General features: G+C 39.3%; 8 protein-coding genes and 1 long non-coding RNA gene across 30 annotated transcripts; 5 read left to right on the top strand and 4 right to left on the bottom strand.

Annotated features, from left to right (window-relative positions):
* Positions 1 to 25,300: 25,300 nt before the first annotated feature.
* CYBRD1 (cytochrome b reductase 1) lies at positions 25,301 to 62,128 on the top strand. The gene is made up of 4 exons (XM_020896358.2): positions 25,301 to 25,548; positions 40,883 to 41,091; positions 57,425 to 57,579; positions 58,141 to 62,128. The coding sequence occupies exons 1-4, from the start codon at positions 25,356 to 25,358 to the stop codon at positions 58,439 to 58,441; spliced, it is 858 nt and encodes a 285-aa protein (XP_020752017.1). The 5' UTR covers positions 25,301 to 25,355; the 3' UTR covers positions 58,442 to 62,128.
* A 41,102-nt stretch (positions 62,129 to 103,230) lies between these two features.
* LOC139037994 (uncharacterized) lies at positions 103,231 to 136,131 on the bottom strand. Its single transcript, XR_011490897.1, has 3 exons — positions 136,049 to 136,131; positions 106,299 to 106,617; positions 103,231 to 103,678 (listed from the first exon to the last, which is right to left on the bottom strand). It is a non-coding gene; the product is annotated as an uncharacterized lncRNA (long non-coding RNA).
* A 12,030-nt stretch (positions 136,132 to 148,161) lies between these two features.
* On the bottom strand, positions 148,162 to 148,837 carry LOC139037993 (NADH dehydrogenase [ubiquinone] 1 beta subcomplex subunit 8, mitochondrial). The gene has a single exon (XM_070475829.1). It carries the CDS (start codon positions 148,827 to 148,829, stop codon positions 148,269 to 148,271), a length of 561 nt encoding a protein of 186 aa, XP_070331930.1. The 5' UTR covers positions 148,830 to 148,837; the 3' UTR covers positions 148,162 to 148,268.
* Positions 148,838 to 150,398: 1,561 nt separating this feature from the next.
* On the top strand, positions 150,399 to 203,930 carry DYNC1I2 (dynein cytoplasmic 1 intermediate chain 2). 12 transcript variants are annotated; one of them, XM_070476029.1, is made up of 18 exons: positions 150,400 to 150,576; positions 152,068 to 152,184; positions 154,345 to 154,462; positions 164,153 to 164,170; positions 164,810 to 164,900; positions 170,213 to 170,272; positions 172,694 to 172,809; positions 182,807 to 182,902; positions 183,128 to 183,290; positions 183,396 to 183,495; positions 183,999 to 184,124; positions 185,010 to 185,156; positions 185,520 to 185,633; positions 185,923 to 186,056; positions 186,957 to 187,101; positions 199,051 to 199,191; positions 201,042 to 201,167; positions 203,297 to 203,930. In XM_070476029.1, the coding sequence occupies exons 2-18, from the start codon at positions 152,077 to 152,079 to the stop codon at positions 203,405 to 203,407; spliced, it is 1,914 nt and encodes a 637-aa protein (XP_070332130.1). In that variant the 5' UTR covers positions 150,400 to 150,576; positions 152,068 to 152,076; the 3' UTR covers positions 203,408 to 203,930. The 12 variants fall into 12 exon arrangements, with proteins under 12 accessions (XP_070332128.1, XP_070332130.1, XP_070332129.1 ...); XM_070476028.1 differs by having other exon boundaries at positions 203,294 to 203,930; XM_070476027.1 differs by lacking the exon at positions 164,153 to 164,170 and having other exon boundaries at positions 150,399 to 150,576; positions 164,756 to 164,900.
* A 24,019-nt stretch (positions 203,931 to 227,949) lies between these two features.
* SLC25A12 (solute carrier family 25 member 12) lies at positions 227,950 to 417,680 on the bottom strand. 6 transcript variants are annotated; one of them, XM_020896344.2, is made up of 18 exons: positions 417,479 to 417,680; positions 329,536 to 329,583; positions 311,488 to 311,630; positions 295,687 to 295,802; positions 287,609 to 287,748; positions 276,975 to 277,121; positions 274,682 to 274,820; positions 273,918 to 274,011; positions 272,248 to 272,332; positions 260,467 to 260,548; positions 258,945 to 259,103; positions 255,901 to 255,953; positions 255,422 to 255,502; positions 235,349 to 235,489; positions 233,194 to 233,332; positions 230,608 to 230,766; positions 230,392 to 230,482; positions 227,950 to 229,065 (listed from the first exon to the last, which is right to left on the bottom strand). In XM_020896344.2, the coding sequence occupies exons 1-18, from the start codon at positions 417,494 to 417,496 to the stop codon at positions 228,867 to 228,869; spliced, it is 2,034 nt and encodes a 677-aa protein (XP_020752003.1). In that variant the 5' UTR covers positions 417,497 to 417,680; the 3' UTR covers positions 227,950 to 228,866. The 6 variants fall into 6 exon arrangements, with proteins under 6 accessions (XP_020752003.1, XP_020752004.1, XP_070332122.1 ...); XM_020896345.2 differs by lacking the exon at positions 417,479 to 417,680 and adding an exon at positions 330,534 to 330,632; XM_070476021.1 differs by lacking the exon at positions 417,479 to 417,680 and adding an exon at positions 330,275 to 330,329.
* Positions 360,045 to 402,040, top strand: HAT1 (histone acetyltransferase 1). 4 transcript variants are annotated; one of them, XM_020896350.2, is made up of 11 exons: positions 360,045 to 360,149; positions 362,349 to 362,453; positions 369,262 to 369,337; positions 372,684 to 372,804; positions 383,914 to 384,093; positions 384,359 to 384,480; positions 384,981 to 385,085; positions 385,409 to 385,515; positions 392,337 to 392,488; positions 394,914 to 395,030; positions 401,743 to 402,040. In XM_020896350.2, exons 1-11 carry the CDS (start codon positions 360,143 to 360,145, stop codon positions 401,908 to 401,910), a joined length of 1,260 nt encoding a protein of 419 aa, XP_020752009.1. In that variant the 5' UTR covers positions 360,045 to 360,142; the 3' UTR covers positions 401,911 to 402,040. The 4 variants fall into 4 exon arrangements, with proteins under 4 accessions (XP_020752009.1, XP_020752010.1, XP_020752011.1 ...); XM_020896351.2 differs by lacking the exon at positions 360,045 to 360,149 and adding an exon at positions 360,337 to 360,426; XM_020896352.2 differs by lacking the exon at positions 360,045 to 360,149 and adding an exon at positions 360,410 to 360,431.
* Positions 417,681 to 417,742: 62 nt separating the features above from the next.
* Positions 417,743 to 487,993, top strand: METAP1D (methionyl aminopeptidase type 1D, mitochondrial). 2 transcript variants are annotated; one of them, XM_020896347.2, is made up of 10 exons: positions 417,743 to 417,824; positions 470,294 to 470,451; positions 472,451 to 472,600; positions 474,042 to 474,190; positions 474,737 to 474,779; positions 478,262 to 478,425; positions 485,031 to 485,128; positions 486,388 to 486,435; positions 487,336 to 487,414; positions 487,544 to 487,993. In XM_020896347.2, exons 1-10 carry the CDS (start codon positions 417,785 to 417,787, stop codon positions 487,620 to 487,622), a joined length of 1,008 nt encoding a protein of 335 aa, XP_020752006.2. In that variant the 5' UTR covers positions 417,743 to 417,784; the 3' UTR covers positions 487,623 to 487,993. The 2 variants fall into 2 exon arrangements, with proteins under 2 accessions (XP_020752006.2, XP_070332124.1); XM_070476023.1 differs by lacking the exon at positions 486,388 to 486,435.
* A 3,931-nt stretch (positions 487,994 to 491,924) lies between these two features.
* On the top strand, positions 491,925 to 496,868 carry DLX1 (distal-less homeobox 1). 2 transcript variants are annotated; one of them, XM_020896327.2, is made up of 4 exons: positions 491,925 to 492,064; positions 492,499 to 493,179; positions 493,834 to 494,033; positions 495,173 to 496,868. In XM_020896327.2, the coding sequence occupies exons 2-4, from the start codon at positions 492,867 to 492,869 to the stop codon at positions 495,425 to 495,427; spliced, it is 768 nt and encodes a 255-aa protein (XP_020751986.2). In that variant the 5' UTR covers positions 491,925 to 492,064; positions 492,499 to 492,866; the 3' UTR covers positions 495,428 to 496,868. The 2 variants fall into 2 exon arrangements, with proteins under 2 accessions (XP_020751986.2, XP_070332119.1); XM_070476018.1 differs by having other exon boundaries at positions 491,925 to 492,068.
* Positions 496,869 to 506,938: 10,070 nt separating this feature from the next.
* DLX2 (distal-less homeobox 2) lies at positions 506,939 to 510,395 on the bottom strand. Its single transcript, XM_020896326.2, has 3 exons — positions 509,653 to 510,395; positions 508,969 to 509,153; positions 506,939 to 508,455 (listed from the first exon to the last, which is right to left on the bottom strand). The coding sequence occupies exons 1-3, from the start codon at positions 510,044 to 510,046 to the stop codon at positions 508,045 to 508,047; spliced, it is 990 nt and encodes a 329-aa protein (XP_020751985.1). The 5' UTR covers positions 510,047 to 510,395; the 3' UTR covers positions 506,939 to 508,044.
* Between the last annotated feature and the right edge of the window lie 43,388 nt (positions 510,396 to 553,783).

Raw genomic sequence — 553,783 nt, 5'->3', positions numbered from 1 at the left:
AGTAACCACAAAACAACCACATAACCCATCCTCCAGGTCAAGAAATAGAATATTATCAGCACTCGAGAAGCCCACATGTGTGTGCCTTTCTGATCACAGTTCTATCTATCCCCCAGGATGTAACCATTATCCAATGACTTATAGTAATTTCCCTGCTTTTCTTTATAAATGTACTACCTTACTACCTCTGTGTGCATTTTTAAACAAAAGGACTTACTTTTGCCTCTTTTTAAACTTAAAGCATATAATCACATTGAATGTACTGTTTTGTATCCTGCTTTTTTTTTTTAACTCAACATTAGGTATATAAGATTTATTTATGTATCTCCAGCTTATTCCTTTTGCCTGCATTTTAGTTGATCTTTATTACTGTATAATATTCAATTGTATCAAAATTTTATTTATCCATTCTGCTGTTGGTGGGCTTTGGGGTTATTTCCAGTTTGGGCCAATTAATAACAATACTCCTGTGAACATTCTTATACATATATTCATATTCACATCTGCATGTATTTCTCTAAGGTAGAGATCTTGAATTTAAGTTGTTGGGCCAGGGGTACAAATATGTTCAACTTTATTGGATGCCACATGATATTTTGAGAAAGATGATACCAATTTATATCTCACCAGCATTGTTTGGATGTTCCTGTTGTCCCAGTTTTCTCTCCAACACTTAATTTTGTCAGATTTTTAATTTTTTTCCAATCTAATAGGTGTGTAGCCCATTGTAGTTTTAATGTGTACTTCCCTGATTACTAAGCAGAATGTTTATTGATCATTTGGATATCACCTTTTGTATAGTACCTGTTAAATAAAGTCTTACCCATTTTTCTATTTGACTATTTCTGCTATCAGTTTGTAATAGTAATGCTCACTAGGCTTTGCTGATTATATGTACTGCAAATACCTTCTCATGACCTTTCTTTTTTTGTTCTAATAATATCTAACAATAACTAAAAGTACAGTCTTTTGATGAACAAAAGTTCTTAATCTTAATATAGTTAAATTTATCAATCTTTATTTTGTACTTGCAATTGTTTGCATCATCTTTTATAAATTCTTTACTGTTTGGGGGCTATGATATACTCTCCTCCATTCTTCTAAGAGCATTATAGTTCTGTCTTTCTTATTTAGGTTTTAATCTACCCGGAACTTATTTTTGGGTAGCCAAAGAAACCATCATTCTGAGACCACTTTAGGGTCTTGGCTCAGTTCATTCTTTTCAATCTTCTACTAGCCAAAGCCTCAATATTCTGATAACAGTGTTACTACCATCATCATTTACCTCAGAACAACTCTAGTTTTATTTTGATTTTTGGAATGAGAGGGTCTTCAGAGACTTCCCCAATCTCTTGAGAGACTAACAATGCCTCAAAGAGTTGGGTCCTATCCAAGGTCTAGCTGTTCCTTAGCAGAAGGGGGCCTCTGTGCACCTAATCAGTCATAACACCAAGTCCTTAATAATATGTTTGCATATTGTTACAGATCCATACATATAAAGCATTTTCATTCTTTTGAAAGGCTGTGTAAGGATCTATTATATGAAATTTATTTAACTGGTCCCCAAAGATGGGCCTTTAAATTCTATCCAATTATTTGTCATTACAATATTGCAGTGTCATTTCACACCAGAGTATCTCTGTATTACAAACTCCTAGAGATTGAACTACTAGATCATATGCCCTCCCCCAACTCCTAGCATAGAATTTGTATCCGTTTAAATTCCAGAACTGTAGGAGCATGCCTATATTTTCACATTCTCACAAAATGCATTTATACTTATCTATCTGATAGTTGAAAATAATATCTCATAATTTCAATTTGTATCTTTTACTAAGGGTAAGACAATGCCTTTTATACAGCTGAAAGAATTTCGTGTTTCCTTTTCCTGGAACTGTTATGATCTTGTGCTGTGCTGTGCTAGGTTGCTCGGTTGTGTCTGGTTCTTTGTGACCCCATGGACTATACCCCACCAGGCTCCTCTGTCTGTGGGGATTCTCCAGGCAGGCATACTGGAGTGGGTTGCCATGCCCTCCTTCAGGGAATCTTCCCAACCAAGGGATTGAATCCAGGTCTTCTTCATTGCAGGTGGGTTCTTTACCATCTGAGCCACAAGAGAAGCCCTATTCTAATCTTGGTCTTTGCCTTGTTTTCCAGGTGGTTTTTAAGAATCCCAAAGTTTGCAAGGTCTTCATGCTTTACTGCCATGTTTCTATTCGAAAGAATACTGTTTATAAATAATGAAATGTTCATAGAATATTTGCTTTATGCAACTTAAAGGAAATATACTACAATTTTTTTGGATGAAGTATAGATGCAGTGTTGCAATTTAGATATTTTACCAGACTCATTAAAAAGAATATTTTATGGAGTTTGGAGAAAAACTAGAAGTTTGTAAGCACACATGGAATATTAAGCTAAACTGTTTTTCAACTGTCCCATGTGTTATTCTTTACATATGAAAGACTGTCTTGTTTTTCTTTCTCTATCAAGAACCAAACTTTGTAAAGACTTATTGCCGCCAAAATTTTAATCTACTCAATTTGTGAACTGTTTATTGTAAATTAATTTAAGTAATTATGTAAGCCTGAAGTTCTTTTATATTAATAGATTAGATGTCATGGTACACAGCTAAAATGAGCAACAGATTACATTATCTTATATCCTCTGCACTTTAAACTAATAGCATTTTCCAATGACATTTTTCGAATAGAAAATTAGCCCAGCTTCTTTAGGATTCATAAACTTTAAAATAGCTGAACCTTAAGAATATAAACACTAATCATTAACATGCATGTGTGCATATGCTCAGTCATATCCAATTCTTTGTGACCCCATGTACTGTAGCCCACCAGGCTCCTCTGTCCCTGGGATTTTCCAGGCAAGAATACTGGAATGGGTTGCTATTTCCTACTCCATGGGATCGTCCCAAACCCAGGGATCAAACCCATGTCTCTTTTGTCTCCTGAATTTGCAGGCAGATTCTTTACCACTGTGCCACCTGGGAAGGCTAATCATTAACTTAGGACATTGTTAATTGAAACTGAACTCTGTTCTTGTTTTAAAATTATAGTAGTAAATTCCTCTGGACGCAAACAAGGGAAAATGATTTTTCACGTCATTCAGGTTTTCTAATTCAGGACACTAGCATATCAAATGCAGAATATTTTCAAAGTAAAACAATTCACACTCTCACATTACTTCAAAGCCTTTTAATGTCTTTGGGGATTAGATCGTTTATGTATATTTGACCAGAAGAATATATTCTTATACTTTTTATGTTTGAGCCATTGACTAAATTATTTTTAATTAAACTGGACAAGTATTTGACTATTATCCTATAGAATATATCCAAACTAAACCTATAGCCTTAACACTATGTTAGAAAATCTGATAGTTAAAGTTATTGACTTTGGAGCGTATGTACTCTTTAGAACTTACCCTTGAAAACACTAACAGACATTTTAAATATTTGGGCCACAGGTGAACACCATTTTTAAAGATTAAGTTATTTTAGGTTTGGAGGAATTACAAAGAATATCTGGGTTAAATCCCTACTTTATCCTAAATAAAAAGTGAGACACAGGAAAACTGTGCCTCACCCCCATGGATAAAAGCAGCTGAAATGCACAAAACATTCTGATCAAATCTGCTTCCAACACATCAATAGAATTATCATTCTGTTCTAAGTTTCACTTTTGTTGTATTAAAGATGCCAGTGATGGAAACCATCCAAAGAAAACATCCCCTCAGTCTTTGGAGCTGGATTTTAGTGATAAGGAGAACATTCTGAACAACTGAAATAGTCATTCTAGCACTTATATAGAAGCATCACTGAAAAGGCTTCCTCCCCAATTTTAAGGTTGATGGCAAAAATCCTTGCCCCCCAAATCATACCACTCTAGAATCAATGTATAGTGTTCTAAGTTTAATCTTGGAAAACTATTTAAGGGCAAAGCATATGGAGTTATTCTTCTCAGTTTTTTATTTTTATAATTTATTTATTTTTTGGCTGTACTGGGTCCTCTTTGCTGCACAGGCTCTTTGTCTAGCTGTGGTGAGATCTACGCTCTGGCTGCAGTGCACGGGCTTCTCATTGGAGTGGCTTCTCTTGTTGCAGAGCACAAGTTCAAGGGCACACAGCTTCAGTCATCGCAGCACTTGGACTCAGTAGTTGCAGCTTCTGGGCTCTAAAGCACAACCTCAATAGTTGTGGCACATGGGCTTATTTGCTCCCTGCCGTGTAGTATCCTACCAAATCAGGGACTGAACCCACGTCTCCTGAATTGACAGATTCTTTACCACTGAGCCACCAGGTAAACTCTCCTCTCAGTTTTAATGTCCATGTCAAACTAGAGAGCTAAGGCTGGACTTCCAGATCATTATACATTTCCATAAAACACTTTCCCATGAGTTTAGCCTGGGTGAATCATGCAAATTAAAAAAATCCTCAGTACCTAATTGTCCCCAAATAAAGACTATTCCCACAAAGATAGATATGGGGGAGATGTGAGTCAGTGCAAACATGAGAAACATGAAAAATAAATACTATAACTCATTTCATAGTTGGTAGGTACAATCGAAATATCTTTGCCAGAAATTGTTGTTATAGTGGAGATTGCCAGCCAAATCAAAGTCCTCAAACCAATGGCTTTTATGACTGTACATAAGCAAGGAAAGCCTTTATAAAGTCACTGAAGGGGAGGCAGATTACTAGAATCTTGTTTTAGCACTTTAGACTTATACAGTCATCTTGACACAGCTCAAATAGAAATTTATTGCCTAAGAGATGGATTTGGAGGAGTTTCTAGAAGCTAAGGTTGTCATAGCTTGGAACACAGTCGGGCCTGGAGTGGCCTAACCCACAGCGGTCTGGGATGTGCTGATTTTATAGTTACAGGTTCCTAGAGTTAATCTGCCTTTCTGGCTAGGGAAGACACTGAGGGAATGGACCTAACTTATGATGGTCATGGATGAATGTCCAGCCAGCAGACAGATCATGGTATCCAAAAGCTATGGCCACAAACAATAGAAAGACCAAGTCAGCAACAGGAAGATACAACCTAGGGTAACTTAAAATTCATGAATATAGTTGTACAGTTCATGTGCTGCACAAACCTAGATGATGCCATTTATGTCAATGGTATGTCCCAGCAGGTGAATCAAGCACAGATGGAGGGAATGCAGGAATAATAAGTAAATGGTTGTCCAAATAGGTAAATGAAGGAAGTTGGAATAAATAAAGTCTACCAATAGTTAAGAATTCAGAGACAGGACTCCAGCCTAAGAAGACAGACCATAAAGGGAATATTCATGTCTCTAACAGAAAAAAGAATCTTAAAGGTTTTGTCACCTTGGAGTGCTATCAAAGGGTGATTCAGCAAGTGAGACTGACCACCTCCTTTTGAATTTCATCTCCTCTAGATTCTTGCTACTGCCATGCACACTGTGGCCCAGGGGTCCAGTGCTTTGCCATTAAAGTTCGGGTGCTAGCATGGACAAAAATACCTTGCTTTGAGTCTTCCTAGTAGAGTAGAAACAAGCTAGAACTTTTCCAAAAAAGATTTCACTAAATAAAACACATGAACAAAAAAGAAATATTTAAGGAATGTACTATCTCCTCCCAGATTTCTAGGAATTTAGCCAAAAAAAGTTATGAAAGAGTATCATTAGGGTTTGATCAGAGAAGCAGAACTACTTATAAGTGATAGAGAGAGATCTGTGTAGAGATTAGACCTTCCACAGTTGTGGGAGTTGGTTGTACAGTTTGTGTAAGACTGTGGCTCTTCATCCGGTGCCAGGCCTACAGTCAGCAGGGCAGCAGTTAGAAAGGGAAGACGCGCGTGAAGTGGGAGAGAGTGAGGACAAAATGGAACACGCAGGATGAGCTAACAGTGAAAGAAGAGAAGTAGAACTTGCATTTGCCTCTCACAACTTCCAAACATCCTACTTCAGTGATGAGGAAGACTTCTAGAAGATCTACTGCATGTTTCCACAGGGCACACGTGCACCTGGGTCGATACGTGGAGAAGTTGAAAGAGGAGATCTGGTGGGAGCTGGATCGGTTAGGCCCGGGTACTGTCCCATTGTCACCCTGCTTATTTAACTTATATGCAGAGTACATCATGAGAAATGCTGGGCTGGAAGAAGCACAAGCTGGAATCAAGATTGCCGGGAGAAATATCAATAACCTCAGATATGCAGATGACACCACCCTCATGGCAGAAAGTGAAGAGGAACTAAAAAGCCTCTTGATGAAAGTGAAAGAGGAGAGTGAAAAAGTTGGCTTAAAGCTCAACATTCAGAAAACTAAGATCATGGCATCTGGTCCCATCACCTCATGAGAAATAGATGGGGAGACAGTGGAAACAGTGTCAGACTTTATTTTGGGGGCTCCAAAATCACTGCAGATGGTGATTGCAACCATGAAATTAAAAGGTGCTTACTCCTTGGAAGGAAAGTTATGACCAACCTAGAGAGCATATTAAAAAGCAGAGACATTACTTTGCCAACAAAGGTCCGTCTGATCAAGGCTATGGTTTTTCCATTGGTCATGTATGGATGTGAGAGTTGGACTGTGAAGAAAGCTGAGGGCCGAAAAATTGATGCTTTTGAATTATGGTGTTGGAGAAGACTCTTGAGAGTCCCTTGGACTGCAAGGAGATGCAACCAGTCCATCCTAAAGGAGATCAGTCCTGGGTGTTCATTGGAAGGACTGATGCTGAAGCTGAAACTCCAATACTTTGGCCACCTCATATGAAGAGTTGACTCATTGGAAAAGACCCTGATGCTGGGAGGGATTGGGGGCAGGAGGAGAAGGGGACGACAGAGGATGAGATGGCTGGATGGCATCACCAACTCAATGGGCATGAGTTTGAGTAAACTCTGGGAGTTGGTGATGGACAGGGAGGCCTGGCGTGCTGTAATTCATGGGGTCGCAAAGAGTCGGACATAACTGAGCGACTGAACTGAACTGAACTGAAAAGTAGAAGAAGGAGGCAGAAGAAGAGGGTCAGAGAAAGAAATGTGGTGGTGGAAGAAAAGCACATAGAGACATGTGACTTTACTTGCTTTGAAGATGGAGGAAGGCACCATAACCAAGGAATCTGAGGAGTGGGTAGAAGCTAGAAATGGCAGGAAGGATGTAGGGAAAGAACAAAGTAGCCAAGATGGCTCTCTCGCCCCATGGCCTCTTGCTGTTGCCCCATGTTTTGTAGATACACAGTTATGTATCAGCTGAAATCATTCATAGCACCGTGCATGTGCAATCACCTGAATCATCCGAAAAGCTCTTGTAGTCGAGTCCAGTCGCCTTGAGTGGTGTGGAGTTACAGCTGTGTCCACCGGGTCACACCAGAGAATACAGCACGTCTCCTGCTGCTGCCTTGCTGCTGTGCCAGCCAGGAGAGAATAAACATGCTGGCAGTTCCTGTGGCTCCTCGCATCTTCTTCCAGCTTTTTAGCTTGTACCTTGCTACCCTGGGTTCAGCAAACAGCATGACAGAGGGAATCCTCCCCTAAAATCTCCAGAAAGAAATGTGACCCTTTAATTTTAGGCCAGCAAGACCAATATCAGCCTTCTATCCCACAGAATAGCAATGTAATAAATTTGTGTTGCTTAAGCTGCTAAGAGTGTGGTGATTCTTTGCAGCAGCTGTGGAAAATGAATACCAGCTCCATAAAATAGTAGATGTGAAAAATACAAAGTGTGATGCCAGAGACATCAAAGTAGGTGACACAGGTCATGTTATGTAGCTCAAAAACCCATAAGGAAGCTGTACAAAGATTGTGGAAGTGAAGACAGACCATTTTATGAGGAAGCTTTCTTTGCACAGAGCTGGGCAAAACTTGCTCTTTCCTTTTCCAGGGAGAGGCAGAAGGAAACTGTCCCTTCACGTCAAGGCTAGTTAGAAGGGCTTAGAGAGCTTGATGTGTGTCTTCTTGAATTTAGGGCCACAAAGGACTGAGTCTAACTGCGGCTCAGGAAACTTAAAAGGCAAGAGAGATGAGTCGGTGACCGGCTTTGGTTTCAGAGGATGAAGAACTGCTGTTGCAATGGAATCAGTCTGTCTTTCCAGACTTTTTCCTCCAAAATAAACAAATATTATTTGCACAATTAAAAAATTAAAACTGTGGAAAGAAAACAAGAAAAAAAAGTCACTCGGGTTTATATGATAATTATCCTACCTGTCTTACCACTTGGGTTCCCAAGCCTTGTCCCAATCCCATTATGTAGCTTACTAGGGGCATGACCCAGATTCCTCACTCTCTAGCCTCTGCTCTGTGCCCACATGGAGGGCACTGTTTTGTGCCCTGCCAGAGGGCAGATGGACGCCAACATAGTCTCTTTAAATATGACATTGTCTGCTTGGGACAGCCTTGCAGCTCTAACTCAGGGCTTCAATCCTGAGGTATTTGGCAGGAACATGGAGATTAACATATTTCACTCTTTAGGAGAAACCTGGATTCCCCCAATCTCCATCAACTGGAATGTAAGCTTTAAGAAAGCACTGGCCTTTTTTTTGTTTGTTTTTTCCTTTTCTTTTTGGTTCACCAATGTGGTCCTAAGGTCTTGGTACATAATATGCTCCTAGAACATTGAACAAATTTTTTTGTCCTGTATAGCAAATGTCTTAGTCTTTTATAGGCAACACAGAAATCTCTTATTTTTAAATTCTAGACAAGGACATCTGTGATTCCTCTCTCAACCTTCCTCTTTATCTCCTCCCTTAGGAGAAGTTGCTGACTGGTTAGACAGATACCCAGACAACGAGTAGGCTGAGTTTTCTAGGACTAGAGGTTTCAGATGCTAAAATCTCAGTAAAATATTAGTTCTTGAGGAAATGATCTTTCCTCAAGTGTCTTCCTTTTACATTTTCACCCTGTGGCTCTATCCCCCTGCTGCTATAAACAAGCACTGGATCTACCTTTCCTCAGATCTGAAGTGATTTCAGGTACAGGATTAAAATTTAGTACTTGGAGAGGACTGTGAGTTCAATGAGGGCAGAGATCTTGTCAGTTTTTGCCTAATTATATTCTCAGCACCTAACATAGTGTCTGGCATCTCTATTATAGATAGATAGATAGGTAGAGAAATAGATAGAGATAGGTAGATACAGATAGAGACATACAGAGAGAGAATCTCTAAATATTTCTATAGAAAGGTTGTTTTGATTGAATCAATGTGGAAACATAGGACTCAAAGCATACTTCAGCTAATTTAGGAAAAAAGAACCTTTCATATCATCTAGCTCAGCATACCATATTTCTGCTTTGATTGTCAGGTTATAATCAGCCTATTGCAAAATGCCACTGTTCCTTCTGTATGTTGGTCATTGTCCCATGCATATATTTTCATCAAGAACCTTAACATTTCTCTGGTGATTCTCTGGTGATAAACTAGGAACCCCAAATCTCACCCTGTTTTCCAACATAAGTCAATTTTTTTTAAGCCATAGTATGAAATTAATTAACCATGAAATTAAGCTATGAAATTAAAAGATGCATACCCCTTGGAAGAAAAGTTATGACCAACCTAGACAGCATATTAAAAAGCAGAGACATTACTTTGCCAACAAAGGTCTGTCTAGTCAAGGCTATGGTTTTTCCAGTAGTCATGTATGGATGTGAGAGTTGGGCTATAAAGAAAGCTGAGTACCAAAGAATTGATGCTTTTGAACTGTGGTGTTGGAGAAGACTCTTGAGAGTCCTTTGGACTGCAAGGAGATCTAACCAGTCCATCCTAAAGGAAATCAGTCCTGAATATTCATTGGAAGGACTGATGTTGAAGCTGAAACTGCAATACTTTGGCCACCATGATGCAAAGAACTGACTCATTGGAAAAGACCCTGATGCTGGGAAAGATTGAAGGTGGGAGGAGAAGGGGACAACAGAGGATGAGATGGTTGGATGGCATCACTGACTCAATGGACATGAGTTTAAGTAAACTCCGGGAGCTGGTGATGGACAGGGAGGCCTGGTGTGCTGCTGTCCATGGGGTCGCAAAGAGCGGGACATGACTGAGAAACTGAACTAAACTGATAGTATTTATATAAGAATTATACAGAGGCTTCTTAGAGGAAGCCTATCAGGATAACTGCTAGCCTTCCAAAAATCTCCCTGATTTGAGATACAGATCCTCGGAGAAACACAGACCCCTGTACCTAGCACTAGATGAGCATCTGGGAGGGTCACAGCTGACCAGACTGTGGTCATTAGGTTGTGATTATCAGGTGTTAAACTCCTCAAAGTGGTGCTTTTCTCCTAAGGTAGCACTTCTCAAACTTAAATTGCTTGCTAATCACCTGAGAAGCTTATTAAAATGCAGATTATGATTCAGGAAGATTGCATTGGAGCCTGAAGTTCTACATTTCTCACAAGTTGATCCAAGGACCACATTTTGAGTCGCAAGGACCTAGGACACTGGCCATCTCTTCTTTCCACGTGCAGGAGGTACTTTTGCCTCATGATAGTGGAGAAAGATTAGGTTTATACCTAATATAACTTGAAGAGTCTTCCTTATAGTATTTATAGCCACTACTGGTCTTCTCAATCTTCTTTTGAGTAACAGCTCAATTTTGTTGCTTGGAGCCCGTTTCATGCAGAGGTTGTGTGTGTGCCTGCGTGCTCAGTCGCTCGGTCATGTCCTACTCTTGGCGGCCCCACGGGCTATAGCCCACCAGGCACCTCTGTCTATGGAATTTTCCAGGCAAGAATACTGGAGTGTGTTGCCATGTCCTCCTCCAGAGGATCTTCCAGACCCAGGCATTGAACCTGCGTCTTTTGCGTCTCCTGCACTGGCAGCTGGATTCTTCACCACCTGGGAAGCCCCTTTAAATTACCTAACTCCCCAGATTCTAGGGGTTCCCAGGCAGTTTATCTCTCACCAAATGCTTTAGCAGCAGCCCTCTGGGGTACCGCAGTCTTCCACTGAGGTGATACCAATGCCTGGAGTCCGGACTGCGCCAAACCTGCCCTCAGAACTGAGTTGTTCAGGTGGCTGCTAAGTGCCCTGGGAAGACAGGTCTTATTCACTTTGTATCTCCACACTGCATGTTCTCCACAGAGCTCAGACAGAAGTCTTCTGGGGCCTGGAAACTAATCTACACAGAGAGATTTTGCTACCCAGGATCCATCCTGACAGCTAAGGCTTTGTCCTCTACCACCAGGCTCCACAGCTGTGTGTGCAAAAAGATTTTTAAGTAAGATAATCACCATATTGTGAAGAAGTGACTTTTCTAGATTTATATCTCCCCTCTATGAATCTGAAAATATTTAGGGTGCAGTTAACTGACCAAAATATGACCAACAAATCAAACTCAGAAATGTCAGCTCAATATATATTATGCAACCAACCAGGAGCAGAGTGATTAAAAAAAAAAAAAATATATATATATATATATATATATATATATATATATATATCGCTTCTTCTGAAGATACCTGGTTTTGAAATCTTAATCTACTTAATTATCCCAAGTTTCCATCATAAACATAAAATAAACCCAAACCTGTGAGAAGCTGGAATGTTATTTCTTTGTTTCTGAGTTTGGGGTGAGCACCATGCATATTAAGCAAGGAATCTGATCTGAGATTAAAGGACTCTTTTCTCTCAGCATTATTTTTATCATGCTTCTCATTCCTCTGTTCTTTTCAATATTATTTCATCATTCTTATAATCTTTTTTTGTGTGTCAAATTGATTTTTTTGACCAAAAAAAATCTGACACTTCATCTCAGTTTTTTTCCTTGATTATTTTACTATAGGCCTGAGAACTGTATAACTTTAGAGTGGCAACAAACTTGATTTACATTTGCAAAAGATTCCTGAGTTAGTATTAATGGCTTTTTATGATTTGCAACTTCCTAGGCTGGACTGAGTCATCATGCAGAAGAGGGGCTCATGTGGCCACCAAATCCTAGTCTGCAGCAGCAGTTCGTGCAAAGGCAAGATCAGAAAGTAAGGGAGAAAACGGCATTTGTGGGGTGCCAAATAATTTAGGATGATGGCAGCAGAGATTCTGGACAAGCAGGGGCTGGGTCAGAAAGACCTTGCCTGTCATGCCAAACTGCCAAAACTGGAGCCACTGGAAGACTTTTAATCAGGGGAATGTGCTGAGACAGGCATTTTTGGATTATCTTTAAACAAAATGTGAGAAATGCACTGCGTGGAAGAGATAGAAACAAGAAAACCAGTTGGATGATTGTTTGCTGATCTAGGCTTGATATGAAGGTGACTGAAACTAGAATAACAGTGAAATGGAGAGAAATGAATGGATTTCTAAGGGGGTAGAATAGACCCATTAATTGGATGTAGGGTCTAACAGGGGGAGAGAACCTCAAAAAACAGGTAAGTAATCCTCACCCCAGTGATTTCTGAAGCATATGGAAAATAGATCTTTATGGTACGCAAATTTGAGGTGCTGTGGCAAAGTGTAATTTTAGGTAGCATGGGAAATAGTAATCATTTTTTGTTATTCACTCAGTTGTGTCAGACTCTTTGCAACCCCATGGACTGAAGCACACCTGGCTTCCCTGTCCTTAACCATATCCTGGAATTTGCTCTAACTCATGTCCATTGAGTCGGTGATGTCATTCAACCATCTCGTCCTCTGTCGCCCCCTTCTCCTTCTGCCCTCGACCTTTCCCAGCATCAGGGTCTTTACCAATGAGTCGTGTCTTCGCATCAGGTGGCCAAAGTATTGGAGCTTCAGTTTCAGCATCAGTCCTTTCAATGAATATCAGGGTTGATTTCCTCGAGAATTGACCGGTTTGATATCCTTGTAGTCCAAGGGACTCTCAAGAGACACACATGATTCTCAAAATCGTATGTGTGCTAAAAAGTTACAACATATAAGGAAATTAAGAACAGAAATGTGCTTAGCAGGAAATTATTTTTCCTGTTTTCTTCAATCCAGGATTGCAATCAGAAGAAAGGAGCTTGAGAATCTCAGGGACAAGATAGAGGAACGGAGTTTCCCTGCTCAAACCAGGAGGTACTCAGAAAGAGCTGAGAATGCTGTTGATGACTTAAAGTATCCCAGATAATCCTCTAGGTCTCAACGCACTAAAACATTGTCAAATGTTGCAGAATCTCAGTTTTCTCATGCTCAGTGAAGAACTAACATTCTTTTTCTCCCCCATTCACATATGCATGTATTCGGTACATGTATATTTAAACTGAAGTATAGTTGATTTACAATATCATTAGTTTCAAGTGTTCAATGTCATATTAATTTCAGGTGTACAACATGGTGATTCAGTATTTTTGCAGACTAAAGTCTAGGCAGAGTGTTAGTTAATCAGTTGTATCCAACTCTTTGCGACCCCATGGACTGTAGTTTGCTAGGTTCCTCTGTCCATGGGATTTCCCAGACAAGAATACTGGCCTGGGTTGCCATTTCCTTCTCCAGGGCATCTTTCCAGCTCAGGGATGGAACCCGAGTCTCCTGCATCTCCTACACTGGAGGTGGATTCTTTACTGCTGAGCCACATGGGAAGCCTCATAGGCAAGTACATGATCATCATTAGTTCTGATCAAATTAGTATAATCTTTAATATAAAGTATGTTAGCAATTTGTTTTTTTTAAATTAACTTAGCAGTTTAATGGTTAGAAATTTGCCCTAAAGAAACAATCAGAAATGTATAAAATTATTTATGTATAAACATTCAGTCATTTTTTAGTAGTGAAAAACTATAAGCAACATATGTTAATATCAACAAATGGAGAATTTGTTAAATAAATTATGGCAGTTTAGCACAATGTCTCTGAATGAGGGTTGTAGGATCAGATTACTTGAGTTTGAAACCCAAGCCTCTCCTCCTTGCCATGGATACTTGTGCAGGTAGCTTACATTCTGTGTTGTTGTTTTCCCATCTATAAAATAGGGCTGTTATAAAAATTATAAGTATCTGGAGAGGTCACAGAACTGTGTCTGGCCCATACTAAGTGATCATAGAATTAATTAATAAATTTCATGGTTAGTATGATCATCAGCCATCAATATTTAGCATGAAAGAGACCTGTACTCACTCCATATTGAAGTCAGTTCAGTTCAGTTGCTCAGTCAAGTCCGACTCTTTGTGACCCCATGAACCACAGCACTCCAGGCCTCCCTGTCCATCACCAGCTCCTGGAGTCCACCCAAACCCATGTCCATTGAGTGGTGATGCCATCCAACCATCCCATCCTCTGTTGTCACCTTCTCCTCTTGCCCTCAATCCCTCCCAGCATCAGGGTCTTTTCCAATGAGTCAGCTCTTCACATCAGGTGGCCAAAGTATTGGAGTTTCAGCTTCAACATCGGTCCTTCCAATGAACACCCAGGACTGATCTCCTTTAGGATGGACTGGTTAGATATCCTTGCAGTCCAAGGGACTCTGAAGAATCTTCTCCAACACCACAGTTCAAAAGCATCAATTCTTTGGTGCTCAGCTTTCTTTATAGTCCAACTCTCACATCCATACACGACCACTGGAAAAACCATAGCCTTGACTAGATGGATCTTTGTTGGCAAAGTAATGTCTCTGCTTTTTAATATGCTCTCTAGGTTAGTCACTACTTTCCTTCCAAGGAGTAAGCACCTTTTAATTTCATGGCTGCAATCACCATCTGCAGTGATTTTGGAGCCCAGAAAAATAAAGTCAGCCACTGTTTCCACTGTTTCCCCATCTATTTGCCATGAAGTGATGGGACCAGATGCCATGATCTTAGTTTCCTGGACGTTGAGCTTTAAGCCAACTTTTTCACTCTCCTCTTTCAATTTCATCAAGAGGCTCTTTACTTCTTCATTTTCTGCCATAAAGGTGCTATCAACTGCATATATGAGGTTTTTGCTATTTTTCCTGGCAATCTTGATTCCAGCTTGTGCTTCCTCCAGCCCAGCATTTCTCATGATGTACTCTGCATATAAGTTAAACAAGCAGAGTGACAATATACAGCCTTGACGTACTCCTTTTCCTATTTGGAACCAGTCTGTTGTTCCATGTCCATTTCTAACTGTTGCTTCCTGACCTGCATACAGATTTCTCAAGAGGCAGCTCAGGTGGTCTGGTATTCCCACCTCTTTCAGAATTTTCCACAGTTTGTTGTGATCCACACAGTCAAAGGCTTTGGCATAGTCAATAAAGCAGAAATAGATGTTCTTCTGGAACTCTCTTGCTTTTTCGATGATCCAGTGGATGTTGGCAATTTGATCTCTGGTTCCTCTGCCTTTTCTAAAATCAGCTTGAACATCTGGAAGTTCATGGTTCATGTATTGCTGAAGCCTGGCTTGGAGAATTTTGAGCATTACTTTACTAGCATGTGAGCCAAGTGCAATTGTGCGGTAGTTTGAGCATTCTTTGGTATTGCCTTTCTTTGGGACTGGAATGAAAACTGACCTTTTCCAGTCCTGTGACCACTGCTGAGTTTTCCAAATTTGCTGGCATATTGAGTGCAGCACTTTCACAGCATCATCTTTCAGGATTTGAAATAGCTCAACTGGAATTCCATCATCTTCACTAGCTTTGTTCATAGTGATGCTTCCTAAGGCCCACCTGACTTCACATTCCAGGATGTGATCACACCTTCATGATTATCTGGGTCATGAAGATTTTTTTTGTACAGTTCTTCTGTGTACTCTTACCACCTCTTCTTAATATCTTCTGCTTCCATTAGGTCCATACCATTTCTGTCCTTTATTGAGCCCATCTTTGCATGAAATGTTCCCTTGGTATCTCTAATTTTCTTGAAGAGATCTCTAGTCTTTCCCATTCTACTGTTTTCCTCTATTTCTTTTCATTGATCGCTGAGGAAGGCTTTCTTATCCCTCCTTGCCATTCTTTGGAACTCTGCATTCAAATGGGAATATCTTTCCTTTTCTCCTTTGCCTTTCACCTCCCTTCTTTTCACAGCTATTTGTAAGGCCTCCTCAGCCAGCCATTTTGCTTCTTTGCATTTCTTTTTCTTTGGGATGCTCTTGCTCCCTGACTCCTATACAGTGTCATAAACCTCCATCCATAGTTCATCAGGCACTCTGTCTATCAGATCTAGTCCCTTAATCTATTTCTCACTTCTACTGTATATTCATAAGGGATTTGATTTAGGTCATACCTGAATGGTCTAGTGATTTTCCCTACTTTCTTCAATTTCAGTCTGAATTTGGCAATAAGGAGTTCATGATCTGAGTCACAGTCAGCTCCTGGTCTTGTTTTTGCTGACTGTATAGAGCTTCTCCATCTTTGGCTGCAAAGGATATAATCAATCTGATTTCGGTGTTGACCATCTGGTGATGTCCATGTGAAGAGTCTTCTCTTGTGTTGTTGGAAGAGGGTGTTTGCTATGACCAGTGCATTGTCTTAGCAGAACTCTGTTAACTTTTGCCCTGCTTCATTCTGTACTCCAAAGCCAAATTTGCCTGTTACTCCAGGTGTTTCTTGACTTCCTACTTTTGCATTCCAGTCCCCCATAATGAAAAGGACATCTTTTTAGGGTATTAGTTCTAGAAGGTCTTGTAGGTCTTCATAGAACCATTCAGCTTCTTCAGCATTACTGTCGGGCCATAGACTTGGATTACCATGATATTGAATGGTTTGCCTTGGAAATGAACAGAGATCATTCTGTCATTTTTGACAAAAAACGTTTTTCCCTTCTCCAGGGGATCTTCCCAACCAAGGAATCGAACCCAGGTCTCCCACATTGCAGGCAGATTCTTTACCAGCTGAGCCAGAAGGGAAGACCTCATATTGAAAGGGAGTTAAAAAAAAAAAAAAAGGTCAAGTCTTCATGTGGCACTTGACAGTGGTAGGCAGGTCTGAGTACTGGGTGTTCTTGTTCAAAATGTAGCTGCTAGGAGGGAGGACAGCCAAGTAGGGGAGAAAGGAGCAGAGAGGCAACAGGGTACTCATGGGCTTCCCAAGCGGCTCAGTGGTAAAGAACCCACCTGCCAATGCAGGAGACGCAGGTTTGACTCCCGGGTGGGGAAGATCCCCTGGAGAAGGAAATGGTAAGCCACCCCAGTATTCTTGCCTGGAAAATCCCATGGACAGAGGAGCATAGTGGGTCGCAGAAGAGTCGGACATGACTTATCGATTAAACAACAACAACAGGATACTCATAACAAACAGGGCCTGCCTGATGCTTTTGCCTGGCCTGGCTATGCTTATAGAACATACTTACCAGGCCATCAATATGTAAATTAATCAAGAGACAGACTTTTATTCTTGAGGACAACTTGGCATTTAACAATAGCTCTGGATTAAGAAGATATAAGGTTTTTCTAGGTTTGTTTTCCAAGAGATATATCAAGTTTTTCAAGGGTTGTTTTTTGTATTCCTATCACGGAAAGATGGTGAAAGCACTTTGTATGTTGTGAGGTTGATTTAATTGATAGCCTTCCCCGGACTTTCTGAATCCAACTATTCAAAATATAAATTTAAGGGCAGGCATAAGCCTTAGAGGTCATTTACCTTAGGGATTCTGACCTCTGTGAGCCATGGACTCCTTTAAAAGGCCTGATAAGGTCTGTGGACCTCTCCTCCAAATATTGTTTTAAAATGCATACATATTTTTAAACATGGGATTACAAAGGAAACCAGTCACATTGAAGTGGGGTTATAAAAACTAAAAAGGAAACCATTTGTGATACAACACCATAGGTGCTTCATTAATAATGCATTATAAGATCTAGCCACAGGTTTACTAACTGTTGTTATTAAACAGTTAGCTCATCTTGTGATGAGCACAAATGATGAGCTGAGATACCTGCAATAGCACTCCATGGGATGGGAGACTAACAGTGGTTTCTATTGGTGACAAAAATCACAGTCACTGTGAATGCTAGTGGAGCTTGCTGTCTGTATTCATAATGAAATAAATTGCTGAATTTCACTTAGAAATGAATGAAAATAAAGGTAAAATTTTTCTCCCTTTTAGGTTTTAGCCATAGACATTAGATTAAGAATCCTGATCTAGTCTGAAACCATCCTGTCACAGATGAGCAAACTTTTTCCCAGTTTTTGACCCATGTAAATTGTCTGATTACACAGCAGACTGAAGTCCTGGAACAGTGTATGTTTCCTCATTCCAAAATGCTTCATGTTGATTGGAATTTCAAGGAAGGACTGAGACTTGGAGCAATATATAAATGACTGAAGCCATACTAAATTATTCTGGAACAAAAGTAAAATTTGGATTTACACCATTTGGTTTGTCTCTCTAAAATAGAGATTTACCTGCTTCCAGAAATTGTAATCAAGGCTTTCCATGATTCAGTGAGGTCTGTCTAAGCTGTTTGTAGATAACATTTATTTAGTCAAATATTTTGCCAGTTAAAAAAAACCTGTCTGGTCTACTTTCAGAGTTTTGTTTTGGACAAGTATGATCCCTTCGTACTTTAATAAAATCTTGACATCTGTGAGCCAAAATTCTGGAAATATATTTCTGAGACACTCCATCTGTGAACACCCTTTAAAAAATGCATCAGTGAGAGAGAGGACTATAATTAGAGCACTTATTCCTGTTATTACAAAGCCAAACAATGAAGCGTCCCATAAAGTTTTCCAAAAGTAAACAATGTTTTTAGCTCCTCGTTAATAATAATATAACCTGGTTCTTCACATACTGTAAAGTACCATCCAAATAGTCCAAAGTGCTTATAAAATTTGATTTATGTGGAAGAAAGCTTGGTCATAAATGTCCCAGAGCATTCTTTCCTTTGCTAATTCTCTGACTTGATTTTCGGCTCTCTGTTCTAACCTTGTCAGTCTGTCCAGGAGTGTGTTTTTAAACACCTTTTCTCTGTATTAACTTTATTTTCTTCTTTTCCATATTCTTTTTTTCTCCCAGTTTTATTGAGATATAATTGATACATAGCACTGTATTAGTTCAAGGTGTACAGCATAAGGATTTGACTTCCATACATCATGAAATGATTATGTCTAGTGAACATCCATCATCTTGTATAGATCTAAAATTAAATAAACAGAAAAAAATTTTTCTTGTAATGAAAACTCAGGACTTGCTCTCTTAAAACTTTCATATATGATATACAGCAGTGTTAATTATATTTATCATGTTGTACATGACAGCCCTAGTACTTATTAATCTTATAACTGGAAGTTTACAGTCTTTTTTATTGAAGTATAGTTCATTTATGATGCTGTGTTAATTTCCACTGCACAGCCAAATAACTCAGTTTCACACCTATATACATTCTTTTTCTCCATTATGGTTTATCCCAGATATTAAATTTAGTTCCCTGTGCTGTACATTAAGACTCTGTTGTTTATCCATTCTATAGGTAATAGTTTGCATCTATTAACCCTACACTTCCAGCCCATTCCTCTGTTCTCCCCCTCCCCCTTGGCAACCACAAGTTTGTTCTCTAAGTCTATGAGTCTGTTTCATTTGTGTCATATTTTAGCTTCCACATATAAGTGATAATATGGTATTTGTCTCTCTCTTTCTGACTTACTTCATTTAGTATGATAATTTCTAGATGCATTGGTGTTGCTGCAAATGGCATTATTTCATTTTTTACGGCTGAGTAGCATTCCATTGTATCTATAGACACCATGTCTTCTTTATCCATTCATCTGTTGATGAACATTTAGGTTGTTTCCAAGTCTTGGCTATTGTGAACAGTGCTACTATGAACATAGGGGTGCATGTATCTTTTGGAATTATAGTTTTGTCTTACTGTTTTTAGTTTTCTCAGGAATAGCCACACTGTTTTCCATAGTGGCTGCACCAACTTACATTTCTACCAACAGTGTTGAAGCGTTCCCTTTTCACCACGTTCTCTCCAGCATTCGCTATTTGTTGACTTTTTAATGATGGCCACTCTGATCAGTGTGAGATAGTACCTCACTGTGGTTTTGATTTACATGTCTCTAATAATTAGCCATGTTGAGCATCTTTTCTTTTCTGTATTCTTAATGCACTGGCATTTGGGTCCTTGCAGACTGGAAACCACCCCTGCCAGGGTTAACTAATTCCTGGAGCTAATTTGCCCGCCAGCATGCCCTTTCGTGCAGACTGATTACTTTGAAGTCCATCCCCCAGCCCCCAGCTCCTTTTATCAAATTCAAAAATTAAGTGAAGGGTCAGGCAGATTTGGGGCTTCCTAGGTAAAATCCCATGGACGGAGGAGCCTGGTAGGCTGCAGTCCATGGGGTCGCGAAGAGTCGGACATGACTGAGCGACTTCACTTTCACTTTTCACTTTTATGCATTGGAGAAGGAAATGGCAACCCACTCCAGTGTTCTTGCCTGGAGAATCCCAGGGATGGTGTCGCACAGAGTCGGACATGACTGAAGTGACTTAGCAGTAGCAGTAGCAGGTAGATTTTTTACTAGTGGTATAGAATTTGCCTGCCAATGCAGGAGAGTAAGAGATGCAGATTCGATCCCTAAGTCAGGAAGATCCCCTGGAGAAGGAAATAGCAACGCACTCTGATATTCTTGTCTTGAAAATCCCACAGACAGAGGAGCTTGGCAGTCTACAGTACATGGAGTTGCAAAGAGTCAGACACGACTGAGCAACTGAACACACACACTTTGTAAGGTAGATCTTACAAAGCAGTGGCAAGTGGAAGCAATGCCTTGATCTAACCTGCATCCCCTCCCCTGACATGGGGAAGGAGCTCTTTGGAGCTGAGCCTTTCCTTGGGCACCTCTCAAGGTGCCCTCCTCACTCCCTCTGCTCTCCCCACACATCTTCCTCTTCTCCTGGGTCTGCTTCCTCAGGAGGAGTTCCTTTCTGCCTCCTCCCACACTGGGGCTCCTTCGGCTGTGCCAGACACAGATGAAGTCCTTCCTTGCTGCCCTCTGAGCGCAGGGGGACTCTGGGAGCTTCGGCTGAGGGAGGTGATAGGGGCCGGCTCCCCTGCCAGAGCCGGGTCCAATCTCCTCAGCAGTTCCCTCAGAAACGCCTCAGAAAAGCAGACCTTTGGTTTGTGCCCTGAAGACAACACAGGAGGAAAGTATATTCCTCCCATTAACATGGATTTGACTGTGTTCCTTTCGAAACTGCAACTCTTGTTTTCTTTCGCTCAGGAGCCTTTGACCATTGCCTGGGCTTGGGTTATACCATGAGTCACTGTGTCAGCTGCGAGTCACTCTGTTTTAGTCATCTGAGACAGCTTTTTGATTCCCAAATCTCTCGCCTAGAAGGAGAGGAGAGAGGAAGATGTGGGAGTTCACTTCTCCTGCTTGTAATTTTTCTTCTTGCTTCACATAGTCCTCCTTTCTTAACATTTCCTAAGGAGCCACGGCAGGATGGCTGGGGAAACAGGAGTATTAGGCAAGAGTGTTTTTCCACTTGTCTCTGTCAAGATCCTGCAGGAAACAGCTGGTTTGCAGTCTTTCACTCGAGACAGGGACTTGAATTAATACAGGCACTACTGACAGAGGGTAAATAGCAAGCAGACTCTTCAGTTTGTTGAGGTTAAGAACCCCACAAGGAATGGTGACCCAGGAACATACACAAGCACATGCAGACCTGAAGAAGCAAGGGGACATGGCGTTCCTGGTCCCAGGAGAGCTGTAGTCAGGGAAGGCAGCGAAAAGGAACACAACCACTGTAAAAACCATGGTCTGGCAAGGGGGCATGGTGGGATAAATGGGTTGGTGACCCCTCTTTCTTCCTGCCCTCTGATCTTCCAGCACCACCAAAGTCAGCTGGAAGCCAGAGGGCCAGGAGCCTCTTGGGGCCCAGGGCAAGGCCAAGAAAGGTGGGGGGGGGGGGGGGTAGAGTGGTAAACAGAGAGTAACCAACACACAGTCAACATTTGGAAGTTTAAAAAAATGATCCACTTATTCCACAAAGCAAGCTACTGCTTGCAGTAAGCAAACAGCTTATTATAATTTACATTGGAACACCGGACTTTTGTACACACCACCAAACTGCAACCCAGCCTCGCAGAAGATCAGCACATAAACGGCAAACAGGGCGCTGGCTCCTGATCTCTTTGTTGAGTGGGGTTTAGGTTTTCTCTCCCTGGCCCTCCACACCTCTCCACACTCTGTCAGCGACAATAAAAATCTGTGCCAATATATACATGTTCCTAGAATCACAGGTTTTTTGGAAGCCTATCTTGTTTATGCCCCACCCCATCTCCCACACATCAGGAAGCCCTTTCTCATAGCACTGGTGTAAAAGTACTTGAGTAAAGTATCTTTGGTGGCGCTAGTGGTAAAGAATCCATCTGCCAGATGACTGGATAAGGAAATTGTGGTACATATACACAATGGAATATTACTCAGCTATAAAAAGGAATGCGTTTGAGTCAGTTCTGATGAGATGGATGAAACTGGAGCCTATTAAACAGAGTAAAGTAAGTCAGAAAGAGAAACACCAATACATACTATCAATATATATGACTATGTGTATAATAATACATACACAATATATATTAATGCATATATATGGAATTTAGAAAGATGGTAACGACAACCCTATATGCAAGGCAGCAAAAGAGACACAGATGTAAAGAACAGATTTTGGACTCTGTGGGAGAAGGTGAGGGTGGGATGACTAGAGAGAATAGCATTTAAACATGTATATTACCATATGTAAGACAGATGACCAGTGCAAGTTCGATGCATGAAGCAGGGCACTCAAAGCCGGTGCCCTGGGACAACCCAGAGGGATGGGGTGGGGAGGGAGGTGGGGGGCCCAGGATGGGGGCACACACGTGCACCCATGACTGATTCATGTCAAGGTATAGCAAAAACCATCACAATATCATAAAGTAATTATCCTCCAATTGAAATAAATTAATAAATTTTTTTAAAAGATAAAAAAAAGAATCTGTCTGACAATGCAGGAGATGTAAGAGGTGTGGGCTTGATGCCTGGGAAGATCTCCTGGAGGAGGAAATGGCACCCCACTCCAGTATTCTTGAAAGAAAAATCTCATGGACAGAGGAGCCTGGCGGGCTACAGTCCATGGGGTCACAAAGAGTTGGACACCACATGTCTGAGCACACAAAATAACTTTATAAAGTACTTCACAAAATATTTAAGTACTTTGGTGGCAAACTGTTTACTCACCCCCGAGGGAAACTTATACGACAGCTCTGTTTTTAAAAGTTATTCATACCAAGCCACAACAATCTTTTTATTTAAAAGTTTCCTCTTCAAAGGGACAAGTTTTATCAAAGTTAGGTCTTTAAAGGACAACTTAAAAGTTGAAAGTCTTCTCAGTTTAGCTGGTAACTTCAACATGATTCAACATCATCCATATTATTTGGCCATGTTTTCATTCTCCTGAGGTGTTTTGTTAAATGGAGTCTGGAATCCTTCTTTACTGCTCCCACAGAGTAAAATCAAATCAAGAGTGGAGTGAAGGTGCTGGGCTCAGGCTGTGAAGAAGTTACCTGGGGACAAGAACTAGATACTTTTAGGGAGAAGAATAGGGACACAGTGATATTGTTGTTAAGAAGTACTAGTTAAAGGTCAAAGAGGAAGAGAAACCGTATAAAATTAAACGGAATCTTTGTAGCACTCAGGAACCCAAATGTTTGAAAAAATAAAACCAGAAGATGCGGCGATGGTTTCTGTTTATTCCTAGGCATCTACTCTCACATTTCTCCACTCTGCTGTGTCCTGAAGACTGACCTATATGTGCTACATCATCTTTCTTCTGGGTTTCAGATTAGCTTCTTTCATTTGGGACCAGGCAGGAGACTGGAGGGGAAGAAAATAAGGCTGGAATATTCATGCCTCCTCTCATTCTTCCTCCCTGTGGGGTCCCTGGAGGCTGGCTGCATCACTCAACTCAAGACCATGGCCTCAGTCTGGCTGCCCTTTTTACACTCTTCTCGTGTGTGTGTGTGTGTGTGTGTGTGTGTGTGTGTGTGTGTGTCTTTTCTGTCTTTGTCTCTCTCTCTCTCTCTGGATTTCAGTAACCCTCTCCCATTCAGGTCTGGGCACTGCAAACCCCTTGTGGTTTCCCACACCCTGCCCACAACTTTGTAAACAGTCCTGTTCATTATTAAATTGCCCAACAGGAATGATCCATTTTCTTCCTGCCAGCACCCTGACTGCCACAGTCAGTCCCATTCTTCCCCCAACATTTACTGTGTAGCTACTCTATGTCAAGGTGTGTGTTCATTGCTCAGTTGTGTCTGACTCTTTGTGACCCCATGGACCGTAGCCCGTCAGGCTCCTCTGTCCATGGGATTCTCCAGGCAAGAATACTGGAGTGGGTTGCCATTTCCTTCTCCAGGGGATGTTCCACACCCAGGGATCAAACCTGTGTCTCCTACATTGGCTGGCAGATTCTTTACCACTGAGCCATGGGTGAAGCCCCATACTGTAGTTAGGGGTCCTTTTTTCCCCATTTTTTTACTCTCTTTTTCTTCCTTTCTTTTTACCATCAAGGGAAAACTAGTGGCAGCATTGAAGTCTGTAGCCTCTAACTCTTAGACCTCAATCTTGGACCACCACCAGTGCGTGACACTCCTACTTCCTTGCCTAAAACCTGTCTTTTCCATTGAAAATCATGCCCATACACCTCCTACACATTCTAAGGGCTTTCACAATGGCAACAAGACAGTATGGTAAACAATTAATAGTCTTTGGAGATGAGCCACAGGAGGAGCTAGAAGTGAAGGTTCCCAAATGCATTCTAGGAGAACTTGCAACCACAGCCCTTCTTTCTTTAACAGCAATGATAATTCTGTCACTTTTCTTGTCCAATGGAGAAGGGTGAAATGAATGTTGGAAAGAGGGCAGGGAGTGAGTAAGCTCACGCCACCAAGGGGAGGCTTTAGTCCAAATACGTTTGAATAGGCGGCACTTTTAAGATCCATTTTTATCACAAATGGGGAAGTCGAGGGTCCAAGAGGTGTCTGCTTTCTCTCTGTTAGGTGCACACGGCCAGTAGTCTCCTTGCTAGATGAGACACTGTCTCACAGGTTCCTTCTTGGCAGCAAAGACAACCAGTCCTCTAGGTCTGCAGCTTAGGAGGCTTCGTAAGTCAAAATCACATACACACACAAAGCCACCCGACGGACCCCTCTCTTCTGTTAACCGATTGTGCACACCACTGCCTTACTCAGCCTCCTCTCAGAGAAAGAAGAGACACGGGGAAAGTTAAAAGAAAGTGGTGGGTGTGGAACCTTCTGGACTCTTGCTCTCAACAACTAACCAGATCGGTTACTCGAGCTCTCGACAAGCGCAGACGCCAACCACGGGATCCCCAGGGTGGGGCTAGTCTCTGAGCTGAGGGCCAGCTGCCCCCGCCCCGAATCCCCGGCAGGCCCGCGACAAAGCCCCTCCCCGGGGCGGAGACAGCTCCTAAAAGTCGACGCCGCGTCCCGCCGCGGGCCAGTGCCCGGGGGCCGCCACCGCGCGGAGTATGGGGCGCTGATGGCCATGGAGGGCTACAGGGGCTTCTTGGCGCTGCTGGTGTCGGCGCTGCTCGTCGGCTTCCTGTCTGTGATCTTCACCCTCATTTGGGTCCTCCACTACCGAGAGGGGCTCGGCTGGGACGGGACCGCGCTCGAGTTCAACTGGCACCCGGTGCTCGTGGTCACCGGCTTCGTCTTCATCCTGGGCATCGGTACTGGCACCTCCTGGGAGGCGGCGGGGGAGGAGGGCCCGGGCTCCCGACAGAGCTCCAACCGATTGAGGCTGGGCGAGGGAAGGGATGAAGGAGTAGCCGGGGCCGGGGAGCCGAGTCGGCAGCGCGGAGGGAGGCGGCTGGTCCGGCGCCCGGGGCCCGCGGGCCGGGCGGACTTGGGCGAGCGCGGGAGCCGCGGCGGTGGGGCGGGGCGCGCGAGACTCGGGTTCGCTGGAAGCCGCGTAGCTGGGTCGACAGATCCGGCTAGGTTAACTGTTTGCTCCGAGTGGCTGGGACGCTACTCCAGGCTACACCAAGCTTGGGAGCAGAGGGGAGATGCAGGAGCGCGGTGCGGCCAGGCAGCCCGCGAGCCCCCCGAAAATCGCCCCCTGTGGGACCAAGCCTGCGCAGTCAGGGGCGCGGAGATCTCTTTAGGCAAGGCCTGTCGTTGAACTTGCTTTGAGGCTGCGGGTTAGGAGAGGAAAGCAACGGTGGTGGTGGTGGGGCGGGGGGGGGAATGGAGTGGGGGAGAACTGGCCTCTTTTTGTCTCATCTTCTCTAATTTTCTCGAAAGCCCTGAGCGAAGGGGCCCGTTAGCGGGTGGCCTCACGGGTGAGTGAAGGAAGCATCAACTCTGGTTTCACTTCTAGAGCGTTAAACTCAGTCGAGCCCAAGAAGCTGCCAGGATTCAAAACGGTGTTTCGCTGCATCTCCAGGTTACTGGACAGTCTTGAGCCCGACTTGTTTTTGTGACTGCAGACTGGCGAAAGTTCCTCTGCGGGACTTCCTGTTGGGCACTGGCCCGGATTGTGGGGCCAGAGATGCCCGCAGGGGGCCCGTGGCTGCCTGGCTGAGTGAGAGAGATGCTTATGCTTGGGACTTCTTTGGGGTTTGCTGCCTCGGCCTGCATTCTCTGGGATGAGGCTGGCACGAAGGCTGGCTCAGTGGATGGTTGTTTTTGTTTTGAGCAATAATCGACATATTCGTTTCAGGTGTATAATATGATTATATATGGAAGTGCCTATTACTAATTAACATCCATCACCTCACATAGTTTTTTCCCCTTTGAGATGGGATGAGACCTAGATCTCATCTCATTTAGCATTTAGAACATTGCTGAAGAATCCTCTTTAGCATTGTTCAGATCTACAATATATTATTATTACTTGTCACCACCGTTCTGCCACATTCCATCCCTTTAGAACTGGAGGGTTGTACCTTGTGACCACCTTCACTGTTTCCCCGCCTACCTCCTCTCTCTCCCCGGCAGTGGCAGATTTTGTCTTTCTGTAGTGCTACTCACAATGTCCTGACAGCTTTCTTTTCTTCCAGCTGCTGTCAGGCTGGAGGAACCTCTAGCTAGTGGTGCAAGCGCCATTTATTTGTAGCCACTTTCCAAAAAATGAAGTCAAGGCCTTGGCAGACAAAGCATTTAGGAAAAGGCAGGAGTAGTGGACTGGGGTTATGTCACAGAGAGGAAAGGACTGGGAAACAGGCCTCCCAGCTGAAACCACTAGCCTTGCCTCCGAGCAGGCTGCCTTTTCTCCACCAGTGTTTAACTTTCCCCAAACAAACAAGAGAACAAAAAAGCACCGACCTCATTCCTAAAGAAAAGATTTTTGTTTCCGTTTAAAACTTGGGCAGCAGCCTTGGCCGGTGTGGCTGGGTAAGTGGCATCCTCCCGCTCTGGAAGGTAGAGGCTGCTGCCAGTGTCCAGCTGTGGAGACGCCCCTGGTGTGGATGGGCATCCACCCGGGTGTGCATACCACTGGATGGCTGAGTCGTTCGTTGCGTAAGTCTCAGTTATTTTGCCACTAAACTAAAATGAGAAAAACATACTCGAGTTCCAAAGTCACTGTTGGCAGAAGCACTATTTCCTTCCTGGTGGAGCCCTCAAGTTTGGCCGGAGCTGTCAGAACCTTCTGTTTGCTCAAAGCAGTAGAAACACTCTCTTCATCTCTTCCAACCCAGTCCTCTGAGCAGTGCCTAATACTAAGAAATTTTCCGGGGGGGCTACAATATCTTCTCATAATTTAAGGTAATGGAAACAAAACAGATGATAATACTTGTTTCTTGACTTCTAAAAAGGAGATGGCCCATCATTTATTGAGTGCCTCTTTGCACCCACTCAGGGCATTAATTCACAGATACATTAATGTGAATTAATGTATTAATTAATGCCTCATTACATGAGGCACGGAGCAGGTAAGTAATTTGCCCGTAGAAGTAGTACACATCTTTTCACTGGTTTTATTTTCAAGGTTCGTTTCTCTACTCTTATGGCAATATGCTTGTTTTCTGTAAAATATCCTTTTTAGAGAAGCAAAAAGCTTCATCTAAAAAACACTTGGAAACTCTTTGTTCATGATAGAGTCCATTACAGTTTTCCTAAAAGAATTTATAGTTTGTCTAAACTTTGGGCTTTTAAAAGTCTGTTTATATTCACTTTGCAGCAAAAAAAGAACATGGATATTTTGGAAATTTTCATCTGCTGCCTTCATTTAAGCATAACTCCTGTATTTGTATTAGTTTTGGAATGTTTGTCCTGTCAACATAACCCATCCTGTTTATTATATGGATTCCAGGCATGCAAAGCACTTTAATCAAATGACACATTTATTATTTTTAAAATTTATTCTATTGAAGTATAGTTGACTTAAAATGTTGTGTTAATTTCTACTCTACAGCAAAATGATTCAGTAATACATATATACATTATTTTTCACATTCTTTTCCATGGTTTATCACAGGATTTTTTTGTTTGTTTTTATCACAGGATGTTGAATACAGTTCCCTGTGCTATACAGTAGGCCCTTATTGTTTTTCCATTCTATATGTAATAGTTTGCATTTGCTAATCCCAAACTCCCAATCCATCCCTCCCCACCCCCTGCCCCTTGGCAGCCACAAGTCTGTTCTCTATGTAGATGACACATTTAATTAACATGAATGTAAACTTTCTCATACAAATAGGTACATGCATAGACCTCATGAATTCTTGCAAGTTTTGGCCCACCTGCACTTCCTCACATCCAGCAGTAGAAAGCCTCCAGTAGAATGAGGAGTAAAGAGTTGACTTTATAGGCCGGGAGGGTGGGAGGGGGACACACAAGTTATAGACCATCCGTGTTATAAAAGCCTTTCGTACTGTGTGTAATTGCTTCAAGGAGCAAATTTTTAGGCTATGTTATTTCAGATCTCTAATAGTGAACATGATGTAATTGAGTTCTGTGATACACAGATGTTTAGAGATGAGAAAAGTGAAAGTTGCTCAGTCATGTCCGACTCTGTGCAACCCCTATACAGCTCATGGAATTCTCCAGACCAGAATACTGGAGTGGGTAGCCTTTCCCTTCTTCAGGGGATCTTCCCAACCCAGGGATCAAACCCAGGTCTCCCACATTGCAGGCACATTCTTTACCCGCTGAGTCACAAGGGAAGCCCAAGAGATTAGAGATGAGAAAGGAAAGCCAAAGTAGAGTTATTACTCTAAACATAAAATGCTTCACAAATGCAAACAGCCAGCAATATTTAAAACTGTATGAGAACTGGTATATGTCCTTTGAAACACTTGTAAGAAGTAAGCTCTGAAGAAAGCAAGGGTGATACAAAGTTACAAAATATACATCTGTGTGTGTCTTTTGGAAAATATACATGTTCCAAAATAAAGTATAACAGACTATAGGATATTTAAAGCTGAAATAAAATTTTAAACTAGTAGGAAATCTAACAAACATGAACGAGGAAGTTTCAAAGAGACCTTTAGAAGAGCTTTGTGCTTCTCTGAAAGGAATGTTTCCCATGAAATAAGTATACTGCCAGGAAATCAGAGAAACAAAACTTGAAAAGGCCACAGAAAAGACTGAAACAAAAATGCTCTCAAAGTGGCTGCTGACCTTTTAAAAGGTTCCGCGAGGTGGAATGTGTTTTTTAGAAAAAGGCAGAAAATTCAGGTATATAAATTTAGTGAAAAGTCTCAGCAATCCTATACTCCTTAGTTTTCCATGTGTAGAACTCTTTTGACTATATAAACTGAGGGAAGAGAAATTCAATAGTGTAATGATCTCAAGTTGGTTTTGTGAGAGAATATAACTTCATTTAAGTCACATTTAAAAGACTCACAAGACGAAATTGAGTCGTTCTCAAAAGGCAAGTGCGATATCCTATTAACCTACCTAAAAGTGACCAAATTCCAAGACCACTTAAATATATTTGGAAAGGCTCTCGGGGTAAAACCTGGCAGAGAGTGGAGAAAGTGCCTCGGATACCTATTCCAAAACCAGCCTTTGGGACACTATAGATAATAAAGCCTCATAAAGAAACGGGGCTTTTTACAAAGCATGAAGACTCAATTCAAGACAACCCCGATCACATTTTTCTTTTTTGTTAAAAATAAGTACATACAGATTTCTTTGTAATGTAACTAATAAAAATGTTTCAGACATGAATATTTCACTCGCTGTTGTGTCCCCAGTGTCTAGAATAACACCAAGAACTGGCATAAGGTAGGCCAATAAATAGTTGTTGAATGATGGTTCTCAGTACCATTGTTAATTGTAACAATGCAGTTTTATAGCCACTCATTTGTGGAGATAGTAATGCGTTGTTGGGTGTGTGTGTTCAGTCATGTTTGACTCTTTGAGACCCCGTGGACTGTAGCCTGCCAGACTCCTCTGTTCATGGGATGTTCTAGGCAAGAATACTGGAGCAGGTTGCCATTTTCTACTCCAGGGGATCTTCCCAGCCCAGGGATCGAACCCTTGACACAGTCTCTTGTGTCTCCTGCGTTGGCAGGCAGGTTCTTTACCACTGCACCACCTGGGAAGTCAGGGATAGTAATAGTAGCATCTGAAGGACATGCTACTCCCTTCTTCTCAGTGATTCTGCTGTTTATAGCTGATTTGGAAGCACCGATTAAGCCTCAGGGGTGAATTGGCATGATGGTGTACTGGAATTGCATCTCTACTGTAAAGGCCTTGAGCTTATTGGAGTGTTACTGCCTGCACCTCCTCACTCCAGCAGTTCTCCCTTTTTCCTTGCGCATCAAGTTCCCACCCCATTGGATTATTTCCAATGTGTTATAATGTCTGTTATCTTAAAAACAACCACACTCTTGACCCCATATTCCTCTTTCAGCTACTGCCTCAAATCTCTGCTTGCCTTATCACAGAACTTTTAGAAATATTTGTCAATACCTGCAGTCTCCAGTTCCTCTCCTATTGTCTCTTGACCGCACTCCAATCAAACTTCCTCTCTACTGCTGCACCAAAATTGCTCTTAACATAACCAATTGCCTCCAGATTGCTAATTCCAGCTGTCATCAATTCCCAGTCCTCATCTTGCTTGACCAAAAAGCAAAATTTGGCACAACTGACCCATTCTTCCTCCTTGGGGCACTTCTTCACTTGGGCTTCCAGGATACCTGACTCTCTTGGCTCTTCTCTCCTCACTGCCCACTCCTTTCAGTGTCCTTTGCTGGCTCCTCCTCATCTCCCTGATCCATTGAGGTTAGCGAGCCTGAGCTTCAGTCTTCTGACCACTTCTCCTTTCCTGATCCACTCATAATCTTGGTCATCTCATCTAGTCCTGTGCCTTTAAACACCATGTATCCCCCTGAATCCTCCTATATTTATGTTCCACCTGGACCTCTCCCCTGAACTCCAGACTCAAATATCCATCTACTCAAACTCTCAACTTGCATGTCAAATAGACATGTCCAAATCTCAACTCTCCATCTTCCTCAACCCCCAAACCTCTCCTTCTGTAGGCTTTCCCATCTCATTAAATGGCAACTTCATCCTCCTAGATGTATGTTCATGTCAGAACTATATAGTCATCCTTGATGCCTCTGCTTCTTCCATACTTCTCATCCAACCCATCATAAAATCATATCAATTCCAAATTCAAAATATAATATTAACCAAATTCTGACCACTGACTATCTTCTCCCTCCCTCCCTACTTCTGTTCCTCCCTTTCTTTCTTACCTTCTATTCGAATGTAAGCTCTCTTGTCTGTTTTCTTCACTGCTGTATCCACGGTGGGCAGAAAATTACCTAACATGTAATTGGCATTCAATAAATATTCACTAAATTAATGAAAATTTGGCCAGTCCTTTAAACCGGGGGCCATACATACAAGGATGGCATATAAAGTGAATATGTGAAGTGGGTTGGGTGTGTAGCACCCACCAGAGTGTCTTCCTGGCTTTAACTAAACGTTCAAACACACAAATTCCTGATCCACACTGGACACCAGTCTATGCAGGAGGAATGTAGGACAGGAACCGGAGTTTGCCGTCAGGGCAGTGACAGGTGCTCCTTAGTGGGCATCCTTGCAGCATAAATCCCTCCATCAGCTCTCCTGTCCCCAGGTGACTGTCCAGACATCAGGAGATGAGATCTCCATTGATGGGATCGGGGCTTAAGGTCTCCATGGCTCTCAGGAACCAAAATCTCTTGTAAATACTCTATGTACCTGGTTTCTAGTGTCCCTGAAAACAATACATGGTGAGTTGAACAGTGACTTCCAAAATATATGTTCAAGTCCTAATCCCAATGACCTCTGAATGGGGCTAAACATCTTTGCAGATGTAACATTTTTATAATTGTTTTAATTTTATAACATTTGTATAATTTTGGGTTTTTTTACTTATCTTTGGATGTGCTGGGTCTTTTCTCTAGTTGTGGCAAGTGGGGGTCTACACTCTAGTTGCGGTTGGTGGGCTTCTTACTGCAGCGGCTTCTCTTCTTGCGGAGCAGGACCTGCAGGGCACAGGCTCAGTAACTGTGGCACATGGACTTAGTTGCTCCGTGGCATGTGGGATCTTCTCGGATCAGGGATCAAAGCTGTGTCCCCTGCATTGGCAGGGGCTTCTTTACCACTGAGCCACCAGGGAAGCCCTTTGCAGATGTAAGTAAGGATCTCAAGATTAGATCAGCCCGGGTTCAGGATGGGCCCTAAACCCAATAACTGGTGTCCCTTTAAGAGAAAAGAGAGGGAAATTTGAGGCACAGATACACAGAGGGGAGGGCCTTGTGAAAAGAGAGGCAGAGATTGGAGTCATCTGTGTGCAAGTCAGAGGACACCAAGAATTGCCAGCAGCTCCAAGAAGCTAAGAGGAATGGAATGGATTCTCAGGGCCTCCTGAAGGAACCAGTCTTGCCAGCAACTTGACCTTAGACTTCTGGCCTCCAGAATTGTGAGGGAATACATTTCTGTCGTTTGAAGTCTCTCAGCTTTTGGTACTTTGTTATGGCAGCCCTAGGAAACCAATACAGGATATGACAGTTAGAGTGCACTCCAGGAAGCCCAAAGTATTGCATTTTCTTCAGCTATTTGTAGACTTTTTCATTGTTCTTCTCAGTCTAGACGCAGTTTACCAATCAGTGGTCCATTTATTATAAGCAGTGTTGCCTAATAACATTGGGAGAAGCTGCTCTGTTTACTAGCACAGTTAACCAAAGTTCAGATCCTTGTGCAACAGGGTATAGAGATGGGCTTTGTGTGAGGGGTAGGAACTGTAGGGAACTAGAGAGGGCCTCTTCCTGGCAAAATAGAAAGCTCTTGGCTCCAGCAGGTTGGGGCATTGTGGGGATCCTCTCAGAGGTCAGAGCTTCTCATTATCCAAGAGAATCCAGATTAAAAAAAAAAACAAAAAAAAACTGGTTCAGTCTAAAAGTAAACCAGACACAAAACCAAAACCCCCACATCATCATGCTGATCAAACAAAACATTTCTGTGCAAATCCAGTTTCTATCTTCCAGTGACCTCTAGAGTTTTCTGTCTTGACTTATTGGGCTTTTCAACTTTTCCCTTAAAAAGTAAAACAATCTTCCCTTTTAAGAAAAATAGACCAGAAATCTTTGTTATAACTATTTTTTCTCCTATAGAAACTTTCTTAAAAAGTCAAAACAGGCCTTGAAATGGTTAGACTTCAGCTGTACTTTTCTGTTTATTGATTCATTCAATTTCTTCACATATTGTCCTATTTATTTGATTAGCATACATTATTTAAACATTATTTGAGTTTGTTAGAGCTGAGCTATCGTTTTCTTTTAGAAAACCTGAGCCCTAAATATTTAGAGCTGTCTAGGACTTGAAGTTCAACTCCTAATTTTAGAGGTCAAATGCTTGACCAGGGTTAAACTTATCACCAGCGATATCAGAGTCAATACTATTTCTAATCTGTCATAATACTGATATGAGGCACAAGAAAATATAGCTGGTGTTTTTAACAATGCAAAATTTCTGGATATTTGTAAATGTCTAGCCAATTAATTGAATTTTTCTTTTCATACACTATTTGGTACCAAGAAGGTGCCTTTATGAGGATTTTAGTCACTTCAAAGAGATGCTTCTCTAGTGCCAAGATGCTAAAACAAATCTTCCAAACTACCCAGATCACTTCCTTCATTTTGATTCTCCAGAGGTTTTTAGTTTCATGATATTCATGCTGTGAGACAGTCTGAGTACACAGGCGTTTTTCAGACCTCAGATTCTCTTTGATAGTCGCTGTAGGAATCTTTTTAGGAAGTATATTTAAAAGGGGTTCTCTGCTTGTACATTTAAACTTGAGATCCTTTGGATTGAGTCTGGTACATTCTGGGGTACACAGGGAAATAAGTTATAAATCTTGATAGTCCTGTTTGGAACATTCTACCAAGGAGATCAAAATAATACTTTATTCAAAGAGTTAAGAAAAGTGTGATGGGCACACCATATTTAAGCAGAATAAAGTCTTCAAATTCCAGTGTACTTCACTTTCAATAACTTGTCTTATTTTGTGGTTCACTTAAAGCTTACCTAAAGCTATTAAGTGGGTCCAAGGGCAGAATATTTTTTACTGCTTTGAAAGGACCATTTGGTTTTATATGAGCTAACACTTGGGTCAGCAGTTAGGTCTGACTGCCTTTCCTGGAAAAGGAAATGGCAACCCACTCCAATATTCTTGCCTGGAAAATCCCACAGACAAAGAAGCCTGGCAGGCTCTAGTCCACGGGGTCTCAAAGAGTCAGACACGACTGATCATGCACACACAACACTTGGGTCAGCAGTTAAAGTTTTGATTTGTGCATTTTAAAAGAGAATCTGCTCATTTTCTGAGAAATAATATATTACTGTACTTCATTAAGATTTATATATTCAACACATACTTACTGAATTTCTGCTATGTGCTAGGCTCTGCGAGCTCTGTGCTAAATGCTGGGATCTGACCGTGACCTAGACAGATGTGCTCCTATCTTCGTGAATCACAAGATTTAAACACGGAAGAACTGGAGTCAAATTGTTTTCTATGTATGGGGACATTTCTCTCCCTCCAAGTGCTCTTCTCCCCACATTCACTTTGACAAATTCTACATTTGCATTGTCTGCTATAAGACAGATTTGTGTATGTGGATAGTTTTGTAATGGTATGTGGGTGGAAAGCTGGTGTCAAACCAGAGATTACATCTTGGAGAATATGTATTTCACATATCTCTGAGTTGATTATGCTGCTTAGGAACTGAGAAAATTTCTAATAAGTAAATACGATTCAAGTTACTGTGTTTCCCTCTTTATTGTTGAAAGAATAATTGTACACAGGTCTTCCTTCCTTCCCTCCTTCCTTCTCAAGTTTATCACAACAGCATGTTCCACCATCAGCCAGCCTGGATGGGAGGGGTGTTTGGGGGAGAATGGATACATGTATATGTATGACTGAGTCCCTTCACTGTCCACCTGAAACTACCACAACATTGTTAATCAGCTATATGTCAATACAAAATAAAAAGTTTAAAGTTAAAAAAAATTTAAAACCTATTTTTCACATACATGTGTTCGTGTTTCCCCTCATTTTCTTGCCCCAAATGGTTTTGCCATCTCGGGCCTGTAACAGAAAACCCTTGTTTCAGTCACAAGTAGCTATTTGATAGCATTTCCCCTCCTCATGGGCTTCTGAGACCTTTTTCTTCCTTCTCACTGAACCTCAGGAATGGTGTCTAGGTAAGTGCCAAGCCAGAGAAGCAAGAAATATTTAAATTCCACTCTACAGGCAGTTTTTACTGTTGTTGAGAAAAGCTTCTTGTTGAAGAAATGTGGTCGATTTGTTAAGGTTGCCCTTTCTCCTGAAGTCCACCGTATTTAGGTTATTTATGCATTTTAAAAGGCAGGTAAACACATTATGCAAATGCATCACTTTGGAGTTATCCTCCATTTATCCAGAGAGCATTTGAAACTTAGTCAGCTACCCTGCAGAATTTCTCTATCACCAGGACAGGTGCTGAAAACTCCGTGCCTCCCTCCTATGAGAGAGCCACTGAGGTTTCCACAAGCTTCCTACTTAGAAGGTGAGACTAATAGGCATATTAGGTTTGCAGACTTACAGAAATTTTATTCATGAACTATTTCAACCATACAGAAAATAATATAACAGATCCCCGTGTACTCACCATCCATATTTAACAGATGTTAAAAGAGTTTTGCTATCCTAAAAATTTACCAACTAGACCTTAAAGCTGGTAGGTGTGATAGATAGTGCAAGCTGATGAGAGGTTGGAGGCAGGCACCCTAACCAGGTAAGAAACTAAAAGAGGAGATAGCAAATTCTAAAACTAGATTCAGGACTAGAGAAAACAAAAACATAATTGTCTGGGCCCACTTGGATCAGAGGTAAGTACCTCTCCTGCTTCATAGTAATAGGACAGTATGTTTTACTGATAACCCCAAACCATCAATAAAAGATTAGATTATATTCCACTCATGCTATTGCTAGAGAAGGAAAGCTAGTGGACAACCAACCTGAAAAACATTTGAGTAAATGTGAAAAGTTTAAAAATCAAGTTTGACACTCAAAGAGGGTAGACTTTCAGTTTTGTGAAAATTTGACACATTTTTCTGGGGTTCTTGTGTTGAGAAGAGTGAAAGTTCTTTACTGGGAACATAGTTGTCTTTGAATTTGGGACATTTTTAAGGTTGTTTTTTTTTTTGCTCAAGAACCACATACGTGCAGAAAAGTACCTAAATCATAAGGGACGTGTTTTCATTGCATGAGCACACTCATGCTCGCATCATGAAACAACTTTCCAGGCACCCCTGAATCCCCCCGGTAACCCTTGAACTCTCCTCAGCCTTGATAACTTCCTGATTTCTAACATCTGAGCTTAGTTTTGATTTTGGAAATTTTGGGTATAATATGACCCAGATTAGGGAGGAAAAGCTGTCGTGATTCATGGCTCATAATTTGCTTTTCAGGGAAACATCCTGAGTATTTCCTTTATGCATGTGGATGCATCCATTCAAGTTCTGCAATCTAAGAGTCCTTCCCCCTGGGTGGTGCCTGGAGGTTATGATGATGGTGATGATGATGATGGTGATAACAATAATATTAATCTAAAAATACATTGATATTGAGCAAACTACTTCACCTCTCTGTGCCTCCACTTCCTCCTCTGTGTAGTGGTAATAATAACTATGCCTTCCTCACAGAGTTGAGTTGATCATTATAATGTAGACAAGTAAAGCACTTAGTATGGTGCCTACTACCTTGCAAGGGCTCTGGATTTTGTGTGTGTTTCTGTGTGTGTGTGTGTGTGTATCTCTGTGCCCTCATATTTCTGCCCTCAAAGACATTGAAGTAGGGATGAGAAAGGATGTTGAACTTGCTTTTATTTTTTAAATTTCTTTTTTTTTTTTTTTAGCTGTGTCATACAGCTTGTGGGATCTCAGTTCCCTGACCAAGGATTGAACCTTGGCCACAACAGTGAAAGCCTGGAATCCTAATCACTAGGCAACCAGGGAACTTCCTGAACTAGCTTTTAAAAGCATACCTTTTGGGAATTCCCTGGTGGACTAGTGGCCAGGACTTGGTGCTTTCACTGTCAGGCCTGAGTTTAATCCCTGGTTGAGTGACTTCCCTGGTAGCTCAGATAGTAAAGTGTCTGCCTACAATGCGGGAGCCCCGGGTTCAATCCCTGCATTGGGAAGATCTCCTGGAGAAGGAAATGGCAACCCACTTCAGTATTCTTTTTTTTTTTTTTTTTGTCATTATCTTAGGGACTTTATTTTTTTTTTTTATTTATTATTATTATTTTTAATTTTTATTAGTTGGAGGCTAATTACTTTACATCATTACAGTAGTTTTTGTTATACATTGATATGAATTAGCCATGGATTTACATGTACTCCCCATCCCAGTCCCCCCTCCCACCTCCCTCTCCACCTGATCCCTCTGGGTCTTCCCAGTGCACCAGGCCCGAGCACTTGTCTCATGCACCCAACCTAGGCTGGTGATCTGTTTCACCCTAGATAATATACATGTTTCAATGCTGTTCTCCTGAAACATCCCACCCTCGCCTTCTCCCAGAGTCCACAAGTCTGTTCCATACATCTGAGTCTCTTTTTCTGTTTTGCATATAGGGTTATCGTTACCATCTTTCTAAAGTCCATATATATGTGTTAGTATACTGTAATGGTCTTTATCTTTCTGGCTTACTTCGCTCTGTAAAGTGGGCTCCAGTTTCATCCATCTCATTGGAACTGATTCAAATGAATTCTTTTTAATGGCTGAGTAGTATTCCATGGTGTATATGTACCACAGCTTCCTCATCCATTCGTCTGCTGATGGGCATCTAGGTTGCTTCCATGTCCTGGCTATTATAAACAGTGCTGCGATGAACATTGGGGTGCATGTGTCTCTTTCAGATCTGGTTTCCTTGGTGTGTATGCCCAGAAGTGGGATTGCTGGGTCATACGGCAGTTCTATTTCCAGCTTTTTAAGAAATCTCCACACTGTTTTCCATAGTGGCTGTACTAATTTGCATTCCCCCACTTCAGTATTCTTGCCTGGAAAATCCCATGGATGCAGGAGATTGGTAGGCTATAGTCAGTCCATGGGGTCACAAAGAGTTGGACATGACTGAGCGACTTCACTTTCACTTTGGGGAACTAGGATCCTGGAAGCTACAGGGCAAAGCACCCCCTAAACATATACCTTTTAAGGTGTTGTATTAAATGGTTTGAAAAGATTTATTGACTATAGAAATGATTACCTGCAAAGTTTCTATGTCCTCAAGGAAATATTGATACAATCAATCAACATTTATAAGATAGCCATATATGCACTAAAATGAGTAGGTAGTCAACCTTCAGAATTTGGATTAGATAAAAGGAATACTGTCCTAACTGTGATGCCTGCCTCTCAAGTGTTAGACTAGAACCAAAGAATAGGAAGATTGACATCTTGTGCTGAAAGCTTTAAAGTGGCTGAATTCACATCTATTAATATCTTTGTAAGTTTTTTGTGTTTCTGCCTAAAAATGGACAAGATAATCTTTTACATTTTATGATACAATTAAGTTTCTTATACTCAAAATATAAATGTCTTTGAAGGGAAAAGGCAGCAGCTCCTGCTTCTACTTCTTTTCTGGAATTAAGAAATTTATGTGACCCATTGCTAATATAATGGAACCCATTTTCCAAGAGAGTATTCTTTAAACTTTTTCAACCTGCCATACATTTCCAGATATTTAAATTTTCCCTGAAATCAACATAAGGAGTGGGATGAGGGTAGGTTGGGGCAGGATATTGCCTTCCAAACAAAATTAATTGCATGCTGGATAGGATGGCCATATAATCTATTGATTAATCCAGGACACTAAGAAAAAGCTTTTCAGGAATCTTTTTGCTGAATTTTACTCTACATGCAGGAAAGCATACGTATAAATGTATAGCTTAATGCATCTTCCCTCAGTGATTGATTATCTGTGTAACCAGCACCTAGGTTGAAAATCAGATTGTTAGCAGGAACCCAGAAATCCCTCGTGCATTCCTTTCCAGTTGCTATACCCCTTCTTCACAAGGGCAACCACTATCGTGACTTTTCTATTTTTTTAGTCTTTTATTTATTTATTTATTTTTTAAAAGTATCTGGCAATTAATTAATTAGGTTTTGGCCACCTGGGGTCTTAGTTCCCTGACTAGGAATCAAACCCATGTCCCTTGCATTGGAAGCATGAAGTCTTAACCACTGGATTGCCAAGGAAGTTCCTGTCTTGATTTTTCTTATTGCAAAGATGAGTGTTGCCTATTTTTATATTTCATATCAATTGAATCATACAGTGTATATTTGCTTACATCTAGTTTCTTGGCATTGACATTATAGATTGATCGTATCATTGGGTGAAGTTCTAGTTTTAGATCATTCATGCCATGGTATGAATATATCACAATTTATTTATTCAGTCTCTTAATGATGAACATTTGGGAATTTCCCAGGTTTTGGCCACAACAAATAGTGCTATAATACTACTCTTAATACATGTCTTTTGGTGAACATATGTATATGTTTCTTTGGGGTGTATGCCCAGGAGTAGAATTAATAAATCATAATGGCTCAGTGGTAAGAATCCACCTGTCAATGCAGGAGACATGGGTTTGATCCCTGGGTTGGGAAGATTCCCTGGAGAAAGAAATGGCAACCTACTCCAGTATTGTTGCCTGGAAAATCCCATGGACAGGGGAGCCTGGTGGGCTACCATCCTTGGGGTTGCAAAAGAGTTAGACATGACTTAGCAACTAAATAACAACAAAGGGTATGCATAAGTTTAGCTTAATAGATACTGCCAGTTCTCCACAGTGTTTGTTCTCATTTAAACTCTTAGCAGAGCATGAGAGTTCTTGTTGTTTCACAGCCTCTCCAGTACTCAGTATTTCCCGTGTTCAGCCATTCAGACATGTGATTGAGGTATTCTCATTTCTCTGTTGACCAATTAAGTTGATATCTTTATTATGTTTACCAGTCACTTGGATATACTCTTTTATGAAATACTTAGATATACTCTTTCGTCTATTTAAATCTTTGCGCTTATTTTTTTCTTTTCTTTAGCCGGTCTTTTTCTTGTCAAATTAAGGTACTTATATGAAAAAACCAGACCATAAGATTAAGAATTTAGTTTTGAACATGTTGAGTTTGAGATATTTGAGAGGCATCTATGTGGAGATGTCAAGAAGCCATTGGAATTATGTAGGTCTGGAGTTCAGAAGAAAGTTCTGGGCTGGAGATGAGAATTTTGGAGTCCCAACCATGGAGGTAGCATTTTAGTGAGAGGCTAATGAGATCACCCACAGAGAGAGGAAAAAAGCCTAAGACTGAGCCTGAGAGGCATCAAGGTTCATTGGTAAGCTGGGAGTAAAGAAGATGCCAGCAGAGAGCTCAAGAAAGAACCACTGAGAGGCAGGGAAGAGAGGAGAAGCAGAAAAGGGTTTCATAGAAGGGAGTGTTCATGTGTCAAAATGTTCATCACGTGTTGGTTAAAACAACAGCAACACTGCATTCTGCCCCCTTTTTTCTCTCTCCAGCCATCATTGTATACAGACTGCCATGGACCTGGAAATGCAGCAAGCTCCTGATGAAATCCATCCATGCGGGGCTAAACACTGTTGCTGCCATTCTTGCAATTATTTCTCTGGTGGCTGTTTTTGATTTCCACAATGCCAAGAAGATCCCCAATATGTACAGTCTGCACAGCTGGGTTGGACTGACAGCTGTCATTCTCTACATCTTACAGGTCAGTATCTCAGTCTATTTCTAAACAAGATAAAGCAGTTCAGATACTGTTGATGTTTTCTGTTCATTCATAGTTTCTTGGAAATCATTTCATTTCCACTAGTCATCATTCAGTTTGTTTCCATTATAAGTATTTTCCCCTGAAGGGGGCACCAGAATGCAGAACTCACTTATGAGCATGATTGTGAGGTTTTAAATATGGACATATGTATGTTGAGAAAGTGCCATCTCTTTATTTCTAGGTTGCCATCGTTTGCACTTTAAATTCCATGTGCTGGATGAACTAGCACAGGCAAGAGCTCTATATTTCTTTCCCACATTCCCTGTCATTTCTATTTTCTAAGTTTATGAGTAAAGAGATGAATTTTTACATCTTTGTTAGATTTTGAAGGCTCAGTGATTGTTTTATTTTCATTTCACTTATTAAATGTCTTTATTTATTAAAAACACATACTCTTAAGAGCACTATTTTTAAACATATTAATGGAGTGAGATAGGAATTTGGCTGTCCAAAGTCACAAAAGTAAAGGTTAATTTTTAAAGTTTTTTGTATTATCCATTTTGTTGAAAAATCTTTGTAAACTGTGTCAATTCAGTTCCCTTCCTTAGTACATATATCCAACTCCTGATTGGGACATCATTGTGAACTTACTTTCCTGTGGATATAGGAGACGAAAAGGGAGTGAGTTTGTAAAACAACTGAAGCAATTTGCATGCGTGCACATTTATTTTATTCTAATTGTTTTAAAGAACGAGCTTTTCATTTTATCTATAATTTCTTCTATTTTTTTTTTTTAAATTTATGGTTCTAATAGGCTAAATCACTCCCCTTCCCAAAGATATCTACAACTTAATCCCTGCAAGCTGTGAATACATTATGCTACACTTTAAATTCTAGTTGATTATTTTTCTTTTCACTTTCTGTATCTTCTAAATATACATGCATTTCTTGTATAACAATAAAAAGCTTTTAAAGCAAAAACAAAGTTTCTTATACTAGATCTTTTAAGCTGGAATTTCTGAAAACCAATTTTATGCTGTGCTCTATATCTTAATATGTAGGATTAAGAAATATATAGGAATTAGCAAAAAAGAGAATGTTTATTCTAAAGTTTATGGCTCTTAGGTAAAATGGTTCTCAGAGGAATATAGGCTTAAATGTGTTTGTTTATTGGAAAGAAAAACTTAAAATATGTAAATGAAATATTCACTTGAGAAAATAAAAGATTGATTATATCTCAGTAAAACAAGAAGGGAAAAAAGAAAATAAAAAAGAACAGCAAAATATACAAGGAATAGTAAAGACCCCCTCCCTCCCATCCAAAAAAAATCTGTGAACAATTATATTATTTTCTGTTGTTGCCATAACAATTTACCACAAACATGGGGCCTTAAAACAACACAAATATATTACCTCACAGTTTCTGTACATCAGAAATCCATGTTGGCTTGGCTGGTTTCTCTGTTCAGGGTCTCACAAGGCCAAAATCAAGGTGTTAGCTGGCCTGGGCTTTTATAGAAAGACTCTAGGGTAGAATCAACTTGCAAAATAGTTCAGGTTGTTGGCAGAGTCTAGCTCCTTGTGCTTGTAAGCCCGAGGTCCCAGTCTCTCACTGGCTATTAGCTCAGGGTTGTCCTTAGCTGCTCACTCTGTTCCTTGCACATGGCCCCCTCCATCTCACTGGCTTGGAATCTCTCTGACTTCTCCCTCTTTCTCCTCTTCATCTCTTCTTCCTCCAGCCAAAGTTCTCTGCTTTTGAAAGGGTTTATGTGATTAGATTGGGCTGCCCATATGATCCAGGGTTTTCCCCCAATCAGAAGAAACCATAACCTTAATTACATAAGGAAAGTATCTTTTGCCTTGTAGCATAATGTATTCACAGCTTGCAGGGATTAAGTTGTAGACATCTTTGGGAAGGGGAATGATTTAGCCTATCAGAACCATAAATTTTTAAAAAAATAGAAGAAATTATAGCTAAAAGGAAAAGCTGGTTCTTTAAAACAAGTAGAATAAATGTGCATGCATGCAAATTGCTTCAGCTGTGTCCAACTCTTCACGACTATGGACTGTAGCCCACCAGGCTTCTCTGTCCATCGAGTTCTCCAGGCAGGAATACTGGAGTGGGTTGCCATGTCCTCCTCCAGGGGATCTTCCCAACCCAGGGATTGAACCCACATCTCCTACGTCTACTGCATTGGTAAGTGTGTTCTTTATCACTAGCACCACCTGGGAAGCCCAGGATAAAAATAGATAAACCACTGCAAATATGACTGAGAAAAAGCATAACATACACATTGTTCAGAATTTTAAAAATATAGTCACAGATACAAATAATATTTTAAAATTAGGACAGTTTATTAAATTTTAATAATATGGTAATATTATTAAAAATCTTAAAGAAAAAATGGTTATTTTCTTGCCAAGTATAAACTAACAATTTGACCCAAAAGGAATTAGAAAACCTAAGCAGACCAATGACATTATAAGCAATTGCTAAGGTCATTTGAAATCTGTCATTAAAAAAGACATTAGTTCCATGTTGTTTTATACTTTGACCTACAAGGAACTAATACTTTAAACTGATCTAGTACACTGGGAGAAAACAAGCTCCTCTTAGATGTGGCCCCATTGTGTACTGCATACTTCATCTCTAAGGAGGCAGCTTTAATAATAAACACCTTTAAACATCTAACAGCAAACATAAGCTTAAACTCTGAAATACTGAAGACATTTCCATTAAATAAATAAAACACTGATGTTTGCAACCTTTGTATTCAATTTCATTTTAGAGGTTTTAGCTAATGTACAGCTAATGAAAAAAATACATATAAATAATAGAAAATTTGTGACTTTTTTTTTCTGTTTGAAGATCATATGAATATCTGGAAATCCAAGAGATGACTAAATTATGAAAGAATTTGGAAAGGTATCTGGATAAAAGACAGCCAGCAGAATCCAATAACTTTTCCCTGTACTAGAAATAGCCACTTAGAATAGGAAGTAGAATCCTATAAATCTTACAGTGCAGTACTATAAAATTTTACTGAAAAATAGAAAATATGGTATGAAGAGAGGAATACCATGCTACTGAGAGAGAAAAATTAATATAGAAACATTCTTCCCTCTTCAACTGTATTTTTATTTATTATAATTTTAAACTCAATGGGAGTTTTAAACTGTATGCAAAAGAATAAGTACCCAAGGATAACCAAGAAAATTTTGAAGAAGTAGAGGGAGACCTGCTTTATTCAAAACAAGGTATTCCCACAGGAATAAACAAAGTATATTCATGGCAAGAACACAGAAGACAGACAGTATATATAATAACTTTTTCTATGACATTATAGTATTTTAATTTACCAGGGAAAGAATGCTTATTTAATCAATGTTAGCATCATAACTGGCTGTCCATTTGGAGGAAACCAAACAAAAAGACTGTGTACATCACACAAAAGAAAAAAAAGATTCCAGATACAATAGATTAAAGATATGGATATAAAAAAATCCAAAATCAGACAAAAGAGAAAAAGAAAATTAAAAAGCATGTAATCTGTGTAATACTGAGGTAGGGGAGGCTATAAGGTTGACAAGAAATCTAGAAACCATGAAGGAAAAGAAAGACATATATGACCACATAAATTTTTTTAAAATTATTTTCATCTCTCAGGATCTTTTGAGGATTGGTTCCAGGACCCTCTCAGATACCAAATTCCAAAGATGTCCAAGCTCCTAGTATAAATTGGTGTGGTATTTGCATATAGGACTTCCCTGATGGCTCAGATGGTGAAGAATCAGCCTGCAATGAGGGAGATCTGGGTTCAGTCCCTAGGTTGGGAAGATCCCTTGCAGGAGGGCATGGCAGCCCGCTCCAGTATTCTTGCTCGGAGAATCCCCGTGGACAGAGGAGCCTGGCAGGCTACAGTCCATGGGGGTGCAGAGTCGGACTCGACTGAGTGACTAAGCACACGTTTGCATATAACCTATATGCATCCTCCCATATACTTTAAATCTGTAGATTACTTACAATACCTAATACAGTGTAAATGCTAGGTGAATACAATGTAAATCCTATATAAATAGTTCCTGGTCTATGGCAAATTCAAGTTTTGCTTTTCAGAACTTTCTGCAGTTAATTTTTCTGAACATTTTTTTAAATCTGCAGTTGGTGAAATTTATATATTCTGAACCTGGGGCTGTAGAGTGTATATGTGACAAAAGATAATAAAGTCGGCAGGAACTGCACAAGGAGATATGGGGCATAATCCTGTCATGTGTTAAGGGTTAATGTGTTTAATATACAAAACAACTCCTAAAAATTAATAATTAAAAAGTCAACCTAATAGAACTATGAACAAAAGATTTGAACAGACAGTTCAGATAAGAAAGAATTAAATCACCAATGAGCATATGAGAAAATGTCCAACCTCACTAAGAAATTAGGGAAATGTAAGTTAAAATAACGATAAAATATCATTTTCCCCCCATGAAATAGACAGAACAATAATGATATCCATTGCTGGCATAGAGGTGAGGTAAGGGTACTCCTACACTGCTCATGGAAAAGTGAATTGCCACCAAATTAGGGAAGTAGTTTGTTAATATCTATTATTTCCTAAAATATATATATACTTACTCTTACATGACATTGTAACATATATACTTACTCTTTAACCTAGCAGTCCCACATTTGGGGAGAGCAGAAATAAAATGCTGTCACAAAAGGAACTCTAAAAAGGATTTTTAGTGCAGCAGTGCCTGCAGAAATGGGAAGCAAACTAAATGACCATCAATAAGAACTTGTGGTCAATTTGTTGAATATGACACAGCTATTACAAAGAATGTAGTTCTGTCTACTGTGTGGTATGTGTGCATGCTCAATCGTATCTCTTTGTGACCCCATGGACTATAGCCTGGCAGGCTCCTCTGTCCATGGGATTCTCCAGGCAAGAATACTAGAGTGGGTTGCCGTTTCCTTCTCCAGGGGATCTTCCCGACCCTGGGATTGAACCCAGCATCTCTTGCATCTCCTGCATTGGCAGGCAGATTCTTCACCAGTGAACTCCCTGTGAAGCCCCTATGTCTACTGAGTAGAATTATATGTTCTTCAGTGTGAAAAAATACTGAAGAATAATGTGTAGAGTAAAGTGTTGTTTGAGAAGGGGGGAGGAAAGAAAGAAAGGAAAAAAAGCATTTATGTGTAGATGGGTAAAGAAAGTTATGGGAGAATATACCAGAATACCATTGTGGGGTTGTTTGTTGGGGAATTATTTGTTCTGGGGGAGGATATTAAATTTTGAAATGCATCTTGTTTTTCTTGCTTGAACTTGTGGCTCTTTTGTCTTAAATATAAGTAAATCACATGTCACAAAAGATCATATATACACAATTTTCAAAACTAAATAAACAAGCAGTGTCCCCTCAAGTCAGGTTGTGAACATTCATATCACGTGTGGTAACTTCTGGTTGGTTGTTTTGAAACTATATGAACCATTTCCTTCCTATTCCTTTTCTGAGAAAGATGACTACATTCCAACTTTATTCAGTTATTGCATCCAAGCTGTTTTTAAGTCACTTGCATTGCTTCCCTGAAGAAGTGACAGAAGAGATCACCCAGATGTTCTCAGGAAGAAATTGAACAAAAGAATATTTCCTTTCCCCATGGAAAGAAACCAATTCTAAGCTTGCTTTCTTCACTTTTGGTAGGAGCTAACCCACTTTCTTAGGCTTCCCTGGTGGTTCAGACGGTAAAGCGTCTGTCCGCAATGCAGGAGACCTGGGTTCGATCCCTGGGGTTGGGAAGACCCCCTGGAGAAGGAAATGGCAGCGGATTCTAGTACTCTTGCCTGGAAAATCCCATGGACGGCGGAGCCTGGTAGGCTCCATGGGGTCGCAGAGAGTCAGACACGACTGAGCGACTTCACTTTCAAGCCTCTTTCTTATTAAGATTTACAAAGATTCCTCCCTATTCTTAGTTGTAAAAATTCATGAACCACGAAAACATGCTTTGACAGAGATGTGCCTCTGTCCGATTAAGTTAGAAGTAAAAAGGGGAAGCATTTCTCCGTGAATCAGGACGAACGCTCCGTCAGTGGAGGTTCTTGGAGCTGCCACGTGTAGGCGGAGAACAGGAAGTCCCACCCTCTTGGGGCAGCTGCAGCAGCCTGCCTGCTGCTCGCTTGCACAGCCGCCAACTGTTGTGCACTTCAGTTGCAGAGTGTAATTGTGTGCAGGCCATTCATCCGAGTTCGTGACGGCAGTCTGCATTCTTCCCAAGACCAACTCAAGAAACAAACCTACCACAGAGTAGGAAGAGCATGGGAGAGATTGTCAAGAGATTACCTTAGCGATCTTGACCTTTGATTTAACCACTTTGTAAAGCCAAGATTTACCGGCCCAAGAAGCCAGGCTACAGGCTGTTTCAATAAATGAAAGGAGGAAAGAAAGGGGACTAGCAACAAAGTAATACAACCAAAACAAGCTGAAAAGTCTTCACGCTTCCTGTGTTTCTCTATGAATTGCAAAGCATTTCAAGTTGTAGGCATTTTTTTCTACTTGCAACATCTAGCCTCTGGGGGATTTAAAAAACAAGCCTGTGTGTGTGTGTGTGTGTGTGTGTGTGTGTGTGTGTGTGTGTGTGTGTGTAGAAGTTATGAATCATAATAAAATTAACTCTCATAATTCCACCATCCACCTTAATTTAGAAATCCTCCCCCCACCTTGATCCCACATCTTTCTACCTAGCCCAACTCCTGCAGGTAACCATTCTCCAGAAGTTTTTTCTCATTCTTGTTTTTCTTTGTTTTACCACATGCTGTAAATTCCCGAACAATATGTTGTCTAGTTTATTTTTTACTTTTTAGAAAACAGTATCATAAGTATTCGATTACAATTTTTTTCATTCTGTCGATTGAACTATATTGATTCGTCTAGCTGTAGTTTAATCGTTTCTACTTTTGTATTCTGCTGCATAAATAGGCCACACATTTACTTATCTATTCTCCTGCTATTACACATTTAGACGATTTTGAGTTGCTTTCTGTTTCTGACAGTGCTGAGTTGCACAGTCACATACACATCTCTTGGCCCCCATATGCAAAGGTTTCTCTGTCAGTATTCTTACAATAGCAGTTGTATACTCAGTCTAAAATAGTGTCAACTTGTTTTCCAAAGTGTTTCCAATTATGTTGCTGTCAGCAGCAAATAAGAGTTCACATATGGCACATTGTTGCCAACATGCATCCTCTTCAAACTTTTTAAATATTGCCAAACTGGTGGATATAAAATGATGTCTTGTGATTTTCTTATTTCACTGATTACTCATGGTTCACCTCTAAAAAAAAATACCTGTTAGTGTCTTTTGTGCATTTAAACAATGAGTTTGTTTTCCTTTTTTTTAAAGATTTGTAGGTATTCTGTGTCAGATTCCTTTTCATTTGTATGCATTATATATATATCTTCAGACATTGAGACTTGCATTTTCTCTTTTCTTAGCATTTTTTGACAAATAGAAATTCTTAATTTTAATGAAACAAATTGATCATTCTTTTCCTTTAAGGTTACCATTTTCTGTTTTGTTTTGATGACTTGTTTATGAAATCCTTCTGTACCCTGAGGTCAAAACAAACCAGTTCTCAGGTTATACTCCAGACCTCCTAGATCAGAAACTCACGATGGACAGTGGAGGAGGGGGAAGGTGGGTGGGCCCAGCAATATGTGCTTTCGTGGTCCCTGCAAGTGACTCAGATACACAATAATATTTGAGAACAGTTGGTTGAAGAGAAAAACCTATGAATAGCCAAGAGGTTACATTACAGTAATATTATAGGAAATATTAATTTCTTTTATGTTTTCTATTAAGAGTATTAAAGTTTTATCTTTGATACAAAGTACTTAATTAATCTAGAATTAACTTAGTTCATGATGAGATATTGTTATCTAACTTCATTTTTTCTCCATATTGATTAACTCTTTCCCCAGCACCATTTATTGAATTGTCCCTATCTTTGCCATTTATCTGCACTGCCAGTTTTCTCTTTTTCTCTGCATCCAAGCCAGTGGAATTGAAGAGTATAGAAGTATTAAATTATATTTTTGTTGTCGTTTGGTCATTAAGTTGTGTCCAACTCTTTTGCGACCCTATGGACTGTAGTCCATGGGATTTTCCAGGTAAGAATACTGGCGTGGATTTCCATTTCCTTCTTCAGGGGATCTTCCTGACCCAGGGATCAAACTCACACTTTCTGCATTGGCAGGCAGATTCTTTACAACTGAGCCGCCAGGGAAGCCTGTTGAAGTACACAGAAGTATATAGAATTATTTACAGGGTATAAAATAGAGGTAGAGATAAGAATCTTTGAACTGTTCTTTTTTTTGAAGGGGATACCTCTAACATTTCACTATTCAGTACAGATGCTTCACATTTTCTCTTATTCCAGTTTGTGAATTGGTTTTGTTTTTCTTTTGAAATCATGAAAGTGAAAGTCGCTCAGTCATGTCTGAGTCTTAGCGACCCCATGGACTACACAGTCTATGGAATTCTCCAGGCCAGAATGCTGAAGTGGGTACCGGATCCCATCTCCAGGGGATCTTCCCAACCCAGGGATTGAACCCAGGTCTCCTACATTGCAGGCAGATTCTTTACCATATGAGTCACCAGGGAAGACCTGAAATCATGAATGAATGTAGAATTTTATTGGATATTTTTTGTGTGTATTGAGATGTGACTTCGGTTTTTCCTCTTTAATCCATTAATGTAGTCAATTACATCAATGGATCTTCTAATATTAAACTTGGGTAAATTGAAAACATTTTTAATTGTTTCAAGATTCTCTTTTGCTCCCTGAAATATTCAGATTCTTATCTCTTATTGTTTTATCTGTGTACTAACTAGGCTTCTCAGAAATGTCACATCACAACTTTTTTTTTCTTTTTTCATTTATTTTTATTAGTTGGAGGCTGATTACTTTACAATATTGTAGTGGTTTTTGTCATACATTGACATGAATCAGCCATGGATTTACATGTGTTCCCCATCCTGATCCCCCCTCCCGCCTCCCTCCCCATCCGATCCCTCTGGCTCTTCCCAGTGCACCAGCCCTGAGCACTTGTCTCATGCACCCAACCTGGGCTGGCGATCTGTTTCACACTTGATAGTATACTTGTTTCAATGCTATTCTCTCAGAACATCCCACCCTTGCCTTCTCCCACAGAGTCCAAAAGTCTGTTCTATACATCTGTGTCTCTTTTTCAGTTTTGCATATAGGCTTATCGTTACCATCTTTTAAAATTCCATATATATGCATTAGTATACTATATTGGTGTTTATCTTTCTGGTTTACTTCACTCTGTATAATGGGCTCCAGTTTCATCCATCTCATTATAACTGATTCAAATGAATTCTTTTTAACAGCTGAGTAATATTCCATTGTGTATATGTACCATAGCTTCCTTATCCATTCGTCTGCTGATGGGCATCTAGGTTGCTTCCATGTCCCTGGCTATTATAAATAGTGCTTCGATGAACATTGGGGTGCACATGTCTCTTTCAGATCTGGTTTCCTTAGTGTGTATGCCCAGGAGTGGGATTGCTAGGTCATATGGCAGTTCTATTTCCAGTTTTTAAGGAATCTCCACACTGTTCTCCATAGCGGCTGTACTAGTTTGCATTCCCACCAACAGTGTAAGAGGGTTCCCTTCTCTCCACACCCTCTCCAGCAACATCACAACTTTATAACTTTTCTGTTTAGCAGGAAAAAATGTGGTCCCTGACTTTTTCCTCGCTTACATCCAAAGAGCTTGGTAGTATTTATGAACACAGGACTTGGAATCCGGAAGACCTCAGTTTGAATCAGTTTCATTCATTTGTAATTTGTGACCTTTGGACTTGTTATTGAACTTCTGGGCTTAGTTTGCTCACTTAGAAATTAAGACTTTCATACATCCTTCACAACATCATAGGAACCAAGGATGAATAATGCATCGAAAGGCTCAGCCTTGGGCTTAGCATACTAGAATGACACAAGTCAAGTCTTGTTAAAGTGGAAGCCTTGTGGTAGGCTCCTTTACAACCTGAAGGTGACATTTTTCATTTCAGCTATAGATCATTAACACCTTCATGGTTGAGAATATCATTTTATGTCATTGAAATTTTATTCATGACTTACCCATGGAAATATATTTTTTCCATATTCCTATTCTCCTGCCTTGTCTAAGATTCCTAAGATTCTTACTGTTTTGAATGATTCTTACTGTTTTATTTCTTTCAGGGTTTATCTTGTGTGTCTCTTATAATCGCATAAAGCTCAATGATATAAGTAGATGGGACATCAGGAATTTGCTTACAGGACCCCATTTAACTCTGTTGAAAAATACTTATCCATTTTTCAATAGAATTAAATACCTATTATGCATTGGATACCTGTCTAGCTTGTGGGGATACATTGTTTCACAAGACAAGCATGGGCCCAAAGAGACATGCTTAGAAATCAAAGGAAATAATGATTAATATAAACTATAACTCTTTATGTTATAAATTTGCATAATTTGAAACACTTTTAATCAAAGATAAGCATCCTGTAATTTTTGTTCCTTTCCTTTTAAAAATAACTTGATGTTGAAAAAAATGTTTTCATAGCAAAAGTAAGACTTAGGAGAGCAAAATTACCCTGGAGTCTTGTAAGTCTGATGTCCCATCTACTTAGATCATTGAGCTTTATGGGATTCTAAGAAGATACACAAGATAAATCCTGAAAGAAAAAAGAGAAAGCAGTAAGAATCATTTAAAACAATAAGAATCTTAGGAATTTCAGAAGAGGCAGGAGAATAGGAATATGGAAAAAATATATTCTGTAAATTGGTCACAGAAAAGATAGTGTGACTTACTCATAGAAATATATTTGTCCTAAATCCTTGGCAGTCACTCACCTGAGCCCCATTTTTGTATAGAAAGTATAACCTATACATGAGGATGCTTGCCCTTTGATATTAATGCTAACACTGAAGGAGGATTAGGAACACTCCAAACCACCAAGGAGGACTCTCTGAACCATTTCTAATGTATTCAGGCATTTGTGGCATTAATGAAAAATAAAATATGCAAACCAGCCTATAAAATGCATTTTCAGTTACTTTCCATTCATTACTATTGCCTTTATGCTGATTCTAAATGTGTTTTAGGGTGTCAAACCCCTTCTGTTTTCATTCCTCTCTATCCCCCATTAGTCCTTTGATCTCAATCAGGAAAAATGAACAGTGATGCTAGTGTTTCTTCTCATTCTTCTCTCTTCTCATAGTTGTTTTGTTAGGGTGGTAGATCCCAAAGAGATAGCTGAAAAAAAAAAAAATCCCTCTAAACTCAGTGGTCATTAAGTCATCTTTATTTTCTGGAGGAGAAGTGATTACTTAATGGGCAGGGGTGTGGGACAACAAAGCAAACTGTGAAAGCATTGACAGACTTCAGTTTCTGTAAGAATCTTATTGTCTTCACTGCAGAGAAATATCCCAATAAGGATTTAATTATTGAGGAGATGGAGAGAATTTTCTGTAGAACTCATTTCTTCCTCATTAAAAAAAAATTGTTATTTTTTTCCACATAGCTTTCTTTAGGTTGTACTGACAAAATGTGTCCTATTGTACTTAGATTTAGTGACTTAAAAATCTTTTACTTCCTCTCCTACTTGGCAATCTTACAGAAACTGATAAGAACAATTAAGTATCAGAATGTTCACTCTAGCCTTATTAATGGCAGCAAAAAACTTGAAACAGAAATGTCCATTAATAGGGAACTGAATAATTTGTTAGTCTTAAAATATTAGCCATTAAAAAGAATAAATTAGATAAACATAAGTTGATATGAAAAGATCTCCAGGATATACTGTTAAGAGAAAAAAGCAATATACAGAACAAATATGTACAATAAAACCCCACTTACATTTTAAAAAACTCCCTCTTTCTCACTCTCTCTAAAAAAAATTTTATCAAAATATAGTTGATTTACAATGTTGTGTTAATTTCAGGTATACAGCAAGATGATTCAGTTATATGTAAATATATGTCTGTGTGTACACACACGTGCTGTGCTGTGCTAAGTCACTTAAGTCGTGTCCTACTCTCTGCGACCCTATGAACTGTAGCCCACCAGGCTCCTTTGTCCATGGGATTCTCCAGGCAAGAATACTGAAGTGGGTTGCCGTGCCCTCCTCCAGCGGATCTTCCTGACCCAGGGATCAAACCCACATCTCTTGCATCTCCTGTATTGGCAAGGGGATTTTTTTTACCGCTAGCGCCACCTGGGGAGATGCAAGCACATGCACACACACACACACACACACACACACACATTCTTTTTTAGATTCTTTCCATTTTAGGTTATTACAAAATACTGAGTATAATTCCCTGTGCTATACAATAGGTCCTTGTTGGTTAACTATCTTATGTATAGTAGGGAGTATGTTTTAATCCCATCCTCTTAATTTATTCCTCCCCACCCTTTAACCATTGGTAACCATAAATTAGACAAGACTGTGGTCCTGTGATCAGATTGGCTCGTTTTCTGTGATTATGGTTTCAGTGTACCTGCCCTCTGATGCCCTCTCGCAACACCTACCGTCTTACATGGGTTTCTCTTACCTTGGACGTGGGCTATCTCTTCACGGCTGCTCCAGCAAAGCGCAGCCACGTCTCCTTACCTTGGACAAGGGGTATCTCCTCACGGCCGCCCCTCCTGACCTTGAACGTGGAGTAGCTCCTCTCGGCCCTCCTGCACCCGCACAGCCACCGCTCCTTGGACTGGGGTAGCTCCTCTCGGCAGCCGCCCCTGACCTCAGACGTGGGGTAGCTCCTCTCGGCCGCTCCTGCACCGTCACAGCCTGGCGCTCTCGGTCGCCGCCCCTTGTCTTAACGAAACTAAGCCATGCCGTGTGGGACGGACGGGTCATGGTGGAGAGGTTTGACAGAATGTGGCCCCCTGGAGAAGGGAATGGCAAACCATTTCAGTATTCTTGCCTTGAGATCCCCATGAACAGTAGGAAAAGGCAAAAAGATAGGACACGGAAAGAGGAACTCCCCAGGTCAGTAGGTGCCCAATATGCTACTGGAGATCAGTCGAGAAATAACTCCAGAAAGAATGAAGGGATGGAGCCAAAACAAAAACAATCCCCAGTTGTGGATGTGACTGGTGATAGAAGCAAGGTCTGATGCTGTAAAGAGCAATATTGCATAGGAACCTGGAATGTTAGGTCCATGAATCAAGGGGCAAATTGGAAGTGGTAAAACAGGAGATGGCAAGAGTGAATGTCGACATTCTAGGAATCAGTGAGCTAAAATGGACTGGAATGGGTGAATTTCACTCAGATGACCATTATATCTACTACTATGGGAAGGAATTCCTTAGAAGAAATGGAGTAGCCATCATGGTCAACAAAAGAGTCTGAAATGCAGTACTTGGATGCAATCTCAAAAACGACAGAATGATCTCTGTTCGTTTCCAAGGCAAACCATTCAATATCATGGTAATCCAAGCCTATGCCCCAACTAGTAATGCTGAAGAAGCTGAAGTTGAATGGTTCTATGAAGACCTACAAGACTTCTAGAACTAACACCCCCAAAAGACATCCTTTTCATTATGGGGGACTGCAATGCATAAGTAGGAAGTCAAGAAACACCTGGAGTAACAGGCAAATTTGGCTTTGGAGTACAGAATGAAGCAGGGCAAAGGCTAATAGGGTTCTGCCAAGAGAATGCACTGGTCAAAGCAAACACCCTCTTCCAACAACACAAGAGAAGACTCTACATGTGGACACAACCAGATGGTCAACATTGAAATCAGATTAATTTTACTCTTTGCAGCCAAAGATGGAGAAGCTCTATACAGTCAGCAAAAACAAGACCAGGACCTGACTATGGCTCAGATCATGAACTCCTTATTGCCAAATTCAGACTGAAATTGAAGAAAGTGGAGAAAACCACTAGACCATTCAGGTATGACCTAAATCAAATCCCTTATGACTATACAGTGGAAGTGAGAAATAGATTTAACGGACTAGATCTGATAGACAGAGTGCCTGATGAACTATGGACAGAGGTTTGTGACACTGTACGGGAGACAGGGAGCAAGACCATCCCCATAGAAAAGAAATGCAAAAAAGCAAAATGGTTGTCTGAGGAGGCCTTACAAATAGCTGTGAAAAGAAGAAAAGCGAAAAGCAAAGGAGAAAAGGAAAGATATTCCCATTTGAATGCAGAGTTCCAAAGAATGGCAAGGAGAGATAAGAAAGCCTTCCTCAGCGATCACTGCAAAGAAATACAGGAAAACAACAGAATGGGAAAGACTAGTGATCTATTCAAGAAAATTAGAGATACCAAGGGAACATTTCATGCAAAGATGGGTTTGATAAAGGACTGAAATGGTATGGACCTAACAGAAGCAGAAGATATTAAGAAGAGGTGGCAAGGATACACAGAAGGACTGTACAAAAAAGATCTTCATGACCCAGAAAATCACGATGGTGTGATCACTCACCTAGAGCCAGACATCCTGGAATGTGAAGTCAGGTGGGCCTTAGAAAGCATCACTACGAACAAAGCTAGTGGAGGTGATGGAATTCCAGTTGAGCTATTTCAAATCCTGAAAGATGATGCTGTGAAAGTGCTGCACTAAATATGCCAGCAAATTTGGAAAACTCTGCAGTGACCACAGGACTGGAAAAGGTCAGTTTTCATTCCAACCCCAAAGAAAGGCAATGCCAAAGAATGCTCTAACTATCACACAATTGCACTCATCTCACTCGCTAGTAAAATAATGCTCAAAATTCTCCAAGCCAGGCTTCAGCAATACGTGAACCGTGAACTTCCAGATGTTCAAGCTGGTTTTAGAAAAGGCAGAGGAACCAGAGATCAAATTGCCAACATCCGCTGGATCATTGAAAAAGCAAGAGAGCTCCAGAAAAACATCTATTTCTGCTTTATTGACTATGACAAAGCCTCTGACTCTGTGGATCACAATAAACTGTGGGAAATTCTGAAAGAGATGGGAATACCAGACCACCTGACCCGCCTCTTGAGAAACCTGTATTGAGGTCAGGAAGCAACAGTTAGAACTGGACATGGAACAACAGACTGGTTCCAAATAGGAAATGGAGTACATCAAGGCTGTATATTGTCACCCTGCTTATTTAACTTCTATGCAGAGTACATCATGAGAAACGCTGGGCTGGAAGATGAACAAGCTGGAATCAAGATTGCTGGGAGAAATATCAATAACCTCAGATATGCAGATGACACAACCCTTATGGCAGAAAGTGAAGAGGAACTAAAAAACTCCTAGAAAGTGAAGGAGGAGAGTGAAAAAGTTGGCTTAAAGCTCAACATTGAGAAAACTAAGATCATGGCCATCATCTGGTCCCATCACTTCATGGGAAATAGATGGGAAAACAGTGGCTGACTTTATTTTTTTAGGCTCCAGATTAATTTTTTTGGGTACTATCACTGCAGATGGTGATTGCAGCCATGAAATTAAGAGGTGCTTACTCCTTGGAAGGAAAGTTATGACCAACCTAGATAGCATATTAAAAAGCAGAGACATTACTTTGCCAACAAAGGTTCATCTAGTCAAGGCTATGGTTTTTCCAGTGGTCATGTATGGATGTGAGAGTTGGAATGTGAAGAAAGCTGAGTGCCAAAAAATTGATGCTTTGAACTATGGTGTTGGAGAAGACTCTTGAGAGTCCCTTGGACTGCAAGGAGATCCAGCCAGTCCATCCTAAAGGAGATCAGTCCTGGGTGTTCATTGGAAGGACTGAAGCTCAAGCTGAAACTCCAGTACTTTGGCCACCTCATGCGAAGAGTTGACTCATTGGAAAAGACCCTGATGGTGGGAGAGATTGGGGGCAGGAGGATAAGGGGACGACTGAGGATGAGATGGCTGGATGGTATCACCGACTCAATGGACATGAGTTTGAGTAAAATCCAGCAGCTGGTGATGGACAGGGAGGCCTGGCATGCTGCGATTCATGGGGTCGCAAAGAGTCGGACACGACTGAGCGACTGAACTGGACCGAACTGAACCATAGGTTTGTTTTCTAAGTCTGACTCACTTTCTCTTTAAACTCACACACATATGCTTGTTTAGTCATAGAAGTTTTGTGAAAAAAATGCTTGAGGAAGTGATAGTAGGTGTCCCTTTTGAGTGGAACTAGAATGGGGAAACTTTTCATTTTATGCCCTTGGTTCTAAATGAAATGTTTTCTCATTGTGCACATATTGCTTCTCTAACAATAATTTTAAAACAGTTAAAACTTACAATTAATTGATAACCTCTGAATTTTTTGATGTTCAGCTTCTCCTAGGTTTTCTTGTCTTTCTGCTTCCTTGGGCTCCACTCTCTCTCCGAGCACTTCTCATGCCCATACACGTTTATTCCGGACTTTTCATCTTTGGAACAGTGATTGCAACTGTACTTATGGGATTGACTGAGAAGCTGATTTTTGCATTGTAAGTTTCATAGTTTTCTTAACTACAATTCTTCAGCTACAAAATATTAAATACTTGTTCATTGGACAAATATAAATGTGACAACATTTTTTAAATGGGGAAAATAAAAAATTTAAATATTTATTTTTTAAAATGTGTTATATATGTAGTATAGCATTAATAATGCTTGAAAGAAAAACCAAACAGTCCAATAAATTGTACCACTCTTACAAAACTACCTTTGAAGTTCTGCATGCTCTTTCAATTGTTTTGATATACATGTTTTTATATTAACTGTAATTATGATATACCCACATTTTTGTATCATCCTTTTTTTCGATTTTAAGTGGTACAGGTGTTTTAGATGCTATATTATTTTCATACTTTATGAAATTTTTAACAGTTTCATACTAATCCACTGAATGAGTTACATGAATTTCTTAATATCAAGCTTTGAGGGAATTTATGTTGAATTTACACACACTCCACCAATGTGCCTTTTGAGCAAATAAATTCAAGACTGTTTGGCATGTTGCTGTATCACCCTGTTTGTAACTGGACATACTCTCTCTTTTTCTATAGGAAAAGTCCTGCATACAGTTCATTGCCACCAGAAGGTGTTTTCACAAACACCCTTGGCCTTCTGATTCTGGTGTTTGGGGCTCTCATTTTTTGGATAGTCACCAGACCACAATGGAAACGTCCTAAGGAACCAAATTCTGTCCTTCTTCAGCCAAACGGAGGTGCTCCAGAGGGAGTGGAAACTTCCGTGGCCATGAACTTTGGCAACATGGACAAATCTGATTCGGAGTTAAACAATGAAGCAGCAGCAAGGAAAAGAAACATCACCCTTGATGAGGCTGGACAGAGATCCACCATGTAAAATGGGGTAGCAATGTAGCTATATAACTCCAGTTTAAAAAACTAGCTCTCCAGTTTAGCTTCTCCTGTTTACCCATGAGATGATTGATGTCCACAGAGTCAATATTTATTCTAATCAGAAAATATGATGTCTTCAAAGTGTTTATATTGATTGAGGCCTATGAACTTACCCAAATTGAAAGGGAGATGATCAATGTAAATATTAATAACAGTAGATATAAATTGTGCTTATATCACCTCTTTCTCATTGAGGACCAAAGCATTTAGCACAGTGCCTTGCATAGAACAAATAATCAAAATGTGTCTACAGTGGGTAAATCTGATAAACTGGCAGCTTCCCTGGCCTCTAATCATGTAGTCATTTTCTGTTTATTCTGGGAATCCAGTTATAAAGTTTTAGAATCAGATCATGAATATCTGGGACAGAGTTAATGCTACACCAGTATCATGACTAGAGCCCAGAAAAAATGTAGGAAAGGAACTGGCTTCCTTTTCCCTGTATCTGCCCTTTGCTCCCTCCCCAGCTGGTTTGCCCTTAGATTGGCCCTGGAGACCAGGGTTTATTTTAGAGCACTTTGGAGCAGTGACAGGACTGTAGGTAGCTGAAGGTCTCCTCTGGTAGGACTTAGAAGTTTTTCCAAATTGACTTAATCCCAAGGCTTCCTTGGGTTTGGTGTACTTCATGATCCAGATTCCAAACCTAATTATGATGAGAATATACCTGAATACATAGGCAGTATAAACTGCTCTACAAACCTCAAAGAACACTTTCCCCCAAGTTTCTGGCGTTTTTAAACATGGAACTCACTAAGTGCCAGTACTATCCTAAGCACTTTATAAATCTTAGCTCATTCAATCCTCAGATATCACTTTTGCAGTAGGCACCATTAAAATCTCCATTTTACAGATGAGAGATCTGAGAGAGGTTAGTAACCTGCCTGAAGGTCACACAGCTAATGAGTAGTGAAACTGAGGCTCCAAAACTGGCATTTTGGCAACTCAGGTCAGTCCATGATTCACTATGTTGTTGTCTTCATGAGTGCATGCTAAGTCGCTCAGTCGTGCCTCTGCGACCCTATAGACTGTAGCCTGCCTGGCTTCTCTGTGCATGGGTTTCTCCAGATAAGAATCCTGGAATGGGTTGCCATTTCTTTCTCCAGGGGATCTTCCCAGCCCAGGGAGTAAACCCAGATCTGCATTGCAGGTGGATTCTTACTGTCTGAGCCTAGGGAAGCCCATGCTAATTTACACCTGTTTTGACCCCCTCTTGGATAAACCTCATTTGGTGGGATGCAGTAGAGTTTTCAAAATCTACCTTCTGCTCTGTTTACAAGGCAGATTCCTCAAATAAACAAGGAAGAGTGAAGTGAAAGTGAAGTCGCTCAGTCATGTCCGACTCTTTGCGACCCTGTGGACTGTAGCCTACCAGGTTCCTCCGTCCATGGGATTCTCCAGGCAAGAATACTGGAGTGGGTTACCATTTCCTCTTCCAGGGGATCTTCCCAACCCAGGGATTGAACCCGGGTCTCCCGCATTGGAGGTAGACGCTTTAACCTTTAGCCACCAGGCAAGCCCAAGGAAGAGGGCCTACCCTTACCTGGAGATTCACCATGGGCACTCTGCCACTGCCAACAAGCCGTGGCTTACCTTGATGCCCCCTCTGATGTCAAAATTGTGTCTTGGTAATAAAGAGAGGTTTAGGCAAGAACATCTATAGCTTTCAAAGTTCATCACTTATAATTTTGGTTCTTCAGAATCTTAGCTGCTAAATAGCTTTGGGTTTGGAGGTAGAAGAGATGAACTTCATGGAGAGATATGAACTTCATGGTCTGCCCTTCCCCAGGGGCAAAAGCTAGAGTCCTTCCTGATTTGGGTGGAATTCTAGCAGGGGGTATCTTGTGTTTTGGGTTCTCAGTAGTGAATTAAGACTCAGATGACAATTTTCATGCATGAGATCTCTGTCTAGGCTCTGAGCTGACTTAAAACCTAGAGTGGTGCCTATGCTAAAACAATGCATTTTACCTGAGGGTTGATTTTTGGTTTCCCTGCAATTTTAAACTGTTTCTACCAAATAAACTTAATGTTTTTGGTGTTTAGCAAATTTCCTTTTAGGGTAACTGGTAATTATGCCCATAGAATGAGTATGAGCTACTCTCCATCACATCCCTGAAGTTTGATGATTATCATTTGAGTTGCTCGCCAAAACACTGTTGTCTTCTTCATTCTGTTTCCAAAATTTTGGCAATAGTCATAGGGATCCCCAGTGCCCAGTGCAGTGCCTGGTGTATATGTATGCGATATGCACATAAATTCAACAGAAGTAGAGCCTGCTACAATTTGGGTCCTAAGTGGAAGGAGGAATTGAATTGTCACACAGAAACATATTTTGGTAAATGGATGTTTCATTACATAGAGGTGCACAAAATTCCAGGTATTTTGGGGGGCAAGGGGTTAATGACCACCCCAAGGGTTGAAGCTGCCATTCCATTTCATACAGGCCAGGAAAGAGAAAATGAAAAGCTAATTATGGTACTAGACTGTGCTGCTCCCTTGAGAAGCATTGGAGCATTCCTCACCTCAGCCCTTTATTTTATCCCTCTTGTGGGCTAATGTGAGGTTCATCTTACAGATATTATAGGAACTTCTTTTCTTTCTTTTTCAACCTTTGTAAAAACAATGCATAGTAAAATATATCTAGAAAAACTTTCTGTTTGAGATTCTTCTTTTAATGGACCTTTTATTCTAATGATAATTATACCTTTATCTTTCAAAAGCTGGTATTTCCTACCTAAAGCATCTCTCCCCAAAATATCTCATTAAAAAGTCCACAAAAAGAACATGGGAGAAGAAAGCCTTAGGTATCAATTCCAAAACAGTGATTGAAATCTTACCAAATAATTATAGCTTATATCATCTACAGAGATGGTCTGGCTTGCCTTACCCCATAATCTAATTTCAGGAAAAAAAGCTTTATTTTAACACGCATCTAAATCAACACTAAAGGCTTTTGTCTCGAAGGGTTTATTGAGAAACTCAGACGATTATACTTTTTGAATTAATGTTATCAAAAGTGTACAGCTTCCTGTGCTCATTATGTCAAACTGAATCCACCCTCAAAGTCCCTCCCTCCCTTTCCTCTCCTGGTTTCATTTAAGCTGTGCGGGTTAGAAACAGTAGCTCAGACCTTATGATAAAATGACAAAGGAGGTAATTGCACTTTTTAAGGGATACTGACAAGTGATTTTTGTTTTCTAAAGGACAAAATAGAGGATGTCTTGCTTTTAATTAGGCTCTTTCCCTGCTGAGTTGGAAATTCCAGTGCAAAACTGATTGACCGCAACTGCCAAATCTGAAAGCCTGAAGTAAAGCTTTTTGCTAATTTTATTGCAGCGTGATGGAATTTTTATCTTTGTATGCCCTTTTTTAGATAACTCTGACAGAAAACTGTAACTGCTATGTCTTAGAGCTACACATAGGAAAGTATAAAAGAATGAAAACTTCTTTATCCCCTACAAAGTACCTGAAAACTTTAAGTGGAAAAGATTCCTCTGTTTAAATCTACCTTTTTAATCTCAATACATTTATGCAAAAATGTTAAATAGCCTGAATATTTTATAATTTTGTAGAAAAAATATGCATCTATTTTTTTCTTGTTTTTATATAGTAATAAAAGTCATTTTGGAAGCTATTTGTGTATATTATGATTTATCTAGACACGAAGTTGTAGACATTGTTCTGAAAGTCTCTTTCCCAGGTCTTTTTGTTAGTTTTTCAATAGGGAAGAATTTTTTTTTTAAGTTTTGTGAAATGGAATATCAGTAAACAAGGATGTAACAGCCATCAGTGATTTCGGGCCTCCAAATGTGAATGAAGTCTCCCAAGGGGGAAAACAATCCAGCACATGCCTCCATGCCCCCTATGGTGATTGCCAAGGAGCTGGGTGGGATGGGGAGAGGGGGCAGTGAGAAGTCAAAAAACAGATAACAGATGCTGGCCCAGATAGTTGAGATGCATATGAAAGGAATGACTTCAAAAATCCCAGACTCTTGCTTCTTCCCATACACAGAAGAATGCTAAATTGCTTACCTTGCTATCTGGTTTTCCTTACTTAACAATAATCTTTGATGTTCAAACCACCTGCCCCCTTTGTTACAAACTTGTATGTAGCCTGACTCCCTCCTCCTTGGAGCAGTCCCTCAGATCTACCTGAGATCCCGCCTCCCAGACTTGAAGTCCTAAGATTTTCCCACCGAATAAAACACTCTCTGTTTTCAGGTTGTAAACTAATTTTTTAGTCGACAGTTTGTTTATTATTGAAAATGCTGTCAGATTTCTCTATACCGTGTACTCTGAGTACTATACCTTTATATTGCCAGAAGGATCAGAGACTGTTTCAAAACTGTCGTGGTATTTTCCTCCATATAGGATCTGAGCTGGCGAAGTGTCCGACTCTTCGCGACCCCATGGACTGCAGCCTACCAGGCTCCTCTGTCCATGGGATTTCCCAGGCAAGAGTACTGGAGTGGGGTGCCGTTGGTAGGCAATCAAAGCAGGCACAGAGTAAGTTAGAAAAAGAACTGGGTTAGGAGACTTCCTTTGGTGGTCCAGTGGCTAAGACTCCACGCTCCCAGTGCGGGGGACCCTGGGTTCAATCCCTGATCAGGGAACTAGATCTCACATTTCACAACTACAGATTTTGCTTACCCCTATTAAGACCTCTGACTCAGTCAAATAAATAAATATTTTAAAAAAATAATAAAACTGCTAGTTATTACAGAACTCTGTGTTTATAGTAACTTATTCTCAAGCCTTCCCAGGTGGTGCTAGTGGTAAAGAACCTGCCTCCCGATACAGGAGACACAAGAGACACAGGTTTGATCCCTGGGTTGGCAAGATTCCCTGGAGGAGGAAATGGCAATCTGCTCCAGTATTCTTGCCCAGAGGATCCCATGAAGAGAGGAGCCAGGTGGGCTATAATCCATGGGGTCGCGAAGAGTTCAGGCATGACTGACCAACTGAGCACATACACACAATCTTTGAGAAAACACATAATTCATTATGGATGAAAAGTTGGATTTTTTTTTTCCACACAAAAAAAGATAATTAGCATCTGAGCAGTGTCAATATTCCCTGAATCTTAATTTAACTGCTCATTTAGTCTTTTCACCCACTTCTTGTCTCCTGGAAAATGTTAATGGTATATTATGTTGTGTAGGTGTAATAACACTGTAATTGTAAATATCCTATTATGCAATAGAACCATGATATTGTGTGAATTAAATTTGTGTAAGTTATATATTTTGTCACTGATTTATATTATCAATTTCAGGCATACCATATTTCATTTCAGATTGATCTTAATTGGCAAGTACTTTTGACATTTTTTAAAATATATGACTCAAGCACGTTGTCATGTAATTTTATATATATTAGCTCATTCGGTTTAATTTGCAAGTGGTCTAGAATGTCACAGTGCCCACCATGCCCTGGCCCTTCCAGGCAACTCCATTTTACTAACCACACTCAACCTGCATTTCCTCTGTCACAATTAATTATACATATTATTATAAAGTCCACAATATAATGTTAACAGTTTTGTTTTATATAATCATAAGTATTTTAAAGAAATGAAGATGTATTACATTCATGTTGCTTAGACCATATTTCAAATTAAAAATCTTATGAAAGAAAGAAAGAAATGCAGAAGTAATTTTCCAGTGTTTGTCATCCTCTCCTGAAGTCTTAAGTTTCCGTCTGGCATCATTTACCTCATCCTGAAGATCTTCCTTTAGTAATTCTTTAGTGCGGGTCTGCTGATGATAAATTCTTGTTTTCATTTTTCTAAAAATAGTCTATATAATTTTCATTTTTGAAAGATATATTCCCTGGGTGTAGAATTCTGGGTTGACAGATTTTTCATTTTGACATGGTAAAGATGTTATTCTACTGTGTTTTGGCCTCAATAACCTATGATGTTTAGACCGTAGTTAGGGGAGTTCCCTGGTGGTCAAGTGGTTAGGACTCGGCCCTCTTGCTGCTGGAGTTGGGTTTCAACCCTGGGAACTAAGATCCCTGCACATTGTATAATAGAGCCAAAAAAAAAGATAGTAGTAAGCAGCAGTCAGTTGTATTATTATTTCCTTGTATGTAATGTATTTTTTTGTTTCTGGCCATTTTCAAGATTTTCTCTTTATCTTTGGTTTTGGCAGTTTAATTATGATATACTCAAGTGTATGCTTTTTTTAAAAGTTGTACTTTAGGCTTAAAAAAAAAAGTTGTACTTTAGGCTTACTGATCCTCTTGAATCTATAAATATATGTCTCTACCAAACTTGGGGCATTTTTAGCCATTGTGTCTCCGAATACTTTTCTGACCCATTCTCTCTCCTCTTTCTGGAACTCCATTTACAATGTGTTTGAGCTTTTGATATTGCTCCCAGGTCACTGAAGCTCTGTTCATTTTTTTAAATTATATGTATTTTTAGTAAGTAAGAATTCAAGTCAGCGAACATTTCTGTATTTTATAGTCCCTCTTCTTCTACTTAAAAAAAAAAACTTATAGTTTTGAAATAATATAGGCTCATAGAAAGTTGCAAAGATGGTACAGAGTTATCATGTACTTTTGACCCAATATGCCCCAATGATTTTATCATGCATAAATATGTGTGCATGCATGCGTGCTAAGTCACTTCAGTCACGCCCAACTCTTTGCAGCCCTATGGACTGCGGCCCACCAGGTTCCTATGCCCATGGGATTCTCCAGGCAAGAATACCTGAGTGGGTTGCCATGCCTCCTGCAGGGGATCTTCCCAACCCAGGGATCATACCCGGGTCTCCTGCGGCTCCTGCCTTGCAGGCAGATTCTTTACCGCTGAGCCAGCGGGGAAGCCCTTGCATTAGTATAATATAGAACTGGCAATGATGCAATGAGAGTTTATAGTTCTGTGCCACTTTATCATGTATATATTCATGATACCACCACCACAATCAAGATCCAGAAGTACTGCATCACCACAAAGTTCTCTCACAAAACTCACATTCACATTTACTTCCTCTTCCCCACACCATTTATATTCTCTTCCCCCACCCACCAAATATTATGGTTGTCTTAAGTATTTCCTCTACCTATTGAGAATCACATCAGACAGTATATAATTTTTGATTCAACCATCAAACAAAGTTTAGAAGACTCAAGATCAGGAAGAAATCTATTGCATTTTCCATATATATTAATATTTACTCTCTCCTTTGTTATTCCTTTCTTTCCAATGTTTCCAAGATTTCTTTTTTTTTTTTAGGAAACACTCTGTATCCATCCTTTTAGAGCAGGTCTTCTCACAACACATTCTCTTAGTTTTTATCTTGGAATGACTTTATTTCCTCTTCATTCTTGAAGGATATTCTCAGTGAATATTGAATTCTGGGTTCACAGTTTTTTCTTTCAGCACTTGGAGAATGTTACCCCATTCCTTTCTGGTCTCTATGGTTTCTGATGAGAAATCTGTGGTCATTTTAGTAGTTTTTCCCTTATAGGTAAGGTAATTTTCTTTCTTGTTGTTTTCAAGACTTTTCCTTTGTTTTTTGTTTTTGGGAATTTGGTTTGATCTGTATGGGCATGGATTTCTGTGTCCATTCATTTCAAGCATGTTTCCATTTCTATCCCTGAGCATAGCTGCTTTATAATTTTTGTCTACTGATACTGATGTCTTGATCATTTTGAGATGAGTTCCCATTGATTGCCTTTTCTCTTGAATGTGGATTGCATTTGTATTTCTTAGTATGTCTATCAATTTTTATTGTATCCTAGACACTGTTAATGGTTGAAGAGACTCTGGGTTATATTCCTCTAAAGCAGGGGTCCCCAAACTTGGGATCTAATGCCTAATGATCTGAGGTGGAGCTGATGTAATAATAACAGAAATAAAGTGCACAACAAATGTAACGTGCTTGAGTCATCCTGCAGCCACGCCCTCCCACTCTTCACTTCGTGGAAAAATTGTCTTCTGGTCTCTGGTACCAGAAAGGTTGGGGACTGCTACTCTAAGGAGTATTGACCTTTTGTTTTAGTAGGCAGTAAACTTGTTCAGACTGATAAGCAAGCAGCAGCTGAAGTTTCTGCTTAGTTCTTTTAGCATCTGCTTATGCATATATAATTCAAGGGCAGCCAAAGATGCGATTAGAGTTTATGTGCGAAATTTAAAGCTCTTCCTTACAGCCTCTCTCCGTTCTTTCAAGCTGCCTTGGTCACTCTGAACTTTGTCCTTTGGTTCTTCAAGCAGATAAAGCCTAGAGTTTTCTATTGAATTTCAGCCTCCTTGCTTCACAGAGATCAGAGCCTCTCTTCAGCAGAAAACTAAAAATGGAAACTTACCTAGTGCCAATCCCTTCTTCCAAATGTAGGCTGTACTCCAATTTCTGCCTGCTTTTCATTGCTTTCTAGTGTCTTCAGGTAGTTTAAAATAATTTTTTTTTCCAGAATTCTTAGTTGTTATCTGTGAAAGGGCTTGTCTAATAGAAGTTACTCCTCCATTACTAGAAACCAGAACTTTGCAACACTTTTCACTGCTATGCTGTGTGGGTGCCTAGTTGCTCAGTTGTGTCCGACTCTTTGCGACCCCGTGGACTGTAACCTGCCAGGCTCCTCTGTCCGTGAGGATTCTCCAGGCAAGAATACTGGAATAGGTGGCCTATTCCTTCTCCATGGGATCTTCCCGATCCAGGGGTTGAACCAGGGTCTCCTGCGTTGCAGGCAGATTCTTTACCAGCTGAGCTACCAGAGAAGCACTTTCATTGCTAATGATATGAACTAGCATATCATTATAACATGGTAATATGATGTGAATCTACAAGGCAGAGTATATAATATGCAGTATTTTACTAACTGATTTTGACCAGAAAGATCTTTTTTGTTGGTTTTAATGGAATAGCTGCAGAATGACTGCCTCACTTTGGGAAAAGCTGATCAGAGGACAACCTTATTCCAGGTGTCCTTACAACTTCTTGCCAAAACCAGACCTTGCTTATTATCCACTTATATTTAATTCTCACTTAACTAAATGCTGTAGAAAACATACCTGTTTTAAATAGCCTGCAATTAAGGTGAGAGTTTGACCTTTGTTATAAGGTAAGAACTGTTAAGGGACTATTAAGTGATTGTGATCTCCACTTAAAAATGTCTGAGCATCTAGGTTTGTGTCACTGGACAAGAGAAATTTTCTGAATATGAGAGCTTATTCTGACAGCTTGACACTTTGAGATGGGAGTACAGACAAAACAAATTATACGTGCAAGGATAGGTTACCTGAGGGGGTATGCACCATGTGAAAGCAAAGGCATTTTTTACTTGGATTCTGAAAGGAGTCTGCTACTGACCAATTCAGCACTTTGTTCCAAGTGAGCAACCCAACTTTTTATTTTTCAATTTTAAACTGATATTTTCCCAGCTGATATCTTTGGCATAAGTTAATTTTCCCCATTAGTACAGAAATCATATCTCTTTTTAGAATAAAAAGATTGTGAAGAAGAAGAGGGAAAAACAGATGGAAAAATCTTGTGAAGATAATACTGGTTACTAATTTATAAAGTACACATAGTACCTAAAGTCCTATTGTATAGCATAATAGCCTCTGCAACTCTATTCTGGTTTACAATACTACACTGATATGGCAGATTAACTGCTTTAAGTAGTGGTTCCTTTCTAGGCTTAGGACCAACCACCTCCCTGAAATAGCTTATAAGATGGTCAAGATCTGGTAAAAGAGACCAAGCATCACCCCACCTTCTGTGCCTCACTAAATTCAGCATCTCCTCTAAAACCTGAGTCAGGCATCACCCAGGGAAACCCCACTCTGGCTCCAGCTCCTCTCCTACACCCCTGCTCCTACCACCCCTTGGTCTGGGTGGAGCATTTCTCCTCAGAGGATTCACAGAACCCTGCTCCTGCCACAAGCCCAGCTTATCAAACCATACCTGTTGCTTTTTAGTTCTCTAAAGAATCCCCCTGCAATGCAGGAGACCCCAGTTCAACCCCTGGGTCAGGAAGATCCCCTGAAGGAGGAAATGGCAACCCACTCCAGTATTCTTGCCTGGATAATCCCGTGGACAAAGGAGCCTGGCAAGCTAAGTCCATGGGGCCACAAAGAGTTAGACACGACTGAGCGACTTTCACTTTTCCTGATTTCTTTAAGTGCTGGGGAGTTGGAATTTGCACCCCCCCACCCAGGCTTATGGTAGGGCTAAATAGTAGATAGATGTTGAATGTTTATGAAAGTTAATCACAAAGATAGCAGATAGCGAGAGAGACAGCTGATGGTGGGGAAGAGAAGCTGGCGTGGGAGCAGGACTGCCAAGAGTTGCTCCCCTCTGTGCCTGGACAGTGGGAGTTCTGGGGCTGAATTAAACCTCCCTTCCTGTTTTACTGGCCTTTTTTCTCCGTGTCTTGCCTTTCTCATTTCTTAGTGACCTCCCGTTTCTATTTTTCTCCCATCAAAAGCCATTCTCACTAACTTGTGGCAAGATGGGGACAGAGGAGGGCACTTCAATCTGAAAGAAGTTTCTCGAACCACTTAGAGAACTTGAAATGTGCCCCTGGACCTTGGGGAGCACAAAGGAGTCTTGCCTTTTGCAAATGTAAAAAATGGAGAGATGAATTAGCCAATTGCTCAAATGGTGGAAATAAAGGAGAGGGGCTGCACTGGGCTAGGAGGCCTGCTGCTCCAGAGGCTGTTGAGCAAAAAAACCCAAAAAAAAACAAAAAAACACACATCTCCAGTCAGCCAGGCACTTCCTCTGTCCTTAGCCAGCACCTTGAAATCTGGTGACACCTACAGCGTTTATACCTTTTTTGGTAGCCCTCCCAGACAAGACCTAAGATGATTCTCTCTGTGTACCTCCTCGGGTCCATATCTCTTCTTACTGAGATGTGGACTTTCTTCCATGATTATTGATGTCATAAAGAGCAATCCTGGAGCCCAGGGAATAAATCTTTAACTACAGAACATTAGACTTTAGGCAGCTAGGAAAGAAGAGGAGAGAGAGCATGCTGAAAAAGGGCTCCCTTCACTTACAACAGAAGCATGACACGTAAGACCACCCACTTGAAGGACAGGCAAATTTGGGTGGAGAGAGTGCTGGATAAATGAAAGGTCTTGGACCCCACAATCTGCCCACATCTATTCACGTTGGAGGGAGCCCAGCATGCTAATTTACATTGCAAATCTGGATAAGAGTATACTTGTGTTTTGTCAGAAAGACAAAGAACATCTATAAAATTATCTTGTTATTGTTGTTCAGTAATTAAATTGTGTTCGACTCTGCAACCCCATGGACTACAGCAGGCTTCACCAGCTCCTGGAGTTTGCTAAAATTCATGTCCAAAGAGCCGGTGATGCCATCCAAAAATTTCATCTCTGCCACCCTCTTCTCCTTTTGCCTTCAATCTTTCCCAGGTCTTTTCTAAGGAGTCAGTTCTTCACATCAGGTGGCCAAAGCATTGGAGCTTCAGCATTGGTCCTTACAGTGAATATTCAGGACTGATTTCCTTTTGTTTGATCGCCTTGCAGTCCAAGGGACTCTCAAGAGTCTTCTCCAGTACCACAGGTCAAAAACATCAATTCTTCGACACTCAGCTTTCTTTATGGTCCAACTCTCACATCTGTACATGACCACTGGAAAAACTCTAAATTTGACTATACAGACCTTTATCAGCAAAGTAATGTCTTTGCTTTTTAATATGCTGTCTAGGTTTGTCATAGCTTTCTTTCCAAATCTGTTTATTCAGATCTTACAATAGGAGGGGAGTCAGCTACCATCATTTCCTCCTAGTCAGGACCCAAAGATGTGTGAAAAGGGAGTGAGGTATATAGAGTAAAAGAAGGACATTTTATGACGGATTTGATTGGTGAGTGTGTCACTGGGGTGGATTTTTGGAAATGGGAGAGGCTTTTTGGTCGACTTTCAAGTAGATAGTGATTCGTTCACTATCTACTGGTACATAACTGGGAGCTTTCCATTCTGAGTGGGGTCATAGGTTTTCCTATTTCAACTAGAAAGATATATGGTCCTCAGCTTCAGGATCAGACTCTTGAATAACAATTTCCTCCATTTGGTAAATATTAAGATTGAAATTTGGGCTTCCCTGGTAGCTCAGCTGGTAAAGAATCAAGCTGCAACACAGGAGACCCTGATTTGATTCCTGGGTTGGGAAGAACTCCTGGAGGAGGGATAGGCTACCCAATCCAATATTCTCAGGCTTCCCTGGTGGCTTAGATGGTAAGGAACCTGCCCTCTATGTGGGAGACCTGGGTTCAATCCCTGGGCTGGGAAGATCCCCTGGAGAAGGGCATGGCAACCCACTCCAGTATTCTTGCCTGGTTAATCCCCATGGACAGAGGAGCTGGGGGCTACAGTCCATGGGGCTGCAGAGTCAGACAAGACTGAGCGACTAAACACAATGACAAGTTTGAAATTTAGCCTGAAGCCTAGTCCAAATCAGTGTCTAATATGTGCATATAGCTATTTATATGAACCTATCACATTGAGGCTAAACTGAGACTTGTCACCAATATCCTTCATGTAGAATGAAAGTGAAAAAAGAAACATAAGCATTGGATGAACATTGTGCTGGATTAGGTCTGAGATTTCCCTAATGTTAAGATTCTAAGGTGATGTCCCCTGTTCTGTGGCTCAGGGACTGGAAGGACTTTGAAACTGGACTGGATTGACTCCAGGGGGCCAGCCCCCAGCTTAGCAAGGGCAACACAGGCAAGTTGGTGTCCAGGGCCCACTGAATGGTTTTCCATCCTCTACCAGGGCCCAGCCGGGCTGCAGGCAGAGAGCTGGAAGCAGCCTTGCCCTTCTCAGCCCAACCCTCTTCTATCAGAGCTCAGATTTGCCCTCAAATCTCTAGCTAAGGGACCTTTGAACAGACAGATTGGAAGGTTCTGGGCCCAGTGAACTTACCTAGAACATTCAAATGGAAGAAGGAAAGTAAAAGAGAGCTGAGGTAAAGGGAGTAACAACTTTTTGTTTGTTTGTTTCATTTTCTTTCATGCACCTGCACTGGCCAACTCTGTTTGTTTGTCTGGGCTACACCATGCAGCATGTGGGAACTTAGTTCCCCAACCAGGGACTGAGTCCATGCACCTTGCATTGGGAGTGTAAAGTCTTAACCACTAGACTGCCAGGGAAGTCCTGGTAGTAACAACTTTCAAGTGTAACTTTATCCCAGGGGAGCAAAAGTACAAATGTAACTCAAATGTGTGCATGAGTGTGGAGTAGTGATTATGATTCAGTTCCCATTGGGTAGAAAGTCATTCCTTTTTTACCTAGCCTTCTGCTCCCATTTTCTGTCTGTCACACACACACACACACACACACACACACACATGTCCTTCCTAACCTGCACTTTGTCATTTTAAATCAGCATGGAGAACTGCCTACATATTCCTTTGCTTCATTAAAAAGACTTTGAAAATTCTATTTCCACCCTCCATAATTATATTAAGTGTATGAAGTTGTTCTTCTCATTTTATTCCGCATTCAACTTCTGGGTCCCTGACCTTCCCAAGTGCAAACACTTGACTGATTTCAAGAAGGAAACCCGTAGGATCTGCAGGTTGTGAAAATCTTTGATCTTCCTTCAGGGAAGAAGAAAAGAGGAGCCCAGAGGAAGGGATGGTCAAGAGCTGGTTTCCTCGGACGACCTGCTAGACTCTTCCTTAGGCAATCCAGTGTGTGCCGTCCTGCGCGCTCTTATTTCCAGAGCACTGGCTTGCAAGCAAGTGGGAACTGAAAATCATTCTTGCCCTGTCTATATGCAAATCATCCTTAAAGTTTTCTTGTCTTTGGAAACAATGTCCAATAGGCTGGACAAATACAATGTTATGCTATAAAAAATTATGTCATCAAAAATTATGTTGTAGGTGAGTACTTAATATGGAAAAATATTGTGAAGTAAAATAAACAATATATAAAACAATTGTAAATGTGAATGTGCATGTGTGTGTGTGTGTGTGTGTAGTGCGTATATATATGTGTGTGTGTGTATAAATGCATATATATTAGTACATAAGCAAAAGCATAATATACCAAATAATTAGTTGATGATGGTTCTCTTTGGGACAGAGTAGGATAATGGGTGGGCTTCCCAGCTGGTTCTAATGGTAAAGAACCCGCCTGCCAAAGCAGGAGACATAAGAGACTCGAGTTTGATCTCTGGGTCAGGAAGATTCCCTGGAGGAGGGCATGGCAATCCACTCCAGTATTTCTTATCTGGAGAATTCCATGAGCAGAGGAGCTTGATGGGCTACAGTCCAAAGGGTAGCAAAAAGTCGAACAAGACTGAATGCAGGCACACATGAGCATTTAAAATTTACCTATTTTTATTTTACCTGTATTTCCTATAATTAATATGCATTGTTTTTGTACTAAGATTAACATTTACAAGTACTTAAAATTATGTATTATCAGAAATCCATCTGCCTGGTTGACATTATCCAAATCTTGGTTTAATCTATTTAACAAGAAATCAGAGACAATATTTTAAAATTAAAATAAGTGCTTTCTTAACCCCAGGAAAGAGGAACCAAAGCATCCGCTAAGAGCCCAACTTGGTCAGACATCAGACTGGCCTGTGGGTCCTCTTGCTTTGTAGCACTGTTGATCCCCAGATCCCCAGATCCCCAGGGCATAAACATTTATAAGTTTGCAAAGGTAATGCAAATTACTAGAAGCTGGGTAGTATAGAAGCGTGAGAACTGGATAAAACAGGATGATCTGGATTCTGGTAAGAACTCTAACATTGTCCACGAGTGTAGCCTCAAACAAGTCACTTGATCTCTCCATTCTCTCCCAAAACAGCTCCTTTTATTCACTCACCGGTTGCTTATTGAAGACCTCCCCAGTACACAGGCACTGCCCGAGGCTCAAACTAGAATGCTGTGAGTCTCTGTTATTTTACAAACTGTACTCAATTTACACCACCATTTCCATCTTTCTGTAGCAGAATCACCTAGAATTCTCAAGGCTTAAGGGTGGAGTTAAACTTTGTAATCTAAGTGATGAGGACTCTAGAAATGAGACAAAGTGAGTGGTCCTTGTAAAGGTGACAGACAAGATAAAATTAGGGTAAGGAATAATTGGAGGAAAGAGTTGGAGATGGACCAGAATCAAATCCATGTGGCTCAGAACAGCTTGGAGGAAGGGAGCAAAAGGGAGAAACTCTGAGCCAAAGCAATGGGGGAAATAGCAGATCCTGGTGACAAATTCCTAAGCAAGATTGTCTAAATGCCTTACTTTCCTCGAAGTACAATACATTATTCTTTTAAGGCAACCACAATCTGAACCAAACAATGTTGATTGTGTTTGCTATTGCTGCGGGAGAGGGAGAGATTAAGCTAAACATCTTTGCCCTTGGAGATTTAATACTGTACCTAATGGTTAAGATTGTAGATTTTGACCAATTTAGGGACTATGAGCCAAAATCAATAAGCACTGGTGTTTTGTTCCAGAAAAACTACACAGACTAAACATGACCATTAAAGGACATAATAGTGTCAGGGAAAGTTATTTTTACACTTCTCAGAAGATATTTAGTTACACTGCTGGACACAACACTTTATTTTGTTTTTAATATGTCATCATTTGATTGTTTTTCCTCATTGCAAAACAACAGGCTTGCCAAGAAAATTCAAAGGCCTATCAGCAATAAACAACTGAGAAACTAGCTGGAACACTCTCACATAAGGAAGTGCGCTTATGCTCAAATGCAAACACACAGACAAAGGTAAATGCCATTTAAGAAAAAAAAACACGAGGTGTTTGACAAGGAAAACTGATCACTCATCAAAATTTAACTTTGAGACCAAGAATACCTTTGGGCAGAAGTTGGTGAGTATATCCCCTCTTTATGAGAATCCAAAAAGCCCAATATTATGTTATATTAAAGAGCTCTCCTGTGTTCAGTTACTTAGCCAAATATGGAGCCAGTGCATTGCATGTCAAACTAGAGAGTGGTTGATAGAAGTGTAGAACTTAGGTGCCCTGAAGTCAGGACTGAAGATGTTTTTGGCCATTATGACAGTTTGATTCTCTAAAAGAACAATTTTAATACGTCATTAAAAGAAGCCCACCAGGGGTAAAGAATTCGCCTACCAGTGCAGGAGACATGGGTTTGATCCCCGGTCCAAGGAGATCCCACATGCCTTGGAGCAGCTAAGACTGTTTGCCACAACTATAGTGCCACAACTATTCCAGGTCTGGAGCCTGGAACCTGCAACTACTGAAACCCCAGCACCCCAAAGTCCATGCCCCACAACAAGGGAAGTCACTGCAGTGAGAAGCCCAAGCATCACAAATAAAGAGTACCCTCCACTTGCCACAACTAGAGAAAAGTCCATGCAGCAATGAACGCCCAGCGCAGCCAAAAATAACTATCTAAATAAAGAAAAATTATATTAAAAAAAAAAGAACACTAAGCAGAATAAATTCTTGTTTCATTACACACAAGAAATAATCAAGTTCCTTGATTCATAACCCATATGGCTAGTGGGTTATTGTCCTTTTGTTAAGAAGCTAGAAAAGTTCAATTGAAACCATCTTAATGTTCACTCAATTAACAACTGAAATCATATGAATCCAGAAATGTACCACTTGAGAATTTTCGCAGATATTACATGCATGAACTAGTGCTCTGTGTATATTCTAACATTATTGGAGTATTTTATGTGTGCAAAGCCCTACTAGAAAGCTTCTGCCATGGCCTCCGCCTCCTTCCACATCTACAGCTCTGCTTTCCTAGGTGAAATGTAGCATTATAGCACTTTACAGATTGTACATGACATATGTACAATTGTGATTAACTATGGCGAGTACCCGCTATAGTTCTAAATGTTATCACTTACTAATTGTAAGACCTTTAGCAAATCAATCTCTGAAGTCTCTTTTACATCTGCAAAATGGTGCTAAGAATGCTATTTTATGGATGGTTTTAAAACAAGTCTTCAAATTCTTCAACACAGCAATAGGTGGGCTTCCCTGCTGGCTCAGACAGTGAAGAATCTACCTGCAATGCAGAAGACTCAGGTTTGATCCCTGGGTCAGGAAGATCTCTTGGAGAAGGGGCTAGTTAACCACTCCAATATTCCTACCTAGAAAATCCTGTGGACAGAGGAGCCTGGCGGGCTACAGTCCATGGGTTGCAAACAGTCAGACACGACTGAGCAACTAACACTACTTTTCCAGGGAGAGGTGAAGTCCAATTCCCCTCCACTTATACCTGGGCCAGACTCAGTGACTCATGTCTAAAGAATGGAATGTGGCAGAAATAATACTAAGTGACTTCAGAGATGAGTTTTCCTCTGCTTCCCTCTCTTGGAATGCTTATTCTTGGATAGCTTCACCATTTAGTGACAAAGCCAAGCTGTTGCCGGAAAAGTTCATGTGCAGGTCACACGTTGTCAAGTGTAGGCATTCCAACAATGGTTAGCAATGAGCTCCCAGCAGACAGCCAGCGTTGGCCACCAGACATGTCAGTGAGTGAGTTTTCGGGTGATCCTAGCCACTAGTTCTTGAGGTGGCCCCGCTGACACTGAGTACAGCAGAGAGAAACTATCCTCTTCCGAAATTGTAGATTAATGAGTAAATAAATGTCATTGCTGTTTTAAGCCATGAAAGTTTTGGATGGTTTGTTTTGTAGCAACAGATAACTAGAACAGGTTTTGGTATCATGACAAAAAAGTGAAAATATATGGCAACGTCTTCAAGACTGGGCAGGGATTTGGGAGGGTCTTCAAGAGACCATTCAAGGGAACCTCATGGTTCTTGAACCCTTATTGGTTAGGGCTGACAGGAAAGTGAGGAAATGTTACTGGGAGGAAATGTTGTATAGTGACTGAAAATTTGGTGACACTTATGGTAACATGGAAGATAGAAAATACACCCCCCCCCAAAAAAAAAAGAAAAACAAATAAAAGAAAATACACCCAATTACCTGAATTTTTAAGGAGATTTTCAGGAAGAGAATTGAAGGTGCTGCCTGGTTGTTCTTACTGACTACAATAAAATGCAATAGGAGAGAGAAACTAAAGAAAGAACTCTTAAATATCTAGCAAACAGGAATTGCTAGGTTAACAGTTTCTTCCTCATCACCTCTCCTTTTAGCAAAAGAAGTGGCTTCCTGTGAAGATCAAATCCGGAAGATAGCCACATCCCAGAGTTAAGCCAGGGTTGTGACTATGGAACTCTTTGCTAAGACTTCAGGCGGTTTTCTCTTTTTTTTTTCGGAGATTTGCGAGTTAAGTTTTATTTGGGGCAAAATGAGGACTGCCGCCTGGGAGGCAGCACCTCAGATAGCTTGAGAAATTGCTCCAAAGAGGCAGTCAGGTAAAGATCTCAGGTGTTGCTTCATACATACTTTCAAGTGTACAAAAGACCCGCAGACCATAAGGATGTTTTCAGACAGCAGTTTGGGATACACTAAGGTAGAGACAGGTGAAATGAGATTTGTGGGTATGGCCTTTGCTAAATGGAGTTGGTTATAAATTGATTGATAAGAAGCCTACATTAAAAAAAAATTATAATCAGTTTAGGCCGAAAGAGACATTCAGGCCTTCAAATCCTCAAAGGGCAAGAAGCAGTCTATGAGGAGACTTCCCTGGTAGTCCTGGTGAAAACTCCGCCTGCCGAAGCAGGGGACACAGGCTGGATCCCTGGTCTGGGAAGATCCTAGATGCCACCAGACAACTAAGCCTGTGTACAGCTGCTGGGCCAGCTCTCTAGAGCCAGCGCAACGAGAGGCTGTAGCAACGAGAAGCCTGTGCACCGCAACGAAGAGTAGGCTCCACTAGCAGAAAGGAACACCAAAGTAAAATAAATAGACTTAAAAAAAAATGAAGACGCTGTCTAAGAGAACTTAACTGCAAAGATGGACTACTTTTACTGGACTAAAATAATGACTCAGAGGATGGAATTGAGTTCAGCTATAGTAAACGACCTCTAGGAAGTAAGCCCGAGGGAACTGGCAGCACAGGCCCGTGTGATTTCAGAATGGCTGTGGACCAGGGACCGCTGTGTGCGTCCCATTTTGAACATCAGTGTCTGTAGCTTGACCCACCCACCTCTGTGTATTGGGTGTGGTGGGCAGACAGTTTTTCTCTTGGTTCACAGATCTTCAGACTGGGTGGAGTTACACTCAGGGGACAGAACCCAAAGAGTCTCAGCCATCCTGGGACCTGATCATGGACCTAAAACCTGATGCTACCATAGGGACAATGTTTGAAGGATCTAGAAAGAGGGGAGGGAGTATATCTTACATGTAGGGGGAAATGTAAATAATTCATGTCCAATGGGCAGATTGTGAGGTCTTAAAACATGTTTACAAACTCCTTGATATCTTTCCCAACCAAAGATAGAGCCTAATTCCCCTTCTCTTGAAAATGGCTGGCCCCTATGACTTGCTTCTAACAAATATTAACCCAACATGGCAGAAGTGATCCTGTATAACTTCCCAAGACCACAAAAGGGGAGGCAGTTATGCCTTGTTTCTTCTCATGTTTGCCTTTGGAACCCAGCTCCCACTGTGGGAGGCGGCCAGGCAGCCGCAGGGAAGGCTGTGTGGAGGTGTTCTGGTCACAGCTCCCAGCCAGCAACACCCGGCAACCTGTGACTAAGCAAGTCTGCAGGTGGTCCCACCACCAGCCTAGCCACCCCCAGATATGCCACGGGAAGCAAAGACAAACTGTCCTTGCAAGCCCTACCCAAATTACAAATCCACAAGGAAAATAAAACCAAGCATTGTTTTAAGGTACTAAGTTTTGAGGTACTTTGCTATATGGCCACAGACAACTGGAAGTTGTTGTATAAATGTTACTGGATGGTTACTAGAAATATCCACATATGTGAATATAACTTTGTACCAATTACAGGGTTTTAGGCAGTATAAATTACATTTTCTTCATTGTCCTCAGCTTTATCACTTACTAACTGTGGGATCTTTAGTAAGTCAGTTTCCTGAGCTTGGGTTTCTGCAACTGTAAAATGGAGATGAAAATACTTGTCTTAAAAAAATAATTTACGAATATTATATAGCAACAAAGAAAATGATATATTATTGTAAGTTATAAAATTAGATTGAAATGATTACAACTGTAAAACTGTGCATATGAGAAATAGATTAGAGTAGTGGGCTTAAAAGTTATTTTTCCTTACATTTTCAAATTTCCATACTTTAGTAATAAAAAAAGTATTTTAAAAAATCGCACTCTGCACTTCAAGTCCAAACTTAGGGAGTGAGCCAGTAGTTTTTTCTTATCAACCTCCCTGCCAGTTAAACCAGGTAAATGGTTTGGAAGAGGAACAGGAAAAAATGGCTTCCTGTCCCTTGGAATTTGGGGGTCAAGAGAGGATTGACTGGGGCTTCCCAGGTGGCACTTGGTAAAGAATCTGCCTTACATCTGGAGATGTAAGAGACATGGTCCAATCCCTGGGTCAGGAAAATCCCCTGGAGGAGAGCATGGTGACCCACTGCAGTATTCTTGCCTGGAAAATCCCATGGACAGAGGAGTCTGGTGGGCTGCTGTCCATAGGGTCGCAAAGAGTCGAATGCGACTGAAGTGACCTAGCATGCACACATGCAGAGGACTGACTCCAGAACCCAGATTTCTTGCCTCCCCAGCCAGAGTGCCATTTCCGCCTGTAACCTCACAGGACTAGTTTTCATCTGTTCGGGCTGAGCTTTAGAACCAATGCCACACAAAATGCCTTTTATTTAAATAACCAGAAGTCCCAGCCACCTGAGCTTAGAGACATGTAATCCAACTGTCAAAGAAGTTAGTCAAAATGTGTGGGTTGGAAACCTGCCTCCACCACATAATATCTGGAGTCTTTGCAGATGTAGGTAATGACCTGGAGAGAAGATCATCCTGGATTATGAGGACTGGTCCTAAATCCAGTGACACAGACATAGGACAGAAGGCCATGTGAAGGTGGAAACAGAGACTGCAGTGATGCAGCCACGAACCAAGGAGTGTCTGAGCTGTGAGAAGCTGGGAGAGGCAGGGAATGCACAGGTTCTTCCTTCGTGTCCTGGGGGAGGAGAAGCCCCGAGGACACCTCGATTCCAGCTTCCAGCTCCCAGAATTGGGAGAGAGTAAATTTCTTTTGTTTTAAGACGTCAAGTTTACGGCAACTTGTTACAGTAGCCCTAGGAAAGTAATGCAATGGATGAATCTCACAAATCATAACATTGAAGGAAAAAAGATTCGAGTTACAGAAAAAAAGCCATTTAAACAAAGGTTTTGAAACATGCAAACACACTATATATATATACATATATATATACACACACACACACATATAGAAAACACTATATATCTCTCTATATATACAAAGCATAAAGAGACAAATGGGAAGGACAAACACCAAATTCAGGGGTTCACGGAAAGTGTGAAGTGGTGGGAAGGAAGAGCACGCAGTGGTGGCTCATAGAGGGTTCCCCTGTATTGATTACATTGTGCCTCTTAAGCTGTAGCCCTGGTGGCTCAGAGGGTAAAGAGTCTGCCTGCAATGTGGGAGGCCCAGGTTTGATCCCTGGGTTGGGAAGATCCCCTGGAGAAGGAAATGGCAAACCACTCCAGTCTTCTTGCCTGGAGAATTCCCACGGACAGAGGAGCCCAATGGGCTATAGTCCATGGGGTCTCAAAGAGTCGGACACGACTTAACGACTTCACTTCACTTCTTAAGCTGAGTGGTGGGGTCAGCCATGATCAATTTCATATTTTTATTGTGTAGGACTTAACTATTTAATAATAATTAAAACTTAAATAAAAGTTAAAAGGAAAAAAGAAAAAGAACAGGAAGGAATTTCCATGAGGCACCTTGAAGGTGGAAGTTTCTTTCTTGAATAACACATAACCTTTCAAATGTCAGCTAGAACAACCTGATTCGGTGCGTATGTATCTCTGGATATTTAATAAGCAGATGAAAACCACTTTGTTAATATTCAGTGTTCTGATGTCATTTATAAATAATTCCAATGGTAATCTTTTTTCATTGGAAAAACACCTGTACAGTGCCGACTCTGATTACTCCCTGTGGATATTTCTTAGCTAAAAATTAATATATCATACTTTCTAGAATGACAGACTATGAGTGGAATAAGAGAAAACAGTAATTTATAAGATGGAGTAATTAGGAGGATCCAGGTACTATTTACTGACTTTCTTCTTTGTTCCCAAGCCAACAAAATTATTGAGTCCACATTCCCAGAGACTTTTATTAGCCTTAATCTTAGGTTGTCTATCAAAAACAATGCCGTTGTGGATTAATAAACACCACAAGCCCATAATAAACCACACAGGCCTTTCGGCTTCCAACGCAGTAAGTGAGCGCAGCTGAAGCATTATAAAAGTGTCAGTGACTAGCTGGGTTGTGGAGCGCTTGCTCCCTTGGGTGGCCAAGGCCGCCTCCCTGGCTGCACTATCTGAACTGACCACGAGGTGGCAGCAACCGCACGACTGTCAACCTGCAGGCTCCAAGGGCCGCCAAGGCCGCCATTGACCACTCACCAACAGGGAGCTTGTGGTTCCGGCCAGATTTGGTTGTTTCTTTCAGTGCTGAGATTTAGAAAAACGTTGCAACCATTTTCCATTAAAAATTATTCAGATTTAACCACACGTAACATAAACAATTGTTTGATATCTAGTACAAATAGCCTCACATTCTTTTCGTCCCTTTCTTTCTTCTATATTCAATACACTTGGTGAAATGCCTTTTTATTTTAAAACCAGGCCTATTTCCCAGAGTGTATTAAGCATGTGAATGATTCCAGATAATAAGACATACATTTACACTGTGAAGGTTCAGAGGAAGTCAACAGTTAAAATATTCAGAGAAATAGTCTTTTAAACAATTTGCATTTTAGTAGCTCAGTGGATGGAGAATCTGCTTGCAATGCAGGAGACCCAGGTTCAATCCCTGGATTGGGAAGATTCCCTGGAAAAGGAAATGGCAACCTACTCCAGTATTCTTGCCTGAAGAATCCCATGGACAGAGAAGCCTGGCAGGCTACAGTCCATAGGGTCGCAAAAGTCAGACATGACTTAGCAGCTAAGCTATCAGAATTGTTTAACAGTAGGTAAATTACAGCTGGTTCCAGTGGACTCTTCTTGTAGGACACTATTGCTAAAATCCAAATTCAGCTGGGATATGTCACACCAAGTCTCTGGTTTTCTTACTCAGAAGCTCTGAACCCCTTAGCACCTAAGCCCCCCAGAGTGTCACCAATTTAAGTCTTGTGGACCCTGCTCAGACCCTAGTCTGGCTGTCGCCCTCTGCTTGTGTGGGGAAGTTTCTTTTCCTGTTAGGGTTGGTGCAGCTGAAAATAAAACCAAAGCTGAGACTGACGCAGCGCAGGCTTTATTCAATGGCCAGAGAATGGAGAAGTGGGAACTTTGTTCACAAATGAACTCATCGCACTCCTGGCAAGAAGGATTTGATCTCAAAGAGGATCACACAGGGAGGAGGAGTGAAGCTAAAGATGAGGAGTTACACACAGTAGTTTACCAGGGGAGGGGCAGTGCTTGCTGGAGAGGAGTGCTACCCTCTTTTTATCCTTTTTTCATCCTTTACTTTCAGTTTCGGTGCCGCGCTGGGAAGTGTGTCGTTTAACACGCTAATGTAGTGAAATCAGCATGTAATGAGACTCTGGATCGGTTGAGGGTCAGATTCATTGCCATCTTGATCCCAGCTGGTTGCATCTGGTTTTTGTTTTTCCCTTCCTATAGCTTCCTTTCTTATTTTCAGACTCTCTGACTTAGAGATTTATATTGGCTCCTGTTAAAGGTGGGGGTTGGTGAGTTTTGAGCAAGGATCTGGTGACAGCTCTGGCAACAAAATGGTGATCATGACAGTGGTCCTCAGAAGTCTCTGAGCTGACGCTGCCTAATGTTCAATGTAAAGGAAAACTCTAGCACGTCCCTCAGATATAAATTAAGTGTGCTTGAGCTGTTTTTAAAGAAAAAGAACCATGAACTAGAAAAACGCCTTCTCAAAGCTGAACATAAATTTGGAACACTAGGAGCCATGTGGTAATGGAAGGAAGAACAGTGGCTTCAGCTTCTGGGAATCCAGATTTGAGCCCTCTCCCTAAAGAACTGTGAGATCTGAGCCATCCCCTCCATGAGATGGACTTAATACCTCTCCGACTGACCTTCTGGGTTACTGTGGGACTCACAGGGAACAAAACAGTCTAGATGTTCAATAAATGTTTGTTGCATATTGCTAAATAAAATGGTAGTGGGAGGATTTTAAAAACCATACTTTAATAAACAACCTAAAATATATAACCATAGGGTTTCATAACTAAAACACATAATGTAGTAAATTGTTTTCAGAAATGAACTAACCATGAATATCCTTCCATCCAGCTGAGTGGTTCTCAACTCTGAGGAGCCTTTTAAGATTCCAAGTGCCAAGGGGTCTTGGGGCAGAATCCAGCTCTTTTTTGTTGTTAGTTTTGAAGCTCCCCAGGTGACAACAATATGTAGCCAGGCTGAAAACCCATGGCTCTAGTGCAAAAGCAAGTCAGTGTCAATACTGAATATTGGCTCTAGTTGATTCAAAGCAGAAATGAGTATCTACTTGAAAAAAAAATTCTATCATTTCTAGCCAGAAACACAGGGTTGTGTCCTTTGGTTATTACACTTACTCTTTGTACAAAATGAACATTGCCTTGATACAGAAAATGTGAAAAGTGCAGTGAAAAAAAAAATCACATTAAATCTGTAACCATTGCTAACACATCGGAGTATGTTCTTTCAGTTTTTCTTGTTGTGCATATATGTATATTTAAAACACGAAAATGGAATCAGGCCATATTTTGTAGCCAGCTTTGTTCATTCAAGAATATGATGTGGGTATTTTCCCAAGCCAATAAACTCTCTTCTGTGACATGATTTTTAATGGCTACTTTGCAGCTATTAGATGCACCATAATTTCTTTAATTTCTTGTTGATTAATATTAGATTCTTTTCAATTATTATTAAAAATATTACAATGAATTTCTAAAATATGGGGGGGTTGCACAAAGCTCTGATAATTTCTTTGAACAACTACCCCACCTTTCATCTTTACCCCTGACTCGTTTGGACAGGCTTTTTTAGATGAATCAACAAAGATGAGCTTCTTGGAAGTGCTAATACCAATGACTGACCTCCACATTCCATAAGTGCTTCCAAAACAGCTGGATCTCTTAGCCAATACCATCAGATAGGGCAGCTCAGAAAGAGCTGAACATTCAATAGATCAATGGTTCTTGAAGTTAAATGTGCCTACAAATCACCTATCACATGCAGAGCCTGTCAAAATGCAGATCTAGGGTAGAGGCTGAGATTTTGATTGTCAAACAGCCTCCCAGGTAACCGATCAGGGGACAACACTTGAGTAGCAAAGACCAATATTACATCCCCAACACCTGTGTCTTGTTTGGAGGCTTCCCAGTTGTTGGCTCAGATGGAAAGAATCTGCCTGGAATGCAGGAGACCTGAGTTCCATCCCTGGGTTGGGAAGATCCCCTGGAGAAGGAAATGGCTATGCACTCCAGTATCCTTGCCTGGGAAATCCCATGGACAGAAGAACCTGGTGGGCTACAGTCAATGGGGTCAAAGAGAGTCAGACATGAGGTCAAAGTGAGTGACTAACACTTTCACTTTCACTTTCAATTACATAAAATGGGCTTCTCTGATAGCTCAGTGGTAAAAAATCTGTGTGCCAATGCAGAAGACACCAGTTCAATCTCTGGGTCAGGAAAATCCCCTGGAGAATGGAATGTCTGTGCACTACAGTATTCTTACCTGGGAAATCCCCTGGACAGGAGTCTGGTGAGCTACAGTCCATGGAATCACACAAGAGTCAGACATGACTTTGCAACTAAACAACAGCAAATTACATAAAACAATGACCTCCACAAATAAAGGGCAGGGTTAACGTGTGGTATCTACTTTCAATAATGTGCTTATTCAAGCCAGTTTGTGTGGACTGTGCTTTTGAAGAAAAAAAAAACTGTTCTTTATTTTTAGTGCTCTCTTGAATTTTCAGATGACTGTTAAGCAGCTTTTCTTTCAAGACTAGTTATTATATTAAAGAGAAAATTCAAGCTTGTATAGCTGAGACTGATGAGATACTGTGGATCTCAAAAGCAGCTGAAGTAGTGTACAATTTGTCCACTGATTTTATGACTCTTTCCACCTTCTTGGTGGCTTATCTTGGAAATGTGAAGTGTGAAGAACATGCTTAGTAGCTGATAGGGCTTTTCAAGATCCATGGTTTTTTTTTTTTTTTTTAGCCAGCAAAAAGTAAAGGATTCATAGTTTTTGTTTTAACAAGGTAAGGTAACCCACCATCTATCTACTTGGAACATTGACAACACTTAGCATTTAAACAACTTTCATTACAAAAGAACAATGCATGTTCATTGTAGGAAATTTGGGCAAGTTAAAAAGTAGAAAAAAAATTACCTCCAAATCCCATCACCCAGAGATAACCATTGATAACAATCAATTACAAACCTCCCCAAGTACCTCAGCAAGTTAGGAAAATTCTTGTTTCCCCTCTGGTTCATAAAACCCTCCAGACACATTGTTTCCGCTCCTTATCCCATGAGGTAGGGACAGTAAACCTGAGACACTTAAGGGCTATTTATTTTTCACACCCTTTATCATTCATATTAAATGTTTTATTTGGGGAAATTTTTTATTAGATCATATAAAATTTTATGATGTTTATTTTCATAGTGGAAAATCTCCACTTGTTTTTACAAGTAGAAATTCAATGGTTTAATGATTTTAATTTTTTTCCAACATCAATTTAGTAACCCTTACTTGAGTCAGCTACCCACACTACAACAAGCTAATGACAGTAACTCTTGGATGTCAGCTCACGTACTGTATTCAATCACTTAAAATATCATAGGGCACTGCAGAATAATTACCAGAACTACAATTCGATCAGTGTTCCAGAGTTTACAATAGGTCCATATACAGACATTTCACAGGTGTACTTTAATATGTTGTCACCATAGCAACTGTATGAAACACTAGTTTTATTTCTGTTTTATAAGTGACAAAACTCAGATTCAAAGTTGTTTAAGTGATTTGCTAAAAAATCTGTTTAGGGCGTGGCAAAACAGCGAAAATGGTACATTTTCTCATTTTCTACCACAGACCAATTTTTGTTCTTTATTTCCTTATTAAATTATTTCAGAACAAGAAGGTCTTTGTGTAAAAATATAAGATACAAATATGCAGATGTCCATGCTTCCTGCTGTGCTGTAATAAATTCATTTATCTCTGAAAATAAAATTAATATATAAGATATGTATGGAAACTGCACTCTTTTCAGTTTTTCCATAAATCTAAAACTGTTCTAAAAAGTTGATTTAAATGTAAAAAAACTCATAAAATTATATATATTATATCAAAATATCTTTCATATAAATAGTTCTTTCCTAATTTCCATTTCTGTCTTCACTGCTTTACAAATCCTATGACGTCCTGTAACCACAGACCTCTGGATCTCTTGATGCTGAAGGCTAGACTGCTGTGATTTTCCAGCCAAGAGACCACATTCTGCAAAACCAGAGGTTTTCAGTATAACGAAGCATCTTTTCCAGCATGGTCTAGACATTCCCCCTCTAGGTTTCTAATTCTTTTAGTCTCAGAATGCACTAAGAGTCGGACACAACTGAGTGACTTCACTTTCACTTTTCACTTCCATGCATTGGAGAAGGAAATGGCAACCCACTCCAGTGTTCTTGCCTGGAGAATCCCAGGGATGGGGGAGCCTGGTGGGCTGCCGTCTCTGAAGTTGCACAGAGTCAGACACGACTGAAGCGACTTAGCAGCAGCAGCAGCAGCAGAGATGTGCTGGCATCCACAAATTAAATTTCACTCCTTTGGAAGATGGACATTACCGGGGATGACTGCCTTGGAACAATGGGTGCATTTCAGATCCCAGTTGAACAAGCAGGAGCACTTCGCTATCAGCCCACAGCATTGCCTCAATCTCCTCTGGAATTTCACAGCAGTTCTTGGCAACTTTTCTGGTATTGATAGAAGCAGGGCCCTAACAAGATGAGGTCACTTTGCCTGCCTGATGGTGTTATAGACGCCTCCCTTTTAGGAGTTTTTAAACAAAATCTACGTGCTTAGCAACTCATTTTTGTTCAAGAGGACTCCATCTTTGCCCACGGTTTGCCTTTCCATCTTCTGTCTTCCAAGGATAGATCTCCCAGACAGGTTCTTGGGGGCATTTTGAAAATTCAATTTGGAGGAAAGTCTGCGGCCAAGCAGCCCTCAGGCTAGAGGTGGTGAAGAAATCTCTCAGAGAGAACCCCTGATTTTATCTGGGCAGGTGACCTTCCAGAATGTGTAGCTTCCTTTGCAGTTAGGTGTGGCCATGTGGGGTAGCCATATGACTAAGTTCTGGCCAATTGGATGTGAGCCAAAATATTGTGGGCAGCTTCTGGGTTAAGCCTTTAAGAGTAAGGGATGTGTCTACCCCTTCCCTCTTTCTACTATCAGGGACACAGGTGGGAGAACAAACCGTCCTGGCCACAGAGATGAGGGAAACATCCAAAAGATGACAGAGCAACGAGAGGGGAAAAGCTTTGCAAGGGAAAGTCACTGTACTCCACAGGAGAGAGAGAGATCTTCTAACTTGTCAAAGCCATTGGATACCACTTCTTGCCTGCTCGAATGGATTTTCTCCCCCTGTCTGTCAAAATCTGCGTCAGCCTGTGGAGGACACCTTCCAGTGCTCCCTGCCCCACTGTAATGAACCAGGGCAGGTTGGGGTACTGCAAGGTATGATTTGTTCTACACTTCCTTTCTCTTCTCTCTCTCTCTCCTGGGGTTCTTAGATAAGTTCTCTTTGGAAAGCATTATACAGTGTTCTTTCTCTGATTCTGTTCTCTGCTCTAAGCCTTCAATCAATCAATCTCCCTCCCTCTCTCTCAGGCTCTGTTATTAAGCTCACCACCTTTGTGTTGCTGACATCTATTAAGGCTGCAATTCTGTTGTTCTGCTTCTCATTCCTGGCTGACTTGTTGCACAGTAGAATGGGGCAATTTATCACCTTCAGAAAACCCTACCTCCACTTACATGGAAAAAGAACAGGCTCTCTCACTGTAAAACCTCTGTGAAGATTACTTTTCTAAGAAAATAAACTTCTCCCTGCCATATCTCACAACACAGCTACTCTTAGAAGAACTAACTGGATCTCAACTGGATTCAAAGACTGAAATCAGCCCCACCCCGTCCCTGTGGAGAAGCTAGCAGGTGTCGGGGAGGTGGGCTGGAGGGTGGGGTGTGTGTGGGTTTGTGAAGAGCTATTCACTCAAGCCAGAGAAAATTGTATATTGAAACAGAACAATTAGTAGTCCAGGCAAACCATTGGCATCAGCAACATGCTGCAAGAGTTACAGTGGCCTCTGTACTGGAAGGCAGAACTTGGATTTGTGAAACCTAGGAGCAAGCTGTCTTTGGAGAACTTGGCTTGCAGTTGGTGTTGCGGAGGTCTGTCAGCAGACAGCAGGACTCCAGGCAGCAGGAATAAGCTTAAGCACCCTAGAATAGCAACTCACCTGGAGGTGATTTTGTCTCAGCAAGGGACATATGGCAATGTCTGGAGATATTTTAAATTATTATGATTGGGAGTTGCTAATGGCACTAATGAGTAAAGGTCAAGGATGCTGCTAAACATTCTAGAAGGCACAGAGCAGCCCCTACATAAAGACACATCATAGAAAATCACCCGGCATGTCAGTAGTGCCAACATGGAGAAACCCTGCCCTAGAGATAAACCTTTATAGAGCTGGGCCCGTATCTCAGGAATGTCAGGGGTTCTGAGCTGTCTGCCAAGATACAGGCTTGAAAAGGAAGCTAAGACCTGGCCCTGATTACCCAAGCTGGGCCACAGGTCAGAGGAGCAGGATGGCATCCCATCTAATCAGACAGGGGCACAATGTCATAGTCAGACTAGAAGTGAATTACATTAAGCCCAACCCACAGGGTATCCTAATAGGACAGTTTGAACTCCTCCAGGAAGCCAGGAGAAATGTTCTAAAGCAGAATTTCCAACCTTGATCTATAAACCTTTCAGAGGTTGGGGAAGATAAGGGGATCTTGAGATTCCTCAAATTACATGCAAAGTTATCTGTCTTTGCATTTTCCTGGGGTAAGGATCCAAAACTTCTGTCAGGTTCTAAAAGTAGGTTTCAGACCTAAACGTCAAAACCACTGCTGAAAGCCTAGTGTATCAGGATAAGCCTGCAGGAGGGGTATATAATGTCTTAAGTAATGGAAGAGGCAGGATAATGTGCATGCTTAGTCGCTTCAGTGGGGTCTGACTCTTTGGGACCATATGGATTGCAGCCCTCCAGGTTCCTCTGTCCATGGGATTCTCCAGGCAAGAACACTGGAGTGGGTTGCCATGCCCTTCTCCAGGGGATCTTCCCAACTCAAGATCAAACCTGGGTCTCCCCATTGCAGGCAGATCCTTTACTGTCTGAGTCACCGGGGAAGCCCAGGATAACAGTTAGCAGAAATTAAACACTTACTGTTTACCAGGTCCTGTTTTATTGCCTGACTTGGATTAACTCATTTAATCCTCATAACAATCTTATGAAGCAGATACTTTTTCAATCCCATTTTATAGATGAAGAAACCAAGACTAAACTTTCTCCAAGGCAATGCTTCCCAACCTTCTTCCTATCACGGCACACACATACAAAAGTTATCACATAGAAAAATAATTAGAATAGGAGAGTTTAGTAAATTTGTCATAAATAAGATCAGTCAATAAAGTAAAATTGCACATCTGTGTTTCAGCAACAAATAGTTAGAAAAAAATTAAAAGAAAGTACCAATCTTTTTTAGAAAAGTACAGTCTATGAGCTATTAAAAAATGAATACATGACTATAATTATATCCAGTTACCCCACGTCAAAAAAGGGTACATTAACCCCATTTTACAGATGAATAAACCGAGGCACAGAGAGGTTAAGTAACCTGCCCAGAGTCACACAGCTAAGGGGCTCAGCCTTGGAAAAAAGATGCCAATTATAATAGCAACAAGTTCTATGGTACCGTGGAATAAATCTAACAAAAGTGTTCAAGATTACAGAGAGATCAAAAAGCTTTAGTAATATACTTCAAAGGCACAGTGGAGTAAGGGGATGAGGATGCTTATGACCAGAGACAACCAGGCCAGAAGCTCCTACAGCCCATGTTCAATCCTCACCTAGCTTCCTTGGCCTCCTCAGGTGTGAGAGTTTAAAAACTGATGCCCATTCAGAACACATGAGTTTGCTTACATGGCACACCAGACAGAACATTCTGCTATTATCATTAAAGTAGTTTAATTAGTAGTAACAAATTTTCCAACAAAGGAAACATAAGGCCTCACTATTTCTAAAGGCAAGCACAGTTGAACACTCGAGACAATTCCAATCATACATGAAATCTTGCAGAATAGAAAAATAAAGAGAGTATTACCCAACTCATTACCTGAGGCTAGCACAACCTTGGTTCTAAAACCAGAAAATATCTGGGAAAATGAGTTTTCAGGCCACTGTTAGATTGAAAGACAAAATATAATTGAAAATCTACCCTTTAGCAATAAATATATAAAAGACACAATTAAAAGAAAGATGCTAGTTACAGTGGAAATAAAAAACTTACGGCACTTGGAATAGATCTTGGAATAGATCTAACAAGAGATGGGCAAATCCTTTATAGAAAAAAATCATGAAACATCAGTAAGGACATTAATGAGGAAGTAAACAATATTTTGCTAAAATGACCTATAGAGTTAATGTTATTCTATACATAGAACATGACAAGCTGTTCTAAGATACAGGAGAGCAAAGAGCCAAGAATGGCCAAAACATCCTGGAGAAGAATCAGGAGAATCAATGGTCCTACTTACACCAGATATGAAGATTTGTTATAAAGTAATTAATAATTATGAACACGTTATCAGTTCAGAGATAGCTCAGTGAAACAAAACCTTGTACAGAATAAGACCTATGAACTGGTTTATATAAGGAAAATTTATGTATGACATTGTGGACTAGGATGAGAAGATGGACTATTCAATGTTAATGATTAGCCATACAAGGGAAAAAGTTAAGTGAACTATCTAACAACTGTACACAGAAATCACTTCTCCATAGAAACAGGACTTAAAGACAGAACTTTAAAACTTCAGAAGAATATGTAGAGCATTACCTTTCTTGCTTTGAAGCAACAAAGGACTTCTTAACATAAAACTGGGAGCATAAATTCAACTACATTAAAATAATAAAACTGCTATTCCTCAAAGAATATCAATATCAAGAAAGTGAAAATAGAAGTTAAAAGCTGGAGGAAGATACTCATTACACACATAGTGGATCATGGTTATTAACCAGACATATGACCTCCTTTGAATCAATAAGGAAAAGATAAAACTCTAATATAAAAAATGGACAAATATAAACATCCTTGCACAGAAGAACACATCTGGATGGCAAATAAACTTCATTAGTTACTAGAGAAATAGAAATTCTTGTTTTATACCCACCAGATTGACAAAAATTTTAGTCTGACAATGGCAAGTGTTGGTGAGAATTTGTGATAATGGCAGCCATCCTGCAGCGATGGGTAGTAATCTGGAGCTATCTATTAATAGTAAAACTGAACCTGTGCATTAATGCTACCACCCAGTGATATCTCTTCCTGTGCAGTAAGTAGACTTCCAAGATGGCTCGCAGTGATCTCCACCTCCTGGTTTCCATGGCAATGTGAAATCCCCTCCCCCAAAGGATGATGGGCACCTAGTGACTTGCTTCTAATAGAATACAGCAAGAGGGATGGGACGCCATCCTGAGATTAGGTTTTAGAAATGGGGCTTCTGCCTAGCTCTTATTCTCTGTCTCTTCTTGTTTTCCTGAGAGAAGCAAGTTTTTAAAAAATATTTATTAATTTATTTTTGCCTAAAGAGAGTACATTTTGTATTTGGAGAAATAAAATATTAGTTGTCAGGAGTTGCTTGTGGAGAATGATCAATAAATGCCAGATACTGATACCAGGGACCCTTGCCTCTTGTACGCATTAATCTTCATACTTCCAGCTCCTTTAACCATAATTCAGCCTTTTTAGCTTCAATTTGAATGACAGTTATTGTTCTTTCATGATTCTTTTCAGGACCAACAAAGAAAGTTTGGGCAATCCATCTTGATATACAATGCCTGAAAAGTTTCTCTGCCCACATGCCAAGGAACCAGGGCCTGCAAAGAACAGAGAAACCAAGCGGACTTCAGCCCAAGAGCCTGGGGGGGACTAATTCCCTCCAACAACCACGTGGAGTGGGGTTGGAAGTGGATTCTTCCCCAGAAGACGATCGCGGTTCCTGGCCCACCCACTGAGAGCAGCCTTGTTAGATTCCCAAGCCGAGGACCCAACTCAGCCACATCTGGATTCCTGACCCATAGAAACTGTGAGATAATAAATGAATGCTGTTTTAAGCTGTTTAAATCGAGGTGGGGGATAGTTTTTAATGCTGCAATAGATAATTATTATGTCTGAGTACAAATCTGAGCATAGCACTTTCCAGCAAGTGAAGCAAGGCACACTGGTATGTGGAATGTGGATTACAAGTAAGCCCAGAAACTCCTTCTATCCACGGGGATGCAAAGAACAGGTAGGTCAAGGCACACCCAGGATAAGCAGAATTCAAGAGCATATTATCCCCAGCCAAGGGCAGTTTCATTTGTCTACCCATGTGTCATACAATGTTATTGGGTTTTGTGTGTACATGCCAAGATGTGCAAAAGGTAGGAAAGCACTGGATTAGAAAATAATTTCCATTTCTTCCAGAATGTGTTTAGTAATTTATATTTCCCATGACAGTGTTTTCAATGTTTCATCACCTGGGAACTTATTAAAACTGCAAATTTTCAGACTCCATCTCAGACCTAAATCAGGCACTCTAGGGAGAAGTCCTGGCAATCAGTTTTCTTAAAAACCTTCCAGGTGATTATGATACAAGCTGAAGTCTGAGAGACACTGTTGCAGGAGTTTGTGCGTTTCACCTGTTTTCGCATTTATTGGCCAATTATGTCCTCTTTCCAATTGCTAATATTGTTAGTGTTTTCTCCTCTTGGGCAACTCTGAAGCTTTGTCACTACTATTAGTCTTTTCAAAAGACTGTACTTAACTGTTCCTTTACTTTCTGTTTATTAATTTTTTCTCTTGTTATTTCCATCTTTCTGCCTTCTTAAGATTTATTCTGATATTCTGTTCCTGTTAACCAAATATTGGGGGGTACTTTTTTTTCCATTTATTTTTATTTGTTGGAGGCTAATTACTTTACAATATTATAGTGGTTTTTGCCATACATTGACATGAATCAGCCATGGATTTATATGTGTTCCCCATCCTTAACCCCCTTCCTACCTCCATCTCCATCCCATCCCACCTCCATCTCCATCCCATCCCTCTACTGGGGGCACTTTTAACCAAATATTTGGCTCAGATTGATTGGGGGAGATGGTGGATAACACTGATGGTATAAATTCTGGCCTCAAATACATGTGATGACAAACTTGTGGTCAGATATTCTCCAAGTATTTTTCCCCATTTTTACCTTTTATTTAAATCTAAGGACAAAGGTAAATTCCCTCCACTATCTCCCTTTCTAGGGCACCCCACCCTCACCACCACATCCCTGATCAACACTCTTGAATGTACCTAGAACAACCTTTCTGGAATTCTGGCTTCGTATGGATGTTTTCCTGTCCATCATCTCGGCTTTTTACAGGTCTCATGATTCTGTCTGTCCTCCTCAGCATGTGGCCAGACACCTCCTGGCAAAAACCATCATCACACAGGCTTACCTCTCTGAATTTTTACTTTCTTGTTATTTATTGCAAGCATAGTCCTCCTTTTCCCAACAGGCCAGCCAAGGGCTTTGAAGGATTTTTTGGGGGAAGATCCCCAACTTTTCCCTTTGGGCTTCCCTTTGGCTCAGCTGGTAAAGAATCCTCCTGGGATGCGGGAGACCTGCGTTTGATCCCTGCCTGGGGTGGGATGATCCCCTGGAGAAGCGAAAGGCTACCCACTCCAGTATTCTGGCCTGGGGAATTCCAAGGAATGTATAGCTCATGGGGTTGCAAAGAGTAGGACGTGACTGAGCAATTGTCACTTTTCACTAAAGTTTATTTTATGCAGAGTTTTTAGTTCCATAGTGGAAGACTTCTCTGGACATCTAGTCTTCCATATAACCAGAAATGGAAGTCATCATATTTGTAACATTCTCTTTGTCTTTTCCTAACTTTTAAAATTGAATGCTTATTTCATTCTTCAGGTTTTCTTAATTTTTTGTATTTTTTAGCTATAAAATTTTCTCTGAATAGCACTTTACCGCACAATAACAATTGAGTTAAAATTTTGAGTGTCTTCCTTCACTATGCAATATTACTATTGCAATATTACTATTGCATAGTGCAATGCAAAATGCTCTTTGTATATAATTTCACAAAACTTAATGAGATGTGTACTGTTAGTATTCCTCATTTTATCAATGAAGAAACTGAAATGAAAAATTAATCTCCCTAGGATCACAAAGATAGGTAGCCTGCAGGGAAGTAAGGATTCCAACCCAGGTCTGCCTGCATTCAAAATGAAGTTCTTGTAACTAATTCGATGTATTTTATAGGGGAAAAGCAGGGGTGGGGGGGTGGGGGGGGTGGGTCAACATTTGAAAGGAGGGGGGAAAGGGAAAAATGACATCGTTTGGTTTAGAGTGTTAGAATAAAAAGTATCTCACAATTTGAATTAATGGAGAGAACAAGAAGCAGGTTATTAAGGGATTAATAACCCAACCCAAATTCAGAGAACCCAGTGCAAACTGAGAGAGTGTGGCAAGCAGTAACAGGTGTGCCTGCATAGTGGGCGGCTTCCCAGGCACTCACAGTCATCCGTCTTTCCCTGCCTAATTCAAATCGTTATTAATTTGTGCTTTCCTGGCAATATCTCAATTTGCAGAAAGAAACAAATTTTAATCCAAATGGCCATGTTTGTAATGTATAGAGCCATCACTGGCAAACATATTTTTAGCCCCAAATAAAATAGCCTCTTCTGCTAATCCCAGACCTTGGCTCCAAGCCAACTGGCTTCTAGCTTTTATTATTTGCCACAGAATCCAGGATTCAGAGGGAATAAAAGAGCTGAACAAGAATATAACTCCTGATAATATTGTCTCTGCACCTTGTGCACTTATCCTTTTTGTCTCTCCCCAGGGGAAAAGCAGTTATTCTTACTTATGCTAAATCCAGTTGTTCCCCACCGAGGCCATGTAAAACTTGGCGCCAAGTACGTGGAGTAATAAAAAGTCAAGGCAGTGGGAGGTGCTCACACTAAAGCAACAGGTGGCCCCAAAGCCCCAAACTGTTCCATCCATTTTCTCCTAAAAAATAAAGGGTTCTATTCATCAAAAACTTTTATATATTCCTGTGATTTTTCTTACAAAAAAAAAAACCAACATGATATGCAGGCAAAGAATAACAACTCCTGATTCACAAACCATGCTATCCTTTCATTTCCCAGAGTAAGCAAATAATCCAGACAGAGGACGAGTAGGAGAGGCTCAGCGTTTGCTGTACTCGCCTGACAAAAAAAAAAAGTCTTCTGCAAAAAGGGATCCGACCTCAAATTAGACATTTAATTGTTCAGTTGAAAGGAAACTGTCTCCTTTCTGTATATCCATTTAATGAAATTAATTACACAACCCATACTTGTGAGAGATGGTTGAACTTTGTTTTAATGTAATTTCTAAATATCATAGATTTCTTGTCATTTTTTCCCAGGCAAGAAGAATTGATTAGTTAGAATTCACCAGGATTTAAAGATGATTTAGACTTTATTTTTCTACTCTCTCTCTCCCATTTCCTCTCAATCTTTAACAATGATCTTTCTGTTGTAAATCTAAATTATTTTGTGCTTTAGAATGTTTCCTCTAACACAAATTAGCGAAAAATTTTAAAGAGTTAAGACATCACAATTCGACCTCACTAAAACATCTGCTGGCTTCCATTTTCCAGGCTCCGTTTATGACCTGAATTTGCATGCATTCATTTTACATACTAGTAATCCTGGATGGTTTGGGTTTTTTATTTCTCTTACTAAAATATAGTTGATTTACAATGTTGTGTTAATGTCAGGTACACAGCATAGTGATTCAGTGTATTTGCAGGTTATATTCCATTGTCGGTTATTATAAGGTACTGGGTATAATTCCCTGTGCTATACCAACAAGTATGTCCTTGTTGCTTATCTATTTTATATATCACAGTTTGTGTCTATTAATCCCATACTCCTAATTTGTCACTCCCCAATCCCTCTCCACTTTGTTTACCAGAAGTTTGTTTTCTTTATCTGTGAATCTGTTTTGCATAACCATTCTGACTGATGTGAGATGATATTTTATTGTGGTTTTGATTTGCATTTCTCTTAAAATTAGTGGTTAAATATCTTTTCATGTGCCTGTTAGCCACCTCCATGTTTTCTTTGGAAAAATATCTATTCTAGTCTTATGCCCATGTTTTGATTGGATTGTTTGTTTTTGAAATTGAGTTATATGAGCTGTTTGTCTCTTGAGAAACCTATACGCAGATCAGGAAGCAACAGTTAGAACTGGACATGGAACAACAGACTGGTTCCAAATAGGAAAAGGAGTACGTCAAGGCTGTATATTGTCACCCTGCTTATTTAACTTAAATGCAGAGTACATCATGAGAAATGCTGGGCTGAAAGAAGCACAAGCTGGAATCAAGACTGCCAGGAGAAATATCAATAACCTCAGATATGCAGATGACACCACCCTTATGGCAGAAAGTGAAGAGGAACTTAAAAACCTCTTGATGAAAGTGAAAGAGGAGAGTCAAAAATCTGGCTTAAAGCTCAATGTTCAGAAAACTAAGATTATGACATCTGGTCCCATCACTTCATGGCAAATAGAGGGGAAACAGTGGAAACAGTGTCAGACTTTATTTTGGGGGGCTCCAAAATCACTGCAGATGGTGATTGCAGCCATGAAATTAAAAGACGCTTACTCCTTGGAAGGAAAGTTATGACCAACCTAGATAGCATATTAAAAAGCAGAGACATTACTTTGCCAACAAAGGTCCATCTAGTCGAGGCTATGGTTTTTCCAGTGGTCATGTATGAATGTGAGAGTTGGACTCTGAAGAAGGCTGAGCGCCAAAGAATTGATGCTTTTGAACTGTGGTGTTGGAGAAGACTCTTGAGAGTCCCTTGGACTGCAAGGAGATCCAACCAGTCCATCCTAAAGGAGATCAGTCCTGGGTGTTCATTGGAAGGACTGATGCTGAAGCTGAAACTCCAATACTTTGGCCACCTCATGCAAAGAGTTGACTCATTGCAAAGACCCTGATGGTGGGAGGGATTGGGGGCAGGAGGAGAAGGGGACGACAGAGGATGAGATGGCTGGATGGCATCACCGACTCAATGGACATGAGTTTGGGTAAACTCCGGGAGTTGGTGGTAGACAGGGAGGCCTGGCATACTGCGATTTATGGGGTCGCAAAGAGTCGGACATGAACTGAGCAACTGAACTGAACTGAATTGAGCTGTTTGTATATTTTGGATATTAACCCTTGGTCAGTCACATGATTTGCAAGTATTCTCTCCCATTCCATAGGTTGTCTTTTTATTTTGTTGATGGTTTCCTTTGCTGTGCAAAAGCTTTTAGGTTTAGTTGGGTCCAATTTGTTTTTTGCTCTTATTTCTTTTGCCTTAAGAGACTGATTCAAGAAAATAGTGCTATGATTTATGTCAAAGAGTATTCCAGCTATGTTCTCTTTTAGGAGCTTTATGGTTTCAGGTGTTAAGTTTAGGTCTTGAAACCATTTGAGTTTGTTTTTGTATATGGTGTGAGGAAGTGTTGTAATTTCATTGATTTACATGTAGCTATACAGTTTGCCTGGCACTACTTGTTAAAGAAACTATCTTTTTTCCATTGTATATTCTTGCCTCATTTGTCATTGATTCAGTTCAGTTCAGTTCAGTTGCTCAGTTGTGTCCGAGTTATCTGTAAGTGCATTGATTTATTTCTGGACTCTCTTGTCTGTTCCATTGCTCTATGTGTCTGGTTTTGAGCCAATACCATGCTGCTTTGATTACTATAGCCTTGTAGAATAGTCTGAAGTCTATGAGGTTTATACCTCTCTCTTTGTTCTTTTTTCTCAGGATTACTTTGGCAATTTGAGGTCTTCTGTGGTTCCATATAAATTTTATGATTATTTGTTCTAATTGTTTGAAAAATGTCCTGGGTATTTTGATAGGGATTGCATTGAATCTTTAGACTGCTTCGGGTAGTATGGCCATGTTAATAATATTAGTTAATCCAAATGGATTGGGCTTTTAAAATCTCTACCATTTTATCTGCCATTTCCACCCCTCCACCCCTCCCCACCACCTCCCCCAATGCCATATCCTCTTCATTAATATCCCACTCAAGGACTGGAAAAGGAAAAATTTCAAACTAGTACTTTAATTATTTTATTAAAGTTAATTGTCCATGCTTATAAAAAGAGTATATTTAGATTGATATTGGAGATAATTGTGAAAATAAAGTGAGTAGATTATCTATGGGTTTCTTGTATCTTACATGTAAAGTGAAAAGAATCAGTTATGTAGAACAATCTAATAATGAAGATATTTCAAAGATTGACTGTATTTTGGGTTGGACTGTTTCCTGTGAACAGAGGGTCATACAAATCTTGCACTGTAACTTGGGAAATCTGTATCATAAATCATCCTGGAGCTCAAATATCAGCATTTTAAAGAGGATTCTGGTGCTGTGCCGCACAGGTTGTAAGAAACATTGCTAAGATACTCAAGTATTGTTATATAGCAGATAACACTTTGCAATATCCAGTAAGGCTTTCTCCCCAAAGTTTCTTGTAACTATTTCATTCCCTCTTCCTTTCAGCAGGCAACTCTGCATGCTGTCTTCAGCAAGAGAGTGTATAAAGGCAAGAACAGAGAAACCATTGTTTACCTTTGAGTTCCAATTTAGATTCTTAAAACTAAGAAGAGAAATGAAACTAAATTTGGAAGTAAATTGCCCAATGCAGGAGCCAGACTGGCTGACAGAGGGAAGTCTGGTTGTGTTGTCTGAAAGGGCTCAATACGAAGACCATGAAGCAACAACACCAAGAGAGGAGAAGCTTACATCAACACACAAGAGCAGGTTCCCTATCTTTCAAAAGTGAATTTTGAGCAGGTGATGGGAAGGAAGATTCTAGAAGAATTTGTCCAGGACTGGGGTTTCATTCAGCCTGACTAAATCATGTGTGACAGAGTGCAGATTGTTAAAAGAAAGCTAGCATTTGGGGGGCTCCTGGACAGAGGAGCCTGGCAGGCTACAGTCCATGGGGTTGCAAAGAGTTGACACGACTGAGCACGCATGCATGGACAGAAGGGGCTGTGCATGGGCCTAGGGGTGCAGCTGAGAAGAGGGCAAACCTCACAGAAAAGTGTTGCATCCAACACCGTTCCTGAGCAGGCTGAGATACTGGAGGTGGGGAGTGGGGCTTCAGGTAGATCTTGTCTTAGACTAGATTATGGCATCTCCAGCCTGCCTCCTAGGGCTTCCCAAATGGCACTAGTGGTAAAGAATCTGCCTGCCAATGCAGGAGATACAAGAGATGCAGGTTCAATCCCTGGGTCAGGAAGATCCCCTAGAGAAGGAAATGGTAACCCACTCTAGAATTCTTGCCTGTAAAAATCTCATGGATAGAGGAGCCAAACGGCTACAGTCCATGAAGTCGCAAAGAGCCAGACACGGCTGAGCACACATTATTGTATTGTATTTGAACCTGCCTCTTTAGACAGTAGGCAACACATCATTGTCATAGGTTAGGGCATCCTATCAGATCCAGTATACTCTTGCATGGTTCAGGAAACACAATCAAGAGTCACTGACCCTCAAGAGGAAGTGGGAGTGACTACTTTGGCCCCTGGAGGAGGAAGAGGCACAGCGGATGACCAGCCTCAGAATTACTGGGGTTAGGTCATCAGCCAGGGAGGCAATAAAATAAAGGAGATCACCCAGAACCATGTGGGCCTCAGGGAGGGTGAACATTTCACAGGCCAGAGCTCCTTCTTGATCCCCATTCCTCTTCATGAGGGAATATACATCCCTCTGGGAGAAAGGAAGGAGGACAGAGGAGGAAGAATTCCATATCTGACGTGTATTTATCCAAGAGAAACTGAGTTGCAGTCGAAGATGACAGGTGAGTTAGAAAAACATCTTTGCAAATCAGAGTCCTAAGACTCTCAAGTTCATACTATCTATACAAGGATGACTGTGCAAAGAGACCTTGGAAAAGTCCAAATAATTAGACCTTAGAAAAACCAGAACAGGCAGTTGGGTTGACCATAGGAGCTTCTCACTGGTATTTGGCCATTAACGTGATTCAGCTTCTTCTTCTTCGTGTGTTTGTTCCCTTGTCCCTTCTCTCCTCTTCTAGCCAATTCTTTCTGTGTTTGCAGAGCAGTTTGCCTAGAGAATGAACCACATTGGCCCAGCTCATCTGTTCCAAGTCTCACCATAGTCAGGCAGCCTGAAGTCTTCCCTGTGTCAGTCTCATCACACGACACATACACCCAACCTCCCCACACCCCCCAACCCCCATGTAGGCACGCGTGTATATGTGAAGACCAGCGAAAGTTGAGCAAGGCAAACTTGATGGATGATATTCCCAGTATCTACAGTTAAAACATGGAAGAAAAATATCCATTGTACAAGTCACGGGGACCTAGATTTTTTCTGTTCATGAACTTGAACTTAAATGAGGAAGTATGTGTGAGTGCTTCATACATGTCCTGGAGCCCTCAGTGTTGACTGTCATTATCAACAAAATTAGCTCAGAACAAAACCCTGATTTTTAAGTCTCTTTGAAATTCTGTTTGTTTTTTTTTTAATCTTCCTTGGGAATTCTCTAATCATTCTCTGCAATTATTCCACACATGTAAATCCTGCTTCTCTACCAAGACAAAAAATCCTTTAGGATTTTTTCCTATTTTTCTTTTGGACCCTCCACAGGCTCTAGGGGAGTGTTAAGTACATAAAAACTGATTCAATGACAGAATATTTTCAGTTATTCATTTGCTTTGCTAGGTATTAATTAAATCAAACTGAAAGTTTATTGAATTCGATTTATTGAATTGAACTTAGATTTCCTGTTAATAAGACAGTAATCACTTGAAATTTACTAACGAACACCTCCAGAGCACTGAGATATACTGTGTGTAGTCTCTCAGACACGCCAGCCTCTTTCATGCCTGCCTGTCTCTGCTCATGCTATTAACCTGGAAAGCATGTTTTCATTCTCTCAAAGTGTTGTGCAAAGTCCACCTTCTTTATGAAGTATTTTTCAATACCACCCTAAGATGTAATGGACCAATCCCTTCTGGCTTCTCTAAACTTTGTGACTATTTCAGTAATTTATTTTTTATGACCACCTCTTCATCAGAGTGTAAACTCCATGAATTCAAGAACTACATTTTATTAATCTTTGAATTTCCAACATCTTCCATGGTTCTTTGGCTGCCATGATCACTTCTTAGTGTACGTTGAATGTCAGATGGCTACTGGACACCTACCAAGTGGTCTTACAGCTAATGTAATGGGAAAGCACAGTTATGTAACTTGTCAAAGGGTAAGAGAGCTCGTCAGAGAACAAGGTGTCACAATGTGATGCCACCCTTTCTCTGCTGCAAGCATTCTGACATGGAGAATAAAAAAAGATGCAACAGCAGAAAGTACCAAATGGTTTCAGACCTACTTTATGAATCTAAAAGAGAAGCCAGTCATTTTTTAAACTTTTCTTCTATCAGACTTCAAACCTACACAAAAAGCAGGATAGTTTTGCAGAATCTCTAACTTTAAGAATTGTCAATGTATGGAAAATCTTATACCATTTATGCCCTGGTCTACTTTCTGTCTCTACTGGATTTTAAGGCTAAATCTAGACATTAAATCATTACTTCTGTGACCACTACCAGATATATCTCTAAAACATAATTATGTATTAGATATAACCATAATGTCACTAACAATAAAAGATAATACTACTTTCATAGTATCATCAAATATCCAGTCAGTGTTCAAATGAGATCCATACTTTACATTTGGTTGATGTTTTTCTTGCCTCTTTTAAACTATAGGCTCTCCCTCCCCACCCCCTTTTCCCCTTTGTAATTTATTCATTGAAACACCTAGATCATCTGTCTCAATAGAGTTTCCAACATTCTGGATTTGGTGATTGAATCCTCACATTGTGTGAGTCATGTTCTTCTATTTCCTGTACTTCTTGTAAACTAGTAGTTACATTTTTAGCCCTGTCCAACAAAATTTTCTATGATGATAGAAATGTTCTGTATCTGCATCTGTATCTGCACTAATGTGACTGAGGGACTGAATTATTTTATTTTGCTTTAATTAATTTAAATTTACACAGACACAAATGACTAGTGTCTACCATATTGGACAGCACATACAGGTTAATTGAAATTTAAATTAGGTTGATTGAAATTGAAATATAGATGCATTGTTAATTGCTACTGTATTGGACTTGGGTTTGCTTATCAAGAATACGTCATAATGGCGAGCTTCCACTAGGGGGCGAAAAATGTCTGGTTGTTTCTATAATGTCAGCAGCCCATTGAGATGGTAACCTATATCCACAAATTCATTAGAGGGTGGTAAAATGATCATATTCTATTTATATCATTCCTTCTTCATTTACTAACCTAAATCTATCAAGTAAATGTTTCTCTCATCAACAATTTGATTGTCCTGAGGTATAATTAATACAGGGAAGTCAGAATAAAAGCTTGATTCTTTTTTTTTTTTTTTTTTTCAGATAAATGGCTAGGTTCCGAGCATTCTCCAAAGATGAAACTTATTAATTTTAGTGTTTTTCATTTCATTGCAGTTATTCATCTTGATGCTTGAATTTTCCCTATTGTAGCCTATGGGAGTCTCTTCATATTGACTTTTGAATCCTTTTGTCATGACACCAGTAGTTTTCCATAGTGTCCTGATTTTCTAAGAAGGTATTCCAAACTTGTCATAATCATTTCCTGCCCCATATAGTTAGCTATTTCCCAAGAGACCTTAGTTGCTTTTGGTTGGAAGTTGTATTTACAGACTGCAGTCTGGGTGCCAGAATAGATCAGTGAGACTGGGTTCATCATTATTCCTAGGCCTTTCCAGTAGATGGAACTAGGAAATATTTTTTTTACAGAAAATGCATCAGGCATTTATACTTCTAATTCAAATGTAAGATTGCATATTTTTTACTTCTCATATTTTATGATTCTTTTAGGTTGAAAATTTTGGCTTCTAAAGAACATAATTACTTATTTGTTTTATCTTATTATATATATAATAGCTTAGAATAGCTGTATCAATAATATCATTAGCAATATGACTGCTGGAAAAATTCAAGTTTGTTCATTTTTGCAGTTCTTTTGTATTAGGGTAAATTTCAGTTAAATTATAATTTTTAAAATGCTTTTAAATAGTTCTCTGTGTCATTAAGCCACCCACTCAATCCACAGTTGGGTTTATTAATTTCATTTATTTTCATAGTTATTTTAATCATGTAAAACATATACATGATTCCAAAGTCAAATATCTAAGTAACTTTAGAAATGTCTGGCGATTCCCTATTATGATTCCATCCTTTCATCCCTTCCATCTCTCTGGGACATTTTTTAAAATTAGATTTTGGTTTATCTTCCACTTAAACTGATAAATCTGGAACTTAAAAAAATTACCATGTACCTTGAGGCACAAGCATTCCCATTTTATTTCGGCAGGACTTGTCCCATTCTTCCTTTTTTGCATTTGATTTGTCCAAAGTGAGGATGATGGCAGTAACAACCCAGTGACAGTTTGCATAAGTATGGTTCTGGTCAGCAGTCGAAAATGCCAAGATGTTTCAAACTTCTTTTTATGTTTGTTACGGTCCCAAGGTAGATCTGAAATAACTTCATACTCTCTGCTGATATATCCTTTGTTCTTTGAGACTCAAGATGGTTGCAGTAGTGAAACAGGAGCATCAAAACTCATATACCTTCAGTGAGAAAGGACCATGCATTTGCTAAATCCTGGAAAAGAAAGCATTGGGGGAAATAATTTGGTCCATTATCTCTGGGCCTGCAATTAATGCATTTTAGGTAACTATTATCATGATCAACACCAAAAATACACTCGTGATAGAGCTTTATGTGTGGCGGCCATGAAAATGCACCTTGTAGGTCTGTAACTACAGGGAGTATAATTGACTTGGGGGGCAGGGGACAGGCAGCAATTGATATGCTCTGAAATCCATTGCAGTGTTTTCAAAAAAATAACATCATCACTGAGATGGAATTTACATACCATAAAATTCATGCTTTTAAAGCATACAATTCTTTAAAATAATAAAAATAAAATAATAAAAAATAATTTAAAACCTAGCAGTTTTTTATTATGTGCATAAAGATGTATAACCATCACCATTATCTGATTCCATAACATTTTAATTACTCCAAAAGGAAGACCTGTCCCTATCAGCAGTCACTCTTCATTCTTCACTCCCTCCAGCTATGGCAAGCACTGACGTACTCTTTGTCTCCGTGGATTTGCCTGGTCTTAACAAGACCCCAGCCCCTGGAACCGCTGTTCTACTTTCTGTCTCTGTGATTTTGACTACTCTAAGTGCCTCATATAACTATAATCATACATCATTTGTCTTTTCGTGACAGGCTTATTTCATTTAGCATGATGTCCTCCAGGTTCCTCATCTGTAGCATATGAGAGAATCTCCTTCTTTTTAAGGGTGAATAATAATTATTCCACTTTATGTATGTATACACACACACAGTTGTCCCTCTGTTTCCATGGGGCATTGGTTCGAGGACAGCTTCCCACCTTCTATGGATGTTCAAGTCCCTTTAGTATATGATCAGAAGTTGATTGAATCCATGGACATGGAATCCATGGCTACAGAAGATTAATTGTATATTGACTGAAAAAACTCCACATACAGATAGACTCACACATTTCAAACCTGTGTTGTTCAACAGTCAGCTATATATGTATGTATATGTATGTATGTGTATTCATCACTGAGGATAAAAAAGCAAGGTCATGTGATCACATGTTGGCTCACAGTATGGCATGGAGGAAGAGTTGTTCCCCTATATAAAGGAAAGGGTTCAGGGTAGATAAAAACCATACATGTCCACTACCATGGGTATCTGAAAAGACTCAAAGTTAGGAAGGACAGATAGGCCTCATGCAAAAGAAGAACCAGGAATCTGAAAAGAATCGGGAACCAAAGAAGCTGTGTTCTTCACGGGGCCCCACGGCCTCTTGTCTCTGCTTTGGGTGTCTCTGCTTCATCCTTGACTCATTCTGCCGTGTGGCTTTCTCTGCCTCTCTGTGAGGACTACAGCTGGCTGTCCCACAGCTTCTGTGTCCAACTGAAACACTTTATTGTGTTGAAGAATACTGAAAGACAGTAATCTTTTGCCTTTCCTTGTAAATTTTATATTACTAATTGTAATTATGATGCTTTACTCGTATCTTGGGTTTCCCTGGTGGCTTCCCTCGTAAAGAATCTCTCAGCCAACGCAGAAGACGTGGGTTTGATCCCCGGGTCAGGAAGATTCCCTGGAGAAGGAAATGGCAACCCACTCCAGTATTCTTGCCTGGGAAATCCCATGGACAGAGAGGCCTGGCAGGATACAGTCCATGGGGTTGCAAAAGAGTCAGACACAACTTAGTGAATAAACAACAACTATCTTAGCCAAACAAGCTATGTGTATTATTTTTACAGGTTCAGGAATATGTAATGTTTGGATTTAGAATAGATCTAAAGCAAAACATGGCCTCTACTGAGAGTCTGTATATACCATTCCAGTTAAAATGTTTAGTAAGTGAAGAATATTAAAACAAACAAAAAACCAGAGATTGATGATCATGTCTGAGTATCTAGTCAAAATTTCTGGAATTATATTTTGGACCAAATGTCATCCTCTCCTTCAGTAATTATGTATAACAAGCAATGGAGTCAGACAGTGAAGACATTGGAGTTCCCTCATAGCTCAGTCTGTAAAGAATCTGCCTGAAATGCAGGAGACTCGGGTTTGATTCTTGGGTCGGGAAGACCCCCTGGAGAAGGAAATGGCAATCCATTCCAGTATTCTTGCCTGGGAAATCCCATGGACAGAGGAGCCTGGCAGACTACAGTCCATGGGGTCGCAAGAGTTAGACATGACTTAACAACTAAACCACCAGTAAATACATGGATAAAGAAGCCCACTCTTTGGAAGGCTATAGTTCTCAGGGATGGGGGCCATGTATTGAGCAGATAACCACAAACTATCTACTACACTGTAGGAAACCAACAGTTTCTGCCCAAGTGTGGCACAGACAACTAGCTGTCCATTAAAAGTCATGGTCCTACTTCCGTAGAGTAGCGTTTGCACTGAGGATCAGCTGCTCAGCACTACATTTCCCAACACTTCTTGCATCTAAGTGGGACCATATGATGAATGCTCACCAACGGAATGTGGGCAGAATCAGTGTATACTTTCCAGGCCTGGCTACCCCCACACCTCCCCAGCCCCCACTTCATACATACTTCATGTCTGCTCTTCTACCAGCTGGAAGCAGAAGACTCCAAAAGTCTAGAGAGAGATGGGTGATCTTTTATGTGAGGGCCAGCCAGGCAGTAAATACCTTGTTTTGAGAGTCATACAGTCTCTGTTAAAAGTGCTCAACTCTGGAATATACACAAATATCAAATCATCATGTTGTCCATCTGAAACAAATATAATGTCATGTGTCAATTATACCTCATTAGAAAATAATCAATTATTAAGTAAAATTAGAAACAAAACAAGGAAGAGGAAACTACTCATCTCATTGTAGTGCAAATGCAGCCGTAGACAATACAACAAATGGGTGTGGCTGGATTTGGTTGTCAGGTCACATTTTAGCACTGCCTTTGTCCTGTGATCGTGGCTCCACATATAAACTCTGGCCTCAGTTTCTTCACCTGGGAAATGAATAAGTTAAACTTGATAAAATCTCTGATAACGCCATGATTCTACAACTTCAGTGCATCAACTATTATTTCCACTCAACTTCTAGTCAGGATGTAGTGTGTGTGTGTGTTTGTGCATTTTAAGAGATACATAAAATACAGATAACCTTCTTGACAGTATCTTGCAGAAGTCAGAGAAAATTAGCTCAAAAACATATAGCAATTAACTTTTTTTCCCCAAGTTTGAGGGAAAGCAAAGGAGAAAATTGTCAAGAGAAGAAGAAAAGCATTAGGTACTTCTACAGTTTATAGAACTTAACAGATTAAATACAACAAGCAAGTTAGTGAATGAGTTCCAAGTGTACATTCTCATTGAACCAGACCACAGGGTGTTGGAACTTGATCACAGCCATCACACAAGAGGAAAATTGAAAGTCTTTCTTTGGGAACTTCACAGCATCATTTATTAAATAAGCACCCTGGGAGCTAAAGAATTGTTTAGCTCAACAGCAGCGAGACACATCAAGAAGAGACGAATGACGACATGAGTCTTCCCAACAATTGAGCAGTTTGCTCAGTGGAGGAAAGTTAATGTGTTAAAAAAGAAACATCAGCTATAATGATAGTAATAATAACAAGTGAGATTTATATTTGTGTTCAGGAAGCAACCTACTTTCAAAAAGCTCTAAGCACATTAACCCTCTCAACCCCACATTGGTGGAAACCTAGCAAGTACTATACAAGTTTTCTCATTAAACTGATGAAAAACCTGTAAAGGCACTCATTCACATTTATATCTGTCCAAGTTTCACTATACCCAGTAAGACGTCAGAAGACATATTTTGTTGAAGCTTGTATAGAAGTTATTCCACACCAAAAACAACAGTAGCAACTGATTCAGTATGACTAGTAATATAATAACAATAAAACTCATTTTTCAAATATAAATTTTCATGTTATTTTAACCTTCACAACAATGCAGTGAGGCTGAATTCATAATGCAAATCCCATGTGATAACTGAGGAAGTTGAGGCACAGGGAAATTCAGCAGCATGCCCACCCTCATCACCTGGCTAGCAGCAAACTGAATGCCGGAATCCAGGTCTCCTGACTCAGAAAATAATCCCACGTGTCATTACTCATCATTAATAAGCAGAAACGAAATAGGCCCAGTGATGTGTTTTCAGGACTGGCACCGTAAGTTGTATCTTCTAAAGCCCATATTTCCTTATAATAACATTCGAAGAAGAGTTACCTAGGGTAACAGTGGTACTTACTATTCATGGAAAGCAAGGCTGGGGGTGTAACAAGAACCGGAATGACTGAGGAGGTAAGAGGGTGCCCCTACTCATGTTTTCCTCCAGCTCTGCCCAAGAACAGTCAAGCAATCTTTCAGTCCAACACTGCAGTCACTAACCTCAACACAGGCAAGAAACACAGGCTAGTTTCTCACCTTGAATGCTCTTCTCCCAGGCTTCAGCTGTCATTTCCGTCACTGCTTCCTTAGGGAAGCTTTCTCTGACCTCTGGTCCTTTGTAATACGCTCTCCTTTCTCCTTCGGCACACTTCAGTTGGCTAGCAATTATATATTATTGTCATATATTATCATGTATATGTCATATATGTCAATTATATGATTATTGTCACTCTTCCCAGCTAAAGGTGTTGAAAGTTCCGTGGGAGCAGAAATCTTGTCTGTTTTTTGTTCTTCACCATATTTCTAGCACCTATCTGGCCATATAGCAGGTAGTCATCTACTATCTGTTTGAATAAATCTGTGGATGGGTGAGTGGGTGTGTGGATGGATGGATGGAAGGGTGAGTGGATAAATAAGGGAATGAATGAAAGGGTGGATGGATGGAAATTAAAGTCCAGGATTAGAGTGGCTGGGTGGCAGGAAGCCCAATTAAATTTGAATTCAAATAAACAATGAAAACTTTTCAGTATGTCCTATACACTATTCAGTTCATACCTAGACTAAAAAATCACACATTGTTTATCTGAAATTAAAATGTATTTATTTTTATTTGCTAAGTGAAAATGTTGAAGCTGAAAGAACCTTTGAGATGAAAGTTCAAATCATTCATTTTAAAGGAAAAAGAAATTGGGACCAAGATGCGTGAGTTTCAAGAGTATTTTCCTTAATGGTAATTGTAAGCATGACCTTAAAGGCTTTAAATTATGAATTTCCTTTCCAGCTCTTGTAACTCCTTTAGGGCAGAGTCAAGAGATAAAGAGAGAGATAAGACACTGATGCTCTAACAGTGCCTGAAGCAATACTTGAAATTTCAGTAACAGTTCAGTTCAGTTCTGTTCAGTCGCTCAGTCGTGTCTGACTCTTTGCAACCCCATGAATAGCAGCACACCAGGCCTCCCTGTCCATCACCAACTCCCGGAGTTTACTCAAACACATGTCCATCGAGTCGGTGATGCCATCCAGCCATCTCATCCTCTGTCGTCCCCTTCTCCTCCTGCCCCCAATCCCTCCCACCATCAGGGTCTTTTCCAATGAGTCACTCCTCGCATGAGGTGGCCGAAGTATTGGAGTTTCAGCAGCTTCAGCATCAGTCCTTCCAATGAACACCCAGGACTGATCTCCTTTAGGATGGACTGGCTGGATCTCCTTGCAGTCCAAGGGACTCTCAAGAGTCTTCTCCAACACCACAGTTCAAAAGCATCAATTTTTCAGCGCTCAGCTTTCTTCACAGTCCAACTCTCACATTCATACATGACCACTGGAAAAACCATAGTCTTGATTAGACGGACCTTTGTTGGCAAAGTAATGTCTCTGCTTTTTAATATGCTGTCTAGGTTGGTCATAACTTCCCTTCGAAGGAGTAAGCGTCTTAATTTCATGGCTGCAGTTACCATCCACAGTGATTTTGGAGCCCAAAAAAATAAAGTCTGACACTGTTTCCACTGTCTCCCCATCTATTTCCCATGAGGTGACGGGACCAGATGCCATGATCTTAGTTTTCTGAACGTTGAGCTTTAAGCCAACTTTTTCACTCTCCTCTTTCACTTTCATCAAGAGGCTTTTTAGTTCCTCTCCACTCTCTACCATAAGGGTGGTGTCATCTGCATATCTGAGGTTATTGATATTTCTCCCGGCAATCTTGATTCCAGCTTGTGCTTCTTCCAGCCCAGCGTTTCTCATGATATACTCTGAGTATAAGTTAAATAAGCAGGGTGACAATATACAGCCTTGACATACTCCTTTTCCTATTTGGAACCAGTCTGTTGTTCCATGTCCAATTCTAACTGTTGCTTCCTGACCTGCATATAGGTTTCTCAAGAGGTGGGTCAGGTGGTCTGGTATTCACATCTCTTGAAGAATTTTCCACAGTTTACTGTGACCCACACAGTCAAAGGCTTTGGCATAGTCAATAAAGCAGAAATAGATGTTTTTCTGGAACTCTCTTGCTTTTTTGATGATCCAGCGGATGTTGGCAATTTGAACTCTGGTTCCTCTGCCTTTTCTAAAACCAGCTTGAACATCTGGAAGTTCACGGTTCACATATTGCTGAAGCCCGGCTTGGAGAATTTTGAGCATTAGTTTACTAGCGTGTGAGATGAGTGCAATTGTGTGATAGTTAGAGCATTCTTTGGCATTGCCTTTCTTTGGGACTGGAATGAAAACGGACCTTTTCCAGTCCTGTGGCCACTGCTGACTTTTCCAAATTTGCTGGCATATTGAGTGCAGCACTTTCACAGCATCATCTTTCAGGATTTGAAATAGCTCAACTGGAATTCCATCACCTCCACTAGCTTTGTTCGTAGTGATGCTTTCTAAGGCCCACTTGACTTCATATTCCAGGATGTCTGGCTCTAGGTGAGTGATCACACCATCGTGATTATCTGGGTCATGAAGATCTTTTTTGTACAGTTCTTCTTGTGTATTCTTGCCACCTCTTCTTAATATCTTCTGCTTCTGTTAGGTCCATACCATTTCTGTCCTTTATCGAACCCATCTTTGCCTGAAATTTTCTCTCCTGATATCTCTAATTTTCTTGAAGAGATCTCTAGTCTTTCCCATTCTGTTGTTTTCCTCTATTTCCTCTATTTCTTTGCATTGATCGCTAAGGAAGGGTTTCCAAACCTTCAACTTTACAGAGGAGTGATTGCAGCATATTTGTTTATTCATACCTAGGTGCAAATGTTTAGCCACATGTCTGCTTAGCCAATTGAATGGCTATGTTGGTGTTTCTCTTTCCTCTTCCTCCGTTAATTCTTCAAGGCACTCATATTTCTGAGTGCAGATTCTATAGTTTTTGTTCAAGCAGCAGACCTTCCATAGCAGAGCTTGTTAGACATCTGAGAGCCTTGATCTAAGACATTTTATATTCCCTCTCATGTGACTATTGATTTCTGGATTGGATATGGACCAACAGAAACACCCAAGCATAGCCTTCTAAGCCACATGGTTTTCAAACATGACTTTCTCATCCCACCAACCCAAATTCGTTGAATTTGGGGGGAATTCAATGAATTCATTCCTTTACATTGAATTCTAGATCATTCATCATAGGTAGTTCTAAATCTTCTTCACATCAAATTTTAGCCATTGAGGCAAGTTTCCTAGTAAAAGTAACACTGCAAAAAGTATTTTAAAAATATTATGATCCTTTAGATGGTTTTATCTTGATTTGTTTCCAAACTTGGAAGCTAATATTATTAAAAATAAATTTTAACATCATGATAACAAATATTCTTTTCATTCTAGCCAACATCATAACCATTTGAATATAATTGATGACTGTTATTTTTGAGGAACTTCAGTGGTTTTCCCAAAAATGTTCTTTAGCCCTCTTCCTCATGTTTTATAGTATATTTACCAGCCTTTTCTTTGACAGTCAAAAAGGAAAGCATTGAAATTGATTTCAGCTGTGAGTTCCTATAACGTTACATTAAACATTTTGGGGTTCATTTGTTTGTTTTGGGCCTTGGTCCGTCTGGTTTTGGATTACCACTAAGCCTCCCTGGGTCTTAGGCTGCTAGCAGTTGTGGTAGAATTTGGTCACATCTCTTAGTGTTGCAGTCTGTATGAAATCATTTGTGCCAAAAATTTCTGTAGTTCTCACAGTTCCAATGCCATCCAGCAAAATTTTGCAAGCTTCCCCCTTTGGTTGGAAACACATATCTGTTGCTTGATATCTGCATTTTTTCAGTCTTTTATTGGAGCATGGCTTTTGCTAAGCTGTCATAGTCTCTTCATGAACTTTTGAGGTTGCTCTTTGTCTCCGGCCCCTTTTCATCAGATCTCAGGTTAAATTTTTTTCCAGACTGAAGGATTTTGATCTTAATTCATCCACGTATCATATGGAGAGTGACATGAGGAATGAAATAAATCTGAAACCAAGAGCCAGAAGGGTGATTTCCTAGACAAGCAGTAATATCTTTCAGAACTTAGCCCTTGAAAAGCAATGTCAGAGATATATCATTCTTTTTTCCCAAGATTAATCCTGCTCCAATGACCTGGGACTTAACTCTTTCTTCCAAAATTTTGTGGGATGAAGAATAGGGATGATGTCCACAGAAAATCTCAATTTAAATGTTGCTTCTAACACTTACTGGCTCTCTCAGCAAGAAGAAAAACGTTATGTATGTTCTTTTAAAAGCTATGTTTTTGAAATTGCATCTTTTGATACCTGCTCTTGGTTGCTATTACTGACTAGGATGACCTATTTGCCAGTTCCAGCAAATGGCAGTTTTCCTGGGCTGAGACCATTTTATAAGTTTATAGGGTAGAAAAGAAAAAGAAAAAAAAAAAGCAATTAAATTGAGGTGGGCTTGTAAAACAATGAATCAAAAATCTGAAGGGAGCAGAGAATGTAATAATTTTTTTGCCATGGCAGTTTCTCTTTGTTATAAATGTCCTTATTTTTAAATGAGTTTTCTGGGTGCTAAATCAATTAAATTAAGGCTAGGCTTAAATAGTCTCTCTTAAGACCTATCTTGACTTGAAATTAACCTTTCTGAAATAAATAGTTCTGACTTTATGCTGGGGAATACAAGAGTGACTGTCAAATGTGCATTTTCTCACAAAATGTACAACTACAATTCTTCAAAATGTGAACAGAGATGATAAAGGCAACTTGGTTTCAAAACTATAGAAATTCAAGGTTTATGGTGGCTTTAGATTTATTTTTAAGGGGGATGTAATAATTTCATCATATGCACCTTAGATATGTTTTATCCTTGGTATCAAATCTTTGTTGATATTCTGTTGCTAAATTTAAAATTCATGAGACCAAGGTGACCAATCTGAGTTATTTATGGCACTTCAAAGCTGTGTAACCTTGTATGTACAATTTGAGAATTTTAGATTTGCTGCTACTGTTTTAAAATGCCATTACTAATATATTTTGTGTGCTGTGCTTAGTCGCTTAGTCGTGTCCAACTCTTTGTGACCCCATGGCCTGTAGCTTGCCAGGCTCCTCTGTCCTTGGAATTCTCCAGGCAAGAATACTGGAATGGGTTGCCATGCCCCGCTTCAGGGGATCTTCCCAACAGGGATTGAACCCAGGTCTCCAGCATTGCAGGTGGATTATTTACCATCTGAGCCACCAGGGCAGCCCAACTATATTTTATATGAATGAAAATAATATGTCCTTTGAAAGTTTTTAAATGCCATTGCAAAGCAGAGATACATGAGGGCACTATAACCAACCCCAGCCCCCACCGCCCACCCCCTGGCAATCTGAGAGGTGTTTCAATAACAACCTTTAGGAGGGTAGTAGGGAGAGATGGACAGAAGAGAGTGTGTGCAAAGATGGAAACTTAATCAATGACATTGATAAATTCTGACTTCTAAGTGCAGCCAAGACATGCATTAGCTTCTTTAAAAATGCTAACTTAATGTTATTTAAAAACATTTATTGATCTAATGATGTAGTCACATTCTTTGCAAAAGAGAAGACATAGTGATGATTTACAATACAAAGCAGATAACAGAGTGATTGTGAATGGTCAGCAACTCAGGATAAATCACCAACTGGATGCATAGGTCAAGTTAGAAAATGTTGACCTGGAACCAAAATTGAGTATACCAGAATGTACCAGAATGGTACTGGGGAACCCAAGAAGAAACCTCTGCCCTCATACAAGATGGCAGTTCAGTGAGATCTCTGAGTTGATCCTGGAAAAACCACTGAAGGCAGAAATGGAAAATAGTGCACTGGCCTGAGTGGTTTCTTGGGTCTATTTGTCGGTTTGTTGAATGGTGTTTGCCTGGAGTGGCCTTTGGTGCCAGGATCTATAGGGCCTTCGTGTTATACTCACGTAGATTCTAGACCATAATGTTTGAGCTCTGGGATTACAGATAGTGCTGTTGCCCTAGTTGCTGGTGAATTTAAAGTTCTTGCTTCATTGCGAAAGAACATAGAGATGAAGCAATAGGTGAGAAGTGGATTTATTTCGAGAGAAGCACACTCCACAGAGTAAGAAGATGTAGGAAGCAGGGATACCCCAGGGATTCAACAGCAAACACTAGTGGACATTGTCTTTGGAGCCCTGGCAGAAAAGCAATTCTTCTATAATGGCAGGGTCTCACTGTGTGTGGCTGTCCCCCTGAAAATACTGACAATTTAGTATCTTTCTCTCCCTCTCTCGCCTCAAGTACCTCCAATACAATATTGAACTGGCAGTAATAATAATAATGGGCATCCTTGTCTTATTTTAGACTTTAAAGAGAACGACTTTCACATTGCACTTTTAATGCTCACTATGTAATTGGAAAAGTGAATATGTAATATTCACTCTATGTAATATGTTCACCTTTCATGAGAGTAAAAGTTTCTTCCTGCTCCTGATTTGCTAAGCATTGTTTAAAATCACGAATTCTTCTCACTGTATATCAAATCCTTTTTCTACATTGATTGAAATGTTTATGTGCTTTTTCTTCTTTGTTTTGTTGATATTGTAATGATAATAAAACTATGTTAAACTACCTCTTATTTTCTGAAATAAACCTAACCTCATCATGGTTTATTATTTCTTCATACATTGCTGGATTTAGACTGGCAATATTTTACCTGTTTGTATATCTATGTTCATGAGAAAAATGCCCTATAAATTTTCTTTCTGTACTTGCGTGGTTTTGGTATAAAGGCTATACTAGCTTTATAAAAGGAGTTTGTGTTCTCTATTTTTCTATTCTCTAGAAGAGTTTCAGACTGAAATCTCTTCCTTGTATGCTTGTCCCATTTGTCTCTGAGCTTCTTGATTCCTCTCATCTCATCTCCTCAGTCTTCCTTCTCTCTTTACTTGCTCCCTCCTGCTATAGTCACTTTTTTTTTTCCTTAAAGGGTTTCTTTGACTTAAAAGAAGCAAAGAAATTGGGCTAAAACCCAAGTATTAGGATATTTTAACTGATGTTAAATACTACCAAATATAACATTTCTTTGTGTTCAGTGTGACCAATTAGTACTGCCTAGATGTGAAAAACAAATCTTGCAGTCATTTAAAATAATACTGATTGCTAAATGAGAATTTCAATCCCCTGTTGCTAACTACCTATTTTGAAATATTTTTGAAACCAGTTCAGTCACATTCATAACATGGTAATTCTAGACCTCTCTGCCTTGTGACACTCAACAATGAAGGGAAACAATTCAGCTATGTAAAGAACACATCAAAATTTCATGGGGGCAAGAGCCTTTTCAAAAATAAGCTATGATGATTTTCCAGGTTTTTCTATAAACCTTCAGTTCTATGCTTTGTATTTCATAGATATATACACTCTCCTTGCCTTTCAAATAGCACAAATGCAATTTTCTTGATGGAATATTACTTCTGAATTGTAAAGATTACTTTAATTCTCTGTAATAAAAATCTGGGTCCCCCCCCCTTTATTTTAGTTAAAATGTAAATATTTTTAAACTTTCCATGTTAATTTGATTTCTTTTCTTTTAGTGACTTGGTAGCTAAATACTTAATGCTCTTACAAAATGCAAATCTTTTCTTCAAAATACAATTAAATTATAGCACACACAGTTTATAAGCAATTATAGTCACATAATGTATATAATTTATAATTTTTGTAGAAAGTCTATAAATGTACAGTTACCACATTAGAATAAGAAATATTTTTGGAAATAAGATATATTATAGCAAAAATGTCCTTTCTAGGTAAGAATGTAAAGTAAGTAAAGTAGGTGTCTCTGAAAGAATACCAGTGTAGCCTGCCTCTGTGGGAATTCTACAGGGATCCTACAAGGTAATTAGGTCGTTTTATACTAAGAACATACACCAGCCTCAGAATCTGGAGTCATTCTATGCCATGTACAGTGATTGTTAAGGTTACTAATGTCTGTTCTGTGCATCATTTCTCATGAGCAATCCCTCCTCAGAAAACCTTAAATGAATTGAAACATTAAAAAACTGGTTTCTGAGTTTTCATGGGTTTAACCAGAAACCCCACCTTTCTCAGTCCTTGCCACTGAGATGAGTTACCCAGAGATCCCCATTCAGGACTTAGTTTCCTAGGGATGTTGCAAGAAAAATTACCACAAACTGAATCATTTAAAACAACAAAAACTTAGTTTCTCCCAGTTTTGGTGTCAAGATGTCTGAAATCAAGGTGTCAGTGGGACCTCGGTCCCTCTGAAGGCTCTAGGGTAGAACCTCTCTTGTTTATTCCAGCTTCTGGTGGCTCCAGGCACTTCTTGGCTTGTGGTTGCATAACTCCGATCTACATCTCTGTCTTCTCATGGACATTTCCCCCATGTCTCTGAGTCTTCTCCTCTTCCTCTTTTATAAAGACCCTTGTCTTTGGACTTAGGGACCACCTAGGTAATCCAGGGCAGTCTCATCTTGAGATCTTTAACTTAATTACAATTGCAGTGATGCTTTTTCGAAATGAAGTCACAGTCACAGGCTAGGATTTGTATGTATCATTTGGGGGCTACTATTCAATCTGCTGCATATGTGTTCCCCCTATTGGTAGGACTCTCAGAAGACAATTCCCACTGTCAGCTCTGTTTGGGGATTGTCTCTTTGAGGAACTTCCTTGTCCAAGGCATCCTTCTATGGACAGCCCACATCCAAAGCTGATCAGAGTGGGTATAAAGCTTAGGCCTTCTTGACCCAATTTGGAATGACTCTGGAAGACCACGCCAGTTCCAGAGCCCTACTGTGGTTGGTGGAGGCCTTCATTCAGACTGCATCAGAGCTCATTTCTCTGCCTGGTCATTCTCGTTCTCTTCCCTGCCTTCTCTGTCTCTTGATTCTGCTTAACAGGAAACCCAGCCTGAAACACTTTTTTAAAAACATTGAACTATTGGGACTTCCCTGGTGGTCCTATGGCTAAGACTCTGTGCTCCCAATGCAGGGGCCCTGGACTCAATCCCTGGTCAGATCCTACTGACCTAGATCCTACTTGCCCCAACTAAGGGTTCATATGCCACAACTAAGACTCAGTACAGCCAAATAAATAAATATAAAAAAATTGAACTATCGCTGTGTTAGTTTCTGGTGTACAAGCAAAGTAATTCAGTTGTACACACATATCTTTTCTTTTTCAGATTCTTTTCCATTATCAGTTCAGTTCAGTTCAATTCAGTCGCTCAGTCATGTCTGACTCTTTGAGACCCCATGAATCGCAGCACGCCAGGCCTCCCTGTCCATCACCAACTCCTGGAGTTTACTCAAACTCATGTCCGTCGAGTCGGTGATGCCATCCAGCCATCTCATCCTCTGTCGTCCCCTTCTCCTCCTGCCCCCAATCCCTCCCAGCATCAGGGTCTTTTCCAAAGAGTCAGCTCTTCGCATGAGGTGGCCAAAGTATTCAAGTTTCAGCTTCAGCATCAGTCCTTCCAATGAACACCCAGGACTGATCTCCTTTAGGATGGACTGGCTGGATCTCCTTGCAGTCCAAGGGACTCTCGAGAGTCTTCTCCAACACCACAGTTCAAAAGCATCAATTCTTCGGTGCTCAGCTTTCTTCACAGTCCAACTCTCACATCCATACATGACCACTGGAAAAACCATAGCCTTGACTAGAGAGACCTTTGTTGGCAAAGTAATGTCTCTGCTTTTTAATATGCTGTCTAGATTGGTCATAACTTCCCTCCCAAGGAGTAAGAATCTTTTAATTTCATGGCTGCAATCACCATCTGCAGTGATTTTGGAGCCCAGAAAAATAAAATCAGCCACTGTTTCCACTGTTTCCCCATCTATTTGCCATGAAGTGATGGGACCAGATGCCATGATCTTAGTTTTCTGAATGTTGAGCTTTAAGCCAACTTTTTGACTCTCCTCTTTCACTATCATCAAGAGGCTCTTTAGTTCCTCTTCACTTTCTGCTGTAAGGGTGGTGTCATCTGCATATCTGAGGTTATTGATATTTCTCCTGGCAATCTTGATTCCAGCTTGTGCTTCTTCCAGCCCAGCGTTTCTCATGATGTACTCTGCATATAAGTTAAATAAGCAGGGTGACAATATACAGCCTTGACATACTCCTTTTCCTATTTGGAACCAGTCTCTTGTTCCATGTCCAATTCTAACTGTTGCTTCCTGACCTGCATATAGGTTTCTCAATAGGTGGGTCAGGTGGTCTGGTATTCCCATCTCTTTCAGAATTTTCCACAGTTTACTGTGACCCACACAGTCAAAGGCTTTGGCATAGTCAATAAAGCAGAAATAGATGTTTGTCTGGAACTCTCTTGCTTTTTCTATGATCCAGCCCATTATAGGTTATTATAAAATGTTGAATATCATTGCATGTGCTATAAGTAGGTTCCTATTGTTTATCTAGTTTATATACAGTAGGTTGTATCTATTAATCCCAAGCTCCTAATTTAACCCTTTGCCACCCCTTTCCCCTTTGGTAACCATAAGTTGGTTTTCTATGTCCATGAGTCTATTTATGTTTTATAAATAAGCTCATTTGTACTATATTTTAGATTCCACATATAAGTGATATCATATGATATTTATCTTTCTCTGTCTTACTTCACTCAGTATGATAGTCTCCAGATCTATCTATTTCCTTCAAATGACATTATTTTGTTCTTTTTATGGCTGAGTAATATTCCATTGTATATATGTATCACATCTTTATCATTCTGAAACATTTGATAAAATTTATTCATTCATTCAATCACTCGAGTTATTTAATTATATCAATAAATATTTATCAATCACCTACTATGTGCTAAGTGCTTTCTTTCATAAGAATGGCACAATGAATATACTTAAATCTTTCTTTGCTAAATCATGATATCTCTGTGACAATCCTAGGGCCTAATTTGTTAGTCGTAGATACTAAAGACTTAGGAGAAGACCTCACAATTTATCTTGGAAGTTCTCTTCTGTTTTGTATAAACCCCCACCGGACATAAGATTCTTTTGCTGTGATTTTGTTTCCCTCTAACAAAGGAGCCCACAAAACTCATTAACTGAGTGTCCTGCTGTATCAGGGTTTGCCTTGATTCTGGCCTTAGTGTTGTTTTAGGCCCATCTTTTAACTTTATTAAGTCTCAATGTGGAGATGAGGAAATAGAGACAGATTCATAGCATTAGAAGCATCACAGGATTACAGAAGTTTAAAGCACTGGCAGAATCAAGAAGTTTTGTGGGCACTCCGACCTTCTTTCACTACAGATGGGAAAACAGAGTTTAACCCAGAATTGCCTGAACCATGCAGTGTCTGTGACTGTTATCTGATTGTTCTGTGTAGGAGGAACTGCCTTGCCTTCTTGCTGGTAAACTCTTTTGGGGAAGAATCTGAATCTCATACTTTTCCATCCTGCTCAGTGTCTAGAAAAATAAGAGATGGGTTTTGAATAAAAAATTGACTGATCAAGTCCTCTTCATCCAGCAAAACTGCTCAGTCATATGGGTAGTTAATTATAATTAATTTTTATATGCCAAGACCTCTAGAGGAAATCCAGCAATCTCATCAATCCTAGGCTTAACAGTGTTCACTGTCAAGGAGTTTCTCTTAAAAATATAACCTGGTCTTGCAGAATAACCCAAAATGTCATAAATATGCACATAATTTGTACTAGTACAGTTCCTTCACAAGAAGTACACGGACAATAAAGCAAGGTTTTATTAGCAAGGTTTTATTTTATTTATAATAAAGCAAGGTTACCAATAAAATCAGCACTATTTTAAAATTTAAATGTCTAAATATTTACTTAATTATATTTAATCATTATTATTTTTACTTCACCTCATTCTAAAAAGGTCACTTACAAGTAAACCCATATTTCAATATATCGGAAAATAAGAATAGGAAAAAACTGAGGTAGAAAATAAGATAAAATTCAAGGTAATGTTACTATCCAAAATCCATGACATTGCTAGTGGTAAACCTAACAGGTGGTTCTGAGCATTACAATTAATTGATAACAGTTGGAGTATAGTGGTCCAAGTTCCCAAGTCATCAGAATCTGTTTCTCTTTAGATGATTAATCTAAGCCAGTCACAGTAACCCCATTCCTCTTGTCAGTAATTAAGAATGTATATGGTCTATTTCTGGAAAAACAGATGTGGGAGAAAGTCTTCTGAGGATTGGGGGCTTTCCAGGAAAGGTCTTCTCCTTATTCTTAAAAGAGAGACAAGAAATGCACAGTTCCTTTCTTCCACTGGATGTTGTTTAGCCAGGATATGATTCCTGGAACTGATAAGCCCTCTTGGTCTCAGCCTGAGAATGAAGCTAAAACATAGAGGGGATGGGGTGGTGTAGGAGTGGGGGCAGAATCAAGGGAGTCTCTGTGGAGAGGAACCTGGGCCCCGACATGCTGCCCTGATGCCACATTCCCTCTGGACCTCTGGTTATGTTAGTTATAACACTTTCCTTTAGGCATGCTGAGCTGGGATTTTCCTGTTCCTTGCAGCCAAAATCATCCTAAACAGTTGGAAAGTAGCAGTTAAGGGTTAGACTTTGAAATCAGGCAACTTGATACTTGTAAACTTGAAAAAGAATTTTTAAAAAATTTTAGGCTCTATTTTGCCAGTAGCCATTTAAAAATTTTATTTATTTATTTTTGGCTGTGCTGGGTCTTCGTTGCTTTGCTCAGGCTTTCTCTAGTTGCAGTTGAGGGGGATGGCTGCTGTTTGTTGCGGTGAATGGACTTCTTATTGCAGTGGCTTCTCTTGTCGTGGAGCACAGGCTCTAGACGGGTGGGCTTCAGCAGTTGCAGCACAAAGGCTCACTAGTTGCGGCTCGTGGGCTCTAGAGCACGGTCTCATGGTTGTGGCACATGGGCTTAGTTGCTCTGTGGCATGTGAAATCTTCCTGGACCAGGGATTGAACCCGTGTCTCCTGCGTTGGCCGGCAGATTGTTATCCATTGTGCCACCAGGAAAGTTCAAGAATTAAAATCTTTAAACATCAGTTCTTTCACCTGTGTTTTGGGGTATGTAATACTTACTCTGCAGAGTTACTGTACAAATTTAGTGAAGGAAAAAAAGCATTTGAAATGTTTAGCACAGAACCTGATGCAATCTAAGTGCTAAATAAGGAGTACATTATAGTAACACTAAGGAGAAACACACATAATCCATAGCTAAGTGACAGACTCTTCGAAAATCAAATTTTCTCAGGCTATAATTCAAGCTTTCAACCTGTCTTGAATGAGGGTGGAAGACAATTGATCACTTCTTACTTATGAAACAATCCATTACATTCTGGAAGGTCATTATTAAGGGTCTTGTTTTTTAATCTCAATTAAACATTTAAAACCACAACTCTGAACTATTTGTCTTATGTCTAATTAAATGGTGCTCTTACTAAAGGAACACAGTCATGTGCCAAGGGTAGGGCTCAAATGTCACCATCTACACGTCCAACACACAGACACCAGGATGGTATGTACTGTGTCGGCTCTCTGGGCTTTAGTCTCCTTCTCTCTGCAGATGGGCTCTTTTCAAATCTAGTGGGTGGTATCGATGCCAGCACCTTTTTGCATAAAGCTTCCTTCCCTCTTCCAACCTTGCAGAAACCAAATCATTTAGAGCCAGCCCCTGATAGATAATTTCAAATCATTCTGTTTTTTTTTTTTTTCCAAGGCCCTGTATATGGTCAGACACTATACCATCTCCAGCCAGTCCAGTGATCTCCCAGCATTAAATCCTATTCATTCACCTGGAAGGGGATCTCAGGCTAATGCTATACCATCCAGCTGACTATCCGAACACCTAACATTGCAACAGTAGCAAGGGTTGGGAATGGTGGATTTGGGAAGAGGTGGAAGCTGAGAGGAAAACGCAGCTGCCTGACCTGAGCAAGTCTTTCTTGTCCATAGACCTGCTTTTTCCAGGAAGCAGTGAAAAATGGCTAATTATGTTTCTTGGGGACAAGGATTGTGTCTTCATTGGTGTCATTCATTGCCTGAAAGTGTTAAGAATAGTTATCTGTTGTTCTTATACATTTAAAAACAAGGCTTAAATGCCATTACCTTCTTTATTATTATTATTTTTATTAGAGTAGAGTTGATTTACAATGTTGTGTGTTGCTTTCTGCCATGCAGCACAATTAATCAGTTACACGTATACCCACTTTTTTTCATAGCCTCTTTTCCCATATAGGTCATTACATAGTATTGAGTTGAGTATTTGAGTTGAGTATTGAGTTGAGTTGAGTATTTTTCTGTGCTATACAGTAGGTCCTTATTAGTTTTCTGTTTTGTATATAGTAATGTGTATATGTCATTCCCAATTTCCCAGTTTATCCCTCCCCGCCCCATAACCATAAGATTGTTTTCTACATCTGTAACTATTTGTGTTTTGTAGATAAGTTCATTTAAATCATTTTTTTAGAGTCTGCATTTAAGCAATACCATTCACTATTTGTCCTTTTCCGTCTGACTGACTTTGCTCAGTATGACAGTCTCTAGGTCCATCTTTGTTGCTGCAAATGACATTATTTTGTTCCTTTTTTGGCTGAGTAATATCCCATTGCATGTATGTACCACATCTTCTTTATCCATTCCTCTGTTGATGGACACTTAGCTTGATTCTATGTCCTGGCTATTGTAAATAGTGCTGTGATGAACACAGAGGTCCAAGTATCTTTTCAGATTATGATTTTCTCCAGTTATATCCCAGGAGCAGGATTACTGGAATATAGTAGCTCTGTTTTTAGTTTTTTAGGGAACCTCCATGCTTTTCTCCATAGTGGGTGTACCAGTTTACATTCTCACTAACAGTATAGAAGCGTTCCCTTTTCTCTACACCCTCTCCAGCATTTATTGCTTGTAGATTATTTTGATGATGGCCATTTTGACCTGGGGCTTCCCTGATAGCTCAGTTGGTAAAGAAAAGAATCCACCTTCAATGCAGGAGACCCCAGTTCAATTCCTGGGTAAGGAAGATCCACTGGAAAGCGGATAGGCTATGCACTCCAGTATTCTAGGGCTTCCCTTGTGGCTCAGCTGGTAAAGAATCCTCCTGCAGTGCAGGAGACCTGGTTTGATCCCTGGCTTGGGAAGAGCCCCTGGAGATCCCTGGAAAGCTAGCCACTCCAGTATTCCGGCCTAGAGAATTCCATGGACTGTATAGTCCATGGGGTCTCAAAGAGTCAGAAACAACTGAATGACTTTCACTTTCACTTTCATTTTGACCTGTGTGAGGTGATACCTCATTGTAGTTTTGATTTGCATTTCTCTAATAATTAGTGCTGTTGAGCATCATTTCATGTGCTTTTTGACCACCTATGTGTCTTCTCTGGAGAAATGTCTATTTAAATGTTCCATCTAATTTTCAATTGGGTTGTTTACTTTTTTGTTATTGAGCTGCATGAGCTGTTTGTATATTTAAGAGATTAATCCCTCATACACTTTTTAAAATAAAGGACATAACAAAGTAGTTTACTTTTTTGAAACTTTCTTTAAAAAAAAAATCCTGTTTGTTAAATACTGTTAATTTGAAAGTGGGGGTAGAAATATCAGCTCCTTCCAAGCCCCACGAGCACTGCCATGAAGTTAAAGGGCTGAACAGATGCCTGGGGACTGAGCCCTAACCCCTGTGGCCATGGCCCCTGTCCCTGTGGCCACACTGAGCAGGGAGCACATGGCCACCAGTCAAGCCACTCACTTTTGGGTGAGGAGTTATCAGAAGTGCCAACCACGATGAACCGAAGAGCAGAGGCTCTTCTCCAATGTTCTGGAATTTCTTTTCCAATCTCAAGAGAAGAGAGGGGATTGGAAAATTGCTGAGATTGGATCCCCTCAATTTTAAGAGAATAATGGCAAAGCCAGATTGAATCCTAGCTAGAATAATATATAACACTTATGGCACTGTGGAGCAATCCATTCCTGTTATATTTTTAATTTTTAAAATTATGCAAATAAAAAAATAGACAAAGAAAATGAAAATAAAAAGCACATACCTGGCCACTCCGAGATCACCACTCAATGTTTTGGGGACAAATTTTCCCGAAAACAAACACACACACCTATACACATATTCATATATATGGAATCATACTTGTATGTGTGTTCAGTTGCTCAGTTGTGACCAACTCTTTGTAACCCCATAGACTATAGCCCGCCAGGCCCCTCTGTCCACAGAATTTTCAAGGCAAGAAGTGGGTTTCCATTTCCTACTCCAGGGAGTCTCCCTGACCCAGGGATTGAACCTATGTTCTTGCATTGGTAAGCAGATTCTTTAGCACTGTGCCATCTGGAAAGACCTTCATACTTGTGTACTGTTGTATAAACTGAACCTTTTTTTTTTACACAGCATAACATTAAAAATATGTTTCTATATCAACAAATACATTTCTATAATTATATTTCTGCAACATAATTTTGATAGCTACATAGTATTCCATTGTATAGAATCCATATTCTGTATTGGAAATAATGTGCACTACCAAACCATTAGTATAAAATTGTTAGACATTTCTAATGTTATTTTTGCTGTAATGAACAGCACTGTGATAATTGTAACTAAACTCCTTCAAGCATCCTTATCACACTCTTAGTTTCATTAGTATAATTTCTGAAAAATGGAATTGCTGGCTCAAAGTGCTTGTACAATGTTAAGATTTAAAATACATACTTCAAAAACTTGAGGCACATTTAAATATTTTTATTTCTCTACTTAGAGAAAATTGTATTGGTCTATTATTAAATCATCATACCAAAATTGTCCCTTCCTTTTTCTCTACTTAAGGTTACATTATGATGACAATGAGTTTAGTACTCTGAAATTGTACTAGGTCTTATAGTTACTCAAACTTCAAATTCATTCATTTACCAGCTGTTTATTTTCTAGAATTTCTTTAATACTAAAATTTCAATGACTGGGTTTGCAACCCAATTTTTTGGTCTACTAATATAGGCAAACCTCTCTGGTAGTTTTATTCATTTTTTGATTAAATTGATCATATTGCAAAGAACCGTAATCTGTCACTATTTAAATTAAGTGAATTTAAATTAGAATATGCTAGGCCTTTTTGATGTGCAAATTTACATGTAAATTTTCAATTTACATGTGCAAAGCCATGTCCACATAGCAGTTAAATGCTCAGTCTTTTGATATTAGCACAGCATGAAAAGCAAGTTTTTATATTTTGGTAGCACAATTCACTTTTAAAATATGTATATATATGTGTACATGCATTCTGGAGGAATGTTTTATTGCTTGCAGATATGGAATAAATTATTTAACTACCAAGCCAAATATTTGTAAATGTGTTTTGCTGCTGCTTCTACTCTGTATAAAAAACCACTGGTTAGACAGTCCGTTTTCTGCTATCTCAGCCTTAGGAAACAAAAGTATAATTTAGCATTATGCTTGATGATTAACTCTGTTCAAAGGCACAGAAAATGCTGATGGTTAGACAAGAGACAGAGTATTTTAACTTTAAATTTTAGGTTAAGTTCACAGCACGCACTACTTTTTCACTCATGCAAAACTGAGAAATGTATGAAAGGTATAAAAATATGACCCTTTTAGGGACAACTACTATGACGTACATGAGTTTCTCTAAGTAAATATAATGCCTGTATACTAGATGCATTGAGACAATATGCTAATTCTATATACTTGGGAAGCATTGTGGACACGGGAATTGGCAAGTTATTTTTATAGGAAAGTCCGATTTTTAGACACACAACAAATTGGGCAGTGGTATGATGACTTTAATCATCTGCATGAAGCAATGAGATAATTATGGTTAATGACTCACTGCTGTACTTTCAACACCTTCAGGGATCAATTTCACCCAAAAGTGAACAGAGCCAGCACCACATGGTCTGCTATCAAGCGCTGACCTCCCTGATTCAAATGCAAAATGCTATTGCAGATGAGATTCACTGGGACAAAATGTTCAATAGAAAGATTACATTTCCAGCGGGGCAGAAAGATATTTGCCAGCATCTCATTAAGGCTCAGATAGCGAATCTTGGGTTTCAATCAGCATTGAGATAGAATGGCAATAATCCAGTAGCAAGAATGTAGTGAGGGCTTTGTTTCCCATGGCATTATGCATTTTCCCCATCTACAATAAAATCTTGAAAAATTTTCCAAGGGGATAGATATGGAAAGAAATAACCTTGTAGTCATTTTAATGTCAGCCACACAACGCATTTGGTGAAGCCTCTGCGGACAGATAACTTTGTCTCTCACTAGGGGAGGAGAAGGTGACATCATTTACATTTAGCTCAACACGTGAAAAGCCCTGAAATTCTCTGCGCTGTAAATGTAGCATCAATTCTTCCACCTTTGCAGCCCCACCTCCCATCATTAATATAGTCCAGCCATTTTATTGCCGGCATTTTATCCTTTTCCCCTAGAAGTAATTTACCGACTTAATGGAAATGTGAGAGATTTGCTTTAACAGATTTTATGAATTTAAGCAAAAGGTCCTGCTGAACATTTCCCTCTGGAGAGAGGTTATTCTTTGGCCAGGAGGCATTTGTAATAGTTCAGTAATCAAAAAAGATTTGCCTCGGACTTGCTAATTTGCTCAGTCTCTTAAGTAACAAAAGGATCTAAACTCTGCCTCTCAATTTAAAGTGAGCCCATAAAAGCTTCCAGCTTAGCAAAAAATCTAAGAATCCACAATCTGAGCTTTTAACCCCATTTCAATTTGTGCAAGTGTAATATCATTAGGGACTGATTTCTCCTTCAGGGTAGCTGTGGCTTTTCATGGAATTTAGTCCTTTATCTGAGAGATGGTGGGGTGGGAGAACACCTTGGAACAGACAAACTACCCAAGAAATAAAGCTTCTTCCCCCTGAGAAATCAGAAGCTGGCGACATTGCAAATTTCATGGGAAAGTCTCTCCTCTGAAGTTTTTGGTCAAATGAAGCCAGTAAGAATGCTGGACTGGGTTTTGAATAGGGGTTAGAAAATTCAATTGTATTCTTAATTTGCGTGGCGACATCTGAAAAAGGTAAGACTGGACAGAATTAAGACACTGTGTTCACAACTGTATCCCCAGCATCTAGAACAGTGGCAGACACTGGGATGCTCAGTAAAAATTGAATGAACTATAACAGAACAGAGCCATTGTCTTGGGATATTGTCAGTATGAGGGAGAGACATTGCCCTCTTGGCTGATTATATCTACTGCCTGCCATTCTTTGACTAGCTTCTTTGGGCTGGTAGCTCCAGTTCCTCCTGCTTCCAAACACCTCTTCCTGGGGTTGATTAATCAAACTGCCCAACTTAATGGGAAAACGTATAATGAAGATTGGGGCTTCCCACTTGGCTCAGTGGTCAAGAATTCACCTGTGATGCAGGAGACACAAGAGATGCAGGTTCAAGCCCTGGGACCGGGAAGATCCCCTGGAGAAGGAAATGGCAACCCACGCCAGTGTTCTTGCCTGAAAATTCCATGTACAGAGGAGCCTGGTGGACTACAGGACTCCCAAAGGGGCAGACAAGACTGAGCACACACATACACACAATGAAGATTGGGGCCTCTTAACTCAAAAAACAAGTAGAAGAAAAAGAAGCTGTAAATCCATAATCTTGCCCAACTACCTTGGTACTTAAAAAAAAACAACAAACGCAATTGAGAACCTGGGATAACCACATTTGCTGGAACTACTGAGACAGTTCTAATTTTTAAAATCTTGTCTCACTGCCCCACAAATCATTGCCTAACTGTGTGCTCATAATTATTAAACTAGAAGGCAGAGAGAGAACAGGAAGGAGGGAAGAGGTTTTGCCAAAGCTTAATTGAACTAAATCGTCTCCTCTGGATATGTCATTTTAGGAGTTATTTAAAATCCTACAAAGCAAGCATGGACAGCCCCCCAGAAATAAAGTAAAAGAGTTAATAATGCAAGCATAGGTAGCTCAGCGTCTTCTGATATCCAAGGTAATATCAGTAATGATGAATCTAGTTATATTTGGTTTATAAATGTATATGAAGAACCAACTGGAAGGAAAACATGGCACACTTAGGTAACAGCCAATCGTTCAGTCTGACAGAAATATAAACCAGATTATTTCCTTATCAGTACTCTTTTTCATCCCTGTTAGATACTCTTCCTGAAATGCCCTGCCATTCCTGGTGCAGTTCTTCCTGATCACTTTGTACTGGCACCATCTGATCACCTTTACCTGGCCTGCATGGTGATTTGTTAAACGCTAAATCATACTGTAGTCCTTCCAGTTTTAGACTCAGGGAATAAAATAAAGGTCACTCTGGTTAGAGTAAACGTTTCTGTGGACTACTTGCCATATGCAAAAGAGACAAAGAGAAAGAGAGAAAGAAGAAAGAGAGGGCAACTTGTAAGAGAATTTTGCCTTTATAAATAACCCTTCTGTTAAAAAATTATTTTTCAAAATGTCAAGATGTATTTTGTCTTAATTTTAATTTTTAATTAATTAATGCACATATGTAGTTTAAACAGTCAAACAATAATAACAGGACTCTGACCCAAAATTCCCCTCCAATAATATCTGCTCTTTTAGCTGCTTATCCTTGTTTCTTTCTTTCTTTCTTTTTTTAATCCTTGTTTCTAAATAATATTCTTAGGCTACTATTTCTTGATTTTTTTTTTTCAGTTTCAGATTTTATTTGACTTTCTACTACAGAAGATGAGAATTTCATTCTTATCCACATATTCTCCTCACCATCTTCTCTTTATTCTCCTATGTACTTATGTTTTCATTTTAATCAATATTCAGTGTCAATTTAATCAGTATGTCATTTAATTCAATATTCATTTTATTAATGATTATTATTCACAGCGAAGCTACATAGTATTCTGGAAATACATTTTCTTTATGGTACAATAGTTGCTTCATATTTTTATTTGCTTAATTTTCTGATTCATCTCCAAACTCTCTGAAAGAAGTGTAAGTATCCTTCTAGTACATCAGACACACCAAGTAATCTAGCTGTTCCATTTTAATCATCTTACAGACATCTCACTGGAGTCACACCTTCTCCAGCTCCCACAAGGCTCAGTTGTATCCAGTACTGTTAGATGCTGAGAACACCCTTCTCCCCTGCCCTGTATTGCCTCACCTGTTTCCCATGCCCTATGTCTTCTTTCTTGGCTTACTCCTTTGTTTTTGTAGAAAAGTGTCATTAAATTCCTTTTCTTTTTTTTTGAAATAATATAAATTTGTATCGGCAATGAAGACAACTTGTTGAGGGTTCTTTAGCTACATATTTTTCAGACTTGAATTTTAATACAACTTGCAATATACCTGGAAATCAAATACCACCAACACTCCTTAGACCACCCTTTGAGAAGCTTTATTAGTTCAAGAAACAATCAAAATGCAAATATAGTTAGACCTATTCTTGTTATGAGAAATGCAGAGAAAAACATGACACTTAAGGAGTTTACAGTCTGACTAAGAAGTGTGATAGGCAGAATAAGGACCCACCAAATCAGGTCCTAACTCTTCAAAACATGTGAATATGTTATGTTACATGGCAAAAGGGAACGAAGGTTGCAGATGAAATTAAGGTTGCTAATCAGCTGATCTTAAAAGAAGATGATGATGATGTGATTTGAGTGGGCCCAATGAAATCACATGGCTCCTTAAATGTGGATGTGGGAGGCAGAAAGTTAGGTGAATGCACTCAGCTAACTGTGGGCCACCGGAAACCTACCGTTAAAGATAGAACAGTAGTGCTAGTCCCCTAAATCTGTTTGTTTGTTGAGTCAGGGGGCTTCATTTACTCTCATTAACTAGTTTGGTTTCGGAGGTCTGGAAATCAATTACACTTGTGTATAAATCATCCCATAGAGCAAAATTGAGCATTGATTCCTCCTACTAAGTGTGATTTGCCCTTTACATGAAGGCAAGATGCTTTCAAAGTTGATTTGGTTAAATCCTAAAACAATTGCACCTCAAGACCAATACCAAAAGAACGTTCCATTGCTCACTTATGCATTCCTCTCATGTGCCACAGATATATCTTGCTGTATTTTTGCTTTTCTTCACAATAAGCATTTCCAGTTGTCTTGCCTAAGGGTTTTCACGGGTAGATACTCTTTTCTCTGAGAATCTGAACTGTTGTTAGTGATTAGAATTCCAAAGCAAACATGCCAAGAAATGACTACAGGTGCCTGATTATCCCATAAGAATATTCTTCAGTTGTTCATTATTTTTCACATTTATACTTAGCAGCAATAAAAGCTTCTTCCCTTCCCTCTGTGGGAAGTTGTGACAATGTTTTCACTTGAGGCTCCAATCACCAGGGCTAAGTAGGAATTTTCAGTGTTGAGAGTGCTACTTCAATGCCAAGAAGATGGGAATTTTTAAAGAGAGGAGTGCAGGTTCTCAAAAACATTTCAAACCCCTTATGTAAATCAAGATCTACCTTGACTGGTCTCTCGCTGGTTGCAAGTGCTTGTGGTTTACAGAAAGTAGTTAGAGGAAGAAAGACAAATGAATCCTGTATCCTAGCTGCTTTGTCTCATTTGCCATTTGAAGGGAAACATTGTGCATTTGCATATATAACCTCTTTCTTTCCTCAACACAGCGCCCGACATGAGGAGAGAAACTATGCCAAAATCAAGGAAACAGAAGAAAGAAATCAGAGGAAAGTGGAGATCAGAAAATGTATGTTAAAAGACCAGGAGGCAAGGAGGAAAGAAGGATTCTAAAAGACTCTCAATTCATTAAATTATTTAGGCAAGTCAGTAAGCAAGGGGCTTGGGAGGTTCTAGGATTTTTGTTTTGTAATGAATGTTTCAAAGTTTTTAATGTCTTCAGAGCTGAGTTACATATTTGGTCAATGACAAATCTATAGAGCATCTATGATTTCAAGTTCTTAGAATGAAAAAAGACTCAAGCCCAGGGAATATTCTATAAGGGAATATTTTGGCTAGGAAAATCAGAAATTGAATAATACAATCCTCCAAGGTTCCTCAGTGACTCAGCAGTAAAGAATCTGCCTGCAATGCCGGAGCCACTGGAGACATGGGTTCGATCCCTGGGTTGGGAAGATGCCCTGGAGGAGGAAATGGCAACCCACTCCAGTATTCTTGCCTGGAGAATCCCACAGACAGAGGAGCCTGTTGGGCGACAGTCCATGGGGTTGCAAAGAGCCGGACACTACCGAAGTGACTTAGTACAGTTGCTTCTCAAGAGGAACAAATCTACCTTGTGGTTTTGGACACAGTGTTTTACTTGTACTCCACAATATTCATGTAGGGATATTACAAAGTTAAAAAAAAAACTTTTTTTTGGTTAGAAATTTTGCTGGAGTGAACTGAGTAAATGGCAATAACCTTTTAGAGAATTTTTGAGAAAAAGGAAATTTTCGTGATCAAATTCTTAACTAAGAAAGCAATATATGTTACTTGTTTCTAAATTAGCACTTTACAATAAGGTAAACACAAAAGCAAGGAATTTATTAATATATTGTTTTGGTAGCTGCAGAAGACTTCAATTCAATGAAATACTGAGGAACAAAAGGACTGACATTAAAAGTGCCTACTATGTGATGGGTACTGCATAGTAATTTACAGTGCCATAATCCTCACCAAGGGACTGGTATTCTCATTTTTCAAATGAGAAAATTGTGCTTCTGAGAGGCAAAGCAACTTGTCTGAGATCATATAGTTTATTATTGACAGAACCTACCCCAAAATTCAGATCTGTCTTAATCCAAAGCATGAAATATCCCACCTCTCCACTGTGACCCCAGGGAGTTAGCTAGTGTCTATTGATGGATGTGACACTGAAAACCATATAACCAAATTAATGCTATAAATGCCTTTAGAGACACATTTTGGTACTTCAAGGAGAGAGAGAGAGATCTCACAGAGTTAGAAATGGCAAGTTCAGGCTTAGTCTTCTTAGTAGAGTATGGTCTGGAATTCCTTGGCACAGCAGAGTGGCAACCACCCAACCAGAACCCTTTAGTCCTACCTCAGAGTCCTCAGACACCAGTAGAGACATGTTGCATCAGGAGTTAGATGAGTCTTCCTGAGAAAAGTTAGGCTCAGCACATTTCCAACTTCTGCTGCGGAGGCCTGCTTGCTCTGATTCTTGCCAGGCTTGCTGGCTGCACCCATCTCATCCACGAGCCACCTTTTCTTGCTAATGCTGCCACCCAGGGTTTTTCTTCGCTCCTCCAAGCTCTAACTCTCCTATGACGACTATTGCACATGCCTCTGCCTACAATGTACTCCAACCTATCAGGACTTTTAGATGGAATCATCAGAAACTGGCTGATTGAGGCCTAAGAGAAATGGAATGTATTGGGTGGCTCCCAGAATTTTCAGGAAGACTGCAATACAATGTTGAAGATTAGGGAGAAATAAAGCAGAGCTGGACATACAGAACTTCAGGCAAAATCACACCCAGACCCAGCCTGAAGAGGGCTCAGTTGGCTTTGCCTCTGAGTGCCAAGCTCCCTTAGAGAAGGGAATCCTGTCCTGGAATCCCTGCTCTAGAAACAATGCTGCTATTGCACTCATTGCCATCACAAGAAATTCTCAACTCTGCTTCTTGGAATCGCTAGTTTTACTGCTGTGGACAAATGACTCTGACCAAGCTTGGGTCACATTCCAAAACCCTAACTGCAAGGAAGGCTAGAAAAGAGAGTAGGTGGGCTTTGGAGAAGCCTGCCCCTTACTGAGTCTTGCTTCTTGAGAAGGCATTCAGGAAAGGAATTCAGATGCTAAGTAGCCCCAAAGTTCCACCCTTCCCTTCTTCCCCGGCTTGCCTTTTTAAGACTGACTTCTTTATGATTCAGATCTTGGTTGAACTAACTCCTCAGAGGGAAGCTCAGAGCGCTTCCCTGGACCACCTTATCTTAAAAGATCTTCAGTCTGTTGTTAGCTGCACCAGGTTTACTCTTTCCCAGTACTTATCACAGTTGATCATTTGTTTGGACTGTACAATTCATGAGTACCTTGACTGTATGGCTCACATGGTTTCCCAGTGCCCATCACTAAACCTTATACAGATGTTCACAGTAAACAGCAGTTGAATGAATGAATAGATGCACAAATATTTAAGAAGGCAGAAGAGACTCTATATGCTTAATTTTCTCTGGATCAATGCAGATTTACACTGAAGGAGTTGCTACACATTGCACGGGGAATTAACTGAATTACTTGATGGGCCTTCCCTGGTCGCTCTGTGGTAAAGAATCCACCTGCCAATGCAGGAGACACAGGTTCGAGCAGAAGGAAATGGCCACCCACTCCAGTATTCTTGCCTCGAAAATCCCATGGGCAAAGGAGCCTGGCAGGCTACAGTCCATGGGCTTGCAAAAGAGTTGGACATGACTTAGCAACTAAACAATATAGGCACAGTCATAGTCGTATTAATCAGCACAATACTATGTTCAATTTTGCATTTCTGTTATTTTTTCATTCAGTGGTAATACTTATCTAATTGGCACGTGATCATGCTATGGATTTTCACTCAGTAGCTTCTGCTCCTTTTTCTTAACTGAAAACATAGAGATTTAACAATACATTTGAAAGGGTATATCTTTCTCTCTGTAACAAATCAAGTATAATCTTGTGTGCTATTAAATGCCAGGGGTTTTTCTTATAGAGAACTTTGTAGCTGAGATCCAGATATGGCATTAATGACTAATGACTTTCTGGCTGTGCCAGGATCTGAGATTATTAAACTTTTCAGGAATGTCTTCCTCACCATTACACTGTTAAGTCCCTTAATTGTGCATTAATTGGGGCTTTTATTGACTGCAGCAGCTCAGTAAATATATTTTTAATTCATCATCAGCTTTACGGGAACAAGTATAATCACTCAGTCGCCACTTCCGGCAAGCCAGCTCCCGGCCCTGTAACTCTGAACTTTGAACATAACTCTGGTCTAATACTTCTCCACCTCAAGAATCTGAGACCCTGACATCTAGAGCCTTACAGATATTTGCATTTTCCAGAATGTTCAACAGAGGCCTGGACACACACTATTATTCCATTGAATGTTGGCTGCATGAGGTTAGTGGCTATTTTAAAATCTTTTTTAAATGTGTCTGTGTTCTATCCCCACACTTAACACAGTGCTTGTAGACACTGTCTACAGTAACTGCAACTGGCTCCCTGTCTCACCACCCTGGAAAGTCTAGAGCCTATGCTGAAAGGGCTTATTCCTTCAAAATCTGTGCAATATTTTGTGTATAGGTGAATTTACTCAAAGAGAAGTTGTGTTTTTCACCAGCCTCTCTGAGTTAGAAAAATTCAAAAATTACTGTTCCAGAGGCTTCTAAATCTCAAATTGTTTGTTGGAAGTATAGTGGAGAAAGATTCTATCTACATGCACATTTCCTCTATTTCTATATTCCTAAAAGGGGGGAGTAATAGTAGTAGAAATAATAATAATAATAATTTAAAATGTTCATTGGACACTATGTGATAGTCACTTTTTAAAATAAGTTTCATGTATTTTTCTTTTTTGTTATTTCACCCTGAAGCCCTATAAAAGAAATGTCAGTCAAAGAATGATTTTAAGAAATGAGCACGCACACACACGCAGAGATGCATTTTGGCATGGACCTTACTATTCTTTGAGTTAGCTTCAAGTGTGATGATCCATCATTTACTATGTATATATATGTATTTCCTTTGATTTTTCTTTAAGTAGAATCCAAAACAGTGTCAAAATCAATGATTTGACACATCTTAATAATCTAGTCTAGTTGAGAAACTGGATGTAGATAGATGTATGATAGATAGATAATTTACTTTTTCAATTAACTGATGGTTAACTGCTGATTAATGCCTTAAACCGCCTGAATCAAAAAGTCTCTATGAATAAGGTATAGAAGAGACATTGACTTCTGGATCTTTTCTAAGTGTGGGGCCCTCTTTCATTGTTAATAAAGTTGTCCAGACCACCCTCTTGAATGACTCCCTACTACCTCTACCCCAACTCAGATACTCTCAGAGGTTCCAGAACTGAGGGTAGACTAGAAAAATTAAATCAAGGTATTTTCCCAATGTGGGGCAAATCCCCGCATTTTCCTAATTTCTGTGTTCCCTCCCCCACTACACTGTTAATCACCTTATAAATGTGCATAATGAAAACCCACTGATTTGAGTTGAGTTCAGAAACTCTTCTCCTGAATACCTTCACCTGTGTTCTATTTCATCCCCATTGAGTCACTGGGTTCCTCTTAAAACTAGTTCACTAAGGTGAATTTGACCAAGTTAGATATAAAGAGCATAGTCAAAGATGATTTCACAACTTTGAGCAGCCTAGTGTAACAGGTAGTGGCTTCTTTCTTATGGAATCTGTAGATTACATAATCCCACCCACTCTTGACTCTTATCTTTCTTCATTATTTTTTATAATCACTTTGTTCCACCTGTTTCCTTGAATGCTGGTGTTCGCCTCCATATAGAGCTCTCTTCTATTTTTATGTACATTGAATTCAAGGCATTGTTATCCATATCCATCTTCCAAATCCATATCCATCTTCATTTATCTATACATATATGACTTTCACATCTACATTTCCAGCCCAATTCCTCTCTTGAGCTCCAGATCCACTTATACAACTGCCTGCTCTATATCTCCATCTTCTTCTCAAGGGGAAGATGGGGATGTACAGTGGCTTGTCAAGGCAAACGTTTCACAAACTAAGTCACAATTTACCTCTTCTGTATTTCCTAAGAGCATCCAGTTAGCTAAGATACTGCCTTCTATCAGCAGAGAGATTCCTTTCTCCTCACCTTACATTTCCTTGTCGTGAGATCCCTTCCAGAGTACCACTCCTGCCCTCTTCCCATCCCTCCCCTTATTCCTCCTAAAAGAGGAAGAGAGAATTACCTAACTGGTGAGTTCTGGAGAAAAAACATTGGGTATAATCAGTTTCCTTCTTCCTCTATTCCTTCTTGTTTCCTTTGGCATCCACGTACTTAAAGAAAGCACACTCTCAGTTCTCTGATGTGAGCTTTATAGAAGCTGTACCCCTTTCCCCAAGGAGACCAGGTGATGTTCAGGGCTGTCAGTGACTGACTAGGCAAGGCTGCCTAGTTCAAAGGTGAATATTAGCAGGTTACAGTGTCCTGCAGCCTTACCAATATAGGGTGATGTTGTGATCTCCATCTGCCTAAGTTCATTTCTCTCCGACTCTCTCTCCCTCTCTCTCTTAAATGATCCTGCGTTTAGGTGGAGAAAAAAAGAAGTTATGGATCTATCTCCAAAAAATACAATGCCTTTAAAGACATGCCTCCATCTCCTTTCCTCCTCTATATCCAATAAGTTCAAAATAAAGGTTGAGATGTTGACCAACAAGATTCTAACTATTATTAGAATTAAAAATATGGTACCAGTTAACTCATTTCCACATGCAGTTTCTTATGTAAGTGACAAAATACACATTTTTCTCATTCCTGGAAAATATTGCCCCTGACTAGTGAAAACACACACACACACACTCCTTGTAGGCACTGTTCTAATCTCTGTTGAGTGTTTTATGACATGTACCTACCCTGAGATGAAGTCAGTAGTTACAAATAGCTGAAATCCAAAATTTAGTATGCAAAGATGTCTACCAGAAACAAGTGTTTATTATTTGAAATAAAACAGCTTTAACAGGTCATCCGATACTCTCCCTATGGTATTTTACCTCTCCACCCTGCTTTATCCTTCTCCACCCCTGTTTCTGCTTCAGGAGGATCACCTCCTGTGCTCTCTGGCTTCTCAGTGGATTTGGCTAACAGACAGCCCCAGGAAGATTACAGTGAGAGTGGCATCAGGACACATATTCCCCAGTGGCTTCCCTGTAAGATACACTTAGCTGCCTGGGTTCCTGGCTAGAAGGTCACTGATCCTCTCAAGTCAATTCACACCCTAGAATCTTCTCTCCTCTCGGAATTCCGTTATTGTCCTTCCTCTCATCTTTCAAGCTTCAGGACTGGTGACAGATCTACAGCTTTGAGTTCCACGCTGGTTCCTGAGTATCATTCATCGCTCTTCCCTCAGTTCAGTTCGGTCGCTCAGTCATGTCCGACTCTTTGCAACCCCATGGACTGAAGCACACCAGGTTTCTCTGTCCATCACCAACTCCTGGAGCTTGCTCAAACTCATGTCCATCGAGTCGGTGATGCCATCCAGCCATCTCGTTCTCTGTTGTTCCCTTCTCCTCCTGCCTTCAGTCTTTCCCAGCATCAGGATCCTTTCTAATGAGTCAATTCTTCACATCAGATGGCCAAAGTATTGGAGTTTCAGCTTCAGCATCAGTCCTTCCAATGAATATTCAGGAGTGATTTCAATGAATTTTCAGGACTAGTTAGGTTCTTCCCTAACTCCTCATATCTGGGGAAATTATGGTCCCTTTGGTAAATGCACTCTCCTTGAGTTATTTTAATTTGAATGTGTCATCTCTTAGTCTACTGACTATACTTTTTGCTCAATAAAAGTAAATTAGTACATAAATTTCTACATTTGATTGCTTTTATATTCAAATTGTGTTTATAGACTATCACTTTGCTCCTAAACTCATTAAATGAACCAGATTATAATACTGCTCAGAGTTCTCATGTGTGCTATGCCCTGGAATCTTACTGTTTCTATCTTATAAATATTTCTCAACTCTATTCTCAGCTCTCCCATTGTCCTCTTTAATCTCATCATTTCTCACTTAAATTACTAATTGATCTCCCTGCCTCTGATCTTGGTTTGCCCACCTGTCCATCTTCAAACAGCTACCAAAAATATGTCTTAAAATTAGAACATGTAACCCCTCTGCTTACAAATGCATCAGTGATTCTGTTGCCATCAAGATAAAACTCCCTAGCATTTGTAATGTGGGCCCTGACTCAGCTTCCTCCATTTTGCACAGTGGGCAGCTTCAAGATTGGGACTGTGGAACCTGAAGGCAGTAGTTTTCCGTTTTGTTTTTAAGCGGTAGAACCTTTTTTTCCCCCAATAAAATTTTCTAATGAAACTCAAAGCCCAATACAGAAAGTAGATAAAATCAATGTTCTATCAGCACTAGAGAAGGAAATAGCAACTCACTCCAGTATTCTTGTCTCCAAAATTTTTGCCTGCTTGGACAGAGGAGCCTGGTGGGCTACAGTCCATGGGATCGCAGAGTTGGAAACAACTGAGTGACTAACACTTTATCAGCACAGATTTGTTTTATGCAGTCAGCTTTATAACACTTAAAATTTACTAATAAAGTTAATCAAAGAGCACACTTTGGATAAAAACATACACTTGAAACTAGGGTGAATGGATGATAGTTGCTCTTAGTGATGTAAACACTGAAGAAATTTGAATCAGAGACTTACAGTTTTCCTAAATATTATTACATATTGAATTCTGGGTTCTGTGGGACAGGATTTGACAAAAACTGTTTCAGCATCAAGTTCTTTCTGCAGGGCTGGACTTTGTCAGCCTTAACTGTCTAAAAACTGCTAACAATGTGATGTTCTTTGATGTCACACTCCTTTTGTCCTTTGCATAGAGGATGTCATGCTTTCTGAGAAAGTCTGGTTCTCCCTGAGTGGTTTTATATCCCCACCCAGTCAATGAAAACTTTTCCCTCTAGGATCATCCAACTCTCCTTTACCAGCTCCTCTTCTGGGCCCTGTTGTCTCGGCCCACAAGGCATTCACTCTTAACATTTTGGTGAGTTTCCCTCTAGTTTTTGCCCTGCATAATTGTTTATAAGTGATTGATACCATACTCTATTTACACTTATATTCTTATTTTTTCACTTGCCTTTATAACAAAGGATTTTGTGAGTCTTAAACTCTTAGGATTGTAAATCTGTAAGGCCCAAAGTGATAAATACCACTAAAATATCATTGTAATTCATTCAAAATTCAAAGACTATTTCTTGAGCCTTCACCATGAGCTAGGCACAGTTCTCAAGCACTGACGCCAAGCAAGACGGAGGCCTGATCCCCTGCAACTTACTGTCTTTACTTTGGTAACTTGATAGTCTGGAATACACTTGAGAACAGTAAAATCAATGGCACAAATACTGTTCCTTTGATACTGTGCAATTGTTCAGAGAACAGCTTCTTAGGCAATAAGTTAAAACAATGAGGGAGCTGTTAGTGAGAGAGTTATAAAAAGCACCCAGTGACAACTGATGTGATGACCACTGGCCCCAAAGTCCTAGAAGCCAAAAGCTGATAACTCCACCTGCTCCCTTATTCCTATTTCAGCTTCTCTGAGGTTAACTGGCTTCAAGACCAGGGAAACAAAAGGACCATGGGATCTACTGCTCTGTGGCTCTGCCTGCTGCTGCTGCTGCTGCTGCTGCTAAGTCCCTTCAGTCGTGTCCGATTCTGTGCGACCCCATAGACGGCAGCCTGCCAGGCTCCGCCATCCCTGGGATTCTCCAGGCAAGAACACTGGAGTGGGTTGCCATTTCCTTCTCCAATGCATGAAAGTGAAAAGTGAAAGTGAAGTCGCTCAGTCATGTCCAACTCTTAGCGACCCCATGGACTGCAGCCCACCAGGCTCTTCTGTCCATTGGATTTTCCAGGCAAGAGTGCTGGAGTGGGGTGCCACTTCCTCCTCCCGTGGCTCTTCCTGAGGTCACCCATAATGCTGATTCAGTTCTCACCTTGTGTCTTCTAGCAACTGACTCTTTTTTCAGGCCACGTGTGACCCAGTCCCTGCCTACCATCCCAACCCTGGGAACCCCTATTTTGCATCTCCACCCCTGGCTTCTCTCACCAATCCATTAGTTCTCTGAGCCCAGGGCTGTTGAGGTTGAACCTTAGCCCTGTTGGTCACTGTGCCTGGATTCTTATTTCCTGCTGCCACATTTCCTGGGCAGTGTGAGGATCATCTGCCTGGATCTGATGCTAGCTAGAGTCACGCTTGCTGCAGCCTGCCCCACTCAGGACCACAGATGTCTTTCTGCTGCCTCCAGAAAATATTTAGGGAATGGAATCCACAGTGATAGATGTGGGAGGTGAAAGGATGGTTTTGTAGGATTGTGGCTGGAATGACTGAAGGAATTGTTTCCATTCAGTGAGATGGTGAACGAGGAGGAGCAGTCTTGCTGGGAAAGATGACTGGTCAGTTTCAGATGTGCTCAATTTGACGTACCTGTAGATCTCCGGGATATATCCAGTGGGGAGTAGGACGCATGGTTTGGGATCTTGGGGGATAGTGAGAGATATATACATATAAAGCTCAGCACCTGTCAGTAACCAAGATTTCTATATTCATGTATAGCTAGAAAGATCACTGAGGAACCCAAAGTTCTTTTCCCATTATCCAAATCTGTACATGTTGTTAATCAACAGTTCTGTATAATTAGAAACTCATTTCTGTGTTAACCACCCTGAAATTTGCCTAAAGTCAGTAAGGTCAAATGTTGAATAAATATTTATTCAAAGAGGGATATTACAGATCAATGCTTCTAACCTGAAAATTAATCAGTCTGGGTCTGGTTTGGGCTTTACATAGGGTTGATGGTTGTTTAACTATATTGTTGTTGTTCAGTCACTAAGTTGTGTCCGACCCTTTGCAACCCCATGAACTGCAGCACGCCAGGCCTCCCTGTCCTTCACCATCTCCCTGAGTTTGCTCAAACTCAGGTCCACTGAGTCAACGGACAATTAGTGATTGTTGTTTTCCACCCCTACATTAGAAAGACAACATATTGAATATGTAGTGATACAAGATTTGATTCTACCACAAGAAACTGGATCAATAGAAGTTCTGGGGGAGAAAGGTTTCTCGTTACCACATTTGGGATGGGGGTATACACTCCTTTATTGGGGCACTCATAATTCCCGTTACAGTTAATGGAAGTTGCAGGTGTGTATCAAGAGGCACACAAGCCTGGCTGTCTCTATCAGAAAATGATTCCTTTTGTGTTGATCTCCTAGCTGTGTTTTCATTCTACCTTTTAAAACCATTACACCTAACAGAGTTTTGAGTGCATTATAGGTAACTTTAAGAAGCTGTCATTATCTCCTCTCTCTTAACCACATAATAGGGGGTAGAAAAGTGAGAGCACAGTATATACACCACGCTGAGGAGAAGGAGCTTGCCTTGAATTTTTGAACCCTCAGCCTATTTTCTGTAATGCTCTACGGTGAATCAGTCTTAAGAGCTCCATCATTCACTAGGATATGTACTTCCTGCCAAAGGTTACCAGATTACAAAAGTGTCCTCAGCTCAGAAGGGACTCATAATTCACCATCACCTTATTTTGACACTAAGAGAGAAAATATGTGCATCAAGACAAGTAGAGGAAATAATGGGAAAAAAAACCTATATTAAGTTAATAATGCAGCAAACACGCCAAAGGGAAAAATACACACTAGAACAATAATAAGAATAATAGAAAAGTAATGCTGTTAAATTATGAGGAGAGATTTGCTGGTCAGCTCAAAAACACTTCCCTGACGGGCAGTTAGTTTCTTAAAGAGCTTCCCTTAGGCATGAGAGGAAATGGGAAAGTTAAGATAGATCTCAAAGTTGGAAGAAAATAGTTGTGCAATGTTTCTAAAAGACAAGGTCAGATGCATTTCCTGAAGGTGAAGTGGAAATATTTAGAAGTATTAAAAACTCAAGTGACTTGGAAGGAATAGTTAACATGAAAAAGTTGAACAGTCTCAAAAAAAAAAAAAAAAAAAAAAGATGAGCAGTCTCAAAGCACAAAGGCAGGATGGTGGAAACATCAGAAACACAACCAAAGTGAAATTTTACGGGATCTATGAATAACATGAGGAAAAAAGAAGAGAGATGCAATATTTATGAGAAGATCCCAGGAAATATGTTCTTAGTCTGCTAAAAAGCTCACAGGAATGTACATATTAAATTTCTTTATATTTCATTTTAGCAGAGTTATAATCAAGCAAGTGACATTTACAGAAAACACTAAAAGTGTAATTATCAGAAAGTTTTGTATATCACTAATGTGGATCTTTCTTTTTTACAACATCACTTCATAAACTTTGTATGATGAAGGTGCATACCACAAGGTTATAAACACAATAGTCGACTACCTGGGGAAGACTGGAGTCCCCCGAATATTTAATGATGCCTGGATCACTGGGTGACACATTTTTAACCTTTCAAATTCCTTCCTCTTCTGATGGGTGTTACATCTTTCTGATGGTTTGTAAGTTTAAGTGCAACAGTTTAATATGCCACTCTATTTTTCGCGTCTCTATTGAATATACTCTATCATCAGTAAAGAGGACCCTACTTAAGGTAGAATTTCTTTTCAGATTATATAAATCCATAAAATTCATACAATTTTGCAATGCATAATTATACAATGAATTTTTCACATGTAAATTTGTGTAATCCTCCCACACCACAATATGGAACATTACCAGCACCCCACAAACCTCACCATTTCCTCTTAAGGCAATATCCCCATACTCATAGCTGGTATTGTGACTTATATCATAAGATTAGTTTTTCTTGCTTTAAACTTTCATATAAATGAAATCCTGAAAGTATGTTCAATATGTTACTTTTCTAAAATTTTCTATATGTTGGCATATTGACTTCAAGCGTAACTCTAGATATGAATGTGTTCAACAAATGCAATTTTTATCTATTTTACATTCTCTTACAAACTATTCTAGGAAGTTTTAAAATGCAAGCTTCTCAGCTCTCCCCCTAGAATAAAAAACTCCTTCAGTACTAATGCTTGTGTGATTCCTCCTCAGTCCTGCCGATTTAAGAATCAGGAATGGCATGGTGGTTTAAATTAAGTAATATCGGGAGTACTGATCTTTTCTCAGCCATTACAATCTTTTTATTCAACACTGTAATGTTTTTTTAAGTGTTAAAAATGAAATGAAATAAAAACTTGTGTGTGTGTGGTTTTTTTTTTGGGGGGGTTGCTGTCACATGTTAGTTTTTTAAAAAAATTCAACTTGGCCACAGAACAAAGTCTTCATTTTACCCTAGATACCTAACCCTCTTCTCTAGACATTCATTATTACTCACTTCTTGTGTATCCTTGCAAAAACAGCACACACATGGATGTTTCTTTTTTATAAAAATGGATTCGTTCTACGCAAATTAGTCTGTACTTTGTTGTTGTTCAGTTCCTAAGTAATGTCTGACTCTTTGACTACCCATGGACTGCAGCAAGCCAGGCTTCCTTGTCCTCACCATTTCCTGGAGTTTGCTCAAACTCCTGTCCATTGAATTAGTGATACTATCCAACCATCTCATCCTCTGTTATCCCCTTCTCCTCCTGCCCTCAATCTTTCCCAGCATCAGGGTCTCTTCCAGTGAGTCAGCTTTTCGTATCAGGTGGCCAAAATATTGGAGCTTCAGCTTCAGCATCAGTCTTTCCAAAGTATATTCAGGGTTGATTTCCTTTAGGATTGACTGGTTTGATCTCCTTGAAGTCCAAGGGACTCTCAAGAGTCTCCTACAACACCACAATTCAAAAGCATTGATTCTTCAGCACTCAGCATTCTTTATGATCCAACTCTCATATCCATACATGACCACTGGAAAAACCATAGCTTTGACTCTACACACCTTTGTTGGCAAAATGATCTCTCTGTTTTTTAATATGCTGTCTAGGTTTGTCATAGCTTTTCTTCCAAGGAGCAAGCATCTTTTAATTTTGTGACTACAGTCAGAGTCTCCAGTGATTTTTGGAGACCAAGAATATAAAATCTGCCACTGTTTCCACTTTTTCCCCATCTATTTGCAGTGAAGTGATGAGACCAGATACCATGATCTTAACTTTTTTGAATTTTGAGCTTCAAGCCAGCTTTTTCACTCTCCTCTTTCACCGTCATCAAGAGGCTCTTTAGTTCCTCTTTGCTTTCTGCCATTAGAGTGGCATCATCTGCATATCTGAAGTTGTTGATATTTCTCCTGGCAATCTGAATTCCAGCTTGTGGTTCATCCAGCTCTGCATTTTGCATGATGTACTCTGCATATAAGTTTAACAAGAAGGATGACGATATATAGCCTTGACATATTCCTTTCTCAATTTTGAACCAGTTCGTTGTTCTATGTCCAGTTCTAACTGTTGCTTTCTGATGCATAGATAGGTTTCTCTGGAGACAGCTAAGGTGGTCAGGTATTCCTATCTCCTTAAGAATTTTCCACAGTTTGTTGTGATCCACACAGTCAAAGTCTTTAGTATAGTCAATGAAGGAGAAGTAGATGTTTTTCTGGAATTCCCTTGCTTTTTGTATGATCCAACAGATGCTGGCAATTTGGTCTCTGATTCCTCTACATTTTCTAAATCCAGCTTGTACTCATCTCAAGAATGTGAAATTCTCAGTTCATGTGCTGTTGAAACCTTAGCTTGAAAGATTTTGAGCATTATCTTGATACCATGTGAAATGCGTGCAACTGTGCAGTAGTTTGAACATTCTTTGGTATTGCCTTTCTTTGGGATTGGAATGAAAACTGACCTTTTCCAGGCTGTGGCTATTGCTGAGTTTTCCAAATTTGCTTACATATTGAATGCAGCATTTTAACAGCATCATCTTTTAGGATTTTAAATAGCTCAGCTGGAATTCTATCACCTCCACTAGTTTTGTTCATAGTAATGTTTCCTAAGGCCCACTTGACTTCACACTCCAGGATTTCTGGCTCTAGGTGAGTGAACACACCATCATGGTTATCCAGGTTATTAAGACATTTTTTGTATAGTTCTTTTGTGTATTCTTACCACCTTTTATTAATATCTTCTGCTTTTCTTAGTCCTTGTTGTTTCTGTCCTTTATTGTGCCCCTCTTTAGATGAAATGTTCCCTTGGTATCTCTAATTTTCTTGAAGAGATCTCTAGTCTTTCCCATTCTATTGTTTCCCTCTATTTCTTTGCATTGATCACTGAGGAAGGTTTTCTTATCTCTCCTTGCTATTATTTGGAACTCGGCATTCAAATGGGTATATCTTTCCTTTTCCTTTGCCTTTAACTTCTCTTCTTTTCTCAGCTATTTGTAAGGCCTCCTCAGACAACCATTTTGCCTTTCTGCATCTCTTTTTCTTTGGGATGATTTTGGTCACCACCTCCTGAACAATGTTACACACCCCTGTCCATAGTTCTTTAGGCACTCTGTCTACCAGATCTAATCCCTTGAATCTATTAATCACCTCCACTGTATAATCATAAGAGATTTGATTTAGGTTGTACCTGAATGGCCTAGTGCTTTTCCCCACTTTCTTCAATGTAAGTCTGAATTTTGCAATAAGGAGCCCATGATCTGAGCCACAGTCAGCTCCAGGTCTTGTTTTTGCTGATGTATAGAGCTGTTCCATCTTTGGCTGCAAAGAATATAATCAATCTGATTTTGGTATTGACCAACTGGTGATGTCCTCGTGTAGAGACATCTCTTGTGTTGTTGCAAGAGGTTGTTGCTATGACCAGTGCATTCTCTTGGTAAAACTTTGTTAGCCTTTGCCTTGCTTCATTTTGTATTCTAAGGCCAAACTTGACTGTTATTCCAGGGATCTCTTGACAACCTACTTTTGTATTCTAATCCCCTATGATGAAAAGGACATTTCTTTTTGGTGTTAGTTCTAGAAGTTCTTGTATGTCTTCCTGGAACCATTCAACTTGAGCTTTTTTGGCATTAGTGTTTGGGGCATAGACTTGGATTACTCTGATGTTGAATGGTTTGCCTTGAAAACAAACCAAGGTAATTTTGTCATTTTTGAGATTGCACCCATGCACTGCATTTCAGACTCTTTTGTTGACTATGAGGGCTACTCCATTTCTTCTAAGGGATTCTTGCCCACAGTAGTAGATATAACTGTCATCCAAATTAAATCCACCCATTCCTGTCCATTTTAGTTCACTGATTCATAAAATTTCAATGTTCACTCTTGCCATCTCTTGCTTGGCCACGTCCAATTTAACTTGATTCATGGACCTAACATTTCAGGTTCCTATGCAATATTGTTCTTACAGTATTGGACTTTACTATCACCACCAGACACATCCACAACTGGGTGTGATTTCTGTTTTGGTCCAACTTCTTTGTTCTTTTTAGAGATATTTCTCTACTCTACCCCAGTAACATATTGGATACCTACTGACCTAAGGGACTCATCTTCTGGTATCATATCTTTTTGCCTTTTCATACAGTTTGTGGGGTTCTCAAGGCAAGAATACTGAATTGGTTTGCCGTTTCCTTCACCAGTAGACCACGTTTTGTCAGAACTCTCCACCATGACCTGCACATCTTGGGTGGCCCTGTAGAGCATGGCTTATAGCTTCATTGAGTTACACAAGTCTGTGATCCCATGTGATCATTTTGGTTAGCTTTCTGTGATTGTGGTTTTCATTCTGGAGAGTCTGTACCTCACCTTTTTTTTTATTTTTAAATTAATTAATTTATTTTAATTGGAGGCTAATTACTTTACAATATTGTGGTGGCTTTTGCCATACATTGACATGAATCAGCCATGGGTTGTACCTTACTTTTTTCAATTGTAAATTATAATGAAGTTTATTTGCCATCAGCATATAGAAAACTACCACACTAATCTCAAAAGTTTTATGGTACTGCCTTCTAAGGCTACATATACCTTTACTTACTTAATCAGATTTTAGAATTTGAAAAACAGATATGCATCCCTGTTTGGCCAGTGATTCTTTAATCACATTGAGATAGAAATTTCAGGACACTAGGAGATAGAAACTAATTAAAGGGTTTCACACAGCTTCTATTCCCTATTAAGTGGATGGAAATTCCAAACTATATCTAGGTATTTCCCACACCTCTTTCAGCTCAGTGCCTGAAAGCTGGAATCATCAGTTCCTCCAGTCCAGAACTGACATAGTTGCCTGGGTAAATAGGGCCATATAACAGCTGAGGGGTTTCCCGTGGTCTTAAGAGAGATCAGACTCCATGAAATAATCTTGGTTACTCTTCCAATGAAAGGAGGAGATATTCTGACCTTTTAAAAAAGAGAAGTAATTTCAAGGCTGTAAGTTTTTCCCCTTAGGGAACAAGGCAAGTGTGCTCTCTCTCATCACTTTATTAAACACTGTACCAGAAATTCTAGCCAATGAAATTAGGCAAGAAAAATAAATAAAATATGTGTAAATTGGGAAGAAGTAAAACTATCTCTATTCACAGGGGACATAACCTCATAGTGAACAGAAAATCCTAAAGAATCTACAAAAAAAGTTGTTAGAGCAAATAAATGAATCCAGCAAAGTTTTAGGATGCCAGATGAACACACAAAGCTCAGCTGTATTTTATACTCTAGCAATGAACAACCCAAAAACAAAATTTAAAATTCAATATATTTACAAGAGCATAAAAAAGAATTCAATTTTTAAATAAAATTTAACCAAGGAGGCCAAAACCTGTATATTAAAAACCAAAACCAATGAAACCAAAAATGAAAAAGGAAAAATTTATTGAAAGAAATTAAAGAAGCACTAAGTCAATGGAAACATATTCCATGGTCACAGAAGACTTTGAAAGGTCACAGACTGGAAGATACTAAGACAGCAGTACTCTCTGGAGAATTCTTATTCTAAATGAGTGTTGAATTTTGTCAGAAGTTTTTTTCTGCATTTACTGTGATGATCATATGGTTTTCATTCTTCAGTTTGTTGATGTGGTGTATGACACTGATTGATTCATGGATACTGAAAAATTCTTTCACCCCTGGGATAAATCCTGCTTGATTGTGGTGTATGATCCTTTTAATATACTGCTGGATTCTGCTTGCTAGTATTTTGTTGAGAATGTTTACGTCCATGTTTGTCAGTGATATTGGCCTGTAAATTTCTTTCTTTCCTTTTTTTTTTTTTGGTGATATCTTTGTATGGTTTTGGTATCAGGGTGATAGTGGCTTCATAGAGTGAGTTTGGGAATGTTCCTTCCTCTGGATATTTTGGGAAGAGTTTCAGAAGGTTAGGTGTTAACTCTCCACTAAATGTTTGAGAGAATTAACCTATGAAGCCATCTCATCTTAGATTTTTGTTTGTTGGAAGTTTTTAAATTATAGTTTCAATTTCAGTAATTGTGATTGGTCTATTCACATTTTCTATTTCTTCCTGATTCATTCTTGAAAGGATGGACCTTTCTAATAATTTGTCCATTTCTTCTAGGTTGTCCATTTTATTGGCATACAGTTGCTTGTAACAGTCTCTTGCGATCCTTTGAATTTCTGTGGTATCCAGTGTAGCTCCTCCTTTTTTGTTTCTAATTGTATTGTTTTGAGCCGCCTCCCTCTTTTTCTTAATGATTAAAGGTTTTTTTTTTTTTTTCCACAGCACTAAGTTTTATTAGGGGTTTCATTAAAGTTAAATTTCTCCAGTTGAAGGAGTCAGTTAGGGAACACAAAGCTCACGAAGCCTCCTCAGATCTCATAGTGAACCACTGGCTCAGGTTCTTTGTTAGGATCACCGCCTCGTTCCAGATACAGATTATTGTAAGGATACTGCTTTGGCCCCACAGGCTGGTAGGCGGGGTAAGTCTCCCCTACCCAAAACATGAACAGCATGAAGGCGACGAACCCGAAGAGGTGCTTACACATGAGGTTCCAATTAACAGGAGTCGGGGACGTGTCCACACGGTTCCTGATATACATGTCCAGGTCCCAGTGCATCGGTTCACCCCAGTTCAACCGCAGGTCTGGGTGGTCCCAGTCATACCATGGATCCCTCTCCTGCTGTGAGCGGTCAGGCAGTTTCGGATAGTCACCATACCCCATGCCATCATCCGGGTACGGCTCGTAGTCTTCCACCCGCATATTATACTTCTTGGCGGCAGCAGCCCGTTCTTCTGGGGTCTTGGGATAGGGTCCCGGGAGCATGTCCTTGGTAATGTGGGAGGCTGTCCGTGCACCCATCGGCACGACGTCTCGGGCTGCCTTTTGCAGCCACCGGACTCCCAGGACCCCAGCCCTGGCCGCCGCCATCTTCACCTTCTTCTTAATGATTAAAGGTTTTAAAAAGAAAGAATGGCAGTAGTACTCCCTAAAGTAATATACAGATTCAATACAATCCATCCCCAAAATCCATTCAGCCTTTTTTTTGCAGGAATAAAGATAACCATCCTAAAATTCATATGGAACTTAAAGGGACTCCAAATAGCTAAAACAATCTCAAAAAAGAACAGAGTTGGAGGTCTCACACTTCCTGATTGCAAAACATACTACCAAGCCACAGTAATAGAATACTTCCATGACTCCAGAAGTTTCCTTTTGCCTCCTTGACGGTTAGTTACTCTCTCCAGCCCAATGCAGGCAACCCCTGGCTTGCTTTTTATCATTGCTTAGGATTCTGCCTTGTCTAGGGTTTCATAAATATGAGATCAGTACATAGCCATTTATGTCTGGCTATGATGTTTTATGTCTGCATGATGTTTTCAAGATTCATTCATGCCATTGCGTATATGAGTAGTTCATTCCTCTTGGTTGCTGAATAGTATCCCACAGTATGAATACATTACAATTTTATCCATTTATCAGTTAATGTAAATTTTTGTTATTTCCAGGATTGATTTTTTTTTCTTTTTTACAGTTACATTCAGCTGTATCAAATTCTGGATTTCTTTTCATTTATTCTGTTTGCAACTAACCAGAATTCTTGAATCTGTGAATTGGTGATTTTCACCAGTTATAGAAAACTGTATTTTCATCTAAAAATTGCCTCTACTCTACTCTTTCTCCCCTTCCCATCTAAAATTTCAGGAGATGTTAGTTAGACCTACTCCTCCTAACCTCCGTGTTTCTAAATCTTTCTTACCTATTATTTTTTTGTCTCTCCATATTGCATTCTGGATAGTTCCTTCAGGTTCTACCTTCTAGTACACAAATTTTCTCTTCTTGACCTGTTCCTAATATTTCTAGGTCCCTGGCTGGATAAGAGTACATCATATTCTTACTGATTCATTGATTGCAACAGTAATCATTTTATTTGCAGGCTCAAATATATATTCCATGTGTACATGAAGAAATTTAAGAGGAAATATTGCAATCAGAGGTTTTATTGTTATTTTTCATAACTGCAATAATCCAGCTAATCAAGTTTACAACCATAAACGCTGGTGAAAACTGAGTAAAGACATACAAATCTTTTTATAATTAAAGACAGTTTCTCACATTTTTTGACAGTGAGGTTACACTACATTTTCAAAATTTAGATTTTGTATTATAGATTTTGCTTAAACCTCTACAAGGCGTTTTTTTCTAATACTGGTATAAATATTTTAGAAATGTTCACCAAATGTGCAGTGTAATACATAGGTTCACCACCTTTTAAAACTAGGCCAATGTGGAATCAAATATCTTAATATATAACACATACAACATTGTGAGCATTGACCAAACGAGGAGACTACATTAAGGAGAACAGCGGGAAGCTTGTCTCTGAAATCTTGAAGGAAGGCCTCAAAGCGGGAACGCGAAAGGCTAGGAAACACTACAGGTCCCAGCATGCTTTGCGACAACCGTTGTCCACAACCCCCAGAGTGCCTTGCTCGCCGAATGCCGATTTCTCTCACAGCTGGGGCTTGTAGTTCTCTTTGGAGCCAATCCGTGAGGGCGGCGTTAGTTTAGCCAGCCGCAGGCGATTAGGCTTAGTCTTCCAGTTTCGGCGTAGGGGAAACGCTTCGGGTCCTGGGGTGGAGTCTTTGTCTCATCTCTCGGCTACTGCTTTACTCAGGTAAGTGGTAGGGAGGCTACTTCTCCCCGCCGCTGGGGCCTTGCCTTGCTGTCTGGGAGCGACTCGGCTGGGGCGAAGCCGTTTGTCTCTAAGCTCTCGCCGTAGCAGCCGCCGCCCATCCCTCTTTGTGTGCTGGGGGAAGCCGCGGAGCTAGTGGCGGCGGCTGCTGCTGTTGCAGGCGAAGGAGAGGGACGTTACCGGGAAGTTGCTGGCAGGCGGACTCTTCCCCATCCCGCCACCGAACAGGTGGGTGGACTGCCCTTCCGTCCCCTTCTGTCTGCTGTGTCTCGCGTCGCGGCCCTAAGGGCGGCTTGGCCTGCTGACAGTGCCGCCCAGCCCGGCCCGGCCTTGAGAAGGAGAGGCTGGGTGGGTCAGGAAGGCTGGGGCCTCGACGAACCCACTCCCTTCTCTCTGGACCCTTCGGAGGGGCCCCGAGAAGCCTTGAGGCTCGTTGGAGGCCACCTCCCCAAGAGGCCCTAGGTGAACCGCGCCCTCTTGGTCCATACCCAGGGGAGAAGTGACTCCTCTACGCCTTGCTCAACCCGGTGTGTATTGGAAAGTACCGAGACGCGGAGATTGTAGCACAAAATTCCTGAGACTTTCTCTTTCTTGGAGTTTTAAGAAAGTGAATGTGTCAGGCATGGAGGCTCCGGCCTCTCGCAGGTTGAGTGGTCCTGTCAGCTGTATGCCATTATTCAATCAGACTTTGTTGTTGGGCTTTCACTCAAAGTGTGTTAGAGTCGCGCAGTCATGTCCTACTCTTTGCGACCCCAACATACTTAAAGTGTGTGTGTGTGTGTGTGTGTTTTATGTTGTGTGTTATATAGCCCGCCAGGCTTCTCTGTCCATGGGATTCTCCAGGCAAAAATACTGGAGTGGGTTGCCATTTCCTTTTCCAAAGGGATAGAATCCTGGTCTCCTGCATTGCAGGCATATTCGTTACCGCCTGAGCCGCCAGGGAAGCTCTACCTTTAAGTACAGTTTATAGTTATATTTGTGTTTTGCGTCTCTATAGTATTACTATTGCATGGTAGGTTTAGAATTTATAGGAATTTTCTGTCTGACTGCCTGTTTTATCAGATTTCTAGGAGTGAATGCAAAACTGGTAGCTGATTTGCTATGTCTTAGAGCTTGGCTTTTAATGGCAATCCATGTCCTCTGTTTTAAGAGCCAGAGACATTGTGTTAAATTTGAGCATGTGAACATTAAAGAGTTTACTGAGTGCTAATTACTATGCTCAACTGTGAATATTTCCTATATACATCTGTTTATAATGATTTTCAGGTCTTAGTAGTATATATGCTTCTTTTATTTTAAAAGTAGAGTGTACATGTTCTCATTTGATGACCTTGAACTACATGGCCTTTCAAGACAGTTCTCTTCTTGAAAGACAGAGTTGTTTTTTTTTTTTTCCATTTATTTTTATTAGAAGAGACAGTTTTAAAAGAGTGCTCCTTTTACCAATTTAATGATGATTGTATGCTTCTTAAGGTTGCAAACATGTCTGACAAAAGTGAATTAAAGGCAGAGTTGGAACGTAAGAAGCAGCGGTTGGCTCAAATCAGAGAGGAAAAGAAGAGGAAAGAAGAAGAAAGAAAGAAAAAGGAAGTATGTTTGATTTTTTAAAAGATAATATAAAATAATTGGATTTTAAGTACTTATACCTTTATTGCTTTCAGAATAGTTAAAATTCCAGCAGTTGTGACTGCACATATAGCACTCTAGGTGAAAAGCTCAATATACGTACTTAGTCTTTTAGGAATATGTTTACTATATAAAGTAAGGGGCATCTGCCTATAATTATTGATAAAATGTGATATAATCAGAGCTTAGTTTGGACTTTGAGCTTATCTGAATATCTTACCAGTCAGAACTGCTAGTTGTCAGAATAATAGCAAAGAGAAATATAGACTAGATTATTAATTGATTAAGGGATTATTTAATTGATTGTGTCTCCTTTGTCATGAGTTGGTCATTGAAATATTTTTACCAGGTAGTGGGTTTGATACTATCATGAAGATGGGCTTAGATACTTAGATCTGATTTTTGGCATCACCATTTTATTATGTATGGCAAATATACATTGACCCTGAGCTAGAGATATTTTACTTGCTCCTGTCTTGAAATGTACATTTGTCCCGATGGAAACTGTGTAGACAGATGTATATATTTTTATCTTCAATGTTTTAAATGGCCAGTGTTAAGATAGTTTGTTCCTAATATGACATTAGTATGAAGTTTTTCTATGTGATAGCCTGAACCAGGGGCCCCCAACCTCCAGGATCTAATGCCTGGTGATCTGAGGTGGAGCTGATGTAATAGTAATAGAAATAAAGTACACAATGAATGTAATGTGCTTGAATCATCCCGAAACCATTTTCCACTCCCTGTCCATGGAAAAATTGTCTTCCATGAAACTTGTCCCTGGTGCCAAAAAGGTTGGGGACCACTGGCCTAAATAATAGCCAAGACTTCTTGGAATCTCTTAGGGAAAAAGAAAAAGCAAAGGTCCAGTTTATGTGCAGCATTGCTATGATGCTGTAAAGGCCTACAATTGAAGAATTTTCTAGTTTATTCTGAACCTTTTTGTGATCCATTACTGTAAGAGTGTTGGACCTTTAGGTTAGCTATTTGATTAAAAACTGATAGCTATTTGATTAAAAACCATTCCAAACTAGTACCTATAGTCTTAAACCCTTCAGAACTGAGAGCAAATTTGATATTTGTTTTCTAAACATGGTCATAAGTGGCTGTACAGAATATCTATTAGATGATTTATATCTAATTTAAAGTTTATAAAACATTACAAGAGACATTAAATCAGTGCTATTAAAGTCAGTCTAATCGTTATATATTGATACAGTGTTTACTTGATAATACAGTTTCTTTGGCTATTTTAATGAAATTTTCTGATGACTCTTTTAAGTTAAAATGGTATGATAGAATATTATGACTAAAAAAAGTTCACTGCCAATAATTGTATGAGTAATGGTTGTCTTAGCTGAAATAGACTTTTGAGGTGTATACATGAGACTTTTCCCTTTAAGGCTTAAATTTCCCTTGAGATGTTGAGAGTATTGATTTGAGAGTATTGAGGTTTATAACTGGAAGATTTTGCTAAAACTATAAATGGCTAAAATAAAAGTTGGTAAAAATTTCAGTAATGAAAAGTTTTGTGCTATGCAAGAGTAAATTTTAATTTAACCGAACCATGAAAATAAGACCAATAGTTGATAAAAATAAAACCTTTCTCCAGATGAATTTTTGACAAACATCCTCTACATAAATTTGCATAAGTACAATGAAGACTACATATAGAAGTTTGAGGCACTTGGACTTTTTCAACAAATCAAATTGTTCATTTACTTAAAATTTGTTATGTCTTAAATGATAGTCTTTATTTTTTTTCATAGCATTTTGATATTTATGTATTTGTGAGATTTCCACAATTCTTGACCATGGATAGCAATTTCATATTATAAATTAATATTATAAATTAAATAGAAATTTTTGAACATATCTGTTCAGAATGTTTTTGTGAGAACTTCTTGATTACATATAAAAATGAATCAATTTAATACATATCATTTGGAGATTTTTACTAAAACTATGAGAATGATTTTCATTTGGTGACTATAATGTGTATTCAAAACTAAGCCCACCTCCAGATGTATACAGTGTTAACACATTATTTAAAACATATGTATTTTTGCAAATAGAAGTGTTTCATACCATATGTAAATTTAAGTTTTAACTTAAAAAATTTAGACTGATCAGAAGAAGGAAGCTGTTGCTCCTGTGCAAGAAGAATCAGATCTTGAAAAAAAAAGGAGAGAAGCTGAAGCGTTGCTTCAAAGCATGGGTCTAACTGCAGAATCCCCCATTGGTAAGGATAAGATTATATCTGTCAATAAAAGAGAGGCATAGATCTTACTCAGCTCAGATATACATGAGATGAGTGAATTGATTTAATGTATTTTGTATATCTTTCTTATTTGTGCCTCATAAAGCATTAATTTTATAATTTGTTTGGAATTGACTTTTTCAGATGTGTTAATACATTGTTTATTTTGTTTGTTCAGAAGAGCTGCAAGACTATTTTATTAACATAAGCCAGTTGACTTTTCTTGTTAAATCATTAACTTATTTCGGCAGACATTTGTTGAACTAGGTTTCTGTGCCACACTGTATTAAGCTCAATGATGATTGTGATTCCTGATCTTCTTAACTCTATAATCCTTTCTATAAGTTAAAGAGAGGTATAGTGAATCAAAATTCTAAGTGTACTGATGTTCAAAGGTATAGGAGTGGAAGGAGAAGCTTATAACCTTCTGCTGTCAATGCCAATAAGGGAAATAATATTGGTAGCTGATTTTGGCAGCAGTTTGACTTAACCTTGTTCTTTTTCTGGACTCTTCATTTTTATAACAGTACTAGACCAAAAAGCTGAAATAGTAAAAGTACTGAGGACAATCTTGTTACATATAGACATTAAATGCTTACTTAAAATAATTCTGAACTGGGTGCTGTTACATAATATTTTAGTTTGATGTGGCTTTTGTCATTTAGCATCCTAAAATTCAGGGTTAGTTTGTGGGCTCATTCCATCTAGTCCAGAGGACAGATAACAGAGGATAGTACCTGCTGTATGCCTATTGTTGGGAACGGCAACATAACAGTCTTTAAGTATTATAACTGTCTTGTTAGAGTTACTATTTCTAAAAAGTTTTAAGGTGAAAAAAGCTGGTTACTTTCATGGTCTGGCTTCATTGTTATTTCTCTCAGCTTATTGTGCTGTGCTTAGTCACTCAGTTGTGTCCAACTCTTTGCGACCTCATAGATTGTAACCCATCAGGCTCCTCTGTCCATGGGGCTTCTCCAGGCAAGAATACTGGAGTGGGTTGCCATGCCTTCCTCCAGGGAAATCTTCCCAACCTAGGGATCAAACCCAGGGCTCTCACATTGCAGGCGGATTCTTTATCATCTGAGCCACCAGGGAAGCCCGTGAATCCTGGAGTGGGTAGCCCATCCCTTCTCCAAGGGATCTTCCTGACCTAGGAATCGAACTGGAGTCTCCTGTATTGCAGGTGGTTTCTTTACCAGCTGAGCTACCAGGGAAGCTCTTTCAGCTTATTTGTCTTTTTCTTATTGATAAAATTTGAAGGTTGAAATACTTTAATTTTTATGTCTTTTATTTGGTAAACTTATGTTGCACATTGCAATTTTAAAAGGAAATTAATCAGAACACTTTTATCTTGTTGAAAAAAAAAATACCCTAGAACCTAAACCAGGTTGCTTATTTGCTGTATAGGCTTTAAGTGATCATTTTTTTCTGAGCCTTGGCTTTGGTTTTCTCCTGTAGGATTTTTTTTTTTTTTTCCTTTTCTATTCTCTGTAGGACTTCAGTTTCACTAAATTCACTTGCTCATATTTTTCAATTTATGGCCCACGTCCATCATCTATTCTTGAATGTTCTTTAGTTGTATGTGTGTTTCTCCTTCATTACCCCTCTCCAATTTCATTCTCCTTCACAGTCTTGCATTAAGTACTGGTTCTTGGGTTTTTAACATGCATCCTTTTGATCAGTCTGGCATGTGTTGACATTTTTCCAGTTTTTATGTAGGTATCTGTGTGTGGATATGTTTAATGTGCATAAGTGGTATTGTGCTCTGTGTTTCACTTTGTCTTTTTCCTTTTTTTCAAAGCAGGTTTGTATTTGAGATTTACCCATGTTGTTACTTATAATCTAGTTACTTATTTCTGACTGATACATAATATTCTATCATATACTGTATTTTACTTATCTGTTCCCTAGTGATTTCTTCTGTCACTTTGCTTTGCTTTCACAAGCAACACTGCAAAGAATATATTCTTTTCCCTTGAAAGGACTGTGGAAGAGTTTCTCTGGAATGTATGCTGAAGAATTGGCTTGGTATGTTATTGTAGACTTACATTTTTTAGGTCCTGCCTACCATTCTGAAGAATAACTAAGTTTATCCTTCTGCTACCAGTGTGTGAGAAAGTAACTGTTTCACTGTATCCATATCACTTGATATTATCCAACTTTCCAATTTTTGTCTACTTGATGGGTGTAAAATAGTATGCCAGAATGTTAGTATACATTTATATTTAAATGTTTAATATACATTTATCTGTTTACAGTGAGAGTGACCATTTTTTCATTTATCTACTTTTCATATTTTCCCTTCTACGAATTGCATATTCATGTTCTTTGTCCATTTACTATTAGGGTTCTTTATCTTGCTGTAGGAGTTCCTTGTATACTTAAGAGAAGACTTATTTGTTGTAGTCTTTTTAAAAATACCTTCTCCTAGTTTATTATCTACAGTATTTAAAAAAAATTTTATTGAAGTATCATTGACTTAAAATGTGTTAGTATCAGATGTACAGCAAAGTGAATCAGTTATGCCTATACATATCTCACTCTTTTTTAGATTCTTTTCACATATAGTTCAAGTATTGAGAAGAGTTCCCTGTGCTATACAGTACTATTCAGTCATTTCAGTTCAGTCGCTCAGTCTTGTCCGACTCTCTGCGACCCCATGAATCGCAGCACGCCAGGCCTCCCTGTCCATCACAAACTCCCGGAGTTTACTCAAACTCATGCCCATCGAGTCGGTGATGCCATCCAGTCATTTCATCCTCTGTCGTCCCCTTCTCCTCCTGCCCCCAATCCCTCCCAGCATCAGGGTCTTTTCCAACGAGTCAACTCTTTGCATGAGGTGGCCAAAGTATTGGAGTTTCAGTTTCAGCATCAGTCCTTCCAATGAACTCCCAGGACTGATCTCTTTAGGATGGACTGTATGTGTCAGTCCAAATCTCCCAATTTATCCCTTTTTCTTCCCCCTGGTAACCATAAGTTTGTTTCCTACGTCTGTGACTCTATTTCTGTGTTGTAAATAAGTTCATTTGTACCTTTTTTTTTTTAGATTCCATATTTAAGTGATATCATATGATATGTTTTCTCTGTCTGACTTCATTCAGTATGACAGCTTTAGGTCCATACATTTTGCTGCAAATGTCATTATTTTGGCTTTTTGGTGGCTGAATAATATTCCATTGCATATATGTACCACATCTTCTTGATCCATTCCTCTGTCAAAGGACATTTAGATTGCTTCCATCATAGTATCTTTTATTGAAACAGAATCCTTCATTAAAAAGAATTATTCATTTGGTTGCATTGGGTCTTAGTTGCAGCACCTGGGATCTTTGCATCATAAGGGATCTTTCCTTGCAGCACATTTTGCACCAAACCTCTAGTTTGGTGCTTGGGCTCGGTAGTTGTGGCATGCAGTCTCTCTAGTTGTGCCACATGGGCTGCAAAGCGCATAGGCTCAGTAGTTGCAGCACGGGGCTAGTTGTTCTGGAACATGTGGTCTTAGATCCCTGATCAAGGATAGAACATTTCGATATGTTTAAATCTTTTATTTTAATAGTGGTCAGATCTGTCATTTATAGATGACAACTCCCTCCCTTTTTTGGTCTTCTTTTAAAAGATATCCTTTCCTACTTTGAGAATACAAATATAGTCTACATTTTCTTTATTATTTTAGCCTTCACCTTTAGAAGGCAGGGAGCCAACCTAATTTTTCTCCATTTAGTTATCTTATTAGGGTTTTTCTATGTATGCCTATAAATGAAATTTGCGTATAATTTTCTTATGCTCTTCCTGTTCAGTGGCCACCATGGTTCTGGTTTTAAAATAAGTTGGATAGCTTTCTCTTTTGCTGTTTTGTGGAACAGTTGTAAAAGATAGGTATTATCTGTTCCTTAAACACTTGGTAGAACTCAACTGTAAAATTATCTCAGGTTATGGTTTTTGTCCCCAGAGGATAGTGGAGAACAGGAGTTATTCACCATTTCAGTTTTTCTAATGGTTATAGTCTATTCAAGTTTTTTGTTGTTGTATCAGTTTGATTTTTTTTAAAAATAATAAAGGTTTATTATCACTCATAGTTTCTGCCAGTCAGGAATTTGGTAGTGGTTTAGCTTGGTGGTTCTGGCTCAGGGTCTCTCATGAGGTTGAAGTCAAGATCAGTCAGAGCTGAAGGTTTGATTGGGGCCTGAGGATTTGCTTTACCAGCCATGTGATTTGCTCAGTCGCATGGCCAGCAGGTTGGCTTTGGTTGTTAGTGGGAGGCTTGAGTTCTTATCTGTGTGGGCCATTCCATAAAACTACCTGCTTGAGTATCCTTGGCAGCATGTCACCTGGCTGCAGTGTGTCAGCAGTCCCAAGAGAAAGAGCTGGAAAGAAGCTATCCTTTCTATGACTTAACCTTGGAAGTCAGAGAACATGGCTTCTGCCATATTCTGTCTGTTGGAAGAGAGTCACTAAGTCCAGCCCACATTCACAACGAATTTTGACATTCCTTAAAATCACCAAAATATGTATGACAAACTCATGGATCTTCTCATATTTTGAGATGATTATATGCTTTTTATTGCCTTTAATATGTTAATATAGTTTATATTGTTAGGTTTTCAAATGTATAAGCATGCTTACATTTGGAATAAATCCATCTTAGTTATGAGAAAAGACTTTTCTTACATAGCACTTACATTTTATTTAGGAATTCATCTATAACTCAGAGTCAGGCCTATAGCTTTTTTCCTTTTACTATATTTTGTCTGGTTTTATTATAATGATTATAGTAATCTCATTAAGTGAGTTGTGTAGTTTTCCACCTTCTGTTCTCTCACAAATATCTAAAGATCTTTCCAGTATTTATTTGAAATTAGGCCTGGAGAATAAAGGATACAGGCGAAAGCATTGGCTATCAAACTTTCTGGATAGTAACAATAAAAATAGTTTCTGTATCATAACCTGGATGGATACTTGTTTTTCTTTTCACTACAAATGTATTTATTAAATATTTTTAAATCGTAGAAGTATGAAAACACCACTAGAATGCAAAAGAATTTATTAAAAACATCAGTCTGGTTTTAGCTAAAATGGACTTTTTACCTTTTTAAAAAAAAATTCTACTGAAAAGAATTAGTTTTTTTAAAGAGATACAGCTAAAACGGCTGCTCTTAGCTTCTCTTTGCTAATAGATTCTTATTTATTTGATCATTTGATTGTTTTTTTGTCAGAGGTCCTTAAGAACAGTGGTAGCATGTTACATTTTTTATCCCTGGTGTCCATTGCAGACTGAATGCTTAAATGATTATTCAATTATTATTAGGTCATATGTCTTTCCACCTAGTAAGACCAATAAAAGCCATCTGCTTTAAAAACAGTAACAACAAAATCTTGTTTAAATTTAAGCAAAATGCATAGTGGAAATTGAAATTTGAATATTTCACAAAAGAAATATGGCTTGATTATTTTTTTAATGAAATTTAAGTGGCTAGTCTTAAGAAAGTTAATTTTAAGCACAACTTTCAAGACATATTTTATCAAACGTGGAGTTAATAAACACTGATCTCCCCCACCCCCCAAAAAAGTGAATCTTTTTGAATGTGTGACTACTGTTTTAACCGTCTTACAAAGAGATGAAAACAGATTTTGTCAGTTGTTCTGTAGCCTGAATCTGTATCAGTAGGGCATAGTGTATTGCTTTTATATACTGTGATAGTCAGTTTTTTATTAGGAATAAACAAAGTTTGGTAGTCAAAATAAGTATAGCTTCATTTATCTCCCTCTCTTTTAACTTCCAATATTTTAAATCTGATTTTTCCAGTTTTATTGAGAAATAATTGACAGATACATCACTGTATAAGTTTAAGGTGTACATCATGATGGTTTGATTTATGTGCATATGTAATACGCATATGTGTGTGTATATGCATATTACATAGGATTACTACAATAGGTTTGGTTAACATCTATCATCTCATAGATAAAATAAAAAGAAAAAAATTTCTCCTAATGATAAGAAGTCTTAGGATTTGTTTTCTTAAAGTTTCCTATATATCATACAGCAGTGTTAACTCTAGTCATCATGTACAACATTCCCTAGCACTTATTTATCTAATAACTAGTAATTCTGATTTTTATATAGAATTTCTATGTTATCAAGTCATTTTTTTCAGGTTTAGCTTAATTTTAACAATTCTTATAGTATTTTAATGCTATAAAATTTTATTAATTTCTTTTACAAAATTTACCTGTGGTCTGAAACATTAAAGAGAATAAAGGAAACATTTAGGGGAGATTAGAGAAGGGATTTAACGCTATCAGAAGAAGGGGTCATAGGAAAGGAAGAAATTGATATTTCAGAAAATTAAAGTTTAAAGCATCATCTTTCAAGACAAAAAAGATAAAGTATGAAAACTTAAAGTTATTTAAATGTTAATATTTCAGCCTAGAAACACTTATAGCCACAAGAGGGCATTACCGTGTAACTCAGCCTTTGAGTGCCGAGAATCATAGATGAACTATAAGAGGCCTCACATGGTTTGGTTATCTCAGAAGCTCATTCCTCCCATTTGTGCTCTTCCAACACTCCCTACATTTACTTTCTTTAGCTGTCCACCTTTTCTGGGTTCTTCTTCCTAGCAAGAGCCCCTTCTTGCTAGAGACATTCTTCTACTTCGAAAATAATTGGGCTGTGTACCATCCTTGTTCATGTCTGTGACTTTTGTGTAATTCTCAGTGGTTGACTCAAAGTTGACTCTGGTTTCTAAATCTAGGTGCATACCCAAGTCCTTTGTGGTTTAAAAATTTCTAGTTGTTTTCTTCATAGACCAGTTGGCAACAGCATTAATTTTATATCCTGGGAAGGCCAAGCTCTAAGCTAGTAGAAAAGGCCTTCTTGGTTCTTGGTTAGCTTTTTGTCATCAAGAATCAGTGTCACAGCCTTCCAGTATTATTTGCATGATCGGTGCAGTTAATGGGGGTAGATTTGTCTTTCAGTTTACTTCACATTTCTTCCTTGGTTTTTGAAGAAAGGATTAGATATCTGTGCTCTAAACTTCTAAGAAATTTAAATTCATTCACCTGATTCACTCATATCATATTCACTCATAAATCTTTTATTTTGTACCATTTTTAAAGCCTTACTTTAGACTATATGCAGAACTGTATGGTGAAGGTAATCTGATTGAATCAATGTTCTAATCATGCAAATCATATTTCAGGTACTTGGCAAAGGCTAATTAATAAAGCTTATGTTATTTCTAAAGCTGATTGTATTCTTAAACCATTTTTGAAAATGAATTCTAAAATTAAGTCTTTGCTGAAATTTGAATGGCTGTGAGCTATTTAGTTTTTGTTTGTTTTTTTTTAAGCTTTTCTGAGTGCACGCATTTATTCATTTTTGGGTGGTGTTTATTGGAGGCTGGGAGTATAGTGACATTGCCTTATTGTGCAGTTACTATATTCTTTGACTTGTCTAGACTAATTGGGTTAAAATAAGGTTGTCACCAAATAATGCTTCCTTTCCCTTTTTTCCTGTTTACATTCTTCCTTTTTTAATGATAGTCAAATTCTTTTTCTAGATTTGTCCCTTCTGTGGTATAGATTGATGTTGCAAGATGAGTTTGGTGGGCCAAATAAAACTTTGAATCCTTAATGAGTGTCTTTATCAGCTGGTTTGAAAACTGTCTTTTGGTTGAAAGAATAGTTCTGAGAAAGAGATTTTTGTCTAGTTACAAACTTGAAGTTGTGATTTATTTTGCTTCTGGCTGAAGATCTGTGTTAATTTGATTGCATCACCCCTGTGATTTATTTTTTATTTCTGAAACTTTTGAGAATTGCCTAGTTTAATGTATTTACTTATGTATGTATAATTGCTGTTTAACCTGTTTTCATAAAATATTGGAGGTAGCATTTTTTTTTAACACAGTCTTAACTAGTTCAGATACTATGATGAACTTATTGATTAGAGTTAAAGTCACCAGAAAGGGGAAAAAACATTAACTGGAAAATAATTTTATAATTTATCACAATTAGATTGATAGGAATATCACTATTTTCCTCAAATCTTTCATTTATGTATACTTAGAAAAATTATGTTCCTAAGCCTAAAGTTAAGTATATAATTTAAAAAGCTAAAAATTTCTTCTTTGGAAATCTTTAATATGAAAACATTGTAGTACCTCACTATAACTCAATACACATATTTGTGCTTATCTTACAGCACAGTAGACAAACCACTGTTAGATATTACTTTTATTATTGTATTAGTTGGGACTCGGGGGAAGCCTCACAGTGAGAGTTGGACAAAAAGATGAGGAAAAACTCAACCTAAGAGAAGTTCAGTTCAGTCGCTCAGTCATGTCCGACTCTTTGCGACTGCATGGACTGCAGCATGCCAGGCTTACTTGTCCATCACAAACCCCCTGAGTTTGCTCAAACTCATGTCCATTGAGTTGATGCCATCCAACCATCTCATCCTGTGTTGACCCTTCTCTTCCCACCTTCAATCTTTCCCAGCATCATGTTCTTTTCCAATGAGTCAGTTCTTCATATCAGGTGGCCAAAGTATTGGAGCTTCTGCTTCAGCATCAGTCCTTCCAGTGAATATTCAGGATTGATTTCCTTTAGGATTGACTGGTTGGATCTCCTTGTAGTCCAAGGGACTCTCAAGAGTCTTCTCCAACACCAAAGTTCAAAAGCATCAGTTCTTCGGCGCTCAGCTTTCTTTATTGTCCAGCTCTCACATCCATACATGACTACTGGAAAAACCATAGGTTTGACTAGATGGACCTTTGTTGGCAAAGTAAGAGAAGTTAGGGGACATTGAAGTTCTTTTATTTCAGATACAAGTCATGTTTAGCTACTTTGAGTTATACACGCAGCCCCTAGCACAGTACTATCCACATGTGAATTATATAAAGGCAATCTGGTTTTAGCATTGTTTCCAAGAGATTTTAATTGCAAAATTAGAAACCTTTTATTATATTTTTATGGTCTTTTGAAATTTGAGCAAGAATTAACCACAGTATCTCAGGAAATCAATATTCTAGCTATGTTTCTTTTCCTTCTAATCTTCCTATTGGTTTCCAGTAGAATTTGGCATTGAAAACTAAGGTTGATCTGTTTTGTACCTATGTTTAAGATATAAATCATCATACTATACTTGGTGCATTTTGTTAGATTAGCAAACCCACTGTTTTTACTGAAGCACGTGTAAACATTTAAACATAATTTTAAGGATTCAGTAAAAGTGAGTATTCCAAAAACACAGACTTTTAATTAAGTACATTTTTCTTTAGATTGGTTCCTATATAACTAGGAACTTAACCTTCTTTTCAGTAAACTATTAAAAGAAGGGCTTGCAGTTCAACATAAAATGTATTAGTCACTTGATATTGTACATTGAAAAATTATTTTAAAAAGATACTTAGGGTTGGGGTCATTTATGGTAAAATTGAACCAGAAGATGGCAGTGATGATCCTCTTATACTCCCTGAAATGGTAATCAAAAAGTTTACAAGTATAATAGCATGAAATACTCATGTTCAACTTTTGGTATCTAATGTTAAAAGTAACAAGTTAGGGGAGAGCATTTGCTGTTTGTTTTATATACTATGAAAAATGTGTATTTTTCTATAAGAAGGGATTAAGAATATTTTGGGTGTCTGTATCTTTGTCTGTACACTTCAGTTTTTTCTGAATACTGGGGTAAGGAAGTTACCATTAAGCCTTGCCTTGTTTAAGTTGCATGCATCACTTTATGTTATGCATCATGTCTAGAAGGCATGTTGTTTTATGGCCTGTTTGCATTTTTCACCCAAATTGCTGGAAACTAATGAACTTTTAAAGGAGTCATTCCTTTACCAGTAGTCATTTCTCTAAATTGGCTCTTTTTATTTATTTTTTTTTTGGAGGGGAAAATTATATCATTTAAGACATTAATTTTTTTTGAAAGAAAAGATTGACAAAAAAATAAATGATCTGGTGATCTTAAAAGCAAAAAGTTAGAAAGGGGAGAAGGAATGCTTTCCTTTGAAAATTAGTACCCACATTTGGTGTTGGCCAAGATGAAAATGCATCCTTTCATAATCTTGCCTTATTTTTTTTAATATAAAGCCCAAATGCATTTTGCCAGAGAAATTGCATGAATCGTCAGCATGCGTTGTTAACTTTTGTCTTTCTCCTCTTCTTTTACTGTTCATTTTCATTCATGTACTTTTGTTTTTTGGTTTGCCATTATTTTTTCTTTTTTGTTAATTACTTCATATTAAATTACTTTTGAAACGTCATAAGCTGAGCAACCTCTCCGTGTAGTAACAGCGGATACCTGTCTATTTCACTATTTAGTCCCTCCTCCTATGTCTCCATCCTCCAAATCTGTGAGCACACCAAGCGAAGCTGGGAGCCAGGACTCTGGAGATGGTGCGGTGGGATCTAGGTACAGTAATCTTCTTTCAATATCTTAATGATAGAATGCATTTACTACCCAGTTACTGTCAGTGGTATAGAGCAACTCTAAATAGTTATGTTGAGTTAGTCGTAACATTTTAAAACCTAAATGACACAGAAATTGTTTATTGTAAATTGGGGGGAAATTTTTAAAAAACATTATTTTACTGTCACACTTGATTAATTTAGCTACTGACTAGTTAACTGATTTATGCTGATTTTCTTATATTAAAAATAGAAGTGTTAATTCATTTAATTATTTTTTCTATTTAAGTAGCAGTGTATTGGTTATTATGTGAGTGTTTTGGGTATAAATAGTGTAAACTCTCTTATGCTTAGTTTCCATCTGGTAATTGAAATAAACGATTCAGTTAAACAGCCTAATTCTATTAAGTTATTCTAATAGGTAGAAAATAATGCATAAAATATCAAGAATAAGGAATAATTGCTAAGGAAACATTGAGTGTTTACTGGCTTCAATAAAAATTTTAAAAAGTATTTACTGGCTTGAGGGCATTATGCTAAGTGAAAGAAATCAAAGGGAAAAACAAATACTGTATGATCTCACTTATAAGTGAAATTTAAAAAACAAAACTAGCTCATTGATACAGAGAAAAGATTGATTCATTTTTATTTTCATTTTTAAAATTTTTGATGTTTGCCAGAGGTGGGGGAGGTAAGGGGTGGGCAAAATGGGTGAAGGGGGTCAAAAAGTACAAACTTCCAGTTATAAGTCATGGAGATATAAATGTCCAGCGTGGAGACTGTAGTTAAGTTTAACTACATATATATATATATGAACACCTTATGGTGGTTTAGTTGCTAAATCATGTCTGACTCTTGTGACCCCATGGGTTGTAGGCTGCCAGGCTCTCTGTCCATAGGATTTTCCAGGCAAGAATACTGCAGTGGGTAGCCATTTCCTTCTCCAGTAGTTAACAATAATATGTTGTATATTTGAAAATTGCTGAGAGATTGGGTCTTAGAGAAAGAGAAAATCGTAAGAAAAAATTTTGTAACTATGTAAGATGGATGTTAACGAGACTTATTATGGTGATCATTTCACCATATGTACAAATATCAAATCATTATGTTATATACTTGAAACTGATATTATATACCAGTTATACCTCAATTTAAAAAAAAAGGTCACTGCCAAGTTTTCCTGAACTTGCATCTTCCTTGTAAAACAGTATCTCACATTTGTTTTATCATCCTGCATACATGTTGGGGCTTGAATTTCAAACATTCAGTAAGATTTCAACTTCTTTCCAAGTACCATACTGAGAAAAGTATTACTTCTCTGCCACACTCTGAATAATACCAAATCTTTATTTAACAACATCTTACATTTTGATTTCTTTTGGCAACTGAAATGAGACTAAACATAGCCAGTTAAAAAGCTTTATTCAGAATCCTTATTTGGGGCTAGGAAGTTACATGTCTTCCTCAGGAAAACCTAAACACACCTTTTAATGAGAAGTAAGCTAAGAAGTTTTATCTTCGTGCCCAGGCACCTCGATTGAAGTTGCAAACAAGTAATGAGTATCTAAAAGACAAGACAAAAAAAGAAGAAAAGGGGCTAACTAATCCATAAACTCAGTCCTTTAATCACTTTCTGAATAATCAAGTTGTCATTAACAATTAGAAGACACAAAAGGCTTACCAGTCTGAGTTTGAGATATGCTTTCCAAACCTGTTCTGTTTATAGAACTGAAACTGCAGATTTAAGCGATAATCTTTTTGGATGTTAAGTGACATGATAAAAGAATATATTATAGATTAAAGGCTGAATTTATTTAATCTAAGTTCATTTTTAAAGGCTAAATTTGTTTCATGCTTTTGTACTTCTGTATTTTTATACAAATATGTTAGTATTCCTTTCCTAGTAAACAAGTGGCATTTTCAGAAGGGTTTTATTTTCCCCTTGTAATACATTACCAAAGTAAAAATATTTCCCAAGGTAAAAAACACACAAAAAATATTTATTAAATTTCTTTACTTGATATTATATATTATTTTAATGCCTATACTGTATTGTGTTAATTCTTTGTTCTTGATTTTGAACAGGAATAGAAAGATTACTCTAATGCAGCATCAGCTAGTTTGCTTTCAAAAATACTATGTAGCATGTATGCAAATTAAAATATGACCACCTGAGTTTCATTGGAAAACCTAAAGACTATTAGAGAGATCCAATTGGAATATTGTAAATTGGTATAGGAAGTAAATAACTGTTAAGAAATATGTTATTTTGTTAGAATACATATTATTTGAATTGCCAATTTAATGTTAAGTGCTATAGGCTATCACAGAAAATAACGTTCTTGGTCCTTGCCTCCATGGAACTTGCATTCTAATGCTCATTAATTTACATAACTTAAATATAGTATTCACTGTATTGAAAAATCCTAAGAATAATGTGCTAAATTGTGTTTAAAGTGTAGATTTGTAGATGTAAAACAAGAAAATGAGTATTTAAGTATCTTTAGGGGTATGTATTTTTATTTTTTATATTATGAAAATATGATAACATTTACAGGAGACTTGGAAAATACAGAACAAAGTTACATATAGTTCCACTATATTGCAATTTTTAAAAATACATAAGTATTTTTAGTTGGAGTTTCAATATCAAACTCTCAAAAATTAGTAGAATGAACAGACAGAAAAGTAGAAGGATAGACCTGAAAAGCACTATGAACCAATTCAACGTAATTAAAATCTATACAATTTTCACACAATAGCAGGATACAAATTCTATTCAAGTTCCTATAGACCTGGAGACACTGAAACATATCCAGGGACATAAAACAAGATGCAAAAATTTCATGGTCTAAAGGTATTGAAATCATACCTGTGCTCTCAAGTCTGTTATCACTGTGAAATTATGTTAGAAATCATGATCAAAAGATATTTTAAAACAATCCACATATTTTCAAATGCAATGTGACAATTACCAAGAGAGATCTCTGACTTAGCTATTGAAAGCCTCAGTAAAGTTAAAAGACTGAAAAATGACACAGGGTGGTTGCAGAGAAGAAAGCATTTGAGAAATTAATATCAAAATGAGAAATTAACATCAAAGATACTTTTAAAAAAGGGTATTTATTTTTTTATTAGAGAATGAGTACAAGATAATGGGAGAGAAATTCTCTTTTTGAATGAGATGACTTGATATCTTTTTAGCCTTAATATATATGTCATCTCCTTTGAGAATCCAAACTAATTTTTAATTGTTAATTTTCAAGAGGACTAAATATATTCACTTTTTAACATATATGTACACACAGCAAGAAAACTGTGAATTCCTTTAAATCACCTCCAGATTCCATAATAGAGAAATAATTAATATTGTTGATTAATTGATGATATTGGCAGTGAAGTAATCGCGTTTTAAAATATGTGACTTTTTAAAAGAATGCTGGAGTCTGAGAAAGAAAAAGAATGGATATAAATTGAGCTGGCATGATGATAATGAAAAAATAAACAGCAAAATGCATGAAGATGTGTGATGTATAAACCTGTACACTCAACTCCTTTAGCTGTCCAAGACAGTCGATGGATTACTGCACTTGGGGAATAGGAAAAAAACATATTAGACATTTCCAAGTATGATATCAAAACATCTGAATCACAGTTTCTCAATGCCAAAAGTTTCTGTTTGGCCTGGTGGTAATTTATGAATAAATACATAGGAGGCCATGAAAAGTATTTCTGTAACTTTGCTGACTGGCAAGTTGCATATCATTAAGATTCTAGTTCACTTTCTCAATCACTTCTGTTAACTCTAAGATTTAGATAACAGTTATTCAGTGAGTAATCCATGCTCCTTTTTTTACATCCTTTATCAGTTTATCTCTTGGGACTTTTGATTATATGTGTCAGGATTATATTAAAATTTTAATTTATATGTCTGGAGATGCCTTTAATATAATCCCATACTTTGTGCAATATATTTTCAGTACTGGCTCTGTCCTGAGGTAGAGTTTTACTCTATTTTAGACCAAAATGACATCCTTAACAAGGAGCTCTATGTCATTGGTAACAACTCGGACTCTTAGAGAATGTAAAGGGTATGTACAGAACATTCCTTGGAGAGCATCTCATAGAACCTCTTCTGGTTTAACAAAGCCTGAGTTTGTTGCTATTCATTGCTTAGTATAAAGTAAATCTTCACTGTGGCCCCTTCTTTGTTTGTGTACACACGTTACCATTTAAATCCCAACATCTTTCTTTATATTTTTTAAATGAAGCATTTCTCTAGTTCATTTGATTGCTTTTACTGTTAAGTTGCACAGGCAAGTAAAGATTTCATTTCTTATGTTTAAATATTATAGTAGTTTTAGTTGTACATTATAATTTGTTGCATAAATGAGAAACATATATTTGACAAAGATGGTAGCACTGAATGTATTGTGCTTAACTTTTTAATAGGGATTCTGAGCATCATATGGTACTATACATACTTATCTTACATATTGCTAATCTATAGGAGTACCAGTGTGATAAAGGACCTTTTATTCTAGTAATGACTAAATTTTCCTTAAATCTTTTGGAAAAGATCCCGTGGAAGTTGTTTCCCCAATAGGCAAGGCTAAACACAACCAAATACTTATTTAGGATTGATATTCTCCAAAAGTTTAGATAAATCCTTTGAACGTAAAATATTTTTCCTGGCAAAAAAAAAAGTCTGCTTTTTCCTAGAGACAGAAATCTTTAGTTGCTTCCTAAAGCAGATGACATGTAAGCCCAAGGCAGTGCTTAACCCATAAATTACATAAGGGTCACATTTTGGAAACTTAAGCTATTTTGTATCCCAGTGGAATAGTCTTTGGTTTTCTTACCAAAAGGCTTATGTGTTGACTCATTTCCTTTACCAATATGACAATTTCCTGCACACATTTAATGCTTTGGGCAAGATTATGATATGTTAACTAAGATGTTTTTACTAATGCTTTTCTCATTAGGAAACTTCAAATTTCAACTACATGTATAGCCTAGCTTGTTGTCATCCAAAAACGTTTTATTTGGGATGTTGGCTGTTTTGTCTGTTCTTATCCATTATTTTGCAAGAATAGTTTCTTATAATCTGAAAATACTGTCTTTTTAACTATTCTAGGTTGTATGTTTGCATTGCATGCACTAGAGCATTTGAGTGATATCTCTTGTTTTTTTGTACTAACCAGAACATGTGGTTTTTAATTGTGAACAGTACTTTAGCTATTCATAGAATGTATTTGCTTGACTAACTTATGGCCTTTTTTGCTAATGCTTCATGGTTGCCCTACAACCATTTAGGACGCTGCATTGGGATACAGATCCATCAGTTCTTCAGCTTCACTCAGATTCCGATTTGGGGTATTGAATAGATTTATTACCTTCCCTCTTTTATAATTAATTTGATTCTCTGTGAAATTGTCCTAATTTTATTTTTCTTAAATTTCTAACATACAGATAATACAGAGTGATATTTCACTGTGACACCTCATTTGTCCTCTGTCATTAGTGAAAAAAATATTTTATGTATCTGATTTTATAGGTACCCTAAGTCTTATGAATTTAAATGTCTAAATTACTTTTATTATTGCTATATTTTTGATGTAAGTTTTTCTACAGTGTATTACAAACTTTCTAAACTTTTAAAAATACATACTCTACATGCAATTGAATCTTTTCTAGGTTACTCAACATGAAAATTTATTTTCCTATATTAAAATTTCCTGATGATATTTAAGGTTTTGAGAGGAACAGAGCTGTCGGTTTCTACACTGTGGCTCCAGATTGCTATTGATTTATTCATTTACTTATTTATTCTAGTCTCCAATGCAAACTATAAATGTTTACTTCTGCCACTGTGTCTGACTCAGATAGCTCTTTTCCCTTGATAGTTTGCAGCTTCTAAAACATATGTCCCCAATACCTTTAGAAATTAGGTCTAAAGTAAGAATAAATAAGCCTTACGTGCATGCTAAATTGCTTCAGTCGTGTCCAGTTCTTTGTGACTGTTTGTACTGTAGCCTGCAAGGATCCCTGTCTGTGGGATTCTTTAGGCAGTGCTGGAATGGGCTGCCATGCCCTCCTCCAAGGGGATCTTCCCGACCCCAGGGATCGAACCCACATCTCTTATGTCTCAGGGCTCAAACTCACATCGCTTATGTATCTTGCATTGGCAGTTAGGTTCTTTACCACTGGTGCTACCTGGGAAGCCCTTAAATAAACCTTGAATAAGGCCGTGTAACAAAAGTATATGGGCTTCTTGTACACTAGCTGGAAGTCCTCTCTGTTGGCTACCCTGAGTCTCACCCACCCCCAACTGCTTGCTTGTTCTCAGTAAAAGTGGCTTTGGATAAGTAAAGTATTATCTCCCCAAATCTGTCCCTAAATCTTATTTTGTTTGTTGTAGTATTGTGATTTTTATCTATTAAACCCTATATGTACTCAAGTTAGTAACTTGTTCTTAATGTTGTTGACCCAAGCACTTTTTTTCAGATATGAAAAATATCTGAAATTATATTTCAGATATGAGTAATTTATTTTTTCATATGGTTTACATCTTGAAAATTAAAATATAAAATTTATTTCAGATTTTGTTCTTAGAATGCTAAGTTACTTCAAATCTTCCTAAATTTTTCCATTTAATTCTTGGATTATGCTTTTTTCCTCTAAGATATTTCCAAGGTAGAAAACACATGAAAAATTTCTTGTGGCCCACATTTAGGACCTCAGAGAAAATTAACTCTTTAAATGTACTAATTTTATTAAACTTTTTTGTACAGGATTTTGAAAAGGACGTTTACATAAGAAAAAAGTTATATTACCAAATATATATATACATATATATATTTCAAATATCCAGCTTTATATTCTTGTAAGACAGATTCATTATTGAGAATTTTGGGAGTGTGGAAGCATGCTATATTTGGTTTAGAATTTAGACATCTACTATAATAAGAAAAAAAAGAGAAAAAAGAAAAAATTCCCCCAGATACAGAATAAAATATATTTTTCTTTTGGTACATTTTCATTATCCACAACTCTCTTCTGTTTGTCAAAAAATAGTGTATTTCACTTATTTAAAATAGGAGTGACTTTAGTAATTGCATGATATTCAGAAGATATGTAGCTTTATAAAATAATCTGCACGATAGTTTGTCCATGTGTGAATCAAGGACAATATTGATCACACAGAGATTAGAGACTTTTAAGTTTAAATATTTTATTTTATAATCTAGATTAACTGTATACTTCTCAATTTCTGCAAAATATAAGTAGAAAAAGTTGTTTTCAACAGAAAGTTATTTCTCACTCTTAAAGCCGATGTCTTCTAATGGTGAAGGGAGACTAAATGTGGTATGAGTGAAATCCATATATTTAACTCTTAACAAAAAATTCCAGAATCATATCCCTGCTAAAAACAGTTCTCATAACCAACCATATTCAGCAGTCTACTTTGAAATTCCCATCTTTTTACTGTTATTACCCACACATTTGTTCTAAGAAACTAAATTATTTGCCTTTTTAAAGTGAAAAATAAACACCTTGAATGATTCAGAAATCTCTTTTGTTCTTGCTACCTTCTAATTCTTTTGTTAAAATAAAGCCAATTAATTGTTCATTTAAATTTTCTTGAATAAAACAGGGGTTTAAATTACACTGTTGAAAAAAAAAATTACACTGTTGGGTATACTATATTTCTTACTTTTCCCAAAAAACATGGTTTGATGTAGTTCAAGTGTATCATTTGTAGTGTTTGAAAGTATTTGTGTTCACTTTATTCAGACGAGGACCTATTAAACTTGGAATGGCTAAAATTACACAAGTTGACTTTCCTCCTCGTGAAATTGTAACATACACAAAGGAAACTCAGACTCCAGTTATGGCTCAACCCAAAGAAGGTGAGTATCTGTCCTTAAATATGATTGTCATTAAATCCCATGGTAAATAAGGAGATTCTTTTTTTTTTTTTCTTTGTTGTTTGGCATATTTTCTTAGGGGAACATTATAAAAATAATACTTTGAGTTTCTATATTTATGTATTTGCTCTTTAGAGTTTTAAAACTTTTTCTTGTAGGATTTAATAGAAGTATAAGCTATATGTATGTTTTTAATTTTGTTGGCATAAATACAGATATTTCCATTCTCATTTTGTTGTTGCTATGTGCTGCTTTAGGAGCAAAAAATAAATTTAAGAATGTTCTATTTCTGTATCATGAACGTAATTCTTCCCAGAATGAGAGTATATCCAATAGTAAATGAAATAATGTAAATTATTTTCTTTGGTGCATACTATATTCTGATATACTGCCAATTATCTGTATTAATGAACAAATCTAGACCTAATTCATAAACTTCCTATTTTATGATATAAGGGCTCTACTATGTTGTTACATAGCAGCCTGTCATCTCTGTGAAACAGAAGGAGTATACATAGACATTATTTTGAATGTGGAGTCCTTTGTGTCTTAAATCAGAAGGAGCTGACCATTTTTACAGTGGGGACTAATTTTTAAAATCTCATTGAATAGCTAATGATTTAAGCATAAACTTAATGTGATAGTTCTTGTTTTTCCAAGGGAAGCTAATAAATTTATGTTAGATATAAAAGAAGTTTACTTAAGATCCCTAATACAGATTCACAATTTCTTATCTGAAAGCTATGGAGGTGTATATATATAGGGATTCAGAATTTTTTACATTTCAAAGAAGTAATTAAGTACTATATGTGCCATATGTAAATACTCCAACAGCATTTTGGGCATAAATATTCAACAGCAAAAGATACAAATATTCAAACTGAGTGAGATAAATAATGATTATAAATACCTTTACTTCTGGTCATATTAGGGTTTACCACCAAAAGAGTTACAAATTTTAGAGTACTCTTTATAGATTTTTTTAAACTTAATAGTAGATCATCACATGCACTTTTAACAACTCTCCTTTCCTTGCCCCCTAAGGATGGACATGACATAAATATCATGAACTTTTCCTTTGATTTTCTTCATGTTCCCAAAGGACTTGACATTATTGTGTGTACAGTTAAACTCAAAAATTTTGAGGAAATTGGAATAAGTTTTTGTCCAATAGTTTTTTTATAACTTAACCATGTGAATATTCATTTCTATGGATACATTTTTTTCATTCCTGCTGCTCCATCGATTGGTACAATAGCTTTCACATGTGCAAAATCCCTCATCTTACCAGAAAAAAAGTCCTTGATGATAGATTTGTTTGAGACATAAGCCACTTTAAAAAAAGAAAAGAGGAAAGATAAAAGTGCTGAACTACCAGTATGGAGAAAACTAATACTGTAGGATTCTATAATTTCCAGAAAATATTATTTTACTAACTAATATGTTCAAGTATTGAAATGTCTGTCTTTCGGGAGCTGCATTATTAGATATGTTAAATGAGAAATGCTAGATACGTTAAATAGAAAGTAAGCAAAATAGCCAAAATAAGGGTACAGTATCTCATTTAAAAAATAAATTAGGCTTTTTTCCTTCTAATAATAATATGAAGATTTAGTTTTATTTATGAAATGCATTGTAGATTGTTTTAGAATGTAAAGCAATTCTGAAGCAATTTTAGGTAATGCCTGTTGTAATACACCTATAATTATATATATTGTTTAAATGAAGGCTTCAATTTTTTAAAATAATTTTTTCTAATTACTGTAGTATATCATAGAGAATTTAGAGAAGACAGAAAGGATAGGAAATATGCCTGTGATACCACTGTGTAGTAGCCATTGTTAATATTTTGTTTCCAGTCTGTTTTCTACAATATGTTTTTTCAAAAATTATATATGTATACATATACAAGCACACATATGGTTTTATATCCTACCTGAAATTTTCATTTTTAGTTCCTTATTCTTGACATGCATATAAATTTTAAAATGAACATGTAATAATGTCTTTGAGCTAATTTGAATGTATAGCTACATAGTATATGCCTGGCAGTTTTGTTAAAAATGCTTTTTTTCCATTTTTATTTTGAAATTAATGGGAAAATTTAAAAGACTGTGATTGTAAAGTAAGCTGACTACCCAGAAGTTCAAGATAAACTGTGTTTATTCACTTGGAAATTAGTTGCATGAGTGCTAAGTCACTTTGGTCGTGTCCAGCTCTTTGCGACTCCATGGACTGTAGCCCACCAGGCTCTTCTGTCCATGGAATTCTCCAGGCAAGCATACTGGAGTGGGTTGCCATGCCTTCCTTCAGGGGATCTTCCTGATCCAGGGGCTGAACCTGTGTTTCTTATGCCTCCTGCATTGCAGACAGGTTCTTCTATTTAGGGCAAGGCTTTTAGTATCATCGTACTTCAGCTTTTTTGCCAAATTTTCCAGAACACGATAGGGACTGTTTCTTCTTCATTGCTATAATGCCTGGTCTGGAGAGTGCATGATGTGTAGTGAGTACAAACTCAGTAAATATTTGGTGAAGGAATTAATTGCTTTTGCCTACTTAGGAGAATGATTTACTTACTTGAGATTTTTTTTTCCCCATGCCTTTTCTTGGGAAGTAACTGCTGGGAAAATACTATTTTCTAGTGTTAATACTATAGTAACAATATTGATGAAATTGGGTGAGAAAGTATAGTCTCAGTTCTTGATTTTAATATGACTATATCATGTTGTAATCATTATTTGCTCTTAGATCCATAAATGAAACATACATCCTCCCTTACAGCCTTCTGTAATTCCATGATGACCTAGATACAAACATATGCTGTTACTCTCTGTTCAGTGTATCCCTGTGAATGCTGTGAGCAAAATTGGACCTGTTAGCATCTCTCAAATATATTATCTAGCTACTTGTTTGTTACAGTTCTTCAAACCTCATATTTAAATTGGTGACTGAAAATTGTAACAGCAGAGTGCTTACTACATATCAGATATAGTATAAGGCACTTTATGTTATTTCTGATCCTCTTACCAAAACCTTGAGAGTTAAATACCAATTCTGTTTACATACGAAGAAGCTGAAGCTGAAAGAGAGCTTATTAAGGGTAAGATTCTAAACCAAATTTGGCTGATTCCAATATATGCTTTCTCTCCTACGCTGTCACTGAAGCAGCACTTTCATTCTTTTACGGTAGTTACCTGTGGTAAGAAATTCAATTTATATTAATTACAGTCTAGTACAAATGTAGATACATATGTGTACAGGTATCCTTTGAATTTCAAAAGTTCACTTATGCCACTTGGGGAGTGTGACAAACCCAAGCTCCTTCCCTGGAAACTACACTCAGCATCCCAGCAGAAAGCTGCCATAGCTTTATAGCTTTAAACTGTCTATGAGCATCTGCTGTATTTATTCTGTGCACCTGTTAAGATGTGTCCTAGAGTAGTCGCTTCTTCATTTTACATCATTTCAGCTTAAAGTTTTCAAGGATTGCTCTACTTTTGGATAGTGGGGGGTAGTCTTGTAACTGATACAAAAGTTTTTTGAAATAATGCCTTCTGTGCTTTTACTGTATTTCATTTTTTTCATTGTTGGCCGTAACTAAATTGTTGGCTTTGACCTCTAGTTTGAAGAACGTTTCATTAAAAGATAGCATGGCTTACTTATTTATTGGTAAATTTGCACTTATTTATTGGTAAATTTGCATCAGATAATATTTTATAGTGATTGACTCAGAGTAATGAATAAACAGCTTTGATCTTTCATGTTGTTAAATAGAATTTTTCTTATCTTCACTAATAGAGGATAAAAGTGGCAAGATACATAAACTGAGCCCAGTTTCTAATGGGTACACCTATGTACCACTCTCTTTAAAATTTTCCTCTGTGGACTGGACTTAGTTTTATAAAGATCCACGTTTATTCATTTGCAACCTAACAAGAATTCAGTGATTCTACTAGTGTATTGAGTGTATGCTATCTACTTGATTATTTTTTTTAGTGTAAGGTTGAGGTATATAGGCCACGTTGTAGCTCAGATGAAAAAGAATCTGCCTGCCATGCAGGAGACCCAGGTTTGATCCCTGGGTTGGGAAGATCCTCTGGAAAAGAAAATGGCAACCCACTGTGGTATTCTTGCCTGGAGAATCACATGGACAGAAGAGCCAGGCAGGCTACTGTCACGACTAACACTACACTACCGCTGAGGTATATAAGTGAAGGAGAGTGAGACACATACTGTAATACCATGGGGCTTAGCCCTTAGCCTTTAGAACTATTTATAAAAATGAGATTTCTTGTCTGTATCATTACAATTATTTTCATGTCCAGGACCCTTACATTGTTTCACTTCCCAATTTATAGAAGTTTTAGAAAGAGGGGTAAAAAACCCCTACACTTAAAGTTTTATAATGAGAACACTTTGTGCTTAACTCTACCTCTGCTTTTCCATTGGTTTAATACAGAGCTTCTCAGACTTAGCCTCCTTGGCTCGCATTTAAGAATATGTAATAAATTCCAAAACTCACCATGAGACAAAATTGTGAAATTCAGTTTGAGTGTAAAAGACAGTAAATTGAACTTGGCACTGTAATTAGTACAGAAGTAATGCTAAATATCAAATTGAAGATAAAAATTGGTCTTAGACTTAACTCCCTTTTTCATTTTTTAAAAAATGGCTGAATCTATTCTTTTGAGAAGCACATGTTCTTGCTTTCAAGTTTACTCTGTAAGTTGATAGTACCATTTCTGAACTGAGGTGCTTTGCTGTCTTAAAGCACCTACTGTGAATGAAATTGCCTAGGAACATGTGACCTTAGTCAATTTGGCTCCCGGCAGGTAAAAAAAACTTCTCATGGCAGGAGTGTAATACCCACAGACACACGCCTGGAAAAGTTACTTTCTTCCCTTATATTTTAAAAGTTTTTAACTTTCTTGAAAATGGCATTGTCTTTTTTTATTCACCAAAGATCATCAGCATGGATTTTTTGTTGTTGCAATTTTTAGACACAGATTTTTAAAGAGGAAATTCCAGAGTTTAATCAGCTTGTTTACACCTGAGGAAACTGAGACCCAAGAATGTTCATTGATGACCCTGTGGTCACAATATAAAAGAATATCAGGCCACAGTCAGAACCTGGTTATTGATTTCCATTGGAGTGCTATGTTTCTCATATCATTCTACTTTCTTATCTGTGTGGAGCTTCATAATGGTTTTTGGTATTGATTTAGTAATCATATTTTTCCTCAGGTACATGTTGATTAGAATATATAATATGCAGGAAAATGTATGTAAATAGCTCTTAATTTTTTATTACATGATCTTAACATCTGGAATCCACACTTCCCAAGTAGACTAAATTGTTAAGCCTTCTGGCTAATATTATTCTTGTCTAAAATGGATTTAAAAAAAATTTTTTTGGAGTAAATAACATGTAATAAGTTAGTTTTAACCCTCAAAGAATCTGTGAGAATATAAAAATAATTGAAAATTGAAGCATTTGTTCTTAACCATGATTGAAAGGCTTTAATCAGCATATTTAAAATTGTGGCCTCAGAAAAATGTAATATTTATGAGATCACAGATAACAGGATCTGTGTTAATGATGCCAGTACTACCTAAATAAAAATTTTAATTTTACATAAAATGAGACAATGTAGAGAAACAAATTCTGTGTTAAAATAAATGGTATAATTAAAGTATTACTCTTTATTTATCTCCCAAATTAGCATTAGATCTGTATTCAAAATATTTCCTGATTAAAATTTTCCCTTGTTAAATATCTAAATTGTTAAGAAACAAGTGACCTTGCATTTGATTCTAGGTGTTTAAAAAAATAAAAGGAGTGAATTCCACTGATACATTCCTTAAGTTTTGTCCTAATATTTTCTTAATGTTGATTTTTAAAGAGTAAAGTATAAGAATATGAAATTATGGACAAATGGATCAAAATGAAGTGATTCAAAAGGATATTGAACCAAAAAAGAAAGAATTATTTTGAAAATATTAAAGGAAAATCATTCATATCTAACATGTAATTTTAAACTTATGATTGAAGTATTTCCTTCTAATAGTCTCATTTTGTTTATGAAGTTACTTATAAGAATTTTTATAAATTAAATTATGTCTTTATGTGCAACACATTTTTCCTGATTTTTGGAATTCATTGGCAATTTCCTTTGTAGTGAGTAATTACGCTACTTTGTAAATTAGGAATTCTTCATTAGGATATTAAACTATCTTAAAATAGAATACATCAGTATGATGAAACTAGTTAATAAATTTATAGACAACTGTTTCCTAAATAGCATTAATACACAAATGATATAGATTTATTTTTGACCTCGTGCTAAGAATTAAGTGTGATAAGTGATAGATTAAAGAGTATCAGTTTTTAGTGAGTATTTTCTAGGATCTTGCATATTCCTTGTTATGTGTTACAATATTTTAAAATAATTCAAAGGGTGCTTTGTGGCTTATTCTTAGATAGCTCTTTAACGCAATGTGACATACAGATGAGAAAACTTGTTCTGAAGACTCCTTCCTTCAGCTTAACAAAAGCCACCCATTTCACAGATGATTTAACTTTGATTAACCTACTCCATTGTAACAGATTATTCCAACAACTGGAATTTCATTCTTTCATGTTATTTCTAGGTGCAGCTTAATTTACAGACCGTTTTTCTTTCCATCTCACCAAAATACATCACAATTTCGATGTTAACTCAGTAAAAATTCAATGGTTCATTAAACCTAATCTTAACATTCATTGACAAGAGGTTTGTCATTTTAAAAGTAACTGCTACTTTTATGCATTCTTTATTGCTCAGTTTATAATCTTAGATTCCCTGTCAGAGAAAGCATGGAGTTAACTACTTAGCATATTGCAATGAATATTCATCAATAAATTGATGTGACATGGCAGTCCCATTTTTCAGTCTTCCTGCTCTGTTGTAGTGTTTTTCAGTTTTAAATATATTACGGCTTATCATATAATAGGGACTAGCTTAGAGAATCTTTAGAATTGTAATATTATATTTTTGGTCATGTTAATACTTTTTTAGTAGCTAGTTGTATTCATTTTTGATAAGACTATTTGTTTCAGAGGAACAGTCTCTAATGATAGTGATGTTAGGCATTTTTTTGCCAATTATTTGGTATGTGTAGATAATCAGCTTAATAATAAAAATATTTTTAAAGCAAATCATTTTGTAATGTTCTTGGAATTTTTCTTAGTGTTAGCCATTTTATGAAGCTTGATTCTTAAGTATCTGAGTTTTTGAATCAGGTTTTAATTCATATAGAAAGAGGTAGTACATTCATTCTAAAATAAAATCTTGAAAACAAGTATTTAAATAGACTGTAGTCATCATTCAGCTACAACTAAACTATATGGGCAAATAAGCACAACAAATGCCATGAAGTGGGCAGAGTTAGATCACTGTCTACCATACTTCATCTACATTTTAAATTTTAAAAGGAAAAGAGTGTCTGTAAGCATGATCTTTTCTGTTAAATGTGTAGATTATGAGGTCACTTAGCACTAAAGTACTGACCGTATGCATTATGACAGGAATTTGACACCTGTCATTGGAAATGGTACTTAGAAGCCGTATAATGCAACAAAGTTGAGAGAGGAAGATATGATGTGGATAGGAGGCTGTAATTTATAATTCACAACGCTTCAGGATGACCTGTCCAGGGTGACTCAGATCCCTGTCTTTGATTTTAGGATTTACATACAGTGAACTTACTAGTCAACAAAATTGATAACTGATAGTATTAGATGAAAATGGAAAACTAGGTATTTTCAGACTTTATTTTTAATTGAAGTAAATATCTTGTTACTCTAAAAGTCAGCTTAAGTGTAATTAAATTATTTTCATTACATTATACTGGCAGGTGACTTGATGGTAGAATTTCATCATGATGTTTGAGTAGTACAGTATAGAATTGTTACCATATACACTGTTCTCAGATTAATAATCCATTGTATATGAGAATTCATCTAAAAGGGAGTACTGTCTTTCTGTTTCTCTGTGTGATTATTTTGCCCCCAAAAAAGCTTTCATTTTTTTAAGTAGCACAAAAGCTGTAATTGGCATGCTTTGTAAGGAAGTGTCAATGTGCAAGAGAGTGGCGATCACTAAGAATTCTTTTGCGTGTTCTTTCCCCTTTGCACCACCGCCTCCTCAGCGGGGTCACTGAGATCACTAGCTTTTCTTGAAATGGCCATTTTCACTGGCAGGTGCATTATACCCTGTATTTTCAGATTGTTTTTCCATTCTGAATGTTTGGCAGGTTGATTGCTCTGGCTGCATTGACGGAGAAAGGGCTGACAAATGCGGTTGGGCTGGCTGAAAAGACAGTGATTACTGTTTTCCTTTGTGACTGATTGAGGCCCTTGAAAGGAAAAATTTTAACCTTCACCATTTGGTTCAAAAGTATGAGCATATATTGAAATCATTCGTGCCATTTATCCTAGTTCTGTAAACTTGTCAGAACGTAAAAATCGCTCAATTTCAAGTAATGTGGGATTGGCATACGTCATTATCATTTTGATTAAGTTGGAGGTTGTATCATTGTGTGCATTATACAGTGTCATTTAAAGCTTTCTTTCCTAAAGGTACAGTTATATTTTTATTGCTTATACTATAGAGTTAGAAAGATTTTCATAGCTTTCCAAACCTAACACTATGTGTGTGGTTTGGCAGCTGGTGTGGCCTACAAGCTGCATTTTGTTTGCAGGGTAAAGGCTTATCTGTAGGCCTCCTGGAGTGTGGGTAATTGCACAGGCTCGCCATTGGGGAGAGACAGGATTGGAAGCAGTCAAGCGGAAGAATGTTATGCCATCCCATTGCCACCTTGTAGCAGAAAGACACAATCCCAGCAGTGCCATCTGGTTGTTGCTATCTAGTCAGCTGGCCTGGCTGCTGGGACCATGACTTGGCAGCTGGTTCCCATACTTGACCATTCTTTTGTGTATGTCGTATGTTAGTGTGTTTTAGATAATTTTGAACATGGGTCGGGGAAATGACTATAACAAGTAAAGTCCCCTTATTGAATAGGTTCTCATTACTTGAGATGCACTCTGCTACAGATGCCTACTGCCTCATAGACAAATGACGCCTCTGTTTAGGCAATAAAAATAAGCATTTTCTTCATAAAAATCCATCTCCGTATGTAGTGAAAGAGAAGGTAGGCAGAGTTGTATGTTCTATAACATTTTAAAATAAGTAATTTAAACTTATTTCCTGGTTTGGTTGTAAAAGAGAAGAGTTAGTCATTTTTAAAAGTCTTATAAACATTGTGTATTGTCTCAATGTGTATTTTTATTCAAGTTAAGACAACATTATTTTAAGTGCTTATTGCCACATCATATAACAGTAGATAATGAGACTTGCATTTAAAATGACAGAATAGAAAATGTGGTCTCGTAGCTATTATCTTTAAAATCTGCCTCTCAAATAGCAACCTGAGAGTTAATGTAAGCCGTCTTTATGCCATATGAAGATCCATTAGACACTGATGGTTTCAGATCACAAGTAAGCAGCCAGCTCTGTAGGCTATTTTAGACATTTGATTTTCTTCATTTTACAGCATTAATGTGTCAGCATGCTACATAAAACTATGTAGGAGTTGCATGTTGTTCTGTCTGGAATGATAAATGCTTGCAAGCTTTTAGAGATTTCCATGAGGAACTTATCCTAGTTGCTTATATATCTTATTTCAGTTTATGTAGCTACAGAATTTGATATGGCTGTTGCTGACTTACCATGTTAGGTATGTATAAAGAAGTTCCACTTAATTCTTTTTTAAAAATTGTATCGATAAAATTTACATTGTTTCTACTCATTCTGTCTTATGAGTGGTTCACTTTTGCTTTTACCTAAAAAGTTGTGATACTTTTTGAAATAATTACCTCAAGAGCTATCAATTATTGTCATAAAAATAATTTTTGTGTTACTCTTTTGTTTTTGTTCAGATGAAGAAGAAGAAGATGATGTGGTGACTCCTAAACCACCTATTGAACCTGAGGAAGAGAAAACTTTAAAGAAAGATGAAGAAAGTGATAGTAAAGGTATCTTAAAAGAATTTAACTTAAAAAAAAGAATTTAAAAAATTTTATTGATTCCTGTTAAGATTGTTTTTTATTATTTATGCACTAAAATAGAATAAAATGCTCTAAATCAAAGAGGTGAATCTGCTTGAAAAACGAGTGACATTCATTGATTCAAATTATGATCGTGAGGTGACATGATTTGAGTGGCATAAATCAGACTTTAGAAAAACATTTGTTTTACAGCTCCTCCTCATGAGCTGACTGAAGAAGAAAAGCAGCAAATCTTGCACTCTGAGGAATTTTTAAGTTTCTTTGACCATTCCACAAGAATTGTAGAAAGAGCTCTTTCAGAGCAGATTAACATCTTCTTTGACTACAGTGGAAGAGATTTGGAAGACAAAGAGGGGTAAGTATAGTTGCTAAAATTATGGTGTTAACAGTGTTTAATTACTTTAAGAGTGAGAAGTTATAACACAGTTGTTGGTTTTTTGTTTTTGTTTTTTTTCTGTAGAGAGATTCAAGCAGGTGCTAAACTGTCATTAAATCGACAATTTTTTGACGAACGTTGGTCAAAGCATCGGGTTGTTAGTTGTTTGGATTGGTCATCTCAGGTAAATTACAACAAAATTGGTTTCTATTTACCCATTTTTGAATTACAATAAGCAGATAGTTGTATTTTAATTATGGAAACTTTGTATAATTAATGTTTATTATAACAATGGATGATGACTCTAATGTTACGGTTGCTCTGATGTTATGGCTGACTTATGTACTTAGGAAGAAAGGATTGGGAACACTATTTAAAACTCAAGGTTTTATTTATGCCACAGCTTAGTTTTACTTATTTTAATTGCTTACCCATTTTAATTCTATCCTTTAGATAGAATTGCAACAGCATTTTAATAAAATGTTTTAGCATTAAAACCTTTAAAATAACCTTACTAATTCAAAGTTTTACTAATGTTGCAGAGAGCATAACTCTAGAGATGTATTTCTTGATGAAGGGTTAGGAATTTGCATTTTCAGAATAATTTAATAAAAACAGTTGAGTAACTAGGAATGTAAAAGAGTTACTATGCATAGCATTTTTTCCCCACATGATTCTTACGAGCAGTATCCAGAATTACTGGTGGCTTCCTATAACAACAACGAAGATGCTCCTCATGAGCCTGATGGTGTGGCCCTTGTATGGAATATGAAATACAAAAAAACTACTCCAGAGTATGTGTTTCACTGCCAGGTAAGATAGTCTTTTAGCAATCTTCCCCCAGTTTAAGAATTCACTAATGAATTTAGACAGTGCCTTTTTTCTTTTCTTGTCAACATAATGATTTCATTGGATTGGCATTTACTAAACCACCCCATATTTGCAAACAGATGTTAACAAAAAACTGAAGACTTCTCCGTTCAGCATGATCTCTGTTTTCTAGCTTTTCTGATGTCTCTTATGTTTAATCACACCTAAAGTCCTTTGCTGTTGTGATTTCCTGTTATTGTGATTGATTGTATAAAAGGAATCTTTTATAAAATGTCTTTTCTGCAGTGAGTTTCTCAGGAACTTACTTGCTGAATATACAATTAGATGGTTGGCCCACTGAATTACTTATACATGGCCTGAGGAGTTGGAACTAGATAGTTTTAAGTAGAAACATATGTTTGAAGTAGGAAACAGATGCAGATTTTTAAAGTGGATTTAGTGGGAGGTTAGAATTTGCAAGCCTTTGTGGTTGCATAAGTTATAATCTTTTAATAATATAATAATTCTGCAAAACACTTAACTGAATCAAAACTAGCATTATACTCTATTGTCAGATTTCTGTCAAAGGATAAAGTAGAGCCAGTTATCTTTGGATTTAATGCTGTAATCAAATAGTTTTTGCTTTGTTGGATAAATTGCTTAAATATTTCTGTAAACAGTCATTACACTTGACTTAAGCAAAACTATTCTAGAGCTGTATCTTTATGTTCTTAAACAAAATGACATTTTTAAGTGTATTTACTGATGGTTTTATTCTCTGATAGCTTACAATAAAGGGAAAAATGTTTTTGGTTATAGATTTATTCTTATAACTTGTCATAGTTCTTTCATTTGACCCTTAAATATAAAAATCTTACTTATTTGCAGTCAGCCGTTATGTCTGCTACGTTTGCAAAATTTCATCCAAATCTGGTTGTGGGTGGTACATACTCAGGCCAGATTGTGCTGTGGGATAACCGTAGCAATAAAAGAACTCCCGTGCAGAGGACTCCGCTGTCAGCTGCAGCACACACGGTGAGTAAAGAGGCTGTTTCCATTAGGTCTCCTTCATCATTAAATACTTAGTCGCATCTGTCAAAATAGTCTCAAAATGTGTTTCCTTTGATGTGTGAATTCCTCATCATTTAGCAACTAAGAATGAAGCCCTTTTTTTTTTTTTTTGGTATTATTGGAAATCTGTTTTATTAGAAACTTAGCTCTCTTCTAAGATAATCTTTTGTTAATCCACAGAATAGGATCAAACTTCACATTAAAAATGCCCTTATGATGTGAGACTGTTTGGATATGAAACAATACCTGTGATGATACAGTAAAAATTATTTCATCTTTTTGGTGAAAATAATTCCAGAGAACTTTCTTTAATATTTCTTTCTTTAGCATCCTGTGTATTGTGTAAATGTTGTTGGAACGCAGAATGCTCACAATCTGATTAGTATCTCTACTGATGGAAAAATTTGTTCGTGGAGTCTGGACATGCTTTCCCATCCACAGGTAGGTTAAACTAGGAAAACTGAAGTTTTGAGGCAATATTGATATTTTTTTAAGTCTATAAATGCCAGTTTATATTTTTCATAGATGTTTTATAATAGTATTATAGTAACAGTTTATAAATCTAAACATGTATTAAATATAATCTGTGATATATATACTTCATTTTCAAACCTTCTTTTAATCAATTAAATTTATGTAAGTAGTATAGTAAAAGAACTAAGACTAGAAAATGTTCTTAAAAATTTAAAAATTGTAAGTTTACAAAATAATCTCAATTTTTTCTGTGTAGGATAGCATGGAATTAGTTCATAAACAGTCAAAGGCAGTTGCTGTGACATCTATGTCCTTCCCTGTTGGAGATGTCAACAACTTCGTTGTTGGAAGTGAGGAAGGTTCTGTGTACACAGCATGTCGCCATGGCAGGTAAATCTAAACTGAAATTTGCAATTATTTAAAATTCTCCCTTGAATAATCTTATTAAACAATTTGCCTCTTAATTCAAGTAGAAATCTCTCCTAGAGCCACTTATATGTGACAAGTTATTTAAGTTCAGGTATATGAAATTAAATACTTTTTAAAAATAAAAGGTCATTTTAGATCATAATGTGTTCTAGTAATTGATTTTGAGGGGTGTGGTGTGTTATGATTTTCATATATGTGGACGTGCTCACAAAAGTTAGTGGTAGGAAGTAACATTCCGCAGTTACAAATACAAAAATTCACATACTGCATACTGACCTTTAAAGTTGTAAATAAGATTTTCAACTGTTTTTCCATTTTGATTTATTTGGACATTGAGCATTCTTGGCTCAAAGTTCACTTCTCCTGATAATTGTACAGTAATGTCACGTACACATTTTAAATTGACTAGTATTTCTCCTGCTGTTCAATCTGTTTTGAAATTGTCTAGCTGTACTTTATCAATTGCTTCCTGTAAAAAAAAATTGAGTGTCCAGATTTCATCACAAATACAGATCACCTTCACTTGAAAGTGTTTGTTTTAAAAGTAACCTAGGTTCTCTCTCTTACATGTAGCATCCCTTTGTCTCTATTCCACCACCTCAGAACCTTAGATATTGGGCTTTTGAGTTCTGTCTTCAATAGCATGATGTTTATGGTTCCAAAATGTACTTAATACTGTTTTAGTGGTGTTATCAAATATGGACAGAGTAACACTCAACATTATTATTGTGATGTGTTATGAGCACGAGTTAAGTTTGTTGAAATTGTGTCAAATTATAATAATAGATAAACCTGTGATAACATGTATTTGTAAGTGGTCTATTTACAAGAGATTTCCCTATTTTCACTCTTATGAAATAGCAAAGCTGGAATCAGTGAGATGTTCGAGGGACATCAAGGACCAATTACTGGCATTCATTGTCATTCAGCTGTTGGAGCAGTGGACTTCTCACATCTTTTTGTCACTTCATCATTTGACTGGACAGTAAAACTTTGGACAACTAAGGTATCTAAAAACAGATGTCTGATCAGGTGCTCAGGTTTCTGACACAAGGTGGTGCTCTAATACCACATGGAAAAGATGAAAAGCCTCCTAATAGCTTGGAAGGATTTACTGATAAATCAAACCTAGTAAGTTACACAGAATATGAGTGAAAACTAGATATTGAAGTTTTTTTAAAATATGCTCACAGGTATGGTAACTCCACTCATAACCAAGACCAGTTGTCCCACCACTTCTGGCATTTCAAGCATAGAGCCTCTTATACTGAACTGAGCTGGGGGAAAAGCCTCTGAAGATCTCATATGACTCTCATATAGCTCCCCTATAGCCTGGCACAAACTGTGCCTTTGCTCTTTGAAGAGCTTTTAGAAGATGTTCAGAACCGCAGTGACTCAGAGCTGATGGAAGCTGGAGAGAAGATAGATAAGAACTGTTGTACAATAAGACTGTGCCATAAACCTGAGTCACTAGGAAAGTACTGTGTAAATGCTTACAAATTATTATACTGTAAGTAAATTTATTTATATTATTTCATATTAAAATAATTTTATATTAAATAAGTAAATTTATTATAAATACTTATACATAAGTAAATACTTATACTTACAGATGCATATATATTTTTGTTGACCACAGTACATAATACAAGTTGTTTGTGTTTAAATAAGCCTTGAAAAACCTTTTATGTTATGAAGTGCTTTCTGATCCTCCAACAATTCCAGAAATATGTGACTTTGCCCTGAATTATTGAAAGTCTCAAGGCAAATCCAAAGTGCCTTTACTTCTCTGTCTAACTTTTCCGCAGTATTACATTGTTGCTGACAAAGTTGCATTCTTAGAATAGCAGATTCTATTTAAATTAAGTTAAATTTTAAACTGTGTTTTTTCATGTTTTCATCTGCCTTATCCTAACTTTGATTCTTCAGTTTCTTTGAGAAAACCTGGTGCTCTGAAGATGTTTTCTTTACTATTACAGTGGAATCATTTATTTATCAAATGTTGACCTTTGAAATCAGGCATGAACTCACTATTCACTCTTGTCCTTTCCTGATGCTTTCTTTCAGTGTAGTAGGAAGTGAGTTAGAAAACTGTCTCTTAAAATTGAACATTTTCATGTTTGGGATTGGCTTTCCTGGTAAAGAATCTTCCTGCAATGTAGGAGACCCTGGTTTGATTCCTGGGTTGGAAAGTTCCTCTGGAGAAGGGATAGGCTACCCACCTCCAATTTTCTTGGATTTCCCTGGTAGCTCAGATGGTAAAGAATCTGCCTACAGTGCGGGAGACCTGTGTTCTATCCCTGGTTTGGGAAGATCCCCTGGAGGAAGGCATGGCAACCCACCCCAGTATTCTTGCCTGAAGAATCCCTCTGGACAGAGGAGCCTGACAGGCGGCTACAGTCCATGGGGTCGCAAGGAGTCGGACATGACTGAGTGACTAAGCACGTTTGGGATTAATTAGCAGGCATTAAAAACAGCATTTAAGTCTAATGAAGGAAAATTTATTAAAAACTGTTTAACACAGTGTCTATCTAGCATTATAGAGACTTCACAGTGTTCATTCAGTTCCCCCTTTTCTCCTCCATGGAGATCAGGCAGAGTGTTAATGCATTTAGTTTATCATCTGTTTTCTTTCCCGGATTGCTCTTGAATTTTTGTTTTTGAATGAGATTTATACAGTGGAGAAAGGTAGAGGTAGAAGATTCTCACGTCTGTAAGCAAAGAAACGCATAATCCAGCTAGCAAAAACAAAGCAAGATGCAGAATTGGAGAGATGAAGCCAGTTGTTTCTCTATGCTGTAGGTGGCCACCTAACTGGCTAGATTTCTGGATATCTGGATACCTTACATTACACCTTAGATTGTTGGCCAGTACCCTTTTTCAGTATTTGAAAAGAATCTTTTTATCTATTTGTAGATATGTTATTTTTAATATCTCAGGGCTTCAGTTTGCCATCCTTTTATCTTTAAATTTGAGGCTTCCATTCTTAAATATACCACCAAATACGACTAGAAAATGAAGACTTCATGTTGCTTAAATAAGAACACTACTTACATCTGTGACAGTGGACTGACTGGTGCTTATTTTGTGGTACCACACAGCTGGTTGATTGGTGGTTCATATTTTTTGTTTTTGTATTTTCCTGTATTTCAATGTAAAACTGCCTACTGAATAAGAATGACAGCCAGCCATATCTCTTTCTTTGCTAAGTGAGCTAGGCATTGTTTCCTTCTTAAGCTTCATATAGAAGACTCATTTATTCATTCAGCTGTAATACATGGCTCTCCCTTCCCCCCACCACCCTATTCTTTGGTCACTCTAATGTTAGTAACCAAAGAATAGGACAACACAGAACAAGGTGATTTTATAGAAGATGACGTACCCTCAAAACTATATCAGAAGAACTATTTTATTCTGACTTTTCATCACGGAAATAGTTCTAGTCTATGAAGGAAGAAAGAGCAACAATCTGCTAAGTGTTTTTTAATTTGGCCATATTATGACTCCCAAAGTCATTATTGCTTTGATCTTGGGTTTATACTTCATGTTTAATTGTGCTTCTGGTCTTCATTTCTTCCCTAAAAAACTTGGTAGAGCCTCTCTGCTCTCCAATACAATGATAATGAATAATAGGCAAAATTCTAAGTTAATCTCTTCGTAAAAACATTGTTCCCAGCTTAAAAAGCTTTAAGCTTTTTAAACCAGTATCTTCAAATTCATAAATTTAACAGACTTTAAATGTTTTTCTCTTTGCCTCTACTTGTTAAGTGTTTTCTGACTCTAGGAATTGAGCCCCCGTAAACTGGAAGAATGAATCATTAGATATTGGTGTATCTTTGTATCCTTTAAGATGTGTCTGTGTCCCGATAGCGAAACAAGATTCTTTTTTCTCCCTTTCTGTAAGTCCTCTGTCTACCACTTGAAGTCTCAATTTGGTACTGCCTCAAATTTAGTTTCAAGTAATCTATCTTCTGTCATTCTAGTTTTTGCAGAGTCAAAGATTTTAATGCAGTAACAGGTTTCTGGATCATCAAATTGTCTTTTTTTTTACTTTTTTGAAGTCAGTTATTTTTAATGAAGAAGATAAAGATAGATAGTTTTCTGCATTTTGATGAAGTTTAATTTAAACCAACCAAGATATTGCTTCTAATATAGTTAATTTTTTAAAATACCAAATTTGAAAATTCACAACAGAAGTACTTTGGCAGTCCTGAAAAATGGTAGGAGGAATAGAATAGTTATCTTGACGATAACTTGAGGATTCCATGAACACTTGATTAGGGGTAGACATGATAAGTGAGCTTAATATTCCATTTAACTGTACTTAACTACAGATTACTCTTAAAATATAAGAATTATTTATTTGGAGGACAAAATGTATTAATATATGCACAGTATATTCTAATCTCAGAACTGATGCCTCTCAGTAGCATATTTACCATAAAGTGACAAAGTTAAAATCATTAATGTATTTCTCAGAATAGGTAGTTCTTGAACCTTTGTAATCCATAGACACCTTAAAATTTTTTCACAGTTTCTGATGTCTTAAATTCCCTCCTTGAAAAGCTTTAACCTATTTAACTCTTCTATTTAACTCTGCGTTAAAACAGGGTTAAAGAGAATATATAGAATTATAATTAACTATAAATATAATTAATTATAATCATATTAAATATTTAATATTTAAATTTTATTTAATATTAAGTTTATAATTTATTTAATAGTAAATATTATAATTAGTTATAAATATATAGAGTTATGATTAACTAATGCTTCTAATAGCAACTATGCACCTACTAGACAAATTAAAATGAAGAAATGCTATGAAGTTGGGATGTTTCTTGGAAAATGCTGACTGACCATCAGGACCCAGACCTCCAGGACAACATTTACTGTAATAACTTGTTGTTGGCCAGTGTCCAGCCTGTCCTTTGCATATTCAGAAACTCAGTTTTATCAGTCTACTGGAGTTGATTAGCTAGGGAGTGCTAATTAGAACTCACAGGTGTCTAAGACTCTGATACATTGGAGAAGGTCAATTTATTAATTTACAATGAGAAACAACTGCCAGAAGGCCAGGTACTCATACTTGCCTGACCAGTTCATTGTTTCCCTGTATTGGACAACCCACATGGGAAGCCAAATTATAATCAGAAGGTTGCTTGGTGAGCAAGGAATTGGAGCAAAAGACGTTTTCTAATATGAATGTTTAATGACATCAAGCAAGGATAGCCTGATTCATTCATCTTCTATAACCCTGCCATAGGTGGTAATTCTCAAGAGTCTGTTGACAGAGACACTGTCTCCAGAACAGTGCTTGAATTAGGCATTTCTTCAGTTTTCTTATAAGATTGTTTCTTTATATTTCCATTTCTTTTAATGGATACATACATTCCTTCTCAAAAAGTTACTATCTTCTTTCAGGTTGTATAGAAAGGTGTTTCTGCCCTTGGAATTGTTTCTTTTTAATGAGAATCTGTTTATTTCTATCTTGATTCAAGTGAGGACATACTTATTTCCCAGTTCTCTGGAGAGTACCTCACTGTTATGTTCATGGATTTACTATAGGGACTCTTTGGTTATTAATCTAGAGCTCCCCAGGTTCCCCCAGAAAACTATAGAATTACTGTATTCATTTCCTGGGGCTGCCATATTAGATTGTCACAAACTTAAAACAACAGAAATTTATTCTCTTAAAAGAGGCTAGAAGTCTGAAACCAAGGTGTTGGCAAGGTTGGTTACTTTTGGAGGCTCTGAGGAAGAATCCATCCCTTTCCCTGTCTCTTTTCTAGTTTTCAGGGTTGCCAACAATCTTGTGCTTTTTGGCTTCCAGGTGCATCACTTCAGTTTCTGCTTCTGGCGTCACATGGCACTCTCCCTACATGTCTGTCCAGATTTTTCTCTTTTAAGACAATAGTCATGCTAGATTCAGGGGCTACTCTAAGCAATATAACCCCAGTTTAATTAAGTCTGCAAAAGACCCTTTTTCCAATAACGTCACATTTACAAGTTCCAAACAGACTTGAATTTGGCAGTGAGTTGGGGGACTGGGATGGGCAGGATACTATTTAACCCAATACATAACTGTAAAGAACTAAAAAAATATACAGTTTATCTCTTGACCATTCAGTGTTTATTTTCACCATGTACTATAGTGAGCTGCCTTTCAAATTCAAAAATTCAAAAAAATTCAAATGCTATCTGTTGTTCAAGAAACAGTACATTCATTTGATTCATTCTTTTTGGTAGATGTATTTGCAAACCTTTTGTTTGTAAGAATTTTAGAGCGGCAGTGACCTTTAGACATCATCTCTCTCAGTAGTTCTCAGTTTTGGTCATATTAGAATCACCTTGGCAATTTTTAAAACTTTTAGTGCTCACCTGGCACTTGAGACTGATTAAGTCATAATACCTAAGGAGACTTGGCAACACCATAATTTTGAAAATCCCTCCAGGATTAGGGGGATTACAATGTATAGTCAAAGTTCAGAACCACTGATAACAGAACTTTTTTTCTGCAAATGAGGAAGTAGGGGCCTGCAATGGTGAGATGACTTCTCCAAAGCCTTAAAGCTAGTTATTGGTAGCCCTGAAATAAGAGTCTAGGTCCTGTGTCCCTCTTCAGCTCTTTCCTGCTGCCTCTCTTCCATTTAGGCAGAAGTTCTCATCAAATTAAGAAAAGATGTTACTATTAAAAAGTATTTCAGATGATCCATTTGGGATTTCAATTTGCAGTGTCATATTTAAGATTCATATATTAATGAACAATTTTGGTATTGTGTGTGTTCTTTCTCTTTAAGGGGGAAAATTGTTAATCCTTGGATGACCATGTTTTCTAAATTAAACTTGAAAAAATTACCAAAGGTTTCTAATTACATTTTATAAATTTGGAAACATGTTGCCATTTATTGTATTTTTATTTTTAATATCTTTTACCCAGTTTTAATGCATCCTGCTCTTTTCCTCTGGCTGCATCATAGTCCACTGAATTAGATGAAGAATTTTATTAATAATTTCCTGAGACATTCCACAATTTTTTCACTTTATATATAATTTTTATGTGTTTTAATCAAATTAGTATATTAAATTTTTCATATTTTATAAAAAATGGAATCATATGATACATACTTATTTGTGTTTGGCTTTTTTGTTCATTATGTTTGTGAGAGTCATTCCATTTTGTTGAATGTAGTTGTAGATTGTTAGATTGTTCATCGTCTCAGGTGTATAGTATTCCCTTATGTAAATATACTATAATTTACCCACTGTGCTGCTGATGGTATGTGGGTTGATTGTAGTTTGGGGTTGGGTTATGGATAATGCCGCTATCAGCATAGTTGTAGGTATCTCTAGGTGAACATAAGCACTTGTTTCTGTTTGGCATATACTTAGGAGGGAAATACTTGGCCATGAGATATGCATGCTTTCAGTTGATACTGCTGAGCAATTTTCCAAATAGTTTTACCAGTATTTTAAATTAAAAAAAATATTGTACCAATATATATTCTTAGAGTTGAACATGTATGTGCACATGACTGTGAACAACTGTTCTTTGATGAGAGACCATAAAATTGCCTAAAAATGGGATTTTCTTGAAGTATACAATCACCTCAGGATTTATAGACCTTGTTGTTCAGTCGCTAAGTTGTGTCCAGCTCTTTGCAACCCCATGGACTGCAGCATGCCAGTCTTCTCTGTCCTTTACTGTATCCCAGAGTTTGCTCAAATTCATGTCCATTAAGTTGGTGATGCCGTCCAATCTTATCCTCTGTCGCCCCCTTCTCCTGCCTTCATTCTTTCCCAGCATCAAGGTTTTTTCCAATGAGTTCACATCAGGTGGCCAAAGTATTGGAGCTTCAGCTTCATCAGTCCTTCCAGTGAATATTCAGGGTTGATTTCCTTTAGGATGGACTGGTTTAATCTCCTTGCTGTCCAAGGGACTCTCAAGAGTCTTCTCCAGCATCACAATTCGAAAGCATCAAATTCTTTGGTGCTCAGCCTTCTGTATGTTCTAACTCTCACATCTGTACATGACTATTGGAAAAACCATAGCTTTGACTATATGGACCTTTGTTGGCAAAGTGATGTCTCTGCTTTGGAAAACACTGTCTAGGTTTGTCATAGCTTTTCTTCCAAAGAGCAAGCGTCTTTTAATTTCGTTGCTGCAGTCACCACAGTGATTTTGGAGCCCAGGAAAATCATTCACTGTTTTCCACGTTTTCCCCATCTATTTGCCATGAAGTGATGGAACCAGATACCATGATCTTAGTTTTTGAATGTTGAGTTTTAAGCTAGCCCTTTCACTCTCCTTTTTCACCCTTATTAAGAGGCTCTTTAATTCCTCTTCACTTTGTACCATCATCTGCATTCTGATTCCAGCTTGTGATTCATCCAGCCCGGCATTTCACATGATGTATTCTGCATATAAGTTAAATAAGCCTTGACATACTCCTTTCCCAATTTTGAACCAGTCCATTGTTCCATGTCCAGTTCTTAACTGGTGCTTCTTGACATGCATACAGGTTTCTCAGGAGGCAGTAAAGTGGTCTGGTATTTCCATCTCTTAAGAATTTTCAGTTTGTTGTCATCCACATAGTCAGCAGTTTTAGTGTAGAAAATGAAGCAAAAGTAGATGTTTTTTCTAGAATTCTCTTGCTTTTTTCTGTGATCCATTTGATGTTGGCAATTTGATCTCTAGTTCTTCTGCCTTTCCTACATCCAGCTTATACATCTGGAAGTTCTCAGTGCAAGTACTATTGAAGCCTCGCTTAAAAGATTTTGAGCATTACCTTGCTAGCATGTGAAATGAGCACAATTGTATGGTAGTTTGAGCATTCTTTGGCATTGCCATGCTTTGGGATTGGAATGAAAACTGGCCTTTTCCAGTTTTGTGACCACTGCTGAGTTTTCCAAATCTGCTGGCATATTGAGTGCAGCATTTTAACAGCACCATCTTTTAGGATTTTAAATAGCTCAGCTGGAATTCCATCACTTCCACTAGCTTTGTTCATAGTAATGCTTCTTAAGACTCACTTGATTTCACACTCCAGGATGCCTGGCTCCAGGTGAATGACCAGGTGGTGATAACCACCATTGTGGTTATCCGGGTCATTAAGACATTATTGTGTAGTTCTTCTGTGTATTCTTGCCACTCTTAATCTCTTCTGCTTCTGTTAGGTCCTTGCCATTTCTGTCCTTTATTGTGCCCATCTTTTCTTGTAATGTTCCCTTGGTATCTCTTTTCTTGAAGAGATCTTTCCCATTCTGTTGTTCTGTTCTGTTTCTTTGCATTGTTCACTTAAGAAAGCTTTCTTATTTTTCCTTGATATTTCTAAGCAGGCTGGTTGTTAATTATTGATGTGCATCAGAATCTTTAGTGGAGCAACACCAGAGAGACTCATGATGCAACACTGAAGGTGGGACCCTGCATCTGGATTTCTTAAAAGCTCTGCAAATGATTGTGATACTCATCCCAGTTGAAATCCACTACCTTAAAGGGAGACTTCACTTGGCATTGTTGCCAAGGGGAGTTATAGGAAAATAAGGATCTTAAGAGGGAAAAAAACTCTTAATTTCTGTTTTTAGCTTACTTTTAAGTTCAGTTAAAATTTTTATTTTCTTAATTACAAACAGATTTTTTTTTTGGCTTTTAAGATAATCGTGCAGTTGACATTTGCTTTGATACCTGGAAAGTTTTAGATTTATAATTTTAAACTTTTTGTTATAGAAAATTCCAAATAGATACAAAAGCAGAAAGAGGAGTATAATTAACCATTGTGCTCATTACCTGGATCCTAGAATTATTAACACATGACCAACTTCTTTGATCTCTTCCTACATACATTCCCTCCCTACCACTGGATTATTTTAAGCAAAGACTTATAATATGCAGTATTATATCTACAAAACAAAAAACCTGTAATACTACCATATCATTGTTGCACCCTCCCCCCAAATGAATAGTGATTCCTTAATTTCATCAAATAGGCAATTGGTGTTCAATTTAAAAAAATTTTTTTGTTGTTGTTACCATTTATTTGTTTGAAGCTGAATCCATATGAGGTTCATTTATTTGTGATTGATACATCCTTTGAGCCCTTCTCTTAAAAATCGGGTTTCCTTCTCCGTCTTGTTTTCTTGCTGCTACTGCTGTTGAAGAAACCAGTTTGGTTGTCCTGTAAGTTTCTCACAGTCTGGATTTTGCATTTTGTGGTATCGTTCATACCATTGTGTATAGTTGCCGATTGTTTATAATTCTTTAAGGAGAAGCTTGGTGTCTCCCAGTCCTTATGTTGACGGCTCTTCACTCTTTTTGGTCATCTGGAGCTTCTTCTGCAATAGATTCCTCAGGAGGTGCTCATGGGTGCATTATTCCTGTATTCACAAGAGTCTGTTTATGAAGGTCAGTTTGTGCTGTCTGCTAAGTTGCTTCAGTCATGTCCACCTCTTGTGACTCCATGTACTGTAGCCCGCCAGGCTCCTCTGTCCGTGGGATTCTTCAGGCAAAAATATTGTAGTGGGTTGCCCATGGCCTCCTCCAGGGGATCTTCCTGACCCAGGGATCAAACCCATGTCTCCTGTTTCTCCTGCATTGCAGGTGATTCTTTACCACTGAGCCACTGGGGAAACCAGTTTGGCTGTATATAAAATCTACAGTTTACATTTTTTGATTACCTTAAGGTATATTACTCTCGTTTTCTGGCAAAAGCATTGTCAGAAAGCCTGATGACAGTCCTGGTTTTTCTTTATTACCTCATAACTTGATTTAAAAATCTGGATGCATCAATTTTTTTTTTCTTTTTTTTTTAAGAGTTGATTGTGTATCTACACAAGATACTCTAATTTGAATTTCAGGCTGTCTTTTATGAGAGTTCTCTAAAATTATTATTTTTGTATTCTATAGTATTGCTTTGATTTTCATTTTTAGGGCCTGCCATTATAGGTATATCTTTGTTAATCTTATTTGTCTATCACTTTTTAAAAAATTCAATTTATCTTTTTTTTTTTTTTAAATAATGGTGTTATTGAGATATAATTTAGATACCATAAGATTCATCATTTTACAGTGTACAATTCGGTGGTTTGGGGGTTTTATTTAAGCCGTCCTGGTGGTATGAAATGATATTCTATTGTGGTTTTGATTTGCATTCCCATGATGGATAATGATGTGGGACATCTTTTCAAGTGCTTATTTGTATTTGTAGATCTTCTCTGGAGAAATGCCTATTAAAACTTTGCCCAAGTTTTAATTGGGTTGTTTGCCTCTTTATTAAAGTTTTGTTAAGAGTTGTAGATACAAGTTACTTACAGATAGATTATTTCCAAATATTTTTGCCCATTGAATAGGCTCTCTTTTCACTTTCTTGAGGGTATTATTTGAAGCACAAGGGTTTTAAATTTTTATTTACCCCAATATATATACTTTTTTTTTTGTCATTTGTGCTTTTATCTCATCTAAGAAATCATTGACAAGTCCAAAGTCACAATGACTTACTCCTGTGCTTTCTAAGTTTTACTGTTTTTACCTTTTGTATTTAGAAGTTGTATTATTTTACCTCTTATATTCAGATCTAAGATATTTTTGAGTTAATTTCTGGGTTTGATGTGGGGAAGGAGGGTCCAATTTCATTCTTCTGCATGTGTATATCCAGTTGTCCCAGCATCACTTGTTGAAAAGACTGTTCTTTTCACATTTAATTGTCATGACATCCTTACACTTGTTAAAGATCTGTCACAATAACTTTGTGTGAGATTTGACTGAGATCCTTTTTTTTTGTTCCTTATTATCTAGTAGTGAAATGAGTTTTTCTCTAAGGAAGAGGAAATGGGCATGGATAGCTCTTCTAGTTTCATGTTGTTGTTTAGTCGCTCAGTTGTGTCCTACTCTTTGCCATCCCATGGACTATAACCCGCCAGGCTCTTCTGTCCGTGGGATTTTCCAGGCAAGAATACTGGAGTGGGTTGCCATTTCCTTCTCCAGGGGATCTTCCTGAACCAGGGATAGAACCAGTGTCTCCTGTTTTGGCAGGTGGATTCTTTACCACTGAGCTGCCTGGGAAGCCCTTTCTAGTTTTGTGGTCTAGGTTAAAGCTCTCCTGGGTTTTTTGCAAAGTAGATATATCTCTCTCTCTGTCTTGTGCTTTCTGAAATGTATCTTTTCTGTTCCTCTCCACCACCTTTATCTGAACCTTCTCTTTCCCTTGTCCCTATTGCGCTGTATTCCACAACTTGGATTCCATTCCCTTCAGTTTCTTTTCGGTGAGACTTTGTCTTGGAAAGGGAGCTTTGATTTGTTAATTTTGCTAGTTTTTCAGGGCTCAGACTGCATCATTAGACCTTACTTATATCACAGTGGAGTCTGCCTTCAGTGTGTAAGTGGAATTGTGTTAACTCCCTCCCAGTCTCTACTGCTGTTCTCTGACCTCCATGCTGTCCAGTGATAACCTGCTGTGTACTCTGAGGCTTTTCTGTTCTATTCTCCAGCTGTGAGAAGCTCTTGTGCCTTCCTGTACTTCTCACACAGATGTACCATGCAGATCTCATAGTTGGCCAAGATTTCCACCCGTTTACATTTGAAGTTTTGTCTCCTGATTTTGTTGTAGATGTTGTTTAGGAATCTTTGGTTTTGCTATCCTCAGTGCTTTGTCTGGGTTTATGGGGAGATTTAGAGGAGATTTAAAAAGTATAGTGCCGTTGCTTTCATCTTTCCAGAATCTTCTCATTGAAATGTTTTTAAAGCACATCCTATTCCTTTTTTAAAACAGTATGGTGTCTGCAAGTTAAATAGAAAATGCAATCCAGTTGTTGATTCATAGTTCATAACTCCAGGTAATTCTGTAGTGAAACAGATTACAGGAACTTTTTCTAGGCTGAGTTAAGTATCATAAAATGTTATCATATTTATTGAATGTGTGCCATATTTTGACTGTGCTAAAAATCAACTTTTCCCTTTCAGAATAACAAGCCTTTGTACTCATTTGAAGATAATTCAGACTATGTTTATGATGTTATGTGGTCACCCACTCACCCAGCCCTGTTTGCCTGTGTGGATGGCATGGGTAGGCTGGATTTGTGGAATCTCAATAATGACACAGAGGTGAGCAGGAAAATAACAAAAATTGCACTGAAAAATAGAAAATTGGAGATTTATTGAATAATTTGTGAAATTCTTTTATCCCAAGGAATGTGAAAGGACTCTGTGATTGTAGCTTCATCACAAAGAAAGCAAATAAGCTTTGTGCCCTAAATAATAAACAGCCTGCTGTGCAGAACTGAAGGGAGAAACATTGTTGCCGGGAGCACTGGGGCGTTCCTTTTACCTCTGAAAAGCATTGTCACCTCTCTTCATGTCCAGGCAAAGTCTCATTCATAAGGCAGCTGGGATATTTTCATTCATAGGCTAGAAAGCAGATAGTTTCAGGCTGTTGACATACGTTAACCTTAATTCTGAATTTCTGAATTATCTCTTAGCCTTGGTAGAATTGTATATTATCCATAAATACTAGTCTTAGGCTGACTTGAGTGACACAAAATGTATTTTCATGACTTGCTCTGTGAAAGATTAAAAACAGTGTTACTGTTACTATAAAATTAATATAGAAATAATCAAATTTCCTAATTATTATACTAAAATGACTTATTTGGAATGAAATGTAACTGCAGTTATTATTTATTTTTAACCATGTTTGTTTTTACCAATGTAGGCAGAGGCTTAGAGTGTTGTTAGAGTCCTGTATTGCAGTGTGGTGGTTAGGAAGTAACATTAGCAGTTCTGTCAATAAAAGTTGTTGAGGAGAAAGTATCTTGGTGCCTTCCCCCACAGCCACTGTTTCTCACGTCTTTTCATATTTCTAGTGGCTAAATGTATGTTATCATGATCCTTGAAGTAAATTAGTTGATTATACAGGACAAGGAATTTATGTATTGGAAATACAAGTATTTTAACATCATGCTAACTTCTGCTCTAGTAGTTTGAAGAGCAACATTCAGATACTGCTAGGGAAAGATATTGAGTCCTGGGTACATGACTGGACTTAATTATACATTTCTAGTTACCTAGAGTGGTACCAGTTTTCTTAATTTGGATTTTCATGTTAGGCATTTGTGGTTACAATTAAATTTGGATCTGTTCTATAATTTAACTCACAATAAAGCTAAGGTATAATTTTTCTCTTAAAACTATTTTGGCATTCTAGAAGGTTAAATTAATCATTTGGGGATGACTTGTGTCAAATAGAAGGATTATTTTTAATCCGGTTTCAAAAATTTAAAAATATTGTGATTCTGTTCTGAGTCAAACATTGAAAGTTTGCTCTGTGAGTGGCAAATAATTTCTTTTTCCTCAGCATAGCAGAGGATACAGTCATAATCCAAGGGATGGTGCCATTGTGTTGGTGCCATCATCTTGCCTTGCCTCCAGATAGTTCATGGGAACAAGGGCTTTGGAATGACCCATACTGCATCTTTAGTATGAACTGTGTAAAATCTGTGGATCAGATCACAGGTTTTAGCTAACAGAGACACAAGTTACAAAAGTAACTCCTGTCCTCTAAAATGGAACCATAATCTGTTTATGCGGGCTTTTGAGATGTTTCTTTAAATGAGGTTTTGGCCATCTGTTTTCAAATGGCTTGACTTCTTAAAAAAGTCAAAACAACAAAGAATCCTTTATTAAAGAGAAGATTTCTCAAAATGATATGTCCAGTCATGTGAAGATTTCTTATGAAAGGACTTAAGTTATTTTCCCAAACCATTTTCAGGGATTGACTGTAATGTCATTCAGAATGTATCACTGAACAGGAATAAAGTTGGGAAAATTCTTTATCTATTTTCATCTTTGTTTTCAAAAACCTAGCCAGATTGGAAGAAAAAGGAATTACTATTTTACATGTTTATAGAAATCCTGATGAAACTTTTAACACTGAACTATATTTTAAATGACTTTAGGTGCCAACTGCAAGCATTTCTGTGGAAGGTAATCCTGCTCTTAATCGTGTAAGATGGACCCATTCTGGAAGAGAGATTGCCGTGGGTGATTCTGAAGGACAGATTGTTATATATGATGTGGGAGAGGTATGGGGCTCGCTGCCTGTAATTTTGACACATCTATTTAGCTTTCATGGAACTATAGTGATGGTATCTTTGTGGTTAAGTCTAGTCTTTGAGGTTGATGAATTGAATAACACATGTGTTTGTAAAGATAAAATTTACTTTTCATTACAGAAGCAACTCTTGAGATTAGTTTCCTTTGTAAATTGAATGTCCTGTGTCCCTATGCAACAAATTTTGAGGGTAGTATATGTCGAAAGTACTTTCCAGCATGCATTGCTGGAAATTAGAAATTCTTCAAGCAGAAGAAATTTAGTTATAGTTGGACTTGGAGGTTTTACAGAATTGACATTGAGATAAGATTTTATTTTCTGTATTCATAGATTTGTTTGGATCAGGTAGCTCAAATAAAAAGTAGTATCTTTTAAGAGCTATCTAATGACTGTGTGAAATGTCATTCTTGACCCCTTGAGCCTTGTTGCAAAGCCATTATGAATGAACCCAACAGGATGAGTTGCAGCCCTCTCATCTTTACTGTTTGGGTTGACTGTGCACAGTGCTCAGGAGTGGTCTCCTCATGTTTTAGCACTGGCTAGTGCCTTAGTCCAGAGAAGGCAATAGCAACCCACTCCAGTATTCTTGCCTGGCAAATCCCATGGACAGAGGAGCCTGGTAGCTGCAGTCCATGGGGTTGCGAAGAGTCGGACACAACTGAGTGACTTCACTTTCACTTTTCACTTTCATGCATTGGAGAAGGAAATGGCAACCCACTCCAGTGTTCTTGCCTGAGAATCCCAGGGACAGCAGAGTCTGGTGGGCTGCCATCTGTGGGATCGCACAGAGTCAAACACGACTGAAGCAACTTAGCAGCAGCAGCAGCAATGCCTTAGTCTGGAGAAGGCAATAGCAACCCACTCCAGTACCCTTGCCTGGCAAATCTCATGGATGGAGGAGCCTTGTAGGTTGCAGTCCATGGGGTCACTAAGAGTCGGACACGACTGAGTGACTTCACTTTCACTTTTCACCTTCATGCATTGGAGAAGGAATTGGCAACCCACTCTAGTGTTCTTGCCTGGAGAATCCCAGGGACGGGGGAGCCTGGTGGGCTGCCGTCTATGGGGTCGCACAGTCGGAGACAACTGAAGCGACTTAGCAGCAGCAGCAGCAGCACCTTAGTCACTCTTTTCTTTTGCTGTGCCTTATGATTCTCCATCCTCTCTGGAAATCCCACAGCCTCTAGCAACTGCATCTGGAGAGAGGTAAATTGGATCATTTAGAGCAGCCAGTTGAATTGTCTGCATAGATGGAATTACTCTGTAGCTGCACCATCCAACATGGTAGCTATCACCCAGATTTGGCTACTGAACACTTAAAATGTGGCTTGAACAATTGAATAACTGAATTTTCAATTTTATTTCATTTTAAGTAATTTAAATGTAAATAGTCACATTTGTCTGGGAGCTACAATACTGGGTATACTGTTCGAGTCTAGAGTCATACAGTAGATTTAAAAGCTGGCACATCCATTTGCCACACTGAATGCTCTGTGCCCTCATATGGCATACTAGATTCCTCCAATATTATAATGACAGCTGTCAAAAATTTTTGGTTATTGAACTACTTCAGTGAGGGAAATATATCACAAGTGTCCTTTCCTCTTTTACTATTGCTGTGTCACTGAATTGGTAAGTAGCAGCATACCTTTTGACGAAAGGTTTAAGATACATCAAGAAAGGTTATCTTATACTCCAAACAAAAATATTTAAACAAGAAACCAGCCTCTTATGAACCATGTTTCAAAAATTACTTCATACTAATGTGCAAGAAGTAAAAATTCTTCCAAGAATTCCTGCTCACCGGAAAATCCATGAGATAGTGCATAGGAGTTATATTTACAGAGCATCATTGTCATTCTCTCTTGCACAGATGCCGATAATAGCAAAATCATTTCTGAGGCTGTCACAACACACTTATCAAACACTATCTTTTGTTTTGAAATGTTATAAATTATTGGTATAGTAGCTATAATTATGGAAGGGACATTCAAGTCAATTATTACTTTTTAATGGAAAAATTATTTGAAAACACTGAAAAGTGGGTAAGATGATCTTTTATTTCACCGTAATAAAGCATTGTATTTCTTTTAACAGCAGATTGCTGTCCCCCGAAATGATGAATGGGCACGGTTTGGCCGAACACTTGCAGAAATTAACGCAAACCGAGCGGATGCAGAGGAGGAAGCAGCTACCCGAATACCTGCTTAGCTCCTGAAGAGAGAATATGTAGCCTTAGTGGATTTGGGGAAGACTCGAAGTAGATCCTAGAACTATTTGCATGCTTCTGTCTGAATGATAATTAAAAGGAAATTTTGTGGATTAAACTATGGATTTAATGTAGCAAGCAAGTCTTACAAAGTCTTTTTTTATATAACATGCATCTTGTTTTGAATTTGTCATTTTTAATACAGCTGATTGACTTTACAGAATGCAGCCTTTTCTGAATTCTTATACACAGGTGTATATTTGGTATTCTTTTGAAGTCTTTTCAGCTTATAACACTATATACAATTGTTTCTAAAGCACAGATTATGGTCTACATATTTTTAAATAACCACAGTTCACTGTTACACTGATAATGTGCTCACTAACCATAATATGTAGGAACATTGTTTATTCTTAGCTATAGCATGAAAACATATATCCAGTTCCATTCTGATATTCTCTTTTTCTTTACAATTCTTGTGATAACTGTCTATAAATAAAAACAAATATGCTTTAACTTTTCAAATTTTCATTTTGATTTACTCCTTGCAATTAAAATTTTATTAAAGTCTCTCTCTTTTATAAGGTATCTTGTCTTCATCTTGCTTTAAGCTCCTGTTGTAAGCAGCTACCTCAAGTCCTGTAAAGCTTTGTGCCTTAAATGACCATACAGTATACTGTAGATCTCCCAGTTCATTATGAGCTGATGTCTAGGTAATCTAAGTGAAAAAATTTCTTCTGGGTTAATTTTTGTTTTACTCCCTTTTTCTTCCCATTTAAGATATACATAGTGTAAAGAATAAACAGAAAGCTGCCTATTGTTTTCGCTAAGTGAGCCCTCTGAGGCTGAAACCTCCTTTGAGAGAAATTGATTTTGTGGTTGTAATAGCCATGAAGGAAAGTGCTCAAATTAAGTTTTTGTCACTGAATCAACTCCACATCTTGAGATCTGTTACAACTTTGTCTATAAGCCTGGAAGTTAAGTGGCAAATATCTAAGAATTTGTGTTGAAATCAACCTGTTTCAGGACTAGAGAAAAGGATTATGCTCAGATGTTGAATTTATTCACTTTAAGTTGTGTAGTTCCTTGATCTAGTTCCTTGACCTTTTGTCCTTCTAAAGTTTAACTACAACATGAACTAAGAAGGAAGAATAGATAGCAGATTTTGAACATTTTTGTTTGGATTGATTTTCTTAATCTAACAAAGATCTGTTGGGAAATAAATTTTCAAGTAATTTATTCTTAACTATGAGTATTGTATACTGTGAGGAATAATTGACCTGGAATATTAACTAGCTCTGGCACTCATGAGAAGTGTGGTTTTGCCAACCAAGTCTTTATATCTGACTTTCTATCTAGGAATTGAGATTAGATGATTTCTAAATTTCCTTCCAGCTCTAAAATTATTGATTGTAATTACTTCAGGCAATTCTCTATTTTTATATATTCAGTTTTCATAAGTTTACACCCCATAATTGCCTATTATATACCAGAGTATTTTTTATATCAGCAGCAAATAAGTTAGCTCATGGTAGTACTGTCTGTGAGCCAAAAATTCTATCTTAGCAGGGTCACACTGTCTTAGTATAGAACTCATATAATCACTAAAATATTTATTGTATTCTTGCCCTCCATTTGTATAAATGAGTACAAAAAGAGAAGACACAATTATGATTAAGGTTGGAAATCACAAGATGTGGCAAATCCAGATGCTCATTGGACTCAAGTTGATGCATCCAATTGTGGAAGAATAAAATTGGTAAGTGTTAGTAAAAAATACTTCTCACCAAAGTGTTCTTGCATTTTGGAAACAACTATCTTTCCCCTACCCCAAAATACAAATGTAGGCCTTTATCTTTGCCCATTTAACTTTTGCCTACGCTTTTAATAACACACAAATTTAATGGGAGGAATTACCTTTTAAAGTTAACTGTGTAAAAGCAAAATAGAAAGTACTGAGGTGTAAATATTGATATGAAATCTTCTGACAGATTAAGCTGCTTAGAAAAGTGTCTCAACTCTTCTGTTTTAGAAATGGAAACCTTACAAGTTTAAAAAAGTATCCACTTACGGAAATTGTGTTTGTTACCAGTTATACTTTTTTCCTGCGTGGGAAACAAGCCATAGCTTTCTGGCTAATTTCTTATCTTGTATTTGTTGTTTGGTTATTTTCTTTTCTAATGAGAAGTTAAGTTGGTTACCTTTGTATAGAGGAAGAATACTCCGTTTTGCAGACAATAATCAGCTTTTAAAGCTCAGAGATAATCGTTTTTTTTAAATAATAACCAAAAAAAAATCTTCCAGTTTATAGATCTAGTTCCCTAGAAAGTTTAGAAAATCTCTAGATATAAAACATTGTTTCAATAATGCTGAGATATTGCATATTGAAGGAATGGATGACTTAAAATTTAGTAGTAAGAAATAAGGCAAAGTAGTGTTAGGAATGATCCTAGTCTTTCAATATTGTAAGAATGTTGATTCATTCTGTTCTGTACTAGTAGTAATAGATTGTAACCTCTACCACTTGAACTACATTGAAAAGAAGGTGTTTGAATGAGTGAATAAAAATCTGGTGTGAAGAATATAATTTTTCATCTTTCCATTCCGTCGAGCATTTGCTTTCATTTTTATTTTTTATAGTTTTATAAGTACTTTTGGCTGCTCTCGGTCTTCATCACGCGCGTTCTCTAGTACGGTAAGCAGGGGCCGCTCCAGTTGCAGTGTGTGGGCTTCGCACTGCAGTGGCTTCTTGTTGCCCAGCGTGGGCTTAGTAGCTGTGGTGCACAGGCCTAGCTGCCCCACAGCATGTGGGGTCTTCCCGGAGCAGGGATCAAACCTGTGTCCCCTGCGTTGGCAGGCAGATTCTTAACCACAGACCCACCAGGCAAGTCCTCAGGCCATGCTTTTTAAACGTCTTTCCCACAGCCCCGGTATTTCAGCATTGTCATTGTGACATGTTACAATTAGAAAAAACTGTACAGTTAAGTACACTGTAGAGAACAGAGCTTCAGGTACAACTCCAGCTAGCTGCTCGGTGGCTGTGAGAACCAAGTTACTTCAAACGTAACACCGTACCCAGTGTGGTAGTATCATGCCTGAATCTTGGGCTTACAGCTAAAAAGCTATAGCTTTGCCCTGTTTGATGATTTAGTTATGGGATTCCCATTGAGGTCCAGCCCCTCTGCCAAGCTAGAGGCAAGAAAGGAGTTCTTGCTTTCCTGCTATTATCTTGCTGATTGCTAGGCAACTAGGGACCTTACAGGTTTGGGGAAAATACCTGGGAATCTTATTTTTTATTCATTTAAAAAACGTGCTGAAGAAATTATTTAGTGCTTCCCAGCTGGCACCAGTGGTAAAGAACCTGCCTACAAAATGCAGATGTGAGAGATGCAGGGTCGATCCCTGAGTCAGAAAGATCCTCTGGAGGAGGGCATGACAATCCACTCTGGTATTCTTGCCTGGAGAATCCCATGGACAGAGGAGCCTGGCGGGCTACAGTACATGGGGTTGCAAAGAGTTCAGACATGACTGAAGTAACTTAGGAGCAGCAGGAAATTATTTACTTAGAGATCTGGTTTATAGACTGGGGGTCTCTAGTGCTACCCAAGAAGAGGAAATTTGCCCCAAAGGCAAGAAGGGAGCAGCATGTTTATGATTTCTTTTGAAGAAGAGGATTACAATTAACATTCTTTTAACTAATCAATTTTAATGCTCTAAGAAGGTAATAATTTGCTTGCATTTAATATATGGTATTATAATTTTTAAATCCTTTTCACATAAAAGAAACATTTTAGGAAAAGATCCTATATCCTAGCCAGAATGCCAACTGGAAGGCTTTGAATAGTCATCATATTGTAATCCTTTTTTCAATAGGCCAGTGCTCTCAGACCTTTTGTTGAAATTCAGATGTACAGATTCTCTTTCTGCCTACCATGTTCACAATCCCCAAACTTCTTAAAAGTTAAAATGCATTTCTGGTATTTAAGTTTTCAAAATGTAGCTTCCGGCCACTGATAGTTTGAACATAGCCAATCAGCAATCTTTTACAAACTTTTCTAAAATTACAGTATTTTGTGTTGTTAGTTTCATAGCAGGAATCTCAGTTTCAGCTTCTTAATATTCCATTACCAGTTCCCAGTCAGAGGATGGAACAGCTTGCACTCAGGTAAGCTTTCAGAAAGGTCTGTTTCACTTTGTGAGGTCATTTATTCAGGTCCGTGGTAATGTATTATCCCGCCTGTCTTGTAGTGTACTTGATTTGATCAGAGAGCTGTGGGGCAGTGATTGTGTAGGGTGAAGAACACACCTACGTGGTGCTGAACATGCTGAGACATGACTGTGTGACTCTGGAAATCAGTGTACCACCAGCAAGGCTTTGATGGCGAGCCATTTTATCTTTGTGAATTTTGGTACTAGATTTTTAAAAAAACTTTTTATGAACAAATAGAAATGCTTTGGAACAGAATCTTTTATACTTAAGGGTGGCTTGGTATAAGGAAAAAAAGAATACTGGTCTCAAAGTCCCAAGTTCTATTTTTGATGCTTCCCATTGCCAGTAATATCACCTGGGTAAAGGATCAGTATTGTCATCTGTTAAGTGATGGAAATTTTTGCCTTCTGTGAAGGTTATGTGAGATACTATGTATGTGAAGACTTGTAAATTATGAAGTACCATACAAATAATGGATTGTTTTTTTAAAGAATATAAGAATGGAGAGAGATTATTTTATGTAGCCATCTGGGTAATATAACAAAAGCTAATCTATGGATTGGGTGGCTTGGTATTGAAAAATTTTTTTAATTCTAAGAAATCACATCACAATTTGAACCGTCAGATGTTTAAGAATATCAGTGAACTGAGGGAGAAATATTTATTGTCCTTAATGATACTTTTCCTAGGAGTACTTTCTCTTACTGCATTCTACGGTAAAATTACAAATTATGCTAGTAGGAAAAAGAGACCCACTCAATTTCTAGTCAATATGTAGCTCTTGCTCTTATGTTAGTTTCATATGTGGATTGCAATAGCTGGAGCCTTAGAAGAGATGAAACGCCTTTTTCAAATCAATGAGAAAACAAATGTGATCCAGCTACTCCTGGAGTCAATCACGCCCACAAAAATCTGGGGTACAGTAGTTACTCAACTGTTACAACTTATGTATGAAGAACCCATCCCTCCGTAGGGTCAGTCCCCTTGGAAATAACATGGGCTTATTGTAGGAAGATGGTCACTAGAAAGAGGAGCTTCAGTCTTGAAGAACCTGTGTGTGGTTGCCAGGCTTAGAGGAAGCCCTAAAATTAGTCTTGCAGGAATTGCTTTTGTCTAACTCATTAGCAGATCTGTGCTGTCACATTATAGCCAAGTTATGATTTCCAGAAATAAGTCAAAACCTGACTTGATAACAAATACTTGGTAAAATAACTATGCCCTTCCTGATGGGCCCCACTTCCAATAATGTTTGATACAATCAATGAATTTGTCAGTACACTGAAGGTCATTAGATGGTTTTGGAGGATGCTTCATCTTCCAAAGGCAGAAGAAATGGCCTTAGCTCTTCTGAAACTCAGGAGCTTAAGTACAATTTGTGTTGACTGAGTAAAAGGACTTGTATATTTTGTGCTGAAAAATCAGATAAAGGAGTATAGTGTGATTCTTCATGGAAGACTATCCCCTGGGTTTTCCTGCTCCTTATTTTATTATTTATTTATTTATTTATTTTTTAAATCATTTATTTTTTTTTATTGTTTATATATTTTTTTCTCATTTATTTTTATTAGTTGGAGGCTAATTACTTCACAACATTTCAGTGGGTTTTGTCATACATTGACATGAATCAGCCATGGAGTTACATGTATTCCCCATCCTGATCCCCCCTCCCACCTCCCTTCTCCACCCAATTCCTCTGAGTCTTCCCAGTGCACCAGGCCTAAGCACTTGTCTCATGTATCCCACCTGGGCTGGTGATCTGTTTCACTATAGATAATATACATGCTGTTCTTTCGAAACATCCCACCCTTGCCTTCTCCCACAGAGTCCAAAAGTCTGTTCTGTACATCTGTGTGTCTTTTTCTGTTTGGCATATAGGGTTATCGTTACCATCTTTCTAAATTCCATATATATGTGTTAGTATGCTGTAATGTTCTTTATCTTTCTGGCTTCACTCTGTATAATGGGCTCTAGTTTCATCCATCTCATTAGAACTGATTCAAACGAATTCTTTTTAATGGCTGAGTAATATTCCATGGTGTATGTGTACCACAGCTTCCTTATCCATTCGTCTGCTGATGGGCATCATCCTCCTTATTTTAGGCAAGTCTTTCATTTCTCTAGACCACCATCCTCTGTTGCAAAATGGATGCTGCTGTAATATCAGTGTTATATGAGAATAACTAGAATAATACATCCACATAGATCAGAAGCCCTAAAAGGCTAATTATCAAAAATATTGTGCTTTAGTTTGAATTATATCAATTGAGAGGAAACTAAATCCTAATGTTTGGTTGGTAAACCCCTTCAAAAATGAGGGTCCTGAGATTTGTGTTTCTAGTTCAAAGTGTCTTAGTGTCAACTTGTGTTGAAACTCAGTTAACTATACATTTGAGCAAATGTCTTCATCTATTTCCTCATCTCCCACTTCACAGGGCTGTGTAAAAATGAAGCACTGTACAAATAAGAAGCATGTTATAATGGGAGGTGATGATAACGTCCAACAGTTTTACTACCTGCTCTTCAATAGCTCCCACAAATTTGTAGGTTCCTAATCTCTTGGCTATTAAAGGTTAAAAACAAGCTTTTAGAAATTCAGAGATCTCGACCAACACCTCTGCTTTACCACAAAGGGCTTTCTGGCTTGACCAGTTAGGATTACAGTCTAATCCTATTTTAGCTCCCTTCCCCCCAACTTGCTCTACTGAGAAAGACCACAAAACCTGTATGAAATAAGTTTCAAAGAAATAGAATTGGAAAGATCAGTAGTACAAAGATCTTGTACTAACACTTTATACTTAGTGGAAGTATATGTCTGTTTCCAAAGTTTGTTTTCTCTGCTTTGTAAACTCTGGTCTTAATATATTCTGACCATGTATTAATAACTGGTAGCATTTATTGAGCATTTGCTACATGATTCTCAGACACACACATTCTCATTTATCTAAGCTCCCCTATACTGTGGGAACTACTGTTATTACTAACTTAAAAAACAAACTAATTTGGACAATTTGTGGTGCAAATACTTCCACCATGGCCAACAGCAAACTAGCAGTGATGTCACTGAACGTGGAGTTGGGAAAATAAACATGTGATGCGCTCTCCCTGAGCTGGTGCAAGCCACATCCAGCATGTTGTCATTGTGCTTGGGGACATTAACTGACTCACAATCTAGGAACTAAACCCAAGCATCCTTATTACAGAGTTGTGTACTTAACCACTATACCACACTGCCTTTATGATCTCAGGCTACCAACAAATCAGTTTTTTATTCAGATAAGCTTGCACAGTGGCACAGGCATAAAAGGACCGTGAAGTAACTTTGTAACAGAGGAACTGGGATTAGTCTTCTGGCTTCAAGGAACCTATAAAGATATGTTAGAACTTTCTATTGTCCTGGTTAACTCAACCTTCAGGAAGAAACAGATTAGATATGGGGATGTAGATGTCCACTGGCTGAAGATGGTGGTAGCTCTTCAGTAGCTGACTTACCTACAACTGATTAGGACTCCCTTGACAGCTCTTATAAGGACGACTCTGCCTGAAATCTATTTAGCAATCACTGCCTTTCTCTTTCTTAGATCCTCCGCCTAATATCTGCAGGGCCTGAGGAAACAGGTCAAAATATTTTGATGTTATAAAATCAACTAACGAGCTATTATGTTCACTCAACATGCACATGCAGCTTGGATTTTAGAATTTTCTGATTTCTCAGAATTCCAGAGGTGATGGCCAGGGGAGAGCCAGCCCACAGCCCATTCCTTTCCTCTCCACCATTCAATCTCTCAATAGCCGCTAAGGAACATTTGTGGGTTCTTTAGCCTACATGCCTAAGTTTTGTCCCCCTGCAAAGAGCCACCTCTTGACCACCTTTATTGTAAGGCTACATTTTGGGGAAAATGGGCCTGGAAGCTGAGCTGTTTAGAGTCCCAGGTACCTTAAACATGACCTAGATTGAAATGAAATGGGCTCCAGGTGGTCATATCCTATTGGCCCTGCAGATGGGGGATACAGCTATATTAAGCCCTAGGCATAGAATTCTTGATTTAAGAGGCCCTCTCAAATGAGGCAGCTAAGGGTAGTGCTGGGCCTTTTCCTGAAGTCAATAGGGTACACTTTTTAACATTTTTACTGAGGCATATAGTAAACTATATAACATTGCGTAAGTTTAAGGGGCACAGTGGCTGCCCTGGTGGCTCAGGCGGTAAAGAATCCACGTGCAGTGCAGGAGGCCAGGGTGCAGTGTGTTGATTTGACATGTTTATATCTTGCTTTATATAAGGGATAGAGTGATAGAGGTTTGGCATTAGCTGCATGTTGTCTAAGTCGTTTGGTGTCTATATTTTGGCTGTTAATTGCTTGATATATGCTTTGCAGACACTGCCTCCCGTTCCACGTGCGGCTTTTTTTTTTCTTTCTTTCTGTGCAGAAGCTTTTTAGTGTGTGGCCCTCCGTATCAAGGAGCTTCTTTATGTCTTCTTCTAGGAGCTTTATGGGGTCAAGTCTTATGTTTAAGTCTTTAATCCATTTCAAGTTAATTTTTGTGAGTGATGTAAGATAGGGGTGTCATTTTTCTGCATGTGGTTATCCAGTTTTCCCAGCGCCATTTATTGAAGAGACTGTCCTTTCCCCATTGAGTGTTGTCGGCTCCCTTATCAAACATGAGTTCATTTTGTATGCAGCGGGTTATTTCTGTTCTGTTCTATTGATCTGTGTGTGTTACGCTAGCAACATGCTATTTTAATTACTATAGCTTTGTTTTTTTTGTTTGTTTGTTTGAAATGAAGAAGTGTAATTCTTGTGGCTTTTTTCTTTCTCAGGATTGCTTTCGATATTTGGGGTCTTTTTTAAATCTCATATTAATGTTAGGATTATTTTTTTCTATTCCTGTGAAAAATGCCATGGAAATTTTGATAGGGATCACATTGACTCTATAGATGGCTTTAGGTAATATGGACATTTTAGCAATATTAATTCTTCCAGTTTGTGAACACAGGATATCTTTCCATTTGTTTGTGACTTCTTCAGTTTTTTTTCATCAAGGTCTTATAGTTTTCATTGTACAGATGTTTCACTTCCTTGGCTAAATTTATTCCTAAATGTTTTATTGTTTTGATGCCATTGTAAATGGGGTAGTTTTTTTTTCTTTTCAGATATTTTGTTATTGGTATTATGTAAATGTGGGGCTTCCCAGGTGGCTCGGTGGTAAAGAATCTGCCTGCCAGTGCAGGAGATGCAGGTTTGATTCCTGGGTTGAGAAGATCCCCTGGAGAAGGAAATGGCAACCCACTCCAGTATTCTTGGCTGAAAATTCTATGGAGGAGCCTGGCAGGCTACAATCCACGGGGTCACAGAGTCAGACATGACTGAGCATGCATGCATGCAAATATAAATGCAACTGATTCTGTATATTGATTTTATATTCATACCTTTTACCAATGTGTTGTATACTTTCCCATTTTCATGTCACTGACTAGCATCTTTTCATTCCAGCTTTGAAGAACTCCTTTCAGTGTTTCTTGCAAAGCAAGTCTAGTGGATTCCCTCAGCTTTTGTTTTTCTGGGAAAGTATTTCTCCTTCATATCTCAGGGGTAAGTTTGTCAGATAAAGTATTCCTGGCTGGCAGGTTTTCTTTCAATGAACACTTTGAATATGTTATTCCACTCTCTTCTGACCTGTAGGGTTTCTGCTGAGAAATTTGCTTATAGCCTAATGGTGGTTCCTTTGTAAGTTATATAATCTTTTTATTCCTGACTACTTTCAAAATTCTCTGATTTTTTGACAGTTTCATTATAATGTGTCTTAAAGGAGGTCTTTCTGCATTGAGATCACAGGTTGACCTGTTATCTTCAAGAATTTGGATATCCAAATCTCTCCTCAGGTTTCTGTTCAGCTGTTATTTCTTTGAAAAAATTTTCTGCCCCCTTCTCCCTCTCTACTCTTTCTGGAACACTGATTATTCATACATTTATTCTTTAGATGGAATCTCATAGATAACATTGACCTTCTTTACTCTTTTTCACTCATTTTTCCTTTTTCTGCTCTTATTTCAAAATTCCTGTCTTCCAGGTCATGTATCCTGTCTTCCATTTGCTTCACTGTGCTATAGATGCTATCACATTTTTCATTTCCTTCATTGCATTTCTTCAGCTCCAGAATTATTTTTTATAATATCTATTCCTTGGGTAAACATCTCATCTTGTTCATGTATGTTTTTCCCTGATAAAATTGAATTATCTTGGTTTTTTTTGTAATTCTTTGAATTTCTTCAAAATAGTTGTTCTGAATTATCAGCTAGATCACAGAACACCATACCTATGAGCTCAGTTATTGGAAAATTATTCTTTTGGTGATGACGTGATTACTTGATTTTCCATGTTCTTTGTAGTCTGCCATTGCTGCTTTCACATCCGAAATACCTGACATGTTAATTAAATCTTTACTGGTTGGCTTCAGATGGGGTATACTGTTCTTTGTGGCTGTTATATGTGGAGATTTCTTTGCCTTTGTATAGGAATACCTACTGCACTCTTTTTGCTCCCTCTTGTGGCAGAATTCTTAAGCTTTTATGTCATCTCTGGTTCTTACCACTGTGCTCACTGGCCGCAGGAAATCTCTTGCTTTCCAGAAGATGGCGCTATAGCTCTAGTTTGTGGTTGCTCTCTTGCCCACCAATCCTGGTGTATTTTTCTGAGTGTTCATTTGGCTTATTCTCGTAGCTGCACCCCAAAAGTGCATAAGGACCTGGCCACAGAGTAGGGGAGACAGGAGTCTAGCACCTAGGGCATTAGGGATGCCTGTGGGTCCAGTAGGGTGATCCTTGGGTGAGGCATTCCCTGGGGATTGTGAGTAGGCTTCCTGCTAAAGTCTTAAAACACTGTCAGCAGAAACTGCATTCCTGTAATGCCTTTTGATATTCTTATCGGCCTCTTTCCTGATAACCCCCTAGTCATAGAGGTCCTGCCTCAGTACTTTGGGTACTGTTGGAGAGAAACTGGTTTCTCCAACTGTGTCCTACATTACTGGGGTAGCTGGGCGCACACTCATTACTCCCCTTTTTTCCAACAGAGGTTGCCAGAGGTTCCAACAGAGGTTACTGGATAGTTCAGCCCCTTGCAGTGTTGCTTGGAGGTGGGGGAACAGCAAAGGGAAAGTTCCTCTTAACAGTCATCCAAACTTGGTGGGGGAAGGTTGTTTGATTTTCCTTTTCTAATGGTGGGCTGGAATCTCTCCTTTGGAAGTCAGAATTTCTACAGGATTTCTGCTAACATTATATCTGTGAAGGTCAGCACTCTGCAGGGTTTTTTTCTGACTGGGAAAAAAGGGTTTGGGAGAGTTTTGCTTGTTCCACAGCCTGTTACTGCATTAACACGTTGGGGAGATTCCTCCCGGGTCCCCTGACATATGGTTCTTGTTTTCACAGTAGTGCTATTGTTTGTGGATGGATGTCTAATTCATTGTTTAAAAAGGAGGGACAAAAAGGAATGTTTTACCCCACCATGATGCTGACCAACTGAGTAGTTTTTAAGATCTATTGTCTCTTTCAGTGCAAATAAAATAGGTTATTACTGAATACTATTTTGTGACCCCTAAGAGTATCACTACTAGGATGTGCTTTTGAGTATCTGTAGGTTCATCACAAAGTTGTGCATACTAGGAACAGAGAAAAGAGCTGGTATTTCAATAATTCCTTGTACATAATACTTTCTGTGAATGGCTAATAGTACAGCACATTTTCTAACTATAGGACCAGCTCAGGAGCCACTGCAGTACTAGTTCTTTTCAAGAAAATTAACTGGAGCAAAAGGAGCACTACAAAAATTAGTTGTTACATAAATTAACATGGTAGTAGTGAACCTGGATGAAGGTGGCAGGTGGAACAGAAGCATCTACTCTCTCAACCCTAAATTCCGTAAGGTGCTAGAGTAGAAGAAAAATAAGAAATATGCTATAGCACTGAAAATGAGAGGGCTAGCAATGGAACTGAAATTGTGAGGAATGCCAAAAAGAGAACAGATGGGATTAAGGCTATAGGCAAATAAAATGAGAGAAAATCACAACACTAAACAGATAGAGGAATGGGCTGGAGCCCAGAATCAATAGATACAAAAAGTGGGAGAGTGCCCATGGATACTGGGCAGGGTGGTTCATTAGGGAGCTGACTGAGAATAGCTAGACCAGTCCCATCCCCCAGCCATGGGCCAAGTTGGGTATTGATGGGGTGTCTACACCCAGCCTATACCCTAACAGTGGGTGAAGCCACTGGAACTGGAGAAGCAGGACACTGCCTCATACTTGCTTATCCTCAAGAGGAAAAAAAGCCTATATCCGGAATCCAACTACTGATATATCCTTGCCTGGAAGCACAACCCACCTATCCCATCACTGGCTCTGATAAACAGAACAACATCCACAAAAAGAGGCTCTCAATCAGCAACTAAATGAGCAACTAAATTACAACTATGAATCACCAAAATACTTCAAGAAAGGCCTAAAGAACAACTTGAAAAAAAAAATCCACAGAAGGAAGAAGATAAGTGATTCCATATTCCAAGGGCAGAGAAGATATCATAGGCATTAAATAAAGACTAAATAGTAGAGGGGTAGAGCTTTAGAACAAAGCTGTGAGCAGGATGACCATAAGCCAAGACTCTCATTACTCAACCTAGAAGTATAGATGGAGAAAATATCAAGGAAAGCTAAAAGATACAGGTTCAAATATTCCAATATATAACTAGACAGGAGATAAAAGTATGTAGAGAGACAGAGTAGAGCAGATTTAGGCATGGGGGTGGTCTGAAAAGTCTTAGGATAAAAGGGTTCATCCCTACACTGCACAGAACCAGATGAATTTTTAAAAGGCAAAATTTCAAAATAACCATGATTAACAAGTCCTAAAAGCTGCTAGCTGCCAAAAAACATGTTATGTACAAGTTAATACTACTATCATCGGGCTTCTCTTTGACAATAATGTATGAGAAAGGAACTTACTTTGAACCAAGAATCCTAGACTTCCAGTTTCCAGTCCTGCATGTGACCAGCTTATACACTGCTAGTCCCTCATAAAAGGAGGTAAAAAGCTTACTGAAAATAACTCCTCCTAGATCCATCAGGGAAGTAAGGTCACAGGGCAAAGCACTGTCTCCAGAATTAGACTGACAGGCACATACGGAAGATCATAACATATTGTAGCAGTAACCTCTTTAGAAACAAATGCCAGAGTAAGGAAACCTGAACCATAATAGACAAATCATTGGCGAGTCAGTGTGGATAACTCTAAGTTAAAACACCAGGGGAACCCAATCATGCAGTGGGTAGGATGGGGACACTTGTGTTTTACCTCCTCAGTGTCTACCAGTTTCTCACAGCGAATATATGAGAATAATCCCAGTATGTTTCCAGGAAGAGGAAAGGAACTATTCTGAAATACATGAGAGCATTTTGCTTAACAGTCTACCCTCTGAGAAACTATTTGAACAAAGCCAAACTGACCTGGGAGGACAGAAGTACCCAACTCCCACTCTAGCCATCATGTCCCACCTAAGTGTGGTGGACTGGGGAACTGAGAAACACATCTAGTTCAGTCCAGAGGCATCAGTCAGACTGTTTGCGACTCCATGGACTGCAGCATGCCAGGCTTCCCTGTCCATTACCAGCTCCTGGAGGTTGGCTCAAAACTCCCTGTCCATCAAGTCAGTGATGCCATCCAACCATCTCATCCTCTTGACATCCCCTTCTCCTGCCTTCAATCTTCCCCAGCATCCGGGTCTTTTCCAATGAGTCAGCTCTTCACATCAGGTGGCCAAAGTATTTGAGCTTCAGCTTCAGCATCAGTCCTTCCAATGAATATTCAGAACTGATTTCCTTTAGGCTTGACTGGTTTGATCTCCTTGCTGTCCAAGGGACTCTCAAGAGTCTTCAACACTAGGGGATCTTCCCAACCCAGGGATTGGACCTAGGTCTCCTGCACTGCAGGTGGATTCTTTACCATCTGAGTTACCAGGGAAGCCCATCCAGAGGCAAGGTTCACTGAAAGGCTGAGTTCTAATCACAGGCATATACATGTCTCCCCTCACACCTCACCACATCACCAAAGGCTTATTTACATTAATTCCTTTTACTTGGTTCGTCATGCTCATTTGTCAGGAAAAAATTACATGCATACTGAAACTTAAGACACACAGTTGGAAGAGACAGCAATATCAAAATTATGTAATATGGCACATGTGTCATGTGGCAGATGTGGAGGGATGTTGGAATTATCAGGCTGAGATAAAACTATGAAGTGTTAAGGATTCTATTGAGGCAGCATGGAAAAACAAGTGGACAACTTAGCAGAGATGGGAATTCTAAGACAGAATCAAAAGAAATGCTAGAGATAAAAACACTGCAACAAATGAATAATGCCTGTGATGGACTTATGAGTAGACTAGACATGGCTGAGAAAAGAATCTCTGATCTTGAGGGTATCTCATTAGGAATCTCTAAAACTGAAAAACAAGAAAAAAGACTGTAAACAAACAAAACCCCCAGAATATCTAAGAACTGCAGGACAACTGCAGAAGGTGTAACATATGTGTAACGGGAATACCAGAAGGAGAAGAAAGGGACAAAACAAATATCTGAAACAATGAGAATTTTCCCCAAATTTATGTCAGACACCAAAACCACAAATCTAGTAAGCTTAGAGATAAATGCTAAACAAAAACAAACAAACAAAAAACCTACACTGAGGTACACAGTATTGAAACTACAGATCAAAGATTTAAAAAAATCCTGAAAGAAGCCAGAGGAAATAAAATTCAATTTATCTGCAGAAACCATGAAAGCAAGAGGGGAGATGAATGAAATATTTAAAGTGTTGACAGAAAAAAGAACCCACCAACCTAGAATTCTATTACCTGTGAAATTATCCTTCAAAAGTTAAGGGAGAAGGAGTTTCAAAATGTTGAAATAGAAAGACTCTGAGCTCACCTCCTTTCATGGTTCACACCAAAATTACAACCATTTATAGAACAACCATCAGTGAAAAAGGCCAGAACCTACAAGAAAAGATCTACAACTAAAAAGAAGGAACTACAAGACAGGAAGGGTAGAGTTGTGGTATACCCAGGACACATAGTCCCAGGTGGGTGACCCAGAAACAGAAGAAGAATTCCAATTACAGAATTCTTCCTCAGCAAGGAAGAATTTCCTGAGCCCCACATGAAATCCCCCAGCCCACGGGGTCTGCATCAGGAAGACAAAAATCCAGAACATTTGGTTTTGAAGGCTAGGGGGGCTTTACTTTCAGGAGAACCATAAGGCTGTGGAAATACACTCCATTCTTAAAGGGCACGCACATAATCTCACACACACCAGAATACAGGGCAGAAGCAGTCATATGAAAGGAGCCTGGTTCAGACCTACCTGTTTATCTTGGAGAGTCTTGAAGAGGAAGGTGGCAACTGAAGCTTACCCTGGGGACACAGATCAAGGGATCAATCCAAGAAGAATACATAACAATTATAAATATATATGCAACCAAAATAGGATCACCTAAATACATAAAGCAAACATTCCCTGGTGGCTCAGAGGGTAAAGTGTCTGCCTGCAATGCAGAAGACACAGGTTTGATCCTTGGGTTGGGAAGATCCCCTGGAGAAGGAAATGGCAAGCCACTCCAGTATTCTTGCCTGGAGAATCACATGGACAGAGGAGCCTGGTAGGCTACAGTCCACGAGGTTGCAAAGAGTTGGAAACAACTGAGCAACTTCACTTTACACTTAACCAGACATAAAGGGAGAAACTGATAATAACAGAATAATAGTAGGGAATTTAATGCTCCACTTACATCAATGGACAGGTAATCCAGACAGAAAATCAATCACAGAAAATCAATCACAGAAACACTGGCCTTAAATGACATATTAGACTAGATGGACTTAATAGATTATATATATGTAGGGAGAAGGAACATTCCATCCCAAAGCAACAAACTACATGTTAAAGTGCTCACGGAATATTCTCCAGAATAGATTGATTCCATGCTAGGCCATAAAACAAGCCTCAGTAAACTTAAAAAAATTGAAATCATATTAAGCATCTTTTCCAACCACAATGCTATGAGACTAGAAAACTATGAGGACAAAACACTGCTAAAAACACAAACATCTGGAAGCTAAACAATATGCAACTAACCAACCAATGGATCACTAAGGAAATCAAACAAGAAATTTAAAAATACTTGAAGACAAATGAAAAAGAAAACACAATGATCCAAAACCTAAGGGACACAACAAATACAGTTCTAAGAGGAAATTTTATAGCAATATAAGCTTATCTTAAATAAATAATCTAACCTTACACTTACAGAAACTAAAAAAAAGAAGAACAAAACCCAAAATTAATGGAAGGAAATCATAAAGATCAGGGCAGATATTAAAGAAATAAGAGGTTTAAAAAATAAAGATCAATGAAAGTAGAGCTGGTATCTTTGAAAAGATAAAACTGATAAAACTTTAGCCAGACCCCTCAAGAAAAAAAGAAACAGGGGCAAAAAAAAAAAAAAAAATAAGATATAAAAAAGTAGATGTTACAACCAACACCATATAATACAAAAGATAAGAAATTACTATGAACAATTAAAAGCCAATAAAGTGGACAACCTAGAAATGTACAATCTCTCAAGACTGAAGCAAGAAGAAAATATGAAGAGACCAATTACTAGTAATGAATTTGAATCAGTAATTAAACAACAACAACAAAACTCCCAACAAACAAGTTGAGGACCAGGGGCTTCCCTGGTGGTCTAGTGGCTGAGACTGCGCTCACAGTGCAGGGGACCCTGGTTTGATTCCTGGTTAGGAAACTATATTCCACATGCCACAACTAGAGATCCCTCATGTCACAACTAAGACCTGGTGCAGCCAAATAAATATTTTTAAAAAGTCAAGGACCAGATCTGCTTCACAGGTAAATAATACCAAACATTTAGAGAAGAGTTAACAATGCTCAAACAATGCTCAAAAAACTGCTGAGGAAGAACACTTATGAACTCATTCTGAGTCCAGCATCCCCCTAATACCAAAAGCAGACAAAAATACCACAAAAAAGAGAAAAAGGAAAATTACAGGCCAATATCACTGATGTACATAGATGCAAAAATCTGCAACAAAATAGCAAATTGAATCCAACAATACATTAAAAGGATCAGACCCCATGATCAAGTGGGATTTATCCCAGAGATTCAGGGACAGTTCAGTATCTGCAAATCAATCAATATATCACAACAAGAACAATCATCTCAACAGATGTATATAAAAAGCTTTTGACAAAATTCAACATGTGTGGTCACTCACTCAGTTGTGTCTAACACTTTGTGACCCCATGGATGGTAGTGCACCAGGCTCATCTGTCCATGGAATTTTCAAAGCAAAAATACTGGAGCAGGTAGCTATTCCTACTCCAGGAGATCTTCCTGATCCACGGATCAAACCCATCCGTGTCTCCTGTGTCTCCTGCATTAGCAGGCTAATTCTTTACCACTACGTCAGCAGGGAAGCCTATAGACTCCTTCATCCAACAGCAACAGAATACACATTGTTCTCAAGCTCACAATGAGCATTCACCAAGACAGACGACATTCTGGGCTATGATATATAAATAAATTTAAGCCAACAGAAATCATGTTGTGGTGCTGGAGAAGACTCTTGAGAGTCCCTTGGACAGCAAGGAGATCAAACCAGTCGATCCTAAAGGAAATAAACCCTGAATATTCATTGGAAGGACTAAAGCTGAAGCTCCAATACTTTGGTCACCTGATACGAAGAGCTGACTCATTGGAAAAGACCCTGATGCTGGGAAAGACTGAAGGCAAAATGAGAAGGGGGCAGCAGATGGTTAGATAGCAACACTGACTCAATGGACATGAATTTGAGCAAACTCCAGGACACAGTGGAGGCCAGAGGAGCCAGATGTGCTGCAACCATAGGGTTGCAAAGAGTGGGACCACGACTGGGCAACTGAACAACAATGCCTCCTCTAAGACCACAATGTAATTAAACTAGAAATCAATAACACAAAGGCAACTGAAAATCCCGTATGTGGAAATTAACATACTTGAAGTAACATAAGGGCCAAAGAGGAAGTCTCAAGAGAAATTTTTAAAATATTTTGAATTATCAAAATTTGTGGGATGCAACAAAGCAGTGTTCAGAGGGCAATTTATAGCATTGAGTGAACATATTAGAAAGGAAAAAGATCTAAAAATAATCATTTAGGTTTCTATCTTAGAAAACTAGAAAAAGAGAAAATTAAATCTGAAGCAAGCATCAAAAAAGAAATTATAAAAACTGGAGCAGAATTAATTAAAAGTAAGAAATTAATAGAAAAAAATTTAAAAATTTTTTTAACTGTTTCTTTATAAAGGTCAATAAAATGACAAGTGTCTAGCCAGGCTATGAAAGAAAGAGACTAATTATTAATTACTAATAACAGAGATGAAATAAGGAATATCAGTACAGATTTCAAGAACATTAAAAGGACAGTAAGCAAATAATGTGAAAAATTCTGCCCACATACTTAATGATAACACCTAGATGAAACAGACTAATTCCCAAAAGACACAATTTGCCAAAACTCACAAAAGAAGAGACAGATCATCTGAATAGGATTATATCGAAAAAACTGAATCAATAATAATTAACCCTCAAAAAAAGAAAGCAGCACATCCAGAAGCATTCACTGGCAAATTCCACCAAACATTTAAGGAAGAAATTTTACTAATTCTCTACAATCTCTTTCAGAGGATACAAGAAGGAGTTTCCTAACTCCTTCTCTGAGGACAGCATAACCTAATACTAGGCCAGACAAAGAACTACAAGAAAAACTATAGAACAGTATCTCTCCTAAGTACAGATGCAAAAATCCTCAATAAAATGTTAGGAAATCAAATTTAATGATGTATAAAAAGAATTATATAACACAACAGATTGGGATTTATCCAAGGCAATACTAGTTCAACATTACATTTGAAAATCAATGTAATCCACATCAATAAACTAAAAAAGAAAAATCATATGATCACATTGATAAAGAAAAAGCATTAAACAAAATCAAACATTCATGATAAAAACTCTCAGTAAACTAGGAAGAGAGGGGAACTTCCTCACCATGATAGAAAAAAAAAAATCTACAAAAAACGTACACTAATATCATACTAAATGGTGAGAAACAGGAAGCTTCCTTATTAATAAAGAAGAGGAACAGCTTTCCACTAAGAGGAAGGTAAAGATACCAGAGAATCCAGAAATGAACCCTTATATGCACAGTCAATTCATTTTTCACAAAAGCACCCAAAACAATTCACTGGGGAAAGGACAGTCTCTTCAACAAATGATGCTGAAAATTAGACAGCCAAATGCAAAAAGATAAATTTAGATCCTTGACACCATACATAAAAATTAGCTCCAAATATGTCACAGGTCTAAATGTAAGAAATAAATACTCATTGGAAGGACTGATGCTGAAGCTGAAGCTCCAATACTTTGGCCACCTGATGCAAATAGCCAACTTGCTGGAAAAGACCCTGATGCTGGGAAAGATTGAAGGCATAAGGAGAAGAAGGCGACAAGAGGATGAGATGGTTGGATGGCATCACTGATTCAGTGGACATGAACTTGGACAAACCCCAGGAGATGGGGAAAGACAGGGAGGTCTGGAGTGCTGCAGTCCAAGGGGTTGCAGAGTTGGAGATGACTTGGCGACTGAACAACAACAACAAAAGTAAAAAAAAAAAAAAACCAAGAGAAAATCTTGATGGTCAAATCTTTAGACAGAATTTTTAGATGATACCAAAAACATGATCCATAAAATTTAAAAATTAATAAACTGGACCTAAAATGTAAAACTCGTGTGTTTCAAAAGACTATTAAGAAAACAGACTGGGAGAAAATAACTGCAAATCTTATATAGGACTCATATCCTATAAATATGTATAAAGAACTCTTACAACTCAATAATAGAAGGGCAAATCCCATCTTAAAAATAGATTAAAGACTTAAACACAAATATCTACAAGCACATGAAAAGATGTCCAACATCTTCAGTCCTTGGGGAAATGCAAATGAAAACCAAAATGTAGTATCACTTCACACCCATCGAATAACTATAAGATAGACAGTAATAAACTGTTAGTGAGAATGTGTAAAGTAGATATGTATTTTCCCTGGGGGAGGTGATGGAAACACATTAAAACTGGATTGTGGTAATGGTTACACAGCTCTGTAAAGAATACCTTAGTAGAGCTATTAAAAAGAAATTTTCACCATTAAACTAACTTCCTGTTTACACACTGGAACAGTTAGACAACACCATGAGGAAAGAATCAGGTTAAAATGTGGGACATTCTGTAAGAAACAATTTACAATGTTAAGGACAAACAAGCAGGAGATGACTGCAGAATTAAAGACGAAAGGTACACAGCAACCTAGAATAATGCATAAATCTCAATCAGATTCTGCACTGGAAAAGCAAAAGACATTTCTGGAGTTGGTGGGGAAGTCTGAATTTTGACTGAATTTTAGACGATATTATGAAATTATTGGTCAATTTTTATGCATATAATGGTATTGTTCAGTTGCAGTATGTCCCCTTTCTTAGTATATAGATGCTCAAATATTTAGGGATGATATTTAGGGATGAAGTACCATGTCTACAACATACTTTAAAATGGTTCAGCAAAAATAAAAGTGTATTTGTAAAGATAAAACAAATAGGGAAGTGAACCTGGCTGAAAGGTATTAAAAAAGTTCATTTTACCTCTTCAAACTTTTCTGTAGGTTTAAAATTTTTTTAAAATAAAAAGTGGCAAAACCTCATTCAGGCACACTTAGAATGACATTAAGAAATATATACATGTGTGTATATGCCTGTATACATGTGTGTATATATATATATATATATAGCATCTAAATATATGACTTACATAGGAATAAATATATATATTTATACATACAATGTTCAGGATCTCTTTGGTGATTATAAAATTTTATTAAGACATTAAAAGGACTTAGACTAAGACATATAACATATTCATGGATTAGAAGGCCCAATATAATGACGCTAATTCTCTTCAAATGGCCCACAGAATCATGATCAAATCAGGCCCACCCTGTTTGTTTTTTTAGTTTTGGGGAGGAAACTGACAAACTGGTTTTAAAATGGACATGGAAGAACAACCGACCAAGAAGAGCTACAAGCTCTTGAAGAACAACAGCAAGGTGAAAGGACTTGCTATACCATATATTAAAACTTTTTTTAAAAGATAAGAGTATTGAAGAGAGTGTATACAACACAGGAGAAATCAATAAAACAAAATTAAAAGTCCAGAAATAAATCTTTGCATGTATCAACCCTTAATATATAACTGAAAAGGCACTTCAAAGCAGTAGGAAAAAGGAAAATTTTTTCAACAAATGGTACTAGGACAACAGATTAACCACAAAAAGATACAAAAAAAAAAAAAAAATTACCACATGTCAAAGACAGTTTCAAGTAGGAAGAAACCTCAATGAGAGGGGCAAAACTATAAACCACTTAAGAAGAAAATATCAGGCATATTCACAGTCTGGAGAGAGAATGAGTTTTTAAGTGAAATATAAAACATGCTACCCATTAAGCAAAAATTAATATATCTGAACATATGAAAATGTTAATCAAAATAGTATAAAAAGACAAGCCACAAATTGAGAAAAGATTCTGCAATACCACTCATAAAGGAGTAGTATCCAGAATATATAAAGAACCCTCTGTAAATTCTTAAGAAAAACGGACAAAAAACTTGAACACATATTTCACTCACCAAAGATGAAATCCAAATAGTCAATAAACTTAGAGGCATTGTCCCATGCTATCAGTCAGAAAGTAAATTAGTAAAGTCTTTTCTGAAAAACAATGTGATAATATATATGTACAGATGAAACGTGTTCAGCTTCATTTGGTGTAAGGAAAATGCTAATTAAAACCACAAGATAACATTATACACTCAACAGATTAGTAAAACTTAAAGTGTCAATACATTCTTGATGGGATGAAAATCAGTACGAACATCTCTGGGAAATAGTTTGGCATGATCTAGCTAAGTTGACTGTAATAAACCCAGTACCCCTGAGGCTCTGCTCTTAGGTATATTTCCTTTTAAAAACACATGCAGAAGTTGCTTTTTAGTCACTAAGTCATATCTGACTTTGTGCAACACCATGGACTGTATCCCACCAAGCTCCTCTGTCCATGGGATTTCCCAGGCAAGAATACTGTAGTAGGTCGCCATTTCCTTCTCCAGGAGCTCCTCCCAACCCAGGGATCCAACCCAGGTCTCCTGCCTGGCATGCTGCTTCTTTACCACTGAGCCAGCTGGGAAACCTTTCAAAATGCATACTCCAAATCTGAAAAAAAAAAAAAGAAAAAAAAATACTCCAAAACACACATACAAAATATCCAGAGCATCACCATTTGTAATATCCCTAAATTAGAGACAACCCAGATGCAGATGTTCAGAGTAAAATAGCAAAATAAATTATTATATTCAAACAATGGAATAAGCAAACTACAGCTTATATAGCAAATTACAGGGATGAATCTTATAATGTTTAGAAAAGGGAACAAGTCTTAAAAGTGTACAGTATAATTTGATTCACAAAAACTTCAAAAATAGGAACCAAAAAGTGTGTTTAAGAATGTATATGTGGGTGGTAAAACTATAAAGAAAGAAATGCGAAGAAATGAAGAGCCAGGATGGTGCTAAAGAGGACAACAGGAGTTGTGATAGAAGGATTCTCTGAAGGAACTTCTGAGGTGTTAGAAATATTCTCTTTCTTCATCTGGGTAGTTACATAGGTGTTTATGACCATCTCCTTAAAAAAATAATCTATGTGTATATATCTGTGTATACATACACATGAAGATGTTTCCATAGACTTTCTGCATACTCTACAATAATAAAAAGATACACAAATGGTCAGTAAATGCAAAAAGACATTTGACCTCACTAGTAATTAGTAAAATGAAAACTAAAACAGCATTGATTACCTATCACGATTTGCCTAAAATGTAAGATTGACAATATCCATTTTTGCTGAAGTTGCAAAGAAATAAGAGTTCTCCTTATACTGTCAGAAGGAAAGTAAATTCGTAAAGCCTTTTTGAAGCAATGTGACAATATATATAAAAATGTAAAACCCATATATCTCATGAAGTACCAATTCCAATTTTAAATATCCACCCTAAGGAAATACTAGCACATGTACAAAATATGTGTAGAAAGGTGTTTACTGTTCACTACAGCATTGCCTGCAATAGTTAAAAAAATGAGTGTCAATAAGGGAATATTTATGAAAAGTATCATAACCCATATACTGGAATACTATGCAGCTATTAAAAATTAAGATAAATCTTTATGAACTGACATGCAAAGATCTCAAAAGTCAACAAATGAACAAAAGCAAGTCACAGAACATATACACAGCATAACTCTATTTTTAAAATATAAAAACATATATGAATTTATATATATATATATGTATGAAAACAGACTAAAATTTTATATTCTAACCTGTGAGCAGTGATTACCTTTGGGGAATGGAGGGGAAGGGAGAAGTAGGGTAAAGAGGGTACTTTTACATCTTACACTATATTTCTGAATTTTTATAAGAACACATCCACAGACTACTTGTTCATTTTTAACAGGTGGTAATAGCAAAACAACTGTATTACTATTTATTACATTCCAATGAGAACAACTGAATACATTTGGAAATGTATTGCTTGCTTTCAAAGCTAATTCTTTTGTTCCTGGAAGGCCTCAAGAGAGTCTATCGTGTGTTACAGGGCTGTCAGCCATCAACGATGAACCATGTGCAGGATATTAAGTGACTTGGTCCATCTCCAGGCTCACCCCTTGAAGATATTTGCATACATTCTCCTATCCCAGCTCACTGGCAAAGACAATAATGTTTTCCCAAAGCACTTTGCTAAAGTAAATAAACTCTGATGCTACACCAAATCACAACTAGAGCAGTGTAGATGTGGCTGTCAAGACGTATGTTTAGATCTAAATTTTTAATCACACCCTTGGTGAGTGACTTTTGGAATTAGCAGTTTGTATTTAGATTCACAAGGAAGAAGCTAGAGCCCACTACATCTTCTCCAGTTACTCCACCACAGCCCTTTCCAAGTCAAATGATTTCCTGTAAAAGTGGGGAAGAGGGAAACCTGATCACTAGTCACGGGGAACTGGTAGTGAATCAAAATTAAAAGCGCTATCAGTACATTTATGAAGGAAAATCCAACTCCATGCATACATTTTGGTGTGCATTTTTATTTTCGATTGGAATCATATCCATACGAATGAAAACTGCCGAAGTATTCTTTACTCTTTTGAAAGCTATGCCAGCTGTGCCTTGCCTTGCTACGTCAGAGGAAGGCGGAAACTAAGCTGGTAACGCTGGAGACATCCCTGCTTCCATATGCACACTGACAGGAGAGGAGCTGTCTAGGAAATGCCTTTCGGTTGATGAACAGAGGAGAATCTATACACACGTGAAATACAAATGGAAACACATCAGCACACGCAAGTCATTAGCCTGGTCCTCCGGCATCCGCTGGCATGCATCTGTTCCAAAGGGTCTCTTATTCAATGGTGTCAGCACTTGGTCTCATTATGCCTCTTATCAGCAAATACCTTTCCACTCCAGAATGGAAAACAAGCTAGGAATTAAATACATCCAATATTGATGCATTATTTCCATAAGTCACCAATAAAAGAATGAATTTAATTTTAATACATTTATTTTCATGTGATTCTTAATAAAACACTTTCAAAACATTCTGTACATTTCAAGCCACTCAGAACTGCATTACATTCTATAAATGAGATTGGTTGGGATGAGGTGCCAAGATGTCTCTGTACAAAGATGTACAATATGTACAGTCGCTGTAAGTGCAAGCTGTGCAAAGCAGTCTACAACACTAATTCATGCCAAGGCTTAGAAAACATTTCAACACATAAAACTAAAGCTTCAAACTGCATCGTAATTTTTTTTTTTCCTGGGCAAATGATTAGTTTATAAACAAATATATGTATATGTCATATAGAAAGAATAATTTGATTCTTCAGCTCAGTCAGCACCATGCAGCTGACTGGATACATTGCAAGGCTGCTCTCCTAGGCTTCTCTTTCTAGGGCGCCATTCTGCCAGACCGAATGGTTGTCTCATCACTGAGCTGCTGCCGCCACCTTTGGCTGAACCACAGCAACACTAGGAGGTTTAAACTTGGGGAGATAAAGGCCAAACTTGTTCTCAATGCCAGCAAAAGTGGCGGTGGCGAGTCTGTATCCACCGATGTGATCAGGATTGGCAGGAGGAAGGTCTGCGATGCGGGACTTAGGTGTTGGTTCTGAGCCAGAGGGTTTGCTGTTGATAGGAAAAGTCAATGGTCAGTGTGTTCCCGATCAAGGAACAGCAGATACACGGCACTGTGGAGCAATTATACTCCAAAAACACAAACCAAAACACTGAAGAAGGTGACACACAACTGAACACTTTCAGTCTGACCCATGTGCCACCAAGAAGAGTGTCCAATTATTTCCTTGTCAGTTATGCTGCACTAGTCATGATTTATAGCTGCATTGAAAGCAACACATTCACATATTTGTTTTAGAAGAGAAATGGCCTCCATTTCATACACATAAATAGATCCACAGAAAGAGAGACCGGAAGAAATACACTCATATATTACCACTCTGGGAAGTAGGATTACAAATGATTTTTCTATTTTCCCAATTTTTTACACTGAGCATAAATTCACTGCAGAAAATTTACATTTTCTTTTGACATAATTTTAAAAGCTAATTTTTTAAGTAATAAGCTCATGAAGGTTATTACTAAAATTATTTAAAGAGAAGTAAACATAATTCTTACTTTTCCAGAATGCAAAAGTCCTGAAAAGCCTGAAACTTTGAGATTGTGCTTACTTTCTTTGTGTAAGTCCCTCAACTTCTTGGTTCAACAGCTAACTCCCTACCTGGCTTCTGAGCAGGAAAAGAGTTCATAGGTTTATGCAGTAAAGACTCATACAGAATTTGATCTTCTGTTGAAAAGCTGGTAATTGCTTGCTTTGGGTACAATGTTCCCCTCCCAGCAAATTCAAGTGATTCCTCTTATCCACGGTGAAAGCTTCAAGTACTAACTGTCAAAAAGCCCAATTTCTGGCCTAAATCTCACCAGTGATAACATCCGTGGACATAACCTTTCTTTAAACCTTTTTTTTTGCAGAGAATTAGTTCTAAGAACTTCTAAACATATCTAATAATAAATTATGGTGAATAATGAAATCATGAGGGTGTGAAAGGGCTTGACTGAGTTTTCAGAAGTTTACAAAAGTGTAACTAACACAAATTTATATTACTTCTGGTAAAAAGGCCAAATAAGGACCTAAATCCGTGACGCGCAGTTATCTGCTTACACTAAAAAGGAACTATTCATATTACATTTTAATTTTCTTCCTCTCTAAACTTTGCGCAAGCAGTTGCTTAATGCTGTGTATGGGGTCACCCTGTCCAAGCCTTACTCCTCTACCAGTGAAGAGTCTCAGGCCCATGGTTTGTTTTAAGCATATTGCTCCTGCAGGGTCCTCTGTCCTGTCAGTTGCTATCCCAAAAATGCCTTTATAGGCTGAACAAACACCTGTCTGGCATTTCGGTGCTTTCTTTATAAGGGAGTTTGAAAAGCTGCACTTACAGGCCTCCGAAATCAATGTAAAACCACCGCTGGAGAAGTTCATAGGTGACCAGAGTAACACCGAACTGGGGAGAGGACCGAAACACTCGAGCTGAGAGAGAGAGAAAGGGTGAGGGGGGCAGTTAACTGCAGGATGGCTCCAGCAGAGACCACAAGCGAGTAATGGGAGCAGGACCCCAATGCCAACCAGCCTTTCCACACGGCTCCAGCCCCTACCTGCAGTTCCTTTCCAAAATGCTGAGGGCCCTTCTTCCCGGAGTATCTTCCTGAAACAGTCGATGACACCACTGTATGTCGTCTGGCCAGCCCGGGCAGCCACCTGCAGTCTTGTCTTGATGACATCAGCAGGAGTTACCAGAGAAGCAGCAGGCACACCTTCCAGGAGAAAGGCACATTTAACTCATCCCAAATACCTTACAAAGGATAGACAGACTGCTAACAACTAACAGTACAATTAGCAACTTTGACTGCTTTAACTCAATGCTTCTTATATAGACACCTTGGGCAATAATGGAAAAAGGATACAAAATCCCACTAGCTGCTCAGTGGAGTCAGGGTAAAACTCTTTTATTCACTCTGAATTAGGAAAATCACTCTATGTTACATGATCTCAAAGAACAGTGAGAGGAATAAATGAAGCAATATTACTAGGACAATTCCCAGTGTTCCCCTTCGGGTTTCAATTATTTTATTACCTCTTTCCTTTTCTTAAATAAGACAGTATTTTCATGTATAATAAAGAATGAGGATAATATCAATTTAATGAGCTGCTAAATATATCTGATAGCAAACTGTAGTATTTTTTTTTTTTTGCCGATTCCTGTCGCCTTACTGTATGAGGTGAACATCAATAGTCATACCCACTCACCCTTTGAGGGGCTAACTTGAGAGTTGACTGTGACTCCTTTCAGACATGCTTACATGACAGAAGTCATTACAACTGAAGCAGAGGTGGCCGGGCAACCAGTTAGGGAACAGTGGGGGAACTGATCATCAAAAGGCCTTGCAGCCATTCCCTGGGCCCCAGCTCCCTGGGGCCACGCTGAGACTCACCAGCGGCAGGACACTCAAGACGGATTTCACAACCACACCTTTCACTTATAAAACAAAACAGAGAACAGAGGAGCAAGATAATCTTCCTCAGGGGGAAGAAATTCAATTTGGTCTGAATTTCACTGGATCATCACTAGGCAGATGAAGCTGGCCACTCAGGGTAGGTAGTTGGGGCGGGCGGCAGGGAATGCTCTGTTAGAGACGATGCAAATATCCTCCCACCAAGCCCTATACCTCATTCACGTGAAACTAGGTAAATTGCTGCCTTTGGAATGTTCTGAATCCTGAATGTTCTCAGTGCCTGCCAGCAAAGCTTTACAGGTAAAAATTAGAAAAATTCATTTCTAATTCCAAAAACTGACAGCAAATGTCTGTGGGCAAGAAGCTGGTGCTGACAGCTCCATGAAAATGTTTACATGGTTCCATCAGCCACTGGCAAAATGCCTGTCCATGATTAGAGTGTTCTTTGCTGCTGTCTGAATAGCAGAGAGCAAAGATGAGGAAAGATGTGCTGGCCCTCCCTTCAACTGGGGCAGCTTTGGTGAATACCTGAAAGGAGCTGGATGAACACTCAGTGCCAAGACTGAGCTGGTAGCTTTACTGGCTTTTGAATTATAACTGCAAGTGACTTCCCCAAATAAGGGCTCAAGGCTACCTGGGAGAGCTTCTTAATCATCACAAGTCATTCCCTGTCATCACAGATGAGAAGAATAACATGTCCAGCCAGCAGCCCTGGACCCCAGGGTTCCTGCTACATACCACACCCCCAGGGGTGCCCAGGCTGGCCTGCTGTGCTGAGCCAGCAGACCAGAGGAGAAGGCACCCAGTGCCAGCCACGCACTGCAGGAGCCTGGGTGGCCAGGGCCACCTGAGCGCCCAGGGGCAGCACTGGGCTTGTGTTCATTCACCTTGCCCGCCTGTCTCCCTAAGCAGCGGTGATGGCAAGTGAACACACACCTTTTCCTTCTTCTGCCAAGTCTGAGGATTGCTGCCATGAAGGACAACCTGGTCCTCCCCTTCTATCTGGAATCAGCTCCCTCTCAACACAAGAGAAAGGCTGGAGCACGGGGTTGAGAGGAAGCTTCTCAGTACCTTCCTACATTTGAAACCCCTGCCTTCAAGGGGCTCCCGGCCCAGGAGAGAGGGCAGAATTTACGTAAACAACCATCAGTAAAAGACGGAGCATGTTAAGAGCTAAGAAGAGATGCCACTGCGGAGTGGTGCTACTGAGGAAGTATGGCTTTGTTTGGTCTGATGAGGATGATGGTAGAAGGAACACGGACAGTTTCAAACTCAAGCTGGAGCCAAATCATGTTGATTCCAATATAAAGAATAAGAAAGTGAGGGGATGTTAGACCTGTGCATCAGGATGAGGTGCAACAAAGCAACTGATGTGATGAAGAACTTTTCTACATTAAGGCTCAGCTTGACTGCACCCGAGGTTTCAGGGGCAGAGGAGGCTAAGAAACACGGTACTGATGAAAGCCCAATTGAGATGGGCAGAGCTAATTTGGCTGCGAGTTCCTAAGCTGCATTAAGCTGTTTATCCACATTATGCAAATGTAATTAACGCTCATCAGAATTATAGCATACCCCACAAAGGAGAAAAAGCGGTCGTATTTAAACTAAGTCAGATACAAACAATAACCTTTCCAGAAATAAAGAAGAGGAGCACAGAGATTCTGCCCTTAGAGAATGGGGGTGGGGTGGGTAGGGACTCTTTTGGCTTAAAAGAAAAAAAATAGTTACCTGCCATGGCTCCAGCTGCAAGGAGATTTATGCCTCCCACGTGTCCGTTTTCATCAGCCAGGAGTAGTTTGCAGTGAGCATAAACAGGAAAATAAATTGCAGAGAAGGGAATGTCTCGGAGGAAACACGCTTTGGCACCCTGTCACGGAGTGAGGAAACAGTGCAAAACAGTTGTATAAACAAGGTGTGAATGACCACGAGGGACCCAGGGTTACAAGCTAGAGATGTCCCTCAGACAGCATTGAGACTGACGTGGAAAAGAAACAGGATAACAAGTCAGGCACAGGGAAATCGAGAAGGGGCTCAAAGTTTGAGAAAGTCTGCTGGATCTGGGAGTCCTAGAGTTAGTTAACAATGGTATTCTGACAACTAAGAATCTTCTGGCATTTCCAGTATGGATTAGATTTTAAGGTTAATAAAAATTCAATGTTCAAGCCTCTAGGCCGCTTGTTCTGGTTCGCCTTGGTGAGTGCCAGGGGATGGGGTGTGGCTGGGAACAGACTTAGAAACCCAGTATTGACGGCTTGATTTCAAAGCAACCAACGAAGGCAGCTCCTCAAACTAACAAATTACCAACTCGGTCCACCTCCGCGTAGAGCCCCTGAAGCACCAGGTAAGAAGCTATGGGTAGGAGCCATAGAAAAGGAAGGGAAGCTTCCCTGGTGTCTCAGATGGTAAAGAATCTGCCCCCGCTGCAGGAGACTTGGGTTTGATCCCTGGGTCGGGAAGATGCCCTGGAGAAGGGAATGGCTACCCACTCCAGTATTGCCTGAAGAATCCCATGGACAGAGGAGCCTGGTGGGCTACAGTCCATGAGGTCTCAAAGAGTCGGACACAACTGAACGACTAATGCATTCTAGGGAAGGGGAAAAAGAAACCACCAAACTTCCCTCCTCATTTTCCATGTCCTAAATGGCAGAGGACAGGGAAACCCAGACAAAATATTTTATCAGGAAGTTTCCCTGAGAGTAGAAATCTAGTCAGACAGCTTGTCTTGGTGACTGACACTGCCCCTTCCTCAGCCCACACTAGCCTACTGCTGAGGCTTTAGCCGGCCAGGCAAACACTCCGCCTTTGGTACTTGTTTTCCGGATGGCTCTGTTTTTAAAAGACAAACTCAAACATTAAAGAAAAAAAAATTCCTGGGACTCTCTGAGAGATACAGTGAGAGACAATTTTGATAAAGTCAGTTTTCAAAGGGAATTCTAAAAAGGATGGCAGTTGGGGGTAGAAGGGAGAGAGTATGTACAAAACTCTCAGGACAGGCATCATTGGTTTACTGGTCTCCTAAGAGCTTTGTAGCTGTGTGATTCTAATCGAGAGAATTTCTAATTTTCAATTTGCAGCTACAGAAGCCAATTTACACATTTCTACAGTGATGGATCTATAAATAAATCAGACACTGTGGAAACACAGTTGTCTATAAAAGCTAAATTTTCGTATCCCTCGCCTTACACCAGGCAAAAGACGAGAAAGAAATACTCTTCCTTGTTTAAGAAAAATAATAGCTTCTGCTCCATTACATCTGATCTGTAATGATGGGAGTAAGCATACCTGCAGGGAAGGAATCTGTTGACTGGCATTTTGCTAAAGTACAGTACACTCTGGTTTGCTTTTGTTTTGCTTTTTTAAAATGCAATTCATTATTGACAAATCCCACCACTTAACTTCTTAAAGACCCGAATCCTACCAAACTCTACTACTGTTTCACTGTGGTCAAATTATTAAGACAAAGACAAGCTCCTACTGGGAAGATAACAATAGAGATAGCTCAGACTCAAAATAAACATAAGACTATTTTGAAGTCAGTCCTAAACCAGCCCCAAAAGAACACCAAAGAAACTTTTCCCATATCCACCGGTAAATAAAAGGCTGTGAGCCTGAAGCCAGCGGGTCTGTGGTGCTGGCCTCCCTGCTGGCAGCTTCATAAAAGCCTGAAGATGACAACAGGATGGCATGGTTGTACATCCCACTGCCTCTAATAGAAGTGTCCTGATTTTTTCTTTTTGTTTTGATTTTCTACTATTGGAACTACCCTGCTGGACAAGATTGCTTTTCCATTTATGGGGAAGTACTCTGATTTTGACATTTTTTCACATTTCTATGGAGTACACTACAACCTCTCTATTGAGAAAACCCAAGGGAATATACCCACCTTATACAGACCAAAGAGTCCCAGGTCCCGGAGCACATTCAGGGCACTGACCCTGGGTCCTGTGGTGATCTCTCCAGCTACCTGTAGGCGAATCTTTACTATCTCCAGAGGGTTAGTAAAGATGACCTGAGAGCCGCCAGCCTGCAGGCAAGAAAGGAGAGACAGAGAAGATTTCCATATCAGCACCTGACCGACCCGGAGTACAGCCAAAAAAAAAATCTGTAGACCTCCACACTGTACCTCTTTACTCCTCCCCCTTTGCAGGGAGGGGAATAAGAGTCCAATGCTTTGGCCGATGCCGGAAGGGCTCAGAGGGATGGCCCCTAACTCTGTCTCAAATCAACTCATGTCTAGTTTGCTTCTATTTGAAATGTCAGGAGTGTTTCCCAGATCAGACTTCCCTGGGTCAACCCAGCCATATCCAAAATGGCAAAACTAATAAACTCATTTGGAAAACAAAAGTGAAGCCAGATGTGGCAGCTGGTGCTCCAAAGAAAGGGAAAGAGATGGTAGGAGATTGACTGGTATCTTCTACCAAGCTGGAGCTAAAATTCAGGTCTACATAGCTTCTTTCCTCTTCTTAAAAACAAGCAGTCTCCTTAGCTCAACCACTTGCTGCCACTTTCTTGGACTGCAGAGCAATTAACACAGAGGTGTTTTTACCCCACGCTAGCCAAAGGTGGAAAGTCTCCTCTGGTTCAAATTCTAAAATGTATTATCCCGAACAAAACTCTGCAACCACATCCACACAAAAGAAGATAATTTGGAAGGACAATTGCAGTATCATTTCAAGACCAAACTAGAGACACTGTTCAAGACAGAGGTGGGAAATGGGGCATCTAGTTATCACAAGTACAAGAGAAGACAACCAAAGCCAGACTCCACACTCACCCGTGGTGAGCGATCATAGATACTTAAATTTAGATAATGAAAGTGTATCTGCACTGGAAGTCTGTTGGGGGGAGGAGAGAGAATGTTTAACAAAACTGCTACCAACTCCTTTTTTGGTTTCCATAGGAAGAAAAAAATGTGTGTGTGTGTACACATATGGATACATAAAAATAAAAATTAAAACACATAAATATATGTTTTTTCCATTCATGAAGTGAAAAAAATCTCATTTGCACATTGTCATCTTAAGTGTAGCTGTTTATATTATATAATCAGAACCACACTCGTATAACCATAATTACATTACATAATCATAACTTCACTGTAATAGCATGTCACATGTGAAACAGGAAACAGGTGCCTCATTGGGTACTGGAATTCCACAGGTATATAAAGACTATAAACAACACCCATAAAACCCACAAGCAACATTCAATGCCACTTCAATACTCTACCTTCACCCATATTCCTGTTCATTTTTCTAAAACCCATAGCCCTCCAGACCCCCTTTCCAAGGGACAGCAAAAAGTCCCAGACCATTCTCCTAACTGACCAGGGGCTATAAACCAACAAAACACTCCTGTTCTCACCCTGATCCCTCATTCCTATCAACATCCACAACTGCCAACACTGACACAAGATTCCTTTCCTCTTGGTAGGAAGTTGATTGCCTTGGATTCCTCAGGGCCCTAATCCTCTTTTTGTCCACCAAGTACTGAGGATGCAGCAATTTGCCGTCTCTCTCTGGATTTCCCAAATCTACACAACCCAGACCACTGGCACAAAGGTTCCTGAATGATGACTGACCCAATTTTACATGTTGATTTGCCCCTGCTTCTGTCTCTTAATCTGTTGCACTGCAGGCAGGAGAAAGTATTTCAATGTTTCAATCTAAGGAAACAATACTTTGAAAAGGATTGCTGGGTGAAAAATTATGTTAAAATGATAATCCAAGTAATTGCTCCTGTAGCTCTAGTATTAAAGACCAAACCAATTACAAAAGTTTAGTACTTCCTTGAAACCTCTTGTTTAAATAATGGTTGCAAAGACTATCTCTGGGAAAATGCGCTTTATGTTCTAAACTAAAGCAGATTAAAAAAAAAAAAGCATAAATTTTTATTATAATCCCCCAAATTCGCCACCACCAGATGATGTCAACCCCTGGGTTCTACTCTTTAAATACGGACATTATGTTTAAATAAATACAAAGTTCTTTCATGTTTTTAATCATTAGTAAATTATAATATCCCACAGAGTAGGAATACTCCAAACAGCACTGCGCCCCCAACCACACAGACACAGCTCCCTCCTCTTCTGTCTCTCACAGACCCTTCTGGAAATAACTGTCAGTTTAGTGAAGTTTGTATTTAACAGCTCTCCAAATTTCTTTCATGTGCATGTAATAGGCTTTCAATTAAAACAGTACAAATAAAAGAAGGAAAACATGAACACATTAACCATTACATGCCTTTAAGACCTGTTACCCAGCACCTGTACTACATATACAAAAAGGGCCATACAGGCAAAGCTAGGGTTTTTCCAGTAGTCTTGTACAGATGTGAGAGTCAGACCATAAAAGAGGCTTTTCTTTCAGCTGTGTTTCATCAGTTAGAAAGAATTGATCATTTCAAACTGTGGTGCTGGAGATTTGAGAGTCCCGTGGACAGTAGGGAGATCAAACCAGTCAATCCTAAAGGAAACCAACCCTGAATATTCATTGGAAGGACTGATGCTCAAGCTGAAGCTCCAATACTTTGGCAGCCTGATGCGAAGACATGACTCACTGGAAAAGATCCTGATGTTGGAAAAAACTGAAAGCAGGAGGAAAAGGGGGCTACAGAGGATGAGATGGTTGGATGGCATCACCAATTCAAAGAACATTGAGTTTGAACAAACTCAGTGAGATAGTGAAGGACGGGGAAGCCTGGCTGCAGGAAGCCTGGCTGCAGTCCATGGGGTTACAAAGTTAGACACTACTGAGCAACTGAACAACAATAACAACACACACTAAGTCCCATCAACACACTGGACACAATCACAAAACATATATTTATATATATATATTTATGTTCATATATATGTAAAATACATGAAATATAACAAGTGAATGTGTAAACAATGAAATGACACTATAACCAAGGCACACACCTACCTGTTTGTTTCACACCTATGTGTGTACTCTACTATGATTGAAGGAGAAAATTTCTACCAATTTCATGATCTATATATTCTTCAAAAATAATCATTTTTAAGAACTTTATGACGGACCTAGGAATATATAGACAATATCCAGATGAAATGGAGCAAGACCCTGTGGGATCCTTTCTGTCTCCTGTTTCTAGTTTGTAGTAAATAGGCTTCCTTCAGCCTCCCCGACCTTCCCCGAGTTCCAAAGGACAGATTCAAAGAGTTGCTTTTCAGGAAAGGGAGCGGGCAGAAGCCCAGAGACAAAGCAGGAGCAGTCAAGTAACAACAATGCAGCCGGGAGGCAGGGTTCTGGTTCCTCCCCAAGAAATATACATAACAAATCACCTTTGACTGCTATAGGAACTAAAGCCCCCAAGCAGGTGGAGGATGGCGACTTCAGGCTTAATACAAGACTGCAGGAGCACTGCCATGCTACCTCATCACTGACTGTACACAGGGGAAGATAATGAAGACAGATCCCCCTCCCCAAATGATTCTCGCTTTAAAAACTTTCAGGGTTGAGCAGAATCTTTGAAGTTGGTTTTCGGAAGCGAGTCTGCCTTCTTTCTGCCCAGATTGCTAGCCTCCTGAATAAAGCAACCTTTCCTTTTCTAACTAACACTTACTTCTCAAGTACTGGCTTTCAAGATGCAAACAGCCAAGCCTGAGTTCAATAACACAGAAACACTGAATAATAAAGACTGCTATCTAATTTGTCTGAAACTTTGGGTACGTTGTAACACTTTAAGGAAAACACATAAGGCAAATATGCACTGTCCTTTTTTAAGCTCTGAGGTTAACTACTCTCATACATATTAAACTGGGAACAGGGAAAAGGGGGAATAAAATCTGCAACTAATTCAATTACTCTGATAAGAAATCTAGTGACAAAGAACAAGATTATGATGTTATCACATCCTTAACTGTTTCCCCTCTGAGAAACAAACACACCAGAAAATATCATTTCTCCTCTAAAGACTACTGATTCTGATATCATGAATTTAATAACAGATATTCACAGGGAAAAAACACTACTTACAGTAAATATAATCACTGAATATACAGAATTTCAGATGTGTTAAAGTGTGAAAAATATAGTAACTTTTTAATTAAAAAAGTATCTGTATTTTTACAAATAGGCTGACATTTGCTATTTTTTAAAGCAACAAAATTAAACAAAAAATTTAAATTACCAATAAGTAAATATTTAAGCACAAATAATTCTATGCTCTTATTCAGTCTATAATATTAGATAATAAAATCATGCTAAGTGACAAAAACAGAACATAAAACATTAGGCACCCATTTATCACAAATATGTCAAAATTTAGTTAAGTTTATAAAAGAACAAACTAGCTTAGAGATGAAAACATTGGTTGCACCCCGGGGAGAAGTAAATAGCTAGGAGAAAGAATTTGCAAAGCATATGCCATTATATCTTTTAAATTCTGAATCGAATGTACTAACTACTCAAAAACAAAAAACAACCCCTACCCCCACCACCAGAAATAAGAAACAGAACTGGTCTTAGAAACAACAGCTCTTTTTACAGACCAGGTCCTCTCTCATACATGCTTCCCCATGGGAAACTTGGGAAGTCATATACTTTAAATGCATTTGAAAAAAGTAGTTAGCCCTAGTTATCTGTGGATCCAAAATTTTTAATAGGCTTATCTACCTACGTATATATGGACATAAAAAAAAATCAAACTAAGTAAAGCTAGTGATCTGAAATAATAGACACTGAGATAAATAAAACTGCAGGTTAAAACATGATACACAGCTATGTAGTCTTAAATGAACACTGTGTAATTTGATGTCTTCCTACCTTCCTACCTTGCACTTGTGTTAACTAGCATACCAATTCTTACAATAATACCTTTGGTGAATTTTTTCACTCACCAAATCAACAAAATTAATTTCTAACCTCTAACTGTTAAACTTCCCTTTCAAACTTGTTGTTTATTGTTTTAAAGAGATGGAAGCATTAATATTAAAACTGACTTAGATGCTTCCATTTTTCAGTATTGTCATTTCTTTGTTCCAGAACTGAATTACAAATGACACAATGAGACAGAACAAATTTCATTTTGAATGAGGCTTACCCACATCCAACAGAAAACAGAATGGAAAAACCTCCATATCATCTTGTGTTGCATAATTTTTTAATGAGAAAATAAACCAACTAAAGCTGACAGCTTTAGTTATTAAAGCTTTAGTGACTTCCCTGATGGCTCAGACAGTGAAGAATCTGCCTGCAATGCAGGAAACCCAGGTTCAATCCCTGGGTAAGGAAGATCACCTGGAGAAAGGAATGGCAACCCACTCCAGTATTTTGGCCTGGAGAATCCCATGGACAGATGAGCCTGGCAGGCCACAGTCCACAAGGTCGCAAATAGTTGGACATCACTGAGCGAATAACAGACAAAGCTGACAGCAAAAGTTAGGAGAAAAGGATGTAATACTGAGATGTCACCACTCACCTTTGATGTGCCTGAGACCAAGGGGCTGCACACAGGACTGGGCCTGTTCGACCTGCCCACATAATCCTACCCAGGGGCAAAGACCACAAAGAGGCTGGGGATCCAGCCACCGGCTGCATGACCCCCCCCCCCCACCCCTCCACCCCCACACACCAAGTCCCCTGTTTACTTCCCTCTTTGATCTGTTGTCTCTTACAGTTTGAAACTATTTTCCAACTGACAAATGTCCAATCTAAACAATTCATTTTAAAGTCTTCCCTTACAGAGATAAATGAAAATCTAACTTCAATTTAAGGCCATATCAGCTCCTTGAACAGATGTACAAAATATATGCATTTAAAACAGCCAGAAAAACAAATAAAAGTCATAGAATTAGTTGTCACTTTGACTCAAGCAAGATGAAAAGAGACAGTGGCTCTGGCTCACAGTGCCATCAACCAAGCATTCTTATTGTATACAGCAACGGGAAACACTATGGTTCGCTCTAAAATAGTCCAAGACAGTCATAGTTTAAATGGAGTGATGATAAATGCCAGGGTGTTCAGAGATATGAATAGATTAAATTATACATACTGACATAATATACGTGGACTTTTAACATGTGTGCATATGTATGTGTGTTCATGTAAGTATGCAAGCACAGTTGAGACCACACTGGTTCCTAGGGATGGGAGCTGAAGAGACCACTTCCAAACAGCTCTTTATAGGGATCTACAAGCTCAGCTTGCTGAGAAAGATATGGCTTAGGGAGCTGGCGAGCTACCACTTCGGGCTCCCAGGATTAGTAAATGCTCCAACCAACAAGTGGGCCCCTTGCGATACCTATATGGGCATGGATATGGTGGTGTGTGTGAGCTCACGTGCACACATAGGCCAAAGGGAGAAAAAGAACAGAAAGATTCCAGGTTTGGAAAGCTGTCTACCTATATGGTTGTTAGCTTTGTAACCGAGATAGGTCATAAGCTTTTCATTCCTTGGTTTCCTAATATGACAACAGAGATTCCATCATCTACCTTATTGACCTCACATAGCTCCTGTGCAGTAACTAAGGTGAGAGCACCACACCGACTGGAAGCAAGATACAAGGGAAAGGATGTCTTCTCCAGGACGTATGTTCATGCAGGGCTATGAAAAAACCTGCAGCATAATGGGGCCATCAGTCCTTTGTTGAGCAATATGTACATTTTTAATTTTATGACTTTTATCCTTTTCAGTTCAGTTCAGTCGCTCAGTTGTGTCCAACTCTTTGCGACCCCATGAATCGCAGCACACCAGGCCTCCCTGTCTATCACCAACTCCCAGAGTCTACCCAAACTCATATCCATTAAATCTGTGATGCCATCCAGCCATCTCATCCTCTGTTGTCCCCTTCTCCTCCTGCCCCCAACCCCTCCCAGCATCAGGGTCTTTTCCGATGAGTCAACTCTTTGCATGAGGTGGCCGAAGTATTGGAGTTTCAGCTTCAGTGTCAGTCCTTCCAATGAACACCCAGGACTGATCTCCTTTAGGATAGACTGGTTGATCTCCTTGCAGTCCAAGGGACTCTCAAGAGTCTTCTCCAACACCACAGTTCAAAAGCATCAATTCTTTGGCGCTCAGCTTTCTTCACCATCCAACTCTCCCATCCATATATGACCACTGGAAAAACCATAGCCTTGATCTAGACGGACCTTTGTTGGCAAAGTAATGTCTCTGCTTTTTAATATGTTATCTAGGTTGGTCATAACTTTCGTTCCAAGGAGTAAGCGTCTTTTAATTTCATGGCTGCAATCATCATCTGCAGTGATTTTGGAGCCCCCAAAAGTGAAGTCTGTCACTGTTTCCACTGTTTCCCCATCTATTTGCCATGAAGTGATGGGACCAGATGCCATGATCTTAGTTTTCTGAATGTTGAGCTTTAAGCCAACTTTTTCACTCTCATCAAGAGGCTCTTTAGTTCTCCTTCACTTTCTGCCATAAGGGTGGTGTCATCTGCATATCTGAGGTTATTGATATTTCTCCTGGCAATCTTGATTCCAGCTTGTGCTTCTTCCAGCCCAGTGTTTCTCATGATGTACTCTGCATATAAGTTCAATAAGCAGGGTGACAATATACAGCCCTGATGTACTCCTTTTCCTATTTGGAACCTTATCCTTTTACAAGTAGGTAAATGTGATCATTTACTTGAAAGAGGTAAATGTGATCAGATAGGTAAGTACTCTGTGCTGTGCCTAGTTGCTCAGTCGTATCTGACTCTGTGATTCCATGGACCGTAGGCCGCCAGGCTCCTCTATCCATGGGGATTCTTCAGACAAGAATACTGAAGTGGGTTGCCATGCCCTCCCTTCAGGAGATCTTCCCAAACCAGGGATCAAACCCAGGTCTCCCGCATTGCAGGCAGACTCTTTACTGTCTGAGCCACCAGGGAAGCCCATGAATACTGGAGGGGGCAGCCTGTCCCTTCTCCAGGGGATCTTCCTGATCCAGGAATCGATCTGGTGTCTCCTGCATTGCAGGCAGCTTCTTTATCAGCTAAGCTACCAGGGAAGCTCCTAAGTGCTCTAGCTAGAGTTTAACAACATAAAAACAGATACTTAACCAGAGAGATCATTAGAAAATACATATAGGTCAGTCCTTTTAGACTTTTCAAGGGACTTCTCTGTTGACTCAGAAAGACACTAAATTTTTTCCCACTTAGGTTTATGGACATGTGTAAAAAATTCACATAATCCTTTTCTTTCATAAAACCACTACAGAGACCATTAAGATAACTAATAGGCAAGTCACAGATTGGGAAGAATATTCATAACACATATATCTGACAACAGATTGTATCCATGATGTATACAGAACTCCTACAAATCAACAGTAACAGTGAGTAACCTAATTCAACAGGTAGAAGACTAGAACAGATAATTCACCAAAAAAGATAAATAGCCAATAAACACATGAAAGGAGGCTCAATATCTTTAGGCATCAGAGAAATGCAAATTAAAACCACAACAAGATATAATTTCAGACCAATCAGAATAACTAAAACAGACTAAAAATATCAAACATTTTGAGGATAGGGAGTAACTAGAATATTTGTACACTGCTGATGAGACTGTAAAATGATATGTCAAAGAACCAACTGGCAATGTCTTTTATAATAAACTGCATATATATCTACCTTAGACTACTCTTAGGTACTAAATAATGTTTATAACAACCTTATTTATAATCGATTAAAAACTGAAAGCAACCCAAAATGTCCTTCAATAGAAAAATGGAAAGCAAATTGTAGTTAATTCATACCATGGAATAATGCTCAGTAAAATTGAACAAAAAAACCAATACTGATACCCACACAAGGATGACTCTTGAAAACACTTTATTAAGCAAAAGAGGCCAACCATAAAAGAAAGCATTTTGTATGTGTCTGTTGATATGAAATCCAAGAAGAAACAAAACTGTTGACAGAAATCAGAACAGTGGCTGCTTGGGGGAGGGGAAGCATGACTGACTGGAAAGAGGCATGAATTAATTTCCTGGAGTGAAATGTTCTTCATCTCACTCTTGAGTGCTGATTTCATGGGTGTATACAATTGTTAAAACTCATTAAGCTTATATCTAAGATTTTTAAATATATTTTATACCTAAATAGCATATATATTCAGATATATATTAAATTATTATAATATACATCCATATAATATTTTTCAAAAAAGAAAAGCCACTACAAAGTTGAATGGACTCAGCTAGATTTATTTTACAAATGAACAAGGCCTTGATTTGATTTCCTAAGACAGTATTATAGAACAAAAGGAGTTGATCTTAAAATCAAAATACTTGGGAATACATGAAAACTGCAACATATATTAGCTGTGTGATCTGAGGTGAGAGGTAGACTCTGAGCTTCTGTTCTTCATCTACCCATTTTATAGGAGATGATAATAGTGCATGTGAAAGTACTTTGAAAAATTCTGAGTTGACATAGTATTATTCTGCACACAACAGATACCATAATTAAACAATTATATTTATGTCTGATATGAACATATAATGTGTGTATATACAAATATGTATATACTTATACATATATAAAGAGAGACTTTCTTATAGAAAAATAAAAACATACAGCCTGATAAGGATGGCTTACCTATGAGAACAATGAGAAAAATTATTTGAAGCCTATTGTTACATATACATTACTCATATGCACCCATAACAGATATTTACTGAGTAACTGTACCCACATGTATACACTCTTATCCCATCTCCACCTAAAAAAGTGTGGAGAAATTATTAAATCTAAAATTCAAGTTATAGAAATAACAACAACAAAAAATAAGCAATCACACCTAAATCATAAATTCTGAACTAGTAAGTGTTTCTTGAGAAGACTTTAATATAAAGTTTGGTTAATGTTCATGACGAAAATTTAAAATATGAAAATGTACACTCTGTTTATAATTTTTTTCCCAAAGATCGTATTTATTTCCAAAGTGAGAAGCTCCACTGTGATTTTCTGCTGCCCTTAAAAGCAGTGAGAGCTGCTTGCATTTCCAATCAGTAAGTCAGAGTTAACAAAACTTGGACCTGGTTAAAAAAATATTGTGCAAGCATGTGTCTGTGTACATGCACACGATCATGTATATAAAAACATTAAGAGGAAATATAATGAGATGTTGACAATAAAAAATAAAACCTTCATTTGGTAATATCTCTGCTCAAAGCAAAATAATGCAAAATAAGGTTAAAAATTTGTGTGAAAGATCAAAGAGCTAAATGTAAGATCTAAAACTATAAAACCCTCTGAGAAAATAGAGGTATAAATCTTTATGATCTTGGATTAGGCAATGACTTCTTAGATATGACATGAAAAGCACAAACAACAACAAAAAATAAGGTAAGTTGGACTTCATCAAAATCAAAGTTCAATTCTGCAAAAGGACACAGTCAAGAAAGTGAAAAATATGTGGAAATGATATATCTGATAAGGTACACTAAATATATAAAGAACTCCTACAGTTCAATAATAAAACAAACAACCCAACTAAAAATGGCCAAATATTCTGAATAGATTGCTCTCCAAAGCTATATAAATGCCAGTACATTTATGAAAAAATGCTCAACAATGTCAGTCATTAGATCACAGTAAGATACCACTACATACCAACTGGGATGGCTATAAAGGACAGATAGTAAGTATTGGCAAGAGTGTGAAAAAATTGGAACCCTCATACATTGCTGGGAGGACTGCAAAATGGTGCAGCTACTTTGGAAAATGGTCTCACAGGTCCTCAAAATACTAATTAGAGTTACCATATGGCCTACCAATTCTACAACTAAGTATATATACAAGAGAAATGAAAACATATGTCCACAAAACTCCTTACATGAATGTTCATAGCAGCACTTAATCATAAAGCTAAAAGGCAGAAAAAAACCCAATGTTTAACAACTGATGAATGAATAAACAAAATATGGTATTACCTACATATAATTATGCTAAAATATTATTCAGCAATAAAAATGCTTGAAATACTGATACATACCACAACATGAATGAACCTTAAAAACACTACTCTGAGTCAAAGGAGCCAGGAACAAAAGTCCACATATTTGATTCCATTTATAAGAAATGTCCAGAAATGGTGAATCATTAGAGACAGGGTAGTAGGTTTCTTTGGGGGATAAGAATGTTCTAAAATTGACTATAGTGATAATTGCACAGCTCTATGAATATACTAAAAGCTACTGAACTGTTTACTTCATGTGTGGGGAATTACATGATATATGAATTCTATCTCAATAAAGATGTTATTTCAAAACTTTTCCTTAAACATAGCAATCATTCAATGAATGAGAGAATGAATGAAAGACTGAATGAATAGAAACATATACCAAATATGAAAGAATACAGGTTCAGAGACAGAGTAGTTTGAATCTCAATTTTTCCATTTATTAAGTGCTTGATTTCACTGAGCTTTTTTAGTTTCTTCAACTCTATTAATAGCTGGGAATAACAAAGAGATAATGCCTATAAAGTGTTCAGTCTAGTACAAGATGATCAAGAAATGGTAGCTATTATGATGAATTATAATCATAAGCATGTATTTTCTTTGGTGACATGTAGAAATGAAGTAAATCAGTCACACCTAACACATAGACCCATCTCAAAACTCATTACTGGACACTCCATTGCACTCCAGAGAGAAGAAATCCAGTTCCATGCACCAGAACACCGATGCAAGCTTCCCTAACCAGGAAACCTTGACAAGCCACTTGTCCAACCCCACCCACCGGGTGAAACCTCCACAATAAAAAGGAACCACAGACCACCAGAATGCAGAAAGCCCACTCCAGACACAGCAATCTAAACAAGATGAAAAGGCAGAGAAATACCCAACAGGTAAAGGAACATGAAAAATGCCCACCAAGTCAAACAAAAGAGGAGGAGATAGGGAATCTACCTGAAAAAGAATTTAGAATAATGATAATAAAAATGATCCAAAATCTTGAAAACAAAATGGAGTTACAGATAAATAGCCTGGAGACAAAGATTGAGAAGATGCAAGAAATGTTTAATAAGGACCTAGAAGAAATAAAGAAGAGTCAATTAAAAATGAATAATGCAATAAATGAGATCAAAAACACTCTGGAGGGAACCAAGAGTAGAATAACGGAGACAGAAGATAGGGTAAGTGAGGTAGAAGATAAAATGGTGGAAATAAATGAAGCAGAGAGGAAAAAAGAAAAAAGAATCAAAAGAAATGAGGACAACCTCAGGGACCTCTGGGACAATGTGAAATGCCCCAACATTCGAATCATAGGAGTCCCAGAAGAAGACAAAAAGAAAGGCCATGAGAAAATACTTGAGGAGATAATAGCTGAAAACTTCCCTAAAATGGGGAAGGAAATAGTTACACTGATCCAAGAAACCCAGAGAGTCCCAAACAGGATAAACCCAAGGCAAAACACCCCAAGACACATATTAATCAAATTAACAAAGATCAAACACAAAGAACAAATATTAAAAGCAGCAAGGGAGAAACAACAAATAACACACAAAGGGATTCCCATAGGGATAACAGCTGATCTATCAATAGAAACCCTTCAGGCCAGAAGGGAATGGCAGGACATACTTCAAGTAATGAAAGAGAATAACCTACAACCTAGATTACTGTACCCAGCAAGGATCTCATTCAGATATGAAGGAGAACTCAAAAGCTTTACAGACAAGCAAAAGCTGAGAGAATTCAGCACCACCAAACCAGCTCTTCAACAAATACTAAAGGATCTTCTCTAGACAGGAAACACAGAAAGGTTGTATAAACGTGAACCCAAAACTACAAAGTAAATGGCAACGGGACCATACCTATCAATAATTACCTTAAATGTAAATGGGTTGAATGCCCCAACCAAAAGACAAAGACTGGCTGAATGGATACAAAAACAAGACCCCTATATATGCTATCTACAAGAGACCCACCTCAAAACAAGGGACACATACAGACTAAAAGTGAAGGGCTGGAAAAAAATATTTCACGCAAACGGAGACCAAAAGAAAGCTGGAGTTGCAATACTCATATCAGATAAAATACTTTCAAATAAAGGCTGTGAAGAGAGACAAAGAAGGACACTACATAATGATCAAAGGATCAATCCAAGAAGATATAACAATTATAAATATATATGCACCCAACATAGGAGCACCGCAATATGTAAGGCAAATGCTAACGAGTATGAAAGAGGAAATTAATAGTAACACAATAATAGTGGGAGACTTTAATACCCCACTCACAACTATGGATAGATCAACTAAACAGAAAATTAACAAGGAAACACAAACTTTAAATGACACAATGGACCAGCTAGACCTAATTGATATCTATAGGACATTTCACCCCAAAACAATCAACTTCACCTTTTTCTCAAGTGCACACACAACCTTCTCCAGAATAGATCACATCCTGGGCCATAAATCTAGTCTTGGTAAATTCAAAAAAACTGAAATCATTCCAGTCATCTTTTCTGACCACAGTGCAGTAAGATTAGATCTCAATTACAGGAAAAAAATTATTAAAAATTCAAACATATGGAGGCTGAATAACACACTTCTGAATAACCAACAAATCATAGAAGAAATCAAAAAAGAAATCAAAACATGCATAGAAATGAATGAAAATGAAAACACAACCCAAAACCTACGGCACACTGTAAAAGCAGTGCTAAGGGGAAGGTTCATAGCATTACAGGCTTACCTCAAGAAACAAGAATAAAGTCAAATAAATAACCTAACTCTACACCTAAAGCAACTAGAGAAGGAAGAAATGAAGGGTTAATAGAAGAAAAGAAATCTTAAAAGTTAGGGCAGAAATAAATGCAAAAGAAACTAAAGAGACCATAGCAAAAATCAACAAAGCTAAAAGCTGGTTTTTTGAAAAAATAAACAAAATTGACAAACCATTAGTAAGACTCATTAAGAAACAAAGGGAGAAGAACCAAATTAACAAAATTAGAAACGAAAATGGAGAGATCACAACAGACAACACTGAAATACAAAGGATCATAAGAGACTAGTACCAGCAGCTCTATGCCAATAAAATGGACAACTTGGAAGAAATGGACAAATTCTTAGAAAAGTATAACTTTCCAAAACTGAACCAGAAAGAAACAGAAGATCTTAATAGACCCATCACAAACAAGGAAATCAAAACTGTAATCAGAAATCTTCCAGCAAACAAAAGCCCAGGACCAGATGGCTTCACAGCTGAATTCTACCAAAAATTTAGAGAAGAGCTAACACCTATCTTACTCAAACGCTTCCAGAAAATTGCAGAAGAAGGTAAACTTCCAAACTCATTCTATGAGGCCACCATCACCCTAATTCCAAAACCAGACAAAGATGCCACAAAAAAAGAAAACTACAGGCCAATATCACTGATGAACATAGATGCAAAAATCCTTAACAAAATTCTAGGAAACAGAATCCAACAACATACTAAAAAAATCATACACCATGACCAAGTGGGCTTTATCCCAGGAATGCAAGGATTCTTTAATATCCACAAATCAATCAATGTAATACACCACATTAACAAATTGAAAGATAAAAACCATATGATTATCTCAATAGATGCAGAAAAAGCCTCTGACAAAATTCAACATCCATTTATGATTAAAACTCTCCAGAAAGCAGGAATAGAAGGAACATACCTCAACATAATAAGAGCTATATATGACAAACCCACAGCAAGCATTACCCTCAATGGTGAAAAATTGAAAGCATTTCCCCTGAAATCAGGAACAAGACAAGGGTGCCCACTATCACCACTACTATTCAACATAGTTTTGGAAATTTTGGCCACAGCAATCAGGGCAGAAAAAGAAGTAAAAGGAATCCAGATAGGAAAAGAAGAAGTGAAACTCTCGCCATTTGCAGATGACATGATCCTCTACATAGAAAACCCTAAAGACTCTACCAGAAAATTATTAGAGCTAATCAACAAATATAGTAAAGTTGCAGGATATAAAATTAACACACAGAAATCCCTTGCATTCCTATACACTAACAATGAGAAAACAGAAAGAGAAATTAAGGAAACAATACCATTCACCATTGCAACAAAAAGAATAAAATACTTAGGAGTATATCTACCTAAAGAAACAAAAGACCTATACATAGAAAACTATAAAACACTGATGAAAGAAATCAAAGAGGACACAAACAGATGGAGAAATATACCGTGTTCATGGATTGGAAGAATCAATATTGTCAAAATGGCTATACTACCCAAAGCAATCTATAGATTCAAGGCAATCCCTATTAAGCTACCAACGGTATTTTTCACAGAACTAGAACAAATAATTTCACAATTTGTATGGAAATACAAAAAACCTTGAATAGCCAAAGTAATCTTGAGAAAGAAGAATGGAACTGGAGGAATCAACCTGCCTGACTTCAGACTCTACTACAAAGCCACAGTCATCAAGACAGTATGGTACTGGCACAAAGACAGAAATATAGATCAATGGAACAGAATAGAAAGCCCAGAGATAAATCCACAAACCTATGGACACCTTATCTTCAACAAAGGAGGCAAGAATATGCAATGGAAAAAAGACAACCTCTTTAACAAGTGGTGCTGGGAAAACTGGTTAACCACTTGTAAAAGAATGAAACTAGAACACTTTCTAACACCATACACAAAAATAAACTCAAAATGGATTAAAGATCTAAATATAAGACCAGAAACTATAAAACTCCTAGAGGAGAACATAGGCAAAACACTCTCTGACATGAATCACAGCAGGATCCTGTATGACCCACCTCCCAGAATATTGGAAATAAAAGCAAAAATAAACAAATGGGACCTAATGAAACTTAAAAGCTTTTGCACAACAAAGGAAACTATAAGCAAGGTGAAAAGACAGCCCTCAGATTGGGAGAAAATAATAGCAAGTGAAGCAACAGACAAAGGATTAACCTCAAAAATATACAAGCAACTCCTCCAGCTCAACTCCAGAAAAATAAATGACCCAATCAAAAAATGGGCCAAAGAACTAAACAGACATTTCTCCAAAGAAGACATACAGATGGCTAACAAACACATGAAAAGATGCTCAACATCACTCATTATCAGAGAAATGCAAATCAAAACCACAATGAGATACCATCTCACACCAGTCAGGATGGCTGCTATCCAAAAGTCTACAAGCAATAAATTCTGGAGAGGATGTGGAGAAAAGGGAACCCTCTTACACTGCTGGTGGGCATGCAAACTAGTACAGCCGCTATGGAGAACAGTGTGGAGATTTCTTAAAAAACTGGAAATAGAACTGCCATATGACCAAGCAATCCCACTTCTGGGCATACACACTGAGGAAACCAGATCTAAAAGAGACAAGTGCACCCCAATGTTCATCGCAGCACTGTTTATAATAGCCAGGACACGGAAGCAACCTAGATGCCCATCAGCAAACGAATGGATAAGGAAGCTGTGGTACATATAAACCATGGAATATTACTCAGCCATTAAAAAGAATTCATTTGAATCAGTTCTAATGAGATGGATGAAACTGGAGCCCATTATACAGAGTGAAGTAAGCCAGAAAGATAAAGACCATTACAGTATACTAACACATATATATGGAATTTAGAAAGATGGTAATGATAACCCTATATGCAAAACAGAAAAAGAGACACAGATGTACAGAACAGACTTTTGGACTCTGTGGGAGAAGGTGAGGGTGGGATGTTTCGAGAACACAGCATCGAAACATGTATATTATCTAGGGTGAGACAGATCACCAGCCTAGGTTGGATGCATGAGACAAGTGCTCGGGTCTGGTACACTGGGAAGACCCAGAGGGATAGGGTAGAGAGGGAGGTGGGAGGGGGGATCGGGATGGGGAATACATGTAAATCCATGGCTTATTCATCTCAATGTATGACAAAAACCACTACAATATTGTAAAGTAATTAGCCTCCAACTAATAAAAATAAATGAAAAAAAAAAAGAAATGAAGTAAATCACAATAAGAAATTCTACTTTCAAATTACCAAAGTGGAATATGATTAGCTTAAATCTGGTGAGAATGGTCAGAACTACCCTTTTTCTATGAGATATAAACATACCTTAAGTCTAGTTCCTCGCACAGGAGGAAACTCTAAATCATTCTCAGCTTTGACAGCTTGTTGAATTAGAATGAATAAATGAAAGAGAGAGAGAATGAAAACATACCAAATGTGTACTAACAGAAATTTAGAGACAAAAGTCGTTTGACTGTCAATTTTGTCATTCACTAAGTGCTATGTCTTTTCTCAGGTTTTATTTTTTTCAACTTCAACTGGAAAGAATAATAGACCATGCCTATAAAATGTTCAACCCAATAAGGAAAGTCCCTACTGCTCATTAGCATTCAAACAGATTAGCATCAATGATAATAGCAATATTTAGTTGGAGTGGTAGGTTTATGGATGCTCATTTTAACTTTTAATCTATATAATGTATTCTCTTTTGCATGTATCTGATATACTTTTTAAAATAGATCACAAAACAAAAAACAAGAAAATACATAATGCTTAAGGACCAGACAGTTTCATTTCTTGGTTACCGTATGATCCAGTTAGTGCACATCATTTTGCCTAAAGGACAGCACAGTCATTTTCAGAGCAGTAAACTTTCCCTTGCACATGTAGGGAACCTGAGGCCCTGGTCCTAGCTGACCCTTCTGCTAAGAAAAAACCTATAAAGTCAATACTATTTCTTCTGAATCAACTTGCATTAGGCTAATACATTAAGTACATCTTTAAAACTGAGTGACCACACTCCTGTTGCCTGGTGGCACTGACAGTATTTAGCCAAACACCCATGGGGCACTCCACATTCAATCACTGCCCATACCCAGGATCCTAAGGTTTTTATGATCAGGCTTCCCTGGTGACTCAGAATGTAAAGAATCTGCCTGCAATGCAGGAGACCCAGGTTCATTCCCTGGGTTGGGAAGATCCCCTGGAGAAGAGAATGGTTACCCACTTCAGTATTCTTACCTGGAGAATTCCACAGACAGAGGAGGTTGGTGGGCCACAGTCCACAAAGCTGCAGAGTTGGACATGACTAAGCAACACACACACAGGGACTGGGAGCTTGGCAGGCTACAGTCCATGGAGTTGCAAAGAATCAGACATGACTAAGCAACACACACACACACACACCCCTACCTATCTACCTCTTGGGTAGCCACTCTTTACCTGCTGACTGCTTACCAGGTTTCATTCAGCAAAAAGACTATTCCTATATTCCACAATGCCTGATAGTCTATCAACAGAGACCTCTTCTTTGTTTAGGGCTTTATTCTCCATTGAAATAAGGAGACTTTTGGGAGAAGTAGCAGATTGTGCTTCACCAATCACTTATACAGCAGTGTGATTGAATTTATCAGTGGAAACTTGATAATTATACATTTCCTTTTATCCCTGAACGAAGAGATTCAGAGGGAAGAGGGAAGCATAAGTGTGTGTGGTAAAGAATTACAGACAATGAAATCATTCTGCTTAGAGCCCAACCTAACTATTTTTCATGCTGTCAGTTTCTAGCTAGACAATCCATCAAAGCCTCCAGAAATGAGCCATGATTAAGGAAGAAATGTAGAGTGTCAGTACAACCCTCGAGGTACTCCAGACTTTAACAGAAATTCCCAGGGTTCAAACCTAGAAACAGGGTCTTTACCTAGGAAGAACAAATGAACCAAATACCTGATCATAATGTAACTACTTAGGTCACAGGTCAGATATGGGGGAACAAGTCAATTTCATGGGCAAAAACCTTTGGATGTTACAAATGGAAACAAATAATTATCTATATGGAACAAGAGAACATGACTTGAGAGATTTCTGACAAATGTATAATGCGTTGTGGCAAAACTGAGTTAGGAAATTTCTTAACCAAATTAAAACTAAAACCACTGAGAATAAGAATATGATTTGCGATGGGTCTTTAATTTGAAGAGAAAAATCGTAGCATCTAATTGGAGTAAAGATGAAGAGAAACTATAGTAAGAGCTAGCAAAGGTCTTATTCTATGTTTCTTATTTGTCCTTCATGAAAAAAAGAGATAGACAAAGACATGAGTCTTCTTTTTAAGAATGCACGTTGGCATACGTGAAGGTGTAGAGGCAAACACATAATCACACAAGGGAGTGCACCCAGCTGCCTCTTCCGGAAGAGCTTTGGCTGCAGAAAGGTAAGGACCTAGGTATGTGCCAGGCTGACAAACATCATGAAGGAGAATCCAGAGCGACCTCTCTCTCTGACCCTCAGGGCATCTTCTCGGAATTAAAAGCTGCAAAGGTCACTGACCTCATCACCTCAGTTCCACAAACAACTGAAGAGGATTGAGTCAAGACTGCCAGCCAAGTCAACTGGAAGTCATTAAGAGTTTCAGGGACAAAATGGATTAAACAAATTAGGTACTACTAAATGTGAAAGGAACACCACAAATTAGCTGAGCTGCAAACTTAGATTTGAGAATTGGACAAAATCCAATGTCATGCTCACACTTTAAAGATAAAGTCTCTGGGTTCAAAACTGTCAACAGCTTCAACATATTTACGGTTGCTTGCTCTGGTCCCTAAAAGAAGGGAAATTGTAATGATACCACAATGATTTACTCAACCCTACACCTAAAATAAAAGGGCCCAATTAATCAGTCACCTCACACTTATTCCAGTCAATAAAAATAAATGGTAACTCTACCCACTATTCTGTTTTCTGTGGTATTTAGAAAGAAACAGAATTAGAACTTCGAAAAGTGTGAAAGGTGATGTTTCAGGAGCTTCCAACAGACTGAGCTGACAAAAATACTCTTTTCTGCCTCAAAATCAGTTAAGATTATGCAATAAAATATTTAAAAAAATCATACGATCTGAGAAAACTGCCTAGAATTCCTTGAGCTTGAGGGGATGTCACTCAGGTATTATATCTGGTGTGCAAAAAAGCTAAAGAAACATATTTGTCATGAGAAATCACAGTATTAATACTTACACAACCTCCAGCGAGGATTTCTGCTAAAAGTGGAATGGAGCCATCTCTCCTGGTAAATTTGTCCCGGACAAAATCATTAACCTAATTAGAAAGACAACATTAATTAACCAGAACTCCCAATCATTGCCTTTAGTGGTACATTATTAGTTTTCCAAGTCAGCAAAATACTTGTCTCATATAAAATTTAAAATTAGCAGATGTCTACATATAAATTCAAAATTTTACAAATGCCTCGACAGTGTGCTAGTCTTAGCAGCGTCAGTTTTGCTGTGTTTGGTTTTTTTTTTTTTTTATTTTTTTGCCATGCCACACAGCATGAGGGATCTTAGTTCCCCAACCAGGGACTGAACCTGTGGCCCCTGCAATGAAAGTGTGGGGTTCAACCACTGGACCAGCAGGGAAGTCCCAGCAGCAGTTTTAATTTTTGGCTTAGTGATAATCTAAACAAATGACATAAATTCAATGAGTTATAAACTTACAGTCAGTTTAATGGCCTTCTCTGGAGCAACCCCTATAAGTTGCGGTATCAGACCTAGGTAAACAGAGAGAATTGTTAGCAACATAGATGTACTAGACATGAACACACAAGCCCAATAAGGCGTTTTCCCCCACATTATTTACCCATCAAACATCTTAGGATTTTCATGAAAATGGGAAAAAATGGATTATCCTAAAAACTATGCATATGTATATAATCATTATTTAGGTCAAATACAATGTTATAATGTCTGTTGCTATAAATCCTTTTCTTAAGCAGGCTTCCTTTAAAGCCTAGTTATCTAACACCTCTCAAAAACTATGAGGAAGAAAGGGAGCCCGTGGATCTTCTCTACTCCCAGAACACTACCAATGACAATAGAACCACATTCCCTCTCCTTACCACCAACAACATACTAACTTACATAGACATTTTAGAGAAGCCAATGATGTATGCCTGGAAAAGCTCTGGAAAGCATCCTGTTAAGCAGACCCAGGTTCTGCCACAAATGATGCTACCTGTGTAATAGCACACAGTGGCTTGGCTAGTACAGAAAATCAACTCCCATAATTTTCTCTTTAGAGAAACACAGAATTTAGTGCTCATTTATTTAAAAGAAAGCCAAATCTATAAAGAAAAATGCAGCTTAAAGTACCAATTAATGGGTATGCTCTACAAGGAAAACAGCCCACTGTTAGCCTATGTACTAATATATGTCAAACATAAGTCATTTCAAAAGAATTCTCCTAAAATAAAGGAAACCATTATTCTTAGAAAGTTAAATTTTCCAGGCTGGCTGCAAAAGAAAAAAATATATAAACAATTCAACATCTGTAGCTATTCACAGGGCTCAACTTTCTAAAGCACACAGATTATCCAAATCGTTAAAATACATTTTTGCATACAGTTTTAAAAGATGCTAACAATAAACATATTATAGCCTTTAAATCACCCAGGCAAGGGGAAATTATGTATGTGTTTGCATGCTCACTGTTGATCTTAAGCCTACTTTGAGGATATTGCTGAGTGATTTTCTGTGAGTTGAGAGCCAGCAAGTAATCATATATATAGGCTACTGTCAGTCAAACTGAATTATCAATGACAAACACAAATCTGCACACACCTTTAATGGGTAGCAGCTGATTTAAAAGAATAAATCAGCAGATGGCAGTCTTAACTTTCTCTCATGATTATCAGGCCTTATTACTTTTAATCTGATTCCCATACAACCATGTCAGCATGAGTATTTGTTTTACAACCTTGCCTCAGTAAGGCACATAGAATTTTAATATAGTACTGATGGTTTATGTCATTTTATCATTGCTGCCTACAAAGAAATTTAGGCTACTCTGTCAACAGTTTTGTCAATCATCTGACAAAATAATGGACTAGCTCTAAACAATATATGACAATCTCAACATAGTGTTCACATACAGGACTCCTACAATCTTCCCCCCAATATAAGAGTTTCTCATTTAAAGGACTGATTTTATCAGCTCACATCTTAAATCAAGCTAATAACTTCTTTACCCCCTACCCCCAACTTGCTATATTGAATCCAAATAATATGACATCTCTCTCAAATAAAATCTTCTGTAAGCATCCATCTATTGAGAAGGTAAACTGCAGTATGTATATCTAGGTTCCTTCTCTTTTAAAGTATACCAAACAGGGAGAAAGAGTCTTATTCAACAAAGAAAGATTGGAGATGTCAAAGAAAAAAACCACTTAGCACCACTTAACCGTCAGGTTTCCTATAAACAGAATTCAGATATGCAGTGATTAATAAAGTCTCAGACAAGACTGACATGCACAGATCTGCATTCTAGATAACGTACACCTCTGCGTACGTTGTACAGCTAGAATTTTGTTGTACGGCTAGAATTTAAGACAGGCTAGAGTTCTGAATATCTTAAGAAAATTCATCACATTTCTTCTCAAGGGCAGGGTATTTGAGCCTAATCTGATTCCAGAACCACTCTCTTGTTCTAAATAAAATGCCAAAAACGAACATCCTTGTGACCCTCTCCTTCAAGTATATCAGAACTACCTTTTCACTTGAGTATCTGCACATATTACCAATCAGAGGTGTTTCTCCTCCTGTCCACGAGCATAAAGCTTTGTTCAGGCTCAGAATGAGCTCAGGATTAATGAGACTGTGTGTGCAAACAAACAAGTACAGTAAATTACATAAATGCCCTGGACCTGAGCATGTAGAGTTTTTCAAAGAATTCCAAGTGGCGCCCAAAGGGATTAAAAAATTAATCTCCCTCCCAAAGGAAACTCTAAATCTAATGTGAAGACACGTACATGAAAGTGTCCCTCTCCCAAGAGAACAAGTTCCTACAAAGCCGACGGTGCTGGGGAGAATCCTGCATGGCGGCTGCCTCTGATGCCGACAGCACTGTGCTCAGCTTACAGCTGGTGATCACATTCCCTGCAAAAGACAGCCTCCTTCCACTCAGTGTCTCCAAACGAAGAGGAGGAGTGGAGCAAGAATGGGACTGGGAGCAAAAAGCTTTCCTTTTCTGTTGTTTTTTAAACTTCAGATGACTCACTGGCAAAGACTTATGAATGGTCCCCTTGGAAGAGACAAAAACATTTGCTATTTCTTTCAGCTGAAACAAGTGAATAGCGAGTAAACTCACCTCCAAAGCGCAGGTTGGCTTCTCTTTCAAAGAGAAAAGGTGTTATTTCTCCTTTAAAATTCACTGAGAAAAGGAGCTATTTCTTACCTGTCATCCTTGTATTCCACCTGCAGACCTGTGCTTCAGTTTGTAAGAGCACAGTGTTGTCCCAAACCCATGTTGGGACAAATGCAGGCTTTGGAGGGAAGAAATAAGAAATAAAGACCTTGTTTGCAGACTAATATAGCTAGTTACCAGCAAGAATGTAAAAAGGGGAAACAAAGAAGGAGACAATAAGAAGAAATACAGTCCTGGTCTGACTGAACAGGCTACGCACTGATTTTCATAATGAGTGAGGCCAAGTCTGCTGTGGTGAGATAAACTCACTTACTTGAGCAGCTGAGATTCATTTACTCACCCCGGTAGAGTCCAAAGAAGCCCTCATAACGCAAGACTTTCTTAAAACAGTCAAAGCTGTTTTTGTACATCAGCTCTCCCACAACAGAGCCGGTGCCACGCTGGTTTTGCATGCGGGTCTTCACCAGATCTATAGGATATACTGCGGTGGCGCCCACAGCTACAAATAAAACAATTTTTAGGCTTAAAAGCACAATTAAATGGAGAATCTGTAAGGACAACAAATCTCATCTCAGAGAACTAGGAAACAGAACACAGTATCTATTCTCACATAAGAGACTTTAGGTAGTTTTTCTTTCTTTCATACACAGATGAAGGATCAGAGGCTAGTGACCACTGGGATCCATAAATACAGCTGCTACAGAGAACAACTGTAGCAAATTTTCAAGTTGTCACCAACATTAGATAGTCAACACTCAATTTGCTTTAACATTAAACTATTATATATAACATATTTCTTTATATGTTTCTAGGGATGGGGTTGCACAGAGTCGGACATGACTGAAAGTGACTTAGCAGCAGCAAGTGTCCATATATTATACCAGTTACCCCTTAAAATAACTACATATGTACACAGAAGTGGCTATAAATTTACAATTTAGTTTACTACAGCACTTTGGTAAATTGACCTTAGTTACAGCTATAATATTGGAACCAAATCTCAACATGACCCTCCCCCTACTTACAGAACCCACTTTTGCTTTTTTTTTTTAAAAAAAAGGCCAGGCTTCAGAATATCTCAGGCACTAAAAAATTTTTAACATGAATTAGAGTATTAACTTTTTCAACTGTTGAAAACCAAAACATGCTTTGCAACTTCTAAAACTGAGACTGAAAAGAAAAAAATAATAGTTTCATCAGTTCAGGCTTGTTTTGAAAAATTGTTAAGTATTTTAATAACATCTACTAGGTTCTTCTCAACAAAGCAACTTCAGGTTTTACACATATTCTATGAAGCAATTTAAGCCAGAAAGAAAAAATAAAAGCCTCTTAAATTTTGCCCAAGAGCAGAGAAGGGAGGTTCATTTTAGCAAATCACTAACAAGTCTAGATATTCTTCAACGAACAAAAGATGAAAGGGGGGGAAAAAAGGCGAGACACCAAACACAAGCAGAAAAGCAAAAGTGAATCACTTTAAGATGTTCCTTTATTTCTTAAGCGTCTGGGATTTGTACCCCAAATCTTGATTTCCCACCTTCCCTCACTCCTAACACCAAAAAGCAGTCTTAGTCTCCATTTCTTCATACTGGCTTTAACCATAATAACTAGCGGAATGCAGCACAAATCCAAGACGTTCACATGATTCCAGAGGTTTTTGTCCTGAAGACAGATTGGAGCCAGAGGGGCCATGGCTGTGCTATGACAAGTCCTCTGATCACAGGTAAAAATAAAGAACACTTCAGAAAGCCCTGAACTTGTGACCCTTGCGAACAATGAACTGCACCTTTGCTGATCTCTCCTAGTCTAGTGAGATAGTATTACATGAACACAAGCTTGAAACAGCACACAGACATGTCACTCACCTCCAGCAACTGAGCCCAGAGTGAATCTGTAAGCAGACTCGGCAATCTGGAGCCAGATAGGCCTGCCTAAACCATGAGATTGCTGTGGGGGAGAAGAAAATATTAAAAAAAAAAATTGGAAAAGCATACAGCAAATGAAAAAAGCTATAATTTGGCTATGTTAATTTAAGATTCTGAAATAAGATACTTCTACTATCGACATTTAAAAACCATATCTGGCCAAACAGATACAGTAGCTTTCCCCCCTCATTTTCACAAGCCTGTTAATGCCTCATTTATCTGCTACTATTGGGGAATACACTATCATTCTACAGAAGTGAATCTTTCAGGTAAATAAATATTTTAGAGGTATAAAATCTTCACACCTTCTTTGCTTTAATCAACTTAAAATTGAAAAATCTTTCTAAAATGTACAAAAACTATCTTGTTCCCTCAATCAGAGAATACTGATCATAATTTACCATCTCTGGTAGATTAGATGAAGATCAATATTAGACAGAAGGTCAACATATTCATGCGACTATCATATGACCATTCATACGACCAGGATTTAAGGCAGCTGTTTGTGCTATCTTCCCATACTTGACAGCTGTAACTTCTTTTACCAACAGCCTCCTAGTTTGATTTTGATGCTTCCCTCCCATCTATCAAGGCCGAAGAAATCACTTAACTAGAACTATCAGGATTAGACATAAGCAGGGTCAAAGACATCTTTCTGGGCTAACATGAAAAACTTTAATAGCTGCTATATTTCGAGAGTTCAGAGCATTTGCCCCCTTACTTCTGGCTCTGAAGCTTAACCACTGAGGTTACCACTAGATAATTATAATACTTCTCACCTATGCTCCTGAGCATCCACTCTCCTATACCTATGTATTCCTCAATTCTGCCTATGCAAAGAGAACACCTGAAAGACTTAAAGATATCCTTGAGACCTGGGGCTTGTAAATTTTTAAAAGGCTTCAAATCATCCTACTGTATAGTTAGGTTGAGAGCCACTGTCCTCATCATACTTGTAGTTCAAATACAAAATCTGTGTTGAAAATAAAGCAAATAGGAAAATCCTATTATGATTCAGAATGGTATTTCATTGGTATCCACAGTATTAACGACCTGAAATAATTTGTCTATATCAATGTGTCAGTCTTCTTTAATATTTTGATTATGAAAAATAGCAGCTACAAATGATAACAGTCTGAATGAAATACTGTTTTATCATAAGAAAACTTGAAAAATATCAACTTGAATGAGCTTTTAAAACACCAGCACAATTTCAATGTATAACAAAAACTACTGTAATGATGTAAAGTAATTAGCCTCCAACTAATAAAAATAAATGGAAAGAAAAAAAAAAAAAGTTTAGTTACTCTCACTAGAATAATTTAATGGAAAGGGACTCCATGCCTAAAATCTAAAGGAAAGAAAAAAGTAAGCTAATCTACTTTGCTTTCATTTGTACAATCTCTTCAAGGTTCAATGAGGCAAGCTAAAAATGACAAAACCAGATATTTATTAACAATTTGGGAAGCAGCCTATAGAAAGGTTTTGTGTTCTTGTTTTGCACCACAGTAAGCATTTCTTTTAACAAAAGCATCTGATATCTAAATACTAATATTTACTACCTGAATGTGATCTCTGTAGGCAGAGATCTTTAAAACCTCATTATGCTTGCCACAGTGTTGTGGTTCAATAAATTCTATAGTAAGAAGGAAAATCAGTAATGTTTGATGAAAAGTCAATATGAAACCTTTGGAAAATCTGGCAATTAGTCAAATATCATTACCTCAAATAAAATCACTATTGTATAAATGTCAACTGTCCCAATATACCAAATTTGTGTGCTTAGTCACTCAGTTGTGTCTGACTCTTTGTGACCCCATGGACTGTAGCTCACCAGGCTCCACTGTCCATGGGGATTCTCCAGGCAAGAATACTGGAGTGGGTTGCCATGCCCTCGTCCAGGGGCTCTTCCCAACTCAGGAATCGAACCCAGTCTCCCGCATTGCAGGTCAATTCTTTACCATCTGAGCCACCAGGGAAGCGCATACAATTAGCTGAAAGTATACATCTATTACAGCTAAAATGGAATTTAATATATAGAAGAAACCATTATTTAAAAGGTGAGGGCTTCTCTGGTGCTCTAGGGGTTATGAATCTGCCTGCTAATGCAGGGGACATGGTTCAATACCTGATGGGGAAGATCCCACGTGCCACAGGGCAGCTAAGTTCTTGAGCTACAACTACTGAGCCCTCCCACATGCCTAGATTCTGTGCTCTGCAACTAGAGAAAGCCCAACAAAGAGTAGTTCCCTGCTCTTCACAACTGGAGAAAGCCCCAGCACAGCCAAAAATAAATCAATAAGTAAATCTTAAATAAAATAAAAAGGTGAAAAACTGCACATAAGACATAATTTTGTTGTTGTAGGGGATACATTTCCTAGTAAGTTAGCCCAAGCAACTACATAGTCACCCATTATGTTTGATTTATATGCTGTAATAAAAGTGAACAATTAATCATTTAATAGATATTTTATTTGAAATTTAAAAAGGGAAAGAAAATATTTTAACAAAACCTTGTGTATAGTCTAATTTTGATTCAGAGAACAGTAAAAAAAAAAAAATGCCATCCAAAAAGATAATTACTTTTTGTTCCATTTATTAATAATACTATTAATTTTATTTAGACATTTGCTGTCCCCAAAAGATGAAAGCAGTTCACCAAGCACTCAGGATTGGTGACCTAATGCAGCCCTCAAGGGGCCCAATGTTTTTCTTTCTTTCTTGTTTTTTATGGGAATAAAATTGCTTTACAATGTTGTGGTAGTTTCTGGGGGTCCATGTTTTTCAATCTTCTAGAAATAAATTCCCCTGTGAGACCATCAGAAGGGTGCTTGCTCTCAGCAACTTCTACCCACAGCTGAGACCACACTGTACTAATTTGTCAGTCAGTCCACTATACATACATAGGTCAGATGGCCACACTGTGGACAGGACAGGTGACTTGCCAAAGGTCTTACTGTGAAATGGGGAGTAAGCAGAGCAATGGCCTGTGTCACCCCACTGTCTTCTCCATCATTCTTTAAGTCAACAGTCTCCAACAACTGCTTCTGACTGAACACTCCGGCCAGATACTATATGATTTCATTTATAAGTTATATGTATGTTTCACTGTATTGACTATATGCATAAAAATCTAAATAACATATTATTAAATTACATATAATATATATTCTAAACATACAAAAATAGAAAATATACAAGAATGAGATGAAATTATACAAGAATAAAAAAAAAAGTTGGCTTAAAGTTCAACATTCAGAAAACTAAGATCATGGCATCCGGTCCCATTACTTCATGGCAAATAGATGGGGTAACAGTGGCTGACTTTATTTTTTTGGGCTCCATAATCACTGCAGATGGAGACTGCAGCCATGAAATTAAAAGACACTTACTCCTTGGAAGGAAAGTTATGACCAACCTAGATAGCATATTAAAAAGCAGAGATATCACTTTGCCAACAAAGTCCGTCTAGTCAAGGCTATGGTTTTTCCAGTGGTCACGTATGGATGTGAGAGTTGGACTATAAAGAAAGCTGAGCACCTAAGAATTGATGCTTTTGAACTGTGGTGTTGAAGAAGACTCTTGAGAGTCCCCTGCACTGCAAGGAGATCCAACCAGTCCATCCTAAAGGAAATCAGTCCTGGGTGTTCATTGGAAAGACTGATATTGAACCTGAAACTCCAATACTTTGGCCACTTGATGTGAAGAGCTGACTCACTGGAAAAGACCCTGATGCTGGGAAAGATTGAGGGCAGGAGGAGAAGGGGACGACAGAGGATGAGATCGTTGGATGGCATCACGACTCAATGGACATGAGTTTGGGTAGGCTTCAGGAGCTGGTAACAGACAAGGAGGCCTAGCATGCTGCGGTTCATGGGGTCGCAAAGAGTCAGACACGACTGAGTGACTGAACTGAACTGAAAGAAAATAATTTAAATTTTATTTTCCATTTATTAATGCAAAACCCTTCTTGGTATCACTTTAAAGTATTATATTAACTGAAAATGCTTCAGTCAGTTTTTCAAACATTGATTGAATATAATGAGGCTAACCAGTTAATTCAGATATGCTGTTTCAAGGACAATTCATTTGAAAACAAATATAATCTGTATCTGAGGCAAAGATGATGTTCAACATCAAATATTTTAAAGAAATTCAAGTTATGGCATTTTGGCTTAGATTTTAAAGTCTTTCATAACCACTATAGCTGTTATACTACCTCTATAGCACATATGCTTTTAATTTCTAATCACGCACACATAAAACTTTTCTGAAATTGGGAGTTTCTCAATCACAAAACTGGGTGAAAATAAATCTCATTCTCATAGAATATGAATTATTTCCAATCATGACTCCTTACAAAAGAATATGGTGAATTTAAAACTCACTGACTAAAACAGCTATGATCCCAAATAAGAATCAAGTATTGGGGAGGGGCAAGATAGAGGTGTAGGCCAAACGGTACCCTGATAAGTGGAACCTAAAATATGACAAAAAGGAACTATCTATGAAACAGACACACAGATATAGAGAACAGAACTGTGGTTGCCAAGTGGGCAGGGGAGGGAAGAATTGGGAGTTTGGGATTAGGAGATGCAAACTATTACATATAGGATGGATAAACAAAAAGATCCTACTGTATAGCAGAGGGAATTATATTCAATATCTTGAACCGTAACAGAAAAGACTATGAAAAACAGTGAATGTATACATGTATAACTGAGTCACTTTGCTATACAGTAGAAATTAAACACATTATAAATCAACTATACAATAAAATTTTTTTAAAAACTAAAACTAAAGGGGGAGTATGTGATTAAGAGACAAACTACTATGTATAAAATAAAGAAGTAAAAAGGATATATCATACAGGGAAATACAGTCATTATTTTGTAATAACTTTAAATGGAGTATAATCTATAAAAATACTGAACCACTGTTATATACCTGAAGTTAATGTAATGTTGTAAGTCAACTATACCTCAATTAAAGAAGGAATCAAGTAACCACTAATTCCCTCATTCATATAAAAGGTCTCTCCTATGTTCAATCATGTATTTTCTTTACATGCTCGTCCTTTAAAGAACATTTTTAAGCCCTACAAAATCCTATGAACACTGTAGGATTATACTGTGATTTAATCCTTAACTAAAAACATCTTTAGCTCTAAATACCCAAATGCCTTTTGAAAGAAATGTCATCTCCACCCTTATTAAACAGCATTTATTTTTTTTTAAAGCATACAATATACGGCTACTAAGGGTTTTTTGTTTCTTTTTTTTAGGCTTAGCTATCACTTATGGTTCACTTATATTCAGGTATGTAAATTAACGTAATTAATGCTATGGATTTCACTTCGTGAATATTCATAAGTACAAAGCTACTGTAGCTGTCATCTCTATTAATGACTGTATACTGAATTTTTTAGCATTTAGGCTGAAAGAAATCTCAGCACTAAGAAGATCACCCACCGTGAACAAATGGGCCAAAGGAAAGAGGCACTCTTTTCCTTAAGGTTATGATTATGATCATGAAGGTGATATTTAACAAGATTAATTAAGTGTTTTTCAAAGCACAATAAGAGCTGAGAACCTTAAATGATTTTTAACCTGCTCTCTAAAAGCTATGTGGATGATAGGAAATGAGGAAATGGTTCAAGATCTCATTTGCAGAAGAGAAAGTTCTTTTACTTTGTTGTTAACCATAACTCATCCTATAAATGAGAATTAGATAAGGCAAGATCATGTCAGTTAACAAGTCAAGCACCCTGCCCAAACCAAGCTACTTCACGTAGTATGCCAACCCAATAAAGAGAAGTGCCTCTTCCAAATAGTACACTATTGATTAACAGAAAAAAAAAGAAGGAAAGGCTAAAGTTTTTTATACTGAGCGTGGATTGGGGCAGGAGGGGAAAACTAGACTTTATACCAACTAAAATGCATGACTGTAATGGCAAAATGTGCTGTGCTAAATCACTTCAGTCCTTCTCTTTGCAATCCTATGGACTATATTACGCCTGCCAGGCTCCTTTGTCCATGGGCTTCTCCAGGCAAGAATACTGGCATGGGTTGCCATGCCCTCCTCCAGGGGATCTTTCCAACCCAGAGATCAAATCCACATTTCTTATGTCTCTTGCATTGGCAGGAGAGTTCTTTACCACTAGGGCAACCTGGGAATCCCCCTAAAAGATTAGAGAAAATAAAACAAAGTTCTTTTGTCTGCAAATCACATCTACAAATTTAACACACCTGAATTTGAGTTCACAAAACAAGATTATAATCCAAAGCTGTGACAGTCCATGAGATGGAAGAAAAAAAATTATATATATACATACATATACACACACACATATATACATGTGGTGGTATAATCACTAAGTCGTGTCTTACTCTTGCAATCCCATGGACTGTAACCTGCCAGACTCCTCTGTCCATGGGATTCCCAGGCAAGAATACTAGAATGGGTTGCCATTTCCTTCTCTTGGGGATCTGTCCCACTCAGGGATTGAACCGCTGTCTCCAACCCATGTCTCTTGCACTGTAGGCAGATTTTTCACCACTGAGCCAGCAGGGAAGCCCATATTTGCATATATATTTCTCCCTAATGCTAAACAATATATACTTCTTTCTGACTAAGAAGTGAGGTTAAATTGTGTTAAAAACTGTAATAAGTCTTTAATTCTAACACTTTAAATGAGGTAAATGGTTAATAAATAGACAAATCTAGTATAGAAAGTCAATCTCTTCTTTTCTGAGAACAGACTTATGGTAATATTATCACAGATGACAGGTGTTAAAAGTTCAAAAAAAAGAGGAATCAGTAACTGGATTATAATGCTTCTATTTACTCAGCAGCTACCCAAAGTTTTAAAGAAGGTCTATTAAAATGAAAAATACACAAACTCTTATGTCTAAGAAACGCTATACATGAAACAGAGGGAAAAATCATTCTAATAATGTTCTGACAGAACCCAAGCCATCTTACATTCCAAAAGTTTCTTGTGTGAGTGGGCTGCAGCTTAAATATAATTTCCCATAGGAACAATACTTTTAAAAAGTATGTATATTCCCAAGCAGGTCCATCATAGATAAAATTTACCCCATATAGTTGAAAAAGTAATTATGTGATATACAGTAAAGAAAAAATAAAGAAGTTGTCTACCTATTCTCATATTGGACTAGAATTAGTCTTTAATCTCCAAAGCACTTCATGGTCCAAAAATGTCACATTCTCTTCTCTCTGCAACCCACCTTCTTTTATTTAACTCATTTTAATCAAATGAAAATTTCCATTTTTCTCATTGGTCATCTCTATACCACAACATATCTACCCATTCTACTACTGATACACATTGCAAACAATGTTGCTACATACATTGTTTCATGTTCCTTTTAATCAACATACTTATTCCTGTTAGAGACTACACCCAGGAGAGGAACTGTCAGGTCAGGTCTCTTCAACTGTAGTTGATACACCCAAATAATTTTCAAAGTTGAGATGCCAGCAGTATATGACAGTTCTCATTCCTCCTCCTCCTAAACAACACTTGCCATTGTCAGATGTAATTCTGGCCAATCTGGATAGTAAAAAATGGCATCTAATTGTAGTTTTAATATGTATTTTTTTCTGTTTACTAATGATTCGGAATTTTCTTTCCCTCCTTTCTTTCTTCACTCCCTCCTTCCTTCCCCCATTTGGATATCCTCTTTCTCTTCTGTGTGGCCTGTCTTCTCACCCTTTCGGTGATGTGTTTTACTGAACAAAGGTTCTTAAATTTAATGAAGTTCAACTTTTTTTTTTATGACAAGTATTTTATGCCCTATTTGTAAAAATCTCTATATTTATCATTTGATTATGAATATAATCTCCTATGTTATCTTCTCTAAGCTTTTATCTTTCAAGTTTAGAACACCCCAGGTGGAACAGATTTTGGGGTATGCTGTGGGGCGGGAATTTTTTTTTATATGATATCCATCAATCAAAATTTTTTTAAAAAATGTAGAATTTCAGCCAGCCCAAAAATTTAAAAAGTGAAACATTTCAGGCCATAGAGGAGAAGACACAAGATATAATTCTTCCTCACTTGCCATTCTTCTAAGGAAAGTAGATGAGGGTGAATGAAGGAGTTGTGTCATATCTGTATGTGAGTTTGACTTGGGGTTTGCTTAGATAGCCTTCTCATATTTAACCACCACCACCACCACCACAGTAATAGCAGTTAACATGTATTGCATACTTAGTAGGTGGAAGTGCATGATCTCATGTAATTCTCACAATAATTCTGTGAGATGGATACTATGCTCTCTACTTAATAAATAATGAGACTGACACAGGAAAGATGTTACCTAATCAGTGCCCAAGTTCTTAAACTCTGCCTCTCTCATAACTTTTATTTCTAAGCTTGGAGATCCTCCATCATGCACACGTGTTTTCTTAACTTTCACAGGTTGAGATAACACAATATGCCATTCTTCCTATTTTTTGTCTAGGTTTCAAGAAAATTCCTATAGGGGAATACTCTACATACAAAATGTAAATAATTATGTACTCCTAATTTGATAACATAGGAAAAATTACAAGAGAATCAAAAGTGTCTTCTGGAAGTAACATGGACATAGTTATGGTTAGCACTACTGTGATTTTGTGGTCTAGAGAAGTTTTAAAAACAAGTCACTAAAATTGCAGTCTATATGGCTACCTTAGAACGCTTCATATTAACAAGTTTAAAATAATTTAACTAAGAAAAGCTTTTTCTAGACTGAAAACTGCAGAAAGTGTATTACTTTGTTTGCTAGGCATATTTTTATATTATTCTACTTAGGTCCTAGCCTATATTCCTTATAAAGCCTTTAATGTTACAAGGAAAAAGGGAGATACATTAAAATTTTTGAAAAAGAAAAAAATCCATTGCTTCACGTAATTTTTACAGGATGCAGGAACTTGAAGGATTCTTAGAAAGATCTGCAGGTACTCATTTTACTAAAGGAGAAACCGAGGTCCATAGAAACTTATACCAGATCCCAAAGACAGTAAAGAGCAGATTTTACAATGGCTGTAACTAGGGATATTAATTTGAATCCCTCTTAAATAATATTCATATATCTGTTTCCATGAAATTCTAAAAATTATTTATGACTTGAGTTTTATTTTTTCCACGTGTTGTTTTTACAATTATTTACAGGAAAAAAACAGATTCTAAATCTTCATTTTTATTTCTTTATTCCAAACTCTCAGCAATGTGTGTATGTTCAATCGTTCAGTCATGTCCAACTCTGTGCAAGCCCACGGACTGTAGCCTTCTAGCTCCTTTGTCCATGGAATTTTCCAGGCAAGAATACTGGATTGGGATACCATTTCCTCCTCCAGGGGATCTTTCCGACCGAAGGACCAAACCCACATCTCTTACATCTCTTGCATCGGCAATTGGATTCTTCACCTGTGCCACCTGGGAAGCCCAACCCCTTAGCAATAAGACTACCCAATCTAACTGATATGTGAAAGGAAAAATAAACAATACAGGCTCTGAGCTTCCTCCTTTGGGACCAATATAAGTATACCCAGGATGTCTACCTGTTCCCTGGAGACTGCAGGTCCCCATGCCATTCTACCAGTTAGGGAAAAGGAAGAGAAGGCACTCTACCACCACCCTGGATGGCAGTCAGAAACACAGTAAGAGATAATGGTGGTTTCTATCACTGCCCACTTTCTAAGTAACTGACAAGAGCTTTGAGCATCAGTGCTGCCACTGAAGGCAGGCAAATCATCTTCTAATCTGTCTTCAAGAAAATTTCCAACAGTAGCAGAATTACAACACCTTCCTAAGGAATCAGAACTATGAGCAATGCAGACTTAGGGCACCAAAGATTACAAAAGCAACCTTCATTGATGGCCTCCAGCAAAATAGCTAGGGGCGAGAAAGGCCAGTAAATAAGAAGAGCACCAGAAAGGCTGAAAAAGGAGGAAATGAGTTGGGTTTTTTAATTCATTACACTGTTTTTAATAAGCTAAATGAGATATTCCCCAGCTAACAATTACTAAGGACACCCCCAAGGAAAGCTTTATTCATAGACATATAACACTGAAAAAAAAAAACAAAAACCTCCTTTTGAAATGAAATTTTTCAAACTTCAAGAAAAAAATGCTTGTTTATAAAATGTGTACTATAAAAGATAAAATTATATTCAGTAAGAGCTCTTTAAATATTTTAACACAGCTCCAAATTTTAAATAATTTTATTAAATTTTACTATAAATCAATAAATTGGAATAAATCCACCTATTTTTTTTTAAAGGATCTGAGAACTTATAACAAAAATAAACTTTGAAGGCAGCAAATAAGAGTTTTTTTACTACTAAAGAGGCTAAATCTCAGTGGATTATTGATATATTTTAATTTACAGGAAGCTTTACTACACCCCAAGCAAACAAAGTATTAACATAAATGTAGATATAAAAGCAATTAGTTTCCATTTTCAATTTACTTACCTGACTATAGCACTATTATAAAAACTTTTAACTAAAATCCTATTTTGTAAATTTCTTAGCAACCTTTAAATAAGATCTTATAATACCTATAAAGTTCCTGATTACTACACAGAGTAAAACTGAAAATTCTAATTTGTTTCAGAGGCAGAATCATCATTCCATGGAGCTCAAACAGAGGAAAGTTTTGCTACTAAAACTTCCCACAGTGAACCACACTCAGATACCTTGATCTTTCGCTAGCACATCTGGCTACTCATCAATGCGGTAGCAGCAAGATTGACATGGGGCCTTTTCCATGGTATGCTAGTATAGCTTTTCTCTCTCTCTCCCTCTCTCGACTCCTGTCTTCTTCCCCCTCATCTCCCCCCACCGTCCCCACGTCTCCTAGCCTCACAGTGTATCACAGTCTTCTAAAGAATCATGAGGAACACAGGTCTCATGTCTGTTAGACAAGGACTAGCCCTCCTATAACCTTCATCCCCACCCCCAAAACTATGTGACCACCACTGCAACCGAGGCTTCTTCCAACTGCCTCAAAAATAGGGTTTCAGTTTAAAATAAGATTTTTTAAAAATCTGCTCAATTCCACTCTTCAAGGTAATATCATGGAGTTTATTTTCCTACTAAGAGTACTTTTGAAACCAGAAATAAGGCTGCATTAACTTTACAGGACTCAGAAGTTATTGTTTTTATCACTCTTAACATAAACAAAAATTAGTATTATTAAAAATGTAATAATAATCAAGGTTTTCTTTCTGGTTCATTATTTACATAGTTTTCCTGTGTTATTGTTGTAATCTATAAGACACTACAGTGAAAGATTCTCAGTCAAAGATTCATTTCAGTAGAGGAATGTCTTGTATTTTAAAAACCCTATAAATACCAGTTTTATAATACAAAGTGAACTTCACACTAATCTTTAAATGTCACTAGACAAATGAAAGGAAAAGACTGCTACTCTGGGGGAGGGAAGCCAAGCCCATATATGTCTACACTTTTATCTTCCTCATCTTAAAAAGCTAAAAAAAAAAAAAAAACACACAAACATAAATCTAGCTGCCCCATAAGAATACTCAATAAGGGTGAGGGTAACAGTTCTATAAAGGTAATCTTTGAGTTAAGTAAAGTCTTTCTGTAAATCATGTCTTCATTTCCATAGATTCAGAAAGTTCAGGCTGTCATGTCCATACTACTTTAGCATTTTTGAAGATGATTCTGTTTATGAGATGCCTCCTACCTGTCTCTGAAGTTCTGCCAGGTTGTAAGGTAAGGCTCCTTCAGCCAGCGGGGCTATTCTCTCAATATCTGCCAAAGTCAAGCGTCTTCAGGCAAGAATATGGGAAAGAAAGAACTGTTAAGACACTGACAGACACCTCATACTAAGATCACCTTTCTTCAGAAAGAAAAGGGTGAAAAAGAACTATGGCTTAAAAGTAGTATTTCCCTATTCACACAGATCATTTTATTAAGATGGAAAAAAAAACTCCAGACTTTGCTTGGCACACAAAAAGCAAAAAACTCTAAAGAAATAATAGAGAGTACACAAATTTAATGACTCTAAAGATAGATTTAAAAAACTAAAGAAGTAATTCTTCTCAGAAGCAAAGTATAAACACTGACTGTTCAGTTCATACACATTGAATATATTTCTTTAGCATACATCTTTAATGCTTAAGTGCAAAGTATCTTGAGAAGGATAAACACAAAAGTGATAGATACTGGTTGCCTTTAAGGGTAGAAGGGAGAAGGGGTGGATGGGAGATGTTTTTACAGTGGGCTCTTTTAAACTCTTTGAGTTTTGAACTGACTGAATGAACTACTGTTTTAAAATAAGTGTATTCCATGAACCAGGCAGTAGGTCACTTCAGATCCAGTTTGGAGAAGCACTCTTTACAAGCTTTTATTATCATGAAGGATGTTCAATATCTTTACTACAAATGTAAATTCTAGATGGATGAGGTATGGCCTGATATTTCATGTCAATCACCAAAGACTGGCTGGCTGGTTTATTCAATATCAACTCCAGCTTGACAATTTATTATGTAACATGAAGGCAATAAATTATCTATGTACACTCAACTTCTACTAGTCTTCAGTTCTAGGGTTAAAACCTATTTTTCAGATATGCCTACACTTAGATAACTGCTAAAGCTGACTAAGAAAATCTGATCACTTAGTAGATCATGAGTCCCCTATCCCAGGTCTTACTGGATGCCCACAGACAAAGCTTTTTCATCTGGATTTGTGTAAGACTTCACAAATTAAATACTCTCTATGTGCTTTGGGTTTTTTCAATCTATAAAAGAGACATAAAACATCTAAGCTTAATTATGATGAGAACCATAATAATGTCACAGGCATATTTTAAGAAAATGATACCCTCCAACACAAAATGTTTAGGAAAATGCCCACTCACAATGAATCAAAAAAGGTTATAAGATTCCTGAACATGTACTTCAATTTATTTTATAAATTTAGGCAAATATCCACAAATCTCTAAAAATTTCTAACCACCTCTACAGAGTCCAGATTAAATCAATTTTTCTGTCCCTCACTTACTTCTCATTTCACTCTCCCCCTCCTCTATCATTCTTCCTTCCCCATTCCCCTCTCTCACACTCTTCAACAACCCTTACTCCCTTCTTTACCTCTCTCTCTCCATTTCTTCCCTTCCTTTCTCTTCCCCTCCCCTTCTTGCTTTCCCTTTCCCTTCCTCCATTTCCCCCTACCTTCAGTCTGCCTTCACCTGTCTCATCCTCCTCCCCTGTTCCTCATATCTGCCTGTGTCTTTTTCTTGAAATTTACATACTGAGCAAACTACTGTTTAAATGAACTAAAAGAACACCACTGCTTCACATTAAAGTAACTGTCCTAAAAAGTATCATGAGGAATTACTGGAATAGTTACCCTGTAGCATTATATAAGTCTGAAAGCTGGTACAGGATGTCAATTTCCAGTGGGGTGACTTGTCCATAGCGTATGGCACTCTGGGCAAATTCCTCTGGAAGAAAAAGAAAATACTTTAAAATCTTCAAAGACTCTTAACATATAACAAACTTCTACCTTAACTATTATCTGAAAGCTAAAAGCATTTTGGTATTATTTTTAAAATCTAAAACTGAATTTCAATATCTAAGTTCAGCTACATAGAAATAACTACAAAAATATGAAAACTGGCAAAAGATAAAATGTTAACATGATGAAACAGTAAAGCAGGTAAAATAATTTCAGAGGTAAAACAATCTCTTTAGGTTCCTCTAACCTCATCTTGTTTATTTGCTTTGGTCTCCAGAGCTACAAGATAAAAGAACTGGCTCTCCTCCAGTCACTTAAAACATCCCACTACAATTCAGCAAAAGGCGTAGTCCTGCCCATCTTTCTGTGGCCACTCCTTCCTCATACAAAGAAGCCGTTGCCACTGACCTGTTTGACAGACTGGGCCAAGGTTCTTTTTAAAACTGTCAAAGCCACTTTTCCACTCCTGACCTCAGCATCCCATTATATCCAACTGGATTTTTGGAGACCATGATGGTCCAAGTGAAATATACACACATGGTAACATACTTTCTAGATGTGGCTTCACAGTAGGAAACCTAGATCAACCTCTCGCCGTAGATAAAGAAAAGTGAAAATGCTGAGATTCGAGTCAATATGTATTTTAAATATCTTACCCTTTGTGACTTCAACATCTTTCCTTGTGCCAGCTAGAGTGCTATATATCTTACGAACAAGCTCCATGTTATTCAGTAAGGAGTTAAACGCATTGAAGTATGAGAAGCTAACCTGGTGTGAGATACTTCCTCCGGCTGCCTAGGAAATGACAACACAGAAAGTTAAACAAACAACAACAAAAACACATTGATGGACACTGAACTTTCTCAGAGAAGAACCAAAGGCGTCTTCGTTACTAAAGTGATAAACAACCAGTCCATAAACACAAGGAAGGTATCATGCTGAAATGCTGTCAGTGCATTTCAAGCCCTCAGGAAAGTCTATGTAATTTAGGTGTTAAGGAAGAAAAGCAACATCTGGAAGTTGGACTTCATGGTTCATCTACCTATAAGGTCAAAAACAACAAGTATAATTATCACAGATCAAAACCAATGATTATTTAAACAGGATTTTCAAGACCTTCAACTATGAAACTCCTGCTATTTCTGGATAATCCAAACCTCAACCTACAATATAAGAAACATTTTTTAAACTTGCTTTTTTTTTCATACCCATATACAAAAACCAGTGGTAACTTTAAATTTTAAGACTATTTCACTTTATCAACTTTACTAATCTTTTCTTTTTTAAGGCTCCTTGTTATAATTAACATATAGAATGGTCTGTACTGAGCTCTGAATCTCTATGACAAAACGTAAAACTACCAAAAAACTCCAAAAAGATGTAGAGAAAATCTAGGGAGGATTTTCTTGCTGTAAATGCGTCTTTAGTGGAACAGTGCTAAAGAGGCTCTCTCATGCCTGGGGAAGAATGGGGACAATACAGCCTACCCTACTCTGCAGGGTAGGAAGTAACTTCTCCCTCTATCCAACAGTTGGACATAAACTCAAAAGAGAATATTTTTCATAGCTTGCAAACGTTTAATTTCTAAGCCGAGTCAGAGGGATCCAGATGATTAAAAACATTCTCTATTAAAAACTCAAATACTTATGGAAATGACAGTGTGACAACCTTAATCATAAAGATCTATATTAAGGACAGTATAGGTAATTATGGGCATATGTTCCCACCCCCATCCCTCACACACAAGCCTTAACCCAAATATATGTGATATTTGTATTAGCCTGAATTTGGATACCAGTGACCCAAAAAGCCAGATTCAAATTATTTAACATGTTCCTCCAGAAACTGAGATGGCATTTGGTAAACTGAGGCTATAACAGGTCTATCTAACTCAACTGGAAAAGATTAAAGGGGTCCCCTCACCCCAAGGTACTGAGTCCTTCTCTCTAGGATTTTCTTTTCTTCTCTCCTCTCTCTCCCTTACTTTCTTTTCTTCCTCCTTTCATGTTTTTGGCTAGGGTATGAGGTGAGGGTAGGGGAGTGGGAGATGGGTGTCAAGGAGGTGAAATGTGTAGGAGAAAGTGACATGCTCCATGTTAAAATTCACTGAAGAAAAAGAACAGAAGTTGATCCTTATACCCTGGTCTAAATCAGGGATAATGATCTTCAGCTGAGACAACAAAAGCGCTCATTGGCTTCCCTCCATTTAAAACAAGCAGCAATCAAAAACTTACACATAAGTACAATACAGGAACAAGAAAACTGGTAAGTGAGGACAGTTTCACCATTCTTTGTGAGGAAGTGGATGACATCAGTTTGCTATTGGCCCAGATGCTTACTTTACAGAGTTTAGCAGTTTAGAGAACAAAAAACTGTCTGGTCCATGCAGACTGAATGCACAGGTGAAGGGGCAGAGAGAGGAGTGAGCCACAGAGGCTGACACCCACATATTTCCTCCATACCTTCTGCCACAGCCATGGCTATTAAAACAGTGCAGAGGCCAGTGATGATCCCTCTAGCAAACAGCACCCTGCAGGCAACAAAGGAAGGAGCCATCCTTATAGCAAGGCTTTGGGAGCCTGGTGGGGTGGAAAGAGGCCAAAAGTGAAGGCAGCAGTGTCTGTGAGAAGTACTGCCCTCGGGAAAAGGAATTGCACACCCTTGTCTACATACTCCCCTGTTTTCTTTAGGTGGACTCTGTAAATGGAAATAAACAATTTGGAAATATATGAAAGCAAGACTGTGGTGCTGATCTGGGGGGAAACTATTCACTATCCCCACCCCTCCCCCCCCACACACACACCTCCCTTACACACATCTGATTACCTCCTACCAACTAAGAGTAAAGTTACAACAGATGAGAGGCAGACACGCCGAGGGATGCAAGCCAGGACAATGGTTTCAAAGGTTTAAGGAAACAGAAAGCTGAAGTCATTGCTTTTTACTTACTGAGACTAAGTTCTCCTCCACGAAGGGAGTAAGCATGTGAGACCGGATGGTAACCATGATGTCACTGAAATCCAGACCAGAAATCAGGCCACTTTTGCTTTTGTCTTTGAGAGCAAAGGCTTGCCTTGCATGTTCCAATTGTAGTTCCTGGAGGGAGAAGTCAGAAACAGGGCCTGAGGCTGACTGAAGCATACCCCAAATATGTGTTTTAGAAAAGCATGGACATCCTTCCTCTACACGCATTTACTTTAAAAATGAATAATACACATCTCTGAATGTACAGCAAAACTCTTCATTTCTTTTCAAAAAGCAAATTTTCCTGAAAATATACTTACTACATGTTATTCCTCAGGAAGAAAAGTGACTCAGAGAATGTCAATAAAAAGGGAGGGGGGGGAAAAAAACCTTTGTTTACTTGAAAAGTTTTCATTACTGAAAACAGAGTATCTTTTTAGTGCTTTAAGTTCTGCTTTTAAAATATGTAGTAACTCTCCTGCTTAAAGAAGTTATTGTCATCCCAGAGTACTTTCTAGATTACAAGTGGCTCTCCGTATCTGAGGGTTTCATGTCCTTAAATTCAACCAATCACAGCTCAAATTCTAATATGAAAGTTATGAATAATAAATTGCAAAAAACACTGTTCATCTATCACTCTATGTGGCTTTGAGTGATACCCACAAACTGTAGAACAATCCAGAAGATCTAGGAACTTTTCAACTATTGAGCAGCCAAACTTTGTAGTAGGTGATATCAATTAAAAAAAAAAAAAAAAAGTGGGCTTCCCTGGCGGTCCAGTGGTTAACAATCCACCTGCCAAAATCAGAGTATGCAGGTTTGATACCTGATCTGGGAAGATCCCACATGCTGTGGGGCAACTAAGCCCGTGTGCCATAACTGCTGAGCCCACACATCCCAGATACCATGCTGTCCAACAAGAGATACCACGCTCTCCAACAAGAGAAGCCCCTGCTCATCGCAACGAGAGAAAGCCCCTGCACACCAAAATAATTAAATTTTTAAAGTGCAAGTAATACCTTAAGGGTTAGATCCCCTGGAGAAGGAAATGGCAACCCACTCCAGTATTCTTGCCTGGAGAATCCAGTGGATGGAGGAGCCTGGTGGGCTACAGTCCACAGGGTCGCAAAGAGTTGAATACAACTGAGCGACTTCACTTTCACAATACCCTAAGGACTACTTAAAAGTCAAAATTAGAGCATTTCTTTCCTAGGACATGTGACATAATCCAAATAAATCTGTTATCACAACATCATAATAGTGCTATTAGATGCCATTTTTACACTATCTGCAACTCTGGAAATAATGAAAGTGAGTCAGCTGTGTCTGACACTTCAACCCCATGGACTGTAGCGCTTCAGGTCTTCTGTCCATGGAATTCTCCAGGCAAGAATACTAGAGTGGGTCGCCAGTTCCTTTTCCAGGGTATCTCCCCTATGGATTTCAGTCTAGGCCACCAGGGAAAGCCTTGGAAACAATATTCCTATCTAAATATATAAATATTATTCACAGAATATATATTAAACATTGCAGTTAGCATTATCATTCATTTATAAAAGCCTACAAATCAATGTTGCTTTACCCTTTTCTGACATTTAAAATAGCTTTTGATAGAAGTTTCGCCATTTTACTAATTATATTTTTTTTGTATCTCAACAGTGGTTGAAAGACATTAAAATTGGTTTCACTTGTAATTCATTAAACTGTAAATTTGTTTTATATTTGTATAAAACACACATATAAATATGTCCACAGTTGTATGATATTTAACAATAAAACAAGTTTTTAAGTATTTTGTTAATAGGCTGATAAGCTATAGACAAGTCTATCAATAATCTTAACTTTTAAAAAATTTAATAATACCATCACACATATTTGGATTTTCTTGAAAAGACCAACAAGAAGCAGAGAAACTAAAAATCAACTGGTAAAAATATATGAAAGATAGAGTACAAAATAAACAACAAGCATGATTTAACAAGGACTTCTAGGTGGCACTAGTGGTAAAAAAAGAAAATACACCAGCCAATCCTGGAGACAAGAGATGCGGGTTTGATCCCCGGGTCAGGACAATCCCCTGAAGCAGGAAATGGCAACCCACTACAGTATTCTTGCCTGGAAAATTCCATGGACAGAGGAGCCTGGCAGGTTATAGTCCATGGGGCCGTAGACAGTCGGGCACAACTGAGCGACTAAGCACACGCATGATTTGACAAAGTAGTTTTCTTTTCCACCCCTTCTACTTTTAAAATTCCAACTTATTAAAGTATAATTGACAAGTCAAATTGTAGTATATTTAAAATGTGTACAATGTTATGATTTGATACATGTATACATTGTGCAAGGATTCCCACCATTGAGTTAATTAACACATCCATCACTCCACATACTTTTTTTTTTTGACAAGAACACTTAAGTGCTACTCTTAGCAAATTTCAATTATACAATACAGTATTATCATCACCATGTTATACATTGGATCTTCAGATTTTATTCATCTTATAATAAAATTTATGACCTTTTTCCAGCCTCTTCCTATTTCTCCTACCCCCTCCAATCATAATCATTATTCTACTCTGTTTCTACACGTACAATGTTTTATTTTTTAAGTGATACCAGGAAGTATTTGTCTTTCTGTGTCTGGCTTATGTCACTTAGTAGAATGTCCTCCAAGTTCATCCATGCAGTTGCAAATGACAGGATTTCCTTTTCTGTTGTTGTTGAATAGTATTCCATTGCATAAATGTGGAATGATGTCCACATCACACATGCCACATTTTCTTTAACCATTCTTTTGTCAATTGACACTTGTCTCTATACCTTGGCTACTACAATAATGCTGCAATAAACAAGAATACAAACAGTCTCTTTGAGATGATGATTTTGTTTCCTTTGGATACATACTCAGAAGTAGGATTGCTGGATCACAGAAGCTCCTTTAACTCCTTGAGAAACTCCCGTATTGTTTTCCATGCTGGCTATACCAGTTTACTTTCCCATCAACAGTGTACACAGGTTCCCTTTCCTCCACATCCTTGACGATATTTGTCGTCTCTGGTCTTTTTAACAACAGACAACATAGTAAGTGTGAGGTGGTATTTCATTGTGGTTTTGATTCACACTTCCCTGATTAGCAATGCTGAGCAAGTTTTCATGTATCTGTATCTGTTTTCATGATCTGTATGTCCTCTTTGGAGAAATGTTTATTCTGGCCCCTTGTCCATTTTGTAATTGCATTTGATGGTGTTCGCTTTGTTCTGCTACTGAGCTGAATGAGTTCCTTGCATTTTTTGGATATGAATCCTTTATCAGATATATAGTTTGAAAATATTTTCTCCCATTCCATGGCTTAACTTTTCATTTTGTTGTTGGTTTTCTTTGCTGTGCCACTTTTCACTTTGATGTAGTCCTACTTGTTTATTTTCCCTTTTGTTGCCTTTGCTTGTGGTGTCAAATTCAAAAAAATCATTGCCAAGATGGATGTCAAGGAGCTTACTCTCCATGTTTTCTTCTAGGGGGTTAAAGTTTCAGGTCTTACATTCAAGTTTTTAATCCATTTTGAGTTGGCTTTTGTGTATGATTTAAGATAGGAATCCCATTTCCCCAATACCATTTATTAAAGAGACTACCCTTTCTCCATATATACATGGGTTTATTTCTGGGCTCTTTATTCTGCTCCATTGATCTATGGGTCTGTTTCATAACAATATCATACTGGTTTTTTTTTTTCATTTATTTTTATTAGTTGGAGGCTAATTACTTTACAATATTGTAGTGGTTTTTGTCATACATTGACATGAATCAGCCATGGATTTACATGTATTCCCCATCCCGATCCCCCCTCCACCTCCCTCTCTGTTTTGAATGCTATCCCTTCACAACATAGTTTGAATTCAGGAAGTGTCATCCCTGCAGCTTTGTTCTTTCTCAAGATAGATTTGGATATTTGGGTTTTATTTTTCTGTGTGTGTGGTTCCATACAAATTTGAGGATTATTTTTTTCCATTTCTGTGAAAAACGCTGCTGCAATTTTGACAGGGATTGCACTGAATCCATAAATCTTTTTCTGAGTACTATGGATATTTTAACAATATTAATTTCTCAATCCATGAACACAAAGTCTTTTCATTTATGTCTTCAACTTCTTTCATCAACATCTTATAGTTTCCAGATCTTTCACTTAGTTAAATTTATTCTGGTTTCCTTCTTTTTCATATTATTATGAAACTATCTTCTTTAATTTACCTTTTCAATAGTTTGTTGCTGGTATACAGAAATGTTACTCAGTTTTGTATGCTAATTTTATGTCTGACAATTTTCCTGAAATTATTTATTAGTTCTAACAGTATTTTGTGTATGCATAAAATCTTCAGGGTAGTCTACATATATTACATCCTCTGCAAGCAAGGACAACTTTAATTTCTCCTTTCTAACTTGGATGCCTTTTATTTCTTTTCCTTGTCTGATTGCTCTGGTTAGGACTTCCATTCCCTTGTTTTTAATTTAAAGTTTTTTAAAATTTATTGCTGGCTACACTGGCTCTTCATTGCCATGCACGGGCTTTCTCTAGTTGCAGGGAATGGGGGCGACCCTCTGGTTGCGTCTCCGGGCTTCTCACTGTGGCGGCTTCTCTCGTCATTGAGCACGGCTCTAGGGCATGTCGCTTTCAGCAGTTGTGGGTTTAGCTGCCTGGTGGCAGGTGGAATCTTCCTGGACCAAGAATCAAACCCATGTACCCTGCACTGGTAAGCAGATTCTTTACCACTGGATCACCAGGGAAGTCCTTCCATTACCTTTCGAATAAGAGTGATAATAATGGACATCCTTGACTTGTTCCTGATTTTAGAGGAAAAGCTTTCAGCTTTTAACTACTGAGTGTGACATTAGCTGTAGACTTGTCACAGCTAATAGACCTATGGCCTTTATTATGTCAGTATATTCCATCTACATCCAATTTGAATGTTTATCATGAAAGGATCTTGAAAAAAAAAAAGAAAGGATCTTGAATTTTGTCAAATGCTTTTTCTCCATCTATACTGAAATGATTGTGATTTTTATCCTTCATTTTGTTAATATGGTCTATCATATTTAACGATTAGCATATCTTGAAACATCCTTACATCTCAGGAGTAAGTTCCACTTGATTATGATCCTTTTAGTCTACTACTGAATTCAGTTTGCTAATATTTTGTTGAGAATATGTCCAGCAATCTTTATCAGGGATACTGACCTGTTCTTTTCTTTTCCTATAGTGCCCTTGTCTGGCTTTGGTATTAGGGTTGATCTTGTACAATGAATTTGGAAGAAGTGCACTCTCCTCTGCTTTTTGGAAGAGTTTGAGAAGGATTGGTATTAACTCTTCTTAAAATATTTGGCAGTATTCATCAGTGAAGCCAAAATCACTGCAGATTGTGACTGCAGCCACGGAATTAAAAGACGATTGCTCCTTGGGAGAAAAACTATGACAAACCTAGACAGTATATTAAAAAGCAGGGACAAGTTTGCCAACAAAGGACCCTATAGTCAAAGCTATGGTTTTTCCAGTAGGCATGTACAAATGTGAGAGTTGGGCCATAAGGAAGGCTAAGCACCAAAGAATTAATGATTTCCTCTAGTGATGCTAGAGGAGACTCTTGAGGGTCCTTTGGACAGCAAGGAGATCAAATCAGTCAACCCTAAAGGAAATCAACCCTGAACATTCACTGGAAGGACTGATGCTAAAGCTGAAACTCCAATATTTTGGCCACCTGATGTGAAGGGCCAATTCACTGGAAAAGACTATGATTCTGGGAAAGATTGAGGGCAGGAGGAGAAGGTGGCAACAGAGGATGAGATGGTTGGATGGCATCATCAACTCAATGGACATGAATTTACGCAAACTCCGGGAGATGGTGGAGGACAGAGAAGCCTGGTGTGCTGCAGTCCATGGGCTCACCAAGAGTCGAACACAACTGACAACTGGACAACAACAACAGTGAAGCCATCTGGTCCTGGACTTTTCTCTACTGAGAGGTTTTTATTTACTAATTCAATCTCCGTGCTAGTAACTGGTCTGTTTAGATTTTCTATTTCTTCATGAAATGGAGGTAGGTTGTATGTTTCTAGGAATTTATCCATTTCTCCTAGGTTATCTCATTTGTTGGTGTATAACTGTTTATAGTAGTTTCTTATGATGTTTATCAGTTGTGATCAGTCTCCTCTTTCTGATTTTATTTGAGTCTTCTTTTTTCCTTAGTGTAGCTAAATATTTGTCAATTTTACTTTTTTAAAAAACCCATTCTTGGTTTCATTGATCTTTCCTATTTTCTTTCTAGTCTCTATTTCATTTATTTCTGCTTTGATCTTTGTCAACTCCTTCTGACTTTGAGCTTATTCTCTTTCCAGTTCCTTGAAGTACAAAGGTAGACTGAGATTTTTATTTTTTATATAATGTAGGTGTTTATCACTATAACCTTCCCTCTTAGAACTGCTTTTGCTAAGCACCAAAGAATGAATGCTTTGGTATGCTGTGCTTCCATTTTCATTTGTCTCAAGATATTTTTTTACTTTCCTTTTGATTCTGTCTATGAACCATTATTTAGGAGCACGTTGTTCAATCTCCAATTTGTAAATTTTTTCCTCTTCTACTTTAGTCCTTCTCCCTAACCCACTTCATATTTTTATCACCTCAGTTCCAACCACATCATCCTTCAAATGAAGCAGGCATTTAAAATCTCTATTTCAGCCTTAAAATATGGTTGAGAGCATTCCCCAAGGAAAGGATATTCCTGAGCAGCATCAGAAGCAGACACACATCTACTCCATCTTATATAGGTTTTCTCTTCCTCACTCCTGCTTATTTTCCTCCCGATTTATGCCTTTGTTATATCTTTGTCTTCTCCATGCATGCATGCATCCTAACCTCTCAGAAATATCCAGTGGCAACCATGGGCATGATTAAGCCTTATTAATGACACTTAGTACTGAAAAAAATGTGCACCTTTATGTTAAAGACAAACCAGAATCCTCACTGCAAGACTAATGTCAGAAGAACAGATTTTTTATTTTCTATCAGGTCAACAGTTGAAGGACTCTTTTGTATCTTTTAAAGATACATGTATTTGAAGTATCACATATGCAACTATAGATTAAATAGAACTGCCTTCCAAATTCTCGAGTAGGGAACAGAGTGGAAAGTATAGGTAAATAAATAAATAAATAACTGGTCAATATTTAATTGTTGAAGCTGGTTGATGGTACATGGGGTTTTTTTTTAATCTGGACATCTTTCAAAATAAAAAGTTAAAAAATTAAAATTAAGGCCTTCAAAAAGAAGCAACTAAAGGAAGAAAGTTCTGTACATAAGCTCTCCATTTATGTAGTATAATCAAAACATTGGGTAGAATAGACAATGTGATCACCCTAATGAAAAAAAACAATATTCTGGACTTATAAAAGATGAAATAAAGATATTCTAAAGAGATAAAAATATTCTAAAAAATAAAAGAAAATAAATCTGCTTCCAGATTGAAAGGGCAGAAAAAGGAACTGGGGAAAAGGGTAAACAAAGGAAGTTATACTAAAGTTAAAGATCTTGTGTTCTTAGAAATGCATCTCATCTAACTATGAGTTAAAATAGCAGAGCTTCAGAAATACCATGGCTTTGAATGAGACTGAACTCATACATTTAGCTCTGTCTTTCAAAATTCTATTCCTCACCAAAAATCACAGTAAAGAATGAGAAACAAAACAGACACTCAAAGACAAAAAGAACCAAAAAAGAAGACAGCAACTACATTTTTAAGGTTAGAGTGCAAAGAGGCAAATGATAACTGGCTTAGAAGGCCCAAGAAAACCAGAAAAGCAAAAAAAGCAATCCAATGTACGTAACAGAATCTGCTAAAGACTCATGAATTGGCGGTACCAGTACCCCTAGAGTGATGGTGAAGGTGGCAATGAGAACAGGAAGCTTAGATGGAAGTTTGTTTATAAAGCAGTTAGTTGCCTGCCATACTCCACCAGAGCCGGGCGTCTGGCCCGTTCCCAACCCTGGCAGACAACTAGGTGAGTTTTAACAGAGGATCTCCGGACTAAGAGAGACAAGGCACAGATGAAAGGAGGAAAATAAACGAGAGTCCACTTCCACTGGAGGAGGAAAGGGCAACCCACTCCAGTATTCTTATCTGGAAAATTCATGAACAGAGGAGTTTGGCAGGCTACAGTCCACAAGGCTGCAAAAAGTCGGACATGACTGAGCACACATACCACCTCCATACTGAATACTGAGACCTGTAACCCTCTTGTCTTACTCAGCAACCATAATATCAAAAGCCAGGTCTAATACTTCAGATGGGAAGCCAAATGATTATTCTGATTTCCCCTATCCAAAATAAAAGACCTGAACTAGAGGGTCCCCAATAAGACCACCCACCCAGAGAACTTTACAGTAAGGTACATGAATGAACCCAAAGCTCCCAATAAGCCTCAATCCTAATTTTAATATGAGCAGAGGACCCCAAATCATTAGACTTGGAAGAAGAGCTACTAACAGGAAAAATGGAGATCCAAACAAAAAGAAATAAAGTAACTTGAAGGAAAAAGGCAGATTGCAAGAAGAAAAAAATTTAAAAACAAAACACCTGTCTATAATATTTTTGGAGAAGTGAGAGAAAATAGTACATTCATGAAAGAAGAACAGTATAGTATTTTAAAAGGAATATTAGGAAACCAAAAAGAACTCCTGAAAATTAGAAACATAATAAAAACAACTTAATAGAAGATTCAGGAGAGAAAAGAGAACTAAAGAATCATACAGTTATTATATTTACTAGTTCAAGACAAGAAAAAAAAATAGAAGAATATTTTCAAGAATTGAAGTACACAAGCTTTCAAATTAAAAGAGCCCCTGAATGTTCAACACAATGAATAAAAATAAAGTCACATCAAGGTACAGCATCATGAAATTTCAAAACACTGAAAATAAAAAAATCTTAAAACCCTCTAGAGTGGGGTAAAAAAAAAGTCAAAAGAGAACCAAAAAAGAATGGTAATTAACTTCTCAGTTGCAACACTGGATGTTAGGGGAAAAAAAGAGGGATTTATTTTCAAATTAGGTGGAAAATAAATTCCTACTAAAATTCTATACCCGGCCAAACTAAATGTAATGATAGAGCAGAGGTTTTCAGATGTAAAAAGTCTCACAAAAGAACTCTTTTACTTTCCTTAGGAAGCCTTTGCAGTAAGTATTCTACCAAAAAGAGGGGAAAAAAATCATAGCAAATGAAGAGATGAAATCCAGCAAATGGAAGGTTCAACATAACAGAAAGGCAAATGGACTCCCCAGTATGAAGGTGAAGGGAGATCACAAGCTGATAGCTATGTAATGAGTACAAAGTCAGGTATCAGAAAGTTCCAGAAAAGTGGTGCAGGGGCTGTGGAAAACTGTCTGGTAGTTCCTCAAAAAATTAAAATTATCATGTGATCCAATAATCCCATACCTTAGAGATACACTCAAAAGATTCGAAAACAGGTATTCAAACAAATACATGTATACCAACGTTCACAGCAGCACTATTCATAACAGCCGAAGGCGAGAACCCAAGTAAGTGCCCATCAACTAATGAACAGATAGACAAGATATGATATACCCATACAATGGAATATTATTCAGCCACAAAAAGAATGAAGTATGAAGTACTAATATACGCTACACACAGGTAATCCTTGAAAACACTATGCTAAGATAAAGCCAGACACAAGAATTCATGTTGTATAATTCCATTTATATGAAATATCCAGAATAAGTAACTCCATAGAGACAGAAAGTAAACTGGTGGCTTCACTAGCTGAGGAGAGGCAAGAATGGAGTGTGACTGCTTCTTTGGTATAGGGTTTTCTTTTGGGGTAATGAAAAGGTTTTGGAATTAGAGCTGCTTAATGTACTAAATGCCACTAAATTATGCACTTTCACATGGCTAATTTAATGTTAAGTGAATTTTACCTCAAATTTTTTTAAAAAACAAAGCTCCTGTTCTCCAAGAGAACAAAACTGATCAAACACTTATTCTGTTTTAAACATATTAAAAATGAGAGTTTAATAACTGAGGCAGAGTCTGAGAATGAATTAGCATTAACACACAGAAAATGAACCAATAAAAATTAGAGTCTCTAAGAAAAGTAATTATTTTAGTCATGCACAGTGTTTACAAAATTGTGGTGATTCAAATATGATAATCTAAGCAGAATCATGACATAATTATATGGAGGGTGGAGATAGAAAATGTCTGAGAGGGAAAGGTGAAAGAGCTAGTTGCTAATCTTCAATGGTTCAAATTAAATTTAAAAAATATCTAAGAGTGTAAAAAAAAAAAAAAAATCTAAGAGTGAAAAATTAAAAATTGAAGTATCAGCACTTCAAAACATTTAAATAATGTTTATTATTTAAAGCTATGAAAGTAAACACTGAAGGAAAGAAATAACTGTTAAGAATTTAAATAAGTTGCCTCTGGGAGTGGGAAGTGAAAAATGAGGTTAAAATTCCACAGAGAATTGCTATTTTTTTTGTAATAAACCTAATAAAACTAAAAGGGAAGGATATGGAATGTTATATATTTACACTGGTTATGAAAAACTAAGCTCACCTGAAGAAACTGTGTGAATTCTGTGTAGTTAAGGTGCTTCTTCCGATTATGCCCAAAGTGTAGCCGGATAAATTCACAGTCCCAATTAAAAGGGATATGATGATGAATAGTAGTCTGTCCAAAAATTTCTTTGACATTTTCTTGAAAAGGAAAATAAAAATAAATAAATTATATCTGGAATAAGTAGTTTAGTCCACTGCAATGTTCCTACAGAAAGAAATTAAGAGAAATTTTAAAAGTCAATATTATCTGCTTCTATTAAGATTAGCTGCAAAATTTTTTGTGCCCAGAAACCCATGCACAGGAACACAATTGATACAAAATATAATTTTACAGTTAAGATTGTGTACCATTACATATAAGGCCATGAGATTCTTAATTTCTCTTGATTTAATTTTAATTAGGAAGTGATTTATATCTTGCACTATAAATGGCTGCTACTTTGCATTCCAGTGTAAAATCAATAGTGTTTTCCCGGTTCCTCAAGGAGTCGAATTAAGCCCTTTATCAGAAGCATGAATACCTAAATTACGGTATAATGCAATATTTGTCATACTAAGTATGGCTTGATTGAGGCTTGATTATTACATTCACACTAGCCTGAATATATCTATTGAAGATAGGTATAAGAAATACTACCCAAAGCATATCATTAGCTCAGCAGCAAGCACCTTATTAAAAGCTTCTGATATTGTCAAAAATATGGTCTTGACACAAAGCTTCAAAATCCCCGTAAAACCATGATTATTAGTCTCAGCTATTAAAATATTTTAAGATAAGTGAAATTAGTGATTCACTTTTAAATAAAGAAGGACTAAACACAGTATACTAACTTTTAGATAGGAACCAGTCACACCATGTAATATACAACCAAAACCCTCTGACAGCTTGTCTTCATGCACTGACAATGGCATTCACCTTCTTACACAGTTCTACACTTACTAGAAAAGTCAATTCACAAATGACTGGTACTTTAACAAGCATAGACTGGATAGACTAATTTAGAAGCTCATGCCAAAAAAAAAAAATCATTAACAAAGTTAAGAAAGCAGGAAGCCTTTTTTACTGATGTCTTAAGAACAAAATTATTTTCAAATTTAAGCCAATTATATTAGTGAAAGGGTTTTACTATCTATAGCTATCAATTATATTAAGAATTAGTAAGTATAAGCTTAATGTTTTATAATCTCCAACTATGCTATTTTATCTAATTTCTGAAAATTCTCTAAACAGATATAAATCTCACATTGTAAATGGTTTAATGGATTCCCTTTAGATTTAATAATACTTTTTTTTTTTTTATAAAAGCATTGCTATGGTGGGGAAGTGGGAGAAGTGTAAGAATCCTGAACTGGAAATCCTACCAGTTTGGACTCAACACGACAGCTCTGAATAGGTCACAGCGATCGGTCAGTTGGAAGGCGGCATTGGATGTCACTGGGGAGATGGGATTCTCATCTTTTCTTTCAAATGGAATGTAGCATCTATTTCTGGCCTAAATAGCAACAGTATTTCAGAGTTTTCAAATCATGTCAATTATTTTCATCTTCCATAAACACAAATCAAAGATATGAGCTTTAGTCTCTGAAAGCAAAGAATTAATGCAGTAGCAAGTTATGGGATCCTAAGCAACACAGAGGATTACCCTCAACTCTACATGAGACTTCAACAAGTTGTAAAATATGTTAGTTTATGAAATTATTAAAATAACAAGGATGGCAGAAAACTCTTTTGAGCTAAAAATACTATGGCAATTTAAGAAAGATTTTTTATTAGGATCCTCCTACCTGCTTCTCTTTCCAAATTAATTTGGTTTCTTATTTTAAGTATTAAACTAAGGGAATATGAAGAAATTGATGGAAAGCATATTAGGACAACTTAATTACATAAGATAAATTATTAAAGGGAATAAGTTATTTTATAACCTTTATTTAAAGGTCAAAACTCTCCAAACTCAACTGCTTGATAAGAAATATACTTACTGCTACCTAAGTAAGTTTTATACAATAGCAGAATAAAACTGAATTCCCTTTGTATGATTGGAAAATACCAGAATCTCATGTGAAACTATATCAAATAAAACCAGACTCAAAATCTTTCAAACTTATGAAAATTTAATGAACCATAAAAATTGCTTTTTCTATCACAAAAAGGACATGTATAAACCAAAATTACAATGTGTAATTTACATTCAGAAAAAAATAGCACTATAATAAAAACTTTTAACTAAAATCCTATTTAGTAAACTTCTTAGCAACCTTTAAATAAGATCTTACAATACCTTTGAAACAATTAAAGTGATGGTTTAAATTACTCATATTAATTTCTCCAAATATAGAAATGTCATTTTCCATGAATATTTGTTTAAACATTTCCCACTTCTCCCAAAGTGGTCAGCTGACAGTTTTGTACATGGTTTTATTATGACCATTATTGTGTGCTATGGTTTATTAAGTACCCGCAGACACTTTTAATTATTTTAGCCATGTCACAGGTTGCAGACTTTCAAACCTACTCTGGCATCTCTTGATGTATCCCACTTCCTTTCTGTTATTGTTTCCACTACCAACTCCCTAAGGCTAAATCAGGAAGCTTAGAGAAATAATTAGTACAACTACTGCTTTAAAGTCAAATTCATAATTACCACTTTACTTTTACCAGGATATGCTTATCCAAAAAAAAAAAAAAAAAAAGGTTATACAAAAGCTCCAGAACTGGAGAGCTTAATACTGAGGGAATAGCCCAAAGTGCTAATGATCTCCTCTTATCCAGTTTTATCAGGCTCTGTATGACATGAAAGAGGGCACCAATAATCTCAAAAACACCCAATGTATCCAACTGAAGCTACATAGTAAGTTTCTCCCCAGAGAGAATCCCGTCTTTCCAGTGGCAAACAAAGGTCTTTAGCTCTCTAAGCAGTGCTATTTCAGTGGCCACAGTTCTGGCTTGGATGAAAGTGATGAGAGTTACATCTTATTGGCAACAGGATCATGACTGAGTGATTTATATCAAGTTGGCATTGCTAAGGGAAATAGGAATCCATTTGTTTTCTGACATACAGAAAACAAAAGACCACTTTTTCACTTCCTGCGGAGCATGGGCTTATAAAAGAGATGGTTTATAATTCCTTTGAAAAGGGAAATGGGGTCAGATACAAAGGTAGCCTGTCATGTTCTCTTTGCTTAAAGGAGAGGAGCACAATGATCTGTCAGGAGGGCAGGTAAATGGTGACAACTGTGATTAAGTAAAAATGTTCACAGACCTATAACATTAGTCAGTTTAGCTGTATCAGTCACTTATGATGATTGGACTAAATGAAATACACTGAAGCATAAATATTATGAAAATATGTCTTAACAGAGGTTTTAACTTCCCCAGCAGCCCACACTGTGTCTCCCCATCTTATCCACCCTCATCCCTCCCCTGGTCCTTATGGGAGCTTCCTACTGGTCTTGTTCACCTTTCTGCAGTACAAAATTACCTCTGACCGGGGCTGGCACTCTTCTCCAAGACTGCCACCATGCCTGTTCCATGAATGAGCCTGGAAGGAGCTGCTGTACCAACGGTGTGGCCAGAGAACTCCTCCTGTAGGTATACAAGCCATCAGCCCTGTGACACAGCCCACCTACCATCAGCCCAACGACATCCTGATTCCAAGGTTCCAGCCCAGCAGGAGCCACTGCTTCCAGCTTACAGGCTTGAGAGCAAACATTTTTATTGTGAGAGGGGAAAAAAGAGAGTCCTCAACAGCTGAGTTTCACCTGCACAATTCTTAAAGTGAAGTCAGAGAGGCTTTTAAAAGGACTCCCACCATGAACAATGAATATCCTTGTGTATAACTGAACAAAAACAATGGCAAGACTTGTGGAAGAGCTTCTCAGAGAAAGAAAACTTGAGGGGAAAGAGGAACAACTAAGAGTGAAAAAGAAAACAAGGGAAAACAAACAACAACAATAAAAAGATCAACAACAGGAGCTTGTAGAAGTCCTAGCCAACACAGCATGTCAAGCCAGACTTCTAAGTCCTACTTCAGGTGACTTAATTTCTGGGTGACCTCCTCTGTTTTACTGAGGGAAAAGTATTTCTATTAACCCCTTTACCTACCTCCGAAAGGGACTACTGTACAATCAGTCCACACAGTAGTCCTGCTGCCAAATATACGTAAAGGTCCATTTCTCAGGAAAAATGAGTTTACATTTAAAGAGCATCTATTACTATAGAAGGTAGATGCTTCAACAATCTACCACCAAACGGCATAAAAGCAAGTGATACCATGCCCTTTTTTTTACCTCAAACTCTAAGCTACTCTAGCAGTCTTGAGTATTAATGTGACCTCTGTAATATCTGAGTCTCGAAAATTCTTACTGATTTAATTTGAACACCCAAGTGAAGCTCTCATTCTTACCAAGTTAAACTAGGTATTTATTGCCATTAGAATTTCATATTATACCATGTCTATAGCTTTGTTTCCACTGACAGAGGATATGACATTTTTCATATCTAGACTTCCATCTCCTAAACCTTTTAACCATAGCAGCAATCATACCTAAAACACTCCAATCTGATTATTATTCCCTTTATGGAAAAAGAGTATTTTAGAGGCACAAATGGAACACGTAGTTATTTGCTATACACATTGGTGGTCAAACAGCATAAAATTAAAAGCAAACCCTATTTCTTGAGAGTTTTACAGTCAGGGGATAAATATATGCCCCTGGAAAAGTTTCCTTATAACAATTCCCATTTCTAGGCAAACACTTTTAGAACACAATATTGATGAGCTTTTTAATAGGAAATTTAGAATACATAACATGTTTTATATTCATTTATTAGTTAATAGGTAAGAGTATTGTTGGGTTTTTTGGAATCCTTGTTAAAGCAACAGGTTTCTTTTTTTTTTTTTAAACTTAGGACAAAGGTATGGCAACTATTGACAACGCAGTGTAGAATAGCTGGTTATCTTGGTTACCTCAATCCAATTCTATTGAGCAGAACACCCAGTACACTAGTGGATGATAGTGAAAGCAAGGCAAGTTTACACTGTATCTAGCACACACCAGTCATGCAATGGCCCGTAGAAGGCTCATGCCACCAGGCAGAAACAGATATACAAGCCATTAAGTAATCATCCACAGCATGCATTAGAAGTTTCACTAAAAGAACACCAAAGAAGAAACAACTAATCATGCTATTCATTCTTTTAAAAACTTCAGAACCCTCTCCTGAGCTTGTACATTCTGAAACGGATTATCAATGTCTTGATCTAAGTCCTCTCCCCTACAGCAAAGGCATCTTTAAAAAAGAGCTTGTCCAGCATTCAAGTAAATGCTATTCAATACTGCTATATATATAAATACTTGCAAAGAGGTACACAATTTAAGTACACAATTTGATGTGTATAAAAGCCATATCTAAAAAACAAAAGCAAAGATGAGAACAATATATACAGACGTACACATAAATCATCAGAGTCCATGAGATAGAGATAATACTGATGGCATAATAGTCTTTCCCTATTCCATTTTATTTTGCACCCAATATTCTCTCCTGGCTTTCTCCCCTGATATGCGCAAGAAAAAACTATACTTTAAATAAGCTCTAAACTAGAAAACATAAGTCCATCAGGTGAAAAGGATTGAGTTAGAATGGATCTAAATTTTCTTTCTACCTAAACATACATCTATAAAGATATAAGCATAATTCTTTTTATCAAGTGAGTACAAACATTAAAACTGACCTTTATCACAGATCCAAAATTCTATTAAAATTAACTCCAGGTTAATTATTTCCTTATGCTGAAATTCTGTAGTCGAATACAGCCTGAAATGAGTGGGCCTTAGAAATCTTGTTAAATGGAATTTGTAACAGTTTCATTGCTTTTTTCTCTCCTTCATTATGATTCGTTACAGTTAAGAAGGTTTGTCTAAAAATGAATCCTCAACATGAGGGAAGGGAATGGTCCAGGTCCCCAGGATTTAGGTGAACACCATCAAGAGAACCATCCAATTGGCCAGGGATCACAGGAACAACATCAAAAGGGAGTTCAAATTCATCTTATTCTGTAAGAATTTTCCCAACTCTAATATGGAGCAGTAGAATGAAGGATTCTGGAGGAATTCCATGTTCTGTTTTCACCAGGTGCTATAAAAACTGATTCATTTTGCTTTTAATTATATTTGTATATTCTTGAGGTCTTAACTCATAAATCAGTATGAGGGGAAAAACAAAAGATCTATAAAATGCTAAAGCTGGAGTCTAATAACTATAAGCTTTCATTTGCATGAAATAATATGGTGTGTATAAACCATTCAGCTACTTCCTACACATTTTAATCCACTAATCAACAATGGCATGAATCTCTATTGTTAGTCTGTTGAATAAACTGACAAGTGACTTATTTTTTAAAATAGAAATTGGAAAAAGCAATCAAAGAATCATAATATCAAGGTAAAAGGGGCAGAGTAAGTTAGAATTTGGCTTCGGGAAATCTAATTTTTAATCAAGGACACATGATAGAAGTATGGGTATACTGTCACTAATACAGATATTTATATCAAGTTATCTCCCAAGCATTTGTGCACCATTTTTAGAAGTAAGGCATACGAACATGTGTGGTAACTATTGAATATAGAAAATGCAGCATTCTTAGAAGTACAAAGTTAATGCTGAATGATGAGATTATAAAGCCTTTATGTTTTAAACTATAAAATCGAGGCTTTTCTGAGGAAAGTCAACATTCTTTAGGAGGCAGAAAAGGCCAGGGCTTGCTCCAAAGAGAGAATGCCGAGATAAACACAGAAACCTAAAGAGCCCTGCGTAGCTATTTATTTGGGAAAATGTTCTTACACAGAAGACAATGGGTCAGCGGGCAGAAGAAATCAATTAATGCCATGCTAGAACATATGCCCAAGAAGATGACAGCAAAAGCAACACTAGTCCTTTCCAATGCCTGCACTTTCTCATCATTCTTAGCACAGCAGTGACACTTCTCCCTTTGGGTTTAACAAGAGGATACTTGTTTTCTAACAAACACTACAGTGAATAAATATTTAGCATCATTGGCTCAGGGGAAGCTGGATTTTCAGGAGTCTCTCTACCACAAACTGATGCCAATTCACAGTGCACACCACTAAAAGGGCTCAAGTTCAGTTTTACAAGATGAAAAAGTTCTGGAGATGTGTTTCATGACAATGTGAATATACTCAACACTACCGAACTGTATGCTTACAAATGGTAAAGATGCTAAGGCTAGTGTTAGGTACTGTTTACCACAATGAAAAAAAATTCAAATATTAAAAAAAGGGAGGAGTGCTCTAGATCCTTGAAAACACAACTTTTTAATTGAAAAGCCTATTGCAGGAAAAATTAGCTGATACTTTTACTAAACACATACTAATTTCTGGAAGTAAGCCTCTTTTAAAAAACTAATACACAGCTATATACAGAAATCCTAGTTTGTACACTTTTGAGACATCCACAGTGTGCTCAATGATGTGCCTACCAAATGATTTAAATGGATTTCTACACCCAATTCAGAAGGCAACTTTAATATTCTAGCCTTCTTTTCTAAAATCAAAAATTTTAAATGGGGCTTCAGAGAATGCTAACTATTCCTTACTTCCTTCAGTTCCATTCTTGGGCATTAAAATGACACAGTAGCAATTTTCCAAAGAGGCTCCAGAGAAGCTCTGAATTCTCTACCCTGAAACCCCTTAAAGAATGAGATGATTACTCCATGTTGTTCAGTCTGTTTCAGAAAAAAATCTATCCCAGGCTGGCCCAGAACAAGGTAATTTTATACTACCAGCTTTAGGAATGTGAAAGTGTCAGAGAGGCAATGAGTTGAAGCAACAACATTCCTATGTTCCTTAATTTTTTTTTTGCAATAATCTAATGCTTTAAAGAAAATAAAACCATTTTAATTTTATCTACATAAATTCTTTTAGGAAATTAAAACTTCATTTTCTGACTAGCTCTTAAATAAGCAGCAATCTGTATACAGTTACTAAATTTAGCAATTAAAGACTGAACCAGCCTCACTAACTTCACTTAACTATATAATCTTTTTTTTTTCTTACCAAATGTCACCTCTCCATTTCCACTCTTGTCAAATAATTGGAAAGCCACTATGAACATGGAATCTGGAGCACATAATACAGATTCAAATGCCAAAAACTCTTGATAGGAGATCAACCTGGAATAAAATATAAAATATCATCAGCTGGTAACCTGCCTTTACAGTATGAACTATAGCTCAGGGTAACCAAATAACTGATGAAGGGAAGTTTCTCTATAGTGGTATTCCAGATAATAAAGAAAGAAGGAATGATAGAATATTGGTTGGTGGTGGTGTAGTCGCTAAGTTGTGTCCAACTCTTGTGACTCAGTGGATTATAGCCCACCAGGCTCCTCTGTCCATAGAATTTTTCAGGTAAGCATACTGGAATGGGTTGCCATTTCCTTCTCCAGGGAGTCTTGCTGACTCAGGGACTGAACCTGCGTCTCCAGCTCTGGCGGGTGGATTCTTTACCACTGAACCACCAGGGGAGAACAGCATCGAAACATGTATATTATCTAGGGTGAAACAGATCACCAGCCCAGGTTGGGTGCATGAGACAAGTGCTCGGGCCTGGTGCACTGGGAAGACCCAGAGGGATCGGGGGGAGAGGGAGGTGGGAGGGGGGACCGGGATGGGGAATACATGTAAATCCATGGCTAATTCATTTCAATGTATGACAAAAACCACTGCAATGATGTAAAGTAATTAGCCTCCGACTAATAAAAATAAATGGAAAAAAAAAAAGAAAAAAAGGGAACCCATGATAGAATAGTACCCTTTTGTAAACAAACTCTCAACACATTGATGGACCTAAGCAATAATCAACAGTCCCTAAATATCACAGAAAGAAAGAGACTGGATGAAAAATAATTGAAACTGAATCTGACCAAGTCTCTAGATCAGAGTTTCCAAACCTCCGCACTCAACAGTGACATTTGAAGCTGGGTTAACTCTGCTGTGGGGGGCCTCCTATGCATTGTATCATGTTTAGCAACATCACTGACCTCTACCCATTAGACGCCAACACCACCCAGCACGTTGAAAACCAATGTTTTAGATGTAATCAACAATTTGCAGAAAAATATAAAGGACAAAGAAACATGTTAAATTAAACATTACAACAGAAACACAATCAGCAAAAATGTAGACTGTGGGAAACTAGAAATAAACATTCTGGAGTTGGAAAAAAAGAACTTTTAAAGAAGATATGGAAAAGAACCACATTAAAGACCTAAAAGATACAGCAATTAATTACAAAGATACAGATCTTAGTTGGATTCTGATTAAAACAAAGCAAAAATAATTTTGTTTATAAGAAAATCAGGAAATGAAAATACTGATATAACACAAATGCTTGATAATACTGAGACATCAACATCTTTGAGATTTGTCTTTGGTAATTTTTCTTATCTTATAGAAATACACATTGAGATATTTACAGATGAAATATGTCACCTGGAATTTGCTTCAAAATAATCCAGGGGATGGAGGAATGGATGGAGATATAAGTGAAACAAATTTAGTAATTATCTTCACAATTATTAAAAGTAGGTGTATTTTTAAAAAAAGGTGTAGTCACACTTCATTAAAGTGAACTCTAACATGAACAGGGGTGATTACATGCATCAGCGCAGTTCATCCTTGGTTTAAAAAAAAACTCTTAAAAAAGAATACTCAAGGTGGATAATTTTGACAAAGTTTTGTTTCACTTTTACATATATATATATTACATATATGTGTGTGGTTAAACTATACTGGCAAATAAAAGCACATATGAACCTCAGAAAAAAGTGGGTGATGAGTATATTGAATTTATTACACTACTCTTTGTTTTATATATTTGAAATGTCACTAATAAAAACTTTAAAGGAAAATTCAAAACAACAAGGAAAACCAAAGCTTATTCGTCCTATAATAGTAAAGGCTGTGAAACTAGCCAGTGGCCAAAACTACACTGAAATAGCCTTCAATGGATTTTTTTCTAATTTATTTTTTATTGAAGGATAATTGCTTTACAGAATTTTGCTGTTTTCTGTCAAACCTCACCATGAATCAGCCATAGGTACACATATGTCCCCCCCCCTTTTGAACCTCCCTCCCATCTCTCTCCCCATCCCACCCCTCTAGGTTGATACAGAGCCCCTTTTTGAGTTTCCTGAGCCATACAGCAAATTCCCATTGGCTATCTATTTTACATACGGTAATGTAAGTTTCCATGTTACTCTTTCCATACATCTCACCCTCTCCTCCCCTCTCCCTATGTCCATAAGTCTATTCTCTATGTCTGTTTCTCCATTGCTGGCCTGTAAATAAATTCTTCAGTACCATTTTTCTAGATTGCATATATATGTGTTAGAATACGATATTTACCTTTCTCTTTCTGACTCACTTCACTCTATAATAGGTTCTAGATTCATCCACCTCATCAGAACTGACTCAAATGCATTCCTTTTTATGGCTCAATAATATTCCATTGTGTATATATACCACAACTTCTTTATCCATTCATCTGTCAATGGACATCTAGGTTGCTTCCATGTTCTAGCTTTGTAAATAGTGCTGCAATAAACAATGGGAAACATGTGTCTTTTTCAATTTTGGTTTCCTAAGGGTATGTGCCTAGGAGTGGGATTGCTGGGTCATATGGTGGTTTTATTCCTAGTTTTTTTAAGGAATCTCCATACCGTCTTCCATAGTGGTTTTCTCAATTTACATTCCCATCAACAGTGCAAGAGCGTTCCCTTTTCTCCACACCCTCTCCAGCATTTATTGTTTGTAGACTTTTTGATGATGGCCATTCTGACTGGCATGAGGTGATATCTCATTGTAGTTTTGATTTGCATTTCTCTAATAATGAGCAATGTTTGAGCATCTTTTCATGTGTTTTTTAGCCATCTGTATGTCTTCTTTGGAGAAATGTCTGTTTAAGCCTTTTTCCTACTTTTTGACTGGGAAAATGACTATACTACCAAATGCAATCTACAGATTCAATTCAATCCCTATCAAACTACCAATGGCATTTTTCACAGAACTAGAATAAAAAATTTCACAATTCATATGGAAACACAAAAGACCCTGAATAGCCACAGCAGTCCTGAGAAAGAAGAATGGAGCTGGAGGAATCACCTTCCTGGCTTCAGATTATATCACAAAGCTACAGTCATCAAGACAGTATGATATTGGCACAAAATCAGAAATACAGACCAATGGAACAAGATAAGCTCAGAAATAAACCCATGCACCTATGGGTACCTTATTTTTGACAAAGGAGGCAAGAATATACAATGCAGCAAAGACAGCCTCTTCAATAAATGGTGCTGGGAAAACTGGACAGCTACATGTAAAAGAATGAAATTAGAACACTTCCTAATACCATACACAAAAGTAAACTCAAAATGGATTAAAGACCTAAATGTAAGACCAGAAATTATAAAATTCTTAGAGGAAAACATAGGCAGAACAGTCGATGACGTAAATCAAAGCAAGATCCTCTATGATCCACCTCCTAAGGTAACAGAAATAAAAAGGAAAATAAACAAGTGGGACCTGATTAAATTTAAAAGCTTTTGCACAGCAAAGGAAACTATGAGCAAGCTGAAAAGACAACCCTCAGAATGGGAGAAAATAATAGAATGAAACAACTAACAAAGGATTAACTTCCAAAATATATAAGCAGTTCATACAACTCAATGCCAGAAAAACAAACAACCCAATCAAAAAGTGGGAAAGAGCCTTCAGTGATTTTTATGGAGCATTTGGGCTTCCCTTGTGGCTCATCAGTAAAAAAAAAAAATTAAAAAAAAATCTGCCTGCTAATGCAGGTTCAATTCCTAGGTTGGGAAGATCCCCGAGAGAAGGAAATGGCAACCCACTGCAGTATTTTTGCCTGGGAAATCCTGGAGAGAGAAGCCTGGTGGGCTACAGTCTTTGGGGTTGCAAAAAGTCGACTAAGCACACACAATCACACACACAATCTTGACATAGCTCATTCAAAATATCATTTCCTCAAGAGAATCATCTTAAAGTCCACAGATGACTTCACATCCTTACAGCATTTGTTCAGTGCCCCTCACAAAATCCCTGTTAAAGTAATAACATAACTCACTATTTCAAATCTAATTCCTTGCCAGAAAGTAGGCTTGTCAGAGCACAGGCTTGATTCAGGGCAGGAACTCAAATATTCTTGAATAAACTCAATTTAGGATATATGACTTTTTAGAGACATGTTTTCCAACACATTATTAAGAAAATGACTACATTTCACATTTCATTTTATGCCCTCACTCATCTAAGTCATATTACACAAAGTTACATTTTCATTACTTAAAACATTTTGAAGTATGTTTAAATTACACAAATTACATTATATCCAAAGGCAATGCTGCTGCTATTTCGTTGCTGTTATGTCCAACTCTTTTGGACCACATGGACTATAGCCTGCCAGGCTCCCCTGTCCATGGGATACTCTAGGCAAGAATACAGGAGTGGGTTGCCATTTCCTCCTCCAGGGGATCTTCCCAACGCAGGGATCAAATCTGAGTCTCCTGCTTGACAGGCAGATTCTTTACCACTGAACCACCTGGGAAGCCCAATATACTCTATGCCTTTGCCCTTTACTGAGGGAAAAGAATGGCTTTGTGGCAGTAATACTCAGGGCACTGGAGACTATGCCCTCCCTGCTCAAGCTAAAGAATCCTGGGAGGAACAAGTCAATCAAAACTGTTTATCAAGCCACGTGTCATATAACACATCTTATGCATTACTAAAAAATACAGTAAAACTCTATAAAGTATGATTATCAGTACACAAATTTTAGGGTAGTAAAAACAGTGGTATCATCATGACTATATCTGCACACTCCTAAAAAGCAATGAGTAATTTGTGGTTTTAAGTTCTGAACAAAATTCAAGATCAGTGAGAATGTATAACACAAATACAATAGTGATCTAGGGAACCAGTTAGAGTAGGTTGTCACTTTCTACATATGTAATTTAGAAACATTTGAAATTTTTATATTTATAATGAAGAATTAGCATTATTTCTTCTGCTCATAACATTAACTTTTAAAATAAAAATTAAAAGTCGCTAGGCTGATTATAGGAGGGAAGAACAACACACAGCATCTTGATTTTTCCAAAACAGGCCAAGTCTCAGCAATTAGACATAAAAATACAATTACCCTGAAATACAGTATATTAGATTTTAAACATATTTCATGTTCAGTAGTAAAACTTTCTGTATTTATGAGAAGAGGTCAAAGGTTTTTTCCTTAACTAGCAAAGGTCATAAATGGTTGGCTGGCAAACCAATCATTTGCTTTTTGGGAGTGTGTGGAGAGTCACGTTGGTATCACTTACATGTGGAATCTGAGGTATGTCACAAATGAACATATCTACAAAACAGAAAGACTCACAGACACAGAGAACAGACTTGCGGTTGCCAAAGGGGAGGTGGGGAGGGAAAGGGATGAACTGGGAGTCTGGGGTTGGTAGAGGCAAACTATTACATTTAGAATGGACAAATGACAAGGACCTCATGTATAGCACAGGAGCTATATTCTGTAATAAACCATAAAGGAAAAGAAAATTGAAAAAAAGAATGTACATATGTATATAAGCGAGTCATTCTGCTGTATGGCAAAGATTGGCACAACATTATAAACCAACTATACTTCAATTAAAAAAAAAAGTTTTATAATAACCTAAACAGAAAAAGAATTTGAAAAAGAACAGATGCATATATATGCATAAGTGAATCACTTTGCTATACACTTGAAACTAACATAACACTGTTGATCAATTACATACTCCAAAGTAAAATACAAGTTAAAAAATAAAATAGGTAAATTAATAAAACAAAAAAGCAGAGGGAGAAAAAATATATACACATTCTATGAACTTTATTAAATATCTATATTTTTATCTACTAGTATACTCAGAAAGGCAAATCATATATTTATGCAATTTAGAGTCAGAAGGACCCTTAGAAAATTTAAAGAAGTGATTTGTACAAAGACATTCAGCAACTCAGTGAGCCAAGGTGAAGACTCAACTTCTACCTTGAACCAATCCAGTGTACACCATCCTGTCCCCCAACCCCAAATTTAAAGTTATAGCTGAAAAATAGAAAGGCTATCTGCTATCTCTAGCAAGTAGAATATTATTATAAGAAGGCATCTGGGGGATACTGAGCCAAACCTTAATATTCAGTTACCTTTGTTACACAGCGTGATTTATTGAAGAAAGTCAATTAAGAAACACAAAAGCATCAGCACCTTCAAAATAAGTCACTTTGTACTATTCAGCCTTAAAAGGAAATGAAATTCTGATACATGCTACAACATGAATGAATCTTTAAAACACCATGCTAGGTGAAATAAGCCAGATGCAAGAGGACAAATATAATATTATTTCACTGATATGAAATACTTAGAACAAATCCATAAAGAAAGAAAACAAAATAGTAGTTACCTGGAATTGGGTACTGGGGGAGAATGGGGACTTGTTCAATGAAGGTGGAGTTTGAGTATGGGAAAACGAAAAAGTTCTGAAGCTGAACAGTGGTGACGTGAATGTGCTTCAGTTCAGTTCAGTTACTCAGTCATGTCCGACTTTTGTGATTCCATGAACTGCAGCACGCCAGACTTCCCTGTCCTTCCCCAACTCCTGGAGCTTACTCAAACTCATGTCCATTGAGACGGTGATGGACCATCTCATCCTCTGTCGTCCCCTTCTCCTCCCACCTTCAACCTTTCCCAGCATCAGGGTCTTTTCAAATGAGTCAGCTCTTCACATCAAGTAAACAAAGTATTGGAGCTTCAGCATCAATCCCTCCAATGAATATTCAGGACTCATTTCCTTTAGGATGGACTGGTTGGATCTCCTTGCAGTCCAAGGGACTCTCAAGAGTCTTCTCCAAAACCACAGTTCAAAAGCATGAATTCTTCGGCACTCAGCTTTCTTTGTAGTCCAACTCTCACATCCATACGTGACTACTGGAAAAACCATAGCTTTACTAGATGGACGTTTGTTGGCAAAGTAACATTTCTGCTTTTTTTTTTTTTTTTTTTTTTTAACATTTCTGCTTTTTAACATGCTGTCTAGATTGATCATAGCTTTTCTTCCAAGGAGCAAATGTCTTTTAATTTCATGGCTGCAGTCACCATTTGCAGTGATTTTGGAACCCCCCAAAAATACAGTCTCTCACTGTTTCCATTGTTTCCCCATCTATTGCCATGAAGTGATGGGGACCAGATGCCATGATCTCAGTTTTCTGAATGTTGAGCTTTAAGCAAACATTTTCACTCTCCTCTTTCACTTTCACCAAGAGGCTCTTTAGTTCTTCTTTACTTTCTACCATAAGGGTGGTGTCATCTGCATATCTGCGGTTATGGATATTACTCCCAGCAATCTTGATTCCAGCTTCTACTTCATCCAGCCCAGCGTTTCTCATGATGTTAAATAAGCAGGGTGACAATATACAGCCTTGAAGGACTCCTTTCCCGACTTGGAACCAAATCTGTTGTTCCATGTTCAGTTCTAACTATTGCTTCTTGACCTGCATACAGATTTCTGAAGAGGCAGGTAAGGTGGTCTGGTATTCCCATCCCTTGAAGAGTTTTCCAAGGTTTGTCATGATCCACACAGTCAAAGGCTTTCGCATAGTCAATAAAGCAGAAGAGATGTTTTTTTGGAACACTCTTGCTTTTTCCATGAGCCAATGGATATTTGCAATTTGATCTTTGGTTCTTCTACCTTTTGTAAACCCAGCTTGAACATCTGGAAGTTCATGGTTCATGTGCTGTTGAAGCGTGGCTTGGAGAATTTTGAGCACTACTTTACTAGCATGTAAGATGAGTGCAACTGTGCAGTAGTTTGAGCATTCTTTGGCATTGCCTCTCTTTGGGACTGGAATGAAAACCGACCTTTTCCAGCCCTGTGGCCACTGCTGAGTTTTCCAAATTTGCTGGCATATTGAGCACAGCACTTTCACAGCATCATCTTTTAGGATTTGAAATAGCTCAACTGGAATTCCATCACCTCCACTAGCTTTGTTTGTAGTGATGCTTCCTAAGGCCCACTTGACTTCACATTCCAGGATGTCTGGCTCTAGATGAGTGATCACATCATTGTGATTATCTGGTCATGAAGATCTTTTTTATACAGTTCTTCTGTGTTTTCTTCCCACCTCTTCTTAATATCTTCTGCTTCTGTTAGGTCCATACCATTTCTGTCCTTTATTGAGCCCATCTTTGCATGAAATGTTCCCTTGGTATCTCTAATTTTCTTGACGAGATCTCTAGACTTTCCCATTCTACTGTTTTCCTCTATTTCTTTGCATTGATCACTGAGGAAGGCTTTCTTATCTCTTCTTGCTATTTGGAACTCAGCATTCAAATGGGTGTATCTTTCCTTTTCTCCTTTGCCTTTTGCATTTTTTCTTTTCTCAGCTATTTGTAAGGGCTCCTCAGACAACCATTTTCCCTTTTTGCATTTCTTTTTCTTGGGGATGGTCTTGATCACTGCCTCCTATACAACGTCATGAACCTCCATCCGTAGTTCTTCAGGCACTCTATCAGATCTAATCCCTTGAATCTATTTCTCACTTCCACTGTATAATCGTAAGGGATTTGATTTAGGTCATACCTGAATGGTCTAGTGGTTTTCCCTACTTTCTTCAGTTTAAGTCTGAATTTGGCAATAAGGAGTTCATGATCTGAGCCACACTCAGCTCCCGGTCTTGTTTTTGCTGACTGTACAGAGCTTCTCCATCTTTGGCTACAAAGAAGATAATCAATCTGACTTCAGTATTAACCATTTGGTGATGTCCATGTGTAGAGTCTTCTCTTGTGTTGTTGGAAGAGGGTATTTGCTATGACCAGTGTATTCTCTTGACAAAACTCTGTTAGCTGTTGCCCTGCTTCATTCTGTCCTCCAAGGCCAAATCTGCCTGTTACTCCAGGTATCTCTTGACTTCCTACTATTGCATTCCAGTCCCAATAATGAAAAGGACATCTTTTTTGGGTGTGAATTCTAGAAGATCTTGTAGGTCTTCATAGAACTGGTCAACTTCAGCTTCTTCAGCATTACTGGTTGGGACAGAGACTTGGATTACTGTGACAGAGAATGATTTGCCTTGGAAACAAACAGAGATCATTCTGTCATTTTTGAGACTGCATCCAAGTACTGCATTTTGGACTCTTTTGTTTTCTATGAGGGCTACTCCATTTATTCTAAGCGACTGTTGCCCACAGTAGTAGATATAATGGTCATCTGAGTTAAATTCACCCATTCCAGTCCATTTTAGTTCACTGATTCCTAGAATGTTGATGTTCACTCTTGCCATCTCCTGTTTGACACTTCCAATTTACCTTGATTCATGGACCTAACATTCCAGGTTCCTATGCAATATTGCTCTTTACAGCATTGGACTTTACTTCCATCACCAGTCATGTCCACAACTGTGTGTTGTTTTTGCTTTGACTCCATTTCTTCATTCTTTCTAGAGTTATTTCTCCACTGATCTCCAGTAGCATACTGGGCACCTACCGACCTGGGGAGTTCCTCTTTCCATGTCCTATCTTTTTGTCTTTTCATACTGTTCATGGGGTTCTCAAGGCAAGAACACTGAAGTGGTTTGCCATTCCCTTCTCCAATGGACCATGTTTTGTCAGAACTCTCCACCATGACCTTGGGGGGGCCCTACATCACAAGGCTCATGGTTTCATTGAATTAGACAAGGCTGTAGTCCATGTGACCTACCTAGACAGCATATTAAAAAGCAGAGACATTACTTTGCCAACAAAGATTCGTCTAGTCAAAGCTATGGTTTTTCCACTAGTCATGCATGGATGTGAGAGTTGGACTATAAAGAAAGTTGAGCACTGAAGAACTGATGCTTCTGAACTGTGGTGTTGGGGAAGACTCTTGAGAGTCCCTTGGACACCAAGGAGATCCAACCAGTCCATCCTAAAGGAAATGAGTCCTGAATATTCATTGGAAGGACTGATGCTGAAGCTCCAGTACTTTGGCCACCTGATGCAAAGAAATGACTCATTGGAAAAGACCCTGATTCTGGGAAAGATTGAAGGTGGGAGGAGAAGGAGATGACAGAGTATGAGATGGCTGGATGGCATCACCAACTCGATGGACATGAGTTTGAGTAAACTCGGGGAGTTGGTGATGGAGAGGGAGGCCTGGTGTGCTGCAGTCCGTGGGGTCACAAAGGGTCAGACCCGACTGAGCGACTGAACTGTAACTGTATATGTAATGAGATAATGGCAATCTCCTTCAAAAGGGCCCATGCACGCACTGTCACACTCAATGCCCCCGACCCTGCAGCTGGCACCATCAACCCACGGAGACTCCTGGACACTCACGGGCAAGTCTCAGTCAGTCCTGTGGAGTCACTGCTCCTTTCTCCTGGGTCCTGGTACACACAAGTTTTTGTTTGTGCCCTCCAAGAGTCTGTTTTCCCCAGTCCTGTGTAAGTTCTGGTGGCTCTATGGTGGGGTTAATGGTGACCTCCTCCAAGAGGGCTTATGCCATACCCAGGTCTGCTGCACCCAGAGCCCCTGCAGCAGGCCACTGCTGACCTGTGTACCTCCACAGGAGACACCCAAACACTCAAAGGCAGGTCTGGCTCACTCTCTGTGGAGTCTCCTGCTGCGTACAGGTTTTGTTTGAGCCCTCCGAATGTCTCTGGCAGATATGAGGTTTGATTCTAAACATAATTTCACCCCTCCTACTGACTTGCTGTGGCCTCTCCTTTGCCCTTGGATGTGGGGTACATTTTTTTGGTAGGATCCCACATTCTCCTGTCGACAGTTGTTCAGCAACAAGTTTTAATTTTAGAGTTCTCACAGGTTGCACACTTCAAATGCATATACATTTATCCATTCTTTCTGTTTTGTAAGTTCGTTAGTATCATTTCTTTTTAGATTCCACATATAAGAAATGTCATACAAAAAAAAAGAAATGTCATACAATATTTCTCCTCCTCTGTCTGACTTAGTTGACTCAGCATGACAATCTCTAGATTCAGCCATGGTGATGCAATAGCATCACCATCATCTTTAATGGCTGAGTAATATTCTACTGCATTAATGTACCACATTTTCTTTATCCATTCCTCTGTTGATGGACATTTTAGAAAACTCAGCAGTGGCCACAGGACTGGAAAAGGTCAGTTTTCATTTCAATCCCAAAGAAAGGCAATGCCAAAGAATGCTCAAACTACCACACAATTGCACTCATCTCACAGGCTAGTAAAGTAATGCTCAAAATTCTCCAAGCCAGGCTTCAACAGTACATGAACCATGAACTTCCAGATGTTCAAGCTGGATTTAGAAAAGGAAGAGGAACCAGAGATCAAATTGCCAACATCTGATGGATCATCAAAAAGCAAGAGAGTTGCAGAAAAACATCTCTTCTGCTTTATTGACTATGCCAAAGCCTTGGACTGTGTGGATCACAATAAACTGTGGAAAATTCTTCATGGGATGGGAATACCAGACCACCGGACCTGCCTCTTCAGAAATCTGTATGCAGGTGAGGAAGCAACAGTTAGAACTGGACATGGAACAACAGACTGGTTCCAAATAGGAAAAGAAGTACGTCAAGGCTGTATATTGTCACCCTGCTATTTAACTTATATGCAGAGTACATCATGAGAAACGCGGCGCTGGATGACGCACAAGCTGGAATCAAGATTGCTGGGAGAAATATCAATAACCTCAGATATGCAGATGACACCACCCATATGGCAGAAAGTGAAGAACTAAAGAGCCTCTTGATAAAAGTGAAAGAGTAAAGTGAAAAAGTTGGCTTAAAGCTCAACATTCAGAAAATTAAGATCATGGCATCTGGTCCCATCACTTCATGGCAAATAGATGGGGAAACAGTGGAAATAGTGACAGACTTCATTTTGGGGGGGCTCCAAAATCACTGTAGATGGTGATTGCAGCCATGAAATTAAAAGATGCTTACTCCTGGTAAGGAAAGTTATGACCAACCTAGATAGCATATTAAAAAGCGAGACATCACTTTGTCAACAAAGGTCCATCTAGTCAAGGCTACGGTTTTTCCAGTAGTCATGTATGGATGTTAAGAGTTGGACTACAAAGAAAGCTGAATGCCAAAGAATTGATCCTTTTGATCCATGGTGTTGGAGAAGACTCTTGAGAGCCCTTGGACTGCAAGGAGATCCAACCAGTCCATCCTAAAGGAGATCTGTCCTGAGTGGTCACTGGAAGGACTGACACTGAAGCTGAAACTCCAATACTCTGGCCACCTGTTGTGAAGAGCTGATTCATTTTAAAAGACCCTGATGCTGGGAAAGACTGAGAGCAGGAGGAGAAGGGGACGACAGGGGATGAGATGGATGGATGGCATCACCGACTCAGTGGAGATGAGTTTGAGTAAACTCCGGGAGTTGGTGATGGACAGGGAGACCTGGTGTGCTGTGGTCCACGGGGTCGGGAAGAGTCGGACACGACTGAGTGACTGAACTGAACTGAATGGCTTTTACTTTTAGACAACCAATCATGCTATTTACACAATGTTGTTTCTCCGTGGCTCTCCAGGGACTTCCCTGGCAGTCCAGTGGTTAAGACCCCAAGCTTCCAATGCGAGGGGCCCGGGTTTGATCCCTGTTCAGAGAACTAAGATCTCATATGCCATGTGGCACAGCCAAACAAAATAGAAAACAAAAAACAAACCAAAAAAGAAATACACGGCTGTCCATAGCAAGCACCTATATCAAAACACTCTTGCTTACTTTACTATTTATTAGAAGAAAGGGAGCCAGGAGAAGAGAAAGGGAGCAGTTAACATGCTAAGAAAACAAAGGAGGGTAGGCAAGGATGGAACACAAAAGGAACATAGTACTGACCACCCCTAAACCTGCTTTTCTCATACACTTAACTAAATCACTCAAACTTGTTTATGCTAGTTTTATTAATTCAGATTTGGTCTGAAGTAATTATAAACAGTATTACATGATTCTTGTCAAGTTACAGACCTATAGGCCATGCTGTGCTCGTTCATGTCCGACTCTTTGCAACGCCATGGATTGTAGTCCACTGTCCACAGAATTTTCCAGGCAGGAATTCTGGAGTGGGCTGCCATTTCCTACTCCAGTGGGTCTTTCTAACCCAGGGATCTAATCTGTGCCTCTTGCATCTCCTGCATTGCCAGGCAGATTCTTTATTACTGCGCCACCTAGGAAGCCCATATACCTACAGGACTTGTCCTAAAAAGACTATAACAGAATCAAGGAATACTTCTTGGAGTTGGAAAAAAGATAAACCAACTAAACTATCCTAACTTTCATCACTGCCCTGCTTAAAGGATCAGGAAACAGAACAATAGAGAAAAGATAGCTTTTTTAAATGATTACAAGAAGATGAGCTAAAAATTAAGCAAGAGAATTAATCTTGTGTTATTGGACAAGTCAATCAATCTCTCTGGAGTTCATTTTCCTTAAATGTGAAATGAGGAAGGGCTGGCTACTTGGAATAAGTTTAAACATCATCAACACCTTTGACTTTCTTAAATTAAAATATTAAAAAAAAAAACCAACTTTAACAATGATATTTAAACCGTTCTGAAGTCATAGACCCTTTGAAAAACCTGTGATATCTCCCCAGAAAAATGAAAATACAAAATCATTCATTTTTGCATTATATTTCAGTAAGTTCAGGAAACAATGAAGATCGACCATGAATGGGAGGTTTCTAGAAAATTCCGCCTTTCTCTTTTAAAAATAATGTATATGTTTATAATTTTTACGACATAACTCTATGAATAAAATTTCCTACCCAATCTCAATCTGACTTACTCTAAGCAGGGAGGGAAAAAATGAAGTTTAAGCAGTTTTTAAAATTTTAAATAGAACAAATATACCTTTTCAAAAGAGAGACAGCTTGCTTTCTTTAAGTAAACAGTATTCAACATTATTAGATTCTTTACTAGCCAAAACCCATTTTTGATTGATTCTACTCTGGCAACTTAAACACTCAATTCCACTTGACCACACTTTAACAACACAACTGCTTCTGACAGAACCACATGAAGCTTCAAATAAGATACACCAGTGGAATGGATCAGAACATATGGTCACAAAAGGAAGCATCTGAAAAGATATGTCTGGCAAGTCTCAGACCAAGTTAATGACAATAATTAAAATTTCTAAATCTGAATAAGAAATTCTGATTAAATATGATTAATTTTTATATGCCTCACTGTCTAATCACTATTGAGATACTCAATGACTGAATGGTCCACAGTAACCTAGCAAGCAATTTGACTTTTTCTAGAGACTGGGCACAAAATGTATACAAGTTCCTCAATATCTGTCAGTGATGAATTATATAAAATCTTTCCAAGAAATAAAACACTCATAGTAAATTTCATGCACTGTGCTAAATTCTGTGAGAAAATACAAATGAATACAATAACCCTGGATTCAAAGAACTTAGAAACCAACACTTCCACTGTATTACGACAGCCTTCTAAACATTTTAAAGAGTTAAAACTAATTTTGCCTAGTTTTTCACATAAGCCCTTCTACAGACAAGAAAAAGAAACTGGGCCCTTGGAGTCCTGGGGCTCTAGTTTGAACTCACAAAGCAAAGAATACAAATATTCCATTCCCTCCATAATACAGTACTACTAGATTTTAATATAAAAATGCCTTTTCCCCTTGATTTGAGTAAACTGACACTTAAGTAAGATGCACTTTGTAATTACTGTGACTGCACACATGCCTACAATGCCAGGCTAAAAATACCTGCAAGTCTGAGAGTCACAAGCCTATAAGATACAGTCAAAGCTTAGCACACAAGGTCCCCAGCTGTGCCCCGACCATTACTCTGACAACCTGCCCACTGTGGAGGCAAGACGGACATGCAGGTGCCCCTTGATGGGTTTTGTGGGCGGAGGTGAAGTAGAAGAGAATAGCTTTATTGCTTTGCTAGGCAGAGGGGACACAGTGAGGTGCCCTCAAAACTGCGTGTCCCTGCCCCTTGATGTTTCATGCCAATTGTTCCCATTCCTGGAATTCTCCTTCTTTGTCCAGCAACCAGCAAACTCTTTTTGTCTTGCCAGATTCACTCAAGCAACGCTTCTTCTAAGATGCTCTCCTGAACACCCAAAACAGTTAACTATACTGTCTTAGGTGTCCTTTGTATATTTCATATGGTTCTATCATAGCACCTTATTCCCAAAGTATTACTTTTTCCCTTTGTTTACTCATTCTTTCTCACTAAGCCATGAGTTTCTTCTCAAGGTCATGAACCTCATTTTATTTATATTTCTAATGTTCAACAGTGCCTGGCGAATGATGGCTATCTCATAAATACCTGACAGATAAATGGACAGATAGATGAAATAAATGTTTCCTTATTATTCCTTATAGCAGTTATAACCACCTAACATTTTAGTTTACTTTTAAATTTTGTTTATTGTTTTTCTGTGATTTATTCACTGATGGAATTCTAGTACATAGAACGTGCCTAAAACACAGTAAATACTCAATATTTACTAAATGAATGAATAAAAGATAACTTAGCTATCTGAAAACCATTCTGCTCAGATTATTCAACATAAAATATGGCTTTGCATGTATTTTTTTTTCAAAATAAGAAATGAAAGTATACTTGATAATGGCAGTAAATAACAATTTTTTTAAACTTCTAAGAAAAGATATGGTTTATTAACATTAAAATTCTAAATGGTCATGGGTAAGTTTATGGTTTTCCCATTTTTTTAGTACAATATTGAATAACACTAGCTTTCAAGAAGAGCATACAAATTCTTACCCATCCTTGGTTTGATCAGCTACTCCTGCCAAGAGCTGCACAATCTTCGGATTGCTATTTGGATCATTATACAGTCCAAGATAGCGCTGGACAAAGTCTTCCGGGGTCATGTAATGTTCTCCATCAACCTCAGTACTGGCATACTAAAAAGTAAATAATGTATATTTAAAATTAAAATTGTTCAGTATCTTTTTGTACCCAACAAAAGTTTTCTGAAAAAGCAAATTAAATGCCAGTATCATAATCAAGGTAACAATAAATGCAGAAGTTTTTTCTGGGTAGTCCAAAAACAGACACCCAGAGCCTGGGTTCAGAACATTAACAAAGTACTGATACATGCTACAACATGGATGAACCTTGAAAACACTTTAACTTAAAGAAACCACACAAAAGACCACATAACTCATGACCTCATTTATATGAACTGTCCGTAATAGACAAATTCGCAGCATCAGAAAAGTACAGGAGTAGTTGCCAGGAACTGGAAGGAGCGGGGAATGCAGCTAACCACTTTACATAGGGGGAGTTTCCTTGGGGGTGATAAAAATGCTCTGGAATTAGACAGTGGTGAAGTCATACAACATTGTAAATAAACTGGAAAAAAAAAAAAACCACTGACTTGGACACTTTAAAATGGTGAATTTTATGGTGTGTGTGTGTGTGTGTGTGTGTGTGTGTGTGTAGACATGAAGAAATATGAGAAAGATAAAGAAAGGTGAAAGGGCAACCAAGGTAAGAAAGCCTCAAAGCCTCTGGAGGCTTCCTGACAGCAAGAGTAGGGGTGGGGACACACCTGCCAAACCTTAAAAGGGCAATGACCAACAAACGCGTAACAAACAAGACCTTCCAACACAGGTATTCCTTCTAAGTACCAGAAGCTGGAAAAAAGAAAGAAAAAAATTCTGTCTTTTATGTTTTAGAGAAGAAAATAATAATAATAGCTTATTAAATAAACAACTCAATATATAGTAAGGGTCGTATGTACTATGGTACAGAAAGCTCAGCACCAAAGAATTGACGCTTTTGAACTGTGGTGTTGGAAGACTCTTAAGAGTCCCTTAGACTGCAAGGAGATCAAACCAGTCCATCCTAAAGGAAATCAGTCCTAAATACTCACTGGAAGGACTGACGATGAAGCTGAAACTCCCAATACTTTGGCCACTTGATGTGAAGAACTGACTCATTGGAAAAGACTCTGATGCTGGGAAAGACTGAAGGCAGGAGGAGAAGGGAATGACAGAGGATGAGATGCTTGGATGGCATCACCGACTTGATAGACATGAGTTCAAGCAAGCTCCAGGAGTTGGTGATAGACAAGGAAGTCTGGTGTGCTGCAGTTCATGGGACTGCCAAGAGTCAGACATGACTGAACTGAACTGACTAAACTGGTGACCAAACATGAACAGCCAAAGCCTTCCTCTATGGGTTGCAGCTGATTAACTTAGCTACTTCAGTCAACTATCAAAGTAGTAACATCAGAACATTTCCCAGAATTGAAGAATACAAGGGGCCACTAAGTGCCAAGCACAGTCAACCAAAACACAACAAAGACCCACACCAGGGCTTGATTCATCATCATAAAATTAGAGAACATCAGAATAAAGAGAAAATTTTAAATGTTTTCAGAGAGAAAAAATAGGTCATGTATAAACAATTATGAATCATGGGCCTCAATGTTTCCCAACAGAAACTTTGAAAGCTTGAAGACAATGCAGTAAGGCACTGAAAATTCTATGAGAAATGATTTCTAACCAAGAATTCTAAACTGAGCCAAACTTTCAATCAACTGTAAGAGTAGGTTAAAAGTGCTCTGGAATATCCATATTCTCAATATGCTTTCCCTCCCTTTTATGTACCCTTTCTCAGGAAGCTATGTGATAATTTGCCCCATCAAAAAGACAGCATGAACCAAGTAATAGAAAGATGGAGGATCCAGGAAACCGGATGATCCAGCCCAGTGAAGTGGCCAAGGGAAATCCCGGGACAACATTTGTGCTGCAGGGTTCTGGAGTGCCAGTCCTGGCTGGCAGAGGGAGGGCTCCAAGAGAGCAAGCCGCTAGGGAAACTGCAATGTCAGATTATTCGAGGCATTTGGCTTTGTGGAAAATAACTCTGGGAGGAGCCTAAATCTTTACACAAATGTCAGCTTCTCAATGAGACTTACCCACCCAGACTGGTATTTATACTCCCAAATCCCCTATGGTGTTCTGCTTTCCTCCTTGGCACCTATCAACTACCATACTATGTATTTTACTTATTATGTTTGTTGTCTATCTCACAAGTGGCATGTAAATATCACAAAAGAAGGAATTTTTGCCTAGCATGTTCACTGATGTATCCCAAGCACCAAGAATAATAGCTGACACATGGTAGGCACTCCGTAAATATTTGTTAAGGGATCAGTAACAGGTACACGAATCACTAAGTAAATGAAAAATTAAGCAATTTTTAACTCTATAAAAAAGTAAATTATGAACAAGTATTTTTGTCATATAAAAACAGAAAACATTACATGATTTGGCAGAAAATAAACAATTTAGAGTTATAATAATGTAGATGCCAAATATTAATTTAATAACAATTATAAATATACTGATAAGCATGGAGGGAGAAGAATGGGAGAGGAAGTCAAATACCTCAGCTGCTATAAGAGAAAGTCAATAGTGTCTAGAAGCAGCAGTACAAAGATATGAAGTATTTCTACACTTTATGAAAAGCAAAGTATAGAAATACTTCTATTCATGAAAAATGAATAGCTAGAAAAATTACAAGAGGTTGCTTCTAGGAAAGACAAGGATCAAAAGATCAAAGGACTGCTGGTTTGCTTTTGGTTAAGCATTTCAAATGTCTTCATTTGGGAACCTGACTAAACCAAGCCATTAGCTCTTTCAGTAAGGACAGAATTAAATTTTAAATTGTTTCCTTTGTTGTATTCTGAAAAATATCATTGAGATTATCACAGCAAATGCTCTATCAGCCAACATAGGAAGCAGCCCAAAGGTGGACACATTCTTACTAGCTGGTACTACCAAAAGCACCTAACTGGTATAACCCCAAAATAAAGTCATGGTCTCTCTACATGCTATAAAAGTCATACCTGAAAGGTTCCTGTGTTTACACCCTGGCTCTAAACTTATTCACTGTGAGTCCTTCAACAAGGACATTCTCCTCCCAGGCCCCTAGATATATATCACATATCTATAAAATGAAAACTAAATAATCTTTGACATTTCAAAACAGGCATGCAAACAGGATAAAGAAAAAATAAACTGTATGATATTGAGTGGATTCTACTAATTCTAATCAATTGCTGCTTCTCCTCAAAATTCTTCAATGTATAACATAATCTGACACATTTACCAAGATATGAAAACCACCAGGGTTAAAGACAGGCAGGAGTGGAGAAAGGCACAATGTTGGCAAGGCTACTGGAACTGGAAAGAGGGATCAATACAAGGAAGTCTAAAAATAGAACTTAAGCAACTGATAAGCGAGCAATTAACTAGAATGAGTGCCAAAGGTATGAGACACATACAATGGGAACCAAAAATAAATGATTCATTTTGAAGATAGATGGCAGGGAGTTGGTGAGAGGAAAAAGAAAATAATGTTCGGAACAGGCCTTGAAAGCAAAATTCAGTTTTAACTGCAAATTGAAAGAAAGGGTATTTCAGGCTTTAAAAAAAAAAAAAAAAAACAGAAAAATTTTAAATGAATTTATTTCTTTTTGGGGGGAGGGGGTTGCTGTCTGGAGAAAGATAACAAAGAGAGGGTATACAAAGATGTGTGGAAGTGACACTGAAAAGACAATTTGAGACCAGATAGTGGAAGACTTGGAATGCTAAAACAAAGAGTTGGAACTTTATCCTATGGGCCATGGGATACCACTTATAATTTTAGGAAGTGAGAGACATGATCTGACATGTGCTTTCCCCGGCAGCAATGTGAAAGATGGACTGGAGAAAAGATAAGCTGCCTGGGGGCAGGGAGACCAAGTAGTGGCTACTGCAAAGATCCAGGGGAAAGAGATTGAGGCCTGCACCAAAGCAGTAGGAGTGAAAATGGAAAACAATGGGGATTTTCACCCACTGCTAGAGGCTTTTCATTTTATTTATGATTTTAATACTGTCGATTCACACCATTCAAAATAAGAATATACAATGAAAAAAGTCTTCCTCCCGCCTCTTCCCAGTCACTCAATTCCTCACTCCAGAGGCAATCAATTTCTCACACACGCTTTCAGATATTTTTTTGTGCATAAACAAGTAAATTTTATATAAAAGATATATATATATATAGACGCCAATATGCATTCAAGCACACTAAGTTGCTTCAGTTGGTCTGACTCTTCGCAATCCTATGGACTGTAGTCCGTCAGGCTTCTCTGCCCATGGGGATTCTCCAGGCAAGAATACTGGAGTGGGTTGTCATGCCCTTATCCAGATCTTCCCAACCCATGGAATGAACCCACATTTTTTATGTCTCTTATATCTCCATCAGCACCACCTGAGATGCCCCATATATGCCAATATATACATACAAATATGTATGATTATTCTTATTCATGTCTTTTTAACACAAATGATAACATACTATTCACACTGTTCTATCCATCTTGCTTTTTCACATTAAGTCCTTTAAAAAAAATGATTCAGATATACAGCAAATACCAAGACAATATTGTAAAGAAATTATCCTCCAATTTTAAAAAATTAAACAAAAAAAAGTAATTTAGCAATATATAAATACATACCCACAAATGTGTGTGTGTGTGTGTGTGTGTGTGTGTGTAATATATAAAGAACTGTCAGTCAGTCAGTTCAGTCGCTCAGTCGTGTCTGACTCTGCAACCCCATGGACTGCAGCACTGCAGACTTCCCTGTCCATCACCAACTCCCGGAGCTTACTCAAACTCTTGTCCATCGAATCGGTGATGCCATCCAACCATCTCATCCTCCGTCATTCCCTTCTCTTCCTGCCTTCAATCTTTCCCAGGATCAGGGTCTTTTCCAATGAGTCAGTTCTTTGCATCAAGTAGCCAAAGTATTGGGAGTTTCAGCTTCAGCATCAGTCCTTCCAATGAACATTCAGGACTGATTTCCTTTAGGATGGACTGGTTGGATCTCCTTGCAGTCCAAGGGATTCTCAAGAGTCTTCTCCAACAACACAGTTCAAAAGCATCAATTTGCAACCCCATGGACTATACACTCCATGGAATTCTCCAGGCCAGAATACTGGAGTGGGTAGCCTTTCCCTTCTCCAGGGGATCTTCCCAACCCAAGGGCTGAACCCAGGTCTCTTGCATTGCAGGCAGATTCTTTACCAGCTGAGCCACAAGGGAAGCCCATAAAGAACCATAAAAATACTCATATTCATTGATAGACTCCTCGGCCAATTTCTATAAGAAATTTAAAATAATTAAGACCTAAATATAAAACAAGAAAATATAAGAGATGGGTTATGGTGATCTTTGTTCTCTCACTTCACAATTGAGTTGCTTTCTTTAATTAGCAGATATTAATTTTTTTTTCAGATATTAATTTTCAAAAGGAACAATATGAAAACATTTCAGTTAGTATTAACAAAATAAAGCAACTAAGTGTCCATTTGATGTTTTTGAACTATGGTGTTAGAGAAGACTCTTGAGAGTCCCTTGGACTGCAAGGAGATCCAACCAGTCCATCCTAAAGGAAATCAGTCCTGAATATTCATTGGAAGGACGGATGCCGAAGCTGAAACTCCAATACTTTGGCCACCTGATATGAAGAGCTGACTCATTTGAAAAGACCCTGATGCTGGGAAAGATTGGAGGCAGGAGGAGAAGGGGACAACAGAGGATGAGATAGTTGGATGGCATCATTGACTCAATGGACATGAGTTTGAGTAAACTCCGGGAGATGGTGATGGACAGGGAGGCCTGGCATGTTGCAGTCCATGGGGTCGCAAAGAGTCAGACACGACTGAGTGACTGAACTGAACTGACTGAAGTGTCCATTTCTTTTTGTCACAAAGGTGTCTGATATCTAATACCTGAATCTTATTGCCAGGACTATCACCACTATATACACAGATTACATACACACAGAGAGAAATTCTGACATTCTTAACTTTAAAACTATCAGGAAATGGAGCAGCCTTAGTACAAACCACCAAGGACACAGTAGCCAACAAGAAAAACAATTGCTTTTGTTGGCACGTACTGGAACAGGCTTTGCTAATATCTGGGGTTATAAATGATGCCAGAGAATCACTTACCCTGAGGTATTTTGCTAGTGTTTTTCCCAACTCTCCTAGTCTATTCTAACTGAAAGATAAAGTGCATAGCTCAGAGGAAAAAAACACAAGTCTTCTCAGCCACAAGGAGTCAGTACTTGACTTCTGCAGGAGACAGTTAACTAATTAACTCATTAAATTAGAGACAATTACTTGGCAATGTCACTGAGCCTGCTGCCTGAACAGACAAAACAGAAGAGGGAATTCAGAACTGAAACTAGAATCTACCCACAGTCAGCCAAAAGGCTAGAGCATTTCCTTAACAAAGAAAAGCAGGTACCTCAAAAATGGGTAATACATTTAAACTAAAAATATTTTTAAAAATAAGAATGACCAGTTTATTTTAAATAACTTCATTACTTTTAATGCTGATTTTGACTGGATAATAACACTTAAACAAACAAAAAAAGGAAACATGGCCTAAAGTAACACAGCTAGAAATAAAGAAAGGTTAACCAGGCTTACTAAGACTTTTTCTGCTAACCAAAATGACTTGCATGTTTACACTAAAAATGAAAAAAAGCAATTTAAAACAAACTTTTGGATCACCTAGGCTAACACTTATGCTAAAAAATTAATATATTAATTTAGTTGCTCAATACTGTTTCTATTTTGTTCCTATCATTTCAAAGGCTGAACTAAAATGACTTGAAATGAAATTAGCCAAATATTATATCCATACTCCAAATAACTTTAGAGTTAATCATTTGCCATTTCAAAGATGTTTCTTAAGCAGTCATAAATCCTTCTTGGGCAAGAAGTCAAGGACACATAAAAAACGTAGACAAGAAGCAGCTGACAGTATCAGAAAAAAAATAGGTGGTCTATTTTCTCAATTAAACTTTTTTAAAACCTAACTGAAGTGTTTTAATGTGAAAGTGCCCATAGCTTTGGCATTTCCAGAAATATTTGAATTTGAGTATAGCTCATATGTGTTTGAAAAAGCCTTGACATTCTGAAGCATGAGAAAGAAAATGGATCTTAAAGAAAGGTTAAAATCTTTATACATTTAATCAAAATCATTGCTGATAAAAGACAGTATGGTTTCATACACAGATTTATGTTATACTTTCACTGAACTACCTCTAGCTTCAAAAGAGACGATCATGTTATCCAGAAATGTTTTATCTATCAAGCCAACAGATCAACACATCAAGACCTCACATGACTGTAGTTAACTGAATATTAATAACTCCTTTGCAATTTTACCAAATGTAACCTTAAGGAACCTTTAGAATGTATGCAACCCACATCACAGGTTAATTATAAAGCGGACTTTACAAAGCTTACACACTACATTTCCACTGAGTAAGGGAAGAAAAAAAAAAAGGTTAACTTAAAATTCAAGAACATGAATGAGTAAATAGACCCAAATAGTTTTAATGATATAAACTAGCTGTTTAAATGGTTAAAGTTTAAAAATAGAAGTTTTTGATTTTTATATTTCTAAAGGATTTTCCAGAAATCATAAAGGAAAGTTCTGACAGGTTGGGACTAGGAAGCTGGTCACTTTTTAAAAATTATAGTGTGTCAAGATCAAGGATTTTCTTCTTCAGGACGCCCACCAAAACCAAGGTAATATATCTAAAGAAGCACTTCTTATTAAGCCAAAAATCTGCTTAAATCTTTCAGGTTATTTTGCATTCATTTTAGAACATTTATCAAGTACCAATTTTGTGCTGGGCACTAGGCCTGGCACTAGGGATGCAGAATCAAGAAAACATAGTTCCTGCCCTCAGGTCACTCAGAGACCATGGCATGATGGACACTGAAACTAAGGTCAGAAAAGAGGTTCTAACCTCCTGTGTTGTTAAATAGTAGAGATTTCTGGAGCAAACACACACTTCTCAGAGTCTCTTTAACGAGAAATTACAGAAAGGCAGATCTTTCTGTAAGGGTAAAAAGTGAGACCTTAAACATCAAAGTACTTGGAAATTGCAAAGCTAATGCAGATTGACATAGTTATTCTAAAACGCTTAGAAATACAGAAAAGCAGCAGATCCCAGTTTCCCTCCTTGCATACTCAATTTTTCTGCTTCTGCTCAAACATGAAGGAGTTACTGTTCTAACTCTTCACCCTTATTCTAACCAAGGTTTCCTTCTACTGTACTTCTATACCTCTACTATTCTTGGGCTTACCAGAAAGCCAGTCCTGACTGATCTAAGCACCTTCATCTCTGCTTATCCAACATGTGGCTGTAATATGAGTCAAAACAAACTGTTCCTCCCTGACTTTGTTCCCAATCGAGATAAACTGACATTTTCAGATTGCAACATCCTTGTGATTTCTAACTCTCAAAGGACAATGTCACAAAATTTGGTAACTACAAATATCACACAGGGCATTTCCTATACAGAAAAAAGAATTACATGAGCAAAGGAAGAGAAAGACTTGTACCAATGCAAGAGTTGAGCACATGAAGCTACTAATCTTGTCCTTCACCATTACTGCTCTTACTCCTAATGCAAGCCAAATTTAGTCCGGAATGCATGCCCTTTCACTACTCAAGCACTCTATGTAACAAGCAAAGACCACAACAGATCCAACAACACAAATTCTGTTACAACAGTGCAATGTGGAATTCAAGAGCAGAGATAATATTTTAATGAGAAAAAATAATTTTTAATACATACAGTCACATCGATTTTAACAACTCTATGAAGCCACATTAATTTTTTAAAACAGATTTTAATGAGTGACAGAAAATTTTTTTGGTATTTACTAAAATCTACACATGCATTTTTTAGGAAAAGGCAGTTTTATACATCTAATTAGCATTTTCAGCTGCATATTTCACTTACACTGTAAACAAAACCTATTTAATACTGCAAAAAAAATTCTCCAGAAACCTGCCTTTCTCAGATTGTTTCATGAAACACTATCTTCTTTTTGTGTTAATATGTATATTTTTACTATTTGTTACATCAAGGCCTACTGTCAGCTACCATGCAATCTCTAACAAAGTGAGGAAGTGCAAGACTTCAGTTAATCACTGAAATTAACAGAAGTTACCATAGTAAGCTAAGTTTTTCAAAACAATTTAGCGCCTAAAAATGGCCAAAAACCTTGGAAATAATGACCCCAGAGAATTTAGTAACTGGAACTAGGATGTTTCATAGCATATTAAGTTGAATAATTTGCATTGTTCCTAAATACTTCAATTTCCTGGTCAAAGTAACCATGGGAACATTCAAGGGGCATATATTTACAAGCCTGGACAAATCATGTGTTTGATAATCAAGGTGCAGCTCCCAGGTGTATCGAATGCTTTACTGTTGGTAAACCTTGATTACACAACAAGATTTTTGCCATAAGGAAAAAAGGCCTTTTATCCTGGTAGGGAGCAGTGACAGATCAACAAAATGCAATGTAGGAACCTGGCTTGGATCCTGATTTTAATAAAGTAACTTTAAAAAAAAAAAATGAAACAAGCATGGAAACTGCAACTCTGAATTGAAATTCATTTGTTAAGGAAAAATTTTAGGTGCAAGAAAGCATTGTGGTTTGTTTGGTTTGTTTTCCAGAGTCATCATCTTTTAGAGATAGACACTGAAGTATTTATGGATGCAGTGATAAGATGTCTGAGAATTGCTTCAAAATAATCCCCTGCAGCTGCAATATAAACGAAGCAAAATTGGCCATGATAGTCGAAGATTAGTGATGGTAGATGGCAATTCATTATGCTATTTTCTTTAAATTCATATATGTTTGAAATTTTTCATAATAAAAAATGCTACCCCAAAAATGAGATGATTCTAAATGTACTACCATACCTGCACTGCCATACAATATTAAGTAAATAAGGCAAGTTGTATTAACATACATAAAGCAAGTCTCCTCCATTTACTATATAACCTTGAGCAGGATGCTTAACCGTTCTGGACTCAGTTTTCTCATCTATTAAATGGGAATATTAATGGCACCTACCTTATAGAGTTGTCCTGGGGATTACATACAGTGATTTGCATAAAAAGTTTAAAATAGTCCCTACAACATAACAGCTAACAAACAATAGTACAGTTCTAGAAGCCATGGCACTGGTTTCAGTGAGTCATGTTTCAGAAATTTCAGCAGTGCTAAGTAAAAGAGAGCTAACCAGAACAGGGAGATGATTTTTCACAAATTACAAACATAAAGAATGAATTATAAGTCTCTCTTTCAGGTCTGCATCCTGGTATTTCTTGGTTGGACTACTATTCCTCCTCTGGTTAAGACAGAGCAACAGAAGGTTTAAATGAAAACTCTGCACATACTTCCACAATCTCCCAGTTTTTAATCTTGGCTCTACCCCTTCTCAGGATCTCTAGACTTGAGAGAGAAATTATCTTTTGTGGAGATATTTCAGAATATGGGAATTTGTGAAGATCTTCAGATGTATATCTCAAGAATGTAATTAATAATTAATTAACTGATTACATGAACATGATCATAAATACTTATTAGCATCCTTAGTCACTTTCTAGGTCCAGCACAGTTACCTGGGGAACACAAGGGACTGAGCTCCTTTTCAGGAAAGAAAAGTCCTCAGCTCAGAAGAAAAGGAAAGGGACAAAGAACTAAGTTTTACCAGGTTCTCTGAGTGCCAGGCACTATTTACACATTATCTTATCTTTGTAACATCCCTATATGCTAGATGCAGTTATGCTTTCTTAGACAGATGAGAAGACAGACTCCCACAGAAATGTAAACACCTAAGGTCACTCAGCAAAAGGGATCAAAGAGTATTCAGATTCTGGTTAGACTACAAAGCCCATGTAAGGGTCTGGCTACATTCTGTTGCCTCCTGGATGAAAAGGAGTCAACCAAGGCCCAGATCAAGATATCCTAAGAATGCTATGGACAGGAGGAAATTAAATTGGAAAAATCACAGTCTACTCAAGGTAGAGTAGAAAATCCATGAGAAAGCACAGAAATATATGAGAAAGCTTACATTTCAGTATGATCTCTTTAAATGCAATCTATTTAACATATAAATTGAATCATTCCACTTTCAAGGTGAAAGACCTCCAACAGGTTCCACAACATTTTTTAGAAAAGAATCCAAACTCTTCTTCATGGCCTATAAACAAGGTCCTAGGAGCTTGTGGTTCCTTCAGCCTCATCTCTTACTGGCCATTCACCCCCTCATTCACTGAGGCTTCAGGAGCACTGGCCTCATTTTTGTTTGTTGAACATACCAAATCCTATCCACATCCAGGCCTTTGCACGTGTGGAATTCTCTCTACTTACCTTTCAGTTCTCAGCCCTGATATCACTTCCTTAGGGGCCTGCACTGGCCACCATCTTGAAAAACGATCACCTTTTCTATCATTCTACCTATCAGAACTGTCACAATCCCGTGGTTGATATTTGTTTTTTAATGTGTGGTCTTTGTTATTGTCTGTCTCACCCCTACCTAGAATGTGAGGTCATACCTTCATCAAACTCCTCTGACGTACCTACAAACCTCGCATAGCGCCTAGCCTGTTAGGCAATTAAAAATGTATTGACTGGTAGTAGGACACAGACAGCATTTAATAACTCTAATGTTTTAATCTTAATTATTTTTTCATCTGTCTAGTTGATTCAAGGATAAAGTTTTCACTATATTGTTAGCATGCCCTTAAGGCCTAATACTTTTTTAAAAATAGGAACTCTATATAGTTCATGGCAAATACTTTATAAACTAAAGATAAAGGCTATTATCTTCAATTACTATAGCCTGAAAAACTGGTGAAAACCCTTAATCAGGGTGGCTAAGAAAACTATAGATCCCTTTCTGTGTCTCTCTCACTGGTTTCTTCAACCCAATTCATGCTGGGAAGTCTCTTTTAACTTCATGTTCTGAATTACTAAATTCTTACTTTGAAATTATGCACTTGCTCAAAATTTAACACATATATATTGAGAGTTTGTCTTTATTTCCCCTGAATTCTTATCTCAACCAAGTTAACATTATCTATCCTTCTGTATATACACCTGTCTTTCCTCATTTATAAACAAAAAAAAAACTATCAGTCGTTCAGTTGAATCCCATTCTTTGTGACCTCATGGAGTATAGCAGGACAGGTTCCTCTGTCCATGGAATTCTCCAGGCAAGAATACTGGAGTAGGTAACCATTCTCTTCTCCAGGGTATCTTCCTGATTGAACCTGGGTCTTCTGACTGCAGGCAGATTCTTTACCATCTGATCCATCAGGAAAGCCTCAAGAATAGTGGAATGGGTAGCCATTCCCTTCTCCAGGAGATCTTCCTGATCCAGGGGTCAAAGCTGGGTCTCCCACACTGCAGGCAGACTCATTTACAGTACATTTGAAATCCCTCTAAATCAGCTGGAGTAAGCCTAACTCATTCTTTTTAGTATCTGCTTAATTTTCCATGGTTGTTATTTCAAAATTTTTCTACCACTGCCCATTGATAGCATTTATTTTGTGCCCCCCAACTTTTTTTTGTTTTTGAGGAACAACTGAGCGCTGCCACTAACAATCTTGTAGGTGTATATTCTTATGAGTAATTTTATTTCTCTGGGATAAACATCCCCAAAATAGGATTGTTTCTTTAAATGGTATCTTTATTTTAAACCATTGCCAAGTGCTTTGCAAAGAGTCTTTGTTTCCACAAATGCACCATGAGAGCACCTTTTTTCTCCACATTTGGCCTCAGTAGATGTTCTCATCTTTCAATACCTGATTCTCTTATTATAACTGTAATATTGTGATACACTTCCTACACTTTGGAAAACATAGCCCTAACTCATATTTCAACAAAATAGAAGAGTCTCCTGCTAAAAACTAATTCCCTTTTCAGCTGCAGGTTACTGCCAAAAGTAAATAAATACATAATATGTAAAAAAATATTTATTGAATAAAGGACCTTTCTTTCAATTAAAAATTTATCATAAAAACTCTACAGAAGAATCACTGTTTGCTTTACATTAGCAGCAGCATCCTCTTTACTTTCTAATGTAAAATAAACAAGACAGGAAAAATGGATTTTCATAATTTGATATGGGATACGATCTTCTAGTTACACTGGTGATGAGAAAAAAGGATAAAAATAGTACTTGATTTCTACATTACCATACATTTTGGGTCTAGCATATATTATGCTACAGTCTCAACATGTATTGCTTTTATCATAGGATACACTGGTAAATGAACAAAAAAAAATCTATCAACTTAAAAAGAAAAAAAAAAGAGATATTCAAAAATCATTCACTTAAAACAGTTTTTTGTTTTGGGGCAGCATTGTATGGCCTGCAGGATCTTAATTCCCCCAACCAGGGAATGAACACAGGGCCACAGCAGTGAAAGAGCCAAGTCCTAATCACAGGACCACCAGGGAAGTCCCTTAGAACAGCTTTTTGATAAACCTACTTTGCCACAAAACACAGACCAAACCAGATTAACTCTTCATTTTTAAATTTGCCAGGTTTATAACAAACAGCCTATGACATTCCCGTTGTCCTTACCTCACCTTCCTCTTCACTACTTCCATTGTCTCCTTTTGCTACTATATACCTCTGATGTAGCAGATCTGGGTCAATGATAGTGTGTGGCGGAGAGAGGTAGAAGACACAAATCCAGGATTGACAGTTTCAAGGGTACTAACAGTAAAATATTAGTTTGACAGCTGGTTGTAAAATTACAGCAGTCTAACACATAAGAATTCATTTGCTGTGCTCCAATTTTATGTACTTGGGGGGGGCAGGAAAAAGAATCCTAGTGAATACTATTGTTCTTTTTTTTTAATTAATAGAAAACATGGCTCATCAAAATTTGAGCAATGATGAACATTTAAAAAAAACCTATTTCTCTATACTCAGAATCAAAATGCTTACTTACTCTTAGCAACTTGCACATGAATGGACTTGCACATAAAATGAAGTGTCATGAATAGGTATAAAATCACTTTCAAACAGGAATATTTTGCTGTTTACAAAACAAATGACTGTGAGCCACACCAGCTAGTTGTGAATTTAGACAGTCAATGCCATAGATGTAAATTTTTCAGAATTTTTCAACTGCATTCTAAAATTCAAAATTATATCTTCTCTGCAGTCCTTAGGTAGCTCAAATGACCCTGAATTCAAGTGACCCCTCAAATCCTACCAAAACAAAATTATATTAATAACAGAATAATCTAGATTCTACTCTTGGACTAGACTCTTTTCTGTGACACTCTAAACTCCCCGAGGCCATTCTCCCTCCTTCACTTCAACTCCTCCTCCTTCCATTTCAACTGACAGTATCACTTATAAATCAGTCCTTTATTCCCTGTCTTGTTTATTTTGTAATTAATCCTCCTAATCCAACATTTCATCTACCACCTATACAAAACTTGTATCTGACTTCAGCTTATTGGGACACATTTATTTAGCAACCAAACTTTAACAATCCTCTCACCCAACTCCTAAAATAGATGCCTTATAAATTAACATCTATCATAAAAATGCTAGATTCACTACTCTTTCCTTTACTTTCATATTTAATACCACATTCAATTGATTTCATCCCTTCCAAAGTCCCTGGTATCGACCTTCCATTCCATTTCCCCAGCCATCAGCCACTCCAGGTCATTATCTCCCACATGAATTATTTCAGTGGCCTCTTAACAGATCTCTCTACCTACTTTCAACCTCTCCACACTTTATCCAACATACACAAAGAGCTGCCAGAATTTACCCACTTCAACTTGCCCACTGAGAAGCCCAGAGTGCCTTCCTACTGTTTCAAATCCAAAGTCCTTAGCCAAATGTTCTAGATAGTCACAGTGGAAAGGTATTTTATTTCATCACCTAAGTAACCAGGTTTTTTTCCCTTTAATTTCTTAAGAAACACAGCTGTGGTTAGACTTTTACATGTCTCTAGCTTTCAAAAGTCATTCAAGAGGCCACAAGTGGTATCATGTAAGGGTTAAGAATATGGATTCTAGAGTTTGACTAGAAACCAGTCTCTACCATTTATGACATAAGTGACATTAACCAACTCATTTAACTTCACCTATTTAACAGGAGGGGTTTCCCAGGTGGCTCAGTGGTAAAGAATCTGTCTGCTAATGCAGACAGAATCCAGAATCAAGAGATACAGGTTTGATCCCTGGGGTGGGAAAATCCCCTGCAGAAGGAAAAGGCAACCCACTCCAGTATTCCTGCCAAGAAAAATCTCATGGACAGAGGAGCCTGGTGGGCTACAGTCAATGGGGTCATAGAGTCAGACACAACTTAGCAACTGAGCATGATTTAACAGGAATAATAATGCTATCTCCTAAGGTTGTTAAAGAATCTGCCTGCAATGCAGGAGACCCAGGTTCAACCCCTGGATTAGGAAGATCCCCTGGAGAAGGAAATGGCAAACTACTGCAGTATTCTTGCCTGGAGAATCCAATGGACAAAGGAGCCTGGTGGGCTACAGTCCATGGGGTCACAAAGAGTCAGACACGACTGAGTGACTAAGCATGCAGGAAGGTTGTTATGAAAATTAATAAAATATCCTTACCTGAAATACTATAAATTAACTATACGTCAGTTTAAAAAGAAAAAAAATTAATATAATACCCTAAAAGACTAGGCCATTACCCAGCATACTTCAGAATGATCAATAAATGATAGCCATTGTCATTATTATTACATGACCACAAGGATATAGACAAATCAATTTGACTATCGTACCAGAGGCTATGTATTTGCCTTCATCGTTCTTGACTCCCTCAACCACAAGGTGTGAAACATGGGACAGGTCTCAAAGAGGGACTAGTCACGTTTACCTGTCCATTCAAGTCTTGGCTCAATTCTCCCCTTTAATTATCCAACATGTTAGTGTCTACTACTAAACTAAATACAAGTACATACATGACACACAGTAAATAATTCCCAGTGAATATTTTGATAAATATGTTAAGTTGCTAAAGAAATGCATAGTGAGTATGTATTTTTGCCTGCTATTGTTTCTAAAATATTAAAAAACCAAATGCATCTAAAACAAAATTGTTTCTAAATAATGCCCTATAGCTTCAAGTAACTATACTTTGAAGTATTTAAGATATAAATTTAAAATCTATGTTACTTGCTAATAGCCCTCAACCTGATTCAACTAACTATATTCTATATCAAGCTGTTTCAGTTACCAGAAGGTAGTATCTATGTTCTGACTCTTATCAATAACTCTTGGGTCAATGCTTTACTGCTACTGCTAAACATGTAGTTAATGAATTCCACAAATTTTCAGTATAAAAAGTAAGGGCATCATCAAAATAATGTGTAAAAAGATAAAATTTGAAAGTTTTCAAGAAGTGAGGCATAGTCCCAGCCCTCTCCTCTCCAAAATCAAATCCATACAGAATCACAGATTTTTTTCCCACAAGATTTTTAAAGCTGAAAGGACTTCAATTCCCATTCCCTTATAGCCCATTGAGAACTACATGAGAAGATGAAGCCCAGGAAGGTCAGATAATTAGCTCATAGGTAAAACACAAGACAGGGGCAGGACTGGCAATTGAACCCAGTGTTGCCAACACCTGGTCAATGCTCTGTTCATTAGTTCATGAGGCATTTCCACCGATTTTTCCTATGCCTACTTCATTTAGAAAACAAAATTAACTATATCACATGAATTCCTCATGAAACAACTGGGTACATGGTGTGGTTAACACTGACATATTTTTGGTTATTTTTAAGAACTCTTGTGAGAAATCAAGGTTTCAAACCACAAACAGAGCATTTCTATTACAATTACTTTTGTGCTGGAAATGATGCTTCCCTTTACCAGAGTTAATAAAATTTAAGATTCTCATTTTCACTAGCTGGTCATCTATGTAGCCTCCTCCCCAACAATAGCTTAAGCAATCCACATTTCTCAGATAAAAATGTCATCTGCACCAGGCTGATGCGCATGTTAGAATCTGTTCCTAATATAGAATCATAGACTTTTGGAACTGGAAGGAACCTTGGAAGATCACCTCTCATTTTACAGAGGAAACTAACACCCAGCAGGGACCTGCCCAAGGTCAAAGTTTCTATACAAGAACGGGTCCAGAATAAACCCGTTCTCAAACATTCTCAAAAGAATTCAGACAGAAACACAGTATTTGGTAGGACATCTAAGCTTGTCTCCCTTTATATGTACTTAAGCACAATTTCCTGCATGCAGAACTTCTGAAATTAAGAAATGAAAGCAAAACAAAAAACTAAGCCAATTTTTTAAAAGTCTACAGCCAAGTCACTGATCATAAAAACTCAGCAGAAGTGAGGGTGGATTCTTGCAAGAATCACAGAATACACAGAATAAATGTTACAGAATAACATTTTGTAACACAACCCCCAAAGCCCATGGATATAATAAAAATAAATGGAGGAAGAAAAGACACACATAAATTAAGAATAACTATTATACTCTTATCTCTGTAACAAACTGCACAGAGAGTTGCTTAGAAGCAGGAAAACTTTATAAACATAATTTTCAAAGAACAAAGAATTTGAATCATACCTATCAATTGCACAAGTGTGTCAATATGTTTTGAAATTTTATTTTGGTCACAATGCTTAAGGGAAGCTGAAATTTTTCTCCTTAGTGATTTTTATGTCTTAAGTCATTTAAAAAAAACCCAATAATTTGAGGGAAATCTTTTTATCAAATCTTAATAAGAGTTATAATCTATATTATTTATTCTCATGTTCTGAAGAATACATGAAAATACTGATAAAACATTCCTGAAAGCTAAGGCCTGAAAAGCACTAAACTTACACCATCCCCCCACCCCCGCCCTACCAAGAAGAAGCACAACACATAAGCCATTACCTGTAGGAATATGTTTCTTAACTCCTGAGGATCACCTCGCTTGGTTGTCTGTAAAGGAAAAAAAAAAAAAAAAGCCAGTTAATGCTTCACTAGAGATCACATAATCTCTGCAGATTAGAGTTCACAGATGCTAACAATCAATGCTCTTATCTTTTACAAGTGCATTTAGTTGAAAACAAATTAAAAGCACTAATACTGATAACAACTGTCAAATTGGAGTTATGTGATCACACGGTGGAAAGACAGGTGTGAAGAGACTAAGAAACAGCAAAATCTATCAGATAGATTTCCCCTGGGCTGGAAAGGAAAGGCCATGAGAATCAAGCCCTTACTTTATTCCACATCCACTAGCGACAGTGAGCATCCACCCACCTTCAAGCCAAGAGTCCAGCAAGAGAAGAAACAACAGCAAAGTTGAAACACCCAAATTAATCGCATGGCCTACTGGCCTTTCTTCCCGTGGAAAGCAATGCAGAATATAATTATCTCTACGCCTCTTTCTTTCTCCACCCAGCCTAAAATAATGAAAGCGGCTACAACGTTTCCAAATACTTTAGACATCCTGCCACCTGCAGCTCAAATGCCAACCGCTGCCCCTGGCTCCAGAGGCCCCCAAATACTCCCTCACCCCCTCCCCCACCACAATACACGGATGCCTTGGGTATCCCCGGCTATCCATGCCACTTCCTCCCACTCCCTTTCTGATGCCCTCCAACTGCTGGCTCACAATCCCATGTACCTAGGGCAGGATACTCCTCCTCCTTCACCGACCAGTGGTCCTTACAAGCCCCTCCAACTCACAATCCCTCCTCCTTCCCCTCCCCCCGCCGGGCATCCTCTCCCTCCGGTCCAAGCCCCGCACAGTTCTTCCTGGAGCCCCAGGACACGCCGTCTAACAATCAGGCAAAAAAGTCAATGGGAAGACGTGGGGGGGCTGCAGGCAGGGTCCCCGGAATGTCTCTTATGAAATAAAGGCAGCAGCAGAGAGTTAGAGTCACCTTGACCGCCATGCTGTGCTCGGAAACCGGGGACGAGCGAGTGAGCGAGCAGGGCCGAGCTGTCAGGGCGCGCGCGCGCCGCCTCCTTGGCCGCGCCCGCCCTCCCGCTCGCCGGCGCCGCGCGCGTCCCTATGCAAATAAGCCCGGGGCGGGCGGGGCGGCGTGAAGGGCCGCATCCCGGCCAGAAGCGGCTGGTCCGCGGCGCGAGGAGACGAACCGGCCTCCCACGGGGCGACCTCGGTGCCAAACTGTGGGATTCCGACGCGCCGCGTGGTTGCCAGCTGCTGAGTAGCTGCCAGGAAAGCCCCAGGTCTCTTAAGGCCTCTTGCAGGGTGTGGCTTTGCGCGCCTACTTCAGCCAAAGTCGTTTTCCCTTGAGACTTACAGGAACACTTGAGGCCTAGATTGAGCAGGATTTCGAAGGATCAAAGAACGTGTCTCAATAATAATAATAACGATAATAATTGAATCGTTGACGAGAGGGAAATACTGACAATAAAACAGCCTGGGACTCATTCATTCTGCGGCAAACGTAGCATTTAGTGCAATAATCCCTCCTCCACCCTCTGATGTTTCCAGTGTTGAATCTAACAAGAGGTTTCTCTTTTCTAAAGTCTCAATAATGGTTTTATTTCTGTTAAGTATCCAAGTTAACGGGCTTTCCAGGGGGCACTAGTGGTGAAGAATCTGCCTGCCAAAGCAGGAGACAGTAGGTTTGATTGCTGGGTCAGGAAGATCCTCTGAAGGAGGAAATGGAAACCCTCTCCAGGAAAGTTTCCTTGCCTGGAAAATTCCATGGACAGAGAAGCCTGGAAGGCTACAGTCCATCAGGCTGCAAAGAGTCAGACTTGACTGAGCACCCGGCACACACATCCAAAGAAATGAGGAAAGTGCAGCGGCAGATGGAAATTGTGGATAAGGAACAATGTATTACAAGTACTCCTAAAGTGAGCTTTTCTTCTGCAGTAGATGTAACTGTCTGCCACCATCACATCTCTTTGTTCCGTCTGTTCAAACTTCTTTTAACAATGTAATTGGATATACGTACTAAGTCACTTCAATCGTATCCTACTCTTTGTGACCCTATGGACCAAGATTTACAAATTCATAATTTGTTTTACTAGCACCTTAAGTCCCTGACACTCTGCTTTCTTATTGTATGAAGTTTCTCTAAGTAGGAATCTCAAGATGTTTATTGTATGTTACTTTTCAAGGGAAGGATGTCTGTTTGTAGCCCAAAGTCCCTCAGTTCGAATAAAAGTACTTAAGGGAAAGGAAGGCATTTATTTAAATGAAAGGATTATTTGCTAATGGAACATATTGTTGTTTGCCAAATCCATATTGTTGGAGTGAAATTTAGGGTCAAACTGGCCACTTGGAGAGAGGAAGACAACACCACATTTAGACAGAACTCCCCACAATAATTCATAGGAATAAACACCAGGCCATTTCCTGGATAAAAAATAGATTATTTTTAAGCAAGTTTTAAGAGTTTCACTGGTGCCAATCTAGTCACAGTGGAGATGATATTAACAACTTAAAACTAAGGCTGCCAGCTACCCTAAATAATGAGAAGTTAGAAAAACTCAGCTACCCTAAATAAAGGTGAATTTTGCTGGATTTTTCATCTATCCAAATACAACAAACAATAAAGTGAATAAAGATATTAAAAGTAGGTACCATGGGATGAACTAAATATTGAAAGGAATACAAAAACAAGTGAATTGGAGCTTCTGCCCTCAAAAATTTTGCAAGCTGTCATTCTATTATGATGATTGGCTAACAGTATTATTAGATATTAAAACTTATTTTTTCCTCAATTGTAGATGATCAGGGTTGAGGGAAAACTTATGAGTTAATGGGATAGCAAAAGACAAACCTGTCAAATAAGATTCACAGTATATTTGGGAAAAGGAGGTAGAAATAATTCAAAACTTTTTATAATTTTTAAAAATAAAAATCCCAATATAGTAATTTATAACTCTTTCTTTAGATTGCAAAGTGATATTTATAAACAAGAAGCAATTTTAAAACTGTGGCACAACAACTATAAGTCGAAAACTTGAAGATTGAGTGGAAAAGAATAAATTGCAGAAAGCAAAATTAGAAGTTAAAGGCTAAGAGACTAGCTGCAAAAGTATTGTCATCAATATCACTTTTTAGGGTTGGTTTCATAAAATATTTAATATGTAGCTCGACTGAGCTGGAAATTTAAATCTGCCTGTGAAGTCCTTGCTCTAAAAATATTACCCCCAGATGCAAAAGCAAAATATGGGCTTACTAGACAATCCACAGAAATATGTCTCCAACTCCCAGGCAGCTTACACTGTATTAACTTTGTGGGTGATAGTTAGAATTATGCTAATGCCTAGCGCCCTAATAAACCAAAATGTAATTATTAAAAAAAGAGGCAATTTCCAATGAGCCTGTTTTGCCGCAACTCTTGGCCCTCCTTTTATCTTTAATAACGTATTCTTTCGGTTTGTTTTCTAGCTTCCTCTCATTATTTTGAGAGGTGAGAGATCCTGCATGGGTCATCAGAGTGTGTGTGTTCAGCTGTGTCTGACTCTTTGTGACCCCATGGACTGTAGCCTGCCAGGCTTTTCTGTCCATAGGATTCCTCAGGCAAGAATACTGAAGTGGGTTTCCATTTTGTACTTCAGGGGATCTTCCGGACCCAGGGATCCAACCCACGTTTCCTGCATTGGCAGGCAGATTCTTTACCACTAGCGCCACCTGGGAAGCCCTACTGACAGGAATACATTTTGTTCCTGTTTCCATATCCCACACAGGTATGATGAATGTCATCTTTCAAGAAGTAAATCTACAAACACTAGTAGAGCATTAGGATGTCAGTGACTAATTAAACCAGGAGTGGGGCTCCTCCTAGACTAAAGGTACTTATGTCATCACTATGACACTATGATGAGGAAGAAGCTGGATTGTATCCCTCCCCCACATCAAGATGCTCACTTAGAATACTTAGAATAGGGGCTTTCCTGGTGGTCCAGTGATTAAGAATCCGGCAAAGGACATAGTTCGATCCCTGGTCTGAGACATTCCCCCATGCTGCAGAGCAACTGAGCATGTGTGTCACAGCTACTGAGCACGTGCTCTAGAGCCTGTGAACCACGACTGCTGAGCCCGTGAGCTGCAACTACTGAAGCCCGTTCACCTATAGCTTGTGCTCCACAAGGGAGAAGCCCTCCGCAACGAGAACCCCACGCATCGCAACAGAGTATGCCCCCCTCACAGCAACTAGAGAAAGTCTGAGGACAGCAACAAAGACCCACCACAACCAAAAAATAAGTGAATAAATCTTTTTAGAAAATAAATAGCATAATGAAATAAATGACACAGACACAAAGGAATTTGAACATCTGAAAATTTTAAGTGTATATTGATTTTGGCCTTTACTTAAAATTACAAGGTAGTTCTTTATATTTTATTGAAATATTCCAAAACCTACAAGCTTTATAAGTTGTGCTTTTAACTTTTTCCTTGCTAAGAGTCTTTATGGGGGAATGGCAAATGGTAGACAGGAGAGAAGTGTAAAGAGTTAAGTGTCCACGTGTGAGCAAATTATGTTCCAACTGGAAGGCTGACCTGGAAATCAATAAATCAGAAATGATTATTTCAACCCATGTCACTCATAGTTAGATACTATGACACATCTTAGGACTTCTCTATACTGTACAAGTATTATATTACCTGTAGAAACATTTGCTCTAATTGAAATAAATTCTCATTTTGGTGGAGAGGGAAGAGTGGCATATCAGAATCAGATGAAATAGATGTACTGTTACAATTGCATATGCCTAAGCTGCTCTTCCTCACAGTCTGACTCTAAGTCCTATAAATTATGCAGTAGGAATAACAGTGATCTTAGTTTGGGACCACAGTCTTCTTTTTTCCCTTATGGAAGCAGTAACAGTCAGGTTTTCGTTTTGTTTTGTTTTTCCCAATGGATTTTGGAAGGAATTCATGGAATGAACTGTTGTAGATGCTTAAGGCTGTGAGTACCCTATTACTATATAAGTCAGTACAAGCTGGTATTTAGTGGGAAACCTTGTGATCAGATGGAGGATTGAACTAGATGAGCTTTAATGCTTCTTTTAACACTCTGATATTATGATTTGTAATAACCCAAATTTTAGTTAACAAAATTTATTAAGTGCCTTGTGTTGGCACTAAACTAGCTCTTGCAGCTACAAAAATATGAAAAAAACAGATAGCATGATTCTGAAAGTGTGGAGAATGTTTTACTGCAGCAACTACTATCATTAATTTTTTCAGTGAATACAGCTGAAAGAATGATACCCAAACTTTTGCATATGCCAAAGGTCAAGGCAGCTTTAGGTAATAATTCAGTAAAAACTCTGTGGTTTGTCACATATTCCCATTCCTATCAAAAGTATATAACTAGGAGAACAAACATCCTGCCTAGTCCCTCAACCACCCACCCCTAACCCCACCCCCGGAGATTTACTTGGATCTGGTTTTTGCCTCCCTCCTACTTAGAGGTCAGTAAGGAAGGAAGCTTTGAATCTGATCCAAAGGAAAGAAAAAAAATTGCACTTTAAAAACTGCTGAGAGAAAAGCAAAAGCCTCAGAATATCCAAAGCAAACTTGAAAAAGAACAAAGTTGAAGGATTTATACTTCCTGGGTTCAATATCTAGTACAAAGCTAAAGAAATCAATTCAGTGTGGTACTGGCTGGCAAAAGGATTGATAAATAGATCAATAGAACTGAATAGAGAGCCCAGAAATAGTTACAAAATTATAAAGTCATTTGATTTCTATCAAAAGTATTATACTAATGCAATCCATTGGGGGCAAGGAAACTTTTCAACAAATGACACTTGACTAGATACATATCTATGTGGAAAAATAAAGAAACTTCAATCTCTACCTCTAAATATATACTAAAATAAATTTGAGATGAATCATAGACCTAAATGCAAAAGTAAAACCATAAAGCTTTTAGTGGAAAACATTAAAGAATATCTTCATGACTCAGAGGTAGGTAAAGTTTTTTTAGTCAGAACAGAAAAATCAATAACCATAAATTAATAAACTGATAAATTAGATTTCACTAAACTCAAAAATGTCTACTTGTCAAAAGACAGAATTAAGAAAATTAATAGGATTACTTCTCTGGTGGCACAGTGGATAAGAATCTGCTTGCCAGTGCAGGGGACATGGGTTCAATCCCTGGTCCGGGAAGATTCCCCACGTCATGAAGCAGCTAAGACCGTGCTCTACAACCTCTGAGTCTGAGCTCTAGAGCCCGTGAGCCACAACGAACGAGCCCCTGTGCTGCAACTACTGAGGTCCCCTCACCCAAGAGCCGGCAAGCTGCAGCTACTGACGCCTAGGGCCTACACTCTGCAACAAGAGAAGCCACCATAATGAGAAGCCTGTGTACCGCAGCCAGAGAGTAGCCCCCATTTTCCACAACTAGAGAAAGTCCAAGAGCAGCAGTGAAGACCCAGCGCAGCCAAAAATAAATAAATAAATAAACATAGGTGTGTATACATGTCAAAAAAAGTTTTTTACATATAAAATAAAGTAGTGTAGGAGGAAAAAAGAAATTAATAGAAAAAAAAAAAACAAAAAAAAAGGAAAGAAATAGGCAAGTCACATCTGGGAGAAAAACTAGCAAATATATATATAGCAAAGGACTGACATCCAGGATATAAAGAACTCCTAGAACTCAGTGATAAATAAACAGCCTAGTTTGAAAATGGGCAAAAGAGGTGAACATTTCACAAAAGATGATATACTAGTAGCCAATATGCACATGAAAAACTGTATATTATTAATCATCAGGGAATGCAAATTAGGTCACAGTAAAAAGATAGCACTACACACCCACTAGGATGGTAAAATTAAAAAGACTGAACACACCAGATTCTGGCAAGGATATGGAGCAACCAGAGCTCTCATGCACTGTAGTGGAAGTGTAAATGATAGAATTACTTTGGGAAAGGATCAAGCAGGTTCTTATAAAACTAAACAGACAGTACACTATGACTCAACAATTCTAGTTTTCAGGATTTACTCAAGAGAAATGAAAATACGGTCAACACTCTTGACCAAGTCTTCTTAAGAAGACTTGACTTGGTCAAGAGTATTCACAACTATTTTATTCATAAAAGCCAAAACTGGAGACAGCCCAGTGATTCATCAATAGGTGAATGGATAAACAAACTATGCTATATTCACAGAATGGAATACTATCCAGGAATAAAAGACAGCAAACTACTGATAAACACAACAACATGAATGAGTCTTAAAAGTATCATACTATGCGTAAAATAGATAGCTGGTGGGAAGTGGCTGTGTAACACAGGGAGCTCAGCCTGGTACTCTGGACAGCCTAAAGGAGTGGGATGGGGGGATGGAGTGGGTAGGAGGCTCATGAGCGAGGGGATATATGTATACTTATGACTGATTCACCTTGTTCTACAGCAGAAACCAACACAACATTGTAAAGCAATTATCTTACAACTTAAAAAAACGTATCATGCTAAATGAAAGAAGCTTTACATAGTACAAAAAGAGCATAGACTATATGATTACATATATGTAATGTTCTAGAACAAACAAAACTAACCTATGCTAGAAAAAAATCAGAATCATGGTTGCTTAGGGAGAGGAATTGACTGGAAAGAGGTATGAGGGAATCTGGAGCAATAGCAATAGTCTATGTCATGCTAGGGGTTTAGGTCACACACGTATGTATTTTCCAAAATTTAAGGAATGTACACATAAAGTTTATAAATTTCATAGTGTGTAAATTTTTCCTCAAAAGGAGAAAAAAAAAAAAAAAAAAAAAACCTGGGGACTTCCCTGGCAGTCTAGGTCAAAAAAAAAAAAAAAAATCTGTAAATAAATACTGAACTCTAAGTGATGACATGAAGTATTTAAGAAGACTACTGGTATATTAAATTTACTTTGAAATCCATAAAAGAAACACAAGAATGAATGGGTAGATACATAGATAATGTGATGCCCAACTGGGGTATGTGTTAGTGTCGTCTCTTTGCAACTCCATGGACTGTATGTAGCCCACCAGGCTCCTCTGTCCATGGAATTCTTCAGGCAAGAGTAGTGGAGTGGGTAGCCATTCTCTTCTTTAGGAGATCTTCCTGACCCAGGGATCGAACCCAGGTCTCCTGAACTGCAGATGGATTCTTTACTGTCTCAGCCATCAGGGACATGCCCCCCACCACCTCAATTTTCAGATACTATAAAAATTCAGTTGTTATTGAGGAAACTGAGGCACCCTGGGGTGGGGGTTGGTATTTGGGAATTCACTGCAAAACGCCTCTTAACTTTTGTATACGTTTGAAATTTTTCATAGTCAAATGCTGGAGGAAATTGTGCCGGGTCTTTTGAAGCTGAAAATGTTACCTAGTTATCTAATTTTGTTATTTGGCTAGAAATTGTAATGGAACTTGTTACTTAAACACCGACATGCCTCTGTCCATTGCTGGAAAGTAGGGAAAAGAAACTGAAGCTGCTTGACAAATAGTATATCTCTAGTATGGGCAGCAAAATCTGTGAAAGATATATTGCATTGAGAAAAAAAATTTTTCCTTATCATGGATTTAGACAGCAATTATATGTCCTTGGGAGTTGTGTGTTTGTGTCCATGTGTCTGTTTGGCCTAATAGTTACCCACAGGGAAACGAGAGGAAGAATGTTGAGATATATTTGCATACCATATTGACAGAAACCTTGGAAAGTACCAGACTTGGAGACTGAAGTCTGCCCTGGGACTCCCCTGCTGAAATGCCCTTAGAGTGTAAATCTAGGCTAAGAAACTCAAGACTTTGATGGGAAATATCCTGCAATGGGTCATTGTGTCCTTGGATTGCCGTTTGGGGAAAGGAGAACTCAACCTAGTTTGAAACCGACCCCAGAGAGTAGAGAGTTTCCACAAAAGCCAAGGGCAGATTTGTAGTGAGAGACCTAAAGAAAGGATTCATTAAAGGAAGAGAGGGCCACCATTCTCAAGAGAAGGAATCTAGGAACTACCGTATGCCCAGGAAGAAACTCCTTCTGAAGAATCACTATAAAGGAATAATGTAATATTGATCAGCATAAAATTGTAGTGACCAGAAACATAATCTGAAAGTTTAAGTTAGAAAGTTATGGAGAAACATCATGAATGAGCTAGACCTGGAGGAGAGTTAGACCTCATGGAAAGACACAAATCAAGGAGGAAAAGTGGGCAGAATTGTGGAATGACTGACTGGCTTTCTTTTGATTGGAAGAGGTCAGAAGCTGAGAACACAGAAGGAACTTGACCAAGAACTGTTAAAAGGTCTCAAAGTAGTATTGTGCATTTTCCATTCCCAGCAGCCCTGACAATAGGATATATACCACCTTAAGATAATGACTTCCCTGGTGGCTCAGATGTTAAATAATCTGCCTGCAATGCAAACAGGCCAGTGTTCAATCTCTGGATTGGGACGATTCCCTGAATAAGGGAATGGCAATCGACTCCAACATTCTTGCCTGGAGAATTCCATGGACAGAGGAGCCTGACGGGCTATCGTCCATTGGGTCTCAAAGAGTCGGACACGACTGAGTGACTAACATTTCAGTTTACTTCAAAGTAATGGCAATATAATAAAAACATGACAATGAAATACTTATAAGAAGTCTTCACTGTGGTATAAGGTCTCTGTACTTCAAAAGATGTCACAATGGATAAGAATAAATTTATGTATAAAAAGGATGAATTAGGGAATTCCCTGATTGCCTAGTGGTTAGAATTCAGCACTTTGACTGCAGAGGGTCAGGTTTGATCCCTGGTAAGGGAATCATCCTGCAGGTTTCGTGATGCAGCAAAAATACCAAAAAAAAAAGAGAGAGAGAGAGAGAGAGAGAGAGTCAATATATTCTGCACTTTCGAGGAAGTTTCTGGGTAACCCTAACCTGCAGCTTCTTCATTGACTCTGGTCAGCATGGGAAGAAATCAGAGTTACAGATCTACATGGTCTTGTCTGTATTATCTCTTATTTTTACGGCTTGATAAGAAACCCCAGAAAATAGTCATTGTTTGCTCATCCTGCTCTTTCCTCAGCCTGGATGGATGAATGGATGGGCTTACCTGGACAATACAGGATGAGGATGGGGAATAAGACAGTCAGCAGTTATACTTCCCTTAATCATCTCCAAACTTTCAGTAAAGCATTTTATGTGAATTAGTTTTGTGTTGATGGTATGCAAGAAAATTAAGGTGCAGTAATGCTGAATCTAGCCTTCCTCGTATCACTCCTTCACTGAGATCCATGTGGCAGCAGTAACATCGTATCATCAAAGACAGTAGGTTCAGAGTTCTAGGTAGGGAATAGCAGCCAAGTGAGTGAAACCCAAGGCATAACTGGGTGGTAAAGAGGGGACATGGATCACAGAGAAACTGCTCAGTAGTAGCTGAGATAAATCCCACTTTGTTCAAACATACTAGAGAACCATAAAAAGATGATAGAGCATTTCATCAAATGGAATTCTAAATGACCATGAAGTTCTACTCCATCTCTTAGACACAGTATCCATAATAAGCCAGGAAATATAAAGGGAACATAATTATTCCTCTCTATAAAGATCTCACCATCATAGCAGAAACTGAAGAAGAACTAAAGAGCCTCTTGATGAAAGTGAAGGAGGAAAGTGAAAAAAGTTGGCTTAAAGCTCAACATTCAGAAAACTAAGATCATGGCATCTGGTCCCATCACTTCAAGGCAAATAGATGAAGAAACAGTGGAAACAGTGTCAGACTTTACTTTTTTGGGCTCCAAAATCACTGCAGATGGTGATTGCAGCCATGAAATTAAGACACGTACTCCTTGGGAGGAAAGTTATGACCAACCTAGACAGCATATTAAAAAAAGCAGAGACATTACTTTGCCAACAAAGGTCTGTCTAGTCAAGACTATGGTTTTTCCAGTCATCATGTATGGATGTGAGAGTTGGACTATAAAGAAAGCTAAGCGCCAAAGAATTGATGCTTTTGAACCATGGTGTTGGAGAAGACTCTTGAGAGTCCCTTGGACTGCAAGGAGATCCAACCAGTCCATCCTAAAGGAGATCAGTCCTGGGTGTTCATTGGAAAGACTGATGCTGAAGCTGAAACTCCAATACTTTGGCCACCTCATGTGAAGAGTTGACTCATTGGAAAAGACCCTGATGCTGGGAGGGATTGGGGGCAGGAGGAGAAGGGGACGACAGAGGATGAGATGGCTGGATGGCATCACTGACTCAATGGACATGAGTTTGAGTAAACTCCAGGAGTTGGTGATGGACAGGGAGGCCTGGCATGCTGCAGTCCATTGGGTCGCAAAGAGTCAGACATGACTGAGCAACTGAACTGAACTGATAAAGATCTCATAATGTATTAAGAAGAAAAAATACAGGTAATACCATTAACTAACAATGCAGGGGACTCCCCTGGTGGTCCAGTGGCTAAGACTCTGTGTTCCCAATGTAGGGGGCCTGGGTTCAACCCCTGGTCAGGGAACATGCTGCAACTAAGAGTTTGAATGTTGCAACTAAAGATTCCACATGCCAAAACCAAGACCTGGTGCAGTCAGAGTGTGAAAGTGTTGGTCACTCAGCCGTGTCCGACTCTTTGTGACCCCACAGACTGTAGCTCACCAGGCTCCTCTGACAATAGAATTCTCCATGCAAGAATACTGGAGTGGGTTGCCATTTCCTTCTCCAAGGGATCTTCCCAGCCCAGAGACTGAACCCAGGTCTCCCTCATTGTAGGCAGACTCTTTCCTGACTGAGCCACCAGAGAAGATATGCAGCCAAATAATAAAATAAATATTAAAAAATAATGCATATACTTAACTGTGGTAAATATGCAATATATTTTTCAGAAAAAGAAAAAATCAGTTCAAGCTGAGTAATATTCTGAAGGTTTCATGGAAATTATGATTTGCCACTTTTTGAATTCATGATTCCTATTTCTTTCAGGATGTATCTTATTATCCTATCCTTCCTTCTTGGCCCTAACACTTCTCTCAATGCTTGACATTAACTATATAGGTACCACTTAAGTCTTTATTGATTATTCTTAACTAGTCAAGACCACAAGCTATTAGTCCTGTTATCAATATTTCCTAAGTATAGACCATTACCACTGCTTCTGGTTCAAGATGTCAGAGTAGAAGGATGTATGTCCATCTCCTCCTGTGAGAGCACCAAAATTGCAACTAGCGGTTGAACAACCATCGACAGGAGAACACTGGAACCCACCAAAAAACATACTTCACATTCAAAGACAAAGAAGAAGCCACAGCAAGACAGTAGGAGGGGTGCAATCACGATAAAATAAAACCCCATACCTGCTGTGCGGGTGACCCAAAAACTGAAGAACAATAATACCAAAGAAATTCTCCTACTGTTATGAAGATTCTGAACCCCATGTTGGGCTTCCCTGTTTGGCGATCTGACAAAAGGACTGGGAATCCCCAGGGAATCTGATTTTGAAGGTCAGTGGGATTTGATTACAGGACTTCCATAGGACTGGGGGAAACAGAGACTCCAGTCTTGGAGGGCACAAACAAAAGTTTGCATGCACCAAGCACCCAGAGGAAAGGAGCAGTGACCCCACAGGAGACTGAACCAAAACTACCTGCTAGTGTTGGAGGGTCTCCTGTGGAAGGTAGGGGGTGGTGGATCGACAGGGGCTCACCACAGGGACAGGGGCACTGGCGGCATCAGCAGTCTGGAAAGGTCCCTCTTGGTGGCAACCCTCTTGGAGGTCTCCATTAACACCACCATAGAGCCTGCAGACCCTAGGTGGCCTCAGGCCAAAAGAACTACCAGGGAGGGAGTATAACCCCACCCATCAGCAGGTAGCTTCCCTCGTAGCTCAGTTGGTAAAGAATTTGCCTGCAATGCAGGAGACCTGTGTTCAATCTCTGGGTTGGGAAGATCCCCTGGAGAAGGAAATGGCAACCCACTCCAGTATTCTTGCCTGGAAAATCCCATGGACAGAGGAGCCTGGCATGCTACAGTCCATGGGGTTGCAAGAGTCAGACACAACTTAGTGACTAAAACACCATAACATCAGCAGATAATTGGATTAAAGCTTTACTGAACAAGGCCCTGCCCACCAGGGCAAGACCCAGTTTTTCCCACTGCCCAGAAGCCTCTTAGCCTCTCCATCAGAGGGCACACAGAAGAAGCAAGAACCACAGTCCCACAGCAGCCTAAACAAAAGCCACATTACAGAAAGTTAATCAGGATGAAAAAGCAGACGGTTATGTCCAGATGAAGGGACAAGATAAAACCCCAGAAAAACAATGAAATGAAGTGGAGACAGGCAACCTTCTAGAAAAAGACCATTACTATTGCCTTAGTGGCTCAATCCAGAAAGCTGGGTATCAGACTCTTCCTTACTCCACACATCCAAATAGCTGCCCAGTCCTGTGTTTTCCATCTCCTTCAGTCTTTTTAAAATCTCTCCTCTTGATTAAAATGGCCTTTATTATCCCTCCTAATTGCTCTCCATGCCTCCAGTTCTCCACTTTCTGCCTCCTGTCACTATCCTCCAATCCATTCTTCATAGTGCTATCAAGTGTTCAATACAAAACAGATACTAAATTTTATCATTTCCCCATCCTCTAGTAGCTCTCTAAAGATGTCAATACAAAATCCAAGCTCCTCAGATGATGAAGAGTAGAAGCTCCCTGACCTGGCCCCTTCCTCTTACTTATATATTACTATTATACTTGTTCCTTTAGTCACAAGGATTTTTGAGCTTTTATGCTATTTCATTTATTGGAAATATATTACCCCACATTTATTACAATTTGTCTAGACTTTAAAATACTGATCAAGAATCCCTTCTCCAGAATATAATCCTTAACTTGCCTTTTCACCATAATATTTATCACATGGTGTTGCAAATACCTCCTTGTTTATTGACTTTTCCACTGATGACTTTCAAACTTCATTGACCCAGACTTAAGTAGTAAAAAAATATGTTTTTTAAATCACAACCCCAGGATACACTGAAATAAAAATCCATGAAGCAATATTGAACTTTATTACTTGCAATGTACCCTGGTATTTACTATTCTATACTATTCTATTTCTTTTTTTTTTTCAACTCAAGTTTCAACATACTGAATTGATTTCATGACCCATACTTTAAAAATACTGTCATAGATGGTGAACTTACACAGATTCTCAAGCATAGTAGATGCTCAAAGTAATTAAGAAGATGATATAAACAAAATCTCTGTCCTTGGCAATTAGCAGAGGTTAAACACATAGCAGTGTTAAATAAAGATGCTTGATAAAAGGATAAATGCACACTCCTGGAGCAGACCATTCTCATGAATCATCATTTTCCCTCCATCATTTCCCTTTTTAAGAATAAGAGTTTCCTACAACACATTACATGTAATTTTACATTATAAAATAGACACATGTAAGCACAGATACAGGGCTTCCTTGGTGGCTCAGTAGTAAAGAATCCACCTGCAATGCAGGAGACCTGGGTTCAGTCCCTGGGTTGGGAAGATCCCCTAGAGAAGGAAATGGCAACCCACTCCTGGGAAATCCCATGGACAGAGGAGCATGGGGGGTTACAGTCCATGGGGCCACAAAAGAGTTGGACATGACTTAGAGACTGAACGACAACAATAAACCACAGGCAGAGATTTAGGCAAAACTGGAGAAGGACTTTGAAAATTGCTGCACTTGAAGAACATAATGAGATAGAGAGGCATGACTGCCAAAGGCCAACTGTTTGGTCTTCTCAAAAGAGGCCGAGGTCAGGATCTGGTTAGAAATTATCTTCTAAGCCCAAAGATCACTTACACTAACCAAGTTCACAAGATACTGATGAATAGCTAATGTTAACTAATATTTATTATTGAGTACTTCGTGTGTGTCAAAATATTCTAAGCACTTTTTATGACTCTATCCTCAAAAAAAAAAAAAAAAACACTGTGAACTATGGTTATCTCCTGCTAATATCTCCATTTCAAAGATGAGGAAGCAGACTGAGATATTAAACAGCTTTCCCAATGTTACACAGCTAGTGAGTGATAAAAATGTTAGTAAAAGGATTGTAATTAAACTGTTGTAAAAATCTCAGAAAGGAGGACAATACACAAAGAATCGAAGAAAAAAATATTTAAATACAAAGAGTTAAACCAGGGGAACTAATTTTTGACTAGTAGGATCTCCAGAGAAAATAGAGATTTTAAATTATGGGGAAGAAATTAGCAAAGAAAAAAATGAGAATTTCTCAAATTCAAAAGATGAGTTTTGAGTTTCAATGTGTCCTCTGTGTACCCAGAACAATGAAAGAAAAAGGTTCAATACCGAGGCAGATTATAAAATACCAGAACACTGGAGATTAAAAAAGGATCTCCTGTAGTACTAACCCATGTACTAAATAAAAGAGAAAGTAAAAATGGACCTCTCACTATCACACCAAGTAAGCCACTGAAGAAATTTTTGCTTTTCTTCCCAGCAACGTTGGGCTCATGCTTTTTAAGATCTTATATCTAAGGGAGGAACACTTCCATCAGGGTTCAGAGGAGTTGGAAGCTGAAAGTTCCCCTGGCTATCTTTGGCTCCTAGAGCTATAGAATTAAATGCAGAAAAGGGACACCATAGTCATGTGGTGATTAATCCCAGTCATCAAAGGGAAATTCAGTTGCTGCTATACATGGGACATAGATGATGTTTGAAATCCAACTGAGGCAACGCAGTGAAGATAGCCAATATAAGTCCAAAAATAAGTCCATAGTGGACCAAGATCATTTGGGAATTAAGATTTATGCCTGAAGTAGATAAAGAATGCAAGGTCAAGATGCTTAGAGGGATGAAGGGATGTGAAATGAAGGGTTGAAAAATGAAGTTATGAGTATCAACTTAGGCCTATGGCCACCTACAGAAGGCAGGGTTAAGTAGTAGCTACACTTTACATTATTCTCACTCCCCACCCTACCCCCACCTTATATGAAGAGCATTGGCATTGGCTAACATTTTAAATTTAATTATCTTGTGAAGACATGATAGCTGATAGGACTGTGTGTGTCCAATGCATTGGGGATATTGACTGTATACAAAAAATAACATGTGGATTTCCTGTAGGTCAGGAGACACCAGGAAGATATTGGGGCTTGAGTTGTTTTTGCAGTCTTCCACCAAAGGGGAAGACTACTAACAAAGTATTGAGTTGGAGTGGCCAAAAAGTTCGTTCAGGTTTTTCCATACGATGTCATGGAAAACACAAGTAAATAAATCCAATAAAAAACACAGAAAGGTGCCAGAGTTTCCTTGTGAGGGTGTTGGCACGATACTGAGGTCCCTTCTGCTCCCTCAAGGAATTGATGTGTGCTATGGGTGAGGCAGTTTAGAACACTGAGGGTAGTCAGTGCCAGTTGGAGAAGCATAGATGACCAAGACAAAGAGCAAGATTCATTCGTCCTCTATTCCTACTTCTAGCCCTTGATACCAGAGGAATGAGCCTTGCAAAAGAAAGGAAAAAAAATCCTGGAACCAGACACCCAGCCCAGTCTTTAGGGACCCAATGAGGGAGGAGTGAAAAATTAGTTATACTCCGTTCCTCATTTCACGTCCCCTTGGCTATAAGTCTGGCCCCATTGGAGTGGGTTTTAGGACGTCAAAATTTTAGAAACTAGGCCAGGCTGGACTTTGAGTATCTTAAAAGAGCAGAAAACTATGGAATCTGCCTGTGGAGAAAGGGGGTTTATTCAACATGGTACAGTGGGAGCAGTGGCTAGAGGAAAAATACAATATTTTGTATTTATATCCCCACCAAGTTCAGATTTCTTAGTAACTTGGTCACATAAGAGTAGTATGCAGTTTATGATATAATGTTAAATGAATTAATCAGAACTTGAAATTGTGCATATATAGCATATACAATTCGAGTAATCTGAATAATAGTAAACAAGGCTAGGAGCAGATAACTGAATTTTCTCTAAATCACAATATTTCATAGGATCAGCAATGATCATATATCTAATTAAACATGCATGCATCTATGTTCGGTCTCTCAGTCATGTCCAACTCTTTGCAATCCCATGGACTGTAGCTCACCAGGCTCCTCTGTCCATGGGATTTCCCAGGCAAGAAGAGAGGAGCAGGTTGCTCTTTCCTACTCCAAGGGATCTTCCCAACCCAGGGATTGAACCTGCCTCTCCTGTATTGCAGGCGGATTCTTTACCACTTTGCCATACTATTATACACACTTCTTTTTGCCATTTATTTAAGAAGTAAAATAAGTAAGATTGCTTTTCACAAACGCATATTAGACAATGGATACTTGGCCACCCTCTGTGGACTTATAAATTGCAGGGGTTTTTTTGTGTGTTTTTTTTTTGCTTTGGTTGTTGTTTTTCAAAGATTAACACCATGGTATTTCAAAGAAGACTAAACAGAGTGTGATCTTCCAGTTCCTCCCTTTTCCATTAAGAATTGAGTATTATGCTTGACTTTTTCCATTATCTGCAATCATTCCAGTTTGCAGGGGGTCCATATATATAATTGTTAATAGTGCAGATATTACACAAAACATGTCTTTGAGCCCTCTAGTGAAGATTCCTTTAGGCCCACCTGATGTGAAATCATCTACCATAACTTATTCTATCTCTCATTCCAATTTCTATGGCATCATTGGTAACATTTATACAAGTACTCTAATATATAAGTCTTTCTCCCACATTGGAATATTTTAGGACACCGGAGCAGGGTAAGAATTTCCTGTGGCATATTGATACCATGCGTAGTAAAGCCTTTTAACCCCGTCTTAACCCAAGCCTAGTAAGAGATAAAAAGCTTATGGCTATCTTTTTTTAAATTTCAACCCTTATGACCCCAATGAGAAATATATATGAACTAGATAGCATAAAAATAAAGTAAGGCTCACCTAAGGATGACCTTTAAAATTACAGCTATTATTCTGTTACAATGACAATTTAGGTAAGTATTTATCTACCTTTAATAAATGGATAATATGTTATCCATGTTTTGAGTTTTTAATATTTATTTTAATTTATTTGGCTGCTCCAGGTCTTAGCGTGGCATGCAGGTTCTAGTCCCCTGAGCAGGATCAAACCCAGGCCCTCTGCATTGGGAGCATGGAGTCTTAGCCACTGAACCACCAGAGAAATTCCTAACTGTGCAACTTTCATTTGTGCTTAGATAAGGGCTCATATACAATTAAGTCTCCTGATAACAAATAAAATTGTCATTTAGCATTTAAACATACTATCTAATTTATTTTATTTAACAGAAAGCAAAGCAAAACCTAAGATAATTAAATCATACTAATACTATTTAAATGAATTGGACATTTGTCATCTCCCTGATGCAGTCCTTCTGTGCATTTTACTCAAAAGAACAACATTTAGTTCAAGGTCTGAGAATAAAATAACTTGAAAGTCTGCTTGACAAGGAAAAAAAAGCAAGAATCTTTACCAAATGAAAGAAACAGACAATTTAGCTTAACAGGGCTTCTACACATCCAAGGGCAATGTAGATGTGCAGTCACACTTTTGAAAAAGAAAATTTTTGTCCTGCTTTTTCCTGTGATCTTGGTCTAACAAAACTTATATAACATAAGATGTTATAATTATTTGTTAATATTTTTAAATATTTTAGGAATCCCCTGACATTATTCCTATGACTTTTTTAAAAGGGAAGTTTTCACTTCTCCAAGTATTCAATCTTAATTGAGAAAATTACATACTTTTTAAAGTTAATATTCAGACTTTTAGATAAGATTTCATAAATGGAGAATATAAGACAGTATTACAGTAAATAGATACTTTCACTTTTATAAGAATAGACCTTAAGGACCAGACAGAGAAGGGGAAGGAGACAAACACGAGAGTGGGCCTAAGAAGAAAGGATATAGGCACATTTAAATGTTAATGTATTCAATACAACAGTTAATTTGAATAAAAACTTTAGTAAATGTTACTTAAAAAAAATTGTTCTAAAAAAAAAAAATTGTTCTCACTTCAAGGAAGAACTCGAGGATGAAGGCAAAACAGTTTCACCTCTGGAGGAGATCTCAGTAAGAAGTAAATAGGCTTAAGAGTGGAGTAGGTGATCATTAACAATTATTCCCTAGGAGGACAGATCAGAAAGTGAGGCAATCCTTCTGTGATAAGCAGGCTCAGTTTGGTGAGTGAACACAGCAGACCCCAGATATGACAGGCCTCAGTGAAGACAAATAGAAGTGAGGGGAGAGAATAAAAAGCCTCACTTGGGGTGAAGTGTGGGACTGCCGCCGGTTACAGCATGACCACATCCCTGTTTGTTGTGGGAAATCCAGGGAGAAAAGAAAGAAGAGACTGTCATATCCACTATACCACTTATTCAACACTCACTTCTCTTGGACTCTGTAAGTAGATTCCAAACAGGGCCTGGGTTTGGGGAGATGGCAGTTTACATTTAGTGCCTAAACGTTGGGTGCTGAGCCAACTGAAAGAGAGAAAGACGTACAGAGAAGAAGGGTAAGCTCCCAATTAGGAAGCTGGCTAGCTAGGCCTAGAGCTGTGTAAGAAAGCCAGAACTGAATCTGAGTTAAAATTTTCTGGGGAAAGTCAAGGATACTGATGATTTGGGTTTGTCTATAAGAATAAATATTAAATAGCAGAGACATTACTTTGCCAACAAAGGTCCGTCTAGTCAAGACTATGGTTTTTCCAATGGTCATGTATGGATGGGAGAGTTGGACTGTGAAGAAAGCTGAGCATAGAAAAATTGATTCTTTTGAACTGTGGTGTTGGAGAAGACTCTTGAGAGTCCCTTGGACTGCAAGGAGATCCAATCAGTCCATCCTAGAGGAGATCAGTCCTGGGTGTTCATTGGAAGCACTGATGCTGAAGCTGAAACTCTAATACTTTGGCCACCTCATGCGAACAGTTGACTCACTGGAAAAGACCCTGATGCTGGGAGGGATTGGGGGCAGGAGGAGAAGGGGAGGACAGAGGATGAGATGGTTGAATGGCATCACCAACTCGATGGACATGAGTTTGAGTAAACTCCAGGAGTTGGTGATGGACAGGGAGGCCTGGCGTGCTGCGATTCATGGGGTCGCAAAGAGTCGGACACGACTGAGCGACTGAACTGAACTGAACTGATAAGAATACCTGTGTCCCATGGAATCTTGTCTTTTCAGCCATTGTACTGGGGATTAATTTACTCTGGCAAAAGATCATCTCATTGGAGAAGGCAATGGCACCCCACTCCAGTACTCTTGCCTGGAAAATCCCATGGACGGAGGAGCATGGTAGGCTGTGGTCCATGGGGTCGCTAAGAGTCGGATACGACTGAGCGACTTCACTTTCACTTTTCACTTTCGCACATTGGAGAAGGAAATGGCAGCCCACTCCAGTGTTCTTGCCTGGAGAATCCCAGGGACCGGGGAGCCTGGTGGGCTGCCGTCTATGGGATCACACAGAGTCGGACATGACTGAAGTGACTTAACAGCAGCAGCAGCAGAGCAAAATGCTGTCTCACTGGGAAAAGATGGTTTGCTTCTTTCCTACCCAACATTTGGTTCTTCCTACCCAGTGGGTTTCTATCATGGCCACCATGGGACAGGCCAGCCTGGATTACTCCTTTGCTGATTCTGGGTCTCATTTCACCAGCCAGGTTTAGACAGAGACAGCAAAAAAAAAAAAAAGATCATCTCCTGATGTATTGATCACTCCCTACTCCCTGATGACATCCAGAGAACAATTTAATAGAAGAAAAACACCTGTGTTATACACATGTTGGTAGTAATGGGTTAACATGGATAAAGTAGGGACTTCCCTGGTGGTCCAGTGGCTAAGACTCTGCACTCCCAGTGTAAGGGTTCTGGGTTCCATCTCTGCTGCTGCTGCTGCTAAGTCGCTTCAGTCATGTCCGACTCTGTGCGACCTCATAGATGGCAGCCCACCAGCTCCCCCGTCCCTGGGAGTCTCCAGGTAAGAATACTGGAGTGACTTGCCATTTCCTTCTCCAATGCACGAAAGTGAAAAGTGAAAGTGAAGTTGCTCCTAGGTTGCTCCTAGCGACCCCATGGACTGCAGCCTACCAGGCTCCTCCATCCATGGGATTTTCCATCTCTGGTCAGGGAATTAGATCCCAAGCACCACAGCTAAAGAGTTCACATGACCCATCAAAAGATCATGCATTTTGAATCGAAGATCAAAAATTCAACATGCTGCACAGCCAAATAAATAAATAAAAATACATACTAAAAGAAAAACCCAAGCATGGATATTACTTTTTAGTCTCTTTGATTCTAATCATATGCTCATGGATGTTTTAAAACAAGGAAACAGCAGTTTCCAATATCAGGAACCATGAAATGCTTGAACAAAAGTGGAAGCTTAGATGTTTTGGGGATTAATTGTGTTCTTGATGGTGTTACTGCAAAGTCATTTAACAAATATTTACTAGATATCAATCACATGCTAGACCCAGTAAGTTTCTTTGCAAAGTAAAGTATTTCATGAAGGAAATACCCCTTTGTATAGAAAGAAAGGAAAGAAAAAAAAGGGAAAACATAGGACCAAACTGAGAGACTTAGGTCACAGTATCAGCTTTGCTAGTTAATTGCTGAAGAACCTCAAGCAAAGGGTGTTTTAAGTCAGGGATCTTCAGGGGTGCACAGGTGAACAGCTAAGATAGAAAATATTAAAAAATTAGCATTCATATTCTCTTTTGTCTAAAAACTTAAAACTTAATAGTAGCAATATTTAATACAGGAATTAAAAGGAGATATGAGCAAAAGTTATTATGCACATGCATACCAAATTAAAAAAAACCATGACAGTGACTAGATTACCTGATTTCTAAAATCACTTTGTTCTAAAATTCCTGATTCTATATTATTTAAAGTACCTTAATTGCTCTTAAACTATATTAAAAAATAATACCATATCTATAGTAACATAAACTGCCTCACATATAACAAAATTTAACTTTATAAAGATATGTGAGAGAAAGCCATTTATTGGTTAAATGTGTCCTAACACACCCTTTTTATCTGATGAAGCAGGTTCTCTTTGTATTATACGGTGCCAGTTAGCATGAGTTTCTTCCTCTTTGCTCATTAAATTCTGGATTCCCTCTAGCAACATTTTCAGAAGTAATTAATTTTACTAATTTGCACAGTGATTGGTAGCTCTAGCTTGTTAACAACTATATGTTGATATATTCCCTCAAAATTCTGATTTGAAGAAACATTACTATAAGGCTGTCGTATTTTATCATCCTTTTAAGGAACAGTTTTATGAACTAAACACTTAACAGTATTATATAGCTGGTATAAAAACTCTTCACTTTGTGTATCCAGATCATAGAAAGCTAAAGAGTCTTGTTTTGCATAGTGTTATGGGTAAACAGGTTACAAAAGAGGTGGCTGAAAACCAGTCCACTAGAATGACACTTTCACAACAATGTGAATATACTTAGTGCTACTGAACTGTATGCTTACCAATGATTGAGACTGTCAATTTTATGTTGTGTATTTTTTACCACAATAAAAAAAAGAGAATGATTGAAACAATGTATCAGTTTAGAAGGAATATTACTAGTCATAATTTTCACCGCTGTTTATTCTTAGTATGTAATATTACCTGGTGGCTCACACAGTAAAGAATCCGCCTGCAGTGCGGGAGACCTGGGTTTGATCCCTGGGTTGGGAAGGTCCCCTGGAGAGGGCATGGCAACCCACTCCAGTATTCTTGCCTGAAGAATCCCCATGGACAGAGGAGCCTGGCAGGGCTACAGTCCATGGGGATGCAAAGAGTCAGACATGACTGGGCAACTAAAGCACAGCATGTTTAATAACAAAGTGGCTTTGATAGTTTCTTCACCCTCCTCCTATCCTGAAACTCTTCCACCTTAAGGTACAACACAAACAACAGCAAAAAAGTTTAAAACAGAGGAATAATAGTCATTTTTCTATTGGCTAAACCTGAAAAAAGAATTAATATTTGAAGTAATAACTTAATTATAAAATGTAAACTATCATAAGCATTATTATATTACTCACCCTAAGTAGATGTACATAATTAAAGCAATTTTTACAAACTACAGTTTCAAAAAGTAAACTGGGCATCCCTGACTGGTCACTTTGTAAACAAGAATAAGCAATTATAGTCCTCTTTTCTCTTTCTGACTAGTCTTTACTTATAAATAATGACAATGCAAAACCAGAAATATTAATTTTCAACTAATGTTCTTTGTGCCAACTAAGTTGCTTCTCTTTATCTTGTGTATCGTAATTTACCAGATGTAAAGAAGAGTGTAGAGTTAGCCACCATGTCTAAAAACTTCCAAAAGATTGATGTTTTTAATTATAAAAGAAACCAATATGTCCTCATTAAAAGAAAAGATCTTTTTTTTAAATCCCTGATTAATCCCCATCTCCAAATTCTGTCTCTTACAAGTAGCCACAGTTAAACTAGTTGGTTATGCTTCCAGATGTTTTCTTTGTTTATATCAAAATACACTTCTTTATACAAGTAAAATTGGGCTTCCCTGGTGGCTCAGATGGTAAAGAATCTGCCTGCAATGCAGGAGACCTGGGTTTGATCCCTGGGTTGGCAAGTGCCCCTGGAGAAGGAAATGGCAACCCACTCCAGTATTCTTGCCTGGAGAATTCCATAAACAGAGGAGCCTGGCCTACACTTTCTGGGGTTGCAAAGAGTTGGACATGACTGAACAACTAACATTATGCACTATACAAGTAAAATAGCATTATAATGTTATATAACTTACTTTTTAACCTATTATATGGTAGGCATTTCCTCAAGTCAGTATATATTATCTAGGTCCTTTTGATGAATGTTTCAGCCATAAAGAAGGCTGAACCCGAAGAATTGATGCTTTTGAACCGTGGTGTTGGAGAAGACTCTTGAGAGTTCCTTGGACAACAAGGAGATCAAATCATTCGATCCTAAAGAAAATCAATCCTGAATATCCATTGGAAGGACTGATGCTGAAGCTCCAATACTTTGGCCACCTGATGCAAAGAGCCAACTCCTTAGAAAAGACCCTGATGCTGGGAAAGATTGAAGGCAGGAGGAGAAGGGGATGACAGAAGATGAGATGGTTGGATGGTATCACTGACTCAATGGACATGAGTTTGAGCAAGCTTCAGGAGATGGTGAAGGACAGGGAAGCCTGGCGTGCTGCAGTGCATGGGGTTGCAAAGAATCGGACGTGACTGAGCGAATGAACAACAATAGTGTATTTCCCCAAGTCAGTACATTTTAGCTTGCTCCTTTTGATGAATGTTTAGGCTATTTCCAAAGTGCCAGTAAAATTAATCCTGCCTTGAACATCTTTGATCATTTATCTTTGCATTCTTGTGCAAATAGTTTTGTAGGACAAATACTTTTAAGTGGAACTGCTACTTCAAAGATGCACAAATTGAAATATGTTATATTTGTTAAAATTGCTAAATTGCCTCTCAAAAAGTACTAGTTGACCCACCTATAGGTAGTATATGAGAACTGAAAAATGGAATGTATAAACTGTTGGTACTGTCCCTCTTAAGCTATTTCTTTTTTTTTTAATTATTTATTTGGCAGCTCTGGGTCTTAGTTGCAGCGTATGGGATCTAGTTCCCTGACTAAGGATTGAACCTTGGTCCTCTGCATTGGGAGTCTACAGTCTTATCCACTAGACCACCAGGGAAGTTCCCCAAGCTATTTCTCTAACATTACTTATCAATTTTTATTTTCTTTCATCTCATATGAAAGTCATCTATCTGGGTAGGGGATTCTGGATAATTGTTCTGGGAACTGACACTCATACCCCACAGCCCCACCATTTCCACTATGTGTTAAACAAATGAATTAACTGGTTATTGTTATTTGTTTGTAGAGAGGCATATATTTTGAAATAAAGACACATCAAGTACCTGCATTTTTCTTTTGATCTCAAATTTTCTCCATCCACTTTCTGATAACCATCTTTTTAATACCATGTTTTGTTTTGTTTTGTTTAAATCCCTTCTGGAGGTTTCAGGACAGGATGACAAAATTTAGTAGCCCATATGCATTTGAACATGTACAAAACATATGGTTGCTAGTTCATTCCTAGTAATGTCATATTACTATTTGCTATGGAGAAAAATGCCTTTTCCAAATTTCCTATTCTAGAATGAATGGTATACTAATACCACCTCATATTAATACAGAATTTTTATAGTTCATAAACCTCTTTGCTAAGTGTCATTCCATTTGCTTTTCACAACAACTCAATGCAATGAATGGGAAGGTATTATTATCTCCACTTAATAGAGGAAACAAGGTCTACCAAGGAGTAGAACTGAACTTTTCATACCACAATGCAGCCTCCTCCATATACCTCAGAACAGCAGATTCCTTCTGCAGAAATTATATTCTATGGCAGTAATATTCACTTCTTAAATCCCCTTTAGAATAAGGTAAAATAAAAATTTTAAAAGAAGGGGAAAACCCTAAAAAAATACTTTTTCCTTTTTGGTAATTTTACTATTACCTTTCTGAAAGAAGTCATTCATTTAGCTTTTAGCTAAACTAGTGAAACACATATTCTGCAACTTTTTTTTTATTCTGCAACTTTTTTTTTTTCCATTTTATTTTTATTTTATTTCTTTATTTTTGGCCACACTGTGCAGGCATGCAGGATCCTAGTTCCCAGACCAGGGATCCAACCCATGCCCCTTGCACTGGGAGCACAGATTCTTAACCACTGGACCACCAGAGAAGCCCCATGACATTTTAAATAAACATACATGAACAGTTCTAAAACAAGGCCAATTTAAAACTGTAACCTCAATTCTGCAAACAGATCATAATACTAAATGTTAGTCACAAAATATATAGGTGTCATCATATTTTTTTCATGTTCAGCTTATTTCTTACTCATCATATGCATGCTGTGCCATGCTTAGTCAGTCAGTCATATCTGATTCTTTGCAACCCCATGGAATGTAACCCCCCAGGCTCCTCTGTCCATGAGATTCTCCAGGCACGATACCAGAGTGGGTTGCCATGCCCTCCTCCAGAGGATGTTCCCTACCCAGGGATCGAACCTGCATCTTTTATGTTTCCTACATTGGCAAGTGGGTTCTTTACCACTAGTGCCACCTGGGAAGCCCACAACTGACCATGAAGTCATATAAAGTCATAAACTCTGTTTCAGATTTGCTGCAGTCAAGACAAATCCCTTTTGATTTCTTGTTTTAAGAATCATAGTTAAAAAAAAAAAAAAAAGAATCATAATTGCCAGTCAGCTATTGACCAATCTACAGGTAAGAGTTTTGGAAAGAAAAACTTGAATGAATGAATGAATCTTGCCATTTTGAGAAAATGATTATATAAAAAGATTGTTTTCCATTTTTTTGTTTGTTTTCCATTTTTGATATATAATGTTACTAGTGACATTGATTTCAGTTTCCTTCTTAATATTTTGATCATAATTTCTTGTGCTTCATTAAAGCTTAAAGGAAAGGGATCTGAGCATTCTCAGTACCTTTTCTGATCTTTATCTTCATGAGGGCCATATCCATGTAGTGAAATACTGAGCTGAGAATCTGGAGACCTGGGCTCTTGTCTAAGCTGTGTGAGTGAGGGAGTGAAGTCGCTCAGTTGTGTCTGACTCTTTGCGACCCCGTGGACTGTAGCCCACCAGGCTCTTCCATCCATGGGATTCTCCAGGCAAGAATACTGGAGTGGGTTGCCATTTCCTTCTCCAAGGGATCGTCCCAATCCAGGGATCGAACCCGGGTCTCCCGCATTGCAGGCAGATGCTTTAATCTCTGAGCCACCAGGGAAGCTGTATACTGAGTGTGAATTTGGTTCTCTTTTCTGGGTTTAGTTTCCTCATCTTTAAAAGTAGAAAGTGTATTAGTTCTAGACTGTCATCCCAATGGTCCGTTTTAGCTCTAGTATCATCATTGTAAAACCTATTAACCAACATTTGATGAGACAAGGCATTCTAGTTTATAGACATGTAGGAAAAATTGTGGATAATTTGGCCTTAGAGTACGAAATGAAGCAGGGCAAAGGCTAATAGAGTTTTCCCAAGAGAACACACTGGTCATAGCAAACACCCTCTTCCAACAACACAAGAGAAGACTCCACACATGGACATCACCAGATGGTCAACACCAAAACCAGATTGATTATATTCTTTGCAGCCAAAGATGGAGAAGCTCTATATGGTCAGCAAAAACAAGACCAGGAGCTGACTGTGGCTCAGATCATGAACTCCTTATTGCCAAATTCAGACTTAAATTGAAGAAAGTACGGAAAACCACTAGACCATTCAGGTATGACCTAAATCAAATCCCTTATGACTATGCAGTGGAAGTGAGAAATAGATTTAAGGGACTAGATCTGATAGACAGAGTGCCTGATGAACTATGGACGGAGGTTCGTGACACTGTACAGGAGACAGGGATCAAGACCATCCCCAAGAAAAAGAAATGCAAAAAGGCAAAATGATTGTCTGAGGAGCCCTTACAAATAGCTGTGAAAAGAAGAGAAGTGAAAAGCAAAGGAGAAAAGGAAAGATATTCCCATTTGAATGCAGAGTTCCAAAGAATAGCAAAGAGAGATAAGAAAGCCTTCTGCAGAGATCAACGCAAAGAAATAGAAGAAAACAACAGGATAGGAAAGACTAGAGATCTCTTCAAGAAAATTAGAGATTCCAAGGGAACATTTCATGCAAAGATGGGCTCAATAAAGGACAGAAATGGCATGGACCTAACAGAAGCAGAAGATATTAAGAAGAGGTGGCAAGAATACACAGAAGAACTGTACAAAAAAGATCTTCATGACCCAGATAATCATGATGGTGTGATCACTCACCTAGAGCCAGACACCCTGGAATGTGAAGTCAGGTGGGCATTAGAAAGCATCACTACCAACAAAGCTAGTGAAGGTGGTGGAATTCTAGTTGAGCTATTTCAAATCCTGAAAGATGATGCTGTGAAAGTGCTGCACTCAATATGCCAGCAAATTTGGAAAACTCAGCAGTGGCCACAGGACTGGAAAAGGTTGGTTTTCATTCCAGTCCCAAAGAGAGGCAATGCCAAAGAATGTTCAAACTACTGCACAATTGCACTCGTCTCACACACTATTAGAGTAATGCTCAAAATTATCCAAGCCAGCCTTCAGCAATATGTGAACCAAGAACTTCCAGATGTTCAAGCTGGTTTTAGAAATGGCAGAGGAACCAGAGATCAAATTGCCAACATCATCCGGATCATCGAAAAAGCAAGAGAGTTCCAGAAAAACATCTATTTCTGCTTTATTGACTATGCCAAAGCCTTTGACTGTGTGGATCACAATAAACTGTGGACAATTCTTCAAGAGATGGGAATACCAGACCACCTGACCCACCCCTTGAGAAACCTATATGCAGGTCAGGAAGCAACAGTTAGAACTGGACATGGAACAACAGACTGGTTCCAAATAGGAAAAGGAGTATGACAAGGCTGTATATTGTCACCCTGCTTATTTATATGCAGAGTACATCATGAGAAACACTGGGCTGGAAGAAGCACAAGCTGGAATCAAGATTGCCAGGAGAAATATCAATAACCTCAGATATGCAGATGACACCAACCTTATGGCAGAAAGTGAAGGAGAACTAAAAAGCCTCTTGATGAAAGTGAAAGAGCAGAGTGAAAAAGTTGGCTTAAAGCTCAACATTCAGAAAACTAAGATCATGGCATCTGGTCCCATCACTTCATGGCAAATAGATGGGGGAACAGTGGAAGCAGTGTCAGACTTTACTTTTTTGGGCTCCAAAATCACTGCAGATGGTGATTGCAGCCATGAAATTAAAAGACGCTTACTCCTTGGAAGGAAAGTTATGACCAACCTAGATAGCATATTAAAAAGCAGAGACATTACTTTGTCAACAAAGGTCCATCTAGTCAAGGCTATGGTTTTTCCAGTAGTCATGTATCGATGTGAGAGTTGGACTGTGAAGAAAGCTGAGCATAGAAAAATTGATGCTTTTGAACCATGGTGTTGGAGAAGACTCTTGAGAGTCCCTTGGACTGCAAGGAGATCCAACCAGTCCATCCTAAAGGAGATCAATCCTGGGTGTTCATTGGAAGCACTGATGCTGAAGCTGAAACTCTAATACTTTGGCCACCTCATGTGAAGAGTTGACTCATTGGAAAAGACCCTGATGCTGGGAGGGATTGGGGGCAGGAGGAGAAGGGGAGGACAGAGGATGAGATGGCTGGATGGCATCACCGACTCGATGGACATGAGTTTAAACCCCAGGAGTTGGTGATGGACAGGGAGGCCTGGTGTGCTGCGGTTCATGGGCTCGCAAAGAGTTGGACACGACTGAGCGACTGAACTGACTGACTGAAACAGGGGCTTCCCAGGTGGCTCAGTGGTAAAGAATCCGCCTGCCAATGCAGAAGACTTTGGTTGGATTCCTGGGTCGGGAAGATCCCTGGAGAAGGAAATAGCAACCCACTGCGGCAAATCTGCCTGGTAAATCCCATGGACAGAAGAGCCTGGCGGACTGTAGTCAATGGGGTAGCAAATCGTCTGACAGGACTGAAGAACTGGGGACGGAGACACGCAAACAGTGGTTTATACTCTGGGACAGTTTCAGCAGCTACTAAACACTAACAAGCCCTATGGCCCAAATCGGGTAGCATCCTGTGCTGTGGTTTGGGCCACTAGGACTTGAGACATGTAGGAGCAGAACAGGTCACCTGAGGTATTATTGGGTAGCAATTTCGGTACACTAAACTCTTGCGTGTGCTTCCCTTGTAGCTCACTCAGTAAACAGTCCGGCCGCAACGCAGGAGACTTGGTTCCATCCCTGGGTTGGAAAGATCCCCTGGAGAAGGAAATGGCAACCCACTTCAGTATTCTTGCCTGAAGAATCCCATGGACAGAAAAGCCTGGCAGGCTACAGTCTATGTGGTCGCAAGAGTCGGACACGACTGAGTGACTAGGCGCAGTGCAAACTCTTGCGTAATAAACTTAAAGTGAAAACAGAGTACCTAAGTCTCACACCGTATACATATTGTTAAAAAATATGAAAGAAAAACGATGTTAAACAAAATATAAACAAAATAAGTGAAAACTTCTCCGGAAACCACAACTCAATCCCTGTATTTTATTGACAGGGCTCGGGTGTTTGAATCTACCGTCCAGGCCAAGTGAAAAGTTTCTCTTCCACTCCCAAACATCGCTAAGGGGGAAAACTGCCATAATGTATGTATACATTCAAATCAAGACGAAAGAAACTCTCCTCGAGCCAGCGAGCGTCTTAACAGAGACTAACCCTTCGCGGCCTCCTCTAGCAACTCTAGCCCGCAAACGGACAGACTGCGCTCGCTGTGGCTAGGCAACCGTCCGAGCCCGCCCTGCCGTCTTAGCCCCGCCTCTCAAGACGCTTCCACCACCCTGCGCCTCGAGTCTTCTCCTCTCATTGGCCAGCTACAGGCCAGGGGTGGGCGGGGGAAATGCGTCAGAAAGTGGGCTCACTTCCGGCCTGGGAGCGCGCGGGTTGATTCGTCCTCCCTCAGCCGCGGGTGCTCGCAGCTCGGAAATGGCGGGTAAGTTCCCGGGAAAAGTTTACCAAGGGGAGGGGGCGGGCAGGTTTGGGAAAGAACACCGAGACGGAGGTGACAGTACCCGCCTGGAACTTTCGAGCTCTTGTCTGGGTTCTAGAAGGCCTGTTTCAGCCTGGGAGCGCGGAACTCTCAGCCCAGCTCTTGTTCCGCCGAGATTCGTGCCCCCGCCCCCAACTGCTCGGGGTTCTGCACCTTCTGCGGGCAACTCGGCCCCTGAGAGGGACCAAGAGCCCAGGAAAAAGCGTGGTGATTTGGTCTTGTAAGGTGCCAGGTGCCTGGACGCCTGTTTCTCTTCTCGTTCTCTTTGCCCACTGCTGCCCCAGTCTCTAGTCTGAGCCTGTTCGCGCCAGCTGATTTTAATGCTCAGACCCTCCTCTTCCAGGTCTTCCCTCCACCCTATACTTCAACTTCTGAGCTAGCGCTATGCTGCCTTGCCCTGCGCCAAGGCTCTCCTTTGAGTCTTGTTTGACTTCGTAGTAGTCCCCTTAATCTCTCACACTTCAGTAGTCCTAGGATCTATGTAGATTTCCTTTGAGAAAGAGGGACTAAACTTCTCTTTTAGGGGATGTCTAATATAATTCTGTGTTTATTCTATTCTGCTTTATTTAATCTCTTAAATTTACAGCGTTTAATAACTAATAATTGCCATTATTTTGTACGTGTATTAAGATTGTTTTGGTGTGGTAGATGCCTCCCCGCCTCCCCGGGTGCATATATTTTGAAGTGATGGACAGTTTCTTTTTATCTTTTCCCAGTGCCTTCCTAGTAATCTCAGTAGACTTTTATGGATGTGCTGGATAGACAGAGTATAGCATGAGCTCTACAGATGTTTAATGAAGACCTCTTCTACCAGATAGAGATTGTAGGATTTTGGGGTCCATTGGTACTGTCTTAAGAGGGGGGACCCGTGTATTGCACAGGGTGAACTGTTATAAGAATTCCCCCTAATTTCAAGTCTCAGTCCCACCATTTAGTAATCAAGTGACCTTTAAGCAGCCAAACTTCTTTCTAAGCCTGAGCTTTTGAATATGAAAGGGGGCTGATAAAGTATCTACTTGTAGAATTGTGAGGGTTAAACTAATGTATGATTTGTTGCTTAGACTATACATAAATTCTTTGAGGTGGGTTCTGTTATCTCATTTTTATAGATAAGGTTTGAGGTGGGTTTTATTATACTCTTTTTATCCATTGGATCAGAGAAGCCAAGTAATGTGCTCTAGTTCATAGATGCAGTAAGCAAATGATGAAGCCTGGATTTGAATCCAGCAATTTTGACTCCAAACCGTTAATCTATACTGCTTCAAGTGTTCCCCATTTTCTGTGTACCTGTGTTGTAACCACTTACTGAAGTTTATGGCATGTCATTGTACCCTGTTTTTCATTTCTGCTCATGACTTTTTTACCTGAGTTTTCCCTAATTTTTATGATTATTTTGTCAGGAGATTCATTGCCATCTTTGCTTGAAAGTTTCTCTTGATAATGGTTTCTTCCATTGTTAATTACCATATACATTGATGGATAGCCACGTTGTAGTAAAACCATTTGATTATTCCAATAGCCTATGTCTGTGCACATGGTTAAAAAAGAAAATTTTCTTTCCTAATCGTGTCCTCATTCCTTCTGTTTTATACTAGAAATAGCAGTGTTTACTGGTTTCTTGTGTATCCTTTGTGAGATTATCTTTCTATGCATTATTAGTTGTTGGTTTTGAAATAGTTGATCTGAAAGTACTTTAGGTAGAGTTTTTCCAGTATTATGAATAAATTGCTATCTTGTAATTATTGAAGGACGTTCTCACCTGGATTCTTAGTGGAGCAGTAGCATCCTTTTTATATTTCTTTTTAAAAGTCTACTTAGGTATAAATCCTAGCAGGTAATTTATATTAATATTAAATATTTAGAAATGTCAGTAGTCTGTTACGTTAATTATAAATTATATGTTTACTCATTTATGAAAAGCCAGTCTGGTTCACAAGCCTCTATCTCAAAAGTGATGTTTATTCTGTTTTATAACGAGACAGTCATATACTCAGTAGATTTATGTAGGAGTATTTGGAAATCTGTGATCTGTTATCATAGTTAAAGACTTACCTTTATTCCACTTCTAGTAAGAACCCTTTTTTTTTAGGTTTGATTAATTAAATCACTTCTAACCAGTCTTTTAAAAATCCTTTTTCTTAGGATTTGGTGCTATGGAGAAATTTTTGGTTGAATACAAGAGTGCAGTTGAGAAGAAACTGGCCGAGTACAAATGTAACACCAACACAGCAATTGAACTAAAATTAGGTATGTATGCCTTTTCTAAGTACTGTTAGGAGTAGGAAGTGGAATTTTGTGTAAGAGCAGTTGTTTATGGCATTTGTATGGCTTATTTTATTGTTTACTGCAATTTATGTTTAGTTTTCTATACTAATTGAGCACATCCAGATTTTATGAAGTCTTGATTTATGTCATGGAGTGGGTAGATGTTTGAGAGATGACAGAGTTTACATGTCAGAAGTTCAGTGTGGCAAAATAATGACAAGTAGAAATGGTCTTAACCTCTTAAAAACATTTACCTTTACCTTTTTGCTTATAAAAATAGAAAATAAGTGTTGGTGAGAATGTGGAAAGACACTCCTGGTGGGAACATAAAATGATGCAATTACTTTGGGAAACAGTTTGGCAGGATCTTAAAAAATAAACATATTTTCTATATGACTGAGCAGTTCAACTCCTAGACATCTACCCAAGAGAATTTAAAATGTCCATACAAAAATTTGTATGTGAATGTTCACAGGAGTATTATTCACAATAGCCAAAGGAAATAACGTAGATACCAACCAGCTGGTAAATGGTTAAACAAAGTGTGGTATATCCATGTGATGGGATACTATTTGACATTAAAAAGGAATGAAGGGCTGATACATGCTACAACATAGGTGAACCTCAAAAACATTCTAAAGTGAAAGAAACCACACCTACTGTATAGTTCCATTTGTGTGAGTGTTCAGAAAAGGCAAATGCACAAAAATAGAAAGGTTAGTGGTTACCTGGGTCTGAGGGTATCAACAGAGAATGACTGCAAATTAGATTTCTTTTGGGTAATGGCAGTATTTTAAAATTAGATTGTGGTAGTGATACACAAGTCTAAATTTACTAAAAATTTTAAAGTTATACTCTTAAAACAATTGAGTTTATGGAATGTAAGTTTATAATTCAATAAGGCTGTTTAAAAAAAAATTATGTGCTAATGAGGTCTGGTTTCGTCACTTCCATTCCTTAGATTTTTCATCTTTAAAATGGAATTAATGTTACTTGTAGTGAATTAAATATGAGGTTAAATATAAGTAAAGTACTTGAAAAACTTGATTTAGACAGTCACAGTAAATGTTAGCTATAATTATTTAAAACAGTAGAGACATAACGAATACAGAGAAGGTGATAAAGAAAATGCTTATGTCCTGACACCTCACTAAAAAAGATATTACTGATCAATTTTTTTTTTCTTGTACATACATGGTTTCTTTAAAACCAGGATCCTGTTGTAAGGCTGTTTGGTTATTTAGCTTAACAATATCTTGAATATCATTGTTTGTAACTATATAGATCTACCTCATTATTTTAAATTATGTAATTCAGGATGACTGTATCATAACTTACCCAAGTTATGCTACTTTTTTTAACTTATTCTCTATTGTGAGATTTGCTTCTCCTTTTTTGCTATTAAAAGTGATTCTCCAGTAAATACCCTTGTGTATGTATGTACCCACTTGTGTGAGTGATCCGTAGAATGTGTGGCTAGAAGTTGAAATACTGGATCAGAATTTTTGAGTTTCAACACTATTAACATTTTGGGTTAGATAATTCTTAGGAAATGGCAGCCCATCCCAGGTGGCACTAGTGGTAAAGAACCCATCTGCCAGTGCAGGAGACATTAGAGACACGGGTTCTATCCCTGGGCCTGGAAGACCCCCTAGGGGAGGAAGTGGCAGCTGGCTCCAGTATTCTTGCCTGGAGAATCCCATGGACAGGAGCCTTGTGGGCTGCAGTCCAAAAGTTGGACATGACTGAAGTGACTTAGCAGCAGCCAGTATTTTTGCCTGGGAAATCCCATGGACACCCCAGGTTACAGTCCATGAGGTCACAAGAGTCAGAACAACTTAGCAACTAAACAACAAAAGAATTCTTTGTTATTTTGTGCTTTGTAGGATGTTTAGCAGCACTCTTGGGCTGACAACTAGATGCCAGTAACATTCTCCTCCAGTTGTGACAACCAAAAATGTCTCTGACATCGCCATACCTCCTAAGGATGGTGTGTAACATTGTCTCTGTTTAAGGACCGCTGTGCTAGATCAAAGGGCTACGGACATATTCTACTTTAGTAGCTGTCGTTAAATTGCCTTCCAGAAAAAGTACGTGTGCTTATACTGGTACAGTCTCACGTTTGAGATAGCCCTTTTACCTCTACTCTGGTCAGTGTTGCATATTATCATTTTTAAAAAAAGCAGAAACATCTTGCCCCTGTGATGTGTGAAAGGTAGCTTATTTCTGTGTGCAGTTGTGAGAAACACATAACTTAAAATTTACTATTTTTTAAAGTGTATAGTTCTGTAGTGTTTAGTGTACTCTCATTGTTGTGCAACTAGTCTCCAGAACTTTCTCATCTTGTAAAATTGAAACTATATCCATTACAGAAAGAACTCCTTGTTTTCTCCCTCTCACTGGCCCCTTGCTAATACCTTTCTACTGTTTTAAAATTTGACTGCTAAAAAAAAAAAAAATTTGACTGCTTTAGATACCTCATATAAATGCAGGCATACAGTATTTGTTGTCTTGCAACTGGCTTATTTTTTTTAGCATAATACCCTTAAGATTCATCCATGTTGTAGCACTTGGCAGAAATTCCTTCCTTTTAAGACATGATAATATTACATTATATATATGTATATATATTATATAATGTAAATATTATAATATTCTTATATTTATTTTATATATAGTATATGTAATAACTATAAAATTATTATAGTATTTATAATAAATGTCTATATTATATACATTACATTATCTATATATAGAGAGACATATATATACACACAACATTTTATTTATCCATTCATCCACTGATAGATACTTAAATTGCTTCCTCCTCTTGGCTATTTGAATAATGCTGCTGTGAATAGGGATGTGCAAATATTTTTTTCTCTTTAAAAAAAAAAATCCAGTTTCAAGTTCTTTTAGATATGTATCCAGAAGTGGGATTGCTGGATCATATAGTAATTATATTTTTTAATTCTTTGGGGAAACCCCATAATTTCCATAGTGGTTATTACAACTCCATTTTATATACCCACCAACAGTGCACAAAAGTTGCAGTTTCTCCACATCCTTGCCAACACTTACTGTTTAGTGAGGTTTTTCTTTTTCACTGTGTTTTTGACTATTTTTTGATTTGATAATTAAAATTGATTTTTAATTCTAAGAAAAGTATATCCTTTATATTTAAAAGAACCAGCCCTCCTTTTGTCATATTTTGTAAATACTTTGACCCCTGTTTTGACTTTTGTTATGTAGAAGTTAAAACTTTTTATCTAGGGAAATTTCTTTTTCTTTTATGAGTTTTCATTATGTCTTATAAGAAGGGCCTTCCTGCTCTAAGATTATGAAAAGATTTATTGATTGTTTATTTTAATAATTAAAAAATTTTTTTCTTTTTCATTGAACCTTTGAATCTTTATCTTGATAAGGCATAGAGTAGGAATCCAGCTTTATACTTTTCCAGATGGTTTAGGCAGTTATCTGCCTGCCAGTTTGTTGTCTCTTAAACAATTAAAATTTCTTTTTTTAATCACACTAAAGTATCATATATATTCTTGGGTGTACTTTGAGGCCTTTTGTTCCCCCTGAGCCATTAGTGTACTGTTACAATAAATACGATTAGTATATGGTGTGACTAGATCCTACTCATTACTCTTCAACTTTATCTAATGTTTATTCTTCTAATGAACATTTTATTTTACTAAGTTCCAAAGAGATGTTTTGTTAATTTTTTAAAATTGAGATCCTATTGAAATTTAAGTTTAATATGGGCAAAAGTAACATCCTTACATTATTGAGTCTTCCTTACTAATAGCAAGCATATCTTTCTATTTATTAAGGCCTTTTTTATGTCTAACTGTAGAGTTTTAAATTTTATGTATAGATGATAAATATTTCTTATTGTTTATTCCTAGGTATTTCATCTATTTTACTGCTATTATAAAGTGGCATCTTCTCTTCCATTGTATTTTCTTTATTGTTTGTAGGAGAATGATGGAAAGTAATTTTTAATGCATATATATATATTTTATCACATCAAAATCCCGTTTACATAAATTCTACACATATTTGACATAACTAAGGTTGACTGGGTTATTTGGGCAATCTAATTCGTACTCTCAGTAGCAATAATTTTCTTCCCTCAAACCATCCTTTCTCTCTGTCTCCCTCTTTCCCGTCCCCCCTTTTTTGGAGAAACGTTTATTAGAACATACTGATAGACATTGTGCTAGACACATGGGATAACTTTAACTCTTGACTGCATATCAATAATTCCACTAAGGTTTATCCCAAGATTCTCCTCCATTAATAAGCTATGTTCACTTCGTGTGTGAGAATTGACAGGCATACTTTTCCCACAGGGATCCAGTGCTCTGGGGTTAGGTTACTGTAGAAAAGAGTGAATCTTTTTTTATTACACCAAACAGAAACTCTATACCTGTTAAGCAGTAATTCCGCATTCACCTTTCCCTCCAGCTCCTGGTAACCTCTAATCTACTTTCTGTGTGTATGAATTACCCATTTTAGATATTTTGTTTAAGTGGAATCTTTATTCTTTTCTGTCTGGCTTATTTCACTTAGAATATTTTCAGCTTGTTTACTCAGCAAATGTTACATGTTGTAACATGTGTCAGAACTTCATTCCTGTTAATGGCTGAATAGTATTCCACTGTATAACACATTTTGTTTATTTATTCATCTGTTGATGAACACTTAGCTCGTTTCCACCTTTTGGCAGTTGTGAATAATGCTGCTATGAGCATCAAGATATAATTGTGTGTTGTCCTTGTTTTCAGTTCTTTTGACTATAGCTAGGAACAGAATTGCTGGGTTATATAATAAATCTTTGTTTAGCTTTCTGAGGAACTGCCAAATTATTTTCCACAATGGATACACCATTTTACATTCTCACCAGCAACGTATGAGTTCCACTTTTACTACATTCTTGTAGGCACTTAATTATTTTTAAATATAGCCAGTCCTAGTAGGTGTGAAATGATATCTTATTGCAGTTTTTATTTGCATTTGCCTAATGACTGATATTGAGCATCTTTTCATGAGCTTATTGTCACTGTGTATCTTTTTTGTAGAACTACCTGTTCAAATCTTTTGCCTATTTTTTAATTGAAGTGTTTTTCTTTAATATATTTTTAAAATGTATTTTAAAAACAGATAATCTTATTGGATTCTTCTGCTGTTTTTGGAGAGTGGTTTCAGCTGATTTTCTTAGTTTTTTACTGACATGCAGTCATATCTGAACATTTTAGTAAATTCACTTCCTTTTTTATAAATATGCCTCTTATTTTGTTCTCTTTCCAATTTGCATTTTCTAGCACTTTCAGAACACTGTTAAAAAATGATAGTGGTCATTCCTTTCACTTGGTTATAGTAATTCTCCAATAAACCTCAAATCCTGGCTTGTTACATTGGAAAGTGTTTTTAAATTTTCAAAAATTTTTGTTCAGATATACATATTAGAGTATATTGAGGGCCATTTCAGTTTACCTGGAAATAATTTTGATAATGTTTTATATACAATGTAATTCATAAATATTAAATAATTTTTTGATTTTTAGGTATTGAATCATCCTTTTATTTCAGTACTGCAGTATATTTTGTTTCTATTAAAAGACTGTTTTATATTATCTTCAAATATTTTTACATTGTTGTTTGTAGATGAACTTGGTCTGTGTTTCTCCTCTTTGCTTTCTTTTTAGGGGAGGTGAAAGTAGTCTTTGTATGCATTTCTCATGGCCTTCCCGCTTTACCGTTCCCACTCTGAATAGTTTTTAAAGCATTAGATATACTTGTTCCTTGAAAAAATTCACCTTAATGTCTATGAAGAGATTGTTCTTTTATGCTATTTAATGCTTTCTTTGCCTGAATACAATTTAGATTGCGTTTTCAGGTTTTGTGCTTTATGATACATTTTAAAAATTTATTTATTTAGGTTGCTCTGGCTCTTCATTGCTGCATGTGGGCTTTGTCTAGTTGTGGCAAATGAGGGCTGCTCCCTAGATGCAGTGTGTGGGCTTCTCTTTGAGGTGACTTCTCTTGTTGCAGCGCACAGACCCTACGGCAGGTTTCAGTAGTTGCAGCACAAGGATTCAGTAGTTGTGGCACACCTGCTTAGTTGCCACTTGGCACGTGGAATCTTCGTGGACCAGGGATTGAACCCATATCCCCTGCATTGGCAGGCAGATTCTTAACCACTGGACCACCAGGGAAGTCTTGCAGTGTCACTTTTTTAAATTTTATTTTATTTTATTATTATTATTTTTTGCAGTGTCACTTTTAATAGTGAAAAGCAAAAGAAGAAAACTAGGAACAACATAAACATCATCATCATCATCTTGTAGTCATAAAGAATGATGTGATGATATGAGCTTCATCAAACTCAGATTATTCTTGTTCTCAGAATGTTTCCTATAGCACTTTGTTTTTGTTTCCTTTGTACTAGCTTTTCTCATCAATGTGCCTCTTTTGGTTTTGTTGTCTTTTACTCTTTGCATTGTGTATGAACATAACAGAAAAAGAAAAACTAAATTAGATGCCTCTGTCATACCTAGTTTTCTAATTCTTAGACTCAATAGGGTTTTGATGCTGAAGCACTCAAAGTAACATTCTGATTTTTATTGTTTGTCGCATGAGAATCCAGTGTAAATCATATAATGGAGAAGTAACACTTTTAAGTAAAAAAAAAATGTTGGCTATATCCTGGTTATAATGAGATTCTCAAAGTGGAAATACCTATCATCTTTAATATCTCTATGTTTTTTATTCTTTTAAACAGTTCGTTTTCCTGAAGATCTTGAGAATGACATTAGAACTTTCTTTCCTGAGTATACCCATCAACTCTTTGGGGATGAGTAAGTAACTTAGTAAGATATTTGTCAAATTAGGGAAAACACATTTTTTTTTAAATTTAGAAATCAGTTTATTTTCTTTCCTGTTATTTTTCATGTTTCTTTTAAAATATATTAGAATGGCATGTTTTATATTGAGACACCAATCTACTATATAATACCTATCATTTAGTACTATACTATAGGTACAGTATCATATTTAATTGGCATAATCTTAGCAATGGTATCATCATATGTAACATTAACATTAGTGGGGTTGGATAGTTGCCTAGGGACATATGAATGACTGAAGTTCAGATTCAGTCAGTCAGACTGTAGAGTCCATATTCATAACTACTTATTTTGCACGATTTTGCTGTACTGCTTCTAGAAAACACTTCCCCAACACTGGAAAACTCAAGTTTTTTTTCTATGAGAAATAAATAAGCAATTGAGAGAAACTTATTTTCAGAAGCAAGTTTGAAGATATGTCCTGGGATGTTCAGCACAATTTTTAAAATTTCTAATCCCTTCATTACATTATTAGAAAATATCAACTTTCCAGTAAGTTTCAAGAATAATATTCTGTATATCCTTTACATACATCAGTTATTAACATTTAGCTATATTAGCTTTAATCATTCTCATACATATATTGATAGATTGTTGTTGAACCATTTGAGAGTAGGTTGCAGATATAAGTAGGTTGCAGGAGTAAGGAGTTCTCTTACTCCTAAACTCTTTAGTATGTATTTTCTAAAAATAAGGACAGTATTGTGGTAAAATTACCCAAACTCAGGAAATCTAACATTGATATATTTTCTAAAATATAATCCACATTTCAAACTTTGCCAATTGATTGCCAGTAATTCTTTTGTGTGTATTCAATAAATTCAGTAATTCCTCATCCTTGATCTAGTCTAGAATCATGTATTGCTTTTAGTTGTTATCTCTCTTTAGTCCCTTTAGACTGGAACAGTTCCACAGACTTTATTTTCCTTGTCATTATTTTTGTAGAGAATAGGGCTAGTTTTGTAAACCTTCATTTTGGACAAGTTTGATTGTTTCTTCATGATTAAATTCAGATAATGCATATATTTATAGTAGCGCAGCAGAAGTTGTATCTGTCCTTCTCAATGTGTCATACCAGAATGTCCGTGATGTCAGTTTGTCCCATTGTTGGTTGACTTGGGTCGTTAAGTTTAAGTTTGGAGGTATCTGCAAGGTTTCTCCATTGTAGGGTTTTTTCTTTGTTATTTATATGTAACCTGTGAGGAGATACTCTTGAGAGTGAAAATACCCTGTTTCCCATCAAACTTTCATTCAGTAGTTTTAAATCTGTTAATGATTGTTAGTATTTTACTATGATTGTAAAAGGGCGATTTTCTAACGCTGCCACACTTTCACAGTTATTAGTTTGCATTCTGCTGTAAAAGAGTGTCTCTTCTTCCCGTTATGTATTTTTGTTTATATCAGAATAGACTCAGGATTTTTTAACTTAGTGAATCATTGTCTGTTACTGTTTTTAATGTTGATGCTCAGATTATCCCAGATTCAACAAGTGGCTCCTCTTCCAAACTGGCTTTTTGAGTCCTTTTGATATATCATCATCATTTTGAGGACAGTTTACTTTGTGATACAATCAACTGTTGCACATTCACCTTGTAGTTTACTAGTTCTGCAAAACAAATTGGCCATATCCTCAAGGAACCATGGGTTTTTTTCCTTAGTAGGAAAGGGTGTTTAGACATAGTTGACATTTAAAATATTCTTCTATATTACCCTTTTCCCCACGCATTATTTCAGCATTTTGGACATTTATTTAATATATTTTTAAATTGACAAATGTCTCTTCATGGAACAAGTTTCTTAAGAATTTCTTGTGAATATATCAGATTAGCTATTTTATGTACTTTTAAGTATTAATAACTGCCAAAATTTGAGCATATTTTAAACAGGTTTTATTACAGCATAAAAATAAGAATGCTTTCTTTTGGATCTCTATCTTTAAGGAGTGTTTTGTCTTGCTCTGTTCCTCTTACTGCTACTTGAAATCTCTTCCTAAGGTAATATCTTAGTGAGTAGGATCTAGTTTCACAAGTACTGCTTCTTAGTGGCATTTTGCACACTCACTTTGCACATCATTAAAAGTGGTGTGCTTGCACACCCCTCTAAGGTAGATGGAAGAGAGTCACATAATCATGATAACTCTATCTTGGGAACCATTACACTGATCTTAATCCTAGTTTCATTGCCACTGTTTTCTACTACACATAATTTTCAGAGTCCTGGAATGGACACTTCTTGTATTTTGTTTTGGTAACCTAGACAGAAATCTGGAAATGACACTGCTTCTTTCTAGCATTCTTTCAGAATTCATCTTTTAAAAAACCCCTTTATCATACAATAAACTTTTTAAAGTGTACAATTCCCTGGGTTTTAGCATATTGAAAGTTGCATAATCATCACCACAACCAGTTTTGAAACATTTTCGTCATTTCCACCAAAATTCCCATTGTGACCAGTTAGCAGTGGCTCCCTGTTTCCCATACCCTCCCTAGCCCTGGATAGTCACTAATCTATTTTCTGTTTTCATAGATTTACCTATTCTGGATTTTCTGGGGGGGCTATGCCATGTACTTGGTGGAATATTTGTTCCCGACACAGGGATTGAACCTGGGTCATGTCAGTGAAGGTGCTGAGTCTTAACCACTGGACCACCAGGGAACTTGCCTGGCTATTTTAGAATTCTCTTTTAGGAAGACTTTTTTTTTTTTTTTTTTTTAAGGAAATAGAAAGGCATAGATGGATAGCAGGGAGCAAGGTTGGGAAAATAGCAGGAGCTCCCCATGTGCTTTCTGAGTTGGTAAGTGTGGTGTAATCAGGTGCTACCACTTACCACTTTCAGCAGCTCTGGATGTTGATGTTGGACATGCAAGGGGTAAGTTGGAGGAACTGGGCTCTATAGCTCCATCTTAACTGCTTGCCTAACTAGGAATCAGTATAACATTACTTGTCTCTGATATGAAATACCTCATAATAGTAGCAAGAGTAAAAGCAGCAACAGTAGCTGTAGTACACTTATACAATGTACCAGTGAATGTTATGAACAATTTACATGTATTGACTTGTTTATATAACCCATATAACCTCCCTAAGGTAGGTGTTGTTATTCTGTTACTTTATAAACTCAGACAGCTGAGGCACAGTTTCATTACAGTATGGTTTTTTTTGTTGTTGTTTTTAGTAAGTATAGTTTAAAATTTTGAAACTACCCATGAAGTTAAACCTGTTTCTGTGTAGAGTTAATACTTTGTAATGACTTTGTTCATTTTTGGGTCTTAGATTACTGCTTTTTTTCCCTTTTCAGTGAAACTGCTTTTGGTTACAAGGGTCTGAAGATCTTGTTATATTATATTGCTGGTAGCCTATCAACAATGTTCCGTGTTGAATATGCATCTAAAGTTGATGAGAACTTTGACTGTGTAGAGGTAAGAACAGAAATAAGTTTATTTTTAACTGTTTCCTAATTGAGTATAAAACAGATTATAAAATGTTAAAGATTTGAGGGAGGAGAGAATCTTTATATTACAGCTTTAAAACCACATATTTAACATTTAATTATGGAGGTGACTATCTGCCTGTCATTCCAGTTAAACCTGTGATCGTGATCCTTAGCCTTTTCCATAAAAATCTTCACTTTTTTGATCAGAGATTTATTTTATTTACCAACTTTAGGTTTTTTATTAGCTTCTGTTGTTTTAAGCATACATTCATGTGAAAAGGAGAACTTGTAAGAAATGAACTTGGTTATTGAGCTGAGGAGTTTTACGAACAAAGTATTGAAGCTGTGGCCTGCTTTCTTGCCACTTAAAGTATTAGAAGAAAGAGAGAAATTGAGGGAAGAACTGTTAAGTAAAAAAGATCTGGGACTTGATTTGGGAGATTCAGCCTGTTCTGAAGACACTGAATTTAGAAAATTCATTGGTGGGGAAGTGTGCTCTGGGGAGAAAACCAATAGTAATCTTGGCTAAATAATCTTGTTTTGCTGAATAGGCAGGCGTGACTCATTGATCTCTTCAGTAATCTCAACAAAGCCAAAAATAGGGATTGAATTCTGTGATATGATTTCAGGGAGCACCTGTGGAGGACCCTCTTGTCTATTGGCATGAACTTTCATGGCATACACACATGACCCATAAAGTTTCCAGAGTGTTATATCAGCAGAAATACAGCCAGTTTGGACTGATAGAATACGGGAAGGCTAATGGACTTCTAACATCCAATAGGCAAGAAAGAGGTTGATAACACTATTCAGCTGCAAACATGTGCTACCTTTCAAGAAAAAGGATGAATGATTTTGAAGGAGGAGCTTCGGGCTCAGAGGGTAGTGTCATAGACCACAGTATTCCTAAGTGATGAAATTTGAGGCTCTCCAGGTGGCTAAGCAGTAAAGAGTCCACCTGCCAATGTAGGAGACGTGGGTTTGATCCCTGGGTCGGGAAGATCCCCTGGAGAAAGGAATGGCAACCCACTCCAGTATTCTTGCCTGGGAAATCCCATGGACAGAAGAGCCTGGCAGACTACAGTCCATGGGGTTGCAAAGAATCGGACATGACTTAAGAGACTATACAACAAGAATGGAATATGACCTACTGGGTTTTGAAATCATTTGGTGACTTATTTCTTCTACCATTTTCTCCCTTTTGGAATGACAAAGTCTGTAACTTTTATCCTATGCTTGTCCTGCCTTTGTTCTTTGGAAATGATAACTTGTTTTCTAGTTTCACAGGTGGGAAGGAAATCTGCCCCGTGAGGTAGCATACCCATAGTCTCACCTGTACCTTATTTGGATAAGATAGATGATGAGATTTTAGATTTCAGTTAATGTTGGAATGGTTGAAACTTTGATGGATGTTGGGGAGGGGGTGTCTTTGGCATGTTTGGATGGACATGAATCTAAGGGACCTTTAAAAAATTGTATATTTTAGAGTTCTGTTCCTAGAGATTCCTATTTAAAGATACTGAAGCAAACATTTTCAAAATTTTAACTAAGTTTAAATTCCTGACGTAAGTCTTTTCCCAGCCTCATGCTCCACTCTTTTATTGTTAAAACCTTCTCTCATTACAGGGATTGGTTGATTTTCCCCCTTTTTATTATTTTTTTGTTTGTTTCATTTTATTGTAGGGGACTTGTCCAAAGTCACACAACTAGTAAATAATCTGTATTGCACATGGGCGAGAATCACTTAATTGTAGTATGCATAATATATAGTAATATCCTCCTTAAAGATATTAGAACTATTTATGATCTGTTCTAAATGGGCCTGGGCTTTTGTGCTTGTTAGGTTTTATTTCTGTTTTGCACAGTGTGTATTTTATTTATTTTTTCCTGCTCCCATACTTTTATGCTATTAGCTCTCAGTTTACTGCTAGAGAGACTTCTCTCTTGCAAGCAGTCCTCTTATGGGTAAAAATTTTGTATTAGTAAGCTTAAAGGAATGGAAGTGTGAATGATATATAGCATAAAAGAAATCTGAAATAGTCTCTTATGTCCATTATTCAACTTCAGTGTCAGAAATATTCTCAGCACTAACTTTTTTTGATTCTCATTTGCCAGCCCTATTTGAGATGACTAAGCTTGTTAGATAAATATATGTAACTTTCATTTAATATTTGTTTTTTACAGTGGTTTGTGTCCCTTGGATGTTTTTGAAAATTTGCAGATATAAAAATGACTCATTGACTAATACTGTAGTTGTGATGATTTGATACTTGAAAAGATTTAATCTTAGATAAACTAGCATGTAACAGAGTTTACTAAAATGGATAATATTTATAATCAAATATTTGTTAAATTTTCAAGCCCAGATACTCTTTAAAAATTTTATTTTTTTTTCCTTTGTGTTGTATAAAATTCAGTGTTGTTTGAGGGGGTTGCTGGTTTTTTGTGTTTTTTTTAAAGTTCTAGCTGGTAGTGCTGAGTGATTTCTTCTGAAGGAACTATTAGTTATTGATAAATCATTCAAATATTATGTGCAGTGAAAATAGCTGTGTATTTGCATTGACTTCTAATTGTTCCATTCTTGAAAACGAGGTTTCTCCATTTAGAAGTACTGTGTTAGGAGTAAGGAATCAGTCTTTTATAATGTCTTTTTGTAGGATTATTTATTTGCTTCATTGTCAGAGATCATTTATTTAAATTACATGTTCAAGCAGAGACCTCTTTTTCCCCTTATAAAAAAAGAACGGGGCAGCAGATGTGTGGGGAACAGGCTTGGCTCTTCCCCATTTGCATTGAGAATTCGTTTCACAGGGTTATAATGGCAAATAAAGCAAAGTCACTGTTCTTATGACACGTTCTTGCCAAGAGGAGCAGTCAACAAATAGATATTAAATAAGCAAATTAATATGTATGAAGAAACGTTTTGCTGGTTTCTGAATGAAGAGTAGCCAGTCGTGTAGTTATCTGAAGGGATCAGCCTATGCAGAGTCCCTGAAATGAGAACATTCTTGGCATTTTCGTTGTCCAGAAAGATCACTGTTGTTAAATTGTGATGATGAGAGAAGGGTAGGAGAGAGTTGAAGAGGGTTGGCAAGACTCAGTTGTATGGAATCAGAGTAGCTGAAGCCCTTGGAAAGTTTTAAGTGGGGGGGGGGCGGGGGGTTATGTGATAGTGTTTATATTGTTGAAAGATGATTCTGCCTGCTGTGCAGAGAACCCACTGTAGAGAGCAAGAGAGAAGAGAGACCAGAACAGTGCAGTGTCATGGGCAGCACTGCATTCACCTGCTTGAGGATACTTCTTTGGTTGGTGTTCAGTCTCTGTGCCTGACTCTTTGTGACCCCCATGGATGCAGCACTCCAGGCTCCTCTGTCCTTCACTGTCTCCAGGAGTTTGCTCAGATTCATGTCCATTGAGTCGGTGATGCTGTCTAACCATCTCATCCTCTGCTGCCCCTTTCCTCTTTTGCCTTCAATCTTCCCCAGCATCAGCATTCTTTCCAGTGAGTCACCTCTTCAGAGGTAGAGTCAGTAGCATCTGTTACTGAGTTAAATGTGATTGATGAGGGAAAGAGGAATGAGGAGGATGCCACTGCTTCAGTGGTAGTGGTACTATTCCCTGAGATTGGGAAGATTGGAGAAGTAGATTTAAGTGGAAAACACACAAGATTTTTGTTTTTAGGTATATAAGGTTTGAGACCATTATATAATATGTCATAGTTTATGCATACTATGCTTTGTAGTATTATTTTTGCATGTGAGAAATATACCCTTTGAGATGGTCAGAAACAAGAGCACATCTGCTTAGAAGTTATTTGCATTAAAATTTTTCCATTATATTAATCTTTCTTTTTTATTTTTTTATATTAATCTTTCATCATCCATTCTTTTTCTTTTGCAAACTCTCCAGCAGCATCTAAATTTTTTAGTCACAATTAAGATGTTTGTAAAACATCTCCATAGCTATCATCTTTAAAGATAATGTAATTATTTTGAATTTTGCAATATAATAAACTTGATTATTCAGACACCGATGGTTTGTTCATCTAATGGTTTTGCTTTTATCAGTACCTCCAGCCCTCTCTTAAGGTAATTTAATTGATTTTTAGTTGAAGAATGTGTAACAAAGATTGTTCAGTCTTGCTGATTGCTGACATTTTAGGGAAGGGTTTGTTGGAGAAAGTTGAAATACTTGGATAAAGTTTGTATTATCTGTGAGTTTCAGTCATCTATTTTATCCTTGTCTTTCTTTAATTTGGATTTCAATTTGAGAGTAGATAAGAGCGAATCTCTTTAATCTTCTGGATTCCTTGGGGCTTTTTAAATAGAAAAATCCTGTGTATGTATAAAAATTTAATCTTAAGAAAGTGAAAAAAATACTTTGGTAGACTAATAATACTTCCTAGTGTATTCCACTGCATTCCTTTTTTAATAATGGTGACAGTATTCTTTTTTTTTTTTCCATTTATTTTTATTAGTTGGAGGCTAATTACTTTACATCATTGCAGTGGTTTTTGTCATACATTGAAATGAATTAGCCATGGATTTACATGTATTCCCCATCCCGGTCCCCCCTCCCACCTCCCTCTCCACCCGATCCCTCTGGGTCTTCCCAGTGCACCAGGCCCGAGCACTTGTCTCATGCATCCAACCTGGGCTGGTGATCTGTTTCACCCTAGATAATATACATGTTTCGATGCTGTTCTCTTGAAACATCCCACCCTCGCCTTCTCCCAGAGTCCACAAGTCTGTTCTATACATCTGAGTCTCTTTTTCTGTTTTGCATATAGGGTTATCGTTACCATCTTTCTAAATTCCATATATATGTGTTAGTATACTGTAATGGTCTTTATCTTTCTGGCTTACTTCACTCTGTATAATGGGCTCCAGTTTCATCCATCTCATTAGAACTGATTCAAATGAATTCTTTTTAATGGCTGAGTAATATTCCATGGTGTATATGTACCACAGCTTCCTCATCCATTCTCTGCTGATGGGCATCTAGGTTGCTTCCATGTCCTGGCTATTATAAACAGTGCTGCGATGAACATTGGGGTGCACGTGTCTCTTTCAGATCTGGTTTCCTCGGTGTATATGCCCAGAAGTGGGATTGCTTGGTCATATGGCAGTTCTATTTCCAGCTTTTTAAGAAATCTCCACACTGTTTTCCATAGTGGCTGTACTAATTTGCATTCCCACCAACAGTGTAAGAGGGTTCCCTTTTCTCCACACCCTCTCCAGCATTTATTGCTTGTAGACTTTTGGATAGCAGCCATCCTGACTGGCGTATAATGGTACCTCATTGTGGTTTTGATTTGCATTTCTCTGATAATGAGTGATGTTGAGCATCTTTTCATGTGTTTTTTTGCCATCTGTATGTCTTCCTTGGAGAAATGTCTGTTTAGTTCTTTGGCCCATTTTTTGATTGGGTCATTTATTTTTCTGGAATTGAGCTGGAGGAGTTGCTTGTATATTTTTGAGATTAATCCTTTGTCTGTTGCTTCGTTTGCTATTATTTTCTCTCAATCTGAGGGCTGTCTTTTCACCTTGCTTATAGTTTCCTTTGTTGTGCAAAAGCTTTTAAGTTTCATTAGTTCCCATTTGTTTATTTTTGCTTTTATTTCTAAAATTCTGGGATGTGGGTCATAGAGGATCCTGCTGTGATTTATGTCGGAGAGTGTTTTGCCTATGTTCTCCTCTAGGAGTTTTATAATTTCTGGTCTTACATTTAGATCTTTAATCCATTTTGAGTTTATTTTTGTGTATGGTGTTAGAAAGTGTTCTAGTTTCATTCTTTTACAGGTGGTTGACCAGTTTTCCCAGCACCACTTGTTAAAGAGGTTGTCTTTATTCCATTGTATATCCTTGCCTCTTTTGTCGAAGATAAGGTGACCATAGGTTTGTGGATTTATCTCTGGGCTTTCTATTCGGTTCCATTGATCTATATTTCTGTCTTTGTGCCAGTAGCATACTGTCTTGATGACTGTGGCTTTATAGTAGAGTCTGAAGTCAGGCAGGTTGATTCCTCCAGTTCCATTCTTCTTTCTCAAGGTTACTTTGGCTATTCGAGGTTTTTTGTATTTCCATACAAATTGTGAAATTATTTGTTCTAGTTCTGTGAAAAATACCATTGGTAGTTTGATAGGGATTGCATTGAATCTATAGATTGCTTTGGCTAGTATAGCCATTTTGACAATATTGATTCTTCCAATCCATGAACACGGTATATTTCTTCATCTGTTTGTGTCCTCTTTGATTTCTTTCATCAGTGTTTTATAGTTTTCTATGTATAGGTCTTTTGTTTCTTTAGGTAGATATACTCCTAAGTATTTTATTCTTTTTGTTGCAATGGTGAATGGTATTGTTTCCTTAATTTCTCTTTCTGTTTTCTCATTGTTAGTGTATAGGAATGCAAGGGATTTCTGTGTGTTAATTTTATATCCTGCAACTTTACTGCATTCGTTGATTAGCTCTAATAATTTTCTGGTAGAGTCTTTAGGGTTTTCTTTGTAGAGGATCATGTCATCTGCAAACAGATAGAGTTTCACTTCTTCTTTTCCTATCTGGATTCCTTTTACTTCTTTTTCTGCCCTGATTGCTGTGGCCAATACTTCCAAAACTATGTTGAATAGTAGTGGTGAGAGTGGGCACCCTTGTCTTGTTCCTGATTTCAGGGGAAATGCTTTCAATTTTTCACCATTGAGGATGATGCTTGCTGTGGGTTTATCATATATAGCTTTTATTATGTTGAGGTATGTTCCTTCTATTCCTGCTTTCTGGAGAGTTTTAATCATAAATGGATGTTGAATTTTGTCAAAGGCTTTTTCTGCATCTATTGAGATAATCATATGGTTTTTATCTTTCAATTTGTTAATGTGGTGTATTACATTGATTGATTTGCGGATATTAAAGAATCCTTGCATTCCTGGGATAAAGCCCACTTGGTCATGGTGTATGATTTTTTTTAATATGTTGTTGGATTCTGTTTGCTAGAATTTTGTTAAGGATTTTTGCATCTATGTTCATCAGTGATATTGGCCTGTAGTTTTCTTGTTTTGTGGCATCTTTGTCTGGTTTTGGAATTAGGGTGATGGTGGCCTCATAGAATGAGTTTGGAAGTTTACCTTCTTCTGCAATTTTCTGGAAGAGTTTGAGTAAGATAGGTGTTAGCTCTTCTCTAAATTTTTGGTAGAATTCAGCTGTGAAGCCATCTGGTCCTGGGCTTTTTGTTTGCTGGAAGATTTCTGATTACAGTTTCGATTTCCTTGCTTGTGATGGGTTTGTTAAGATCTTCTGTTTCTTCCTGGTTCAGTTTTGGAAAGTTATACTTCTCTAAGAACTTGTCCATTTCTTCCAAGTTGTCCATTTTATTGGCATAGAGCTGCTGGTAGTAGTCTCTTATGATCCTTTGTATTTCAGTGTTGTCTGTTGTGATCTCTCCATTATCGTTTCTAATTTTGTTAATTTGGTTCTTCTCCCTTTGTTTCTTAATGAGTCTTGCTAATGGTTTGTCAATTTTGTTTATTTTTTCAAAAAACCAGCTTTTAGCTTTGTTGATTTTTGCTATGGTCTCTTTAGTTTCTTTTGCATTTATTTCTGCCCTAATTTTTAAGATTTCTTTCCTTCTACTAACCCTGGGGTTCTTCATTTCTTCCTCCTCTAGTTGCTTTAGGTGTAGAGTTAGGTTATTTATTTGGCTTTTTTCTTGTTTCTTGATGTAAGCCTGTAATGCTATGAGTGTTCCCTTTAGCACTGCTTTTACAGTGTCCCATAGGTTTTGGGTTGTTGTGTTTTCATTTTCATTCATTTCTATGCATATTTTGATTTCTTTTTTGATTTCTTCTATGATTTGTTGGTTATTCAGAAGTGTGTTGTTTAGCCTCCATATGTTTGAATTTTTAATAATTTTTTTCCTGTAATTGAGATCTAATCTTACTGCACTGTGGTCAGAAAAGATGACTGGAATGATTTCAGTTTTTTTGAATTTACCAAGACTAGATTTATGGCCCAGGATGTGATCTATTCTGGAGAAGGTTCCGTGTGCACTTGAGAAAAAGGTGAAGTTGATTGTTTGGGGTGAAACGTCCTATAGATATCAATTAGGTCTAGCTGGTCCATTGTGTCCTTTAAAGTTTGTGTTTCCTTGTTCATTTTCTGTTTAGTTGATCTATCCATAGTTGTGAGTGGGGTATTAAAGTCTCCTACTATTATTGTTACTATTAATTTCCTCTTTCATACTCGTTAGTGTTTCCTTCATATTGCGGTGCTCCTATGTTGGGTGCATGGTGACAGTATTCTTAATGAGAAATTCTTTTCATGAAATACCATAAAAAGCTTTAAAATTATGTGTTTAGATCTTTATCTTGGAACATTGTTGTGAGTTTGGTGGTGGTGGTTTAGTTGCTAAGTCATGTCCGACTCTTGCAACCCCATAGACGGCAGCCCACCAGGCTCCCCCTTCCCTGGGATTCTCCAGGCAAGAACACTGGAGTAGGTTGCCATTTCCTTCTCCAGAATACTCTTGAAGATAGGGGATTTTTCAGTGATCTTCAGAAATAGAATCTAAACCTTTAACCACAAGCGTTGGAACTTGTTTTAAGTTTCAGTTAATGTTTAATTCTACATTCAATTTAAAAAGATTATATGGGGATTTTCTCCAATGATAACTTTAATACCTGGCCAGTAATCCAGTATGATAGATGAACATTTAACTGAACTAAAATAAATTTATTCTTTTAGAAAAGAGTGTAGATCTGTAAAATATGATAGTTACAGGATTTGGGTTTTTTCCCTTAAAGCAGAATCCATTTAATAGAGAAATGCAGACATTTTTCCTTTAGTGATACAAAGTTCTTAATTCCAAGTTTGAAGAGCTGTTGGTTTTATTTCATATTTTATATAATACATAACACATTTTTTCTAGTGCATTACGTGTTAACAGATTACTTATTTTTAAATGTGGCCTTTTATTCCTCTGTAAAAGTTCTTAAAATGTATAAACTTGCCCAGAGCAAAATATTTATTTGAAGATATTACAATAAATAGGTATCCTTCGAAGGCTGAAAGTTAAATATTAACTGTCTTTCAATTTTGTTGAGCTCAAATCTTTGGGTTGCTCTGTAGTCCACCAGAACTGCTACTTGAAACTTAGAATTTCAAAGAAATCTTTGAAGTACATTTGGTGCCAGATATGTGAAGTTATTTGATCATGCTTTGCAATGCCTTGTTGAGAAGACATGACATTGGGGAAAATTTTTTAAAGTTAAAATTATATATACTGTATGTGTCTTGAAGTGTTTTCTTTTAAACTGATAGTTATAAACCTCTTTATTTAAAAGTAGTGTTTCTTGACTTTTTAAAATTTGGATTAACACTACTTTTACCCATTGCTACTTTGGATTTTAATTGCCACACAACAGACATATTGGACCTATCCCTTATTATTACACTTTCTTCTTATAAGTATTGAAATTGTACAAATTCTATAAAATATGCTTAAGATCGTCTCTTCATATTAGTTAGCAATTTCAAGAGAAAATATTTGTCAAATAGTACTTTAAAAATAAGCAAAAGTAGTTCTGTCAAATGTAGTGCAGTTAACCTTGAGTATGAATGGATTGTACAGACTGGTGTACATGTTAGAAATAAGCTGTTGTGTAAAATGTTGAAGAGCTATATTTTTAAATAATAGCTCTTTTTTATAGCTATAAACAAGTTATATATAAATGTTGCTGTACCAGAGCATTGAAAATAAAACTTGTTTGTAATAAACTCCATCCCTGGTTCTCTATCATGAAATGTAACTGAATGATAATAAAGTGCTATTCATCTGCAGGTGCATTGCTTCTACTTAGTTAAAAGATGGTTGAAAGGACAGGAATTAGTAGCATGTTGTATTAGCCTTTTGTAGTGTATTTTGTCCTAAGCATCTTAATTTCCCTGTTTTGAATGCTAAGTAGTAAGGGTCTTGGTTTAGAACTAATACCCATCATGCATGTAAACGGTATGAAAGAGCTGCTTAGTAAGTTAACACAAAGTGTTCTTGTGTCAGTCCTTGTGGAAATAGATACAATACAAACATTACAGCTGAACCCACGGCAAACTCTATTAAGTAAAAACCTGGCCTCATTGTTCAGGAAAAAGTTTGAGTAGAATGCAAGCTCATTTTGTTGAATGTAATGTCAGGCTTTTAGGGACTGTATTGAGGGATAAGGTTTTGTTAAGTTGAGACCAATTCATTAAGTTTTATTGCCTGGTGAGAAGCAGTAATACTTTATTGTAAGACTTCATCAAATATTCATGGTTAAAGAGAAGTAGTAAATGTATTCAATCAAGTGGTCTTTTGGGGTTTTGAAAAGGATTATGAAGTCTGCTCAGCTGATAGTTTAACATTCATCGAGGTTGTTTAACAAGGGTAATTTTAATCTCTGAGTTTAATTTTGTTGTCCAGGCTTGTCTCTTTTTACTGTCACAAATCCAACTCTGTAAAAATTGTGTCACATTATAGGATGAGTGGATAATACATCCAGTCATATAATTTATGTATTTCCTAAGTGGGCATATTTTAAATATTATCTTAATTTTGAGTTTTGGCGTGAGGGAGTTAATGACCTGCTTGCTTATGGTGAGGTTGCCATTTGTTTGGTCAGACTCTAGCCTCACCTCACTACTGCTGGTGATCCTTTCATGTCTTGAATAATATACTCTTCTTGACACATGTAACTTAATAAGCAGCCATGTAAAATAATAAGCAGTCTTTTGTTTTGGCCAGTTCAAATTGTACTGAAGGGGTGTGGTCAGCCTTCTCTACATGATGTTAGAGATTTCTTTAGGGTTGCATTCATTCTTGTAGTTGATTTCAGGCTCCCCACCTCCTCTTTTTTAATTCTGTGTTAATAATCTTGTGTTCATCTCACATTTTTGTGGCAGTATCTTGTACACATGAAATTCATCCTTTCCCAATTTGCTGTGTTGACTTCTTTAGTTTAACAGTGAATTGAAGTTTTGTGAATTTTGTCCCTTTCAAAAAACCTAAGCATATTCGACTAGGTCAAAGTTACTAATTTCTGTGTGTGTCTTTAATCTCCATTCTTTAGGCAGATGATGTTGAGGGCAAAATTAGACAAATCATTCCACCTGGATTTTGCACAAACACAAATGATTTTCTTTCGCTGCTGGAAAAAGAAGCTGATTTCAAGCCATTTGGAACCTTACTTCACACATACTCTGTTCTCAGTCCAACAGGAGGAGAAAACTTTACCTTTCAGATTTATAAGGTAAAGATAGATCTAAATGTTCCCTTACTTTATTTGCCTGAAACTCGTATTCTGTTTTGATGTGTTATTTTCAGTGATTTATTCTAACTTCAGGAAACAAGTCTTTGTCGGCACTAAAAACAAAGATCTGTTTTGTATGTGTGTCTGTGTACACATCTTAATCTGAGACTTCTAAACATTTTCCCACAGAATAGTTTTGTATTCTGCAGACTTTCACTTACCTCTGTGATGAGTTTCACCTGACTTTTCCTGGCTTTTTCCCTAGGCTGACATGACATGTAGAGGCTTTCGAGAATATCATGAAAGGCTTCAGACCTTTTTGATGTGGTTTATTGAAACTGCTAGCTTTATTGACGTGGATGATGAAAGATGGCACTACTTTCTAGTGTAAGTACAGTTCTAAAGCAACAGTAGACCTTATTACCTCCACAAAGCCAGCATTTTAATTGTGGCAGCCCAATTATTGGGACAGTATAATGATATTTTTCCCAGGAAAGAAAAACTATTGTTTATGAGGCTTGAGTTTTCCTTCATTATGCTTTGGGAGACCTTGAGAATAGAGCCGAATTAAATGCTGTTGTCTGTTAGGGCTCTGAATGTAGGCTTAAACAGTAAAATGAGCTTTGCCTGTGTTTTCTTTTACTTGCCACCTATTCATCTTTATAATAGGCAAGTGCACTGAAGTGATGTAAAGAGGTCTGATTTATCCAAGTTGCTGCACACCAATTAAGTGAATTGTATATTCAGAACATAGCAGGTGTACCCATTGGGCCCTCACAGAGTAGCTTGCTGACACTGAAAATTCAGTCAGAGAATGGAAAAGAAAATGGACACTGCATGGGAGCGCGACTGTAATTGACCTGCTTGGCTTTCTGTTTTATCTGCAGATTTGAGAAGTATAATAAGGATGGAGCTACACTCTTTGCGACCGTAGGCTACATGACAGTCTATAATTACTATGTGTACCCAGACAAAACCCGGCCACGTGTAAGGTAATTGGCAGTATAACACGTGCCTTGTCTTTTATTTCAGAAGAAGGAACTGCTGAAGTTTCTAATACTTATTATAATAGTGTTGATTTGTTTTAAAAAATCACCATTATTCATTGGCTGTGTACTGATTTATTTCATTGTTCCTTTTGAAACAGTTTGGAAGATTAAATGTTTACAATTTTGAGTGTCTCAGTGATTTTTGGAATTCTTAAAGATGGATTAAAAAAAACTACACAAACTTTAAAATGTTTGTATTACTGTAGTGATTTGCAATCTGTACACTGGTCAGGTTGTAATATTTTAATATAATTTCTTTACTATAGTCAAATGCTGATATTGACTCCATTTCAAGGTCAAGGCCATGGTGCTCAACTTCTTGAAACAGTTCATAGATACTACATTGCATCTCCTTCTGTTCTTGATATTACAGGTATGTAAATTTTGTTACTGAAAGAGCGTTTCTAAATCTCTTCTTTACTAATTTTGATTTTGTCAGAAATAACTTTTATTTTAAATAGCAGCAGTCTCCTGTGGTCTTTGGAACTGTTTAAAGATGACTTAAGTTTCATTTTAAATCATAAGCCTTTGTGGAATTGGATTGTATCTCTGAGTATGAAGTGCTTAATTAGTTGAACAAATTGAAGATAATGAACTGAATGTAAAATGGGAAATCTTGGTCAGGAATATGTATGTTGCAAGTATGGTATAAATATTTGTTCAGTCTATTTCTCAAGCATTTTATAAAGTTGATTTATCTTTTCATCTAACTTTATTGCTACTGTTAAATGATTTGGAAACTTGGGAGATAAAGAAGTAATTACTAAAAGTTAGTTTATATCAAAAGTTATAAATTGACACTTTCACTAGTTTAGTGACTTGTAAAATTATAGAAACTTTACACAATAACACTTCTTTTTAGCTAAGCTGAAAGTTGTTTAGCTTCTGTTTACTTATAGAGCTTGGACTTGGTACTACATGAGGGACTTCTTGGTGATTTTAGTCTGGAGATTAGGGTTTCCATAAGTAGTCTTTGTCCTCTCTAGTGGGTAATGTGCCAGCAGGGGTTGTTTCTGTGAAGCCTCTTAACCACTTTCTTCTGTCTACTCCAACCAATAAAGTCCTTGATACTTAGCGCCAATTAGCAGATAAAGAATTTTATTTCTTAAATCTCAGTGAAGAGTCATCAATAATGGTAGCCTTTATTCATTGCAAACTGAAGTCTCTAAAGAGAAAATGCTGAACATGTTAGAGGACTTCTGAATTTGAAAACTGGGTATCGGCCTTTATTTTCAGTGTTAACATTTCTTAGCAAATTACTAAAAATGACTGGTACATTTGTTCTCATTAAGATATTTCTCCTAGATTTCCATACTCAGCCTTTTTAAAACAAGGACAGCGTTTTCTCTCTTTGGTGGTTTCGGTTGTGTATAGATCCATTATTTTGCACATTTTAAAAGCTTTTTGGATCTTTTGCAGGCTCCGGATTTCCCTTTGCAACCCAGAATATTCCTTATATTGAGACGGCCATTTGCTTAATTGACATATAGCCAGATATAGTAAAAATTAAAACCTAGCCATTGATGGCCTGTGTTACAGGATAAGTTTTTGTGGTATAATTGTCACCCATTTTCTTTTTTTAGCACTTTTTTTTAGCACATTATGCCTCATGACTTGCAGGATCTTACTTCCCAGACCAGGGATTGAACTTTGGCCCTGGCAGTGACAGTGTCGAGTCCTAACAACTGAACCGCCAGAGAATTCCCTTTTTTTAGCACTTAAAGTAAAGTACTGGAAAACAGTTCTTTATATCATGTGCCATTTTCCTTTTGAGGATGTCAGTATCATAAGATATTTTATGATTTTAACACATCTTGGTTATATGATCTTACATATAGAATCAATGATTTATTTCTTCCAGAATTGCAAAGAGAGTAGCGTTTGACAGTAGAAATTCATCCTGGATTATTTTCAGTGTTACTAACCTATCAGTGTATATTAAGAGTTAATTAAATCTGTTCTTTAAATATTCCTTGTAGTACTGGAATATGTTACATGTCTTTTTAGAATTTTATCTGTAAATTTTTTATAATATGAAGAGTTAAAAGTTTTCTTTTAATGGTAGAAGAGTATTAATGTTGGTAGATGATGTGTTTACCTTGGGGGAAAAAACTCAAGTTTTGAGCCCATGTATCACTATCAATTTATATCCAAGCAAATTTCATCTTTTAAATGCATCACTTACAAATGCATCACTTATGTAGCATAGAAACAAAGCAATTGAAGGATGTCACAGATTAATGGTGTTACCATTTAGGTTCATTTTCAGGCTGACACCTTTAGTTAAAGTGCTTAAAGATGGAGTGGTGACTTGGCCACTTATACTAAAATTAAGCTACAAACAAAATATTGTTAGTCTATAATGGCTTATTTAAACATGAGTGGAAATTTTTTTTACACAAGTTTTTAATTTATGTGAAAATTACAGAGAAGAATGTGGTGTGAGTTTTTTTAGATTCTTCTCAACTGTATTTCTCTTACCTTTGATGTGTTTTCCCCTAAAATTCTGGGGGGATATAAGTTACTTAAGTTACTTAAGCTTTCACCCATACTAAATTTTATTTTATATTGATATTAGCAACACAGTTCGTTTTTTCCAAACCAATTCAGAAAGAGGTAGACTTGGATAAGCATGTGTGTCACTATTAGCACTTAAAAAAATTTTTTTTCAAGAGATGCTTGCTTAAGAGTTTGTTGCCAAGAAGGAAATGGCAACCCACTCCAGTACTCTTGCCTGGAAAAGTCCATGGACAGAGGAGTCTGGCAGGCTGAAGTCCATGGGATTACATGACTGAGCATGTGTGCATGATGGTGGAGGGAGATGGGTTGGTAGCAATAAAGTGGTAGAACTAAAAAAAAGAAAAAGAGTTTGTCGCTTAGTAGAGATTTAATTAAAGCAGCTTTACTGAGGTATGATCTCCATACCATTAAATTCACCATTTTAGGTGTATATACAGTCCAGTATTTTTAGTATACTTGCCTAGTTCTGTGGCCTGTTTCAGAATATCTCTGTCGCCATAAAAAGATTCCCTCGTGTCCACTTGCAGTCAGTCCCCATCCCCAGTCTCCATCCCCAGTCTCTTGTATTGAGATCTGTGATCCTTTTTGAGGTAAAGTTTGCATTAAGTGAGGAAAGTTTCTAAATTAATCTTCTTTACGTGTGATCATACAGTTTTTCCAGCAGTTTGCTAAAAAGACTATCCTTTCCTTTGTTGAATTGCCTTGGTACCTTTGTTCAAAATAGGTTGACCATAAACGTAAAGATTTGTTTCTGAACTCTCTAATCATCTGTGTCTGTAGTGCTGCTGGAACCATACTGTCTTGATATTTTTATTGTAGTTTTATTACTGAGGTTTTGTGTGTGTGTGTGTGCGTGTGTTTTGCCTTAACAGTAATGTCAAGTTTAGCCTGTTAAATGCATAAGTTGAATTTGTGGAGCCTGTTTTGCCGGGGGGCTGTAAACTAAGCAGACATTTCTTCAAACAATTGAGTAGAGTTAGAAATGGGTACTGGCCTTGGCCAGGTGAGTGGGAATCGAGCAGAGACGAGGGACTTCAGAGACCCAGAGGCACACACTCCCAGAAGACAGTCCTGCTCTCAGTGACATCTAGACGACACAGACTAGGGCTGGTTGCTGCAAGCTCAGCATCAGTGGACCATGGGTTTGTTGATCTCCTTGGGACTCAAATACTGCCTCACCCAGCCTTTGTGGCCTTGCTTTTGCTCTCTTTGGGCGTCATGGCTCCAGTGGTAGCAGAGCCTTGATCTTTATGTTGAGTTTTGAAATCAGGAAATGAAAGTCCGTTGTGTTCTTTTCCAGAATTGTTTTGGTGTGTTTTCATTAAAATTTTTGTTTGTTTTCTATGTCATTGATTTCCACTTTAACTTTTATTATTTTCTTCTTATTGCTTTGAGATTAATTTACTCTTTCTAGTTAAGATTGAACTTAGGTTATTGATTTGATGTCCTTTTTTTCTAATAATATAGCTATATAAATAATTAATACTTAAATATTATTATATAAATACAAGTACTGGTGATAATATAAATTTTCATAAAGTGTGCTTTCATTTTATTCAGTTCACGTTGAAGTTTGATTATGATGTATTTAGATATGTAACACTATGTTTTTCCTAGTTGAAGCTTATTGAGCTTCTTGGATGTATAGATAAAAATTTTTTCATCAAATTTGGGAAGTTTTTGGCCAGGATTTCCTCAGCTGTTCTCTCTCTTCCCTTTCTTTGAGACACACATTACAGTTACGTTGGTATACTTGAATGGTTTTAATTTAGGTTTGTGTCAGTCCATTTTACATTTTATAAAGCTGCAGAGTACAAGTGAGGAAAACAAGGAGGTTATTGTAATTGTTGGAAAAAAAACAAACACTGGTGGCAACACATAGGAGAAGAATCAGAATGTCCTTCATGTTTCTGGGTGACTTGCATAACTGCATGATGTGACCAGATTAATAAAGAAAAGACTGAAGAATTAGACAAAGTAACTAATTACAGTGTTATGTTTATTTGGTGATTTTCTGTAGGTCTACATTTGTTATTTGGTTTACTGTTGATTTCATTTTCTGTGTATTCCTAATCACAATTTCATACCAAACTGATGCCGTGACAGAATTTCACTTTACCACCTGAAAGCCATAGTCATATAATGTTACTTAATAATTACGTGTATATGAAGTGCTGCATAGAAGTATAAAGACAGTATTTAGTACATATAGATTGAATGAATGACTGACTCAATCATAAAACTACCTTTAGCTCAGACTCTTTTTTTAATACAAATTTTATTGTGATATAGTTAACATGTCATACAGCCCTCTTATTTAAAGTGTACAGTGTTTCAAAAACACGTTTACAGTGTAACCATCACCGTAACCTAATTTTGGAGTATTTCATTCTCCCAAAAAGAAACTCAGTACTCATTAGCAGTCACTTCTTTCCTCTTCTTTCCCTACCCTTTCAACCCCCCACCAGTGCTGCATAGCCATTAATCTACTTTTTGTCTCTATAGATTTGCCTATTTTGGACATTGGAATTGTACAATAAAATGACTGACTTCTTTCACTTGGCATAATGTTTTCAAGATTCACCCTTGTAGCATCCATTAGTACTTTATTGCCAAAACTATTCCATTGTATGGATATACTACATTTTATTTATCCATTCATCAGTTGATGGACATTTGGGTTGTTTCCACTTTTTGGCTCTTCAAAATAATGCTTTTATGACTATTTGTGTACAAATTTTTGTGTGGACTTGTGTTTTCATATCTCTTGGGTACACGTATACCTAAGAGTGGACATGGTGGAAAATCTGGTAACTCTGTTTCCCCTTTTAAAGAAACACCAGAAAACAAAACAAACAAAAAAGAAACACCAGACTGTTTTCCAAAGTGCCTGTGTCATTTTATATTTCCACCAGGAAGTACATGAGGATTTCAGTTTATCCACATCCTTGCTGATTCTTGTTATTATCTTTTTTATTTTAGTCATCCTAGTGGACAAGAAATGGTATTTCATTATGTTTTTGATTTGCATTTCCCTATGGCTAATAATGTTGGACATCCTTTCATGTGCTTATTGTGTGTATTTATATCTTCTTGAGAAATTCCTATTTAGATTCTTTGCCCATTTTCTAATTGGGTGGTGCATGTTTGACCTTTTCTTATTGAATTACAAAGTTTTTTATATAGAAAGTCTGGTTAAAGTTACATGTCATATATATGACTTGCGAATATTTTACGCCATTCTGTAAGTTATCTTGTCATTTTCTTAAAGGTTATTACTTGAAGCACAAAAGTTATAAATTTTTATATAGCCCTGTTTATCTACTTTTTCCTTAGTTGCTTGTCCTTCTGGTTCTGTTATCCAAGAAACCATTGCCTAACCAGACATCTTGAAGATTTACTTCTCTATTTTCGTTTAGGTCTATGATCTATTTTGAGTTAATTTTTGTGTATTGTGTGAGGAAAGGGGGGCCAACCAACTTCATTCTTTTTGCTTATGGAGATCCAGTTGTCCAAGTGCCATTTGTTAAAAGACTATTGTTTCCCTCATTGAATTGTCAAGGCACCCTTCTCAGAAATTAATAGGCCAAAAAAAAAAAAAAAGAAATTAATGGGCCAAAAATGTATGGGTTTATTTTAAACTCTCAACTCAGTCCCATTGACCTACATGTCCATCTTTATACTAGTATCACAGTCTTGATTACTGTAGCTTTGGAGTAAATTCTGAAATCAGGAAATGTGAGTCCTCTATCTTTTGTTCTTTTTTCAAGGTTGTTTTGGCTATTCTCATTTCCTTGCATATCATTTTAGGATGAGTTTGTTAATTTCTGCAATAAAAAAAAAGCCGGCTGGGATTTTGATAGGGATTGCATTGACTAGTTGGTAGAAAATTGATACTGTAACAACTGTTTTATGACCCATGAGCTAGCTCAGACTTCAGCATTCTTTGTTTATACCATCTACTAATTAGGGCTCAGAGAAATGACATAATTTGCCTAAAGTCCTTCATCTATGAATGCCAGAACTGGGACTCAAACTCATGTTCTCTGACTATGCAGTGTTTTTTCTACCTATTATGTTTTGGTATCTTCCTTGTCCACTATTCAGTCTAATGTAGATAACATAGACAAACATAAAGGGAGATCTATGCTATTCAGATGCAATGAAGAAAGAATCAAAATCATATTCTCTAAATGAAAAAGTGTTTTGTAAAAGGAAGAACTTTTTTTAAATTAGGTTAAAGAAGCATAGAAGACTTTGAAGTTTATTAGATTAAAATAAGGGAGTTATAAACTTAGCTTTGGAACCCTTAGCTATCAGAAAATGGCTTTTGGAATTGATTATCCAAACTTGAATCTCTTGTGTATACAGCTGCTTTAACTGAAAATAAAACTAAAGTATATATGATAACAAACTAGTCAAAAATTTATATTTGAAAAGGAGTTCTAATTTCACAAATAATATATATGTATTATTTGCAAAAGGATTGTACCTATAACTTTATTTGACAAAGATGATAGTGCTATTATTTGACTTATAATCTTTCATATTGTAATTTTTGTATTAATATAATTCATTGAAGAATATTTGCCTTTCTAAGGTTAGTGTGAATACTGAGGTTGCAGATGATGAATAGTTATGCTGGGTAAATGTTATTCTGCTTTCTTTCTTTAGCGGAAGATCCATCCAAAAGCTATGTGAAGTTGAGAGACTTTGTGCTTGTGAAGTTTTGTCAAGATTTGCCCTGTTTTTCCCGGGAAAAGTTAATGCAAGGATTCAATGAAGATATGGCAATAGAGGCTCAACAGAAGTTCAAAATAAATAAGGTATTTTTATTCTGTAGAAGGAAAACATTTAAATTTTGAAAAAAATCATTTAAGCACATAATTTAAATGTTGAAAATACATTAAGAATACATGTGTAGGAAGTAGCAGTGGTTAAGAATACAGGCCCTGGGACTTTCCTGGTGGTTCAGTAGTTAAGACCGCATTTCCACTGCAGCAGGCATGGGTTTAATCCCTGGTCAGGGAACTAAGACTAAGATCCCACGTGCCAAAAAAAAATAATAATAATACAGGCCCTGAAGCCAGATTGCCAAGGATCAAATCTGGCTTTACCACTTGCTCTTAGAGCATATACTTCCTTGTGCCTCAATTTTCTCATTAATAGAATGGAAAGATAATTGACTTCATGGCTACATTAAGTATAACAAGAAAATGATTATTTAAATTGGTAAAGTAGTTAGTGCCCCTGGAGATTATATTGATGGGAGGAGGATTAGAATAAAACATTTAACTTTCACTTTTTATACTTCTAGATGTATTTGTTTGGATTTTAAAGTAATAAATATCTTAAGGTAAGTACAGACAAATAATATAGGAATTCAGAGGAAATTATTATATTTATGTTAGCAAGAAATCAGAATATTTCATAGTGGGGATACATTTGATCTTAGCCTTGAACAAGGGGTAGGTTTTTGAATATAAAAGTATGAGGGATGAAGAGTATTCCAGTAATGAGGACTAGCACTTAGTACTGTTGACCTCCCCTCCCTTGGCTTCTAAGACACTACAGTTCCTAGTTTTTCAATTAACCACTGTGCTTATCTTTTTTGAGATACTGTCACTGGCTTCTACATTTTTGTATGCTCCGTAAATAGAATTCTTCCCCAGAGTTTTTTTATCCAATCCTCATTTCTTCTCATTCTACTTAATTCTACCTGAGAGAACTCATTTACTACATCTGCAATCCAGATTTTCCTCCTGAGATCCAAAACTATGTCAAACGTTCACTGGTCACTGACCTTCAACAAACAACTTAATTTGAATTGAAACTTTCCATCTTCTCCTGCATAAAAACACTTTAATGGGTTCATGGTTTTAAGATAAAATACAATTTTAGAAATAACTTGTATCTCAGACTGTATTAAACCTTTAATTAGCTAGAATTTATTTAATAGCACTGATTTTAAGAGAAAGAGAATATGAACACATTATTGTTGAGATTAAAGCTCCTCAGTATGGCGTACAGACAGCAGCATCATCTGGCCCGTGCCTGCTCAGCTTCCTCCCACTTTCCCATATGCTTTGGCTCTACTGAGCCTCTTGCCCTTTCCCCATTGTGCTACAACTTTACTCCTTTAATGTACCTGTGTATCAACTATTCCCTGTGCCTGATACCGCCTTCTCCTGTTTCTTCATCTTTGCCTGGCCAGGTAGTACATTTTTCAGGCTCAGTTCAGGTGTTTCTTCCAGAAAGTTCAGTATTATCTTAACCTATGTATACCTGACCTCTTCCTCACTCCCAATAAATACACAATGACAGAAATAGGAAAACTATAGGCCTACTCCTTTGGCTTCAGTGTTACCACAACTTCCTGATTTTTCTCGTATTTTTTTTTACTGTTTTTCTTTGTCTGCTCATTAACTGGCACTCTACTACAGGGTTCTGACCTCCCCCCGCCCCCACACCCCCAGCTTCACTGTGTGTTTTCCTTGGACTGTCTTAACAGTTAACCAATCTTAAGGTTTAAACTCCTGCCCTGTATACTGATATTGCTTAAATCCTTATCCTTAGTCTAGAATTTTCTTCAGATTTATACGTTCTCCTGCCTCATAACTCTCTCCTGCCCTGTGACGGCTTCACTGTCACCCCACACCCTCCTCCACAGTCAGTCCTCCTCCTCTTTATTTCTGGAATCCTTGTCCCCTCAGTAGTGCTGTTTGTGCTGTCTCAGTTACTACCATCATTTTTTGCCTCATTTAGTAACTGAACTTTCTGATTGGTCTCCTTACCCTTCTTTTGCTGCCATTTTCATGTAGCTGATTTACTCTCAGTATTTTTCATTTTGTGTCCCAGCAGTGTTAAACTACTTGTGCACGTGTGTATGTGAGACATGCACACTCGTATATGGTGGCCTCCTCTGTTTTAAGAACAGCATGCTCCCTCTCCTTTAAGATTCACTCAGGTTTTATTCCCCCAGGAATCCTTCTAACATCGTTCCCCCATTCTCAGGCTGTGCTGCCGTAATGTCCTGTGCACATTTCTATCACGAAATTAACCATACCTCATTTGTGTTACACAGTGGACCGCTTGCCTTCTTGCAGGCAGAGACTGTATCTTTTATTGCTTTTTGCCTGGCACCAAGCACAATTTCTGGCTTGTGGCAGGCATTCAATATATGATGTGTGCTTTTGGGAAAGTGTTACTATTTGTAATTTGAAATGTTCATGTTCTTCTTTGGTTTATTAGCAACATGCTAGACGGGTTTATGAAATTCTTCGACTACTGGTAACTGACATGAGTGATGCTGAACAATACAGAAGCTATAGACTGGATATTAAAAGAAGACTAATTAGCCCGTATAAGGTAGGACTTTGAAGAGTCTTAAAGATTATATTCTTGTCACTGTTGAAAATGAAGAAAAAAATCTAGCAAATGCCAATGTGTGGGAGAGTCCAAATCATTCTGCTAAATTAACTTTCACAAAAGTAAAAATATTCTTCCAGTTAGTTATAAGAATTCTGTCATAATTTTCCAGTGTAAACTATAAATGTTTCCATTCACTTAAAAACTAATCCCAAGGATAGTCTACTCATGGTCATTTTTTTCATTTGTATGCATCTTTTAAAAAACTGAATGCCCAGAATCTTCCCTAACAAATTATCTTGTTTGTTTTTTCCATTGTATATCTGTCCCCATCTTCTGCTAACATTTGCTTCCTTCTTCCTAAACGTGGCCTTGGCTGCCTTTTGTAACCCCTGTACTTGACCATAGCTGAAATCCCACCTTAGCTGCTGTTTACCTGTTTGTCATTGTTCTTGCTCCTTTACCTCCTGCTTTTTCCCATTTCCTTTATTTTCCTTTAGCTCAAAAATATTCCCCTCCTAGATCAAGTCTGGCCTCCTCATCTTTTGGCCATTATTAAGGTAGATATTGTCCATACCAACTTGTGTGGAGGAAGATTTGTGATTCTTGTTGCTGGGCAGTAATCTGATTGGATAGAATATTCATTTATTTATTCAACAACTAATTCCTGGGTGCCGCATTTGTATATACTATACCTAGAGGCTTATTATGCAGCACCATAGTTGGGAACACGAATGACAAATTTGAATCTGTCTTAAGGTTTAAGGAGAAAATCAGTTAATAATTAGTAAGTAATATATCAAGTGCATAGTTGTGACTTTTATGTTTTTTCTAAATTAATCCAAGTTTTATTTATCATAGATTCTGCTTTATAGAGCCAGTCTTTTGAATGTTAATAGTATATAGAGTCACACTACTCCTTGTTGAATCTCAACTTTTTTCCTTTATCACATCTTGTTTGCAGTGCAAATGTATTTCTTAATTTGTTATAATTCTAAAATAGCACATTCTGAATATAAAAATATTTATTTGCCTGAACTACAAATCCTTGTATCTGGAATTCATATATTTTTTTCTTCATAGTGCCATTTCATTAAGCAGTTTAATGGAATACTTAAATTTAATCAATTAATAAAATCAATTTAATTGATTTTCTAATTTAGGAACTACCATCTGCATATAACAGGTTGTAATAAATTATAACAACTATTCCCCAAAATTTGTCAGAAATAACATTTTATTCTTTATCAGTCTTTTATGTTTGTCAACTCAGAAACTTCAGAAAATTGGTAGAAATGGTACTTTCCAAAGATTTTGATCTTTAATATTAACTTGTTAGCTGGAAAATTTCTTCATGATGAATGAAATTGGGTATATAGAACAAATAATTAGATGTTAGCATGACAACATTTAAGAGTATTAAAACTTTTAGTAATTTATTAAATTATGTATCAGATACTTGTGACATTTTATATAGGCAGATGCAGCAAATAAAAGAAAATTTCTAAGTATAAATAGCAGTCATGAATTTATGCCAAATGGGGATATCTATAGCCCATGAAAGCAAGTATTGTCTACGCTTAAGAAGAATAATGATTTTTTTTATATATATTATTAAGTATCCTCACCTGTCTAGCAAGTTCACCTGATCTAAAAGACGACCAAAAACTGGTTATTAAACTATTTAAATTCTTAACAGCCAAAATCGGTATCACCATCCTTGCACTCATACAAAATATTAAATTCTTTAGATACTTGCTCAAACCCTATTTATAGTATGCTAATTTTAATGAGTTTAGTTATCCAGTATTCTGTCTCATTGAGAAAACCAAGAAATCTTGATCTGGGTTGATAGCCACAATGTGATAGAAAACCTACCACAAACTTGGTAAAAGCCTAGAAATAGTTGAACATCCTGTATGCATGGGAAGAGTTAGAAGATTTCTTTGTTGAATGTTTCCAGACGGTTTTCTCCAATTTGTCATTCCAAGCTGATACTCATATACTGTGCTGTGCTATCACAGCATTCTCAAATGCAAAATTATATTTAAGAATAAAGTAAAATTGCTTAATACTGAGTGTGACTTTGAATTTTTTAAAAGTCTTTAAAATATATGCCAAATGGGGAAAGTTTGGAATCTAGAATTTATGTTTTACTTTAACACATTTTATGATAAGAAAGTGTAACTTAGATTGTCATAAGTTATTACGGAGGAATGGAATTGTTTATTGATAGCAAAGTCCACCAATTCTGTGCTGCTTTTTTTTAAGGGCTCAAATTTTCATATCAGTTTAGTCACACTGTCCCACTAAGAAATTTTTTTGGGGTAGATATTAGAAGTAGTTATACCGTACTTTAAAAGTTCTTTAAGTACTGATAATTTATTTGTATCCGTGCCAAGAAGGGATAAAAATAATTTGTACTCATTTTAAAAACACAAAAAGAAATTCTTTAGTACAGAAGTAATTTTCAGGTGTTCAGGAAAAGATAAATTTGAACAATTTGACTAAAAAAAAGAAAAGTTGGTGCAGCTGCTTGGTTTTAGCATTTAAATTTTCATATTGTTTCATAGGTATATTTTAATTCATAATTGCTTTGCAAGTATAAAATTTAGAATCATTGTTATAATAGCATTGGATTTGGAATCAGAACACTCGATTTTGAGGTTTAGTTTTACCTTTTACAAATTGTGTTGACAATTTATTAAAATCTGGGTATTAATAAATTTAAATATATTTAAATATAAACAAATATTTTTATTTAAATGTAAATAAATTTAGTTTAAATTAGTAAACTCTAAAATGGAAGTACTTTCATAGTGAGGAACTGAAGAGAAAGAAATAAAATACAATGTGCATGTTTTTAAAGATAGCCTTTTGATAAGTCTTAGGACTTGTTACTGTCTCCACACTATTATTATTTTTAAATTCTTGCAAAAAACCTTATTTCTGTAGTTCACAAAAGAGACTGGTTGAGCAGATAGAAACTAAGGCGCTCTTAGAGGTGATGGAATTTTTGAGATATTTGTAAACCTTCTTGGAACCTCTGAAAACTAGGCAAGAAGGAAGAGTTTGTTTTTTGGACCTTTTAACACATTGTATGTGTTAAAACCAAATGTTAACATAAGTAAACTGACACTAATATCTTTAATTTTTCTGCATTAATTAAAATTATCCACAGCCTTAATCTATGAAGGAATTAACTTTCTGTTTGTTTTTGGAGGGAGAAATTTCTTCTGAGCCTATAGGAGGTCTATTCCAGTCTTATGGAGTTCTGTCTTTCAGTATTTCATTTGTACTCCCAATGTAAGTCACTTGCTGGATAAAGGTGATCCCCAATCAGTTTAAACTATTTTTTTAAGTTTTTTTTTAAAACACAGTTTAAAAGATGAATTTATAATATTTCATACATTTACAAAGCAGTATACAGTTTTAGGAATATTAAAATCAAGAAAACAAATAGCTCAAATAACTTATTTTAAAAACAACCATAGTTTACATGCTCATGAGGAACTTCTACAATAGTTTCATAGTTTTCCATAAAGCTAGTACACGTATTTTTTATTCCTAGGTACTTAGAGCTCTTGAATTTAATTCAGAGATGTACTGCCATGTCAATAAAAATTATAATAGAAATTCTGACATCCATCTGAAAAAACTGACAATGAAATTGAAGGTGGCAATGAAGGGGGAGATAAACTGGGGAAGTAAACACTCTTAAGAGATCTCTTGTTTTTCTTCAGTCAGTACGTTGTGCCCGACTCTTTGTGACCCCATGGATGCAGTACACCAGGTTCCCTGTCGTTCGCTATCTCCTGGAGTTTGCTCAGATTCATGTCCATTGAGTCAGTGATACTGTCTAACCATCTCTTCCTCTGCTGCTGCCTCTCCTTTTGGCTTCAATCTTTCCCAGTATCAGGGTCTTTCCCAATGAGTCAGCTCTTCGCATCAGGTAGCCAAAGTATTGGAGCTTCAGCTTTGGCATCAGTCTTTCCAATGAATACTCAGGGCTGATTTCCTTTAGGATTGATTGGTTTGATCTTGCAGTCCAAGGGACTCTCAGGAGTCTTCTCTAGCAACACAGTTCAAAAGCATCAGTTCTTCAGTGCTCAGCCTTCTTTATGTATGGTCCAGCTCTCATATTGTACATTTGTCAGCAAAGTGATGTCTCTCCTTTTTAGTACGGTGTCTAGTTTTGTCATAGCTTTCCTTCCAAGGAGCAAGCATCTTTTACTTTCAGGGCTGCAGTCACCATCTGCAGTGATTTTGGAGCCCAAGAAAAAAATCTGTCACTGTTTCCACTTTTTCCTCTTCTATTTGCCACGATGGGACCAGATATCATGATCTTAATTTTCTTAATGTTGAGTTTTAAAACAAGTTAGTAATTTAAAACAGTATGTCACTGACACATGATTCATTCTGTGGGTTATTTGCAGCAGAATTGATAGTTAATATTTAAGAATTAAAATGATGGTTCTGTTGTATATGAGAATTTAATATGATTGGAGGCATATTCAGGCAATGGGGTTAGATTATTTTATAAATGTTATAACTGGTTAGCAGTTTAGAAGAATAATTTTTTTTCTTATTACATAACCATGATAATTTTTGGATGCATTACCTTTTAGTTCCTGAGCTGTTTCCTTAATTTGGGTGCTGCCAAGAGGTAGTTGTGCCTCTTGGCAAAAAAAAAGTAACTTTCACAGCACAAACAAAGCATTTATTATCCACATGATTGAAGAGTAAGGAATATACTGTCCTTCCAGGCCTTGGGAGTAATAAATCTGAATTTTCATCACTTCTCTAGAACTGCTGTTCACAGTGTGATTAGAAGATCAGCAACATTGGGAATTCTCTGGTGGTCCATTGATTAAGATTGTGTACACACACACACACACACACAGACACACACACACACACACACACACACACACACTAAATCAGCAGCATTAACATCATCCAGGAGCGCTTTTTAGAACCGCACAATCTCACCCCACCCCAGACCTACTGAATGAGAAACTGCATTTTAATTTTAACAAGCTTCCCAGTTGATCTTTGTGCACATTTAAGTTGGAGAAGCACTGCATGTCTTATATTCCAAAACTATTAGGGTTTCCTTTGAGAGAGACTTACTAGTTTTTAGGATGGAGTTAAAATACTGTTTTCAGGTTGTTTTTTTTTTTTTTTTAATTGTATTTGGTAGGCAGTTATATAGGAATTCAGAATACAGACTTCTAATTAGATCATCAGGGGTTGGAGCCTGGCTTCTCGGCTTACTGCCTCTATGACAAGTTATTTAACACCTGCAGCTTTTTTTTTCTTTATCAATTGAAGAAAGTTATAGTACCTATCTCATAGTTTTTAGAATTACATGAGTTAATATATGTGATTTCTGATCTCTATATTAAAGTTAACTCTCTATTAAATGTTTAAATGAAAGAGGATATAATCTAGAGCAGTTTATCCAAAATGTACGAAAGCGAAAGTCACTCAGTCTGTCCAGCTCTGCGACCGTGGACTGTAGCCTGCCAGGCTGCTCTGTCTATGGAATTCTCCAGGTCAGAATACTGGAGTGGGTAGCTGTTTCTTCTCTAGGGTATCTTCCCGACCCAGGGATTGGACCCAGGTTTCCCGCATTGCAGGCAGATTCTTTATCGTCTGAGCCGCCAGGGAAGCCCAAGGATACTGGAGTGGGCAGCCTATCCCTTCTCCAGCGACTCTTCCTGACCCAGGAATCGAAACAGAGTCTCCTGCATTTCAGGTGGATTCTTTACCAGCTGAGCTACCAGGGGAGTCTAAAATATCTGAAAGTTTCTCTACAGTGTTTTATATAATGCAATATTGCCACACACCTAGGAATCTTGGAGTCATTCTGCATTCTTTCCCCACATCATCCAATGTTTTCTTTCCTAAATCTGTTCTGTACCTTCCATCTCTGCTCTTACTAAGCAGACTTGGTCTAGGCTTTCATCATCTCTTGAATTCTTAAACTAACTGCTAACTTGGTCCCCTCCAGTCCCATCCTCAGCATACTAACCATATTATTCTGATTGTGACCTGTCCAAAAGTTGTTATCAGCTTCTTAGGGTGGTGCAAATCTGTTTCCTGAGAAATGGTAGTTTCCTTCTCAGTGAAATGGAGAGGGTTTAATAAGATAATGTATGTCTATAGACAGTAGAGACTCAATAAATGCTAATTAATATTGTTTTTTAAAGTGTGACAGTTTTCGTCTTATCTTCCGGAAACTTTCCCAACAGTTTATGGTAAATTAATATGTGGTCCATAAATACATCGCTGGGTCAGGGAACTCAGAAATGATAGTGGCAGAAGCCGCCAGTTTGGAATTAAGATTAATGTAATTAATGATTAAATTGATGAAATAATAGCACTTAATCTCAGTTGTCTTTCTTCAGTTACAGTACCTTATTTATTAAAGAAATATTTGAGTATCTGTACTGACCAGTTCTTTATTATGCTTTGGAGAGGGGGCTGTCACTCACATACCTATATTTACCATTAATTGATACAAATTCCATGTCTTTTGGAATCTTCTTTTTAGAGGGTTGTAATTCACATTAACATTATGTTTAGGCTTCCTTAAAAATGTATGGGATAGATTTGGGCATATTCCTACTACTATTATTTTTAACACTGGAGACATATTTTTATATCAGCTTTCTTAGGCTAACCAATAATCGTGTTTGTTACTTAGAAAAAACAGAGAGACCTTGCTAAAATGAGAAAATGTCTCAGACCGGAAGAACTGACAAACCAGATGAACCAGATAGAAATAAATATGCAACATGAACAGCTGGAAGAAAGCTTTCAGGAACTTGTGGAAGATTATCGACGTGTCATTGAACGCCTCGCTCAAGAGTAGAGGTTATACTTCTCTGTACAGAAAGTTTGCAGATTTCTGTACATGTGTTGTGAAAATCAGATGATGACTTTAATTTTAAAAAATCTTGTAACATTTTGCTTACATTAAAAGTTATCTATCTTTAGTTGAATATTTTCTTTTGGAGAGATTGTATATTTTAAAATACTGTTTAGAGTTTATGAGCATATATTACATTTAAAAAGATATAGCTTCTGAAATACCACTGCAATTACTTCCCTTCTTAAATAGTGTAATAAATGCTTAGTTATGATATGTTAATGTGTACTGATATGATTCTTGAATACTTATGATTAACTTCTTCCATCTTGTTAAAAACCTTTAGGTTTTAAGCTTTTATTATTCCTCCCACACTTTGCTTCTAAGCTTTTAACACATTTCTTTAAGGTCTTCCTCGTAATCTTGGTCTTGCTATGTGATTTTTCTAAGTAGAAAATGTTCTTAAAGTAGAATTGTTTTAAATAAGCTATTAATCACTTGTTAGGAGTAGGGTGGGTAAGAGCGAGAAGGGAAACTAAATACAGCCTGAAACCTAGATGTTTGGCACCAAATATTAATTGAAGATAATTCAGAAGTTGCCATAAACATTTTATAAATAGTAAGATACAAATCAGTTAACAAAAGTCTAGTTTACACACTGTTGTTGAAATATGTAAAATGAGGTTGTGATTTAATGTAAGATTATCAAGATGTTGAAGTCTAAGAAGGGAAAAAAAAGATAAATTGCTTAATATAGTCCTTATTTTATTGAAGTAGAACTAAATAAGTTGCTTGATAGTCATTAAAAGTAAAGCCTTGATTTTTTTAACTTGTGCCAGTAAGCCAGGTATTGTATGACATCAAAAATGGGATGTAAGTTGAACTTTACTTTTTTTTTTTTTTAAGTTGAACTTTACTTTTAAAATCTGATTTGTTCAATGCTCAAGGCAAAATCCCATCTTGGACAAGCACTAACTTGTCCTTCATCAGCTCTTTTTCATCAGTAAATTCTGTCAAATACAGAAGCAAAGTGAGTAGTACCCTCTGGACACAAAATAGTTGTGGCCACCAGCATACCAATGGCACTAGAGCCGGACCCTTAAGAGTTTTGCGAATGTTTCAGTCTCATCTCAGAGGTTTATATACATAAAACTTGATTTCTGAGAGTACATACATGTACCTAAGTTATACAGATAGAATGAACCAATGCAAAGCCCTTCTGAAGCCAGATGGAAAAAATGTGTTTTCCATCTGAATTTATTATAAGATTTTAAATATTTTAATTTGGAAATTAACAATTGATGCCTAAAAATGAGCTCTGAGGAGAAAAAATCAGTACAATCTAAATAAATTATCTTTCAACATCCTTCTTTATGTAGAAACCAGAAAAAGTCAATGTGATACCAGTTTCTGTAGTTTTTTTAAAAAAACAATATTCTGTGGTTAAAGGTCTAGTTTATTAGCATTACTCTTTCAGACTTGAAAGGCTGTACTTTCATTTTGAGTTAGACGAGTAAGTCTGATATAAGATCTTTACTTAGAACAGGATAGTTAAATACCAGGATAGATACATAGAACCATGTATGAAGCCCAACGCAGCTACCTTTTGGGCTTAGTGGTCACTTCTTACACTGTGGTAGGAGCCTTCATCCCCTTTATCATCCACATACACATAGATGTACAGTATTTTATTTGCTGCCTTTACCTTTTTCCCTTCCTCCCCTCCACTACTATTTTTTCCCATTTCTTCTCCAAGTTGCATTTTCTCTACATATAATATCATGTTTCCTTTCAAAACATCAGTGAAAAACACTGATGTAAAATGAGGTTGTACTAGACTTGTCTCCAGGCTTCCTCCCTGTTCTAATATCTGTGCTTATCCTTTTTACATCTTTTCTCATCACTCGAGCTTTTCTACTCAGATGTGGGTATAGATGTAGTATATATCTAAAATAATTTTTAAAAATAAATCACAAAATTCAGTTCATACCTGAGTTACTGTATAAGAGGAAGAGAAAAACCCACTATATGTCCCTGTCTCCAAATTGCCTGGGCCTCAGCTTGCTGTACCAGAGTCTTGTCTACTCTGAAGATTTATCTGATCCACCATTATCTTGTCCACTAGAGTTTCCTCACAGCAAAGCCTTCAATGCTGTATCAAAGAAATAAAGAATCACAGACCTCAGAGGTCAAATGACTGAATTCTTCAAATTCATTCTTAAGTTCTTTTTATTAGAACTTACAAGCCAGTTTAAAAATATTAAATGCTGATTAAATAAGATACCCATACTTCTTCCAAGTGAAATTATTTTGTATTTGTATATTATCTCTGTATACATTGAACAGAGTAGCATTTTCTTTTTAACATTTCTAGTGTTTAAAATGGTTCTCAAAGATGTACAATATTTCAAGTTGAGGTTCCCATATTAAACCATTTGCCTAGATTTTTTCTTTTATTATTACAACATTCAAATGAATTAATATCTTCGTGTGTGTGTGTGTGTGTGTATACACACACATATATGTATCCATTAGGTATCCCAATTCCTGGGAAGTACAGTTAACTGAGTCAAAGGGTAGGACTATCTCCATGGTTCAGTTATGTAAACATGTCATATTTTTCAGAATGCTTTGTAAATTACAGATATTAATGTTTGTACTGATTTTAACAGAATTTCAGTGGTATGGTATGTTGGTTTTGTTGTCTCCACAGATATAAAATCTCAAATTTGTATTCCTTTTGCTTAATGGGAAAGCTGAATACTTTTCCATATTTTTGTGACATTTTTTCCCTTAGGAATAGGAATTATCCATTTCATTTTTCAAATTTGACTTTTAGGGGCTACACTCTCATTTTTATAGATAGACAACAGATCCAGAAGTTCACTTGCCTAAGGTCATACTGAATTAGTGGCAAAACCAGGACTATAATACCTGGCTTCCACTACTCCATTTCATCTTCTATCAAGTAGGCTGACCAAGTCGTAAGCATGCCAACCCCTACTAGGCTCTTCATAAGTGGTGCTTTCTTTTATTGCCATCTGGGAAATACCTCAGTTGCATGTTTGACCTAGTCACAGGACAAATACCCCAACTGTCCTCTGTTCAAAACCTTAAGTATCAGGAAAAAGGATGTTTGTTTATAATGACCGAGATTATTGGTGCCTCATTTGAAGCATGGCTTGAAGTTCCTCATTTCCTCTCAACATTTTCAGTTATTCAACATCTACAACTTTTATGTTTCCATATGCCTTTACATCTTTATTGTAATACATATTTCATTCTCCTTGTATTATGCATTGCAGTAGAGTCACACAGCACTTTGAATTTACTCCTTGACTTTAGGCAGAGCTATCTATATAAAAAGTAGTATGCACATAGTACAAAAATGTAAAAGTGCATACTGTGAAAAGTTCCTTGCCCCAAACCTTCAGAAACAACTGCTGTTTTGGGGTTTGGTGTGTTTTTTTTTTTTTTGGCTGTGCAGCGCTGCCTAGGAGATCTTAGTTCCCGGACCAGGGATTGAACCCACGCCCCCTACAGTGGAAGCACACAGTCCTAACCACTGGACCACCCGGGAAGTCCCTGAAGTTAATGGTATCTCGGAAATCATTAGAGTTATGGCTGCATGGTAGCCATTGTACAGATATGCTATAAGTTACTCTACCAGTTCCCTATTATTTAGGTTGTTTCCAGTATTTTCCATTACAAACAATGCTGCAATGCATGCACGTTCTTGTATATGTGCTGTGTGTAGAGATTAAAGTCCTAGAAATCATGACCTTTAGTCTGACCTCATTCTTACAGTGACTACACTACTGTTTACAGCAGTTAAAATTATTAACACCAACTAAGGTTACAGATGCTTGATCCTGTACCAGTCTAGAATTAGCTGTGTAAACAAGAGCATTTTGGACCTCTCCAACCATCCTCCTACACAGCTAGAAATATGAATTATCTTAAAGGCACAGTGATTTGAATACTTAGGCATAGGCCCATGACTTTCTTTTTGTCCCTTCCTTCAGTCTTGCTTAGCTCTTCTCAAACCTTATCATCCAGAAGAACTGCTCTCCAGCAGGGTTTCTCATCCTCAGGACTGTTGGCATTTTGGGCCAGATCACTGCTGTGCTGACTCACGTTCAGTCTCTTAAGTTGTGACCCCATGGACTGTAGCCCTCCAGGATCCTCTGTCCATGGGCTTTCCCAGGCAAGGATCCTGAAGTGGGCTGCTATTTCCTCGTCTAGGGGAATCTTCCCTACCAGTGATGGAACCCGCATCTCCTGCAGCGCAGGCAGAGTCTTTCCTGCTGAGCCGCCAGGGAAGCCCGCTGACCCGGGTACTGGCTGGTTACGAGCAGCTGTGGCTTCTACCCCTGGACGCCAGCAGGACTGCCCCCACCTCCAGCCGTAACAACCACGCATGTCTCCAGATCCTGCCACATGGACCCCAGAGGGGCAAAACCACCCTTGGCTGAGAACCACTGCTATATGGGATTAAATACTCATTGATTAAGCACTGACTTTTTAATAATGTAATATGAACACAGAATTCAAAATAAGTAACAGTATTTGAGAAGTAAACTGCCCTCCTTTCCACCCAGTCACCTAAGTCACTTCTCCAGAGGCAGTTACTTTTCCCAGTTTCTCTTTTGCCCCTCAGAGTTAATTACCAGTTTGCAAACATCCATCACTTTGTTTCAATACAAATGGTGATATACTACATGCAGTACTTAGAATCTCTTCCAGTTAAATTTAACTTATCTTTATTAGTACATATCAGAATACTTCAATTCTAAACATGCTAATTCTAAACAGTTGTTTGATACTTATTCCATAGTTTGGTTTCAGAGTCAGCTATTTGATATTTATTCCATAGTTTGGTTTCAGTTTGTTTAACCCAATCCCATATTAATGGACATTTAGGCCGTTTCTTATCTTCTGCTTTCATAGGCAGTGTTGCAGTGAATGTTCTTGTGTGTACTTCATTTTGTACATGTGGTGGGGGTATATATGCAACATAGTCTTGGAATCGCTGAGTGGAAAGGCATGGACATTTTATACTTGGTAGATTTTGCATACATTTGAGACAATAGAGAAATCTGAATATGGACTCTATATTAGATGATATGAGATTTTGTTAATTTTATTAGTTGTGATCATGGTATTGTGATGAGGTAGGCAAATGTCTTTATTCCTAGAAGTCACATGCAAAACTATTTAGTGACATGCAACTGACATTCAAATGGTCCAGAAAAAAAGTATGTGTAAATGACAGACACACACACACAGATATTTGTACATAAATAAAGCAAATATGACGAAACTCTTAAATTATTGAATTTAGGTGGGAGGGATATACAGGTGTTCACCATTGTGATTCTTTCAACCTGTATGTTTTCAAGTTTTCAAAATAAGACTTGGGAAAGATATTGCATATATGAAGTAAAAACAATACTATAAAGTAGGAACAATCAGTGAATAAGGAAGAGTTCTCAGCAGTTTAAAATGAGTGTGTTATATAATTAAGGCAATGGAAACTTGGAATATAAAGTTGAAGAAATTTCCCAGAACATATAAAGAGAAAATAGGAGAGAAAAGAGAAATCAATGTAGGAAATCTGATGGCTGGCTTATTTTCAGAGAGGAAAAGCAAACAGAAGGACATTATCAAAGAAAGGGAAGATAGTTCCTCAGAGGTGCAGGCATGAATCTTCAAATTAGAAGACTTTACTGAAAAGTTGAGCAGAATGATCACTAACATTGATGGAAAGTCGACTGTTTGCCAACCACCTGCAACAGTGAGAATCTCAGTTCTCACAGTCCTCAGAGGCACACATGGTATGTATCCTCCTTGAGTGAGGACTAGGGAGATTATTTCGCCCAAAGTCACACAGCTGGGAGGGGACAGACAGCATTTGGGTCCAGGCAGTATAATTCACTTTCGTTTTTAACCACTATACCACTTACCTAACAGGATATACATGTACGCTAAATTATTTCAAAACATTGAGCATAAAAGTTCTAGATTGTTTCAGAGGGAAAAACACAGGAAATTTGGGAGAGAAGTCAGAATTTAAATAGCACCAGCCTATCAATTATACTTCATGCTGAAAGACAATGGAACGATGAATTCAAAGTTCTGACGGAAAGTTATTTTCCATCTAGAATCCCATACGCAAGTGTGAAAGCAAAAGAAAGGTGGTTTTAGAAATCTATGAAACAGAAAACTTACTTCTTAAACTTTATAATGAAGTTACCAGTTGATCTATTTCAGTGCCATGAAGGTGAAATCAAAGAGCATGTAAGATGTGGAGGACAAGAAACAGTAAAACATATCCGATCCCAATGAAATCTGAGGATGGCAACTGAATTACATGCCTACAAAAGTAATTGGTCCAAATTAGAATAGGAAATTATGAACTCCAGATAAAAGAAGTGTAAAGAAAATGAGAGTCTAAATATAATAAAGTATAATTGGCTGGCTCTGAGCAGTAACTAGAAACAAAAACAGTTCAAATTGGTTGAATCAGGTCAGATTGGGAGACAGCAGGATGGGAGACTATTGCTTTTTGTTGTAAACTTTATTATAATTGCATGTTTTTAAAAAACATGTGTTACTCTGATATAACATTTTGTTTAATATTACTATATTGTTCAAATAAAATAGAACTGTAAGCTAAGGAAATTTTAAAAATAAATTTATCTGAAGCAGATAAGTAGCACCTTTAAATAGACTGTGCTCAGGACTTTCACAAAGCAGAAATTGCCAAAAGACAGTGAAGAAGTTCTTTTTTTGGAAACTGATGCTAAAAGGAAGCAAAGTTTACCAGGTACTTTATTTGGCTATTTCAAAAGCAAACAGTCCCCACCCCTGACACACCAGCCCTGTGAATCCACACACACTAAATGTAAAAGCAAAGATTTGAAATTTTTCATGTCATAATTTGGGGGGCTTTTCATTACCCTGTGGAGAAATTTAATGCCATAAAAGTGTATCACATGAATATCTGAAGAGCTGTTGTGTGTAAAATGCTACAAGAAATAACTTATAAATTTCTTATAAAAAAATTTTTTTAAAGACCTCCATTGTTAAAATGTACCCAGGCTGGAGAAGGGACGAATCTTCTTCCACTGAAAGGGCCCCACTAGCTTCACCTTAAAACTAGAAGAGGCAGAGAAATTAGGTGATCTGTGAAGCCCCTTCCAGTTCATCAACTGTATTCTTCCTCTTCCAGCTTCATAAAAGACCAGTTGGAAAATGTGCTTTGGTGTTCACCTGGACAGTTCTTTACAGATTTTTCATGAATTACATTGGCAGGTGAATCTGCACGGAAGTCTCGGGCTGTGCACTGTGCTTGCCTGGCTCGCTGAATCCCCCTTTGTGAAGGCTGCGGGGCCACCACAGTGAGGCCTGTTTGCTGTCTGCAACTAGAGCAGCTGCCGCCTTTCTTCCTTTATCCTTTCTCCGGCAAAGGAAAACGCGGTGATGTTTGTGTGTGCTTCAGATGAGGAGAATGCTCTCCAGACAGGTTATTCTCTGGCTTAAAGTGGATGGGGGAGCGCAGCTCAATGGGAAGAGAGGTCGAGGCAGCATCTGCCCCCTTGTTTGTTTCAACAGCTTCCGTCTTGAATATAGAATTTGTTGAGTGAGAGGCGAGCAGAAGTTGAGAAATGCAGTTTAAGCGGTGGTACATTTCTGCCTAGTTTGTCAGCCAGTGCGGGGTATGGGGGCGGAGAGCGGGGGACAAGAAAGGGACGCACAGCTAGTTGTTTCTATTATTAAATTCCTTGTTATTTCATAATCTCCACCTCGAAGATTCTTACTGCAGTGTATTCAGTGTAACTGGTGACTAACCAAGGAGTACTGTTTCATGCTTCTAGACAGGAAATACCAAAACTGTAAATACTTTCAACCTCTGATCTTAGTGGTCCAACTGCTTTCTCTAAGAACTGGTCTCACAAAATCCTACAGGACCATATTTTACTGAAACACACTACAGCAAACAGAACCATAAAACCAGCAGAAGAATAAGATGAAAAAATATGAGAAGGTGACCAGGAATGTACCGTTATTTCAGGAAGGAAAAGGAAAAACAGTAAAAGGAGTCGTCATACAGAAGGGTGTAGATATTGGGAGGAGAGAAACAAAGGCGCAGTGAAGGCCAAAGGAAAAAAGAATGCACAGTAGACAGCAACAGAGACAGGTAATGAATACTGTGTATTCCTGTCCTCTTGAATATGGTTTGCATAGTCTGCTGCTTTTTATTGTATACAGATGTGTGACTAGTCACAGTAAAAATAGATATCTTCCCTTAGAAAGTTCAGCAAATGGTATATGCACAGAAGGAAATCTGGACAAATAGGTGTGCTGTGTGCTAAGTTGCTTTTAGTCATGTCCAATTTTTTGTGACCTGATGGACTATAGCCCACCAGGCTTCTCTGTCCATGGGATTCTCTAGGCAAGAATATTGGAGTGGGTTGCCATGCCCTTCCAGGGGATCTTCCCAACCCAGGGATTGAACCCGCATCTCTTATGTCTCCTGCATTGGCAGACAAGTTCTTTACCAACAGTGCCACCTGGGAAGCCCTTTGGATGAATATACATCAACTCAGTAACACTGATTACCCAGAGACAGCTTTTCTGGGGGACTTCTACTTTCTGTATTTTCCATTTCTGTGTTTTTAAAACGTTTTTAAAGAGCACATGTTACATATATGTGTAAACAAACAAACAAACAAAAAAAACAGACTTTAAAAAATTCTAACAATGAGATCGAGAGCATTTTCCTTTCTCTTTTATAAGTGTGGATTCGAGATGCCAAAGGAAGCAGTATTTCCCTTTTACCGTCATTTCTGCAGGAAGGATTTTAAACAGGTGCAAGTTTGCTGAGAATTTATTAGTGTTCAGCATTTTTCTCAGTTCTTGGCAGCCAGGGATAGCAAAAATCTGTGACTCCTCACACCTGGTATTGCTCATGTAAGGATTATAGTCTCAAGGTTACTTGCTCTTTCTTTATGGACAATTTTGTGAGCATGTTAGTCTCAGCTTTCCAATTAATTTCCTAAGAACCAAAATAACATCATAATCTCCTTGGAGCCAAGTATGCACTTAAGTATTTATTGATTGGCTGATTGACTGATCGCTAAATTCTCTTGGAAACTTTTTGCCTTTCTGCCTTAATCTGCATGGATTCTTCATTCTCCAGAAGCCTGTAAGCAGGTGCTACTTTTCAGAGCTTACTAATTGAGAATAGACACTAGTTGATAATGGCACATATTTTTATTTAGATAAACCAACTTTCCTTAGAGCCAGTGCCAAGAAATGAGGTCAGGGAAGCCCTGTCGCTTAAGATAAAACTCAGCAGCCACTGTGAAATACATTTTGGAGGCTCCTCAAAAAAATAAAAATAGAACTACCATATGACCCAGCAATTCCACTTCCTGGGTATATATCCAAAGAAAACTCTAACTTGAAAAGGTACATGTTCCTCAGTGTTCATAGCAGCATTATTTACAATGGCCAAGAAATAACTAAGTGTCCATGAACAGATGAATGAATAAAAAAGATGCAGTATATGTACACCGGGGCTTCCAAGGTAGCTCAGCTGATAAAGAAGCCACCTGCAAGGCAGGAGACCCTGCTTTGATTCCTGGGTCAGGAAGATCCCCTGAAGAAGGGAAAGGCTACTCACTCCAATATTCTTGGGCTTCCCTGGTGGCTCAGATGGTAAAGAATCTGCTTGCCATGTGGGAGACCTGGGTTCGATCCCTGAGTTGCGAAGATGCCCTGGAGGAGGGCATGGCGGCCCACCCCAGTATTCTTGCCTGGAGAATCCCCAGGGACAGAGGAGCCTGGTGGCCTACAGTCCATGGAATCGCCAAAAGTCAGACACAACCGAGTGACTAAGCACGTATGTACAGTGGAATACTACTCAGTCATAAAAAATAATAAAATTTTCATTATTTGAAAATAATGAAATGTTGTTGCAACAACATGGGTTGACCTGGAGGGTAGGATGCTTATTGAAATAAGTCAGACAGAGAAAGACAAATACATATGTTATCACTTATATGTGGATTCTAAAAGATAAACTAGTGAGTATAACACAAACAAACTCACAGATACAGAGAACAAACTAGTAGTTATTGGTGGGGAGCGGCAAGGGGAGAAGGGCACAAAAAGGGGGTGGGGATTAAGAAGGACACAGTACTATGCATAAATAAGCTACAAGGATATATTGCACAATGCAGAGAATACAGCCAACATTTTATAATAACTATAAATGGAACATGTGTGCTTGCATGCGTGCTAAGTCACTTCAGTTGTGTCCGACTCTTTAGGACTGTAGCCCCCCCAGGCTCCTCTGTCCATGGGATTCTCCAGGCAAGAATACTGGAGTGGGTTGCCATGCCCTCCTCCAGGGGATCTTCCTGACCCAGAGGATGAAACCAAGTTTCTTGCATCTGCTGTATTGGCAGGTATTTAGCACTGCTGTGTTTAGCACTAGCACCACCTGGGAAGCCCGTAAATGGAATATAATCTATAAAATGTTTGAATCATTTTGCAATTAATGTAATATTGTAAATCAACTATAACTCAATTTGAAGAAAAAAAGATAAAACTCAAATTCATCAGTGAGTGAGATCTGGGACCACCCTCATCCTCAGCCTTCCCATCCCTTCCCTCTCGTGGCCCCCGCCACCAGTCCAGGTAGGCTGCTGCTCCAACGATGGATCGGCTGTTATGCTGAAGCACTATTTCTGCTTACAAATCTCCCGTAATATCTTTCAAGCCAAGAGGTTGGAGCAGCTTGAAATGAATGTAGGCCAGACTGTGCCTGAGAGCAACTCCCTGGGGACAAAGTTTGGTCTTACCCGACAGCTAAGTTAGCCCTCTCTGGTCCCATTCTTCTCTGCTTAATCACACTGACAGGCTGCTCCGGAGGCTGCAACGTGCTCTCCTCTGAGCCCACTTGGATGATGCCTGTAAATGGCTATAGATTCACAAAATCTTCAGAATTTCTATGTAGGAGGGTCACAGGCAATCTCCTTGGAAGGGGGTGGAACGTAAAGTTTCATTTGCCCAGGAACTATATGATCCAGAAAATGTCATTATACAAATCCAAAATGGGAGGGACAGGAGGGTCACATATGATTAAAGCCCCCTCCCCTGCCTCCTGGCTTCCTCTAGGCATTGCCAGAGACAGGGAGGCAGGGCACAGACAGCAAGGAGAAACCCCCTTGATTTCCTGTAACTGTCTTGCATATGACATTACCTATCCTCAAAAACACAGGGAGCATTTATACATTTTCTCTAAGGGTCCCCCTAGATTGGGTGCTAAGTTGCTTCAGTTGTGTCCAATTCTTTGTGACCCTATGGACCACAGCCCATCAGGCTCCCCTTTCCGTGGGATTCTCCAGGCAAGAATACTGGAGAGGGTTGCCATGTCTTCCTCCAGGGGATCTTCCCAACCCAGGGCTCAAACCCACATCTCTTAGGTCTCCAGCATTGATAGGCACCACCTGGGAAGCCCCAAAGATTACCCAGTAACATGTCTACCATTGTCTCAAGTGGTTCAGGAAACAATATTCTGCCAACAAGTTGGCTAAGAGAGTGCCCTAGCAACTTTCTGCCTGAACATAAATAATCATTCGAAGCTGCACCTTAACCTCAGGGGGTCCAGTCAGCTACGGAGACAGGTCCCTGTTAAATATGCAACTTATGCTTATGCAGGACTCCAGGTTCTTGGAAAGAATGTTCATTTGACTTTTTGAAAAGTGTAAATAAATAAAAGCATTTCCTCACACTAAAACTGAACACACTGGAGGGCAGGATGGAAATATTCTTCCTAAGCCATAGAGTAAAATGCTAATAAACGATCCTGATATAAAACCAAAAGGCTAATTTTTCTGCTTCAGATGGCAAACTGGGAAGTAAGTTCAGGGAGAATGGAGGCACCTGGGGTTGACAGCCCCACTGAAGCTATGCAGGTCCCGGGACACCAGCTTCCCCCAGCAGCCACTGTAGTGTGGGGTAGGACACAGCACACTGTCTCAGTTAGTCTTAGGTGTTTGTATGTAACAAGTTTCCTCTACAGATATATACCTTAGTGTAAGGGCTAAGGGCTTCTATACCTTAGTCTTTATGTTGCATTATAGGTAATCTTCATGAGTATTTAAAAACCTAGGAGACAAGTTACAGGATGCTGCTGCTGCTAAGTCACTTCAGTCGTGTCCGACTCTGTGCTACCCCATAGATGGCAGCCCACCAGGCTCCCCCGTCCCTGGGATTCTCCAGGCAAGAACACTGGAGTGGGTTGCCATTTCCTTCTCCAGTGCATGAAAGTGAAAAGTGAAAGTGAAGTCGTTCAGTCGTGTCCAACTCTTAGCGACCCCATGGACTGCAGCCCACCAGGCTCCTCTGTCCATGGGATTTTCCAGGCAAGAGTACTGGAGTGGGCTGCCATTGGCTTCTCCGGTTACAGGATGATGTCTTTACAAAGCAAAATTATTTTAAAGGAATTTACTTCAGGTAGCAAAATCTCTAGGGCTTTTAAATTGCAAATTTGAATCACAAAGTCAGTATCTTCATTATGGAAACCAAAATAATTTCTATTTTGCTACAAACTACATACAGTATTTGAAAAAGTTATACAGTATAAGTCTATAATAAAATATCATTAAGTAGAGGAAGGAGGAAGGAAAAAATGACTAAAAAAATGAGAATATCAGAATTTATTTCTGATTTAATAAAAGAAGATTAAAAGATATAAAAAGATGCTAATAAGATAACCTTTTAAAAACCGAGGAATGGGACTTCCCTGGTAGTTCAGTGGTTAAAAATCCATCTGCCTTGCAGTGCCGGGGATGTGGGTTCAATCCGTAGTAGGGAAAGGAACTAAGATCCCATATGCCATGGAACAACTAAGCCTCTGAGACACAGCTAGAGAGTCCACGTGACACAATGAGAAGTCCTGCATGATGCAATGAGGATCTGGCCTGTGGCAACTAAGACGGGATGCAGCCAAATAAATAAATTAATTAAAAATAACAAGGTCAAAACCCTATAAAACAATAATTAATCACAGTAAAAATATTTTAACATCAGAGAATGAACTTCTGGATATAGAAACTGAAGGTATTAAGAAGTTACCCTTTATTTCTTGAACTCTGGTTTTGAAAAATTATTCAACAATTTTTTTCAAGAAATACAAAATCCAAAAAATGGAGGAAGTTCAAATCAATGAAGTGCCACAACATAACCTTCATTTCACAGAAAAGATGGGCAGAAACAAAGAAGAGAAGTGAGTCAGTAGTAGTTGCTCATCTAAATGAAAGCAATCTAATGCCCTTATACCCAGGATCACAGATGTTAGAACTACTAGGGATCTTTTAAAGGGCTCCCCTGATGGCACAGACAGTAAAGAATTCACCTACCATGCAGGAGACCTGGGTTCAATCCCTGAGCTGGGAAGATTCCCCTGGAGAAGGTACTGGCTACCCACCCCATTATTCTCTCCTAGAGAATTCCATGGAGAGGAGTGGTCACAAGGAGTCAAACATGACTGTATGACTAACACTTTTACTTAGATGCCAGGAGTCTAGCCCTTTATATGGTTGATCAGTATGCATATATTTTATATAAATTGATGATTTTGGAGGACACATGCTGGCAGTTCTTAATCTTTCTAATGTCAGAAGCATGTTATGAAAGAAGCTAAATCAAGAATCAGTGGGCAAGTTATTACCTGTGCAAGTTCATATCTGCTTCATTTCTAGCTCATCCTGGATGTCCACATGCTACACTGAATTTACTGGCGACTTCCTCACTGGATTACACTATGGTGGTGCCACCTGATTCTCATAATGTTTCCTTTATCCTTCTAGTTGAAGGGGAATAAATCATGCATTTGTTTCTCAAGGATTGGTGGTAGTTTAGTCACTCAGTCATGTCCGACTCTGTATGACCCCAAGGACTGTAGACTGCCAGGCTCTTCTATCCATGGGATTCTCCAGGCAAGAATACTGGAGTGGGTTGCCATGTCCTTCCCCAGGGGATCTTCCTGACCTGGGGATCTAACCTGGGTCTCCTGCACTACAGGCAGATTCTTTACTGACTGAACCACCAGGGAAGCCCAGGGATTGGCTGAGCTGAATCACATGAACATGTGCTCCATTTCAGCTGTGTTTGAAATTGGGCTTAATGCCCTCTGACATTTTCTCTAGGGACTTCTAGGTTTCTTTTTTCTGGACACTTCTTCTAGGTGCTCTGCTAACTTTCATGTTCCTTTCCTGCACTCAGGTTGTTGGCTTCAGATTACCACATTAAAAAACTCTCCTTGGAACTGATCTGCATTTGAAAAAGGTGGGACTTGAAGTTACCTGGAAGAGTATTTTTCATTCTCATCCTTGTGCATCTTATCTACCTCGGTGGAAAACATTTTTTTTTCCCCTTTATCTTTCAAGGTGACCCAAAAGCATACAAAACTGGGTCTCCAAGAAGTATAGGTGTGTCCTCTAATGAACTACCCAAATTCACCCTCCTTAAAAGTAAAATTATCAGGACTATGGAGGCATTAAAAAGAATGAGTTCTAACTAAGTATTCTAAGATTTGATGTTTCTGATGAGTGGAAAAGCAATTCTGTAACAATAAGTATGTGATTCTATTTAAAATATTTACACATATTTGCCTGTAAAAGGCATGGGATGATGCACACAGTGGCTGACTGAAGAGTGGGATTGTGGTGTGCAGACAGGGTGAGGAAGGGGATTTACGCTTTTTTTAAAAAAAAAAAAAAATCATTTTTGAACTGTCTGGGTTTTTCGCTGAGTAGTTAAATTACATTCTTAAACGTTAATTAGGTGACATCACGCACGTTCACCAAGAATCCTTATCAGTCTTCACTGCATTTGGAAACTGTTACATTCTTGGTTTGACTGTGTTCATGCAGAGTTCAATTTCTTCACCAGACATTCCTTTATTCCTTGAATATCAGGTTCTTCGCTGGGTACCAAGTTGAATAATACCTGCTCTGCGACAGCATGGAAATCTGCCCCAGAATGCAGATAAGAGGAATAGTGAATCTGTCAAAAATGGGCACCGTCATCACTAGGGATCCATCCGCTCCCTCACTTGGTTCATAACTGGCCTTCCGAAGACTTCGTCTTTTGGCAGCACAATTAGCAGACATCATCCTCTCATTCTTAAAAGTCACATTTAGGATTAAGACTCCAGTTAATACCACTGAGCTGGAGGTGTCCTCGGGGAAAGAGAAGTCCCCTGAATATACCCACTGTGGAACCCAGAATAGATTTTGCAGCTGCACACAGATCCTGTCTTGTCTGTTGTCTCTGCTGAGTAATGTAAATTCTGGGACAGCCAAGGGGGCAGGCAGCTGGTGACTTTGAACCAAATTTTACCTTTCTGCTGAATCCAGGGAAAAATATGCAACGTGGCAGACGATGCAAAGTGCTATGTTGAACGCTAGATTGTGCTTTATTTTTTTCCTCCCAACTTCACGTTTCCATGCACCAAAATGTTGATGCTACAAATATTGGATACCACGCTTACCTGACAGGCTTCTTCCATCCCACCTGGGCGCGGGGGCTCAGAGAGAGTGCGCGAACCGCTGCAGCAGCCCGCCTCTTGTGGCGGGAGCGGGCTCGGCCGGCCGCGGGATCCCCTACTGGCCCGGGTGCCCGAGCCGCTCCGCCGCCAGAGCTCCCGCAGTCAGCCCCCGGCGCGCACGCGCGCTCCCCTCCGGCGGCCTCGGCGCCTCTGGTTTTTGGCAGGGCGGCTAGTGGAAGGCTCGGACGGGAGGGGCGGGACGGGGCGGGGCGAGGTGCGAGAGTTTGTGGCCACGTGACCGACGCCAACATGGCGGCGCCCAGCGGCTTCCACCTGTTCGTCCGCAGAGGTAAGTTCCTAGAGGTACGCGAGGGTTCTCCTCGGCACTCACTTGCTACGCAGCCGGGTTCAAAGGGATATACGTCCGCGATCAGACATCTCGGCGTACCAGATTGTGCTTTCGGTCCTGCGGACATATGCAGGCACATGTTACCACTTGTCACAGAAACAGATCCGCGTGTGTTCGTCACTTGCCTAGATCACGTCACTGCGTGACATCTATTTGCAGTCCCTTATTGAGATTTATGGGACATTATCTGAAGTTTTCTTCGCTCACGTCAGCTGTATGATTGGTGCAGCAAACTTACTTATTCCGGCTCTACAGTAACGGAAATGCTCTTAGACACCCAGTTGCCGCAGAGAAAGCAACTTGTATCTATTGGCGTTATCCAACACGTCTTTGGGGGAAACTTGCAAAATGTGATTATTCTCTTCCACTGTCATAAGAAGAGGAGAAATTATGTCTGGTTAGCTTTAAATAGGTGTCATTCTGTTATTCTTGTGTGGTGGTTTAGTCGCTCAGTCATGTCCGACTCACTGACTTTAGCGCGCCAGGCTCTTCTGTTCAAGGGATTCTCCAGGGAAGAGTACTGGAGTGAGTTGCCATGTCTTTCTCCAGGGGATCTTTCCGACCCAGGGATCGAACCTGGGTCTCCTGCACTGCAGGCGGATACTTTACTGACTGAGCCACCAGGGAAGCCGTTGTGTAAGTGGTGAAATTTTAGTAAATGTGCAGGTAGTTTTGCAGATGAATCTTTGTTGGATTTGAACTGGTTTCTGAATCTTTGTTGGAAAGAATTGGAAAGTTTTTTTCAAAACTGGAGGAGGGAGGAAATTAAAATATTTTGAAGAACAATTTAGGTGTCAGGTATGTAGGAACAACAGTCTTGTGAAGGCAAATATTAGTTTCACGGCAAATAGCTACCATTTTAAAGTGCCTTTTATAGGTTAATACATAATACCGTGTTAAGCACCTTACATGTGCTAACTACTTTTTTGGGGGGGTGGGGGCAGGTGCCGCATGTGGAATCTTAGTTTCTGGACGGGGCGGAGAGGAGAGGAACTCCAGTCCCTGGCATTGGGAGTCTTAACTACTGAACCACCAGGGAAGTCGTGCTAATTGCCTTTTAAAACTCAGTTAGGCATTATTATGTTTGCTGATGAGAAAAGTGAGACAAAGAGGTTAAGTAATAAGACCACGATTGCACAGATTGTAAGAGGCAAAATGGGCATTTGAATATGACTCTGATTTTTGTTTTAAGGGTTCATTCCTCTGCCCTGCATGGCATCGTCTCTTCACAGAAATCAGTGTGCAAAGTAGAAAATCAGAGACAGTGCAAATATGATGAGTGTGTGTGAAAAGTAAAGAGAAACATGTTTTTAGAGAAGGACGTTGGTAGGAGGATAGACCTGTCTCTTTTGTGTGTTAGTGGAGTAAGGAACCACAGGGAGATTGGAGGTGAGAGATGTGTAGAGGGATGGTGATGTAGGTTGTGATTTGGACTGGTTGGATGGGAAACTGGAAACCTATGTGAGAGTACAGCCTTGTGAAAAGAGCACCAATTTACACCTCTTAAGATCTGGGCTCCAATCCAAACTCTATTTACTAATCAAGTTACTTTTTGTTTCCTCTTTTGACAAGAACTAATGGTGTTTAGACCTTTTTTAGGAACTGCAGGTAATGGTGAAGAGGATCTGGGCAGATAGTCAAGGTAGAGGAAGAGCCAGAACACACACATGCACACACGTGTATCATATGCACACACATATATGTATGCATGTGTGCAGAATCTCTTTGCAGATTATAGAAATAGTATATTCATCATTTTTCTCACTTATGATTTTGACAAATGATGGTTCAGACAATCTTGGAAAAAGCTCTTACAGAAAAAGCTGTAGTAATGCTTCCAACTACACCCCAAAAGAGGGTTATCTTCTGACTAGAAGTGGGGGATCTTCTGATTAGAAGAGAGAGGGAAAATATATCATCAGGAAGAAGTCTGGTGATGGGGAAAGGCTCCTTTATGGACTATTCATTAATAGTTGTACATTGCAGACAAGTTGTCCTGTACCACCTACTCTCCACCCTTCAGGGTTGAAAATGAAGGGTAAATTTATTGAGTCCTCTCTCCTCTTTCTTTCTCCTTTTCACCCCTTTAGATTGATGTAAATTAATCCACTCTAAGTCTTTGTGCCAGAATTTATCATCAGCATCTGTGTGTACATTTCCCTCCTGGAAAGTGGGAAGAAGAGACTTCTTAACCGTGTAAGAAGGGCATAAGGGCTCAAGGCCCGAGGCTTGGCCATACTTGTTTTCCCCCATCATGAGCTAAGGGATGGATTAAAACTATGAATAGTGACATTGGAAGGGGAAAGGGCATATTAATCTCTTGGAACATAGAGAGAAGATAACAAGCCCTTTAGGGATGGAACTATTCCTGGTATTAACACTATCAATAAATCCCAGATCATAGTGCAGAATCCCTGGGTCCCAGGAACTTTCTGTTTAATCTCACTCCCACCTCCCACTTTATTAGAATCTTTGTTCCAGCTCCCAAAGCTTTTACATAAGAGTCTTACGTTGCACAGTGAGTATGGGAAGGGAAAGTATGGGGCAGGCAAAGAAGGAGGCATATTCTCTCTTTTACACTCGTGTTCCTTTTATGAGCCAGTCTCTCCTGGCTTGCGCCCTGTTTCTCTGATTTTCCCAGACTTTCACTAGGCTTTTCTTCTACTTCTAGGTGTATAAATATAGTGTTCCCTAAGATTCTGTTCTAAGCCCTCATCCCTGTTTCCTCTCCTGTTTGTCAGCAATCATGTTTACCCACCTCAAATGACTGCCAGATCTATACAATTTTTTAAAAAAAATCAGCAGAATATCCCCTAGAACCCAACACCGGGCCTTAATGCCCACTCTCTGTTAGGCATCTTTTCCTGATGTCTCACAGGTCCCTTAAGTTCAACAGGTTCAACATGGAAGTGAATATTTTTCTCCACATCTTCTGCTCCCCCATATATATACTCTATCTCCATTAATGACATCACCATCCAGGCACTACCTAAGTATAAGCACTTAAGTTCTTTGGTCCTTGCCACTGCCTTCAGCATCTATGTTCACTGAGTCAGTAAATCCCGTTTCTTGGATGCCTCCAGCTTTTTTCATGGTCTGGGTACGAGTCTTTACCATCCCTTGTAATTAGTTTCCACCTTAGTCTGTCTTCTTCCCTACAACTGTCTTTCTAGAATTCAGGTCTGATTATGATGCTTCCCTACTTAAAAAAAACAAAAACAAAACAAACAAAAAACCCCTGAGAACTCTTCATTGCTGGTCTAAAGTCTGAATCTCTTAGGATCAAAGGATAACTCCATCTCAGCCTGGCCTCAGTTTATCTTTTCAGCTTAATCTCCTGCCAGTTTCCTAAACTCATATCTGCTAAGGTTTGCCATTGTGTACCTCCTTAATTGCTTTGCCTGCAGTGTCCTTTATTCACCCAGCAAATCATTCATCCTTCAAGGCCACACTTAAATGCCATCTCTCCTTTGAAGCTATCTTTGCTTCTGCCCAGGCTGAGCTAACCCAGTCTGCTTCAATAGCACTCAGGGCATGCCTTTATCACAACACTTATTACCCTCAATCAGAGTATGTATACTTATCTGAAAAGTATTTTATACCTCCATCTCTCCTGCTAGAATGGGAGCTTCTAGTGAAAAGAATCTTATCTTCTTCATCTCTGTCTTCCCAAAATGTGGCATACAATATATGTACATAGTAAGTACACACTTTCATAACTGAATGAAAGACCTTTCAGAATGCAACCTCCTGTAGAAATATTTATGCACAAAAGTTATACGGTAGGCCTAAAGATTAATTTATCTCAAAACATCAGTTTTTGTCATATGACTGGCGTAGATAGTGACTTTGTTCCCTGCCCACCCCTTTGATGTTCCATCTGTCTCCAAGATTATTTTAAGGCAGTTTTACTTCTGTATACCTTTTTGGGCAACTGTGAGAATTTTGTTGCATGGAATTTGAGTTGTGAGTCAGACTTATTAGAGATGATTAGAAAAAAGAAATTGGGAAAGGGAAAGGGAAGACATCTGAAAGAGAAGTGCTTGAGGTGTAAGCAGTGTAGTCAGAGGAGAGATGAAGAAAGCTTATGGAAGTAAACCCGTGGAGCGAGCTGAAGCCAGCGAGAGGAGAGGGGACAGACTGTAAGTCCAGCAGAAAGTCTAAGAAAGGCACAGTTAGTGGGTATGTGAAATAGTTTGGCTGTGTGGTAATGTGTATCAAGGTGTAAGGTATACATACTCTTTAGCTAACAATTCTGCTTTTAGGAATTTATCTTGAGAGAACAATAGGATGAGTGTACCAACATGGATGAATAAGAATGTAACTTTATATTAATAGTGATTGGGAAATATTCACCAGAATCTGAATCTGAAACTGCTTGGTAAGAGAATGACCAAATAAATTATGGTTCATCCGTGCAATGGGGTGCTATGCAGTCATTAAAAAAGATGATGTAGATGTACTGTAGACTGAAATATTCATGGGTGTATATGGAGGAGAAAAGCCTGCGTATAGAACAGTAAATCCTACTTACATCAAATTTGTATTTTCCCTTCCTTATATATATACATGCCCAAAGAGATACCTAGGATGATGTTCACCCAAGTGTTCATAGCAGTTATTTCCAAATGGTGAGATTGGACTGATTTTTACTTTATGCTTGATGTGTTTGAATTTTACACATTGAAAAGATAACATTTTTATTTTCCAAAGCTTTTGTTTAAACTGCATAAAAGAAAAAAACCAAACAAACAAATACAGAAGATAGCAAATGTTTGAATGGGACCAGATCCAAGGGGAAAATGTCTTTTACTGTGCATATTCTCTGCAACAAAGCAAAATGTCTATGTAAATTGTAATATAGAAAAGGAATACCTTTACAATTTCCATGATCAAAGAATGGTAACTGGAAATTACTTATATATACTCTAGTTTAAGATACATTTAAAGCTATTAGTATTTTATCATGCTTTTTTAAACAAATATGCAAAATAGTTACAAGTGCTTTTGTTTATTTGTGACTCTAAGGCCATAGATTTCTTTTTTTTTTTTATTTTCCATTTATTTTTATTAGTTGGAGGCTAATTACTTTACATCATTGCAGTGGTTTTTGTCATACATTGAAATGAATTAGCCCATAGATTTCTTTCATTAAGAATTTTCTTATGATAGTGATTTTTCAAAAATTTAGCCTCCAGATAGCAGAGGGCTATTTTACCTCAGAAATTAGGTACTTTAAACTTTTGTCAAAGACCTGAGATCCTTACCATTTTGTATAGCTACTGCATTAAAATGTATCCTTAGTTTCACCAAACCAACTTAGAATTAAACTTTTGGGATGCAGCCCACGGGTGATTTGGAAAATACATTAATTTAAATACATTAAATTATTAATAAGGAGCTTGCTGTGACTTAAACTCTATGTGGATAACCAGAGAATGGAGATGGGTTTTTGCTATATGATATTTTTTAACAAATAGCTTTCAACTCTGTTATGGCTTGTTACTACATAAATTAAAGCATGCTTAATTAACAATCAAATCATGGCCCCAAAGTCCCTAAAGTCAGACTTGTCCCTCAAGTCATATATGCTCTTATGTCTTCCCTCTGCCTGAGAGAGCTTTCTTTCACAAAGTTCCTGTCTCCTGTTGAAATTATGAATTATAATACATAGTATAGAACACGTAGACTCTCAGTGATACTTACTGTGAAGTCTTTAACAAGAAAAAGATATTGACCTGTATTGTGGACAATAATAATATTCATAACATATGTTATTTGGAGAATACAAGTTATAGAGTATTTTAATGCAGTCTCATTTTGTGAAATCAAATACTGATATTCCCATGTGTGTCAAAGTGTATAACACAGAGAGAGAGAGAGAGAGAGAGAGAGAGAGAGAGAGGTGGGGTGAGGGAAATGGAATTCACCTAAATAAATATTCACAGTTTATGAAATGCTCACTTTCTCCAAGCACTGGGAATCTTTGAAAATGCAGAGTGGATGCTATATATCTCCAGGAATTTGGAAAAGATGGGAGGAGGGTAATATATATGCAGAGTTTCATTTGAACATCATCTTTTTTGCAGTTAAAACAGCTTTTTCTTGTAGAGATTGGTTTTCTTTCTTAGCTTTTGAACGTGCAGAATTTTAAACATACAGAAAAGTAGAGAAATCCACACATACCCATCACCTAGTTACAACAGTCATCAGTTTATGGTGCTTGTTTCATCTTTTTCCCCAGCCACTTCGCTTCCCCAAGCTGGGTTATTTTGAAGCACATTTCAGATATATAATTTCATCTGTAGATTCTTCATTATGTAACTCTAAAAGCCAGGAACCTTTAAAATTTTCTTCGTATATTGTACTTAACAGTTCTAGAATTTACATTTGGTTCTTTGCTTATACTTTACATTTCTTGGTTGAGGCTTCCCAGCTGTTTACTCATGTCTATCTTTTCCTTTAAGTACTTGTACATACATATTTATAATGGCTGTTTTAAAGTCCTTATCTGTCAATCTGTCATCTGGACAATCTCAGGATCTGTTCTGTTTTATTGACTGCTTTTTTCCCTTGGCCGTGGGTCACATTTTTTTATTCTTTGTATGTTATCTAATATATAATTATATATATGACATAATGAATAATAACCTTGTGGGGATTATGTTGCTCTTCCAGGCTTGGTTTTCTTCTTTGGTTGAGTGGATCTGTTTTGTTTTCCTCTAAGTTCTAGAGTGTGGCCCTTACTCTAGGACTTTGCAGAGTTCAATCGAGTTTTTCTATGAAGGGCTAGGTAGTAAATATCTTAGACTTTTGTGGACCCTGTGGTCTCTTATTGCAACAACTCAAGTCTGCTAATATAGTACAAAGGCAGCCTAGACAGTGTGTAAACAAGTGAACATAGCTTACGTTCCATTAAAATTTTGCTTACAAAAAAAGACAGTGAGTTGGGTTGTTTCCCAGGTTTTAATTCACTCACCTTTGCTCTGCTTCTGCGTGGTTCTTACTCCCGAGGTCTCAGCTGATCTTTCTGGTTCCAGGTGAATGCCTGTGGGCCTTAGCGAGGTCTTTCTACTCTGGTTGGGCTAAGACTTCAACTTCTTCCAGCCCTGCAACCTCTGGAACCTCTATTCAGCTCTCAGCCTTGCTGCAGCCTTACTGTCTGGTAGACCCTGTGCCTCTCTGTTTTCCAGAACCCTCAGTACCCTGCCTCGCAAATTCCAGCTGCTTCACAACCAACCCTCTGCTCTCTAATGAAACAGCAAGGTGCTGTGCGTGGCTAGGGCGCCATCTCCCAGTGCCGTATTTGGGATGGTTTCCCCAGGCAGAACACTGCAGCCCAGCTGGACTCACCTTATGTATTTGCTTACCCTCAAGGTTCTCTGTCTTATATTGTTCAACAGCCAGTGCCAAAAAATAGCCCCTTCACATTTTGTCTAGTTGTTTAAGGCAGGAAGAAATTCTAGTACCAGTTATGCCACATGGCTTGAAGAGGATGTCAATTTGTTTTATTCAGTAAGTTTATTTTCCCTTTTTTTTTTTTTCATGAAATTTATTTGTTGAAGCAACTGGTTAATCTGTCTGCCCTAATGGGGCTTTCCACATTCTGCATTTTGCTGATTGTATGAATATATCCAGTGGGGTCATTTAAAATGTTCCTCTAGGGACTTCCCTGGCGGTCCAGTGGTTAAGACTCCACACTTGGAATGTAGAGTGTGGATTGATTTGACTCCTGGTCAGGGAACTAAGATCCCACATGCCTTGCTATACATCTGAAACCAGACTATTTCACTCAGAGTAAAAGCCACAGTCCTTATAATGTCCTATAAGGCCCTACTCATACTACTTAACACTTTCTAACACTTACTTACTTATATGACTTACTTATTTGTCATGTTATTTTTTGCCTACCTCCTCAACTAGAACATAAGTTCAGGAAAAGCATTTTTGTTTTGTTTCTGATGTAGCCCAAGTACCTAGAACAATGCCTGGCACATAATAAGCATTCAGTAAAGATTTCTTGAATGAATCAGAGAAAAGTGTCTAGTTAATAGTGATACAATAAAATTATTAATAATGAATCTTTGAGTCAAATAACATGTTAAAATACATAAAGCAAGAGCTGTTAAAAGTAAAAGGAAAAATGGATAAAAACCACAATCATAATAGGAAACTTTAACATGCCTCTAATTTGACAATTTAAGTAGACATAATAAGGTTGGATTTCAGAATGCTATTATTAGTAAATTTGATTTAATATTAAATTTGATGCTTTGATTAGGATTCTTTTTACAAATATACATGAAATAGGGCGAAGGATAGTAAGTTATGCCACTAAAAACCTTAACAAGTGCTAGAAAGAAAAATTGTACGTTCTGCATTCTCTGATCATGAAGCAGTAATGCACAGATTAACAAAGGAAGAGATTTGCCTCAAGTGTTGTGGAAACACAGAAGGAACCTAGATAGCGGGGGATATGTCCTTTACAGTGTACTGGCCTTGGAATACACAGTTCTTGTCCTCCATGAGTTCACAGTCCTTGGTGGAATCAGACATGTAAATAAATTTTGCAACAGAGTAAGAAGGATACACAGATAGAGGTGAGCAAACGGTGCAATGGGATCATCCAGTAGCGACTAAGGAACCTTCACCTTCACAGAGAAGGTAAGGACTAGGCTGAGTCCTGCTGAGCCAGGAGGGCCTGGTCAGAGGAAGGAGTCATGAAACAGGGAGGCCCCTCGTCCCAAGGCAGAGGTGGATGACAGACTGTCTAACTTTGGGGAGCTCTGCTGCTCTAATGCAGCAGGCAGGGAGGGTGAGAGCTGGGGAGCAGCCAGCTGGCGCTGCTCCTTTTGACAGTAGCGTGTACAGGATTGGGGGGCCACCCGAACAGGACAGCTGAGGCGTGTGTGTGAAAAGGGAGAGAGATCCCAGACTCCTGCTCCCTTAGTGTTGGAGGGATGATGGATGAACATGTAGATAGATGTTCATCTGGAATAGGGGACAGAAAATTGAAGAAGCTCCTTGTCCCTCAGTTACTTCAGTTTCTTTCTATACATTTTTGCTGAGATTAGAGATGAAATGAGGTAGGGGATTGGGAAATAGGAGGGAAAAAATGACAAGAGATAATAGAAGGATTGCCCAGCAGTGTTGAGATCCAAGTGAAATTAGAGACCGTGTATCTGCAGTGGCCCCATTCATTGTCACTGTGTGATTTTCTCCCAATGGGCATCATCCTGTGTGTATAAAAGAGTGAAAGTAGATAGTTGGATTGATGGAATTTTCCAGATGGCCGCACTGGAAGGACTAGGGAGTAAGAGAAAAGGGGGATGGGGGATTAGCAAGAGGGGGATTGAATTAGTGAATCCTAGAGTCTAGTCTCAGCTGGATGTTTCCCAAGGGCAAGGACCTTGTCTATTTTGTTTGTTTTGGGGCTCATTAGTATACAGTGAATAATCTATAGAGTATAGAAGCAAAAAGGGAAGGGGCTGATAATTTGGGGGGAGGGGGGAAAGGAGTTGTCCTAAGGCGAGAATTTCCTGCAAGAGCAAGGAGCAGTTAGTAGGATGAGGAGTGAGGGAACCAGAAAGTTTGGTGGCAGTAGTCTTCTGAACTGGGTCAGATGGTTTTTAATTTAATTGGAGAAGGAAGTCTAGACATATGACAACCAAAACAGTATGATAGTTTTATTTTTTCAGCCTTTACAAAATTCTCTTAATGGAAAAAATTTCAGCTCCCTGGAATATTGTAAAGGGCACCTAGAAAAGATTGCTAAAAAAGATAAAAATTGGGGGAAGATAGAATTGTGAAGTTGCCTGTGAAATGGCAGAAGATAGTGGAACAAAACGGTGAATTTGTTCAATGAAGTTTTGGTGAAAAAAAAAAAAAACACAAAAAAACAAACCAGTATGAGAGTACTCTGGGACTAAGAGAGAAGAAAGATAATTAAGGGCTGGAGTGATCTCTTCACAGAACTGGGCCTTAAAGGATGAGTAAAGTGGTTGGCAGAAAGGTGGAGGGGTGGGGGAAGGTCATTCCTAAGTGAGTAAGACAGAGCATTGATGGAGAAAGCGTGTGAATACAGGAAAGCCAAAACCTATTCAGAGGGTTCTGAAATGGAGGGTTTGTCTGGAGCTGAGAGTTTGCATAAGAGAGTTATAGGAGAGGAAGATTAATAACAGAAGTTAGGGCCAGATGATGGAGACCCTGAAGGTCAGCTCAGGGTTTATCTTATAGGTAACAGAGACTGATGAAAGTTTTTGACAAATAAGTGAAATGGTGTCTGTGTTTTAACCTGACACTGTTTAATTCTGTTTAACACTGTTTAATTTAAACTGCCCTGTTTAATTCAGGTGGTACCCTGAATGCACTGATGAGTGAAAACTATCGCATCAGTTGGGAAATATTGGCAGAAACAAAGTGATGGGGCCTGAATTAGTGCATTGACTGCAGGATGGAAAGGAAGATATGGATGCAAGAGAAATGGTACAGAGAAGGAGGAATCAGGACCTGGTGGTTGGAAAGGGGACCTGAAGAAGGGGAGGAGCTGTCAAAGCATTAAAGAAGGAGTTGGCGCAAACAGAGAAAAGTGAGGAAAAGAGGCTCAGGAGGAAATTTCAGGATGACTCAGTAAAGGTCAGTGAAATTGACCACTTGGAAGTCTTAGTGACATAGACCAAAATTTTAGCAGTGGAAGGAGAGATGAAAAGTGATGGAAGTGGCTGCAGAGAAGGGTGGGGATTCTTGGGTTCTTTTTTAAAATAACATTTTTATCACAGTATAATTCACAGATTTTGAAATTAAAAGATGCTTGGTCCTTGGAAGAAAAGTTATGACCAACCTAGACAGCATATTAAAAAACAGAGACATTACTTTGCCAACAAAGGTCCGTCTAGTCAAAGCTGTGATTCTTCCAGTAGTCATGTATAGATGAGAGAGTTGGACTATAATGAAAGCTGAGCGCCGAAGAATTGATGCTTTTGAACTGTGGTATTGGAGAAGACTCTTGAGAGTCCCTTGGACTGCAAGGAGATCCAACCAGTCCATCCTAAAGGAAATCAGTCCTGAATTTTCATTGGAAGGACTGATGCTGAAGCTGAAACTCCAATACTTTGACCACCTGATGCGACTTATTGGAAAAGACCCTGATCCTGGGAAAGATTGAAGGCAGGAGGAGAAGGGGATGACAGAGGATGAGATGGTTGGATGGCATCACCAACTCAATGAACATGAGTTTGAATAAACTCCAGGAGTTGGTGATGGACAGGGAGGCCTGGCATGCTGCAGTCCATGGGGTTGCAAAAAGTCAGACACGACTGAGCGACTGAACTGAACTGAACTGAATTCACAAATTATACAGTTCACACCTACTTAAAGTGTACAATTCAGTGGTTTTTAGTGTACTCAAAGAGTTGTGTAGCCACTGCCACCATCAATTTTACATTTTCATCACCCCTGAAACAAACCTTTTGCGTGTGTGCTAAGTTGCTTCAGTTGTGTCCAACTCTTTGCAACCCTGCAGACAGTAGCCCACCAGGCTCCTCTGTCCATGGGACTCTCCAGGCAAGAATGCCAGAGTGGGTTGCCTTGCCCTCCTCCAGGGGATCTTCCTGACCTAAGGGATCGAGGATGTCTCAGATCTCCTGCATTGGCAGGCGAGTTATTTTCTACTAGCACCACCTGGACAGCCCTGAAACAAACTTCTTACCCATTAACAGTTACTCCCCAGGCCCCGTATCCTCACCAGCCCTAGGTAACGACTCATCTGCTTTCTGGCTCTATAGATTTTCTGTTCTGGACATTTCAAGTAGGTGGACCCACACAATGTGTGGTCTTCTATGACTGGCTTCTTCCACTTAGGACTATATTTTCAAGGTTTATCCATGTTAAAGTATGTATCAGTACTTCATCCCTTTTTTTTTTTTGCCAAATAATATCCCCTTGAGTAGGGTATTACATTTCCTTTACTTGCTGGACATCTGGGTTACATCCATTTTTTGACTCTTGCAAATAGTGCTGCTGTGGACATTGGTGTGCAAGTTTTGTGTGGACATGCATTTTGTTTTTGACATAGAGGCCCTGGCTATGTTTAGAAGCAGTGGGAAGGGCGGCAGATGGTAAGGAATAAGGACCACTGGAAATCCTGGAGAGCAGGGGGCTTCCTAGAGAGAGAGAGGACCTGAAAGAGGTGGAAAGGAATGGAAAGAAGCGAAGGGGGAAATGTCCCCTTGGAAGTGGTGAGAGTGTCTCTATTTCTACAACAGGAGTGAGGAACAAGTGGGGATTGCTTTTTCTAGGAATAAAAATACTTTGAAAATATACTTTCCAATTATAAAAGTAATACAAAGAAGGCTGTATAAACAGAGGCCAAGAACATGAGGTGTCAAATCAGGCTCCTTCGGTTTGAATCCTGCTGCTGCTACTTACTAGTTAGTGACCATCTCAGCTACCACACAATTCTTAATAGTAAGCCCTTCATAACTGCAGTTGATTCTTGAACCACACAGATTTGAACTGCACAAGTCCACTTATACATGAATTTTTTAATTTTTTTGATGGTAGGTACCACAGAGCTACACAGTCTGCAGATACTATTTATTCACAGATGTTCTCCTGTGAGGAGGATCAGCACCCTTGGACCCAGGTTGTTCAATGGTCAACTGTATTCATAGTGGAAGTATTAAGCTACTATAAAAATGTATAAAGAAGAGGGAATTCCCTAGCAGTTCAGTGGTAAGGACTCAGTGTTTTCACCTGAGTGGCCTGGAATCAATCCCTGGTTGGGGAACTAAGATCCCACAAGTTGTGTGGCATGGCCAAAAACCAAAAAGTATAAAGAAGAAAGTAAAAAGTCAGTCCAGTCCACTGTTTAGCTAGAATTGGCATTTCTAAAGGGTTTTCCCCTCTAAGGAGGGGTACTAGTAATAGAACCATGATTTCTAAAAATTCCATCCACATCTAAGAGAAAGTATTAATTACTGAAACATTAATTTAGGAAAATAAACTTTTGAGGTCCTTTTGTCTCTCACATTTGGATTCTATTTATCACACTTGTTTATCCTTCTGCTCAGCCTTGTGATAATTCTGAATTTGGGGCATCACATACCCTGTCTCTGTCATCAGTAAGATTATGATTTTCCTATAAGACCAAGTAGAAATAGGTCACGGATGAAAAGAACACCCTCACCGCACTCCCCGCCAACTGGCTGGTACATGCAGCTGAAAACCAGCCCCTCTAAGAATTGATGTTACAAAAGGCAGCTCCTCTCTGTCGTCTTCTGTCGTTTCTCTCCTACTTTATGCTCTGTCAATAGCAGCTGTTCAGGGCATTGCCAGGCGAGCGCAGGGGTGCTGCAATCAGAAATGCGAGGGAGCGACACAGCAGGAGAAGGCTGGGGCGGAGGGAGGTGTGATCTGCTGATCCAGCGAGTAAGTGGGAGACACGGCAGACAGACAGCAGCACGATGGCCCATGGGGAAGCATGTGAAGGATGATCAGTTACCTGATCCTTTTTTAAAAAAGGATGATCAGTTACCTGATCCTTTTTTTTTTTTTAAAAAGGAAGTCTGTTTCACCAGTAGAGAAAAATCACAGCTGCCGAGGAGAGTCTTGTAAAGTCTCTTAGGTGGATTGGTACCTCGTGCTAGCTTCTTTTATAAGGGTCAGATTAACTTTCTAATATTGTCTTCTACTTTAATGTTATTGCTTTAATCATTAGACTACCACCAATTCCTCCAGGCAATAGGAAGTGATTGAAGATTTAATGAGATTCGTATTGCTTGTCCTCAAATGTTGATGACTTCCTGCATCCATATTAATCATTCCTGACCTTGATCTTCAGTTCCTTCCCAGAACAGATTCTTGTGAAGCATACCTAGGGGATCCCACAGTGTTTGCCCGACGCCTGGTTTGTTTCCAAAAGTACGTTAACTCTGATGTCCAGTGTACATCAGATTTTTCAATACCCTTGTCTGCTTTGTCTTCTAGTTCTTACCATTAATATGATGATAAATCTGGAAAATTTAGGGGCAGAAAAATCAGCAACTCTGAACAGGGGGTTTAGCCTAGTTTAGAAGATTGTTCTGTTCAGCAGACCTTGAACATGCCTTAATTGGTTGTCTAGGTCAGGATGTCCAACTGGCAACTCTCAGACCCCATCCAGGCCACAGAGCGTTTCTGGGTGTCTGAAGTGTGTGCGCTCCGGCTGGCGAGCAGCAGGACTCGGCCTTTGTCCCCTGTTCTGGCGGCCCCAGCCTTTAGTTCAGGCCCACCCCCTCCTGCCACGGGGGCCTGGGAAACCCTGGCTGGCCACCTGGTCTCCTCACGCCCAGCATCCGTGCGTCTGCACCCCCACCCTCGCCCCAATTATCCCCCCAGCCACCTTGGCAGATTTTCTGACTAACAGTCCTTCCCTGAACAAGGACCCAGGACAGGAGCTTGTGAGAGAGGGGAGGCCTGAGGATTCTGAGCAAAGATGCGAGCGAGAGCAGAGAGGTGTGGGAGAGGGGGAGAAAGGATCACATCAGCTGAAGAGAAGATAAATATGTCAGACTCGAGTGTGAGGCGGGTCTGCATGTGAGACCATGAGTAGGAAGGGGTAGGTAAAGAGGTGAAAGCTTGTGTGTCTCGATGCCAGTCGCTGAGATGAAGAACAAAAGAGGTAAATTTGCGTGTGAAAGAGGCCACCTGTGAGGGGTCGGAAGAGAAAATGGAGAGAGCAAAACGGCTCTGCTCCGCTGAACCTGACCAGCCGCATCACTGGGAAACACAGTCTGACAAAGCATTTTTTTTTCCAGTTTTGTGAATATATTTATAACAAAAATACTGTTATAAAAAAGTTAAATCACAACTAGATGGACCCTTAGAAGCATAGATTACATTGAGGTTCTTTTAGGATGTCCCAAATTCTGGCTGTGATGATTGTTTTAAACGTGGCTCATCCCAACCAAGAAGTTGAACAGTATCGATTTTGATGACGTGCTTACCATTTTTTAAAAACAAATAATTGGAGTACTTTTTACATACAAATGGAAGTTTTTCATCTTTTTAAATAATCTTCTGTTGATATCATTTAACTGGATTAGTGGGAAGATATCCTTTTTGTGAAGTAGGTTTTCATATTTAATGATCAAAACCTTTATCCCTTAAAAAAACTTTTAAAAAATAGTCAGAAAATTTCATACCTATTTTTAAAAATTAAAAAAAGATTAAAAAAAATTTTTTTGACCATGCTATGTAGCATGTGGAATCTTAGTTCCCTGACCAGGGATTGAACCAGAATCCCATGACATTGGAAGCACATGGTCTTAACCACTGGTCCACCAGGGAAGTCCCCCAAATTTCATGCCTTTGAACTCAATTATTTAATTCCACTTTGAAAAGTCTGTATTCAGAAAATAACTAGAGATGTTGGCAAAGATTTTGTTTCAAGGATATCTATTATGGTGTTAACCTATATTAGCAAAGTACTAGAAATTCCTTAAATGTCTAATAAAATAGATTGTTAAATTATGATACATCCATAAGATGAGAAAGACTATTATATAGTCACTAAATTACTTCTTCCAATTTATCTCCACGCTATACTCAGGTGGCATTTTAAATAGCACATTGAATCAGTTCACTCCCCCTTAAAACCTTTCCTTGGCCTTCCATTGCACTAACCATGAAAATCCTAACCTCCAAGGCTTAGCACCCCAACTCTCCAGTCCTTCCACTCCTGTCTACTGGCCTGTCTTTCAGGGGCTCTCATTCCCTAAACTCTTTCCTCCTCAGGACCTTTGCACAGGAACTGCTCCTTCCCAGTTCTTATCTGGCTAAGTCCTGCTTGTACTTGAGGCCTTAGCTTCATCAAAGGGATTTACTGACCCTCTCTACTACCCCTGAGCATGCAGGGACAACATCCAGGACAGTTCTGTACTGGCCCCCAGGGAAGTTAAGCTGCCACCACCTCCAACATCTTCTGGATACTCACAAAGCCAATGCGGGAAGCCAATTGAGGACGCTGCTCAGAAAACCCTAACATTTCCACATCGTGCTCTCTAGCCAAAGAAAGAATGGCAGACTCAGCTGAAGTGATGCCTCTATCACATTCCCTGCTTCAGATCTCCCACGAATGTTTCTAATTGGTAGAGTGAAATTCAGATGTAGAACCTCCATGTAGGGGAGTCTGGGAAACTTAGTTCTTGAGTCTCTGCTGTACAGAAGATGAGTGAGGAGGAGGTTGGAGTGGATGCTGAGACGATCGTTTTTTCCATGATCACTTACTGTGAGCCATGGGCTGTTATATTGGTAATCGTTTTCACACTAACTTTGTCACATCAGTGGATTACCAAGTCTTCTAAGGCAGGAGTATGAATAATTCCTATACCCGGTCACAGTAAATACACAAGATTCTATAGAGGGTAAGAACTAAGTAACTATATGAATGAAATGTAGTCATCTTTCCAAGAGTAGCCTGCATCTCTCTTCTTGTGATGGGCACTCTTCCCCCAGACCATGACACCTAGAGGTTTTATAAAGACTACTCTCTGTGTGAAATGCATATATCACCACTAGTTTTTATCAGGTATTATGTTTATGCTCATGTTTTAAAACTCAGTGCAAATACACTTTGATTGATAATGCACCATCTCTTGGTTCCAGCAGCATCCTTTTGGTACCTCTAGTGCTATTTTGTAGAGAAGGCAATGGCACCCACTCCAGTACTCTTGCCTGGAGAATCCCATGGATGGAGGAGCCTGGTGGGCTACAGTCCATGGGGTCGCGAAGAATAGGACACGACTGAGCGACTTCACTTTCACTTTCATGCACTGGAGAAGGAAATGGCATCCCACTCCAGTGTTCTTGCCTGGAGAATCCCAGGGACAGGAGCCTGGTGGGCTGCCGTCTATGGGGTCGCACAGAGTCGGACACGACTGACGTGCCTTAGCAGCAGCAGCAGCAACTGTGCTATTTTGTAACTGGGTTGCATGCATGTGTGTGCGCTCAGTTGCTCAGTCATGCTGGACTCTCTCTGACCGCGGCGGCTCAGTAGTAAAGAATCTGCCTGCAATGCAGGAGACTTGGGTTTGGAGATGCGGGTTCCATCCCTGGGTCTGGACAGGAAGACCCCCTGGAGAAGGAAATGGCAACCCACTCCAGTATTCTTGCCCAGAAAACCCCATGGACAGAGGAGCCTGGTGGGCTACAGTCCTTAGTTTCTCAAAGAATCTGACACTGAGCAACTAAACAACAACCACCTTGGGTTAATTGATTTATCTTTTTTTCCCTTCTAGGCAGTAAATTGCCTGAACATTGGGATTCTGTAATAGACATGGAGCAGGGCCTGAGACTTTGTGTGTTCAACAAGCTTCTTGGAGAATTCTGAAGACTCAGACCTCAGTTTTAGTTGGTTTCTAAGATCTTTCAATTCAGATGTCAAGACTGCTCCTCCTTGCGTTTTAACTGGCGCTGAAGAGGGGGGAAAGGCGTTTGGGTAGTTGATTAAAGACAAAGAAAAGCATAGGCAGTCTTCTTCCATGCCCAACTTTCCTTTGCTTAATCTGTTCAACTTTTTATTAATTCTGAGACTGTTTATTGAGAGCTTGCTATGAACTGCTTTTCTAGTGATTTGAAGCACATCAATGAACAAAACAAACAAAAATCCCTACCCTCAAGGAGCTTGCTCTGTTAAGCAATAAATATATTAAATAAATTGCAGGGTATTTGAGAAGGTGATAAAAATTGAGGGGATGATGGAATAGAGAGGGATAACTTTCTTTTGCTTTGTCAGGACTTAGTAATAAATTACTAGAAAGAATAGTTTATTTAATTTGAGTTGTTTAAATAAGCCATACTTTAAAAGGCAGAATTTAACCTGCACCCAATTGGAAGAGAACCTGGGATTTGCAAAATTCAAGTCTGGTTTCCTTTTATAGAATTGACAATAACTGTCTTTCCCATTATGTTATTATATGTTAGTAGAGAAATAATTTAAGGAATTGCTCTCAAGGAGTCCTGGTAAATTATATGATAAATTTTTTACCACTATAAAGAAAAAGGAAGCAGAGAATTAAGCCACAAAGCAGTAAAAAGAAGTTTGTGTTTTATACTAATCTGCAAAGGCTGATTTAATTTTATTAATAAAAAAAAAAAAACAGGTCATTCCAAAGCCTCTTTCCTTAATCTCTCCACTTCCCCTTTTTAATTTTAAGTTTGGATTTTCACGTTTAGGTAAAAAGTTTGTGTTCTTTTAGAATTTATAAGGAAGCCTCATTGTATGAATGAGAAGCACGGGACTTTAGCTTTACCTCTTTGGGTGCTCAGGAGTAAGCTGGTTCTGTGGAGTAAATCACATATCCATCTTTAGTTTCAAATAACTTCATCAAAAGATCAAACATTTCACTGTTAACAGTCTTAAAAGTCAAACTAATGTTGCCTGCAGAGTCAGCTAAAAGAGTGATGAGTTTTCTCTTGCACAGCAGTTGAAATTGTTTTCTGAGTCCTTCCACAATGAGGCAGAAAATGACTTTTCTCGCACTCCTTAAAAAACTGTAACTGTGGCAATGCTGATGACTGTCAGTTCCTGTGGGGTATTTACACAAAGATACTTTTAAATGAAGAGTCATTTTTAGAGCAATTAGAGACAGAGGCTAGACAGAGACTAGCCCAGCTTGGGGCCTAGCAGGTCAGGGTTAAGGTTTATTGACAGGACAGGGTCAGGCGTCTGCTCCGCCACTCCTGCCCCTGGTACCTGCCCTCCGGATACACCCAAGACCTCCGCCAGCCAGCCGGCCTGGGCTCCCTGCCATAAGCAACCCTGTCCCCTCTCCCCACCCCCACCCCGCACAATGCGGGAAGGAAAAGAAGAAAGGAGAAGAACAGGCGAAGTTCTGCCGAAACAGTACAGGTCAGTCGTGAGATACAAATTTGAAAACATTCGTTTCTATTTTTTCTGGCAGACATTGTGTCACATTAGGAAGAAGGAAATTTTAAAACATACAAAGAATTGTCTGTTCCTTCAGCTCTGTAGTTTTGCAGTTATTGCATCCTGCAGAAAGAAATTGCCTGGCCAAAGTAGCCTTTTAATTTCATTTTTCAGTTTTGAGTTGCAGGTTTCTGGCAAGCTGTCTGACCGCTACTGTTACCCGATGGCGCCTATACTTCACTGACTTTGACTTTAGAAGTACAGACTACCTGGACCCAGGCCCAAAGAAGCTGTTCGTGACTCGTAAACATGATCCGCCCTGCCCCATGCAGGCTCTTGCTTTTCCCTTTAAGGGAATCTAAGACTGAGTCCCAGGGTCCCCAAGGGAGTTAAAGAAAAATGTGTTCCGGTATTCTGTCTGGGTAGTGAGCTTGCTCTGTGGTTTTCTGTGCTGCATCTCTGCTTGCCCAGAGGCTGGTGAACATCCCAGCCGTGCCCCTGCTTCTCCAGTGTTGGTAATTAATGCAGGGAAAATTTTTTTGTTTTTAATAAAAACAAGCAGCGACATCTATCAGTACCCACAGTCAAGGCAGAATTTGTTTGACATCTTGTGATTGCTGCTTACAAAAAGAATGACAGCAGTTATTAAACAAATAAGAAAAAAGCTGCTGTTTATGGGTCGTTTTCAGATACCCTAAGAATATCTTTGGAACATTACTGCTTTTGCTTGCATGAGTAGAAAATAGTAGAATGAACAGAATCATTAATTTTTTCAATCTGGGTTGTATGAGATTTAGAATAATAAAAATTCAAATATTAATGTATTATTTTTAGCTGTGTAATATATGAGGGGCTTTTCCTTTCATTAGAGTATATTTCAAACATTTGTTTTTATGATTGCAGGGGGAGTATTAGCATTCAATGTAATTAAACTTAATTGCATTTCCTATGTGAATTATTTTTAGTCTCTTTTTAAAATGCATTTATGATTTTTTTCCTCTATACTAACTATTCCTGGAGGTTTGACCTGATAAAACATTATAGACAAATTGTCTATTTTCTTGTAAAACAGTCAGAAGTCATAAATTAGATTTGAATTCAATTTAGAATTTTTGAAGTGAAATTTGGAGATACAATCAAGTAGGAAAAGCATAAAACTCTTCAGGGTTTGAGGTTTTGGTTCTCATGTCATGTTCATGTGATCTAAGAAAAGATTAGATCTTTTCTGGGCTGTTACTCTGAGAAGTGTTGATAATAATTTCAGTCCCTGATGGGGTGGGTTTCCATAGGTACTGGGTGAGAGTGGGTTTGCTGGAAAGAGGAGAGAAAGTGCTTCTGCAATGTTGGAGATGGTCTATATCTTAATAGGTATTTGGTTACACAGGTGTATACATTTGTCAGAACTCATCAAATGATATACTTAAGATTCAAAGTTTTGTGCATATGTATACTTTACCTCAAAATACAGAAAAAAAGGAACTCAAAACACATACTCCAGTTTGGTTTTATACATGTTGAAATATGGGGGAGAAGGTTACTGTCTTTGAAACTTTACTTTGAAATTCTTCCAAAAAATAAAAAAGGTGGGTAGTAGAATATTTAGAAATATGACAAAGAGCAAATAGAGTGTTCATTGTAGAATCTAGGTAATGTGTTTACTGTAAAATTCTTTGAACATTTTTGTATGTTTGAAAATTTCATAAAATGGAGAAAAAGTGAAGGTACTGATTATGCTTATTAGAGGATTTGTGTACCTCCATTTTTAAGTTTATCCCCTATTAATTTGAAATTAAGCCATTTGGATTAATATCAGAAAGGGGGAGGGATGTGAATGTGAAGGGGGGAGGGATGTGAATGTGAGCCCTTTAGGTAAATAGAAAAATGTACCCACCTCTTACTCTAGTATCTTTTGAAAGGCCATTACCAAGCATGGAAGCCAATAGTGTCTTTACAAACAAGAAGAACTCCAAGAAACCCACATCATGCCTTCAACCAACGACCTCTCTAGGCAGATAAAAGTTGCCTCCACACCCCTACCCACGGAAAAGGACATGACCTCCTGACACACAGTCTTCATTAATGGGAAGCAGGCAAACTGCCTGCTGTATGCCTTACACTAAGACTCTATCAAAGACTCTATGTCAGGGGTTTGGCCACAAACACCTCTGCTTTTATCAGAATGCCAAGCTATCTCTTCTATCTTGATAGAGGTCTCTTTTTAAAGATATATGGGACCCCCTGTGGTACTTATGTTGTGTGTGTTTTAATCTCAAAGGGTTAAAAGGGTAAATTGCTTGTGGTGGAATTTGAACCAAACTTTTAAAAGCAAATGATAATATATTTTAAATGAGGCCATGTTGCTTGGAGCTTAAACAGTAAACTGGAAAGTCAAGATTTGAGAGCCTCAAAGATCTCAACTCTTTCAGGGTCTCAAAGTGAACTCTGGCCAGTTAATTTACCTCTCTTCTTTGTTTTCTCACTTGGAAAATGAGAAGTGAAGCCTGACACAAAATGACCAGTCAGGGGTTCTCTGACTTTATTGTTTATAAGAATCATTTCTGTAAGAAACTTCAGTGTGTATAAAAATCATTTAGTTTGTTAAAGTAGAGATCTCAGCTTCCAACACTTGGGTTTTCTGAACTAATAGGTCTGGGGCAGAGCTCAGAAATTTGCATTTTAATAAATGGCTGGTGTGACACTGATGTAGTTATTGGACCACATGAGAACTGGTGTAGCTGTATTTCGATGGCACTGTGTTAACTGACAGATAATTTTAGCTTTTTCTTAGGGAAAATTTTAAACATGTGCTAAAGTAGAGAGAATGGCACAATGGTCATTCCATGGACCTGTCACCCAGCTTCAGCAATCTTGGTTCATTCACTCCTACCCCTATCTACTCCCTATACCCTTCCTCCACAGATTATTTGTGAAACAAATCTTGGACATATTTAGTATGCAACTTTAAATGTTGAAAGTACTGTAAACAAAATACCGTATTAAACGTTACAAAATTTGAGCATAATTCCCTAGTATCAAATATATCTTGTGTCTAGATTTCTTTGACTCTCTCTCTTTTTTTTTTCAAGGTTGATTTGTTGGAATCAGGAACCAGACACAGTTTCCACATTGCATTTGATTGATGTATCCCTTTAATCTTTTAATCTAGAGGTTTCCTTTCCCTTTCTTTCTTTTTTTTCCCTTGTGATTTATTTGTTGAAGAAACTAGCTCATTTATTCCACAGGTTTTCTCAGTCTAGATTTTCTGATTTTATCCCCATGATGTCATTTATCATTTTTCTTTCCCCTGTATATCCTACAGATTCCATCACTTCCATCCTGAAGTTTGATCAGATTAAAGTTCAATTTGGGGACTAAAATACACCACTGGTAATGTCATATCCTTCCATCAGAAGGCACATGTCTGTTTATCTCTCTTTATGTCGTGTTAGCAGCTGAGAGCTATTCTTACCTAGGGAGAGCCCTGTATTTTGACTTAGTAAGTAGTTCATGGAAGAACTTTCTCCTTCTCATCATGGATTTTTCCTTTTCTAAGTTAGGCTTTTAAAGCTTTCACAGTAAATCCATAGCTGCCTACTTAGACATTGTGTTTGCTACAGAAAGCAGAAAAGCTTTCTTGCTTTCACACTTAGTCTCATTTTCACAATATAGTAATCTGTAAAATTTTTCCTAGTGCCTTCAACATTTTTTTCAATTTCTGAAACATCTTAAGATGAATGGATGACCACACAATTGAGCAGAAATTTGGGGGCCCTATAATGAAACCACAGTTGCAGGCAAGGTGACCTGACTTAAGTACTAGTGAGTCAGAGCATCCAATTCTGTACCATCATCCCATCCTGAGGGGAAGACACATTTTTAATACCTGTATTTATTTATTTTCTCCTAAAAGCAAACATGAGGTTTCTGAATCAGGGGCAGATAGTTCTTACTTACAGCGATAACCACATTGGTTCTCTAGACCCCAATTTTCACCTTCAGAGCTATGTGAAGGGGTCTAGAAGAATGATATTGGATATGCCAAGATCACTCTAGTTACCGGGGATAAATGGGTTCATTTCTTCATTCAACAACCACATACATGATGGTTACATGTATGCGGACAGTGAGTCCACACTGGGGAGGATGATAAATACTAGAGGACTCCCGCCCTAACACATCAAACTCTAGACCTCTCTGTCTAGAATTAGTCATTGTGTCATCTAACAGGTAATCAAATATATATATTTATATATTTATGTGTGTGTATTTGATTATATATATGTGTGTATAATTTTATATATATAGGCACATATGTATATATTTGTTTTTATATATGTATATATAATTTTATATACATATAAGCACATACAGATGTGTTATTTTATTTTCCCCTGTGACTTACATTGTAATTTCAAAAATCATTTTCTTAAATTATATGGTGGCTCAACAGCCACTTCTGCTTGAGCTATGAGATCCACATAAATCCAGCCCAGAATCTTTCTAAAGTGTGTTCCTAAGTCTTTGTTCTATCCTGAATTGTGTACTACCTGGAATTAAACCAACTCACTTGAAGTGGCAAAAAAAAAATAATTTTCCTCACTTTTAATTTATCTACAAATGTCATTTGCACTGACATTTTCATGAAGTTTTCTCATCTCTAGCTTTTCAGGTAGCAAGTTAGTTACTTTATACCCACTCCAGAGTTTGCTCAAGTGACTAGTTCATCCAAATTATGAAAATTAGACTCTGAGAAGAAAATTCCAGTGCAGAGTACTAAAGATTTCCCCAGGAGAAAAATTTCCCCAGAAGTGCAGAGTACTAAAGATTTCCCACAGCAGGAGAGGGTAGGTGCTGTGGGTTAGGCCTGGTGGAGCTGGTATCCTGCTAGGGGAGACGAGAAGACACAATTAGACACGATAACTCTGCAGTGGGAAAGTGCTTGGAAGGAAATAAACAAAGTTAAGAGGGAGTGAGTAACCGGGGAGACCACTTGAGAGAGAGTGGCCCCAGAAGGCCTCTCTGATGAAGCGACATTTGAGCTGAGGCCTGAAGGATGTGAATGAGCCAGTGACGTGAGGAGCTGGTGAAAGAGCAGATGCAGAGACGAGAAAGGACTTAGTGTGTCTGAGAAGCGGAAAGGGGGCCTGGTGGCTGGCTGGCTGTGAGTGACAGGGAGAGAAGAAGGCAGACCAGACCACGCAGGACCTCATCAACCCTGAGAAGCGAATTCTGTTCTAAAAGCAGTTGATGAACATTGAAGAATTTTAAGCAGGAAAAGTTACTAATTATCTTCACCTACGCTTTGTTTTTCTATGCACGTGCAAACCTCTCTGCATGTGTGTTTCTAATGGTAGCATGCTCTATGTGATCGTCAACTTAGTTTTTCATTTACCAGTCACATCATGGGCATCATGAAAGGTAGATTTATAAGGAAAAATAAGTTTAATTTGCTATGATCAACATGATAAATATATATAGAAATGTAAGAACTTGAAGCTATGACTAAAAATCAGTTTCTTAGAGGTAATAAATGAAGGACAGTTTTTGTTTTTAGTGTCCATTATAGATATAAATTCACTTAAATAATTTAAGAACATTAGAAACATGTTCTAACTTGGTCCTTGCTTTTCTCATCAGCTTATCATGATTAGTATGTTACTTTAACCATGTATTTATTGTTAAAGCAGCCTTATAATAGTGAAAGTCACTCAGTCATGTTCAACTCTTTGCAACCTCATGGACTATACAATTCATGGAATTCTCCAGGCCAGAATACTGGAGTGGGTAGCCTTTCCCTTCTCCAAGGAATTTTTCCAACCCAGGGATTGAACCCAGGTTTCCCCACATTGCAGGAGGATTCTTTACCAGCTGAGCCATAAGGAAGCCCAACCTTATAGGCCATTATAGTATATATAAACATTATAGGCTTATAGGCCATTTTTAGTCTTCTTGATACAACACAATTTGAATAAAGAAGGAAAACAGAAGAATAAGAATTCAGTAGGAAGTATGTGGTCAAACCATAACAAACAAAGAAATGATCAATAAACTCTGCAGAGAATGTGTCACCTTTCCAAGTACAGTTTACTTTTGTCAATAATTATAAATGTACTTATTTATTCACGTTTAGAATACCTCATTTTTGTTAAAAATAGACCTAAAACTCCTTGAACTGTAGAAACTCCAGCATCGTTTAGTTTTTGCCCATTTGTAAAATCTAAGCAAAAGCTTGAATAGAAGAAACTGTCTATATTACAGTGAAGCAAAGACAGGGATTGTGTTTCGTGGTCTTCTAGTCCGTGGTCGTATGAGCTTTATGGCAAACATTTTCCAAAATAGCAGGTGAATGAACAATTATAGTCTACAAAAGTAACTGCCTCACACTCATGCAACCTGACTTAGCTCATTTTTAAGCCTACATTACAAAACAAAAAAACAGCAAACCATATTGCAGGGGTGGAAATGAACTGAAGCAGGCAAGAAATAAGGGGGCTGAGGATGTGTGACGCAACATTGCTCTCACATTACAGGAGAGATATCCTGGACAAACCTCTGTCTGCATTCTTAACCCATGAACCCTGGCCCCAGCCTTCAGTATTTGAAAGTATCTTTGAAAATTCAAAGTCTTGATATGCTTCTGGTTTTTTAATAAAGTCACACGCAATGGTCATGCAGTCATCTGTTACCTTTCTGCCTTTTTTATGTCAAGTTGGAGACCCTGGAACAGCATCAATTAGTTTCTTAATAATATCTTTCATGTAATTTTCTTCTCTACTTAAAAATGGAAATATATTTAACTTCTCCAAATATTTAATTGAATGTGATGCATTTGCTAAAAGATATCTTAATTGTACAATTTAACACTATGTATGTATATATGTATGTATAAATGATACATCAAGAAATATTTCTGTTGCTTAGTTTTAAGAATTTGTTTTATGTAGTAAATACTAAATATAATTCAGAAATATTTCATTGTAAGTGCTTCTCATTTTCCAAAACTCATAATTCAGAAATATTTCACTGGAAAGGGAGGCCAAAGACGTTTATAGTTTTTTTCCCCTCACAGCTTCATGTTTATGAACCAGCTTATTAACAATGGTATAACTGAAAACATTGGAAGGGTCCGCTGGCCTCCAAATATCTCCACTCTACAGCCTATAAAACCAAAAATTTCCAACAGTTAGAATCATTCCTTTGGGTTAAGGGAATATCCACACAAAGCCTTTGTTTAATAGTCAGTATCATTCCTGTGTTTGTCTAAGACTGGATTAGAAGAAATGAGCTGGTGTGTTTTTAATAGTCTTAGCGAAGAGGTAGAGAGGAGGATGGGCATTCTTGGTGGGAGAGAAGGGAGAGATACTCCAGTGCCAAGGGCTCCAAAAGAGGCCTTCAGGCTGTGGGAAAGGCAGAGCCTCTACTTGCTAATTATGAAATGACTGTTCATGTGGGAGCCGTGTTTAAAACTGACTGTACTGGACTCATCTGAGTTGTAGAATGGGTATAAGCAGATGGACCGTGTCATTCACAAACGCTTCTGTCTCATTTTTGAGCAGAATGCCACAGGGTGTGCAGGATAACTTGGCACCTTCACTGGTTGGGGGAGAGTCTGGGGGAGAGTCCAGAAAACAGTCTAGTTGAATTCTTAGATGGGCTTTTGGCAAGCACACAAGGTTGCTTTATACAGCCTGTCTCCGATGTTTTTCCCCGAGTGTCTGAAAGAAAAGGGAGGATTTGTGGACCTGATTAAAACAAGGAAGTAACCCAGTGACTTAGAGAGGCGCGCTGTGGAATTTGAATCCTAAAATACAGCCCTCCCTCGTTGACTTTTCAGCCATGGGAATAACCAGTTGCTTCATTGTGTGTTTTGTCAAAGTGCCTCAGCCATTTGGCCAGCCTGATGGTTACCTGCTGCCTCTTTTTATAGCCTCCGTGTCCTTTGTTGTTGCCTGGCTGGTCAAACATATGTAACGGTGCCCTAGGGCACCAAGTGTGCCCTCGGGGAGCTAAGTGCTGCCAGATGTGGGGAGAAAGGGTTGATTCACATGGCCATAATTTCCAATAGCTAATTTTACCTGTTTTCTTTTGGTTTTGGATTTCTTTCTTAAAGAAAAATCCATTTGGAGTTGGGTTCCCCCCTCCTTTAAATTGCAGTCTTGTCTTTTTACCTCTAATCTTCTAGCCCCACCCGCCTCCCCCACAAGTGAAAGTGTGAGAAGAAAAGGATGGAGAAGATATATGATATATTAAGCCCTAGTGACTAATGTTTTTATTTTACGATAAAAATTAATGAAATGTTTCTGAGTCTGACCAGCATTTTTACTTCCCAAGTGCAATTAAATTTCACTGACTCAGTCTTTCATATAGAAATCATTTACATAGAAATAAATAATATTTTAGATTAGGATCTTTTAGATACAAGTTTTATCTAATCTCTGATTAAGAACACTAAATTTATTGTTCAAAGCTCTGCATTTTTAACTACCTATCCTGAAAACTGGTGAAGTAGGGAGAAAGGATCAAGCCTTTAGCTTGATTCTCTGTATGAACTAAACCTCAGGCCGATCAGACAGTAATCTGGGAAAAGAAAGAATTTCTTTACAGGAACATTCCTGCCAACAAATTAAGAAGGACTAATGAAATATTACCACTTGGCAAACTCCTAAGGAATCAATGGATCTAGGCATTTACTGTCAGGGGCTGCTAGTGTCTCAATAAGAGAGACAACTGTCAGAGCATCACCACCCCTTAAATATTCTTGCCAATTAAAAAAAAAAATGAACTTGAATCAAAACAAGTCCCTGGGTTTAATATTGCTGCTGCTGCTGCTAAGTTGCTTCAGTCGTGTCCGACTCTGTGCTACCCCATAGATGGCAGTCCACCAGGTTCCCCCGTCCCTGGGATTCTCCAGGCAAGAACACTGGAGTGGGTTGCCATTTCCTTCTCCAGGGTTTAATATTAGTCCATAGCAAATATACGGAAAGGAGATACCACTAGATATAACTAATGAATTCTAGTATAAGGGAGATGCTAAGGACAAAGAAATGAATTTTTTTAACAAATAAATTACATGGAAGAAAAAAGGAGAATTGATTAAACAGGCAAAAGAGACATGTCAATCAAATGCAATGTGTAGCTCTTCTTTGGATCCTGTTTTAAAAAACCATTTGTTTAATAAAAAATTTATATAATTATATATATAATTGTCATATATATATATTTAACAAAAGGAGAGTACCTAAAGACTACAGCTATTTGATATATTAAGGAATTACTATTAATTTTTTAGATATAATAAGGTTAGATTGTTTATTCATTATAAAGTGTACTTATCTTTTAAATATGCATACTGAAGTATTTACAGATATGGTGTCTAGGATTGGTTTCCAAATAGTTCAGTGGGAAGGGAAGATGGTTGTAGGTTAAATAAGATCAGCATGAGTGGATAATTGTTAAAGCTAGATGACGGGTATATGGGAGTTTGTTATAGTAATCTGTCTATCCTTGCATATGTTTCTAATTTTCTATTTTTAAAAAGTTTAAAAAAAAATAGGTTTAGGTTTGAAACTCAGATCTGCCACTTGTAACTTTTGTGATCTTGTGGAAATCCCTTAACCCCCTTGAGTCTCAGGGGTTTTTTGCTTGTAAAACACATGCAGGAATATCTTCGCAGTTTACTTTACAAAGGTTGTTGGACCAAATTAAATAATCTGTATGAGGTTGTTTTTTAAATTGCTACAAACATGTCAGTTGTTTTACCACAGTTATTATAAAGCTTCTGAAAGCATATGGTTTTCCCACTAAGAAAATTTGGTAGCTTTTTCTGCTTCCGCAAGAAATATAGTTGTTCCATGTATATTATAGTAGCCAAAAAGTCCTAGAATAAGAATAGTTACATGGCCATCAAGTATATTTATTAACTAGTTTATAGCAATAGAGTAATTATGAGAATTCATTTTAATTTTTTTCAAATGCAAATTTCTCATAGCTTAATCACTTAACTATAACATAGACTGTATGAAAGTCCCTCAGGCATGTCCAACTCTTTGCATCCCCATGGACTGCAGCCCACCAGGCTCCTCTGTCCTTGGAATTCTCCAGGCCAGAATACTGGAGTGGGTAGCTGTTCCCTTCGCCAGGGGCTCTTCCCAACCCAGGGATAGAACCCAGGAACCCCTCATTGCAGGCAGATTCTTTACCATCTGAACCATCAGGGAAGCATAATATAGATAACTATGCTATTAATATTTTCACTGTATAGTAAGAATTATGAATTATTTGATTTTCTATTTTCCTTGATTTTAAAAAAATGCTTGAATTTAACATATTAAGAAATATTTTGAATTACTTGCATTATAATATACAGAAACCAAGTTGTTAGAATCTTTCTCATATTGTTTTGGCTTATTTTGTTTTCTAATTCTGGTTTTACCCTCCCTCCCTCCTTCTTTCCTTTCTTCTTTTCCTGCCTTCTTTCTCTTTCCTCTCTATCACTTTATTGTGATGTATAATATACAGAGAGAACCATATGCAAAACAAATGAGTAATTTAATGAGTGATTATAAAACACATATATTAATACTGTGCCAGTTTAAAAAAAAATCAGAACATTGCCTGTACCTCAGTAGAGCGCTCATTGTCTTTCCCAGTCTTCATCTCTTTATCATCTCCCAGCTAATCAGTCTTGACTTTAATAGTATTCACTTTCTTGCTTTTGTCTATAGTTTTACCCCCATGTGTAGATTCCTGAAGAATATGATGCAATTTTGCTTGTTTTTTTTTCTTTATATAAATAAATTCACAGATTCTCTTTTCTTGTTTCTGACTGACGATTTTATATTTTGAAGATCCATCCATATTACTGTCTGTAGCTACATTTGTTTTGATTCCTGTAGTCTTCCATTTTATGAATTTATCATAATTTACCCATGCTATTGTTGATGGCCATTTGGGTTAGTTCCACTGTTTTTTATTACAGACGTTCTTGTAGATGGCTTTTGGTGCTTCTCTGTAAGCTCTCTGCATTTTTGTTATGTGTGTTTCTAGGCGTGAGCTAGTGACTTCATCCTGATAATTTTGCAATGTGGTTGAACCAACCAACACTCTCTCCAGCAGTATTTGAGTGCCAGGTGCCATGCTCAGCTTCTTGACCTCTGTGTGCCAAGTGCCATACTGATAAGTACTTAATACTTATGAACTTATTTTAATCCTCATAATTTTTTATTTCCCCTTTTCTTTTTAACAGATGAGGAAACTGAGGCACAGAATGTTTATGTAACTTGCTGAAGGTTGGTAGCTAGTAAATCTTAGAGCCAGAACTGAAGTTAGACAGTCCAGCTCCACTGGCTCCATCTAAGTTGTGAATGGACCTCCGGCCCATATTGGTGAACTCTGGGCAGAGTGACAGTAGTCGGGGAGAACCACCATGTTTCCTGTCAGGGTGGCTGTACTGGGGCTTGAAATGTTCATTCCAGTGCTAAGGGTCGGGGAGGGGGTATTGCTTGAACTTCAAAGCAGACTTGCTTCCTTTCACTTGCTCTACAAGTTGGAATAAGCTGAAGCAACATGAGGATCCTGCCTCTGGGGCTGGTACAGCTCTTAGAGAAGGAATGAGACTTGGCCTTCTCGCCTCTCTAGTATTTTCAGGGCCACTCAGCCTGCATCCCCTTTTGAGTGGGAGCTGGAGAGGAAGAGGCTGAGAATGGGGAATAAGAGGCCATAGAGTGGACATTTCACTTTCCCTCATTGTCCAGATAGAACATCTTTTCCTCTAGAAACCACACTGTAAATGGGAGCAACATTCCCAGGCTAGCCCAGAAAACCCATAATGTAGCTAAAATATTACGTGTTTGCAGCTGAATTGTTTCCTAACTTTTTGTTTTCATTGCAAAGGTGTAGTATTTTAGTTACATTTTGGGCAAATGGGTTAGCCTAGAACTTAGCCACATTGTTTATGTCGGAAAATGTTTTCCAACAGCCAAGATCACATATTTATCTTGGTGTAAACTTTATCCATAGTATGGATCACTGACTACCTGAGAATTCTGCTCCAGGCAAACTGCACAGCATACATTTATTTGATAGTAAGTTGAGAAACATCTCTAATAAGATAGGGAATCATGTTCTTTTCTTTTTTTGGGGAGGGGGAATCATTTTCTATGGACACATTCTGACAGGGACCAAGCTTTAATTAGCTAAGATATTTAAAATTTTAGCAATACAAAAATCCATCTGCTTTTTATTTGTCATATACGGGCTTTTATTTACCAGCCTACGTAGAACATTGAACATTGAAACATTGATGTCGCCACCTGAACCACTTATAGATCTTCAGATCTGTGTGGGAAAAGGAACAATAATTATAATCTGCTTCAGGCTAGAATAATTCAAAGGGAAATGTGCATTACTAATATGGCAGAGCTCATAAAATCTCAGTGTCAGTTTGCCACTTGTGGCTGAAAATTGGAGTCAGGCTGGTTGGCTAGAGGCAAAAAGACTAGAGTTACATAATATTTATGAGGTCTGAAGTTAGCAATCACCAAACCCAAATATTTCCAGCTTTCAGATTGGTCAGTGAGATCAGCATCATCTAGTCATGGCAATGTGGTTCAGAGCTGAGTGTATTTGGTAATGATGAAACATTACTTCTAAGTATAAATTCTGTCTATGTCAGTCCACTGCTACCTCCTTTACAGGATTTATAGCCTTCCAATTTTATATATTATCCCCAAGATACTTTCCTGAGGGTCTCCCTCAGGAAAAAAATCTGCTTGTTGCCTAAGGTTTTATGACACAAAGGTGGAAGTGGAAACTTCCTCGCTGCAGTATTATTTCTGCAGCACTTCCAGTGTTGAACTTCTGTGAAGACTTCCTGCCCCTCTGTACATTATCAGAGTGGTCAAGCCCCAGACAGCACCTTATATCATCCTGTGCTCAGAAACAGTTTGATGTCCAAACCTGTTACTTACATAGTATATGAGCAGCTAAAACTCACCCCAGGATGACTCCCAAGAAGCACATGTTGTGAACTGAAGATTCGAAATGTGTGGATAACTGTACAGTTTCTGCCATCAAGAAGCAATCAACCCTGGGGCTGTTCCTAACAGGAGCAACTGCAAGTTGATGCTCATTTAAAATGCTTTGTTTTCTCATGTGTAAACAGCATCCTAGATTTAAAGTAATCTTTCAATTCCCTATACTTCTTTAAATTCATAAAAAAAAATTGTTTTTCAGTGCTAAATCAAATGCTCTTTGAATGTTTTATTATTGGAATTTCAAATATAGGTAAAAGTAAATAAAAGGGTATAATCCCCCATGCCATTACCTGTGGATAAGATATTTATAATGAAAAAACTTAGTCTTTTTTTTTTTTCTGCCAAGAGTATGTCATAGGGATTTCACATACTTGCAGGTAGAGTTGGAATTAGCATTCTAAAACTTATGGAAGAGAATACATCAGGAGAGCATTTGGTCTGAGGAGAGCAAATCCTCAAGAGGATTTGGCCCCATACACCTTGGCTCCCTTTTTCACAACTTCAAGACATATTTGTCTTCCCAGGGTCAAAATGAATACAAAAGGTTCCTGGAAACTAAAGCTATGCAGCGACCTTGTTCAGGAAACTGGCAGATTACTTTAAAATTTATATTTAGTTAAAGTTCTGGATCTGCATCTTCCCTGGTGTTCCAGTGGCTAAGACACCATGCTCCCAATGCCCAGGCCCCTGGTCAGGGAACTAGATCCCACATACCGCAGCTGAGAGTTTGCATTCCACAACTAAAGATTCCATGAGCCACAGTTAGAGCTGCAGAATGCAGAAGGGCTGAATGGAGACAGGAACCCAACCACTGAAAAGATTAGAGTTGTCCCAACCTACTCCAGACACATCTTCCCTGGTGGCTCAGACAGTAAAAGCGTCTGCCTACAATGCAGGAGACCCAGGTTTGATCCCTGGGTCAGGAAGATACCCTGGAGAAGGAAATGGCAACCCACTCCAGTACTCTTGCCTGGAAAATCCCATGGATGGAGAAGCATGGTGGGCTACAACCCATGGGGTCACAGAGAGTCAGATATAACTCAACACGAAAGCAAGACTAAGGTGTAAAATTAGGTAAGTGTAGAATAATAATAAGTCTTAAAAAGTTTTAACGTTCTCCCCCAACCCCTCATAATTAGGTCATTGCTTTTGAGGGCAAATAATCTTTTAAAGTATTTTTATTTTTTAAAAATATTCTAATTTATTTATTGGTCTGCATCAGTTTCCGGTTGCCGCAGGCAAACTCTTGTTGTAATGTGTGATCTAGTTCTCTGACCAGGGATCAAACCCAGGGCCCCTGCATTGGGACCACAGAGTCTTAGCCACTGGGCCACCAGGAAAGTCCCAAGGGAAAATATTTTAAATATCAAACCTTTTCTAAAAAGCTGTGCTTTTTTGGTGCTTTTAATTTACTGGCACTTTTAGCACCTGTTAAACCTATCAGGTTCAATACTTCATATATGAGAAGAGGGAGGGCAACACTGGGAGAAACGAGGTAAGGGGGTAAGCTGGCAGTGATGGAAAGCAAAGTCCAATTAACCCCACTCGGCCCCAACACACTTCTTTCCATTGTAAAAAGTATGTGAGTCTTTATATTAAGGCACATAAATGTGTGACACTGGAGTGTTAAATCAACTTTTAAACTTAAGTTGTTGTTTTTTTCTTTTTTAAGTTTTTGTCCTGTGTGCTGTGCTGTGCTTAGTCACCAGTCATGTCCGACTGTTTAGGCAGAAGATATAATGAAAAAATTCCATTTATAATAGCAACCCAAAGTATAAAATATTCTGGAGTAAACAAATAATAAAGAATACACAGGCCTATGTGAAGACATTAGAGGTCTGCTGAGATATATTAAAGAAGACTGTGGTAAAGAACCCACCTGCCAGTGCAGGAGATACAAGATGTGGGTTCAATCCCTGTGTTGGAAGATCCCTTGGAGAGGTACATGGCAACCTACTCCAGTATTCTTGCCTGGAGAATCCCATGGACAGAGGAGCCTGGCAAGCTACAGTCTATGCGGTCGCAAAGAGTCAGATACGACTGAGCGACTAACATCAACCACTTCAGGTCTCAGGCGTACACAAGTCGCAAAGAGTCAGACATGACTGAAGCGACTTAGCACGCATGCATGCAGTAAATACAAGGACATTTCTTTAAATAAAACAACTGGATATTTTAGGGAGTCATAGTCTCCCTAGATTAATCTATAAATTCAATATAAACCCAGTCGTATGGCTGAACACACTTTAAAACAAGGTTGAAATGCAAATGAAAAACTGAAAACAAAAATTGAAACAATATACTACACAAACAGTTAATGTTTCTAATTCACAGAGCACACTTAAAAGTAAATTCAATAAAAATCAACCTATAAGAGGCCTAAATGGGGAATTCATAAAAGAATAAAGTACATAAAGAAATCTTCAATCTCAGGAGTAATTTGAAAAAAATAAGTAAAAGCTAGATGCCATTTTTCATTTATCAGACTGACAAAGATTTCAACACTAATAATATTGGTGAGGGTGTAGGGAAGTTGACACCTTTGGGAATATAAATTTCTCTTTTGTGGAGAGCAGTTGTGCAGATATGTCAGAATTTTGTATATTTTTTAACTCAAGTATTCTACTTCTGGGCATTTAAGCGAAAGAGATTAATTACAAATACATATATTTGTAAAAAGTGTATTTTGCAGGGCAAAAAAGAAAAGAACTCACTTAAATGCTCATCATTGGTTCAATAAAGGGCTATTTTACTCATCATATAAAGGAATACCATGAAACCAGTAACCCAAGAGGATAAAAAGTTTCATGTAGACTGAAGCAACTTAACACACACACACATAGAGAAATGGTGTAAAGTATGTTTGCTGAATGTTAACAGTGGTCATTTGAGGAAGCTCTTTACCGTTTTTTTCTTTATACTGTTTATGCTTTGTCAGTGTTGTTATGTGTGTGTGCATGCTAAATCTCTTCAGTCATGTCTGACTCTGCAACCCCATGGACTGTAGCCCAGTACGCTCCTCTGTTCATGGGATTTTCCCTGCAAGAATACTGGAGTGGGTTGCCATTTCCTCCTCCAGGGGATCTTCCTGATCCAGGGATCAAACCCGCATCTCCTGCATTGCAGGCAGATTATTTAACTGCTGAGCCATTGGGAAACCCCCAGTATTGTCATTAAGGTGTTTAATATCATCCATATACCATTTCATAATCAGGGGGGGAAAAAGGGTTCCCATGAACTCTGGCTCATTCTGTGTGGTTTCAGGCCAGGACAGAATGCATCTACTCAGGAAAATGACCCTTGAGAAGTAGATTCAGAAAGAAAAAAGTTAACGTCAGACACTGGCTTCTTCACAGCTGCCAATGACCTGCTCAGGAGTTTCCAGTGGGCGGAAAGTGATGTGTGGCATCCATCCATTTATTAGAAAGGGCCTAATTCATGTGGAACAAAGTGGTGGGATGGTTCTGCAGAATCGTCTTGCAGCACGTTGCCTAGCCATGAAGACCAGAGCTGCATTCCTTGGTCAGACTCAGTGCAGAGGTCAGTCATGACGATGAAGGGAGGAGGAAAGTAGAGTTGCTGTTAGAGCTTCACATCTGTCGATGTCCATGTTCCTTATCAGATTCTCTTCATGCAGAGCTGGAGTGAGGTCATTCGTAGTTATTTCTAAAGGCCAGTTCTGCTTTTTCTTTTTCTTCTTCCCATCTTCACTTCTTAGGAGCCTTCAGTGTGTGAGGCCATAATGCTGTATCCTCGTCTATGGGTGCTGTCATTTTCGTCATGTCTAACTCTTGGCAACCCTGTGGACTGTAGCCCACCAGGCTCCTCTGTCCATGGGAATCTCCAAGTGAGAATACAAGTGGATTGCCATGCCCTCCTCTAGGGAATCTTCCCAACCCAGGGATCAAACCCGCGTCTCTTTTGTGTCCTGCATTGGCGGGCGGGTTCTTTTACCACTAGCACAACCTGGGAATCCCGTGTCCTCATTTATACTGCTGTATACTTGTGTAGGTAATATGGGTCTGATTGTGTCCTTGGGGCCTCGGTCCCTTTGCAGCGGAGTTCCCCAAATTTTATTCTTTCTTCTCAAGTGGAAAAGTTTCCATAGATTTCCATCTGATGCTTTTTTTTTCTTTTTAACTACAGTTTGCTATCTCAGAAATCTGTCCCTGTGGGTGTTCACTTGGATTCTGAAAATAGAGCTAGGGTCTTGAAATGGTTTCTGAACGAATAATGAAACATGTGTTCAAAGTCTGTAACTCTTCCTTCTCCTTAACCACATCCTAGATAACCTGCCATGGTAAGTGTCATTTGTGTGAATAGATTCTCTAGCTTTAGTTTTCAAGGCCTTCTTTTTTTATTCTAGCTGTCTGGATGATTAATGTGACTAGGAAAATACTGTTGACCCATTTAAATCATGTCAAACAACATCTATTGCTCATCTACATAATGAAATACACACTGAACATTACATCTTAAGTGTGGGAACCAGTGAACTACAAAATAATGTTTTACTCCTGTAGCTTATGAAATAAAATAAAAGACATTAGGACTAACTGTAGCATTAAATATTAAACCATTCAAATGGTAATTGTCAGTGAAAATCACCTGTAAAGTGAAACAGCTAATGCCATTTCTGCTTTAGTAGCTAATTAGAAGAAGTAGGGTGGTTACATGCAACAGGGTGAGTTTTAGATAAATCTTTATGTCAAAGCATGTTTTAATATTACTTGACTACTATGGGATTTATTGTATATAGTTGAGTTTTTTTCAGTTGTTAATCAGTGGTTGTGAAAATAACAGTTTGCTGAAAAATTAGAAAAAATTGTTAGACATTTTTATCATGGTTTCATTAAATTGGTCCCTGAATACCTTTAAAGACAGCTGATTTATAGTTGAAACTATTTTGATCCGTGATCAAATAACAAGGATAAGCTTTGACTACTTTTGAAATATTTAAATTTTATAAGTACATCAGTTGGCATAGTATTTAAATAAATGCAAATTTTAAAGGCACTCAATTTAGGCTATCAGGTTACCATGGTTACACCTTTCCATGTTATTTTGTGTATCTCGTGTAAATAGGTCTGTGAGTCACTGATAATTATTTGTTTTTTTGTTTGTTCTGTTGGTAATTCTGTGTTTAGCTGAATTTTATACAGTTCACACAGCTTGCTTTGGTTTATGTATATTTTAGTGTTTGTGATTGACAGTGATTGAGCATTTCTTATGGAGTGCTTGCCTTTTTTGTCATAAATGATGTATGTTGGTAGTGCTTGAAATGTAAATAAGTTCTTCTTGTATTGCTGTTTAATAAACAGGAATTTTTATGCAAAGAAGACTTTTTAGTACATTTAAACAATAAGGTTTGGTGAGCTCTAGAATATTTCTATTAAATAGTCTCCCGCCAAAACAAATATGTTTAAACTCTTACAGACTTTGAGGTACTAAAGTTACCAAGGACACTGTAACAGTTTATGGATAAGCAAAACATTGACTAAACATCATTTAGTAACAGAATAGAAATAGCAACATTCTGATATCTCAAAACTATTTGTGATAGGCAACTTTACAGAAAACGTCTTCATAACTGAGTAGAACATTTCTAGAACACAATTTCTTTCAGTCCACCCCTTGCACAAATATAAAGTCTATTCTATATACTAATGTGTTTGGAAGGATATGATTCTTGAAAAAGCTAGGATCTTTTATGCTTCTAAATGGAAGGAGATATTTTCCTTAGACTTTACTATCAGCTTTCTAGCAAGGCCCCACCAAGAACTCTCAGAAAAACATCAAAATTAGGAAAATTAGGCTGTGCATAATTCATCCTCCTGAGTTTAAGCCTTCTCTCAATACGCTGCAATCAGATGCTGTCCAGTTTGTATTTATACATCTGCAGTCTCCTTTGATGGTCAGAGTATTCCTGTGATAAAGGCAGGAGAGGACTAGTGCTTTGGGTAGAGTGGTGTTTAAGCGGCAGTTCTGGAACCCAACCTAGGATCTCATGAGTGTTTTTTGAGTTACTTATTTTATAGTTATCCAAAACACATTTCAGCATTCATTCTGGTTTCTGCCTACTGATTAGTTCATTATAGAGTGGCCTCCTCCCACAGCCAGGGAAGCAGTGATCATAATGACCTTTTATGTGCTTATCTGGTGCCGCTTTCCACACCTTGTGTCATAGAGTTGTCAAAGCAACCCTGTGAGGAAGGTATTACTATTCCTGTTAACATTTGAGCAAACTAAGGCTTAGGAGAACTTGCCGAAGTAAACCAACTAATGCTTGGAGAAGAGAAACCCACTTAAACAAGAACTCAAGTAAGTATAATTAGGAAGGCACGCCTTTGGGAGGGAAATCCATGTCACACTCACAAACAAAATGTAAAGTGTTTGAAATTCCATTGTTTCTTTTTTTTTTTTTTACCTCCAATTGGGCTGTATTTTATTGAAGCATTTTGGGGTTGGTATTTTTTTCTTTTGTAACATTCTCATAGAAGTATAGTTCAAAAAATGTTCACATTAGGCAATAGCATGCTTCAAATATTGTATCCATCAAATATATCAGAACTGTGGCTTTACTGAAGACTTTAATCTAAAAATGAGATGACAAATTTATTATTCTATCAAGTGTGAATGACCTCTGTCAGCTAAGATTTTTAAGTAATATTATATTTTCAAATATGAGAGGCAGTCTGCTTTATACAGATAAAGAGAACACATTTGGGTAGTGGTGGTGGTTTTCATTTTTAATCTTTTTGTACAGAAAATAATGATTTTATAGCTGAGCATCTATATCTGAAAAAGAAAAAAAATGAGTTTGTAAGCAGTCTTTTAAACCTTTTGTATTTTAATACATTGTACTTTTTGCATTAATTTTGAAAGCAATGGAGTGGTTATTTAGTCATGTGGTCAACCAAAGTTACACAGTTGAATTGAATATAAAGTAATTTGTGGCAACATAACTACATAACTTCAAAAAGCTGCTTTCAGATAATTTGGAACCTTTTCTTTTGCTAAAAAGGCAACTGTGTATTTTCTCCTTTTTTTGTGTGTGTGAAAAGGAGTCCTTGATGAGTGATCTTGGCTTCTATTGTCTTGAATCTGTGCAATCTTAACTGCAAAAGTCTGGAAATACATTGTTTTCCTAGAGTTTAGCTTTCATTTTCAGTTGTGATTATTGACCTACCTAACTCCCACTTCTATTGCCTGGCTACAGGGCAAAGACAAAGCTCCTATAATTGTTAAAATACCACTGTAGTATTTATATTCAAGTGGTTTCTTTTTATTTTATGCCTTTCACTTGGAGTTGTACATTGAAAACATTCTCAGGAAAATATTAAGATGTAGTTTTACAGGGTTTTGTGGGGGGTGCTATGTGCTCATCACTCAGTTGTGTCCAACTCTTTGTGACCCCATGGACTGTAGCCTGCCAGGTTCCTCTCTCCATGGGGATTCTCCAGGCAAGAGTACTGAAGTGGATTGCCATGCCCTCCTCCAGGGGATCTTCCCAACCCAGGGTTTAAACCCAGGTCTCCTGCATTGCAGGCAGATTCTTTACTGTCTGTGCCACCAGGGAAACTAATGATACTGAAGTTTGGGTGAAAGCTCTTAGCTATTTTATATCAGTTGTTTGCATAAATAACTTTAAAAGTCTCATAGAAAGAAAGAAAGAAAGGAAAAGAGGAAAAGAAATACATCCAACAATATAACTATATCATGTTGCATGTACAATTCAGTTGACCCTGTTGTGAGAGACTAAAATTGCACTTTTCAATGCTTTAATACAATTGAAAATATTTATACTAAAGCTGTACCTTTGATCATAAAATATAAGTTCCAATATCTTCTGTTACTTGATATTTTTATCCAAATAGCTAATATTTTGAGCAGTATTTTACATGACAGTAGTATTTAAGAACAGTATTTTTTAAAGAATTAAAGAACTTTCTTAGTATGTGAATTCTAAAGCTGATTATATTTTTATATAGACTTTCTCTAAAATTGAATTCCATGTGTCATTTCTGTGAAATTGCTCTTTCTAATGCTTTCTTGTGTTCTCTAATATAATTTTTTTTCCTATTTTTTCCTCTACTTTAACCCAACTATGTGAGGTAACAGGAAATTTTTTTTTTTTTGAGAGATGTTGGAAAGTTGAAGTTTGCCAGATGTTCTGTGCTAACCTAGAAGTGCGCATTTTCTGGGTATCAGGACTGTGTGAAATTCTTTCCTGTTACTTTGACAGAATGAATGTTTGCTTTTGGGTCATTTTGGTGTCGTACTTCTACTCTGATCAGAGCTTGTCTTTTATTCTGTATTTAAATGATATCACGGCATGCAGAAAATCTGGCAAAGAAAATGATATTTTGATGACATTTTCCACAGGGCTCAACTAGAATGAATTATTACATTTTAACCACAGCCCTAATAAACAGCTCCTTTATTTCCCATGAAAGGATACAGTATTTCTTTGTCTAAGAAGTTGCCTGAGTATATGTATTGTTGAAGTGTTAAAAAGCTGCTTTTCTCTAAACTTTAGCTGAGACACAATGGGATTTTCTAAGTGTATACTACTTCAGTGTGACTCAATATTTTATGATTATAAAAATGAATTTAAATTCAAATTTTGAACTAAACATTTTTTACCTTAAATGGAGAAATTTCATATAATAGCCTTAGTTCCTTTTACAGATTAATCATTTCTATGTAACTTCCACTTATCCACTTAAATGATCTGCTTTTAGTTTTAGATTTTGTGTCTTACTATAATCTTTGACATTCTTCCCCAGGCTAGAGTTGGGCCAGCCTAAAGGAACTTTTTTCTAGTTTCACAAATACAACTCTACTTTATTAAATAGGTATACTTATGGATCTGTGTTTCCAGAATGGGTTGGGTTGTTTTTGTGGCCCAAAAAGAGAGGAATGCTTTTCGTTTAAATCACAGATCCCTAGTTGCTGGTGGCGTAAATTAATGAATAATCACATATTATACAATTCTCTCTTGTCAAGAAACGAAATATTTTTCCTCAACCCATTCCTGAACTTGTCATTGACGTTATACTCTATCAGTTAGTATTGATACATTTTTTAAAAGGAAAAGGGAAGCCAACTTCCTGATGGAGCCGCAGGGAAGGTCATGTTTTGCCTTGACCCAGGCATCTTTCCTGAATGTTGTTATTATTGGTGGAGGGTGCCCTCAGGCGCTGCCCGTTCCTCTTCCCAGAAGTGCTCTGTGGCTGGCTTTCCAGCTCATCTTCTCTAGAACCAGGATTCCCAGGCTTTGGTTTGGGGGCTTGATGGTGAGTTCTGGCATCCATAGCCTCGCATGTGCGATGAGGACTACTATCTCACCTTCATTTGACTATTTAGTCGTTTTTTTATTACTATAATGTTTATTTCTTATAGCTGCTCTGCGTCTTCATGGCTGCGCAGGCTTTCTCTAGTTGTGGCCAGCGGGGGCTCCTCTTCGTTGCAGTGTGTGGGTTTCTAATGGCAGTCACCGCTCTTGCGCAGTTTGGGCTCCAGGGCGTGAGGGCTTCAGTAGTTGCAGCACATGGGCTCGGTCGTTGTGGCTCCCAGGTTGTAGAGCACAGACTCAATAGTTGTACTTGGGCTTAGTTGTTCCCCGGCATGGGGGTCTTCCTGGATCAGGGATCGAAGCTGTGTCTCCTGCACAGGCAGGCGGGTTCTTTATCACTGAGCCACCAGGGAAGCCCTGGCTAGTTAGTTTTATTTGTTGTGGTGGCCCAATTTTATTTTAATATGAGAATGATAAAGTCTCATAAAATTTGCAAACTTAGATCTCTTAGCATCTAGGACAGATTTTTATGTTTTAGCATAAAAGTGACTTGTGACTTTTTTTTTTTTCATCACTTAAAATACTTTGCATATTTCTTTTTTTATTTCCGTGGAATATTTGTTGCTGTTTTAGCAGTCTTAGCTATAAATAACTTCAAGGACAACAGTGTTGGATGTCAAGTAGAACCTTTATTTCAGACAAGTATTTATGCCAGTATACTCTAGACTGTGTGCTTTATTTTGAGCATTAAAGAAAGTGATCTGTTTTCCAGTACCTGCATAACAATTGGCCTGCATCCTCTTGAGAAATGTTTAATAAACACTGGAGCTTTATCATCCAGAGGCTGTTGCCAAATGCTGTTAATTAAGCAAAAAAAAAAAAAAAAAAAGGTTTTTTTTTTTTACAGGTTTGTGAAACAGATCCACTCTTCTCCTTGTAATGGCATCTTAGGTTGAAATCCAGGAAGTAATGGTGTATGGTGTCCATATCCATGATTTCCTGAGTTGGAGAAAAAGTGTGGAACGCATCTGGGGAAAAGGAGGCTCTTTACCAGCTTGTTTCCTGTAAGCTCAATTGGAAGACCTTGTCTGTGCAAATAGATTTCAAAATAGAGCCTGCCCTTTGACTGTCTCCATAATTACATGGCTTGCTCTGTATTTTATTTGGCAGCCAGAGCAGTTAACCCCTGGAAGGAAGGGGCTGATGGTATGGCCAGCTTAGCTCTCCAGACATGTCCATGGGAATGAATAAAGCACTGTTTGGAGAAGCCCATGGCTAAAAACACACCAGAACTCAGCTGAAACTTTTAAAAAAAAAGTTTAATAATGTTTGTTATGATTGGGTTAAAAACGTACATTGTCCTTATTGTGTAGATTGTAGAGAGGTATTAATTGTTTTTTAAAAAAGTTATGAGTTGGGGGGAGTTCCTTGTTGCTTTGATGTAATCAACATCTGTCAACAGAATGAATTTGCTTTTGTTTAGTTCCAAGGGCCCTTGTCCTTTAGCTTTGCCCCAATCAGTATCTGCTTCAGCCTGGGGCATTCCCCTGGCTGTTTGGATTCCCGCTCCCCGCCCCCTCCACCAGCTTCTTCTTCAACAGATGCACAGGTTATTTCTTGTGAAATGTGAGCTTCTCTCCTCTGTAGTCTCCTTGAAATGGGAAGAAACTTTCAATCTTTCTCATTTACTTTTGAAACATGTACCTCTTAGTACTGGATTATAAAAATCAATGGGAGCTACAGCGAGTGAGGCAAACTATTTAATTTTCCTTTCACGACATTTGTGCAAGTTATCAAATCTATCAAGCGGACAATCAGTGTTTTAGGTCAGGAAATATGCATGGCTGCATTCCCTGTGCTATGAGAGCCTGCACTTCTTCCCTGGGTAATTGGTTGGCGTTCATGAAGTGCGATCTTTCTGTGGTTCTAAATCAGCACCTTGAAAATGTCTTTCTGTGGGACAGTCGCTCCTGAGCCTACTGTAGGAACCAGTATTTCTAAACAGTTCAAAATATCTCAGATTGCTGTCACAAAGTTGTTTTTTTTTTAACATGAATATATTATTTTAGGAAATAATTTGATTTAAGATTAAAATCATCAATAAGTGTAAGAGCCATATTTGAAAATGAATTAGTGAAGCATTGTTGTTTTCTCTCTTAGTAATCATAAATCATTTAAATCTGGCAGGCATCCCTCCCTCCATCCAAAATAATTGCCTCCATTTGTAAAATCAATTAGATGTTGATACGCTATAAATAATAGTTTTGTTACTAGACTTTGGCATTTGCTCATCATTATGAACAAATACGTTCAGCAAGACATTTTACAGGGTGTCTTTTAAATTGCATATTATCTCTGGTTGACATTGTTGGCTAATGTAAAGTTACACAGGCCACTTTATTATGTTGTTTTCTGCCCAGATACTTGAAGCCTCTGAAATATACCATAACTTTGAATTGATGGCACTGTGCAGGGTAAAAGTGCTTCCGTGGAAATGTACAATGAAACAGAGGTATTGGTAGCCCACACTTGAGTACAGATGTACTTTGTTTAAGATAATAAGCATTTTAAATGTCTCTTTGAAAGTTCATTCAGAACCTCCCTTAAAAATACTTGTTGACCAAAAGAAAACTTGCATTTCCAAGGGTAAAATCGGTTTAATTAAGGGTCATTAGTAGAGGTGCACATAAAAACCCAGGGCTCAGTGGGTGAAATGGAAGCATTTCATTATGTGGTATAGAATGCATGCGCAGATAACAATTAAAATGGACCCTGAGTAAGAGGCCAATGAATATAGGGCATGTAGTGTGCAGCAATATTAGTTATTTTGAATGCATTCCTCCCCCATCATACTTGAATTCAGCAGTCTCACCTTTCAGACTTAATTGGTAAAGGGAAATAAAATGCAGCTTTTAGAAATTGATGTTATTACTGAACATGAAAATATTTAAAACCATAATGTAGATTTACATTGCAAATGCAAATTTAGGATATGAAAAATGTGCCACAGGATCCAAAGGACATACAGCAATTTCAAGAGACGTTCAGCTTAAACTAGGAGCTGATAGAGTTTTTATGACACTGAAAATAAATTCTTATTATTACCTGTGATAACTAAATATTCTAGTATTCATAACAAATAACGTATAGATTTACTGCCTAAGGAAACTATATAGAGTTTCTGTTCCATAATTGACAGTGACAACACTCACTATGATCAAGTGTTTTAAGATCAAATTAGTCCAAAGCAGCTCCTTGCTGATCAGGGCTGTCTTCTAAGGTTTCTGATGATTTCCTACTGGTGTGTCCTAAACTTCAGATTAGTCAACATGCCCCTTCTCTCCTGAAAATAACTTTTAACAAAAGAGGATTTGCCGTGTGTCTTGGGTGAATGATGGTTCCCAGTAGATCAAGCGGCCAGTCCTGCGGCTGATGGAAACCTGCCTGGTGTCCCTGCCTCTGATGATTGACATCCATGCATCAAATTGACTGTAACACTGACAGTAGCAAGTTGGAAACTAGATATAGTTTTAAAAAGTTCTTCTTACAACTGTATCTGTTCTTCTTGTATTGTTCTTACAATATTGTATTATTCTTATATTGTTCTTCTTATAACTGTATTAGCTGTTCTTCTATTTAATTATCTTTTAAAATTGACATATAGCTAATGTGTCTCATATGTATTCATTTTGGATGTACAAAGCAGTGCTTTTACAAAGAAAGGAAATATATAGGAAATTCAACAAACCTTTTCTAGAATAATCTCTAATAGATAATGTAGTTTGTGACCCTGAATGTAATTGGGATAGATTTAAATTTTGCTCACTCTGCATTTAGAAAATTTGCTATTTGCTGTTTATTTATTTTTTAAAAAATTTTTATTTATTTATTTATGACTGTGCTGTATCTTTGTTGCCGCGTGGGCTTTTGTCTAGATGTGGCGAGTGGGGGTTACTCTCTAGTTGTGGTGGCTTCCCCTGCTTCCGAGCACAGGCTCTGGGGCAAGCAGGCTTCAGTAGTTGTGGCCCATGGGCTTAGTCACTCCCCGGCATGTAGGATCTTCCTGGATCAGGGATTAAACCTGTGTCTCCTGCATTGGCAGGTGGATTCTTTACCGCTGAGTCACCAGGGAAGCCCAATTGTTATTTATTAATTACACTATGATAAGCAAAGTTAAGGATCCCCCCCCCCACATTTTTATGCCACATTTAATTGGAGAGCCATTATCTTCTAAAGGCACATATTGAGGTAAGACCATTTCTTCATTTCACCTGTAAAAACACTAAATTGTTATTTTTTTCTGGTTTGTAATGAATAGTTAGTGGAATAAACACAGTATGGTACCTTATTATCCTGTTACTTTGTGACAACATTTATAGGGTATCTTTTATCAAATTGAAAGAAAATATTTTGCTTCCAATAAAAAATATCTTATGAAAGTAGAGTTGCCGAGTACTTTGCAAAACCACAATTGTCAACAGATTGGATATATTCAGGCTATGTTCCCAATGTTTAAGTCATTTGTGTGTGTGTGGGGGGGGGTGCCTGCCTCTTTTTTGGCAACGAGCTCATTATTTAGCAGAACAGGTATGTTGGCAACGCTGTTCATTTTAGAAATGAATGTCTCGAAAGCCTCATTCAGATACCCTAGTAGAGGCCTGATGACTTCATGCCTTGAGTTTAAGGACATAGGAAAGATTCCCCCTGTAATGACTGTCTCCTTGAACTTGATAATATTGATAAAGGTTCTCTCTCTTTCGTGTTATCAGCTGCATTGAAAAAAAACCTTCATGAGTCATAAAGTTGATCAGATTCCACATCATCCCACGGCCGGGGTTGTAGCATGACAGAAGTCAGAAGCCGCTGAATGAAGGCACAACTGTCAGGGCTGAAAGAGACCTCAAAGATTATGAAGCTCAGCTCCCTCCCGTTAGTGTCTTCTGCACATGCGTGCTCAGTGCTCAGTCATGTTCGCCTTTTTGCGACCGCATGGACTACAGCCCCCTCCCCGCCCCAGTCTCCTCTATCTATGGGATTTCCCAAGCAAGCGCACTGGAGTGGGTTGCCATTTCTTTCTCCAGAGGATCTTATCCACCCAGAGATCAAACTGCGTCTCTGACGTCTCCTGCATGGGCAGGCAGATTCTTTACCGATGAGCAATCTGGGAAGCTCGTCTTCTGTAGCAGTGGCTAGTGTCTGTGAAGTGCTTGGCGCAGAGCTTGGCACCAGTAGGATCTCAGCCGTGTCCACTGTGGTTATTGCTCAGGGTCACACACTTAGTTCCTGGCAGGTCCAGGAGCAGAATCTCTAGCTCCAATGCTGTGTCACTTGGGCCGATTTTTCATCAAGAATATCACCATCTGATATAATTGAATGTATTTGTTGGCTTGCTTCTTGCCTATGTCTCACCACGGAATGTGAGCACCCAGAGAGGGACTTTGTCACTTAGTTTACCGCATGTCTAAAGCATGGCATGTAGGAGGAGCTCAGTAGTGAAAGTCACATAGTCGTGTCTGACCCTTTGCGACCCCCATGGAACTCTCCAGGCCAGAATACTGGAGTGGGAAGCCTTTCCCTTCTCCAGGGGATTTTCCCAACCCAGGGATGGAAGCCAGGTCTCCCGCACTTTAGGTGGATTCTTTACCAGCTGAGCCACCGGGGAAGCCCAGGAGGAGCTCAGTAAGTAATTGTCAAAAAAAGAATAAACACATTTTGAGGCCCAAGGTAAACATGTTCAGTGTTGAGAGGGGAAAGGAAGAGACAGAAACTTTTATGGAGCACCTCCTTTTTTTTTTTCGGCCACACAATATGGCTTGTGGGATCTCAGTCCCCCCACCAGAGGTTGAACCCAGGCCACAGCAGTGAAAGCCTGGAATTCTAATTACTAGGTCACCAGGGAATTCCACCATAGAGCGCCTACTTTTTAAAGATGGTTTGAGGATAATGTTATTTCTGCCAATTCTCACAACAGCCTTGTGGTGAGGAAAGCACTACTGTTCCCATTTAGTGGTGAGGAAAGTGGGGCTCAGAAGTTTTGGTAACTCAGGATCTGTCTCACCTCAAAGCTAGTATTATTCTCACTACTGCAATGCCTCCCAGTTAGATCAATTCTAAAACTTTTCATGAAAAATACATTCTTTCTGAATGTTGGCTGGTCTCATGATGTTTATTTTTTTCATGATTAAAAAAAAAATTTCTTTGAAATTGAATCCCTGAAAAAACACACTTTCTAGCCAAGCATGCCAGCTAGTAGAGCCCGTGCACACTGTTGAAAGGCAGCTTGGAGCAGCAGACCCAGCCCTGGATTGGGACTTCAGGACTCTTGCTGGGGCCACCAGAGGTGTGTCTTGGTTCCTCTTCCATGAAGTAGTGACATCAACAGCTGTCCCAGTCCCTAACAGCACTGGCAAGGGCTCATGTGTGTGGAGCACCCAGAACTCTGCTTAATCATAGAAACTGGCTATGAAGTGTTAACCACTATCACTGTTACTACTTTTATTAGTCTTATTGTCATTATTAGTCATCATAATACGTGCTTTTCTCAGAAGGGAAACATTTGGGAGCTTGACTTTGGTCCTACCTAGGGATGCAGTTCGGAGAAGGCAATGGCACCCCACTCCAGTACTCTTGCCTGGAAAATCCCAAGGACGGAGGAGCCTGGTGGGCTGCAGTCCATGGGGTTGCGGAGAGTCGGACACGACTGAGCGACTTCACTTTCACTTTTCACTGTAATGCACTGGAGAAGGAAATGGCAACCCACTCCAGTGTTCTTGCCTGGAGAATCCCAGGGACGGGGGAGCCTGGTGGGCTGCCGTCTATGGGGTCACACAGAGTCGGACACGACTGAAGCGACAGCAGCAGCAGCAGCAGTAGCAGCAGGTATGCAGTTAGGGAGCTCAGAATCATGGATTGATTCCACCTGAGCCTTTCCTTGGTGATATCTGGGATCCAAATTTTCCATTCTGTATCCACAGACTAGAGAGCCTCATGATGAAAGTAAAAGAGGAGAGTGAAAAAGATGGCTTAAAACTCAGCATTCAGAAAACAAAGATCATGGCATCTGGTCCCATCACTTCATGGCAAACAGATGGGGAACAATGGAAACAGTGACAGACTTTGTTTTCTTAGGCTCCAGAATCACTGCAGATGATGACTGCAGCCATGAAATTAAGATGCTTGCTCCTTGGAAGAAAAGCTATGACCAACCTAGACAGCATATTAAAAAGCAGAGACATTACTTTGCTGGCAAAGATCAGTATAGTCAAACTATGGTTTTTTCAGTAGTCATGTATGGATGTGAGAGTTGGACCATAAAGAAGACTGAGTGCTGAAGAACTGATGCTTTTGAACTGTGGTGTTGAAGAAGACTATTGAGAGTCCCTTGGACTGCAAGGAGATCTAACCAGTCCATCCTAAAGATCAGTCCTGGGTATTCATTAGAAGAACTGATGCTGAAGCTGCAATACTTTGGCCACCTGATGGGAAGAGCTGACTCACTGGAAAAGACCCTGATGCTGGGATAGATTGAAGACAGGAAGAGAAGTGGATGACAGAGGATGAGATGGTTGGATGGCATCACCAACTCAATGGACATGAGTTTGAGCAAGTTCTGGGAGACGGCAAAGGACAGGGAAGCCTTGCATGCTGCAGTCCATGGGGTCGCAAAAGTTGGACATGATTGAGCAACTGAACAACAATGACAACAATTGACAGACTGTCCAGCCAAACCTCTGTCAGTCACCTCCCTGCAGCATGTATCTGGTCAGCAAAGGGAGTTTGGCTTGAGAAAGAGAACAGATTAGGCCAACCCATCACCACTTTTGGAAAAAAAAATAGTAACTTTTAATAGCTTTCGGATGACTTTTACATTTTCAGAGTGTTTCCTTGTGTGTTGTTAGCTCATGTTTCTAACGCGTGGAAGAAGGATATACTTTATGATGGCAAATTGACCTGTGTCCCCTCAGCTTTGAATGCTATGGGGAGTTACTTACCTTTGTGTACCTCTGTACTGTGGAGCGGAGTGACAACAGGTCACAACTTACATGGCTCTCATGAAGGTTAATGAGCTAACATATGTAAAGGGCCTAGTGCAGTAGTTGATACATAATAAGTTCTCAGTGAAAAAGCTATGAAAAACCTAGACAGCATATTAAAAAGCAGAGACATCACTTTGCTGACAAAGGTCCGTCTAGTCAAAGCTACGGTTTTTCCAGTAGTCATGTATGAATGTAAGAGTTGGACCATAAAGAAAGCTGAGCACTGAAGAATTGATGCTTTTGAACTGTGATGTTGGAGAAGACTCTTGAGAGTCCCTTGAACAGCAAGGAGATCCAACCAGTCCATCCTAAAGGAAATCAACCCTGAATATTCTTTGGAAGGACTAATAGTGAAGCTAAAGCTCCAATACTTTGGCCACCTGATGTGAAGAGCATTGGAGGGGACCGCAATGCTGGGAATGATTGAAGGCAGAAGGATATGAGGGTGACAGAGGGTGAGATGGTTGGATGGCATCACTGACTTGATGGATATGAATTTGAGCAAGCTGGGAACAGTGAAGGACAGGGAAGCCTGGCATGCTGTGGTTCATGGGGTCACAAACAGTCATCTCAGACACCACTTAGCAACTGAACAACAACCATAAGTTTTCAGTACTGGAAGCTATAGTGAAGCCCATAGTTTTCTTTCTCATTTTGCTTTTTTAAGTATTCTTGAAGGAACTACTGTTTTTTGAGCATCTACTCAATGTAAGGCACTTGCACATACTTTATCCCAATTAATTCTCACTTGAGACTGAAAACAAGATTCTTGCTCAGGCCCACACAGCTGAGAAGTAGTAGAGCTGAGACAAAGTCCAGGCTTCTGATTTCTAGCTATCACTTTTACTAGGAAACTACCCTGCCCCCTCTTAGACCAGTTAATACCCCTGGGGATGGTGGTGGTGTCTTTAGGGAAATATTGTACTTTACAAACTTTAGGGACTATGTATCTGCCTCTATCAAACAAAGGTGATATTCCTGGCAGTGTTTTGTCTGGTATTTGGAATTGTTTAAAATAATACCTGACATAGCTCTGCAGGTTTTATTCAACAATATTATATTCAAATTTCTGGAAGAACATAATTGAGTGAAACTTATGACCCTGACAGGCTTCCTTGGTGGCTCAGATGGTAAAACATCTTCCTGCAATACAGGAGACCTGGGTTCAGTCCCTGGGTGGGGAAGAGACCCTAGAGAAGGAAATGGCTGCACACTCCAGTAATCTTCCCTAGAGAACTCCATGGACAGAGGAGCCTGGTGGGCTGCAGTTCAAGGGGTCACAAAAGAGTCAGACATCACTGAGTGACTAACTTTCTACTATGACACTGAATCAATGACCGTTGGAGTCTGTTTGCATCTATGCCTTTTTCCAATTCACTTAGAGATCTTGAGTTTTGGGGCCAATACTCACCTGCAATTTGTGTTTCTATTACTCTAGGCCAGTAATTCTGAAACTTTAGTGTGCATGAGAATCACCCTGGGTGAGGGTTTGTTAAACATAGATCCCTGAATTCATGCCACAGTTTGGGTCAGTAAATTGAGGAGGGGCCCAAGAATTTGCATCTTTTCCCCATGTGATACTCAGATGCTGGTCTGGGCATCACATTTTGAGAACGAGTTCTCTAGATCAGGAGTTGACAAACTTCTCTAAGGGGCAGGTAGTAAATATGTTAGGCCTTGTGAGCCACATGTTCTCTGACACAGCTATTCAACTTTGCTACTGTTGTTCAAAAGCAGCCATGACTAATTATAAGTGAATGAGTATAACTATGTTGCAATAACTCTTTATTTATGGATTTATGGGCACTGAAGTTTGAATTTTGCATAATTTCATGTTATAAAATGGGATTTTTCTTATGATTTTTTTCAACCATTCATAAACATAAAAATCATTTTCAAGTTGCTGGCTCTATGAAAACAGGAAGCAGGCTGGATTTGCCCTTTGGGTTGTAGTTTGCCAGTCCCTGACATGCAATTGTGGCATGTAAGGGAGATTTAAACTACTGTTTTAATTATAAAAATAATGCAAGCGAATGTTCCTAAAAGTCTATTAGTTTAGAGAAAATAGAATGAATCAGGAAGTCTTCCTTCCCACCCCAGCCCCAATCAGATGCCCCAGAAATAACTACTATTGATGAACATCAATCTTCAGAAATTTTATAGGCATATACAAACTTATATAAATGCATAAGCTCTTTTTACCTTAATGAGTTTTTCATAAGTACTGCTCAGCATTTCCTAGCAATATATTGTGACTTCTTCCTATATCAATATGCAGAGATGATTTAGCTTTTTCTCTTTAATACCTCTCTACTTTTCTGTCTTCTGTTGTGTAGATTTACCATAATGTATTTAACCAGTCCCCTATGGATGGACATTTGGATTTTTGCTCATTTTTTTCTACCACAAACAGTGCTGCAGTTCATCATCACACTTCCATCACTGCATACGGTAGAGTCCTAGGAGATGAGCCGACAAGTCAAAGGATATGTGCATTTAAAATTTTGATAGATATTTCTGAATTCCAATTGTGGGTACTTTTGGAGCCTACATTCATTTTCTTTCAGGGTTGCACCCTACATTTTTACTATTTAGTCTTTATCTGACTTGAGCTTTCATTACAATGAATTTCAGTATAATGCCTCGCTGCACATGAATTTAACACAGAGTAGTAATCCTATCGAGGGCAAAAAAGTGCAGCTGGCAATTTGTCCAGGATTTGTGAAAGGAAAACGACATTAAAGAATATAAAGCCACCCAAACGGTGCCCTGAATCTAGGGTCATCCTGGACATGTCTGCGTTTAAGGTACCATAGCACAAATTGCTCTTTTTATAGACGTGGTGTTTCGCAGATGTTTCTATATGTTTGTTTCCCACTAGGGTAGAGTTTTCCATTGTCAAACATTTACGTAAACATAGCATTAGCTAATAAATATGCTGTACTACTATTGTAGTAGAGCTCAGAATATCACTGCTTTCCTTTCTGTTTGGAGCTTTTTCTTTTTTGAACCAATAAAGGATTATTATAATGATTTAATAGACAACGACACAACTGAAAATGTAGCACTAAGTAGGTTTTTGGTTTTTTTGTTTTTTTTTTTTTTACTTAACATATGTCTATTTCTGCTCCCAGGTTGTCATAGGATTTTCTCGTCACCACTCAATCATATCTACTTACACAAGCAGTCAAGCCGTCAACAAAGAAGAAATTTCTTTTTCCGGAGACAAAGAGAGATTTCCCACAGTATAGTTTTCCCGGCTGCAGTTTCTCCAGCTCATCCAGTCCCTAAGGTACTGCACTGCCTATTATCTGTTGCTTTTTCCAGCCAAGAAAAAGGTTAACTGCAGAAGCGATGGGGTGTTTTTGCACCTTTGATTTCTGAGCCGTCTGAATTATAATCTTTAAACTTGGTCTGTGATATAAAACTGTGATTTGGGAAGTGTTAACATCCTGCAGTTCTATAATATTCACTTTTTAAAAATAAGGCACTGGGCTTCTAACTGCTTAATTCTTTTAGAATTTAAATTTCTATCATGAAATTTTCCATATTAAATTTCTACCATGAAGATAAGATTCTATGTATGTAGTTTCTTAACTTAAAAAAAATTTTTTTAACGACAGTTGGAATCATTTAAGAAAGATTCCTTGAAACCAATACACTAGGCATTTTTTTCCTAAAGCTTGCTTTTACATTTTCTGTGTTACCATTAATGCTGTCTTTCAGTTGTCCTTTAGAGTAAATTAGATAAAACATCTTGTCTCAAAGCATTCTTGATTTTTTTCAGAGAGTATAATTCTGTGAAAGACAATCTATCCATTTTTCCAAATGCAATGATGTAAAGGAGGTGTGGGGATCATTTAGGAAGAGTGAGAATAGCTGAAAGAAAGAAAGATTTGCCTTGAAAATCACCTGCTTTCCCTCTTTCTATGACTTTTTTTGCGGGGCAGTAAATCCACATTAAGTATATCATATTCCCTGAAGTTGAGTGGCCCATTTTTGTGACAGGAGATGACAAGACAGGCCACCAGAGCCCAGAGTTTGTCTCTGGTGTTTCCTTCATTGAAAACAAAAAAGAATTCTCCAGAGAGGTAAATGTATTGTTTTAGAATTTCAGTGACAAGCCAACAGCCCTTCTGCCTGTGGTTGTAACCTGGCCAGATTGCATAGCTGGGAGGAGGCGGGGCGGTGGAGACAGGAGCGCTTTGTGGGCACCGGCACCGAAGCCATAGGAGGGAAGATGCTCAATCTACACTTGGCTACGGCAGCCCAAACCGTGGTGTTACCTGTGTCAGAAAGGCCCATCTGAACTCAGGAATAAGTTAAGGTCCTTAAATCCTGTGTGATGCCTTTCACAAAGCACGGAGCCCTAACCTTTGCCCTTCCACAGTTGCTGTGATGTTCATTGAATAGTGTTATCACCCTCAGCTTCCTGTCCCCAAAGTCTGTGTAGCCTTACTGGGTGCTGTTCAACAAAACTCATGTAGCAGTTGCCATAAATAGTTGGTAAAGAGCTATGCAAAACCTGGGTCTGAAAGGAGCTCTGTGTGTGAGACAGTATTTATTTTCTGAATATTCCCCATGAATTTCAGTTAGTAGGGGAGAAGGTTCTCCAAGGGTGGTCAGAGTTGAACATTTTGAGTTTCAGAGGAGGGAGGAGTTTGTTTTTGACAAATTATGAAAGTGTTCAAAGTATTTTTTATGTACTTGGGGGAAAAGAAAGGAAAAGGCAAAAGAGCTGTTTTGTTTTGTCCTCTAGTTCCTTCTTAGTTTGGGTACAGTTGCAACATGTAGGGGAAGTGTGTATTTGATAGACATCCATGAACTTGACAGTCTGCCTTTTACATACATTCATTGGGAGAGGGTGTTGTGGGCTACCCTTTGCATAAATTTTATCTTTGTGTCGAGGAGATGAAAGCACTCTTAATTAACCATTTGACGGTTGGGGAACTTGGTGCTATTTGTCATCAATGGCCATTCTAACAGGGTTGGAGGAGGAAGAAAAGAAAACTTCTGTTTGTTTTGACCAGAAGTCTCCTTCAGTCCAGTGTGACTCAGAGCACCAGTAAGGTTAACAGACCATCCAGAGGCAGCACTAACAGGCCACGTTAAGTTCAAAAGGGCAGGGGAAGGAACCGGGGGCAGCCTGGAGGGTCTGTTGTGCTGGCTTCGGAGGTCGGTGCTCCGGCAGGAAGGGCAGAGCTCCATGAAGCAGGAGGCTGTGTGCGAAAAAATGATCCCATTGTCGTGCGCTGGGTTCTGATCTTCGTTTTCAATCCTTTTTCCTCAAGCACATAAAGAAGCCAGACTATGTGACGACAGGAATTGTACCCGACTGGGGAGACAGCATAGAAGTTAAGAATGAAGATCAGATTCAAGGGCTTCGCCAGGCTTGTCAGCTGGCCCGACATGTCCTCCTCTTGGCCGGGAAGAGTTTAAAGGTGGCGTCTCATGAAGCCTTGCAAGACATGCCTAAAGGGCAGCAAACCTTCCCCCCCTTTCCCTGTTTCCTTTAGCTCTTCTTTTGTATACATCTAATTTGTTAAAAATTAAGTAAAACCTTGGGATAGGGGACAGGAATTGTATATTTTCTGTTTATTCAAAAGATAATTTAAAATCCAAATTCACTGTTAAGGAGCAGAATTCAGAAGATAGCTTGGGCTCAGTCAGCCTATCCAAGTTGCTGCATGACAGACAGCTTTGACTTCTGCCCTCTTACTCCTGCCTGTAATTTCTGCTTTTATTCCCCACATTATTTCTTGTGCCTGAAGAGTTGCTTTGCCTCATACTTTGTCTCCTATTTTCTTGCATTGGTTCTGCAAAGAAAGATCAGACCAGACACACCAAGCTGTAGGTAATTCAGCAATGTAATTGTATGCAACTATCTTACTATAAGATTTAGGTCTTTCAGAATAATCTGAAACTGAATCTGAATCCTGCTATATAAGGATCATAAAAGAAAATACTGGCCTATAGTTTCCAAAAGGTGGGCAGCATTTAGGAAATGAGACTCAAATATGAAACACTTAGTGTAACATCTGTGTGATAGACTTATTATAGGAACACAACTAACCATAATGTGAATATGAAATAACATAAAGAAAACAGTTGAAGGAATGTTAATTTTCAATAAAAGATCTTGTTTTAGACTTTTACTTATGATATATGAGTTCGTGGAGACAGTCTTTATGTGCCCACAAAACTTGATTTTAGTTTTCTTTTAGTTTGGGAGCAATTGGATATCTTCTAGTAAGGGAAAAATATTTTTAAAAACACATTGATTTGTTTTGGTATGAAAGAAATCAAGATTAGTGAACCAGAATCCCTACAAAATGTATCAAACTAACTTTTTCAGATGATGATCCATAACTTCCATGCCATCACTGCAAAACCTATGTAATGTTTTGCTGGGATAAAAAGTCATGGGTTGACCTACTTTTCAAGCTTTGTCACCTCAACTGAAGATCCTTTTTTTTAGTATATGTGTTGCCGAAGCGAGCACTCAACTGAAGATCCTTTTGAGAATTTATATGCTTTGATCAGCCGAGGCCACTAACCATTGAGGAAGAGGAAGGAATTGCCTTAGAACGTGTATTTTAAATCTTCAGGCTAAAAAGGAATCCTGTCGTTTAATGATTCACAAGTGATTGAAAGGATCTTAGAGTTTAAAATGGCCATTTCCTAATAGCCCATAACACCACCATATACCCAAACAATTGTCAGAAAGGCACAGTTTAGGATTTTGGTGTTAATCATAATTAATTAAAATGTTGTATCACAAGTTTATCACAGTAAATTTGTACAACCTCTTCTGGAAGGGTTGTAGGCATAGTCAATAAATATAGGACTGTCACTTCACAATTTCTTTATTTAATATTTCAGGTTGACATGACAACTGAAGAGATAGATGCTCTTGTTCATCAGGAAATAATCAGTCATGATGCCTACCCCTCACCTCTAGGCTATGGAGGTTTTCCAAAATCTGTTTGTACCTCTGTAAACAACGTGCTTTGTCATGGTATTCCTGACAGGTATTCATTGCTTAATAACATATTCTTCCTCTGGAAACTGAAACATGAAACTAAGATCTATAATGTATGTTGAAAGACACTATAGTTTAATTGAAACCTGCCTGCAGACTTTTGAAACCGATTATGGCAAAGCAACAATTCTGAAGTATTTTGTTTCTAAATGGACATAATACCACCATTTAATGTTTGTTAAAGCAATATGTAATCTGAAAAAGTGGTTGTACATTAAATATTTCTTTTACCATCTCAAATTTTTAACCATCTACTATTGTTTTCACTCTTTGCAAAATTAAGGTAATAATAAGTATATTTTGTTGAGAGTACATAGATTTTTAAAGTGATGATACATGTTCATATTATGTATTTCTAGTAAAAATGATATGACTAATATAAGTTAAAGATTAGATACAGTTATTCCACTCAATCCTTCTCCACTCTGAATTATCATCACTATTCATTGGGCTTCTGATGGTAGTCATTAGGTATTTATTTTTATATTCCTTTTATTGGGATCTATCATCATTTTTTTTTCTGTTTATGTTTCAGTCGACCTCTTCAGGATGGAGATATTATCAACATTGATGTCACGGTGAGTAAATCATATAAAAAACAGTCTTTGATCAACTTCAGAATTGCTGGTAGCAACAGGAAGAAGAGTGGATTGAAAACGTGAAATGCGCCGATGGAAGTGCTGTTTACTTCCAGACCCAGACGCAAGCAGCTGGTTTCCTTTTTTGTCTTTAACGCTGTGTTTATTCCAAGTAAACCCAGGCCTGACTTGAATTTAGGGCTGGAATCAGATGCACTGAGATCAATGTTGGCCTAAGTGAAATGTCAACCCAATCCTGCTATGTGTCATGTTTTTGAGAAGGTGTAATTGTTATTGATCCACTGTGTAGTTAATGCAGAGCCCTACAGCACTGGGCAGCTGCTGAAGCTAGATATATATGAGATGAGCTAAGGCGAAGAAAGCCAGCATTTTTCCTTCACTCTGCCAAGATTGATCTTCCTCTTCCTGCTGATTTTGAGTGGGGCCTGTCATTATCTTACTCTGTCATTAGGGGCTACATTGGCCTGTGTGTGTCAGTCTATTTGGACAGAAACTCTTTTGCTAGCAGTGTTCCTTAGATTTATTAAAATCCCTGAAGGTAACGTTGTGTTCCATTTCTGGTATAGACAGCCTTGAACTCGAAGCATACACGCAGAGTGCTTTTCTCTCTTGAACTTAAGTTTTCACCAAATGGTTAACAGCCTTTCTTTCAAATAACAGCCCCAGGTAATTTAACACAGGAACTTCACACTGTACAAGCTCTAACCTTTTCTCATTTTCTTAGCCTTTCATAGTTCTCAGACTTAGATTACTTGTGCTTTGGCAGTTCGTTTTACTAAAAAATTATGTAATGGTACCTTAGGATAATGGAGATTGTAAATAAATTCTATATATCTGATGATTAATAAGTATATTTTGAATAAATAAATAAATATAAAGTAAATATCTGTTGAGAACTAGTTGAGACAGACAGCATTTCTATTAGTGAGAAAATATTCTTAGTAATAGTGATTTCATGTCCAGGTCATGAAACTTGGATGTGAGTGGGAATGTGGTAGAGGTTGGAATGCAGTAGTTTAGTTCAGTCTGTTTTTAGTTGTTTAAATTAGTTCAGCCTTTCCTCTTCATATCAATTTGTCTTAGTATATAGCCAAAAATTCTTTCATGGTGAATACTCTCTATATCATTTTGTCCTACTTAGAATACTTGAACATTTGTGCCACATATATTGTTGCTCTCTCTCCAGCTCAGAATATGTAGAAGGAGGTATTTTATGAAGTATGCATGAAATAAAGTATTTTTCATGATGCATTTTTCTTTTGGATTATACCTGACTTAGAGGCTATCCATTTATTATCTCACCTAATCACCCCTAATAAAATATTGCTGCTTTCAATGAAATCAGCATGCTCTTCCCGCCTGTTTCCAATGTGCCCAAAGAGAATAGTCTCTGCCTTTCCTAATTTTCCTGAAGACTTTCAGTAAACAATTTCATTTCTAACATTCAAATGATCAAAGTGAAATGTTCTCGAGTGTCTCAAAATGTGAGGACTTTTCACATGGCACAGTGGTAAAGAATCTACCTCCCAGTGCAGGAGACACAAGAGATGTGGGTTCGATCCCTGGGTCAGGAAGATCCCCTGGAGAAGGGAATGACAACCCACTCCAGTATTCTTGCTTGGGAAATTCTGTGGACAGAGGAGCCTGGCGGGCTACAGTCCATGGTGTTGCAAAGAGTTGGACGCAACTAAGCACGTGCACAGGGAAATGTGAAGGGACCAAGGGAACATACAGGTCAGTAACTTCAATTATATTTCTCATGAAACATTTTATTAAATGAAAGGCTTCATTACTTATCAGAAAATACTCATTACATTTCATCATTGTTTACATCTAGTATATATCACAAGAAAATAGACTTCCCCTTGAAAGTTGAATGTTTAAAAAAAAAAAAGTTGATGTGATACCCGTAATAGTTGCTCAGCAAACATTTTAAATGTTATTAAATTATTAATAAGTGAAGAATTAAATAAATGAAGTATAAAACAAGAATAGTTTGTGGATAAAAACAGTAATTATAGGTAATTGCCACAGACTGTCAAAAGTATTATTTCCATATATATTGAATCTTTCAAGTAGTCATTTTTAGACTAGTGAAAAGTAATATGAAAAGGCAAATAATGATTTTTAAATACATTTTTACTTGAATAGCAACTGTAGAAACATTCTGAGTTACAATTTTGTCTTAATAATTACTCTTTATTTATTTTATCTTCTTGTGTATAAAGTAAAAATTTGTACTCTCTTGGGTTACAAATGGGAATAAATATATAAAACACTGTTGTATTGCAAGGTCACTTGATATAGTAGGAAAAACACTTGATTAGAAGCCAAGAATCCATCATATTGACCTGGATCTGCCTCTTGTTTTCTGCCACTAACCTTAGACAAGTCACTTGTCTGTGCCTCCATTTCCTGACTTGAAAAGTGAAGATAAAGACTTCTCCTGCCTCCCTTACAAAGCATATAAAAGTATTTTTAATGAAGAAGAGTATACAGATTAATTCCATATTAAAACAAAGCTCAGATAAACATCTTTTTTATTAGTTTCTGCATTCTACTTCATGAGAAAGAGAAATGTGAAAAATAATTACATAGGACAAATTTATGCAAAATAGCAAATTCCATGCTATATCAAAGGATCAATATTCAACCAGTCTCCTCTGGTTGAATAAATACCTTCTGTATTTATTATAGTGTTTGGTAATTATTGATTTTTATGAGTATGGTGTCTTTCAAGATCCTACAGGGCCTTCTGAGTCATTGAAGACAGATAAAATGCTATTTTCTGTAATTTTATTCTTAAACCTATTTTGTTATATTCTGATTCTTTAAAAATCCATGTATAGTGTCTTCTGTTAACATTCTGCTATCTGGAACATTTGATTAAGGTTTTACTTCCATACAGGATTTTTCTATAACTTATTTCATTCTGATATTGAGCCACTTCAGTTCTTGGAACTGAATTCTTCTTCTGTCTGTTATAACACTGATACATCTATCTTATTTCTTCTTGTCATTATCTATCACTTCCAAGTGTGGGACTAGTAAATAAAAGATAAGTATTTTTATGACACTTTAAGAAACTTTTCACTGTGTTAAATACTTCTGAATTCTCTAAACCTATTGTAGTAATCATGGGTCAATGTCTTTGGTCACTATTTTTGCATATATAATTTTGCCTCAGAAATAAAATGAGGACTCAAAATGTTAAAGAATATTCATAATCATAGTGCTGAAAGAGCCATGCTAGTCATGTATTTATTTAAACTTTTGTAATATCATTGTGTATCTTTTTCATGTTTCTGTAAGGTTTTTTCTTCTTTTTTTGTAGGTAAACTTAATAATTCTGGAAGGGTGAAACACATGAATCTACTAAATATATAAAGGAATGCAATGTAGACTGTAGGAGAATGGATTTATAAACAAGGACATATTTGTAAATTTCTGCCTGTGTTTAGGTTTACTACAATGGCTACCATGGAGACACCTCTGAAACATTTTTGGTGGGCAATGTGGATGAATGTGGTAAAAAGTTAGTGGAGGTTGCCAGGAGGTGTAGAGACGAAGCAATTGCGGCTTGCAGAGCGGGGGCTCCCTTCTCTGTCATTGGAAACACAATCAGGTAAGCCTTGCAGTGACAAATAAAGGGAGGGTTGGCAGATGGTACAAAGGTTATTGGTGGCTTGGTGTAAAGTTGATGACATGTTTTGTGATTTAGAACCATCATTTCAGTCTGATATCAGTATGTGAACTGCCAGGGTGCAGTGCTGTTCCCTGAGTTTAAAAAAAAGAAAGATTTCAAAAAAGTGAATTATATCAGGTCAACAAAGAAACTTACAGAAGCAGCAAGCAATATTTATATGACTGCTTTAATTTTAGCTCAGCGTGTTGGTCTGTAGTGTTCTTATATTCAAACTCATACCAAACATGGAAGAGTAGCTAAGAAGAGGTAAGTATCTCAAATCTTGAATAGGAGACTGGAGAAAAGCTAGATTTTATAAAGGCATGAAGTGAAATTATTCCTGTGACAGAAAGATAAAAGGCATTAGCTCAAGCAAGGCTTACCTTTCAAATTAGTGCATTAGCCAACAGCCTGAAAGGGTGATCTTTTTTTTTTTTTTTGGTCTGGTTCATTTTCCTGTAAACCACTGTTTACTTTCCACACAGCCTTCTGTGCTTGCTTTTTGAGAGTATGTGTATTTTCTGAATTCAAGACTTTTCTTTGTAATCTGTTACCTACTTTAGATCTCTTTTTTTCCCCCTAACTGTTTTGAAGTAGATGTGCAGGATATGTGTTTTCATTTAAAAGTAACATATTTTGTTAAAGATGGTTACATTGGTACCTTTTAAAGTACTGCACTCATTAATATGAACCATTGAATACTTCCCATTTGTCTGAAGGATGGAAGGCTTAGTCACCTTGAAAAGATGCTGCAAGCCTTCGAATACTTTAAGAAAAAAGGCAGTAAAATATCAGTTAAATGTATTTATGGCTTTAAAAATATTGTAACAGTGCCTGAATCAAACTTTAGTAAAATCTCTTTGGGTTATATCGGAGAAGCTTTTATTGAAGACTTTGAACAAAATTGTGTTTTTGACAGTTTTAAATTATAGGCTAACTAGCCTGGGAAAAAAGGATAGTGTCTCTCTGTTCTTTCATAGGAAATGTTGAATCAGACCCCTACTGGGAAAAGAAATTTAATGCATATCTCACTATCTTACTGTCCATGAATATAATAGAAATGAATTCAAAATGCAGTTTTATTTTTGCAAATGGGATGAGTCGATAGATGTACCTCATATTTTTGAACACCTAGGGTTCAACAAATTTACTGGTGGTGCTCTTGCATTTTAACAAAATTTATTCTTCAGTAGAAGGGGGCAGAGAACACTAGATTCTTATTCAAGCATTCTATCGAGCTCTGCATTCATGGCTGTGTCTAAAGGGCATGTCAGCCTTTGATTCTCTCTGAGAGGTAATTATCCTTTTCCTGTCACGGAACAACAAATGATAGCTAACTACAGAGGCACATTTGCAGTAGTCACATTCATCAACTGCAGGAAAAAAAAATTCAATTTAATTGTGCAACACAGCTGCACATGGGCTTTTGAGCATTTCTGTTGTTCTCCCTGTCTCGATATTCCTCCCTCCAGATCTATTTTTTAAACTTTTTTTTTCTGGTTTTTTTCCCCCTTTTTTGTCTCTTCTTCCATTTTTACTCTCTGTACTTTCTTGTTAAAGTAATTTTCCTTTGTGGCTCTCATTCTTTTTTCCCCATTGAAGGCTATGAATGTAGAAAATTATCACAATTACTCATATAATTGAGCCTCTTTGTAGCAAGTGCAACTCCAGTAGCCTTTCTCCATCATGAAAATGGTTTCATTATAGGGTTTTTCATATTCTCTGACACCATCTACACAGAGGAACAGGCGTGCAGATGAGACGTACTAGGAACAGGCTAGATCAGTAAGGTCACAGTAGGAATAATTAGCTCTGCTATGGAAAGAGCATCTAGGCCTTTTACTGCTACATAAATGTACTGTCCGTGGCTTTTAGTCACAAAAAAACTTACTAACAAATGGAGCTCCCGCCTACTACTTTGAAAAAAAGATTTGTATCAACACTACAATTTTCCATCATTAAGACTAATAACATAGAGCCTAGTATACATCAAGGGGAATAAAAAGAAAAATCTCACATTCAAGTGGCGGCTGGGTGCTGACCTTTGTTCCCTTTTTTTGTGTACGACTTAACTCTTTACAAAAAAGAGCCACACGCCACACCAACATGCAGGTGAACTCCAGCTAGTACTAGCAAAGCATAGCATTCAGTCGGAAAATCTGATAAATCTCCATGCAGGATAATGCATTTCATTACATATTCACTACATTAATTCTAGCTACATAAAAAAAAAAAGAAGAAGAAGAGTAAAATCGAAAGTGACATTGAATTTTAGCTATCTGGATGCAAAGGTCAGTTTTCGTAGAGAATGAATTTGCATGTACAAGCTCCTTTGAAAACCAGATCAGTGCCGACAACCGCACTTACAAAACTATGTGAAAAATAACAGAGACAATGAACTTCTTCCGTTACTCGAATGCATTTCATTATTTAGGTGGTTTGTGTCTGCCTCTGAGGAGGAAACTGGCCCTGAGTCTAACAAATATTTGTTCTAATGTGTTAAGGCAGTGTTTCTGGACATCTGTTATTTCGCCTTTTCTTATTCAGGCAAACTCTCAAGGGAGTAAATAAACAGTCTTCACCTTTAGCCAGAAGTACTCTGAATCATTATAGACCAAAGATTTACAAACATCTTTCAACTCAGCCTCGTTTAAGATATTCACCATCATTTGCAAAGCCTCTCTCTACTCTTTCAGTAGTATCATGTCAAAAACCTGGTGATCTTTATAGGAAATTTTGAAATTCTCTGAAACCTGAAGAATAGGTTATCTCCAAAGAAGTATTGGCTAAAAGAGTTCTCTCTGTGCCCTTCTTTTTTATGAGGGATGTCTAGTGATCTTTAGGTTACAGCGTTATTATGCTCACTGTACCTCTATTTGCGTTAAAATATTTCTAAATCTGTATTTTTGTAATTATCCTGTACATATGAGCTGTACATATGAGGATACTGTGAATGTGTAGATTCATGCATCACAAATATGTGACAGTTCAATCAAAAATAATTTAAACTTATCCTTGTAAATGTCATGATGAAAGTATCAATGAATGGTTTTTAATGTTTAATTCATAAGTATATGTTTTGATATTAATTTAGAAGAATATAAAGCAGATTTTTAAAAATAATCTCTTTCTATTAGATTATGCACATTTAAACAATAAGTGGCTCAGGCAAAATAAGTCATTTTAATGTCATCTGTGATGGATTTTTTCTTGACAGCTACTGTAAATTACAATTACACTGCTTCTCTCTGCACATGAAAGTAAGCATTGCAATAAATTATCTTTTATTTCAATCCATCATGTCTGCTTTTCAGAAACAGAAAACCTCAAATAAAAGTTCAGCACTATTGTAAGAAAAATACAGTAATTTGTGATCCAGTTTGAAACAAAAAAAAATGTACTCCTCTTTTGGAAAACAGTTGTTGGCTTTCAAAAATATTACTAATTGTACTTAAACATTCCTTTTCAATTAGAGGGAATCCTTGAATTTGTGCATTCCAGCATCCAAAGACTACTGCTTAAAATAAAAATCTGAAAAAAATAAAGTAAAATTCCATGACTTAGAAAATCAGGTGCCATTTGAGGTCCTTTAATTAGAGATGTGACCATTTGGAAATCAGTTCTGTTGATAGAATTCATGTAGAAATAGTAATAAAACTATTTCCATGTGCATTTTTATTCCTTTAGAAGAGTGTGTACTTAAAAATAGTACTCCTCTGCCCTCTTGGGGAATGTATTCTTAGTCATAAAATATAGTTTAAATGTATCAAGAATTTTAATTTATCTAGACAAAACTTTTATTGAGGAAAACTATCCCATGAAAGGGGATTCAATTAAGAGAATAGTCACAGGATGAAATTCCTTAAGAGAGATTTATCTTTTAACTCTAAACCATACCTGAAACGTGAACTGTAACACGGAATAATTTTCGAGTAAGTTGATAAACTACTTTTACACATCTCTCTCCTCCTCCCCAAATATTCCATATGAAGGGCTTCAAATCCCAAGTGTGCTCAGACTTAAATAAAGTGAGCTGCTGTCTTAGAGAGTTTTTAGTTAAAAAAATCAGGACAGAAGAGCTAATACTCAGAGAGTTCTTTTTAGCAGATTTCAACAAAAAGAAGGCAGATTTCATCTGTGTAATATCCAAGGCAAGAAGACCTTCATGCTCAGAAATAGGTCACAACCCGTGATGGCTGGTGTTAAGGAGCAACCGTATGCTTTGTGGGCACCCCTGCCCACCCAACACTTCCACTTTCCCCAACACACTAGTCAGAAGCCTGCATGCTCCACTTCCCTGTGCCACAACTAGGGTTTCTAGTACTTGATTTCACTTTAGAGCAGACATTTGCTCCTATAGATCACTTGGATTGTCTCCATGAAGTTAGATTTAAATCTTAGAATCATGTAAATTAATCTTGGGCTTCCCTTATATTCCAAAATAGAAGAACAGTACACAGTAGAATAGGAGAAGGGGCATGCTTTTCATCAGTAATTAGAAACATTAATGAGATTTTATTCCATTCAGTCCCAGGAAGTGTGTGTTAAAACAGCTAACTACCAATCCAAAAGGAAAATACCCTAAAAAGCAGACAGGAGTTTTTATTTAGTTCCTGAGAATCAACCACTGAGACAGGTACTCGACCAAGGAACTGAGGGAAATTTGTTCTGATCTTTTCCTCTTTCCACACAGCTGTGAAATCCTCTGACCTTTGCATCCATGACACATATATTCTATGATCCTCCTATAACCAAAAGTTTCAGCAGGATCCAGGCAGTAAATTGTTGTAGAATGCACTTAGATATCTTTAGCCACCTAGTAATTGCACAGCTTCTTTTATGAAGAGGAATGAGAGATATGAGGGGGGAGGGACCCCAAGTGTTTTTTCATAGTGGGCTTTCTTCCTGTCCTCTCATCAGAAATTAAAATGAAGATTGCCACTGTAACACACACACAGTGTAGCTGTGATGCTTGCCAATCAGTTAGAGCCTTAAAAATCGTTCGTTTAAGAAAAGAAAATAGAAGAACAGTTTATAATGAATCCTCTTAGAATTATTAAGGTTTGCTGGGACATAGCTATAATGGGTAGATGGGTAGATAAGACCTATTCTTATTGAAAAAAAAAAAAATCTAGATCAGCATGTCTTACTGAATAATCTCTCTTCCAGCCTCTATCTACTCTCCATCCTAAGTTTTTATTCAGGAATTGTGTGGTACAAATAGAAACAACTTGGAAAAGTTGTTATACCTCCTGTCCAGAGTGAAAAGACACACAGAAATAAATATAACCATAAAGAACAAATTAAGAGATAAAAGCATTCACTTGCTGTTCCTATCCTCAACACATGTATAGCTCACCTATTTCTGTTACATGGAAATTAAATCTGAATGAGAGACTGCCCATCTGATATTTATGGTGACATCCTGGCCTAAGTGAAGACATTTTACAGGTCTGGAGATGAAGGTTAAAAATGTCTAGAGAAAAGTATTTTGACAGGAATGCTCATAAAGATGCTGACTAAATGCCTTTGAGTTTGTGGTAAACCAAACCAAAGGGCTGCTGTAAACTAGCTTGGGATCCAAGAACTTTGGTTTGGTTAAGAATTTAAATAGTAGTCCTATAAATCCCAATCCATTATTATGGTTAGGGTTAAGGCACTTTGCTCTTCATCTGCATGAAAATATAAATTGTTCATGGTATGTACATTCTTGTCTTTCTGGTGCTCCCAGAAATGAACATGTCCACCTGATTTCAAAAACAACTTCTTAATCTTGTAGGTGAAGATTTTAGGGTTGGATTCTAAGTTTTCACTTATATGGAATAAATGGAATCCAAAAGATTTGCATGTAGAAGTAACTAATGTAGCATTAAGAATTAGGAATCACAATACTAGCTTCTTCTAAGCATCATAGCAATTAAAAAGCATCTTTTATGAACTCTGTTAATGGTATAGGTCTTCAGTAGAAATCTCAAATAATCACAAAGTTTTGGAGTGCTTCAAGAATATTGACAAAGCAGATGTGACCTTTTGTATAAATGTGTCTGTAAAATGTTTGATGTTCTGAAATAGACCAGAATAAGCAATTATAGAAGTCACATTTCAGTTTGTAAATTTTTTTTGTTTGGTTCCCAAGTCAGTAATAATTTGTACAGTCTTTTAGTGAAACTCCATACAAATCAGGCAGGTTTGTATGACCTGCATTACCTGCACATATATCTTGGTTACATTGCACTGTATATATGTGTATGCATACTCATTGTCTAAAAGTGACCTTGTTTGAGTGCTGTACTAAAGTAATTGAAGCGAACTATTGTGTTAGCTACATATCTTTTTTCTTCATGTATCCAAAGGGAGTTGTTGCAGGCTGTGACAAAATATAAAATTTTTCCAGAATAATGAAAACAAATTGTTACCATATGACTCTAAATAGAACTGATTTTTTTTTCTTTTTCAGAGAATACTTTGAAGGGACTTTGTCTTATCTATATATGCATTTAAAATGATCCAATTTAATTCAGTATTTTGTTTGGTCACTTTTAAAGCCAGATAACTCATCAGAATGGTTTGCAAGTCTGTCCACATTTTGTGGGACATGGGATAGGATCTTACTTTCATGGACATCCAGAAATTTGGCATCATGGTAAGAAAGTTAGTTTGGGAGCTGCTTATTGAAAGGAATCAAGATAAGGCAGTTTTGCTCCTGAATCTCTTGCTGCAACTTGGAATTCACATTGTCATCCTTCCCTATGAGGGTGTGTGTGTGTTGGGGGGGGGTGGTCCTATTTAATCCTAACCAGCATGTTACTATGTTACTGAATTAGAGCCCACCCATTTCAATCCCCAAATAAGGTTTGTTTTGCTTTTTGTCTTCTCCTGAAGGGTGATGGCTGGAAAGCGCAAGGGATATTTGTCTAGAAAAAGTTACTGAAAACAAAACACCACTGCATCAATGTCCCAGCAGCATGCACATATGACTGTTTTCTGTTTTTCTTTTTCTACCCCCTTCTCTAACTGCTGACTGTTGTGGTTAAACTTCATTACATCCTACACAGCGTTGACAGCTGATGTATTTAGCAGTGTGTACTCTTTAGTGATTCCTAGATTATACCCAGAGTCTCCGGTTTTTTTTACTGCCTGGATGTTCTCCCTACAGTGAGAAGGCAAGGGTGGGCCAGAAGGGGTGGGGGACTTGGGTTAGGCTATGAAGCAGTTCTGTGGAGTGTCCCTAAGAGGCATGCATACCTGGACAAGGACCAAAGGAAAGTTGATCCTGGCGCTTTGACCTGTGTCCTTCGGGGTGGGAACAGCCCCATAGAGGAACTACTAGCTGGAATCCACCCCCTGAAAGATCCCTAGACACTCAGCAGGTCAGAACTTCCTTTAGGCCAAAGAACTTCACCTGAGGCAGCTGTAAGAGGCCCAGGCTGGAGTGCAGAAAGGGCCTCTCAGGTGAGTGCCCCCCCAGTGCCAAGCCCTGGAAGTATTTCAGGTCACCCCTGTTCTTCCCTCCTACCAACCTGCCTTCCCTTTGTCTCAGTTCCCAAGATATCTTCCCCTTTCCGTTGGGAGGTGGGAGCCAGCAAACCTCGGAGCAAGTGGCCAGAGCAAGGGGACAGTGGAGAGGGGAGCCCAAAACGCGTCTCAAGCACCTGGGCTGCTCAGCCTTGGTGCACCCTTCCTAGCGGCCCTGACCCCAAGCTCAGAAAATGCAGAGGCTGAGGGCCCAGGAGCCCTGTGCTCAATCCCTGGGTAGCCACCACTCAAGATTCTAGCAACCTCTTCCTAAAAGAAACATAAAATGACCACTTTTTTTGTGCAGCCTAACCCTTCTAATCCCATTTCTCTCTGTTCTCTCCATATCCCATCCCCACGCCCCCCACTCGTATTTTTGTCTTACAGCGAATGACAGTGATCTACTCATGGAGGAGGGCATGGCATTCACCATAGGTTAGTGCTAAGTTCCTCTTCAGAGAGCAGGGGCTCCCTGGCGCGGTGCAGCAGTGCTGGCCTAGGCCAGGCAGTCCGGTGAAGGACTAATAAAGCCAATCAGTGTAATGAAATAATTCAGATGCATAGTAAATCTGATTAAATAATATCCTCGAGCCCCATCTTCCTAAATCAGATACTTACCGACACATTTAGGAGACGGCAGCCGTCCAACCTTTAATTCTGTTACCAACATAATGTGGTGTTTGGTTTTTTGTGTTGCTTTTTTGTGAGGCGTTTTTTTCTTCTTTCATTAACACCCAGTAACTAGAGGCGATTATGTCCCTTGCTCCCTGTCAGCAAGTGGCATATACTCTCTGTCGACCCATTCCTGGCTGATCATGTGATTGGTGTCACCACCAAATTCCAATCACCTAAAGCCCCGAAGGCATCATATTTCTGACTGTGGGGCTTAATGGAGAAGCAATTAGAGTGAAATAAGAAAATTGTTATTTGCTGATTAATGAACATTTTGAGCATGTTTTAAAAATTCAAATATTTAAAAAAACCGACTGATATTTATAAGAGGGACTGGTGTTTGGGTGGTTATTATCCACAGGGTCCTAATTAAGTCTTGATTAAAATGCCCTTTTTTCTCTAAAAAAATTACGAACCAGGCAACTTCATACCTTTTTGAATGCCATAGAGTTTCCTCTTCCTACTGTTTCGTTTGTAGCATACTATGTAAGCAACATCAATTATCAGCGCTTGCGACATGACAACATGAACTCATGGGGGGAAGCACTGGGAGGGAGGGGGGAGAACCTTCTTATTCTTTTTTTTTTTTTTAAATAATCAGTCAAAACAGTGTTTGACAAGAATCTGATTAGATCACTGCAGTAAATATTTTCCTTCTTACAGAGCCAATTGTAACCGAGGGATCCCCTGACTTTAAAGTGCTGGAGGACTCATGGACTGCGGTCTCTGTGGACAATCAAAGGTGCTTGCTTTCTGCCCGGTTGCTTTTAAATTGCATTGGAAGGGCAGGTTCGTCCCACGACGCGGGCGAGCTGCGGATCCCTGCCCCGCCGGCGCTTGAGCTCGCTCATCTCTGTCTTGTGTGTTTCAGGTCTGCCCAATTCGAGCACACAGTTCTCATCACGTCGAGGGGCGCGCAGATCCTGACCAAACTGCCCCACGAGGCCTGAGGAGCAACACGAAGGTCGCAAGAGACCCGGGGCCCTTTTTATAAAATTGCTGAAATCCAGCTGGAGAACTTTTAGAAGAAACAGGCTAACGGCAGGTCCCAGAGTAACCTACCTAGCATCTAGCAGCGCCGGCTAGGGAAAATGCGGTAGGGCTTGGGAGCCGTTCCGAACACAAATCTGAAGCCCCGAAGTGGCCGTGCGCTTTCGGAGAGACGGATCCTGGAGCCAGTCTCTGTTTCCCAGCGTGGGAAACACATCTGGAAAGGAATGGGGACGCCCTCATTTGGAAGACTAGGAAGTCTTAACAATGCATACTTTTCCCTTTCCCTAGCCTTGACTCTGCCAGAATAGAAAGCGTTCACTCCTTAAAACCACTGTGTCTTACGGTTAATTTTTGAGTCTCTTTTCACTCGCGCGCGCAGGAAGAAAAACCCGAGCCTAGCTGTTACGATTTTTTTTTTTTTTTTTTGGTCTCTTTTTCCACCCGCCTTGTGGGTTCCACATTGGCCGGCCCCGAGGGCGCTGGCGGGGCCAGCTGCCCCTCAGCCCTTCCGGTTCTTTCCCCTTCATAGCTGCTTTGCGATGAAAAGATTAGCCGGCGAATGGAGGAGTTAGTTACGAACATTTGTTTGCCTCTAGACCAGGGGCCTGGGGTTATCAGTCTAAAAACTTGCCTTTTCTGGTCCCCTGTGGTTCCTTCTCCCTGCCCTCAAACTGCTCTGTGGGGCCATCCCAAAGGTTACTTTTGAGAGACCCTCTCACCAACATACAGAGGCAAGCTAAGGAGTTGCTTTTCTGCTCTGGGAGTTGGAGCATCAGCCCCACCTGCCCAGATGTGAGCAGTGTCAGGCGGGTATCCTCCCTAAATTGATCTCTCCCAACACTGGTTTTCTTCAGACCGGCACTAATGCACTGGACACCCAGCACATCCCTTCCAGAGGAGACACGGGTATTCTTGAGGGCAAGGGCCTAGTCAGTCAGGATTGGAGCTGATGAGTTTAATTCAGCCTGCCAGCAGCTCCTCCTGCTTTAGAAGCGCAAAATCCAAGGGTCCACACTCTGAGTCTCCCAAGGCTCATCCCCATCCTGGGTACTCTGTCTTCCCTCACCCGAGCTCCTGGGGACCTCTTCACACCTGGGCTCAGAGGTAGAGAGGGTTGGATTTCTAGCAAGCCACGTACAAAGTAGGGTCCCCCTGGCCATGATTTTGGGGTGTTCCACCGGTCAGTGGTTGTTTCTACTGAAACGGGTTATAAAAAGCTGCCATCCACTAAGTATAGATTGGGCTCAGCTCCAGAGCACCAAGGAAATGTGGACACCTGTCACTGCCATGACAGGTGGCCTCTGTGATAGGACTGGAGAGCCAGTTCATCTTCGTGACACTCAGAGTCTGGGGAAAGTCATAGGAAACTGAGGCCAATGAGCGAGCTTGGAAAAGTGACTAGTTTGAGCTTTTCCCTGAACTTGGGATTCTCTCTTGGGCTTTCTTCCTCTCATCCAGGCAGAGCTTGGACAGAGGTAATTCCAATTCTAGCAGATCTGAGAGCTGGAAAAGATGAGGGAGGGGTTGAAGATTTACAGGATCCACAGAGAAACTTTAGGTGTGCTGAAGATTTAGCCAAGCAAAGGCCTAGAGACTGAGGCTGCTGTCCCCAGAACAACCCGAATTTTCTAGAGAGGAACAAGACCCAGATCACCTTAGGAGAGTTCTGCCAGAGATTGATTTCACTTCTTTCTTAGATTAGGCAGATTGCAATGAGTAGCCAATATCTTATCCACAGATCCATTTACCCCAAGATTCCCCAAGAATAATTTCATTAGGAATACAGAATTTTACCAGCCACTGGGATAACTCGCTGTTTATGCAGTAGTTTTTCCGAGGTGGAGGTAATTGTGGGACAGATTCATAATCCTACTTATTAAAGTGAGTAAAGTTTAACTATTATACATATATATGCATATATACTAGCACCAGCCAATAGTCAGCAGCTCTGTAGGAAACAAACTTGAATTAGATCGAATTCCATTAAACACGCTTTGAAGTTGAAATTAAGAAGCAGATTTTAGAATACCTTGTCCAAGACCCCACCCTCAACTCCGACAACTGAACAGGCCCCAAACCTCACCCCGGGTTGCAGGGTTTCCAGCCATGCGTGACTACTGCTAACACCACCAGGCGCCCGGTCCGTGGAGTCTCCAATAGGTTCTACTCGGAATCCAGGGCGCTCAGGATAAATGGGAGAGTTTTGTTTCCTCTCCGAGATGGGACAGGCCAAGATCTAAGCAAAGTGGCGTTTCAGAACAGGTGTCGCCTCCGCGGTGGGGGTTGGAAGGGAGACACCCTGGGCTCTTAGGCGTAAGATCACATACTGAGAAGCTAGTCAAGGCCGGGCGTCTCGGAGCCCGAGGGCCCGGGTTCAGCCACCCTTCCCCGAACCTGCTTCTCTGGGGCTAAGAAATAATTCCGAGTGTAGACACTCCTTCGCCCAGATATAATCAATTTTTAAAAATAAACCAGGCTCTGAAACCGTTTCCCGTGCGGGTCCTTTGTTCCCCGGATCCAACCCGGTCCCCTGCGCTGCGACACTTGGATCCCTCCTCCAGATGTGAACCAGAGAGCCCTAGAGACCGTCGCGACCTGCGGCCGCCTCTCTCCCCTTCCCCCACCCTTCAGTTCTCTGGAAGAAGAACTGGCCGGGGCAGCCCAGCCGTCGGGTTTCCTCGCCCGTTGCCCAGAGTACCGGGAATCGCCAGCCCTGCTTCCCTCCTTCCCAATCCCGACCTCGCGCCAGCCGCGGAGATCACTTACGTGGGCAGGGCCCGCGAGGCGCGCGGGAGACAAGGGGCCAGGGCGGCATCCGCTGCTGTGCAGGGCGTACCTCACACCACACCCCAAAACAGGCACTAGGAAAGAGCAATTAAAATCACAAGTGCAACACGGAAATCAAGAGGAGTGTAACGGCTCCGGGAGTTGTCTGGTGGCGGAGTCATTAGCTGGTTGTTGCTACAAAGCCTCGCCGTGTGCTTCGATGATTAAGGGGGAAAAAAGGGGGTGGGGAGAGAGAAAGTAAGAAAGAAAAAGAAAAAAGAAAAGAAAAATCATTTTAAACGCTGGCAAACCCGTTATTGGTTTGGAGAATTGGTTGTTTTGTTTTGCTTGGCTTTTGTTTTTCTTTTGCTGCAACCACGCTGCCTGAAATATCTCTACCCCCAACATCGCACTCTTAAACCAAAGGAGAGGAATTCCGCGGGCAGCAGCTGCTGCTACAGAAGTTAAAAAAGAGAAGCCCCTTCCGCTAATATCTGTAACGACAGCACCGATGTAATTTGTTTTGAATGTTCATTTTTATTGGTGTTCCCTCTGCCAAAATGTGCTTGATTACAGAGGTTTGTCCTGTGATCATTGCGCACTCTAGACAGGGGAAGGTGCATCGGCGAAGGTTCAGCTCAGGCCAGATCAAATCCCGGGCTGTTTAACGCTGAAAGGCTGCATGTTGCTATTAGTGTTAAATATATGGCTAATTATGCGTATGAAAATTAAACATCAGTGTTATGCTAATGGGGCGCCTTCAGCTGCGGATCTGAGCACTTGAGACTACCATTTAATCAAATGAATCAGTAACTAATACATCTGCACGTGTGAACTTTCACAAGATCATTTCCCCGTTCCCGTCACACCGCTAAATTATGAAAGAAATAATTATCAACACTTTCTAATTACCTAACAAAGTAATTTGGGATTCACCGTGGGGTTGGCGGGATAGGAAACCAACAGCCCCTTCGCAGCCAGCGTGGTGCGCGCCACGCCTCACGGGGGGTGGTGGCTGTGTGGTGGTGGCTGCGGAGGTGGGGGGGAGCTTTTGTGCGCTTTTCTGTACCTAGCGCTCCAGAAGACAGAAGGCGCCTTGGCAGCTTTTGCCCCCACTAGCCCTGCCCTGGCTCGGTGGCGCCCGCCTTGACCCTGGAGATGAGAATCCTGGGCGACCATGAGAGACGTGTCCACCGAGAGACACGCGAGCCTACGACTGGCCTGGTTTTGCCGTGGGTTTTGGCGTCCCTCAGGACTCCTGCACCTCGGGTACTATCGCCAGACCCCAGGAGGCCGGAAAATGACCACCCGGCACCAGCGGCTCAAGCCGAACGGAGCCCGCCAGCTCCTAGGCTTCACTCTGCCGCGCCCTTGGGGCGAGTGAGCCGGGGCGCTCCGCGCAGAGGGAATGCAGAGGGGAGGAGGAGGCGGAGGAAGGTTGGGAGGGAAAGAGGGGGTGGGTGTTGCGGGGAGGGGGGCGGTGCGGCAGCCTCTCCTGGGAGGAGAAGCGCGGGTTCCTGGCTCTCTGCTCGCACTGTTTTAATCAGACCGGTGCAGCCTCGAGCTGGAGTAGCCAGCTTGGCCTGGAGCAATGCGAGCGGGCCCCAGAGAGCGGCGGCGGCGCGGCGGCCGAGTGAGTGAGTTTGCCCGGAGGGCCCCAAACCCGCCCCCAGGGATGTGGCAGAGGGGACCCAGGCCAGGGAGGCGCGCCCAGGAGAGCGCTGCGTTAGGCACAAGACTCTCCGGAGGATAGCGCTCTGTTGCCCTCCTCCAGCGCCCGGACTGCGCGACTCAGCGTACGCGAGGCCGTGGCCGGGCTCCAGAGCCGCCCTAGTTCTGCACCGGACGAGTAGCGACGGTTAGAAGAAGAGGTGCCCTGGGCCCCGGTGTTGGGGGCGGGCGGAGGGTGGGGACTATAGGAGGTGGTGGGCGGCGGTGCCAACCCGCTAGTTTCTTTCTGGGAAGCAAAGCGCGCCGGAGACGGGAGGCTGAAGAGCCGCGGGCCACGAGGGCCCCGCGCGGGCGCCGCAGCCCATTGTGCGCCTCACGCTGTGCGCTCTGTTGCAGAGGAGCCCCGGCCTGGAAGTGTGGATGCGTCTCTCCGGAGGCCCGGCAGCCTCGCCCGCTCTAGTCCAGCGGAGCCGGAGCGCCTCGGACCAATCCCCGGTGATTATGCAAGACAGCGGACCAATCAGCTCCGCCAGCTCATGAATATTTATGACCTTGGCTGAGTCAAAGCTTTGAAGCGAGTTTGGGGAGCTCGGCAGCATCATGCTTAGACTTTTCAAAGAGACAAACTCCATTTTCTTATGAATGGAAAGTGAAAACCCCTGTTCCGCTTAAATTGGGTTCCTTCTTGTCCTGAGAAACACAGAGACCCCCAAAAGGGAAGCAGAGGAGAGAGAGAGACCCACACCCAGACCCCGCAAGAAGAGATGACCATGACCACCATGCCAGAAAGTCTCAACAGCCCCGTGTCGGGCAAGGCGGTGTTTATGGAGTTTGGGCCGCCCAACCAGCAAATGTCTCCTTCTCCCATGTCCCACGGGCACTACTCCATGCACTGTTTACACTCGGCGGGCCATTCGCAGCCCGACGGCGCTTACAGCTCGGCCTCGTCCTTCTCCCGACCGCTGGGCTACCCCTACGTCAACTCGGTCAGCAGCCACGCGTCCAGCCCCTACATCAGTTCGGTGCAGTCCTACCCGGGCAGCGCCAGCCTCACCCAGAGCCGCCTGGAGGACCCAGGTACGTGCGCCTGCCAGGGAGAGGAAGAGGTACGGAGGGAGGGAGAAAGGGAGGGGGGGAGAGAGAGAGAAAGGAGGGAGAGGAGAGGAGGAGAGAGAGGTGGGATGGGGGTGGGGAGGGCGCCGGAGCAGTGAAAGGTTTCGGGTATCAATCTCTGCATCCCTGTCATAGGAAAGAAATTAAAAAAATATATATCCACCCAATTTGCAACTATCCAGCAAAGGATAAATCCAAGAGCGTCCCCTGGCATTGGCTGGGCCTCTGGGCGGCTCCGTGCGCCAAGCACACAATGCCCTGCTGGAAAACAGAAACCCACATGTGCACGTATTAGTCTCGGTAATTATTTATTGCGTAGCGCTATAAACAATGTATGCAATTAAGGGTAATTAAACCTCAACTACCGCCTGCAAAAATAGCAAACTTTCCCTGCAAAGGCAGGAGCTGCGCGCCTGCAAACTGCCCCAGTCCGCCTGCAGCGCCCGGGGTCGGGCCCTTTGGACTTAGCCGGACCCTTCCCCGGCTTTCGGAGTTTCTTGAGCGATCTCCCTCCTGCTCCTTCTTCTGTCACCCCTCTGAGGTTACTTGCTCTCGGCTCCCCACACTCAAGGCAGTCCCTCACCTTAACAACGGCCCCCACTTCTGCTCTCCCTCCAGGGGCTGACTCGGAGAAGAGCACGGTGGTGGAAGGCGGTGAAGTGCGCTTCAATGGCAAGGGGAAAAAGATTCGCAAACCCAGGACGATTTATTCCAGTTTGCAGTTGCAGGCTTTGAACCGGAGGTTCCAGCAAACTCAGTACCTAGCTCTGCCCGAGAGGGCGGAGCTCGCGGCCTCTTTGGGACTCACGCAGACGCAGGTACCTCGCCGCTGCCCCACCGTGGCGCCGTGCAGGCTTCCCGTGGCCCACCTGCCCCCTGGAGCTTCATTTCTTGCTCTCTGGGCCTCGGGGGTCTGTATGCGTGTGTGTTGTGTGTCCTGTCCCTTGCTCTCACAACATCTCTCCTTCCTCCCTAGTTGTCTCTGCCCTGGCTCTGTCGCTGCACTCTGAACTCCGCGCTGCCAGCCGCGCGGCCCTCCGTCCCTGGACAATCTGATTAGGGGCGCAAGAAGGATTTCCCTAGGCGTTTTGTTTGGGGACTCTGAGGTCACACGTGCCCGAACAACTGGAACAATAGACTCGGGGGTTAATCCCTTCTTTGCCTTTAAAGTGTATGACTAATCACTCGGGGCCTGGGCCCAAGCCTCTGTCTCTCTCCTCCTTACCGAGTTTGGTTGGGGGTGGGGGGAGATCCTTTCCTCCGCCCTCTCACCTACCAAGTCCCAGAGCCCGGAAGAGAAACGGACCCTTCCTTCCCTGTTTTCTCTAAGATTCTGGGGACCCCTTGGACGTTCTGATCACGACTGCCGCGGGTTTCCAACGTCCAGGCCGGGATTAGGAGCAGAGTTGGGAGATGCTAACTAAGGAGAGGTTGATTTGAGTCCAAACGAAAAGTTTAACAAAACCCGGTGGCCTCCTCAGTCAGCCCGCAGCTCACTCAAGGGCAGAGATGATGAAGCAAAGAGAAGGCGGGTCGCATTGCAAATAAATTTCCTCCACTTCTTTTCTCCACTCTTTTATTGATGTTCACACTGGAATTGAAGGCTCGGTGTTTTGCGGGCTCTGTGTCTTACCCAGACGATTGCCGGCCTCGGGCTGAAGGCCTGGATCCCGGCGCCGCTCACCACCACGCCCCCTGGCTCTCAGAGAGCCGCTCCAGCCGGCCTCCCGGGCGGGCGGTGAGGCCTCCCAGCCTTTGGTTCTTAGGCAGGAAGGACGACGTGTTTGCTTCTCCAGCAGGGAGCCTCCGGGTTGCGCAGAGCAGGGGGCCGGTGTGTGAGCGTGGCGGGGTGGTATCCTCGTATCCTCTTACGCTGTCCCACGGTTCCCTTATCTCCCCAGGACCAAGGTAGGCACAGTGGACCTAGACCGAGTCACGTTGTTGTCCGCTCTTGCAGGTCAAGATCTGGTTCCAGAACAAGCGCTCCAAGTTCAAGAAGCTGATGAAGCAGGGCGGGGCGGCTCTGGAGGGTAGCGCGCTGGCCAACGGCCGGGCGCTGTCTGCGGGTTCCCCGCCGGTGCCGCCCGGCTGGAACCCCAACTCCTCTTCCGGGAAGGGCTCGGGCGGCAGCGCGGGCTCCTACATCCCCAGTTACACGTCGTGGTACCCCTCGGCGCACCAAGAAGCTCTGCAGCAACCCCAGCTCATGTGAGGTGGTGCGCCCGCACCCACCCGCCTCCTTCCCGTCTCCCACGGCCCGGGCCCCTCCCGCCTCCCGGTCCATCCACCCTGTCCGCGTGCCCTGGGTCTGGAGGAGAAGGGCCCAGAGGGGAAGAAGAAGGAACAATGAAGGCAGGACGCCCGCCGCCTCCTCGGAGTCTCGCGCGCTCTGGCCCGGCGACTTCCCCGGTGCCCACGCCCGACCTCGGCCGCGCAGTGACAGCAGAAAGCGGCCTGGAAGCGCAGGTACAGCGGTCCGAGCCAGCGGGCAAGGCAGCCAGAATCCGCCGGACCCGACCGCCGACCCTCAGCTGTGTGGGGTTATCAGGAAAACAAAACCATGTAGAAAAAGCAAAAGCTCTTTTCTGTCCTGTCCGTCTCTTGTCTCCTTTCGCTCTGTATCTGTGCGCTGACGAAGTCGAGATTCTCGTCCGTCCGCTGTCCTAGTTCTTCGGCCTCTGAAACAAGTCACCAGGTCGGAGGAGGCTTGGTCCACCGGGCCACCCAGTTCCGGATACTGGATCGTTTTGTCTTTTCGGACCTTTTCCTGGGCCTGCCTAACCATCGGCGTGGCTCGTTCGGGGATTGGGGGAAAGGAGGGAGGGGGTTTTTATTTATTGAGAAATGGACTTCTCCTGAGGCTGAAGGAAGGTTCGGCCCATTCGCGATTTTGCGAGGCGCGAGGAGAGCAGGGTCCAAACGTACCCATTCCTTTAAACGCACTCGGAAAAACGAATGAGGAGGACCTGGTGATTTTTAACTTATACAGTAACTTTTGTACTTCGCTGGTATGGAGAGGTTGGAGCCGAATGGTTTGCATTTTTTACATGTCCCGTATTATTTTAAAAAAAGAAGAAAATAGAGAAAGAAATGAAGCCAACAAAATTTCCTCATCTCGAGAAGAACATTTGATCACTTTACCTGGTTAAGAAGAAAGATCCTAATTCTTTCCTTGTGGGGAGAGAGAGAGCGCGAACTGATGGGCAGGGAGAGAAAAAAAACAGGCAGGGTGTGCCAATGCCCTAATGCCAGGGGTAAAGTAAGATGAAAGCAGCTTTACAACAACCCCCAGAGGCTCGACCACAGAGCACCACCTTGAATGCACAGTCTCTGGTGCAGGATCTATTTGCTGTACATATTATTATTGTTATTATTATTGTTCTGTAAACATGTTGCACAAACTTAGCTTTTTTCCGTTCTGTTGTGTGTGGCTGTAAAACCCAATGCTTTGTGAAATGAGAATCTTGACATTTTACTTGTGAAATTTGGAAAATGTGATCAATTGAAATCAACCGTGTTTTGTGTTCTCTATGTCAAAGTTTAGTTTTATATTGAGAATGTTAACTTATTGCTTTGTACCTGGGGGGGGAAAGAACTTTGTAAATAAGTTATAAAGTTTCTTTGAGACAGTAAAATTATGGTTTCAAGAAAGAGTTGGCTGTCTGGTGTGCTGTGCGAGGGGGTGCTGGGGCCCCACCAGCAGGCTCCCACCTCTGGGGACAGAGAAGACAGGGGCAGCCCCTCCTGGCTCCAGGCATAGCAGGATAACAGCGGAGGCCTGTGAAGCCCCTGCTAGGGCCATTCCTCAAGCTGAGCTCCTGCCCATCAAGGGTCTGACCCCTGCTTGAGTGAGAGGGTAGTGGCCAGGGTCCCTGGGAAGGGGAATAAGGAAGAGGTGTGGCCTGGCAGAGCCAGGGCTCAGGAACCAAAGGGACTGCGAAGGCCGTCTGAGGTGAGATGGAAGCAGAGCCCCAAGCAGCCACCCTGTGAGACGTGTGTGTCCCCTGTGCCCAGCCAGCCCGTGAGGCCTGGAAGCCTGAAAGTGGAGACACCCTTTGCCCCTTGCCTCTGCCGGGATCTGACCTCCCGGCTTTTTCTGGCCCGCAGGGCGCTGGATCCCGACGCGGAAAAGAGGAGGCCAGACGCCCGGAAAGGGGCCGGAAGGACACGTCTGTCAGGCTACCCCCCAATCAATCATTAAGCTCCGGGGGACAGTCCCAAGGCGCCACTGGGCCCCTCCAGAGCCACTCCCACCCAGGCCCATCCAAAACGAGAGGCCCCTGCCTGCCTAATGACCCCGGGCTTTTCTCTGCGACTAGGAGGTGCTGAGGTGCCGAGGGAGGGGCAGGTGGGCTCCGCTGACTCATTGGAACCTGAGAGCTTCTCAAATCAAACCCCTATCCCACCACCATCCCCGAAGTCCCAAGGCCAGGCGATTAAGGGGCACCTCCAGTGACCATTTTGATCAGTTCACTCCAGAAGAAGGTGGGCTCTGAGCCGCTAATATCAGTTTGGCACACTCCTCCTGGGCCTCAGACCAACCTCAGCCCCAGACCCCACAGCGAGCTGAAAGAGCTCAGGAAAGCTGTGGGCCCGACAGGCTGCTTTGAAGGATTCCCGCTTCCCTCAAACTCTCCCTTCGACTTGCTTCCCGCGGGGGCTGGCCCTCTGCCTTTGGGGGGCCTTTGCAGCGCACGGTGGGGAGCAGAGAGGAAGGCAGTGATCTGTGTTGTGACAAGCACCCATTTTTCAATTGGTGCTGGTGAAAGATCAGATGCGCCAGGCTTTTCCGACGCCCTTTAGGAGAGGGAGGGGAAGTTGGGGGGTGCTTAGTGATGGAGGGAGCAGGGAGGTAGCAGAGGATGGAGCCCGTTACCTCGAGACTCCTTCAGGGCCTGAGATTGGAGCTTTTCCTCTTCTATAGGCCCCCAGAACCTGGAGCGCTAATGGGGGCTATGGGACCTCGGAGACCTGGATGCTGGCTGGGCAGACGATGGCAGAAGCTAAGGAGAGAGAACTGGTTTCCCTGGGTGGGATCCCGCGGGGAGGCAGGGACCTTCCTAGATTTGGTTTCCCTTGCAAGATGTGACTTTGCTAGAGGGGAGGTTTTGGCAGATTTCCTCCATGCATCCAACTCTGGTACCTCAGACGGCAGACAGGGCCCAATGCCTGAAGCCACAGACAAAATCTGTTTGGTCAAGCGGATTTTAATACTTTGAGGTATTAGCTTATACTAATTTAATAATCTCTTGCTAACAGTTCAAATAGAGAAATTATTAGTTTTAGCTCAACGAAGGCGGTCTTTAGTTAGGCTCTATTATAATTATAAGCGGTTGTACTTTTAAAAAATGTTAATCTCAATATAGGCCTAATTAATGCTGCCTTGTTACTGACAAGTAGTTCATCAAATATCTGATTCAAAGATTTTCATAATGAGTACATTAATTAAACTATGAATAATCTAAAGGTGGTTATATTTAAACAATACCTCATTATAATGATTAAATACTGATTTTGAATATTATGTCTTAACAATTGTCACTTAGAAAACACAACCTTTCCTTATGTATGAGTCTGTAATGGCAAAATGCAATTTTGGGATTTTTTTCCCCTTGTTCAAAAAATGTGAACCTCATTTTAAAACACTTCTGAAATAGGTTACACACAGCTTAATGATTATCAAAATGACTCTTTTCTGCAAAAAAAGACCCCAAAGTGCGCATACAGCTGCAAACCCAAGAGGGTCAGCATCATTTCACTGTATTCTCTTCTTGATTACAAGCCGGGCCCATCAAACACAACATAATTACAGTAATTTCAGGTTTATTTATTCTAATGCAGTTTCCCCATCTCTCTGGTAATTATGAGCAATTTTTTCGCCCAGGGAATCTTTTTGCATTAACAAAAGAGATAACGCACTGAAAGCCAAATTTGCTGTGCATTGAGAAAAGGAAAAAAAAAAAAAAATCAAATAGGTGCGAGCTGCCATCTCTGCAATTCTCCGGTACCGGAGCCGGCAAATTGCTTGCAGGTGTATGGAACAAGCTTGTCAATGGCCGGGCCTCCAAATTAGCAAATGCACAGCATCGAAGTAATGAAGACAGACTTAGCAAAATTGCCAAACAACAGATACCTCTTTAATATCTTCTCTCACATACTCGCTCTAAAATGGGTAAGGGTGGGGTGGAGGGGCAGAAGCAACAATCTCCAGCCCCCTCCTCCCTGGTCTTGCGTTTCATAAGCCTGGGACTTTGTGGTCCCGCAAGTTGTGGTCTAATTGTGGAAGAAACATTCTCCTAAATCTAGGCAATATTTTTAAATACAAAATTGAAAATATGTTTATAATTCACAACTTTCCTTCATTGCTTAGCATGTTTCATTTTTCTTTCTTTGTTTCTTTTTGCGCTCTGCAGCAGGCTGGGTCAGATGACGCTCCACCTTTCTCTATTCTGCACTAGTTTTAAGAGCCACAAAAAAGTTTTAGAATTTCCTCCACCTGCATGCGGAGAAGTATGAGTTTATTCTTAGAGTCATCTGATGTAGAAAATAACCAAATCTCTCCCCCTGAAGAAATCATCCATTTCTGTCACCTAAGGAAAGGCAGGTCTGGGAGCTGGATGTAAAACCCAAGATACGCGATCCCAAGAAAAAGTGGGAGGAAAGAAGCAATCCCGGCCCCTAGTTATATATTTTTATCTTGCTACCCATGACTTGCATTCTATATCTTTTTAAAAAATGATTTCAAAATTCTCTGTCTTTTGTCATCTCACTGCCTGGGTTAAACATCCCTAAATCAGGGGCGAAAGCAAACTTTTCTGCTCTTCATCCCTCATGGCCATAGAAATCTCTATCAAATGCAGAGAGTAAGGGTCTCTCCTCCCATGACTCGAAGAAACCCTCCTTCCGTCCCAGCTCCACAACAAACCCCAATTCCATGTTGGCTGGCAAACGGTTCTAAAGGGTATTTTACCCAGGCTCAAGAAACTGTCACCCCCACCCACTCCTTTCCTTACCCCCGCCCTCATTCCCCAACCTTCAGGGATTAACACTTCCTGAAACATCAAGTGTTTTTATAAAAAGGAAAAAAAATAATCCTGACATAGCTGACAAGAAGTTTTGATGGAAGAATTAGCTGGTGCATACATAATCACTCCCCCACCCTCCTACTCCCGGAGTGGGAGCCGCTGCGGCGGGTGCAGCTCAGCCTTCCAACCCTCTGAAAAATGAAACCGGTTTCCACCCTTACCTTCTTCAGTGTCAATTTCAGACAATCTGGACACAATCTTTGCTACATCAAATCAAAAGGGTCGAAGGCGGCTTTTGGCTGGGAGAATGACAGGAAAGAAAAGGCAAAAAGGAAAAAAAAACAACAAAAAAGAAAAATAGGAAATACAAAACCGACCAAAGCAGAGCAAAACAAAACCAGAAAACCAAAAAGAATCCCCCAGCCCCATCCTCCTATCCTGAGGTAAAGAGTGGAAAGAGGTCCCCAGGACCAGGAGCCTGCGAGCGCCGGAGGCTTTTTGCAGCGCTGCGCTTGCAGAATAGGACTGAAAATTTCGGCTATATAGCCTCTGTCTTTATAGCTGATGAAAAAAATTGCAGATTATTAGCATAAATGTTTACTCTTCATTACGCTGATGACATTGTGCACTCGAGATCTTGGTAATCTTTGGGAAAATTATGAGTAATTTTTAAAAATTTTAAAGCAGCAGCAGTTACCATGCAATTCAGGCTAATTCTGCGTAGGCTCCGAACGGATATAATTATCGAGGAGTCAAGATGTTATGCTAAAAACTATGCATTGATATTCCCATTTATTATGTACATACAACTTTGACAATGTTGATGCTTGAAATAGCAGGAAATTGTCTTGCGCAAAAATTACAGTCCATATTAGGACATCTGAAATTGCGAAGAATTATATAGTAATTGCAGGCTTTCAGATGGGAGAGCCAGAATGCTCAAACTAGTGCAAATGTGGATAAAATTACAGATCAGAGCAAAAATTAGGGAAAAAGGGGGTCTGGGATTTTTCAGGTTGGCTATAGGATTCCGGAAGTGTCTAATGCCACATGATTGCTGCAGCTTTAGGGGAAACATTCATGCCTCAAATAGCGCCTTGGCCAGGGTGGCTTTAATTGAATTTCTTGGGCTTTTTCTTTTAATAGGGGCAAATGAGAAAATTGGCCACCCAAGGCAAATTTTCACTGTTCTCCCCTGAACGCGCCGGGAAGAGAATCCCTTTTCCCGCATGCCTGCTGGCCCTAGCTGAGATGCCCGTGAGGCCGGGGTCCCCGACCCTAAATGTGGTAACTGGGCAAGAAAGTGCCTGAGCCGATGCCCACCTCCTCCCAACACCTATCCTTTTTTTCTTTCCAGTTCTCTCTTCTTTCCTTAGGCCCCTTTCCCAGATTCTTGCAAACCCCCTCCAGAGCGCAGCCAGGTAGAGCCCTGGAAATCTGCAGGCCGAGTCCAGGGGCCAGGAGGTGGGTTGCGGGGTTAGCTGGCTGAGGAACTGATGTGAGGCGATCATCACACAAGGACAGAGTGCTGCCCGGTGCCGGAGGGCACGAGCCTGATTTGGAAGCTCTGGGACGGGGCAAGGGAAGGCTCTGAGGATCCTCGGGGCCCGCCCCGCGACCTCCTCGGCGTTCCTTTGATCTCCACCGCGGAGAGATAGACTCCCCCCCCCCCCCCCCCCCCCCCCCAGCACTCGTTCCCGTTCGGGCTGCGCTCCTCTCCGGCACTGAGACAGCCTGCGACTTTAAGAAGCCAAGGGCAATGCTGCCAGGAGACGGGGCGGGGCGGGGGCGGGGGTTGCGGCGGCTCCCACCGGGAGGAGGCCACCCGGGAACCCGGACGCCGCTCGGAGCAGCCCGCACGCCGTCGGGTTCCAGGGCCAGAAGTCGCCATTGTTCCGTGAGCGACGATTTCATGTCTAGGGTATCTGAGCCTCCTGGACGACAAAAGGAGGGTAGGAGCGCGAGTAGGCAAGGCCCGCCATGTTTGTTCCGTGCGGGCCCCAGTCGGCCCGCTGCGATCACCCTGGCGCACTCCGGCTTCTATCCCGCCCTCTCCCTCGCCTGTTCTCCTTCCCGGGAGTCCTAACCCTTTGGCCCGCAGCCCTGGCCCGCCACGGGGAGCCTTTCTCCACCTTCTCGGGCTCCGCGCCCAGCCTTCAATCCCCCTGCTTCCGCCCTCCAGCTCTCAGCGCTGGCGGAACCCGACCCGGGACGCAGACAGTGGCACCAGGACTCCTGAGGATTCCCCCCCAATCGCCCCCCTCTCCAAAAAAAAAAGGCCTTCGGGGACTCCTGGGAGCGCTGCGCAGCCCGCCCACGGCTAAGATGCTGCAGTGTTGGCGGTCTGGCCCGACCCGGAGGACCGAGAGGAGCCGAGGCGGCCGGGGAAAGAAAGGTCTATTGAGAGATTCTGCCTGCGTTCTCACGTGCAGGCGGAGTGGCTGCTCCTCCGAGACCTGCCTGCCTGCGCCTTTCTTTTCGAGAAACACAGCTTCTCCCCCGCCCCGCCCGGGCCCAGGCCCCGGGGTGGAATGTAACATCTTGTAATGTGGCAATCACTGCCAAACCCGTCCCCTCCAGGGGAACTCCGGGCAGGGGGGCCTCGGAGGGTTGTGGGGCCTCTGCATCCGCCCACGCAGTTGAGTCTGCAGCGAGGGGGGGGGGGCGGATGGGAGGCTGGGCAGCGGGTTAGGCTTGTGTGGGGGCGGCGGGGGCAGATCCCCGAAGGGGAAGGAGGCTTCCCTGGGGCTGTTTTGGGTATCTCGACCCTGTGAGAGCCGCAGTCTCGGGCGATCCTGGTCAGACCCGGCCAGGGGCCGGAGTAATCAAGACCGCAGCATCGGGCTTCCTTGGTGGTCCAGTGGCTAAGACTCCCGGCTCCCAATGCAGGGGACCGGGTTCGACCCCTAGTCAGGGACTGCAGTGAAGAGTTTATTGAAAAAAAAAAAAAAGACTGCAGGATCGCATCCTACCCACCGGCTTACGGGGACACCAAAGTCAAATGCAAAGGGACCACTATTTAAGGAGGAAGAGCGATTTTGTGGTTTCATGCTTGAAGAGGTTTCTGACCCCAAATAGGCTCAAGACACTGGTGGTCGCTGTCCCCTGACGGGAAAAGACCCGGCGTGTGAAACTTTTCAGCGAGTGCGTGGGACGGGGACGGGGAAGGGGGGTGTTTTGGGGAGGGTTGAGTTGCTTCTGGGTTTTACAGAAGGACATCAGTAAGGACATCTCTGTGAGGGGGCTTTCTGCTCCTGGACATCATTCTTCTTCCCGGGACCTTTTAACAGTGGGGAAACCATCGGACCACTTCCTAATTCCTCTCTTTACCCCCTCTTTTCCGCCTGCTTCCCTCCTCCCCTTCTAGGAAAGAATTGTTTGTAAACAAAACTCTGGTCCTCCAGCACTCTCTCCGCCCCCGCCAAACCTGATACTTCCCCCAAACTCGCCCCACAAGTCTCGGAAATCCTTACACAGGACGGATATTCACAATTTTCACAAGTAATCCTGAAAAAAGGCGGAGGGGAAGCCTCCTAAACGATCCCACATTGCAGCCGCGCTGATTAGGCCTGGGATCCGTTCCCTTTCTCTCCTCCCCCTACCCCCCAATACCAGCCTGGGAGCGGCGGGAATTTGGGGCAGTGGGTGGGGTGTGTGTCTACACCCGAGAAGCATCCGGGGGCGGGGTGGCCCGCGGCGGGGCGCGTGCAGGGCACAGGTTGGAGGGGGGGGGGGTGTTGGCAGAGGTGGCGGGGGATTCGAGGAGCAGGGGACTCACAGGAGCGCCCGGAGTGCCTGCAGCGGGAGTTGGAACGCAGTGCCCTTGCTCGGCCGGAGTTCCGAGAGACCCTGCCGGGTGTGTGTGTGTAGCGGAGGGCATCGGGCACCCCTCACTCTTCGGCTTCCCTCCCCCTGCTTCCCAGCGCTTGTCATATCCTGTCTCTGGCCTGATATTTCACGAGAGCAAATGGAAGGGGATTACAATGAAGATTTATGTGTGTTTCGAGCGGGGCTGGTTTCCCAGTGTAGGGAGCCGGGATCGCCACTTCCCATTTCCATTTTTCATTCGCGCTTTGGGGAGCGCAGTCGGGCGCGGGGGGCGGGGGGGAGCCTGTCTGCGCGGCGGCGGGCTGATCACAGGGCTCCGCGTCTCCCGGCGGGCCGCGAGACTGGGAGAAGGCCTCGCCAGCGCGTCGCCCCCGGCGGGGCTGGAGCCGGCCCCCGCCTCCCCCCAACCCTCTTTGTTTCTCCCTCCACTCACCCCTCCTCCTCCCCGCCCCCTTACTTCTGGGACCCCAGTGCATCCTTTGCTTTCCCTTCTCTTTGCCCTTCTCCTGGTCTGCGGAAACGCCCCCTTCCTCTGGCCCCTGCACCCTTCTGCTCTCTGCTTCAAGGGCTTCCCGGGGAAAGGCACGCCGTGGCCCGGCCCGACCCCGCCGCCGCCGGGTGCCAGGTTCGGCGACTCCGGCGAGTCTGCGGAGCCGCGGCCCACCCCGGAGCTGGGGCCGCCCGCCCTCCCGGCTCCCAGGCTCGCTCATGCCAAGGCCTGTTGCGTGATTCCAACTTGGGCTGACATTCCCTGCCCCGGGCGCTCCGGCGTAGGCCTCTTAATCATCTTGTCTGCTGCAGATCCTCGACACCAGCCAATTTACTGCCCCGTCTCTCCTCGCTGGTTTCAGGAGGGGGAGGGGAGTGCGCGCAAAGGAGGGGAGGGCATAGTCAACCGCAGAAAGAAGGCTGGCACCAGCTACTGGCACTCAAAGAAAGCCACAGAATGTGGCGGTGGGGGGCGGGAGGAGGGAGGGTAGCAGGAATCGGGGTCTGCTAGGCGCCGACTGCTTAGGAAAGTCAGAATCGTGGGGTCAATGAGCTTCATCTCGGGCCTTCCCAGCCCAAAAAAACAATGCAGGAATGCAAACGGACACTTGACTGAGTAGCCTCCCTCCCTTCCCCAGAGCCCCAGCTCCGTGGACCATGCTCTGTTGTAAATCAGATTCGATGCAGGCCTCAAATCAATCTGGTCAGAAAAGTCAAGATTCTTCTCAGGGATGCCTAGAAGGTCACCCTTGTCCCACGTTTGTTTTTTGGCAGAGATTAGTTGGGGACACACAATAAGGATGGCCTCGCAGAGAGGAGGCCTGAATCTGGCGAGGAGGGCTGTTTGACTTGCCCCCAGCCTCCTCTCCAGTAGACACTGACCGCTTCAGAGGGGATGGCTAAGGTTCAGGTTCTCATATAGGAAGGGGCCAGAGCTCTCGAAGCCCTAGAATGCAGTTCTCCCACACAAGGTGAAGTTGGAAAGGACTCTGGGTAAAACTCTGGACCTCATAATTGCAGGCAAAAGTAAAACCTCACTGTTTGGAGGCATTGGGGTAAAACTATGCTGTGCTTTGCTAAGTCGTTTCAGTCGTGTCTGACTCTCTGCAACCCTATGGACTATAGCCTGCCAGGCTCCTCTCTCCATGGGATTCTCCAGGCAAGAATACCGGAGTGAGTTGCCATGCCCTCCTCCAGGGGATCTTCCCTACCCAGAGATTGAACTCACCTCTCTTACAACTCCTGCATTGGCAGGTGGATTCTTTATCACTGGTGCCACCTGGGAAGCCCATATACTACTATACTGCTAAGCAAAATTTTATTGAGCGTTGACCATGTGCCACACACTGTGTTACATCATTGCCTGGTTAAATGCTCACAACTCTGACATAGCTATTATCTATTTCATCTTATAGATCTGCAAAAAGCACGGAAGTTTAAGTGGGTAGCCTAAAGTCACCCAGTGATTGAAGTCAAGAATTTTCCAAGTGTAGGCCTTAGTGCTTTCAAGGAAAAACAAAACAAACTTGTAATTCTGCAGACTTTTAGGTCTGCATTACACACCTACCCCTGGCCATTGAAGGGAATGCCAGGAATTAGGGTTACTTCCAAAGCTAGACAATAGCTGTGTGGGACCCAAGGTGGAAAGCAGAGCTGAATCACGTTTGGACCTTACCCGTCCGAGATGGTGAGGTGGAGCATCTGTGGATGGTGCCGATTCCACAGCAATTTGCATCGGTCTCCGTGGGAACGTGCATGAATTTGTGTCGGCGTGATTCGTGATTCATATGTGATAGTATGGGTGTGCTTGTGAGAGTCACAGTGTGTGACTGTGTGTGCTGCGTGTGTGCTAGCGGAGCCCTGTGTGCCCGTGGTGGCCCCGCATTCCCAGTCTCCTGAGAGCCTGGGTGACTCACTGAGTTCTCCAGTCAGTCAGCCCCAGAAGAGCTGCAGGGCAAACGGACGGGAGGGTCCGAAGTAGGGGTCTGACCCGGCTTCGGCAGGCTCCCCGCGGCGGCGGCCTGAGTGTAGCGCCCGGCCAGCACCGCGGGCGCGGGGGCGGCTGAGACCGCCCAGACGCGGGGCTGTGGCGCTGGCGCCGGCGCCGGAGGGGCCGGGCGGGTGGAGGCTGGAGCCACCCGGTGCTGAGTGAGTCACCGCGCCGAGAGCTGGCGAACCTCGAGCCGGGACTCGCATGCGGGCAGAGCGGGAACCCTCGCGGCGGCCCTGCGCTGAGTGCGCCTGTCCTCGCCCCGCCGCACCTCACCGCAGCTCGCAGCCTCGGATGGATGTAAATGCCACTGTCACTCTTGACCCACCCAGTTCCCCCCGGGCGGCAACTCGAGCTTCTAGGTTGTGACACCAAGGAAAAAGTGCACACATCCAATGAAAACAATAATTTATTTAAATAATCTCTTCATATTGTAAAATCAACATTAAGAGCATGTTGTTTTCATAATAAATAACCCCAAAATACCTTTCATTTCAAGGACAAAGACTTTAGGAAAAGATAAATCCAAATCAGTAGCTTAAACTGAGAAAATCTTTCAAGGGGAAAAGAAAACGTAGGGGTGCTGAGGTCACTGCTAAACCGCAGTTTTCACAAGTGGGGGTTTACAAAAAAATGAAAAGATGAGTATGTTTATACGAATAAATCAGTGGGAAAATCTGCACAGACACATTTATTTACAAACGCTATGTCCAAGTCCAGGCTAATAATCCTGAATAGGTTTTAAAAAAGATAATTTAAACACATTTTTTTTTGCAGTGTCCACATATTAAAAAATCGTTTCTCCCCAACATCAAAATGAGGTCATCCGCAAAGGCACCTAAACTTTTAAAAAAATAAAAATAAAAAAACTCCACGGTGAAGGGTGAGGAGAGAGCTAAGGGAGGGAGGGGAGCGTTCCTGGGAGGAGAGCTAAGTCGGGGGAGGGACTCGGGCTCCAAGTGCTGGCAACAGCCGGGCAGGAAAAAAAGCGGCGGGCCGTCGGGGTCAAGGGGGCGGGCGGGGGGGGTGGGTTGGGCAGGCAGGCAGGACCCGGGAGGTCAATAACCCCAGAGGACAGGAGCTGAGCCTGGGGGCGGCGAGGAGAAAGGAGCCTCAGAGGGCCGGGGCAGCCTCTCGGGCGGGGGAGGCGTCCCTCTCCGGGACTCAGCTCGCGGCCCGCGGCGAAAACGGCGCCGGGCTGCCTCGCCAGGCGGGGAGGGGAGGGGAAGCTAGTCTGAGGCGGGGCTCGGGTCGGCAAGGCCGCCGTGGCAGGGTTTCTCTCGCGGATGCCGGGTTTCTCGCCGAGGAGCCCGGCGCGCGAGAACACGCCTTCCAGTCCCCGAGGGTAGCAGGGCCTGGGGGCAGGCCATCTCGGGCCGCCACCTCCGCGAGCGGCGGGTGGCATCCTCGGGCCGGACGGAAGGACCCTCTGGCTCTGGGGACGAGCAGTGAGGATAACTGGTCTCTGCACTCAGTCTCTGGCGCGGTCTCCGGGGGTTAGAAGATCGTCCCGGCGCTCACCGGGGCGCCCCCGCCGCCACCGTGGTGGTGATGATGGTGGTGGTGAGGTTGCGGGGTTTGCGTCGGGTGCAGCAGCGGCGCGGCGGCCTGCAGGTGCGAAGCGGAGCCGGAGGCCTGATGGTACCACGGGTAGTTGCCCAGGAACGCCGAGGCCGCGCTGCTCGGGCTGGAGCCGGAGCTGCCCGCCCCGCTGCCGCCGCTGCCCGGGCCGCCGCCGCCGCCCCCCATCCGCTGCGGCGCGCCGAAGTCCCAGGAGGCCGGCGCCGAGGCGGGCGGCGAAGCACAAGGTGGCGAGGCGCTGGCCCCCGGGTGCTGCTCCGAAGGGATCTCACCGCTTTTCCACATCTTCTTGAACTTGGATCGGCGGTTCTGGAACCAGATTTTGACCTTTGTGGAAAAGGGACCTGACATTAGTGGAGGAAACTCGGCCTGGGATAGGGGAAGGGAGGAAACTTAGGAAGACCGCCGCTAAGGGGCGCGGGGTGGGGCTGGGGTGGGTTGTCAGCCTGGGCAGGTAACGGGATCACGTGCTGCGGCCTCGGAGGCTATGTCAGTTCCTAGGAGCGGTATTCTCAAAACAATAACAATAACAAACCGAGACAGCAGATGTGTGTGCACTGATAGTGACCGCGGAGGGGGTCAGGAGGGCCGAATGTTGTACCCGCTTAATCAGCAGTGCGCAGAAGGACAACTTGGCACGGGATTTCTGCCCACATTGGCACTTCCCTTCCATCACATCACCTGGGGGATTTCAGCTTCGGGCGTAAAAGGTTAGGCTGTCCAAGGCGCGGCCTCGAAATCCTTAAAATTACTTAAAAAAACCATAGTCCTCAACCTGCCTGCTTCCCGGCCATCCCAGGCCAGTGCCCTCCTCATGCCTCCCAGGCCGTGAACCCTCACCTGAGTCTGGGTGAGGCCCAGGGACGCCGCCAGCTCAGCTCGCTCGGGAAGTGCCAGGTACTGAGTCTTTTGGAAACGCCGCTGAAGAGCCGCCAGCTGGAAACTGGAGTAGATGGTTCGAGGTTTCCGGACTTTCTTTGGCTTCCCGTTTACTATCCGGATTTCAGGCTCGAGGTCTTCCTTCTCTGCAATGAAATGGAATCGTGAGAAATATGCAACCGTGGGAGCCCACGAGTGCCCGCCCGCAGGGAGACTCAAGTGGAGCTTTGCCTAAGCCGGGAGGCGAGTTATTGGAGACGCTGCTCTGCGCTCTGGCGCAACTTTGCAACGCGCTGACCCACGCCGCCAACGAACCCGGGAGCTGGCCCCTCCTGGGAAGAAAGACCGGCGCAAACCTTGGAGAGAGAAGCAGCAGATGGCAGGGAAATGAGGCTACAGTGAGGCAAGCACCTCGGCTGACGTGGCCGCCTGGTGCCACTACCTGAGGTCCCACCACCTGAGGAACGTATCCGGTGACCCTCGGCCGATTGAAGATTTAGGAGGGTAAAGGGCGCGAGGCGAGCAGGGAGCAAGCAATGTGAAAGGCCAGGGCTCCAGATGGATCCCGCCCCAAACATTTTTATCCGCCCTCTTCCCCCAGTAACTAGACCGACTTGGCACCCGTGATGCCAACTTTAAACATACCAGGTTCGTTGTTGGCCGGGGACGAACTGGTCCCGTAGGGCGCGTAAGAAGTGTAGGCGGCGGTGTAGCCCAGATCGTAGCCGCTCTTGGCTGAATACGGGACGCTGTTGAGGCCGCTGGCGTGGTACTGGTAGGAACCCATGTGCGCGTAGGGCGAACCGCCGCCGCCGCCGCCGCCCGCCGGGTGTTGCTGGTTGGTATAGTAGCTGCTGTCGGTAGCTGTGGACACCGGGAGAGTGGGCGACTCCTGAGGCTTGTGGAGGCTGCTGCCGTTGCTGCCGCCGGGGCCAGCGCCGCCGCCGCTCGGGGGCTGCTGGTGCTGGTGGTACGTGCTGGAGGCCGTGATCTGGGTCGAGTGCATATCAGCCACCAGACTGTCAAAGACTCCAGTCATCCTGGCCCGGGACGGCAAAGAGCAGGGGTGGCGGGCGCGAGGGGGGTAGCGAGGCGCCTCCTCCGTCTCTCCCTGTCCCCTCCAGCAGCCAATGTAATTACAGAGGGGGAGGGGGGGAGGAAAACAAGAAAAGTAGCTACGGTCTAGGCAACTTCTCCTCCGGGGGAGGCGATCACCGTGCACTGCTCGGGACAGCTGCCGCCGGCCGCATCCTCTCTCCGCCTCTCGGGCTGCTCGGCTCCTCGCCTAGCGCTGGCTCGGGCGGGGGGCGGGCAGTGGAGGGGGCAGGGGTGGCGGGGCCTGGCCTGGGCTCCGGGAGGAGGTGGGAGCAGGTGAGCAGCCCTGAGCGGCTTTACGATTGTCTGTGGGGCGGGCTCCTGCAGGGTGGGCATTTAACACTCATCACGTGAGCTCAGGCGACGTCACCTAGCAACGGCCAATCCGAGGCTCCCGGCCGCACGGCTTCTGGCGCCCTGGAACTCCGGACCGGAGTGGGGGGTTGGGGGGCGGTGTCACAGGGCGGGCGCTGCGGCTCCTGCGGTCGTGGGTGCAGACTAGCTGCTGCCTAAAGTGAGCGGAGAGGCTGGAGGGCGGGGGACGGTGGGGAGTCAAGGTGGCCGACGGCAGGAGAACAGAGGGCGTGAAGGCGGAGACGGTCATTTCGCCTCTGAGGAAGAAGAAATGGGGTCTTCCCTCCCATTCTGTGTACAAGTGTCGACCAATGCCAGTGACTCCTACTTTCATGTCGGAGGTCAGCATTCAAATATTAATCGAAATAAAGCGATCCTGAGACCTCGGCCAGTTCCAGCTCCGCTTTTCCTCGAAGGGTCTGACATTTACGGTTGTCAGCCCCTGGACACTTGACATAACAAACTGATTTAAATTAACCATAATACCTGCTTCCTAACCAACCCAGAGGGATATTAAGACAATTAATACGGTAATATTTAAGCTATTTTCTTTGTTCCTTGAGAGAAAAGCTATATAAATTCAAAGATATTATTGCTAATGATATATTTGAAATCATTTTCCCTTTATACTTTTCTGACACAGCGAGACTGAGTAATTACGTGTATTTGATGGCTAATTGACAACCAAAACATGATCCCGGTGATTTCCTCTCTAGGTTGGAGAGCTAGACCAGACTGATCACATGGCCTTTCAAGTTCATTGTAACTCTAAATTTCATAAAGAAATGGGATAATACTTTGGTGAGAGTGTTGTCTTGATATTACAAATCTTGGTAAACTTACGGAAACACAAAAGTTTTATCTCATGTACTTAGGACTTTTTAAAGTTATTTTCATCTCAGGATCCTATTTGACCCTATCGCTGCAATTTATTTTTCTTTTAAATCTGGTAGCGACTTCTTCCGTGTCTGTTTCCTCGTGGTTGGAAACCATGGCCCGGTGTTGAGGGACACTCGCCTGCACTGGACTCCGCAGTTCCTGCCTTGTGGCGCCACCTGGTGGAGGTGATAGTGATTGCGGCGCACCCAGTAGACAGTCTAATGACGCCGAGGCGCCAGCCTCTGAAACCCCCCAAAAGAACAAAATAGTAATTAAAAGCCACAAAATTGTGCCAGTGCGTGCCATCTGAAGCACCCCGTCCTAAAGACATAACAGGTCGCTGAAAGAACTTGTTACAACAACTGCCTAATGGAAAACAAGTTGATACTTTGAAAAATATCTTTGGTTTTCTTCCTCAGAAAAAGCAAGTGTGTAATTAAAACTCCAGCATCCACAGAGCTCACTCTCCGCGGAATAGTGAGGAAGGTAATCCGCCTTCAAATCTGCCTGGATTTAATTCCCAGCCGTCCTTTTGGTTACAAAAGGCCCCTAGATGGAGAAGGGTGAGCAGGTTTAGAAAGTCCTGGGAGATGAGGCTCACCACTGCGGCGCAACTTGCTGCTTTGCAGGCTCCAGTCACAACTTAACCTCTTGATAGGTAATGAAGATTGCTTTTTGGTGTCTTCATACCACATGACGAATCTTTCTGTCATCACAGTGGTAGCTGTTTTGACCCAAGGTAGAAACTTGTTTTCCTATTGAAAATGAAACACAAAAGATCCAATTTCCATAGTCTTGACTCTCTCTGTTCCTTTGTTCCCACCAGACTTTTTCATGGTGGCAAGTGTGTTGATTTTATTACCCGTGAGAACCTGCATTAATGGCATGAAGTCTAGGTCAGCTGAGATCTGGAAAATGGCATCTTCCTGGAAGGAAATATGACCCCAGTTCCCCTTTAACTGGAAAACAAGGGACTTGTGTGTGTGGGAGAAAAGACCAGAGGCAATGAGCAAAGAGAGAGAGGGAGACTGACTCAGAATTTTAAACTGCATTTGGAGAATCAAGTAAAGACCTGAGATGTTAATTCTGATAATCCAGGCACAAATCTGGGTTTACCTAAATTATCTGATCCCTGCATCACAATATCCAAATGATTTCTTCCCTTTGGTCTAAAGTCAGGGAGGCAGTACAATAGAGAACTGACACTTTCTTCAGCAGTTCAGAGTAGGGGCATGCCTCTCTCCATAATGACTGGAGAGGAGTTTAGTGGGGCTCAGACTGAGTTTGGGGTAATTAGACATGTCTTCTTGCGGCCAAAATTCCTCCTCCACCTCAAGGCACCCTCCTTCCAGTTTTCTGCTTTCAGTTTTCTAGAGAAGGATGGGGGAAGGAGGGGGCTCAGTGTCTCTGTTCTGGTCTTGTATGTTCCACGTCATCGCTGAGACCTTTCTGCTTTGGATTCCAGGCCCACCAGAGTGTCCCCAGGGCACTTTATCTGGTTACTGAGTCTCACCGTCTCCTTCCTTGGGAGCCTTGTGACAACCCTTGCAGACAAGGACGTAATCATCGTTCCCATTGTACACAGGAACACTGAGGCTCCAGGGTAGAAACGACTTCCTTTGAGTTAAGTACACCTCCTTTCTCTGTTGCCATAGTGTAAACCGCAGGGTATTTACTGTAAGCCTCGGTTGAACAGCTGCCGATCTCAGGAAGACAGCGAGCGGCTCTTTGAACAGGTCTGCCGCGCCTAGCTTTCAGTTCCTGCCCCACCGCCAGCCTGGGTCAGGAGGCCAGGGCGTCCCCTAGCCCGGCGCATCGTGTCTGCGGGACCACTGGGCCTCCGCCACTACACAGAAAGCCAGCTCTGAGGGGTGCCCTGGGGGAGAGGATGCCCCCTGCCGGCAGAGGGTGGGAGCCCGAGGGCCGTTCGTGCGCAGCCAGGAAGGTCTCACTGTCATTCGCCTACTTCGCTCGGGGTCACACGCGCTGCTGCTAGACTGCCCTCTGTCCCCACTCTGCCGTCGAGGGTCCCAGGGACACGGATTTCCGGGCCGTTGGTCCGAGAGGTATTCTTTCGTGTTTTTGTTCCCAAAGTATTACCTCTAGGGTCCTGCAATTTCAGGTCTTCTGGGAATTCGTTCTAGAGGTCACAGACCTGGGGAGAGGGTTTGGTTCATGGGAACCTCTCATCTCCATCTTTCCAGGACCAGCCTGGCCGTGCTCTTATCCTTGCCCCACTGGCCTTTGCATCTTCTGGGGCAAAAGCCTCGCTCAGTCTTTGCGCTTCACTAGTGTCCTCAACCTGGTTCCACCTCCACCCCCGCCCCCAGCCCGTAGTGAGGCCTCGGGGGACTCGTGGTGTGGCCAGCCCCTCCCAGCCCCTCCGGTCTGTAGACAGCAGGGATCGGAGTTCTTGAATCCCACACATTTTTCGTCTCCCTTGCATAGACTCGAGGAGAGGACATAGCAGACACTCTGACGGGAAGGAAAAAACCCTCTGGAAAATTCTTCGGGGACAGCGCGTGGGGCCCAGGGTCCGTGCAGAGCGTAGATGGCCTTCGGGTCGCCTGCCCTGGCAGCCCCCAGCACCCTCCCCTCCCCTCCCCGTCTTCACCCACGGACTCTGGCGTTTCCGCACCTTTGGCGGCCCCTCGCCTCACGTCTCCCGCCCCGGCCTTCCCCACGAGCCAGCCAGCCCCGCTGACCGCTCACTATGCCGGCCACCTTGCCAGCTGTTGGGAGTGCCTGTCTCCTAGGACCTTACACTCTCGTGGAAAAAAAAAAACACGTATTGCCATGATTAGTAGTGATGGCCAGCATTTATTTCTTGAGCGTTTCGGGATCGCCAGGAGTTCTGCCAAGGACTGAGCCCTGGGAACCGTCTTATGAGGTCGGGACACAATTATCCACATCGCGGAAACCAAGGCTTCGAGAGACTTTTTTTTTTTTTTTGGCCTCAGGAAACGTAGCGGCGTCGGGACTCGAACTGCAGGTCCGGCCACAGAGGCAAGGCCGCTGTCACCCGAGGCCGAGTTTCAGGCCTGGGGGTCCCGAGCAGGGGCTCCGAGGCGGCGGCGCCAGGGGTGGACTGGACGGAGCTTCTCCGGGAGCCTAGCCTGCGCCGGCCCTGCCCGGAGGGGCCCCAGCGGACTAGGGAGACCCCCGGAACACACTCGAGCGTCCCCATAGGGGGCGCCAGGGGAAGGCGGGCGCCCCCTCCCGCCTCGCCCGCGAACCACCTGAGCCCCTTACTCTAGTGGGTAAACCCGAAGGGCCTGGCGAGGCCCGAGCGAGCGGACGCTCGGCGTTCGCGGCCCGCTGCGTCCTGGCACCGGGTGCTCAGTTCAGCGTGCTTCTTTCTAGAACTTTCAGACCAATTTCCCGGACTACCTTCTAGGTCTTCCTGAGCCAGATCCAAGCCCCTGTCGCTTTATTGCCTATTCGGCAATTAAGGCAGAGAGAAAGCGGGGTTTCCTGATCCGACCAGGGCGCCCACAATGGGCGAAGGGTTCCCCGGGCTCGGAGGCGCTGCCAGGCCCGGACACTCGGCAAGGCGGGCAAATGTCAGTGGGCGAGAGGGACGCGTCCTCCTTCCGCGGCTACAAGCTTCAGATCTCAGGCCCGGCAGGCGGGCCTTGCGCGCTGATGGAGTAAGTCACCCCTCATCCCCACCGCCCTCCCCAACTCCCATCCCCAGCTCAGAACACTGGGACCTTCACTTTCAGCTGCAGCCGCGTGGCATGATAAGAGCTGTGCAAACAGATGGTCTTCAACAAGGTTTAGTCTTGAAGCTGAAAGGAAAACAGTCTCTGACATGCCCTGCCCTCTGCCCGGGGCTCGGTACCGCGGACGCCGCAGGGAATGATAGAGCCGGGCGCGCTCAGGTGCGGGCGCTCGCGGGCTGCAGGCGGGGCTGGCCGGGGAGAGTTCCTTTCATTCTAGAACTTTCTGCCCTCTGCGGTGCCCAGCCACGGTTGGCTGCTGCCTGTCTGATTGAAAGGGCAACTCTTCCCATAAGAGGGGCGGAGGTGAACCCCTCCCTATGCGCGCGCCCAAACTCGATGGTCACCCGCCGAAGCTCACGCGGGGGTTGTCAGTTATAGCTTGCTTCTGAAACTTACCCAGCCAATTTCGCCTTCTGCCTTACTGATCTGAGACTTTAATTCAGTTTCGATTCACTTTATTGTCTATTCAGTGGTTAAAGCGTCCCCCTCTTCCCCCAGCAGCACCAAACAGGAAAACAACTTGGAAGGGACCTTTGAAACTTAAAGTATCCTTTTGGGTACTCAGATTCCTTTTTTCCACCCCCGCCCACGCCCACCAGTCATCACACACTAAAAGAGTTGTGCCACCTCCTGCGGATGCGAAGAGGATGTGCTTGCAGACTCCTTGTCTCTGGAGCCAGACTTGGTTGGGCTGAACCGCTCCTGTTACTGTGTGACCTTGGGACAAGGACTTCATTTTTCTGTGCTTCACTGTTTGCATCTGTAGAATGCGAGTAATAATACCTTCCGAGGGGGAGGGGCAAAACAGGTGAAGAGGATTAAGAGGTATAAAATAAGTCACAGGGATGTAATGCATAGCACGGGGAATATAGCCAATATTTTATAATAAGTATATAGGGAGTATAATCTATAAAAATGCTGAGTCATTTGTTGTAAACCTGAAACTGACATAATATTGTAAGTCAACTATACTTAAATAAAAAGTGAAAACAAGCAAACAAACAAACAACCCAGTACCTTCCTCCTAGGATTATTGCCTGGGAATAACACATGTTTTCTTGTCTGCTGCCCATGCATCTGAAGAACTGGGCATTTTCTGGTCTAGGCACTGCAGGTTCTAAGAGGCCAAGGCAAGGGTGTTGCCCGGTTTTCTTATCCAGTGCATAAGGACGCCTTCTCCAGGCAGAGGGCTGACAGCCGAAGAGGCCTGCTGCCTCCAGTGGACCAGAGCAGTCTGGGGATATAGGCATCAGCCTCCCAATCCGCAGTGCATAGCCCATGTGTCTTCAGGAGAGGTCAGGAGCTGGGATGTGGGGAGCGCAGGGCTGCCTGCAGCACTGAATTTAGGAAAGGCTCTGAAGGCTGTTCCTAACCCATGTGGCATTGCATTGCCCTTATTGAATCCCCTGGGCAGAGCCCCACTGTGCAGAGCCTTAAGTACTTCCATGTGTGGCATACCCAGGCTGCTTCTACACCTTTCTGAAACTGAAGAGGGGATGAAGAGGAGCCCTGCAGTTTGTTCATAGGAAACCCTCTATAGCTATGCCCAGCTACCTGCATCCTTTTGAAATAAGAGGAAACATTGTTATTTTAAAAATTGCAAAGTAATTTGTAAGAGAATCAAACGTATTAGAAATATATTGGAGTGGTTTTAAATATAGACTCTGGGCTCCCAGTTTCTTTCTTTTTTTCAAAGATCATATCCCCAGGCTATCTTTCTTTCTTTTTTTTTTAATTTAATTGGCTGCTCTGGGTCTTAGTTGTGGCATATGGGATCTAGTTCCCTGACCAGGGATTGGATTCAGGTCCCCTGCATTGGGACCTCAGAATCTCAGCCACTGAGGGAAGTCCCCTGGGCTCAATTTCTAACTTGGCCATTTGCTAGTTGTGTGACCTTGGGAAAATGACTTAACTACACTGTGCCTCAATTTAGTGTTTAATCAGAATAAAACCTCATCATTTGGGATAGTGATGGAAAATTGTGGAATAGACCAAGTGCTGTCTCTCCAAATCTGATTTTTTTGAGGAACATGGCTAGACCACCATTTCCACATGACCCTTGCAGTTAGATTAAAGATATAATTCGATTCTAGGCAATTGATGGAATAGAGGGGGAGCCACTCGTGCCCCTCCTAGGATGCGACACTGAAGACAGAGTTGACTCTACCCTGCTCCTCTTCCACTGGTTGGAACCAGAGTCAACTATGCAGAGGACATGGCCCTAGGCTAATATCTCAGAGGAATCTCTCCTAAGGAATCTTCAGTACTTGCCTTGAATGGTTACCTGGCCAAGAAATAAACTTCTCATATTTTAAGCTACTGACTTTTGGGATTTAAAAAATATATTTATAGCAGCCTAACTACTGTAACCAATATGCCTTTGGAGTCAGGATATGATGACTTTGTCAGCAAGTTACAGAAAGAAAAAAAAAAAAACAACCCAGAACATATTTTATCTGTGAAAGTTAGAGATGGCATTAGAAGCCAAATGTAGAACTCAAACCATTTGATTCCTTGGTGCATTCAGTCCATGAATAGAAATAGGTCAGCACAGCTCATTGTTCTAATTAGGAACTTAAGTCTTAAGATGATCATTGTTGAGGGTCTGGCAAATCTAAGTCTAAATCATATGTGTTTCTTTTTAAAGGTGACAGGTTGCAGAAGTTTTGTCACCCTGCTATGTGTGGCCCTCCTGTTCATGTCATTGTCAGTCTTGCTTTTGGCACATGCTTATTACTCTTAGGAGCTGTCATGAGACAATAAGTCCATTTCCTATTGCAGTCTTTTTTGGATCCACAGTATTGCATTCTCTTGGCAGAATTCAGTTAGCCTTTGCCCTGCTTCATTTTGTCTCCAAGGCCAAATTTGCCTGTTACTCCAGGTATCTCTTGACTTCGTACTTTTGCATTCCAATACCCAATGATGAATAGAATATCTTTTTTTTTTTTTTTTTGGTGTTAGTTCTAGGAGGTCTCCTAGGTCTTTGTAGAACTGATCAGCTTCTTGGGCATAGATGGTAGGGATATAGACTTGGATTACTGTGATGTTGAATGGCTTGCCTTGGAAATGAACTGAGATCATTCTGTCATTTTTGAGGTTGTGTGAAGTACTGCCTTTTGGACTCTTTTGTTGATTATGAGGGCTATTCCATTTCATCTATGGGATTCTTGCCCACAGTAGTAGATATAATGGTCATCTGAATTAAATTCACCCATTCTGGTCCACTTAGTTCACTGATTCCTAAGATGTCGATGTTTATTCTTACCATCTCCTGCTTGACCACATCCAATTTACTTTGATTCATGGACCTAATATTCCAGGTTCTTATGCAATACTGTTCTTTGCAGCATCAGATTTTGCTTTCATCACCAGACACATCCACAACTGAGCATTGTTTCCACTTTGGCCCAGCTGCTTCATTCTTTCTGAGGCTATTAGTAGTTCTCCTCTGCTCTTCCACAGTAGCATATTGGACACCTTCAGACCTGGGGGACTCATCTTTCAGTGTCCTATCTTTTTGTCCTTTTATACAGTTCCTGAGGTCTCACAGCAAGTATACTGGAGTAGTTTGCCATTTCCTCCTCCAGTGGATCACATTTTGTCAGAACTCTCCGCTATGACCCATCTGTCTTGGGTCATACTCAACAACACAACATGGCCGCATAGCTACATGGCTCATAGCTTCATTGAGTTATGCAAGTCCCTTCACCACAACAAGGCAGTGATCTGTGAAGGAGGTCTAAGCTAATGGGATGAGCCAAAATAAAGGCAGTACAAAGGCAAGAGGTACTGGTAATGAAATGACTTAAAATAGGAAACACATTCATGTTGATGTATGGCAAAACCCACCATATATTGTAAAATAATTATCCTACAGTTAAAATATATATAAATTAATTAAAAAAAAAGAAAGGAAATATGGCAGGAAACGTCCCACTAAAAGGGCCCTAAAGGCTTTCCTTTAAGGAGAGTATATACAAACCTAAGTGAAAGGACTTTGAGATGTCATTTTAGACCATTTCAAGATAGTATTTTTGCTTATTGCCAGGTTCTCAGCAGTGTTCTCCTTGCCTATGTCAAACTACATAATTAAGTTTTAGATGAATAATATGCTTTGATTCCATCCAGAACTGAGGAAAATTTATTTCCTCCAGAAAAGTTTGACCACTAAGGAGTCGCATGTACTGCTGCCACACCTAAGACTTTGATGACACCCAGAGATCATTTAACATAGTGTCTTCATCTACATCAGCCCAATTAGTAATAGAACCAACAAACTGTATGTTTTACTATAAGGAAAGTGCTGTTTGCTTTTTTTTTTCTTTAAACAAAACAAAATGTAATCATTTACCCATAACATCAGTAACGCCCCAGACTCTTCACATCTTGTAAAGAAAGCGGCAGCTGAACTTTGCAGCCGCAATTGTGGGGCATGTAGGATCTTAGTTCTCTGACCAGGGATGAAACCCGTGTCCCCTGCAGAGTCCTAAGCACTGGACCGCCAGGGAAGACTCAAGCCCTGACTCTTGTACGCTAATAGTTTCTCCCTGGGTGTGTCTCACTATATGGAGGATTCCATAACACTCTCTTTTTCCATTACACTTTTGATACTCTGACCATCTGGTCTTCTTATCCTAATCCAAAGCATAGCTGGGGGAATCCTGAGATGTTTAAACAAGGTTTTACTTAAGTCTTGGGATAATAGGGGAAAATAAACACCAAAAGTACCCTGGACCCAGATGGCCAAATGCTGTAAACTCTTTTTGGTTTGGATCATCTGTATCTTATATGCAGGATCCCATCACCTAGTGAGTGACTGAATGAAAAAACTGACACATCAGAGGCTTGAAGGGTAAATTAGACTTAGCAAGGTAAAAATTTGAGAATAATATTATAGGAAGAAAGAATAACATGTGCAAATTTCAGAGTCTGAAAGGGGTATGGAAGAAGGTCAGTTGGGTTGGACCACGGAGCCTGAGAAGAGTGTGCAAGATGAAGCTGGCAAGGTAGGAAGGAGCTTGATCATATAGGACCTAATAGATTTTTGACCTAGGAACAATGGGAAAGCTAAAGTTTCAAAGGATTTAAGAAATTAAACTTATTTTGATTTAATTGTAGCTTCACATGCAGTTGTAAGAAATAATAGACATCTTTTGTACCTTTACTCAGTTTTGTTCCAATGGCACTGTCTTACAAAGTTATAGTATAAGTCACAACCACTCCCACCTGCTTCTTGACCCCTCACAATGACTAACCTGTTCTCCATTCCTATAATTTTTGTCATTTCAATAATGTTATATAAATGGAATCATATGAAACCTTTGGGTTTGGCTTTTTTCATCAGCATAATTCTCTGGAGATTCATCCAGATTGTATGTATCAATGTTTTATAATTTTAAAAACTTGTTTAGTAAACTGGTGTACTACTAGTTTAACCATTCACCGCCTTTAAGACACCTGATTGTTTTCAGATTTGGTTATTATGAATGAAGTTGCTATGAATACATGTGTATATGTTTTTGTGTTAACAAGGTCTTTGTTTCTCTGATATGTATGGTCAGGAGTACTAATCCAATATGACTGTGTCTTTGTAAAAAGAAGAGATTAGGACACAGACACACAGAGGGAAGACCATGTGAAGACACAGGATGAAGACAGCCCTCTATAAGCCAAGGGGAGAGGCCACAGAAGAAATCAACCCTCTGTTGGAGATGTTAGCAAAAGCAGAGTGATAATCATTTTGCAATATGCAAGTGTATCAAATGAAATTGTATATCTTAAACTTATACAATGTTATATGTGAAATATATCTCAAGAAACCTGGAATGAAAAAAGAAGCAGCTGACACTACTGACACTTTGATCTGCGATTCCTAGCCTCTGGAATTATAAGAAGACAAATGCTTGTTGTTTAAAGTGTTCTTTAAAAAAGAAAGAGAAGACAAGAAAAACTCTGCAACAGAGCCTGTTAAGAGGATGATAAGACAAGCTACATGGTGGGAGAAAATATCTGCAAATAACATATCCAACAAAGACTGGAATACATAACCAATCTCTTGTTCTTGGTTATGGTGGCCCTGACAAATTAATACACTGCCGAATTGTTGAACAGAGTGGCTGTACCATTTCATATTCTCACCAGCACTGTATGAATCTAGTTTCTCCACCTACTCATGACCATTTGGTAGTGCCACTGTTTTTTATTTTAGCAATTCTGATAGGTGTGTGATGGTATCTCATGTGGCTTTAATTCCCATTCCTCTAATAGATAATGATGTTGGGCATCTTTTAATATGCTTATTTGTCAAATGTATATCTTTTCTTTTTCTGTGAAATGTTTCTTCATGTCTTTTGCCCAATTGGATTATTTGCATATTTATTACTGTGTTTTGAAAGTTTATGTATTTCAGTCTTTGTTGGATATGTTGTTTGCTGGTATTTTCTCCCACCCTGTAGTTTGTCTTATCATCCTCTTTTTTTTTTTTCATTTATTTTTATTAGTTTGAGGCTAATTACTTTACAGCATTGCAGTGGTTTTTGTCATACATTGAAATGAATTAGCCATGGATTTACATGTATTCCCCATCCCGGTCCCCCCTCCCACCTCCTTCTCCACCCGATCCCTCTGGGTCTTATCATCCTCTTAATAGGCTCTGTTTCAGAATTTTTCTTGTCTTCTGTTTCTTTTTTAAAGAACACTTTATTGTCTGGAGAATGAATATAGAAGGGACAAGAATGGATGTGAGGAGACCAATCAAGTATTTTTTCCCCCTGTAGTTTAGTTGCTAAACTAAGTGGACAGAGAGAAAATGTTAGAAATGAGTGAATTCCAGAAATATTTAGGAAGTAGAATTAATGAAATTTGGTGAGGTCAAAGATGAGGGAAGCATCAAGGCCGACTCCTAGGTCTTTGGCATGAATAACTGGATGGATGGTATTACTATTTATCAAGACAGAATATTGGAGGAGGCTTGAATTGAGGAGAACACTATGAGTTTAGTTGTTTTTTTATATACAGTTTTATTGGACTATAGTCATGCTCATTTTTGAAAATTGAAATATATTTGACATAAACACTGTATAAATTTAAGGTATACAGCATGTTTATCTGATACATTAAATATTAATATTTCAAGGCGATTGCCATTGTAGTGATCATTAGCACTTCTATCACATTGCATAATTATCAGCTCTGAGTTTAGTTTTAAACATAGTAAGTTTGAGGTATCTGTATCAGTTACCTATTGCTGTGTCATAACCTGCCCCCAAACTCAGTAGCTTCAAGCAAACCCTGCACCAATGGTCTTCATGACCTCAGTCTGCTTGTGACTTGGTTTAAGTTTATTTCCAAAGCCTAGGGACTCCATTTCCTCACTGAGATATTTTGAGGATTTGTATCTTAAAGTACATCAAACATTTCAAGTGAAAAGTGTTGTACAAGGAGGGCAAAGAATCATTTATCTAATTTTCATGTTTACATAGCATTTGTTTTAAAGTAGTCAGAATCTAAATTCCAAATGTGGTTACAAAATCAGCCTCCACTTAAACTAGTAAGTGCATTTTAATGAAGCTTAATTTAAAAGCATGCATTTGCATATTGAAATTTGCTTGAACCAACTTGTAGAGTGTGATCTCCAGAGCACGGATTTTCCTGTGCTCTGAAAATGTCGCAGTTCTTTCAAATTACTTTTCATGGCCTGGAAATCTTAGCTCAGTTGGTATAAGGGTTAGTAAAATGGAGAAGGTTCAAATTAAATTGTTGTATTGGTTATAAGTTTTCCCAAGTCATACTTAGAATGTTCTTGGGATTGTTTAGAAGTCAAATGTCATGTTTTGGAATAGTGTGTTAAAGGTGTGTGTGTGCACGCTTAGTCACTTGATTGTGTCCTACTCTTTGTGACCCCGTGGATTGTAGTGTGCTGGGCTCCTCTGTCCATGGGATTCTCCTGGCAAGAGTACTGGAGTGAGTTGCCATTTTCTCCTCCAGGGGATCCTCCCGACCTAGGGATTGAACTCTTCTCTCCTGCATTGGCAGGCTGATTCTTTACCACTGAGCCACCTGGGAAGCCATGTTCAACATACTTTTATGTTTATAGCTTTTATTCTACAGCTCATCTATATTTAAATGAACAAGCATGAAAACTTAACATATGGGAATTTATCAAGTCAGAAATAGTTGGCTTCCACTTTGCATACCTTCATCCAAAAATCAAGGTATATTAATACACTTGTTAAAATCTAATAATTCCAGAGGGACTTCTCTAGTTATATAAAGTGACGTTGATTTATTTATTCTAAACCTTTATTATGTGAAAGATAACACACATAGAGGTGCATAAAACACAAAGTATGATAGAAAATTGTAAAGTAGATACAGTTAGGAAAAAACCAAAACACCACCCAGATTAAAACAAATAGAACATTGCTGTTGCTGCCTGAACTACTTCCTGTTTCCCATGCTGATCACCTCTCCCTCAACCTTCCTCATCTCTCCAGGTAACAATTAGCCTGCCTTTTATGGTAACCACTTCCTTGCTTTTTAAAATTTTGCCTGTTTCTGAACTCTATACCTAGATGGACTAATACTAAGAAACACTGACTTGGACTTCCCTGGCAGTCCAGTGGTTAAGACTGCATTTCCAATGCAGGCAGCATGGGTTTGATCCCTAGTCAGGAGCTGAGATCCCACATGCTGTGTGGCATGGCCAAATAAATAAAATAAAAAAAGAAACACTGACTTGGCTACCTAGCCTGCCCACATCAGATGTGAACCTGGCTAGGTGACACAAAGCCACAGCTAATCAGCCTCTCTGTGCGGCTTGTGAGGCTTTGTTTTCCTAGTATCCATCCAAGAAAAGCCTTGGTCTTTTTGGGTTTAAGTGACCCACCCAACTTATTGTCCCCCCAGTTTCATCTTCCAGAGTCTAGACTCTGTGCTGGATTAAGTTCCTCAGTTTGACTTTTTTTCTGTTCTATACTTAGTCTTTACCAAGAGATTAAATTGCTCTTTTTTATTTAACACTATGGAAAGTTTTCTTTTGTGTATGTCTTTTTTGCTCAACTTTATAAGATTCATCCATGTTGTAGGTGTAGCTGTTGTTTGTGCATGTTCACTGCTGTATAATATTCCAACATTTTTAATATATAATAATTTACCCATTCTATTACTGATAGCATTGGATTGACTTCATTGCTGTTAAGAATTTCTTGTGTTTGTCTCCTGGTGCAAATATATATGAATTTCTGTTGGATATGTACCATGGAATGGAATAGAGGGATCATAGGCTATGTATATCTTATACTTTAGTAAATAATTCTAAACAGTTTTTCAAAGTTGTTGTGATAAGCATTTGTGCAATGTACTTTTAAAATAATGTTGTCAATATAGAAAAATAAAAGAAAAAATAAGTTATTCTTCAGTATGCATCTTTTAAATTTTGTCATTAAAAATGTCTTCTCTAAGAGATCAGTGTAAGTGAGCTCAGGCTTGAGTCAAGTGGTCCACTTTCATGATAGTTCCTGTTCCAGGCATTTCTGGCTACCCCTGATAGCATGGTGACTCTTCACGGGAGACTAGTATACTTGCAGATTAGGACACTGGTGGATACCCAGGTGCAGAGAAGGCAATGGCACCCACTCCAGTACTCTTGCCTGGAGAATCCCATGGATGGAGGAGCCTGGTGGGCTGCAGTCCATGGGGTCCCTAAGAGTCGGATACAATTGAGTGATTTCACTTTCACTTTTCACTTTCATGCATTGGAGAAGGAAATGGCAACCCTCTCCAGTTCATGCTTGGAGAATCCCAGGGACGGGGGAGCCTGGTGGGCTGCTGTCCATGTGGTCGCAGAGTCGGACACGACTGAAGTGACTTAGCAGCAGCTGTAGCAGCAGATACCCAGGTGGGGATCTTGGAGGGCAAGATTTAAGTGTTCTTTTCACAGGTCCTGTGTTCCCAGTGTTCCACCCAAAGCAAGAGTCCTTTGAAGGCAGTTTTTTTTTTTTTTTACAGCGACTTTATGTAAAGTTGCAGCCCCTCCTGCAGTATGCTCCTTGCTCTAAGTGTGTTTTCTTAACCAGCTGATGTTCCAGTTACAAGGCAGGGCCAGGTTTAAGTTCCCTGCCCCAAATTATATGGCTTGTTGATTTGCAAATGGCTAAATTAAGAACAGAGGATGAGATGGTTGGATGGCATCACCAACTCGATGGGCATGAGTTTGAGCAAGCTCTGAGAGTTGGTGATGGACAGGGAAGCCTGGTGTGCTGCTGCCCACCGGGTCGCAAAGAGTTGGACACGACTGAGCGACTGAACTGAACTGACTGAAATCAAGAATGAATTAGGGAAGTAGTTTCTCACCGTTTTTTTTTTTTTAGCATGACAACCAATTAATTTTTTTTTATTGTAGACTTTTCTAAACATACACAAATGTATAAGGAATGGTATCTCATCTATCCACGTCCCAGATTTGATAATTATCAATTTATGGCCAGTCTTGTTTGTAAATCTCTCGCTTCCCTTCCCACTGGATTGTTTGGAAGGAAATCCAACATATCAAATGATTTTATCCATAAATACTCAGCATGTATCCCTAAAAGGTAAGGATTGTTTAAAAAAACACAACCGCAATACATTCTTACATAAATAAAACTAACAATTCTTTATTTTTTAATTGAAAAAAATTTTTTTTTCATTTATTTTTACTAGTTGGAGGCTAATTACTTTACAATATTTTAGTGGTTTTTGCCATACATTGACATGAATCAGCCATGGATTTACATGTGTTCCCCATCCTGATCCCCCCTAACGATTCTTTTAATATCATCGAATATCTTCTGAGGATCCAAGTTTCCTCCATTGTCTCATGAGTGCTTTGTTATGATTGGTTTGTTAGAATCAGGGTCTTATGAGGTAGGCATATTGCATTTGGTTTCTAGATCTTCTTATTACCTGTTTTCCTCACCCTCTTTCTTTTCTTGCCATTAATTTATTGATTCAGTTCAGTTCAGTTCAGTTGCTCAGTCGTGTCTGATTCTTTTCGACCTCATGAACTGCAGCACACCAGGCCTCCCTGTCTATCACCAACTCCCAGAGTTCACCCAAACCCATGTCCATTGAGTCGGTGATGCCATCCAACCATCTCATCCTCTGTTGTCCCCTTCTCCTCCTGCCCTCAATCTTTCCCAGCATCTGGATTTTTTTCAAATGAGTCAGCTCTTTGCATCAGGTGGCCAAAGTATTGGAGTTTCAGCTTCAACATCAGTTCTTTCAATGAATATTCAGGACTGATCTCCTTTAGGATGGACTGGTTGATCTCCTTGCTGTCCAAGGGACTCTCAAGAGTCTTCTCCAACACCACAGTTCAAAAGCATCAATTCTTCGGCACTCAGCTTGCTTCATAGTCCAACTCTCACATCCATACGTGATTACTGGAAAAACCATAGCTTTGACTAGATGGACCTTTGTTGGCAAAATAATGTCTTTGTTTTTCAATATGCTGTATAGATTGGTCATAACTTTCCTTCCAGGGAGTAAGCGTCTTTTAATTTCATGGCTGCAGTCACCATCTGCAGTGATTTTGGAGCCCAGAAAAATAAAGTCTGTCACTGTTTCCACTGTTTCCCCATCTATTTGCCATGAAGTGATGGGACCAGATGCCATGATCTTAGTTTTCTGAATGTTGAGCTTTAAGCCAACTTTTTCACTCTCCTCTTTCACTTTCATCAAGAGGCTCTTTAGTTCTTCTTCACTTTCTGCCATAAGGGTGGTGTCATCTGCATATCTGAGGTTATTGATATTTCTCCCGGCAATCTTGATTGCAGCTTGTGCTTCTTCCAGACCAGTGTTTCTCATGATGTACTCTGCATATAAGTTAAATAAGCAGGGTGACAATATACAGCTTTGTATATTTCTATATATAGAAAAAGTACTCCTTTTTCTATTTGGAACCAGTCTGTTGTTCCATGTCCAGTTCTAACTGTTGCTTCCTGACCTGCATACAGGTTTCTCAAGAGTCAGGTCAGGTGGTCTGGTATTCCCATCTCTTTCAGAATTTTCCACAGTTTATTGTGATCCACACAGTCCAAGGCTTTGGCATAGTCAATAAAGCAGAAATAGGTGTGTTTCTGGAACTCTCTTGCTTTTTTGATGATCCATCGGATGTTGGCAATTTGATCTCTGGTTCCTCTGCCTTTTCTAAAACCAGCTTAAACATCTGGAAGTTCATGGTTCACGTATTGCTGAAGCCTGGCTTGGAGGATTTTAAGCATTACTTTAATAGCATGTGAGATGAGTGCAATTATGCAGTAGTTTGAGCATTCTTTGATTTATTGATTAAACTGTGTCATTTGTCCAGTAGAGTTTTTCTATCTTAGGTATTTATAATTTTTATTCCTGTGGTGATGTGAGTTTTATTTCTGTGGTGATAAGCACCATTTTAAACCATATAATAGTAGTTATAATTTTAGTATATTTTAAGAAAATGCATGGTGATAAAAGGCTACTAAAAATTCAGTGATAGTGAATGTGCGCTCAATCGTGTCCAAGTCTTTGTGACCCCATGGACTGTAGCCTGCCAGGCTCCCCTGTCCATGAGATTTCCCAGGCAAGAATATTGGAGTGGGTTGCCATTTCCTACTCCAGGGGATCTTCCTGACCCAGGGATCCAACCCGAGTCTCTTGCATCTCCTGTACTCGCAGGTGGATTCTTTACCACTGTGCCACCTGGGAAGCCAAAAATTCAGTAACACTTTCAAATTAATTTGTGTGTGTGTGTGTGTGTGAGAGAGAGAGAGAGAGAGAGAGAGAGAGAGAGAGAGAGAAAAATAGCTGAAAAATCGTAAGTCAGTGAATTCTCAAATTTTGTGGTCAGGACTCCTTTACTATAATCAAATAAAAGTTACTTGTTTGTTTATTGATATCTGTTGTATTAGAAATTAAAACTGAGCAATTAAAATACTTGTTTGTTGATTCATTTAAAAAATAATAGTGAATCCATTAGATTTTAACAAATAATACACTTGTGAGAAAAGTGACAGTGTTTTCTAAAACAAAAATAATTTAGCAAGTATGATAGTTTTCTTTGTAGATCTCTTTAACATTTTGCTTGGTAGAAACCAGTTAGATTTTTATATCTAGTTTGGCATTCAGTCTGTTACAATTTTACACACTTGAGTTGCCTCTGAAAATTTTGCTGTACATTTTTCTGTGTGTCTATGTGGTCAGGTCACTCGGCATACAGGGTCTTAGTTCCCTGACCAGGGGTTAAACCGGTGCCCCCTGCAGTTGGAAGCATGGTCTCAACCACTGGCTGCCAGGGAAGTCCCCGCGGTACATTTTTGAGAGATTGACAGTGAAAAAGGCAAATTGTGAAAACAATTTTGACCTCATGGAGCCTCTGAAAGTGTCTAGGGACCCCCGTAGGATTCTGGACCACACTCTGAGAACTGCTGTATAATACTGATGTATGGAAGATGTTATTATTAGTAGTAGTAATATGTAGACAATGCTTAGTAAAGGTGTGTATTTGAGCAGCCCTTGAAAAAGTATTTCTCACCTTCCCTCTCCTGGAGCTCCATGATTTCTTCCTCCTTGCCCCAAGTGTGGGACTGGCAATACAAAAACATTCTGTAACTGTGGTGATGGCCTTTTAATGATATCGTATGTCTTTTAAAAAGTGCTCATAATCTCTCCACACATTACTCATCCCCTGCCCCACCCCCCCAGCCTCAATTCCTTAACAAGCTTCATAATTTTTTCCTGAGAGAGCTTCCCAATTTTTTCAGAATTTGTAAGCGGGAATTCTAGTCCCAGGCCTGTTTCCAGAGAGCTGAGTGACCTTGGGCTAGCCATTTACCCTCTCCGAGTCTCTGTTTCTTTAGCTATAAATTATGAGCTGGATCAGGTTATTTTGATGCCTTTTCTGGGTCCCAAATACAAGAAATGCTCTTATGGCTCATAAATAAGTCCATCCTGATGTTTCTGTTAGCTCAGGAATTTAACATTGGCCGAACACACAGAGGAGCCCACAGCAACCTGGGAAGAGGGGATTAGGACCCTGTCGGGTTAGTCAGAGGGTGAGCCAGTGTCTTGAAAACACCAAGACAGATTCCCAATGGAGGGAGGAGTTCCTTGCTGAGGAGTTTTGCAAGATTTCCCACACCAACAAATATCCTCAGAAAAAGAACCAAAGCCCAGCATTTTTTTTTTTTCCTCCTAAGATCTTTTTAGCCTTCTAAACTTCATTCCCTAAGGAAAGTGTCATTAAACTATAGCCTGGAAATTGAGAATGGTTTTTACACTTTCAAATGGTTGAAAAAAAAAATAAAAAGATGAATACTATTTTTTGACACGAGAAAATTGTGTAAAATCCAGATTTCAGTGCCCATCAGTGAAGTTTTTTTGGACCCAGTCACGCTCATTCATTTAATAGTCTGTGGCTGCTTTTTTGCTTAATGGCAGAGTTGGGGTGATGGGACAGATACAGTAGGGCTTGCAGATATTTACTATCTGACCATTTCCAAGAATTTACGGACCCCTGCCCTAGTGGAAACCTATAATTTGCACTTTATGGCTGTCCTTTCAAAGGCTGATCAGAGTCAACGAACACTTTAAACCTCATTCACACACCTTCTCTGACTTAGACTTCTGAACACCCATTCAGGTACCTTCTCTGACTTACATTTGGTTTGACTTTAAGATTCTCTTAGGTCTCTAATGGCTTCTGTGTCAGATCTTTCTTTTATATAAAAACTCTACTCTGACACCTTTAATTAGACACCTCAATGCCTGTTCTAGGGAAGTCTGAGGGCTGAAACATGCTCTTCCGTGATCCACCCCTCTTCAGGTCTAACTGAAGCCCCCTATCCTGGCTTCACCTACAAACTTCCTCAAATTTAACACCACCTGCACCGTTCAGCTGTCTATTTCCAAGGCCTCCTTTCCTATAGCGATTATTGAGAGTGGCAGGAGGAAGAGGTGATTTTATGTTTTTGTTTTTAACTCGGGTATGGTCTGCTCAGCTAAGTCCCATTTGTAGTTTTGTCACTTCATGGTTTTCAGTGATCTTTTCTGCTTTTCAAGGACATAAGCTGAAGTTTGAATGAGCTGGATAAAGCTAACTCAGCAATTAAAATGAAAAACAAAACGCAATGGTCCCTCTTCCTCTCTTGGAAATCCTTGGAATTTTTAAAGAAACATAGCTACCTGTTCTAGAATTATTCCCAGGATTTAATTTATAGACGTTTGAGGTTTGGCATGGAGATGTCAGTGCTGTTGAATGAAGATTTTACATTGTATCACATAAGGCCCCCAGGGAAAGGACAGGCAGGAGAGGGGAGGGGAGGAATCATTAAGAGTCTTTCTTGGCAAGGCAAGGTGGGACAGAGTGAGTGGTTTAGAACTGGCTAGCTTGAATAACTACATTGGGCCTTGGGACAGAGGGGCTGTCCCTCTTGCTTGGTAACTGGCCCTCAATTTGATTTAGGGTGGGGGAAATACTGGCTAGGTTGTGTGAGAGTTAGATAAAGAGATCATTGGGGGTATATATGGGAGACTGATTGGTTTGCATATGAAAGGTGTGTTCCTTGGCAAGTTGTTATTACCTTTAGGAATTAGTCTCTGGGTCTGCAAGGGCCCCAGAGTATCAAGAATACAGAAAATAAGAGAATATTGTTAACATAATTTGCTCTATGGTGAATGGATACCAGGTAGACAAATATGTAATCTAAGAAAACACAGACCATTAAAAAAGTAGCAAATTAATTGAATTTATACATTTATTGGAGTGATGATTTTTACCATTAAAAGTAGAAATTTGAGTTTGAGCTGGTTTAAAAATTAATAACAAAAGGCATAGAAGCTCAAAAAAATTTAAAATTTGTATAAAAATGTATAATGTGAAAATTAAAAAGATTTTTTTCCACACCTCTTATTAATCCCATTTCTCACTTAACTGTTATTGATGTTTTTTTCCTAATATGCTTTTCAGTGGTGAAGAATCTACCTGCAGTGCAGGAGACCCAGGTTCAATCCCCGGGTCGGGAAGATCCTCTGGAGAAGAAAATGGCAGCCCACTCCGGTATTCTTGCCTGGAGAAATCCATGGATAGAGGAGGCTTGGGAGCTACAGCCCATGGGGCTGCAAAGAGTTGCACATGACTTGGTGACTAGCATACACACCCCATCTCACTGAGGGTGAAAGCAGTGTCCTCACAATGTCTCCAAGGCCCTCTTACCCCTACTGTGCTCCTGCTAGCTCAGTCCCTCCTTCCCCACCGGCTGGGACCCTCCAGGCATGCTCCTGCCTCAGAGCTTCTGCTTTTGTTAATTCCCAGGCTCCTCCTCTGGACAGCAGCCTGACAATCTCCCTCACTTCCTCCATTTTTTACTCAAATATACTTCTTAGTGGTCTAGATTAGACACTTCTATTCCCCCTTCCCTGATTTTTAAAAAAAAATTCCTTAGCCATTTGTACATATACCTTTTGCTTTTTCTCTAATTTAATTATCCATCTTCCCCACTGGAATGTAAGTTCTGTATAGGCAGAGATTTTTTTAAAAAAATTTTTATTGTAGTGGTTTTTGCCATACATTGACATGAATCAGCCATGGATTTACATGTGTTCCCCATCCTGATCCCCCCTCCGCCTCCCTCCCTATTCCATCGCTCTGGGTCTTCCCAGTGCACCAGCCCTGAGCACTTGTCTCATGCATCCAACCTGGGCTGGTGATCTGTTTTACCCTTGATAGTATACTTGTTTCAATGCTGTTCTCTCTAAACATCCCACCCTCGCCTTCTCCCACAGAGTCTAAAAGTCTGTTCCGTACATCTGTGTCTCTTTTTCTGTTTTACATATAGGGTTATCGTTACCATCTTTTTAAATTCCATATATATGCATTAGTATACTGTATTGGTCTTTATCTTTCTGGCTTACTTCACTCTGTATAATGGGCTCCAGTTTCATCCATCTCATTAGAACTGATTAGGCAGAGATTTTTGTGTAATGCCTGGTACACAGAAGGTGCTCAATAAATATTTCCTGAATGATTGAATATCAAGCACATTTATACAATATGTATTTATTTGTATAATTTTCTTTATTGAGTGGGATCACATTATATATGTGAGTTCCAACTTTTTTTTTTTTTCAATCCAAAAAGGAATCTTGGCTGTTTTTCCATGTGAGTACATCTGGATCTGGATGCAGTTTATTCTTTAAAGTAGTACATAGTATTCTGGAGTATAAATAGATTCTAATTTATTTAACCAGTCATTTTCTAATAGTCATTATGATGTTGAGAATTTCACCATTTCCTACAATAACAACAAATATAGGAAAAGAATGCACACCAGGTTCAGGGTGTAAGACTCGTTCTAGAATGACTTGGAGACTATTAGTTATTTTCTGACTTTCTTGTGATGTAATTTATATTTTTCTTTAATCTTTGCTATTCAGTTGAGAAAAAGGTTGCTCCAACGAAGTATAGGCAGAGATGGACATTGAGACCATCACAAGTACTTACAATAATTCTACATTAATAGCCAGCTCCTAGATCTGAGGGCAGACCTCTATGCAAGCAGGCTACAGGCATGTGGTGGGAGGCCTGTCACCCACAGAAGTCTGTGGTAAGGAAAGGAAGGGGAGGAGCCCTCCATTTCCTTTGACCTGAGGCACCCCACTTATCCACACCTGCATCTGGTCCTGTATGCCTCTTGTTGACTTGTCCATTCATCTACCATGTGCCCTCAAAATTAATACCTGACACTCCATGTGCTGGCCTATTTCTCTTCTCTGCAGTCATATCTTTCTTCTGTCTTCTATTCATTTAGACCCCACGTCTCAGTCTTTTCCTCTGTAGAACATAGTCACGTAGTCTATTTCCCCATTGAAATCTGCCCAGTCTCTGACATCTTCCACACAAAAGTTCAAGCTTCATCTCTCAGTAATGCTTAATGATACGGCCTTCATCTTGCCTTTCATTTCCTCCCTGGCCCTGGACCAGACCATCTGTTCCTTCCTAGGCTCTCTGTTGCTTTAATCTGTTCCTGCCTCTGATCTGTGCTTGTTACACCTGCAAGCCCAGCCCATGTAGTATCCTCTTCCTCCTTAACCTTCCGAAAGCTCGTCTGCTTCCTTGACTGATGCCAGTCATCCAGGCTTCCCTGAGCCATTCTGCAGGTGACTTGAGCTGAGTTCTCTTGGGGACTGGGTGTTTATTTCCCATGCTATATAAAAGTTTAGTACTTTTGAATGTTCCCAGTTTGGCTTAATTAGGGTGCTATGGGCTTCCATTGCAGAGGAGATGAAGCCGGGGCACAGGAATGGTAGGAAGGGCTGGTGAGGTGGCTGCCAAACCTGGTGTCACTGAGTTCCTGGTGCCCCCAGCTCCTCTTGAGGTGCCACTGAGGGGAGGTCACTATTTCAGGAGGGAGGGCCAATTGCGTTTTAGAAAATACTGCTGGATTATAGGAAATATTATTTTTACTATAAGTTAGTACTGTGTGTGCATGCTAAGTCACCTCAGTCATGTCCGACTCTTTGTGTCTCTATGGACTGTAGGTCGCCAGGCTCCTCTGTCCCTGGGATTCTCCAGGCAAGAATACTGGAGTGGGTTGCCATGCCGCCCTACAGGGGAGATCTCCACAGATCCCTACAGGGGAGATCTCTACAGATCCCTGCAGGTGAGATCTCTACAGATCTCTACAGATCCTTACAGGGGATCTTCCTACCCAGGGATTGAACCTGCGTCTCTTAGGTCTCCTGCAGGTGGGTTCTTTATCACTAGCGCTACATGGGAAGCCCAAGTTAGTAGTTCTTAGTAGTTTTTTTCCCCAATAAGTGGGCCTCTTGATTATAACTATGAACCTTCTTTCCAAAAAAACACACATACACACAAATTTTTGAAGGAGCTTCCAAGATGTGCCAAGATGCCTGAAGGCCACTAAAGATACCATGATTCCCCCAGCTTAGAACCAAGTTTTCTAGTTCGTGTTTCATATGCTCTTTGCTGTTGTATTCCCTCTACCCCCTCAACATGTTCACTCATTGTGACTGGAAAGCATTGTCTTAACAAGATAATGAAATAGACGCAAAATGACTCTTATGGCATCTTTTTTTTCTCTTAGTTTTGGAACAAATTTTGCTTCCCTTTGGAAATGTTCTATGTTGGTATTTAAACAGTTCGGTAGAGTTCTTTCCCTACACCGTGCATAAATTAGTATTACGGGTTCTGTCCTGTATCTGAGTTATTGGTTTTGTGGTACAGGTTGGTGGGAACGTCCCTCTGTGTTGTATTGGGAATTCTTCAGTACTGGTTCTTCCTTTCTTGTACAACTCTGTTTAGCACTGGTGGAATGAGTAGGAACAAAGGGAATAACAGCTGGGATAGCCTAGGCGTTAAGGGCAAGTCCCCATAGGCAGGCTGATTTAAGTTAGTTAACTCAGAATCTGAAACTGGTGACTCAAAGGCCAGAGAAACCAGTGGGTCATTTTTGTTTTTCCTGCCCAGCATTTCCTAAAACAAAGTTGTCTTGTTCTCAGTAAAAGATACTATCTTAATCTCAGTAAAAGCAATATGTAATTATTTGTCATATACTGACCCTCGTCAAGTGTTATGTCAATTGCCTGACCTGGGGCAATTGAGTTTAGGGTTTAGTTTCCCCATCGGTAAATCGGGCATGATGCCTGTCTCAAAGCACTAAGTGACTCATGAATATAAGAACTAAATGAGTTTGCCTGTAAATTCTGAACAAATTGTACATCTGACTGTAAATAATAATCCACAGTGATGGATGTCTTAAGAAGTGCTAGAAGCATGGGGATGGGGGAATTGGGACAGATGGAGTTGAGAGATGCCAAATCAACTTGAGAATAAACCTAGGCGTGTTTGCTGGGCAAGTTACACAAAGTGGGAGAGTGCAGTTTGGTCCAGAAAGCTGCATGACAGCAGCCTGGAGTTGCTGGCACACAGCTCAGAGAAGTTGACACCCAGGGTTCTGCTGGAACGGCAATAGGCGGTTTGCACTGCTGTTTCTTGCAGGGGAGGTGATGGTCTCTGTCCAGGCCTCTTTTCTGTGGATCTCACCCTCAGGCCTTCTGTTCTTCCCACAGCTGCCTTCTTCTGCTGCCCACTGCTTGGTTCTCACGGCCGGTTTCAGACACAGAAATGCTTTTGATGCGGCAACGTCCTCCACAGTGCCGGAAGGTAGGCCTGCGGTGCCATGGCCACATCCTGGGTGTCTGGGGCTCATTTTAGTCAGCAGCTGGGAGGCTCCCTAGGACTTCCATGAGCTTCCTAGGACCCCCCTGGCCTGGCTCAGCGCTGACCTCTCACTGACTTGGGTTCCGTTGCTGTCTGTGGGAGGGGTAGGGTTGTGTCAGGTGAGCACCTGATGGGGTAGGTGGGCAGACTCTTCCTCCTGAAGTTAGGTGTGGGCTCAGCTGCATTATCAAGGAGCACAGACTGCCGTCAGATGTGGAGAGTCTGAGGGTGGGGCTATGGCTGGATTGGGGATGGGGGTAACATTTCCAGTGTTGGCGTGAGCTCAGAGGTTAGGACTAAAGACCTTGGGTTCGAATCTCAGCTCTGCTATTTACAAGCTGTACGACCTTGGGCAAATCACCTAATCCCCTGGAGTCTCAGTTTTGTCATCTGTAAAATGGGGGAGTAATAATAGTACCTACTTCAGTGGTTTGCTGTAAAGATATATATACACGTGTGTGTGTGTGTGTGTTTGTGTGTGTGTGTGTGTACATGTACTTGCTTAAAGCGTTAGCTGCAGTGATGAATTATTAGTATAATACCAGGGCTTGGATTGCTGGCCTGGGCCTTAGGGGTGGGCACTGGTCAGGGCTGGGGGCTGGAATAAAACTAAATATGAATGAATGAATGAATGAAATATAGCATTGGGAACAAGCATTAGAAAAGTTGGGATTAGGGTTGGTTTGGGAATATAGCTCAGGTCAGCACACTTGCTGTAGACTTCTCAAGGCGGGGGGGCAGAGGGGTTTCCCTGATAGCTCAGTTGGTAAAGAATCCGCCTGCAATGCGGTTGATCTGGGTTCGATCTCTGGGTTGGGAAGATCGCCTGGAGAAGGGAGATGCTCCCACTCCAGTATTCTGGCCTGGAGAATTCCAGGACTTTATAGTCCATGGGCTCACAAAGAGTCAGACACGACTGAGAGACTTTCACTTTACTTCACTTCTCGAGGAAGTGAGAAGTGGAGGGAAGAAGCTGGGGGTGGGGACAAAGGCATTCCCCCCCGCCGCCCCAATCCATGAACAGCAGCAGGGACACACATATATACTCTTGTCTCTTCTACTAGACCAGGGTCCCTGTAGCTCTGCAAGAGGGTAAAATGGGAGAAGGAAGGTTCTGAGTTTTTTGAACATAACTTGAGAGTGATGGTGACGGTAGCCAGTGCCAAGGGCTGGCTGATGGGGAACTGTAACTGCTGTTGTCATCTGCTTCCCAGGTCTCCTCCCCATCATGACACTCCTGCTTCCATGGTTGGGAAAACCCAAGAGAAGTCTTGGGAATAGTCTTGAATGCCTAGGAGAGTGGAGATGACACCGAGCTTCCCCTTGGCCACTCTGACAGCAGTAAAGCTTGGACAGCGGGCTAGGGAGGATGGGCTTCCCTGGAGAAGACCTCCTTGCCACAGTGGTACATCAGGTCTTTACATGTAGGTCCTGATGCCATTGCACATGATGGTATGTTGCCCTGTATTCATGACCATGGCCTTCATCACCTGGAGGCAGCTCGTGGCCGAGCTTGGTTCTGAAAGGGAGGGGAGGTGTGCAGCAGGTGGAGAAGGTCTGAGGCCAGAGAAGGGCAGCGTCTCTCCATGAGCTCCAGGGTAGTTTACAGTTTCGGCCTGCTTTCAGTTAGGTAGAGAGGATGGAACAAGAATTGGCTCAAACATGGGTGGGTGGGTAGACCAAGGAAAGAGCCAGAGTCCACCAGAGTCACTGTCTGGGGCAGGAGCAGAGTAATTCTTTGTGTATCATTTCAATATGTTGTTCGTGGTTTGTGGTTATTAGGACATACACACCGTTACGATCTGCTTATTCGTATGGCGCTGCCAGGACTCACAATGGGAATACATGTGTTTATGACAAGGGTGCCAGCTTTTGATGTTCTTAGAGCCACAGGAAGGGCCTTAGCCACAAGGGCTGTGGATGTGCTGGAGCCCTTGAGGCATCAGAGTTGTCCCACCACCCACCACAGCCCCTCAATCCCAGGAGTGGCGTAGCTTGGGTGTGCGACATCTGGGGTGTGTGTGTGTGTGTATTCAAAGAGGCAAAGGGATGCATTCACATTGTGGTTTAGGAACAGAAAGGAAACTTCTTTGAGAGCTAACCGCCCTGGTGTTATTAAGACTTACATTATTTCATTAGGATTATTTTAAGTGGCCTGTAATAAGAGTAAAGTGAAAGGAAGTGAGCACATGAGAGGTTGGTAGGCTCCAGATGTGAAAATCAGAATGAGGAAACACCAGAGGCCTTCTCATTAGAACCGTGAATAGATTATAAGAACACCCATCATTACCATTATCATTTGATGTCTTTCCCAATTTGTCACTAGTGCAATTAAAGATGAAACAGAAACAAGATTTAGATTGTTGGAAAGGAAAAGACAAAATTTTATTATTTGCAAATGATATGATTTTATACCTGGTCTACTTAGAGAATCAGACAAAAGGAACCCCCAACTAATGGGTTTAATAAGAAAGTTTAGTGTGTGGGCTGCAAGCACAATAGATTTACTCAAATCAAAAGTTTTTTCACATGCCAGCATGGATGGGCTTTAAAGTATAATGAGAGAAAAAGAGAGAGATTGAGTTTTTAAAAACAAAACTCACAAAATACCCAGGAATAAGCTTAATGAGAAATGTGTTCTGGGATCTATATAAAAGAAAAAACAAACAAAAATCTCCTGAGGGTAAAAATGTGAATAGAGAACCATATCACATTTTCCTCCTTTTTACAAGTGGTACATTTCTATCTTCCTTAATGCTTTTCAATATATGCTATGGGTTGGGGATTCAGTGGTGAAAAACATAGATACCTATGGAATTTATGTTTGAAAGAAGGAAATATTGATAAAAGAATAAACAAAACAAATTATTTACATAAATTCATCTTGCAGTAAGGATCAAGAGACATGGCCTTTCTCTGACTTCTGTGAGAGAGCTCTCTGACACTCCTCTGTTAGATCTCTGAAGTACCCCAAACTTATTTTTTTTTACTGAAAATACACTGACTATAGCAAATTTTTAAAATAATCAACAGATGACAAATCTTATTTAACTAAGGATATATACAAACAGGGCACCATAAATCACTCAGCTCTCAGCGGTATTCTGAGTTCCCTGAATACTGAGTTCTATCTTTTATTTTATTTATTTTGGGTTCTTTCTTTTAAAAGGAAATCTTTTTTCTTGTTTTGTTTAAATGTATTCTTTCAGGAATTCCTTGGTGGTCCAGTGGTTGGGACTCTTGTGCTTTCACTACTGAGAGGGCACAGGTTCAATCCCTTGTTGGGGAACTAAGATCCTGCAAGCCTCACAGAGTGGCACCAAAAAAAAAAAAAAAAAGGATTCTTGCATATGTCACATGAAAGATAGGAGAGGTTGATTTGGCCTGTGTCCTTGAGACGTAAGCGGTCCACCTCTGGGTTTCGCAGTAGCCATATCTGAACTCTACTAGCTAATCATAAGAATGTAGTGGCTTCTCCACTCTGGAAACTATCATAGTTTTGTGGACTGCCACTTGACTTGGGTGGTTAACCAGGGAAGGATGCTGTTTAAATATTTTCTCATCATTATTTGTTATAAAAATGAACAAAGTAGAAAACACCATTGACATATAGGGTAGTGAACTGAATGTGGAAAAAGAATCAGTCTCCAGTATTTTTTTCTTAAAACGTATTTTCTTCTTCATTTCTTCTCCGATCTCTTACACTTTTCATCTTCTTCATCTGCCCTGGTCACACCCTGCATGAAAGTTTACTGATTTCCTTTGCAGTTTCTGCCCCGATCTTCCATCATCTGCTATCCTTTGGCTCTGTCAGAAGTTTCCAAGGGGGCCTATTGCTAACAGACAATATTCAGCTTTAGAGAATAAAGGAAGCAGATAACCATATTCCACACAGTGTCCTCCTTTGATGCTCTCTTTATATAGCATGCTAAGTCCATATGGAATTAATTTCTGAGGCTTCACAAGTTGCCATCTCACACATTTTGTTTCCAGAAGGAAAGTAAATATAGGCCAGGTGTGGTGGTAGGTTAGGTTTTTTTTTTTCCTTTATTGGCATATAGTTTATTTACATTGTTGTGTTAGCTTCAGGTGTACAACAGAGTGGATCAATTGTACATATACATATATCCGCTCTTTTTCACTCTTTTCCCATATAGGTCGTTACAGAATATTGAGTAGAGTTCCCTGAACTGTAAGGAGGTCTTTACTAGTTATCTGTTTTATTTATAGTAGTGTGTATATATAAACCCCAATCTCCCAATTTATGACCTCCCTCCTTTTACCCCTGCTAGCCAGAAGCTTGTTTTCTACATCTATAATTCTTCTGGTTTGTGGGTAACTTCACTTGTAGTTTTTTTTTTTTTTTAGTTTCCACATATAAGTGATATTATATGTTATTTGTCTTTGTCTTACTTACTCAATTTGACAATCTCTAGGTCTGTCCATATTGCTGCAATTGGCATTATTTCATTCTTTTTTTATGGCTGAGTAATATTCTATAGTATATGTATACCACATCATCTTTATCCATTCCCCTGTTGATGACATTTAGGTTGCTTCCATGTCCTGGTTATTGTAAACCTTGTTGCAATGAAAATGTTTCTGTTTGGAGAAGAACTGAGAGTGCTACTTCACCATGACAGCAGCCAAGAATTTGAGGCTTGGTCTTAAGGAGGAGACTTAGCCCTAGCTTTGCCTTCTGGGCCAAGGTGATAGATATGTCTATTCCAGGAAGCAGGGACTTCTGTGATAAGCTGTGATAGCTTGAAGAGAACTTTAAAAATATTCATTCCAATCACCCCCCCCCCACCCCGGCCAAACTAATGAAGAAATGGAAGCCCTGAGAGGTGAAATGACTTTCTCAGGGACATTCCCAATTTTTAGCCTAGTGGTGTTCCCAATGTACCTCGGAATCCGTTATGAACTTTGGAAACCATTTGTTGGAATCCACTAGTGATCTGAACACAGGACTGTGGTCATGGCCCCTTCTTGCTTAGGGGCAATAAGGAAGTCTTATGGCATCTTTTCTTGTAGAGACTGGGAGAATGACTCATCTTTAAGTCACAAAGAGATAATGACAGATTCCTAAAGCTGCACACATCCGTGAGAAAATGACAAACACGTGAGGTTCTGAAGCAGAAAAAATGCTCCCAGTGATGACAGCTGTGAAGAGGAAACACTGGCACTCTTCTGGGCAGTGGGAACCATGCTTTGCTTGGAACAGGTGAGTTCAGCTTCAAGTGCGTCAAGAGGGTCAGAGTAGAAGGCATTTGAAACAAAAGATAATTTACGAAGACATGGGGAATGTTTTACCATTCAGGATCATGAAGGAATTAAAAAAAAAACAAAACACACACACGTTGAGGCCATGTTCAAGTCTCTGCCCCCAACATTTTAGTTGAAAAATTTCAAATCTATAGGAAAGGTGAAAGGATAATCACATTAACATCTATACATCGTTCACCTAGATTTACCAGTTGTTAATATGTGAAAGTTGGAAATATTGTATCACTTTAGTATGCATCTCTTGAGAATAATGCTGTTTCCCTTATGTAAACAAAATACCACGATCATACCTGAGAAAATTAGCAATAATTCTGATGCATAATTTGTATTCAATTTCCTCCTAAATGCCTTTATAATTTTTTAATCATTTAAAAACATTTTTGGCTGTGCTGCAAGGCTGGCAGGATCTTAGCTCCCTGGCCAGGGATTGAATCTGTGCCCCCTGCAGTGGAAGCATGGAGTTCTAACCACTGGACCGCCAGAGAATTCCCTCAAATGTCTTTCTATGACTGTTTTTTTCAATCTGGGATCTATTAATAATAAAGATTCATGAATTATGTTTGTTATGTCTTCAGTCTCCCTTTTTGATGACACTGGTTTTTTGAAGAGACCAAGCCAGTTGCCTTATAGAATGTATGATGGTTGGCATTGGTCTGATTGTTTTCTCTTGATTAGTTTTAGGGAAACATTTTTGGCAAAAATGTTACATATGTGAGATTGTGTGTCTCTTTTTGTATCTCACTGGGAGGCATATGACATGCTGCTAAGTATAGTCATTCAGTTAGTAATCCACCAGTTAGTGAAATGTTCCCCCATATGTCTACATTTCCCCCCATTATAGTTAGTAAGTCCTCGTGCAGTCATACTTTGAGTCCATGTGAATACACTGTCTCCCTGCATTTTTTGCATCCATTGCCTGAGTTGATTACATCACAGGTTGCAAACTAGTCATTTTCTAATCCTATCATTCCTTCTGTAAGGAAAATCTTCTCCTTCTCTCTTTTGAGTTATCACTGTGGAGCATGGATGATGATTATTATTTTTCACAGACAGTTCATTGTGTTATAGCCCCTTATTGTCATTACTCTATTTTTCCACTTGCTGCTCAGGGTATCCCAAGTTTGGGTAGCAAGAACTCGTTCATGCTGCCTCCTGTAACCTCCTGTAACCTTTTGACAGGCCCTGGTTAATCTCTGTTTGGCTGTTTTGGGTCTTAGTTGTGGCAGTGGGCTCCGGAGCATGCAGGCGTCAGTAGTTGTGCTGCAGTGGGCTCCGGAGCATGCAGGCATCAGTAGTTGTGCTGCAGTGGGCTCCGGAGCATGCAGGCCTCAGTAGTTGTGCTGCAGTGGGCTCCGGAGCATGCAGGCCTCAGTAGTTGTGCGGCAGTGGGCTCCGGAGCATGGAGGCCTCAGTAGTTGTGTGGCAGTGGGCTCCGGAGCATGCAGGCCTCAGGAGTTGTGCTGCAGTGGGCTCCGGAGCATGCAGGCCTCAGGAGTTGTGCTGCAGTGGGCTCCGGAGCATGCAGGCATCAGTAGTTGTGCTGCAGTGGGCTCCGGAGCATGCAGGCGTCAGTAGTTGTGCGGCAGTGGGCTCCGGAGCATGCAGGCGTCAGTAGTTGTGTGGCAGTGGGCTCCGGAGCATGCAGGCGTCATTAGTTGTGCGGCAGTGGGCTCCGGAGCATGCAGGCCTCAGTAGTTGTGTGGCAGTGGGCTCTGGAGCATGCAGGCTTCAGTAGTTGTGCTGCAGTGGGCTCCGGAGCATGCAGGCCTCAGTAGTTGTGCTGCAGTGGGCTCCGGAGCATGCAGGCCTCAGTAGTTGTGCGGCAGTGTGCTCCGGAGCATGCAGGTGTCAGTAGTTGTGCGGCAGTGGGCTCCGGAGCATGCAGGCCTCAGTAGTTGTGTGGCAGTGGGCTCCGGAGCATGCAGACCTCAGTAGTTGTGCGGCAGTGTGCTCCGGAGCATGCAGGCCTCAGTAGTTGTGTGGCAGTGGGCTCCGGAGCATGCAGGCCTCAGGAGTTGTGCTGCAGTGGGCTCCGGAGCATGCAGGCCTCAGGAGTTGTGCTGCAGTGGGCTCCGGAGCATGCAGGCGTCAGTAGTTGTGTGGCAGTGGGCTCCGGAGCATGCAGGCCTCAGTAGTTGTGCTGCAGTGGGCTCCGGAGCATGCAGGCGTCAGTAGTTGTGCGGCAGTGGGCTCCGGAGCATGCAGGCCTCAGTAGTTGTGCTGCAGTGGGCTCCGGAGCATGCAGGCGTCAGTAGTTGTGCGGCAGTGGGCTCCGGAGCATGCAGGCCTCAGTAGTTGTGCGGCAGTGGGCTCCGGAGCATGCAGGCCTCAGTAGTTGTGCGGCAGTGGGCTCCGGAGCATGCAGGCCTCAGTAGTTGTGCTGCAGTGGGCTCCGGAGCATGCAGGCGTCAGTAGTTGTGCTGCAGTGGGCTCCGGAGCATGCAGGCCTCAGTAGTTGTGCTGCAGTGGGCTCCGGAGCATGCAGGCCTCAGTAGTTGTGCAGCAGTGGGCTCCGGAGCATGCAGACCTCAGTAGTTGTGCTGCACAGGCTGAGCTGTTATGTGACACATGGGGTCTTATTTCTTCGACCAGGTTCTTGTGCACTGCAAGGCGGACTCTTAACCACTGGACCACCAGGAGAGTCCTGCGTCCAGTTCTTTCAGATATGTTGTTCTGCTTGAAATCATTTAGAGAACCCAGGACTCTGCCTAACCTAGGTCCTCAATGCCAGCAGCATGTGGTTCTGTCATCCATTGCTGATAATTGGGTAACTCTCTCAACTCTAAAGAGCCTTTTTCCTGGGCAAGCTTCTGCTCCCCAGTCTAGTCTCATCTTGGAGATGGGGTGGGCCTGGGGAATTTGGACAGCACTTTTACATCTATATGCATAGTTCCTGAGAAAATTAATTTGATTATTTTAGTCAATCAACAGGTTTCTTTTGAGCATCTATACTATGAAAAGCACTTAGAGGATAGGAAGGGATCTGAATTATGATCCTTGTTCACCAGTGCTGGCCAGTGAGAGATGATGCTTTCATGCAAGGAACTCTAAAACCAGGCACTTGATAAATGTCCTGTGCCAGATACAGGACAGAGGGAGGGAGCCCTGCTTTCTGGGGTGACCAGGGAGGCTTTATCTAGGAGGCATCACTAGAAATGAATGTAGGCTAATAATAGGTGAGGCATTGTTGTTGTTCAGTGGCTAGGTTTGTGTGCAACTCTTGGCGACCCCATGGATTGCGGCACACCAGGCTCCTCTGTCCTTCTTTATCTCTTGGAGTTTGCTCAAAGAAGTGTCCAGGTGAGGCACTGGGGAAGGTATTTTTCATGGCAAAAATGTGGCAGTAGGAAATTCAGTGTGTAGATAAGTTTGGCTAGAGCAAGGATTAATATAGGGCAAGAAGATTGATGGAGGATTTGGTTGCAAAGAATTGAGAGTGTGCACTTTATCCTGGACCAAAATAGAATCTTGTGGGGAGCAGTCTAATAACTGGGGATAAATCTTGATTTCATTTTATGGCTGTAAATCTGGGATGATCTTTAGTAGTGATGTGTGGTCATAGTTTAGAATCATTACTCTTGCCAAATCCTTGAGAGCCTTCCTCTGTTTAGTCACTTATTTTTGGCTTCTCTGATACTTATTGATACTCTTTCTGAGAATTTGCCCAGCAGGTAAATTATAAGCCTACACTAGAGTGTGTTCTGTGGAACACCACTTCTGCAAATAGGATTCCATGCTCAAATACATTTGAGAATCATTGTGTGGTGGGTCACTCTCTAGAAGGTTCACAGTGCACATAAAAGAGTCAAAGGCTTTGCAAAATCCTGTAGCAAAAAATTGGCTTAATTTGTTTAGTTCAGCCTTTCCTAAATTTATCTACTGTAGTGGGTCAAATGATGCCCCCTTAAAAGATACATACATCCACATTAATCCCTGGAAATGGTGAATGTTACTTTATTTGGAAAAAGAGCTTTACAATTGTAACTAAATTAAGAATCTCAAGAATAGATCAGTCTGAATTACAGGAGTGGGTCCTAAATCCAATGATATGTCCATATAAGAGAAAAACAGAGGGGAATTTGAGACATACAGAAGAGAAGACAGGTACAGAAGAGAGACAATGTGAAAACTGAGGCAGAATTTGGAGGGATGTGGCCGTGAGCCAGGCAAGCTGAGGATGCCGACAGCTACCAGAAACTGGAGGCCAGAAGGATTTGCCCCTAGAACCTCTAGAGGAAGAGTAGCCCTGCTGACAGCTTGATTTCAGACTCCCGACCCTCAGAACTCCGTGGGAATATATTTCTGTCATTTTAAGCTGCCCAGTTGGTGGTAATTTGTTATGGCAGTCCTCAGAAACCATAGGCACACCTCATTTTATTGTGCTTTGCAGATATTGCCTTAAAAAAAAAAAAAAACTGAAAGTTTGTGGCAACCCTGGGTTGTCAAATGATGGTTAACATTTTTTAGCGATAAAGTTTAAAAAAATTAAGGTGTGTACATTTTAAAAGACATAATGCTGTTTATTGCACACTTAATAGACTATAGGGTTTCCCAGGTGGCACTAGTGGTAAAGAACCTGCCTGCCTGCTGATGCAGGAGACTTAAGAGATGCGGGTTCAATCCCTGGGTCAGGAAGATCTCCTGGAGTAGGAAATGGCAACCCACTCCAGTATTCTTGCCTGGAAAATTCCATGGACAGAGGATCCTGGTGGGCTACAGTCCATAGGGTCGCGAGGAGTCAGACACTACTGAAGTGTCTTAGTATGCACACAGTGTAAGTAAAACTTTCATATTCAATGGGAAACCAAAACAGTCACATGACTTGATTTATTGCAGTATTTGCTTTATTGAGGTGGTCTGGAACCAAACCCACAATGTCTCTGAGGTATGCCTGTAATCCATTTTGCCCATAAAACTTATTTTTTTTTAAAAAACTTTTCATGGAACAACTACTGTCTATGCCCAAATATGAAGTGAAGTTTTCTTCTTCCAAATTATCCTTCATGGATATATAAGATGGAGATGGATATTTAAGATACATAAGATGGAGTTTCCTTATATTCAAGGGCTTTCAAGATCTCATATTTCAAGCCAGTTTCTCAATCATTTACTTTTGAAGAACTAAAATACTGTGTGAGGAAAACTTGATCCTAAGACAACTTTAATCAGTGTTTTTTAGTTGCTAGTAAAGGTTGTCTGATGGAATTAGGTTTTTTAAAAAAAGAAGGGAGCAAATAAATATAACACACAATTGGTAATTATTCTTGAGAGTATGAAGCAGATGCTATGGACTAGCTTGCTCATTGTCTTTCCTAATTTTATTCTGATCTGTCTTCTTATATTGAAGAGACTGAAAACTCCTTAGAAGAAGTTTTCTAAGACACTGCAGTGAGCATTTTGGATGTACTTTAGGTTCCGAAAAAGGAGATTCACTTGCATGAAACTTGACTTTGGAGCAAGGCATTCAGTTTGGTTTGTGGATGGTCAGCAGAGGTGATGTGCAACAGCAGACTCTCAGCTCTGCCAGCAGCATTCCGACTGTAGCAGAATGGCACAATACCGGTGTGTGCTGCAGCAGCTGAGCCAGGTTTGGCTTGTGGCTTCTTGTTCTCTGGCTGGTCCTCTGGTGTGGCTTTGGAATTATTTTTGGAAGCTCAGCCTAGAGTCTGTTTCTTGCCAAACTCCCCACTCCAGTGATTCTGGAAATTATATGATACCCTGTTACAAATCTCCTCTTGCTTAAACTAGTCAGACCAGATTCTGTTCTCTGAGGCTAGACCCTTACTGATACAGGGTATGACCTCCTTATGCAAGTATTTGGTATGCGTGTAAAAAGCAATGATTAAAAAGCAATATAGTTTGGGATTATGTCGAAGAGATAAATCTAATCACAAATTTGAAATAAAACCCTGAATTTATATAATTATGGTTTAGGATTAAAATGTCGGGTTACAGCACTATACACGTATTTAAAAAATACTGCATGCAAAAAAAAGCAACTGTGTTAGATGCTTTAAGAAGGGCCTCTTGGAAAAAAAGAAAAAGAAAAAAAAAGACGGGCCTCTTGGGATGACTGAGATATTGAAAGACTCAGGTGAGAGTTTAAATAAAATTGAGTCATAAAAAGCAAGAGGAAAAAAGCAATATTGCAATATCAACCCGCTATTTCATGTGTTAATTAAACTTTAAAATGCAACTAAAGGGATGAAGTCAATCCTATAGACAGACGTTTAACTCTCTTACCTATTGCTGAAATATTTATATTTTCAAGTTGGCCAAAAGACCCCCCAAACATCAACCATGCTTTTTTGAGAGGTTTTTCCCTTGCAAAATGTGAGATTACTCTATATTCAGAATTACCTGATACTCAAATTTTATGACATTAATATGGCCTGAAACTAATATGCAGGGGGCAACCTTTGAGGAATGCTGGCCTACTGAACCAAGGATAGCAATTTGGTGTTCGACAAACTATTCAAATGACACACAATTGCTGTTGTGACATAGCTTCTTTCTTCTGTTTTCTTTCCTGTTCCCAAGGTCTGCATGGCTTGACTTTCCCCCTACTCCTAACAGTAAGTAAGACATGGTCTCAGCCTCAGGGAGCTTGTAGCTCCAGTAATCAGGATGATGTGCAGATGTGATTCTCAGAGGAGAGACCTTCACACAGGCCATGACAGTGAGCAAGGGGACACTTCTACTTACCCAGGGGGGGATTTCAAGAAGGAGGTGGCATTTTGGTCGAGCCTGCAGATATTTCTACTATCCATAGATTTTACTTGAACTGAAGAGTCATTCTTCAGATAAAGACTAATAGTTCGTTCCTCGGACTTCATAAATGACCAGTTGTTTAGAATTCTGAATAAAATACTGCAGGCATCTCAAACCAGAACTTTCCGACAAGTCGATTTTCACCCAGAGGCTGAATGCAGTAAGAACGACCTGTGAGTTTATCAAGTGTCTTGGCAAACAGATCGCCTCCCTCCGTTGACAAAGTAGGAAAGAGACTATTGTTCCACATCACCTTTTCTTGAGACTGTTACTGGCGGGAGGCGATGACTCTCCCGGTCCTTGCCCCACCGGTTGCCTGGGCGACCGTCGGGCGCAGTTTCCCCGGCGGCCCGCTGGGTCGCACTGTGGCCCTACGGATGCGCACCAGGGCCGGGCAGGGGCGCTCGGGAGCGGCCCGCTTCAGCCTCGCGCGCCGGTGGAGACGCCGGGTCGCGGTGCAGCTGCTGCCCGGCCGCGGGCCTCCCGGGGCGGCGGCGGACAGAGAGGTTTCCAAATTCCGGCAAAGTTTGTATTTGACAGTATATCCCAGGGGCTGCACCCCGCCCTCCCGCGGAGCTGCCCTGCGCCACCCTCTGGTAGGCCGTGAGTTCCGGCCGTCCCCGCTGTCCACCGTCTTCCCGGAGTTGGCGCCTCGATTTGTTGTCGCCCCCTAGGATGGCACGAAAGAGTGGTCCCCAAGGAGAGAGCGCTGGGGGGTGGGGGAGAGGCTTCGATCGCGGTTAGAGCAGCGGGTGGTCCTCGGGCTCCGCCGCGCTGGTTCAAACTGCTCTTCGCGGGGGAAAGAGCTACGCCCGCTTTTTCGTTGCATCGCTTTAGTTTTCTTTATATCTGCAGGTCTTTAATTTTTATTTTAAAAGTTGCCTGTGTTTGACTTTCCATGAGTGCTCGTTGCTGGACTGGGATATGAAGTCTCCGTTCTCCTGACGCAAGAGCTCAAAACACCATGGAATCTCCCACTCTGCTTAAATGTTAATGTAATGTTTATTGAAAGCAATTAGCTAATAAAAATTTTTTTTGAAGTATCTGTTTCTCCTTTCCTCTCTTTCATACGTATTCTTTTCGTTCCCCACCCCTGCCTTTGGCCATGCCATGCAGATTGTGGAATCTTAAATCCCCTATCAGGGATTGAACCCCGGTCTTTGGTAGTGAACCTATGGCATCCTAACCACTGGATCGCCAAGCGATCCCAAATTAACTAGTTTTTTTTTTTTTTTAACTAGTTTTTAAAATGGAAAAATAATACATATGGTAGAAAATGCAAGCAGTACAGAAACCTTCCCCTCTTTATATGGCCCCAAGCCCCCTTCTCAGAGGCAGCCGTTTTTAGTACTTTCTTTTGATTTATTCCAGAACAAAAGTATACGAATATCTCCTGTTAACCATCTTTTTAAAAAAAATTTTTTTTTCTTAAACATTTTTTAGCCTTGCCACATATGGGATCTTACTCTCCCCACCAGGGATTGAACCCCCTGCCCCTGCATTGGAAGGGTAGAGTCTTAACCACTGGACCACTGGGGAAATCCCTTCTGTTAACCATCTTCTGTACACAAAACCTGTGCATGGCTTCTCCTCCCTTTATACATCTTGGTGATGGCCTCACTTCAGCACAGGTGGATCCGGGACATTCTTTTAGAATGGCTGCCTGGTGTTCTGGTATGCAGCAAATTGTAATTATTCAATCAGTCTTTGACTGGAGGATATCAAGGTTGTTTCCAGTCTTTTGCTGTTACAAACAATTCAGTGAATATCTGTGTGTATATGCTTGAACCATGTGTGTAACTGTGTCTATAGGATAAATTCATAGAAGAGGAACTGTCCTGATGAAGAATATTTTAATTTTTAATTTTCTATATTTTTCTGGCCTTCCCTGGTTGCTCAGATGGTAAAGAATCTGCCTGCAAGACAGTTGAATCCCTGGGCTAGGAAGATCCCTTGGGGAAGGGAATGACAACCCACTCCATTGATCTTGCCTGGAGAATTCCATGGCCAGAGGAGCCTGGCGTGCTACAGTCCATAGGGTGGAAAAGAGTCGGACACTACTGAGTGACTTTCACTTTCTTTCTTTGCAATTAAAGGCAGCACCAAGTCATAAAGTCCTCAGTGGCTACTCCCTATCCCTCGCTTTGTTAACAACAGGTTTATTGACCTTTACAATACTGTTTGCCAGTGTGAAAGATTAAAAAGTAGCATGTCATTGTTTTAATTTGCATTCTTTAAATTTTGAGTGAGGTCTATTCTTTTTCACATGAATAAAGCAATTTGAATTCTGTGAGCAGATCTTTTTTTCCTTTGCCTGCTTTCTGTTGGATTGTTGGACTTTTTCTTATGAATTGAAAATTTTTTTTATATACTAAAGAAATTAGACTTTTGGCTCATATCTATTCATCCTTTTGACTTCATTTACAATATTTATGTTTCATAAATTTTCATATAGAGTCAAATTTATTAGTCTCTTACTTAGCTTCTGGGTTTCCTGTTTTGTTTAAAAAGAACTTTCTGACCCAAATATTGCATCTACATATTCCCAGTCTACAGTTTTAGTCTTGTAGCCTCTCCAAAGAGACCCAGATACATGAAGAGCTTCCTGGGTGGTAGAACAGAAGGGAAAGAATGTTATTTTTTTATAAGGTAAATATATAATTTGAAGTCAAATAAGTCTGAACCAGGAATCGAACCTGGGTCTTCTGCATTGCAGGTGGATTCTTTAATGTCTGAGCTACCAGCTGCCAGGGAAGCCCTAAACACATTATCTTACTTACACAATAAAAAGTAATTCAATAATTTAAAATCACATTTAGAAGAATATGTAATACCCTGAGAAAATTCCCATAGAATACTGCTATATTTTTAAAAATAGGTTACAAAATATAAAGGGTGTGAATTATATACATATATGTGTGTGTGTGTGTGTGTGTATGTGTGTGTGTGTGTGTGTATATCATTGTTTGTCTCTAAGTAGTAGAATTATCAATGACTTCTTCCTTATATCATTATACATTTCCACATTCCCTACAATGAACCTAATCTTTGAAAACAGGTAGAAAATGTTATTTTTTGAAAAAGGTCTGACTGACTGTAACTTAAAGATAATGTGTTTAACCAGTCCTGTGCTGTGCTGGGCTTAGTTGTGTCTGACTCTTTGCGACCCCATGGATTGTAGCCTGCCAGTCTCCTCTGTCCATGGAATTCTCTAGGCAAGAATACTGGAGTGGGGTGCTATGCCCTGCTCCAGGGGATCTTCCTACCTCAGGGACCGAACCCAGGTCTGCCTCGTTACTGGTGGATTCTTTACTGTCTGAACCATCAGGGAAGCCCAAGAATACTGGAGTAGGTAGCCTATCCCTTCTCCAGGGGATTTTTCCCAACCCAGGAATCGAACCAGGGTCTCCTGCATTGCAGGCGAATTCTTTACCAGTTGGACTACCAGGGAAGGATATTAGGCAGTTTCTAATTTTTCACTCTTGAGCAAGTTGTGATAATATGCATCTCTCTTTTCTTCTCACTTAGCCAATTCTATAAGTGTAAAATGTATTGCAAAGAACGGAAAATATGGATTTAGTGTTGGGATGGAGCCTTCCTGTCCCTAACTATTTTTGCATGTGATCAGTTAATCTCTGGCTATAATGTACCAGGACACCTATAGATTCTGTGCTTTCCTTTAATATCTTTTTGGGATGTACCCATACTTTTTGCACATAAATAGAGAAGCAAGTCAACTATTTCCTTATGGTTTTCATATTTCAGTGCTTGCCTGACAGACTAAAAATTGAAATTTCCTTTTTAAACTGTATAGCTCACTCTGAAGCTTCTCACTCTGAAGCTCAGAGTGAGAAACTATAAGTGTTATTACTTGTGCATCTAGAAAACATGTCAGAGACCATCTGGTCCAGTCCCTTCATTTACAGGTGAGGAAGTTGGGGTTCAGAGATGTTATGTGAGTCCCATATTCCTTAGCTGCATGAGGCAGTGCAGGATTCACATTGGAGTTTCTATTGTTTATTATCTGAATTGTACATTCTTCCTTCAGTGCAGTTAACAGAATTACTGAATACAGCGTATTTCTGTAGAATCCTGGCTGAGCCAGATGCCTGACTTCCCTCAAAAGCTCAGCTCCATGTACAGTCTTCTCACCTTCTCCTTCTGCTGTACCATCTGCACTGAAAATATTCCTTTGTTAATCTCCTTTCTTGTCAACCATTTTCCATTGTTTTAGAGAGTTTAACCAATTTTATGCTGCATTTTTGCTTCAGTTACTCATCAGGCTTTTATTTTGCTTCTCATTGAGAAAGCAACACTTACTGTAAACCCTCATCAGTAGGGCTTTCATTTATACTGTAAAATAATGCTTTAGATGAGTGTTCTAAAAGTCTTGGAGAATTGAGGTTGGTTAGTTTTGGTCCTTACTGTTCCTGAATTAAGACATCATCAAGACTGAATCTCTCTTTCCCTACCCTTTGTAGGTTGTGCAGACAGTTCTCTCCTTTGCTTTTGAATAAAGGTGCTTTTTTTTTTTTTAAAGAAAAGGTTGGGGAAATTATTTTTGCTCTGGACTTGGCTTCTGATAAATTATATGACCTTGGGTAAATTCCATATAGAAATTTCCTTGTACCTCCTTTTCCTGAAGAACAAATAGGATATCCTCCCTAACAATGACATTCAGAATATTAGAATATAGACTATGATTTTGAATCTTAAGTTTGGCTAATAGTCACAATCTTGGAATGGTTTTTAAAACTCCAGTGAGGAAATGGAGATATTAATTAGTTAGGACCCTTTAAGTTGCAAGGGAGAAAACCAACAGAATCCAGCTTAAGCCACAAGGAGGAATTTATTGATCCTTATGAATGGGAAGGCCAAGGAAAGTAATTGTGATTTCAAATGTGACTGAATCTGGAACTTAAGGCGATGCCATCAGCTCTGTCCTTCACTCTCCTTTTTTCAATTCTGTTTATCTCTCCCTGACTTTATTCAAGCCTTCGCGATCTTAAGCTTAAGGTCCTGCAGTAAGAGAGACAACGTTTCTCTTCTAGTGCCCACATGTCAAATCTTAGGGAAGATTCTAACTGTTCCAGTTTAGGACACTTGCCTTTCACTGGACAAATAATTGTAGTTAGGAGATTGGGGTACTGTGATGGGCCAGCCAGAGGCATGAGAGTATCTTTTTGAGGCAGGATGGGGATTGTGGCACCATGAAAAACAACTCTACCAGTGGAGACTTGTGGAGTCAGGTGAGGATAGTTCAGTTCCAAATGCAAAGGGATGCTCAGCAGGTCAAACCAATACTATAGAAGCCTTTGCATGAAGTGTAAGTGTGTTAGGTATTGATTTGTTCAGTGTTTAGACATGTTTATATCTCTCTCCGAAAATACAATTTGTGCATGCACTCACATTTCGTTTGATTTCACTATAAAACTTAAGCTCCATTGAACGGAAGCAGCACCATAGTAAGCCTAGCAAAGCTGTGGTATTAATACAGAAATGTATATCAAGCTAGGGAAATAAAAGTAACAAGATGATTTTTTCAAGCCTCAGTTATCCTAGAGACATCATATTTATAATAGTTTTTCTTGGCCTCTTTTATCATATCATTTAGAAAACATTTTCAAACTATTTCTTAAATTATTCAGTTCAGTTCAGTTCAGTTCAGTTGCTCACTTGGGTCCAACTCTTTGTGATTTCACGGACTGCAGCATGCCAGCCTTCCCTGTCCATCACCAACTCTTGGAGCTTGCTCAAACTCATGTCCATCGAGTTGGTGATACCATCCAACCATTTCATCCTCTGTCGTCCCCTTCTCCTCCTGCCTTCAATCTTGCCCAGCATCAGGGTCTTTCCCAATGAGTCAGTTCTTTGCATTAGGTGGCCAAAGTATTGGAGTTTCAGCTTCAGCATCAGTCCTTCCAATGAATATTCAGGACTGATTTCCTTTGGGATGGACTGGTTGGATCTCCTTGCAGTCCAAGAGACTCTCAAGAGTCTTCTCCAACGCCACAGTTCAAAAGCATCAATTCTCCAGTGCTCAGTTTTCTTTATAGTCCAACTTTCACATCCATACATGACTACTAGAAAAACCATAGCTTTGACTAGATGGAACTTGGTTGGCAAAGTAATGTCTCTGCTTTTTGATATGCTGTTTAGGTTTGTCATAGCTTTTCTTCCAAGGAGCAAGCGTCTTTTAATTTCATGGCTGTAGTTACCATCTGCAGTGATTTTGGAGCCCAAGAAAATAGTTTCTCACTGTTTCCATATCTGTTTGCCATGAAGTGGGGGACTGGATGCCATGATCTTAGTTTTCTGAATGTTGAGTTTTAAGCCAACTTTTTCACTCTCCTCTTTCACTTTCATCAAGAGGCTGTTTAGTGCTTTGCTTTCTGCCATAAGGGTGGTGTCA

Source organism: Odocoileus virginianus, chromosome 13 (assembly GCF_023699985.2).
Source record: "Odocoileus virginianus isolate 20LAN1187 ecotype Illinois chromosome 13, Ovbor_1.2, whole genome shotgun sequence".
In the NCBI taxonomy this organism is placed as follows: Eukaryota; Metazoa; Chordata; class Mammalia; order Artiodactyla; family Cervidae; genus Odocoileus; species Odocoileus virginianus.
Note: the sequence above shows the minus strand (reverse complement) of the source record. Positions and strands in the feature narration are given on the sequence as shown.

What these genes read in the sequence shown, in the direction of transcription:
- CYBRD1 (XM_020896358.2), top strand. Translation starts at nt 25,356, where the DNA reads ATGGCCATGGAGGGCTACAGGGGCTTCTTGGCGCTGCTGGTGTCGGCG. An exon ending in TCATTCTCTACATCTTACAG is followed by an intron (nt 41,092 to 57,424) that starts GTCAGTATCTCA and finishes TTTGATGTTCAG; the next exon opens with CTTCTCCTAGGTTTTCTTGT. An exon ending in GAGAAGCTGATTTTTGCATT is followed by an intron (nt 57,580 to 58,140) that starts GTAAGTTTCATA and finishes CTTTTTCTATAG; the next exon opens with GAAAAGTCCTGCATACAGTT.
- LOC139037993 (XM_070475829.1), bottom strand. Translation starts at nt 148,829, where the DNA reads ATGGCGGCGGCCAGGGCTGGGGTCCTGGGAGTCCGGTGGCTGCAAAAG.
- DYNC1I2 (XM_070476024.1), top strand. Translation starts at nt 152,077, where the DNA reads ATGTCTGACAAAAGTGAATTAAAGGCAGAGTTGGAACGTAAGAAGCAG. An exon ending in GATGGTGCGGTGGGATCTAG is followed by an intron (nt 164,901 to 170,212) that starts GTACAGTAATCT and finishes ACAACCATTTAG; the next exon opens with GACGCTGCATTGGGATACAG. An exon ending in ATCTCAATAATGACACAGAG is followed by an intron (nt 199,192 to 201,041) that starts GTGAGCAGGAAA and finishes AAATGACTTTAG; the next exon opens with GTGCCAACTGCAAGCATTTC.
- SLC25A12 (XM_070476020.1), bottom strand. Translation starts at nt 329,973, where the DNA reads ATGCGATTAATTTGGGTGTTTCAACTTTGCTGTTGTTTCTTCTCTTGC. An exon ending in GCTGGACTCTTGGCTTGAAG is followed by an intron (nt 329,584 to 329,907) that starts GTGGGTGGATGC and finishes TTTCCTTTACAG; the next exon opens with ACAACCAAGCGAGGTGATCC. An exon ending in TGCAGCTGGAGCCATGGCAG is followed by an intron (nt 230,767 to 233,193) that starts GTAACTATTTTT and finishes TTCTCCTGGAAG; the next exon opens with GTGTGCCTGCTGCTTCTCTG.
- HAT1 (XM_020896350.2), top strand. An exon ending in AAAACCCGGCCACGTGTAAG is followed by an intron (nt 385,086 to 385,408) that starts GTAATTGGCAGT and finishes TCTTTACTATAG; the next exon opens with TCAAATGCTGATATTGACTC. An exon ending in TTCTGTTCTTGATATTACAG is followed by an intron (nt 385,516 to 392,336) that starts GTATGTAAATTT and finishes TTCTTTCTTTAG; the next exon opens with CGGAAGATCCATCCAAAAGC.
- METAP1D (XM_020896347.2), top strand. Translation starts at nt 417,785, where the DNA reads ATGGCGGCGCCCAGCGGCTTCCACCTGTTCGTCCGCAGAG. An exon ending in GGGCATGGCATTCACCATAG is followed by an intron (nt 486,436 to 487,335) that starts GTTAGTGCTAAG and finishes TCCTTCTTACAG; the next exon opens with AGCCAATTGTAACCGAGGGA. An exon ending in GTCTCTGTGGACAATCAAAG is followed by an intron (nt 487,415 to 487,543) that starts GTGCTTGCTTTC and finishes TGTGTGTTTCAG; the next exon opens with GTCTGCCCAATTCGAGCACA.
- DLX1 (XM_020896327.2), top strand. Translation starts at nt 492,867, where the DNA reads ATGACCATGACCACCATGCCAGAAAGTCTCAACAGCCCCGTGTCGGGC. An exon ending in GAGCCGCCTGGAGGACCCAG is followed by an intron (nt 493,180 to 493,833) that starts GTACGTGCGCCT and finishes CTCTCCCTCCAG; the next exon opens with GGGCTGACTCGGAGAAGAGC. An exon ending in TGGGACTCACGCAGACGCAG is followed by an intron (nt 494,034 to 495,172) that starts GTACCTCGCCGC and finishes CCGCTCTTGCAG; the next exon opens with GTCAAGATCTGGTTCCAGAA.
- DLX2 (XM_020896326.2), bottom strand. Translation starts at nt 510,046, where the DNA reads ATGACTGGAGTCTTTGACAGTCTGGTGGCTGATATGCACTCGACCCAG. An exon ending in CCCGGCCAACAACGAACCTG is followed by an intron (nt 509,154 to 509,652) that starts GTATGTTTAAAG and finishes ATTTCATTGCAG; the next exon opens with AGAAGGAAGACCTCGAGCCT. An exon ending in TGGGCCTCACCCAGACTCAG is followed by an intron (nt 508,456 to 508,968) that starts GTGAGGGTTCAC and finishes TTTTCCACAAAG; the next exon opens with GTCAAAATCTGGTTCCAGAA.